Below are 576,716 nucleotides of genomic sequence, written 5' to 3'. Positions count from 1 at the left end.
ACATCGAGCACTACAGAGGCCCACCTCTACTCCCAAACTGCTCAATACCCTGGGGTATTCCACAATGCAAAGGTAAACCTGGTTAAAACCTTCCAACCAATCAAACCATTAAATTAATCTTCTGTATCCTTCCTATCCTCATTTTCATGTGTGATGTGGATTTGTCACTGAAATTAAGACATGGAAATATAGGAGGAGGAATAGGACATTTAGGACCTCAAGCCTGTTCCACCATTTTATGAGATCATTGTTGATCTGTGGCTTAGTCCCAATTTGTCCCAACATTCCCAAATATGACAAAATTTGACTGGTTCAGATCAAAAATTAACAAGTGACCTGGACTCATCTGTGGAAGAGAGTTCCAAGCTCCACATGACAAATTAGTCACTAACTTCTCTCTTGGAAGGCCTGACTCCAATATTTGGATTTGCCCATTGTTGGAAAATGTTTAGGGGGTAAGGAAGAATAGAGTTCATCTTGTGCACCTCACTGCAGTCTTACTGGCCATGGCAGCTGTTTGTTGTTATAATTATGTTATGGTAGGCTTTTTCAGAATACCATGTAAATTTCCATTTTATGCATAATTCTGAGTATGCCCAGTTACCTTGGGTATCGTAATAAAGAAAATGGCCATTTGCTTCCCCAGCACCCTGGAATGTTTTCAGTGATTGCTGCATCATGTATCAGAAAACAAGTCGTTGCTGAACTCTTCTCTCCTGTGTAAACAGTGTCCACTTTTATTTCATCTCCTGGGCTTCTTCTAATCTTCTTCTTGCAAATTAAAGGACCTCAGACCACTGCTCAAGAAACCTGAAAGAAATTTCTCCCCAATCCACACACACACACCCCCTCAGCCCATAACAGGACAATTCCTTGGTCTTAGCCTCATTAGTGCTCCCAAAATACATCACTTCATACATGTCAGAATTAAACTCTACCTGCCATTTCACCAACACTTCTCTGCAGACTAAGACTACTTTCCATATGATGAACAACTCCTCCATTCTTCAATGTCATCTGTGAACTGACTGATCTTGCCTCCCACTTCCACATCCAAGTTATTCACATATATTACAAACAGCAAGGTTCCCAGCACCAGTCCTTGTGGGACACCAATAGTCACAGGCATCCAATCGTAAAAACAACTGTCTACCACCACCCTCTGTCTTGTATTGCCAAGCCAATTTTGGATCCAGATGAAAAAACGACTAGATGCTGGAGAAGGGTCCTGACCCGAAACGTTGACCGCCTGCTTTTCTCCACGGATGCTGCCTGACCTGATGAGTTCCTCCAGCATCTTCTTGTTTATTCATCTAGATTCCAGCATCTGCAGTCCTTTGTTTTTCCAATTTTGGATCCAGTTTGCCAATTTACCCTGGTTCTACATTCAAAATGTAAATCCCACAGTGCATGATGCTGGGGAATGCTGATGCAGGAAGTCCTCAGGTTATGATAGGGTTCTGCTCCTGAGTACTATTTGTTAATCAGAAATGGACAGAAGCAGCTGTAATGGGAGAGCAAGCAGGTATGGGAAGTGCAGCCATCAGCTAGCTTCACTGACTCAGTGAGTGAGTCAGTGAGTGAGCTCTGTGCTCCCAGCTCTGCTCAGCTTGACCCAGATCTTGATTGTTGCATCTCGGGGATTGGGAAGGAACACCGAAATGCTCCATTCCCACCCAGCAAAAGATGCCTATAGCCTTGCAGCAGCCAGCAAATCCATCCCCATCCATCCCCTCGGTCTCCCAAATGCTTGCTTGTATGTACAGTGCGTCCAAAAGTTGAGTGTTCGTAACCTGGGGAGAACCTGTATCTCAATTTACCTTAAGATGAGATGTGACATTGCATGCTTACTCTTTTTGAATGATTGACCCTGCTTCAGGTTGCTCTGTGAATCTGAAATGTCAATGTGTGTTAAATGAGTTGCTAAGGATGACGATGAGTACGTCAAAGAACTGCACCCTCTGTTGCAGCAAATAAATGTCTTAAAAGTTCTTGACTGAAGTAAATAAAAGATTGTATTAATATATCTGCATTGAAAATGAACAAGGAAATATGATTCACATGAGCGAGGTTACCCAAGACTCTCCTGCCTATGTTCTACCTCACAAGTCTCCATCATTCACCACCCCTCTGCTTGCTAATCTGCATTGGCTCACAGTCCAATACCTCAGTTGTGAAATTCTCCTCACTTTCAAAGTCTTCATGCCACCCTATCTCTGATATCTACTCCAACTCCACAAATTCATGGGATATCAGTGCTGCTCTGATTCTGCCTTTCTAATTATTCCATCACAGCCAGACATGCCTTCAGCTACAAGGCAACATTTCCTTTTAAGACGCTGCCCAGAAGCTACCTCTTTGATCATGATGTCTGCCACCTCCACTTATATAGCAGAATGCTAATATTTGTGTAAGGCACTCTGAGATGCTTTGCTACCTTAAAGTTGGTTTAAATACCTTGTTAGGTACCCAAGACCCTCTGATGTAAGAATACATATCTTTAGAGGCAGGCATGGTAGTGTAGTGGTTAGCATCACGCTATTACAGTGCCAGCGACCCAGGTTCAATTCCAGCCACTGTCTGTAAGAAATTTGTACGTTCTCCCCGTGTCTGCGTGGGTTTCCTCTGGATGCTTCGGTTTCCTCCCACATTCCAAAGATGTACGGGTTAGGAAGTTGTGGGCATGTTATGTTGGCGCTGGAAGTGTGGCGACACTTGCGGGCTGCCCCCAGAACACTCTATGCAAAAAGATGCATTTCACTGTGTTTCGACGTACATGTGACTGATAAAGATATCTTGTCGATTTCCAAATGCTATTTTGAGCACATATCCATGAAATGTAGTTAATTTTAATTTTATGCACTAATTAATATTGTTAATGATGAGTGCTAGCAATATTGATTCCTGCATTTGGATATTTCACATCCAATTTGATGGTCTAAATTGAGTGGACCTGACTTATTACCCAGTCCCACACACAGGGTCCGGATCGGGAGAGCTGATCCTGCTGACCTGGGAGTCTTCTGGGGAGGTGTAGCCTCAGCGAAGACCATAAGACATCGGAGCAGAATTAGGCTATTGGCCCATCGAGTCTGCTCTGCCATTCGATTGTGGCTGATTAATTTTTCCCTCTCAACCCCATTCTCCTGCCTTCTCCACGTAACCTTTGACGCCCTTACTAATCAAGAACCTATCAACCTCTGCTTTAAATGTACCCAATGACTTGGCCTTCATAGCCATCTGTGGCAATGAATTCCACAGATTCACCATCCTCTGACTAAAGAAATTTCTCCTCATCACTGTTCTAAAGGGACGTCCTTCTATTCTGAGGCTGTACCCACTGGTCCTAGACTCTCCCACTACTGGAAACACCCTCTTCACGTCCACTCTATCCAGGCCTTTCAAGTCTGAGTCGGACCCAAGTCTGACCGAAACACCATTACTGAACACCTGAACAACATTGAATAGGACTCAAAACTGGGAGAGTCTCACCTTCTATCGAAGGTATTCAGAAACAGTTAAAAATCGATTCAAATGATGTAGATAATGAAAAAGATGTTGCAAAAAATCGTGCAGGGAGTCCAATCATGGAGTGTAGATGCATCACCAGCTGTCACACAATAAGTCTCAGAACCACCAATTTCCGATAGCAAGGTTCACTTCAAGAATCTTCCTCCGCTAACTGTGTGATTTCTCTAATACTTCAGATGACTGAATCAAGAGTAACTACACCTTACCTGGGCAACAACAAGAGGTGGCTGTTCATCTCAGCGAGGGGAGAGAAATATGGTGAAGTTCACTTTACTTGTTGCTTTCCAACATCATCTGCTGTAGTTTCTGGACAAGACGTGTGTTGTGTGGGAGATTTGCAACATAAAATTGCAACATAAGCAAGGGGAAATTTGGGAAATTTGGGAAATTTGCAACTTGAAAAATTGCTACATAAGCAAGATACCAGAGGACTCTTGTCTCTTATGGATGTATAACATAGAACAGTATAGCGCAGAAACAGGCCCTTCGACCCATCATGTCTGTGCCAAACACAATTCAGCAAATATGTAGATGCCCTTTGGAAAGGATAATTAAAGAGAAACTGATGATGGAGAAAAATTAGGATTGGCCCTCATTATTAATCAACAAGCTGACAGTATAAAACACCCCCTAATAAAGTTAAAAGGCTATTCTTTTCTGGTCTAAATCCATCTGCCAGAGAAGACTCATTTATAATCCAGCAACTTAAACAGTTTGAGCTGAAAGACTGACACAAATGTGCAAAAGAAAATGGAGTCACCAGTCAACTTAAAGGAGCCTGCAGGGAATGCATTGGATTTCAGTTCATGGAACTTTATAAGCAGCCATCTCTTAATTGGTCTGTATTTATCATTCCATATGACAGGGGTAGTGAAAATGGATTTAAGGGCTTCAAATATGCAGTATTATCTGAGAGGGCCCAAGTTATAAAGTGGAGGTAATCTATTATTCTGACTGAAATAGATTTAATTGGATAAGCAAATATAATGACAATGCTCCCGGTTGAATTTTGCAGATAAACTTATTTTAGCTATTAAAAAATATACCAGCAAATGGACAATCATTGTCTCAATATGCAGGCTGCTTGAGGCAAAAGATTAACAAAAATGACTGAAAGCTGTTGATGAAATAACTGGTACAGATGAGAACATAAGATAAGCCACAAGCAGTACTTAGGACAGTGACCAAAACTGTGCAATAAATTGACAGTATTTATAATTGCTGATTACTTGTTATCAAGTCAAATTTCTGTTTTGCATTAAAAGGCCATTGGTGTCAGTGATTGCATGCAAACCGTAGTTGTCAGTTCATTTTATTGATACTCAAGCTTTTTAGACAAAATTACAACCCTCATGATTTAAAAAAATATGAATAATTGTGAAGTATACAATTGTGAATGAAATTTAGTGAACTTTAACTCTTGCATATTATCTACTGTTGCTTGAGACAGCAGTCAGTCCATCAGCTTATTGCAATAGACAGGAACTGGGCATTTCATTATTCGTGTTGAGAAATAGCGTGTGCACCATGAACTTGATTCTAATCATCAGTGAAGCGCTTGATATTTTTGGCATCTCATTAAACCGGGGGCAGTATAAATTAACTGCATTTAGTAAGTGATTCAAATCATTGTTTTAATGTGCACTTCTAGCAGCTACAAAATAAGATCTTGTTGTAGTTATAATCCAATTAGTGATCATGCTCACTGATTGGAAAGGAATGCAATCTTCTACAGAACCAGGGAGCAAAAAGAATCATGATTTTTAACCCATTACAACCTAAAAGCTAAAGAGCTCCTGATGATACAATTTGACACCTTGCCAACTATTGATTGGCATCAGTCCCTGGGGACTTGGTTGGAGAAGGATCTTTAAAAAAATCGCAAATGAGAAAGAGAGAAAGAAGTGAAATTTAAAGAAAGTGAAAGAAGAGAGATAAGGACAGGAAAAGTGAGAAAGAATTAGGTAATCAAATATCCAATTTGTTCATAACAAGGCCCCTCAAGCAGTTAATCAATATTAATAGCATGGACTGTTTGGGTTGGGGCACTTGTTTATATCTTAAGAGAAAGACAATGCGTTTGGTAATGGGCTTCTCATTCAGCACTAACTTATCAACTTAAATCATCTGCTGAAATCTCTGGAATTGATTGTGACCCAGTGAAACTGTGACTGAAGTTACAAATCGAAGGAGGAATTACTGGCGAGAAGAACCAACCTACATCTACCTATCTCTCAACACTCTGGAAACAGTGATCGACTCTCACAAAGCCTTTGACATGAAAGCACAAATAAATAGTTAATGAAGTACAAGCCTGATTAACGTCATTAGATTTGGATATTTTGTACCTTCTATTTATTTGCATAGATATACTGTGCTCCTGTTACACAGGAGAATCTCATGATGTTCCTGCTTTTTAACAACGTTACGATAATTGGAATACTCAGTTTGGAGCAGGAACCTGATGGCTATGTTAACTCAGTATGTTGTGTGTTCTGCTTTGGAAATAAAGCACAACCTCTTTTGATTAATCCGTAATGTCTTCAGAAGTTCATTGGAGGGTGCTGATTGGAGGCTGGCATGGTAAAATGAAAGTACAGAATGGATGGGCCGAATCTCAAAGAACAATGAGTCAGAGTACAGGAAGGAGATAGAGAGCCTAGTGGCAGGGTGTCATGACAACAACCTTTCCCTCAATGTCAGCAAAACAAAAGAGCTGGTCAATGACCACAGGAAGTGGGGCAGTACACACACTCCTGTTTACTTCAATGGTGCTGAGGTTGAGAGAATTAGAACCAGAATCAGAATCAGATTTATTATCACCGACTTATAATGTCATGAAATTTGTTGTTTGGCAGCAGCAGTACAGTGTAAAGACGTAACATTACTATAAATTACAAATTAAGTAAATAGTGCAAAAAAAATGGAATAACAAGTTAGTGTTCAAAGATTCATGGACCATTCAGAAATCTGATGGCAGAGGTGAAGAAGCTGTTCCTAAATCACTGTAGGTCTTCAGGCTCCTGGATCTCCTCCTTTATGGTAGTAATGAGAATAAGGCATATCCTAAATGGTGAGGGTCCTTACTGATGGATGTTACCTTCTTGAGGTACTGCCTCTTGAAGATATCCTTGATGGTGGGGAGGGCTGTGCCCATGATGGAGTTGGCTGAGTCTACAACCCTCTGTAGCCTCTTCTGATTCTGTGCATTGGAGTCTCCATACCAGGTGGTGATGCAACCAATCAGAATGTTCTCCATTGTACATTAATAGAGATTTGCAGGAGCTTTTGGTGACATACCAAATCTCCTCAAACTCTTAACGAAATAGAGTCGCTGGCATGCCTTCCTTGTGATTGCATCAAGGTGATGTGTTGGGCCCAGGATAGATCCACTGAGATGATGACACCCAGGAACTTGAAGCTGCTCACCCTTTCCATCGCTGACCCCTCAATGTGGACTGGTGTGTGTTCTCCTGACACCAGAGGGTAGAAAACTTCAAGAGTAAACATCACCAATAACCTGTCCTGGTCCAACCATGCAGATGCCATGGCCAAGAAAGCACACCAGCACCTCTACTTCCTCAGGAGACTAAAGAAATTTGGCATATCCCTGTTGACCCTCACCATTTTTTATAGATGCACCATGGAAAGCATCCTATCTGGATGCATCACGGCTTGGTATGACAACTGCTCTGTCCGAGACTGCAAGAAACTGCAGAGAGTTTTGGACACAGCTCAGCACACCAAAAAAACAGACCCACCTCCATGGACTCTGTCTACACTTCTCGCTGCCTCGGTAAAGCAGCCAACATAATTAAAGACCCGTCCCACCCCCGACATTCTCTCTTCTGCCCCCCTCCAATAAGGCAGAAGATACAAAAGCCTGAAAGCACGAACCACCAGGCTCAAGGGCAGCTTCTATCCCTCTGTTATAAGACTATTGAATGCTCCCCTGGTATGATAAGATGGACTCTTCACCTCACAACCTACCTCATTATGGCCTTTTACCTTATTATCTGCCTGCTCTGCATTTTCTCTGTAACTGTAACACTATATTCTGCATTCTGTTATTGCTTTTCCCTTGTACTACCTCAATGTCCTGATGTGATAAAATGATCTGTATGGATGGCATGCAAAACAAAGTTTTTCACCGTACCTCAGTACATGTGACAATAATAATAAACTAATTTACCAATTTAGGGGATGTTTGAAAGTTGAAAATATTGAGGGCACACCATCTGGAGACAAATAGGACTGCAAGGAAGATGTAAGAGTTCAGGTGAAATCAGAATGAAATGCAAATATGATGACATCGTTGTTGTACATGTTCAATCATGCTCCTGGTTTATGCATGATACAATACCTCACAAGAACTAGACAGTACACCAAACACTAAGAGTGAGTTGGGTTTAGGCCACAAATCAAAAGTCAGAAGCACATTTTACATTCGGGCTCTTTCTGATTCCATTGTCCTCACACAATAACATGTAATTTTACAGCTGGTTTGGCACTGGTGTCCAAGAATAACTCCTCCCTCTCTGGGTCAAAACAGCACCAGGTCAGAGTGCTGACACACACACATGAAAGATGGCCACATGCTCGCAGAAAATGTTACAAAAAGAAAGTATTTTGATTGGAAGGGGAGGAGCAGGGATAGAATCCTGAGTGTACCAGATGTTATGGGGGTGGAAGTAGGAGTGAAAACCATTGCAGAATATGTGTTTGCTACAGTCAGTCATGGTAATGAAGTGGAAATATAAATAGCATCATCTTCAGCAATGTGAAAACATCTTTCAACAGGTAGTGTTGGAATCATGGGACCTTTGACTGAGGTGATGTCATTAACATGAATTTCCATCTGCTTGGCTGTATCACTTGATCTATCAGTTGTATCCTTGTGCATGGTGAAATAAATAGAATTTCTATTATGGGTCTGAGACAGTCATTCTAAAATACCTCAAGTCTCAGTCTGCTTCTGTTTACAAGGTAATTTTCCTGATACTGGGATTCATTCTGTTAGATGAGCCTTAACAACCAAAGCAACAAGAGTCATGCTTGCTAAAGAAAACTGAAAAGGCTGCAGATTTGAAATAAGGAACTCTAGAATTCATTCAGAATCTGTTAAAAGAATACGGAGACCATAGCATAGGGTATAGTTCTTTGTTGGAATTAATGCTAAAAGACATTAAAGTAAAAGAGGGAGAAATGAATTCTGTAATCACAAAGAGAAAATGGATTAAATAATCTATTAGATTTTTCTCAGAAAGTTAGATCAATAAATATTTCTTCAGTAAAGTAGTTGCAAAATATTAGATAAATTAATACTCCAAAACCCAAAAAGCATGCCAGAGAACCGCACAAGGAACAGTTGAGAAAACAGGTGAAAAGTCTGTAATGAATTTAGAAAATGTTGAACATTCAAAAGCAGTTCCAGAAAGAGAGAAGGAAAATTGCAGATTTTGGAAATCTGAAATAAACACAGAAAATGCTAGAAATAATCAGTTCATCAGACGGGTTCTCTGGAAATATTCAAGAGGGGTTCTGATAAAATGTCATTGACCTGAAGTGTAAACTTTGTTTATCCCTTCGCAGATTCTTCCTGAAGGGCCGAATATTTTCAGCATTTTCTCCTTTAACTCCAAAGATACCCTGCCTCCAGATACACATGCTCTCCCCGCAACTGCGGTTAGATTAAGGAAATGCACATAAAATATTAATTCACCACCATCTCTCCACCCAAGTATCACACTTTCAGAGCAGAGAATGAACTGTATAGAATTACTAAGATCAATATTCAGGCAGTGAGATGGCGGAGTCTCAAGGTGAAACGTTGTTGAACCTTCACTGACCTTGGCGCAGATCTGCAGAAGTGGAGCAGAAATTAAACTGGTGGCCACAGTGACTGCAGCAGGTTTATCCATGGACAGATAAAAAACACGATGACACTGGAGGAACTCAGCAGGCCAGGCAGCATCTGTGGAGAAAAGCAGGCAGTCAACATTTTGGGTCAGGACCTTTCTTCAGGACTGAAGATAGGAAAAGGGGAACCCAATGTATAGGAGGGAAAAGCAGAGCAGTGATAGGTGGACGAAAGAGGGGAAACAGGGTGGGCACATGATGGGTAGATGCAGGTAAGAGATAGTGATAGGCAGATGTGGGAGAGCAGGGGAGAACAGATCCACCGGGGGATGGGTCAAAGGAAAGGAGAGAAAGGAAAAAGGGCAGAAAAAAGAGGGTAGGAAATAGAAGAAGAGAAGAAGCATGGTTGGGGCGGGTGGTGGGGGGGGGGGGCGGGTAAGGGGGGGTGGGAATTACCTGAAGTGGGAGAATTCAATGTTCATGCTGTTAGGCCGCAAGGTTCTGAGACAGAAAATGAGGTGCTGTTCCTCCAGTTCGTGCTTGGAATTCTCCTGGCCGTGGAGGAGGCCAAGGACTGACATATCTGTGATAGTGTGGGAGGGGGAGTTGAAGTGACTGGCAACAAGGAGATGCAGATTTCGGTTATGGACAGAGTGCAGGTGTTCTGCGAAACGGTCACCTAGTCTGTATTTGGTCTCACCAATGTAGAGGAGGCCACACTTGGAGCACTGAATGCAGTAGATGATACTAGGGGAGGTGCAATTGAATCTCTGTTTCACCTGAAAGGACTGTTTGTGTCCCTGGATGGAGGTGATGGAGGTGGTGTAGGGGCAGGTGTTGCACCTATGGCGGAGGCAGTGGAAAGTTCCTGGGATAGGAGTGGGATGGGTGGGGGGTGGGGGGAGGAGTGAACTAGGGAGTCATGGAGAGAGCGGTCCTGTGAAAGGCAGAAAGGGGTGGGGAGGGGAAGATGCTTGGTGGTGGGGTCCCGTTGGAGATGGCGGAAGTGGGGGAGAATGATGTGTTCGATACGTAGGCTGGTGGGATGAAATGTGAGGACAAGGGGGACCCTATCCCTGTTGGGTCTGGGAGGAGTGGGGGTCAGAGTGGAGGTGCGGGAAATGGCAGAGATATGGGTGCGAGCTCTCTCCCCCCGAGTTCAGAAAAATGTTAAAAAGCCAAAATTCAGGTCATATCATGAGAGAACACATTCTCCGCCACTTCTGCCATCTCCAATGGGACCCCACCACCAAGCATATCTTCCCCTCCCCACCCCTCTCTGCCTTTCGCAGGGATCACTCTCTCCATGACTCCCTAGTTCACACCTCCCCCACCCACCCATCCCACTCCCATCCCGGGAACTTTCCACTGCTCCCGCCATAGGTGCAACACCTGCCCCGACACCACCTCCATCACCTCCATCCAGGGACCCAAACAGTCCTTTCAGGTGAGACAGAGATTCACCTGCACCTCCCTTAATTTCATTTACTGCATTCAGTGCTCCAAGTGTGGCCTCCTCTACATTGGTGAGACCAAATGCAGACTAGGTGACCGTTTCGCAGAACACCTGCACTCTGTCCGTAACCGCAATCTGCATCTCCTCATTGCCAGTCATTTCAACTCCCCCTCCCACACTATCACTGATATGACAGTCCTTGGCCTCCTCCACTGCCAGGAGAATTTCAGGCGCAAACTGGAGGAACAGCACCTCATTTTCCGTCTTGGAACCTTGAAGCCTAATGGCATGAACATTGAATTCTCCCACTTTAGGTAATCCCCACCCCACTTCCCCACACACCACCTCACCCCACCCCACCACCACCATGCTTCTTCTTCCATTTTGTAGCCTCTTTTTTTCTACCCTTTTTTTTCCTCTCTGTCCTTACCTTTGACCCATCCCCCGGTAGATCTGCTCTCCCCTCCTCCCTGCACCTGCCAATCACTATTTCTTACCTGCATCTCCTTATCACCATCTTGTACCCACCCCACCTCCCCTGTTTTGTCCACCTATCAATGTTCTGCTTTTCCCTCCTATACATTGGGTTCCCCTTTTCCTATCTTCAGTCCTGAAGAAGGGTCCTGACCCGAAACATTGACGCCTGCTTTCCTCCACGGATGCTGCCTGACCTGCTGAGTTCCTCCAGCGTCGCCGTGTCTTTCATCTAGATTCCAGCATCTGCAGTCCTTTGTATCTTTCTTATCCATGGACAGAAAGAAATGTTTGACCAAACAGTCACCCATCCAGTCTATTATTTTTTAGCTTCCTAGTACAAAGTGCACACCACCAAATAGAATGAATATTGTAAAATACTTTGGAGGAATTCTATGTGTATTGGTGTCTCACATGGAAAGACTGCCTCAAGGCTTAGCTTATGATTTGGGAGAGGTTGAATAAATAGGTGTTAAATCTGTTATTGCTTGAAGCACAAAAGAACAATTAACAGCATTTCAGCAGGATAGATCCCCTCAAAATGAAAGTTATATTGTGCTTAGTTTGCCAACCCACTGATGAACTTGCTTACCCTTCAGGTTTTAGTTCTGATGGAGTGCTGGGCAGGATAATGCTGCTAGCCAGCCAGCAGTTCCATGGAGATTGGCCAGCCAGCTGCAGTGCACAAGTTCCTGTGCATTATAATGTGGAAGTCATGAGCAAACGAGAGAGAGGTTGCCAATGCATCAAACATCTTGCTCTACCACTGGACTTCTATAATCTTTTTTCTCCCTCTGATTTATTGCTTTAGTCATCATAAATCTAGGGTGGAGCACAAATATACTGAGAAGAAGGGTTGAATGCATTTCACATTCAACCCCTCAGCTTTATGCCAGCTGGTTAAACCACTTACTCACCCTTAAGCAGCATAAAACTGTCCTTTTTTTTGGAAAGCTTTTCTATGCCATTTTTGGAATCTGGGCATCACTGGCAAGGTCAGCATTTGTTGCCCATCCCCAACTGCCCTTCAGAAGCTGGTGGTGAGCCATTTTCTTTAATTGCTGCAGTGTTTCTGGTGAACTTATTGGAATTGGAATTGGTTTATTATTGTCACTTATACTGAGGTACAGTGAAAAACTTGTCTTGCATACCGTTCACACAGATCAATTCATGACACAGTGCACTGAGGCAGTACAAGGTAAAACAATAACAGAATGTAGAATATAGTGTAACAGCTGTGGAGAAAGGACAGTGCAGGTAGGGTCCTAGTTCAGTTACTCCCAGAATGTTAAAGGGTGGGGTGTTCCTGCAACATTGAAGGAATAGTGATACATTTCCAAGCCAGGATGGGGTGTGATTTGAAGGGGCATGGATAGTTGGTGGTGTTCCTGTGTCCGTCCTGCCCTTGTCCTCCTTGATAGCAAGGGTCATGGTTTTGAGAGAATCTATTGGAGTAGCCTCGGCAAGTAAACCCAGTGCTGATTGACTTGCTGCGCATTTCACTCATTTTCTGTTTCTCTTCCAGTCTTGACTCAACATTTTAATCTTTGGCAATGCCAAGTTTGTTTTGCAAGATAATCCCTTATTATTTCAAGCCTCATTTGAGCTCTCAGCTGTTTTATTCTTGGTAAGGCCTATCTAAACATCAGTGTTCTGAGAACCAGGATCTGAAGTAATACAATCTTTTGATTTATTTGATTATCTGTCAATGTGTTTCTCTGTTCATTTCTTGTAGATCTGTGACTGCACGTTATTGCTTTTGTTTTATTATACTTGGAGCTCCTCACAGTATACTCTATACTCTTGCAAAGCTACATGTTGTTCTCTCCCAAATAGTTTATGACTACTTTGTTCACATGACCCATGTTTTGAAACTTCCAGTTTTCATCCTTGAAAATGTTGGTAGGCTCAGAGATAAATGATGCATCTGTTCCTCATCAACAATTCGAGAACCGACATGGTAACAACACTATCGTAAATTTTTCCCAATGAAGTGGTTGGTACTATGACAATTAAAACTTATGAAGAAATGCATAAATATTTGAAGAATGAAGGAAGGATTATAAGAATAAACACAAATCAAAAAGTTTGAATTAAGGAACACACTATCAAGAGAATGAAAATGTCATTTTAAATATCTCTCCCTCTTAAATACGTCATGGTAAAATCTGTCAGCTATGTTCTTTATTGTTGAAATGGAACATCTGTTTTCATCCACAAGAAGATTTATGATCTGACTTTACGATCTGAATCTCTTCTTTAAATAATCTGAGATTTGAGTTTATGGAGACAAAAAAAATCACAATTTAAATTAGCATGAGACCAGACAAGGTTAAACTTAAGAACTCAGCAATGTGAGCTGACAATTGACTAAACATCTGACTGTGTATTTCCTTACAATAAGGTTTATTCCATGAAAATAATTAATTTATTTTGCATCCTCTGTTTCATCAAAAAATGATTCTTGACAATTTTATTTTTTTCTGTTGTTTCTCTCTAATCTGTCATCCAATTTATTCCTTTCTTTGCAGCATTACCGTGAATTATAGTCCTTATGTACCCTCTTCAACTCACAGTTTAGCGATGTACTTGTCTTCTTACATCTTTGCCATTTCAGAGAAAATGTTCAATCACTTTGTCATGAACTGCTGTATAAAGGCAACCTGACTCCTTTCTCCACTGCACCAGGAATCAAATTCCATTTTACAATTACTTGGGTACATTGTTTTCTAGCCAGCATTTATTTCCTTTACGTCTTCTCTCTTGTAACTGCTGTCCATTAATGTGAATGAAAAAAATCAGCATTTGCCTAATTCTACTATTTCTACATCAAAATAAGGCTTCCATTCCTTTAAAGTCCTGGACATGTTTCCTTAGAAATAAATTGAAAGAAAAAATATACCACATTGAAAAGATTTGTGGTAAACCAGAAGATTAGGAAACTTTTAGAAGCCAGCGAAGGATGACAAAGGATGAAAATGGGAACTGGTAGTGATAAATAATGAAATGGAAGAGACCAAACAAATATTTTGTATCTGTACTCCTGGTAGAAGACACCAAAAGCACCCCAAAAATTCAGGGACAGAACGTAGGATGGAACTACAACAATCATTTTCAGTAGAGTATGGATGTTAGGTAAACTGATGGGACTATAGTCAGCAAAGTTCGCTGGATCTAATGGCCTGCATCCCAGAGACTGTAAGGAAGTGGTCATAAAGATAGTGGATATATTGGTCCCAATCTTCTGCAATTGCCCAGCTTCTTAGAGGTCCCAATGGTTCAGAAATCTCAATTGTAATATCTCAATTCAAGGAAGAAGTGAGATAGAAAACAGGAAAGGATTGATATCTTCCATCTGATATTGGGAAAATGCTGGAAGCATTAAGCAGAAGTAATACCTTTAGAAAATCATAAAACAATCAACAAGAGCCAACATGGTTTTTATAAAAGGGAAATATTGTTTTACAAATTTACGAGAGCCCTTTAAGGAGTAATAAATGGGATGGATAAAAGAGAACCAGTAGATACAGTGTATTCAGATTTCCAGAAGGCATAAGAGATTATGGCCTTGCAGGTAATTTATCGGCATGGAAAGAAGATTGGCTAATTAAGAGAACATGGAGAACCAGGATAAATGGATTATTTTTAAATTGGCACGATGCCACAGGGTTCAACGCTGGGTCTGCAGCCATTTGCAATCACTATTAATGAATTAGATGAAGGAAATGAGTATATTGTAGCTAAACTTACAATGGGTACAAAGACCCATTGAAAAGCAAGTTATGAGGACACATAGAGTCTACAAATGAATATAAATAGATTAAGCAGGTGGGGAAAATTGTGGCAGATGGAGTATAATGTGGGGTCATATGAGGTTGACCATTTTGGTTGGAAGAATAGAAATACAGATTATTGTTTTATTGGAGAGAGACTGCAGAGTGCTGCAGTACAAAAGGATCAGCGCATCCTTGCACAAGTCAAGGTTAGAAAAGGGACAGCAAATAATTAGCTAGACAAATGGAATGTTTATCTTTCTTGCAATAGAGTTGGAATTTGAAAGTAGGTAAATCTTTCCACAGCTGTACAGTGTCTTGGCAAGAACACATCTGGTGTAGAACACACAGTTTTGGTCTTCTTACTGAGGGAGAGATCCTTCTTCATCAGTCCCTCGGAATCGAGGATGCTTTATTTCCTCTCTGGATTCTTGTGTTCTGAGATGGCTAAAGAAGCCAATATGGGAACCACAAACTCTTCCACAGATGGGGCCAGAGAGAATGGGTGGTTGGTTTAGACTTGCATTGGTGGCATTTCAGAAAAAGTTCACTCTGTTATTCTGGGGATGAAGGGGTTGTCCTGTTAAGGAAGATTAAGCAGGTTAGGTCTATACTCATTAGTGTTTAGCAGTTTGAGAGGTGATCCTACTGAAACATAAAAGATTCTGAGGCTGAGAGGATATTTTCCCTCATGGGGAAATCTAGAACTAGAGGCCGTATGAAGAATGATAAAGTAGGTTGGGTCCCGAAGTATCTGGACATTAGCAGAATAAGAATTGATCTTATTGAACCATAAGGGGGATTTGACAGGATTGATGCTATAAGAATTATCCTTCTTATAGTGGAATTCAGGATGGGAGAGCATGGTTTCAGAATGAGGGGCTTCCAATTTAAGATGGGGATGAGGAGAAATTTCTTCTCTCAAAGGGCTGTACATCTGGAAATTTTGAACACATTCAAGGTTCGGACAGACAACTAGTGAAGTCATGGGTTATAGGGCAAAGGCAGAAAATGGAGCTGAGTCCAAGATCTGGTCAGCTATGAATTTATTGGATCGTGGAGCAGGCTTTGCTGAGGACAGCAGTTCCTACTCCTGCTCTTATTTCTTATGATGTTATGTTGGTAACATTGTGGGTATGCACCTGTGCATATATGTACTTGTGCATATGACAATAAACTCGACTTTGACTTTAACTTTTTCCTCAGAGTTTGAAGCAGCACTCTCAAAATACTCACGTGACCATCTACTAAAAGTAGGTAATACTAGTAATAATACTAATATCTAATAATAAACCAATTTACCAATTTACTAATCAGCACCATTTTCCCCTACACTTTACAACCGTACAATTTCTACCTTTTCATAATAATGCATTCCTCTTGCAGTGATCTTTGCTGTATAAGTGAATACAGTTGTCCATAAGCCTTAGTGAGAAATCTTCTGAGAAATCTTCCCCTTCTGAGAAATCTTCCCCTTCTGTAGGTTTAACTGACTTTGACCAGTTGGCACTTTTAATGTGGGCAGCATAACCCATTATGCAGCCTGGTGTCAGAATCTGGGTTCTTTCATCTGCATACTTGGGATCTTTTGAACGTACAGTAGCTGTTTCTAAGATTTGAGTGTGCAGTGACTCTTACAGACCCATGTACTACAACTGCTGGCAGGCAATGGCCCTCCAGCTGTCGGAGGATGTGGGTTTCCTACCAATGGGCGGTAGGTGAGGTTGATACATGCATACTGCACTGTGCCAGCTGAGTGACGAGCTGGGAACTGAAGCCTTTGAACTGAGCCACCTTCTGAATTACAACAACAATAGGTATGAAAGGAGAAGGACGAGAAAACCGAGCATCACTTTTGATTTGGATAGCGTACATGCATACACACAGATTCACATCCCTGTCCCATCATGGTTCTATCCTGTTAGTTCACAATTACCCCATCACTTCAGCAAGCCAGCCAGAAGCAGTGGTGAAACTGCATCCCCTGCAATTCCTACATATACTGTGCAGTGTGTAAGGTACAATGTGGTGTCCAAGTCACCAGTGGGCATGTGGAAAAACCCCATCCATCGATGATGTTGAAGAGGACTGGCATATTGAGAAACAAGGTAAGGGGCCAAGCATTTCAGACCATGTCCTTTATTACGTCAGAATATCTCAAAGCACTTTACAGCCAGTGAAGTCCTTTTGAAGCACCATCTTTTGTTGTAATGTGGGAAACTTGCAAATTCCCACAAACAAATGTAATAGCAGCAGGAAGTCATGCTGTAGCTATATAAAACTTTAGTTAGACTGCACTTGGATTGTTGGGGGCAGCTCTGATCATCCCATTATAGGAAGGATGTGGGGATTATGGAAAAGGTGCAGAAGAGATTTACCAGGATGCCGCCTGGATTGGAGGGTATAAGCTGTAAGGAAAGGTTGGACGAACTTGGGTTGTTCTCCCTCGAGCATTGGAGGCTGAAGGGAAACTTGATAGAGGATTTTTTAAAATGATGAGAGGCATAGATAGGGTGGACAGTCAGAATCTTTTCCCCAGGGTAGGAATATCAAACACCAGAGGATGTGCTTTGAAGGTTAGAGGGGGTCAGTTTACAGTCAACATGAGGGGCAAGTATTTTACGCAGAGTGGTAGGTGCCTGGAATAGGTTACCAGGGTAGTAGTGGAAGCAGGCAGTTTGATGGAGTTTAAGAGGCTTTTAGAGAGATGCATGAATATGAAGGGAATAGAGGTATATGGATGATACACAGGTGGAGGAGATTTCATATAAATTTGCATCAAGATTGGCACAACATCATGGGCTGAATGGCCTGTCCAGTGCTGTACTGTTCTATGTTCTATGTGGAATCATACAGTACAGAAACAGGCCCTTTGGTGCACCAAGTCCATGCCAACCATCACGCACGCATTTATATTAATACTACATTAATCGCACTTTATTCTCCCACATTCCCATCAACTCTCCTCGGATTCTTTCACTCAGGGGCAATTTACAGTGCCTAATTAGCCAATCAACTAGTACGAATTTGGGATGTGGGAGGAAACTGGAGCATCTGCAGGAAACCCATGCGATTACAAACTCCACACAGACAGCACCAGAAAGCAAGATTGAAGCTGGGTCTCTGGAGCTGCAAGGCAGTGGCACTTCAAGTTGCGCCTCTGTGCCCAGATAATCTGTCTCAGTGATAAATAATGGCCAAGGCACTGTTGGCCAGAAAAACTACAGATTTATGAGAAGAGCATATCTGTGAATGGAAATAACCTGAGCTCAGCAACTGACATGGGTTGGCTGAAACTGGCCTGAATCAATCTGACTGAGGGAAAAACAATGGAAGAGACAGGAGGCACAAGTCCTTATTTGGGAGAAGAGCAATGAGGTAATGCTGCCTGTAACCTTGGACTAGATCCAACAGAGAGATACAGGCTACTCCCGATAAGACAACCAACAAAATCAAAACACAATGGTGCAGAACTGATAAGGAAGAGAATAGAATGGAGTATTTTAGAAGAAGAAGCAGCAAAAACTCTGGAGACTAACCATCTCGGAAGTGGATGACCCCAAGTTGGAAAGGTGAAGATTATGTTGGATCAAGAGGGATGCCTGGCCAGTGTGAGCTCCTGTTCCCAGGTATTGACCTTTCTCTTCTGATGGACTGTTTAGGGACCGTCAGGGAAACCTTGTGGGTGTGTCTGTGGACAGTTAGTCTTGTGTGAATTGCACGTTTGCTTTTAACCAAACTGTATGAATTTTGCATGTTAGTCTTTGAACCAATAAGATAAAACCAATAGTTAATACAGATTCTCTCTATGCCTGACCAATCATTGTTGTCGAGGGTGAATACCTGCAACAGCACATTCTCTATTCTTCTCTGCAATGGTACCTTTTACATTCATGAGAGCAGTCTGGGCCTTGCTTTAATGCCTCAGCCATAAGAGGACACCCCTGACAATGCAGGTCTCCCTTAACACTGCACCAGAGGATCAACCTCGATTTTACTGCTCAAGGGGGACTTGAACCTGTGTCCTTCTGACTCTAAAACAAGGATGCTATCAACTGGGCCACAGCTTACAACATTACTGAGCTGTCCAAAAAATGCATCTATATTTGCTAAGATTTCAACACTGACATTCGGATTCCATCACTGACCAAGGAATAAACCTGTGCTCGGCAGATATTTTCGTATCTCTCTAAGAGGATGGAGAAATGTCGCATTACTATATCAATTGCTTCTTTTCTACCACTGGCAGCATTGGGTTCTAGGTTTAAATGATTACAGGTTAGCTGCAGGTATCTAGAAGCAGTGCATTTCACTGGTCTAAAGGCGCTCAAAGCAAAAGCACAGACGCCATTAAAACTGATACCGTTAATGAAGGCTTCCAATTCATAGCATTCAGAAGGATTTTCAAATATGCTGTAAAGCACTAATCAACCACAATAGTTGGGAAGAGAAGTCAATTAAGTCAAGACTCTTTGCGATTTCAGATCAATAAGATGATCTGCATACTTAGGTTACGCACAAAGCACCAATGATTGAACACTCTGCCAAATCCAAAAAGGGTTCCAACACAATGAACATCAATGACCCAAACAGTCCGTCCAATCTAGTACATTCAGAGTTCACATTATGGTCTCTGCTACATTGAAGGAATCAAATAGAGACTCAGTGACTGCTTTGCGGAGCATCTTTTGAAGGAGGTGAGATGGGAAGTTTGACACAAAAGAGACTACACTGCAGGGACAAGTCTTATGCAGCTCCTTACTGGTAGCCTCCAGAACGGGAACAGTACCACAGCAGCAATCATTACTTCCTGGAGCAATCAAGGTCTGATTTTCCTGGGCCTGCTCAGTTTAGTGATTCAGCAGTGCAGGGGCAGGAACTAACTCTGAACAGTTGAGAGATATACAGAAGTAAACACGAAATGCTGGTGAAATCTGCCCCCACTATAATCCTGTTAAATTTGACTGTACACTGCAAGAAAAAAAACAACTTTGGCCAGTTCACTCACCAGCCTATAGGTAAATACAGGAGAGAAGGGTGAGTTCGGACATGAGTGAGGCAAGATTAGCCACAGTTTTAACGTGAAGCCTTGCATACAAAACTGAAAAGGATATATTCGATTCAAGTGCAGTCTTCCTATACCCTTCCAATGATGGGCAAGCACACATTAACCAGCTGCACAGTATAAATTCACCCACGACATCCACAAACATGATAGGTATGCACAACACACAAAAAGCTGGAGGAACTCTGTGGGTCAGGCAGCATTTATGGAAGGAAACAGACAGTGGATGTTTTGGGTCGAGGCATGTACAAGCAGACTCAGCACGTGATCTAAGGACTCTTGGAGCCAAAAATGAAAGTTGGGCATCTCCCCTTACAAGATTTAGATTTTCATTTAGTAATTTTCTAGAATAAACTAAGCAATAGCATTGCATCAAGAAGTGCTTTCCAATGGGATAATGTATCAAGCTCTAACACCACTGAAGATTAAAGTAGATTTCCGTAACCACACATGCCACTCATGGAAAATATATATTTGGCCATAACACCTTAGTTTAACAACTACAATTATAGCAGCAACATTCCACGGGCATCAAGCTTTTCCAAAGGGCTTGTGCAACCTACAATGACCTTGCTAAACTGCACACATGGGAGTGATCTAACTAATATGATTAAATCCTAGCAGACAGTTGTACATGATATTGCAACTTAAAATCAATATTGTGCTTCTCTTACTTTTTTTTCCACAATATAGGAGCAATTTTGTTCAAATAAAATTGATGATATGTTGATAAATGTGCAGAGCGTCATCTACATCCTTGCCCAAACGGAAATAACCAGTTTATTCGTGTGTTGTTTTACCCTTTCAATTACTACCTTTATACAAGCTTCTGAAATCGGCTTCAAGTAACTGAATGGAACAGGAAAGTGAATCTATGAGAGACATTCCAGTTAGTTTAACCTATTAGACACATCACCTGCAATCAGATTTACACACCATCCCTCTTGCTTGTGAGTTGCAATTTAAAGGCATGTTTAATTTAATAGTTGATGGTGAAGCTCATCAACAAATATAAATTTCCTGCCTGTAATACTTTGCAATGTATTGTTCTGTTAATTGGCCTGATCTTTACTGTCACATTTATTATAATGATAGTTTTTAAAAAGATTTTAAACTTCTTTGTGTCAATTATCAGTTCAGAGAATGGTGGATTTTGCCGAAAGCCCCACTTGTTCCCTCTGGTTAGAAAGCTGCAGTGAATGGGACTTCTGGCTCGTAGGTTAGGATCATGCTTTTTGATTTATAGCCATACCCACTTACCGAAAATCTGACCTACCTAAAATATCTTTATGAACTAGTAGTATTGCCTACAAATGAGTGAATGTGCACGGTAAGTCCCAGCTGCATGTTCTTTCACAGCAGAAATAACTTGCTGAGAAAGCACATTTTGTTTTATTCTTAATGAAAGCATCGGTAATAAACAGATCAGTGTCTTCCCCAGAAGTAATTGATCATTGAACTTTGAAACTTCCATTAAAATATGTTGAATAAAGGTCACATAAACCATAACATAACTCATACAACTTGTTAATAAATGTTTTCATTCCGCGCTTTATCCTTGGTGACAAAAGGAATTATCCGACGCCAACTAACCGTGAAGAATTAAAGAACATTGAAGAACACGAAGAAAATGGCTTCTATTTTATTGGACACAGACCCACAAAAAACAGACCAGAAATTCTATCATGCAGCACAATGTATTGCCAAACCAAACAATTATATAAAAAAAAACACACCTTGGATACACACGGAAGCCCCTGGGGACGTTGAGTGACGTTAACTGGCATGCAATGTTGTAGTGTCACTTACAATAAGTTGGAAGTGCCAAGAAGACCTGCACAATGAAACAGGTCTGAAAAAAAAATCTTACCTCCAACAGCACTGGAGAGTTGGAAGCATCCATCTTCTTCCAGCTGATCACCCATCTCTCCCCCTCTATCAACACTGCTTGCCCCCTTCTTTCATCATCTACATGATAAGCCTGACAACCCCATTTTGATTCCTTCTAGAGTGCCCCTCTCCACTGCCAGAATTCAGATCCAAGTCTAGAGGTCCTCCTCCATCTGTGGTCTTGTGCTCCCCAAAATATCATCCAAATTAATCAATCCAGGACCACTCATCCAAATCAATTTCCATCTCAATTCCTCAACCATCTCCTCTCTCTGCAATGGTGAGAGACTAAAAACAAGAGACCTTTTCCAAAATTCCTCAAGCAGGGTCTTTTCTATTACATGTGCTGCTAAGGGAGTTTCATTACCTTGGGGTCTCACACCAAACTGCTGTGTTTTCAGATGTCTTTCAAACTTTGGACATTACTCCCAGAGATACATTTATCTATTCCACAGTCCCACATGATCCTGTTGATTTCTGTTTTGCTGAAGACCAGATCTTAACTTTCTCAGCAGCCAATCGACAGAGACAGGAAAAGCAAAAAGCACCACATGTGAGATTTTAACTGTAGGGCTGCCACCATTATATTTGACTAATGCATGGTCCTCCCACATTATAGCTGTCAAATACAATGAAGCAGATCACCTATCTGTGAGTTCAACAGTCTAATGTCGCCCCCAGAGCTTAGTTGAAGCAGGGATTCACCTCTTAAAGAGAGATTCCAAACACTGCATTCATTTTCATTTGAAGAACATTGGTAGATAGCTTGAGACCTGACAAGTTTCAAAGGTTTATCCTATCCTAGCACTGATTTTCTATGCTTTCCAGGGCAAGAATATATTCCAGCATCTGTTGGAACATCTAAGCTACCATCACACAGGGCCAGTAAAAGGTGGTTAACAGGGTCAATGCCACCTATTGATTCCATGGTCTGGGTTCTATGTATAGCAAGTTTCCTCACCAGAGTAGAAAGGAGGAGTACAAATACTTCACCACAATAACAGATCACGCTCCTTTCACTCTTCACCAAACATCAAAGCACAATGCAAAACTTCATTCTTACACCAGTAAGCTCTTCCTTTCCTATCCATACCATCCACTAATGCCATCCTCTTCTCACACGATGCCAACCTTCATGTTACATATGCTGGATTTTGCATCCCTCTTCATTCTCATACCATCTTGCATCTTCTCCACCTTTCATCTCATGCAAGGGATTCAATGGCCTTACATATTCCCACTTTCTGAGATGTCACTCAGTAAGTCTCAACATCTTTTTGTAGGACCAAAAAATGTGTCATGCAAGGAAGTGGAGAATGGCAATGAAAAGTTGGCAGTATCAGTGTCCTCACCAAAGGAGAGCCCTGGAGATTATTTGTCCAAACAGAACCTTCGGTACTGAGGAAGAGGCTGGGAGCTGATCTTGGTGAGAAATCTGATGTCACTTATGACCTTCATCTGCCCTATAAGTCTCGTTCACAAATAGGGCACCGGATAAAGTTTGACAACCGTCTGTCAACATAACACTGAACAATTTTCTCTTTCTTCATTTTCTCGCTGCAAAAAGCTACTGTAGATGGTACTTCAGAAGAGGATACTCACTTGCAGGTGCACCATCAAGCTTTCTATCAACAATCAGACACTAGTGCAGTCAAAGAGATCATACCCTTCATTCAGTAGTGAATTAGAGGAGTGAAAATAGATCACCAGTGTGCAACAGCAGGTCCTGATTTCCACTTCTGGCCACTTACACTTCTCCAATTTTAATCATTCCACCACTGGCAACTATACCTTCACCAGTCTAGAAAATTAAAGCTGAAAAATTTATGTTTTGACCAAATTCATGTTCACCTGATAAATTTAGTGCCAAATATTGTTGATAATATTCCTGAGCTTCATGATCAGATGCAAAGGACGTTATATAAATGGAAATTGTTGTTGCTGAATGACTTATGTCACTGTGAGCACATTGAACTACTCTTTACTTGTATCAATTGTAGGATGTTCAAACAATAAAATTGAACAATTTGGTAGTGGAGTCCTATTGGGTCAAGTGAGGGAACAGAAGTGGATCATTTTTCCCAAGGAGAACACGGAGATGTCTGCTCAAATCCAGCAGCAAAGTTGGAATGAAATTCTTAAAACCATAAGAACATAGAGCTTTATCAGACACACTAGGTCCAGGATTCAATGCCAAGAAAGAGTGACACACCTATCTTATTTGCTTCATCTTTTTTGGTCTTGTACCTGTCACTGGCAGTTTCTTGGAACCCCACCCTCAAAGTTTGCCTGCTTCCTTTCCTAATGCTGTAAGTTAAGTTGGAAACTCTCCTTCGTGTAATCACAGGCACTCACCTGCTACTAACGTCCTCACAGCAGTTGAAGTCAGGAACCTTGGTTCAACTGCTCACAGGTGGAAGGCTTTGCATGAGTCTCTTCAGTTCCTTCACATTGGCTGTTCCCTTGCAAAGTAATGCCTCCTCATTCATCTCCAAACATGCTGTCTCTCCCTCTCAGCACGCTTCCAGACACAGAAGCCTCTGTTTGCAAAGAAGCCAAACCAAATCTTAGAGCATCTTTGCAACTTGTGTCTGTTTCTATTCGGTAACTATTGGCAATGCTATAAAATTATAATTAATGTAATATATTTGAATTTGTGAGGAACTGTTTTGAACAAAATATTTCAATTAGGTTCTTAGTTCTTTGTGTGCAGTTCTTTATCACATTCATCATCAACAACACATTTGTCTTGTACTCATCACAATGTTCCCAGAATGTGAATAATTAGCACTAGTGGAACAAATTATCATGATATCTAACATTTTAACAGTTGTTTTCATTAACTTTTAATATGTTTTGTCATGATTTTTTATAGCAGAATACAAAGCACAGATTAGTCCCAGCATTCAGCTACTTGGATCAATACTCCAACTTTGATTTTTTCCACTGTGACCTCTTGTGTAATGTTTGGCAAGAATATTTACAAAATAGCTTCAATTTTCTCCTGGTATTGCAAGATTCCCAAAATGAATATATAATTGGCTTTCTCCTCGGATGCTGAGGAAGTGTGCCTTGGCAGTGAGATTTGCACTTACACATATACGTTGTAGCATTTCTTGCCCACAAAGTTGCCGGAAGTACAAGCTGCAGACAGCAAGGACAACTTGGTATCTCGGATCTCAGTAAGCAATCCAGCAATGTATCTCTTTAACCAATAAAAACAGAAAACTGATAAATTAACGAGGGGAAACACTGGGGAGAGAATATGAAAACATGAATACCATGTCAATAAAAGCAATAAGGAAAAGGAAATATTGAATTGAGAGAGAAAAAAATACTGTAAACAAAGCCTATAAACTTTACAACTGACATATTAAAAATCTCCTGAAAATTATAAGATTGCAAACTGAAGGAATATGTTCTTCACTTTGAGATTACTTGGAAGTCATTAATACCACGTTGTTAATGATTTCTTTATTGAGATTAATGGAGCTCATGAAAACTCATTAAGAAGGAGGAGACGTTAGATGTATTGGAGTGCTTAAGGATGGATGAAACCCCAGAGCCAAATGAGATCTATCCCAGAATGATATGGGAAACAAGGAAGGAGATTGCTGGGGCCCTGGCAGATATTTTCGTACCTTGCTTAGCCACAGGTGAGGAGCCAGAAGACTGGAGGTTAGCTAATGTTCCTTTTAGAAGGGCAGCAAGGGATGAGCCAGTAACTATAGCCAATGAACCTCACATCATTTGCAGGGAAATTTTTGGAAACAATTCTAAGGGACAGGATTTATGTACATTTGGAAAAGCAGGGACTACTTAGGGGAAGGCTTGAGTTGGGGAAATCCTGCTTAACAATTTTGATTGAGTGTTTTGAGGAGGAAACTAAGAAGTTTGATGAAGGCAGGTTGCCCAAATTAGAGGACTTTCGTTGAGGAGAAAGATTGTATCGGTTGGGATTGTTTTCTTTGGAGTGAGGGAGGCTGAAGTGTGACCTGATAGAAATGACCTAAAAGATTATGAGAGGTAGAGATAGGGGAGACAGACAAAATCTTTTTCCCACGATAGGGGTATCAAAAACAAGTGGGAATAGACATAAGTCGAGAGGGAAGAGTTTTAAAGGGGATCTGAGGGGTACATTTTTTGCACAGAACATGTAAAAAAGGTTTATATCTGGAAAGCACTGCCAGAGGAGGTAGTGGAACCAGATACAATCATTACATTCAGGAGGACATTAGATAGGCACTTGAATAGTATGGCATGGAAGTTTGTAGTCCTGGTGTGGGCAAATGGGATTAGTGTGGATCAGCAAAAAAGTCAGAATGGTTGTGGTGGGCCGAAGGGCCTGATTCTGTGCTGTACAATTCCATGAATCAAATAACACCATGAAAGTCACAGAGAGGCAGAGATTAGGCACAAAATGGCAATTTGGCAAAGCTATCCGCAGAGCACAGCAACATAATAAAATTAGAAAATGTCGGGAACATTCAGCAGGTCAGACAGCATCTGCAGAAACGGAAACAGAATTCATGTTCTGGATCAACAGGCCTTTGTCAAAACAAATCTTTTGTCTTTGCACAGCTACATGGCTGTCACAAGCATCACACCACCTCCTCTTCACAAGCTGCTGACTGCTTTACACATACTCTGCTTTTGAGTGCTTGGCACCTTTTCACCTTGAGCACATTACATACTGTTTTCACATGCATTATTTGTTTAGAATCCTCTGGGCTGCTTTGATCTGAACAGAGCAGACAGAGACAGCAGGGATGCCATGCTTCATCATGGTATATTGTTTCCATGTTAGCAACAAAAATGAACCCAAAAACCATAACTGTCTGTACTTTTGCCCAGAGGGCACTCAAATCTATAGCCCAGGCTGTCTTGATTGCATTGTATCTCTGGAGAGGCAGAAGGCTCGTATCTTCCATCCATAAAGAAATGCCCAGTAACACAAGATATCCTTTAGAATGCTTGGTGCCTTTCCCCTTAAGCATCTTATAAACAGAGTGCATACTGCAAGAATACATAAAAGCTCTGAGCACAGCACAGATACAGACAGAACAGAATAACAACAGGTAAAGAGCTTGAAAGATTAAAAGAAAATTGCTGTAAATGACACAACATCTCAAAAGATAAAAGATTAGTTCTGACAAAAGGACATGGAATAAGCAGTTTTTTTCTGTATGTCAAAGAGCTTCAGCTTCTATTCATAAGGACTGCAATGCCTGAAAGGGTGGTGGAAGCAGATTTAGGAATAACATTCGAAAGAGAATTGGATAAATGCTTTAGGGGAAGAGATTCACAGGGCTACGAAGAAAGAGGAAAGGAGGTGACTAATTGGATGGATCTATGAAAGTGATGGCTCTCCTGGCTTAGCTATGCACTTACTGAATGTAGGACGGTGAAAAATCTCTGAATGGATCACAGGCTTTGGAAAATCTTGTCCAGTGAGCCTGTAGATCATCTGCCTGGGAAGCACTGAAACCTGAAGCAAAATTGTTGTGGCTGATCAACTCATGGGCTCATTGTTCCTATTGTCATCGAAGAGTTGGTGGTCCCACACCAAAGAAAAGTAGCCCAATACAGTGTCGAAAACTTTGTAAAAGCATAGATTTCAATTGAATGGAGGGAGATGTATGATTGAATGATTTTATTGATCCAGCTTCCTTTATTTGGGTGCATATGAGGAAAAATTCTGTTAAGATTGGGATCATTATTAAGATAAGTGCATTAAATGTGATGCCCATAATGCCAACATAAGCTGAGAACACCAGCACCAGTGTACTTCAACCACTGAAGCTAATAGCATTGCTAAGTTCAGGTACTGTCTCTGTTACACAGTCTGGGACCTTCCTATGTTTGATTCAGTACACAACAAAATGCTGGAAGAACTCAGCAGGTCAGGCAGCATCTATGGAGGGAAATAAACAGTTGACGTTTCAGGTTGAGACCCTTCATCAGGGCTTATGAAGGGTCTCGACCTAAAACGTCAACAGTTTATTTCCCTCCGTAGATGCTGCCTAACGTGTATTGCTCCAGATTCCAGCATCTGCAGAATCTCTTATGTCTATGTTTGATTCAATATGCATTTACATAATATCATAGCACAGGAGTGTACATCATAGAATGACAGAGATTTCCTGCACAAGAGGAGGCTGCTTGGGCCATAATACCCACATTGTCCAGAAGTTGAGCTGTACAGATTACTCCTATTTCTCAGTTCTCAGTCAATTGCCTTACTGGTTACAGCTTTACAAGCACAGGTCCTGGTATGTTTAAAATGTAATTTTGCTTTCTGCCTCCACTAGCTTTTTAAGTAGTGAGTCCCAGGCTCCCATCATGCTTCGACTGAAAATTTTTCCTAATCTCCTCCCAATTCTTCCACCAATTAACTTGAAACCTATGTCTCCCAGTTGTTGTCCTCTCTGCAAATGGAATTGAATAATTCCTATTGTACCTGTCTGCCTCAGAATATCATGGAGTCATACAGCATGTTGCCCAGCGAGCTAGTCCCACCTGCCTGCATTTGGCCCATAGCCCTGTAAACCCCTCTTACTCATATACTTATCTGGATGGCTTTTAAATGTTGCTGATGTGCCCGTCTCAACCACTATTTCTGGCAGCTCATTCCAAACACACACCACCCTTTGCATGAAGAAGAAGCCACTGATGTCCCTTTTAAATCTCTCGCCTCTTATCTTGAAGCTATGCCCTCTTGTTTTTAGCATCTGCTCCCTGGGAAAAAGACCTTGTGCTTTCACCCTGTCTATGCCCCTCATGATCTTATACACCTCGATCAGGTCATCCCTCAATCTCCGACATTCCAGGGAACAAAGTCCTAGTCTACACAACCTCTTCTTGTAACTCAGGCCCGGAGTCCAGGCAACATCCTGGTAAATCATTTCTGCACTGTTCCTCATTTAATAACATCATTCCTCCAATAGGGTGACCAAAACTGTTCACAATTCTCCAAGTCTGGACTCACGAATCGCAATTGTATACAATCAAATCTTCCCTCTCCTTTGGTCTAAAAACTTCCCCCAGCTTAGCCAGTCTCTCCTCATAACTATACATCTCCAGCCCACACAACATCATTGTAAATCTCCTCTGGATCCCCTCTAGCACTACCGCACCCTTTCTGCAGTGTAGTGACCAGAACTATTCACAGTGCTCTGGATTTATCCTAACCAGTGTTCTCTACAGCTCCAGTCTGACCTCCTTGCTGCTGTCTTCCATTGCCTTTAGGAAAGAAGGCAAACATTCCATATGTCTTCTTATATCTGTCTGCTCCCCTACCCTCAGGGATTTATGAAGAATGCATTCCAAGACGTTCTGTTTGTCTCAACTAAATATCCCATCGATTGTTGTGTAGTCACTTGCCTCATTGCTGTCCACCAAATGCATTACCTGACTTTCCCGGATTGAATTCTATTTGACACTTCTGTGCATTGATATTGTTCTGCAGCCAAGAACTTCCTTTCTTTTCAAAATGCATGTTTAATTCCTAAACACCTCATTGAATGGGACATCCACTCCAGGTGGCCAATAGCTTTGTACCCTCGCTTGAGTGTCTGAACCAAATTCTACCCATAATATGGCCTCCTCTCATTTTGTGATCTCTGCATTTTGTTCTTCAGTGTTTTCACCTGTAACTTCTACAATGTGATTTACTTTGAAGAACACATTGAATCATTCCAGGGAAATGATAAACAACTTAATAAGGAAATTAGAAGGGCAAAAGGAGGTCATGAGATATCCCAGGCAGACAAAGTAAAGGAGAGTCCGAGAAGATTCTATAAATATATTAGTAGCAAAAGGGTAACTAGGGAGACAGTAGGCCCCCTCCTCAATCAGTGTGGTAATCTGTGTGTGGAGCCACAGGAGATGGGCGAGGTCTTAAAGGAATATTTCTTGTCTGTATTTATTGTGGAGAAGGACATGGAAGTTCATGAGTTGAATAGTGATGAACAGTTCGTCGCTGTTCAGAACAAGTTCAGAACAGTGATGTCCTGAAGTATATTGCCATTATGAAGGAGGAGGTGTTGGCAGTCTTGAAGTGCAGAAAGGTTGAAAAATCCCGAGGGCATGAACCGGATATTGTAGGAAGCAAGGAAGGAGATTGCTGGGGTCCTGGCAAAGATTTTTGTCTCTTTGTTAGCCATGGGTGAGGAACCAGAAGACTGATGGGTGGCTAATGTTGTGCCTTTATTTAAGAAGGGCTGCAAGGACAAGCCAGGGAACTACAGGCTGGGGAGCCTTTCATCACTGGTGGGTACATTACTGGAGGGGATTCTAAGGGACAGGATTTATATGCATTTGGAAAGGCAAGGACTGATAAAGGATAGTTAGCGTGGCTTTGTTTGTGGGAGATTACATCTCACAAATTTGATTGAGTTTTTTTGAGGAGGTGACCAAGAAGATTGACGAGAGCAGGGCAGTGGAAGTTGTCTATGTGGAATTTAGCAAGGCCTTTCACAAGGTCCTGCATGGTAGACAGGTCCACAAGGAGAGAATACATGAGATCCAGGGTGAAATAAAAAAATGGATACAAAATTGGCTTGGTGGTGAGAGGCAGAGGTGCTAGTGGTCAGTTGCTTTTCAGATTGGAAACAAGGATCAGTGCTGAGTCCTTTACTGTTCATCATATATATTAATGAATTGGAAGAGAATGTTGGTGGCATGATTAGTAAGCTTGCAGATGACACCAAAATTGGTGGTGTTGTGGACAGTGAAGAAGGTTGTCTGAGGTTACAACAGCATCTAAATCAACTGGGAAAGTGGGCAAGAGAATGGCTGAGGTAATTTAACTCAGACTAGTGTGAAGTGATGCATTTTGGAAAGTTAAACCAGGACAGGACATACACAATGAATAGCAGACCATGAAGAGTATTATTGAACAAAGAGACCTTGGGGTACAAGTATATAGTTCCCTGAAAGTGGTGACACAGGTAGACAGAGTGATGAAGGCGGCAGATGGTATGCTTGCCTTCATTGGCTGAGGTATTGAGATTGGGAGTAGGGACGTCATGTTACAGTTGTACAAGGCTGCATTTGGAGTATTGTGTGCAGATCTGATCAGTATGGTATAGGAAGGATGTGATTAAGCTGGAGAGGGTGCAGAAAAGATTCACAGGAATATTGCCGTGACTGGAGGGTTTGACGAATAAGGAGAGATTGGATAGGCTGGGACTGTTCTCCGTGGAGCAAAGGAGGCTGAGGGGCAACCCTTTATGAGGGGCATAGATAGGGTAAATAGTCACCATCTTTATCCCAGGGTAGGGGAGTTTAAGACTGGAGCACATAGGCTTAAGGCAAGAGGGGAAAGATTTAAAGGGGATCTGAAGGGCAAGTCTTTCACATAGAGGGTGGTGGGTACATGTAATGAGCTGCCAGAGGAGGTAATAAAGGTGAGTATATTAGATTAAAAGACATTTGAACAAGTACTTATATAGGAAAGTAGAGGGATATAGGTCAAATGCAGGCAAATGTGATTAGCATAGATGGGCTTCTTAGCTGGCAAGGATGAGTTAGGCTGGAGAGCCTTTTTCCATGCTGTGTAACTCTATGAATCTGAAATAAACTCTTGAATTCTGACATGTCTGCCCAATTTCCTGAAACACCCCAAGTGCCATCTCTGCTATCTCATTTTGAGCCTCACCTCCATTTATTTCAATATTGAGAGATTCACTCTTTCTTTGTCTAAGCCACAGGCTCACCAGAATCATTCCAGCAATACAGACTCTCACAGTGGATTTCCATCATTGTTGCTCGAGTAAAGTCTTCGGGTTCTTCCTGCACTACACTATGGAAAAACTCTTTCAGACAAAGGATACCAAAAGAAACATATCTGTTTCATGTGGCAGCTGAGACTCAACAGAACCTGCAGCTTGTTTCATGCAATTGTAACAGTTAACCACATGACATAATTTCCACCAGCCTTAAAGCAATACTCACCCTTCACAGTAATATACCACAAAAGCCATTTCCTCAAGTCATTGCAAGTTAAGTCTGTCTTAACTGCAAACCAGGTGATAGAACATCAACAAATCATTTTACACTGAAAGTAGAGCTGATGTAAAATGTGCTGCCAAAATCACCATTGGCCATTTTCATTACCTTTCAAGACCAATTTCAATTCATTATTTGCATTGCATTATTCAAAATATCTTATTTATAGAAATCCAGAATAAAAATATATCTTTTAGAGATTGATATCATTTGTTCATACAAAGACATTAGGGAATTTACTTCTCTAATTCAAACTTTACAATGAACATGGCATTTCCTCTAATTAAACTGCCATTTACAATCAAGCGTTAATCAGTTTGCCTTTAGGTAGCAAAGAATCAATTTCTGCAGTCTAAAATCTCACGTAAAGAGAAGGGTGCTCAATACATCTGTAACAAACTTTCCATCAATTAGATAATGTAACCTTTGCTGTGGATGATGGTTACAAATGCCTGTTCCATAACATGATTTAATCATATTGATGCAAATTTCAATTTTTGTTTATTCTATTTTAAAACAGACAGCTTGCATGTAGTATTTCATATTCAAAGGATTATAGAGGATTCAATACATTCAAGTCTAACTTCTCAGACAAGCAGTGCTTTTCAGCAGTGTTGATTGCTCTTTAAGGATGTTGATGCAGGTGATGTGGATATTGTGGACATGGCAGCTGCCTATTACTGCAGTGAACTTTCTTCCTGGTCATAGAGAGTTATAGAATCAGACAACATGAAAAGGGCCCTTCAGCCCACCAAGTCTGCGCTGACTATCAAGCACTCATTTACACTAATTCTACACCAATTCTGTTTTATTCCCATCAGCTCCCCACCACCTCAGATTCTAACACTCGCCTACACACTCGGGGGAATATACTTTGGCCAATTAAACTACCAGCCCACAGGTCTTTGGGACGTGATAGGAAACCAGAGCACCTGGAAGAAACCCATGCAGTCACAGAGATTACGTGCAAACTGTATATGCACAGCGCGGGAGGTCAGGATTGAACTTCACTCATTGGAGCTGTGAGGCAGCAGCCCTACTAGCAGTGCCATAGTGCTGTCCATATGAACCACTTGAGAACTTTTGCTGCTAGATGGTCCATTCAGTTTTATTCTTGATGATCTGAATCATGTTGGCTGATAGTTGGTGATTGCAAAAGTCAATGGTGAATATCCGATTTCTGACTCTCCACTTTGTTGCTGCACTCATCATTGAGCAGAGACTGGCTGAAAAGGAGGTCCACATGTGCCTTGTGGCTGGGCCTCAGCTTTACACCTGGGAGACCTGGCAGGTGAATTGCAATGCCATCAGTGGCTGACTCCGTAAAAAAGATAAATGCAGGCAAGGGCTTCACTTATTTAGTTATATTTTTCCTCATGTTTTTAACTTGTTAATTTTAATACATTATAAATAAATACATTACTTTTATTTCTTTGACATTTGAATTTTTTTAATTATATAAATCTGTTTGAATAGGCTGTAAAGAGAAAATTTAAAACTGTTAAGATGCCTTTGACCGGTAGTCCTTTATATCTGGACAGAGTGCATGTGAGCATGTGTCTACTCTGGGATAGAATACTTTGTGGCAGCAGCATCAGGTTAAGATTCAACCACATTGCTGTCGATCTGGAGTCACAGACTGAGTAAGGATGACAGATTGCCTTCCCTCAAGGCCATTGACGGAAACAGCAGGCTTTCATGACAATCTGGTAGTTTCATGGAAATGGTAGCTAGTGTTAGATTTGTTTTTAAACAGAAATCCAGCTTATTTAATTGACCGAATTTAACTTTTCCAGATGGTGGGTGGGAATTTGAACACTTTAAAAGCATTTTTTTTTAAACTTTATTTATACAGAACAGTAACAGGCCCTTCTGGCCTAACGAGCCCACACCGCCCAATTACATCCATGACTGCATCTCTGACATTGACATTGCACCACTGCATCAGTAGTCCAGAAACATACCCATATAGTTAGGTTTAATATGGCTTAGGACACAGACTTCAGCGAGAATTGAATATTCCAGCCTCAGAACACCATACTCATTGTAACAGGGTGTCATTTCCATTTCCCACTTTAGCTCCCCTTGTGACTTCTCTGAGTCAAGTGTGCAATTGGGCACACTTCATGAATGTAACAATAAAGACTTGGGTCAAATCTGTGCCAAGTTACTTCATATATAAATTTTAACTACCAAGTGAAATAAGTGTTTGATTCCATTGGTCTGGGCTAGTTTAAAAATCTGGCATGGTGGTGTAGCGGTTAGCATGACGCTAATACAGCACCAGTGACCTGGGTTCAATTCTGGCCACCGTATGTGAGGAGTTTGTACGTTCTCCCCGTGTCTGTGTGTGTTTCCTCCAGGTGCTTCGGCTTCTTCCCACATTCCCAAGACGTATGGGTTAGGAAGTTGTGGGCATGCTATGTTGGCACTGGAAGCGCGGTGACACTTGTGGGCTGCCCCCAGAACACTCTATGCAAAAGATGCATTTCACTGTGAGTTTCGATGTACATGTGACTAATAAAGGTATCTTATCCTTAACAAACTCTGATTCTTTTTTCACTATGGGAGGTGCAAAGAAAAGGAAGATGGATATCACTTGTAGAATACATCTCAATGGAGGTCATTTGCTTGACTGGAAAGTCACAAAATGAATTTTTTTTATCTGGTCCTGATAATTGTTCACTCATTGCAAACATACGGAGATGAATATCCATGACGAACTCAACTAAAATATATCTCAACCGTAAGAATGGAAAAATTGCCTTTCACAGGAAACATCATTCAAATTGAAGAGATTGTGAATGAATTGATTTCTCTATGTTCCCTTGGGAGTGGAGCAGTTGTAAATGCTCGGTGATGAAGGAGGAGGAGGAGGAGGAGGAGGAGGAGGAGAAGGAGCAACTGTAGCTCCGAGGCAAACATTCTGGAGTAGCAGCAGGAGGTGCCACGGAATCACATCGGAGGTGTTTGCATGTGCACTGATGTCCCGATCCTCCACGCTGGCATGGGAGATCCAGAATCAATGACCAAGAGCACACAGAGAAGCAATATGGTAAGAAGCTTACATTCTCCCAACAGAAAGTGAAACATCCATCAGGACAGCCTGTCCTTCTTTCTGTCATTGGGTTACCTTTGGACAACACAAGTATTTTCTTAAATATTTTTGCAGCAGATTCTGTCAAGGGTGCAGTACGAGGGTGTAGCTGGAAAATAATGGTGGCATTTGGGGAGCAGGGGTTGTAGGCGTGGCACAGATTACCTACGAGTTCTGCTCACTCAACATGCAACTGGCATGAGATCAGCATGCACACGATGTGCAGGCATGTCCAGAACGCAGACAGCAACCATTGTACGTCACGCCAACATCTTTGAGAGCATGTGCGATAAAGAGAGGCTGGACAAACTTGGGTTGTTTTCTCTGGAGCAGCGGAAGCTGAGAGGAGACCTGATAGAAGTTAGTAAGATTATCACAAGATCACAAGACAAGGGAGCAGAAGTAGGCCATTTGGCCCATCGAGTCTGCTCCAAAGAAAAGGGTAAAAAAAAGAAAAAGAATGAGAAATGGGGAGGGGGAATGAAAAAAAAACTATTCTAACCCCAATTTCTGGCCTTATCCCCATATCCCTTGACACCTTGACACCTTGACTAATTAGATATCTATCTATCTCCTCCTTAAACACCTCCAGTGATCTAGCCTCCACTGCTGTACGTGGCAAGGAATTCCATAAATTCACTACCCTCTGGCTAAAGAAATTTCTCCTCATCTCAGTTTTAAACCTGTACCCTCTAATTCTAAGATTGTGCCCTCTGGTCCTGGACTCACCCACCAAGGGAAACAGCCTGGCCACATCTACTCTGTCCAGTCCTTTCAACATTTTAAATGTCTCTATGAGGTCCCCTCTCATTCTTCTGTACTCCAGTGAGTACAGTCCAAGAGCCGACAAACGCTCATCATACTTAAGCCCTTTCATTCCTGGAATCATCCTCGTAAATCTCCTCTGAACCTTCTCCAACATCAGTACATCCTACCTAAGATATGGGGCCCAAAACTGCACACAGTATTCCAAATGATGCCTCACTAATGCCCCGTAGAGCCTCATCAACACTTCCTTACTTTTATACACTATACCTCTCGAAATGAATGCCAAAATAGCATTCGTTTTCTTTACCACTGATCCGACCTGGTGGTTAACCTTCAGGGTATCCTGCACAAGTACCCCCAGGTCCCTTTGTACTTCTGTACTTTGAATTTTCTCTCCTTCTAGATAATAATCTGCCCTTTTATTTCTATTTCCAAAGTGTACAACTGCACATTTCTCAACCTTAAATCTCATCTGCCATTTCCTTGCCCATTCTCCTAAACTATCTAGGCCTCTCTGCAACCTACCTGTCTCCTCAATACTGTCTACTCCTCCACCTATCTTGTGTCATCCGCAAACTTAGCCACAAAACCACTTACTCCATCATCCAAATCGTTAATGTACAGGGTAAAAAGAAGCAGCCCCAACACCGACCCCTGCGGAACTAGTAACCGGTAGCCAATCAGAACAGGATCCTTTTACTCCCACCCTTTGCTTTCTGCCAACCAGCCAATGCTCCATCCATTCTGTTATCCTACCTGTAATTCCATGACCTTTCATCTTATTAATCAGTCTCTTGTGTGGCATCCTGTCGAAGGCCTTTTGAAAGTCTAAATACAGAACATCTACCGCCTCTCCTTTATCCACCCTACCTGAGATTTCTTCAAAAAACTCCAATAGGTTGGTCAGGTAGGATCTTCCCTTCACGAAACCATGTTGGCTTGGACCTATCTTGCCTTGCACGTCTAGGTATTCCATAACCTCATCCTTGAGGATCGATTCTAATAACTTTCCCACCACCGACGTCAGACTAATAGGTCTGTAATTTCCTTTATGCTGCCTCCCACCTTTCTTATACAGTAGAACTACATTTGTGACCCTCCAATCCTCTGGAACCATGCTGGAGTCTATCGATTCCTGGAAAATTAACACAATGCCTCTGCTATCTCAAAAGCCACCTCCTCCAGAACCCGGGCATGCACCTCATCCGGTCCAGGAGATTTATCAGTCTTTAGTCCATTTAGTTTTCCTAGCACCTTCTCTCTAGAAATCTTAACTGAACTCAGTTCCATTCCTTGAGACCCCTGGAGACCCTCCTCCACAGTGAAGACCGATGCAAAATACTCATTTAGTTCCTCTGTCATCTCTTTATTATCCATTATAATCTCTCCCGCACCATTATCAACTGGTCCTATGTCAACCCGTGTCTCTCTTTTGCTCCTTATATATTTAAAAAAACTCTTAGTATCCTTCCTAATGTTATCTGCCAACTTCCTTTCATAATTCATCTTTTCTTTCCTAATGACCTTCTTAGTTTCTTTATGAAGGTTTTTAAAAGTTTCCCAGTCTTCTGTTTTCCCACTAATTTTTGCTTCCTTGTATGCGCTCCCTTTTGCTTTTATCTTAGCCTTCACCTCTCTCGTTATCCACATTTGTGCCTTTTTTCCATTCAAAACCTTTTTTCTATTTAAAACCTTTTTTCTTCTTGGAATATATCTATCCTGCATTTTCCTTATTTCTTGTAGAAATTGAGAGGGATAGATAGAGTAGATAGGCATTATCTTTTTCCCAGGGTCGAAATGTCTAATACTAGAGGGCATGCATTTAAGGTGAGAGAAAGTAAGTTCAAAGGACATGTTCAAAGGCTATGTCCCACAGCTGCAGCAACTGGGAATTGTCAAGGGCTCCCTTTTAGTTGGTTGTACCTCTGAGATCGGAACCTACATCTGTACTGGCAGAAATAGGACTCAGGAATGTCCTCTGGCAAACCATGGCTTGCCTTTCAACTGTCCCCTGCTCCTGATTACTTCTGTTGTACCACTTGACTAATGCATCCTCTACACTGAGTGTGGCCAACAAATTACATTGCTGCAACTATCAAGGAATCTTTGGCAGCCCCTCCCAAACTCAACCTCCCAATTGGAATGCGTCCTCCTTTGTACTGCACATGGCAGAACACCCTCTCAATTTGCCTCCCCTGCACAATTGTCAAATTGGGCAAAAGCAGCATTAAAAGCAGCACCTTTTTTTTAACCAAAATAAACTTTATTCATAATAAAAGACAAACTATACACAATTATAAAACAGTGCAAGCCTTTACGTTCTTGTATAGATCATTCATTAGTGTTACCTTTTTATATAAGAAAAACAGCACCGATACCACACGTGTGGCTCCGTGGGGGCTACCCGGTCCCGTATTTACAATATTTAGAGGCTTTCTCGCCTGTCCCCGCCCCTCCCTCTCCAGTGGCAGAAGAACCCTAAACTGTAGTCCTTCCCCACCGAGCCTTTGCGTTAGCTGTACCCAGCTTCAGTGCATCCCTCCGTACATACTCCTTCAGCCTGGAATGTGCCAGTCAGCAGCATTCCCCTACGGACATCTCGCAGTGCTGGAAGACCAACAAGTTTCGGGCAGACCAAAGGGCATCTTTCACCGAGTTGATGACCTTCCAGCAGCAATTGACGTCCGTCTCTGTGTGTGTCCCCGGGAACAGCCCGCAGATCAGAGAATCCTCCGTTACGCAGCTGCTGGGGATGAAACATGACAAGAACCCTTGCCTCTTTCGCCACACCCTCCTAGCAAACCCACAGCCCACAAAGAGGTGGGCGACCGTCTCATCCCCAGCGCAGTCCTCCCAGGGGCAGTGCGCGCTGGGAGTGAGGTTCCAACCATACAGGAAGGATCTGACTGGGAGGTTGCCTCTCACCGCCGGCCAAGCGAAGTCTTGGTGCTTGTTGGTGAGTTCTGGCGATGAGGCATTCAGCCAGATGGTCTGGACAGTCTGCTCAGGGAACCACCCCATGGTATCCATTGAGTCCTTCTCCTGCAGTGCCTGCAGGATGTTCCATGCTGACCACTGCCTGATGGACTTGTGGTCAAAGGTGTTGGTCTGGAAGAACGTTTCTACGAAGGACAGGTAGCGCGGCAGTGTCCAGCTGACTGGGATGTTGTGTGGCCACGGGGCCAGGCCTATCCTTTGCAACAGCAGGGACAGGTAGAACCTCTGTGCGTAGTGACACTTGGTGCCCATGTACTTGGGTTTCACGCACAGCCTGATGCAGCCACAGACGAAGGTGGTCATCAGGATGAGGGTGACATTTGGGACACCTTTACCCCCATTGTCCAGGGTGACCCGTCGGACCCGCTCCATCTTGGATTCCCCAGATGAACTGGAAGACGGTATGGGTGATTTCCAAGCCGGAGGAGCAAAGAGCAGGCCACACCTGGGCCAAGTACAGCAGCCCTGAGAGCACCTCACACCTCATGACCAAGTTCTTCCCAGTTATCGATAGGGAGCGTTGTTCCCACAGTCCCAGTTTCTGCTTCACCTTCTCAATCCGCTCCCGCCAATTTTTGTTGCACGCCCCAGCTCCTCCGAACCAGATCTCCAGCACCTTCAGATAGTCTGGCCTGATGGTGAAGGGGACGTTGGATCGGTCGGGCCATGGCATTTCGCACGTGGAACCATGAATTAAACTGAGAATGTGGCTTCCAACAGGAGCTGCATGCAGAGTTTATAGCTGCCACATCATGGCTGTGCTGATAGCTGGGAACTGATGCAGGACAAAGTGCAGCAAGGAGTTGAGGGAAACTGTGGTGGGGGTGGGGGGTGTGGTGGGGATGTGGCACTTCTGTCTGTCAGGACACCCCACTGCTGTGATGAACTTGGCCCTGAACCACTGCAAGACACGGGCAGATCAAAGGACCGTGATTACAGCACGCAGCTCACACTGACAGGCAATAAGGCTGTGATCAGTGAAGGAAGCTCGGGTGAATAATTTAACATAATCCTGGGCTGTGAAAAGTGAGACTTGGAGATCCTGTGTGCCAGGCATTGATATCACAGGTCTGATCAGTTAATTGCCATCTCCTTCCCAAACCCTGTTGCAAAATGCTCATTGTGGTTTTGTGAGTGAACAGTAAAGGTCATAGATGTATCACAAAAGCCCTGATTTCTGCTGGCAGTGGGGGAAATGAACAGTGGGCAGCTGCTGGTGAGTGAAATTCAGCTACGCTGAGGGGGATTACACATTGAACGAACAGGCCAATTATTTGATATCACTAGTCGACAAGGAAATGATTGCTCACCCAAACTGACATGTGGGAAACTATTTTAATTAGTAATTTATGCATAAAAATGTGTGCAAGATGATCAATTTTCCAGGAACTTATGCCTTGGTGTTCTTGTGCCATCCATTGGGGTGAAGACGACTCCTCTCTTGCACCTGCTCCTCTTGTGTGGCATTGCCAAATCTCGGAGCACCTGCACTTGACACATTTCAGATGTTGCCATTCAAGACTAGATAAAGCAGAATCTATAATCTAACCAAGGAATGGAAGAAACAGCAAATACTGAAAAATTGTACCTTGTAACAGCAGCACCCACAGTTCTGAGGGACACTGGAACTGTAACCATTCTTTGTAAGTCCCACCAGTCAGAAGGCAGAATAACCACAGCTCTCTTTAAGAAATGTATTTAACTTTAAATATGACCCCTTAAGAGGTGGGGGAGGGACAGATGGGGCAAGGGTAGATTCTGCCAGTTTGTGACCCACAAAAGACACAAGAAAATTGGAGCAGAAGTGGGCCACCTGGCCCCTCAAGCCTGCCCACCTTACAGAACAATCATGGCTGATCTGTCCCAGGCCTCAGCTCCTCTCTGTGCCGGTTCCCCACAGCCCTGAATTTCCTTAGCTTTCAAAAATTTACCTTACCTCTCATTTAAATACCTCTGGCCATACAGCTGCCACAACCCTCTGGGTAAGCAAATTCCGGAGACTCACCACCGACTTCCTTCAGCGATACATTATTAAGAGAAGAAATAAAAATTGACCTGTTTTTCTTTGTTGACCACACAGCCAGGCTGAAAGTGCTGGCAACAGCCGCAGCAACACTGCTCTGAAGGAAATTAATCACAATGGTGTTCAGTACATCTCTTTCTCTCTTCCTTTCCTGTCACCTACCAATGTACAGTCTCAAGACAAGACACCAATTTCTTTCCTTGCCTCGCTCCTTGGTTGCGGCGTAAGGACTTTCCTTAATATGCATAAAAATTTACATTTTTTGATACATAATTCTGAGGCAGAATAAGAGAATAATGTTGGCGCATTGGGAGAGAACAAAAGAACTTGACTTTGTCTCACACCATTCAATCCACTGGATGCCCCAAAGAGTTTTGTCACAAATGAGGAGTTTTCTTTGATGCAGCTGCTGTTGAAGTTTCGGAAAACACAGCTTCTGATTTATCCAGAGCATTCTTCCACCAACTCTGTTGGGAGAAGTGGCCAGCTTATCTCTGATGTTGCTTGAGGGGTTTATTTTATTGACACATCAGAGAAGCAGCTGTCATCGTGCTGCTCCCTCAGGACTGTCCTGGAATGTTAGACTTAATTATGCACTCATGCCTTTGGAAAGAGAATTGAAGCCATTGCTGTCCAGCTCAGAGGCAAGAGTGTTACACCGAGTCTGAACTGACATTGTGGCTTGTTGCATCGTAATGGTTCAGTGGCTAGTTCCAGGTGTGAAAGGCAATCACAAAGTGCCTGCATGGAACTTGACTGACACATCAGAATAACCATAAGTAATAACAGAATACTCAGGAATTATAATGCTGGTAAGTTGTTAGTTTAAACACAAGGGTAACTCGATAGGCTGGACGAGGCTCACTGCTGGAAATGCCATCCACAGTCCCTGCACTCCCACGCTTACCAAGGCTAGTGTAGAGGACCAATCTCTCTGGCACTCCACACCATGCACAAGGTCCAATTAGCAAATAGGCCACAGACTTTGTGGTGCAGAGGCCAAGCTCTGGAAATATCCCCAAAGGTTTTTACACCTTTTACAACTGGGGTTGAGGTTTTACCTGCTGTGAAAGCTCTAAATGAATTTAATAGTGTTAAATCAGAACCATTGTCAAATCCCAGCAAGATCTGGCCCCATGTTTCAAATATGACCCTTCAACAGAATTGCATTGATGACAAATGCCATCTGAAATGTCTTGTTCTCATAGCTACCATTGGGTAGGAGGTTCCTCCAGGTTCACCAGGAACACCAGGTTCAAGAACTGCAATTTCCCTTCAACCATTTGGTTCTTGAACAACCCGGCACAACCCTAATCACTACAATTTAGCAACACTATGACCACTTTGATCACTTTGCACTAAAATGAACTTTGATATTTTTTGTTCTAATTTTGTTCTTTCTTATGAAAACTGTGTATAATTTATGCTTAATTTATGTTTCTTTTGTGAGTGCTGCTTATATGATGCTATGTGCCTGTGATGCTGCTGCAAGTACATTTTTCATTGCACTGTGCTTACACTTACTTGTGATTATGGCTATAGACTTTGAAATCCTAGCCCTTTTGTTCTGGGAGAGACCAACTGCAAAGTATTTCAAACTTTTTATTTTAGATTTCCAGAGTTGGTATTTTAAAATCTCACTGTGTATATTATTATTGAAGGCGCAAATAATATAAAGGGTCTACATAATGAGGTACTTGGGAACAATTTTTAATGAAAAGGCACTTTTAAGTAGTGTCAGCACAACACAGGCACATATCCTGCAGACAGAAGACTTTTTTCCATGGTTCTTTATTCTCTTGCATTAGATTTAATCATTGTATACATCTCTTAAGCAAAAGATTACTTAACCAATCTGAAATTCAGTCAAAATGTAAGACTTCATTTTGAAAACTTCATTAATGTATGGATGCCTTGAGAAGACATACCTGAAAAATTGTTTCTTTTTTGCAATTATTTTCTGAATAATAATATATTCATTGTCATTGTATATTTATGTTTCCCTCTAATGTGCTACATGATCTCTCCCTGTATTAAATTCATTATTGTGATCTGAGAGTCATGGCAAGGCCAACATTCATCAGCCATCCGACTTGTTTGCATTCAGCTTTGAAAATGTGTTGATTCTCAACTGTATTCACTGACATTGCTTTGCAATCTTCTGTTTTGGTTTATTACAAACATTGTAACTGTAGAGCACTCTGTAGCTTAAATGCACACGATGGGTGCCATTCAATTAAAATTCAATCTCTGTTCTGAAGTTATTAACAGCAATTAACAGTCAAGGAATTCAAAGAGAGTATTGCAATAACTGGAATACCACAATAAAAAAGAATGGATGTTAAAAACATTAATTCTTGCATAAAATAGATCAGGTTAATTTTGAAATTAGGTTATTGTCTCGTTATGTCATGTTTACATACTCATGACAAAGATACCATAGTTGGTTCAAGTTAAGGCATTACATGACTGTCTGCAGAGCAATTCACCTTTTGCAAAATCTTTTGTTTTCTTCTTAACCATTCAATCTCATATTTGTGAATTTTGTATACCCATCAAAAAAGTATTGGCTTATTATAATCTTAAGAATGGTAAATATATTTTTGTGTAGCTGTTGTTATTATTGCTATATACTTCCTATCAAAAGCAATATTTGAAAGGCACATTGATGCAATAAAATAACTATGGTGAAAACTACTGTGTGCTTAACATATTCACTTTGACTTTTCTGAATAAATTCCATATTTTAGAACATAGAACAGTGCAACACAGGAACAGGCTCTTCGGTCCATAATGTCTGCACCAGACATGATGCCGAATTAAACTAATTCTCTTCTGCTTGTACATGATCCATATCCCTCCATTCCCTGCATATTCGTGCATCTATCTAACAGCCTCTTACATGCCACTATCGTAATTTTTATTTGCATTTAAATAAATACCTTTCTGGTGTTAATAGCATAATTGTAAGTGAGCTACAGTATATCATTTAATAAACAATATTTACCTTGTCACTCTTTTCAATTAAAAGTTATGACTGAAATCTTAGATTTATAGATGACAACATTAAATGTACATGTGCAGTGGGGGCACTTGTATGGGAAGGCATTTCAAGAGTATGATACAGAGGTCACTGAACAGAAAAAGTAAATAGCCTTATAAATAGGTCATGGAAGACTTTGATGCATCCACATTTAGTAAAGAATTTTGATCTTCTGATATACCAAGTTCTTATTATGAAGGGAAACTAACGTGTAATGGCAAGGTACTTTGGGAAAATGCAAACTTAGAAGGGGGCATGATTAAAGGTTTTTAAAAGGATGAGAGGATTGGATTCAATCCAGCTGGATTGTGACTTGAGATCAATAGGGATGGTAAGACTGATGAACATGCATATAAAATCGTCAGGCAGAGTTAGATTAGATGCCAGCAAATATTTCATTTCACAGAGAGACATTTCCCTCTGGAGCAAATTATAGATGCATGCATTCAATATACTTAATAAGGGAACTCGATAAATTCCTGAAGGAAAACACCATTTTTAAGTGTACAAGATACACTTATAAGTCAAAGGGCAGAATGGCAAAATGGAAAAAAGGCCAGAATACTTTTTATGGAGCTTTCAAGGGCTGGAGAGGATGCTCCTGGAGTTTAAGCTTATTTCAGTTAGGTTTTGATAAAGGAGCTGGTAGATGGCTCAATAGGCCTGACAGTCCTTCCACATTCTCCTTTTCATGTGCCTGTGAGTTATGTATTATGTCAAAAAATATAGGACTTTTACTCTGAAGCTATAACTTGTTACACACAAATATCAGACCCAATAGTTGTCCAAATACCGATTGCAATAAAACGTGAGACAGATTTACTGCCAGGGGAATGACCAGTAATGATATTATGATATCACTGCAGACAAGAAAACATCTGCAGTTATTACATCTTGGAACACATTTATTGGTCAGTTTTGTTTGTTGGAGGCTGTGCACCTGCCACGGGAATTCTTATAGCATCATTTCAGTAATTCTGTGGTTGTCGGAAAGATTTGAAAATAACATTCAGCTTATTCTGTGGATGTCCAGGCAAGTGCAGGAATGGTTCTTACCTGATGCATTTGGAAACACCGTGCTGTAAAATTCTACAGGATGTTGACCACATAGAAAATAATAAAATGAATAATTTAAGTACACAGGCCTCTTATTCTAAATAGCTCTATGGACTCATTGTACCTTTATCCTGTACAGCTAAAACAAAGCCTCCTTTTCCTTCCCAAATTAATGTCTTTTTTAGTAATTAAATGTATTCACGGATTACTGTACGATACAAGTAAGGAAAGCTACAGAGAAAGAAGGAGATAACAAATTGCTGGAAATATGGAATTTATCTTAGATATAAGTCAAAATAACTTTTTAGGCACAGTATAAGGAATAGTATACATCATACAGGAAATAGTGTGCAGAGGTCTATATAAAAATACAGTAGTTGCTCAAATAAATTAGAATGTTTACAATAGCATATAAGGTTCTTTCTAGATTCTTGACTCATCAAAATGCTCATCTGCGACACTATATCTAGTAGTATTTAAGTACACTGATATTTGCTATGCTTTTTGTTTTAAAAAGATATCTCATAAAATTCCTCTGTAGGCATAGGAAAATGATAAACAAAATGCTGCAATTTTAATTGAATGGTACAAATGGAACTTTAGTACAGCTTTACAACAGTGTTGTGTTCCCATTTCTCTGTAATAATTAGAAACATGAGTAATGTATTTCTATCTTGCATCAGGACAGTAACATTTTACAGAGGATGTTGCTGAGCTTTTGAAAATGGATGCAAGCATGCACTTTTACTTGAGTTACCACAGAATAATCAGCAGTTTACACACTTTATCCAACCCAAATTTGAGGCATAAATTTTCAACCTCACTATGGGAAACACATGTCCTTCATACCCAGGGCAAGTTCTTTCGGGCAGGCAGATTGAATTGAACATTCTTGCAAAAGTAGACTTTGATTCATGTTCTTCACTGCACACCAAAATCTTTTGTGATTCCTCCCAGCTGATGTGAAACTATCAGAAGTTTGCATTCCAGTGCACTGTACGTGAAACTGCCAATATACAAAATTTCAGCCATGAAATTTCCAGAGTTCCATGTTTGTGGTGTAGGAGTTAAAGCAATTATCTTCATTACAGCCAAAGTGAATAGTGCATTGAAAGAACAGGTTAAATACCACATATTAACTTAGAGAGCAGCAAGTTAGCAAAGGAGGTGAGCTTAAATTCAGTAGAATTAGTTCTGCCCTAGTAGTAGTCATCGTAGTTCTTCGGGTTTAAGCAGTAAAGTACAGCTCCCCCAAATGAGAAGATGGTGGCTCCCCAGGCAATGCCATATCCCCAGTTGAACTCATGATATGTTCGCATCGTGGCTGTTTCCACAAATTTGATTGGGTACAAAACGAGTCCACATACTTGGAGAACAACTGCAAAGAAACACACGTGATTAAAACAATGGCCATGTGTTTCTTTGACCACAAAGATGAACCGTGAAAAGTTTTAATATCGCAATTTCTTTTTCCTCTAGTCATGTCCAATCTGCAGCATTTCTTTCATTTACAGTTGTAGTTAAATGAAGAAATATTCCAGTATTCTGTACATGTTAAGAAGTGCAAATTGAAAATTCAAGTGCAAAAGTGAAATACTGCAAATGTTGGAAATCATAAACATAAAATGTTGGAGTTACTCAGCAGATCAATCTGTCGAGAAATAAAAAGAGTTAATGTTTTTGGAGATGCTACTTGACCAGTTAAATATTTCTAACATTTACTGTGAAAACTATAGACCCTTCTTTCAATGAAAACCATTGAAAGTTAGAAGTTCATCACACAAAACCATAAAAAATGTTGCAACCTCTGTATTCCTTTCTAATATTTATAGTCATTTATCAAAAACACATTGAGGACTTTACATCGTGCTATCTAGTGTGTACAGGTCATTTCTGAAGAGTCTTCTCAGAACCATCACCCTACCTCCATCTGTCTGAGGAGAATGCCTCTGAAGCAAATTGTTTTCTATTTTGGTGGTGGCAGAGATATTTCATCTTAAAGCTCCAGCCACATACCCTGCCTGGACGCCACTGCCTGCTGAAGCAAGGGTCACAGTCACCAAACTACTTAGCCTCATGGTTATTCCAGGCAGCAGCTCATAAATGTCACATACCGCAGCTTGAAGGTCACTGCTGCAAATGGAATCTCCTAGATGTTCGCTATTTAAGGAGAGTGGAATTCATTTTCTCTTGAGAAAACAGCAGCCAATGTTGTGGCTTTGCAGATTTGTCCAGATGGGAATCTTCCCGAAGATTCAGTGGAATACAATGCTACCATCTGCCTCTCCATGTGCAAACTTGGATCGTTTCTTGAACAGAAAGGCTATCATTCACTGTTCATACTGGTTGTCCATGATAACTGGCAAAAATTACAATGAGATGACTCTGACCTCACAATCTACCCTGTTGTGACCTTGCACCTTATTGTCTACCTGCACTGCACTTCCTCTGTAGCTGTGACACTTTACTCGGTACTCTTATTGCTTTTACCTGTACTACCTCAATGCATTCTGTACTAACTCAATGTAACTGCACTGTGTAATGAATTGACCTGTACGATCAGCACGCAAGACAAGTTTTTCACTATACTTCGGTACAAGTGACAATAATAAACCAATAGCAATACCAATCCTCATGTTTATTTCCAATTATTCAGGAAGTTTGTATGGTGTGTTTATCCTGAGGCAGTCTGCTATGTCCCCCATATTCCAGTAAAACTAATCTGCAACCTGACTGTCTTGGCACACATGGTACCTTTCCGCCGCAAACAGCCCCCCAACCAACCCAGAGTACTAATGGATGGTGACTCCTTGTGTGCAGATCCCAACCCTAGTGTCTAAAGAGTGCCAGAATCTAGCTGATGGATGCCAATCTCAGATGTGGTGATGCTTATCCATCCTCCTCTGACTAGTACAGCTCCACTGCCAATATGAGGAAGGATGTGAACATGGTGAGGAGAGAGAGAGTTGGCAAGAGCAACACATTTGCACTGTCTACATGTCATAAAGGATAAGGGATTGTGTGATGAGGAGTAAATGGGATGTGAGATGGTGACATGGATGAGAGCACATCGCCATTCTCACTAATCAGCATTGGTCCTGTGATCACTGAGACCATGAACACCAGCATCCTCTCCTCAACACATTCAGACATATTAGGATTCCTTTTTCCCCTGACATTGTGCACTTAACTTTATCTTGCAAGAGGAGCGAGCACATTGAAATTTATGTTAATGATATTGCTTGACATGACTGAATGGCTGTTTGTAAGGTGCAAGATTCATCAATAAATGCTAGAGTAGTGCAATTGCGCATACGTATTGTGGTGCATGTGTTGGTAGGGTAGAGTGTGCATACGTTATTATGGTGCACGTGTTGGTAGGTGGGATTTTTTGCTGTTTCCACTGACCGAGACTTCGTGTGAGCTCACTTAGTGTCATGCAAGAACCAAGTCTTCAGGGCACCACTCTGGGTACCGATCTCTTTCATCAAATCCTCCCACTGCTAGCTTCATTTTGGCTCTTGGTGGTTTCCCAGGCCCCTTAGCACATGGGAGCACTTGGATTTAAAAAAAAACACAGACATGTCAACATTCAGCAGTAGTTAATTTCAGCTGGTGTGTACACCTCTTGAAATTAAGCATCCTTAATCAGGTCCAGGGGATAAACATCTTGTTAGGCACCTCCAAACAGGACATATTTTTAACCGAGTGCATGCATTTATAATGTGGACTAATAGCATGGTAACATCATCGCAGGTAGCTCCTGGGCAGCTTGTTTTCATGCCCATATTAATCTCTAATCTAAGGAATTAACATTTCAATAAATTCAGTTCCTTGCAACAAGCTTGTTTTTGACCAATGCTGGTCAAGGATGCCAAAGTTCCTTTCAGACATCATCACTTGTAAAGGGCAATCTTTCGAATGCTCTTCTTCCTTGTAACCAACACTCACCATGGTCTCTTTTTGTGGATAATCCAGATCTTTCCCCAGTTAAGGTATCACTGACGAAAACCACCTTATTTACCTCTGTCAAACATTCTGCACCTTAGCCCTTGGTTTCATTCCATTCCATTCCATTCCATTCCAAAATCTTTGTCCAAATCGATTCAGACTGTGCAGAATCATGATATTCCATTTGGACAAAGATACACCTCAACTTCATAAATTCACAAATGTCAGACCACCAGTTTTCAGTTTTGCAAAATTGCTCCCCTCCACCAAAGCTTCATTCCTACCTTATTTCCAGGGTCAACTTTACTCAGTTTCTATAAATGTCACCAAATGCACTTCCACAACCCACTAGCTGCCTTCAACCTAGACTCATGAGTTATCTGGTTAGTAAATTCAAAGTTTGCTTCCTCCCCTATATGGTTTTATCCTTCCCTCTATCCTCAATCTCATCTATTCCCAGGGTAGGTGAGTCTAAAACTAGAGGGCATTGGTTTAAGGTAAGAGGGTAAAGATTTAAAAGGGACCTGAGGGGCAACTTCTTCTGCACAGAGGAAGTGGTAGAGGAGGGTACAATTACAACATTTAAAAGACATTTAGCCAGGTTCATGGACGGGAAATGTTCAGAACAATGTGGGTCAAACACAGGCAAATGGGACTAACTCAGTTAGGCAAATTGGTCGGCATGGATGAGATGGGCCAAAGAACCTGTTTCTATGCTGTACAGCTCCATGACCCTACCTATCCCAACGTTACAGCACAGTGTTTCACCCTGCCAACTCTCTGCTTTCTCTTTCCCTCTACATATCTTGTGACACCTGAGCCTTCAGTGGTCTTGGTGCTAACTGGTGAAAGCTTTCTCCAAATGACTCATCTTTGCTAACTCTCTCCACATCTCCAAAAGCCTCTTCAAAACCATACCTTCAGTCACGTCCACTAAATCTCATCACATTACTTGGATGTCTGGTTTTGTTCATGTGAACCACTCGATAACTTAGTATTTCAGAGGAGTTACATAAATACTGATTGAGTGTCAGAGACTTGTAGACCACTGCATTGAAAACGCACTATGGCCTACATTTACAAAGCACATGAACATCTCTGTCTAGATGTATTCAGAGACTGAAGTGGTTCTTTTCTGAAACCATTAAAGCTTTTTTTCCCCTCTGTTGGTCCTCTTTGCCAGAACATGCAGTAACAACAGCAATCTCATGCTCACTATTATAATATTTGAAACTGGCAGCAACTTATGGACCCTGCACATGTGTGCTTAAGGGCAGAAATCTAGAAGGTGCTGTCAGTGAGATCCTACTCTATGTGTTGTTATAGTCTTCTGTAATATAACCTGCAGGCATCAGTGAACTTGAACAAAATGCAAACTTTACTGAAAGTTAAAAACACTGAAAATGTTGCTGTAGCAGGAGGTTTGGTTTTAATAGAACACTGGGCCACAATTATTGCTTAACAATCACTTTATGCCTTAAACTAGACTTTATATTTCAAGTCAAATTCATTAGCATTAACAGTTGAACATCACAAGATTTTTACAATGATTAAAGTTATATTTCCTGTTTTAACATTTAAACTGCTTCTCCTTCAAACATAAACCCATTTATTTGTCCCAACTGTTACTTTTACTGCCTGGTTTGATGTCTGACAATTCTTCAATGTGACTGGCTGCGCAGCTTGTTTATCACATCATTTTTGTTGAACACCAGAGGTCCCCAGCGAAGGAGAAGTCCATGTCACAGTGATCAGGAGGTCTTTGAGTGTGGGCTTCTTTGAACCCACATAATGTCGCTTTGCTGCTGGCCATAAAATCCTGGCCTTTGTGTCAAGAATGAATTGATTTAGTCTCAAGTCTGGAAAGCAAGTTAAACCTCACCACCACAGCTTAGTTGTTCCCGGAGCACCCAAATTTGGCAAGTTTCAGACCACCGATGACCTTTCAAGAACTTGCCATCTCATGGCAGCAGCCCTCATAATTGCCACAATCATTTGAGGTCGAGGCCCTGACCCATTGATTTCTCACCTAACCTTTGAATTTCACTTCCAATCCACCCCCCCCCCCCTCAAACTCTTCCTTATATTCTAAGCCCCAAGCCCTGACCTCTCCCTGACCCTCCGAGGCGCAGGCCCAGGATGGAGTTTGTGATCCCCATAACCATTGACCTGATCAATACTTTTTAAGGCCCAGGCATTTGATTAAAGGAGGAACTTATGTGATAGTCTACTCCAGGTGTATACCAGGACCATGCACCAGTTCAGAATGGTTAGGATCACTGGATAGAGAACGGTGTGGCTGGAGACTCACACACATGCCAGTGAGTTTGGACACAAGCCCTGGAGCAATCAATTCACAAAGTACAGAGGAGAAAGCAAGAAAGCAACTGATGAGCAGAAGGAAAGACAGCCAAAATCTTTTCAGAAATAGATGGCCAGGTTGCAAAATGAACATGCATCTCAACTGTGTAGGAACATTATCACCTGGAAATAACCATTGAGCCCAAGGTGCCTACACTACCACTGAATTATACTTCTGGTGGGCCGTCTCTCAATAACCTTTTCTCCATATCCCTTGACTTACATCCCTAATACAAGGATACAGAGGACCACATGAAAATAATTATAATCCATTGATATCCACGTGATTTTTTAGTTGTATGTGTTTCATGGTGTCTTAGAACACAGTGCAACAGTAAGTATGCTGTTTCCTGGGGTACTATGTTATATTATCCACGCAAGGAGGGATGGGGAGGCCGGAGGGGGGGATACAGTGGCGCGCAAAAACAACACAATCTTTGCTGTACCACTTTAGAGCAGAAACCAAATACAATCCTGACTGGCTCACAGCTGCAACGAGAGTGTGTTCTGTTCATAATCATGCTCATAGTTATTTGAGTGTGTGCAATTAGGATGCTGATTTTTCAATGAGGCAACTCATCCATCATGCCTAAACTCATTCGGGTGCTCCTCAACCTCTCAATGATCTCAGCAATTGCATTTTTACTGTGAAACAGTGATAGAAAAGGGAAAACTAGAATTGCAAGATCCATGTATTAAACTGAATAGGTCCAAACTGAATGTATATTCGGCTATTACAATCAGGCTCAAAGGTCCTCATTCATTCATGAATAAAAATTCAGTGTCCAAAATTAAAATATTTAATCTCAAAAGCATTGTGAAGCACGATTCAACTTTCATCTGCCACCTTGAAGATATCAGAGATCGAAAGTTTCAGAGATAACACCTGACTGAGAGACACAGGCCTAGGATTTTCTGCCATTCCTGCCTTGGTGTTTCACAGCCATTCCTCACCATTCAAGTAAACGGAAACGAAAGGTCTAACCCAATTCTACAGATGAATTCCCCAGCGTAAATGCTGGGAAAATGCCACACCCTCATCCTACAAAGATTCCAGCATTCGATTGTAGTCAAGAAAAACTTGGGTGTTAGTGAGTTTGGGATTTCCGTATTCACGTCTCAAGACATGGGAAGCCCAAATTTGGTGGCACTTGAACAGAGACATGTTGACAATTTCATGTCAACATCTTGGCCAGGTTATTGCAGCAGGTAAAGATAATTGTTTTAAATCTACTTTAAGAGTGAAGTTTATTTTATTCACCTTGCACTGCAATGCCTCTGTTTCCCTGCAAAATTCCTTAAATAACCACTTGCTGACACATTACAAATTACGACTGCTTTTTGCAGATCAGCACAATGCTTTACACAATTTAGTCACATTGGTATAATCTGATGGGATCATTGAACTACAATGGCTGTTAGCTGGATCTTTATTTTCTAGCCTTCCACATTTGCTACAATAAGTAGATTGTTCCCCTTTTCAGCAATGTCACTTTATCTTTAGAATACATGATTAAAAAAAACTTTACTTATACAATAGAATATAATCTTAAAGCTAATTTATTGATTGATAGTTATCATCCTCAATGTTACAAACGTTTTATACTAGACTGTGAACCAATTACTTTGAGCAAAGGGTGCCAATATTTTGGAATTAACATACAGTATGATCATTCAGTTTCTGTCCAACAACCTTCAGATATCTGTATTTGTCAAGTAACTGTCATTTTAGCACTGTGACTTTATTTCTGTATATGCTTAAAATGTTGCATCTAGACCATATCCATCACATCATAACTTACAGGAGTAATGCCTCAAGGGCATCACACCTCAAATGTGTCACACCTCCATTGCTTCATTAACTGCGGGGGAACTAAATCTGAAATGGTTTGAATAGCCATTTATCTTTAAGTTTAAATAATCAATTGACTTAATGCAAATTAATCAGAAGCAGATTTAATCATCAATAATTCAATGTGGATAAGCATGAGCAGAAATATGGAGCAATCAAAATCCGCAAATATGTTCTCAAACTATCAATCTCAAAGAAAAAAGTACCAACAAACTAACTAAACAAATTTCTTTTTTTAAAATTAATATTTGCTTTTGGGTTCAATTTTCTTTTCTCAGTGAGGTCAACCTATGAATGGGTACAGTGTAATATTGCAATCGCTCAGAGGAGATCCTCCATGGGTGATCATTTGCAACATAATAATGATTAAAAAGTATTTAACTCTGTAAAATAACTCACAAATTTACCCATTTAGTTGGTTATTGCAGCTCCACTGATATACTGACCTTCACTCTGCGTCTCAACTGAGAAATGTCACCTGATCCTTGAGTACTGGGCAATTTACAGGTACAGTCTGTGTGAAATGGATGCTCAATGGAGGTTGTATTCCCGTCATGTTCTCGTGAAATCTGAATACACGTTGAGGAGATCCTGACAGGACTGATGCAAATAAACTTGGCAGATAAGGCAAAAATTTACCACATCCATTTACTTTGCAACGTGCTAACTGTCTGTCTTTTGGCAACTGCAGATCAGAGTGTAAGTATCAATGGAAGGCCAATTGACAGCCCATTGTGTTTAGGTAAATCATTCAGCATAGTGCAGGGGCATTAGGTAAGAATACTCAAATGTAAGAATGTGAAAAGAACAGCAGACTTGGAGAGAAAAACCTCTTTTGTTGGCAAATAAATGCCCTTTAATGCTGTGCCAAATAAGCATGGTACACCAGGAGCCCTGAGATGTCAAATGAACCTAAGGGGCGCAGGCTCCCATCTTCCTTCATGCTCATCACCTGCACTGTTGTCAGTCAAATGCCTCACATACATGGCAGCACCAAGGCCCAGGCATCCGAGATGCTCAAGAATATATGGTGTTCCATGTCACTATCAAGCACCCATGAATGCACCATAAAGATAAATGTTACATGATAAATCAGAGGGCACAGCCTCAGAATAGAAGGACATCCCTTTACAAGAGAGATGAGGAAGAATTTCTTAAGCCAGAGGGTGGTGGATCTGTGGAATTCATTGCCACAGACGGTTGTGGAGGCCAAGTCATTGGGTATATTTAAAGTGTTTGATAGGTTTTTGATTAGTCAGGGTGTCAAAGGTTACGGGGAGAAGGCAGGAGAATGGGGTTGAGAGGGAAAAATAAATGAGCCACAATCAAATGGCAGAGCAGAGTCTATGGGCTGAATGGCCTAATTCTGCTTCTCTGTCTAATGGTCTAAATTTCAATAGAACTGGAAATCCCACTGTGGAAGAACTATGTCAATTATCATTTTCAATTTCTTCCACAGTTGAATACATATTTTGAACAGATGGTATCATTTTGTAGGTTTATCTTAATGCTGAAGGGATTGATGTTTGCCTTGCAGACACATTTCTGAAATATCTCTGGCCTCTGATATTACAGCCCCTGTTTTTCAATCAACCAAGCCTGGATTGTAGTGTTTAATTCAATGATCAGGTGCTATGTGAATGAAATATTCTCTTTAATCTTACACTGACAATCAAAGGGAGGAGGAGAAAATAGCGTTTCCAATCATAGATACAACTGAGATAAAAGAAAGAGATTAAGGAAGGCTGGCCAATAAATAATTTAATGAAGCATTTGGGATCTGAAGCTTCAGCAGATCACAGTGAAGCTTGTTTCTTTTAATGTTAGTCAGACCTCTGGAACTTGAACCACAAAACAATTACTTATTTTGGTTCAGCCAGTTTTCACTGGAACAGCAATGGATGAGGCAGCAGCAAGTTATAGTGCACATCATAAATTGTACCTACTACCAGACTACCAGTGCAGGATGCATGGGCCATAGAACTTCAGGAAAATATGGAAAATTGGCTGTCCATTTTATGCTATAACCCAATGACAAAACTGCTCCCTACTAGTGCTAAGTATAATAATATTTTCTTCAGCAATATCATTGTATTCCTTTGGATGGATTCCGATTCATTCTTGACAGTTTAGAATGTCCATGAAAGTGTGTCAGTATTTTTAGAGATCCCTCCATTCATATCAGAGAATTTGAAAATCCTACTTTTCAATGGTTCTCTCAAACTATAACATGTTTAAACTTAGAAAAAATTAGGAGTGGTACTGTTGATCCTTCGCTTAAATTTGAAGATATTTGGAGTCCATTTATTCAATATTTTCATATGATATAGATCCCTTTTCAATAACTTTCCAATTTAGAGGAACGGAGTTGACGACATAATATTGCTCTGTTTTTATTGAGAAATTTCAGTCCAGTCTTTTTTTTCTTCTTTTTTTTCAAATTTTTCTTTTTAGTTTGGTTTGATATATTGTTTATAATTTTTTTTATTGATTTGGGAATTTTTTTCCTTTTCTTTTATATACACAATAAATCTTTTTTCCTTTCTTTTATATTATATTCATTTACTAAGAGATCACGAGATCTACAGATTTTTTTATATTTTATTATTCGTTATGATTATCTATGTCATGATTGTTCTCTTGATCTCTTTGTATTACATGTACAAACATTGATGTTATATATTAATCTGTATTAGTTTGGAAGGGGAGGGAGGGAGGGAAGGAGGGAAGGAGGGAGGGAGGGAGGGAGGGAGGGAGGGAGGAAGGAAGGAAATCACCAGAGCTGAAAAGACAGATTCCTGAAATGTTTAATTTCCAAAATAATTCAGTGCTTCATGCACGATAAAATTTTGCTTCACAGAAAACCCTATCTTACCAGAGCCAAAAGCAATCTTTATCATTGATAATATTACATATCACTACATTTTGCACGATACTCTACTTTTTCCCATGATAGTACATTAATATTCTGAAAGGTTTGTAAATCTTTTTTAAGCAAATGTATCTATTTCAACTGTAATGAACACTGGCACTTAAACAAAATGAGCTAAATTACCCTGGATGACATGGAATGAAAAACTATGGGGCTGAACTAATAAAATATTAAACATTTAATTGTCAGCTACTGTATCTTTTCACGCACAGACAACTTGTATGAATAATGTCCAGGAAAGGGAGGAGCAGCAAATTTGAAAGAACGAAGTTGCAGAAAGATCTACTTTGCATGTTCCTCTGACCGTGCATTGAAGGTGCCAGAGAAATCTTCTGATCAATGGTCACATAAATTTGCAGTCATTACTTTGCAACTGCCAATTTTCAAAACAGTTTTTTATCTATGATGTAAGTAATTTTTTGTAAATGATTTTAGTCACTTGTGAAGTGTTATTTGCTGTGTTGAAGTAAATTGCAATCATTTAAAAGGTTAAAAAATGACTTATGTTTTCTGATCAGAATAACCCAAGTGAGAATTAGTCGTGATCTAAATTGTACTCGAGTGCATACTAGTGCCAAGGTAGTCCTACAGCACATATTCCTTTTGCAGTCAGATAGCTCCCAGTGTTCTCACAACCTTGCTACCACATCCATCCTATGAGGCAGACTGGTTCATTAAAGATTCGAGGCCTTAGAGGGCAGAACCTGACGACCCACCCTTTGACCACCTTAATGGCTTTCTGATAGATTGCGCTGTCAAATGCCTTTTCAACTGTCTCTAATTTATTCTGATTATCAGAAACATTACCAATACATTTAACTATGCAAAAGATATGATTTTTTGAAAAAATTACACATAAAAAATAAACATTTAAACTACATTAAACTGCTGAAAATTAATTGAAAATATTAATATGAAGTGAAATAACAAAAATGAAAAGAACACTTATCTTTTTCATGAAGATCTGCAACCCTTGAATGGGGCCATACGAGCCTTATGTAGCATAAAGCTAAGGATATACAAAGCATATCGGACTTCTCAGCTTGGAAAATCAGCAAATGCTCCTGGACTCAAGGACGAGTCCTGCAGGTGAGTAGGAGGCCAGATGTCCCCAGCCTCTGACCTCCAACCTCCAACACCTTCAGTACTTCTGTGCAATGTGCAGCCATGGAAGTCATAAACACACTGACTTACAGAAAGGATGCAGCCAGCATTTCCCTTACAAATCTGCAGTTCTAGCTAAGTCTGATCCGGCCCAGTGACTGGTCTGTAAATTGGTCATGATACTTTTCAGAACTATGTTATCATTGCCAATTTATCCATTTTGTAACATAACCAGCAATCAGATCCAAAATCTACATATTTCCTTTCACAAGTGGGAACCGCTTTAACATAAAAAAAACTTAAGTCCATTTCCATTGCAAGTAAATTGTGACATTGCTGATGGGCAATTTGAAAACTGCATTAGCAGCAAAAGGCAATCTTTCATCCAGAAAAGAAATTAGTCATTAAACAGCTGAGTAATGAATTATTCACCTCCCTGTATATCTTAGTCACTGAAACGGATCCAGTCACTTAAAACAGCTGCTTGCTCAGGTGTTCCTGCAGCATAGCTGAGTACTTTTTAATGCAAACTATATGACACAGTCCTGTTAGAATTTATGGGCAGCACCAAGTCTGTGAAAAGGAAAACATAGTCCAAATTAAGAAAGAAGTGAGCAATCTAGGAATTAAGGGGATTGCAAAGATATGACAGTTTTTCACATTATTATTCAGAAATATAAAAAAGAAATAAGTAACAGTCAATCAAACAATCTGGAACAATTATATTTAAAACAAACAGGTAGCAGCATCAAAATATAAGCAGAAGAATAAAAGAAACAAAATGCATATTTCAGCAGGGCCCATTTCAGGAATTATTAACAAAAGTAAAGAAAATATGTTCAATCAAGTGCAAAAGGAAACAATGTGAAGCACAAAACAAAATGTGATAGCAGATGTCAATAAATAATGCAAAGCTGGAATAAAGTAGGAGGCCCAACATTGTAAGGGACAGAATTAAAATCATTTTTGCAACATAGGTTTAGAAAATATAAAATAAAGCAAACACAGGTGAAAAATACAGTAAACTGTGAATGACTGGGAATTTTATCCGCTTAGAGCACAAGTGAAAGTTAAAAATTAAAACAAATGGAAAACCTTCTGGGCACCAAGTAACCAATCTCTGAAGGAGGAGCAGTTATCAAAATATTTTAAGGATGCTGCATGCTTCCATTTTAATTTCACTGTTATCTTTAGTATCAGCAGTTATCCTCAGGAAATCCATAAGACAGGTTAAACCTATCAGCTCAGTACTTTACTTGACTGCTCGTGGGCTAGGGGGAGCAGGAAACTTTATGGCCAATCAAGAAATATGTTTAACCTGTGCATACAGACCCCACAATGAGCTGCACATGACCCATGGATCCAAACCTCAATGATCCTAACCCATCCCTGAAAATCTATCCTCTGCTAACTCACTCCCAGACCTAAACTCCATCTAAATGGCAAGGATCCCATTCGGTCTCAAACCCAGAGTATAATGATGACATGTCTTCCTGATCCAAAGACTGAAAATCTATTAATTCCCTGACCTTGTCCTGATCATTCCAATTACTCCCTACATCAAACCCCAAGCTCCCAACCTCTCCTTGAAATATCAATCCAATTCCTAAAGATCCAAGCTCAAGAGATTCTGTTCACTCCCAACCCAACCCTAATGTTTGCAATCCCTCCCTGACCTAAATACTATCCCAATCCCAATTTCCCCAATTCAAACCTTAAAAATGCCATTTTTCTTTCTCCACAAGCTCCTGGTCACTCCCAACTCAAGCTCCAAAGATCACATTCGCTCATCGACAGAAACCACAATTATGCCATTTATTACTTGGCACAAACCCTGGTTTACTCTCAACTAAACGCAGATGATCTGAATCTCACCCCACCACAATCCTGAAAGATCCCAATCTGTTCTCAATCCAAATTCCAAAGACCCTGCTGGCTCCCAGCTGAGGTTCCACCCAACAGTTATATAGCCAGTCAATTTGGCTGGCTGCTTGGCATGGACCCATTGGAAAAGTTTGAAAACAATAGACAAAGACAATACCATCTGCATACACTTCCACCCTTAATGATCTCACATTTTCCTAATTTTTTTCTGTATCAGTATTATTATTGAGGCATCCAGCAATATAAAGCAATAAAATGGAAATACACAAATGAACTAAAATAAATCACAGACTCCCTTCCTTTCAAAATTATAAAGTGACACCTATTACACCAAGATTAAGGAAGGGATTGGATGGTGAAGAATTCTTCTGTTACCTTCATGGGCCTGTCATTGAGCTCAGCCTGGATTGACAACATAATCACTCCGCTCCTTGCTGGTTTTAAAGAGTCCTATGGAGAATAAGTTTTGACACAAAATTGCCTGCGATTTTATGCAAAACAATAATTTCACTCAGACAGGTTATAACTATGCCTGATGTTTAAAAGGGACAAGTTATTCTTGTGCTGTGTGTTTCTGAGGTTAGATTTAAAGGCTGGGTTTTGAAGTCACTTAAATTTAGGAGATTTAAAGCAGGTGGGAAAATAAACTTGCACATTTTATATTTCAAAGTCAAAGTTACCTTGTTGTGGGATAAAGACTTCTCGTGAGTTCATGGTGTTTAAGTGATCCAAGGTTTGTTCAAGCATATTTAGACATTTTTAGACAGTTAGACGTTTTTCATTGACATAATCATGGCATTTTTTATACATCTGTGTGAGGGTGAAACTCACTGGATGATACAGATAACATAATATTAGTTTCATCATGTAAGCTTGAGCAGGTCATCAACCATTATATGTGGTCTTTGTCCTTGTTCCAGGAATTCACCTGTTTACGACTTAGCACTACTAATGCCTAACATCTCCGGAACTGTGATTGACTCATGGCTTAGGGCTTGTTTCAGTACTTGAGATACTTTGGTGCACCAAGAGTTCTCCCTTGTACATGTTTGAAAAATCTTTTGGTTGCTTGAACTCCACGGATGTGAGTGGCCTTTATCTCATAACTTACGCCATTGTCTCTTCTCTTTTCAATGTGATTTTCCATTCCTTCCACCATTTGCCTTTTACTCTTTTTTGCTCACTTTATTTTTTTCTTATTGATATTATAAAATGTCTCTTTTCCTCTCTGAAAAACAAGAGATTCTGCAGATACTAGAATCTGGAGCAGTACACACAAAATGCTGGAGGAACTCAGCAGGTCAGGCAGCATCAATGGAGAGAAATAAACTGTCGACATTTTGGGTTAAGACCCTTCATCAGGACTGGAAAGGAAGAGAGCAGAAGCCATAATAAGGTCAGTAGAGGGGGAGGAGCATGAGCTGGCAGGTGACAGGTGAATCCAGGTGAGAGGGGGAAGATAGGTGGCTGGGGGATGAAAGGGAGTGACCTAAGAAGCTGAGAAGTGATAGGTAGAAGAAGCAAAGAACTGAAAGAGGAGGAATCCAGTCAGAGACGACAGTAGACCATGGAATAAAGGGAAGGAGGTGGGGGATAGATAGGCAGGTCATGAGGGCGAGGAAGGGGAAAGAGAAGGGGCGAGGGGGCCATAGGAATGAGGATAAACAGAGGGGGGGAGGGGAAAAAAGTGGGGGGAAGGATTACTGAAAGTTAGAGAAATCGATGTTAAGGCCTTCAGGTTGGAGAGTACTAAGTTGGAAAAAGAGGTGTTGTTCCTCCAATCTGCATCTGGCCTCAACGTGGAAGTAGAGGAGGCTGTGGATAGACATGTCAGTATGGGAGCGAGATGAGAAATTGAAGTGGCTGGACACCGGGAGATCCTTGCTTTTGTGCCAAACGGAGAGAAGGTGCTCGACAAAGTGGTCACCCAATCTGTGTTGGGTCTCACCCACGGAGAGAGTGATCCCTGTGGAAAGTGGAGGGGAGGAGTGGAAGATAGTGGAAGAGAGGCACTGTAGTGTAGCGGTTCACATAACGCTATTACAGCGCCAGCAACCTGGGTTCAATTCCGGCCGCTGTCTGTAAGGAGATTGTACATTCTCCCCGTGTCTGTGTGGGTTTCCTCCGGGTGCTCTGGTTTCCTCCCACATTCCAAAGATGTAAGGGTTAGGAAGTTGTGAGCATGCTATGTTGGCACCAGAAGCATGGTGACATTTGTGGGCTGCTCCCAGAACACTCTACGCAAAAGATGCATTTCAGTGTGTGTTTCGATACACATGTGACTAAGAAAGATATCTTATCTGGTGGTGGGATCCCATTGGAGCTTGTGGAAGTTGTATAGAATGGATGTGGAGGCTTGTGGGGTGGTAGGTGAGGACAAGGGGAACCCTGTCCCTGTTATGTTGGTGGGGGACGATGGAGTGAGTGCAGACATATGGGAAATGGAGGAGATGCGGGTGAGGGCTGCATTGATGGTGGTGGAAGGGAAACCCTGTTTACTGAAAAAAGGAGGACATCTCAGATGTCCTGGAATGGAAAGCTTCATCGTGGGAACAGATGGCAGAAGCGAAGGAACTGGGAGAAGGGGATAGCATCCTTGCAAGTGACTGGGTGGGAAGAGGCGTAGTTAAGGTAACTGTGGGAATCAGTGGGTTTGTAAAAGATGTCTGTGGTTAATCTGTCTCTGGAGATGGAGACAAAGAGATCCAGAAAGGGGAGAGAGGAGTCGGAGATGGACCATGTAAACTTGAGGGCAGGGTGGAAGTTGGAGGCAAAGTTGATAAAATTGATGAGCTCAGCACGGATGCAAGAAGCAGCCCCAATGCAGACGTCAATGTAGAGGAGAAAGAGTTGGGGAGCGTTACCAGTGTAGGTTTGGAACGTGCACTGTTCCACATAGCCGACTAAAATGCAGGCATAGCTGGAGCCCATGTGAGTGCCCATGGCTACACCTTTAGTTTACAGAAAGAGGGAGGAGCCGAAAGAGAAGCTGTTGAGGGTGAGTACCAGTTTAGCCAGAGGGAGGAGGGTGGCAGTGGAGGGAATCTGGTTGGGTCTGTTGTCGAGAAAGAAGCAGAGAACCTTAAGGCCTTCCTGATGAGGGATGGAAGTGTACAGGAACTCGACATCCATAGTGAAATTGAGGCAGTCAGTGTCAGGGAACTGAAAGTTGTTGAAATGGGCAGTGCGGGGTAGGGGAACTATGAGGTTGGAGGCAGTAGAGGGGATGAGGTCAGAGGTGATCTCCAGAGGTGATGAGGTCAGTGATAGTGCAGGAGACAATGGCCTGATACTCCTTGGTAGGGTCTTGATTCCATGACACTTCACATGGTCTCTATCACTTCAACAACTTTCAGTTCCCCAACCCTGACCGTTTCATTTTCACTATGGATGTCGAGTCCCTGTACTCTTCCATCCCTCATCAGGAAGGCCTTAAGGTTCTCTGTTTCTTTCTCAACAACAGACCCAACCAGATCCCCTCCACTGCCACCTTCCTCCCTCTGGCTGAACTGGTACTCACACTCAACAGCTTCTCTTTCAGCTCCTCCCTCTTTCTGCAAACTAAAGGTGTAGCCATGGGCACTCGCATGGGCCCCAGCTATGCCTGCATTTTAGTCGGCTACGTGGAACAGTCCACGTTCCAAGCCTACACTGATAATGCTCCCAAACTCCTTCTCCGCTACATTGACGACTGCATTGGGGCTGCTTCCTGCACCCATGCTGAGCTCGCCAATTTCATCAACTTTGCCACCAACTTCCACCCTGCCCTCCACCATGGTCCATCTCCGACACCTCTCTCCCCTTTCTGGACCTCTGTCTCCATCTCCGGAGACAGATTAACCACCGACATCTTCTACAAACCCACGGACTTCCACAGTTACCTTGACTACACTTCTTCCCACCTTGTCACTTGCAAGGATGCTATTCCCTTCTCCCATTTCCTCCGGCTCTGTCACATCTGTTCCCATGATGAGGCTTTCCATTCCCGAACATCAGAGATTTCCTCTTTTATCAGTAACCGGGGTTTCCCTTCCATCACCATCACTGCTGCCCTCACCCATATCTCTGTTGCAAGCTGCTCTCTACAGATCTACTCATTACTTTTACAATAATCATTCTACTCTTTTAAATCTAAATCTATGTCTCTAAGAATTACGAATAATGTTTTCTTAAATCTTCTTACAGGACTGGCAATCTTCCACCCTCCAGGAACAACTGATTTACTGACCCGACTCCTGGACCCAGATGGAAATGACCAGCGAGGCCTACGACGGGCCCATCCACGTGGAAGCCTGCGCAGGGTGAAGAGCCAATCCCACGAGCCCCCACCACTGAGACCCGACTCCTGGACCCCACTGGAGCAACCAACGCAGAGACCTGAGGACTACCAGAGTGAAGACCCAACCAGCAAGAGTGCCCGATGCCTTCCCCCGTGACCTGACTTGCCCAGAGGCTCAACAACTGGAGGCAGCAGAGGTCAAGTCCTGAGGCCCGACCTGATGAGAGGCCCGATCATCGGAGACCATGTCCCAAGGCCTGACCTGACGCAAGGCCCGACCTGCAGGGACGCCCAATGCTGGGGCACAACACCAGGGCCCCTCTGGATCGGAAGCCTGACCCTACGAAGCACCCAAGGCCAAGTCCCGATGCCGAGTCTCCCACTTACCTGCTGGGGCAGCCCACTCCTCTTCAGGACCTTCAGACCTTTATGGGAACAACAACTTACCTCACAGACCAGCTGAATCCACTCCAGGTCTTCCAGGTCTGTCTTTATTCAGTCACTTACCTTCCAGTTCAGGTAAATCCACTCCAGGTTTTCTTTGGTCTGCCCAGAAGAAAAACACTATGAAGATGAAGATAAACACGTTGACCACCTGCTTTTCTCCACTGATGCTGCCTGGTCTGCTGAGTTCCTCTAGCATCATCGTGTTTTTCATCTAGATTCCAGCATCTGCAGTCCTTTGTCTCTCTGTCCAGAAGAAAGCACTTGCCATCCAATCCAGATGTATCCACTCCAGGTCATCCAGGTCTGTTCTGAAGCAATCACTTACCTTCCAGTTCAGGTGGCTCCACTCCAGGACTTCCAGACCAACCAGACGCAGCCACTTACCTCGGAAACGTGCTAAGAGGGCAGGGCTGCAGGTGAGACTGAAACAGTGTGGGTTCAAGACCCCCCTCCCAAGCATACTACAAGCTAACATCCAAGCCATTGAGAACAAAGTTGATGAATTAAGTGCAAGATTGACCTACCAAAGACAACTGAGGGACTGCTGTGTGCTATGTCTCACTGAAACGTGGCTTACACCTGCCTCACCTGACTGCACCATACAACTTGAGGGCTTCTCAATTGACTGAATGGATCATAAGGCGTCCCCGGGCAAAGTTAGAGGTGGAGGGGTCTGCTTCTTAATCAATGACTCGTGGTGCTCGGACATGATGGTCCTGGCGAGTTCCTGTTCACCCAGCCTGGAATATCTAATGGTGAAGTGCTGCCCATACTAACTACCACGGGAGTTCACTTAAACTATCCTGACAGCAGTCTACATCCCACCCCAGACAGACATGAAGCCTGCACTCAATGAACTATAGTCTGTGGTCAACAGCCATGAAACAGGATACCCCGAGGCCCTCTTCATCATTGCAGGTGACTTCAACCAGGCCAACTTCAAGAGTGTGCTACCAAAATACTACCAGCACATCTCCTGTCCCACCAGTGGCCCAAACACCCTTGACCATTGCTATACAACCATCAAAGATGCCTACTGAGCCACCACCTGCCCTCACTTTGGTAAGTCAGACCACCAGGCTGTGCTCCTCCTCCCTGCATACAAACAGAAGCTGAAACAGGAGGATCCAGTACAGAAAGTTGTGCAATGCTGGTCTGAGGAAATAGATGAGGTTCAGCGTGCCTGCTTTGAGTCAGTGGACTGGTCCATGTTCAAAGACTTAGCTGCCAGCCTACATGAATACGTCACCACCATCACGGACTTTATCAGCAAATGTGTTGAGGACTGTGTACCAAAGAGGACAATCAGGGTGTTCCCAAACCAGAAACCATGGATGAACCAGGACATCCACTCCCTACTTAAGTCTAGGACAGCGGCATTCAAATCAGGTGACCCTAACCTTTGCAAGAAATTGAGAATCGACCTCTGTAAAGCTAGCACAGATGCCAAGAGACAAGATTCAAAATGGAGCAAAAGCATCTGGCTCGGATGGTGTCCTTGGCCGTGTCCTCAGATCCTGCACAGATCAGCTGGCAGGGGTATTTGCAGACACGTTTAACCTCTCCCTGCTTCAATCTGAGGTTCCCACCTGCTTTAAGGAGACCACTGTCTTCTCGGTGCCTAAGAAAAACCAGGTAAAGTGCCTACATGGCTACTGCCCAGTGGCTCAGACATCCACCAGCACGAAGTGCTTTGAGAGGCTGGTCTTGGCATGCATTAACTCCAACCTCCCAGACAACCTCGACCCACTGCAATTTGCCTACTGTCGAAATAGGTCTACAGTGGATGCCATCTCCCTGGCCCTATACTCATCTCTGGAGCATCTAGACAGGAAAGACACCTACGTTAGACTATTATTTATTGACTACAGCTCTGCCTTAATACTATAATTCAAAGCAAACTCATCACCAAACTCCAAGACCTGGGACTCAATACCTCCCTCTGCAACTGGATTCTTGACTTCCTGACCAACAGACCGCAATCAGAGAGGATAGGCAGCAACACCTCCAGCAGGATTATTCTCAACACTGGTGCCCCATAAGGCTGTGTCCTCAGCCCCCTATTCTACTCCCTGTACACTCATGACTGTATGGCCATATTCTGCTCCAACTCCATCTACAAGTTTGCAGATGACACCACTGTAGTAAGCCATATCTCAAATAATGATGAGTCAGAGTACAGGAAGGAGATAGAGAGCTGAGTGACATGGCATCATGACAATGACCTTTCCCTCAATATCTGTAAAACAAAAGAGCTGGTCATTGACTTCAGGAAGGGGGGTGGTGCACATACACCTGTCTACATCAACGGTGTTGAGGTCGAGAGGGTTGAGACCTTCAGGTTCCTAGGAGTGAACATCACCAGTAGCCTGTCCTGGTCTAACTATGCAGACGCCATGGACAAGAAAGCTCAGCAGCATCTCTACTTCCTCAGGAGGCTAAAGAAGTTTGGCCTGTCCCCCTCCTCATTCACCAGCTATTATCGATGCACCATAGAAAGCATCCTATCTGGATGCACCACAGCTTGGTATTGCAACTGCTCTGCCCGGGACTGCATGAAACTGCGGAGTTGTGGACACAGCTCAGCACATCACAGAAACCAGCCTCCCCTCCATGAACATCCCCCTCCCCGACCTTCTTATTCTGGCTTCTGCCCTCTTCCTTTCCAGTCCTGAAGAAGGGTCTCAACCTGAAACGTAGACTGTTTATTTCCCTCCATTGATACTGCCTGACCTGCTGTGTTCCTCCGGCATTTTGCGCATGTTTCTCTTTTCCTCTCCTTTTCCTTTTGCCTGATTTCTCTATCTTTCATCATCTGTTATTCTGTACTTGCCACGTAATGGCCAGGTTTTCGACATTTTGTTTCCTATTGTTCTCTCCTCATCTTCTCTTTTACTTCCAAGCCCACCTTGCAGTGGGTGGCTGTGCCATGTTCATTGTTTTCTTTTGCCAATTATTGCTGAAGATCAAGTGAAAATGCAAAGGCCCCAATATGTTCTTATGGCTTTCAATGGGATTTTCAATGCTGCCCTGAATGTAGTGTTCAGTGACAGCAGTGTAACTGAGAAAGTGTGAACCTTAAGGGAAACATGTGAAATCTCAAGAAAATATTGGTTGACCTCCAGCTGGGGTCAAAGGCCAACAGTAGAAACATGCAATGCTGGCCCATTTTAACAGTCATTCTGATGTGTGCCAAAATAGTGATTCAAATTGTTTCTTACACACTATGTGCCTCGCATATAAATCATGAATTCCACACATGTAATAGCTCAACAATCACCCAACCATGCCACACAAATTTATTCAGCAGTTTTGCCACAGGCGTAAAATAATAGTCATTGGAATAAGCAAATATGTTTGCTTTGGTTTCTCTTGGGTTCCTGTTCTTGTGATAGATTTTGCATAATCTGCAGGCTTTGAATACTGGATTCAAGGACATGTCCCAGGAGTCTTCTCAGGGTGACTGGAAGGGCCCAGAAAATCCTGTACTAACTAATGAGGAACTGCCACCATTTTTCAGGATTCCTTGTTTTGTCAGGCAGCACAGTTTTGATTGTTAGCTCTCAGCTGAGAAAGCAGCAAGGGCAGCATTACGGGACTGGGACTTAACAAAGGTTTGGATCACTATTCAGCGACTCCTGTGTGCTATAAGAGAACAGGCTTGGAATGAGCTATAATTCCACTGCAGCTGAATAGGTTGATCATGTTCAAAGTCTCTGATCTTGGGCATCAGCAACCATGAAACTTTGTTCCATGAAGAATATTGGAAAGGAAGACAAACATTCAAAGAAGTTTCACCTTCCTACATAGTTTCTCTTCCTCATTTTGGAAACTCCATTAAACCTGCCATAAAAATCATGTACAGATCCCTTCCAGGTTACAAATGCACAACTTAAAGTACATAAGTACATAACGCCCAACTGTGCACATGGACGAGTATTTGGGAGACCACTGGGATAAATTTTCCGGCTACTGTAGGACTGTAGGCATCTTCAGCAGTGTGGGAACTCGGTTCTCAGCAATATCTGAACGGTTGAGTTAAATGTCCTGGTTTAATGACACGTTGCCCTTAGTTGGCATGTTTTTATTTAAATATATTGCCAGGTGGTCACATTTCTGACTTGTGAACTGTTTGGGTTACAAACGGTTCCCAGGAACAGAACCCTGTCGTAACCCGGGGAGGACCTGTAACTAAAAATATTTGTTGATTAAATAGGCACTACCCTAAAAAAGAACATTGCAAGCATCTTGTAATTTCCTCTTTCTCTCTATTACACATTTATTATTGCTAAATCATTTGGACTTTTCAACAAATTACCTGCAGAAAATAACAGGATGGCCACAGGTTTGTAGAATTTTCGACGGGTCCCCTGACAGATTGAGATCAAAGCCACCAGAAAGGCAATAAGAATAATGGCTGCTCCAGTCAGAAGCAAGGCAACCGTGGCAATCTCCCAGTCTGTAACATAGAAGATAAAGAGTATAACCTGACAGTCCTTAAGGCACAGTTGATTGTCTAATGTAAACCTGCACCACGCACTAAAATAAATGCACAAATTTGGATAAATGGAAAAACAAACATGTGCTCCCCCTGTTAATCTGCAACATTTGAACAGCAGGTTTAAGACTGTCATGTGCAAAAAATAGTACAGTAGCAATCTGTCAATCTGTTGCATGCAAGAAAGGCAGGCTCCCCATCCACCTAAATAACTGGTTCTTCTCTTTCCCATGGATTTTCAATTCACCTCCTGCAGGTAACCCCAAGGGCTCTCTGACGCAGGCAGAGGGAAAACTTAAGAAAGATACACATGAATTCCACAATTTCAAAGTTTCAGGTTGTAGTCCACTAATGTCGATATACCCTGCTGTCAATAATAAGGGTTTTCCACTGAATATAAACAGTCCAAAATGGGACTGGCTGCCTTCCATGTCTGATTGAAAGCTGAACTGCTTTGAGACAAGAAATACTACATGCACAGGCATTTGGGGGATAGCTACAGCAGGGGAATGTCCCCAGTCTAATAAACATTAAGCATGTTACGGATTATGCAAATTCAAGTGTGTGTTTAGTGTAAAATTATTTAAAGTTCTCCAAAAAAGGTAAAATTTAAATGCCTGTGAATGCCTCTGGATGTGGTTGCAGTCATCAGGTGATTGCCACTGATTAACAAAATCACAAAGTACATGACAAGTTTGAGGTAAAGTGTTTCCCATGAGTGGATCAAATCTGCTATTATTTATTCAGTGAGTATCCAATTTACGCGAACATGAAAATGCATAAAATTATTTTTTGCACTGTTTCCTGTGAACTGCTTGAAGCATAGAGAATGTTTTAAAGCTTCCCATTTATGAGACGCTTTCATTACTCCTCAGATGTGCTTTAATGGACAACTAGAAAATGGTTTATTTCCATAATTAACAACTCACCAAAGAAATCACAAGAACACAGCTCAGAAATACACAATTTTCAAGTTGATTTTTCAACAAGTGAACAGCTGAAGCAAAAATCAGTCTCCCATTTTTAACAGGCAAATTTCTTGATTTGATAAAAATGTGGTGTAATCAGCATATGAAATACAAAAAAACGTGAACAGTAAGTGTGAACATGTATAAAATTTTACTGCACTTAGTTAAAAATAAGGAGAGGAGAGTGAATGGAGATACAACAATGAAAATTGATCTTCATCGTGTCACCTGGGATGGGGACCAATAGCTGGAGATGAGAAACCAGAAACCCCTCAAGCTAATCTTTTACACTAACAAACAATTATGTCAAATGCAGGATTGGTTTTACCAGGAATCCTTGCAAACAGTCTTGTGCTATGGTCACGGAACAATGGAAGGCTTAAGAGAGAATCTGCTGGAGAACACTGCATAAACTAAATGAACAAAAGGTACCTCAGGTGGTTTGACTGTCAGCATATCAGTTTCTTGCAGCTCAAGATACAGGATAATGCCAATTATTTTGCACATAGAGTTCATATTCTGCACTGAATCAGGGCAAAACATGACAGTCATGAAATTTTTTTAAATATAAAATAAGATATTGTGGTGTCTTTAACCTTGGAAAACCCCAAAGCATTTTACTGCCAATGAAATTCAATTTAAATGTCATTACTTTTTGTAATGTGGGAAACACACCAGCTAATTGGTGTACAGCGACATTCTGACCAGATAACCTTGTTTTAATGAAGTAAAAATGATCAGTATCGTCTGGGTCACCAGGAAGAATTTCACTGTTCTTCTTCAAAAAAGTGCTGTGGGACAGTTTAAGTTAACTTGACTGCACAGACAAGGTCTCAAAATAGCACTACATCCAAATGATAGTTTCATTACTGAAAAAAAAAGTCAGCCTGGATAATATGCTCAAGTCAAGGTACTGCAATTTCAACCCACAACTTGCCTCCATAAATGTGAGCAATTGCTGCCACTGAACTATGGTTCACACAACATTACATACTAAATAACTAAACTATTCTCGTCTGATTGTATGTGTGTTCTTGCTGAATGGTTTTGGCAAACCTTTAAGAGCAAATTGTTTACATTCTCAGCCCGAGGATAATGCTTTAATTGGCATGGAAATTAAAACATGGGAAAATGTTAAAATGGAACAGTAAAGAAGTTATTAATAGTTACTCTTACTCATAGCAGCAGAAATTTAGAGACTGGTAGGGGCCTTTCTGCTTATTATATCCATGCCAGCCAATTAAAGAGACATTTACACAAATCCCTAGCTCCTGGTCCATCATCCTCTGCACATCAAGTGAAAAACTTGGAACTTTTCGAAATTATACGTCTATGGAGCAAGTAACCTGCTAAAAATGAAAATATACATCTACAGTTCCTGATGAGGTACCCAATTTGGTGGATCCGATATTTGCAAAAGGTATTTAAATACTCTTCTGCGAAGTAATTTTGTTGATTGTGAAAAAGTCTTTGCCCAACAAATGGCCGGTTTAGCTCCACTAATGATGATGTTTCAACCACAAAACATTGGCCTGGAATTTCTAGGCAGTTGTAAGCCACCCTTATTTGCCACTCATGAACCATTGGGTCCTTGCCTTCCTTGAGTTAATTTCAAGTGCACTTGGCAGATTCAAAATTGTGTGGCACCAAGGTGGTGTTCTGCTAACACACGCCAAGGAACTTTCTATATTCCTGTGCTATTCCAGAAAAGCTGTACAACACAGTTTTTAATTGACATACTTGCAGTAGGGCACATAAGTGTTGGGAGATATTCTGAGCTCATACTGGCCTCAGAAACCTATAAGCACACTGCTTCAGATTACACTCCACAGGAAGGGGCTTACAGTGGACCCTGGCTGACAGACTTACGTCGACTGGATGCTGTGTTTTCCTTTCCCCAAAAGAGGTTGAACTGTAAAGAAAGCAAAGTCATATAAACCCTAAGATTATAACACTTAAAGCAGCTAACCAATTTGAGAAATCAGTCCACAGCATATCTGGTTTACCAAAATTAGGTTACAGGAGCCCATGCAGACAGAGGTCCAGACACAAATTTGAGTCATGTCGTGCAGTTCTAAAGCACCATTTTAATCACTTAGATGGCGAGCACAAGAAGGAAGCATCAAGTGAAGTGCAGATTACAAATAAGGAGAGCGAGAAGAAGTAGTGTTAACAAGTATCTGCCAAGAATTCCAGCCAGACACCTTTCTTAAATGCTTGAACAGTGGATCAATACCTTAGTTGGCTTGACTTCAGAAGACAATTGACAGATGAACAAAGGCTCCCATGACATCCACTGGGGCAGCCTGAACATGCTGCAACTCTTGTTGATGAATGTGCATCATGTACATTCGGTCTCTGCCCCAAGGAGTTGCAGGCTGATGACACAACTACCTAGGCTGACAATTCAGGGCAGCACTGAGGGACTGCTTTGCCACAGGAGTGCTGCCTTCAGATCAAATGCTAAACCAATACCCTGCATGCTTACTTAAATGGTCATAAAACAGCCCATAGGTTTAATTTCGAGAAAAGCAGGTGAAATATACCAGGTGTCCTGGCCACTATTTATCAGTCAATCAATATTGATAATTTAGTCATTTGTGCAATGGTCTTTGTGGGAACCTGCTGTATTCAAAATTACTGCCACGTTTCCCCACAAAACTACAATAGTGGCTATATTTCAAAAAGACATAATTAGCACAATTATGAAAAGCACATTTTAATGAGAGAATTTCTTATGTTGTGAAGTAATCCAAAACAGAGCACGTATCAGCCTTGCAGACAATTTCAGAGGGGTCACTGAAAGCAGAGTAGCCCTATCCTGATCTCTTGGTCTCTGTCTGTTAACGGGACAGGCTCAGGATTTTGACTCAGGAGACGTTGGGATAAGATTGGCAGTGAAATGTCATCACACAAATTATAAACCATTTTGAATAAGTGCCTAGCAGCTGCGATATGGTAAGAGGGAAAGAAAGATCTAGCTGACTTAATTCATTCAAATAAGCTCATTTGAGGACATAAGTACCAGTTAGCAGAACATTCTGAACCCCGAGCTACAGCATGTTACCTCTTTAGTTTTGCCCCTCAAGATCTGCATCACCCAAAAGCAGACACTCAGAGACTTGTTCCTCCCATTTACTGAGCTTATTCTAAGCATGGACTGGTTCTGTTATGGATGGTCATATTAAGGATGTAAGCTGTTAAGAAGGAAATACAGAGCATACTGTCTCTGGCACACTGGACCACATTTCATTAATTGCCAAAGACGGAAATGGAAATGATAGGAAATGGTAATCAACTTGCACTAAACATCCTGACTGCAGCGTAGCTTCCTTGAGTGTTTTCCACATCCCTCATCTCAGCTCATGCTTCACTGGATGCTTTTCTCACCTTGCTGCATGAGGTCCTCTACACACAAAGTGAAGGTAGATGCAGTAGACTGTAATTATTTTGGCACCTTTGAAGGTCTTTGTGGAAGCACTCTGCCTCTACAGTCCCAAATGCAGACTCTACTTTACCACATCGGAAGAATGCGCCAGATTAATCCTGAATGAACAATGTTAGGGAGGTTAATTGGCCTTTGTACAAATGTCCTTGGTGTAGATGGGTAAATAGAACTGATGGGAATGTGAGCAGCATGAGTTACAAGGAAAAAAAATCACTGGGGGAATTGGATTGATTTATGAGCTGCCATTGAACTTGATGGGCTGAATGTTCCCCTCTATGTCAGAAGGAAATATGCCTTAGAAAATGTGCGTCTCAGAAAGTTGAGGCATATGGAGTCAGTTTCCTCAGTCTCAGTGCATATGAGAGAAGCCTCAGCAGGATTTGATGGGGCTTCAACAACTGTTGCACAGTTTGAAAGCTCAAGATCTACTTGAGCTTTCAAACTGTGCAACCAAATGTGACTTCTGTATAATGAAGGCATCTAGAATAACAGGTTCTGACTTGTATGATGACATGATAACAATCTGGAAGACACTGCTGTTCATATAGGTCACAAGGTTGATGTGAAGAGCCCAGTGCCCATATGGGTACCATCCACTGTACTTAGGAAAAGTTTGCCCTTATTTCTCCTTCAACATATGCCACCCTTCCACAGGAAAACTGATGAGTATGTTGCTGGTTCAAGACAAAGCATCTGTCACTGGCTTGACACTCCTGTACACGGCACACTGTTGTGCACAGCAGGTGATCTGTCACAAGTCCCCTGCTGTGACAGGGATGAATTCAGTGGCATAAAAGCTCACTGCTTTGATAATTTTTATTCATGGGAGGACACTTCCTTGTTCAAGCAGCTATCTTCTGGGTCAATCCGGAACATATGGCAGAGTTCAGTCACTTCTCTGACAAAGTGAAGACAGCTCTTCACTGCCATGTCAGTTTAAGTTTACCAGAGTCTGTAAGTGCAGCTCCCAAGCCAGTGACTTCTGAAGGCTTAATTCTTCAGTGTCATTTCACTTGCATTTATTAACCCTTGTGAACTTGCCTTGCTGATTTAAATCTTCAAGCACAACAGTATCATCCAAAGGAGTTCCAAGCTGCACCCATCCAAAATGTGTGCAGCAACAACTGTGTGAAAAAGCAATGAACAGCCAACATCCAAAATAGAAACGTTCTACAATGATAGAAATGAATGCTGGGAGCTAAATAGAATTAAATGGTAAAACTCCTTCAAAGAAAACAAGTTCAGATTAAAATTTATTGAAACAAATTTAGTTTTGGGGACTAATTATCCAGTATGCCAGGCTAGTCTTACTTTCAAATGAGTCAGGCCCCACCAGACAGTGCAAATTTCAGTAGGGGACCTCACTAACATCATTCCTTCTCTGTAAGGAGGCCTGTGCCAGCAAGAAGCACAACTACATTTGTCCCTTTTTTCCCTGAAATCACATCCTCAGTGCAGCCTCACACTCTTAACAATTGTTGCAAATTTCAAAGTTTGCATCTCCTTGACATTATTTCTGCTGTGTCCCTGTTAACCACTGGATGACACCCACTGCAACAAGCAACACAGCTGCCTCCAAGTAATATTTCCGCTTGATACCATTACATGCCACTGTCACGTTCTGCCTCAGCTATGCAGAAAGAAACATCCGACAACAATCAAAGAATTTAATAATTCAAGTGTTTCATATCACCAGCAACTTATGTTCAGGTGGAAATACCAAAATGTGGAAAATATTACCTGCTAAAATAGCCTTTAAATAACCATTTCATTACCAATTTTGGATGACTGTACCATGTAATTGTTCTGTCCTGCTGTATGCTCCATTAACTCAATAATCTGAATCTTCTCCACAGACACAGCGATAAACTGATCCATCATATTTCTTATTTCACTGCTATAATCTCAGTAATAAAGGGTAATTTATAATGAAGTTTATTAAAATGTAATTTTTGGTTATTCTAATCAGCATCCGTCCATATTGCTGAAATGGCTTGAGCATTACAAACCAAAACTCTTTGTGGGACATCCAAATAAGAGCTCTGAAATTATACCTTCCAATAGTAAGGTACACACTCTTGTTTGTCCAGAGTGCCTCTTTCTATTTTAGCTTGCATTCTGCAGTGTAATTTCAGGGCCAATGTATCCAAAAGCCTGACTACAGAAAAGTACTCTTTATTGCACTATTAAGAATGTTTTATTATCCCACTCTATCACAGTGTCCCTCTGAGGCTAGTAATCAGTGCCAAATTATTTGAATGATTTATGTTGCATAACAACCCTCACTGGAAACTGAGTTCAACTCACTGAACGGCCAGAGACAGGAAACATCCCCAAACTATGGAACGGATTTAATTCCTATTCTCCATAGGTCAAAATGCTATGATCGAGTATAGCACAGAGTCCACATTTAATTTTTAATATCATCACTATTCCAATACAGCTTGGCAAGAAGAAAAATGAGAATATAGTGTGTTTTTAATGAATTCTTCTAATAAAGATAACATTTCTGGTCATCATTTTTGAGCATTTTGGCCTTGGATGAGCTGAACTCAGCAACAGGAAACTAGGAATTTTCCACAAAGCATATGTGCAAAATGTCAGGACGAAGTACCATGTCCAGAAGCATACTGATAGCCAGAGTTGAATAACCTTGGCTCACTTCAGTCTGGAGGCTCTTCAAGCACCAATGCATTATTTTTATTTATAAGCCTCACTGTTGTGTGAGGAATATGAACAACACAAGAATAGCTTTTAAAAGCAGCTCAAGTATAGCTTTAAAAGGAGCCGCCTGTAAGAAGGAGAGTAAGGGATTGCCAACTGCTTTCTTCTTCCTTACAGCTAGTTAATAATTGCTGCAAACCAACTTGCTGCTGCTTTCCTTTCATTCCCACAGTAATTGAATGTTTTTAATCCAGTAGGAGTGGATTATTCATATTTTACAAATAGACACTATTAACTTGTCAACTGTTGAGCGTTGTGGGACTTGTATTATCAGACAAGAGACTTCATAAAAATAACCAGAGCCACTTAGATGGTAAATCTCCCAGGAAGCAACACGCTGTACTGCTCTAACTAAACCCCACATTGTCTAATGCATAGACTGGGAAAGGTCCAGAGGACTCGCAATTGTTTTCCCCAACAAACCAGGAAAGTGAGGTTGGGGATACAAGTGGAAGGTGAATGGTCAATGCATATGCAAAATGAGTTGACATTTTTCTGAGGGACCTTCATTGCTTACCTGTCACCTCTGATTAATGAATAGCCACAAATAAAACTGTTGATGAAAGCATTTCTTTTAAGTATTTGTGCAAAAGCAAAATGAAAAAAGGAAGCGCAGAGTTATTGGATTTCTCTGAAGGAGAATGTATTTTCGGAGACTTGCTGACAATTCACTACAATGAGGACACAACATATGAAATAAACAGCAAAATGCAAGTAAAATAGAAGGTGCAGCAATGGGGTTGTTATGACCAATAGTTGGCACTAATTATCAGCAATTGCTTTTGGCATTCTTGATTTCTCTTTTCCTGATTTTTTTTATCAATTACTCTATATTTCTCTTTAGCTATTTTGTACTGCCGCTCACAAATACAACCATCAGATAGAGCCTTTGTCTTTACAATTTAAAATGCATTTACAGTTTCACTTTTGTCTTAATTGTTAAGGTTGCAATTCAAGAAAAACTGGCAGAATAACAGAAAATTATTTTGCATTCTGAAGTCTTGCACTGCCAGACCTATTCTCGCAGGCCATCTCACATCAGATACAAGAGCAATAAATATAAGCCTTTTCTTACTGTCTTGTTTTGCTTGCTCATTTTTAGTTTGTCAGTCCCTTTGCCCTTATCTGTATTTTTCAGTCTCAATTCCACTCAAGTTTTCTTTTTATTTTATTGTTTTACCCTCATTTCTTTTACTGTATGATACTCATTTCTCTCAATCTCTATTTTGAATTTATCCCACATTTTGCAGGCATTTTAGATGTCTCTATTGCTCACATGTTCACACACTTTGTAATTCACACCTTGTGCACTCCTTGCTCTTTCCAAGCATTTCTTCCAAACTCTGTATTCCTGTTCTGGATTATTCTCTATCTCATTGTTGCATTCACCATCTTTATTTTCTGCCTCATTTTTATTTTCCTCGGTCTTTTCTCTCTGTCAGACTATACCCAAAGGTCAATGATAATTTTCACATTTGCTCCATGTGCAGATATGGAGTTAGTGCAAGATTTATTTCAGCATGATTATATCTTTGCACTTCTGTTTGTTTTCTCCAACTGATTTTTGTTTCTGTCAGTACAGTACTCAGTAATTGTCACATTTTATTGGACACTTATTGGTTGCTATCGATATATTTAGATGAAAATCAAGAATCCTGAAGGTTTCCAGACCTGAAACGTTAACCATTTTTCTTTCCATAGGTGCTGCCTGAGTGTTGAGGCTGAGTGTTTTCAGCATTTTCCATTTTTATTACCTATACTTATGCTGCCTGGACCATAACCACCATCACTCTGTCACCACAGTTCTTGCAGTTCAAGTGCACATTTGTATTAGTCTAATTTCTTCACATACAATCACCTGTCCGATTATATCACCCCTTCAATGTGCTTCTTTCTCATTATTTGTCATTTGCGCTTCAGTGTGCAACATATCTGACCATCTAATTTCTGTTTTGATTCAATCTGCTTCTTTCAGGATATAATTTGCCATTTTACTTGTTTGCAATATTTCCTGTCAATAACTTGTACGTCTGTCCCTATTAGACTTCTCGCTGCCGGTATCGAACAGGTTCAAATATATACATCAATATTTCTCAACAGAATATCTAAGGATGATTCTGCCAGTGTCCCTGCATTTCTATGATTTTCTTAGTTCGGAGCATTCACAATGTGCGTCCTGTGTTTGTCAACATGTAGCATGTCCCAATGGATATTTGTTTCTGTCTTAACAGTTTCTCCGCTGTTAAGTACTGACACTTGCTCGATGCAAATGTCAGGATTTCTGTTAACACAGAACCCGACCCTATCATTGCACTGCCTGTACACGATTTCTCCTTAGAGCGTCCTGTGGGTAATAATTCTAACGGTTAAAATTTCTGTCGAGTAGTTCTCCCCAACTGCTCCAAGCGCCTGTGCGCCATTCCTTTCTGGTTGTGAAATCTGCCTCTGTTTAACTCTCCCTGGCACAGCTTCAAATGTTTATGTTCTGTCCTCACAAAGCTATTTATTTATCTCCCGGCAGCCCAGCATTCTGTGAGATGCAGTTCTTTATTTCCCGAATATCCAACCCGCCTCTCCGTCCCTGCAACCTTGTCACTCTCCAGTCCGTTGGAAATTCGCTATTGATCTTTCAGGCTGGTCTGACACCAGCTCTCCTGCACATTCCACCTCCTCCCTGTCCCAGGTCCCATGCACTATCCCCCGGGAGGGAGTGGTGCTGCTTACCGCTGTCCAGCGCCCACTTGCAGTCCCACTCGCTGTCGGGGAGCGAGCCGGCTCGGAAACACCTCTGCCAGAGGGAGAGGGAGAAGTGGCTGTCGGCGGTGACCCAGGCGGGACTCAGTAAGGCCACCACGTCCAGACACAGCGAGATGACCACGCACACCAAGCCGGTCAGTTTGAGCGGAGTCACCGCCGTCACTTGGCTCTCCTCGGTTGTGGACATCCTGCAGCCGCAGCTGGTCAAAGTGCGAGCTCCCACTCACTGCACCTCGCACCGAGCCCTGTGGCCGGCGCCTCGCTCAGTCCCGCTCGCAGGCTCCCCCTCTCTCTCCCCACCTCCTCTCTCTCTCTCCCCGCTCCTTCCCTCACAAGATCTCTCGGACTTTCTGCCGTCACTGTGTGAGTCAGCTCCTTGCTGGGAAGGCACTGAACGTCAACACCTCCCCCTTCCCTCCCTCTGGCCCTGACGCCTCTTCCCAAACATCGCTCTGTGCTCCCAAATATCTCCCCACCCCCGCCTGTGATCGCACCCTGCCCGGCTGCCTCTCCCCAAACATGCCTCTCTTTTTTTCCTGTCACCTTCTCCCTTTTATCCCTAAAACCATCCTCTGTTCCCAGCAACTCCTCCATGTGATCACATTCCCTAACATCGCCCTATCACGCTTTCCCAAAAATCACCTACTGGCCCGATTGCCTTCTCCCATTCCTGTCCCAAATGTCCCTCCTCCAGTCTCAATGCCTCTCAGTGTTCGTGCGGTAGTGATGTTGAATTCTGCCTGATCACCCACTGATCGGAATGCCTTTACCAGAAATCGACCTCCTGTGTCAAGGAAGGCAGAAGAAAAAGATCAGCTGAACTTTGCAACTATTTGGAGATATGAAATCTTCTTCGGGACTTTCTGTCATGATCTGATCTTGGGATGTAGACTTTGGAAACCGCCAATTTTGAAGAGAGAAATTTATGGGAGACACAAATCGAGGAAATCACAAAAAATAATCTCAAACTCAAAATCTGATTTCATGCTAAGTAAAATTGTTCGCTCAGCAAGTTGGTTCTTGATTGGCTCAGAGCCCAAGGTTGCAATTCTCCAAGGGACAATAAATCCTTTTTTCCTTTCTTGTTAATCCCCCAGTAGGTACAATTGAAAGAAGAATGTTAACCAAAGCACCTTGTTAAAAATGTTTATCTTTTTGATGCAAATGGCTCTTGTGCAGTTTAGCCACTTTTTGTGAAATAACGTCTGAAGGCTCATCTGTTAATAGACAGGTGATTTTGCACTTTTAGATGGACTAAGTATTACAATATTGTAAATACACTTACAATTACAAGACAGAAGGTTTTGAGGGGTTTTCTTGTGGTGAGATGTCGTGCATGCTAATGATGCAAATGTGAAGGAAAGGTGCAATGTCTTATGGCAAATGCGGAAGTTGTTTCTGAGATGCATCGCTCCTGCAAAGGGGGGATGGCCATTGCAAACCCACTGTCTGGAACTCTTTTCCATGAAATCACTGAAGCAAGATTCTTGTATCGACATTGTAACACAGAATAAATTTAACAGTAATAGTTAATCTACCCTAATACCCTTCCAATGGTATTGCACACCTTAATTACCACCTCTTGAGCACTGAAAATTAACTTTAACTGTGAGATAATATCATTCCTTCAGTTACTTTTAATTGCTGCAGACCAGAAAAGGTTTACTTTTTTCTTACTTTAATAATTTAACTGTTTCCCTTACATCAGTCATTTTCTCCCTCTATATTTCATCTTCTTTACCTAATTCGTCATTCTTGGTCCAGGTTCTGAGCCGGCTATTAGTGATTCTTCAATCTGATTGGTTAAGGAAGCATACATTACTTGTCCTATTGACACAGATACTAGATGCCCTTGTGATGGAAGACTTTTAGGTCATATTTGAATACCTTCCTTGCTGTGTAAAACCTACAGAAAGACCATACAAGGGAAATGAGTCGTTCATATTGTCCATTTATCACAACCTCAGATAATCTCACCCATTTTTTCTGGCTTTACATTGCTTTCATATCAATTGTTTTTAATCCAACCAAACATTGTGGCTATTTCCTTAATTCCTGAAACAATTTGCCTCTCTAATGTTCACTTAAGAAGAAATAAATTTGACCTCTGAAGCCCACTATAAGTTACGTAAAATATTTTCCACTTTGTAAATATTTTCTAAGTGACACTCTGCTTAGACTATGAATACAAAGAACACCTTTTGAAGAAGCACCATTTCTGAAGTTACATGATGATTGCTGAAGACAAGATCAAGCCATGAAGTCCTCAATGCATTGTTCTTTACAGTGGATACCTGAACCCTGGGTATATGGTGTGTTTTAGACATCAACCCATTCGTTCATGAGCAGTAATAATGTTCTCAAGAAGTCGTAAAGTTGGTGATGGCAATTACATTTTTCATCTCCACTTCTTTCCAAGCTGATGCTGTGGACATCTGCAACATATCACAGTTTGCAGCAACAATTGAAATAGGGTGGTATGGACAGAAGGCCTTAGCACTCAATATGTACAAATTCAATTTCTTGCCCCTGGTTGAAGAACAGTAGGCAGCATGAGTGCATCAACTCTCAGAGACCACAGGCTTCTCAGTGGTGCCAGGAGCTACTGACAACACCCATACCACCTCGAGGGCACCACACAAGAATCTGCAGAAGAGCTGCAAGGCAGTGCACTCCCTGTAGGATCAGATGGTCTGCAACCAAGAGCAAAAATCATGTGCCCCATACCTACTATAATGTGCCCTTTACTCCTGAGGCATCATGCCAGACCAACAGGTGGCTACTTGGAAACAAGGGCTACCTTCTATACACCTGGCAAAGTTCACACTCAAGAAGAAACATGCAGGCCATTCTTGTATCGCTAGTGTCATTGAACAGAAAGCAACGTTTCCACTGCTGCCTGCACTGCTCTGGAAGCATAATACTTATTTCTTGTTGGAATACCTGTAACAAAACTTTAATAACTGTATGAATGAGTGTTAAATTATTTTCTTTCTGGACTGGTTTGGCATCAAAATCCTATTCCTTATATAATCTGATTTAGTGATGTTGTTTGAGAGATTCCAGACACAGGTGGACAACTCCATAGGTTGCCCTTTGGGTGACCCCTTTGCAAAGTATTAGTGCTTAGTCTGTAGAGGTAACCCTGAGCTTTTGACTGCAACTTCTTTAAATCTCCATCTCACTCTGACCCATCTGTCTCTGGCCTCCTGCGTTGACACACCGATGCAGAAAGCAAGCCTGAAAAACAACACTAGAGAGACTTCAGGATGAAGGGTCTTGGCCCAAAATGTCGACTGTTCATTTCCCTCCGTAGATGCTGCCTGACCTGCTGAGTTCCTCCAGCATTGTGTGTGCGTGTTCCACCTCATTTTCCATCCGGTCATACTGCAACCCTCCAAACCCAATATAGAATTTTACAACATCGAGTAACTCACTTTCTGTATCCTTATCCGAACTAGTATTTCTGCTATAAGTCACTCATCTGTGATTTTGGCTCAGTTTTTCCTCTCACCATTAGCATAACCCAATCTGTCGGGCACTGCCCTGTTTTTTGCAACTTTTCACACTTCTTTGTCTGTCTTATCACACTCAATTGCCGCCATAACCCCATTGACTACTACTTATCTCTCAGGCTTCACCCCATCACAGGCATTCCCATTGCACTATTCCTCCCCAGTCTTCTCTTTAACTTAAAACGTGTTTATATTCCTATCTTTTCCAGTCTGACAAAAGGCCTTTGACCTGAAAAGTTAACCTTGTTCCTCCTTCCACAGATGCCTGACCTGCTGAATGTTTCCAGTATTTTTTGCTTGCTCAACAAGCACCGGTAAATACTAATTAGTATTTATGAACAGAACTGTACGTAGATAAATACGTCAAAGAACCTGCAGAATTGCTTTTGCAGTGAAGTTAATCTGTGTGCTGATCTTTGCATATGCATTCTTTTGATGCAGTTTTAAAGAGTTTTAAAATTTGAATTTTGTGAAGATGACAGTTGGTATTGGATATCTTCAAAATGCTTATTACAATCTGATCAATGCTAATGCAACTTACATTTTCTGAATAAACAGATATTGACATCTAGCTACCATCTGATTTGTTCAAAGTGGGAAATCATGAATGAGGTCATATTGGAAATGATGATTATTATAAGTCTGATGATTGTACCTCATTTAGTACTGACTAGACAATCAAAAAGCCTTAAAAATGCAGACAAATGTGAGGAGAAATTAGCTGGAAAGTTGTAGAACACATTGAAGTGAACAAAATGCAAAGTAGTAAGAAAAATACCTTACAATTGTTCTTTTAATAAAAGATTTGGAACTATTGAAACCAATCTACTAATCCAACTCTTCATTATAAGAATGTTTAAAACAAAGTGCAACACCAAAATGACTTTGCAAATTCTTAAATAAAGGTACTAATTAAACTCTTAAAGCACACTTGTCAGTTTAATAGGCAAAATCGAGTCGATCAATAATACCACAATGTTATCTGAGAAGGTGGGACCAGAATTGGTTTTAGGACCCTTCTGCACCTTCCAAAACCAGTTTCTGAATGGAGTTTAATCAGGGATTAGGTTGCCCTTGTTGTGAAGGCAGAACCTTGGGAATTGTATGCTTTACATATCTGTGAAAGAACTTCATTTGCTCCACTGATGTTACAGGAAAGAAACATAAATAAACACAGGTGGCAAGTTGAGTTTAATTGTGAATTCTCAATTTTTTAGCCTAACAGGAGCAGAAATTTATATACCTGACATCAGTAGACAGGGAGAGCAAGGCCTGTCTGACCAATCAGCACTTAATATAACTTCCTGATATTATACCACACCATGAATATATTGTGTGGCTGGTTCCTAATTGTTTTCCTTTGTCTGTTTGTCATTGACTCTCCCTCTCTTGTTTTGTGTCTGGCATGCATTGCTTATTGGTGGTTTATGCCTTATCATTGTCAACAAAACACAGGCATCAATCAAGGGATAAGAAAAGGATCTGCTGGACTTCAAGAGTTAATAAAGAAAAAAACATCAGTTAGGATCAAGAAAATATAAAGAAAGATGTTTTTGTATTGCACCTTTCATATTCCTTTCAAAATGTAAAACCTTTTTGAAGTACTTTTGAAATGTTGCTGTTTGCATGTATCAGGCTCCACAAACAACAGGATGGTTATAATCGTCCAGTATGTTTCTTATTGATTCATTTTTCAGGATTTAGACATGACTGGCAGACCAGTATTTATTGCCCATTCCTAACTGCCCAAGAAGCCTTCTTGAACCATTGCAGTCTTTTTAGTAAAAGTAATCCCACACTTCTGTTGTGGATGGACTTCCAGAAGTTAGACCTATTGATGATAGAATGACAATACATTTCCAAATTTGGCATAGTATTGGTCTTGAACAAGTAAATGTGGCATTCCTGTACGCCAACTGCCCTTGTACTTTCTGGTGACAGAGTTCATGGTTTTGGGAGGTGCTGGCAGAGTAGCCTGAGTGAGTGACTGCAGTGCACTTTGTAAATGGTGCACACTCCAGTCTCAGTATGCTGGCGGTGGAGGGAATGAATGGGTACCATTGTCCTGAATGGTGTTGAGCTTAAAAGGTTTTTGGAGCTGCACTTATTCAGGCAAGTGGGGAATATTCCATTATGGTCCTGACTCTTGTAAGTGGTGGAAAGACTTTTGGGTGTCAGGACATGGATCACCACAAGAAACCCAGCCTCTGGCCTGCTGTGTCAGGCACTGTATTTACTGGGCTGATCTGATTGAATTCCTGGTTAAGGTTGAGCATGTTGAAGGTGGGGTACTTGGCAATGGTGATGCCTTTGAATGCTAAGGATAGTTATTTGACTCCTTCTTACTGGACGGGGTCACAGCCTGACATTTTTGTGACGTGCAAGTAACTTGCCAATTATCAGCCCCTGCCTAATGTTGTCTAGGTCAGACATGGACTGGCTCAATTTGCTGAGGGGTCATGAGTGAATATTTCCACTTCTAGCCTTATGATAGAAGGAAAGTCATTGATGAAGCAGCAGAAGATTGCTGGGCCTAAGACACCGACCTGTGGAACTCATGCAGTGATGTCCTTGGGCTGGGAGGATTGACCTTCGACAACCATATCCATCTTCCCATGTGCAAGATATCACAGCAACCACTGGAATGTCTTCACTTTGATGCCCATTGACTTCAGTTTTACCAGGATTCCTTGATGTCCCACTCGGTCAAATGCTGCTTTGATGTCAAAGGTAATCACTCTCAATTCACCTCCTGGAATGAGCTTTATGGCCTGAGTTTGAATGATGGCTGCAATAGGGTCTGGAGTTGAGTGGTCCTGGTGAAACCTAAACTGAGCATTGGTGAACAGGTTGTTGGTAAGTAATTGTTGCTTTATAGCACCGTCGATGACACCTTCCATCACTCTGCTGATTGAGAGTAGACTAATTGGACAGTAATTAACTGGATCAGACTTGTCTCTTTTGTCAACAGGACCTAACTGCACAATTTTCTGCATTGATGGGTGGATGCCAATGCTGCAATTGTACTGGAGCAGCTTAGCTAGAGCTGTGGGTAGTTCTGGAGTGCAGGTCCTCAGTTCTACAGCTGGCAGTCCTCTCATCAGCCAAAGACTAGTGACCATGATGGCGGAGATTTCTGGAGGAAACTGGGATGAATTGTGCATTTGGCACTTCTGGTTGAACATGATTGTGAATGCTTCAGCCTTGTCTTTAGCACTCACTCTTTGGGGCCTGCCATGACTGAGGTTGGAGATATTTTACTTGGTGCTTAATTGTCCACCTGCTCTCAAAACTAGATGTGGCAGACTGCAAAGCTTTGATCTGATTCCTTGGTTGTGGAATTGTTTTGCTCTGTCTGTCACAGGCTGTTAATCACACATCGAGTCCTCTGTTGAAGCTTCACCAGATTGGCACCTCATTTTTAATTATGCCTGGTACTGCTCCCAAACATGCCCTTCTGCTGTTGATCTTGTGGCTTGATTGTTGTGGTTAATAATGTTGACAACAGCATAAACATTGGCCAGATACGGGGGATAACTTCATTTCTCTTTGAAATGATACTATGGGATCTTTTATTTCTGTTTTATAGAGCTGGCAGGGCTTCATTCCAAAGATGGCTTGACAAACAATCTTCCATTGCAAACGTTGATACTGGATGTAGAGTTTTGCCATTATGTAATATGAATATACTATTTCCTATTACACATTAAATCATGTGAATAGGTTTTACCATTCTACTGTCTTCCTTTGTAAATGCTGTCCATTGAAATAGAGCTTTGCAATTGTGAGACATTGTTTACATTATAAATATTGACCAACTGAAAGGTTGAAATGTTGACACGTGTTTCCATTGTAAATGCTGAAACATTGAAATAGGCCTTTGCAGTTTCAAAATGTTGACAAAGCATTTTCTCTATTCTGAACTGACTACTGAATTAGAGTTCTGCATTCTGAAACTTTGGCAATGATGCCTGTTATTGTGAATTCTGACATGGTGAGATAAAGGGGGTAAAATTAAACAACAAAGAGGGCAAATCAGAGAAAAGGAAATGACCTCCAGTTGCATATCCCACTTAAAAGAAATTTGGCCTAAATGAATTACAGGGTATTTTATGTGTGCTGAATCTAAACTTTATAGAATCTAGACATTACAAAATATTGGTCTTTTTTTCCATTGTAGATATTGAATTTTTGAAGAATTATTTTGCCATTATAAGATGCTGGTATGCAAGGGGGAGTTTTAATACTGAAAGCTGGGAGGGCTATAAAAATTACAAGAAGTTCAAAATTCCATCCAACTTGCCTCAGTCCCACCTATTTTAATGCAGGTAGGCTTGGAGGAGGGTGTGTGGATGGCTGGGAAATGAACAGGCCACCAGTCTGCTCCTAATAGGCAAGGCACTCCTTATATATTTTAACACTCACCTGGTTGGCACCCAGATGGTCTCACAATCAGCCTGCTTTCAGCTATGAAAGAGAGACAGAAAGCATTAATGAGATTCTGGCATTAAATTTGGCAAAGCAGAAGAGAAATCCATCCTTACTTCATCACTAAACTAATCTCCCACTCCCCCACACATGCTCGCTTCCATGTTTTTCTAAAATAAGTGCTGACCCAGGATGTTAGCATTATATGCATTGACATCATGAAACTGTTAGCAATATTTGTGTCACAAAGTACTTGCCAGCAGCAAAAACCTTAATAGTGCACTCATTAATCACTGTTGCACTGCACAAATAGGGGCTACACCACCAGGTAACAAGGTTTGGAGGGAGGCTCATTATACTTCATTCAATCCCCATTTTTAATTGCTTTTATTTTAAATTATGTTTTGATGATTTTTTAATATCCATATGTTCATGTATTACGCATAACAGTCAGCTTGTGTTGTTCCAAAACCGAATTGCATGGTGCCATGCTTATTTTGCACTACACGATTCAATAAAGATTAACCATCAAGGAAAATTGGGCATTTGCTGCAAGTCGCATGACCTCTAAGGTTCTCCAAATGTGAATACTAGGATTCAGGACATGCATAGCAATGTCCAACAGCATGCATTGTGTTACTCTGCATCACTTCTGGGACTTTTGACAAGTATGAATAGCACATAACAAACACGGTCCATTTGTGCAGAAGAAGGCCTCCATGGTAATTTTGAGGTCTGCTTCAGCATTACTTGTAGGAAGTTGCCTGATCAGGTTTCCAGCTCTCAGATAGTGACTCTTTAATTAAAGTACTTTCATAACTCTGCATTGGGAACACAAACCATCTGCCAACTTCTCTTCTCCATCCCTATCTTTCCGATCCCCATCGAATCATTCCCCAACCATACGGGTCTAACCTGTACCCTTCTGATCCTGGTTTGTTTCCAATCGAGGCATGAAGCATCCCCCTACCCACCAAACCTTCCCTACCCCTCATCAAATCATGGCCTGGCTACTTCCATTCTAATCCACAAGCCCATGCTGACATCACCTCCATGAATCCTTACTCTCCCTGCTCCATGGACCAGAACTTTATTTGATTATTTTTCTGCTCCTATGTTTGGGCACACAAAGGAAAGACCTTTCCCCAAGCTAGACCCATTCAGTAGCACATGGCTTCTGGGACTTCATGTACAGAGCAATGTTTGGCCCACTGATGAATGCACCTAATCAGGCACCATTCAATTTCTGACCATGTATCTCTGACAAGCCGAAACTAAATTCAGTTATTTTTTTCTTAGTTCACTTAAAGATTTCTTTATTAGTCACATGTACATCAAAACACACAGTGAAATGCATCTTTTGCATAGAGTGTTTTGGGGGCAGCCCGCAAGTGTCGCCACGCTTCTGGCGCCAACATAACATGCCCACAACTTCCTAACCTGTACATCTTTGGAATGTGGGAGGAAACCAGAACACCCAGAGGAAACCCACGTAGACAGATGGGGAGAACGTACAAAGTCCTTACAGACAGCAGCCGGAATTGAACCTGGGTCGCTGGCGCTGTAAAGCGTTACACTAACCGCTACACTACAGTGCCTGCAAAGGATCTGACTTCAAACTAGTTTTAGCTGGTGTATTTGATCTTGTATTTCAAGCCACTCTGCACTCCAACCAACACTTGATTATTTGTTGGAAAAAATGTTTATAGATTTCAACTAAAAGAAATGGCCTTCCTCTGAACTGCATTCTTTATCCTGCAGGGTCCCCAATAGCATTGACTCTAATGATTATCTCAGTGACTGGGTTGACTGAAGGGAGTCCAGAGATCAAAATTTCATTGCCTTTTATTTTGTTCTTTATGGTCTGTTGAAGTATGATCAGATAGTAAATACCAAAATTGTTTGCACAGAATAAGATGAACTTCACATTTGTCTGTCCATACCAATAAAACACATAAACTGGAGAATCCAACCCAAATTAGGGTCAGCTGCAGTTCAGGAAAGCATGTCAAAATTACAAGCATTCATACGAATTTGGACATCAGTGGGGCTTGCAGTGCTTTTTCTGAACACACCTCCTGTTTCTTCCATTTTGCCCAACTGTTGGTAATGCTCAATTTGCAAATTCCTCATGTCGTGAAGCATGTAATAATGATATGTTAGGAAACAACTGGGTTTTAATTACAAAGATGTTTCACTGCATTGCCCTTTCAATGAAAATTATTTCTTCGAAGAGCAAATAACTGTACAGTAAGCCCCATCAGGGTAAGCACTTACTTCAAAGTATCTCCATACTTTTCACTGTTTTAAAATTTGTTTATTTTCAATATAAAGTGTCTATTTGCTGAATCAGTGCACTGATTGGAAATAATAAGGCACAAAATACTAAAGGTAACCACTACAGAATTTCAATTTAGGAATATTGATGTAAATCTTTATGCAGTATTTAAAAAACTGTTGTGGCTTAAAAAAAATAACTTTTCTGCTCTTCTATTGACCTTCTTTGTTGTGACTTTTGAATCACCCCTAGAAATCTATTATTCACCAGATGATTTAACACATCTTTTAATCTTAATTTCAACTAGGGTAGTTCGCTGGCAGCACACAGCATGCACATTAAAGATAAATCAGACCTTGAAAACTGCAGCAAAGATTATTCTGCTATATGTTATAAATCGGTATGTATAAATACTAGCGAAATATCCCAAAGATCCTTTTACAACCTTCAGAGCAGAAAAGCTTGCAAAATATTGCTGGAAATCCTCAGCATCTCCAGAGAATGAAAAACGGAGTTAATGTTACAGGGGAATGACCTTAGATTGGAACTGACCTGCTCTGAAACAACCTGGATTTGATGAATATATGAAGCTGTTGAATTCAGTATCGAGTCCTGAAGACTGCAATGTGCCGAGATGGAAGAGGAGGTGCTGTTCCTCGATTTTATTTTGGACTTTGTTGGAACCATGTAAGAGGTCAAAAACAGAGATGTCAGAATGAGAGTGGGATGGAGAATTAAAACAGCAGACAACTGGAAACTTAGGGTCACCCTTGTTGACAGAACAGAGATTCTGTAATGTGAATGGTTTCTTGGGTCTAGAGGAGACCACATTGTGAGCACAGTATGCAGTGCATTAAATTGGAAGAAGCACAAGTGAGCCGTTGCTTCATCTGAAAGGAGTGTTTGGGTCGCTGGATTGTGAGAAGGGAAGAGGTAAAAGGGCAGGGGTTGCATCTCCTGCGGATGTTTGCTGGATGAGAAGTGGAATATGAATTGGTGGAGATGGAAGAATGAAACCAGGAAGTCCTGGAGGGAAGATTCCCTTCTGAAATCTGGAAGGGGAGGGGAAGATGCATCTGACGGCAGCAAAGATTACAGAGGATGATTGTTGAACGTGGAAGATGATGGGTGGAAGGTGAGGACAAAGGGAACCCTATTCCTGGTCCTGGTGGGAAGAGGAGAACTGAGAGCAGAAGTGTGGCAAATAGGGCAGGACTGACTGTGAGCACTGTTAACTCTGGTCGAGGAGAAAGCAACGTTAAGGAAAGAGAAAGACAGCTCAGAAGTACTGGTGATAAAGATGTTGACGTAAGAACGGGTACAAATGAGATTGAAAGTCGTGATTAAAACATTTGCAATGGAGTTAGAGAAACTGGGAGAATTCACTCTACATTGGAGAAACCTGCACAGATTATTTTGTAGAACATCTTTATTCAATCCATGAGGGTCACCCTGACCTTCTAATTGCCTGTGAATTTTAGCCCTTTATCCTCCTCTCACTCTGATCTCTCTGTACTTGACCTCTTATACTGTTGCAACAAAACTAAAATAGGCTTGAGGAGCAGCATGTCCTCCTCCATTTAGGCATGTGGAAGCCCCGGTAACTCAATACTGAATTGAAAAAATTCAGATAACCAGCCTTTCCAGGTTTCCCAGTTTCCCAGAACTTCCCAGTTTTCATCCGACTTCATCGACCTGCAACATGAACTCAGTTTTTTTCTCCAGATGCCTTCTAACTTGCTTAGTTTTTTAGTATTCTTCTGTTTCAGATTTCTCACATCTGCTGTATTCTGCATCGCTACTCTGTCCTCATTATTTGTACCTCCTCCAGACAGGTCAGCTCTGATTAGCAAACCTTCACCACCCTCTCTGAGATGGCAGTAATGGCATCTGTGTTATCTGGACTCTTCTGGTCTCCAGCCTGTCACAGGCATTCTCTTTATTCTCTCTCTCTCTTTCTTCCTTCTCTGCAACTTAAAATGCACATGTTTTCTCACTTCTCCCAGTTTTGATGAACGATCATTATCTGAAATATTCACTTTGTTTCTCTCCACAGATGCTGCCTGACCGGCAGACTATTTCAAGCATTTTCTGTTTTTATTTCAGATTTCTAACAGTGAATGTCTTTATTTTGCTTTTCGGAAAACTTGCATTCTGGCTTGACACATGATTCATGCAAAAGGCAAGTATGAGTCAAAGAATTAACAATCATGCCTCAAGGATACCGTTCTCCAACCCCACGTTCTCAGCTGGAAGGTGTACTCATGAGATTGGAGAATCTTGGTTGCAAAAAATGATCAAATACAAGCCAGCATCCCGATGAATGTACGATTTCCCTCTGCAAACCAGGGATAGGAAAATTAATCTCATTTTGTTATATCCCCACCATCAGGAATTGGTTTAAACATTCCAGGTAATCTTCTGGGAAATCTCCACTCATAAAGAAACATGATCACCATCAAAGAATGTTTTGGGAACTGCACAATTTACCCTCAATAAACCTTATCATAAAACTTTTAAAAAAAGCACCTTATCATTAAACTTGCAACCAGCTGTAAAAATCTTTTCAATGCAAGTGCACTTGAAAAAAATCAGAAACTCTATTTTTAACCTTGGAAGCTTACATTTTAATATGATCTTTTAACTCAGCACAGAGAGCTCAAATGCACAGGGGATGAAACCACAGGAGCCTAATAGCATCGTCCTGTTCTCATCTTTAATGTACCTGCACTTCATATTTAATGCAAGGGGCAGGAATGCTGCAGACTTGACACTTTCCTTCAAGGTACTTTTTTTTATAATATGTTTGAAGTTACATTCACTCAACCAGATGGAGGTATTCCATGAGAAACAAAGGACTGCAGATGCTGGAATCTAGATGAAAAACACAATGATGCTGGAGGAACTCAGCAGGCCAGGCAGCATCTGTGGAGAAAAGCAGGCAGTCAACATTTTGGGTCAGGAGAAAAGCAGGTGGTCAATGTTTTGGGTCAGGTCCCTTCTTCAGGACCTGACCCAAAATGTTGACCGCCTGCTTTTCTTGACGGATGCTGCCTGGCCTGCTGGGTTCCTCCAGCATCATGAAGAGTATTCCATTATGCTCGTGGCTTATGCCTCATAGATAGTAAAAAAGCATTGGGGTATCAGGAGATGTGTTACTCACTGAGGAATATCCAACAAATAACCCTAGGGGGAGGGGTAAAGTGAATCATATGACTCCTCCCCTCTGCCCTGGAATTGGTCAGACTGTGAGCTCCCATTTCCTCGGCAGGACTGATAGAGAACAGGACAGTGACCTCATTCACTGAGCTGGATGTCAGAAAGCTCTGATCTAGACAAAGGTGCAGGAGGAGGCTTCCCCTTTCATTCTCCGATTTTAATCCCTATTTTAAGTAATTTGGCAAAAAATGCAGACTTCTGTCTCTCTCCTACTCGTCTTTTTTTATAGTACAACAGGCCCACTTTACTACAGCTCTATTGTGATTAGCTGGGCAAGGTATTTGACATGTTTTTCTTTTGCAGAGTTATTTTTCTGCCTATTTTAAAATAATCTGTCACTGACAGTCTACATAACTTGGGCACCCCTCTAAAAAAATGACTTGCATTATTAAGGTTACACTAACTATTTCCTCCCTCTAGTTATGTTGTATGTGCTTGACAATAACCATTTTAATGCTTTAACATACTAGATGACAGTGCCTTGAACTAATGCAATAGAATCTTACAGCACAGAAAGATGGTTATCACCTCAAAGTGCAGGTCCTGGCTTATTTCACTTCCCTGTTTCTCCCCCACAGCCTTGCAAGCATATCTTCCAAATCATATGCACAGTTTAGTCAGTGCACTTTTAGTCAATAATTTAGTCAGTAACACACTGCAGCCAAGTTACACCAGTGCTGGAGGGAACGAATGACCAGGGTTGTGAATGGAATGCCAATCAAACAAGCTGAATTGTCTAGGTTTTGTTGAATATTTTTGAAGTTGCATTCACCTAAGCTAATGGAGAGTATTCTATTATGCTCCTGATTTGTGTCTTGTAGACGGTAAAAAGGATTTGGGTAGACAGGAAGTCTGTCTCTTGCTGTTGAATACCCAGCAACTGACCTACACTTGTAATGGCAGAATATATACAACTAGGCTAAATGAGTTTCTGGCCTTTGGTTACTTCCAAGATGATGATAGTGGAATACTTTGCAATGGAATGCCAGTGAATGCTGAGGGTAAGTGTTGGGGATGGTCTTGGTCTTGTTACTGGTAGCCATGGACTGGTTCATTTTCCAAGCCCTTACAACCAATTGCTGTTATCTTGTGTTAAGCCGGGTTGATTGTAACCTTGGTTGAGTTTGATCTTCCCCATCACAAAGACCTTTACAATGTTACTAGTCTCCAGAGTTGCTTCAGCCCCTTTGCTCATGAATCACATGACTTATATTGTCACTCTTAAAATGACTATGGAATTGAACATTGAGCAATTGGCAATGAACATCCTGACCTCTGATCCTATGAAAGAAGGAAGTTAATTCATGAAGCATCTAAACGTCGTTGAGTATTGGACACTGCTGTGAGGTATCTTCTGGAGCAGCAATTTGAGGTGTATTTTCCTGGAAATATTCACACGGTAAATTGCACTGCAGAAATTAGTGAGACTAAATGCCATTAAATCACCTTGACCTAATGATCTACAAGTAAGTGAATTATGGAGAACAAAGAGCCAGAAGCCTGCAAACATTCTCATAAATCTTGAGTTACTTTTAACTTTAACTGAATTCAAACCTACCCTCTTTTTAGGATTTTTGGGATGTGGAGGATGTAGGGTTCATTTCCTAGCAACAAGTACGCACTACATTAAATGTGTTCTCACAAAAGAGTCAGTAGTTAGACTGAATGCTTGAAAAGGAAAATACTGATGCTAGCGAAATACTTGGTGAGTTCAGAAGTGACAAAAGCAGTCCTGTGATTCATGAGCAAAGGGGCTGAAGCACTTCCGGAGACCAGTGATATTGCAAAGGTCTTTGTGATGGGGAAGACCTAGATCAACCAAGATTACAAACACACTGGTTTAGCACAAGACAACGAGAGAAGAGGGGTTGCAATCAGTTCTAAGGCCTTAGAGTTTGCGTTCAGACCTAAGACAATGGCTTCAGTCTTCCCAATGTTTAAGAAGAGGAAAGTGCACTTTATCCAGTGGATGACTGAAGCAGTAAAGATGGGCATCTTTGGGAGGCAAGTGGAAGCTGGCCCCAAGACATCACCAAGAGGCAGAGTACAGGCAATGAACAAGAGCAGAGATAGAGGCAGATCTTTGGATTCCGGAAGGAACAGTGACAGATGAGAAAAGAAGCTGATGCTGGAACTGCTGGAAGCTGATGCTGCCCTCCTACAATGGGATAAGAAACAGTTAAACTGTGTGAGGGCAGTTGCACCGAACCAGACAATAGTATGACGACAGATGAGAATTTGTCGAAGTATCAGAGGGATTAAGGAAGATAAAAAGTGATGTTCAGAGACTGACATTTGTGACTTTGGCTCAGAAAGAAAAAAACAAGAAAGTATTCAAAATCTGAATTGCAGGCAAGAGAGATTTTTTGGAATACAACAGTAAGAAATTTGAAAAGGAATAGGAAGCTAGACGCTCTAAGGAGACTCCTACCCTTGCCACTTTCCTTCGACTTCCTGAAATCTATTTTTTAGGCACCATGGCTACTGAAGCCGCCTTCAGTGTGATTCTTACCTCTTGCCAGGTACAGTGCACCACAGAATTTGAGAGAGAGTGTTAGCCTCTCTCTCATGTGGACATACCCACAAGTCCCGCAGCAGAACAGCCAATTTGCCACACTGTTTGTGAATGGGAGACACTATTTCTTCATCATTTACTCATTGACTATGTTTTATCTGTTATATATCTGTCCTTTTGATGTGAACAGTTATTTCCCCTTTGAAAAATATGAAAACTCTTGTGAGCATTTGAGGCTCTTTTTAATGTTGTTATGTCCTATGTGTAGTTACTTACCTAAAAATAGCCTCAAATTAATTTTATGCAGCCTTTTAAGTGTCACATGCTTCAAATTCTCTTTCTGTTCAAATATGATTCTCTTTCAGGTCTCCCTTTATGGTGCAATCTCCACATGATTGAAGCAGAGAAGGGAGCATAGTTTACTTTTGTTAAGAAGCTGACACCATTATATCCAGTGATATCAGGTACTTCAATCAACGTAATTAAGCATTTGAGAATTCTAAGTGCTCGTTCATAGGCCCTGCATTCAGAGAATCAGTAGTTTAATTTCAATCTGGTGAGAATATCCAATCATAATTATAACAGCATAATTGACCCTCTGCATCACTACAGTTAAAAGAGAAAAAAGGATAAGATTTCAAGGCACCACAAGGAAATCATAAGTCTGACATGGCAGAGGATATCTCTGGATGAAAGAGTTTTCCATGGTTCCGACCTGTTCCTGCCATAAGTTGATTCCAGCAACATGTTATCAAGGTCAGAAGTTAAAACAGCCTGGAGCAAAAATTAAACAACTGGAAGAACTAAATGGGTCAAGCAGCATCTGTGGAGACAGAAGGATGGTCAACATTTGAACTCAGAACTCAGCTGCTTGACTTGCTGAGTTCTTCCAGGAAGTAATTTTTTGGTACAGATTTCAGCATCTGCAGTCTCTAATCTCTCCATTAATACAGCCTGGGCCTTTATCCCCAGATACTTGCATGTAAAATAGAGGCCACACTGTCCATACATTAGGGTTGCCCATTTGAGTGAGCTCTTGTATGTCTGCTGGTGTCTGTGCAACATATCCAAACAAAAATTTGTGCCTTCAGAAATGATTAAAATAAATGGTTAAAATAACAAAGGGAATTTTTGAGAAAAATACATCAAATCAAAAATAACATGAAACTCTCATAAAAAAAAGTTGATTATAATTACCAACATTGGTAGCTGGAGATATTTTAATGAGCTGTAAAATAACACAAATACTTTCTGTTTAGACCCAGGTAGATACAGTGGGAGCTAGTTGATTTTTATTTATTTATGCATTTAATTAAATTATCAAAACAAATTCTTCAATCTCTTTATTATTCAGCACAACAACAACCTGAAATTTTATTTAACTTCACTGCACATTTCCAATTCAGCAATCACTGACACTTCCATTATCATGTATTTTCTTGTCTGGCTACTTTAAACCACGACTTGAATTCAAACAATTATATTGCAGTTCCTGCAATTCTGTGCCATCTGTCTTTGGAAGTGGTGGCTCTTGCTTTATGTGCACCCTCTGTGGTTGTTTACAGATCTCATTTGTTTCCCTTTTTAAAACTCAATCAAGGAAATGCATGTATCTTATTAATGTTGATTCATTTGGATCAATTCTGGGATTGGACAAAAGACATTGGATTGACCTTGCAACTTGCACATATGCCAGTAAAGTAGCAGCATGATGCTGCCAAACACAGCCAGGTCAGTAATTTGCAGAATTTCAATAGATGTCATGCATAATTTTCTTGTGTACAAGGAGTATTGTGTTACCGAGGAATGCATGGGATTAGGTATCCAGCAACATTTGAAGGGTTGCTATGTTCCAAAAGGAGGGAGCAATTTTTTTTAATTGATGAACTGTATGGAGAGGCTCCCAGATTTGCCACCTTCCATGAAGAGAGGACTGAAATCGTGTTGCAGGAGGTGTTCCTGAGGAAAGCAGCAACTTTAAGGGAGAAAAATATTCTCCAAATGGAGCTCATGGACAGCATGCATGATGTGAGGTGACAAATGGTTTGAGTGCTGTCTCATCAGTTCATTATTTATATGATTAAATTGGGAATTAGTTCTCTGGACTCAGTGTAATAACGGGGAAATCAATAAGTGTCCACTAAAAGAAAAGAGATGCTTGAATTATGTAAGAATCAAGCACTTGGCATTGAAAATGTAGTTGCATTTGCAGCACAGTCTGCAAACCAACTCCCTTCTTATATCTCACTTCTTCAGTCTGTGAGATATCTCTTGCTGTACCTCCAATCTGCCAAAACGATTGGCCTCTTTTCACTCACACAGCTTGGTTTTCACAATTATTTACTGATTTTATCTTGTTGTTTCACTGAGATAAAATTTTTCCTGCAAGGGTTTTGGAAACCAGCATAACATTGGAATGGGGACAACTCCAATACATTCCGTACAGGAGATCCAGAGGGCAGCAGGCAACAGCAATGTGTTTGCCATTTCAGAAAATGTAACCTCTGGTTCATAGAAAGCTGTTATCTCTTTGATGTAGCATTAATGATTGACATGAGATCTTGATAACCAGCTTCATTAACAGTGTTAATTAGGACTCTGACTTCACACACAAATATGCAAGAGCTAGAATTTGACAGGAGAGATTTAAGAGGACTCCACCATCCTTAGTGCTTTAGATCAGGTAGGAATGCATTGGTAATGCCCATGATACGCAGCCAATGTTTGTTTGTTTCCCCCCCGTATTTCCCAACAATGTAGAAGGAGGCCATTCAGTCCAGAGTTCATGCTGGGTCTCAGAACACTAGCATCAGACCCTTACTCAACATATTTCCTGTAACCTATTCTCTCTCACATGCCCTTCAACAAAAAGGTGCTCAAGTAAAACTTCTCTTCCATTATTCGTGCTTTTCCTGAGTACAATCAGTAGCCCAAGAAGGGATAGAGTCACCTGTTTTACAAATAGTTGTGCTTTCCTCTGCTTTCATGCAAAGCTGCACACTTCATACAGCATGGGTGGTTTCTAGACAGTTGTGACTGATTTGAATTATTTTGGCTCTGTGGTTAGATGGCGCCTGAATATTATTTTAGTGGAATTGCCTTCAGTTTTTGAAGGCCGTGAGATTGGAATGCAGAGTTTGATGGTCACTTGGGTGTTATGCATGACAATTTATATGCAAGTAAAATAGGTTTTTTCCCCCCTAAGAAAAATATATTACAGATTGATGTGATTTGAAAGTATGAAAGGATTTAAATGGGAAAAATATGAGGGAACTGTCTCCAACAGTCGAGGGCTTGAGCTGCAAGATTAAAAGATTTGAAATGTGAGCAAGGGAAACTTCTTAACAAAGAGATGCAAGACTGTAGAATTCATTTCTAGGATTAATGGATAAGGCATACACTGAGGCAGTATTCCAGGTTAGATTGGATAGATGGTTGAAGGAAAAACTGTTGAAGGTTTATGGGAGAAGTATAGCAAAATGTGACTGGGACTCTGTTGAAATGGTGTGGAGACGGGGGAGGGGAGAGGGAGGATGTGAGGGGTTAATGTCTGCATAGACTAGAGGGGACAAATGCACAATTACAGTAATCTGTAATTTTTTATGGTTCTACATAAAGGAACAGCTCCTGATTAAAGCTGAAAATCCTGTCCAGCTTATGCTTTCCTTTCTGCACAGAAAATTGATAAGTATATTATACCCTCCCAAACATAACATTTGTCACTTGCTCAATTTATCTGTGCACTGCAAACTGCCTGATAAAGGCTGATGTCTCTTGGGTGGCTTAGAAGGATATGACAGTGTGAAGGCTTAATGTTGTACTGACATGAAAAGCTATTCACAATTTCAGGTGCTCTCTGAAAGGTACTGTGCAGTAAATGGCACAACACAGTCAAACCCTGTTTTGAGTAACAGAAACAGGGAAGACAATCCTCCCCTGACAATTTTTGGAGAGGTCTTTAAATATAGCAGGTTAGTAGCAAACATCCCCAAAATGCCTCATATGTTATTTTACTGGCTCCTAAAAAAATTTCCCTCCTTCAACTCAATTATATGCTCAGATCTGATAAAGTAATCACCATCTTCAAACCTTTGCTGTCCACGATGTCAGTGCCAGCAGAAACAAAAGGTACAGGTGGGGCAAGGAAACACAAAAATATGAGACTTGGCCATAACAGACCAATAAATGCATGGAGTCAAATGCAGCAAGGGTCATAAACGTCTCCAACTGAAGCATCAGCAGCAGTCTCCGTACCCATTCAAACAGCTCGCTGGAATATCATGCTGTACAATTCCCCAGTGTCTAGTTTTCAAGATAAACAATTCAGGACAAGTGTTTCAAAGAAATAGGAAATTTAGTGAGGGGCCTAACTTGTTAGATATTAAATTACAAGGTGGTCACATTTGCTAACACAATCTAACTTTTACCTTCGAATAACCTATTAGAAGGTTGGAGTGAGCCACAAGTCAGGCTGGTTATCCAATTTCCTAATCTATGTCTTTCTTTTAAAATGTTGAGTCTTGCAAACTTAGTGTTGTGTAGCAGAGTTCCATGATGAAAATTTATAGGTAATAATATAGAAAGCCCCATTCTGGAAAACTAGGTATTTTAACTCAGATTGTTTATATTGGTTCCCTGGTTAATTATATTTAATAATTAATGAGGACTTTCGCTTCTTGTTTTCTCAGAAACACAAATTAATTGGAACATCTGATAGTTTATTTTCCTCCAAGCTGTTACTATGTGTTCTTTGAAATTTCTGTACAAACTGATTATTTCAAAACCAATGTCTGCCTTAGTAATTCAACAAGAGCCTAAAGTCTTTCATTACACATTGGATCATCTGTTCAATTTCTAGAACTGATTACTGCCTTTAATTGTAATGCAAATAGAAATGCATATTTATTATCTTTCAGTATGTAGGTATTAAAGCCAACACAAGCATTTATTACCCAGTAATTAGCTTTGAAGTGGCATTGGTGAGCCATCCTTTTGTATTGCTACCGTACTTCTAGTGAAGTTATTGTCACAACGTTATTGGGTAGGATGTTTCAGGATTCAGACTCAGCAACAATGAAGGTACAACAATACATTTCTAACTCAAGGTGGTGTGCAACTTGGAGGGGAACCCACAGGTGATGGTACTCCATTGTGTCCATTCCCTTGTCCTTCATAATGGTCGAGGTTGTCACTTTGGGAGGTGCTGTTGGAGTAGGCCCAATGAGTTTTTACAATACTCTTTTAAGATGGTAAACAGTGCAGCCACCATGTGCTGATGATGGCAGGATTGACTACATATAGTGGTTGGGGTTTTAGCCAAGGAGACCATTTTGTCCTAAATTATGTCCAGTTTCTTAAGCATTCTTAGAGTTACACTGATCCAGACAAATGGAGGTATTCCATCGCACTCCTGACTTGCGTATAACAGACAGTAGATTTGGGGTCCCAGGACATGGATATAGGACACTCGGTCTCTGACCTGGCCATGACTGAAATATAACTGGACCAGCTACATAAAAACTATGCATAAAGTAACATGGCAGGGACTATGTTCTGCGTTGAATGTCTCACCAGGTGTGTCTGTAAAGCCTTTCAACAAACTACAGTTCATAAGTCAAGAATGTGACAGTATACTTTAAACTTGCCTGGATGAGTTTAATTCAGCCAACACTCAAGAAAATTAATACCATTGAGAACAAAGTAGCCCACTTGTTTGATAACAAATCCTCTACCCTCAACAGTCACTCCCTCCATTAGCTGTGCAACTTTGTTATAGTTTGCACTGTTTAGAAAATGCTCTCCTGCAATTTAACAAGACTTCTTCACTGTACCTTCTGAACCTGTGATCTCAACTATTTTAAAGAACAAATACTGCAGGTGTAAGGAAAAGAAAGTGGCTGTAAGTTCCCATCCAAGACACACACAAATCTTACTTGGGAAAATATCGTCATCCTTCCATTGTCTCTCAATCAAAATACTGGAACTCCTTGCCCACCAGCACTGTCAGGCAATACCTTCTAATAGACTGCAGCAGTTCAAGAGGGCTGTTCACCCACTCCTTCTCACGTTCACATCTTGAAACAGATCTGGTGGAACAGACTGCATTTCCCCACAACATCTAGGCCATCATTGCTTTTGTTCGAAGTTTGATACAACGGAGTATCTGCTGAGTCAAACACATCACTGTGGTTCTGGTGTCCATCTAGGACAGGCCAGGTATGGAAAGTTGAACCATGGAATTTTATGACAACCCAATAGCTTCATGGGCACTAATCTTGGTAACAGTAATTTATTCTGGATTTAATATTCAATTAACTTACTTGATTCCTGCAATAGGTTGTTTTGATATCATGACTGGAGGGCTCTTGCATAACAGTTCAGTACCTAGTCACCATGTTACAATAACCTGCACAAATAAAGTTGCATATTGCTGGCTCAGTAGCAATGGGTACAGGTTAATTGCACATAGTAATCCCTAGCAATTTTTTTTGGCATTGTTGAATTTATCTCCTTTACTTCTCATTAATCCTATGAAACTCTTCCATAATCTAAAAGATGCCTATCAGTCTTTCCTTCTGGGGAACCCCAAGCTATTTAATCTTTCATGATGTATAACTGATTAGTTCTGGTATAATTCCTGGAAATCACTTTTTGCATCTATTCAAGTGCCTCCTTTTGATAGTTTGGAAACCAAGACTGTTCACAGTACACCAATTGTCATCTGACAATTAGATTTCATAAGATTAACACAACTTCTCTGTTCTTATTTCCGACACTTCAGGAAGGAACTCCAATCCTGTTTTTGCATTTGCATGGCCTTTTAATCATATGTTTAGTGATGTGTAAATTGCACCACTAGATCTGAGAGTTCCTCTGACCATTTAGAGAGGCATTTTCAATGAAGCATCTGGCCTCAATTCTTCCTACCAAACAATATAGCTTCACAATTACTGGTTCATTTGTCAATTAAAATCTATTCCAAATTTATTAATATCCTCCAGTCATCCTCTGATAATTACTTGTCCCAATTTTGATGATAAGCTTTCAAAACTGAGATTCCCAAATCCAAACTATTGACAGATCAACAACGATGAGAAATGAATCATTAAAGATGTAATCTGGAGAGGGAATTAACATTTTGGAACTGAAACAAATGCATTTCCATACTCGGTTGAATTGCAACTACATCAAAAAGATTGTATATTTTTATCACTCAGTCAAGTAGATTGAATGAGAAAGACTATCCATTTTGTCACTATATTATGTATATGTTGAACGTAATAAAACAATGTTACATTCAATACAACTAAATCTACCTTGCTGAAATGCAAAACTGAACTATCCAAAATTAAAGTAGGCCCAATTATTGTGGCATGTTAAACTTGAAATCAAGCCATTGTAATGCTAGCAATAAGTACATTCATTATAGTTATATACTTATATAGATTAAGTCAAATGAAATGTATTTAAGAACGAGAGATCACAAGATACAATCTTTGCTGGCTCTCAGGTTAGGAGTCAAATAGTAACCATTGCTGCAATGCATTGGTGTTGATGCTGACAATTGGTTAATCGGTGTTAATTGATGCACTTTGTGCAGGATAACTCAGAGTCACATTAAGCCCACTTGACAAACATAAATCCTGATTCATTTTCCATACAGAGTTGCTGTCTACACCATTAGTGCAATGCAGACCACATCCTTTGATTCTCTATCAAGTATTCTGTTTATACCATACATTAGTCAAATGAAATGGTAACAATCAGGCATAAATTTTAAATAAATGAATGTGTGCTTTTTTGCAGGAAGACTTCAGTAATATAACTGTGATTTTCTTTCCAATAGACTGCCATCTGTTATTGGTTATGGTATAATGTCCATGAGATATAAAATATTTAATGACAATTGTATTATTAATAATAAGAAACCAGTTCATTTCAATGGGTAATTTACCAGGGTGCTCAAAAACAGCTGCAGTTAGCAAGAGAGTATATCTGGGAATCGATTTGCTATTCTAATCATGAAATAAGATGCAAATTAAATAAACATCAGTTACTATCAGTGAATAAAGAGACATTGTTAATGTATGTAATTAAAGGTATAACCTTTTTCCAAACAATCTGCTCATCAATTACAGTAAATTACAAATGAAGTTAACAGGTAATCTCTGAATGCACAATTTTATTTTCTTTTATTTCTCAGGATGTGGGCTTCTCTCCCTAAGTTAGCATTTTGACCAATCCAATTGCTCTCATGAAGATTGTTGTGAGCTGCCTTTCTAAGATGTTGGAGTCCACAAGGCGGAGGTACTGCCAAAGTACACCACAAGGGAACATGGATCAATATCCAAGATGGGATGTGAGACAGAGAAGATTTTGAGGATAGTCTTCCCATCCACCTCCTGTTCTTGTCCTGAAACTGGGGAGTGTGGGAAGTAGGTGCAAGTTTGGTAGACGCTGCCAATGAAACTTTACTACTGTGTACACTGTATATGTTCATAGTGCAACTACAGGACAGTGGAGAGACTCATTTAAGATGGCGAAAAGTGATTTACCCCCATAGGTGAACAGAGAGCATTCCTTGCGCTCCACATCCTTACCTTCTCAGAATCAGATTCATTACCAGACATATATCATGAAATTTGTTGTTTTGTGGCAACAGTAGATAAAGTTATAAAAATTACTCTAAGTCACAAAAATAATTAAATAATGCAAAAGAGGAATAACAAAGTAGTGTTCATGTGTCGTTAAGAAATCTGATGGTGGAGGGGAAGAAGCTGTTCCTGAAATGTTGAGTTTGGGTCTTCAGGCTCCCGTACCTCCTCCTCAATGTAGTAACGTGAAGAGGGCACGTCCCGGGTGGTGAGGGTCCTTAATGATGGATGCCGACTTCTTGAAGTGCCGCCTCTTTAAGATGTCCTCGATGGTGGCAAGAGTAGTGCAACGTGATGGAGCTGGCTGAGTCTATAACCCTCTGCAGCCTCTTGTGTTCCTGTGTATTGGAGCCTCCATACCAGGCTGTGATGCAACCAGTCAGAATGCTCTCCACCATACATCTGTAGAAATTTACGAGAGTCTTTGGTGACATACTAAATCTCCTCAAACTCCTAATGAAGTAGAGCCGCTGGTGTGCCTTCTGATGGGGAAGTTCAGTTAAACAAGAGGGTGAACTATCTGCCACAGAATTGCCTACCTCTGATCCGCTCCAGTAATCATGGCATTTATGTGACGAGTCTGAGACTATGGAAATGTTATTTGCTACAGTCGAAACTCATTTACTCTTTCAGTCCTGCTGCTGCAATTCTAAAAGGTAATATGAATTACGAATACATATCATCAGCCCTACTTCTCACTTTACCAAAGAGACAGATGATAGTCAGTCCTGAAGCACTGCTCTATGGACCTTCTGCAGTACTTGCAGGGATGAGTTGTTTGGTCTGCAAATATTGGAACCCTTTTCTTTGGTGCTGGGTATGACAAAAGTCATTGAAGAGTTATCCTTTTGATCTCCATTTTCTTTAATTGTCTCAGTCAGCCAAATGCCACCATGATATCAAAGCAGTTACTCAGTCCTCCCAACTAAAATTGAGCTCATTTCCATCTTCAGAGATGGGCTGCAATGCAACCTGATCCCAATGGAACCCAAGCTGATTACTGCTGCGTAGTCAGGGATGCATTGAAAGCATTGTTGTGGATTTTGTCCATCATTTCTATCTCTTTAAAGTAGGAAGTTTCATTCCTGAAGATATCCTGAAGTAGATTAGAGCAAATGGTGTACTTTTGTTCACTGCTGTTCATTGACAAATAAGATAATTAACTTGGCCACAGCAAAGAGTCTCTCATAGCAATGAAAAATAACCAGTTTATCTGTTTTAGTGATATTGGCTGATAACTTAAATGTTGGCCCAAACACATACATTGCTTTTTTTTATATAAAACATGTTGTCCATGGCGTAAGCAGATGATGCTTCAGTCTGATCTCATTGAAAATGCAGCAATCGCAGTGAAGCACTCCCTTGGCAGCCGACTGAAACATGTGTCTTGATTATATATCCAAGTGTTGGCATCATGGGGTTTGAAGCCACAACATTCTGAATCAAACGTGAGAACATGTTCAGTGCGCCAACCAAATATTGGATGCAAGTAAAAAAACCTCTTGAATCCATCATTTTGTTTCCAGAAATATGATGAGTTTATTTAGTATTGTGGGACACGTAAAGAGATCTAACTTTTCTCAGACTGCCTGATCTACAATTTACTGTCATTTTTATGAACTCATTTGAGAAGTGTTGTTTTTGTTTTGAATTGGATGTCAAAAGCTGGAAAAATGAGAAGTTATCCAATAAAAGTGTTGGATTTTAGTTTTTATGCACTTGTAACAATATCAACCTTGTTATTTGTAATGTAACAAGTAGACAAGCAGGTGTAGGTTTGCATATTTTATTTAATAACAGTATAAATTTATTAGCAGTATTAAATGTCAGCACAACACTGTGGGCCAAAGGGCCTGTACTGTGCTGTAATGTTCTATGTTCTAACAGCTACAATAATTTGAACCCTCTGCACTTCTGTTTAAAGAACAACTATCAAACATTTCACAATTCAAATTTTAAGCAAGAATCTTTGTTAGGATAGTACAGGGATGCTACTTCAATATTTGCATTTACTATTAAGTGGAAAATATAGTGTGATGAAATTGTTGACTTTGGAGTATTCACATTAATAGACCCATCAAAATGTTCTTTCCTTTTCTTATCGATCCATTTGAAGTCTTACATCTGTCAAGTCTGGATAATTCAAAAGGTACTATACTTGAAAAACCCTACAGCTTCTCCACCTGGCTATTTCAAGGATCACACTTACAAAAGACGCAACATGCCCTAAAAGTATTTGGAAAAAATTTCCATTTTCTGTGCCTTTTAACTTTGAAACTGATCCATTTCAGCAGGAACTGACCTAGAATTATGAGCAAATGTCATGCTACAAAATTCCCTGGTGGGTAATCCTAATTGACCTCAGGATGTGTATTTATACAGGAATTCGATTTTCTTGGATTTAGTGGATTGACCACATGAAATATAGCCAAGCCTTACAGAATATTGATATCATATTAAAGAACATACATGGATCCATATTCTGCCTTTCACAGCCTCGGGTATTACAAATTATTACTACAAGCCAGTTAAGTAGTTTTGAAGTGGAGTCACTGCTACAAACAGAGGAAGTTCAACACAATTTGCATAGAAAGATCCCACAAACAATGATTTGGTAATGATCAGATTTTTCATGTACTGTACATACACACACATTGCTGCCTTGATTCTTGTGATCATTCTGCAGAATAGCCTGACTTTCAGTTAAGAATCAAAAGACATCCCTCAAAAATCTTAATCTTCATTTCATGTTTCTATTGTACTGCATTTTATTACTTCCCATTTATCACTTGTTTTTTCTGTGTAATTCACAAACAGTTTTATTGTTAAACAGCTACTGGCTAAATAAATTGTTCTGCAGTGAACATTTACTAAACAAAATCTGTCAAACAGTAATGATATTTATGAAAATCACTTATCCTATCCTTCCCTCCCCAACTCCCAAAATAAGGTTTGGAAAATACCAAAACATTAAGCATTTTCTTGCAGTTCCAATTATATGGCAAACGATGACAGACATATTTGACTTGTTCATCAATGAAACCACACTACCTTCTATGCTCACAGATAGAGGGGATTCATTTATTGTTATGCATTACACACAATTTTCAATGAGAGGAAACTCAACCTATTAAAATAGATAATTAAAGGACAAGATTAATCTCGCATTTGTGCTCTTTTTCCTGAAGCTATCTGACCAGGGCAAAAGAAGAATCTATGCATCTGATTTTTCTCCCACCCCTCCCAGGGAAAGGTGATTACATCGCCAGTTACTTGTGCTGAATTGAGCAATACCTCTCATGTCTGATTCAATCTCAGTGTTACTAATAATCCTTTGCACTACTTCATGCAGTAAACACTGAATATTTCTGTGATTACAGATATGTTCCTGGGGAGTGAATACGAGGATGAGTTGGAAACTGTGCGGCCTAGGAAGTGAAGCTTGGGCTATTGTAAGCCTGGAAAATTAATTGCTAACTAACAGGTTTGAAAATTCTATGTCTCAGCCTGGAAAATTAATTGCTAACTAACAGGTTTGAAAATTCTATGTCTCAGCAACTAGAAGTTGAAATAGTACTGAAGTTCCAGTCGGACTGGACGAATTTCCTCAGAACTTGGGCTTTTGCATATATTGCACTGAGGTTGCAAGGGAGGAGTGAGAAAAGATCAAAGCAAATTCATACTTTTGTTTTCTTTTAAACTCAGTTGAATTAATTTTGATCTTTGTGCTATTCATTTTTCTACCAGTGCAATTACATGTCAATATTAAATTTTATCTCCCGGTTAAATGAGAATGTGGGTGCAATATCACAGAATGACAAAGTCTGACTACATAAACACATTTGAAATAATGTCCTTCACTGAGGTACTTGCAATATTTCCATTATTTGGTGAAACATGTCACCACAATTGTTGATTTTGATCAAATGACTTACTTGCTTAAAACTGAAAAGGCAATCTTTTGTAAATTGACTCTGCTAACAGTGCATCAAGTAAATTGAGAAAATTGTTGATCATTGCAAACAGTAACTGCATTTTACCAAATATATTTTAATGGATTAATCAACATTTTCTCCCACTCATCTCTCCTTTCATTATGCAAAAAAAAACTTGGAAACAGAACTGTAATGAAGTGTTCTAAAGCTGAACATTGTAATTTTATAGTGTAGGTTTCACAATCTTTGAGTTTTATTTGGTAACCTATTTGCTGAAATCTTGTCTTTACAGTATAATCAATGATAACATTTTTAATTAACAACTCCACTTAAAGGTAACTAAATTGCAGCAACTTGAAATGTTTAAAAAAGATACTGGTAGGTCTAACTGTGGTAATGATTCATCACAGATAATGTTTACACATGAAATGACATTATCCTGTATGAAATTGCATTCCTTCATGGATCTTCCAATGTCAGCCCAAGGGGAATGGCACATCAGTCAAAGCTGAAATCAAACCATTCTCCCAATCCAAACAGGCCAGACAGCAAAATGTTTCCAATAAAGTATGAAGGTGAATCTTAACTCAAGAGGAAGAGGTTTCATAGATCAGCTCCATAAATAACTTGAAAATAGATTAATAGCTAACATTCTTAGCTCATTTATTTGTGCAACATAATCAATGCATACAGTAAAAATTGGGTTAAATGAACTGTTATCTTTGATAATTACAGGATGTTCCAAGTCACATCACAACCAAAGAAACTTACCATTGCTTGGGGAAAAAAAAACAGATTCAGTGGCAGGTCATTCCACTCTAATCAAAATAAATTGCTGTTCAGTTTGATATTAAGACATTTGTGTATTTAAGTCCAAGAACAAACTACTACAGATGCTGGGAATATGAAAGAAAACAGAAGATACTGGAAATACTTTGTAGGTCAAGCAGCATTTGTGGAATGAGACGCAGATGACATTTCTGATTGATGACTTTTGATTAGAACTATGAAAGACAAACATTTGAGATTACAAAGGAAGGGAAGAGGGGTGGAAACAAGTTAACTGGTGGAGATGACAAGAGATTGAATAATACAAATGGCGATGCCACTACCAAATGGAAGAGGTTGGCGAAAATTGGTGAATTACAAAACGTAAATAGGAAATCATTTGAAATTAGCGAAAGAGGATTGAGGGAAACAGAATGCTGGAAATGAGATGCAAGGAATGGCTGATTATCTGAAATTGTTGAACTTAAGTGCATAAAAGGTGTCACGTAGCATGTTGCAAGATGAGGTGCAATTGCGCTTTGTTGGAGCAGTGCAAAAGGCCAAGGAAAAAGATGCAGAGAGTGAGTGGGGTCAAGAATTAAAGTGATGGGCATCTCAAGTCTCAGGGTCACCCCAGCAGACTGAATGGAGGTACTCTGCAAAGTGGTCACTTAATCTGTGTTTGGTTTCCCTAACATAGAAACCACACCATGGCACTGAATGCAATCTACCATATTGGAACAAGTACAACTAAATCACTGCATCATCTGAGAAGAGTGCCTAGGGCCCCTTTGTGGCAGTAAAGGAGGTAAAAGGGTAGGGGCTGCACCTTTTGCAGTCACCTAAATGGAGTCTACATTGGAGGAGATGGAAAGGAACCATTCCTCTTGGGGTGGGGTGGAGAGGGGAAGGGAAGAAATGCCTGGTGGTGGCATTGCATTGGAGGAGCAGGAATTTCTGGAGATGATCTGTTGAAGATTGAAGGCGAGGACTAGGGGAACCCCATCCCAATCATTGGTGGGAGGAAAGGAGATGACAGCAAAAGTGCAGGAAAAGGAACTGACAACTGAAAGTCCTGTCAATATGGTGGAGGGGTATTCTTGGGCAAGTATGAAGGAAGAGATAAAACAGGTGCTCATGTGGATGATGAAGTCATCAATCCAAAGGCAACAGACAGCGACTCAGAGAATGGAGTCCTCTCATGAAACTGGATGTGAGGAAGTGCGTCAAGGAGGCTGTGGAAGTCTGTGGTCTTGTCATGGACCTTAATCAATAATCCATCCTTGAACTGGAGATAGAGAAGGGAAGATTCATGGGTATGCCATGTGAAAATGAGTGCAGGGTGGAAATTGACAGCAAAGTGATGAAACTTCCGAGTTCTGTACAATAACAAAGCAGCACCGAAAGTGGTGAGGGCAAAGGTCCAAGTGGAAGTGAAAGTAATGTTCCACACTTCCCATAGAGATGGGATAGCTTCAAACCATAATGGTTCCCCAAGCCACACCTTTTGTTTTGAAGTAGTGAGCGGAGTTCATTGAAAAGTTGTTCAAGGCAAGAACCAGATCAGCCAGGTGAAGGAGGGAGTTGGTGGAAGTAAACTGATTGGAGCTGTCTTCATGAAAGAAGTGAAGAACCCTCAGTCTGCCCTGATGTGGAATGGAGATGGATATAAGTGGTGAAAATGAACCAGCTGGCGAAACTGTTACAGTGGAAGAAGGCATAACTGTCAGAGATACGGGGTGGGAGAAAAAAAAACAGGAGTTAAATAAGAAAATTCAGTGTTTTTCCCCACAGCTTTCAGCAGAAGCCCAGATTGATAATCCAAAATACTTCAGATAACTATTCATTCAAACTCAGAAATCCAAGATTTTCCAGGAGGTCCTCATCACCATCAATCCACCCATGCTCCAACATTAGACTCTTTATCAAATAAGCCGACTGAACCCGTGCTAAGTTGGACCTGGTGTGGGTTCTGCAATGTTATTCGTTTCCATGGAGAGTGCAAGCACTGGGGGAAGAAGTTAATTTAAATGTTTTTAAATAGTTAACTGAGCAAAATGTGTTTAAGTGTTTTTTTTAATATTCACATCTTTTTAAAAGAAAGGTGAACCTCTTTAGTTTAAAATATTCTTGGACTGTTTATGAGAGAGTCTTTGACAGTTTTGTCAGCTGACGGGCACAAGGCAATGGCTTGGCTGACTGTCTCAGTTATTCTTGGGGGAAATCTAAGCTTGCTGCTTGTAGCAGGAAATCCTTCACTGCTCAGAAGCTAGCTTTGAGGATCGTTGCTGCTCAGGATTAGTGTAGGTGGTGGACTCTTGATTGCAGGTGACTTGCCACTCACTCAGGTAGGCCAGGGAAAAACATTGATCGATGGGCTGTATGTTTTGCACTGTGGATGCAAGGGCACATGCTATAATAATTCAACCAAAATATAGTGACAGGGCAATCCTATTTGATTATCATCTCACCCGAGAGAGTAACCTGAAAATAATTACAAGATAAAAATAATAATTTTTCCAATTGAACCATGTTATTCAAGTTAATTTCCACTATTTTGAAAATTTACTTAATTAGTCAATGCTTACTTAGATCTTAAACCGATAAGCTCCTTCGAGAGCACCACAGAGCACTCCAACAAATGAAATATTTCAGCTTCTATTTTTAGAATTATTGATCATTGCCATTTACTAAGTTTCTTTAATTTGGATTTTACATTTAGCTTTCCCTTGCATTAATCATTGCTGGAAAATATAACAAAAATAAAACTTGCTGGCAGTTAACTAATAACTGTATGCAGCCACCATAGATTAAAACCTTAAATCCCTTTAACCAGGAGTTTCAATAGCATAAGATAGTACATTTGCACAGATGATGGATTATTTTCATTTGCATCATTATGCACTAAGGTGAGAAGATACACACAAATACTCTGAACTCAAGTTTTGTTTATGCACTTTGCATAAACAGTTGTAGAACCTCAGATCCCACTTGCATCCCTTTTCTTGCAAAATCCACAATTTTGTGCATTTTATTCCATTAACGTGTTAATGTAGTCAAAAAAAAAGAAAACTCGTACTCAAGAAGTTTGAGTCAAGAATTAAGGGGGAAAACATTGCTACAAACTCCTTTAAGTTTGTCCATTGCTGGAAATCCACTGGTCATACTAGTACAAATATAAAATATTGCAGCTGCTGAAAATCCAAAATGTTAATAGAAGCTACAAAACGGCAGCAGCTCACATAGTGTCTGTGAAGAAAAAGAATTGCTAACATTTCAGGTTAACTATCTTCAATCAGAATGTCATTTTGTGCTATTCACCATGATATTTTCCTGTAAGATAGTGATTAAAATTTTCAATCCTTTGATGCAAATAAATCATGAATTCCGGATAGAAAAGTCTCCCAGCTGGTTAATGGTTTGGAGTAGGCTCCTGACAACTTCAGAGATTTAATTTCCTTTAGGTTAATGAAGCATAGCACAAATGGAACCAAACAATTAATTTTCAAAACAACATATTTAATTTTGGTCAATGTTGAGGAAATGAAGAAAAAGGAAGAGAAAGTAAGGACATAACATATTGTATTGAAGTTAAATTTGCCTAATTTTAGTAAGTCCAAATAGATTTTGCAATTCAAGCTTCTCCAGAAAATATTTCTTCAACATGAGACAAAATAGTAATCCACCAAAACAGAGATCTCCAGACCGTCATTTGGTACGAGTTAGCAAGGTACAAAGAATCTGGCTCCCTTCATTCATTATAGATGGTGAATAAAGTTGGCATTTGAAATTGGATCCCAAAGGTATTCATACACATTTTTATTTTCAACAAAGCAAGTTCTGAGAGTTTTCTACTCAACTTACCAACCTGTGCCTGCAGCTAACCTGTTGTCTATGACCTATTGGAAGATAAAACAGATTGTGAATCTTATTAAATGCTTCCTTTAGGCAGAGTATACAGACCATCAGGTTTGTAAAGATAATCCTACACCATCCCAGCATTTCCCCAAAGTGATGAAATGCACAATGGGCATTTTTTTTAAGCTTTGTCTCTTTGCTGGAAGAAGTTGTAAGTACTTGTTTCCTTGATTTTAATAAGGTGAAAATCCATCTATTTTCACAGTTCATGATTTTTCTTTGTTAATTCATTTTTGGGGATGCTGGTGACAAGGCCAGCATTAATTGCTTTGCCCCAAGAACCTTTGTGAAGGATGTGGCAAGCCAACTTGAAATGCTGTAGTCCTTCTTTGAAAATCCTCTCACAATACAGAAGGAAAAAGGGTTCTCGATTTTAAACCCAGTAATGATGAATAGTCACCGAGGTATTTCCAAGTCAGGCTAGCGTAGTGCTTGAACCTGCAGGTGGTGGCATTCCTATACATTTTTTCTCATTAGTAAAATCCTCCCTTCTTACATTATGCTGGAAGGAAGGGTATTGATGTAGCTGCTTCCTGAGATCCCCACCACCACAAGGCCAATGGACGCAGGATCGTGTTCTAAAGAGCTATTGCAGAAATACCCCAGACCTGAAATAATTTACCTCCAACAACCACACCCACTTGTGCAAGTAGGACTCAAAAGATTTTTGCATATGCTTTAGCCTTTTCTCCTTGGAAATCATTATCTTCAATTTTATCAGGGCTCCTTCATGTCATACTCTAACAAATACAGACACTCTGGCCACCCTCTGGAATTCAGCTCTTTGGGCTAGTACTGTTGTCAGATCCAGAGCCAAGTGATCCTGGCAAAACCTCTAATTAGGCATTGATGAGGAAATTGTTGGCAAGCTAATGTCACTTGATAGCACTGTCATTGCTAATTTACATCACTCTGCCTCTGAAAGACATTCGACTGATTGGATGGTAATCGGTTAGATTAGATTTACCTTACTATTTATAGACTGGATGTAGCTGGCCAATGAGATCCCATAAATGTGTTGTACAAAACAACAACAGCAGCTTCTTGACAGCACATGGTGTGAATCTAAATAGTTGACCTTTGGACCTTGTGATGGTGGGGATCTCTGGCAGCAGTTGAGAGAGATCATCCACTCAGCATACCTGGGTGAAGATTTTTGCTTACTTGAAGTCTTGCTTTTGGCAACCAGATGTCAGATGCACCATCAAAGATGATGACAATAAGATACAGGAGCAGAATTAGGCCATTCAGGCTATTAAGTCTACTCCTCTATTCAATCATAGTTGATTTTTATTTTCAACCCTATTCTCCTGCCTTCTCCCTGCAACCCTTTACCAGTCAAGAACCTATCAATCTCTGCTATAAGTACACCCAATGACTTGGGATGTGCAGCCCTCTGTGGTAATGAATTCTACAGATTCACCACCCTCTGGCATGGATTTGTCATTGGAGCCGCCTCTTCCAATTAGTAGTTTAATTGTCTATGACCATTCATGATGAGATGTGATGTAACTGTAGAGCTTTGATCTGATTTATTGGATGTGGGATTGATAAGTTTTATCTTTTGAATGTTGTTTCTGTTGTTGTAGTTTCACCAAACTAACACCTCATTTTTGGGTGGCGCTGCAATTAAAGTGGAAATTACCCCAAAGTTTTTCTCAATTTTATTTTCAACAATATTCTTCTCTATTCCATGCCCTGTATCCATTGTAAATGTGCATCTGGATTTAATTTAACAGCATATGCCAAAATGCCTTTTGCAGGTAGCCCTTAAATTTTGAAAATGTTACCACACAAGGTCTGCAAAATTCAGCTCAGTAGTATCCAGCAGCAGTATCTGCTTAATATATGCAGAGGTAACAGCAGGAAAATTCCCCCCACTTGTTCTATTTAATGAGATCATCAATTATTTTCGGGTTAGATTTCAATTGACATCTGTGAGCTGTTGCTTTGACTCCACAAAGGATTCATACTTTTTGGACTGTAAATGTTGCTGAAGTATATGTGGACTGGTATGAAGGTTGCTGAAGCACTTTGTCTTGACTTTTTAAATTTCTGTGCAAACCATTCCATTACTCTCCTATTACAATGAGCCGTGAGTCCACAGCTTCTCTTCCATCGTCTTTAACTTCAGTTCTTTCTTTGTTCAGGAGTCTTCAATGGACATAGTTGACCTTTTCTCCTCACTTGGGGGTTGCATCCTCCAACACCACTTCCTTTGGCCTCTAACCCTCCCTGGAAGTTTTCATCACTGAAGACTTAAATCACATTGATTTCTTTTCCAGTCCACTTACTCCAGCCTGTACACCTCTGATCTTGCAGCACGCCTCCCAATAAAGACCAAACATAACATTACACTTGCTGATAACTGTAATCCTGACCTCCTCCTTGCAGATGGCTTTCTGATACTTGCTCGTAGTTCCCTTTGGATTATGACCTGTATGCAATTCACTGACTTTGCCCTGCATCTGTCTGGGTGGGGTTCAATTAGTCAAGGCTCATTGAGCAGTACACCCCAGAACTCAAAGGTTTATTCAAACTGACAGGGTGCTATATATACAATATAAAGCACAACTAATATTTTAACTTAAGATATTACAAGAAACTACTTAAGATAGTGATGTAAAGTACCACAAAATACCATGCACTAATACAGCTCCTGTACAGCATTAAGCCTTTTACTGTAACTTCACCTCACCTCTCTACCTCTAAATGTGAACTCACTCCAGAAGTCAGTCTGTTCCCATCTGTTCAGATGTTCACTCATGTCCACAGTTCCCTTGCAATCTGTCTTTAACTTCAAATATTCTTCATATGCACAATTCTCTTTAACTCTCAGAGGAGTGTTGCCACGTGTACATGAGATCAATCCTGTCTGCTGCTCCTTGCAAATTGGCAAAGTTTGCCCTAAACTCCCTCCATACTTTAAAACAAAAAAAATCACACACATGACAACCCCTTCCCCAAGGAATTCTGGGTAATTTTGAGCAGCTGTTGAATGGGTTTCCCTCCAGCAAAAAAAAATCAAGCATTAGCATTTCTGGGAATGCTTTGGGAATGGATCCAGGCTTGGTGGAATCCAAGTTGCTACTTCTCTCTGAATTCTTATACCTTGTGGACAGCCACGAAGAAACAAGCATTCCATTTCCTTCAACTCATAATCTGCTTTAACTATTCATATAAAACCCTTTGTTTCCTCATAAAATGCTTAGATAAAAATTTTGGTCAGTTTTTAGCCAGTGTTGGTTTATCATGAATTAAATTGATTCTTACTGCAGGGTTATGTGCAGAACAGAAGATCACCAGAGATTTGTGAGGAATATGGAGTAGCAAGGAAGGAACTTAAAAAAGGGCTGAGGAGAGCAAGAAGGGGACATGAAAAGGCTTTGGCGAGTGGGGTTAAGGAGAATCCCAAGGCTTTTTTCTCGTACATAAAGAGCAGAAGGATGGCTAGGGTAAAGGTAGATCCAATTGAAGACAAAGGTGGGAGGATGTGCCTGGCAGCTGTGGAAGTGGGTGAGGTTCTCAATGAATACTTCTCTTCAGTAGTCACCAAGGAGAGGGGTCTTGATGATGCTGAGGACAGTGTTGGTGAGGGTAATATTCTAGCGTATGTAGATATTAAGAGAGAGGATGTGTTGAAGTTGTTAGAAAATATTAGGACAGATAAGTCCCCGGGGCATGACGGAATATTCCCCAGGCTGCTTCGTGAGGCAAGGGAGGAGATTGCTGAACCATTGGTTAGGATCTTTGAGTCCTTGTTGTCAACGGGGATGGTACCAGATGATTGAAGGGTGGCGAATGTTGTCCCCTTATTCAAAAAAGGTAGTAGGGATAGTCCAGGGAATTACAGGCTGGTGAGTCTTACATCTGTGGTGGGTAAGCTGTTGGAAAGGATTCTAAGAGATAGGATCTATGAGCATTTGGAGAAACATGGACTGATTAGGGACAGCCAGCATGGCTTTGTGAAGGGAAGATCTTGCCTCACAAGCCTGATAGGGTTCTCTGAGGAGGTGACCAGGAAGATTGATGAGGGTAGTGCAGTGGATGTGGTCTACATGGATTTTAGTAAGGCGTTTGACAAGGTTCTGCATAGTAGGCTTCTTCAGAAGGTCAGAGGCCAAGGGATCTAGGGAGGCTTGGCCGTGTGGATTCAGAATTGGCTTGCCTGTAGAAAGCAGAGGGTCGTGGTGGAGGGAGTGCATTCGGATTGGAGGGCTGTAACTAGTGGTGTCCCACAGGGATCGGTTCTGGGACCTCTACTTTTTGTGATATTTATTAACGACTTAGATGAGGGGGTGGAAGGCTGGATTAGCAAGTTTGCAGATGACACAAAGATCGGTGGTGTTGTGGATAGTGTGGATGGCTGTCGAAGCTTGCAGAGGGATATTGATAAGATGCAGAGCTGGGCTGACAAGTGGCAGATGGAGTTCAATCCAGAGAAGTGTGAGGTAGTACACTTCAGAAGGACAAACTCCAAGGCGGAGTACAAGGTAAATGGCAGGATTCTGGGTAGTGTGGAGGAGCAGAGGGATCTGGGTGTTCATATCCACAGATCACTGAAAGTCGCCTCGCAGGTAGATAGAGTAGTTAAGAAAGCTTATGGGATGTTAGCTTTCATAAGTGGGGGGATCGAGTTTAAGAGCTGCGAAGTGATGATGCAGGTTTACAGAACTCTGGTTAGGCCACACTTAGAGTACTGTGTCCAGTTCTGGTTGCCTCATTATAGGAAGGATGTGGAGGCGTTGGAAAGAGTGCAGAGGAGATTTACCAGGATGCTGCCTGGATTAGAGAGTATGGATTAAGAGGAGAGACTAAAGGAGCTCGGGCTGTTCTCATTGGAGAGAAGGAGGATGAGGGGAGACATGACAGAGGTATACAAGATATTGAGAGGAATAGATAGAGTGGACAGCCAGTGCCTCTTTCCCAGGGCACCAATGCTCAAAACAAGAGGACATAGCTTTAAGGTAATGGGTGGGAAGTTCAAGGGAGATGTCAGAAGGGGGGTTTTCACCCAGAGAGTGGTTGGTGCATGGAATGCGCTGCCTGGGGTGGTGGTGGAGGCTGATACATTGGACAAGTTCAAGAGATTGTTGGATAAGCATATGGAGGAATTTAAGATAGAGGGATATGTGGGAGGAAGGGGTTAGATAGTCTTAGGTGTGGTTTGAAGGGCGGCACAACATGGTTGGCCAAAGGGCCTGTATTGTGCTGTATTGTTCTATGGTTCCATGGTTCTATGGTTATTCTCATCTGGGTTCAATTTATACCTGTCTCCTTGCAGGATACTTGGAATACTTTCCTGTCTCAGTCCTCCAGAGGATGATTCCATCACCTCTTTCTCGGATATATTGATGATGACCTACCTAGCACCTCCAGAATTAATTTCAGAATGCATATTGCTTCGATTGTATTTAAAACTATTTACACAGCTATGGTTTCTTTATCCAATAAAAACGTATAAAGAGGCACTGAAGAAGATGCCAAAACAAAGGAATTTGGAACCATCTGCAAGGTGAAGTTCAGGATGCTATGGAACACTTATCAGCATGTTTAATGACAATACTAGGTTCGGTCTTTATTGGGAGGAGTGCTATAAGATTAGAGGTGTGTAGGCTAGAGTATGTGACTGATTATACCTATCATGAAGGTTTGGAGAAGGCGGGGGGCACCTTTTGACTTTAAAGAGAGAAAACCGAAGGGTGGCCATGAATTAAAGGGAAAGACAGTAATCAAAATCTCCAGTGGGAAATTCAGGAGCTGCATTTTTTATTCAGTGTGTGACTGGAATACAGAGCTCACCACTGCAAGTAGTTAAAATGAATAGCACAGATGCAGAGAAAGGAATGGAAGATTATGCTTTCAGGGATAAGTGAAGAGGAGTGGAGAGAGGCTCCTGTGGAGCATATGCACTGCCATGGATCTGCTGGGCAGAATGGTTTGTTTGTGTTCTACAGTTTATGAAATTATGCACACAATTTTCCAAAAAAGTTATAACTTAATCCCTCATAAGCAATCCACATGCATATACAATGACAAACTATATTGAGAAGGTCCAAAAAATAACGTGCCAATTATCCTAAGAATGGATTCAGATCTCATTTCATGAACATTTATTTTTGATATTTTTTCAAAGAATTCCTACTTTTTGCCGAGCAAATTCAAATAGTTCCATACTTTTTACTTTTTCAGATTTTCTATGTAATTGCCTCAAGCAATTCTCGGTACTGGTGTCCTTGTTCTGGCCAAATGTAAGCTTTCAAAGGAAGCTCAGTAATGTTTCAAGCTCTCTTTTAACCCCTTAGGTGATTAAAACCAATGCTTGATGTCGAGGAGCCCTGACAGATTCAATAATACATTTTGCAATATATACAATTAATAAGAGAGGGTAGATACCTTAAGGGCTATAAATAGTCCTCACATCTTCACACAAATTTTTACAATGCATTCAACCATTTTTGCTCAGAGCAGTGATGCTGATTTTTTTTATATATAGGAGGATGACTTGCATTTTATTATCTTGTTATTTCTATGAGAACAAGAAGTTAGAATGGAAGGCCATAAAACTCCTCAAGCCTGCTTAGTAAGATCATGGCTGATCCTTTGCCTTAAGACAGCTTTCCCACACAATCCCCATATCGTCTGATTGACTTAGTGCCCAAACGTTTATTTGTCTGAGCATCCTCAGCACTCCAAGGTAGAAAGTGTGTAAAGAAATTTCTTCCGTTACAGGTGGCCAACCCCTAATCCCAAAATGATTCCTTTTGGCTCAAGATTGTCCAGCCAGAGGAAACAGCCTCTTGGTATCGGTTCCATCAATCCCTCCAAGAATCCTGCAGTAACAGAAATCACTTCTTTTTCGAACTGACAGTGAGTAAAGGCCAATCTTATTCATTCTTTTCATAAGGCAAATCCCTCGTCTGAGAAATCCAAGGCAAGTAAATCCTTCTTTTAGTCGAGACACCAAAACTGCAAACAGAATGTAAATGATCACTGTAATCATTGCTGTAATATTTACTTTCTTTTGTATTCCAAGCCCCTTAGACTGAAGGCAAGCACACCATTTGCCTTCCCAGTTGCTTGTTTACTTTCTGCATTTTATGAAACACAGAATAGGATTCCTCTGTGCACCAAAATCTGCTGGCTTCTCAGTATTAAAACTGATTCTGATTTTGTATTTTTCCTACTAAAGCGTACATTTTCCCATTTTTTGTATTCCAGCTTTGCCGCTCACTTAAAATTGTGTTCCTTTGCATAAGTGAAAACATTGCACCCTCCGTTTCATCTAAATTATTAATATATATTGTGAATAACTGTGAGGGCAGTACATGTCCCCTTGGCATCCCACAAGTGACAGTCTATCAACCTGAAAATTGTTCACATATTCCTATTTTGTGTCCTTTAACCAATCCTCAGCCCACACTGTTGTGTTGTTCCCCAACCCTGTCAGGCCACATTTTCTGTAACAACTGTGTGTTGTAACTTGGCAATTGTTTTATTAAAATCTCGATATATGACATCAAATAGTACCCCTCATCCATTCTGCTGGTTCTATTCTTGAAAGAACAGTTACATTGATCAACATTAACCTTCTCTCACTGAACGTGGTCGGCTCTGTCTAATCATTTCATGATTTTCCAATTCTACCAAGTTGTTTGTTGATTCCAATATTTTACCAACAACAGATGTTACGTTAACAGGTCTGTATTTCCTCTTTTTCTCTTCCCATTTTCTTAAACAGTAGAATTACATTTGCTACCTTCCTTGCACTGAAAATATTCCAGAATCTGAGAACCTTTGGGAAACCTGCCATATGGGCATTGAGTTCAGGAGTGTAGTATGAAAGGCCATGGCTGTCAGATGACAGTGACAACACTACTGACCCCCATGGTCGGATGATAGCATTGTCCATCGGGTCGGAAGCGACACCACTGTCAATCAAGGGTGCGGCTCTGCCCCACCCATCAAGAGCACACCTAAGGATTGGCTTTGTAACACACCTTTGTTCTTGACCCTGAATCATTGGCTTGTTTGAATTACCTGAGCGGGCTCCACCCAGCTCTCCAGCCCTATAAAAGATGGTACACGTGGGCAGCTCTTTCTCTTTTCCGATTGCTGCCGGGGTCGAGACCACAGGTGAGAGGGTGCACTTCCACAGGGGTCTAGGAGCATCCTAAGTAGATTCCCAGTAGCATAGAGCCATTGTTTGTCCAGATTCAGGGGGTTCAGACAACATATTTGTTCATTCCCTGATCATTTGTACTAGTTTGTTGCGTGTGTGTGTGTGTGTGTGTGTGTGTGTGTGTGTGTGTGTGTGTGTGTGTGTGTGCACTTCACCCCTGTTGCGACTCCCCTCACGTTTCACGATCACCCGAGTGCGAGTGTGCATTTGTTCCTTCCCATTCTGTTCCTGCGTCTGTCTTTGTAAATAAAACTCTCCTTTTTAAAGTACAAAGACTGTGTGTCCAGACACCTCTATCTTTGAAATCCAAAAGAACCTTTCCCATAACAAGGAGTTGGGATGTTATGTTGAAGTTGTATAAGACATTGATGAGGCCAAACTTCGAGTATTGTGTGTAGTTCTGGTCACTTACCTGCAGGAAAGATATCAATAAGCTTGAAAGAGTGCAGAGAAAATGTACACAGATGTTGCCGGGACTTGAGGACCTGAGTTACAGGGGTAGGTTGAATAGGTTGGGACTTTATTCCCTGGAGCGCAGGAGAATGAGGGGAGATCTTATAGAGGTATACAAAATTATGAGGGGGTATAGATAGGGTGAACGCATGCAGGCTTTTTCCGCTCAGGTTGGGTGAGACTAGGACTAGAGGTCATAGGTTTAGGGTGAAAGGTGAAATATTTAAGGGGAATCTGAGGGGGAACTACTTCACTCAGAGGGTGGTGCGAGTGTGGAACAAGCTGCCAGTGGAAGTGATTGATGCAGATTCAGTTGTAACATTTTAGAGAAGTTTGGATAGGTGCATGGATGAGAGATGTATGGAGAGCTATGGTTCGGGTACAGGTAGATCAGACGAGGCAGAAAACCAGGCTGGCATGGACTAGGTGGGCCGAAGGGCCTGTTTCTGTGCTGTAGTGCTCTATGACTCTATGTTCTGTTTTCAGCCACTTGTTTTAGAACCAGGGATGCAAACTCCTTTGTGCGAGGGATTGGACCAATCTTAGTCTCCTTTACTTCTCTGGAGGTTACTCTTACATTTTTCAAAATATGTGACTCAAAACTAATGAATGTGGTTAACTATCAACTGCCCACTGAATCTGTATCCCTCAGCAAATGAACCAGTCCATTGCCTGCATGCAACAAGAGCTGGACAACATTCAGGCATGGGATGATAAGTGGTAAGTGACATTTGCTCCACAGAAGTGCCACGCAATGAGCAACCCCAACAAGGGAGAGTAATTATCTGCTCTCAACGCTGCCCTCATAACCGCGTCCCTTACCATCAAAATCTGGGGAGTCACCTTTCTCCAGAAACTCAACCGGACCAACCACATAAATACTACAGCTTCCAGAACAGCTCGGACAGTGGATATCGTGTTAGTGACTCAAGTCCTGACGTCCCAAAGGCTTTCCAGAAAGTACAAGGCACAAATCAGGAATGTAATGGAAGACTCTTCACTAGCTTGAATGAGTGAATCTAAAATAAAACTGTTGAGAAGTTTGACACTATCAAGGGCAAAATAGCCCCCTTGATCCACCAGAGGCACATAGTAGCCCAGGCTACTCCTAAGGCACCTTGCTAATAATGACCTCTAACACCAAGAAGGTCAATGGCAACAGGCACTCTATCAGGAAGTATTCCTTTTGTCCAAAGCATCCACCTTCCTCCCCCGAGCTTTCCCCCTCTTCTCTCCTGCCCTTCCCCCCTCCCCCCTTCAAACCCCACTTCCTTTCCCTTTCCTTCATTTGTCATCCCTTCCCACCATCTTCCTGCCCTCTTGAAAAGAAAATCAAAAAAACTGGAAATCTGAAATAAAAACAGAAAATGGCAACATTCAGCAAGTCAGGCAGCAGCTAAGGAAAGAGAAACAGAGTTAACGGTTCAAGCCAAAGACCCTACATCAGAACAATGGGATAACTGGAAGGAATCCTGGTTTAACATCTCATTCAAAGAATAATACCTCTCACAGTGCAGCATGTCACAGTACTGAACAGTATTTATCTTAGATGATACAACAAATCTTGGAATTGGGGTGAATCCAGAGCATTCTTGATGGAGGAAAGGGCTCTAACAACTAAACTAACTCATTAAAATCTCTTTGACAACCCTGATCATAATGCAATTTAAAAAAACATCTACTTTTCTGATGGAGAAATCAGACAACATGGGATGTCTTGGAGTAAGCTTGTTGGTGGCATTAAAACCCTGGTCAATACGTGGCAAATTACAGAGATATAAGAGTATTACAATATGCTTAGGTTCATTGGGATCTATGCCAGATAATTGGATAAATCTGTGGTTTTGGTTTCCTGACAATAATGAATTATACACATGTCTATTTTAGAATGCTGGTTGTGGCCTTTTCCCTTGAGTGAATTTGAGGTGACAGCAGGGCAATGTAGAAGCTCCAGATGACCAATCAAGTTCAGCAAATTGCTTTATGATGAATTCTTACTAACTTATTTTAAGTCAATCATCTCCACAACATCAACAAGAAATAGAACATAGAACACTACAGCACAGTACAGGCCCTTCAGCCCACGATGTTGTGCTGACATTTTATCCTGCTCTAAAATCTACCTAACCATTCCCTCCCACATAGCCCTCCAGTTTTCTATCATTCATGTGGCGATCTAAGAGTCTCTTAAATATCCCTAATGTATTTGCCTCCACCACCTCTGCCAACAGTGTGTTCCACGCACCCACCACGCTCTGTGTAAAAAAAACTTACCTCTGACATCCCCCCTATACCTTCCTCCAATCACCTTAAAATTATGCTCTCTTGTGTTAGCCATTTTTGCCCTGGGAAAAAGTCTCTGAATGTCCACTCGATCTATGCCTCCTATCATCTTGTACACCTCTATCAAGTCATCTGTCATCCTCATTCTCTCCAAAGAGAAAAGCCCTAACTCACTCAACCTATCCTCATAAGACATGCTCTCCAATTCAAGCAGCATCCTGGTAAATCTGCTCTGCACCCTCGCTAAAGCTTCCACATCCTTCCTAAAATGAGGCAACCGGAACTGAGCACAATACTCCAAGTGTGGTCCAACCAAAGTTCTATAGAGCTGCAACATTACCTCGCGGCTCTTGAACTCAATACCCCGACTAATGAAGGCCAACACACCATACGCCTTCTCAACAACCCTATCGACCTACGCGGTTAAACTGAAGGGATCTATGGATGTGGTGCCCAAGATCCCTCTGTTCCTCCACACTGCTAAGAGTCCTGCCATTAACCTTGTATTCTGCCTTCAAATTCAATCTCTGGAAGTGTATCACTTCACACTTTTCCAGGTTGAACTCCGTCTGCCACTTCTCAGCCCGGCTCTACATTCTATCAATATCCTGTTGTAACCTACAGCAACCTTTTACACTATCCACACCACTAACCTTTATATCATCAGCAAACTTACTAACCCACCCTTCCACATCTTCATCCAAGTCATTTATAAAAATCACAAAGAGCAGGGCTTCCAGAACAGATCCCTGTGGAACACCACTGGTCACTGACCTCCAAGCACAATACACTCCATATACAATCATCCTCTGTCTTCTATGAGCGAGCCAATTCTGAATCCACACAGCCATGTTTCCCTGGATCCCATGCCTCCTGACTTTCTGAATGAGCCTTCCATGAGGAACATTATCAAATGCCTTACTAAAATCCATGTACACCACATCCACTGCTCTATCTTCAACAATGTGCTTTGTCACATCCTCAAAGAATTCAATCAGGCTCATGAGGCACAACCTGCCCCTCACAAAGCCATGCTGACTGTCCCTAATCAGCCTATGCTTCTCCAAATGCCCGTAAATCCTGCCTCTAAGAATCTTCTCCAGTGATTTGCCTACCACTGTGAGACTCACTGGCCTGTAATTCCCAGGGTTGACCCTACTCCCTTTCTTGAACAAAGGAACAACATTTGCCACCCACCAACCATCTGGCACAACTCCTGTTCCCAGTGAGGACATAAAGATCATCACCAAAGGCACAGCAATCTCTTCCTTCACTTCCTGTATTAACCTTGGATATATCCCGTCCGGACCTGGTGACTTACCTATCCTAATGTTTTTCAAAAGTTCCAGCACATACTCTTTCCTCACGTTGACATGTCCTAGCGTATCAGCCTGTCGTACGCCATCTTCACAAACATCAAGTTCTCTCTCGCTGGTGAATACTGAAGCAAAGTATTCATTAAGGACCTCCCCTACCTCTTTTGAGGTAGAAATGAGAGGGAAGGGTGAGACAGAGGCTGGTAGGTGATAGATGGAGAATGTTATTGAACAACAGAAGAGCAATCAAGACAGAGGGAGAACATTGAGAGGTTCACAGAACGTCCATCAAAGAGAGGAGAGAAACTTCTTCAAAGTTGGTCTGCCTTGAAGAAAATTTGCAGTGGAGTAGTAGAATGGAGACATAAGAGATGGCAGATGTTGGAATTTGGAGAAAAACCTGCTGGAATGGGTCAGGTAGCATCTGAAGAGGCAAAGTTATGGTCAATGTTCAAGTCAAGATGCCAGCAATGCAGTTTACAATTCATTTTCCTCACCTTGTCAAGTAACTTTGGGAAGTTAATTCCATTCATTTGTTGAAAAGGAAATCAAAGTATTTCTGTGCAGATTTTATTATCTTTCCATTTTATGGGAAGCCAGGATTTATTGTTGTTCCTAATTGAATGATTTGGTTAGCTGGACTACTTCAGAAGGCAATTAAGATTTGTAGGTCTGGAATCGCATTTAGGTCAGTGTTATGAGAAAGGTTCTTTTGGATCTCAAAGATAGAGGTATTTGGAAACAGTCTTTGTACTTTAAAAAGGAGAATTTTATTTACAAAGACAGACACAGGAACAGAATAGAAAGGAACAAATGCACACATGCACTCGGGTGATGAAGAAACGTGAGGGGAGTCGCAACAGGGGTGAAGCGCGCGCGCACACACACACACGCGCAACAAACTAGTACAAATGATCAGGGAACGAACAAATACGTTGTCTGAACCCCCTGAATTTGGATAAACAACGGCTCTACACTACTGGGAATCTACTTAGGATGCTCCTAGACCCCTGTGGATGTGTACCCTCTCACCTGTGGTCTCGACCCTGGCAACAATCAGCAAAGAGAAGGGGTTACACACATGCAGCATCTTTTATAGGGCTGGAGAGCTGGGTGGATCTAACTTAGGTAATTCAAACAGGCCAATGGTTTGGAGGTCAAAGACAAAGGTGTTTACCAAGGCCAATGGTCAGGCAGACCCAGGAACAAAGGTGCTCTCCAAGGTCAATCCCTATGCTTGCACCTGATGGGTGGGGTGGAGCCAAACCTTTGATTGACAGTGGTGTCACTTCGGACCCGATGAGCAACGCTATCATCCAACCAGAGGGTTCAGTGTTGTTACTGTCACCTGACAGTCATGGCCTTTCATACTACAGTCAGTCAGGGTTAAATATGGCAGATTTTCTTCCCAAATGGATTTTAATGAACCAAGTGGGTAGTTACAACAATCCCATAATTCAGTGATTACTATTACTTATTCTGGCTTTTTACACTAGAATCATTTAATTAATTGAATTGAATTCCCGAGCTGCTGTGGTGGGAATTGAATTCATATCTCTGGAACAACGGTCCAGGTTTCAGGGTTACTTGTCCAGTAAGCTAACCGTTGTGCTATTGCACCCTACCAAGGAAATGACAGCCCTCAAGTGAATAAATGATCACCTGCCTGAGTGTTCTCTACTTTAATACAAATATTTTTATTTTCACGTGTAAATAAAATAAGCTCTCCATTTCAATCCTCAGGGGTAGTAATTATTAAATATCCATGTACATCTCCAGCCTTTCTTGAATATAAATGGAGTTTTGTTCTGGATCATGGCTTCAATTTCTTTTAGGCACAGGAACTGACAAAAGACAATAAACATAAATCCTGCCAAAAAAATATGGGTAGCTATGGTACTGGATGTTTTATCCAAAGAATTTGAATCAGCTGTGATAACTTCTCACTATTCTATAAATTGAGAACAGCAGGATATCAGGGTGGAGACACAAGAGACTGCAGCTGCTGTAGACTGGAGGAACAATCTTCCAGAGGAAATCAGCGGGTCGAGCAGCATCTGTGGTGGGGGTGGGGTGGGGAAGGAATTGTCGATGTTTTAGATTAAAACCCTGCATCAGATATCAGGGTGGCACAGTAATTCATAACTCCACGGACCTGGGCTCAATCCTGAACTTGGGTGCCGCCTGTGCAGAGTTTGCACATTCTCTCCATGGCTGTGTGGGTTTCCCCAAGGTCCTCCAGTTTCCTCCCATATCCTAAAGATGTGCAGGTAGAGAAATTGGCTTCTGTAAATGATCCCAAAGCAGAGGTTAGTGTAAAATGAATCAAGGAGAATGGATGGGATGTGTGATAGAGAATAAGTTGCAGACAGACGGGGAAATAAGGAGGGAGGAATGGGATGAATGGGATTGCTCCCTGGGAGTGAGGATGAACCTGGTGGGCCAAATGGCCACCTCCTGCATTGTTATGAGTACGAGATAGAATTAACTTGAACAACCTCTGACTCTGGATTACCTTGCTATCTTCAGCGCTTGTTTTGACGTTGATCACGATTTCAGATGACAAAGGAAATTTTCTTCAAGATGCAGGCAGGGTTATAGGCAAAAAATTGATCCTCCGAGGCTGTTGAAGTGTTCATAAAAGGTTTCATTCATTCCACCATCAAGTTCTGACCGCCTTCAGTTGATTTTCTTGGAATGGCAGATCGCAGATGCATAAACACAGGATTTATCTTTTCCTATTTTTATCATTTTCATACTTGTACTCTTAAATGAGTGAGTGCTGCATCTTCCTGTCAACATGCCTACTCTTAAAACAACTCCATCTGATTTCCACCCACTGCCAAACCCTCACACCCTTGTTAAAAAAATGACATGAATTATGACTTTCCAGAACTCAAGAATTTAAGGACTGGTTTTGAAAGGATTATTTCTTTGCAGCAAGACTTTTATGAGCAAATTGTACTGCCAATTGTACTATTTTAAAATTTAACATGCTTCAGTAAGTCATTAAATGCAACAAGGTGGAAGAATTTTTTAAAAAAGAATTAGTCAGTATTCAAGACATGATTAAATAGCATGTAAATGTTTCACTTTATTACAGTCTTGCAAATCTCACGTAAGACTCTAATGGAGCAAAAAAAAGACACGTCACATTTTGTCCAGTTTAATTTTTCATTTAATCCATATGGATATGAAGACAGAAAGCAGGAATTTAGCAACATAATCAGGAACCCATGGGCCAATCTTGAAGTTACATAGGGTTCCAAAGTTACTTTGTGTTGTGGTCATTCACTAAGATTGTGGCTGTTCCTATCATGGTCACTGTTCATCTTTCCTGCCTGTTCCCAATAACCCTCGACTCCCCTATAGACCTAAAACCTGTCTATCGTGGCCTTGAATATATTGGATTATTCGGCTTCATGGTTCTCTGTGGCAGACAATTTCAAAGATTCATGACCCTCCGAGAGAAGAAATTCTCCCTCAACTCTGTCTTAAATGGGCTGTCACTATTCTGAAACTATGGCTTGAAGTTCTAGTTTCCCCCAGAAGGCGATACAAATGAATTGCTGCATGCAAAAGCAATATATCCAATGTTGTTATGATATTGAATTGGGAGGGGGGGGGGCTGGGGGGAGGGGTTGTGGTGCTAACCAGAGAGGTACCCAAACTGTGGGATATACAAGGTAGCTCAAGATCCTCCAAGATACTTCTCAAAGTAATATTAAAATAGACATTGCTGTGGATCAAGAACGCACATTTCCTTTATCAAATATTACCTGCCACTATGACAGAACCAGACTTCCAACCCATGAATGCCTGGCCATTTCCTGACAATGTGCAGATTTGGAAGTTCATCTTTTCACTGTCCTGTCTATGCTGTTTTCCATATTAGCTAAATCACATAGGACCATTTTTCAAGCTTCATAAAAACTACATGAAAATATCACAAATATGTCAGTGAATGCAATGAGATATAAAATGCCTCACTACAAATGAAATTGGTTTTAAATATACCTTACATTATACAGTGATAAAAGTTTTGCATTTCATAATACCCTAATCCTGAGCTAATTTAAAGTTCCTCACTTTCAATGCTTATGTCATTTATTTTGTTCATGTTAATGAAGTAACATTAATAATTAAAGTGTACTGAACAATTGTTTTATTGAACATAAAAACAAATGTCTCCTGCTGAAAGACTGACAAATAATTATTTTTCAACCTTTTAATCAATGATGAACATGAATTCTAACACATGTACCAAAGATTATAGTTCTGTTGACAAGCTTGCATGTATTTTTCAGAAAATATTCAAGCTGTTTGGTTGATCAGGTAGAATTTATATTTTTTTAATAATTGTGAATGCAGACAAAATCTTCTTGTTAAAACAAAATGACATGAATTGATGTTGGTTACGCTGAAAAGATTTATTGGAAAAATACAATGCATTAGATATAATCATGCAACAAACACATGTTAGTTCATAGAAGTTAATGAAAATATGGCAATTTCTCCATCTAAATCATTTAAAAATTATCAGTCTTTATTTGCACATACGGACAAAGCAATCAGTATTCTTATCAAATTTAAACATTTACCAAATAAAAGTCCAATGAAATGTAAATAAAATTTACTTTGCTCTACTTGTTTTGCTTAATGTGACGAGAGGAGCACTTTTCAGAGGAGAGGACACTGCAGTTGCTGTCACCTTGAGGTTTTCACGAATAAAGTTGCGTTGCCGTACTGGAACACAGTGCCTGAACCCTGTTGTGGTGGTTTTGCCATGTTGAATGTTGGGAGGAGTATACTGCGGATCCAAACCATTGATCTCGTACATCCATTGCATATCTGCTGTCTATAAGTACAAGTGTTATAAGCATTTCTTTTTCATAGTTTCAATATAGTTCACATACAAAATGCTGTGTCAAAAATTCTAATATTCCCATTCCAGTACAATTGGGAAAGGACTCTTGTTTCCACAGTGCCCAATACACTAGTCCCATCAGAAATCTTGTGTCAGCTAATTAAAATAATGTATCGGTGAAAGGGCAAGAATGCAAGTCCTCCCATCAGTTGTGAAAGGCATGAAATGGATTAAGAAGGAGAAAGCAGAATAAGAGAGTAATCCATTGAGAAGCTCAATAAAACAGACTATAAAAGCCTCTAAAGAAATGTAAAAAGGAAAAGATTGGTTTAAGATAATGTGAGTCATTGAAGACTGAGATGGGGGAAATTATATTGGGGAATAGGGGGATTGGAAAGAAATGAAACAAATATTTTGTGTCTGTCTTCAAAGAAGACACAGAAAACCTTCCAGAAATTGTGGACAACAACAGGTCAAAAGTGATTACAGAGTTGAAATAAGCATTTAAAAAAATACTATTGATGAAATTATTGGGAATGAAAGCCAGTTAGTTCTGAACACCTAATGATTTGCATTCCAGGTTTTGAAAAAAGGTAACTGTGGAGAAAGTGGATGAACTGGTTCGTGTGTGCATTTGTAACCTTTCTGTTTTAGAAAGGAAGGAAAAAGAAACTGAGGAACTGCAGATCAGTTAGTCTGACGTCAGCAGTAAGGAAAATGGTGACAGGGTATTTTGAAGATAATAATCAGTTTGTGCAGAGTCAATATGGATTTATGAAAGAGTAATTCTGTCTGACAAATCTCTCAGGTTTTTAAGGTTGGAATTAGCAGAACAGGAAAGTGGAAATCAGTGGATATGGTGTATTTGAGCTCTCAGAAGGCCTTCAGTAAGGTTTGCACGAAAGGTATCAAGCATAATTAATCAAAGAGGTAATATGCTGGCATGCTTCAGGATCTGTTAACACATGGAAGATGGAGAAAAGTGAAAAAAATCGGTCATTTTTAGGTAGGGAGGCCACGGCCAGTTGGATGCTGCAGAAGTTGTTGGTGGGGCCCTCGGTGCTGGCCAAAATAATGGGCAAGGATATGGCATATGGAATATCATGTGGAAAAATGGGAGGCAATTGACTTTCACAGGAATATATATAAATACGTGTTTTAAAGGTGCTGGTTGTCCTAATCATTGAAAGTTAGCATGCAAGTACAGCAAAGAGTTAGGAAGGCCAAAAGCAACGATGTCAGGAATATTGCATACAGGTCTGATCTCCCAACCCAGGGAAAGATATCCTTGTGAGGGATAGAGTACAATGAATGTTTATAGATTGATTTTTGAGATGGGCTTGGATTGTCTCATGAGAAGAGACTCAACAGAGTTGACCTGTAACCTCTCAGATTTAGAATAATGAGAGGTGATCTCATTAAAACACACACAATATTTTCAGGACCTGACAAAGTAGATGCAGGGATGGTGTTTCCACTGACTGAGGTGACAAGAACTAGGAGTCACAGTTTCAATAAAAGGGACTGGCTCTTCAGAACTAAAATGCAAAGAAATTTCTTTACCCAGTGAGTAGCTAATCTTTGGAATTCTCTCCCCAAGAGGACTGTGGCAACTCAGTCTGAGTATGTCCAAGAAAAAGATTGATAGATTTTTGGATATTAAGGGAATCAAGAGATATGGGGGTACTACAGGAATGTGGCAAAGCAGGGACAAGGGAAGGAATGGCCTACTCCTTTTTCCATATCCTTATTGTGCAGAAGAAATATTGGGCAGAAAGGGAAGAATCGAAGAAAGCAGATAGTGCACAAGTCCCCTGGGCCTTCTCCTTGTAAGTAAATGCACCATTTTGGATAACGCTGGGGGACATGGCTTTTCATGGAAATTCAACAAGAACTAAGTCTGTGGTGCCATGGGTGGCTCAGCTGTACAGCAGGAGAGGAAAAAGAGTGGAAGGCCCATGGTGACAGGAGACTCAGTTGTAAGGAGAACTGTTTCTTCAGCTGCAAATGCGACTCCTGGATGGCATGTTGCCTCCTGCAGCTAGGATCAAGAATATTACTGAGTGGCTGCGGAACATTCTGGAAGGAGGCGGGTGAACAGCCAGTGGTTGTAGTACAGATTAGAACAGATTGGTGCAAATGACGTACAAGTATGACGTCCTGCAAACTGAATACAGGGAGTTAGGAAATAAATTAGGAAGCAGGACCTTACTTATAATAATCTCAGATTCCACCCAGTTGCATGTGCAAGTGACAGCAGAAATAAGAAGCTAGATGAGACAAAAGTGTGGCTGAAGGATGATGTAAGAAGGTGGGATTTAGATTCTGAGGCATCGGGACCTGATCTGGGGAAAATGGGACCTCAATAAACTGGATGGATACACCCACAGAGGACCGGGACTGATATCCTCTCCTGTATTTGATAGTACTGTTGGGGTACTTTAAACTGCAATGGTATGGGGTGGGTACCTGAGCAGGGAACTAGAAGACTGGGAAACAAGAGAAAAATAGAAAGCAAAAGAGAAGACAGGGGAAAGAAGGGTGAGAAACACATAGAGCTACAATAGACCAGAGAGATGGGTTTGGTGTCAGGAATGATGGTAAAAAGATAATATTAAGAACCCTACTTCTGAATGCATATAATATCTGAAAAAAAAATTAATAAAAAAAGCAGCACAGCAAGAGATAAATAAATATGATCTGATAGCTGTGATTACAAGGAGTTCAAAGCTGGAAACTCAATATTCAGGAACATTTGACTTTTAAGCAGGAAGTGAAAGGTGATGGGGTAGCTCTGCTAATCAGGGATGAAATCAGTTTGGTAATGAGAACTGTTGTAAGCTCAGAAGCCAAAGAGTCCATTTGGGTGGTGGTAAAATGTAGCAAGGGAAAGAAGAAACTGGTTGGAATAATGTAGAGGCCCCTCATGGGAGAGTCTAGGATAAAGGGAATAGTCGCAGAAAAAGAGGCTGTCCTTTCAGACAGAGATGAGGATTCTGTTTCTCTCAAAGGGTTGTGATTTTTAGAACTTCTTGTCCCAGAAATCTGTGGAGGGAGAATCATCAAATATATTCAAAGCTGAGATAAATAGTTTTGTAATCAGTAAGGGAATCACAGATGCTGGGGATCGGGCAAGAATGTGAACTTGAGGAAAGTTGGATGAATCATGATCTTATTGAATGGTGGAGCACGAAGGGCTGAATGGCTTCCTCCTTTTCCCATTTCTTATTATATTAAATTTCCCAGTTGTCATCTATTTATAACTTTCACCTTTTGGCCAAGATTAAATCACGTGGTTAAGGTAGTCCAGATAAAGTGTCAACACAAGGTGATGCACAATGTGCAAGAGAGCCAAAGAATAAGGTATTAAGCGTGGAGAATAATGTTGTTGAATGGAAGTTCTAAAGCTATCAACCTCTGATTTTTAAGCATTTAGAATGCTTTGTCAGAAAACCTGCAGCAGCAAGAAGAGCTTTTCAACAGTGCCTAGATTAATTATGATGATGGGCATGTACCAAGTATTTATTTTATAAATTTTAAATGGCTAACAAAGTTAAAGCACAATGAAACGTAATGTGCTGTGGGCAGTGGTTAACACAGCAATATCCATGTAGTGCATTAAGATACAATATCTTCCCTAGTTATAATCTTTCTAATTATATTTTGAACGTGATAGTTAGCTGTTACTTCAGTGGTCTGTGCTAATGGTATTTGTTGTCATGGTAGTTACTGAGTGGTCGTCATTATCGAGAAACCAACAAGTACCTTTGATTTTGAAATAAGGAAAGCTATTAGATAGCAAAAGGATAGATGAAATATGGCTTTTTCCCTGCATTTTGGCCATTGACATATTATTTGAACATTAAGGAGCATTAATGCCTTTTATTTTTCATATAAATGGGTTGTGGAAAGATCTCGTTCAACTACATGTGATGTATTGCAGCACTTAATGAAACCCAGTGATACATTTAACAATTAATGGGCCACTTGTTCATTTGTCTTGCTCCTGCATTAAAAACAATAAATAAACTGTCTTGGAAAACATGTAATTAATTATTTGTTCCATGAAAGAACATTGACTAATTTTGCAGAGATCACGTGTTACCCTGTTAAATGATCTAGGGACTGGGAAATGAAGTACCGTGATTACTTTCTGGACCACTGCAAGCATTTATTCATTCCTTGTGCAGATTGAAGCAAAGATTCCCCATGACTTCTGTACTGAACCTATTTTTTTAATGAAAAAGATCTTGTGTCTCTGTGTACCATTGGGTTTTTTGCCTAAAAATTCAATTCAATGGAAGTCAGCAGAAAGATGCTGAATAATTTCTAGGGTAGGGACATGTTTGGCACAGCTTTGTGGGCCGAAGGGCCTGAATTGTGCTGTAATTGTTCCAGGTTCTATGTTCTAACTATGTTCTGATGCACTTTGTTCTAAAATGATTCAGAACACTAACTGGGTTTCTCTTTCCACAGATACTGCCTGGCTTGCTGAGTATTTCCATCAATTTCTGGTTTTATTTTAGTGTTGATACCAATATGGAGCACATGTAGTGTAAGTGAAGAAGGATGAATTTCTAGGCACTCTTGCAATGTTGTCCTTTGAATTTGACTTATTTATTTGTCTTCCTTCTGATCATTATTCTCTTCCTCTCCAATAAATGATGTTAAGAGGGCATTCCCCTTCAGAAAATATGGTTTTGCTGCTATAGAGAATAATAACAAATCTTCAAAGTTTAAAAAAATCTCAAGAGCTCCAAGGGAAACTTGGCAAATCATTTAAAGTAAATAGCCTAAAGATTTAACCATAAACATAACAGCTTAATAAAGCAGTGGCAATTCACTTCAGGATCTTGTCAAAACTTCCATTAAATAATGCATTGTGAAATGTTTTATGGAGACCTACATTAGTGGGTGTGTGTAAGGTAAAAACAACTGAACTTAGGGACAGATAATGCAGACTCATTGTTTGGTGGATGAACTTCTTTCTCCTTCCTGGTACAATCTAAGGTTCGGGTGGAAATCTAGTTTATCCGTATTTGGCCCTAAATTTCAAACATCCAATCTCCCACATTTTAGGTAGCAAATTGAGATTCTGGTTTTGAAACTGCATAATGTTTCTGACCTGAAGATTTACTTCACCCATTTTGTGTAAAATTCATTCACAGGTTGTGTGGATAGAAGCAGGAAATTGTAAATGAGTCTCTGAATGGGCAACATTTTAACAGATGGAGGTTGAAGTGGAAAATTGCCAAGTAATTTATTTTTGGTTTGGAGAAAGACAACAAATACTTTCTCAGAATTTACAAATCAAGTGGTAATTCTACATGTCTGATCAAAGTCAGTGGATATAACAAAAGATCACATATACTTGCAAACTCACTGCAATGCACATATCAATGTCACCATTCAAAACTCACATGTGCATCTTCTATCTCTCACATATAAGTGCATGCGCACATATCACTTCCAACTAATAGTGGCACATCACACTTACACATATGTACACCTTTCCTTCCTTCTTGCAGGAAAAGGTGGCAAATGAAGATGATTAATAAGTGGCCCAGAGGCTGAGAAATTCAAGCTGCAAGTCTCAGTCCAGGCATGAATGCATGACTGATGCACTGTCTGCACCATGTCTGAAAACCACAGCTTACAAATACATTGCACCTCAGACAGGTGGAGGTCAGAGCATTCCTTCCAGATTCGCCCTCCTGACCATAGTGCTCTATTTTTAGTCCCTGCTTCCTTAGTGTCCCCTGGTTAGAGGTGCATCGTCAGCTCCTCAATACCTACTCCTGGTCATGCTGAAGACCCAGCAGATCTCTGCTTAGAGCACCCTTTCTTCTGTAACAAATGGGTTTACCTAAAAACGCAAAATGGGTTTACCTTCAGAACGCAACAAAACTGCTGTCGCTCCAAACCTGCAAGACTGAATTCAATAAATTCTGCCCAATTAATTTCCCCAAAAACTTGCAAACACTTGAAGATACCTTTACATAGCAAAGAATATTCCTTCCTGTTTAAATATGATTTCCTGCGTGGTCCACGTCATGTAAAAATTGTGTATGTGTGTAAATGCTTTACAGTGGGGGTATGAACAAAGCATTGCTGTCACCTCACATATTCTGTGTGCTTCAGGTGTATGTGGTTGAGTTCCACAGAACCAAGCAACCAAGTATTTCATTAGAAGCAAGATGTATTGTAAGGTATGAATCATGTTTTGCAATTGATTTTATGCTACGTTTCAGTCCTGTAGTACTTCAAAAAACATTAAATTTCTGACTGAACTCCAATGCCGAGGCATCATTAAAATTTTCAAGATTTTGATAATATATTGAGATAAACAACAAAGGCGGTGATCTAAATTGCCAACTGATCAGGCATTATCTGACTGAACCATGGTGAAAACTTGTGAGTCTCAAAATTTCACTTGTCCCTGTGTTTCTTTATACAGAATAGGAACTAACTAAACAATAGCATATGAATAAATCTCAAGTAATGTTTTTACTTTACACCTGTTTATTTAAATTCACCTTTGGTGTACTTAGCTATAAGGACATTTTGTGCCACTGAAATATTCTAATTGATACAAGTAATGGCTGCAATATGGTTCCACTATGACAGGGTGAAATGTGATTATTGTATTTAGGAAGTGGGTTGACAAGTGTTAGATCGGGAGAATTTGTTGACAATAATTCTGTGTCTACATTAATAACGCTGAGTGAAATGATACAGAGAAGCTAAAAACCTGCTTGAAGCAAAATTGGGGTGAAAGACATTAAACTTAATTGTACATTGTGGGAGGATTTTCATCACAATAAAAACAACAAAATTTGCATCCAAGCAGGTCTGTCCAAAATCAAAATATGTGATGTATTCAACCTAGTTCCATTATTTGCAAAGGATCTAATATATCCTTAAAGTGTCCTAGAGTACTTTAACAACTGATAAAGTACCTTTAAGGTGCAAATACTATCCAATTATCCATGCATTGGTCCTTAATGAAGAGTTTGCTTCTTACGATGGAATACTTTATAGGTGACTATTATTATGCAATTAGTGAAGAGTTTGTCTTTATCCCCTCCAGTTGTAAATACAGCAGTTGGTTTGATTACATAAGAACTCACAAACCACTAATGAGATGAATGACCAACTGATACATTTTATGTGAAGTTGTTTAAAGGAGGAATATTGAAAAATCTTTCAACAGCGATTATGCACTCAGAACCTGAAGTGAAGTTGAAATCTACCATTTCCAAACTGAAAGTCAAAAATATCCCATTTAACCAAATCAGCTCAAACTCATTTATTATCAAAGGGTTCAACCTTTATCAATTTGTTGCTGACTCAGTGAAAGCAGATTCAGTTAATTGCTCAGGAACACAGCCAGAGAAATATGGTCAGCTTGATAAATTGCATAGTTCTGTTTGTCCTGGATTCTTCCTACTGGAATTGGACACGTAATGTGTGGTAATAACTGAACCTCTGATGACACCAAAATGGTGAGACAAAAAAATATAAGTTTTCAGAAACGACACCTGAAGCTTATTCTTGAAGCAGTGTGGATGGTTCATTAATTTCCATCTAATCACACTGTTTCTTGTCTAGGAGCTTTTCATAGAGTCAGTGGGGGGCTAAGAGAAATGTATTTGATTTCCCAGTGCTCATAACACTTCAATTAACAAAAAAAATTCACAAAAAATCCAAAACTATCAGATTCTCTTATCTCTGGTTTCTATGGGATCTGATTAATGTTCCCATGACATATCTACCAGAATATGCTTAACAATTGGAATGATTTCCCTCACTATTTCTTTTGTGCTTCAGATGTAGACCCTGGATCTTTACAGCATTGATAGAATTTAAAATAAATAATCGGATATCCTTGAATCTTCTGGTGTTCCAAAACGATTTGCTACTTCCAGGCCCTTGAAATGTGCATATTCTATTTACGTTTTCGCTTAACATACAATGCAAAACTACATTTCCATCACATATATTCCACTACAAACAGTCAGCAATCAGACATTCCTTTCCTCACTTTGACGTCTCACATTGACATGCCAGCCAGAAACAGAATTTTAGCATGAATGTATATCACTACTCAATACCATGCGGCCTGGGTCACCTAGTTTCAGTGCCTGTATATTCTCCTAAAGACTGATTTAGATAATGAATGTAGTAACTTTACAGTTCTGGGGAAATGTTATGTGCTTGCTGAAGCTTGGCCATTTGAGGATAGAACACTTTTCCCAAACAGTCAACATAGTCGTCAGTCAATTTGCTACTTTTTTTTATCAGAAAAGGTTATTTCCAATTCTGATCTCTAGTCCAACATGAAACAACTGAATTTTAATAAGTTCTGAAGGAGTAATTCATCATTAAAAGTCACCTGAATGTGGCATTTCCTACCAATCACCAATATGGGTGCACAATTACCACAGGAATTGCTGCAGTTTAAAGTGGCTTGCCATTGTCATCAAGTCAAATAGAGGTGGATGCCATTACAACAAATGATTTTCAATTTAGCTCAATTAAAATACATGTCCCAGTCTAATATTATCATAGCTGAGCCACCAGTCACTGCTGATTAAATTTCCATGTGAAGATTAATGAACACAATGAGAAAACAAAACTAAATATTTATGATATTATTTATTTAGCTTTAAGGCACTAACCTTGAGTTTACATAACCACATTTGCCTTTTAAATTACATCAACCTATGTTGGCTGAACAAATCCATAATCCATTGTTTGAATCTGTCTTCATACCACTAATGTAAGTAACTTCTCAACAACAGTTCACAGCTTTGTTCCAAGTAGAATCAAGTTTTGCAATTTCAATACATATTAGTAGGTAACTAACAGATTAGTTAAGCTAATCACAAAGAGACAGGTTGGATATATTATTGTAACAATCAACTAAGAATGTAGTTCTATGTTGATTTCTGGAAAAGTGTTTTTGTTTTAAAACTACTTTGGGGATTTTTAAAGAGATAAATTAAAATTCACCAGTTAGTCTGGTGTTCTGCTTTGAGTCAACTAAAGAGTTAACTTCAGAGGTAATGCCAAGCAGTCTGGATATTCACTCATGCTTTGTGCACCAGAGTTGACTCTTGCCTGGATTCCCCAGAACTATGCCAAAGAAATCATCTGCATCAGATCAATCCACAGTGCAAGATCTGAAGCCTCCTATTGATTGTAGGGCCAAGATTTTGGAGGGGAAGGGGAAGATAAGTTAGATTTTAAAGATTATTTCCCATTAGTTTAATGTTTTTAACTATTTATCTGTTTTAAATAACAATTTTGTTTTTTTAAAATACATTTATTTTTTCATCACTTCCATTTTCGTAGGTTATTATTTGTACCTGAATATCAGAGACATTTAAATATTAATGTCAATAGCAGCTTTTTACAGCCAACAAAGCCCCAAACCTAATTTTACCGGCTATCGAAAGCTGTGAAAGTTATTTTTCAACCAGGCCCTCCTCACTGTGCTACCAGAGTGCCTATTGCTGTCCCAGTCACACAACTGGACTTCGGGGTGCAGATGGCCAGTGAGAGATGTACTGGTGTGGGCGGACCACAAACATAATTCTGGTTGAGGGAAGTGGGGGAGGCAGGCCAGCACAATCTCAGTGTCAAAAATTGAACAAGGATCCCATGTATAAAAATACAATACCTACTTGCCACACCACAAGTAGTGACATTACTTCAAAGAATCATGGGATTTTCATACCTGTTTCCAGATCACAAACAGTAATTGCATCACAGCACCACATCGCTATTTTTCAGCAGAACCTTGCTATTCCAAAGTTTTGTTTCATTTTCAATGATTTTATTACCAGGCTAAAAGCTCATTTCTGGCACAATGCCCAAACTGTAAGTTTTAAGCCTGTTTAATTCTGTGGTGAGACTGCTAAATGTCCTGACTGTTCATTCATACCTTAATTGGAGATCAATCTACTATGGATTAAGCTGTTACCAATTTACATCTGTTGGAGAAGTTAATTAAAACTCTATTAACTATAATTTATTCAATGCTTCAAAAATGTAGAAGTTTATTGAAGCCATGTGTTCTGATTCAACTTTGGAGATCTTAATTGATTTGGAATCCATTTTTTATTACCTATTACATTTGTGAAAATCCAGAAGACTTTCCAATATTATGGGCATTTTTGTTGTCTTTTAGAATGAAATAATGTTCAATAACATTTGGTACAAGTTATCAAGTGTATTATACATTGTGTCATCTTCTCAAATAAAGTGCGCTCTATTGGAAATTGTACCTGCAAATTTATTTCATTTCGGAAAGAGCAAAATGATGCAAGATTTTTATTCTTTGATTGCCGGATCTTTCCAAAATTCATGAATGGGCCAGATGGTGTTGGCCCAGACCCCCCACCTGGAACACTCTCACACATAGACCTACGTGGGCCTGATGTATTTGTCCCATCTTAGTGGCCCTCCTGCAGATAAGTGCTATATATAGGTGGACCACAGGGAGCAATTCAGGGCTGGGGTGCAGTGATAGGGGAAGCAAATGGGCTGAATGTCAAAACTGAACTGGGATCCCACGTAGGTTACCCACCAGACCACTGGAGATGACGTCACTTCAAAGAATTATGGGATAAGCAAACCAGTTTCCAGATCACTTACAGTAACTATATTGCAAAAACACATCTGGCTCTTTCAGCATAAACTTGCTGAAGCAACAAGGTCTGAATACCAACTAGGCTTTGGGAGGACAGTCATTTGCTGGGTATCAGGGTGAAATGGAATCTCAATGTTAATGCTCTCTGCAGCTATTGAAACCTGCAGCTTCACGATGGAGGAGTAAATCCTGTGTTTGCTAAATGCACCATCATGTAATCTCTCTAGCCAGAGGGACATCCCATTCAATTTCCTGTACCCAAAATCCAAAGTCTGAAGATCAACTCTTAAGGCTGCCTCTCCATCACTGTCTCATCTACCAACTCATTAATCTGATTCTGAATCTAACACACAGCAATGTCTCCATATTAGCAACACCACGCATTGAGATAACTTATGCTGTGATGGAAATCGGGTGAGTTATTTCTTACCCTTGGATGTGGAGCTCAATGGCTCTGTAACAAGCTCAGAAATAATGAGAATAGCAAAGTGCAGACAACATTTGTCTCCCAAACCACCTGATTTGTTTAAAAATAATATTTTTAGTACTTAGCAGAGAGATTGGATATTTTACCAGGACCAACCATTGTTCACTATGTTTATAGCTGATATTAACTTAAACAATCAGTTTCAAGGGATCTCATGATCCATTTTATTCATAATAAACTGAATAATTCTTTGCTAATTCATTCATCTTTCAAGGAAATTGCCTGCAGAGCTGATAAATTAACACAATTGATTGGAATGGTAAATTATCCTTGATGGCAACAACTGAATACAATGAGGCAATTCTCCTTTCATGCTGAATGATGCAATAAGCATGGGTGCTGTAGGTCAACAATAAAGTGGTTTTGTGATCATTTTTACAGTTGTAAAGGGCATTGGTTAAATCATATCTAAGATACTGTGCACATTATTGGTCTCCTTCTTTAAGGAAGGCTATTAATGCATTTGAAACAATGCAGAGAAGGTTACTGGACTATTTCTTGTTATGAGCAAGTTTCTCGTGAGGAAAGATTGGATAGGCTGGGCATGTATCTGCTCATGTTTTGAGAGGGAATTTGATTCAAATGTTTCAGATCCAGAGGAGTCTTGGCAGGGTGAATGTAAAGACAGTGTTTCCTCTTGTGGGATCATCTGGAACTAAGTGCCAATGTTTAAAAGTAGGGGATCACACTTTTAAGACAGAGGTGAGGGGTTTTTTTTCCCTCAGAGGCTAGAGTGTTTTTGGAACTCTATTCCTCAAAGAGTGGTGGGAAGTGGATAGATTCTTGATAAGGGGGTAAAAGGTTATCGCATATAGATAACAAAGAAAAGTTAAGGTTACAATCAGTTCAGGCATGATCTTATACAATGGTAGAGCAAACACAGGAGGCCGCATTCATATATTCATATTCAACACTCTCAGCCAAGGCACTTGCAGTATAGAGCACTTCTGAGTGTAAGACTGGTCTGCTTGCTTCCATAAGCAGAAATAAGCGGGTAGATTATTATCTAGAAGGAGAGAAGATTGATAGTGCGGTAGTACAAAGGGACTTGGGGGTACTTATACAAGATACCTTAAAAGTTAACCACCAGGTTGGATCGGTGGTTAAGAAAGCGAATGCTATGTTGGCATTCATCTCGAGAGGTATAGTGTATAAAAGTAAGGAAGTGTTGATGAGGCTCTACGGGGCGCTAGTGAGGCCTCATTTGGAATACTGTGCGCAGTTTTGGGCCCCGCATCTTAGGAAGGATGTGCTGACGTTGGAGAGGGTTCAGAGGAGATTTACGAGAATGATTCCAGGAATGAAAGGGCTTAAGTATGATGAGCGTTTGTCGGCTCTTGGACTGTACTCGCTGGAGTACAGAAGGATGAGAGGGGACCTCGTAGCGACATTTAAAATGTTGACAGGTAAGGATAGAGTAGATGTGGCTAGGCTGTTTCCCTTGGTGGGCGTGTCCAGGACCAGAGGGCACAATCTTAGAATTAGAGGGTACAGTTTCAAGACAGAGATGAGGAGAAGTTTCTTTACCCAGAGGGTGGTGAAATTGTGGAACTCCTTGCCACGCACAGCAGTGGAGGCCAGATCAGTGGGGGTGTTCAAGGAGGAGATAGACAGATATCTAAATAGTCAGGGTATCAAGGGATATGGGGATAAGGCTGGCAAATGGGATTAGAATAGTTTTTTTTTCTCTCTCTTTTTTTCCCACCCCATTTCTTTTTCCCTTTTCCTTGGAGCAGACTCGATGGGCCGAATGGCCTGCTTCTGCTCCCTTATCTTGTGATCTTGTGATCTTGTGATCTTTCATGAATCTTTCAGGCATCTGGGCATAGTAATGCTGTCTATGACTGACAACTCTGCAGTGGTTATTCTTGGAGAATAGTGGCCATGGCACAATCACATTTTGACAAGGTCCATTGTCTACTAAGGATAAATGGCAATAGTGTTGTGAAAGATCAATTAGCTCGACACTGTTGTACGTATCATGATCATGGTGGAAAGATGGAGTGGAGTGTTAAATGGTACAAGGTATTATATTGCTTCCAATTACACTTCCAGAGAGAGCCTCCCTCCAATAGTGCATCATATGATCCTCTTTCACTGGCACACTCCCAATGTTAACTCTCCTTCTCTTCCTCTTTAGGCTTGCCCTCCTCCTCCTGCTCATCCACTCGGACATGGGCTGAGCTCTCCAAGTGACTTTATTGTGCAGCAGAAGTCAACTGAGTACAAAGGCCTGTTTGGGGTATCCTGCGGCGTAATGCTGGATGGCACAGGGAAAGGAATCTGATTTTGATAGACACATGACAATCCCTACTAGGGTCCTGATGGTACCATGGCTTTCATTGTACTGACACACAGCTGGAATTGATGGATCACAAGAAGATCAAAGCCAGGGATCTGACCAGATCCAACCATCTGGGTCCTGCTGACCCTGATTGGTAAAGAGGACTCCCAAAGAAGGAAAAAAATCGTGTGAGCTTTCTAAATACTGAGGATTGACCATTAGAATCTGTCTTCATAAACATCATTACTCAGGAGTTCTGTGATTCATGAAGAGTTCTGGGTTCTGAAAAGTTGCCAGAAGTGCCACATGAGTACAAACTATTGCTGGCTGCACTTTGGGGATGCATGCAATGAAGGCAAATCCATATTCTTGCTTAGCCTTAGCAATAGCAGAGGCCTGTTTCTTCTGGAGTAGAGAACATCAATAATCTCCTTAATAGTGTGGCTAGAAGAAAGTTTAAGTATGGTTCAGATCATTAGGAATGATCCCATGGTCCCAATGGGCAGAATAGCCCAGATACAGGAACATAGCTAGAGGTCAGGCCACAGAATGTGACCTGTCTCTTTAGCAATTACTTTGAAAAACATCACAGATATTGCTGCTTGGAGTGGTTGGGATCGGAGCAGATTTCTCTTTAGATGCAGAAAGAATACAGTCTTTGGACATGGGTACTTCAGCACTATCTCCCTCAGGCCCCAAAGCTTGCCTACTGTATCTGTATTGCTGGGCCTGAAGCTTCCATTCAGTGAGTGCAGCCAATGGGATTACGAGCCTACCTGTTACCTCTTACCTCTTACATCTTACCTGTTGTAAGGTGTTTCCAAGTAATGAAAGGGCAGTGGGCTCTGTGGAAATCTCTGTGGTCAATTGGAGCAGTTATTAGAATCACCAGTTGGCTTCCATTCAACGCTGCAGCAAATTGGGTAAGTTTAAACTTTCAGTATAACTGGGGAGTGTTGTAGAACAGAGGGACCTTCAAGTACAAGTACATTGTTCCCTGAAAGTGTGTCACAGGTGGACAGGGTGTTGGAGAAGGCATTTAGCACATTGGCTGTTATCAGTCAGGGCAATGAGCATAGGAGTTGAGATATTATGTTCCAGATGCACAAGATGTTGATAAGGCCGCACCTGGAGTACTGTGTACAGTTTTGGTCACCTTGTTGTAAGAAAGCATCACCAAGCTGGAAAAAGTGCAAAGAAGATGTACGAGAATGTTGCCAGGACTCAAGGGCCTGAGTTATAGGGAGAATTTGGGTAGGCTGGGACTCTATTCCTTGGAGCATAGGGTACTGAGGGTTGACCTTACAGAGGTGTATGAAATCATGAGGGGCATAGCAGGGTGAATGTACACAGTCTTTTTCCCAGGGAAAGTGAATAAAAAATGAGAGGACATACGTTTAAGGTGAGGAGAAAGCTTTAAAAGGACCTGAGGGGCAACTTCTTCACACAGAGGGTGGTGCATAAATGGAACAAGCTGCCTGAGGAAGTGGATGAGGCAGGTACAATAACAGCATTTAAAGGACAATTGGACAGGTACTTGGATAAGAAATGTTTAGATTGAAATGGGCCAAACATGGGCAAATGGGACTAGCTTAGGGTGGTTCAGCATGGATGAGTTGGGCCAAAGGGCCTGTCTCCATACCGTATTATTCTATGACTCTATGGCCCTTTAAATGACACTGCTGCAAAGGGAGCCATATGAGGAAACCTGCTTGGGTTGTGACTGCCCAGTAACATCTATGCTTTGAACCAAAGTCAATCAATTTCTGCTCTAAAATGGTGTTGCACGAGGACTGACCTTACTGTATGTACAGGGAGTATACATTACTGGTGAAAGTACATGGAAGTGCTCTATTGAAATTTTGGAGTGATACAATTTGACCAGAATTGTTGCAATCACACTTCACTTCAGAGATCATTGACTTCTATTTGTACAGCACTGAGGACAAAAGAGCAGTGCCACGAGCTTGAATTCCAGACAAGTACTACTTAAATTTTCATTTTGGAGGTTCATAGTTGAAAATGAATGGAATTTTATAATACTTTCTTTCCTTCCTTCAGACTACAGCAGACTGAATTATAGAACTGGAGGTCAAAATACCTCTGAATTTGCCATTATACATTTCCAAGGAGAGTAGCACCAGCCAACTTTCCTCTCTCTGTTTGGTGTGAATGCTGAATCTTTAGTGGCATTTGTGAAAATTCTTCAAATCGGGTACAGTTAGGTTCAGATGAGGTCACACTGAGCACTTGGACAGCATTCAACTTGAAGGTGGGAAGAACAGGGAGTTGGGTGAATGTAGGTTGGAAGAAAAATCCAGATATATTACCAATCGTTTATCTATTAATACTAGAGTTTACTTCATTTTAAAAGTTTTCTCTTGAACATGGAGAATTTATTCAAACATTTCAAGTGTTTTATTACACAAACTGTCACAAACATCATATAATCTACACTGGTATGATTACTTAACCACCCTAATATTTAGATTTAACCACACAGTTTTAAAGAAATATTGATTTTCATGATGCAAGATTCGTTGAACTGAAGAACATATAATACTGCATAAATTTTAACATTCTTTTAATTAAACTCGAGGGTTAAGAGTTTCTTTATATATTGCTGTTTTACTCTGAATTGTTAATGTTTCCATTAAATACTGAAAGAGAAAATGCTAGATCACCGAAACATTTTACATTACATGACTGTAAATTTGATTAACTAGTATTACTGAATTAGGAGATGTCAAAATCAATCTCATTAAGGTGACTTCATGAACATTTCCACCAGCAAAGCTCAGCAATAAGTGTAAACTGACTTTGAACGAAGCAGTGCTTTTTTTTGTGTTTGCAAGCAAGTTGGGAAACTGAACCTTGCCTGGACAGGCCAGCTACCTTATTTATAACCAGCTGCTTTGCACATGTCATCTCTGGGTATTGATAACACGAGGTGACCAGAAATGGTGGCACAAACTGAAAATTGCACTGATACAATGGACTTTAAATCCTTTTAAAAGCACAGATAATCTGGAATCTGTCCTGCAGTGTGAAAGGAAACAAAACCAGCAATTATATAATGCTGTCACAATTGCAGCAGCCTGGGGATAACAGTATAAATAATGAGCACAGGATCATCAACCTAAGCTGGACTGTAGCAATGTTTTTAGAAACAGTACATCATCTGAGAAGAGATAAAGGTGAATAATGTTTACAAGTTTTGAAGGAAAAGGCAGAATTGTAAGACCATAACTTTTCGAATACAAAAGATTTCAGTCTTTTTAAACATTTTTATCCGGATATTCATGTGTACCCATTTAGATGTGTGGGAATGACACAGCAGCAGGGCAGCAATAACCATTTTACTTGTCAGCGCACAGCTGAAAACCAGTTGCACCTAAGGCTAGGCACTGTACACTCTCACGGCCAAAAACTGTACAGCCTGATACTACTTTGCCAGGCCTGAGAAGGATTGGGATAAAACCAGCACTTGATGTAGGGAGGCACTGAAGGAAGGCTGGCTTTTGGTGGTGGGGATATTGGGTTTGGGTGCAGGACCAGCATCACACAGAGGTGGGGAGTAAAGGGGAGGGAAATCAGGATCAATATTGTTCAATGTGGGGTGACTGTGGAGTCAGAGGAAAGAGTGCTGATTGTGGGATGGAGATCAAAGGAGTTCATGGAAAGGTCAGGGGTGCAAGGTGTCCAGTTCTGACTGTGCAAGTAACACCATCTTATCTGCAGAGCACCCAATGATGCGTGCCTCCAGGCCAGGTTCCTATGTAACACTTCAAAAGGAGCATTGCACAGGGAATAGCACTTTCCTGTGTGCAATGACATGGAAATTGAATCAAGGTTGTGAGCACCACCGAAGCCAAAATGTACCCAGCTGAATTGTAGGAGTGACATGGAATGCCACAAAGTTTTCATTTTCAAATTGCAATTGAACTTCCAGGCATTTGCCTTTTCTTGAAGCATTCTTTCAAGATCATGAGGAATATTAAATGAGAATTGTTAGTAATTATTCTGTTTATGATGTTTTTGACAACAAAACTATTATTTTCAGAATAATCCCAGAAAAAATGCTCTTAATCAGATAGTTATTGTTAAGGGCCAGTACCTCTTTGCTGTTTTCTTTTCAAAAATAAAGTGTCCAATGGCTTTATCCAAGCAGCCAATTTTCAAGTTTAAGACTGCCCCACAATAAAGGTTACTTTGTTATCCTTCAAACGACCTCTTTTGTAAATAGAACATGACTACAGCATTCAAGCATCACCAATGCATGAGTCTTTTCAGATTAGTTTTACTTGTGCAATGTTGCAACAAAAAACTCGACAACAATCTTCTTTTTAAACATTTCTTTGAGCTGCCTTAGCAACCCTCAGAAACAAACAAAAAGAAGAAACTGGGCTCCTCACTCTCTGAGAAAAAAGACTTTGTCAAAATACCGTGCAAAGCCTCGTTGCTTTTCAAACTTACCCTGCAAAACCCAATTAGGTCTCTGCTAAAAGTGAGCTTGTAACCTGTTCAACAAACCAAGTCTTTACTTGCACTTACACATACGTCAACAAATAAAGTTAGATGTGACAGATTCCATAAGGAGTTCCATAGTTCAATCTCATATGCGTAGAATTATTTTCATTATAATCGAAGTATCTTCGTATTACAACAGCGTTATCTATATGTATGTTGCTTCCCTGGCAATATTAGAACCGTTCTTAACTTAAAATAACATTACAGCGAACTGCAACCCACCAGCTCAGTTCAGCCTAACATTCCACTGTACAGTCAATCGCTTGACTGGTTTGTTAATACCACTTGAGGCAAAATAATACAATAATACAAGGGCAGTTACTTCTGCAATACTCTTTTTTTTGTCATCATAGGTACAACAACTTGGAATGTTCCCTGGATTCTTGCACAATTTTTTTTTCGGTTTTTACATTCTCTATTTCTTTTAAGATCATCATAACAAGTTATTGGAGATTGCAAGGCTGATTCTCATCTTTGAAAGCTACTTAAACATAATGGAGTCAAGTTTCTCCAATAATGTTAGAACCTGCAGGGAGTATGGATTCATTGTGTTGAAGCCAGCCCATGTCTGGGATCAGCATTCTTTGCAATTTTGTGACTGAACTTCAGGTGCAAGTTTGATAGTTTGCCAACTGGACTGGAGAAATTGCATGTTACATCAAGTGTTAAAGGAATACTGCAACTTAAAGAGATGTTGGCCCTCATATTAATAGGGTTTCAGCCACACAATTTCAGTTTCTGCTCAGTTCCCAGCAGAAGCTGAAATTGCATTGCTGAAGTTTGAAAAACCCACCAACTCAGAATTTAAGATACCTAATTTTAAGTTTTTACTGTTTAATGTGCTGGTGATGCAACACAATGTGATGGAAAGCATCCTCAATGTGAAGGACTTTGTCTCCACAGAGAAAGTGTGATGACCATTCTATGAGTACTAAAATGGATGGATGCATCTGCATGGGTAGGTTGGTGGGGATGAGTTTGTTGGTTCCTTCACCAGTTGCCAGAGGTCTGATCTAGCAGTAATGTTTTCAGGACTTGGCCAAATTGTTGGGCTGCTGACAGCATTTAAGAAGTGTCTAGACCAGCACTTCAATCACCTGGGCATGGAAGAATATGGGCCAAGTGCTAGAGTGTGGGATTATTATGGATCAGTGCCCAGTGGTCGCCATGGACCTGGTGAGTCAAATGGCCTGTTTCCATGCTGTATGGGTCTATGAATGTTCAGCAGTGGTATCTGTGAGAAGGTCTCAATGATAGACATTGAAGACCCCAGTGCTTTGCACTCTTACTTCTCTCATTGCATCTTCTGGGCAGCTTTCTCCATTGATATGTACTGATTAGTAGCAGAGATGGAGGGCAGTAAGTGATAATCAGGACAAGATTTTTTTGCCCCAGTATTGAGGTTTCCCATACCTTCATGACTATATATCACTGTACTACCTTAAATGAATCTGTTCTGCTGATAAGGCGGAATATATTCAATGATCCTGCTGGAGGAATGTGGAATGCTATTGAAAGGAATGATTCTATGAGAACAGCCGTATCATGTTGTTCATTGACTATGCTGTTGGTCAGCTCTCCTAATTTAGCCTCAAGTTCTAAGATGTTCAAAAGGCTCCCTGCTATATGGTCTATCCCATTTTATTATTATGTTTTATCAAGCAGTTTTGATAGAACCAAATGGCTTCCTGTAGATCTGGTTTCTCAGGCAGGCAACAGATTTCTTTTCCTTAAAGGATATTGGAGAACCAGATGGCATTTTACAGCAAATCTTCAGTGTGTGGTAATTGTTCTAAATACTATTTTGGATTATTTGCCTCACAGCTTTTAAATTCCTGAGCTACCTTGATGGGATTTGAATATCTGACTCTGAATCTTTTGTCCAGGCTTCTGGATTGCTAAACCTGCAACAAAACATTGCACTGTTTTTCCCAATGGTGCTATCTTTAAGATTATAGCAGGGATTAAGAACAATTGGGCAAAATTTTGTGATAAGGAAATCATCAACCAATCTATTGGAGTTCTTTGAAGGAGTAACATGCACTGTGGATGAAGGGAACTGCGCAATACTTAGATTTCCAGTAGACATTTGAGAAACTGCTGCATCAAAGCTTATTGTAGAAAACAGAGGTATTGGACCACATCTGGAGTAGTGTGCACAGTCTTGGTCTCCTTATTTAAGAAGGTTGTTAATCCATTGGAAGTCATTCAGAGAAGATTTGCTCGACTCAAATTTTGAATTGCTCATTATCTTTTGAGAAAAATTGGCTGGGCTAGATTTGAGTTCACTGAAGTTTAGAAGACAGTGGGGACTTCATTTAAACATATTAAGATACAGAGCGATAATGACAGGATAGATGTGGAGCGGGTATTTCCACTTATGGGAGAAACTAGAACAAAGGATCTTGAGTCTTTGGAACCCTGTTCCTCAGAATTAGAGTCCCTGAATACTTTAAGGTACAGGTAGCTACCTGATAAACAAGGGAGAAAGGTTACCTTTGGAAGACAGGAATGTAGAGTTAGAATCAGATCAGCCATGATCTTATCAATTGGCCGATACGTTTGAGAGGTCCTTTGACTTACTCCTGCAAATAAATTGTATGTTCCTCAGTAAGGTTATATCCTTTCCCTTGACTCATTACTTTCTCACATTAAATTCCTTTCCAAAGCCTAAAAATCTTAAGCAAATCACTCCTTAATTTTCTATACTCTAAGAAAGCCACAGAGGATCCATTGACCAGCAGCATTAGGAAAGGTAAATTAAAGAAACTAATGCACTGATGGAATGAACACAGACATCCATACTGTTCAGATGCAGTTGTTTCTGTCACAGCTGAGGTTAGCAAAAGTAAGGAAATTTGGAGCCAGAAGATTTCTGCAATGTTGTGCGGTGATTACTGCAGCAGAGAACAACTTTCTGAAGTGTTGTTTGGAATCTAGCCCAGAGAACCTTGGGCTTGCTTCTGCGAGTCTTGAAGGTCATCAGAAAATTATGAACATTTCTTCCAACCTTCAGTGAGGCTTCTCAAGCACTGGAATGATGCATTCCAAAGATACAACTTTGAATGATGTTTCAGCAGTTGAAGTAAAATAATAAAGGAAGAGAAACAGAGACAAATTCCCACTTCCCTGCCATTCTCCATCCTGCTATTGTGAAATTCAGGTAGACCTGGCTTTGGAAAGACTACTTAGAAATTATTGTATTGGGATTTAGATCACCGAACCTTTCAATGAATGTCTAAGTGCACTGACCTACTGGATTTTGGTAGGCCTGACTGCAGAGCACTTACAAGTAGAATTCTAGACAAGTGGTTATGCAAGTTTACCACTACTTACTGCATGAAAATTCAGTAGCAATAGGTTTGTGAAGTTCCCACCTATTCAAATGGGAACTTCTCCCTACAGCTTTGCACTCATGCAGAATGTCTGATTTTATGCTGCATTACAACAGTTATATATTGGAAGAAGGGAACTTAAATCAAACTTAGTTATTCTTATTAAACTAGCTTGGGCAATTTTAGTTAGGGTTTCTTTTTAATTCACAAGATGTGAGCATTTACTGATAACACTGTTTATCTTTGGGAAGATGTTTGTGACCAAGTGTTTTGAACCATCACAGTTTGTGTGATGAAGGTCTGCTAAGGTACTCTTGGATAACAAGTTCCAGTATTTAGACTATTGGTGCTAAAGTTGTGCAATACGGTCTGAAACAACAAACAATCTGCTGGAAGAACTCAACGGATCAAGCAGCATATGTGGGAGGAAAGGAACAGTTGATGTCTCGGGTCAAAACCCTGCATCAGGACCTGCGTCATGGGCTGAAACATACTTCCATTTTGCCGGTGATCCCTTCGAGAACTGCTGGTGATGACCTCCTCGTGGGTGAGCATGTCTCTGATCTCCTGCTGTGCTACCAATGATCCACCAGTGGTGCATTTATGTACTCGGTTGAGGGATTGGGTGCACTTTGCATTTGGTTCCTCAGCTTTACACTAACCATGGCATGATCCCATTCTTTTGAACAGGGTTGTTGAAATTGATTAGAAGTTCAGCAAAGTTGATGGTTTGTTCATCTTTCTTTGTTTTACATTATATTTTTAATTAATTTTCAGTAGTTTAAGGTAATTTTAAGCACATTAAGACGTTTTTATTTTGATTATTTAAATCTGTTGGAACTGTTGAATATCAGGGATGTTTAAAAATAGTTCAAAGGCCATTGCCAGGACCAAGCTGTCAAAAGGCCATCAGAATATTCTGGGGGTATAGCCTCAAGATCAGCCATATGAGGCCTAGTCACCTATTGCATTCTGATCTTGCTCATCCTATGGTTGTAACAGCCAGGCCTCAACATCGACTGCTAATGCTGAGCTGTTAAGGGTACATGCAGCCATAGGAATCTTGGATCTTGGATCACTGGAACTTTTTCTGGGGAAGACATGACCTGTACAAGAGGGATGGGTTGCACCTGAACTGGAGGGGAACCAAAATCGTGGCAGGGAGGTTTCCTAATGCTACTGGGGAAGGTTTAAACTAGCTTCTCAGGGGGATGGGAACCGGAACAACAGGTCAGTAAGTGAGGGAGCGGGCAGGAGGGCTGATGTCAGGGAATGTAGTATTAGGCAGATTCCTAATAACAGATGTGATAGGACGAATGGTTTGAAGTGTTTGTACCTTAATGTTAGGAGTATTATGGGCAAGAGTGATGAACTTAGAGCATGGATCAGTACATGGAACTATGATGTTGTGGCCATGACAGAAACTTGGCTGAGGGAGGGACAAGAATGGGTGATTGATGTACCAGGGTTTCGAAGTTTTAGGAAGAATAGAGAGGGGGGTAAAAGAGGGGGTGGGTTGCAACATTAATTAGAGATAATATATCAGCTGCACTCTGGGGAGACATAATGCACGGCTCGGATACAGAGTCTATATGGGTAGAACTCAGGAATAGGAAGGGTGCAATCACTTTCTTGGGGGTGTACCTCCCAATAGCCACCGGGACATGAGGAATGGATACGCAAACAGATTAGGGCAATGTGTAAAAATTACAGGATTGTGGTCATGGAAGACTTCAACTTCCCCAATATAAATTGGGACCTTTTTAGTGGGGGCTACATGGGGCAGAATTTGTTAGGTGTATCCAGGAGGGGTTCTTAATTCAATATGTTGACAGTCCAACAAGGGGAGAGGCTATTCTGGACCTGGTGTTGGGTAATGATCCTGGCCAGGTGACTCACCTATCAATGGGTGAGCAATTGGGGAACAGTGACCACAGCTCATTAACTTTCAGGATAGTTATAGATAAGGATAGGTATGGGGCTAGCAGGAGGGTTTTAAATTGGGGCAGGGCTAATTATGAAGGCATAAGACAGGAACCAGATAGAGTAAACTGGGAACACCTTTTTGCTGGCAAGTCCATGTGGAGCATGTGGGAAGTGTTTAAGGATCAAATACATAGGGTACAGGATATGTATGTCCTGATTAGAAGGAAGGACATGAATGGCAAAATAAGGGAACCTTGGATGTCCAGAGAAGTGATGAACTTAGTCAAGAAGAAAAAGGACAAGTATGTAGAGCTTTGGAAGTTACAATCAGATAGAGCATGTGAGGACCATAAAGAAGCTAGACATGAACTCAAAAAAGGAATTAGAAAAGCCAGGAGGGGCTATGAAAAGTCGTTAGCAAGTAGGGTTAAGGAGAATCCAAAGGTGTTCTATACCTACGTAAGGAATAAGAGGATAACGAGGGAAAAGGTAGGGCCACTTAAGGATAAAGAAGGGAATCTATGTTTGGATGCAGAGGGTGTGGGTGAAGTTCTGAATGAGTATTTCTCTTCAGTATTTACCCAGGAAAGGGATATGCAGGACACAGAAATTGGAACTGAGGGCAGAAACATGTTAGGACATTTAGAGGTCAAGGAGGAGATAATGTTAGGTCTCCTAAACAGTATTAAGGTGGATAAGTCCCCAGGGCCTAATGAGATATACTCCAGGTTACTGAGGGAGGTGAGAGAGGAAATTGCTGGGGCCTTGACCAGTATCTTTGTGTCCTCATTGACCACAGGTGAGGTCCAGGAGTACTGGCGAGTGGCTAATGTTGTTCCTCTATTTAAGAAAGGAACAAGGGAAAATCCGGGGAACTATAGACTGGTGAGTCTCACATCAGTTGTAGGGAAATTGCTGGAGAAAATTGTTAGAGATAGGATATACAAGCATCTGGAATCCAATGGCTTGATTAGGGAAAGCCAACACGGCTTTGTGTGGGGCAAGTCGTGTCTTACTAACCTGGTTGAGTTTTTTGACAAGGTGATGAGAGAGAGTGATGAAGGTAGAGGATGTCATCTATATGGACTTCAGTAAGGCTTTTGACAAGGTCCCACATAATAGGTTTATCAAAAAAGTTCGGATGCATGGGATCAGTGGAGAATTGGCTGTGTGGATCCAGAACTGGCTTGCCCGCAGAAGACAAAGGTGGTGGTTGAAGGGACTTATTCGGGCTGGGGGCCTGTGAGTGGTGGTGTTCTGCAGGGATCTGTACTGGAATCTCTGCTGTTTGTGATGTACATAAATGACCTGGATGAGTATGTTGATGGATGGGTTAGTAAGTTTGCAGACGATACCAAGATTGGTGGAGTTGTGAATAGTGTAGAAGACTGGCAATGGATACAGTGTGACATAGATCAGTTGCAGCTACTGGCAGAGAAATGGAAGATGGAGTTTAACCCAGAAAAATGTGAGGTGTTGCACCTTGGTGGGACTAATGTTATGACACAGTGCACTCTAAAGGGCAAGACCCTTAACAGTGTTGAAGAGCAGAGAGATCTTGGGGTGAAAATCCATGGCTCACTGAAAGTGGCTGCACAGGTAGATCAGGTGGTAAAGAAGGCTTATGGAATCCTTGCTTTCATTAATCGAGGTATTGAGTACAGGAGTCAAGAAGTTATGATGCATCTCTATAGAACTCTGGTTAGGCCACATTTAGAGTATTGCATACAATTCTGGTCACTTCACTTTTGGAACAATGTTGAGGCTTTAGAGAGAGTGCAGAGGAGGTTTATTGAGGATAAGAGGGCATGTGCTATCAGGAGAGGCTGGACAAACTTGGGCTCTTTTCTCTGGAGCAGTGGAGGCTGAGGGGTGATCTGTTAGAAGTGTATAATATTATCAGGGGCATGTATAGGGTGGACAAGCAATATCTTTTTCCCATTATCAAGCAATCCAATACCAGGGGGCATGCATTTAAGGTGAGAGGGGGTAGGTTCAGAACAGATGTGCAGGGTAAGTTTTTTACTCAGAGAGTGGTGGATGCCTGGAATGCATCGCCTGATAGGGTGGCGGAGGCAAATTCATTGGGGGCTTTTAAGAGGGTCTTGGATGGGCACATGAATGAGAGGAAAATGGAGGGATATGGGCATTCTGTAGGTAGAAGGGGATAGCTATGTCGGCACAACATTGTGGGCCAAAGGGCCTGTTCTGTGCTGTACTGTTCTATGTTCTATGAAACACATGGAGGTTAAGCGTGGGCAGCAGTTCAGATCAACCATGATCCATCCCTATATTTTTCAGTTAGAATTATGTGAGACTTGGATGGGAACTTGAAGTTTGTGTATTCCCAGTGTGCCTCCTTCCCTTGTCCTGCTGGATGAGAGCAGCACAGAGTAATAGAGCCATATCTCATGGAAAAGGGCCCTTTGACCCACCGTCAAACTAACAACAGCCCATTTATACTAATCCTATGTTAATCACGTTTTTATTCACCCCACATTCTCAAACACTCCTCCCAGATTCTACCACTCACCCACACATGGGTGCCAATTAATAGTGGCCAATTAACCAACCAACCTGTACATCCTTGGGAAATGTGGGTTGGTAGATTAATTGCTCTAGATCACACAACTTCTGATACCATGGAATGAATTGCAAAACTCATTCTTTAAAACATTTTGCTGATTCTTTTTCTTCTAGTGTGCTTGGTGTTGGCTATTAAAGAGAGACTGTGACTATAACCTTGCTGAGACCATAAGACCATAAGAGATAGGAGCAGAATTTGGCCATTTGGCCCATCAAGTCTACTCCATCATTCAATCATGGCTGATTTTTTTTCAATCCCATTCTCCCACCTTCTCCCTGTAACCCTTAACCCCTTACCAATAAAGAACCTATCAATCTCTGCCTTAAATACACCCAAGGACTTGGCCTCCACAGCCCTCTATGGCAACAAATTCCACATATTCATCACCATCTGGCTGAAGAAATTCTTCCTCATCTCAGTTTTAAAGGGACGTCCCTTTATTCTGAGGCTGTGCCCTTGTGTCCTTGACTCTCCTTCTAATGGAAACATCTTCTCCACATCCACTCTATCCAGGCCCTTCAATATCCAGTAGGTTTCAAAATGATCTCTTCTCATCCTTTTGAACTCCATCGAGTACGGGCCCAGAGACATCAAATGCTCCTCATAGGTTAAACCTTTCATTTCTGGGATCATTCTCGAGAACCTTCTCTGGACCCGCTCCAGGGCCAGCACATCTTTTCTCAGATATGGGGCCCAATATTTGAAATGCGGTCTGACCAACGAGTTATAAAGCCTCGGCAGTACATCCTTGCTTTTATATTTTTGTCCTCTTGAAATGAATGCTCACATTTCCTTTGCCTTCTTTAATACTGACTCAACCTGCAAGTTAACCTTAAAGGAATCCTGAACTAGGAATCCCAAGTCCCTTTGCACCTCCGGTTTCTGAATTCTCTCCCTATTTAGAAAATAGTTGACATCTTTATTCTTCCTACCAAAGTCCATAACCCCACTCTTACCAATACTGTATTCCACCTGTCACTTCTTTGCCCAGTTTCCCAATCTGTCCAAGTCCTTCTGCAGACTCCCTATCTCTGCTACACTATCTGTTCCTCTACCTATCTTGGTATTGTCTGCAAACTTGGCCACAACTTTATCAGTTCCTTTGTCCAGATCATTAATATATAAAGTGAAAAGTTGTGGTCCCAACACTGATCCCTGCAGAACTCCACTAGCCACCATGTACAGAGTCATGCTCTCTGGGTTGCAGTAACCATGTGTAGACGTGCGCCAAAGCTATCTGGAGGGTCCTTGAAATAAAGGAATTCCAGAGTCTATTTAATGCATAGAGATCGAACCAACAAGTTATACAATGGAGAAGCAAACCCTTCAGCCAACCATGTCCATGCTAATCATTGCACTTATCTGTGGCTTGGCGATTCAATTGCTGGTCTCGATGCTTCCTAAATATTGTGAGAGTACCTGAGTTCCACCACCTCCTCAGGCAGCACATTCCAGACTGAAACCACACTGACTGTGAAAAAAAAATCCCTCTCTGATCCCCTCTAAATGTACTAACTCCTACCTTATACCTATGCCCTCTTGTTTTAGACACACCAAAATGGGAAAAATGATTCTTACTATCCACCCGATCTATCCTCCTCATAAGTTTGTACATCTCTATCAAGTCACCCCTCATCCTCTTCTGCTCCAGGGAAAGCAAACACAGCCCATCCCATCTCTCTTATAACTATAATGGTCCAATCCACACAACATCCCAGTGAATCTCCTCTGCACTCTCTCCAGCACTATCACATCTTTTTCTCTGGTGGGGTGACCAGAACTGCACACAATACTCCAGGTTTGGTGCAACTGTTATATTTACAGATGAAGGCAAACACCTTACATGCCTTCTTCACCACCCTCTTCGGCTGTGGTGCCACTTTCAGAGACTGATGGATTTGCAATGGGAGGGAACCTTGCAGAATGCTTCCCTCCCATCACAGCAATATATTTTGCTGTGACGTGAGGAAAATTACATTTCTGTACATTCTTGTAGATTTCTTAACATCCTAGAATTCCCTACTCAACAGCTCTGTGAGAGTATCTTCAACACATGGACTACTATCTTTAAAGAAAGTAACTCACCACCACCTTCTCAGGGATAATTGGGGATGATCAATAAATGGTAGCCCTATCAGTGATGTTACATCTTATAAATGTTTAGTTTTAAAAGATTGTTGACATTAATGGTGGTCCAAGAGAAATCCTGACTCCAAATGTGTATGTCCACAATTGAAGAAGAGACAGTTCTTACCAATGTTAGAGAAAACAAAATCACTTCACTCAAAATAGGAATAAAACTTCTAATACAAGAAACAAAAAATTTACCAGCCAGTGTGGATAACAGCTTAATACATTCTGACACTCCACTATAAAATCCATTGCTTGAGGCATACTGTTTAAGACAGAAGTTACATAAAACACACTTCCATTGATATTCCCTTCATCCTAATGCCTTTAAATGTTCCTCAAAACACCCTTGCAGACAAAGTACAACTTTATCATATACTGGTGCATATATTAATAAAGCTATATTTCTTCTAAGAAAAAAGATGGAAGCTTGAAACTATTGTAAGAGCCTATAACTTTCAGGTTTTTTTTTAAATCCCTGAAGCCTCTGGAGGTGTAGAATACTAGGCAAAGTAATTTTTTTTTAGCCAATGGTTGTAAATCTACTAACTCAGATAAGTTCATTCAAATATAAAGCACTTTTTTTTACAATTGACAGGCTGCATTATTAAACTCACTCCTTTGCTGCACTAATGGCATTAGATTATTAATTTCACTTCAGGAATTTGTAAAGAGGCTTGGATGGTATAAAAGAAGCATTAAAGAGATGCTTTCAGAATGAAATTAGAGACTTTCATTTGCATATGGTAAAGAGAACATTCATTCTACATATAAATTATGAGATTCTTCTTATAATACTCAATGAAATTCGATTGAGAATAAAACCCATTTCTTAAGGCTGATATTAATGTCCAATAAATATATTAATAATAAGAAAAAGGGTCAAATATGTCATCTGCTTTGCCAAATAAAGTAATTCTAGTTTGAGATTTTTGAGGGCATTGGACTATTTATTGCACTGGCAAAGTTAAAATATCATGCTATGTATTTTCTGTCTATTACACTCACCTGGATGAGCAGTCTTGCTTTGTATTTCTTGCTGTACATTCGTGGAGTGAATCCAACAGTAATTAGAGTCCCAGCTGAGCCAAGTGGAAGCAATTCTCCAGTCTGAGGTGATACCTCAAATTCTGGATCACTACACGGTAGGAAATGTGCTGTGAATGGTACGGGATCCCTAAAAGTTAAAGGAAATGAGTCAAAAACCATATGAAGCAATAAATTCTTAAAAAGATAATCACCATTACGCAGAATGTGGTCTCCTCTCCACTGTTAAAACCAAATGCAGATTGGATGACCACTTTGTACAGCAGTTGTATTTAGTCTGCAAGGACTACCCTAACCTCCCAGTTGCTTGTCACTTCAGTTCTTCATCCCACTCCCATCCTGCCTGTGGCCTCTTGCACTGTTCTAAAGAGATCCAACATAAACTTGAAATACAGGTTCTCATCTTCCATCTGGACATGTGTTTAACATTGAATTTAACCATTTAAAGTAACTCACTTTCTCTGTGTCACAACTGGTCAGCTCTGCCATATGTTATCCATCTGTAACATTAACTCAGTGTTTTTCTCTCTGCACAGACACTGTCTGATCTGCTGGGCATTTCCCACAGCTCTGACTTGTATCATACAGCTTTTACATATTCCTTAGTTTGTTTTCTCTCTATTTCTTAAAAACCCTTTATCAACTTATCAACCAGATGGCTTCATCATCACTTAACACCACGATAACACTGGCCTCGTCCTGTCAGGGTGACTCCTTTTGTCCTATTCCTCCCGTCCTTACCTTCTCTCTAACTTAAAACTAACTTGTTTACTTACTTTCCCAGTTCTGACAAATTCTTTGACCTGAAATGTTAATTCTATTTCTGGTTCCACAGATGCTGCCTGACCTGGTGAATGTTCCCAGCCTTTTCTGTTTTTATTTCAGATTTCCAGCATCTGCAGGTTTTATTTTCACTGGCAATTGTCATTAATAGCTGTCTCTGAAAGATTGTCTTTGAAATTTCATCTGATCTCATCAGATGAAAATCAGAATCCAGGTTTTTAAAACCATACATGGGATCCATAGTTTATAAATGGAGGTGCAGAATACAAAAGTAAAGGAATTGTATTTTGTTAAACACTGGTTAGCCTGGCCCTAGAATGAGTGCAGACAATAATTACTTGAATGGTACCAGGGATGAAAGACTTATGTTGTTTACCCTTACAGCTGAGCAGGTTGAGGGGAAATTTGAAAGATTATTCTGAAATCTTCAGGAGCTGATTCCCATCCAGAAGTACCAGAGGATATGGATTTAAAGTGATTGACAAAAGAACCTGAGGCAACCAGAGGAAATATTTTTTTGTGCAATGAATTGAAAGGATGATGGAAATGAATTCTTTAAAATTGAATTGGATGTCTTCTTGAAAAAGGAAGCTTTAATAGGTGCAGTGATTACAGCAGAGGAAAAGCACTAATTATCTCTTTCAATAATCTGGCTCAGATGTAGTGGGTCAAATGACCTCTTGATGTTGTATTACCCCATGATTCCATCAAGCAAAGAGATTTGGAGCCTGAAGAATGCTAAACGTTGGAGAAACCAATAAATGCAGGTGGGAACAAGTTCTTTAAATGATCAATTTTTTTCCATTTTTTTCTTGGACTTGCTTCATTGACCCATGGAGTATAACATCAGAAAAATTATGACCTCCACACCCCTTTACCCTTTAGTTTGAGAGATTCTCAAGAATAAGCATGGCATCCCCTATTGGAATATATTTTTAATATCATTATTGTGGAGGATCAGAAAAGAATGAAAGAAAGACAACTTTTAAGAAGGATGCAGGCTACAATAAGTAAGCTCCACTCTGAAATCAACAGAGGTCTTATGACCAACGAACAATCTGCTGGAGGAACTCATTGGGTCAAGCAGCATTTATGGGAGGGAAGGAATTGTGCCTCCAGAGGTCTTATGTGCCCTGATTAGGGAGATGCAGAGGTGCTGTGGTTCACCAAAACAAATAACAGAACTAGGTCAACTGCTGCATGGAGACCAAGAGATAGGTCATCCCTCTGCAAGGCACATATCAAATTTTAATGATACCACTCTGCAAGGTAATTTAAGATTCATGGCCACTCATTTGGTGCAACTTGTTTGCGGAACTTGAGGCTCATTTTGTTAGCAACTATATTTCTTATATCTCCTTTTTGCTGAGGTGAATGCACCCTAAGTGGATGTTGCAGAATCATAATAATTTTCTAACAGTCATAATAAACTGGGAAGAGACACATTGCTGGTAAGTGGAAATTCAACAAACTTCCTTGTAGAACCAGACTATTTTCATGTCCTTTCATAAAGGAGTGGCCAGGAAGCAAGTTTCTTAAAACTTTCAGGGAAACACTGGTTACATTGCACAGATGAAAATAACTAAGTCTATGAAACAAAATGTAAAACAATATCCTGTGGATAAAACAAAATTAAAGTCAGATTAGAAATTTTTTAAAAATCTCCACCTTATATGTGATAACAGCAAGTAAATTGAAGTCCAGTCCTGGTAGTCCTATGGTTCAGGAACATCTCTTTACCCACTTGAAGAGATTTTTCAAATTATTAAGATTGGTTTGAAATTGGTTATATGAAAATTTAGAGTTGGAGACACAAGAGACTGCAGATTGCTGGAGTCTAGAGCAACAAACAAATTGCTGGAGGAATTCAATGAGTCAGGCAGCATCTGTGGAAGGAAATGGACAGTCGACATTTCGGATCGAGAATCTTCATCTGGACTGCAAGAGAATTTAGAGCTGATGATTTAGCCATCCTATCTCAGAACTGAAGATAGTAAAAATGTGCCTTCAGTGGATTAGGGCCAAAAATCTAGTGTATTATTTACAGTAAAAGTATAAAAAGATTTAGATGAGTAATTGTGAATCCACAAAAAAAAACATTAGTAACTTAATTCTTCTCTCCTATAGATTCTATCTGGCCAGATGAATATTTCCAGCATTTTCTATTTTTTTACTTCTAACACTTATTTCCACATTCTTCAATAATGATTTTCAATTCAACTGGTTGTCAGGAAATACTGTAGCTTTCCCTGTTCATACAAGTTTCTACACAGAAATGGATCTCTAATCATATTCAATTCCAGTATAAAATCCATGGAAGTCTGCAGGCAAATGCTTATGCAATGAAAACTATTGCTGTTCATTCACTATTGAAAGCAAAATCTAACCCATTGCATACTCAGAAATTAATTTGCTTCATACATATTTTATAACAAAAAGTTTGCTATTTGTGGAACATTAAGGACATTAACCTTCTAAAGTACTGCAAGTAATCAGAATGTATTATAATACCTTGTCTGGCTTGTAAGCCTAAAGCAAACAACAGACTCTTTATTCAGCCCTGTTGTTTCAATATTGATGACGTCGTCTACCTGTGGCTCAGTGGCAGTCAGCAGTAATGGGAATTTCCAGACTCCACCTGTTGCAGATTGCACCTTCAACATTGCTGGATGGCTGAATTAAAATTATAAAATGGTTAAAAATGCAATTATATGAAATGCATTCATGTTCAAAATATTGTGAAACTTTGGCATTTTCAGTGTTCTTTAACGAAGGGAAAATATTTACCCTGGCATAAAAAGACGCTCAACTGCATCAATAATAAGCAATGACTTATGCTATATAATGGCAATTTGGCACTGATCCACTTCCTCAATCCAATGCTATCATCACTGTGATGATTATGTTGGTTAATTTTTCAGGCACACCAAAACAATACCAAAAATGGTCAATTAATAAAAATACGGACAGAGTTTGCCTGCAGGCACATTCCATGAAGTTGAAATGCTTCCTGAAATCTTGTCCAGTTTAATTCCAGAAAAGGATATGATGCAGAGAGAGGTCACAATGCATTCATATCACAAAACAGAAATTAATGACCTTGAAGTTAAGAGTAATTGATTGCTAATTTGATTTTTTCCTAAGTGTAATCAACTATAAAAGATTGCCATGACTGATTATCTTTAAGAATAAGAAAGGCTCTTCATTTGTTAGCATGGGCAACAGACATTTATACTTGGCTTGCTTTTGTACAAATACATCTTTTTTAACTGTAATTGATACAGATGGTTTCAATCAGCACAGAATTGCATGAGAGCTCTGTTGTTATGAAGTAGCATCTTTAGTTACCACTTTCTCGAAGTGATGAAACACGATGTACACTTTAAGCAATTCTTTGAGCAACATAAACTATACTATGTGATTAGGCCAAAAATTCCACATCAACTTGTCACACTATTGTAAATACTTTGGTAAACATGCAAAGATCACTCATGATTGCTGAGAGGGAGGTCTCAGGATGGCTGAGGCCCAGATTTTACTGACGGAATTCTTCTCCACAAATAATTGATTTTCAATGTTTTCCTGCAGGATTTTAATGAGTTCCAGTTATTTTTGTGAATGGACACAAATTATTTTTCATTACAGTGAGTTCTGAAGTATTTACATATTTTGAAATCACACTTTTTCAGGCTTTAACTTGAACCCAGCTCTCCAGCCACATGCAAGAAGAAATGAATGCTTTAACTTCAAGAGCAAGCTGGAGATACACTTTCATCCACAAAATACTCCCACATCTAAATAAAAGTATATTGATATTAAAGATAGTTAAGTGTCATCTATTGACTTTCAGATAGTTCATCAGAAATTGGATGTTCAATTTCAAATATAGAATGTCCATTGCCTACAGCTGGACTCAAGATAAATATGGGAAGGTAACTCCTGACTGTTAAACAGGTCTCAGAGTGGCTGAGGCCCAGATTATTTTTGTGGTAATACTCCTGCAAGCCTTACAAAATTGATATAGAACTTAAACTTTGATGGGCCTGTTCAGATCTATAGATCCAGAATTTTATTGGAATGTACATGGAGCAAGTCCTAATTAAATGTCAAACCAGGTCCTACAATATTAAAAGAGCCTTCTGACTGAAAAAAAGCAGGCTCTGAGGAAGTCAACAGATAGAATTATGTTAAAATATACTTGACCAGACGTAGAGGTTCATGCAGCAGTGAGGCCACCACATCCTATTTGAGGCCATCAACATGACAGCAACACAAAGTGCAACCTGTTTAAAATCTCTCCCATCTACATTTTGACACAATTCTTGCTTGCATTCGATATCTTGCTCCTCTTGATTACAGACATTACCGCATTAAAGGGCAATTTGATGGCACCTCAGCCAGGAATTTCTGAATAGCCTTGTAGATTTACCAGTTGCCAACAAGTGAATACCAAAAATAAGGCAAATTGCTTGTGCATTTTTTAAATCTAGCTTCTGCTACTTTCTCACAATGTTTGCATTGGTAATAATTCCTTTAAGGTGCCAATTTTATAATTCACTTACCTTATTGGTTTGGGAGGTGCAAAAACAATATTGAAGGTCAACATGACAATGCCAGTCTGTGTGTCCCATTCCTTTTTCACAAAGCTTATTGCAACTGTAGACTCCATTTGAACTCTTGCCTTCTCTGTCTCATACAGAATTTCATAAAAGAATTCATCTGCTACGTTTTGTCCTGTTGAATAAGCAAACAGAAAAAAATCATGACATTCCCATATAATTTATAATGAAAAATACCCAGACCTAACACTGGGTATCTTCAATAAAGATACATATACATATGAATGTCTCAGCAAACATGCACAGTAATGATCATTTACTTGATGTACCCTGGTTAGATATGCGCTATGTATCAAAGACTAAAGGGCGAGATGAACGGGAATGACAGGCATATGAGAAAAGAAAGGAAATTCCGAGTACAGGTACAAGACTGTAGTTCTGTTGCAGCAATAATCCGCTTATTTATTGTGGAAAGCGGAAGTATGAGGTGATTGCAAAGGCAATAGTCATCTGGGTCACCCATGCACTACCCTTGGAGATGAACATAATTTTAAGAAGGTGGAAACAAAGATCAAGCTACAGATGACTGTTGCTGCGGCTGAGGTGCCAGATTTACATTGCATGATAGCTGCAGGGGATTTCACAGAACGTGGCCATGGCACTCCCTTGACCTAGTCCCTATTAAGACAGTTTGTTTTAGTATTAGTGCATAATTGCTCCAAGACATGCAGGAAACTTTGGTGCCTTGATATTTGTGGCCTGAAGGACAATGTTTCTGATATTTCCATTGCCAGCTGTCCAATTAAAGCTGCTGCAGTTGCTGACAAGCCCATGATTAATCCTTGAAATCTGGTAGCATGAAAAGTTGGGTACAAACATTGAACTCATTAGAACAAAATTCCTATGTCACCTATTTTAAGAATTGTTAACATAATTAACATTGAAATAACAGCTAAAATAATGCACAAAGGATTTGGCCAGAATTTGTTAATTGTTCAAGAGTTAATATAATGCAGTTTCAAGATCATTAAGTTTAGAATGGAAATTTTAGTTAAATTCCCAAGTTGCTGCATTTTATAACCGAGCCCATTTAATTCTTCTTCATCAATTCAATCTAAAAGAGCAGGCACCATTAATACAAATATTTCTTTTCCTTTTATAAGGAAATGCCTGGCCTCAACTTGGCAATTTCCCATGGCAACGTACTTGAAATCCAGAATTCACAGTGTGGGAAGTCAGAGATATAGACCTACATCTCAACAATCTGTGGAACAAAATGTTGGGAGTGTTCAGGAAATTAATGCTTCAAGAAGACACTACACAGATTGAAGTCCTTGATAAAAGGTCTGAGAGAAATGTTGATGAGGATTTAAGAGAATAGCACAAAAAGAAAAGTGCTGGTACATAAGATGCTTTAACACTGCCTTTCATGGGTTCAGATCTCAGAAGATTGGCACACTTAAGAATTCTCTCTGTATTTAAACCATTAATTCCATCTTGGTTTTCTGTGATTCTGCTGTGAATTAAGAGAGTTGAATTTAGATGAGTAATTGCAGGGAGCCAGGAATTAAACACACCTCTCTTGGAATCTAAACTGTCAGGGCCAGTGTAAAAACAAAAGCACAGAAATACACACAACCAGCAGTCTGTTACAGGGCCAGAAATTCCCCTGGATTTGTTAGATTCCAGGAGAGTTGTGCTTAATTCCTGGCTCCCTGCAATTACTCATCTAAATTCAACTCTCTTAATTCACAGCAGAATCACAGAAAACCAAGATGGAATTAATGGTTTCAATACAGAGAGAATTGTTTATGCAGTTTTTGGGATAGAACTGGAAGCTGGAAATAAATTTAGTTCAGTCTGCAGCACAAGTTAATCAACAGGAAATTTGAATTAAACAATTGGTCTGCAGTCGCTAATAAGGATTGGTTTATCATTATTGTCACATATACTGAGATATGGTGAAAAGCTTTTGTTTTGCATGCCATCCAGACAGATTATCCATACATAATTACATCAAGGTAGAAAAAGAAAACAGAATCCAGTATATAGTGTTGTGGTTACGGAGAAAGTACTGTGCAGGTAGACAAATAAATTGCAAGAGGCTCTGCGAGGTAGGTTGGGAGTTTGATAACAGTGGGACAGAAGCTGTCCTTGAGTCTGGTGGTTCGTGCTCTCAGGCTTTTGTATCTTCTGCCCGATGGGAGAGGGGACAAGATAGAATGTCCAGGGTGGGAGGGGTCTTTGATAATGTTAGCCTCTTTTCCAAAGCAGCGGGAAGTGTTGATGGACTCAATGGAGGGGAGGTCGGTTTGTGTGATGGACTGAGCTGCGTTCACATCTCTGTGCAGTTTCTTGCGGTCTTGGATAGAGCAGTTGCCATACCAAGTTGTGATGCATCTGGATAGGATGCTTTCTATGGTGCTCCTCTAAAAATTGATAAGAGTCATTGGGGACATGCTGAATTTCCTCAGTCTTTTGAGGAAGTAGAGGCATTGGTGTGCTTTTTTGGCCATAGTGTCTGTGTGGCTGGACCAGGACAAATTGTTGGTGATATTGACATTTAGGATCTTCCTTGCTTTAAAAGGCAAAAGGCAAATTAAACCAGTCATCTCTCGGAAATTTTGTGTAGAAATGCAAATGCAATAATAAGAAAGCAATCAGGGCAATTTTGACAAGGCAACTCCTGCAACATCTATGAAAATTAAAATATATTAATCCCAAACAATGAATCAATTAGATACTCTTATGTAGGCAGCAGGTAAACAACAAATAAGACTTGTTTTATTAGCCGGCTTTAGTTTTCTATCATATAAACATCTTCCATGGGTGACATCATCTCTTGGCAATTTATCAGCAGTTTAGAATGTTGTGATGCTGAACTTTCAATGAAAAGCTTCCCAATGACAACTTATTTCAAATAACCTGTTTTTTAACTACACTGAGGCATAATTTGTAACCAAACGCAGATGGATGTTTCAACATGAAATCCCAAAATTGCTGCTGAAGATGCAGAGCTCCACTCTCAACTTCATGAAATGAAAATGTAGTTGCCTGCCTCGGGATTGAAAAGCACTGAAGGCCATGAAGTAAGCGTACCACAAGAAGTTAATTGTGGTTCAATTTAAGTATCCTTACAATTAAATGATATGGCATGGAAAATTTAGTTTCACAATTGTAGAATCTCGTGCTTTCATAAGTTAATTTTACTGGAGGTTGTAATTATTTTATGCTTTTAACTTCTATTTTCTTCCCCTCTTTACTTTTTGTTTCATATTTGATGTGTTATTAAAATCACATGATCAAGAAGAATTTGACATTGGACCTCGCACTTCCCTTTCAGAATTTCCTCGGACTCTTTATAGCCATGGAAAAACTTTAACAATATAGGAAACAGAAGTTTTTTTGCCTTCTCAATCCTTGAGCCATGAGTTCACAACCTTTCAATGTGATTCATTATTGAGGTAACTGGTTGCTTTCCCCATTGACTCAGGTTTCAGATGCCCAATTTCCCAAGTCATTATTAATAGCTTACACTTCCATTAACCTGTGGCACAAAATATAATCACCTTTCCCTTGCTTGTTTAATACTGATGGGTTTCATTTAGTACCAGACTACAACATGTTATGGCCCAGTCCATGAGCAGAATGATTCTCTTTCATTCCTCCTGCACTGCTCCTTTTCATTTGTTCAAATACCAATTGCCTGCTTCTGGTTGATGACCTGCTTGTGTTCAAATTTCTCACCCAACATTTCACAGTCAATTATACACATTAAAACTCTGCTCATAGAAGAAAATCTAACTCCACCTGGTGAATGATCCATTCAAAGAAGTCTAATAAAATTATTTAAATCACATTACCAAAAGTGGATCCACCTGCTTTGTGTCCGTGAAAATTGAAGGAACATTCAGTGGAAAATACACAACTGGAATAACAATTAAAGCAGCCACACCTTGTATACTTCCAGATTTACCCATATCATTTGAGAACTTAACAAAAAAAGCAAACTTTATTCATGCAATTTTTCTGCTATGGTCATGGATGGTGACATTGGTTACATACTCCTGATCTATGTGCGTTATCATTTATTATATATCTTGCATAGCTTCTGAAATATATACATGAAACTGAATATTATTTTAAATCTCAGTAAAAAAAATTTGCGCATTGCAGTGTCTCCTTCCCTTGGTAGTTGACTTCACCAGGTCAAATGAACCGATCTTTCTTTTCAGTCATTCTATTGTGCACAAAGTGTTTATATGTAATATTTGAAGAGATAAAGCTTTGTTCCTGGTTTTGGTATTTAATTTAACCCTGTTATGCAAGTATTATGCAAGTCTTAGACACGTGCCACTGGAAAATCTGGTACTTGTTTGTGTGGCAGATCCGTTGAAGGCTAACATCAAGGAACACTGATGCAGGAACCCCACACCACAGACACTGCTGTGTGAATGGCCTTTGGCCGGGCAAACAAATGTTTAAATGCTAGATTATAATCGATATAACTGGCACCTAACTCATTGTACAGTCTTTCTCATATCTTTTCTGCCATAGTTACAGTGAAAGTTTGGGAAGGGGCACAAGTCTTTGGATCATTATAATTCCATACTCATTTTAGCACTTTCCAATGTTGTTTTACCTTTTTTTCTTCTATTCATTTTTATTGCACACTAAACGACTGCTAATGTTATTGGGAAAATGTTATTTTTTTAAGTGTTGTTTGTCTCTAATGTTTTGGCAAAAGAACTTATCTGCCGATCTTGGCTTCTTTTTGAGAAAATCTTGTTTTTAAATAATCAAGGAAGCACCTCCCAAGTGCAACCTAAGATCTTATACTCAACCACAACATAATTTGTGGCAGATTTTCCATTCTCCTGAAGTTGCTTATTGCCTGCCTCTGGGCCACACTGGTTACTCCACTGCGGCCTCCAACACAATCTTCGCTAGGATCTTAGTTCCAAGCATTTCAGAATGGCCTGTGCAACACTGAGACTTTATCAGCGCAGACTGTACTCACAAAATATTTTCGACAGCTGGAGAGGCTCCACCCGACAGACCCACTGTCAGCATGGTTGTGGCCTTTTTATTATAGTGAAAGAAATTGTCTTTCACAAGCAATCAGTGATATTTGGAACACATAAAACATTGTTCACAAAAAAAATTAAAAATAATCTTTACATTCAAGCAAAAAAAGATTGCTCACCCACAAAAAATGAAATCATTATAACTAATTTGGATAAATCATAAAAACAGAGCTGATGTCTCCCATTCATTTCAATGCAGCCTAGAGCTGGGAAAGGGACTAAAGATTATTGTGTCTTGAATTCATTGGAGCAGGACAGGGGCAGCTGGAAGCACAGAGTCAGGGAAGAAAGATGCGACTATCAAAGTAGACTGATACGAGTGCTGGAAACTGGGGCTTACAAAGGAATACATGGGTAAGCCATGGAACTAGCAATGGCCCAATAGTATTAACCCATTCATTTTTGTGGTGTGAGTAAATCAAATTACTGCAAAACGACTAGCCCTAATCATCAGTAAGAGGGAAAATCTATTAGAAATAATGACCTAATAAAATAACTTAGTGTAAACTTCATTGCTATCAATGTCAAGTTGTATATTTACTCTTTGATGAAAAATTCTGCTTATCAAGATGAGAAATAACTTTCATTACCAAACAACTACAGGCGAAGTGCAGCAAGGGTGACCATATAGTTTGTGTGAATATTAGGACTACTTTTGAGGTGGTTATTGGCGGGTTGATAACTGCATACACAATATAAAAATAATTGGATGTGCACATAAGCCTTGGTAGGTGCATTAGTAGGTGACTTTATCAAAGTGATAATATTGTTATATGTACTCTTTTTGCACACTTAAGTCTATTAGTATTGCATTTGACTATGCAAATATAATAGAATGTATGAATTAAGATATTGCTATGCTAGATTACTTTTGGGAGTGTTGATTAGTTTGAAAATGTTTCAGCAATCTGAAAATCAAATTGTTTTCTGATGCAATTGGATTGAGAAAGGATACGGAATCTTTGGAACTTCTCAGTTTTGGCTTGGCGAGGAATCTTCATATTTTACAGTTGACGTTGTACGGATATGAGAAGTAAGTGTCACTCATAATCCAAGTGTTTTGGTCATAAAGAGAGTCAGCTGGATTGTGGTGGGGGCAATGGGGAAATCTTGTGAAATAAAAAGGCTCAGTTTTATTGATGCAGGAGGTAGTTATCAATCACGATACTTAATAGCACAAATTCCACAAGCCTATTATTTCTTTGCAATTGAAATTGATATGAGTGTACGGGGCTCTGTAATTGACTCCTAAGTGGGTATTATAGATGTTACCATGTATTCCCTGGGGTATTGCAGCTGTCAGTAGAAATTAAAGCTCCACAAATATTCCTGTGATTTTTATAAACTTCATTGTGTTTCAATCCAATTTGTTATGAGAATGACCATCATTGGTGTACTTGCAAATCACTTTTTTTAAAGAAGAGGAATATATGCCCTGGTAGACTACAAAGCATTATAAGCAATCAGAATTACAAAGAATTTTGTCAAGGTTTTTCATATCGATACAGCCAGTAAAGCCTTGAGGTTAATTATTTGGAAAACATTAACATTTTCATGAGATGCCATGCAATGACTGGCTATTTCTTGCAATGAGGGGAAGAAAACAGACAGAAAATCACTAAATTGAACTCTGTAACTTACTATTGTTTTCCTGAATCTCCTCATGATCACAAGTACAAGAAGTCATAGCTTCAGTCTCCATCGCTACTGTCTGTGAAGAACCAGGGACGGCACCAGTCAGTATAATTTCTATTGCTTTTTCTGTTCTTTGTCTAGCTTGGCACTGGATCACAGCTGTGGAAAACAACATTTATATTTTTAGATTTTAGGGGCTTGATCAGCAATTTTAACAGTACATTTCAAAAATCTTTGCAATTCTTGGATATGAGTATTTTATGGCACTGTTTAGATGTGCTTAAGTCAACCACCACAACCTGAATTCATATTAAAGTTGTAGCATCATAAAACGTTCCAAAGCACTTCACATAAATGCGATCACCAAACAAAATTTATCACCAAACCACATAAGAAGATATTAGGTCAAGCTGACAAAGGATTGAACAAAATCTTTGAGTATCTGGGAGGTGCAGAAAGACTTAGAAAGGCAAAGAAATAGAGGGAGATAATTCTGGAGCTTAGGGCCTGGCCTGTTGACCAGTGGTAGAGTGATGAAAATCTGGGAAGGGTAAGTCCTAGGTTCGTGAAACAGCAGAGATCTCAGATTGCGGGGTTGGAGGAGAAATGAGGCCATGAAATGATTTGAAAAATCAGGGAAACAGATAAGAGGTTCTGTGGCAGTGATCATGAATCCCGGATGGTTTGTTGCCTCCCAGGTGCCAGGGTCCAGGATGTCACTGATCGGGTCCACGGGATTCTAGAGCGGGAGGGAGAACAGCCAGAAGTCGTGGTTCATGTTGGTACCAACGACATAGGTAGGAAGAGGGATGAGGTCCTGAAAAGTGAGTTTAGCGAGCAGGACCTCGAGGGTAGCAATCTCGGGATTGCTGCCAGTGCCAAGTGATAGTGAAGGTAGGAATAGGAGGAGATGGCAAATAAATGTGTGGCTGAGAAGTTGGTGCAGGAGGGAGGGTTTTAGATATTTGGATCATTGGGATCTCTTCTGGGGAAGGTGGGACCTGTACAGAGAGGACGGGTTACACCCGAACTTGAGGGGGGCCAATATCCTTGCGGCCAGGTTTGCTAGGGTGGTTCAGGAGGGTTTAAACTAGATTGCAAGGGGGAAGGGAACTGGAGAAGTAGGTCAGAGGAAGAAGGGGATGGGGAGAAGTCAGATCTGACAGGTAGAGAGACTTTGAGGAAGGAGAAGCAGAGTATAGGCTATAAAAGTAGTAAGGTGGATGGGCTAAAGTGCATTTACTTAAATACGAGAAGCATCAAGAATAAGGGAGATGAACTGAGAGCTTGGATAAGTACATGGGACTATGATATTGTGGCTATTACAGAGACATGGCTGACATCAGGGCAGGAATGGGTATTGAATATTCCTGGTTTTCAGTGTTTTAAAAGGGATAGGGAGTGGGGGAGAAGAGGAGGAGGGGTGACGGTACTGGTCAGGGACACTGTTACAGCTGCAGAAAGGGTAGATAATGTAGAAGGATCCTCTCAAGAGTCAATATGGGTGGAAGTTAGGAACAAGAAAGGGGCAGTTACCCTCCTGGGAGTATTCTGTAGGCCTCCCAGTAGCAGTAGGGATACTGAAGAGCAGATTGGGAGGCAGTTTTTGGAAAGATGCGAAAATAACAGGGTTATTATAATGGGAGACTTCAACTTCCCAAATATTGATTGGCACCTACTTAGTGCCAAGGGTTTAGATGGGGCACAGTTTGTTAAGTGTGTCCAGGACGGATTCCTGACACAGTATGTTGACAGGCCAACTAGAGGGAATGCCATATTAGATCTAGTTTTAGGTAATGAACCAGGACAGGTGACAGATCTATCGGTGGATGAGCGTGTGGGGGACAGTGACCATTGCTCCATAACCTTTAGAATTGTCATGGACAGGGATAGGAGCAAAGAGGACGGGAAGATATTTAATTGGGGAAAGATGAATTATGAGGCTATAAGGCGAGAACTTGGGAGTGTAAATTGGGATGACATTTTTGAAGGGAAATGTATTATGGAGATGCGGTCGATGTTCAGGGATCTTTTGCAGGATGTTAGGGATAAATTTGTCCCAGTGAGGCAGAGAAGGAATGGTAGGGTGAAGGAATCGTGGGTGACGAGAGAGGTGGAACAACTAGTTAGGAAGAAGAAGGCAGCATACGTAAGGTGTAAGCAGCAAGGATCGGACAGGGCTCGTGAGGAATATAGAGTAGCAAGGAAGGAACTTAAGAAAGGGCTGAGGAAAGTGAGAAGGGGACATGAAAAGGCTTTGGCGAATAGGGTTAAGGAGAATCCCAAGGCTTTTTTCTCGTATGTAAAGAGCAGAAGGATGGCTAGAGTAAAGGTAGGTCCGATTAAAGACAAAGGTGGGAGGATATGCCTGGAAGCTGTGGAAGTGGTTAAGGTTCTCAATGAATACTTCTCTTCAGTATTCACCAAAGAGAGGGGTCTTGATGATGCTGAGAATAGTGTAGGTGAGGGTAATGTTCTAGAGTATGTAGATATTAAGAGAGAGGATGTGTTGGAGTTGTTAGAAAATATTAGGACAGATAAGTCCCCGGGGCCTGAAGGAATATTCCCCAGGCTGCTTTGCGAGTGAGGGAGGAGATTGCTGAACCATTGGTTAGGATCTTTGAGTCCTCGTTGTCAACGGAGATGGTACCGGAGGATTGGAGGGTGGCGAATGTTGTCCCCTTATTCAAAAAAGGTAGTAGGGATAGTCCAGGGAATTACAGACTAGTGAGCCTTATGTCTGTGGTGGGTAAGCTGTTGGAAAGGATTCTAAGAGATAGGATCTATGAGCATTTGGAGAAACATGGACTGATTAGGGACAGACAGCATGGCTTTGTGAAGGGAAGATCTTGCCTCACAAGCCTGATAGGGTTCTTTGAGGAGGTGACCAGGAAGATTGATGAGGGTAGTGCAGTGGATGTGGTCTACATGGATTTTAGTAAGGCACTTGACAAGGTTCCGCGTGGTAGGCTTCTTCAGAAGGTCAGAGGCCAAGGGATCCAGGGAGGCTTGGCCGTGTGGATTCAGAATTGGCTTGCCTGTAGAAAGCAGAGGGTTGTGGTGGAGGGAGTGCATTCAGGTTGGAGGGCTGTGACTAGTGGTGTCCCACAGGGATCAGTTCTGGGACCTCTACTTTTTGTGATATTGATTAACAACTTGGATGAGGGGGTGGAAGGCTGGTTTAGCAAGTCTGCAGATAACACAAAGATCGGTGGTGTTGTGGATAGTGTAGAGGGCAGTCAAAGCTTGCAGAGGGATATTGATAGAATACAGAGCTGGGCTGACAAGTGGCAGATGGAATTCAATCCAGAGAAGTGTGAGGTAGTACACTTTGGAAGGACAGACTCCAAGGCAGAGTACAAGGTAAATGGCAGGATTCTGGGCAGCGTAGAGGAACAGAGGGATCTGGGGGTTCATATCCACAGATCACTGAACGTTGCCTCACAGATGGATAGCTTTCATAAGTTGGGGGATCGAGTTTAAGAGCCGCGAAGTGATGATGCAGCTTTACAAAACTCTGGTTAGGCCACACTTAGAGTACTGTGTCCGGTTCTGGTCACCTCATTATAGGAAGGATGTGGATGCATTGGAAAGGGTGCAGAGGAGATTTACCAGGATGCTGCCTGGATTAGAGTATGGATTATGAGGAGAGACCAAAGGAGCTCGGGCTGTACTCATTGGAGAGAAGGAGGATGAGGGGAGATATGATAGAGGTATACAAGATATTGAGAGAAATAGATAGAGTGGACAGCCAGTGCCTCTTTCCCAGGGTGCCAATGCTCAAGACAAGAGGACATGGCTTTAAGGGTTGTCAGGTTCAAGGGTGATGTCAGAGGGAGGTTTTTCACCCAGAGAGTGGTTGGTGCATGGAATGCGCTGCCTGGGGTGGTGGTGGAGGCTGATACATTGGACAAGTTCAAGAGATTGTTAGATAAGCATATGGAGGAATTTAAGTTAGATGGATATGTGGGAGGAAGGGGTTAGATAGTCTTAGGTGTGGTTTGAAGGGCAGCACAACATGATGGACTGAAGGGCCTGTATTGTGCTGTATTGTTCTATGGTTCTAAAACAAAAGGGAGAACTTCAAAATCAATGTATTGCTGGAAACATTATAGTTGGTATTAGTATTGGTATTGGTTTATTATTGTCACTTGTACTGAGGTACAGTGAAAAGCTTGTCTTACAAATCGATCGTACAGGTCAATTCATTACACAGTGCAGTTACATTGAGTTAGTACAGAGTGCATTGATGTAGTACAGGTAAAAACAGTAACAGTACAGAGTAAAGCTTCACAGCTCCAGAGAAAGTGCAATTGTATTGGTATTGGTATTGGTTTATTATTGTCACTTGTACCGAGGTAAGGTGAAAAGCTTGTCTTACAAACCGATTGTACAGTGCAATAAGGTGCAAGGTCACAACAAGGTAGATCGTGAGGTCATAATCCATCTCATTGTATAAGGGAACCGTTCAATAGTCTTCACAGTGGGGTAGAAGCTGTCCTTAAGTCTGGTGGTACATGCCTTCAGGCTCCTGTATCTTCTACCCGATGGAAGAGGAGAGAAGAGAGAATGTCCTGGGTGGGTGGGGTCTTTGATTATGCTGGCTGAGTCACCAAGACAACGAGAGGTAAAGACAGAGTCCAAGGAGGGGAAGCTGGTGTCCGTGATGCACTAGGCTGTGTCCACAACTCTCTGCAGTTTCTTGCGGTCCTGGGCAGAGCAGTTGCCATACCAAGCCGTGATACATCCAGATAGGATGCTTTCTATGGTGCATCGGTAAAAGTTGGTGAGAGTCAAAGGGGACAAACCAAATTTCTTTAGCCTCCTGAGGAAGCAGAGGTGCTGGTGAGCTTTCTTGGCCGTGGCTTCTACGTGACTTGACCAGGACAGGCTGTTGTTGACGTTCACTCCCAGAAACTTGAAGCTCTCAACCCTCTTGACCTCAGCACCATTGATGTAGACAGGTGCATATGCACCGCCCCCTTTCCTGAAGTCAACGACCAGCTCTTTGGTTTTGTAGACATTGAGGGAGAGGTTGTTGTCATGACACCATTCCACTAAGCTCTCTATCTCCTTCCTGTACTCCGACTCATCGTTGTTTGAGATATGGCCTACAACGGTGGTATCATCTGCATATATATAGTTCAGCAACACAGGAGTGATAGGTGCTCCGGACTTGATTCAGACCATACAACTCATTAAAATATTTCAGTGACTGATCAATCTTCCTGAGAGACAATTAATTGTTTGTTCCTCCACTATCCTCTGTTCATATTGAAGTGGTGAATAGTAGATTGTGATCAATTTTGATAAATGGAATATTTTCTACCAATCTTCTTACACAACTTGGCTGAGGAATGACATAAAAGTCTTTGGAACCTCTTTGTTTTGGTTGAGCTGGGGAACCCTTGTATTTTGCAGCTGACTCTGCAGATACGCAATAAGAAAGTGCAACTTAAAGCCAAACTACTCATAAGAGACAATTAAAATACAGCGTAATTATTCTAAAGGTACGTTCTGAATTTGCTCCCCTTCAGCTGAAAGTAATATTCTTTAGTTTTACTGCTCTGGACAAGAGAAATGTCTTGTAATATGAAGACTTCAATTCATGGCAATCAGTTATTAGACTTCTTCATTTACTGCAAAATGGAATTATCACAGATTGCCATCTAACTGGTTCAGCCATCCAACAACTATTCCAGTTGATTCTTCTTGAAAACACTTAAAATGTGGATGGGAATTGGCTCTGATGGAATTTCAGTGATCAGCAATGAAATCAGGCTGTGAGGCAGCATGCCTTTACGTTCAAAGAATACTTAGTGTATGTCTACTTCTTGTGGGGGCTGAAGAAGATCTCATGTGAGTCACCTTTCATTTTATGATTTCTATCAGTGAATGAATTTGGTCAGATGTTTTGAACTGAAAATAGCATATGCATTTATAGTTTATTACATCTTAAAGACTGAAAACATGGTAGATGTAGTCCAGGTATGTAATTATTAAGTAAAGTTGTTACTTTAAGGATGATGGAGCTGCTGCTCCTTTAAGAACACAAGTCACGTGTTTAACCATGGCTGCAGTTCAGTTGCAGTTGTAACTATCACAAACCAAGTTTATGATTTCTTAAAGTTCCATTAATGAAAGAGTGGCTATTTCACAGGCACCATAGTGCATTTGAGGTTCAGTTGTTGTACCTTTGAGATAGAACAATATGTTTTGGTTCGCAGAAAAACTAAGAGCAATATTTCCTCTTTCTTTGATCTCCCACTACAAGTTTGCAGGAGATTGGGAGAAACCAAGTAAAAGCAGTTTTCAGTAGCCATTTGCATTAGATAAAAGTATGACCTGTATACATATATGAATATATTGTACATAGTATTACAGATAATGAAAACTTGGTAACCATAGAGTCATACAGCATGGAAACAGGCCCTTCAGCCCAACTGGTCTGTGCTGACCAAGATACCCATCGAAACTAATCCCATTTGCTGGAGTTTGACCTATATCCCTCCAAAGCTTTCCTATCCATGTACCTGTCCAAATGCCTTTTAAGTCTTGTTAATATACCTGCCACAACCACTTCCTCTGGCAGCTCATATACTGACCACTCTCTGGGTGAAAAAATTGCCCCTCAGGTTCCTATTAAATCTCTCCCCTCTTATCTTAAACCTATGCACCCTAGTTCTTGATTCTCCAACCCTGGGAACAAAACTGTGTGCATTCACCCTATCTATGCCCCTCATGATTTCATACACCTCTACAAGATCACCCCTCATTCTCCTATGTTCCAATGAAAAAAGTCCCAACCTGCTCAACTTGTCTCCATAACCCAGTCCCTCAAGTCTCAGCAACATGCTCGTAAATCTCCTCTGCACTCTTTCCAGCTTAATGGCATCTGTAGTTATTTTGTGTCTGGGTAAAACCCATTCAAAACCTTGTTAATGTTTGCTAGGGCACAAGAATACATGGCAATGTATCACCTGCCCATTATATTCTCCTTCTGATTAGACTGATACCAATGGAATTGTTTATAAAGAGGGGAGTACAATTAATTATAATTAGTTACATATCAACATACCAACACACATTATAGATTATACTATTTACTTTGTGCTTGTATGTTTTTAGGTCTGCAATTATCTAAGAAATGTACATACCCAGTAAGAAACAATTTTCATAAAAGACAATGTCAACTGTCATTTCAGTATTTGTAAATGGTTTGAACTGCTGCAGTGTGATTTAATAGTTTTGAGTTGTGTGCTGCAGTTTAACCAATTTATAAATGATTGATGATGTGTCACTGGAAACAAATATCCTTTACTGACTTACCAGGGGGCAATTTTGCTGGCAATGCTTCAGGGATACCATAAATCGGATACAGCCATCGAATTGCAGAAATTTCACCCCTTTCCGATCTACAAAAGCTAAGGCAGAATAGAATTACTGCTATTTTTACAAAACTTATGGATCTGCATTTGGGATTTAAAGGCTCACTCCTTACCCTCTTAAACCTTACAGTTTGCAGTGCCAGCACAATTATGCTACTACAGTGCAGGGTGGGAGAAATTTTTCTCATTCATCAGCCAGGCACTAATCTTGTGGAACGTAGCACTTCCCTGTTGTATAACCTGCTTTATTATCATCCTATTGAAATTCAACTGCCCATGCCTTCCCTAAGCATCAGCTGTCATCTTTGTCAGATATCAACAGCTCAGTTTTTTATGCACTTTCAGAACCAGACTACTGATTTACTGGCAAAGACAAATGAGTTTGATGACACCACTATTATATGAAATGTTATCTGGAAGATGGAGACAGATTAATTGGCAGTGGGAAACAAGTCATGGCCTAGGCTGGATCACCATGGTATGAGCAGGCAGTTGAGCACAAAGGGGAAGAGAAACTGGGACTAATTAAACAGGGAATTACATCACTAGTGAAAATTAAAGACAAAAAACAATTAGGGGTTCCAGAAGGGTGAGTGATCTGGGGAAGTGGAAAGTGTGGGTTAAAATGCTGAGGAAGAATATAAGTGGTGGTGAAAGCATGAAGGATTTTGGAAATACAGTATGGAAAGGAGATTTTGAGGGCAAAGGTGGATCAGGAGATTTGCAGATAATTGAGGGGTATTATGAATTGGATGGGTCATAAAAAAGACATCAGAGAACAAGGATACAAATTGAAAAGGTTGTATATGGGAGTGAAAATGAGAAACTATGATAGTAAAGTGCAGCATAAAGTGTTGGAGTGGAGAAGGGGCAACAGAATAGATATGGGAAGCATGGAATTCTGTGCAGAGGAAAGAGTAGCAAAATGAGTGAGGGTACTCTGGAAATATTTGGGCACTGAAGTTGCAGCAGAAAGTTTCTTGCTTTTCACTGCATGTGCCTTTCTTTTTCCTCTGAGTTGCAATGCTTCATCCCAACATGATCTGTATAAACCTCCTGGTTGGATTGTTGCTAATCACAACCTGAATCACTTCCCATCTGCAATCTACATTCCTCAATGACAAAAGATGAGAAAGAAAAATATAAAAAACAGGTCACTGAAGGAGTTGCACTGCAAGACAACAACTCGGAGAATAAAAAAGGAAATAGACAAAAGAAGATAAGAAAACATAAAAAACAACACAAAACACTGTAATTTGATTGATGAAAAGATAATGGACAATACCAGAATGCAGAAATATATTTTAAAAAAACTATTGTTTGTCAAGGCCAGCTAGAATGTAATTTAATTTTTGTAGACTTTTCTGGTCACTAATGAGATCTGTATCTGCTCAGAATAGGAAACTGCAGTTTGAACAGGAGGATACAAAAGGTTTGGAATCTTGATTTTTCAAGTGACGTTTCCTCAGCTGGTGTTTACATTCAATGAGACCCATATAATGAGTCTCAGAGTAGGAAGTGCTTGAAAGGATGGTTTTTTTTTGCCACGCTTCATTATTTTGAAGAAACTGGCCCCACTTGTGGATGTCTGTCTGGTAACATATCAGAGTAGCTTTAAGCAGTCTTACAATCTGACCATCAAAACATTGCTTCCCAATTGTCAATTTGCCATAAGATTTGAGTTGACATGTAGCACTCAGATGGTACTATCTTCTGTGATATGGACATTATCACTGAATACCTGTTTCTTTTAAAATTTTGATTTTCTTTATCTATTGATGCTGGAAAAAATGGTGATCTGCAATTTAGTTCCTTTCTCTGCCAAAATTTTGATGGTTAACTCATCCCCTGTTGACTGTCTTCCCCACCCATTTCTATAACTTTCAGTAAATAACAACCAGGGCATGCATTAGATACTACTGTGATTCTAATCACATCCAGAGGAAAACTATAAAAAGGGTAAATAAATACCACGAGGTTGCTCTGTTAATGGGAGACAGAATACCCACAGTAAGGCCATGACAGCAGGCTGTTCATCGTCTCCTGCAAGCTGACTTTATATGTTCCTTCTGGGGACACACTAGCTCTCTCTAAAAAAAAACAGCATTCATCACTTTCACACCATGAAAATAACATCATGCCTTTCTATTCCTCCTAAGAAAGAGATAACCCCCCTATTTCCAACTTGTACTCCATATACTGTATGTTTTTGCCTACTTATATAACGCATAGCCCTTTGCAGATTTTTTGTGTCCTCCCCACAACTTATTTACTTGTCAAACTTTGTCTTGGTCCCATCATCTCAATGATTAATATAAATCGCTTAAGATCTGTATATGACACCCTACTAGTTACAGTTTGCAAACCTGAAAATGACCTATCCTCTCTCTGTTTTCTATCACTCAACTACTTTATCCATGAGCAATCAATACCATGAGCACTCAACTTGTGAAGTAACCCTTTAAGGTGAACCTGATCCAATGTAATTTAAAAATCCAAACACACTCTATCCACTCTTATTCCACCCAGTGAGTTGCAGTCTCAAAGAATCCAAATAAATTTGTCAATGATTTTTCATAAACCAACCTGGACTCTAACTAAATGTATAATAATTTTCTGAGTGTCCCTTTACTGCTGTCTCAGTCATGAATTTCAAGATTTCCCAGTACCTGATGTGAGGATAACTGGCCTACAGTACTCTGCATTCTCTCTCTCTCTTCTTGAAAAGTGATGTTCCCTTTTGAATCTGGAAAGGTCCCTGGAGTTTTCTGCTCTGCTGGGACCTTCGCAGAATCAAAAGGGAATTTTGAAAGGTCACACACAATGCAGCTCTGCAGCCAGTTCTTTGAAAACCCAAAGATGATACAGGTAGGGGATTGTCAGCCTTTAATCCCTTTGCTGCCTGACCTGTTGTGTACTGCCAGCTTCTTCTCTTTTTATTTTAGTTCCATTAGTTTGCCAATAACATTCTGCCTGGTAATAATGTTGCTTTTAAATTTTCCCCTCACTTTTGCCTCTCTATTTCCTAATATTTTTGCTATGCTTTTACTGTCTTCCACTGTGAAAGCAAATACAAAATATTGTTTTAATGTCTCTGGAATTTTCTTTTATCCCATTATTAATTCCCATTTCCACTTCTAAGGGACAAAACTTTAATTTTGTTATTCTCTTCTTTCTGGCATGTACAAGCAATGGTACAAGTATTTCCAATCTATTTTTATATCCTTTGCTGGTTTACAATCATGTGCTACTTTAACCTTCTTTACCAATTTTTTTGTCATCTTTTGCTGATTTTTTAAATGTTCTCAGTCCTTAAGGTATACCACAGTTCTTCACAACATGATAAGCCTTTCCTTTCCATCTAATTCATTCTTCAACTTCTCCAGTTAGCCACGGATGGATCTTATTTCCTGAAGAGTCTTTATTGCTCAATCTTGTTATCTTATTTCCCAAATCACTTTAGCTTACTCAATATTGATATCGATATAACTGCCTTTATTTATTTATGCTTAAGACCTTAGTTTCAGACTTAAGTTTGCTACTAAGTGTGAATCTAATTAACAACTCATTATTCTTGCCCTTGGATATGCTTATGAATTGAGTACCCATGGCTTTCCATGACAGAAAATTTCAGAGATTCACAAGGAAATACTTTTTCTCGTGTCAGGCTTAAGCAGCCACCCCTTATCATGAGACAATTTCCAGACACTTCAGCCAGGGGAGTTGGCCTCTTACCATCCACCTTATCAATTCCCCTCAGTGATTTCTTCCTAACTCTGGGCCAAACCTACTCAATCTCTCCTCATGGGAAAATACCCCTCATCACAGGGATCAGACCAATAAATCTGCCCTGCAAAGCATGTTATGCCCTGAAAATCAAAAAAAAGACTGCAGATGCTGGAAACCTAAAACAAAAATGCAAAAATGCTGGAACTACTCAGCAGGTCAGGTAGCATCTGTGGGAAGAGAAACAGAAGTAGACATTTCAGGTTGGAGCCCCTTCACCAGAATTGAAAAGGAGACAAAATAAACGTTAAGATGCAGGGAAGGTTGCGGAGAGGGATCTCTCTGATCACGTGAAACCAAGGTGACCATGAAGATAAACTGTAATCAAGGTTATCTGGTCAATGAGTGAATTGGAGCAGTTAGAGAGTGAGAACATGGACAAAAGAACCTGGAACATAGAATAGTACAGCGCAGGAACAGGTGATTCGGCCCAGGATGTTGTGCTGACCAATTAAACTGGTAATTAAATGCCTGACTAAACTAATCCCTTCTGCCTACACAATGTCCATATCCCTCCATTCTCTGCACATTCATGTGCCTATTTAAGAGCCTCCTAAACGCCTCAATCACATTTGCCTCCATTACCACCCAGAGCAGTGCATTCCAGGCACCCACCACTCTCTGTGTTAAAAATCTTGCTCCGCACACCTCCTTTGAATTTACTCCCTCTCACCTTAAATGCATGCCCTCTGGTATTAGACATTTCGACCCTGGGGAAAAGATATTGGCTGCCTACTCTATCTATGCTTCTCATAGTCTTATAAACTTGTATCAGGTCTCCCCTCAGTCTCCGCTGCTCCAGAGAAAACAACCCAAGTTTCTTTAACCTCTCCTTATAGCACCTGCCCTCTAATCCAGACAGCATCGTGGTAAACCTCTTCTGCACCCTCTCCAAAGCCTCCACATCTTTCCTATAACGGGGCAACCAGAACTGAATGCAATGCTCCAGATGCGGCCTATCCAGAGATTTATAAAGCTGCATTATAACTTCCTGACTCTTGAACTCAATGCCTCGACTAATGAAGGGAAGCATGCCATATGCCTTTTTTTTAACCACCCTATCAACCTGTGCAGCCAGTTTCAGAGAGCTATGGACTTGGACCCCAAGATTCCTCCATACACCAACACTGCTAAGGGTCTTGCCAAAGCACAACACCTCACATTGGGCTGGATTAAACTCCATCTGCCATTTCTCTGCCCATATCTGCAACTGATCTTTGTCCCGCTGTATCCTTTGGCAATCTTCTGCACTATCCACAACACCAACAATCTTAGTATCATCTGTGAATTTACTAACCCCCTTTTCCACATTTTCATCCAGGTCATTTATATACATCACAAACAGCAGAGGTCTTTGACCTTCAGCCTGAATAAGTCCCATCGACCACTACCCTCTGTCTTCTATGAGCAACCCATTCTGAATCCAAATGGCCAAGTCACCATCAATCCCATGCATTTTAATCTTCTGGATGAGCCTGCCATGAGGGACCTTGTCAAACACTCACTACAATCCATGTAGACAGTATCCACAACTCTACCTTCATCAATCACCTTTGTAACCTCCTCGAAAAACTCAATCAGGTTAGAAAGACACAACTTGCCCCGCACAAAGCCTTGCTCACCGTCCCTAATTTGGCCATGGTTCTCTTAACTCTCACAGACAAAAAAATGTGAGAGTTCCAAAATGCAGAGGAGGAAGACATGCCCGGCAGATCAGGCTGGGCATGTCCTCCACTCCTAGAGAGACGAGAAAAAAAACAATCTGAGCTAATATCATAGATAGATGACTAATACAGACGGGGAAATGAAATTACCTGAAGTTGTAGAATTCAGTATTGAGTCCAGAAGGCTGGAATGTGCTTAGACAGAAGATGAGAGGCTGTTCCTCAAGCTTGCGTTGGACCTCACTTTGACAGTACAGGACGTCACAAACTGATGGGTCAGAATGGGGTGGGACGGGGAATTGAAGTAGCAAGCAACGGAAAGCTTGGGATTGCCCCTGTGTTTGGTTTCTCCAATGTAAAGGAGACCACATACAATGCACTAGACTGCAAGAAGTGCAAGTCCAACTATTTCACTTGGAAACTGTTTGGGTCCCTAGACAGTGGGAAGTGTTCTGTCACCTGTGATTGCAAAGAAAAGTGCCATAAGAAGTGGGGTTGGTGGTGGGATTGGAAGCGTGAACCAGGGAGTCACCAAGGGGACAATTCCTGAGAAATGCTGAAAGGGGAGGAGGGGTTAAGATATGTCTTGTATCTGGAAACTCTTTGATGGCGCCTCTTATCCCCTCTTAGCTACAGAGACCAAAACTACACACAGTGCTTTAGTTGTGATTTCATCTAAGCTCTGGACAGCAAGGCACATGTTCCTCTTGTACCCCAAACCCTTTGCATAAAGGTCAAATCTACACCTGTCTTCAAAACTGCTCACCTGCAAGTTAACTTTCTGTCTTTCATGAACCAGCAAAACAACATCCCTGAGCACAAATATTTGATAGTTTCCCTTAAATTAAAACATCTGCATTATTATTCTTCCTAAAAAAAAGTGCACAATTTCACATTTCCTCCATTACACTTGTGAAGCCAGTTTATTTCCCACTTATTTAAAGTCTATCATTTTGCAGACACTTTGCCATGTTCTCACAGATCATTTTTCACCTTGAATGTTGAATGAGTCTTGAATGTTACACTCTGGTCTTTTGTCTTAATAATTCAGGTGAATCTGTTTACTTTTTCATTATTTCTTTGCATTTAATTGCCATTGAATGGTAATCTACAGACAGCACTCATATCATCTCATACTTACATCAATATAATAGTATCGAATATTTAATTGATTCTTTAAACAGTTAGTAAAACAAATATTTTTGCTTGCATATCTTTTGTACCTACATCTTACCTTTTCATTTCTTGAGCTGCTACATTTGGCACAGTACAAGGCCAAGTACTTCCATCCTGCTTCTTAATTTGGACAACCATCAGGCCCTCATACAATCTCATGTCGTCTGGTGCAAATATCAAAGGAATGTCCAATTTCCCTTTTGGCGGAAGTAATATATCTATTCAAATGAATAATGTATGGTATTAGAATGTATTGTCAGAAAATCTTAAGCCCCAGAGACATGAGATGTGTAATTCACCTCGAGTAATTTCACATTTGACAAATCTAATTTAATAGATTAGATTTTGTAAATGGCTTGATGGAACAAACTGCCAACTAAAAGAAATATGATGCATCATGCAGACAACTCAGTTGATATGCAATTTATTGCTAATGATAAATGTAAGATTTAAGGCACATGATTAAATTTAGGGTGTTATGCAAGTATTAAATTATAAATTGCCCTGATAGCACATGGGTAGAGGAATTGCATTTGGATGAAAATGCAAATCTTTGCTGCATCTTTACAAAGATATGACATGGTTCAATATTCTTTTTAATGTGTAAATGTGCTCTGAGGAGGACAAAGAGATGATGTATTGAAATATTAGCTGGAGTATATTAAAACTTTTCCAGTGAATTGCCCTTCACATGCAAGACCATTCATGTAAACATATTCTATGCAAAACATTCGATGAAAAGTTCTCATTGGATGAGTCAAAGGTCATTAATTCTTCAACAAAGTTGGCCTCAAGCTTCTTGTGTCTGCTGTTCTATCATTTTAGTTGTCAATGAGCAGGAGGTCAAGTCTGGGAGAAGGTAAGTGGTATGTTGGACAGTGTAGAGATTGTGGTTGAGAAAGATCTGAGGTTATGGATTCTAGGCTTGAGAGCTGGGCATCTCAGAGGCAGCTGGGGATCTCAGGAGGGAAATTGGTCAGGTCCAGAGACAATGTGGGCTGGGTGACATGGGACCATTAATGACCAGGGGTGTGGTTCATGGGTATGTTATCATTATTCTATGAGCGTTTTTTGTCCTCTGAGTATACCTGCAATGGCAATGGCTACATTAGAACAAAGTAAAATTGCAAAAGGTTTGCTATAAGATATTAAGGCCCTTGGTATGACGAAAAATTTAATTTAAAAAGAACGCTTAATGTAGTAGCACCACATTCTTTACTTCACAAGAGCATAAGAAAGCAAAAACTTACATCAGAGTTGAACTATTAGGGGAGCTAACCAAAAGAAGTACGCTTTCATGGGCATCTCAAAGCACAAACAAGAGATTTAGAGGCAGAGGGTTTAAAGAGAAAATTCCATAGCTTATGGTCCTGGTAAAGATCTGGCAAATGAAGCATTATGTGGGAAAATGTAAAATTGTCCATTTTGGGAGGAAAAATGAAAAAAATCTTATTATCTAAATGGTGAGAGATTGCAAGAAGGAGGGATTTGGTTGTCTGAGTCACATTTGGCTCCTGTGCAGATGTACCAAATAATTAGAAAAGCTAACAGAATGTCATCAATTATTGCTTGGGGAATTCAGTATAAAAGTGGGGAGAAAATAAATATTAAAAACTGTAGGCACTGGAAATAAAAACAGAAAATGCGAGAATTGCTCAGCAGGTCAGCTCACATCTATGGAAAGAAAAGCAGAGTTCACACTTCAGGTCGCTGGGAAAGAGAGAAAACAGGTTAGTTTTGAGTGGCAGAAAGGATGGGGTAGGGATGGGTAGGGTAAAGGGAATAGCTCTGATAGGATGAGGCCAGGGCTGCTTTCAGAATTGCGTGCGATGGAGTCATCCAGTTGATAGGTTAATGAGGACTGCTAGAGAGAGATAAGCAGCACAAAGAAAGGAGCATAGAAGCTGTGAAATGAGGGTCATTAGAGACGGAGATTACAAACACAGGATTGGAAAAATTGTGAAATGCAGAGTTGTAGGAAACGTTCAGCAGGTCAGTTGGAACCAATGGTCAGAGAAAAACCAAGGCAGTATTACAAATGGAGTAGAACTGGTCAGTTCTAAAATAAGTGAGTCAGCAAGTTACCATAAGTTGTCAAATTCAATATTGACTCTGGAAGGTTGCAATGTGCTCAGATGGAAGACAAGGTGCTGTTCCTCAAGGTTACAATGGGCCTCATTATAACTGTGCAGGAGGCAACAGGTTGGTCAGATTGGCTGGTAAGTGGAAGATTAGGGTTGTCCTGTGGACTGAAAGCTGATGCTTTGCAAAGCGGTCACCCTATCTGCATTTGGTTTCTCCAACATAAAGGAGGTTACGTCATGAGCACAAAATGCATTACACTAAATTGGAAAAAGTACTTCATCTGGAAGGCCTGTTTGGTCCCAGGATGTTTGGAGGGAAAGAGGTAAAAGGACAGGTGTTACATCTCCTGCAGTTGTCATGAGAAGTGGAGTGATTGGTGAAGATGGAAAAGTAGACCATGGAGTCACAAAGGGAACATTCTTTCCAGAATGCTGGAAGTGGAGGAGAGGACAAGATGTGTCTGGTGGCAGAATCTTGTTCAAGCTGGTGAAAACTGCAGAGGAGAACGACAAAAGTAAGGAGGTTGTGCTTGAGTTATATAGGGTGCTGGTGAGACCATCACTGGAGTACTGTATACAGTATTGGTCTCCTTATTTCAGGAATTATATCAATGTGTTAGAAGCCATTCAGAGAAGGTTGAACTAGACTTATACCTGGAATGGGTAGGTTGTCTTACAAGGAAGAGATGGGCAGGCTCGACTTATATCCACTGGAGTTTAACCACAAGGGTCCTGAGGGGTCTCAACAGGATGGATGTAGAGAGGACATTTCTTCTTGTGGGATAATCTAGAACTAGGGATCACTGTTTAAAAATGAGGAGTTGCCCATTCATGTCAAAGGGGAGCTTATTCTCTCTGAAGGCTTGACTCTTGGCAACTCTCATCCCAAAAGGGCAGTGGGCACAGAGTCTAAATAATTTTTAATGCAAAAGTAAAGCAAGAAGGGGAAAGATAACCGTGGGTAGATGAAAATGCAGAACTTAGGTTAGAAATCTCATGTTGTTGATTAATCACATTGTAATTAAAGGCAGAAAAGGCATGAGGGGTTGAGTGGGCCTCTAATTTATTCCTCCAAATATACACATTCATACGTTATCCATAAATGTCTCATGAATTTGATTGAGTTTTTCAAAGAGGTGGCCAAAAGGACTGATGAGGGCAGGGAGTAGACATTGTCTACATAGACTTCAGCAAGATCTTTGACAAGGTTCTACATGGTAGGCTGGTCTGGAAAGTTAGTTCACATGCAATCCAGGGTGTGCAAGCCAATTAGGTATAAAATTGCCTTGGTGGAAGACGTCAGGGGGTGGAAGTGGAGGGTTGTTTTTCAGATTGGAGGCCTGTGATCAGCAGTGTGCACAGGGATTGGAGCTGTGTCCACTGTTGTTCATCATCTCTATTAATGTTTTGGATGAGAATGTCGTTGGCCTGGTTAGTAAGTTTGCAGATGACACCAAAATTGCTGGTAGAGTAGACAGTGAAAAGGCTATCTAAGATTACAACAGGATTGGCTGATGGAATTTAACTTAGACAAGTACAAACTGTTGCATTTTGGGAAGTTAAACCAAGGCAGGACTTGCGCAGTAAATGGCAGGACCATGGAGTGTGTTGCAGGATAAAACGTCAGCATAACATTGTGGGCCAAAGGGCCTGTACTATGCTGTAGTGTTCTATGTTCTATAACACAGAGACCTGTATATAGTTCCCTGAAGGTGGCAACACAGGTAGACAGGGTGGTGAAAAAGACATTTGGCATGCTGGCCTTCATTGGTTGTGGCATTGAGTACAAGAGTTGGGACGTTGTGTTACAACTATACATGACGTTGGTGAGGCCACACTTGGAGTACTCCGTGCAGTTCTGCTCACCTATTTACAGGAAGGATGTCATGAAGCAGGAAAGAATGCAGGGAAGATTCACCAGGATCTTACTGGGACTGGACGACTTGAGTTTCAAGGAGAGACTGGATAGACTAGGCCAACTTTCCTTGGAGCATAGGAGGCTGAGGGGTGACCTTAGAGGTATATAAAATCATGAGGGGCATGGATAAGGTGAATGATCACAATATTTTTCCCAGGGAAGGGGAGTCTAAAACCAGAGGACATAGATTTAAGGTGAGAAGGGAAAGATTTAAATGGGATCTAAGGGACAACTTTTTCATGCTAAGGGTAGTGGTTATGTGGAATGAGATGCCAGAAGAAGTGGTAGCTGCAGGTACAATTACAACATTTAAAAGACATTTGGATGGGTCCATGGATGGAAAAAGTTGAGAGGGATATGGGCCAAATGCAGGCAAATGGGACTAGCTCAGGTAGGCACTTCTGTCAGCATGGACAAATTGGGCGAAGGTCTTGTTTCTGTGCAGTATAGCTCTATGACCTCTGCGAATGGAATTTAGTGCTGGTCAGCATGTGTGGATGTCAAATTTCTGAATGACCTCAAGTTTGCAGAAGGGAGATTGAGAAAGGCTGGTCAGGAATAGATCACTCAAATCTAAAAGTAACAAAGATATGGATGAAGGTTTGAATCACAAATGAATCGAGGAAGGTCAGCTTCCAGCAATGCTTTGGACTTGATATCAGTGGTTTTAATGATTGTGCAAATATGTGGTCTGAAGCTTAATCTGGTATTTGTTTCAGTTGAAGCCTGTGGCCAGAGAGAAGGCTGTAACAGTCACCAGGGAATGGAGGTTGTGATGGAAACAGAGAAAAGGTTTGATATTTCCAATATTTAGTTGGAGTAATATTCAGTTCATTCAGTTTTGGATGTCAGACAAGCAGCCGGATCATTCAAAACCAACTGCAGATTCAAGAGCAGTGGGAGTGAAGCAGAACTGGTTGTTGTCATGTTGAAACCAACAGTTTGTTTTCAGATGTTACCAACAGGCTGCATGTCGAATGAGAAAAGGAAGAAAGTGAAGGTTATATTCCAAAGGGGCACCAGTGAAAGCATTGTGAGCAGAAACAAACTCATCACAGATGATTCCCCTTCTATAATACATAGATCAAAATGGAACTAGTCCTCCTGAGCTGAAAGATAGTGGAAAGACATTGGGAGAGGATGATGTGATGTGGTCAACCATGTCAAAGACTGAAGGACAATCAAAATGGATTAGCAGAGATAGATTAGCTCCATCACAATCACATGTTGTCGGAAGCAGCTTTGATAAAAATTGTGGCAGTGGTGCAAACCTGATTGAAGGATTTCAAACAATGAGTTTCATGTGGGGTATGAATTCAAACAGGAAAGGGAGATTGGAAATGGATCAGTAGTTTGCAAGAATGAAAACGTTATTGATTGTTTTTTTGAAGGGAGGGTAATAATGGCAGAACTGAAGACAGAAAAAAATTACAAAGAAATGAGAGAAAGAAGTTCAGAGCTGGGGAAGGATGCATGCTTGCGGTTTAGCCCCATGAATTGGGGAAGTGGGTAAAGTCAGTTGGCTAATGCAGCTGACAGAATGGTCTCCATTTTGGAAACAAATAATATCAAATTGTGATTTTAACAAAAATATAACAAATGCTAAAAAATGAATTTAATTCATCTTTCTGCTTGCTGACTCATCTTTGGGATAAGCTATAGCCATGTGGAAATAATACGGAAGAGAGAAAGCAAGCTAAATTGATAATCTCCAACAAGGGGCCAAGGGATTGTCATTAATCCCAGCCCACTGATTGCAATACAAGCAGCATACCAATTTCATGCTGCCTACTTATTATAAACATTTCAAGTTTCATCCAATGCAAACAATGCTGTTGGTTGAGACTAATATCACGAACAGTTAGCAACCTTTAATGTTTTGATGAAAAGTTGTTTTCCTTGAGTATTAAGTCTCTTTCTCACTACACAGATCTGTAGAGCATTTCTGATGAAGGATCCTAGACCTGAAATGTTAACTGTTTCTCTTTCCACAGATGTTGCCTGACTTGCTGAGCATTTTCTGCTTTTATTTCATATTTCCAATACTGTTCCTTCTTTGATTTTCATCAAGCATTTTTAGCATTTGATGAGCTTATAGCATTTAAAGTTATTTTCCACCAGCTGAATAGGAAGTATGTTTTCAGTTGTAGCTGCTGGCAGTTGCTGTCAGTGAATCTTACCTGGGAAATAATGAAAAGTAGCTCAACATGGGAGAGAGAGGGTGGCAGGATTTTGGGGGCCATGATGAAGAAGAGAGAAAGTGAGAGGGGTGCCCAATAACTGCAGACAATTAATAGTCTCTCCAGATACGTGGCCAAAAGATTGTGCAAACAGATGCCTTTGGTGGTCAATGCATTATCTTTCTCTCCTCAACTGATTGCAGTGCACATGACAGTCCTAAATGTGTGCAGATCCCAATTCCATACACGAGGGATAGTGAGGAACCAGGCGTGAGCATTCCACAGACAGGGCAGCAGGTAAGAACAATACAGGCAAGAGCTCACACATGAATTCTGTTGCAGTAGAGAAATGAAGACTTTGATTGGGAAGACTGCAGAAAAAAGACTGATGCCTTGGGAAACCTGCCAGGATGCCCGTGTTTAATGTCAATATGTATTGACAATTTGGGAGAGGGTTTTGTGCACAATTTGGAGCTCATTCTTTCTTATGCAATTTGCAGCTGTCGCCATTTGCAGACATGATGAAGTATCTGATCATTGATACTGAAGCACAAGCAAAAGTCACCCAAAGTCTGAGTGATGCAGTGCATTTTTGTCATCATGATTGCGGCTTGAACTAAGTGAATGGGTTTGCAGGACATCAAAGCAGTTCAGTAATTTGTCCTTCAACAAGGCAGAGCATGGGAGGACTGATAAAGTGTCTGAGGAAGGAGCTTCAATCTGAAAGATTAACTCTGTTACTTAGGTGACGAAGGTGATTGACGAAGGTAGAGCCGTGGATGTGTCTACATGAATTTTAGTAAAGCATTTGACAAGGTTCCTCATGGGAGGTTCATCCAGAAGATTAAGATGCATGGATCCATGGTAAATTGGCCGTTTGGATTCAGAATTGGCTTGCCCACAGAAGACAGGGAGTAGTGGCCAAAAGGACTTATTCTGGATGGAGGTCTGTGACTAATGGTGTTCCACAGGGATCTATATTGGGATCTCTGCTGTTTGTGATATTTATAAATGACCTGGATGAAAACGTAGATGGGTGGGTTAGTAAGTTTGCAGATGATACAAAAATTGGTAGTGTTGTGGATAGTGTAGAACACTGGCAAACGATGCAGTGGGATATAGATCAGTTGCAGGTATGGGCAGAGAAGTGACAGATGGAGTTTAACTTGGCCTAATGTGAAATGTTGCACCTTGAGGGCTCAAATGTAAAGAGACACTATACTGTTAACGGCAAGACCCTTAAGACCCAAATGCTGATTAGTTAGTTTGCAGGCAACACAAAAATTGGCTGAGTTGGGGCCAGTGAGGAAGTTTGTCAAAGATACAGCAGGGATATAGATCAGTTGAAATATGGGCAGAGAAAAGGCAGATAGAGCTTAATTCAGACAAGTGTGAGGTGCTGCATTTTGAGAGGTCAAATATAAGAGGAAAATATACAGAAGTGGCAAGACCTGTTGGAGCAGTGATGTACAGAGGGATCTTGGGGTGTAAGTCCATAGCTCCCTGAAAGTGGCGACACAAGTGGAAAGGATGGTAAAGAAGACATAAGGCATACTTGGAGGGGGCCAGTGAGTATAAAAGTCAGGAAATAATGTTGCCCCTGTATAAAACTTAAATTAGACCACATTTGGAGTACTGTGTTCAGTTCTGGTCACTACTTAATAGGAAGGATATGGAGGTTTTGGAGAAGGTGCAGAAGAGGTTCACCAGGTGTTGCCTGGATTTAAAAATATTAGCAATAATAAGAGGTTGGACAAACTTGGATTGTTTTCTCTGGAGTGTCAGAGGCTGAGGAGAGACCTGATAGAACATATAAAATTACAAGAGGCATAGATCGGGTAGATAATCATAGTCTTTTTCCCAGGGTGGAAAGAATGAAAACTGGAACACATAGGTTTAAGGCAAGTTTTCTTTCCACACAGAGGGTGGTAGTTGCCTGGAATACGCTGCCAGGGGTGGTGGTGGAAGCAGATATGATAACAAGTTTTAAGAGACAATAAGACTGACACACGAACAGGCAAAGCCTGGCGATATAGACCACATGCAGTCAGATGGGATTAGTTTAAATTGGCATCATTGGTCAGCCAGACATTGTGGGCCGAAGGGCCTGTACTGTTGTTCTTTGTTCTATATACTGCAGGGTTCTTCCAGACTGATCCAACAGTGGAAGTGTTGTTTTAGGAGAATGATCTGCTTTGTCATATTGTATGTGGTGACATGACTTCACATATATATAAAATACACATGTATGGTGAGATTGCCTCACTTCCCACAACATCAGCAGCCTTCGTTACTCATTGGCCACCCTTGGATTTGCTGTTGTGGTTTAAAGTGCAGCTGGCACTAAGGACTGGTACAGAATGAAGGTGTAGTGGGTGTTAATGGCCTAACAGGCATTGAACTGCATGATTTGCAGCCTATAGTCACACTACAGGGGTGTAATTATTTGGTATCAGTACAGGGCATAAGTGACATGTGGTGCCCATAAAGTGTTTTCTGAGATGTCACTGGTTCCCGCACAATACACGTGCAGCTGTGTGCTGTCTCCAACTTCTGGTCTCTGACATGGGAGACAAAATGGATTTAGCTTCGTTTGAAAAGGGAGGCTCAGAAACCTCTCTCCCCTGGAGGACAGCTGTCAGCAAAATGTTACAAATATCTCTAATTCAAGCCTGGAAGGAGCCAATGGATAAAAGTCCTTTGCCATGGTCACTCCTTCCCCAGCACTCAGCTTGCTTTTGTGGTTGCAGAAGGTATCAGATGTCCTCACAAATTGTACTTGTTGAGAATTTGGAATGCCAATTGCTCGCTGAGCATCCTGGCCAGGTACGTCTTCAGCTGAGTGCTCCTCTTTTACTCATCCTCCCTTCTCTTCCAGCTACTTGTCCTGTTTTGCTTAGTCTCTATAAGTTCTTCCATTCGCGTGGCATTACATGGGGAATATCTATTAATCTAATCCATTGGTCTGGTTCATGCAAAATCCTTGTCAGTAGTTACTATTTCTCGACTCCCACTGGAACTTTGGCAATTGAAACAACTATTAAAAGGAACAAGCACTAAGAATTGTAGCAACAGCCCATAGAAATAAGACACCATGATTCCTTATGTCTTGCCTGCAAGATAGAGAGATATTATATATCAGGATTGGTTTCATGCATTTTCCCGAGGAAGGTTTGCAGTGTGTGCTGCTGTATAAAGGTAAATGCAGGCAAATTACATCAGACAACTAAAATCCATCACCCAGTGAACTTAACACAATGTTACATAAGCAAGCAGAGATTTTATCATTGATCTTATCATTGATCAATTTTTTAATGAAATGGCGAAGAGAAAATGTAATGCAAAATAAAACGAAAATAGGAAGTATTGCAAATGATAACAGCAAAAGAAGATTGCAATGAAAATTTTGATTTTCTGTCTTATGTAAGTGCTGTAGATTCTATAAAAAGTAAGAAATAGAAGGACAAACTGAGCCCGATGCTTCCCTTAGCAAATGCTTCAGTGTGAGCATTGAGGGAAGATAGCCACAAAAGTGATCATTTGTGAATGTAAATACATATCTTAAAAAACAGTTTGAAGCCACATGTTCAACTGCTGTCATAGCATAGCAGCCAGATTGTGGCAAGTTACCATGGTTTCATTGAAAAGTTAATATCTGTCTATTTTTCTGAAAATGAAAATACCGTTTAGCTGAAAAATTCAGAAACAACTAAAGGTCTGTGAAAGAGAATAGAAAATTGAGAGTCAAAAATAAACAGAGAAGGAAATAGCAGAAAAATGTTGACTTCTACTTTTATTTAGAAAAATACTGCCAAATAGCCACAGATCAATCACTGAAATCATGCTTCCTGAAAAGGAAAGTGCAATGACATAAATGTGTTACAGCAATTACGAAGATAATTAATTGAATTATTACAATAATGTGATATTCTAGATTCTATTTTCTTCCCCTGTTTTTTGGCAGGTATATGTTGCACATTATAGCTGTCAGAAAGGAAATGAGAACATCTTGGAGTGCTTTATTTTCTGTTCAACTCTATTTTTAAACTTTAGCATGCACAAATGTGATATGAACACCAAACATGCTATCTGATCATTGGCCTTATAATAATTAATACAGTCATTTTGTTTCTTACACTTCCTTGTATGCATTAATCCCAAATTACTGAATGCATTTGTCCTCTACGTGTAGCACACAAATGAACAATATGTTCAAAAATTAGCTGACTTCCTCAAAAACACAATGAATTTTTGTCATTCAAGGCAACCCAAATTCCTTTATTTCTCTCTAGACCCAGTCACTCTATAATGTTATATGGTACCAAATCAGCTATCTCAAAACTATAACATTCCTACTCTCATTCTGGAAATACATTTAATGAAAAATAAAATATGCTTCATTTTATGAAAAAGGCTCCACCTGTTATAGATATATTTGCACAGTATTCCTACTGCAGGATTCTAATTGATCTATATTACTTTCATTCATGTACCATTCACACATAAAATTTCTGATGTAGTCTTAAGTATGTGAAAAAACAGAAGTATCTCTAATGTTCTCATCAATGGACAATCTTCTGTATTTAATACACTGTACAATGATTGGAAAAATTAATCACATGCTGTGAAAATTAGGCCTGATTAATCACAGTTTTGATCAAATTATTAATCAATAATAGGATACCAATATATGTGAAGATGTTCTGAAACATGAGACCATTGAGTATTAGTTCTAGTCGGAGGTGGATAAATTAAGGTGGATAAATCCCCAGGGCCTGACTGAGTGCATCCTCGGACTTTGTGGGAGGCAAGAGAAGAAATTGAGGAGGCCATTGTGGAGATATTTGCTTCATCGTTAGCCACTGGTGAAATTCCTGAAGACTGGAAGCTGGCTAATGATGTTTTGTTGTTTAAGACAGGCAGCAAGTTCAAACCAAGGAACTACAGGCTGGTCAGCCTGACATCAGTAGTGGAGAAGTTACTGGAGGGAATTCTTAGGAACAGGATCTACCAGCACTTAGGCAGGCAAAGCCTGATTAGGAAAAGTCAGCATGGCTTTGTGTGTGTAAAGTCCGTGCTTGACGAACTTCTTAGAGTTTTTTTAAGAGGTAACCAAGAAGGTAGATGAGGGTTGGGCAGTGGGTGTTGTCTATTGGACTTCAATAAGGTCCCACATAGAGTCATAGAGCAAAACAACACAGATACAGGCCCAGCGAGTCCATGCTAGCATGGTGCCCACACAGCTAATCTCAATTTCCTGCATTCGGCCCATATCCCTCTAAGCCCTGCCCCTCCATGTACCTATCCCAGTGCTTCTTAAATGGTACCATTGTACCTTCCTCAACCACTTCCTCTGGCAGCTTGTTCTATATACTCACCACCCTCTGGGTGAAAAGTTGCACCTCGTCCCTTTAAATCTTTCCTCTCTCACTCTAAAATCTATGCCCCCTAGTTTTGGACTCCCCTACCCCTGAGGGAAAGACTGTTACCGTCTACCTTATCTATGCCCCTCATGACTTTATAAACCTCTCTAAGATCACCCCTCATTTTCCTACACTACAAGGAATAAAGACCTAGCCTGCCCAACCTCTCCCTAGAAATCAGGCCCTCTAGTTCTCATAAATCCTCATAAATCTTTTCTGCACTCTTTCCACTTTAACCATGTCTTTCCTATAACAGGGTGACCAAAACCATACACAGTACTTCAAGTGTGGCCTCACCGATGACTTATACAACTGCAACATAAAATCCCAACTCCTCAGGGCGCTGACTGATGAAGGCCAGTGTGCTAAATGCCTTTTCCACCACCCTGTCTACCTGTGACACCGCTTTCAACGAAACTTGCACGTACTCCTAGGTCCCTCCGTTCCATTACACTCCCCAGTGCCCTACCATTCATAATATAAGTCCTACGCTGGTTTGACTTTCCAAAATGCATCACCTCACACTTATCGGCATTGAAATCCATTTGCCACTCCTCAGTCCACTTCCCTACCTGATCAATATCTCCTTGTGATCTACGATAACCTTCTTCACTATCAACAATACCTCCTAATTTTGTGTCATCTTAGAATTTACTGATCAAGCCTTCTGCATTCGCATCCAAATCATTTACATAAATAATGAATAACAAGGGCCCCAACACTGACCCTGCAGCACACCACTAGTCACGTCCTCCATTCCGAGAAACAACCTTCAACCACCACCCTCTGCTTCTTAACTCCGAGCTAATTTTTAATCCATCTAACTAGATCTCCCTGGATTCCATGGGACCTAACCTTCCAGACCAGCCTAACGTGCATGACCTTGTCAAAGGCCTTGCTAAAGTTCAAGTAGACAACATCCACTGCCCTACCCTCATCTACCTTTTTGGTTACCTCTTCAAAAAAACTCTAGAAGGTTCATCAAGCTCAACTTTCCACGCACAAAGCATTGCTGACTCGTCCTAATCAGACTCTGTCTATCCAAATGCTGTCCCTCAGAATTCCCTCCAGGAACTTCCCCACTGCTGATGCCAGGCTGACTGGCCTGCAGTTCCCTGGCTTGTTCTTGCTACTTTTCTTAAACAATGGAACAACATTAGCCAACTTCCAGTCTTCAGGAACTTCACTCATGGCTAATGATGAAGCAAAAATCTCTGCAAGGGCCATTGCAATCTCTCCTCTAGCTGCCCATTAAGTCCTAGGATGCATTCAGTTAAGCTTTGGGAATTTATCCACGTTAATGTGCTGTAAGGCTGCAAATAACTCCCCCCCGGTAATACGAATGTCCTCCAAAACATCTCCACTAGTTTCCTTTATCTCTTGAGCAACCATGATTTTCTCCTCAGTAAACAATGACGAGAAATATTCATTGAAAATCCCACCCACATCCTGGGGTTCAAGACATAGGCGGCCCTGCTGATCTCTAAGGGAACCTACTCTCTCACTGGCCACCCTTTTACTCTTAACATAGCTATAGAACCTCTTGGGACTTTCCTTAACCTTACCTGCCAGATCCATCTCATACCCTCTCTTTGCCCTCCTAATTTCCGTCTTCAGAGTATTCTTAATCTTTTATAGTCATCAAGGGATTCACTTGTCCCCAACCTTCTAAACACAAAGTATGCTTCCTTATTTTTCTTGACCAGAGCCTCAATATCTCTCATAAGCCAAGGTTCCCTAAACTTGTCAGGTTTACCCTTCACCCTAATAGGAACTTGCTGTTCCTGGACTCTTGATACCCCACTCTTAAAAGCATCCCACTTGCCATTCATTCCTTTCCCTTCAAACAGGCATCAGGCATGGTAGGCTGATCTGGAAAGTTAGATCCCATGGAATCCAGGGAGAACAAGTTAGGTGGATTCAAAATTGGCTTGGAGATCAGAAGCAGAAGGTGGTAGTTAAAGGTTGTTTCTGGGAATGGAGGCTGTCGACTAGTGATGTGCCGCAGGGGTCGGTGTTGGGACTCTTATGATTCATTATTTACAGTATATAAATGATTTGGATGTGAATGCAGAAGGCTTGATCAGTAAGTTCTCAGATGACACAAAATTAGGAGGTATTGTTGATAGTGAAAAAGGTTATCGTAGATTACAGAGGGATCTTGATCAGTTAGGGAAGTGGGCTGAGGAGTGGCAAATGGATTTCAATGCCGATAAGTGTGAGGTGATACATTTTGGAAAGTCAAACCAGCGTAGGACTTATATTATGAATGATAGGCACTAGGGAGTGTAATGGAACAGAGGGACCCAGGAGTACAAGTGCATAGTTCGTTGCAAGCGGTGTCACAGGTAGACAGGGTGGTTAGAAAGTCATTTAGCACGTTGGCCTTCATCAGTCAGGGCACTGAGTAAAGGAGTTGGGAGGTTGCAGATGCAGAAGTCATTGGTGAGGCCGCACTTGGAGTATTGTGTACAATGTCGGTCACCCTGTTGCAGGAAAGATGTGGTTGAACTGGAAAGAGTGCAGAAAAGATTTACAAGGATGTTGCCAGGATTTGAGGGCCTGTGTTATAGGGAGAGGCTGGCCAGGCCAGGTCTTTATTCCTTGGAATGTAGGAGAATGAGGGGTGACCTTACAGAAATATTTAAAATTATGACAGGCATAGATAAAGTGGATGGTAGCAGTCTTTTCCCCAGGGTAGGGGAATCTAAACTGGGGGGCATAGATTTAGAGTGAGAGGGGAAAGATTTAAAAGGGCCACCTTTTTCACACAGAGGGTGGTGAGCACATGGAACGAGCTGCCAGAGGAAGTGGTTGAGGCAGGTACAATGGTATCATTTAAGAAGCACTTGGATAGGTACATGAAGGGGTGGGGCTTGGAGCAATATGAGCTGAATATAGGAAATTGGGACTAGCTGGGTAGGCACCATGGTTGGCATGGATTCATTGGGCTGAAGGACCTGTATCCCTGCTGTATTGCTCTGTGACTGTAGTACATATTAATTCATCTTTTGTAAACACAGGGTTTTTTTTCAAATTCTATTGCTCTATGTGGACAAGCAAATTCACATTAGATTGGTACTGCCACCTTCAGCTGTTGTTCTAATGAATTATTATAACCACATACAGACCAAAGTTTTTAGTCTAGAAAAGCTTTAGGTGGGTGAATTGGATTAGATAAATTGGAATTTCGACTGTAGAAGCTTGAGTGAAGCATAAGTTATTTTAACTGTCCATTAATATGTGTTCAAGGTGTTAACCAAAGGCTAAGCTAACTGGAGGGAAGGCCGTAGAACGTTGTTTGGTAATTACACATTTTCATGCTGTCTTTTTTTGGCCTTGTTGCTGTTCTCTCTCTCGCACCTTCCGTAGCTTCCCATTAACATTGGGCCAAATATCATTCACATGAGTTTTAGTTGCACCACAATGTCTGGATATTAAACCTTACTTAGGCTATTTAAAGCCTACATACTTATCAGATTCCTCTTTCAATGAGCAATTGGCTTGAACACACAATTCGATTAATAATTAGAATCATATTTTTCTTTGGACGATAAAGAAAAAAATCAAATCAGTTTCCTGCCAAAATACAGGTTGATACAGAAATGATTTTCATTTACAAATTTTCTGCAATTGAATTAAATGATATTTAATTCTGCTACTGAAGGAGTTTCACAAAACAATTTCAAGAGATTGAATACTGCATCCATGCTTGTCAAGCTTGAGTCGGTTCAACATCAAAGTAAACCAAGTGTCTGAAGCAGACTGGTTTTCTCATTTTATTCAGAGGAATAGAAATGTTCCATTCCATGTCTTTCAAATATTTATACTGTTTCAAAACATCCAATTAGTTCCTTACTTCAAAAAACGAGTCTCAAGTTTGCTGTTCATTTTTGACGTTGCCTCAATTCCAAATGCATGTGTTTTTAACTGATTTCAAAATGTGTGATGATCATTTATTTGGAAAAAAAAATCCTCACAGCCTTGAAATGATCTAACATGACATTAGCCTTCTAACATTCAATGTACTTGTTTCAACTCACTTTGCCCACTATTTTAACTGTGGAATTAACTAGTCAAGTTGGTGATCAACATAAATTTATTTGTATTTCATGGTTCTTTGCTAATTTCACACTGTATAATTTCTATATTAAACTATCAAGTAATTTACTCTTCTTCCCTCAAGGAAAGGAAGTGAAAGTATCTAAATGTCTTCTTATAATGACTTGAATAATGGTTGGAACTTGTCAGGCACAAATTAAAGTCTTGCCATTTGAAACACATGCTCAATCACTAACCCCATGGGATAAAAAAAAACTGAGCTGTAAACTATAATTTCTCCCAAGACTTTTATAATCCCATGGGATTAAATCCCCAATCACCAATTGTATTCTACCTTAACAATTTCCATTTGTTTTCTATTTTCAAGGCATGATATTGATGTATTTAAAATCTCTTCTAGCTGTTTTAGTGCAGAGATTAAGCTGCCCTGACTCTTAAGTCTGCAATGCCATCATGACTTCAAATTAAACCACAAAATCTTTCTCTTTAATAATTCTTTTGCTCATCCTATTAATTCAACAACTCTTGCAATGCCTTTTTTTTTTTTAACTTTTGTTAAATTTTTTGGTATATCTACTGATTAAAAAGAGTTAAACTGACTCCTTCAGATGTCAGATGGTTCCATTGCATCTGCTGACAAGTTTATATAACTGTGACTGCGATCAATGTTATTGCTGTTCATGTTCCCCAAGATATAATGTTGAGAAGAATTATTCAGAAAGCTTCACAAGAAGAAAGCACCTAGCATTTATCACCACCGCATATTACAGGGATTTATTGTTCTAAACTTCTTCAATTCTAATTATTCCACCTTGCCAATGGTTAGGTGCTGCCCTGTTTAATAATAAGGGTCGACTAAGGTCTGCCGGCATTTACTTCTTCAACTGCCGACACGGGCAGAGATTTTCTCCTGTCCTTTAACAAATTCACTCTGTCCAATCTCTTGCACATCTGCAGTGGTGTTGGCAGTCGGGAACTTAATAGTTTAGGTTTAATTTATCCAAAAACTTCAGATTCTGTAGTACAAGGGTAAATAAACTTTTGACAAGTTAAAAATAGGATATATTAAACTGCCAATTTTTAAACACCATTTATTCAACCTTCCTTTGTCAGACATGCATTCTGAATGATAATCTGAAGCCCAATCGTTTTTTGATGAAGTGTATGAGGTATTAATATAATAATCAGATTTTATCAAATATATAGTATTAAATATAGATTCCTAAAATATTTTAATTCTTTTATCATGATGGAATGGCAGTAGTTCTGAATGTCAGAAATTTTTAATCCAGTTTATTGTATTCATTTGATCTGTTATATTTTGATTTTAAAAAACTGGGTTCTTGTGCTTTCATGCTAAACATCATGAACAGGAAAAGACTGCAGCCTGAAAATTGGTTGGAACCTCCAAATGCCTGTTAGTCATTCCCTGCATGGCAAGCCAGCAAATGTTTTGCTCATGAGCTCATTGGCAGGAAATTCAGGAGTACAGAAGGCACAAGGCCTCCTGTGCTGTGAATTTGCCCTTCAGATCTTCGGACTGTCCAATGCATACTCACCAGTGCAGTGTCTACAGAGAAAATCTGTGTCTTGAGAGAGAGAGAGGGAAGATGGGATGCTGCGGCAGTGGGTTGCAAAGGAGAGAGGCACAGTGGTAACGGCGCAATTCAGTAAGTATAAGGGTCAGAGCAAATGTTGGTGAGAAGAGTTGATGCTAAGGTTAGTTACCTGAACTGAAGATAAGGGTATAAGAGTTCGCAAGGAATCAGTTGTCAGCTTTACAACCAGCTGCCAGAGAGGGAGGAGATGAATTGGGTATGTTCAGCTGTCAGAAAGTGGGAGAGGTCAAGTAAGAAGATGCAAATGGTAGTTGGGGTGCTTTATTGATTTTTGAGTGGGTGGGAGAGACAGTAGGCAATCACCAGCTGGGGGTGTAGGTCTGCATTCAGGGAGGTGTCTGGTATTGCCAGGCCTAATGAGCAGGAGGGGCTAGTTAGTTGGGTGAGACTTACAAGCTTAGGGAGTGTTGATGGTATCTAGAATGTTGGAGAGCTGGGGTATATAACTGGAGCAGGAAGTGATAACGTATTTAAAGGGTGCTTACCTAAGGTGGGTTCCTACTGAACGTATGAAACCTGATCAGACAGGCAGGCTAAAATACAACACTGTTCATGTTGGTAGAGTCCACTGTGCAGGTCTGGGTTCCTCCATACATTTGCCATCTCACGCTGACACTGCAGTCAGAACATTCTGGTTGATACAGAAGCCAAGGAACACCATCTGGCAGTGCTTGAATAAGTCTTCTGGAGGCTTCACAAACATCATATCAATTTAAAGCAATGGATGCAAGGCACAGACGACTGATGGCATATGAATTTCACAGACCAGTAAGAAGAATGCCTCAACCTTTGGACCAAGATCAACTATTCCCACAAAGGCAAAATAAGTATTATAATGACTGGGTATGCTATTCTCCCAATGTGATTTATGGTATTGAATGATGTACTAGAAAACAGAACACCATGGCTGATGCTCTCTTGAGGATTCCATTTGAAAAGGCAAAAATGAACACAGAGCACAAGATTTTTACAACACAACCAGATGTTGATGATTTCACAGACACGGCAGAAGAAATTGCAAGAGCCAAGCTATAAAAAAGTCATCTTCTGCCATGTATTTGAATATCCCTTTTGTGGAGTGGAATGACCCTGGCACAGGTATGAGCAATGGCATTTGGCCTTTTTATTGAAGGAGCCATGCACTGTCCTTGAATCAGTGGGGCCACCAGGTTATCGTCTCAGAGTGCTCCTAGCACACATATCTGGTGAACTGTATACCAAGCAACTAGGCATGGTGCACGTGAAGACAATTATTGCAGGTTGGTTTACTGGCCTGGAATATTCTAGGGTTTTAAAAATGAGGTCACCTCATTTTATGGTTCCAAGATTGCAGTACCCAGCCCCAGTTCACAAAAATTACCCAAAGACCCACCAAACTATTTTAGAAGGTCCTTACTAATTACTGTCAGATGGGACCAAAACAATCCCTTCATTCTTGTAGATAACCATTATAAATGGTTGGAGGTTCCACCAGTCAGATCCTGCACTATGTTATTAATAACTTGAGATCACTTTTTGTCACATATGACCTACGCCAAGAAAATTCATTTTTCCACGGGCACTATTGTTTTTTTTCTGGTGAAAGGTACAATTACTATCACAAATGTTAAACATTAAAAATACTGTCCATATTTCCCTATATACTCTGTATTTTTTGAAGTGTTTATAAATTATTGGTTACTTGTCTCCATGCATACCCATTGGTGAGAAGAATAAACCTGGAAACTATTAAACTGCTTAGATATTTTTGTTGGCAGTATTTCATTCATATGAATGCAGAAAATATTTTGTCAAGTTTACAATGTACTTATGAAATGCTGCTTTTCTCTCCTGTTTATTTTCTCAGTTGTTTCTGTTTCACTCATTCTTTGTACAAAACTCTCGCTCCTAAAACACCAATATCTAATTTCTAGCTTTGCAATAAAATCTCTTCATAATTCTTTGATGTTCTTGAGAAGAAATTTCAAGATCACAAGATTGAGACACAGGAGGAAACCATACAACATATACTATATTAAACCGGTAGGCAATCTAGAAATAATCTGTATTAACCACCACAGCAGAAAACTGTAACTAAAATTACCATTTATATTCTTTCCAAGTGCTGATCACTCATGTATGATAGACATTTCTAACATTAAATCTCAGTCTGCCAACCTTATGACATTTGACAATACAGAATTGATTAGTAGGAAAAGATCAGCAGGTCCATCAAGCTTGTTTCACATCATAATGCTGGACAATCATGATTAAGCTTCTATCCCTCAACCTTCCTCATCACTGTCACCTCATAGGCACTTCTACCATAATTTATGACAAAAAAACCCAGAAAAATTTGGATCATTAAGAGAAAGAAACAACGCTGCAAAATCTTTTTCAATCCCCTCAGCCAATTATACCAATCCAAGATGTGCTCTCTTGTTGTTTTGACTTTGTTTCTAATTATTCAAATGCACTTGATCACTTTCCATTCTTCATGAATTTAGGATCCTCAAAAAAATCTACTGCTCCTTTTTCACACTTGGTTAAGTTCACCAACCATCCTTGTACATTGGCTGCTGGTCAATGATTTTAAAATTCTCATTCTTGTTATGAAACCTTTTCCCTCACCCTCACTGTTACCTCCTCCAAGCATGCAATCTGCCAAGATATTGGATTCTTCTAAGTCTTGCTTCTTGTGCACCCTACACTTGCAAGGTGTGTCTTCATTGACCAGCCCCTTCACCTCTGAAATCTCTACCTTCTACTCCTCTGCCTCTCCAGCTCAATTATACTTGAAGGTAAATTCTGAATGGTCTGTAATTTACTCTATTGGATTTGTTGTGCTTTTTCTACAAGTAATATAGCTGAGCAATTTTCCCATTTTGTCAGGTGGATGCCAATTTTTTAACTGTACTGGTACATCTTGGCTGGAGTCACAGCTAGTTCCAGAGTGCAAGTCTTCTGTACCATAGCCAGGGTGTTATCTGGTCCCACAATCTTTGCTGTATCCAGTATTCTCAGCCATTTCTTGATATGCTTCAGACTTGTTTTCAGATGTTGTTGAGGATAGGTACATTCTTGGAGCCATCTCCTCTTGTTCGTTGGGTCAACCACTATTTACAATCAGATGTGGGAGGAGTACAAAATTTTGATCTTATCTGTTGGTGAGGGATAAATTAGCTTTATTATTGCTGCACAGGGTAGATTTAATCCCGAGTTACAATTTTGCTTGGTTGGCATCTCACTGAGGTTACAGATGGTAGTGGAATACGTTTCTGTTGCTGCTGCTGGTCGACAGTGCATAATCGATACTCACTTTTGAGCTGTCCAAACCTATTGCGATCTATCCCATTTAACATGAAGATTGTGCTGCACATAATGAAGGATGTCCTTGGTGTGAAGATGGGACTTTTCTTGACAAGAGCTGTGTGGTGGACATCCTTACCAATGCAACAGATAGATTATGACTATGATGTCAAATAGGTTAATGCTTCAAGAGGTGGCACAGTGGAACTGCAGCTCTAGTAACCCAGATTTGATCCTGACCTCCTGTGTTCTCTGTGCAGAGTTTTTTCCTGTGACTGTGTGTGCTTGCTTCAGGCTCTTCAGTCCAAATGAAGGGTCTCAATCCGAAACGTCAACTGTCCATTTCCATCCATAGATGCTGCCTGACCTGCTGAGTTCCTCCAGCTTTTTGTGTGTTTCTCCCAAAGATGTGCCAGTCATTAGGTTAATTGGCTACTGTAGTGCACAATCAGAGGATTAAAGGTTGGTTAAGGGGCATGGGTATAGGGAACTGAGTGGGGCAAAGGAACTGATGGAAATGCTGAGAGTTGGCATAGACTCAATGGCTGAATGGCCTTCTTTTATATTGTGAGGAAATACAGAACATTAAGTGAAACAGGCAGTCGGATAACTAGCTGACGAAAACACATTTTAGAATGCAAGTCCTTCAGGACTCACATAGCTCCATCAGTGGTAGTACCACAACATCACTCTTGGTCATGTACATTCAAGTTCCCCACCCATGCTGCCTCCAGACTATTTTCAGTGGCTCTTCCAAATTGTGTTCAAAATGGAGGAGCACTCATTCATCAGTAAAAGGGGGATAGTAGGTAGAAATCAGGAGGCTTCATTATCCAGGTTTGACCTGATGCCATGAGACAGGGCGTGGAGTCAAAGTTGATGACTCTTACGGCTACACGGAGGCACAAGAAATTCTGCAGATGCTGGAATCTGGAGCAATACACAAAAAGTGCTTGGAGGAACTCAGCAGCTCAGGCAGCATCCTTGGAGGGAAATAAACAGTCGACGGTTCAGGCCGAGACCCTTCATCAGGACTGGAAAGGGAGAGGGCAGAAGCCAGAATAAGAAGGTGTGGGGAGGGTTAGGAGCACATGCAGGCAGGGGATAGGTGAGTTCAGGTGATAGGCAAGTCCAGGTGAGAGGGAGAAGGTAGGGGGGTGGGGAAGGGGGTAAGATATAATAAGCAGAGAAGTGATAGGTAGAAGAGGCAAAGGGCTGAAGAAGGAGGAATCCGGTAGGAGAGGGCAGTGGACTATGGAATAACAGATGGAAGAGGGGAGGAGAGGAGATGGGCAGATCATCAAAGTGGGGGAAGGGACCCACAGGAATAAGGGAAGACAAAGGAGTGGGGGGAGGAAGAAAAAGAAGGGGTGGGGTTACCAGAAGTTTGAGAAATTGTGTTGAAACCATCAGGTTGGAGACCTCCAAGGGGGAACATGAGATGTTGTTCCTCCAACCTGTGTCCTGCGCTTGTTTGCACCTCTATACCATTCTATCACCACATCTGATGAGTCTGTCCTGTCAGTGAAATAGATCTTCCAAGAGGATATGATGGAAGAGTTTGGCACACTGTAAGCTATGAGTCTGTTTGTACAACTATGTCAGGCTGTTGCTGAATTATTCTGTGGGACAGCTTTCCCACTTCAGTTACCAGTCCCCCGATGTTTGTAAGAAGAACCATATGAGGTCACATCGGCTGGAATTGACTTTGTCTTGTTCAAATTCCAAGGAAAATTCAAGTGCTTGGTGAGTTTATCAATTATATAAGATTATACCATCAAATATCAGAGTAGAATTAGGCCATTTGGCCCATTGAGTCAGCTCTGCCATTCAGTCATGGCTGATTTTTGTTTCAACCCCATTCTCCCACCTTCTCCCCATAACCTTTAACCCCCTTACCAATCAAGAACCTATCAATCTCTGCCTTAAGAACACCCAACTTAATAATTCAGAGTGGGCAAAGAAATGGCAGAGAAATACAGCCCTCTGTGGCAACAAATTCCATACATTCACCACCATCTGGCTGAAGAAATTCCTTCTCATCTCAGTTTTAGAGGGATGTCCCTTTATTCTTAGGCCATGCCCTTAGATCCTTGACTCTCCTAATGGAAACATCTTCTGTACATCCACACTATCCAGGCCTTTCAGTATTCGGTTGGTTTCAATGAGATCCCCCCCTCACCCTTCTGAACTCCATCAAGTACAGGCCCAGAGACAACAAATGCTCCTCATATGTCAAGCCTTTCATTCCTAGGATCATTCTTGTGAACCTCTTCTGGACCATCTCTAGGTCGAGCACATCATTCCTTGGATATGGGGCCCAAAATTGCTCACAATATTCCAAATGCAGTCTGACCAATGCCTTATAAAGCCTCAGCATTACATCCTTGCTTTCATGTTCTAGTCTTCTCGATGAATGTTAACATTGCATTTGCCTTCTTTACTACCGACTCAACCTGTAAGTTAACCTTAAGGGAATCCTGAACTAGGACTCCCAAATCCCTTTGTACCTCCGATTTCTGAATTCTCTCCCCATTTAGAAAATAGTCTGCACGTTTATTCTTTTACCAAGGTGCATCATCCCACACTTCCCTATGCTGCATTCCATCTGCCATTTCTTTGCCCACTCTCTGAATTATTAAGTTAGTATTTTACTTTCATGTTTCTAACTACTTTGTAACTTTGTATTGTGTGTTTAATTAATTACAATTTCAAACACATAATGATTTTAAAAAATGATTATACAATCTTAATAGCTTTATCACTAAATATCAGAGACATTTAACATCTGTAAAGAAAAGCCTTGCAGCTTTGACAGGATGCATTCCTTTGTTCGCAGCTTTGCCATCTGTCAAAAGCTGTCAGTAGTGTTCCGGAGGGGGTTCTCAGCAGAACACTGCCTGAAGCCTAGTCACTTCTGATGCCCCACTATGGCTGAATTCTGCAAATGGATAGGCAGCTTGATTGGGTCTCCAGTCCAGCTCAGGTGGGTGCAGGTGGCCAGGGATTGTGTGTGGTGATTCATAGGCAACTTGCCAGGCTGAGTATAATTTGGCTCATTCTTTTGCAAAGAATCTTTGAAACCATTTGTAAAGTTTGATCAGCAATAAAATTTCTTCACAAGAGCAAAATTAAGCTGTCTTTTGTTTGAGTTTCCATAAAAATGGGTAATCAGTCAAAACCAATATTTGTTTTAGTCTTATGCACATTCAAAATGTAATGATGAATATATGGCCCACTCAGTACAATTCATTTGAAGCTTTCAGAAATGCAGCAACTAAGAATCGAATAAGATGTATTAGATTAGAACTTGTAACAATAATACAAATAAATAAGTGACAGTGACACAGGTATATGAAAAAGATAGAGGCACAAGAAAATTTACAGAATTAATTAACAGCTGAATGGTCTGTGACTTTTGAGTCATATTGTACGTTGGCTGGAATTCTTCAAACATTTAATAAAAATTGCGAAAGTGATAATATGCATTTAAGAGGTATGTAATTAAATAATATTCTCAGATGCTATGTATTAAACAGAGTGCAGAAATGCACTCTTTTGTCAAAAGATTTTGAAAATCATTACCTCTACTTTGTTTCAGTGGGATGCAGAAAACAGCCTGTTTGTTAATGGATTGCAGCAGATCTGAAGGACTTTGATGTTGTGTGATTTGTTCATCATCTGAAATGGAGATTAAACATCCTCTTACAATTTACTACCACATCGAAGGAAAACATCTATGACTCAGGTATTCTTCCATCATGTCAAATCAAAGTGATGTGTAAATCAGCATACAGTGGAATATTTCACAAAAGAAATAGTAATTTCCGCTTCATTTGGTATTGAAACAAGATTGGAAATAATATACTTAAACAAATTAACTTTGAATGTATTATTTCAATTGTGTGATCTTTGCCAGATTTAGGAGAAACAAAGCCTTGCGTATCTGGCATTGTTATAAAACAAAATAGATAATTTCTAATCTGCAAGTTTCTTTAATTTCTTAAAAACCTCTTGCAGCTCCTCACTAAGTTTACTGCAGGAAATACTAACAAAAATCCAAATATCTTGTTTTTTTTGTAGAAATGGTTAAGGTTATTCACAGTAAAAACATAATTTAAAACTTTACTTGGTTGGGAGTACAATAGCTCTTTAAGTGTTTTTCATTGCTGCTATCTCAAAGAATTTACATATTTAAATATTTTTATCATATTGTGTGTTTGTTGGAAGTTTTACTTCTCTTTTCAACCACTGACTACTTATTACAAACAGATTTCATGGACACAACTACATATGAGTTGTTCATATAATTAGCTTTTACTCAATAAAAATGGTGAGTTTCAGCACAACAGTCAACCCAATACTATTCTCCTTAAATGTTTTCAAAGTTTTTGGAAAGCATTGAGAACCTTAGATAAAATTCCCCCATAAATTCCAAATGCTTTGGTAATCTGTATTGCTATTACCACTGCCCCAGCTAAGATCAATTAGACAAGCAGGTTGTAACATAATCATCCTAGTATGAATTGCTCAGCTACTTATTGGAGAAGACCACTAATCTATCAGGATAAGCCAATAAAAGCATTTAAGTAATCTATAATTGATAGCAGCACATTTTGTTAACTAGGAGGATTTTGTTAATAAATGTGCTTCACAACTGAGTTTTGAACTATAACTATTATAAAAACTTCATTATTAATGAACATTCAAGGAGATATATCTAAAATGATCTAATTTAATGAGCTTTTGTTCATCACCTGTCAGCACCACATGTATCAAAAGAAGATCATCAGTTGGGTTCTTGAAAGGCACGATAAGTGATGCATGAGAGTTGACACAAGCACTGATACTAACGGGGTCCATCTGAAGGGGAAGCAAGCCTATTCCTGACAGATGAAAGGTCCACTCTTGTAACTATTGAGAAAAATGGAAGGTGGTTAGCTACATTAAAAAAATCCATAAATATTTCTCTCAGCAGTTACAGTTAATTTGCTTACAGAAAATATGAATTGTATACACATCATCTTCCACCCATGCCCCAACCACACCTAAACAAGCCACTTTGAATTGAAACCACTTTGGGGGGAGGTGCCAAGTGTGATCAGTATAAGGTGTGAGTCACTGGAGATCTGATTTCAGTGCAAAAAGATTAATCACCTCACCTGTCCAGTTATGGGAGGTGGAATCAGCCGCAAATACCATCTGATAACACAACTGGATTCACATACTTTTCTGGATTCACACACATCTTCAACTGCTCAATCATGGCAACTATATCATTAGCACCCATGGAAACAACAAAACACACACTCACTAACACCCTTGCTTCTCTTTTACAAGAGAAGGTTGTCCATAACTAATGCCCACAGCAGAAAACTGAAGAACTCCTCCAATCTCAACACCTCACTTTGTTGGAAGGGTGTGTGCTGGCCATAATGAGCTGTTTTACCACACAGTCAGCACTGAGGATAAGAAATACCTGAGTGTGATGCTAAGTATGCATCCACTCAGCTATCTCATATCCTATCAACCCCCATTGCACAACAACTTCTTGTGAACATCCACATTTCATATATATCTCTCTTACCTGGCCCCTTTCTATGAACATCCTCTTGTGCCTTTGTCATGACAGGTTCACAGACATTGCTTCTGTGAAAATTATCCCAACCCCTTCCACAGCCCCTATCCATGCCACCCACCCCAATGAGCCATTGGACTCCAATGAGGAAGATGAACAAATACACAGTTACTGCAAGCATTATTCTCATCCACCAACTCAGATTTTGCCATTGAACAAGAGGAATAACTTCAGAACATGAGAAAGAAGAACAGCAGAAGGTCACAGGGCCCAGGGTATCTGCTCTGCCATTTGATAAGATCACAGGTGATCTGATCTTGACCTTAGTTCCACTTTCCTGATTACTTTGTATGTACATGGCCCACACAAATAGATACACCTAATGGGATTTGTTTAGCCTACCAAAGAGCCTGTAAAAAACACTAATGAGCATGGGGGATACCCTGCTTCATACACATACTTAACCATTCTTTGAGTGGAGCCCAGAACCCATACTTTCTGATATAGAAATTTATGTCAGCAGATGGACATCATGGAGTTGAAGGCCGTGGCAGAGGCTTTAGCCTTGACAGCAGTGGTCAAGGCTAAGACCTCAGAGGTGAAAGACACCCAAAATCAAATCACTTCTTTTCTGGCTCTGCTTGCTGCCAACTGGATAGAGCTTGCTACCAGCCAAGAAGAGTTAGTATAAAACATCAGAAAGTATTGAAACTCTTGACTTTGTCTGAAAGGCAAGCTTTGCAATAAGTAATTAGGTGCACCTGAGATGCTAAGGAGCTAGTGAGGACCAATAAGATGCAGCAGGAAGGCTGAAGATAATGGGTATGTTGTGATTGTTATATGTTTTCTAAACTGTTGCAGTCCTTTTGTAATCAGCTAATCAATACCAGGACAGATTTTCACTTATTTATTGAGCATATAACAGGATAATTATTGATTAATCACCCATTATTGAAGTTAGCTGATTTCCATTTCCATGTAGGTTGGGGAGTAATGCCCACACAGGTAGGGTTAGGGAATTGAATCATCAAAAGAACAATTAAAATGGTGCAGAGATCTCTGTGCTGATAGCAGAGATGGTCACCATGGTTAAGACAATGAGGAAGTTGAAGCCTGCTTGGCAGATCAGTGATACATTGCAGGAAGTCCCTCCCTACAGTTCAGGAGGAGTTATTGTAGTCAGAAGATTCCACATCAACTCCCTGTTTGGAGACTTCGGCCCAAGATCTTGACTGACACTCCAGTGCAGTTCCACACTACCTTAAGTGCTTACTGCAAAACTTGGTTCCATACTGCCTATTTTTCTGCCACCAAGAGCGCCAATTTGCCATCTGATATACTCTGTGATTCACAATCATCCCTCTAATGGGAAACTATAAGATCATTTTCAGATTGTGAGACCAATGTTGCTACAATAGTAATGTGGATTTAATGATAGTACTACCAAATTGGACCTTAAAGATCAACGAGGATTTTTGAAGCATTATTCATGGTACTTCTGCAAACTCTTTAGATGAAGTTGGTAAGTCATTCAAGTTTCATTTCCATAAAGAAATCAGAAATGATAACTAACTGAATACCAGGATCTAGATGTCATTCTGAAGATCTGAAGAAGCACCAAAGCAGTTTCCTATGAGAGGCATGATTGTGAATCTTATTATGGAAATTAACAATTTATTTATAAGAATCTGAGAGACCTGTTGAAAAAATGTGTAAAATTCTCTGACACCCAATAATAAAGTGGAGCAAAATTAACTACAGTATTCTTGGTGTGGTCTAAAAAAGGTTTTGTGAAATATTACAATAATTCCTTCTGTGTTTTTTTAAATATCTTTCTGATAAAGCAGCCTCATGTTGTATTAAAGGAGAAAATGCTTAACTGGAGAAGTTAGATAGATTCTGTGGTTGAGGAAAGTTGGATTAATGCTGTGGGGGGGGGGTTACTTTTTGTTTTTGCCTTTTTCTGTTTTTACTCTGATTAATACATGTATTATTACAAGGTTTGTTTTTCATCCTAATATTGTATCTACCATAGCTTTTCACCAAATGATGCTGGTTCTGAAACTTTAGAGTTTCATGTCTTCTAAGATATGGGTGCCTTTCTGCTCAATAGTGTTTTGTTCAGAAAAATATGCAGTACAAACATACTAGCTCCACATTTGTGCATAATCTAAATTAAGTGCCATTTCTTTTTGCATCTGGATTCAATTTTGGTCTTTTTCCCTCATCCAAGGCATAACATTACCATATATACTTGCATTGTCTGTGAACCTAAAGGCAGTTATTCAAACCCCTACATCCAGATCATTAATATAGATAATGAAGAGAAATGAGAAAACACACTTGAGGACACTTGAAGATAATCGTTGTGCAATGATTGCCTTTTCCCAGTGATGAAGGAAAGAATTGAACAGGTACTTCAGTTGTAGATTGAGGATTCACAATTATCTGTGAACAGGAAGAAATAAAATCATAATATTGATACACATGTTTCAAGCTTTTCAGGTATAATATTGACAATATGTTATTTTATGCGATCAGTGCACCTTTCTACAGCCAACAATCGACTACAAGGATCAAAAGGTCTTATTCTTTTATATAGAATTTCATAATCTGATGGCCATCTTTGAAAACCAAAGACCACAATTTCCTCTTGATGCAGTTGTATGTTTGGCTCTAAAAACAGCTAGGCCACAGCAAAATCAGCTAGGATATCTATATGGTGATTCTCAGATCCAGTTTGAATTTCCTCTTGAATTTATGCTGAAAATTCTTTGAAACCGTTTATTTTTTCTGTGTAAAATTGTCTGATAACTTTCATCAAAGCATGTTCGGTACATTCACGGTGTAAATTAAATTGGACCACATACGGTGGTATCTTCTTTATAGTTTATGGAAATAAATTGATAATTCAGAATAGATGGCATTTGGGAAAAAACATCTTACAATTATGTCATAATATTATACTTCCTCTACTATAGATAAACATATGTTAAATTTGAGATACACTGCATTCCAATTCCAATTTGATTGTGCCCAAAAATTAGCATGTGAGGAAAAAAGTGCAGAACTACGTAAAGCTGTGCTCTTGATCTCACACACCAAATGACATTTGTGCTCGGACATAATAACCAAAAGCAGGCCTGACACAATGCCATTTATTGCCTGGAGCCTATTTGGAAGTGTGAAAATGTTCATGTCACGTGCACTCTTTATGGGCAATTGGGTCCTCATGAAGAAGTGTGTGTTCTGATTACAGATAGCAGGAACACTGTTCCAACAGCAGAGTGGATGCCATAGCTGTAGGTAAGGTCATGTGCAGGAAGAAATGGAACATATTCCTGTGGAGACAAAAGGCCAGATAGTCACCCCCTTTGGAAAGAAATAAATGAAAGGGAGATACCTAGCTCCAGGATCTGACAAAATACTGATGGGATTTTAATGGCCTCACTAAACTCAGAATCACAGTTCAAAGTTCAATTATTGATTGATTGTTTGATCACACAAGTGCTTTCAATGGTCAAATATTTCCATTCCCCCATTTGGTCATGCTGAAGGCATCATGGCACTGGTTGTACTTTGCACCATCTGTTGTCACAAATGAAATGAAGAAAAAAAGAATTCTTACTCTTTTCTGTTGAGAAAAAAATTGAGAAATGAAGAGCTTACAGTAAAATGAAGGCAGCTGATAACCCTTTGGGTGCTGAAGGAGCCTTAAATTCCTCGCAAAGTCTAATCCTCTCACATACTGTTTGTCCTGATCTAAGAGAAAAGAGTTGCAGATCCTCCTCCTGAATGAGAGAGTTTTAACATATATCTGAAATCACACAGCAAACCAGTCCTCTATAATTCTGTTTCTCATGACTTTTGGAGGAAGAGAAATAGATATTCCTTTAGAGACATAGTCACTTTCCTGATGCGCCAACAGCAAGCTGATAATGTAGCTACTGCAGCTTGGAATTTCACTTGTACAAATGTTGACATGCAGACAGCTCACACACTACAAAATGGTCATATTGAGATAACAAACGCATTTCTTGATAGCTTGTGGTGGGTAGAGCTACCTTTGCAGTTCCCCCTTCTTTCCTCTTCCCCCAGCACCCATTACACATTACTGTTTCCTTTGCTATCACAATGGTAGATGTGATAGACAATTATGAGTGATAAGATATCCTGCACCAGCAAAGAGTTGTTCCCAGCATACAACACTAAAGGTCTGGTGTTCTTGTTATTTAACTGGAGGAAATCTATGCTGGTTTAATACTGGATATCAGATGAGTAGTTTCAACACAGAGGCACTCTTTAACAGTGAATTATATGGCTCTAAGCAGTAAAATATGCTTTGGTCATACCATCACTTTATACAGATACTTACAGGCTTTCTCGGATCAATTTCAACTGAAAAATTTGCTGGGTTACTGTTAACAATTTCCAATTTCAGAGTTTCGATAGTAGAATTAATGAGAGGGATGAACTGACGAGCCCATCTGCAGAAAGAACCATCACATAGCTGCAATGATTGCACACACTACTTCTTCATTGTAAGTAAAAAAGTCCTAAGCACATCAGCAAGTCACCATTTTTCAGTTTTCAGCATGATTTTTACCACACATACTATAAGTATTAATACAAAGCATTGAAATAATGTTCAAAAAATCATTAATAAATTGTACTATCATACAACAATGTCAGTTAGCATGTCTATAACTAACTTTCAAAGTAATGCTGGTGGGATTGTATTATTGCTAAATATTTTGACATGTTACAGGTGCATAGCATTTGTTTGAAATTACATTGGAATAAATGGAAAATTCTTGCCATGTTTGTTTTCCTAAGTTGATCTCCTCTTTAAATGTAAACAAATGCAAAGCTGTATACAGAAAAAAAGTACTCTAAACTCCCTGCTATGAAATGATGATGGAAGGCAGGATGTTTTAAACATCTGTTATTACAAAGGGTCATTGACTTGAAACATTCACTGTTTCTCTCTTCATAGATGCTACCTGACCTGCCGAGTCTTTAATTCATGACTTACTGCCTTATTATATCACAGAAGGAAACTATTTGGCCCACTGGGTCCATGCCGGCTCCCAGCAGAACAATTCCATCAGCCCAGTTTCCCTTCTTTCACCATAACACTGCAACATATTCTCTCTCAAATGCCCATCAACTCCCCCTTAATTTTTTTGGCCACTTATCTACACAAAAGGGCAATTTACTGCAGCTAATTAAGCTACCAACACTTTCTGTTTTTATTTTATATTTCTAACCTCGTCAGTTTTTTTTTGATTTTCAAAGGCAGCTTTTAAACTGGCTGCAATTTAAGACATCTTAGTCCATTCTATTTTGGGTTTATTTATTGCTTTCTCCTCCACGTAAGATATGCTCGTTTCCAATTCCATAGGAGCCAATTTCACTTTGCTATCACACCCAAAATGGCCATTAATCATGTGTAATTCTTTACAGGTAGTCTCATTTATTTACAGAAACATCATGGGAGACTGTGATACTGGACTTTAAAGCTATAGTTCACTTTTAGCTCTCTAACCATACCCATGAATGGCTGACGAGTCATGAAATGAGGAATGAAATTGAACCTTTGTGGACTGTATACCTCAGTAAACTACTGGAGAGATTCTTCTGGGGAACCCTCCAAAGAGGTTATTTATTCAATTAAATTATGTCAAAGTTTATTTGCAATTGTCATTTTTCCATGTCCAATTTCAAGTTTTCCTCATAAATTTACAAAGCAGATTTGGAGAACATAAATTCAGAAAATACTGAAAATGTTCAGTCGGTCAAGCAGCATCAGACAAAAACAAATTTCAGTTCAATGATCTTTCATGAGGATAGAACAGGGAAAAGTTGAAATGAAACAAGTTATAAATTGCAGTGAAAGAGGAAAAAACACAAAGAAAGATCTGTGATAGAATGGTGACCAGGAGAGTTTGAATGACAAAGTGGTGCTGGTTGAAGAGAGTGGTTAAGGTAGCCCAAAGGAGGTGTAAATAGGGTGAGACAAATGGAAGCTGAAATATCAGGATAGTAGAAAGAACAAAAAGCTCAGTGCTATAAATATGGAACAGAAGGTTAAAATAGCTGATAATCTAAAATTTATGTTGCGTCTTGAAGAAAGTAGTATGCAAAGTCAGAAGTTGAGGTACAGTTCCTCGAGCTCATATTGAGTTTTGTTGTAACAGTGCAGGAGGCCAAAGATAAAGTAACCAAAGTGGGAGTGGGATGGGAACTGGAACTCTGAGTTCCCCTTGTGAATTGAATGGAGGTGATCTGCAAAACAGTTGCTGAAATCTACGTTTGGTTTCCCCAGAGCATAGAAGATCATGTCATGAGCACCAAATGCAATATACTAAATTGGAAGAAGTGCAAACGAGTTGCTGCTTCAGCTGGAAGGACTGATGGGGTCCTTAGTGGAAAGGTGAAAGATAGAAGGCCAGGAATTGCATCTTTCACAGTTACAGGTCTAAGTGTCATGAGAAGGGGAGTGGTTTATGGAGATGGAAGCGTGAACGAGGGCATCGTGGAGGTAATGGTCCCTTAAGAAAGGGGAGAGCAGGAGGATGCCTGCCAGGTGGTGGAATCCCATTGAAGGTGGTGGAACTTACAGATTATGATCCATGGAATGTGAGCACTGAATACTGTATGTGAAATTAGAAGAAGTACAAGTAAATCATAGCTCTTATCCCAGGCTACTCCATTTGTCTGGAAGAAGCAAAGTGGAGTTAAAAGAGAAGATCTTCAGTATGAGAACAAGTTCAGCTAGGTGAAGGAAGCAAGTGGTGGAGCGGACTGGTTGGTTCACTCCTCCAGAAAAAAATAAAGTGCCCTTGGGTTATCCTGGAATGAAGTGGAGATGTGGTGAGATTGGACATCCATGGTAAAAGTGAACCAGGTGGAACCAGGGAAGTGTGAACGGTTAAAGTAATTAAAGAAGTTTTGCAGATGAAGATGGAAAGAGATTGGATAAAGGGAGAAAGAATAGAGGTAAAGTTTGAAGCAATGATTTCTGGGGATAAAAGCAGGCTGAAACAATGGTTCCAACAGCTTGTGGACTTGAGGAAGGACGTGGAAGCAGACTGCACGTGTGTGGGGCAAATGAATTTCGAGGCTGTGGAGGGAAGATCTCCAAAAGAAAAAAGATCAGTGATGAACTCAATGAATATCTGGGGAACAATGGCATGTTGTATTGTGAGGCCATGATCCGGATGGGGAAATGTCAAAGAGCTGATGTCTAACCTCTGCAAAATAGAGGTTAGTTCACTAACCAACATCCCTTGAAGAAAATCAGATTGAATCAGAGTATCCTCAGTCCTGGCCCCCTGCATTTTTCCCTTGGTCGCACTTTCTGAAGCCCTGTGAAATGGATTGAGCTTGAGGTCTGGCTTTTGCAGACATCTCACAAAGGCAAAGCTGTCCACCACTGGTGACTAGCCTCAAATGATAAATCATGGGTCCCCATTCCCAACCCTTTATAGCTTTTCATCAGAGATAAGCTGATTTGCAAGGAAAACATTGGTGGCGATTCTCCATGGAACTTTTGGCAAAATTAAGTACACTTTGGTCCGTTTGTACTTTCAGTTCCTGGCAAGTTAGTTCAGATGCAGGTGTCGGGTATACTCAGGGGTTATCCCAATCAGCTGGGGTTAATGAAGTAAAATGCCCATTTATGGCATTTATCCAGTCTTTTCAATGAATAATGAAATTCAATGAGGTTGTAGCAAATGAACCCTCAAGGTAATTGCCAAATCCTGGCTAGATTATCATAGCTACTAGCTCTGCAAAGTTTCCCTGGTTTAGTGGAGTTGGAAATGGAAAATAAGATGTAGAAGTAGAAAATATCTCTCCAAGCTCCACTCATTTTTTAAAAAAAGAATTGTGGTCTTATCTGCTATTCAAATCCCTCCTGACTAAATTTACATTTTCTGAATAACACTCCATTCCTTTGAAACTAATGGATTTCTGGTTATGGTACAAGAATGGTATTCCAAATCTATGGACATCCACTCTGATTTTCTGTTGAGCTCTTTCCTTTCATTAAAACAGTCTCCATAAATAATCCCTTCTTCATCCCAATGAATCTCTTAGATCCTTCTTTGTTATTAAAAGGAGAACAATCACAAATGTCAAACATCAGACCTGAAACTCAGCATGTATAATTTTCTTCTTAAATATAAAGCTGTTTCCAACAATAATTCATGTGAGTACATAAAAATTATAACACAGTAACAGGGCCTCCTTGAAAACAATAGTCCCAAAAACATACTTCTTCTCTGTTCTCAATAACCCTTTATCATTTTTCTTTCACCCAGCTATCCATTTTAATTTTGAATATCAACATAAATTCTATCTCAACCAGTAATACTGGAAATCAACTTGTTGGGGCCACATCTCTTGTACGTCTGACCCCTCATTTTAGGCATTTCAGCCATGGGAAGCTCTCTTTCTATCGAGCCTACGTCAAAGTCAAAGTTATCTGTATCACACTGCCCTAACTGCCCTGTTGAAAATGAACTAAACTTTCTCATTCTATTTGTTTCTATATTTCTAAAAATAGGAAGCATCTTCATAAATCTCAATACTGGACACAATGATCAGGAGACTTTAATAAGATTCCACACTAAAGTCATTATTCTCGATTTTTAGATTCTACAGCTTGTTGCTGAAATCTTTAACTCCATTTACTATTTTTAATGATATTATTGGGCTGATGTGCTGCTATTAACATGTGAACCAGAATGCGCAGATTCTTATACTTAGTCTACCAAATTCTAATATTTATTTCCTCAAAATAGCACTTCACATTCATGATAACTGAATACTATCTTCCAATTTTTAGCCCATTCCTTGTCTTATAAAAATCTCTTTGTAGCTTCCTTTGATCTTCTCAATGATTTACTATTCCCACGCTTTTGGTATCATCCATAAATATCCACACCATTCCAAATAGGCTTTTAAACAAATCAAAGAATAAAAACAATAAGCAAATTCTCTTTCACTGTGTTCAATTGCTTGTCTCTTTGGTCCTTATCTTCAATTTGAAGCAGAACCTGGATATACATACCTGAGTATACCCTACAGGTCTACTTATGCATAATTTATATGTAAAATAAAGCACTTATTTTTCACAAGTATACTTCAGACATTTTCAATCTATCATCTCAAATGAAGCACATTAAACCACTTGTTATTGTCATTATTATTATTGCTATCAGTGATTAAGTTCATAATCCCTCGATAAATATTCTTCAGAAATCTGAGCCCATCTATTCTCATTCAAGAATTCTATTTCCCTGTGCCGCACTGTTTTAGAAATCTAATTAACTTGTCTTTCTATCTCCAAAGATCTGTGCACATACATCTGAGTTCTATTTTTGGATTATATGCAACATCATGACAGAACCTCTATTGTTCTCTTCAGGCATATCCTCTGTTTTCACATTTGTATATTTATATTCTGAATCAGAAACAAGAACATTTGCAATTGCTGCAGAGCAATGCTTAATTTAGTCCTGCTTTATCACTGAATCCAGTCAGCAAAAATACACCATTACAACATTTTTGGATAGAGCCTATCAGTATTTCTCTGATTATAGACAATCAGAATTTTCAAATCTTTTGATGGACCAGCTTTTGAATTTTTCCACAGTGCCCCTTTAGGACGTCAAAAGAGAGTGGTTGAGTTAAAATGTGTATGTTAAGACCCCTTTGAAAGAAATGCAAGTGCATCTTCTAATTGCTAATGCTCATAAGCACTAGAAAACTTTACTTTTCACAAGTTCACCAGAAACAAGATTCAAGAGAAATTGTACACTCTGTCCATATGAGGAAATTATGAGCAGCAGGCCATTTAAAGAACTCTATTTGCATTGATTCTTCCTTCGACTGTTATTTTCTGAAAACTATGCTTTGTTTTTAATTGAAGAGAGTTAAGTTTCACTCGTGAAATCTCAAAGATTTATAATGCCATTCTGATTTCATATTGGACTTGCTGATCTTTAAACAATGGGTGCTCAGCATCAGAGGTTAAAGTAAGCCAGTATTTAATAGCAAGGAAGTGGCCAGCATTATGTTTGCAATGCAACTATATCAGTAAAAAGTGTATACAATACACCAGTTAGAAATTTAAGTTAGTTTCAGCTCTGCTCAACATGTCATTGGATGAAAACTTGCAAACAAATGCATAATGATACACACCAGGGCCAATCAACACATGCAAAATTTCTGCTATCATCAAACTGGACAAATGAATTTCAGGTGAATTACAATTATCTCTTGAGATACTGGGTGAGAAAACAAATTGATATCACTCCTACTTAGCTGATTTTTTTTGTAATAAATAAAAGATCTGCTGTAGCATTACTTACTGTCAATCAATGCATAAGCATTGGGTCAAATCTCATAATAACATGCATAAATATGTGGAAAGCATAAATGCATGTAAGGTGTAACTTGGTGACCTTGATCACTCATATCTTTTTAAACGTGCAGTTAATTTTATCTTATATTAAAAAAAAGGGAAAGAAAGTTGAGGTACCAGAATATAGGGTGGTAAGGGTTTGATTGCATGTAGGATGCAGTGACAGTGTCCTTTGTGGGAATTATCACTTTTGTGGGAAGGTGGCTCTGGGAAGGTGGTTGATAGTGAGAGAGTGGTCAAGGGGCATGGGATACATGAGACTCTGGGTAATTTTTCCACTCTTTCCTGCAGATTTATGGTCCCCTTAAAATAAATGACTTCAGACAGTTTGTGTGTGCCCTTCTACTGGCTACTTCAGATGTACATGTGTTGGAAAGCAGTCAAGCCTGTCCTGTTCTTACAGCAGCAGAGATGGAGCAGCCTGCAAAAGAGGCTTAAGCTGCCTTGAAGCAAAGTTCATTTGGTTCCAAGCCTCTTTCAGGAATAGAGACATCTCATAGAAACACTGAAGAGAAACAAAAGATTAGAATAGAACGGGGAAGGGTGCAGGCAAGTACAGAGAGAGAAAGTAGGAGAATATTTCACTATTAAAGATCTGATTGTGGTAGTTTTTGCTTTTAGTAGAATACCACGTATCTTGTGGTCATCTGGTGACATTTAAAATATCTGTATTCTTACCATGGCCTTGCCACACCTATTTCTTTAAACCCTCCATCTCCATGAACTCTCTATTCTTCTGGCACAACATTATGAATCTTCACCTTACCAATGGTGCTTATGCTTCAGTTGGTTTGGTGCTCCTTTTTGAAATCCCTTCTTAAACTCTTCCTCCTCCTCTCTTTAACCCCTTTTCTGCTCAAAACATACTCCTCAGAGCATGATTGTATTGGTTTCCTTCCCTAATCTCCCTTTAAACACACTGAGAACTCATTGAAAGTAATTCAAATTAAAAATTTGAATCTGATAGAAAAAAACAACAGACACGATGTGGCATGATGACATTAGTGATGACCACAACGACTTGCAGGAAGCATGCCATACAGAAAGCACACTGCATATACAATGTCTTCTGCAACTACAAGCTACATTCCAGTGTTGGTGCTCAGTTGTGGAATTTATAGTAAATCTGCCAAACAAAAGCTACATGAAGAAGGCAAAGAAATTGTAATGCAGAATACTTGCTTGTCTCAACTCAGAAATATAGAGTGGAGTACTTACTTCCCCAGCTCACACTGCAGCTCTGGAAGCGTTTGTGGTGTTGGCTTCTCTGCAACAAGGTCCAGTTCATACCAAAACTCTCCTATGAGGTCCGAGTAGAAAGCAACACTGCAAATAAGATCAGATTGGAAATGTAAATTTTCTACTAATCTAACAACAAATAACAACTTTTTAATGGCTGTTGTGTTGTTATATCTTTTGGTAATAGTATCTAATGTATGAAATAATCACGGTGATCAATGAGATATCTAACATAAGTTGCCTGGTTATTTTAACACTAATATAGAAGGATCCTCTGTATGAATCTCATTGCATGCCATTATGGTTTTAGTCAATGAAGCTAGTAGGATGATTATTGTACAAAGCAAACTGTTTTGCAAGTAATTTGGCAAAAACCAACTGATTGAAAAGTTTGAAGGATAAAGACAGGGTAGCAGCTGCAACATAAATAAAACAAAATTTTGCAAACTTCAATAATGTACTTAAGTGCCATATCTGAGGTAACAAAAGAAAAAACAGTATATTTACAGATTAGAAAAAAATAAATCTCATGGATACAAGCTGTTCTGGGGAATTGGACATGAAAATCCCATTGAAGCAGGAAGAGAACTGAATAACCATTGATGAATTGCTTAACATAGGTTGTTGGAAACTTCTAAGTACACAATAAAATCACACAGAATTTAGAAATATATGATTTAATCAAGAAAAGGAAATTAGACTATTAAAGGCAGAATGCATGAATAAATGAATGCTTTTGAGAAAGTGACCAAGTATATGGATAAGGGGAATGCATTGGACATGGTTTGTAGAGATTTTCATAAGTCTCACAGCAAGCTTGTTACAATAAATTAGGCAGATTCTCTAAGAAATGTGGCAGTGTGAATCAAAGATTGGTCGATGAACTGAAATCAAATTGATAGGGATAACAAATTTTTTTAAAGCATTGGAAGTAAATTAGTGCTGATCTCTGATTTCACTTAATATAGATGAGTCTGACCTGGATGCAGACAACACAATATTAACAATTTTTAATACCTCTACATACCATGTCTACTGCATTCCCTTTATCCATATACTTGTTCACTTTCTGAAAAAAAGCATTTATTAAATGTATTCTGCCTCTAATACAGTCCAATTGGCTCCTTGATTAATTCATGTATTTCTAAATAGTTTGGCAAAATGAAGAACTGTTAAAACCTGTGGGATAATTGCAATGGTTTGGGATAATTGCAATATATCTTGGCCATTTTATCCACCAATGTAAAATCTAATATCCCTTTTGTGCAGAAAATCATCCTCAGAAACTTCAAAGGAAATACAAGAGTTTTATTAACTTTCTGCATGCATGCCTACATCAAGATTAGAATTGTGTTCATGTCAGTGACACCCTATGCCAAGAATAACTAATAGTAAGTTTCTCATTCCTTCTAAATATCACGTTAAATCAGGAATAAGTGTGGTGCGTAATAAGTTATCTCAAATCAGTCTCTGCGATCCATTTGTGATGAACACTTATTTTAGATGGGATTCAAGAGTATCCTGCACTTAAGTTGTTGGTATTCTGGTCTGTTGATCTCACTTCCTGCCAGTTACCATCTGTAGTCTATCCTCTTGGAAAATCAGACTGCCTTGCAGTACTTAACTTTGTTAGACACTGCTTTGAATCTGAACACAATAAAGTGGCAATGAAGATTTGTAAGTGTGTATTGTGTTTGTTGTGGCTTGTTGGATTACACTCTGTTAGAAGATGATGAATTGAAATTTCATTCATTGTGTAAATGGCATGGTAACATATCTTTCAGCACAGCCAGTCCATGCTGGCATCTTTGCTCCACTGGACTGCCTCCTCTTTCCTCATGTAAATCTATCAGCACAGCTATTCATTGCAACCACTCCCTGTTGTAGTGACTTTCAAATTCTCATCAATCTTTGGGTAACAAAGTTTCTTCAGTATTCCTTACTGAATTCCTTGGTGAAGACTTCTTATTGATGGCCTGCAGTTATGCTTTGCCCAAGGTGGAAACATTTTCTCTGTATCCACTCTGTTAAAACCTTTCATCTTTTTAAAGACCAGAGATAGATAGATTTGTTTTGATGTTAAGGGAATTGAGAGAAATAGGGTTAGTACAGAAAAATGGCTTTGAGGTAAAAAATCTACCAAGATCTTATTTAATGGCAGAGCAGGTGTGAAAGGCCTATTCTTGCTTCAATTTCTTCTTTGGTTGCCCTTGAACCTTCTGTTCTCAAGGGAAAAAAGGATTGATTTCATTCATCCTTTCCTGACATGAAGGCCCTCATATTTCTGGTATCATCCTTTCAAGTCTTCTCCACGCCCTCTTTTTAAGGCTCTTATGTGCCGTCTAATGAAGATTCAATTCATGTCGAGCAATAACGATGTTACTTGTCAATTCTATCCCTCTAAAAGTAAACTCCAGAGCATGGTTGTTTTTTTGGCATCACTAAGCTTACACAGCAACTTTTAGTGAATGGAATTATTTGTGCTTCAAGACCCCTTCATTTCTCCTCTTCACCTACACCTGCATGTTTCAAATTAAGCAACATCTTTATTCTTCTAACACAAATGTATTACTTTGAATGTATCTGTGTTGAACTTAATTTGCTCATTATTTGCCCATTTTGAAGACGTTTTATGTCCTTCAGGAATTAATTGCAATTCTTCTCAGCATTGTCTTTTCACCCCTGTTAAGCCCTCCAACCCCAAACACCAGCACACCACAATTTGATGTCATAAGCAACTTTAGAAGTGTTTTTGATTTCAAAGATAAAATCATTCAAAAAACCATGAACACTGCCAACCACTTTTTTCCACTGAGAATAGCCACTCATTACTCTCATTCTTCACTTTATACCTAGAAGCTGACAATTCATTCTGTTACTTATACCCTGGTATGACATTCTCTGACATTCAGTTGTCTATTATGGGTTAACCATAACAAAAAACTTTGTGAAAATCTTGATAAATTATATTCAGCATGTGTTACTATTGTTTCTCTATTACTTCCTCAGAAAATTCAGTTAGGTTGGTCAGGCAATCTTCTTCCTGTTGCAATCCATGCTAACTCTATATTTTTCACTTCTGTGTGATCTTTTATTCTTCCTTTCAGGAGGAACTCCATTAATTTTCCTCATAACAATAACAAATTGAGAGATTTAAAATTCCCTAACATGGTTCTATCCACTTTCTTAAATACAAATATAATATCATTCCAAAGAATTAAGCCCATGTAGTATGAAAGGCCAGGGGTCAGGTGACAGTGACAACACTACTGACCCCCATGGTCGGATGATAGCATTGCCTATTAGGCCGGAAGCTGCACCACTGTCAATCAAGGTTTGGCTCCACCCCATTAGGTAAATACTTTTGTCTTGCTGGACCACTCGGATTGGTCTGTGCGAGCACCTTTTTTCCTGGGCACATCTACTACTGGCCCGTTTAAAACACCTTTGTCCTTGCTGGGCTACCCAGCCCCCCAGCAGCATAAAAGTGCTGCACGTTTGGTTTTCTCTCTTTTTTCTCTGTCTCCGAGGATGTTGAGGTAAGCTGTGCACTACTTCAGGGCAGTTAGTTAAGGACTCCCGAGACCAAAGATCCAATGTTTGTCCAGAATCAGGGTGTCCAAACATTGTACAGTTTATTCCTTGATCATTTGTACCCAGTTATTGTGTGTGTGTGTGTGTGTGTGTGTGTGTGTGTGTGTGTGTGTGTGTGTGTGTGTGTGTGTACCTCACCTTCTGTCGCGATTTCCCCCCACATTCGTGATCTCCTGCTTGAGAGTGTGTGAGTGTGCATCTGTTCCCATTCATTCTGTCCCTGCATTTGTCTTTGTTAATAAACCATTTTTAAATTACAAAGGCTGTGTGCCCAGACCTTTATCTTTAAGATACCAAAAGAACCTTTCTCACAACAGCGCATAATTTAGGCTGATGTTCAAGTATAGTGGACTATTTTGGAAATGCTGCATCATCAGAGGTGCTCTCTTCTAAATAAGATTTTAAACATCTCCTTTTTCAGGTGGATAGAAAAGATCCCTATTAGTATTTTGAAGAAGCCCAGTGAAATGATCACTCATGCTCTTGCCAATATTTATACCTAAGTACCTGAGAAGAAGGTTATTTTTCTTCATCAATACTACTTGTGGGACTTTGGTATTGCAATTTCTGTAAAACTGTAGCTGTGACTACATTTGATAAGTACTTAATTGGATGTAAAGTGCCTTTATTGCAATATATGAGATATGCAAATATGTTTTTCTTTTATTTCACTGGAAGTTGTGACAGTCCACCTCTGCAATGGCTTCTTACATGTAGAGAGTGACTCTGCAACCATTGAACCATTACCATTGAGAACTGTGTGGGGACAGAGATGAAACGTCCAATATGATTCCAGCAGTACAATGGCATGTCAGTTGCAAGTTCTTTCCCATTTATGTCACACACAATTGTTTTCTTAAGGATTGGTATTGGTTTATTATTGTCACTTGTACTGAGGTACAGTGAAAAACTTGTCTTGCATACCGATCGTACAGGTCAATTCATTACACAGGGCAGTTACATTGGGTTAGTACAGAGTCCATTGATGTAGTACAGGTAAAAACAATAACAGTACAGAGTAAAGTGTCACAGCTACAGAGAAAGTGCAGTGCAATATGGTGCAAGGTCATAACAAGGTAGACCATGAGATCATAGTCCATCTCATCGTATAAGGGAACTGTTCAATAGTCTTATCACAGTGGGGTAGAAGCTGTCCTTAAGTCTGGTGGTATGTGCCCTCAGGCTCTTGTATCTTCTACCTGATGGAAGAGGAGAGAAAAGGGAATGACCCGGGTGGGTGGCGTCTTTGATTATGCTGGCTGCTTCACCAAGACAACGAGAGGTAAAGACAGAGTCCAAGGAGGGGAGGCTGGTGTCTGTGATGCGCTGGGCTGTGTCCACAACTCTCTGCAGTTTCTTGTGGTCCTGGGCAGAGCAGTTGCCGTACCAACCCGCAATGCATCCAAATGGGATGCTTTCTATGGTGCATCGATAAAAGTTGGTGAGAGTCAAAGGGGACAAACCGAATTTCTTTAGCCTCCTAAGGAAGTAGAGGTGCTGGTGAGCCGCCTTGGCCATGGCATCTATGTGATTTGACCAGGACAGGCTGTTGGTGGTGATCATTCCCAGGAACTTGAAGCTCTCGACCTCAGCACTGTTGATGTAGACAGGTGAATGTACACCGCCCCCTTTCCTGAAGTCAATGACCAGCTTTTTTGTTTTGTTGACATTGAGGGAAAGGTTGTTGTCGTGACACCATTCCACTAAGCTCTCTATCTCTTTCCTGTACTCCGACTCTTCGCTGCTTGAGATACGGCCTACAACAGTGCTATCATCTGCAAACTTGTAGTTGGAGTTAGAGCAAAATCTGGCCACACAGTCATGAGTGTATAAGGAGTAGAGTAGAGGGCTGAGGACACAGCCCTGTGGGGCACCAGTGTTGAGAATAATCGTGCCGGAGGTGTTGCTGCCTCTCCTCACTGATTGCAGTCTGTTGGTTAGAAAGTCAAGGATCCAGTTACAGAGGGAGGTGTTGAATCCTAGGTCTTGGATTTTGGTGACAAATTTGCTTGGGATTATTGTATTGAAGGCAGAGCTGTAGTCAATAAACAATAGTCTAACGTAAATGTCTTTACTGTCCAGATGCTCCAGAGCTGAGTGTAGGGCCAGGGAGATGGCATCCACTGTAGACCTGTTTCAGCCATAGGCGAATTGCAGTGGGTCAAGATTGTCTGGGAGGCTGGAGTTCATGCGTGCCATGACCAGCCTCTCAAAGCACTTCATGATGGTGGATGTCAGAGCCACTGGTCAGTAGTCATTGAGGCATGTTATCTTGCTTTTCTTTGGTTCTGGGATGATACCTTCTTCTTAAGACAGGTGGGAACCTGTGTTTGAAGCAGGGAGAGGTTAAATATGTCCGCAAATACTTTTGCCAGTTGATCAGCACAAGATCTGAGCACACGGCCAGGGACACCATCTGGGCCAGATGCTTTCCTCGTGTTCACTCTCCGGAAGACTGATCTTACATCCTCAACGGTGACCACAGGTTCAGTTGCATTGAAGTCTGTCAGGGTGGGTGGTGACAATTCACTTCCCTTCTGTTCAAAACGTGCATAGAATGTGTTAAGTTCATCAGGAGGGAATGCGTTGTTGTTAACTATGCAGCCCGTCTTCGTCTTGTAGTCACACAAACTGCAGAATTGCAGCAAATAATGGAATAAGCTGCTCTGAAAAAAAGGGCCATTTTACTCCCATACGATGGGACAGAGATTTGTGTGCCAAACAAACAATCATCTCATGATACTCGTTCTAAACTTGCAAGTGAGTAGAATAATATTTGGTCAATGCGTGTGAGGAGATGTGGTCACAGATACCTTGTATTAAAGGAAAATGTGCATTTAAATTGTTATTTCTGAATCCTTGTGTTGATTAATTCATTGAAGTGATTTAAACTTTTATATATATACTGTGGGTGTATATATATTGATCTGTCTTCTTGAACCACTGTGGTCCTTCTCATGAAGGCACTCTCTAGTGTTGTTGAGCATGAAGGTCCAGGATTTAGACCCAGCAACAATGAAGAACCAGTGATATAGTTCCACATCAGGATGGTGGACGGAAATATGCAGGTGAAAGTGTTCTAATGCATCTGTTACCCTTGTCTTTGTTCATGGTAGAGTTTGCGAATTTGGGAGGTGCTGTTGTATTAGCCTGGGTTAGCATTTTGCAGCTGACATACACTGCAGGGAGGGAACATCAGTGGTAGAGGAGGGTTGATGGGCTGTCAGGCAAGTGGGCTGCTTTGTCCCAGATGGTGTCAAAGTTCTTGAGAGTTGATGTCACTGCATTGATGCAGATAAGTGGAGTGTATTCTATTGAGTTCCTTCCATGCTTTGTATATGGTGGAAAGGTTTTGGGGTGTCAGGGAGTGAGTCTCCTGCCACAGAACACTCAGCCTCTGACCTGCTCTTGAAGCTACTTTATTTGTGTGGCTACTTCAGTTGAGTTTCTGGTCAACGATAACCGTCAGGATGTTGACAGTGGGGATTTCACAACAGTAGTATTGAGGAAGTCAGATATGATGCCCATCCAATTATGCACACAGCACTGAAGATTTGTTACTTATTTGACACTGATGAAATAAGATAGATAAGATAAGATACTGTATCTTTATGAGTCACATGTACATCGAAAAACACAGTGAAATGCATCTTTTGTGTGGAATGTTCTGGGGGCAGCCTGCAAGTGTCGCCATGCTTCCTGCACCAACATAGTATACCCACAACTTCCTAACCCGTACGTCTTTGGAATGTGCGAGGAAACCAGAGCCACCAGAGGAAACCCATGCAGTCACGGGGAGAACGTACAGACTCCTTACAGACAGCAGCCGGAATTGAACCCGGGTCGCTGGCGCTGTAATAGTGTTACGCTAACCGCTACACTACCGTGCCTGCCCCTTTTATTTTTGTTTTAACATGCAGTTTGAACTACTCAGTAGGAGTTGAGTTCTGATGCCCCTTACACTGTAATGAGAATCTCCTTGGCAGATTCTCATTTTCAGTGGATATTTAAAGTGTAAACAAAAGGCAAAAAGACTGCCATTGCTGAAAACAGAAAATACTGGAAATAGTCAACAGGTTCCATGAGCAGCTGTGGAGAATTCTGATTAAGGATAATTGACCTGAAGTATTAAATCTAATTTTCTCTCTGCAGATACTGCCAGATCTGCTGAGTATTTCTATTTAAAAAAAAATTATTTGGCATTGAATGGGTGCTGGAAATAGGAAAAGATTTAGCAATTTGATCAGGACACTGAAGAAGAGAATGCTACTTCACTTGTTAATTTTTCTCAGCAAAGCTTTGTAACACCACACATTCTTCCCAACAGTTCAAATCTTTTGCTCCCATTCTTCATCTCATTCAGTCACTGTGATATTACACCACAGCTCCTTATGCTGACAATAACACAATCAACACCTGCTTCTGCCCTTAGAACAGACACAACATTCTGCTGCCATCTGTCTACACATGGATTGCATTCAACTGTTCTGTAAATTGATTTTACACTGGAAGCACTTTATCCTACATCACCTCCTCGCTGACAACTTGCAGCTTCTTCTCAACATCAACATTGCAAGAAGCTGGATGACAAATTTTCGTAAATATTTCAAACACCACATATTAATTTACCCCCATTCTTCCTGCAGGGTGGTGAGGAAGAGAAGCTGCAATAGTTAAAACCTCATTCTGATTACAGATGCAGCCCAAGAAATTACTAACATATGCATGATACTATCAGAAATGGGGAATGCCGTGTCTGACGGTCAAGTATTGCAGGATGTTCAGCTACTTCTATGACCTTTCTCTTTTTCTCAATCATATGAAGATAATTTTATGTGTTGTAACTACCTTCTCTCTACAGGTTCAGCCTTGGATTTTCTTGCATCTCACAGCCATGAAATGGAAGAGCACAGCCCTGGATAAGGTGCACTGCATTGCTCTTATCTTTTCAAGAGTCAGCCCATTAAGCAAACACCCTGAACAGGATAATTTTTTTTTAAATGTACTCAGTCATAGGATGTGAAAGCCACAGGCAAGGGCAATATTTATTTCCCAACCCTAATCATCTTTTAAAGATTGTTGGTAAACCATCCTCTGCATCTGCTGCCATCCGTGTGGTGAAGTTGCATCCAGAAACAATAAAAGAATGGCATCAGACTTCCAATTGAGTATGGTATATGTCTCGTATGGGAACTAATATGTGGTGAAGGTACTATGTGCCTGCTCCCTTCATCTTCTTGGTGATGAAATCTTCTGGTTTAGTCAGGTTCTTGAGAAAGCCTTGAAGATTTGTTGCAAATCCTTCTCAGCAATGGTGGAGGAAGGAAATGTTTTAAAGTGGTGTGTTTCAAGTTTCTTCAATAATCATTAGAAATTTATGGCACAGAAGGAAGCCATTCAACCCAAATAAGATCTCTTCTGTTCGGCTCTTGGTCCTTAGTCTTGCAAGTTTTGGACCATCTCATGCTAATCCAGATATTTTTTGAAAATGTTGAGGTTTCAGTCTTGAATGAGTTCCATCCCCACACCATTCTTCGCATGAAAATGTTTTTCCTCAATTCCTGTCTAATCCTTTGAACCATTCACTGGAATCTTTGCCCACAACTTAATGAACTCTCTGCTAAAGGAAATGAATCCTTCCTATTCACCTTAATTTTACAACTCTCCTCAACCTCCTTTCTTCCAGAGAAAATAGATCCAGCCTCACCAATGTTTCCTCCTAACTACCTGCACTTTGTCTACTGATTGCACTTTTTCTGTCACTGTAACACTATTCTGTTATTGTTTTCATTTTGTACTACCAAGATGTACTTATATATGGAATAATCTGTCTGGATGGCATGCAAACAAGGCTTTTCATTGTATCTCAGTACATGTGACAATAATAAACCAATTGCCAATTAACTAAAATTTTCCAGCTTTGGCTACATCCTCACAAGTCTCTTCTGTACCCAGCCTCCCCACCCCCCCCCACCCCAAAGCTTTCGCATACTTCCTGCATTGTGATGACCAGATCTGTGTGCAGTACTATAGCAGTGGACTCAGTGGTATTTTATCCAGTTCAGCCTGATGTTTCTGATTTAGGACATTGATGTGACCACACCTGGAATATTGTGTGCAGTTCTGGTCACCGTACTTTCGGAAGGATATGATTAAGCTAGAGACAATGAAGAAAAGATTCACAAGGATGGGACTGGGACTGGGACTGGAGGATTTCAGTTATGAAGAGATCAGATAGGCTGTGACTGCTGCCCCTGGAGCAAAAGAGGCTTGACAGGTGACCTTACTGAGGTTTATAAAATCATGAGGGGCATAGATAAGGTGGATGGTCACAGTCTTTTTCCCAGGGTCGGGTAGTCTAAAACTAGAGGGCACGGATTTACGGTGAGAGGGGAAGCATGCAATGGGGGGTAGTTTTCACAGAGGGCGGTGGGTGTATGGAATGAGCTGCTAGAAGAAGTGGTAGAGATGGATACAATTACAACATCTAAAAGACATTTGGACAGGTTCATGGATTGGAAAATTTAGAGGGATATGTGCCAAATGCAGGCAAATGGGACAAGCTCAGGAAGGCACATGTTAGGCCAAAGGGACTGTTTCCATGCTGTATAACACTATGACTTGATGACTTGATTATCTGCTGTTAATTTTATTGAATGTTATTCGAACCTCATTCATTCATGAGAGTGGAGAGTATTTCACCACTTGCACTGTGTTGTTGGTGGAAAGTCGGTCAGAAGGTGAGTCACTGCCCATAGAATAGTCTCTGGTCTACTCCTTAAGCAACAATATTTACATGGCTTGTCATGGACTGGATTCTAATTTCCCAATAAGGTGGGAAATAATTTGGGCAATGGTGTTCATGTAAAACATTGTAAAGCTGTTAATAAATGAAGCACTTCTGTCATTATTTTTAACCCTTTCAATGCATTATTCTTTGAGTTCTGTGTTTTGCAACAAGTGGTTGCAGGAGCAGGTGTGATAAAGGTCCCAATGAATCAACATATACACTCAAAGTATGCTCTTGGAATTGACATGAAGGGATAAAGGAATGGAGTCAAGATCAGCAAGGGCTGAAGCACAACTAATGATGCTTTTCTGGTGATGATGATGATGGGTCTGTAAGTAAATAATGTTCCCTTCTGATGGGAAGAAGCCACCTGCCAGTGTAACCAAGCAGATATAGCTGGTGATGAGGTCAGCAGCAGGCAGGTGGTAATGTCAGAATTAAATTACTTATATCCTGATGGTCTTATTATTACAACCCCCTCAGTGTACTCTCACCAGTCTAGCACATCACTCCTCAAACTAATTTACTTTGTGGATTAATCAATCCATCTTTGTCTATGGTTATTCTTCACAATCCCATCTATCCACCCTTTACCAAGCATATATTGATATATCTTGCATCTCCCTCATGTTCACTCTCAAACAATGTTCTCCATCCATCCGCTCATCACATGATACTACTTTCACTCATCGGACCCTTTACCCAAAGAACCACTGCTGTAGGACTTGGGGAGCCATGCACCAATTTAGATTTCATAGTTAATTGTGTCCAGTAGAAAGATCATTGGGTTTTCATCAAATGACTCATCCATCAAAAAGTGAGAAAGAACAACTGGGTGGAAACAGGAACAAGCCCAGCAAAGGAGAGTCCACATTGAGAAGGGCAGAACTGTTGAAGCCCTGCTCAGCCAGACTTAGATGGAGCAATGACTAAACACTTCTGGTGCAAAGAATATGATTGTAGTGGGAAGCATTCCAGCTGCACAGAACTGACACAGAAAGACTGGTATGGTCCATTTCAAAATGAGCATTATTATATTGCATGTTTCTGCAGTGTTGCCATGTTCCGTTGAATAACCTGCATGAAGTATAAGACAAGGGTATGTGGACCTTCACCATTGGCTTGCATATTATGTAAGTCATGTCAAATCGGATACATTGTGCCTCATGTTTGACTGTCCACTATGCATCTGCACCAGTGTTCACCAGCTCAGTGCTCGCATGGAAACTTAGATGTACCTTGAAGATGATGATGAAGGAGAAATGGAAAATAGGGAATCTGCTCAAAGTGATTCCCCTTCTTAACTTCATTCCTCTCCTCCCAGTCAGATCTCCAAATGTTATTTTGTATAATGATGACTGAACCTGTCCTGAACATTTGCAAAAAAGCAATCTATAAAGAACCTTTCAAGCAACTTGGACAAAAATATCATGGCAACTGATTTAAATCTTCTATAGTTATTATTTAAAATTACGTGCAAGCTGTACATTTGAGAATGAAAGCATTCATGATCAATGAATGTTCCTGAATGGATCTGGGGATGTCTCAGTTGTTTAATCTGCAATCCCATGCAGCAAGCCTAAATCTCAACTCCCATTCATTCTGACTAATATCATAGCAGGAAAGGTTGACATAATTGGATGATTTAGCAACCAAGTTAGCAGTCACCTATCCTATATATGTGGAAATGGCCAGCTGTGGAATCCTGAAAATGTTTCTGACAGAGCCCTGGAAGAATCCATGGCAAAGCCTTTGAGGTCAGTGATGACTTTAACATCCTCTGGTAAAGTGTGGCAACCTGGTCCATATAGCATCATGTCTTGTTCCCACAAGGTTCAAGTATTCAGCAGGACTTGACACAAGACTCTCAGCCTCCCTAGAAACCAGTGTGTCAACATGTTGTATCGGCTGCCTGTACAACCTCTATACCAGGAACAGCCTCCTGGAAGTTGCAACTCTGTGTTAATCCATTCTCTAATTGATCTATAAGTCTGTCAGAAGCAAGGTGGCACTGTCCCTCCAGCTCCTGATGCTGCTGATGTTGGTGACAGCTCTGTGGTACTTGACACTGTTAGAGCTGCTCCTGATTCTATTTGTTTTCGTTTTTGTCCTCAGCTTAATGCAGCACAAGTAGTACTCATGCTAATCTGATAGATCAGAGCTCCAAAGTGGAGATCAAACATACGTAAATAATCTTATTGTCAAAGTGACAACTCAGCACAAGTAGTAGGATCAAACAAGCAGGTAGTAAAGTAGCTGTGAGGTGTCAGAATTTGACATATTTTCCTGTCAAGTGATCAGCTCCTACAATTTTTGAGACCTTCATCACATTACACTCAGAGCTCTTGATTTAACTGGCAAGTTCCTCAAAGCCAAGGAAACCATAGCTTTAATTGAGTCAACTGTCTTGACAGAACTTTCCAAACACAGCCTATAATGCTGGATTTAAGTGAGTTACAGTCAAATTCCCATTGATTTCCCCAGATTTTGTCAGCCCACACCTGCTTGGATCCCAACCTATTGGCTCCGAAATATTATAATTTCTTCTAGCATGTGCAAACAAAATCTCATTCAATAGATCTATCTTGCATTCCTTGTTTTTAAATAATTCCCAAACTTGTAAATAACACAGCAAGAGGGAAATTTTATTGCATTTTGGGTTTTAAATATTATAATTGTTGCAATTAAGAGGCATTCATTGACTTGACAAATTTGACAGCTAGCTGCTATAGTTTTTTTCAAGTTTCTTGGGCTCAGCTTGCTCGAGTTCCTTACCTTACTGAGTGGCAGTATTTCCGCAAACAAGATGCTTGACGAGTCTGCTGCTGCTAAGGGCCCCACCATTGAGGATTTGGCCAGAATGGGAGCACATTAGTACTGGGAGATTTATAAAAAAAAATGTATGTAAAGACTTACAAACATAAAGGCCAAGTACCTGGAGGTTTGCTACTGATCACAAAATCTGGATGAACAATTTTTAGGTGCATTGATGAAGAGAGTTTCATTATTTTAAAGAAGTATCCCAATATGTTTTGTAATTTTTCTTCTCTTACCTTCCAATACTTTCACCAACAATGCTTGGAGCGAATCTAGCCACATAGGAAGCAACTTCTTTTGGCTTAATTACCAAACAGGTGTCTCCTGTAATTCCACCTCCATTCAGCATAACATCGAGTGTCAAGGGTTCATTAACAGGATTTCTTATCAGAATCTTCACATCAATGGAATCCTAGATATAGGAATAACAAATTGTATAATAAAATGCTGATACCATGATGCCATGGAAGGTATTTCATTTTTGAGCATTTCACAAACCTGGACAAATCTTATATATTAACATCCTGTATAATCAAGCAACTAGTTTCTACAAATTGAAAGGGTAAATAATTCAGACCAAATTTAAAGTTTGCAGACTGACTTGGATGAAATCTAACAGCTCTGGTGTATCAAATATTATTTAAATATAGAGATCTGGAAATAATGGTCGATCACACAGTAAAACTAAATAGTATTGTGACACAGCTGATAGGATTTAGTTGGCAATGGGTGATATAGCTAACTTAGAAAAGTCCTCAAAGAACAGGATACAATAACTTGAGAGAAAAATGGGTTTTGAGCTCACATTATTAATAGACTGAACTGAGAAACGGACTGGATGCAGTGCAGACAATTAGGATATTTAAACTGGATAGTATTGTAAAAATTGTAAGTTAACAGTCAGTTAGATGTTAGGCAGTTCTTCTCCTAATGGCTGTTGCTTGCTAAAGCAATTTGGCAAATTGCGTGGATTAGGGCAAATTAATGCATGAGCCGCCACTATATTTGAATTCCCATATAAAGCTTAACAAAACACAGTCAAACTGCATACAACTTCCAGGTTGCAATATTCAAGCATTTAAAAACAGTGAAAGCTATGATCAGTAACAAGTATTGTTTCAATATTTATATTGAGAGCAGTGTTTTTATGTATTTACCAGCCTATTTTCTCATGCATTTTACTAGATGCTGGTACGTTATGCATCAGGTGGGGATGAATATGGAGGGGGATGGATAAGGGAAGTAATTTCGTTCAATGCATTCATGAGAACTCCAAAATGTTCTTGGAAGCCAAACAATCACAATTTACTTAAAATGCCAAATAATGTGTTAAAATGGGACAACGAAAGTTCCTAGGGTAGAATAATGTTTCCAATTATCAGTTGTAATGGATAGTTAATTTTACGATGTTACAAACTGTGGTTTTCTGGAACTTGTTTCATTGCCTTTACGAGTGGGGGAGGAAATGTGATATTTCTACAAAATTTGATTACAGCTTTTATCTGTAATATCTGCCTTTCCCAGAAGATAGCATGAGTAGAGGTGTGTTGGTAGTGTAAGTGATGGCTTCACTGATGAGTTAGAACTTCAGAACATAAGAAATAGGAGCAATAGACCACTAGGCCCCTAGAGCCTCCTCTGCCATTTAATAAGATCGTGGCTCATCCAATTGAGTATTCAACATCACTTCCCCATTCTTTCCCCATATCCCTTAACTCCCTTGTTGTTCCAATGTCTATCAATCTTCAACCTGAATATATTTAATGACTCCACCTCCACAGGTCTCTGGGTAGAGAAATCCAAAGAGTCACAACCCCTGAGAAAACAAATTTCTACTCACCTCCATCTTAAATGGAAATCACATTATCTGAAACTCTGCTCCCTCATTCTAGATGCTCAGCATGTTAAGTGGACTGTTTTATACGTTCACAAGCCAAAACATAAGGTTTGTGGGGGGAATGCAGAATTGTTGACCCTGTTAATATTTAGAATCTCAGCATTCAAGGTATGTCTCTCAATCTAAGCCGTCACGTACTCTGGAATATTCAGGTTCTAATTTTTGTCACCCTACAACCACATTTCTGCATTGGCTATCAGATCAAACTCACTTTTCTCTGTGCAGCTAATTCATTCAATTGGAGGAATAAAGTAACAATACTTGTGTGTAAAAGACTGTAAGTGATAATGCCATTAAATTTACCAGCATCTGCTGCTTTTGTACTTGCTTTAGAACTGTGACATCACCAGCTTTCTCTAATTCTGGCAAATATACATTTATCTGAAATGTTATCTCTCTCTCTCTCTCCATCCTTCTCTCACACAACAGGTACTGCTTGACCTTCTCAGGATCTCTAGCATTCTCTATTTTAATTTCAGACTTCCAGCATTTGCATTATTTTGCTCTGGTGAAACTTGTGACTGTGACTCACAATGCTCTCAAGTATTATCACAGCACTAAATAGGCATATGCTGGTATTCACTGTGTTCTATTATAAGGGAATGAAAATATGAGATCTTTGCTTCAAAAATGTTAATGAGGTACTACTTGTGGGAATACATGACCATCAAAATGTGTTGTTATTAAAAAAAAAATTCCAGATTTTGGAAGAAAAGTAGAAAGAATAGAGGTGTTGAAACCCTCTTCTATTTCTTCGACACTTTTAGAATCAACTGTTTCAGTCCTCTTCTGACAAGCCACCCATCCAGTTTTCACCATTTTTCTCATCCCAGTCTTTAGTCCTTATCATATCCTGCACTGAATTCAGCATAACTATTATACCTTGTTGAATTGAATGGGTACCTTTCTTCCCGTGCTTCAAATATTTTATTTCTTATCCCTAAACCCCATTTTTGCCCCATCTCTAACCATGACTTCCTCTTCTCATAAATGAAATGAAATGCATGACATTTTCCTCTGTTGTATCTAACCTTTCTTTGCTCATTTGCATCATTAGTAGCCACGACCTTTGCTCTCCAAAACTCAGGTTCCACAGTTCCTTCATCAAAACTTTCTATTTTTCTCTGTCTTCAGCTTCACGACCACCTTTTAATATCCTCTTCAAAATCTCTTTAATTTATCTTCTATTCACCATTCCATTTCTTGCTTAGGTTTTCCTTAGTTCCTACATATGTTTCTCAATGTCAAAAGGTGATTTGAAAACATGTTATTGCTGAAGCTTATTTCTACTCTTTCCAGATGTTGACTGACATGCTCTGCATTGCCAGAATTTTCTGGTTTTATTTCATGTGTTAATAATTACATGAATAGCTCATCCATCAGAAACTTCCTGCAATAATTTCAGCTATTACAAAGGAGATATATAACTAAAACGAAAATATTTGACTAGATCTACTGCTGCGAGCAAAGAAATCCCCTGCAGTGAAAACCCATTGATTTAAAAGCATTACATTACACAGAGTTTAACTGAAGGAAATGGATTTAATGCTGCCACAAGGAAACTGAAATAATGATTTCAGAGTTGTTAATATTATTCTAAAGCTATTTTTTTCACCATGAAGTACATGGATCTGGAAAAGGATGTGGAATATTGAAATTATAAAAATGATATTAACATATTTGTGACAAAGTGGTACAAAATTACATGCTGCAAACAACATTTTTTCCTAGAAACATATTGAAATGTATTATATTTATGCACAGAATTACTTTATCATTTCAGATAAAATAGCCATTGCTTACATAAATAAAACCCTGTTAAGAATGTAATTGATCACAAAAACATTCAAAAATTCCAATGTCAGCATCCTTCTTTCTGATTCAATTGTAACAAATTTTTATGTTGCTACACTTAATAGCTTTCTTTTTTTTCACATCGCTAAATCACTTCCAGATAACTATCAATCAAAAGTTAAACATTGTTGGTACAATATTGTGGGCCGAAGGGCCTGTACTGTGCTGTAGTGTTCTATGTCCTAAATAGAGTCCGGAAAGGTGCATATTTATAAGACTGTTAGCCTTACATTTTACCATCAGTTATCTTCTGGGAAACTTCATTCAGGAAGGGGGTTTGAGGAGAATAAACAAGATAAGGCTTCTTGTGAACAAAGGCTAATTTTACAAACAAATGCATTGCTGACAGTATAATACTATTGTAAAATCATTGCAATGACTACACAGTTTACAACGATGAACAATTCATCATAGAATGATAACAACACAGGACAATACCATTCAGCTTTTTGTGTCTGCTCCAGCACTCCATCAGAGCAACACGAATTCGATTCTCTGATCCTTTCTCTGCAGGCTTGATCTTTTTTTCTTTGCCCTATACTTATCCAGTTCCTTCTTTAAGTCCACAATGGAATCTGCCTCTATCACATCCATAAACAGTGCACTCCAGATTCTAACCACATGTTGCATAAAAAAAGTTTTTCCTCCTATTTCTCTCGATTCTCTTCCCCTAAACTTTGAGACTTCTTGTCCACAATCGTTCCATCAAAGGAAGCAACTTCCCACAATCTATTCTTTCATACTCCTCATTATTTTAAATACGTCTACCAAGTCTTCCTTCAGCCTTTTCTTCTCCAAAGAAAACAGCTCAGTTCCCTTTTCCTTGTAAATGTAGTCCTTCATCCAAGGAACTGTTTGTTTATGGTTCCTCTCCAAACCTTCATATTCTGCCTATAATGTTGTGGCCAGAGTTGAACACAATATTCCAGTTAAGGCCAGATCAAAGTTTTATAAAGGTTCAGCATGACTTCACTGCTTTGATAATCCATGCCTCTATTGATGAAACACAAAATTATGTATGCCATGCATGCCTTATTAACCCTGTCACTTTCAATGCTTTGTGCATATATACCCCCATATCCTTCCTTTTAGAACAGTATCATTTATTCTAGATGGTGTCTCTACACATTCTTCCCAATAAAGTACATTATTAGCTCACATTCCTCAACCATTCACGACAATGTTCTGTGATTTCTGAAAATTGGTAAATTGGTTTATTATTTATTGTCACATGTTCCGAGGTACAGTGAAAAACTTGTTTTGCATACAGTTCATACAGTTCAGATTCCTGGGGCATTGAAACCAGTTCTGGGGAAGGTGGGACCAGTACCCACCAGATGGTCTACACCTGGGCAGGATGGGGATCAATGTCCTAGGGGGATTGTTTGCGAGTGCTGGTGGGGAGGGTTTAAACTAATATGGCAGAGGGATGGGAATCCATGCAGAAAGACAGAGGGAAGCAAAGCAGACACCAGAGCAAAAGTTAGAAAAGAGAAAAGAGTGGAGTACAGAAAAGTCAAACGCAAAGGACGCAAAGGTTACCAGATTCTAAAAGGACAATGAGTGTAAGGGCACTTTATCTGAATGCCTGTAGTATTCGAAACAAGGTCAGTGAACTTGTGGCACAAATCAGTACAAAGGGGTATGATTTAGTGGCCATGACAAAAATGTGGTTGCAGGGTGGAGATGATTGGGAATTAAATATCCAAGGGTATCAGGTATTATGGAAGGATAGGCAGGAAGGTAAGGGAGGTGGGGTAGCTCTCTTAATTAAAAATGAGATCAGGGCGATAGTGAGAGACGATACAAGATCTAAGGAGCAGAATGTTGAGTCGATCTGGGTGGATATTAGGAATGGAAAAGGAGGGAAAAAAATCACTGTTGGGAGTTATCTGTCAGCCACCAAATAATAAGACTACAGTGGCACAGGCAATAAACCAAGAAATATTTGGTGCATGTAAGAATGGAATGGCAGTTGTCATGGGGAAGTTTAACTTCCACATAGATTGGGTGAATCAAGTTAGTCGAGGCAGTCTTGAGGAGGACTTCATAGAATCATGATAGCTTTCTTGAACAGCATGTTAGTGAACCTACAAGAGAAAATGCTATCTTAGATCTGGTCCTGTGCAAGGAGACAGGCAAAATTAATGATCTTGTAGTTAGGGATCCTCTTATAAAGAGTGATCATAATATGATGGAATTTATCATAAAAATAGAGGGTGCAATAGTTCAATCTAAAACCAGTGTATTATGCCTAAACAAGGGAGACTACAATGAGATTAGCGAAGAGTCGACTAGTGTAGACTGGAAACATAGGCTATATGGTGGGACAGTTGAAGAACAGTGGAAGACTTTCAAAGAGATTTTTCATGGTGCTCAACAGAAGTATATTCCATTTAAAAGCAAGAACAGTAAGGGTGGGGAGAGCCAGCCTCGGATAACTAAGGAAATAAAAGGCGGCATCAAGCTAAAAGCTCATGCATAAAAAATCACCAAGAGTAGTGGGAAACTGGAAGATTGGGAAAACTTTAAAAAGCGTCAAAGAACCACTAAGCAAGCAATAAGGAAAGGGAAGATAGATTATGAAAGCAAACTAGCACAAAATATAAAAACAGATCATAAGAGGTCTTATATTAAGCAGAAAAGGGTGGCTAAAGTGAATGTAAGTCCCTTGGAAGATGAGAAGGGGGAATTAATACTGGGTAATGTGGAAATAGCCAAGGCTTTGAACGACTATTTTGTGTCAGTTTTCATGGTGGAGGACACATCTAACATGCTAAAGAGAGATGTTATGCATGCAATGGGAGGTAAGGACCTCAACACAATCGCTGTCACTAAAGAGGTAGTGATGAGCAAACTAGTGGGCCTAAAGATAGAGAGGTTCCCTGGTCCTGATGGGATGCATCCCAGGGTATTGAAAGAAATGGCGTAAGTTATAGTAGAGGCATTTGTGATAATTTACCAAAATTCTCTGGACTCTGGGCAGGTCCTGGCAGATTGGAAGACAGCGAATGTCATGCCATTGTTTAAAATAGGATATAGGCAAAAGGCAAGTAACTATAGGCCAGTTAGCTTAAGGTCTGTAGTCAGGAAAATGCTTGAAGTTATCATTAAGGAAGAAATAGCAAGACATCTGGATAGAAGTGGTTCCATCAGGCAGACACAGCATGGATTCAGGAAGGGCAGGTCCTGTTTGACAAACTTACTGGAGTTCTTTGAGGATATAACGAGTGCAGTGGACAGAGGGGAATAGGTGGATGTTGTATACTTGGATTTCCAGAAGGCATTTGATAAGGTGCTACATAAAAGACTTATCCATAAGATAAGGATGCATGGAGTTGGGGGTAATGTATTAGCATGGATAGAGGATTGGTTAACCAATAGAAGGCAGAGAGCTGGGATAAATGGGTGTATGGTTGGCAATCAGTGATGAGCGGGATGCTGCAGGGGTCGGTGCTGGGTCCACAACTGTTCACAATACACATTAACGATTTGGAAGAGGGGTCCAAGTATAGCGTATCTAAGTTTGCTGATGACCTAAACTGAGGAAAAGCAAATTGTGCAGATGATGCGGAGAGCTTGCAGAGAGATATAGATGTGTTAAGTGAATGGGCAAGGATCTGACAGATTGTACAATGTAGGTAAATGCGAAGTCATCCACTTTGGAAGGAAAAATATAAGATCAGATTATTATTTAAGTGGTGAAAGATTGCACTCTGATGTTGTGCATGAATTGCAAAAGGTTGGTTCGCAGGTGCAACAGGCTATCAAGAAGGCAAATGCAAAGTTGGTCTTCATTGTTAGAGGGATTGAATTTAAGAGCAGGGAGGTTATGCTGCAACTGTGCAGGGTACTGGTGAGGCTGCACCTGGAGTATTGCGTGAAGTTCTGGTTCCTTACTTGAGGAATGATATACTGGCTTTGGAGGCAGTGCAGAGGAGGTTCACCAGGTTAATTCCAGAGAAGAGGGGTTAGCCTATGAGGAGAGATTGTGTCACCTGGGACTATACTCGCTGGAATTCAGAAGAATGAGAGGGGATCTTATAGAAGCATTTAAAATTATGAAAGGGATAGATGAGATAGAGGCAAGAAGGTTCTTTCCACTGGTAGGTCAGACTAGAACTAGGAAACATAGCCTCAAGATTCGGGTGAATAGATTTAGGATGGAGATGAGGGAAAACTGCTTTTCCCAGTTTTTGAATCTGTGGAATTCTCTGCCCAGGGAAGCAGTAGAGGCTACCTTATTAAATATACTTAAGACACAGTTAGATAGATTTTTGCATAGTAAGGGAATTAAGGGTTATGGGGAAAAGGCAGGCAGGTGGATCTGAGTCCACAGCCAGTCAGCCATGATCTTATTGAATGGTGGAGCAGGGTTGACGGGCCAGATGGCCTACTCCTGCTCCTATTTCTTTTGCTCTCACGTTCTTATTTCATTATAACGGTGCATTGAGGTAGTACAAGGTAAAACAATAACAGAATGCAAAATAAAGTGTTACAGTTACATAGAAAGTGCAGTGCAGGTAGTTAATAAGGCGCAATGTCATAACAAGGTAGATTGTAAGGTGAAGAGTCCATCTTAACATACTGGGGAACCATCCAATAGTCTTATAACAGCAAGCTGTTCTTGAACCTGGTGATCATGCTTTCGGGCTTTTGTATCTTCTGCCCGATGGGAATGGGGAGAAGAGAAAATGTCCAGGGTCAATTGGGTCTTTGATCATGTTGGCTGCTTTACCAAGGCAGCGAAAAGTGTGGACAGAGTCCATGGAGAAGAGGCAGGTTTCCATGATGTGCTGTGTTCACAACTCTCTCCAGTTTATTGCAGTCACGGGCAGAGCAGTTGCCATACCAAGCCGTGATGCATCCAGATAGGATGTTTTCTGTGGTGCATCGGTAACCACTGGTGAGGTTCAAAAAGGACATACCAAATTTCTTTAGTCTCCTGAGGAAGCAGAGGTGCTGGTGAGCTTTCTTGGTCGTGGCGTCTTCGAGGTTGGATCAGGACAGGCTATTAGTGATTTTCACTCCAAGGAACTTGAAGCTCTCAACCCTCTCAACCTCAGCACCATTGGTGTAAACTGGAGCATGTGCACCACCCTCCTTCCTGAAGTCAATGACCAGCTCTTTTGTTTTGCTGACATTGAGGGAAAGGTTGTTGTCATGACACCATGTCACTAAGCTCTCTATCTCCTTCCTGTACTCCAACTCATTGTTATTTGAGATACGGCCCACTACGGTGGTATCATCTGCAAACTTGTAGATGGAGTTAGAGCAGAATCTGGCCACACAGTTGTGGTAAATTGGGAATATATTAGGGGTCTGAGGACGCAGCATTGTGGACACCATGTTGAGAATAATCGCGGTGGGGGTGTTGCTGCCTATACTCACTGATTGCAATCAGTTGGTCAGGAAGTCAAGGATCTAGTAGCAATGGGAGGTGTTGAGCCCCAGGTCTAGGAGTTGGAGATGAGTTTGCTTGGAATTATAGTATTGAAGGCAGAGCTGTGGTCAATGAACAATCGTCTAATGCAGGTGCCTTTACTGTCCAGACGCTCCAGAGGTGAGTGTAGGGCCAGGGAGATGGCGGCTGCTGTAGACTTGTTTCAATGGTAGGCAAATTGCAGTGGGTCAAGGTTGTCTGATAGACTGGAGTTAATGCGTGCCATGACCAGCCTCTCGAAGGACTTCATGATGGTGGATGTCAAAGCCATTGGGCGGTAGTCATTATGGCACGTTACTTTGTTTTTCTTAGGTACTAGGATGATAGTAGTCTTCTTAAAGCAGGTGGGAACCTCAGATTGAAGCAGGGAGAGGTTAAAAAATGTCTGCAAGTACCCCTGCCAGCTTTTTGCCTGTTGCATTATACAGTAAAATAATAAGCAAAAAATAAGGGTGGATCACTTTATCACCTAACGTGTCTTAACCTATCTCCATATGTTTTTTTGTCTCATACTTCACTCTTGTCCCCAGCGCTGCTTTGAAAACTGTAAACCCTCCACTCTTCCCCCACTTCTGAGGAAGGGTTGCTGACACATAATTTTGGCTGGTTTCTCATTCCACAGATGCTGCTTGACTGGCTGAGTTCTTCCAACACTTCTGTTTTTGTTTCAGTTTCCAGCATCTGCAGTTTTACTTGTTTTCCACCACATTATACACACTCCCTATTCAAATGAAGCCATGTGAGTAATCTCCCGAGAGGGCATTCCAAGTCAATAAGGAAAACAAAACCTAGAACTTTTTGACTCCTTTAGCTAATTTGAACCTCCAAATTGATATAATTGGCAAAGTTTGATAGAGTATTTTCATCCTTGTATCCAAATAAATATAAATGAAAAGCACACAACTTAAAAGTATGTGTGGAATGGCAGAGTATGTCAAAGATTTGAGTGTCATGAATGAGAATGATTCTTTCAAGGCTGTATTTCCTTTAGACGTTTGCTGATTCTTTAGTACAAAGATAATTGAATGATAAACAGAAAGCCTCATGCCAGAATTTGATTATGAGAAGGGAAAGTGTAAAAATATCAGAAACATTTAAAGTACTGCTGTTCCTTCAAATTAACTGGAACCAAAACACCTAAAAAAAATGTAACAGAAGAAATGGAAAGTGTCTTCTTCCAATTTGTTGCAATTACAGTTTTAAGCTCGGTATACCTGCTGAGAAATATATTGCTATCTTCAAAATTTACTGAATGTTATTTTTAATACAAGCTTGACGAGTTGGGTTTGACGCAAATATTCCACTCATTTGAACTGGCAGGTCAATATACAAGCAAAAATAAACATATTGAAAAAGTACTTCCAAATATACAACAATTAAACAAATTAAAACAAGTTATCCTCACATTATTGATGACTTAATGATTCTTCATAAGCTACATTTGCATTTATGGTACCAAATTGGCTTTATGACTGCAGACATTTAACAAAAAAGGCAGTTTTACTGACACTAAATTCAGTACCACACAACTGTGTGTTGTCACAAAATGAATCAGCAATTTTCTTTAACCAATTCACATCATAATATTTTAATTCCAAACTAAATAGTAGGGAATAAAGTTACACACTTTCCAACATCGGAATTTGCTTAGAGTTAAATTAAATCATTCAAAGATATAAAAAATGTCATGCATTTGCGTTATTTAGAAAGTTGACCAAAGTATTCTGTGGCTGACAGAACCTGAAACCAAATGAATTAATGACTGAAGTAAGTTACCAAAGCTGCAAAATATCCCAGGCAGAGATTCACCACTAATGCCCAGAATTGTGAGTTAGAAGCTAATACTGCCATTTAAAGCTGTCTGCAGACCATCTTACCAACATGGAGAAATAAAAACCAGAAGATCTCCAAGCTCAAGAATCAAAGGTCTCTGTTGAGAAACAAAAGATAATTTACCATAACTCCCTGGTCCACTCATCCCTCCCCACCCACTCCTCCCTGGTCCCTGGCACTTTCCCCTGCAATTACAGGAAGTGTAACACTTGTTCCTACACCTCCTCTCTCACCACCATCCAGGGACCTAAACAGCCCTTCCAGGTGAGGAAAAGATACACGTGCGTTTCCTCCAAACTTGTCCACTGCATTTGGTGCTCCTGATGTGGCCTCCTCTACATCAGTGAGACCAAGCACAGACTGGGTGACCATTTAGCAGAGAAGCACTGACACTCTGTCTGCAATAGCCATCCTGAACTCCCAGTTGCATGCCATTTCAATTCCCCTTCTCATTCCCACACTGACTCGTCCATCCTCGGCCTTCTCTTCTGCCAGGGTGAGAAACAAGAAGAACAACACCTCATATTCTGCCTGGGTGATCTACAACCCAGTGGCATGAACATGTTTTCCAATTTCAGGTAACCCTCTCGGCTGGTGGATTATCCCCCCCTCCCTCCCCACTTCCTGCCCCTCCAGCTGATTGTCCTCCGGTCCTCCCATTTTTGTCCCCTTTCCTACACACTCCACCTCCAGCCCCCAATCACCTATCTTTGTCCCCCTCCTGGTTCCAACTACTCACTACACACACAGTTCACCCACGGGCTTCCCTTCAACCCTTTCCCCTATCTGGTTCTGGTTCCACCTGCCATTCACCTCTCCCCTAATGGTTCCCATTATAACCTCCTTTAATTATCAGATTCCAGCACTGGTAGCCCGTTGTGTTCCTGCTTATCTCTCTCCAGCGGCAGTCGCTAACCTTCATACCCCCCTCCCACCACCTCGCTCCACCTGCATCTCATTTTTTTTATATATTCTCTTTGTCTGCCTCCATCTATCATCCACCTGCCACTGTCTTCCAACTCCACCCGCACCCGCTTTCCTCTCCTACCTGGCACACCCTGCCTGTTATCTTTCACCCTTCCTCAGTCCACCAATCACCTCAGACTCCTGTCTCACACTCCCCTTCTCCTCTTTATACCGGCCATCTCGCCTCTCCACTCTCAGTCCTGATGCTGGGTTTCAACCTGAAATGTCAACAATTCCTTTCCTCCCACAGATGCTGCTCAACCCACTGAGTTCCTCCAGCAGATTGCTTGTTGCTCCAGATTCCAGAATCTGCAGTCTCTTGTGTCTCCAACATTTTAGGAACCCAGTTGGTGTTCATTTGACTTAAACACACATAAGAATACAGTAAAATATTCAATTGATGTTCCTGGATAAAATAAGGAGGGAGGGGTGATTGAACTCCAACTCAAACCCATGTGACTTTAACGGCTGTTGTTCAAGATGATCTAGGAAAATGAGGATACTGTACGTTCTTTCTTTTTCAATATTTTTATTAATTCCAAATAAAAAATACAAAGTACATGAAACAAAGGAAAAAACAAAATGTTACAAAATAGATTGTATTGAATCACACTTGAAATCACAGTACTTCATATTAATAAACAAAAATGATAACTAATTAATATTAATAAATTGAATAATTTTATTACTTAAAAAAATCTAACCCCACTACCAAAACTGAAGCTGTTTGGTAAAGAAAAGAGAAAAAAAAACACCCTAAAGACAAAATACTATTGGCCAATATCTGTACTTTAAGCACCAAATCAGTGGTTTTGAAAGTAGTTCAAAAAAGGTCCCCATAATATTTGAAAGTTCAGAATAGATGTAGAAATAGAGCAATAGATTTTCTCTAAATTTAGATATGACATAACATCCCGTAACCATTGAACATGAGTGGGGGGAGTAATTTCCTTCTATTTAAGCAATACAGCCCTCCTGGCTATAAGAGAAATAAAGGCCAATATGTATAAGTCGGAAGTCTCCAAAATTATATATCTTTTTCTCCAACAATCACAAATAATGCAGTTAAAGGATTTGGCTTAAAATTTATTTTAAAAAGTACAGAAAAGGTTTTAAATACCTCTATCCAGTATTTTTCCAGACTCGGACATGACCAAAGCATATGAATTAAAGAAGCCTCTCCATTATTGCATTTGTCACAATAAGGAGATATATCCAAATAGAAACGTGATAACTTGACTTTGGACGGGTGAGCTCTATGGACTACTTTAAACTGAAGGAGGGAGTGACGTACATGTAATGATGAAGTATTAACCAGTTTAAAAATTTGATTCCAAGCTTCCTCAGAAATTGAAATCTGCAGGAACCTTATTCATTCCTGATAACCTACCATAAATCTTGGATATTGCACCATCATAAAAAGGCTTCAAATTGAAAATTACATCTAGTAAGTTCTTATCAGGACTTATAAGGAAAGTATGTTCTTGAGATCGGAGAAAATCTAATTTGCAAATATCAAAAAAAGTGAGTTTTTGGCAAATTATATTTAGTGGACAATTGTTCAAATGTTGCAAAATTTCCTCCAACAAACAGATCTTGAAAACAAGTAGTACCCAATCTATCCCATTCTTTAAAAACTATGTCAGTCATGGAAGGTTTAAAAAAAAACCATTAGCAAAAATGGGACTAGACAAAGAAAATCTCAATAAACCATAATATTTTCTAAATTGTAAGCAAATTATCAGTTAATTTATTTATTGATAAAGGAAGTGAAGAGCCAAGCAAAAAAAAATAGAAAATTTTTTAACAGAATTAGCTTCCAAAGAAAGCCATACTGGACAGGCCTCATGATTAATATAATGTACCAAAAAGTAAGATTTTGTGTATTGACTGCCCAGTAATTAAACCTAAAGTTGGGTAAGGCAAAGCCTCCATTATTTTTAGCTTTCTGAAAATGAACTTTATTTAATCTAGGATGTTTATTTTTCCATATGTAAGAAGACATAATTGAGTCAAGGGAATCAAAAAAAGACAGGAATAAAAACAGGTAAAGCCTGAAATAGATACATAAATTTAGGTAAAATATTCATTTTAATAGAATTAATGCGGCCAATCAGCGATATAGAGAGGGGTGACCAGTTTGGTAAGACTCTTTTCACATAATTCAGTAAAGCAAGAGGATATGTTAAATGGGAAGGCAACCTGATATCTTAGTCCCCTTTCAACAACATTTGAGCATTCTTCTCACACAGTCACAATGAATATCAGATCCAATAAGTCAGCAGATTTCCAACTGGATATGGTTCTAATCACAATGGGAAAAATTAAAGAGATACCTGACAGTATATGGGAATAACTTCACTTAATTATTTGTGGCAAGCTTGTGGCATCAGGAATGTCTTTGGTTGGGAGCCTGCTTGCCAGGAATGTCCTGCAGCCAGCAGCAGATTAAAATGAAGTGCATCACCATCTTTGATAATGAAAACAGAAAACACTAGAAACACTAGCCATTCATGCAGCATCTGTGAAAAGAGAAACTGTGAACATTTTAGGCCTGGACCCCTTCTTCAGTTCTGATGAATATTCCCAGTCATGAAACATTTCTCTATCCACAGATGCTGCCTGACCTGCTGAGTGCTTCTTGAGTTTCCTGTTCTTATTTCAGATTTTCCACCATGAATATTTTTTTATTTTCTGTCTTTGATTTTGTCATATTTGATAAGTTACGTATCAAAATGTTTCTGAGAGGTCAACTCCACATGCCCGCTACACACTGCACATCTGCCTTAGATATTGGTAGAAAATTGCTGTTTGCACATTGGAAGGCTTTATTCAGATGCTCTGGAAACATAATTGTGTTAAGTCTTCTGAACCAGGTAAACAACTGGTGTGTTTGCACTGCCATAGAGTACATTGGTCAGTGTGATATGCAACATTTGCACACCTGGTATTACAAGTGCTGAATATATGATTTCTAACTATAATATTTATTTAGTACTTCACCATTTACAAAAATTTGTCCCTTCACTACTGAATTTGTGTTTCAGGTAAATTGCAAGGTAAAGCTGTTTCTCGTCACAGTGTTGCATGAGACCAATTTTCCATTGCTTTTCAAATTTTTATTTTTGATGCTAACGAAACATGACATGATTGAGTAACTGTAAAACTAATAACTAGATTTTGCATTCCATTGCTTTCACCAAGGTGAATTTCAAAGGCAGCTATTTTCTGCCATATGCAAATTATTTCAAATTCTTACAAGACCTAGTAAGGAAAAAAACAAACATACAGAAACAATTTGGTATTTTCAAATGCACTACTCCTATGATATAGCTCATTTAGCTTCACTGACCAAGCACACATTTCCAGGCAAACATGTTTTTGGTGAAATAGCAAACTAAAAGTATCAGTGTATATAGTTTTAAAAAGTGTGTCCAACATGCCTTTTAAGTCCATGATCTCTGAAAGTATGACCTTGGAAGATCACACATGAAACACCTCAGGGCATCACACTTAAAAAACATAATAAGCCAATGATGGCAAAATATTATGATTGGTAAAAGTAGCTCAAGGTCTTTATGTAAAGTCACTATTACATTTACAAAATAATGACTCTTCGGTTAATTGTTTGACAATCACGTTCTGGGGAAAAAACATCTTAAATCCATTATTAGTTACATGGTATCTTTAAGCTTATATATCCCTGAAAACATGGAATATTGACCCATTGTATGTTGTATTACATGTAACAAAGTAGCCTTCCAAGTTGCACCTCCAATAACTCTGCAGACATCTGATGGGAACCTTGTGGCCATTCTTGGGGAGCATATAGAAGCCCTGCACAAGAAGTTGAAGGACTACACCACCGTAAAAACTACCCGCACAACCATCCCTTCACCCACTCCTGATCCATCTGTGGAAGATACTGCAGTTCCCATATTGGCACCGTCAGGATCTTTGAACTAACAAAAAAGAAATGGAAGCAAATCATCCTCAATCCTGAGGGACTGCCTGTGTGAGAGTGAGAAATATCTCTTTTTGTTCACTCTGGCATTGACATATTGATTCTAATCATTTACAAAGTGATTTGCAACAACTGATGAAGCACAAGTCTGAAAGAAAATAGGATTGAATTTTAACCCATATCAATACAGGAAATGGCATGGTATGATTATTCAGTATTGATGCGACAGTCACTAGCCTGTTTGCCATTGATCTTGCCATCCATTATTTTACCCAAGACCTCAATAAGGCATTCAACTAAATCAAACCCAACAAAAGGTAGCAATTCATCAAAAAAGTAAAGTCCTTTGGCAGCTACTTACAATCTCTCTGTTGGGAATTGAAGTTGTACTCATGTACATTGATGAATAAGCAGAAGGAATTTATTATTTATTTATCATATTTTAATGTAGTTAACCTCTTCACATTTACACAGGGTTTCCCAGCAATAAGTGTGAAATCACTGAGCAGATATTTATGGGAAATGAGGACTTCCAAGGGATGCAGAGATACAACCAAAGAGATGAGTCAAGAGTAACTGGAAAAAATGTTATTTATGGAGAGGAAAGTAAACTTCAAATATAGAGCAAGGTAACCCATTTCAAAGCTAAACCCTAACCCAAAATTTGTAACAATCATATCAGATTAATGAAATAGAAACCTAACATGATTAATTCTGAGGGCAGAATGTGGACGTTAGTTGTAGTTCTGCATAAGCAACAATTACACTTGCAGAAATCAAGCAGGCACAGATAATTAGAACACCACACAGTTCCGATGCCATCGGAAATAAAAGATGGAAATGTTGTGTACTGAATGATAAATACTCATCTCCTACCTCACAGTCAGCAGACACTTCATTATTTACCCTGTCATTGAGCAATAGTTGGCATGTGCAAAGTTTCACATTCACATATAACACAGGCTCAAAACACCTGCGATTGATTCTTTTGACCTAAAGTTCAAAACACATTGACTTATTATTTTAAGTACACTCGGCATAATTTATGGAAAGATAAATACACAACAACAAACCATCAAAGAAAAGCCAAAAATATGACAAATGTGAAATCTATATGAGGCCTACAACTTGCCAAATAAATACAATGGCAAGTTGACTTAGATATAGAATTATCTGTTGAATAATCAATCATGAGGGCTTTTTTAAGGGCTTCATAATTCAATAAACTTTGGTTGGCTGTCAGACAAGAGTCTGTCATACAGCCTACCTTTGTGCACTTGTTATTCTGTGTCTATTGGCTTCTAATCAGCACCAGTTTCCAGTTCTAATATGGCTGGCATCTCAACGTCTGCAACTTCCATGGCCTATTTGATGTTTGCATACTATTCTGTCAACAATGCCATGATTTTAATTGCTGCTTTATGATTAGCCTCACAAGTTATCTATCTTGGTGCTGTGAAAAAGTATGGAACAAAATATCATCAGCCAAAATTGAATTTCTATTGTCACCAATCAACTTTTATACAATTTGTCTCTTGATCAGTGATCACGTACAAGTATTTTATGTACAGGGTTGCATATTGCAGATATAGTCAACAACATTTTACACCTTTAAGGATGCAGCACCCCAAGGAAAACATAATTTTCTTTCTTCATAAAACAACTGCTTCATGCCAAACTACACACTGTTCTGAGACTGGTGGAATTAACCACTGTAATACATCAATGAGCTGCAAAGTGGCTACAACATTTATACCTTTTGTAAATGATCAAAATGAACTTGGAACATAAAAACTCAAAGCAATTATGATAATTCCTATCATTTGTATCATGCCTTCAACCTTCCAGGTGCCAAGACATAGGTTAAGTGCTGGAAAATGGGATTAGTGTACAAGGTATTTGATGGTCAGCATGGGCATGGTGGGTTAAAGGGCCTTTTTCTGTGCTCAATGAATCTTTTATTTAATTTCCTAGTTAAACTTCTTTGCCCCTTTTTACAGGGGTATATGGAAGAATTTAGAGGGATATTTTATACAAATGCACAATTGTTATACACATACACACTTGTATGTGTATCCTTAACATAGTCAATGATTACGAGTGAGCACGAGCTGAAAAGCCCTGCTGATGTCATCTGTGCATGCTACTACTTCCTTAATACATTTGTTTAAACATACACATTCCCTGTGCTACAAACCTTCATGTGATACAGTGTCAACTCTTGTTTAAAGCAATCTTGTTAAGAAACTTGAGTGAGCTCATGATGTTAAAAATGCATATAAATGTACATTGATTTTGTTAACCAGTTGCTTGAATAATGTCATTTTGAAATATGTGCCTGTGTCACAGATGCATTATTGCTTAAAATAGTAAAATACTTTACCAATAAAAATGTTTGGGATGAGAATCGGTCCATTAAGGGATAAACAGGACAATACCACTGGTATTGACAGGGAGATGACAGAAATATTAATCCATTATTTCAGTTTGGTATTTCTGAGAGAGATAGAACAAATGGACATCAGATGATGAGATGAGTAATATGCACACTTTAGGGAGGAAAGAGAACTTATTAAATTAACTAATCAAATTCAGTCTGATCAACTAATCAACTAATCAAATACATGCAGCCTGGATAGATTGCATCCATGCATTTTAAAAAGTCTTGTGAAAAGATGGCAGAGCCATTATTGTGCACATTTAATAATTCTTCACAAAAAGGTGTTGTGCCAGGCAGATAGCTAACATAATATCTATACTGAAGAAGGGGGACAGAACATACCCAGGGAACTGTGGACCAGTTAACTTGACATCAGTGGTCGGAATGATAATAGAAGCTCTATTTATCAAGGGAAAAGAACATCTAGAGTTGGAAATAATAATAAATAGGTAGCACAGATTTCAAAAAGCAAAACCTTGTTTGACCTTTCCAATTGAATTTTCTGAAAAGATAACAACAGAAAATAGATTATGGTAATGCAGTTGATGTAATTTATCCAGATTTTCAAACGGCCTTCACTAAAATATTCCAATATAGATTATGAATGCAGAATGCAGAGTAGTTAGGAATAAGTCCCAAAACAGGTTGCTTGCTGGCTTCAAAACAGAAAGCAGAGAGTTGGTGTAGAGAGCAGCTATTCACGGGTGGAAGATGGTTAGTCCTGGTGTTCCACAACAATAAATGTTGGGACCACTGCTGTTTTCCAATTTATATTACAGATTTAGACTTTGGAATCTGGAATAATTACAAAATTTGTGGATATTGCAAACTGCGGGTGGCATAATCAAGTCAAGGGGGGTTGCAACAAATTGGTATTGGTATTGGTTTATTATTGTCACTTGTACCAAGGTACAGTGAAAAGCTTGAGTTACAAACCAATCGTACAGGTCAATTCATTACACAGTGCAGTTACATTGAGTCAGTACAGAGTGCATTGATGTAGTACAGGTAAAAACAATAACAGTACAGAGTAAAGTGTCACAGCTACAGAGAAAGTGCAGTGCAATAAGGTGCGAGGTCACAACAAGGTAGATCGTGAGGTCATAGTCCATCCCATTGTATAGGGAACTGTTCAATAGTCTTATCACGGTGGGGTAGAAGCTGTCCTTAAGTCTGGTGGTCAAAATAAACTTGGCAAATAATTGGCAGACGAAGTACTACATGAACAAAGACAAGGTAGTATATTTCAGTAGGAAGAATAAGCAGGTCACTTGGAAAGTACAAATCTGCATGGGGTCGGAGAACAAAGGCATCTCAGCATGCCAATACTCCAATCACTAAAATTGCACCACAAGTTAGCAAGGTCATAAAGGATGTAAATCAGGCAGTCAGGTACATATTTCAGAGGAATAAAATTAATGAATAGGGAAGATATGCTAGAATTCTGCATACTATTCTGGTTGACATATTGTTAAAAGGAAATAGAGGTTACGGAGACAGTGTACAAAGATGATACCACGACTGAGAGGACATATCGAGGAAAGGCAAGCTGGAGAGACTGCAAAGAAGATTTACAAGAACGGTGCTAGGACTCAAGGGCCTGAGTTATAGGGAGAGGTTGGGCAGGCCAGGACTTGATTTCCTGGAGTGTAGGAAACTGCGGGGTAACCTTATCAAGGTGTTTAACATCATGAGGGGCATAGATAGGGTGAATACACAATCTTTCTCTCAAGAAAAGGGAATCAAAAATTAGAGGGCATAGGCTTAAGGTGAGAGGGGAAAGACTTAAAAGGGAACCTGAAGGGTAACTTCCTCACACAATGGGTGGTGCAGATATGGAATGAACTGGCAGAGGAAGTGGTTGAGGAGGGTACAATAACAACATTTAAAAGACGGACACGTCCATGGATTAGAAATGTTTAGAAGGATATGGGTCAAACCCAGGCAAATGGGACTCACTTAGGTGGGCATCTTGGTCAGGATGGATCAGTTGGGCCAAAGAGCCTGTTTCTGTGCTGTATGACTCCATGTGTATCAGGAAAGGATGAACATATTAGTCTCTTGTCTCTTGAAAAATCAAGGTTGAGGGGTGACCAAATCAAAACCTTTAAAATGATGAAGGGTTTTGATAGAGTCAATACAGAGACATCATTTCAACAAGTGGGGAAGAGCATAACCAGAGACCATCAATGTAACAGTCAACAAGAAATATAACAGGTAATTTAGAAAAAACACCTTTGTCCAAAGAGTGTTAAGGATGTGGATTTTTCTTCCACAAAGAGTAGTTGAAGCAAATAATATGAATAGATTTTAGAGAATGTTGGGAAAGCATATGAGGGAGAAGGGAATTGAGGATTATGCCTATAGACTTAGATGAGGAAAGGCAAGAGGGGGTTCAAGTGAACCATATGTGTCTGCACGGACTGATTGGGTTGATAAGCCAGTTCCTGTGTCAAAGATACTATGTAATCCTCCACAGTTCCTGCTTCACTCTGCACCATATTGCTCACAAAAAAAATATGGTTCCATGGTTTGTTCACTTGGACTTTCCAGGCCACTCCAATACGAGTCTCTATTCTTTTGTTCTAATTTTCCTTTACTTTATAGTATTTTAGATTCCTATTCTTACGACCAACAATCTTGCAGCCACAGTTATTTCCTGCAGCCCTACAATATTTACCTGAAATAAATTTACATGAAAAACTTCTGCAAATGTACAGATGAAGGATCAGAAAAGTCTTTAAATAATGACTGTCAGCCCTTTAACGTGATGAAATTCAATTGCACAGATACAGTAATGTCACTGGTTTCACCAACATCATGCTGAGAAGAATTCTGAATATGGCAAAAAATGAGAGAATAATCAGCATACACATTACATCGCCTTCAAAATTTTGTTCTACCCAGCTGTGAAGCTGACATAATATGCAGCATAACACTGAGAAACTATCAAGTAAGATTTCTGCTCGCACGAGGGAAAGAAACCTGAACTGACTTTTGCATTTTGCAATTAATCTACATCAATTATAGCAATTTGCTCAATACCCAATCAAAGGACATTGTGATAAGATTAAATGTCCACTACCAATCTCTTTCATTACAGTATAGATATAGAAATGGTTTTATTTTTGGGAGCTATTTACGGGAATTTATTTTGTTCCTGATTTGTATGTCACATTGAGGTCACCTGAAATTTTATATTATTTTCACATAGAAATCAATTAAAATGTATTATTGTCTGAGAATCCAATGCCCCTTATTGCAAAGGAAATACAAAGGCCTTTATTACAAATATAAGACTGATGTGTCTTAAATGTTAATTATGATCCTTAAAAATGAGGAAATAAGGAGAATTTCATGAGAATGGTGTAGTTAAATGACTGAGAAAAGAATATGGAAGTTTTACCTCAAGAGAGACATCCTCTTTCTTGAGTGTTAGTGCAATGACGATAGTAAAGGAGGAAATTGAGGTTATGTGGGAAAAAAGATTGTTACATTCTAAACTTGCTGAAAATTTATTTGTTATTTAGATCTCTAACATATTGGTTCTGAGTGAATGAAGGCTCTGGTCCTTCAAAAAGGAGATAGCAGATTTACTAAGTTCCCCTCTACCATCCATATCCCTGCTCTTCAGTACCACCTTCAACCCCCCTTTCTCTTCAGGGGGGAAACAAGTTTCAACAGGAAGATGAGAAGAACACAATGGTGGAAATATTAAGAACTGGTGGGGATTATACATGGTTTGGAAGAAGCCATGGCAAAACAACCCAAATTAATGAGTCCTCGGAAGAAATTACCAGACTTGTAGCTGGTAAAAACGAAAGGAACTGTAGATGCTGAAAATCTGAAATAAAAATAGAAAATGCTGAAACATATAGCTGCTCAGGCAGCATCTCTGAAAAGAGAAACATGGTTAATGTTTCAGGTCCAAGACTCTAAAGAAAGGGAAAAAACAAGTAAGTTTTCAGTTGCAGAGAAGGTGGGGGACAGATGGATAGAACAAAGGAAATATCTCTAATAGTGTTAGACCAAATAAGTTAAAGTGACAGTGAGCATGTCATTATGCTGGGTAGAGATTGTGGCCACAGTAGAGGTGGATTCCAAATGAACAGTAGATGAACATGCACCACATAGATATTTAAGATTGGAAACTGGCATATTGAAGAGATAGGCAATAGCCTCTGTCGCTCTCAACCAAATGGAACAGAATCATCTTCAAATTCAAGGCGTCAGAGAAGCTAGCAAGAACCACAGTAAGAGTTCCCCTTTTCTTGTTAAAGGCAAGGTATCCTGGAATAGGTTTGGAGGTACTGATTTGGGATCAGCTATAGCTCTACTGTGTCCAATGATTTCTTGCTGTCCCTTGAAAATATGCATGATGGAGGAGATCCAGACAGTAAACAATAAGGAGGATTTCTGCATCATGTTTGGTAAAAGCTGGGGAGATTGAAGATGAAGGAATAAACATGCACTCTACTTGGTGAAAAATGCAATTCATGAAGAATAAGAGTCAATTACCTGAACTTTAGAGTTGACTTGCTGAAGAGGATTGCCCACATAGTAGAGAGTAAAAGTGATACTCTACAAAAGAGAATGATGGAAGAACTGAGGAGACTTTCAGAAGGCACATGGCCAGACAATGATAAAATACAAGTGAATAACTTAAGTCTTGATTGATGTAGTTAGAAGGGAATGAATATGATTTGTTGAAGACTGAGTGGGAGTGAGTATGTAGCATCAACTTGAGCAGAGGTTAAAGGCCAAGCAGAACAAGGATAACCTTCTATAGCAGGTAGAGCTGTTCTGTTCACTGTGCTCTTTCAACTCACGGAGCAAGAGTGCTAACCAACCTGATCAACTAGATTCAAACCCACAGATAATTCAATTACATGTTCATTTGTTTTAGCTGGAGAAAAAGGTAACACATAAATAATCAGTCAGTTTTGTTAATTTTTCCAATGGTTTCAAAGGTGATTGGGAACGAAAAAAATCAGGCAGAATTCACACTTCCCTTTTTCATAAGGAAATTATTTTGCTTACCTAATGTGTAATTAGCAACAATTTTTGTATGTAAATGAAATGGAAATTATTGAAGGTGCAATTACCCAGTAGCATAATTAATAGTGAAACTTGTTTCATTTTTGTAAACATCCTGAAGGTGGTAACCTTTTATTCTCATTTACATTCTTATTCTTCAGTCAGTATATATTGCACTTACAGCCAGTTAAGCAGACAACTGGAATGTTGTCCATGGCAACACTCACAGTTTAGCTACATATCTTGTCAACATACCTTCAGGGTTACATCTGAAAATGAAGCTCTCCTACATCCAGTCATCAGGTCAGCAATGAAGCAACTCATTTCAACAGTACTACCAACTTAAAGATCTGAATCTATATGTTATTTACTCAACATTAATTAAAAATGAGCTCCTTCTAGCAAACCCAATCCAAGTTAAGAGCACTTGAGTATGAGAGAAAAATCCAGGAAATTCTGGGATATGAACCTGGCAAAACACAGTAAATATTAAATTTCATGCACTCCAGTGACAGACAATGCTGGATATTAACTCAGTCCAAACCATTATTGAGTATTGAGTTGTTATTAATGTTTTTAATTAATTGTTATTAGTTTAATGTTTTTCAAGAATTATTTTTTAGTTCTTTAATAATTTAAATTTTTTTATTCATTTCAACTGTTTTTACATGTCCCTTATCATCAGGGGCATTTAGAAGCAATTGAGAAGACTTCAGGCAGCGCAAGATTCCAAAAGTCTATCAGGACAGTCTAGAGACAAAACTTCACAATCTTGCTCACTTCTTCAATAGGTTGTTTCAGCTGGCTCCAGTATAAGGTAGACTAGAGTGCCAAATCAGCAGGATTACATGCTCAATTTTACGAATATTGTTGCCACTTTTTATTGAAAACGTAATACACTCTTTATAATAAGTAGAATTTCTCACAATTTACAGGAAATTTAAGATACCAAGTGAATTGTAAATCATCAAAGGTTTGCATAGCTTTTGGTCACTTTGCAGATCTATGCTATTATCTTTGCAAAATGACATCTGAAACCTAACTTCCCATGAACTTTATGAAGTTGTTGCAATTGCACATCAAATTTACTATAATAATGTCATGCAATTAATAGATGAAATAACCTTTAAATAACTTGCTATTTGTTTATAATTGCCATCAACTTTATTTACCCGGAAAGTGCACATATTCATATTAAAAATACAAAGAAAGTAAAACCTTAGAATTTTAATATTTTTCTTACTTTTCTGCTCCTTTGCCTTTTTTCTCAATCCTTATTTCTCTAACTTTAGTTATCAATTCTCCTGTAATCTAATTTATTTTGAAACCTTATGCTACCAAAATAGTCCTCCATCTATTCCTTTATCAATCCTTAAATTTTATTACTTACAACAGAATGTTCATCTGATTGTTCTCACAATCTGACTCATTTCTAAAATAGGCCATTTCAGCTGGTTCCAGTATGAGGTAAGACCAGAGTGCCAAATTGATTAAAAGTCCAAAATGCTTCAATATCCTCACTGCACCATTTTCAGCTATCAACTTCATGGGTAGTTAATGCACAAACAAGTCCAGTGAAGAGGACATGCTGCTGAACTCCCTACTTCAGGAAAATCTGGCCTAGATCTCCCAAAGTATTAGAACACTGTGCCTCCGTATTATTTGTTGATCAAAGTTTCTTAAAGATTAAGAGAATCTGCAATATTTTGAAGCAAATTTCCATAGAACCTAGAAGTTATTAATTCTTGTCTGATAAGTAAATGAAAAAATATTTCAAATGTCTGAATTTGCATGTTATTTTTTGATCATTAGTCAATTAACAGGGAGAGGAAAATATCAAAGAATGGAATATCCTGCAGCTGGGGATAACCAGGAGAGTGGTCCCAGAAGTAAAAGAAGGCTTTCCCCACCCTATCCAGAGACCACATCATCCAATTACCACTTTCTTATCTTGTTATTTATTTATACACTCACACTCTTAGACCCCAGGACTCCATTTTGCCAATGGTTTGCTTATTTAACTCTGTGACCACTGGACACAGAACAGGAAATTAACCCATGGGAAAAATCAGAGCCAACCAGTATAGCAGTCTTTTAAATATTATAATCAGAAAAAAAAATAAATTATATTTCAAATTTTAGAAACAGCAATATGAGGTCCAATGTCAGAACACCGCCTTCCTCGCAGCATCAAGTCACTGACAATGACTTCTGGATTTCTATATTTGTATACATTTGCTGGAAATCTCTGCGTTACACTCAGCGGCAAAGGATAATGATGGCAACTCTGCACAGTACTGCAGAAAATACGCAAATCCCAAAATTGATCATCTCAATGAGCATAACATTCACAAACATTATAAAAGTTAATGTTATTTGTTTTTTATTGCCTCCCACAAGTTGCCCAGTTGATATTTTAGATCACTCAGGATGTGCAGAGTCAACCATTTTGTATCTGACTATTGTCTTAAATAGACTAGGTTAAATAGAGATAATGAGTTGCTTGCCCACATAGAAATAAGTAAGAGAGTTTGTTCCTTTTATAAATAGCATTTTTCATATTTTTTGTAACGGACAAATTAATTGCCAGAGTCACTTAGTAATATTTTGCAAAAGTAGAATTTGAATTTCTAATGCCAGTGCTACGTCCAGCATAATTTTCCACTTCATTTTCAGAGACTGACATGAGTAGGAAGCATAATATCTACCACCAACCATATACTGTAAATATATGATAATCAACTGCAAAATATGCACAATAAATTTGCAGTGAACACAAGACTTCCTTAAGTTTTTTGTGGGCATATCATGTGTAGAGACCTTGTTCATCAGTATTCACCAAAGCACAGACCAATAATAGCAGTGCAGAAATATGTAAAATTGTAATACCAATATATGGTAATATTTATGCTCTAAAGACACATGAGAATAATTTTGAGGATATAATTATATTTCAGTGTAATAAATTTTAGTGTAATAAATACTTGGGTAATAAATATTTGAACTTTGCTCTATGAAATGATTATCCCCTTGCCCAGCACACACATTAGGTCTGACCCCATTAATTTCAGTGGATATTGTTTGGCTGCTGAGAAGGAAACAAAGAGGAAACTGTTCATTTTTAAAATTATTTTGGTTCAGTTTAATGTTTTTAATTAGTTAACATGATCATTATGTATTTATTTTATTTTAGTTTAATGTTATTGTTAACTTAATGTGATCACTTGATTCAAAGTGCTAAACCATATCAATGAATCTGATTGTAACTGAGTGAACATTACTTTGATTTGGACTAGGAACTATCAGAATTCTAACAACATTCACAATATTCATATCACATGTATGTACCTTTTTACACAAGACTGAAAGTGATTTTATATTATAAGCTTTATATTGCACTTACCTGTACAGCACAGGTTACACAAAGCCGCTGCTCAGGTGGAGCTGGGATAGTATTAATCTCCAAGTAAAACCAGACTCTGTATAATTTGCTCTTTTTTGCTGTTGCTGAAAGATGAAAATAAGTATTTTCTTAAATAGTATTTTAATCCCATCAACACTATTTCTCTTCAACAAATTTGAAGCAAACTCCAAAAGATTCCATGCATAATTTTGGATATTCAAAACCAACAAGATATTACCATAAAAGTGTTTAAGTGTTTATGTATGATATAGACATTAATCATAACTCAAAATAATTGGTGCAGTGGAAACTTTCCATTCCATATTTTGGTGGTTGTAATAAGCTGGGTAATTGGAACAGAAATGAGAGTAGGGTACAATGTGACTGAATGACCCAGAGCTGCCAGTAAAGGGAAGCAAGACCATGACTTCTGAACCTATGCTCTCAAATGCATTGGTTGCAAACTTAATGACAGATATTCAGACCCCAAATATTTTAAGTTCCTTCTGCCACTGGCCTCCACATGGATGCCTTGCTGAGATTCCTCGACGATTATGTGGGGGATGGCCTTTCAAATCCTGACCTAGTCTGACCCCATTAATTTAAGTGGGATTTGCAAGGCTATGAAGAAGGAAGCAAAAGAGTGAGTTCCTGTTTTATTTTAATTATTCAGGTTTAACATTAATAAAGATTTATGAGCATGTTTTAAGGTTTTAGAAGAATATATTTTCTTAAAATTACTCTCACAGTTTTTACAACTGAGAAAATTTGGAGTGAAGTTTTGTCAGCCCATTTCAAGGACAGTATTTTTAGGCCGGTTGCTCCCTAGATGTACTTGAGAAGACGTGGTTGGTCTTGTTCTTTTACTGTTGCACTGTATGTAGTGATGGTCAGGTTAGATTTGTCGTTCTCTTACAGATTGGATATACCTGGAAACTTTGTCAAGTGGATGCCTGGGATAAAGATAAAGATATAACTACTTCTGGATTAGGTCTTCAGCACCAAAATTGGGATAATGTTGGGACCCCTTGTTTTTGAAATGTTGCGTGCTTTCAGCTATTTCTTGATGAGAAATTGGGTCAATCAAACTGAAAATAGGCATCTGCCAAAATGGGGACCTCAGGGTGAGGTGAAGAAAGATCACCCGCTCAAGCCTTCTACTGAAGGAAGTAGTGAATGTTTTAGTCTTTTGTTCTCACACACAGACTTTGACATAGTTTATATTGGTAACATCCATGAAGCCACCCCCTGGTTCACTACTAGATATGGCAATATTGCAGATTTTGATAGATCTTTTCAATGTGGGTCGACAGTGAGAGAGAAAAAAACAAGGGATTATGGGCCAGTTAATTTAATATAAGTTTTGGGGAACTTACTGGGATCTAAAATTAAGGACAGAGCAACTGAACGTCTTGAAATTTTACAGTTCATCAGAGAGAGCCAACATGGGATTGTAAAGGTCTGATGAACTTAATTCATTTTTTTTGAGTAAATGACTGAAGTAATCGATAGGGAATACCCATACAGGCTTTCATAAGACCATTGATAAATTTTCTCATAAGAGACTATTAGCTAAAGTTGGTACATGGAATTCAAGGCAAATTTTTGATCTTGTTATCACTTGAGTGGCAGGAGATGAATCTACAGTTCATGAGCAGGTGCTCAAATTGACATGATGTGACTTGTAATTTACAACAAGGTTCCACGTCGGGGTCTCAACTGCTCACTGTATTAATAAATGATAGAAAATAGGATTACAAAAGCCACTTACCCAAATTTAAAGAAGATAGAAAAAAGACAGCATTGTAAAGAGACCATAAAGAAGCATTAAATTACAATTTTGCAAATAGGTTAATTGAATGAATAAAACTGCAGCAAATGAATTTCAAAGTAAGAAAAATGAGTTCAATGCTTTTAAGCCAAAAGAGATAGAACACACAGATTTCTGACCGGTGAAAAACTCAAAAATTGTATTGAAAATGGAAGAGTGGTGGGATGGGGAGACAGGGCGGGTGGGGTGGGGTGGGGGAAGTGGGAGAACAGGGGAGAGATACATCAAATAGATCATTAAATTCATGAACGGGTGCAGAAAATATGGAATGTCATACATAAATATGGAATGTTATATATAAAGGGTTGGAATACAAGAATGTAGAAACAATGCTTACACTATTTATAGCCCTGATCAGATCACACTTGGAATACTGTGAGCAGTCCCGGGCAAGTCCTATGGATTTAATGTCATTTGTTTCTTCATTTCTGTTATTTTGTTTCTGTTACTGTTCGCAAGTCCCCAACACCAGTGAAATAAAGGGTTCCTTGGAACATCCCACACAACATTCTCTTCCTCTGCTGCAAGTGCTAATACAAAGTAATTTTTGAACACATTCCCCAATAACCTTATTTTCATTTACAAATCTCTGTTCTTAGTTTCCAGGGAGACCTATTGCTACTCACAACCCTTGAATTCCAAATAGATTTGTAAATATATTTCATGTTGATAATGATATCTCTTGAAAGTTTTCTATCCATACTCATAGCTTTTACAATCTGGTGCACTGTCATCATTTGTATCTTTTCCAGTAGTCAGGATATGTGCATTTTTGGCAATTTCTATTCTCTTTTTTCAAGTTTGTGTCATCCCTCACCTCTTTCGTCTTTCATGGCTGTTTTTTCTGGCAAATTGAATTTTTCTCCTTCAGGCTGTAATCTGCTTCCATTCTCTTCATTATATCCCCTTCTTCACTGAAATCAGTTCATCCTTAGTCACGAGGCTATTCCTCCTTCTCCACCATTTTCCCTATCTTTCTGTGGATATTATAACCTATGGTTCCCACTTCTGATCTCCTTGCTGTCATATTTCAGTGGTGGTTACCATGCTCTTGTCTTTGAGTTAAACTTGCCCTGCAAATCATTCAATTTGTTCCTTAGACTGTATGTTTTATTGTGAAGGTACTTTTATAGTGCTGTTTCAGGAATGGTGATTCATTTTAGAAAGGTATATAACATGGAGAGGTATTTTCAGATGATGGTGTTCCCATGTGCCTCTGCCCCTTGTCCTTCTTAGTGGTGGAGGTGACTGGTTAGAGTGGTGCTGTCATTGTAAGTACACCAAGTAAATGCAGTATATTTTGTTAACCAACAAAAGTACAGGATATGAAACAAAGGTGGATTTTATTAAGTCAGAACAAGTTGAAGGAGCTACACAGCTTAATGCTGTTCCAATATTCTTATGCTTAGCTCTGTTCAAGGAAGCTAAACCTATTTAAGGCAAGATAGAGAAAAGCCTTGGAGAATGAATTGGGAAACGTTCTCAAAATGGGAGCAGTGGATGTTGTGATGGAGAAGCAGATGTTTGTAAATGAAAGATTTCATGTTTCTGCAAAGAATGTACATGATCTCATTATAACTTTGTGGTGGCCATAAAAAGTAGCTGTGAAGAGCATAGTTGGAAGATTCTTATATTCAGAGTGACAATCACTCCAGTTTAAAAACGTCACCTATTTTGATCTGTAATATAATTAAAAATCTCTTTTTTATTTCCACTTGTGGAGTTGCCAATTCCTACTATTAGCCCTTCAGGAAATCATTCAAGTGACCATATAATTAAATGCATGCATCTTTATTGCTGATTGTATTTATAGTAAAATAGACAGGAACAGACCAGCTGTGTAAAATCATGAGGGGCATAGATAAGGAAAATGCACACAGTCTTTTTCCCAGGGTTGGGGAATCAAGACCTAGAGGATATAGAATTAGGGGGAGAGGCAAAAGATTTAATGGGAACCTGAGGGGCAACTTTTTCACCCAGATCATGGTGCATATATGGAATGAGCTGCCAGAGGAAGCTGCCAAAGGTTTAGAAGAATATGGGCCAAAGGCAGGCAAATAGGACTAGCTTAGATGGCAATTTTGGTTGTCATGGAACAGTTAGGCCAAAGAAGGGCCTGTTTCCATGCTGTATGACTCTGTGACTCCGTGTTGAAAAGTGTGGTATGAAAAATTACAATTACTGCAAGTAAGGCAAGTTCAAAAGATAAGAATGAAATATCATGCTCTGAAGAAATACTTGTTCATTCTTGTGCCAGCAGACACAGAAGATTATAAAAATACATCTATTTTCATTTGCAGAAAAGATTACGGGGAAAATTGGTAAGGGAATGGGATTGCAGACATTATGGATCTTCTACTGTCAGGAACAATGGTAATATGGAAATGTGGAACAGGATTTCAAAGTTTTTGGTGGCTTGTAGAGCTGTCTAATATTCCAACACATTTATCAAAAGATGGGTTATTAATTTAGATGGACTAATTTGGTTAGACTTGAGATATTAATTAACAATAATGGCTATCCTATTGCTCTTCATATTTCAGGGACATCCAGTGTAAACAAGGGAACAAATTTCTCAGTATTGCCCACTAGCTGAATTTGGGAGCTTCTTTTCTAACTAGCTTAGTTTTATATTACATTGTGTTGCTTCACATTTAATTTTTTTTTAATTGTGCTACAAGCCTCTTTCAATAAGTTTTTGTTCTACTCCAGCCAACATGACTAATGGAATGAGGAGGAGAAAATGCCCCCTACAGCAAACGCTTCCATTTTATAGAGTCATCTGTACACACTGAAATAGAAATTGAAGCCAACAGAGCTCAGTTTTGGAAATGAATTTAACACATATGCACCACTAAATTATGCATTTAATTACTATTTTCTAATACTAAATCAAAAGTTAGACAGCCTCATTTAGTTAGCTGTCAGCTGGGGGTGTACTTAATTTCAACTCAAGCTTGTTATACTGACTTGATTATTAACCTGATGGTATTTGAAACATAGCTGGTCAGGGGTTCAGCAATCAAAACAAAATTTGAAGTGTCTGTGACAACACAACTCTTCTAACAGTTCCTCATTTTACTCATTTTCAAAACTATATGAAACAATCTTTGAGCACTTGGTTTTCACACTCAATGGGCTTAACATGCCTCCAATCAGGAGGAGTTAAAAGTTCCTCTGCATTTCTAGACAGTGTCACACCCACACGTTTTCCCAACAATTTCTTTGAAACCACAGCACTTGCAAAAGGAAATCTGTTATGTAGCATGCATAATTTTGTCAAAATAGAAGTCAAGTAGAATGTAGCAGCTTTAAGTTACTAATTGATGAAAGCAGACCAGAGTTTGTATCCCCAGTTGTTTCACATGCCATCGATGTCACATTCGTTACTGGCTGTTCACCATCTGGCTTTTCCACTGAGCTACTGCAGTCAGGCAGCTGGTCCTGTCGCAGAGTTTCATCTTCAGCCACAAATGAAATTATACCTGAAACCAAGAGGTGATAGATTCTCTATCAACTGGAGCATTATTTTTAATTGGGTAATTATTTCCATTATGTATTCATTGAATCATAGAAACGTACAGTACAGAAACAGGCCATTGCAGCCCACTCTGTCCATATCGACTGTGATGCCTATCTACGCTAATCCCATTTGCCTGCATTCGGCCTGTTTCCCTCAATGCCTTTCCTGTCTAATTACCTGTCGAAATGCCTTTTAAACAGTGTAATTGCATCTGCTTCCATCACCTCCTCTGGCAGCATGTTCCAGATATTCACCACCGTCTGTGTGGAAAAACTCACCCCTCAGATCTCTTTTATATTTCTCCCCTTTCACCTGAACCTGTGCCATCTAGTTCTGGGGAGAAGATTCTGACTATCTATCCTATCCATGCCCCTCATAATTTTATAAATGTCCAAAAGGTCACTCTTTAGCCTCCTATGTCTCAGTAAGAATAAACCTAGCCTATCCAACCTCTCCGTATATCTACAGCCCTTCATTCCTGGCAACATCCCAGTGAATCTCTTCTGCACTTTGTCCATTGCTACCACATCTTCCTGAAGTGGGGTGACCAGAACTGTACACAATACTAGAAGCACAGTCTAACCAATGTTTTGTACAACTGCAACATGATGTCCCAGATGTATTGTTTCACAATTTAACTCAGTCTCAAATTTTTGGTGCCACTGATCTAGCACTCACATTGTGCTCTCTTCAACATTGGAAAAAGCAAAAACAGATTGGGTGACCACTTCCAATCAGTCCACAAGGGTGATCTTGAGTTTCCAGTTGCCTATCACTTCAAACCTCCATCTGATTCCCACTTTGATCTCTCTCTCTTGGATTCTCACACTGTTTCAACAAAGCCCGACTTAAATTCAAGAAACATCATTTCATCTTCCAACTCAGCACTTAATGGTGAAATCAAAAATTTCAGATAAATTGCCTTTCCCATTTGTAACTGGCTAGCTCTGATGAAAGGATGCCAACAGAACTATCACCTCACTTTTTCTCTCTCCACAGATGTGACTTGACTTGTTGAGTATTTCCAGCATTCTCTGTTTTTATTTTAAATTTCAAGCACCTGCAGATGTGCTTCTCACATACACTGTTATTCAAAGTTCCAGTATTTCTTTCCTTTTTTTCTTTTTCTATTCTCTGTTTTTATTAATCTCCTACTTGCATCTTTTTCAGGAAGATCATCTACAATTAACAACCCTCTGTCACCCTCTTTCAGTCAATAACACACCACAACAGCTTATTTCATTCAGTCTCTCTTGGCCACCTCATGACATCTATGATCATTCCACCCCTCCCCTTTCTGCAGCTTAAACATGTTTAATTTCTTTTTCAATCTTTTTATTAGTTTTCAAATTAATACAGATTAATATATAACATCAATGTTTGTACATGTAATACAAAGAGATTGGGAGAACAATCATGGCATGGATAATCATAAAAAACAATAAGGTATATAAAAAAATCTGTAGATCCAACGATCTCTTAGTGAATGAATACAATATAAAAGAAAGGAAAGAAAAAGATTTATTATAGAATATAAAAGAAAGAAAAAATATCCCCAAAACAATAAGAACATTTATAAACAGTATATCAAACCAAACTAAGCTAAGGAAAAAAAATTCAAAAAAACAAACAGAAAAAAAAAACTGGACTAAAATTTCTCAGTAGAAACAGAGCAATATTATGTCATCAACTCCATTCCTCTAAGTTGAAAGGTTATTACAAGGGGATCTATATCATGTGAAAATATTGAATAAATGGACTCCAAACTTCCTCAAATTTAAGCGAAGGATCAGCAGTACCCCTCCTAATTTTTTCCAAGTTTAAACATTATATAGTTTGAGAGAACCATTGAAAAGTGGTAGGAGGTATTGGATCCTTCCATTTAAGCAAAATGGATTGTTTGGCCATTAATGTAACAAAGGCAATCATACGGTTAGCGGAGGCAGATAGATGGCCAGACTCTATCCTTGGTAATCCAAAAATTGCAGTGATAGGATGAGGTTGTAAATCAATCTTCAATACATTTGAAATAATGTTAAAAATATCTTTCCAATGTTTTTCCAAAAGAGGACAGGACCAAAACATATGTGTCAAAGAAGCCACATTCGATTTACATCTGTCACATATAGAACTTATATGTTGATAAAAACGAGCTAGCTTATCTTTTCACATATGGGTCCTGTGAACTACCTTAAACTGTATCAAAGAATGTCTGGCACACATTGAAGATGTATTAACTAAATGAAGAATTTTCTTCCAAGTCTCTGTAGGTATAGATGTCTGGAGTTCACTTTCCCATTCATTTTTAATTTTGTCCAGTGGTTCAGAACTAATTTTCATAATTAAATCATAGGTTATTGCTATCAAGCCCTTCTGACAAGGATTAAAACCGAAAATTTTTTCTGTAATTTCAGTTTTGTAAGGTGTCAGAAAGGAGGGTATAGTAGCTTTTAAAAAATGTCTAATCTGCAAATATCGAAAAAAGTGTGATCTAGGCAAATTGTATTTGTTAGACAATTGTTCAAAGGATGATAAACAGTTATCAATGAATAAATCAGGAAAACATGCTATTCCCTTCCTTTTCCATATGGAAAACGCTTAATCAACTCTGGATGGATGAAAGAAATAATTAGATTGAATGGGACTGGCGGTTAGCGCAACGCTATTACAGCGCCAGCGATAGGGGTTCCATTCCCGTCGCTGTCAGTAAGGAGTTTGTACGTTCTCCCGTGTCTGCGTGGGTTTCCTCTGGGGGCTCCGGTTTCCTCCCACTTTGCAAAGACGTACGGGTAGGTTAATTTGGGTTTAAAATGGGCGGCGCGGACTCATTGGGCCGGAAGGGCCTGTTACCACGCGGTAAACAAAATTTAAATTTTAAAAAATTTAAAAATTTAAATTTAAAATTTAAAAATTTGATAGATTACATTTATTCAATCTAAAAATTTACGAAATTGAAACCATATTCGTTTTGTATGTTTAACAACTGGGTTAATCATATGTTTACTTAATTTAGTAATTGCAAAAGGGAGTGGAGCTCCTAAAATAGAAACTAATGAAAATTCAAGTACTGATTGGGACTCAAGGTGTATCCAACTGGGGTGTTGAATTGCATCTGAATCTTGTATCCAAAAAATTAAATATCTAATATTGATTGCCCAATAATATGGTCTAAAGTTAGGCAAGGCCATACCACCATCTTTTTTTAGTTTTTGTAAATACTTATTACTTAACTTTGGGTTTTTATTCTGCCAAATATATGAAAGAATTTTAGAATCAATAGTGTCAAAAAACGATTTCGGAACAAAAGTTGGAATCGCTTGAAATAAATATAAAAATTTTGGTAAAATATTCATCTTAACCGCATTAATTCGGCCTACCAATGATAGAGGCAGTGGGGACCATTTAGTAAATAATTGTTTAACATGGTCAATTAAAGGTAGTAGATTAGCTTTAAATAAGTCCTTATGTCTCTTGGTAATTTTAACACCTAAATACATAAAATAGTCAGTTACCAATCTAAAAGGTAATTGGCTATAAATTGGGGTTTGCATATTTAATGGAAAAAGTTTGCTCTTATTAAGATTTAATCTATAGCCAGAAAAAACACTAAACTGATCTAATAGTGATAGTACTGCAGGGATAGATTCCTCCGGATTAAAAATATAAAGTAACAGGTCGTCTGCGTAAAGAGATATCATATGAATCTTCTGTCCACGAGTAATACCACATATATTTGAAGAATCCCAAAGTGCAATAGCCAAAGGTTCTAAAGCAATATCAAATAATAAATAGCTTAATGGGCAGCCTTGTCTAGTACCTTGAAAAAGCCTAAACAAAGGAGATCTTTGATTATTAGTAAGTATTGAAGCCATAGGTACATAATAAATCATTTTAATCACAGATATAAATTTAGGACTAAAATTAAATTTTTGAAGTGTACTGAATAGATATTCCCACTCGACTCTGTCAAACGCCTTTTCAGCATCTAGTGAAACAACACATTCTGGAATTTGGGATGAAGGGGTATGTATAATATTCATTAATCTCCTAATATTAAAATGTAGATAACGGTTCTGAATAAATCCTGTCTGGTCTTCAGAGATAATTTGTGGGAGAACCTTTTCCAATCTAAAGGCCAATATTTTGGAAAATATTCTGGAATCTACATTTAATAAAGAAATAGGTCTACAAGATGCACAATCAGTGGGATCTTTATCCTTTTTAAGAATTAAAGAAATAGTTGCTTCATAAAAAGATTGTGGTAGTTTACCCACTGATAGGGCATCTTTAAAAATTTTGGCTAGCCCAGGAACAAGAATATCAGAAAAGGATTTTAAAAATTCAGCTGTATATCCGTCAGGGCCGGGTGCTTTACCCGAATTCATTGAAAATGTTACTTTCTTTATTTCTTCCTCCAAAATGGGAGCATCTAATGTAGAGCGTTCATTTAAAGATAATTGGGGAGTCTTCAAATCTCTTAAAAATTCATGTATTAAAGTAGGATCCTCAGGGGATTCTGATTGGTATAAAGAAGAATAAAATTCTTGAAAGGATTTGTTAATTTGAACTTGATCTATCGTGTAGGTACCATCTGGTTTACGAATTTTATTAATCTGACGTTTAGATATAGTAGCTTTCAATTGGTTGGCCAATAATTTACCAGATTTGTCACCATGTAGATAAAATTGACTTCTGATTTTAAGTAGTAGATTTTCAATTGAAGATGTTAATAATAAACTATGTTGTAGTTGGAGTTCTGTTCTCTTTTTAAAAAGCTCCAGATTAGGAGTAACAGAATATGTTTTATCAATTTCTTTAATCTTGTCAGCCAATATACATATTTCGTTATTAGTTCATTTTTTCAATCCAGCGGAATATGAAATAACTTGACCACGGATGTATGCTTTAAACGTATCCCATATTATCCCACTGGAGATTTCTTCACTAAAGTTAGTTAAAAAGAAAAATGAAATCTGTTCTTTAATAAATTGGACGAGATCTAAGTCTCGTAATAGCAAAGGGTTAAATCGCCATTGTCTGACATCAAAGGATAGATCTGGTAATTTAATTGATAATCTCAATGGTGCATGATCAGAAATGGCAATTGCATCTTATTTGCAGTCCATAGTAAGTGGAGCTAGTCTAGCATCAATAAAAAAGTAATCAATCCTCGAGTAATTATGGTAGACATGAGAAAAGAATGAAAATTCTTTATCAAATGGGTGTAGAAATCTCCAAACATCTAAAATTCCAGATTCAACTAAAAAGGAATTAATAAAGACAGCGGATTTGTTTGGAAGTGTAGGATTTGACACAGATCTATCCATTGAAGGGTTTGGACAGCAGTTAAAATCTCCACCCACAATCACAGTGTATTCATTTAAATGAGGAAATGATGCAAACAAATGTTCAAAAAATTCAGGGTTATCTACATTGGGTGCATAAACATTAACCATAACAACTTTTTTATTATGAAGTGGACCAGTAATTAATAAAAATCTACCATTTGGGTCTGATATTGTCTCATGATGGACAAATGAAATTGAGGAGTCTATAAAAATAGAAACTCCTTTCACCTTTGCTTGTGAATTTGAATGGAACTGTTGACTCCTCCAAAATCTAAAAAAACGTTGATTATCTTTCTTCCTGATGTGAGTCTCCTGAGCAAAAATGATCTGAGCATTTAATCTATGAAAAACTTTAAAGATCTTCTTGCGCTTAAGCAAATTGTTTAAGCCGTTAACATTCCATGAAATAAAATTAATAGTCTTATCCATTTTAACAGATTAAAAAACATATGGTATGTAAAGGGTTAATCTTGGTATATACGGATCTTACCAACAGGAAGAAGTAACAAAGTTCAAAGAGGAAGCGGATATGATGACAATTTAGAAAAATTTGTAGTTTAGCCCATAAGAATAAAAACCTAAAAACAGCCCCACCCACCTCCCCCAACAGCCCGAAAACTGGCCAATAGACAGCCAGAAAGCTACCCTCTAATTGAATTAACCCCAATTCTATTGGTGGCGGTAGTCCAAATTAACAAATATATAAACCACTCATGTTTAGACTAAGAATGAACAAGATAACCCAAACAGAAATATCGAAATAACAACAAAGTTGTGGAATTCAAACAGAGCCAAAGGGCATTAACAGTCAACATTTAAAGAATACAGTTTAATAATTATTTCAGAAAGAAAGCAAACCATCAGTCATTGGTTAAATTCTTAATTATAATAAAAACAAAACATTAAACATATTAAAAGAAGAAAAAAGAGAGGTTTAAATCTAAAAATTAATAAGATAATAAAGCGAGTAAGTCGTAAATCAAAGGAAAAACACTGTATCTCTTCTGCATTTCTTAGCTTTTAAAATTAAAAGCTAGTTCAAAAGAAATTGTTCGGCTTCTTGAATAGATTTAAACCATTTACGAGATTTATCAGGCAGTGTAATTCGCAACCTTGCTGGGAATAATAATGCAGGATGATAATTGCTTTGATAGAGACGAGCCATAATTGGTTTGTAGGTCAGCCTTTCTTTCATAACTTCTGGGGCATAATCTTCAACTATTCGAAACTTCCATTGTTTAAATTGAATCATTCCACGTCGACGAGCAGTACAAATCAAGAGTTCCTTGACGCTGACAAGATGAAACCTCAAAATTACTGGCCGAGGTTTTTGATCTGGAGCAGGTTTGAATCTTAATGCTCTATGAGCTCTGTCCAGAATGGGGTCAGCAGGGAACATATCGGAACCAAACACATCGACCAAAAGTTTAGAAAAGAATTCTATAGGGTTATCAGTCTCGGTGTCTTCTGGAAAATTGATGATTCTTAAATTTTTCCTCCTGCTGCGTCCTTCTAGGTCAATGATCCTCTGTTGTTGCTTTTCCAGGTTTTGCTTGGTCGTTATTAAAGCTTTTTCAAGTGAATGAAGTTTGGCATCTCTCTCTTTACCAGCTTGGTCGAGTTCAGCAATTAGTTGCATTTGTTTGGCATTCTCCTGGATAAGAGTATTTTGTTTTTCTTCAAAGTCCTGTAAAATGGACTTCAATTCGGCAAAGCTCCGGTCAAACTTTCTATCCAGATTAGAAATAGCTTCCAAAGTAGGTTGGTCTCCATTACCTTTACCATTAGCTGACGCTTTAGATCTGGTATTCATTTTAGCAGTTAAAAATCAAAATTAAACTTGTGCCAGTATTGTAAAAGACTTATTAAAGAGTGGTAAATTGAAAAGTGCTTGGACCAAAGCCAAGTTATGACTTAGTCCATCGAGCACCACCAACAGACTGCCCACATGTTTAATTTCCAACTTTTCTCAGCCCTGGCAAAAATTTGCCAGCTTGAAATGTAAACTCAGTTTCTCACTTCACAAATACTGCCTAACATATTGAAGATTTCCCACAGTCCGTTGTTATCTCCAGTAGTTAAGCTGAGTTTTGATCTGTATTTAAAAGAGAACACTTCTCCAAGGAAAGGTTATCAAAGTAAAATTCAAACTTCTGATGTGTGTTTCATTAATGAGATCAACATCCAGCAGCAGGAAGTACGTTAAAATCCTTTTCACTTAAAGAGCTGGCTGGAACAAGAATGTTAAAAGCACCTTGGAGGAACAAGCTGATATTCCGCCTTGGGAGTCTTCAATTTGATGGCCTCAACATCGATTTCTCTAACTCCCGGTAACCCCTCCCCATTTTCTTCTCCACCCCCCTCCCCCGACTTCTTTATCTTCCCTTATTCCTGTGGCTCCATTCCTCTGCCTTGATGACCTGCCCATCTCCTCTCCTCCCCTCCTTCATCCTTTATTCCATGGTCCACTGCCCCCTCCTACTGGATTCCTTCTTCTTCAGCCCTTTGCCTCTTCTACCTATCACCTCTCAGCTTATTACATATTCTCCCCCTCCCCCACCACCTACCTTCCCCTCTCACCTGGACTCACCCATCACCTGCCTGCATGTGCTCCTCCCCCTCCCCCCAACTTCTTATTCCGGCTTCTACCCTCTTCCTTTCCAGTCCTGATGAAGGGCCTTGGCCCGAAATGTTGACTGTTTGTTTCCCTCTATAGATGCTGCCTGACCTGCTGAGTTCCTCCAGCACTTGTTGTGTATTGATCCAGATTCCAGCATCTGCAGAATTTCTCGTGTCTCTGTTAAAAACACCTGTTGATGATATCTCCTCCATTGGGGGCAGGTAGAACAATTCAGTGATCAATGAACTATCTGCCAGTATCATGGTTAATGGACACCCAAAGTACTAACTTTAAGACACAGATTTCATGGGGGTTAAATTTTAAACTGAAAGAACTTACTCTCTTCAAAGTAGCATTGCTTGTTAACAAAGATTTGCTGCGCCATCCAAATTAGAATAAAATTCAGGAATGGTAAGCAATAATGTCCTAAGAAACCTTAGCCACCAGGAGAAGCTACTGGAAATTGTATTGTATGTTGTATGTGATTTTCAAACTTTTTTTTTCAAATAAGCTGAAGCCCTTTGCTCAGAATATCATCTTCAATAACTTCACATTGAATGATCTTGTATGTTTAGTATCCTTCTCTGTCACCTACCACCCAATTCAATTGAAGCTTTATTTTGTAATTTCTTGGACAAGTAATTTTTACTTCTACTTAACATTTAATTCACTTGGATTGTCTCACAGAACTAAACTTTGTACGTTATACATGAAGGTAAAAGACTCAGATTTTGTTTTAGTTATTTTCTTGCTTTTGCATAACCAGGTGACAAGTATTTTGACAATGACTTTTTTTTTAATACACTGGATTACATAGGCCTAGTTAAATAAAAACTACATAAAAATCAATGCTCATCCACACTGGACAAAATAAATTTCTGAAAAGCCACAAGAGAATTCCTGCTTACTTCAGTGTGTAACAGCAGATTACAGAATTCAAATTTCATTTTATAATACATTGGTAGATTGGTTTACTATTGTCACATGTACCAAGGTACGGTGAAAAACTTGTCTTGCATACTGTTCATACAGATCAATTCATTACCACAGTGTTTTGAGGTAGTACAAGGTAAAACAATAATAGAGAGTTACAGAGAAAGTGCAGTGTAGGTAGACAATAAAATGCAAGGTTATAACGAGGGAGATTGTGAGGTCAAGAGTCCATCTTATACTACTAGGGAACCATTCAATAGTCTTATAACAGCGGGATAGAAACTGTCCTTGAGCCCACTGGTACGTGCTTTCAGGCTTTTGTTTCTCCTGCCCAATGGAAGGGGGGGAGAAAAGAGAATATCCAGGATGGGTGAGGTCTTCGATTATGCTGGCCACTTTACTGAGGCAGTGAGATGTATAGAGAAAGTCCATGCAGTAGGGGCGGGTTTCTGTGATGTGCTGAGCTGTGTCCACAATTCACTGCAATTTCTTGCGGTCACAGGCAGAAAAGTTACCATACCAAGCTGTGAAGCATCGGGATAGGATACTTTCTATGATGCATTGATAAAAATTGGTGAGGGCTGATGGGGACATGCCAAATTTCTTTAGCCTCCTGAGGAAGAAGAGGTGCTGGTGGGCTTTCTTGGCTATGGTGTCAATGTGGTTGGACCAGGACAAGCTACTGGTGATGTTCACTCCGAGGAACTTAAAACTCTCAACCCTCTTGACCATAGCACCATTGACATAAATAGGAGCACGTGCACCGCCGCCCTTCCTGAAGTCAATGACTAACTCCTTTGTTTTGCTGACATTGAGGGAAAGGTTGTTGTCATGACACCATGACACTAGGCTCTCTATCTCCTTCCTGTACTCTGACTCATCGTTATGTGAGATATGGCCTACTACGGTGGCATCATCTGCAAACTTACAGATGGAGTTAGAATAGAATCTGGTCACACAGTCATGAGTGTATAGGGAGTAGAGTAGGGGGCTGAGGACATAGCCTTGTGGGGCACCAGTGTTGAAGATAATCGTGGCAGAGGTGTTGCTGTCTATCCTTAGTGATTGTGGTCAGTTGGTCAGGAAGTCAAGGATCCAGTAGCATGGGGAGGTGTGGAGACCCAGGTCTAGGAGTTTGAAGATGAGTTTGCTTGGAATTATAGTATTGAAGGTGGAGCTGTAGTCAATAAACAATCCTCTAATGTAGGTGTCTTTACTGTCCAGATGCTCCAGAGATGAGTGTAGGGCCAGGAAGATGGCATCTACCATGGACCTGTTTCGGCGGTAGGCTAATTACAGTGAGTCGAGGTTGTCTGGGAGGTTGGAGTTAATGCGTGCCATGACCTGCCTCTCGAAGCACTTCATGACGGTCGATGTCAGAGCCACCGGGCGGTAGTCATTAAGGCACGTTACCTTGTTTTTTTCTTAGGTACTGGGACGATAGTGGTCTTCTTAAAACAGGTGGGAACCTCAGATTGAAGCAGGGAGAAGTTAAAAATATCTGAAAATATGCCTGCCAACTGATCTGCGCAGCATCTAAGGACATGGCCAGGGACACCATCCGGGCCAGTTGCTTTCCACTGGTTCACTCTCCAGAAGACTGATCTTACGTCCACAACAGTGACTGTGGGTTCAGGAGCACTGGAGGCTGTCAGGGTGGATGATGACATTCCAATCCCCTTCTGTTCAAGGCAGAGAATGCACTGTGCACAGTCCCGCACTGGTATAAGGTTTTGAGTTGCCCTATTGAGACTCTTGGAGCCACGGCAACACCAAAATAATTTCAGTGCATTTCTGTAGCTGCAGGATGAGTAGGCATGAAGACAGTGTCGGAATAAAGGCTTTCAAGTGGAAATATTAAAAACTGAATGCAGTGACACAAAAGAACCTTCATAGTTAAATTCAATTAACTTAAATCAAGGGACAAGTAGAAAGATAGAAAGTAAGTATAAGTGAATGCATGCATAATCTAACTCTGGAGGCAAGATCCATCATATAGATGGAGAATAAAAGTGGTCTTAAAAAGATGTGTATCGCATGTCACCTACATGTATCAGATCAGCGCCACTTCTGCTTTCTGCCATTCAACCATCTCCACATCAAAATCTCCATTTTTCTTTTGAAACTTTGGCTTTAATTTTCACAAGCTTCTTACACAATATATTATCAAAATCATCTGAAAACTTAAAATAAGCTGCATTCACATGTGATACATTCACTTGATAACTTCCTTGAAAAATTAAATTAAATTATTCAAAGCTTTTCCATTTATTGGATTGGTAGCCATACCTGTAAACTTTCCTTGCTTCCAGGGTAAAACATTAATCTCATAGGGAACAGTTTGTCTGGCTTTTAAGGTAACAGATGGTTCTCCACTCACGATTAACAAGTCTGATACAACCTGCAAACATATTTTTATCCCTTTTAATAAAACAAGGCATATTCAGTCATGTAGGTAATTTTACTTTGCCAATTATTGACATTTTTTTAGAAAATCGTTTTATATGAGTGCAATTAATTGTCAAGTATTGCCACAGCTCCAATAGATTATTAAAAAGCTGCAACAAACTGGGTATTTATGTGTGAAATGGACTATTTATGTGTACACTAATAGTATAAAGTCAAGTTCGTAAACACTGGCATACATTTCATCTTTATCGCCAAAGCAATAACAAGATAGCCTGGGGATAAATTTTAATTTTAATGTTCCTGCAACCTGCATGTTTCTGTAACATAAACTCAGGTACCAATTTAGAGACCAGTCTTCAATTAAATAAAAGCAAAATTGTGAGTCCCAAATGTACAATTATGATCCCTAAACCAATAAAATAATTTAAAATCTATTATATCAGAACATTGTTGGCTCAATTGCCAGTAAAGCTATTTGGAATATGTGGCAGTATCGGGGCAATTGTGGTTCTATGGATGTAATAAAACATTTATTTGCATTTTACATGTGGTGTTTCACCAAAAAAAAGGATCAAAGCGAAAAAAAAACTGTAGATGTGGGAAATCTGAAAGCAAAGCAAAAAATGCAGGAAACACTGAACAGATTGGGCAGTATCTGTGGAGAGACTCAACATTTTTAGTCAATGATCCTTCATCAAAGCCTTCCAAATGAATTGTTGAGTCTGCATCTCTTTCTATAGATGATGCATGACCTGCTGAATACTTCTAGCATTGTTTTTGTGCCAAGAAAAGGCAGATGCTTTGCTTACCCACCAATGATATTTTTTGAAGTGCAGAACATCAAATTCATTGCTGATTAAAGCAACCAACCCCTACTAAGGTCTTTAATACTAATTGCAATAAATTTAAGTCAACCCAATTTACTAACATATTAATATTTAGATTACTTCATATGCTGACAGCATAAAGTATATCAGTGTAATATACCTGTTGGTTCTTATTCAAAGTGCATTAGTGCCATGATTATAATGAATCACCAAGAGACATGAAGAACTACTGATATGGATGCATCTTGTTTATTCCACTTTCTTCAACTACCTACACATAACTTTTGTGTCATTCACGTGAAACACATTCACACACACTGCTGTTTCCCCTTTTTATTCAGAGTGATTCACATATTCACACCATTTAAAGATGTAACTTTTCATTTCAGAGGAACTCAACCTTAATGTGGTAAAGTCTGACCATTCTCACCTTACATGTTAACTTGGTTTGAGTGTAATTGGGAACCATTATGACCTTCTTTGTAATCTGTCTTACTTGGCAGTCTACCACAATATGATCCATTGCTGCTGGCGTTTTGCCTATCCCTTTGAGGTTGAAGATACGCTCAGTACCATCTGTTAAGTTTGCCAGGACAAGTTTACCCTGTGAGAAAGGAAAAAGTGCAGGAGAAATTTTAGTGTAAAAAATATAGAATCCTCTTTCATTGTCGAGCTTTTACTCCTATCTTTACAACTAAATATTTCAGGTGCAGTTGGAAATTATTTCCTTAAAAAATGTAAAATGTTTGGCAAAATTAATAAAGCTGATGAAGGCAACTCAGACAGATTAATCTACTATTTCATAATCCAAATAACTTGAAGGGTGCACATATTTCTGTAATAAACAATAAGTATGTTAAGAATAATAAAATATAAGGGCAATTACGGGTTAGAAATTAGCTTTCTAACCAGATTACATAACAGCCTGCCAAGTAAAACAAAATAATACATTTAATTACATTTACATTGCATTAAATGGAGATAAAATGTTATAATCAGCGTTACATCAAGTGAAACAAGTTGCAAAACCAAATATACGTTCCTTAGTTTTTTGTTTACACAGGTTTTTTTAATCTCACACAACATTGCCATGTGGATACCAGTGAGGGAGATTAAAAAGGCCACGGTAGCTCTTTCATCCAGAAATAAACTTGATTTTCCTCTTGACTACGTCCAAATGTTTCTTAAATAACCCATGAAATTTTGTCTCCTCTCACCAATCTGGAAGTCTATTCCATATGTTCATCAATTTGTGTGGAAAAAGCATTTTCTGGATGCAGCCCTTAAAATTACCTTAAATTTATTTGAAACATTATATGACGTTGGTTTAGTTTGGTCCAAAATTATGTTTTCTCTATCATTTACTATCTTTCTATACCCTATATAGAATAACCTCTTAGTCACCACCTCTTAAGAGAGAACACCATATGTTTTCAACTTGGGATACCAGGGATTGATCTTGTGGTTCTGCTGCACTGCCTCCAGATGTATTTCAGTGACCATTCTTGCCAAAGTGCTCCTATTCTTCTCTTTCTGAAAGACACTGATCTACTTTGGGATTTGATTTTCAATGAGGGCATTACGTATGCTTGAGCCTCAAAGAAATATTGTGTTCATGAAGTCATAAAGTTGTACAACACAGAAGCAGGCCCTTCAGCCCCCACATCCATGCTGACCTTATTGCCCATCCACACTAATCCCATTTTCCCACATTAGTTCCCTATCCTTCTGTGCTTTGCCTATTCAAGTGTTTATCGAAATGCCTCTGAAACACAGTGACTGTATCTGACTCCACCATTTCCTCTGGCAACAAGTTCTAGATATCAACCGCTCTCTGTATGAAAGAACTTGCCTGTCAAGTCCCTTTTAAAACTCCTTCCTCTCCTTTGTCTTCCCTTATTCCTATGGCTCCCTTCCCCCACCTTGATGACCTGCCCATCTCCTCTCCTCCCCTCCCCCATCCTTTATTCCATGGGCTACTGCCCCCTCCTACCAAATTCCTTCTTCTTCAGCCCTTTGCCTCTTCTACCTATCACCTCTCAGCTTATTACATCTTCTCCCCCTTCCTCACCCACCTTCCTTCTCCCTCTCACCTGGACTCGCCTATCACCTAAACTCACCTGTCCCCTGCCTGCGTGTGCTACTCCCCCTACCTTCTTATACTGGCTTCTGCCCTCTTCTTTTCCAGTCCTGATGAAGATGAAGGGTCTTGGCCCGAAACGTCGACTGTTTATTTCCCTCCATGGAAGTTACCTGACCTGCTGAGTTCCTCCAGAACTTTTTGTGTATTGCTCCAGATTCCAGCATCTGCAGAATTATTTGTGAGCTTTTGTTTTCGTCAGCTGTTGTGTCACCCACCAGCATTTGCTCCCAGTCAACTTTTGCCAGGTATTCTCTTACACTATTTAAATCAGCCTTCCCGCAATTAAAGAGCTTAACTTTAGGACCAACCTCATTTCTTTCCATAACTACCTTGGGACGTACAGAATTTTGGTCACTGTTCCCAAAGTGTTTCCCTGCGGACACATTTGCCATCAGCCCAGTTTCATTTCTTATAATAAAGTCAAGTACGGCCCGTCTCTATTTGGAATCTCCACATACTGTCTCAAAAAAGTTTATTGAACGCACATAACAAATTCCACCCCATTTAAGCCCCTTGCACTAAGGCAATCCCAGTCAACAATGTGAAAGTTAAAATCCTGACTTTTATACCTCTATTGCTCTTATCCCTTTCTGTGATTTGCTTATATATCTGTTCCTCTAATTCCCACTGGCTATTGGGAAGCCTGTAGTTTAACTCAAGCAAAGTGATTACCCCTTCCTTATTCCGAACTATATCCTCTCTAAGTACTGCTGTTATGTTCTCCCTATCAACACTGTGACTCCTCCTCCTCCTCTTTTCCATTCCCCTCTCTTACATCTGGAACTTCTATACCCCGGAACATTAAGCTGTCAGTCCTGCCTTCTCTCAAACATGTTTCTGTGATTGCAATGATATCATAATTTCAAGTGCTGATCCAACCTCTAAGCTGAGAGGTTCCTCGCATTCAGGTAATTGCAGTTGACCCTGCAGTTCTCCCATGATCCCTAACCTGCCCCCGTCTGCTTTGCCCCCTGTACTTGCTTGATTTATCCTCTACATTTTTCTCCCCACCTGCTGCACTGCTACTATGCTTCCCAACTCTCTGCCAAATTAGCTCATGAGCAAAACCCCCTGTAAGGATATTGATCCCCTTCCAGTTTATAGAACCATAGAACCATAGAAAAATACAGCACAATACAGGCCCTTTGGCCCACCATGTTGTGCTGCCCTTCAAGCCACAGCTAAGACTATCTAACCCCTTCCTCCCACATATCCCTCTATCTTAAATTCCTCCATATGCTCATCTAACAATCTCTTGAACTTGACCAATGTATCAGCCTCCACCACCACCCCAGGCAGAGCATTCCATGCACCAACCACTCTCTGGGTAAAAAAACCTCCCTCTGACATCTCCCTTGAACTTCCCACCCATTACCTTAAAGCCATGTCCTCTTGTTTTGAGCATTGGTGCCCTGGGAAAGAGGCGCTGGCTGTCCACTCTATTCCTCTCAATATCTTGTATACCTCTATCATGTCTCCCCTCATCCTCCTTCTCTCCAGTGAGAACAGCCCGAGCTCCTTTGGTCTCTCCTCATAATCCATACTCTCTAATCCACGCAGCATCCTGGTAAATCTCCTCTGCACTCTTTCCAACGCCTCCACATCCTTCCTATAATGAGGCGGCCAGAACTGGACACAGTACTCTAAGTGTAGCCTAACCAGAGTTTTGTAAAGCTGCATCATCACTTCGCGGCTCTTAAACTCGATCTCCCAATTTATAAAAGCTAACATCCCATAAGCTTTCTTAACTACCCTATCTACCTGTGAGCCGACTTTCAGTGACCTGTGGATATGAACCCCCAGATCCTTCCGCTCCTCCACACTGCCCAGAATCTTGCCATTTACCTTGTACTCCGCCTTGGAGTTTGTCCTTCCAAAGTGTACCACTTCACACTTCTCTGGATTGAATTCCATCTGCCACTTGTCAGCCCAGCTCTGCATCCTATCAATATCCTTCTGCAAGCTTCGACAGCCCTCCACACTATCCACAACACCACCGATCTTTGTGTCATCTGCAAACTTGCTAACCCAGCCTTCCAACCCCTCATCTAAGTCATTAATAAATATCACAAAAAGTAGAGGTCCCAGAACTGATCCTTGTGGGACACCACTAGTCATAGCCCTCCAATCCGAATGCACTCCCTCCACCACAACCCTCTGCTTTCTACAGGCAAGCCAATTCTGAATCCACAAGGCCAAGCCTCCCTGGATCCCTTGGCCTCTGACCTTCTGAAGAAGCCTACCATGCAGGACCTTGTCAAATGCCTTACTAAAATCCATGTAGACCACATCCACTGCACTACCCTCATCAATCTTCCTGGTCACCTCCTCAAAGAACCCTATCAGGCTTGTGAGGCAAGATCTTCCCCTCACAAAGCCACGCTGGCTGTCCCTAATCAGTCCATGATTCTCTAAATGCTCATAGATCCTATCTCTTAGAATCCTTTCCAACAGCTTACCCACCACAGATGTAAGGCTCACCAGCCTGTAATTCCCTGGACTATCCCTACTACCTTTTTTGAATAAGGGGACAACATTCGCCATCCTCCAATCCTCCGGTACCATCTGCGTGGACAATGAGGACTCAAAGATCCTAACCAACGGTTCAGCAATCTCCTCCCTCGCCTCACAAAGCAGCCTGGGGAATATCCCGTCAGGCTCCGGAGACTTATCTGTCCTAATATTTTCTAACAACTCCAACACATCCTCTCTCTTAATATCTACATACTCTAGAACATTACCCTCACCAACACTGTCCTCAGCATCATCAAGACCCCTCTCCTTGATGAATACTGAAGAGAAGTATTCATTGAGAACCTCACCCACTTCCACAGCTTCCAGGCACATCCTCCCACCTTTGTCTTTAATTGGACCTACCTTTACTCGAGCCATCCTTCTGCTCTTCATGTACGAGAAAAAAGCCTTGGGATTCTCCTTAACCCTACTTGCCAAAGCCTTTTCATGTCCCCTTCTCACTTTCCTCAGCCCTTTCTTAAGTTCCTTCCTTGCTACTCTATATTCCTCACGAGCCCTGTCCGATCTTTGCTGCTTACACCTTACGTATGCTGCCTTCTTCTTCCTAACTAGTTGTTCCACCTCTCTTGTCACCCATGGTTCCTTCACCCTACCATTCCTTCTCTGCCTCACTGGGACAAACTTATCCCTAACATCCTGCAAAAGATCCCTGAACATCGACCACATCTCCATAGTACATTTCCTTTCAAAAATGTCATCCCAATTTACACTCCCAAGTTCTTGCCTTATAGCCTCATAATTCACCTTTCCCCAATTAATTATCTTCCTGTCCTCTTTGCCCCTATCCCTATCCATGACAATTCCAATGGTCACTGTCCCCCAAGTGCTCACCCACTGATAGATCTGTCACCTGTCCCGGTTCATTACCTAAAACTAGATCTAATATGGCTTTCCCTCTAGTTGGCCTGTCAACATACTGTGTCAGGAATCCGTCCTGGACACACTTAACAAACTGTGCCCCGTCTAAACCCTTGGCACTAAGTAGGTGCCAATCAATATTTGGAAAGTTGAAGTCTCCCATTATAATAACCCTGTTATTTTCGCATCTTTCCAAAAACTGCCTCCCAATCTGCTCCTCAGTATCCCTACTGCTATCGGGGGGCCTATAGAATACTCCCAGGAGGGTAACTGCCCCTTTCTTGTTCCTAACTTCCACCCATATTGACTCTTGAGAGGATCCTTCTACATTATCTACCCTTTCTGTAGCTGTAACAGTGTCCCGGACCAGTATCGCCACCCCTCCTCCTCTTCTCCCCCCCTCCCTATCCCTTTTAAAACACTGAAAACCAGGAATATTCAATACCCATTCCTGCCCTGATGTCAGCCATGTCTCTGTAATAGCCACAATATCGTAGTCCCATGTACTTATCCAAGCTCTCAATTCATCTGCCTTATTCTTGATGCTTCTCGCATTTAAGTAAATGCACTTTAGTCCATCCATCTTACTACTTGTATAGCCTGTACTCTGCTTCTCCTTCCTCAAAGCCTCTCTACCTGTCAGATCTGACTTTTCCCCATCCCCTTCTTCCTCTGACCTACTCCTCCAGTTCCCTTCCGCCTCGCAATCTAGTTTAAACCCTCCTGAACCACCCTAGCAAACCTGGCCACAAGGAGATTGGCCCCCCTCAGGTTCAGGTGTAACCTGTCCTCTCTGTACAGGTCCCACCTTCCCCAGAAGAGATCTCAATGATCCAAAAACCTTAAACTCTCCTTCCTGCACCAATTTCTCAGCTACGCATTTATTTGCCATCTCTTCCTATTCCTACCTTCACTATCGCATGGCACTGGCAGCAATCCCAAGATTGCTACCCTCGAGGTCCTGTTCTTCAGCTTTCTGCCTAGCTCGCTAAACTCACTTTTCAGGACCTCATCCCTCTTCCCACCTATGTCGTTGGTACCAACATGAACCACGACTTCTGGCTGTTCTCCCTCCCGCTCAAGAATCCTGTGGACCTGATCAGTGACATCCCGGACCCTGGCACCTGGGAGGCAACATACCATCCGGGATTCATGCTCACTGCCACAGAAACTCCTATCTGTTTTCCTGACTAAACTGTTCCCTGACTTAAGTGCAAGCTATCCTTTTTGTGCAGGTCCCACCTGCTTCACAAGTGGTTCTGATGACTCAAGTACCTAAAGCCCTCCTGCACCACGGTTTTAGCCACACGTTCATTGTCCTATCCTCCCAGTTCTACCCTCAGTACCAAGTGACACAGGAAATTATCCTGAGATTAGTCCTGGAGGTCCTGCTTTTTAACCTTCTGCCTAACTCCCTTAATTCACTTTGCAGGACCTCATCCCTAACTCTGCTGTTAGTACCAATGTTTACCACAACATCTGGCTTTTCTTCCTTCAGAACCACCCTCCTGCAGAATGTTTCGCACCCAATGAGAAACCCCCTGACCCCGATACCAGGAAGCAATGTACCATTCTAGAGTCTCATTCTGTTCCCCTCACTAATGAATCCCCAACCACTACTGCTTGCCTAGACATTTCCCTTCCTTGCTGTGAATCAGAGCCAACAGGAGTGCCTCAAATTTGGCTGCTGCTGCCAATTTCCTCAAGGAGGCCACCTCCCTCTCCCAGACAGTACCCAAACCAGTATAACTGTTTGAGAGGGGAGTGACCACAGGGGAATTTTGCATTACCAACCTGCACATGCTGCCTTTCCTGGTGGTCATCCATCTTCTTTCTTTCTGTACCTGTGGCATGACTAGCTCACAAAACATACCATTCATGACATTTTCAGCATCCCTGTTGCTCCATAGCGAGTCTAACCGCAGCTCCAACTGTTCTACGTGGTCTAACAGAAGCTTGCAGATGGACACACTTCCCATAGGTGCTGGACTATTCTACCATTGGGAATTATCAGAGCGAAACATAACACTGACAACACTGAAACTTCATCTCTTCCGGCAGGGATGCATTAATTATTTTTGAATTAAAATCAACAAACATTTTGTCAAGAATCCCAAAACTGTTTTTAGAATGTCATTACATGAAAGAGGAGGTTCCATAAATGAGCTTTGTATACTCTGATGAAAGTACAAATTCATTCCTACTTTGGTTTTTTTGTCAGGTACTCATTTTCTCCTACTGCTACTTTGTTTTCATTGCAAGAGAGGCTATTTGCCTGCATAACACAGCCTAACAGTGATTTAACTATGCAAAATTTAAAAGCAGTCAAAAGCCTTACCCTAGTCACACACTCAAAATCTGGTTTGAACATTAATGGGTACATTGACATTTCACAAGCTCGTATATTAAGCATTGATGGGCCAAAGAAGTCCTTCCCTTCCAGAACAGCTTGAATTGTCCAGTCTTCTTGGGTCTCATTTTGCTGAAAAACAAGTTATGTGATATGTTAGTATCAGAATTCTTTTCAATTAATTGTCACTTAGAATACTATCCAAATGATTGATGAGGTGCAATGGTTTCACTGTATCCAAATATTATGCTCACGTTATTTGTTTAGTTATGGACTAATTACTGCACTGGTATTATTCCTGATAATGAATAGCTTTGAATTGGTAGTAAGTATTAAGTTTAACTTTGGTCTTTTAAATAAAATATGGCATAACAGCAAATAATATGGTAGTCAACATAAAATATAGTTCAGTATCAGGATTTAAAGACTGTTATGTTCATATTTCAGAATTTCAAATACCTAAACTAACTGAAGGAAACAATTTTATTTTTGGAATTAAGCTGGCAATGACGGCTGGGCATATGGGCTCCCCAGTGCCCCAACTTCATCTTGCCCTTTCCATTGCTGATTCTCTACTGACCCTGATGAGCATAAACCTGATGCAGCAGTTAGTGCTGCTGCCTCAGAGCTCCAGCATCCTGAGTTTGATCCTGACTCTGGTGCTTTCTGGTGCTTGCATGTTCTCTTTGTAAACACATGGATTTCCCCTGGGAGGTCCAGTTTCCTTCCAGATCCCAAAGACGTGCTGGTTGATCGGTCTCTTTCAGTTATCCGTAATGTAGGGGAATCTGGTGGCAGTTTATGGATATGTGAGACAGAATAGATTACAGTGAAATGAGTGGGGGAATAGGACTGATGGGATTGCTCTGAGAGCCAGTATAACTCCATGGATCAAACGATCTTCTTTTATGTCTTCTTTTTCTTATCTTATAAGAAAATATGAGAACATGTTGGAGCTCGATAGCAACTCGAGGACATAGTTGATAAAACCTTGCCTTCTTAATGGTTTCCACTGGCTAGAAATATTGATACCATGACACCACATTTCCTACCATGTGCACTGCAGGAATGTTGGATGCATGAGCTGCGCATTAAGTCCAGGTGTCCAGAGCTCACAGGTTTCCTCAGGGAGCACTGGAGCAGAGGAATTCATGCAGAGATACTGACCGTGCACCATCTTTCATGGACCCCTCTGGTAAAAGAAGGCTTTTGTTTAGTGGGCAGCATGCCAGCCTCATATTTTTTAAGGCGCTGGGTCTGCTGCATAAAGGTTCTGAGGAAGCTGAGGAGTTGCCTTATGTTAAAAACCCCCCCCCCCCCCCCGACCAGAAATATGGTTGGAGTCAGAGAAGTAGTAGAAAAGCAGCTGGTAATCAGTGAGATCATATCCATTAAAGATGTTTCACAATCATCGGAAAGGGAAGGGGACAGAAAGTCTTGACCAAATACTGAAGAAATTATGTAATTTAGCTGAGAAAACAATTTCCTTTACAAACTAAAGCACGTAAAGTAGTTGGATTAATTAACTTCCCTAAAATCAATTCTGCTTAATCCAGTTATTGACTGAAGTAATTCATTTTGGTATATTAGCTTTAATTTTATGTTTTATGACATCAGCAAAATTATTTTAACAGGAACATTGATGTATAAAACAGAATTATGCAAATGTAATGGGATCATTAAAATTACCATACTTAATTCTAAAAACCTGACAAAAGTAGCATTCTGCAGATAATCATTTTCATAGAACATGACTACACCTTCTGCACAAGCTAAATTTGGAAATATTAGGCTAGCTATCAGATGTTAAATTTGAGAAATCACGTTTTCACTAATAAACAATTTTAATCATTACAAACTTGAACAAGAAATATTGGAAGAAAGCCACCATCCAATGAAAATTTCTTGCATCAGTAATAGCTCTTCAGGTACTTTACAATGGATTATCCTGGAAATGCATTTTTGAAGGAGCAAAATGTGCTTTAGTATGGCCTGTCAACTATTGCAATGAATTTTGTGCAAAACTTTGCTCAGGAGTTTGACAAGATCTTCACTCCTTCCTCCCACAAGATCAAGCAGAAACAGGCAGCCTATGGCCATTAGTTCAAAAGATAATGTTTAAAAACAGAATTGATGCAAACTGGAAATAACTCGATTTGACACCTCCAGAACTCTGAGCTCTCAAAACCATGAACAATACTTAAACCACATCCAGGCTTTCTCTGAAGTATGATTAGCTCCAACTTCCCATAATGTATTCATCCTTCTAAATGCTGCCTTTGCAAAGCTCCTCGAGGAAGAATATCATCTCAGCATGGTTTCTGGATCACAAGGCCCCCTTGAGGGATTACTACCCTTTTTCAAGTTCTGCAAACAGCAGCAGTACAATGACTACTAAATGAGTGCCTCAAAGTCATATTTGAGTATTATAGAGTATTATCAACTGCCTTGATTTGTCTAGAGGGATTCTACAGTGTGCTCCTGCTCACATGACATGTACAGTTGTTGCCTGCTGAGCCCTGCACAGCTTTACCATCCAAAAAGGTCTTTGAGATGCCTCTGCCTACTCATATCAGATTTGAAAAGCATCAGGATAATCAGTGATGACTGAAAGGACTCTTGCAAAAGGCATCAGACCACAAATGAAGCAGTCTCTTCCATTTAACACCTCCCAGCTTCATTATCTTTGCCTTCTTCACCTCAAACAAAAGATTAATCCTTCAGTTGAGTACCTATAATAGAACACGAAATAGAATATTTGACCCAACAAAACTAATAATGTCAATTATTAACTATCCCAACCTGATCGAAATAAAATAAGTGCACCTAAATCTTTATTACACCAATTTCCAATGAAAAGCAGAGCACTACAAGGTGCATCCAGCTTCAATACCAGAAAATCTAAATTGTGAGGAAGATTCTTTCCTATCGTTGTACTTCCCGCAGATGGATTTATCATTCTTTCTCCTATTCTGTGAAATTTTGAGAAAAAGCTTTATGCAAGGTGATTTGTTTTTCTACAGTGTGAAATTGATCAGGATATGCTGGCTTGTAGTTATCTTGAACAATTGAAATTAATGTCAACTCTACTGGGCAACTTTAATGACAATCAACCAAGTGGACAACTTCAGTGACCATCAATATACCTTCTCAATCTGTGGTGGGATCAGGGTCTAAATAGGCACCGACTGCAATTTAAACTCAGAGACAGAAAGAAGGGATATGGACTCATCAAAACCAGTAGAAAGCAGCTGGTCACCACTATCAAATGGCACTACTTACAGCTGCAATGCTCAGTAGGGTTCAGAGAAAGTCATGAGTTGGGTGTCTCCTGGAGACCATAGACACTGCAAAGTAATGTTGAAACACCCATTGCTTATCAATCCTGTTTGGATGAGATCCACACTATGCAAATAAACTGACATGCAGGATTATAACAAAAATCAACTTTATAAAGAAATGCTGATTGCAAATCCAGCTGTCAACATCAATTTGCCACCAACCTTCTCCATAGAATTTCAGAGTTCCTATCAGTTTCTCCAACATACTTATTGATTCTCACCTAGTCATGATAATGGGAGAAATAAACCTGCAGATCCACATCAAAAGCCAGCTTCAAGAACTGACCTTTGATTGTCAGTTTGAGAAATCAAATATAAAGAATAATACATCTTCAGTATTTTGTCGAAGACTATATATACGAATGTTTAAAGTTTCTTCAATAGTAAGTTTTATCTAGAAGATTCAGTTCATACCACTAATTGTAATTGACCAGCCTTAACACTTGTCTCTCAGTTGGCATGGAACAGAAGGCATAATTACCAAATTAACCAATTTTGGTTACAGATCTTCCTCAATGAAGAATAATATTTTAATCATTCTGTCCAGTGCAATATTGTCCAATACATCAATCACTATCCAAATGAAATTCAGATGTGGCTTAATGCATTTTGATTAGAAAGTAAAATATAAATAATTAATTCCATGAGTGGGCATCTGATTCCAGTATTCATATTTGTATGGACAAGTGTTTTGTAGGTTTCTTACAGTAAAATGATAAGATAAAAATGCAAGTATGGCTGCATTTTCAATTGCTATGTGTGTTTAGTTCTTTGTTTACCACTTATTAACCACCAACTAAAATGATGTACAAGTTGGGTGAAAATTCTGGACTTCTGCAACAGGGGAATACCAGCAATATTATGTAGAGGAAGGTTCTATCACTGCAGCCAATCAAAATAATTATACAAGGTTTGAGTTTGATCACACCTGGAATATTGTGATCAATTTTGGGAACCACAATTCAGGAAGAATACCTTGAAGGGAGAGCTGATTAAGATGATTTCACATATTTTCACAAGATTAATGGAGACTGTCAGGGTATATACACAGAGAGATCTTCAGCTCGATTGGACTTTGGAACTATAGGACATGGCTTTAAAATTCAAGTAAAACTCAAAAACACTTCAACATGAAGTCAGTGGTGAAATTGGAATTCTTTTACAAATGAATTTAAGAAAAAAATCTGTTATTAGCGCAGGAAACATTAAATGCAAATTCTTTTTTCCCAGATGATTTCCATGCTGAAAGGAATCTAGAACTGGGGCCATGGTTTCAGTCAGGGGTCACCCATTTAACAAGGGAATGAGGCAGAATTTCTTCTCCCAAAAGATTGTGAATCTTTGGAATTCCCTTCCCCAGAAGCCTGTAGAGGCCGAATCATTAAATTTATTTAAGGTCCAGATAGATTTTCTGTTCAAGAGAGAGTTAAGGATTAGAGGAAGCAAGCAGAAAAATAGAGCTGAGGCCAAGATCAGATCAGTCATGAACTTATTGAAAGTCAGCCCTGACAAAGACTCTCTGACTTAAAACATCTGCAGACTTGGCTGAAACAATCACTGAATAAGTACCAGCAACATGCCATAAATTCAAGAGAGTCAGGGGGCAGAAGTGAGTGTAGTCGCTATAACTAAGGAGAAGGTGCTTCGGAAGCTGAAAGGTCTGAAGGTAGATAAGTCACCTGGACCAGATGGACTACACCCCAGGATTCTGAAAGAGGTAGCTGAAGAGATTGTGGAGGCATTAGTAGTGATCTTTCAAGAATCACCAGATTCAGGAATGGTTCCAGAGGAATGGAAAATCACAAATGTCATTCCATTCTTTAAGAAGGGAGGGAGGCAAAAGACAGGAAATTATAGGCCAGTTAGCCTCACTTCAGTGGTTGGTAAGATGTTAGAGTCATTATTGAGGATAAGGTTTCAGGGTACTTTGAAGCACATGATAAAAAAGGCCAAAGTCAGCATGGTTTCCTTGAGGGGAGATCTTGCCTGACAAATCTGTTGGAATTCTTTGAGGAAGTAACAGGCAGGACAGACAAAGGAGAGTCAATGGATGTTGTTTACTTGGATTTTCAGAAGGCCTTTGACAAGGTGCCGCACATGAGGCTGCTGAACAAGATAGGAGCCCGTGGTATTATAGGAAAGGTACTAGCATGGATAGAAGATTGGCTGACTAGCAGAAGGCAAAGAGTGGGAATAAAGGGGGCCTTTTCTGGTTGGCTGCGGTGACTAGTGGTATTCCACAGGGATTGGTGTTGAGTCTGCTACTTTTAACATTATATGTTAATAATCTGAATGATGGAATTGATGGCTTTGTGGCCAAGTTTGCGGATGATACAAAGATAAGTGGGGGGGCAGGTAGTGTTGAGGAAGCAGGGAGTCTGCAGAAGGACTTGGACAGGTTGGGAGAATGGACAAAGAAGTGACAGATGGAATACAGCGTAGGGAAGTGTACGGTCATGCACTTTGGTAGAAGGAATAAAGGCAGAGACTATTTTCTAAATGGGGAGTGCATTCAGAAATCGGAAGTGCAAAGGGACTTGGGAGTCCTGGTGCAGGATTCCCTGAAGATTAACTTGCAGGTTGAGTCGGTAGTAAAGAAGGCAAATGCAATGTTAGCATTCATTTTGAGAGGACAAGAATATAAAAGCAAGGATGTACTGCTGAAGCTTTATAAGGCATTGGTCAGACCACATTTGGAGTATTGTGAGCAGTTTTGGGCCCCATATCTGAGGAAGGATGTACTGGCGTTAGAGAGGATCCAGAGGAGGTTTACAAGAAGGGTTAACGTATGGGGAGCGTTTGATGGCTCTGGGCCTGTACTCACTGGAGTTTAGAAGGATGAAGGGGGATCTCATTGAAACCTACCAAATATTGAAAGGCCTGGATAGAGTGGGTGTGGAGAGGATGTTTCCAGTAGTTGGGAGAGTCGAGGACCAGAGGGCACAGCCTCAGAATAAAAGGACGTTCCTTTAGGACAGAGATGAGGAGGAATTTCTTTAGCCAGAGGGTGGTGATTTTGTGGAATTCATTGCCACAGACAGCTGTGGAGGCCCAGTCATTGGGTATACTCAAAGTGGAGGTTGATAGGTTCATGATTAGTAAAGGTGTCAAAGGTTATCAGGAGAAGAGGTTGAGAGAGGAAAAGAAATTAGCCAAGACGGAATGGCAGAGCAGACTTGATAGGCCGAATGGCCTAATTCTGCTCCTATGTCTTATGGTCTTATCAATTTTCAACCTTAGTCAAGAGAAAAATGTTCTTATCATTTTCTAGTGATTTCCTGGACTTCATCTTAACTTTAATAACAATGGGTAAGTATGCTTTAAATAAATTAAGATACTCATAAAATGTTGTTATTCCCATGAATAAGCCAAATTTCAATAAAGTTGACCAGAATCATTCAGAAACGAGTAAAATATTATTGTTATAAAACGCTGGATCAGAAAATTCACACTTAAAATTAACATTTTTCAATGAATTAAAAAACAATAGAGTGATTAGAGTATAATGTAATATCTGCATGAAATATTTAATGCAACATTTTTCATGAGATGGTTTGTACTTTTCCATTTTATACAGAAATATCTTTGAAGATTCCCACACTTTGCTTTTATATCAATTCGAAGGTAATGAACTAAAATGACCAACTACTGTTAAAGGAATTTTAAGTTTGAATATGCATTGCTCTTGACAATAAACATTTAACTTCATGCAATGATTAATTAATTTTCTCAAACTGAGTTTGAACTTTCAACACTTACCAAAGGAATGTTTTTAATGACAGATTGGTGGGTAGAAGCAGCAATTTCCAACTCAGTCTCAAAGTACTCTTCAGGATTTACCACACACATGATGTTGTACAAACGGACATCATATTGGGACTTTAATAAGATCTGACAAGTGTAATGACCTGGCCCTTTCGATACAAATTTCAATGGCATAGTAGTTGAATCTTCCTCATCTAGATTTAATGAAAAAATAAAAATATCAATTTCCAAATTCCATAGCGACTTGACATCAGAATTTTAGAATTAAGTCAACTCTCATAAATGATAATTTAGCATAAATTTCATCTTGTCCTTTTCTTTGCATTTTAAAACTTTTCTCCTGTATTTTATTTCTGGAGATTATGCAAGTAAAAATGCAGAAATTAAACTAATATCAAAAGGAATTCTAGGGTCCACAAACTGAACTCCATCAAACAGGTTTCAAATTTGACTCAAATGTTACTTGATATTGGTGCCTCTCAAGAATACTGCAAAACAAAAGACTACAGCAAAGTACATGGAAGTTTAGTGTACTATAATGTATTTCAGCATATCATTTTAGTATATCGTACTACTGCTAAGCAATGACCATCTCAAACAGGAGGATCTAACTGCTTACCTTGACATTCAGTGGCATTACCATCACCATGCCCCAACCACAAATATTCTGGACAGAATTGGACAGAAAGCAACCTAGACCAGCCACATAAGTACTGTGGTTATAACAACAGGTTAAGAGGCTGGGTATCCTGGGGTATCCTTTAATACCTTTCCACCATCTACAAGGTGAAATCAGGAAAGTGATGGAATACTCTCAACTTGCCTGGATCAATACAGTATGAACATCCAGGAGAAACTTGATTGGCATCCCATCAACCACACTAAACGTTCTTTCCCTTCACACCTTTTGGCTGCAGTGTATACCATCTGCAATAAGGAACTGAAATTATCTGTCTGACAGCACCTCCCAAACCTCCAACACCTACCACTAAGAAGTCCACCTGCAGGTTCCCTTCCAAGTTGCACACAATTCTCACATGGGAATATATGTTGGTCCTTCATTGTCACTGGATCAAAATCTGAGAGATCCTGCCCCAACAGCACTGAGTACCTTCACCAGAAGGACTGCAGCAGTTCAAGATGATGGGCTTACTGCACCTTCAGGGGCAATTAGGGCTGGGCAAAAATTGTTGGCTTTGTTAGTGATATCCACATCTCAAAAGTGAATGAAAAAATTATTGTTCATTGAAGAGACCAAACTCAATGATCACTTTGCAGAACACAGGATCAAGGAGTCATATATCACAGAAACAAGCCCTTTGACCCACTGTGTCTTTGTCAGCCATCAGGTATCTATCTACACTAATCCCATTTTTCAGCACTTGGCCTGTAATTTTCGATGCCATTGTGTTTCAGATGTTCTACTAAGTACTCCTTAAATTCACTGAGAGTACCTGTTGCTACTACCCCTCAGGCAGTGTGTTCCAGATTTCAACCACCTGATGAATGAAAACTTCTTCTTCAAATCCCTTATTACTAACTTATCTTTAACTTAAACCTTTATCCTCTGGTTATGAATACCTCTGCTAAGGGGGAAAGTTTCTTCATGTCTATCCGATATGTGCCCGTCATAATTTTCTATATTGCACAACTCTGTTCAATTGCAAATGTGACCATATATTCTGGTCAGTTGTTGTTTACTTTCTCCATTCCATTCCCAGTCTGACCGCTTTGTCTTTCCCTTTTTACAGAGTTCCAAATAAACTCACCATCAAGAGGAGGAACAGGACTTCATCTTTTGCATTGTAGACTTCTGGGCTCAGCACTGTGTTCAACAATTTCAGATAATAACCATTCCTCCGATTTTTTTGGACAGCAGCCATTGGCAATGATTCAGCTATTCCAATTCACTCCTTACATAAACCCGCCTTCTATTTCTTTCTTTGGCCTTGCACAACCATCTCCTTTGACTTTAAATCTCTCCTGCCTTCTTCCCACTTAGCTTCACTTGGCTTCTTTCCTTTCCCATCCTGTTTTTCCTGCCTTTGTTCTTGCTTAAAACTTAGCAGATTTCTAACTTGTCCCATTTCCGATGAAAAATCAATGACCTGAAACATAAACATTTGTCTTTGCAAAAGTATTTTCTATTTCTGCAGCATAGCACTTTGGCCCAGAAGTTTGCATGTATAAGAAAATGGATTATTTCTAGAAAGGAATGCAGTCGTGACAATTTCTGGATCTAATTGTACAATTTGGGAAATTAAACCAGACATTTCTGGTTATGAGCTATGTAAAATGATGTCATTCCCTGTGCAACACTCCTATATAATATAACCTGGAAAATGAAGTTGTGTTCTTCTGATATGTGCCTGTTTTCAGGCATATTTCAAAGCAACCATATTTTAATGGCAGAAGTCCCTGAACAGGGAACTCGGAACATCACTCAAAGACCTTCCCTTACTTATCCCTCTGTCCTCTGGAATTCTTCCACCAGGTTACAGGCATTGCTCATTCTGCTGTCTCATACCTACACTTGCTTGGTCTACCCCCACCCCTCTCACACCACCACCCCCCCCCCCAACTCCCAAATGGCAAGACTGTGTCCTTGACTGCTCTTGATCACCCCACTAACTATTTTCACCAATTTTATCCCTTAATCTCGAATCTTGGTGTCAACAACATTCCACTCTCCCACTAACCCCTTTACAGAACTTGGCCACAATCCTCAGGTCCCCCAAATGATTGCTTGGGGTACCTTTCACAAAGGTCTTGGCTTCTTAGTTCCCTCAATTCTGGCTCCATTCAACAAGATTTAAAAATACACAAAAGTTGTAAAAGGCTTTCCAGAGAGGAATATTGCAAAATGGGTTCAAGAGTTCAGCCACCAGTGGTGCACAACTCTGTCCAAGGGGTTTATTGACTTCATTGTTTTCCACTGCCTTATAAATGTCTCTGAAGTCATGCATTTTATAATTATCTTTATAAATAAATTATATTGGTAATTGAATGACTCATATCTTACTAAGTGTTAAAATTTCATAACAGAAATTATAGTACTATTATGTAACTGGATTACTATTAATGTGTCTTTTCAAGACACTTCCATGAATGCATATCAATGACATTTATGAACTATCTAAAATAACACAGTTCAACCAACATATTGCACATTATTTTACTCAAGACTGGTCTTGCAGTGTCAAAGGACATCATATGGGATAGATGATAGAAGCCTACAGCACTTACCTTGTTCTCAAAGAAAGTCGAACGGGAAAATGTTAAATCAATGGAAAAAGGACAGTGTTAAAATGAGCTCAAGCCAACAGTGGGCAGGGTTGCACTGGTCCCATCCCACATCTCATGTTTACTTCCATGTGATGCTCACGTTAAACTTACAGTTTGTAGAGGCACAGCCTCTTTACTGCAGCCATTCCACTTAAGTGGAACACAACCAGCAAGCAGGCCACAGGTGATGGAAACTAGAGCCCTGCCCACAAACTACTCAAATGGCTTTTAACAGTTTATGCTGTCAAAGATCTTTTCCATTCTTTTAACTGCCCCCAAATATCAGAAATGTTCAGAAATAATTGAAGACCATTTAAAATTCCTAAAAATTAAAAATATTAATACATTAAAAGTACTAAATTCATTGGAAGCCACAATCAATTTTGCATTAGTTAAAACAATTATAGTGATTAAAAAGTAAAAGAAATCAAACTATTTACCTTTTTTATGCACGTCAATAACCTCATTGAAATGAATGGGACTACATCAGTTATGGTTGACATAAAGCTGAAGGGGCAAATACAAAGTGCATCTGGCTCCTTAGTTCAATAGATGATGAGCAACAATTAAACTGTACTTCTGTGCTGCAGTGGATGCACACATTAAGTCCAGACTTGCACACTGCAGATAGCACCATTTTCTATGGAATCCTTAACCAGGTCTAAGTGTGACCCAGCCTGAAGTGTAATGATGTAATGATCCAGCCTTACATGGTGCCTATCTGCATGATGTTCTTCTCCATAACAGCTGGGCTTGGATTCTAAGAAACTCCATGCCTAAGCTTTGTCAGCATCAAAGAATTCCAAACGGAACTTTTGAGGACATGGCACTGGCTTTCAGATCTATCAAGGCAATGATCATGCTCCTTCAAGACCTTTATGATGTTCTGGTTTCTAAGCTCTGGAAGAAGCATCTGCCTTTTTATTCTTGCTTTTAAACTGTTGTTCTTGCTAATTACAGAACCATGATCATTGGCTACAGACGTTATGCATTGTCATCAACAAACCAACCAGATTGTTCTTTGAGGAAATTGGAGAGACTGTTTTCTGAGGACAAAATCCCATGGCATTTTTATCAGTTCTATCAGAACCGTGGAACCCAAAATAATGAAATATCAGAGACACAAGAGACTGCAGATGCTGGAATCTCAAGCAAAAAAAAACTACTGGAGGAATTTAGTGAGTCAGGCAGCATCTGTGGAGGCAAAGGGATGAACGACATTTCAAGTTGAGAACCTGCACCAGGGTCTCAACTCGAAATGTCGACCAGGTCCAGAAACCCTTCATCAGAACTGGGAAAGAGAGAAAACTTATTAACTTTGAACAGCAACTAAGGTGGGGAAAAGGGATGAGTTGAAAAAAGGGAATATATTTGATGAGATGGAACCAGATGACAATGTAGCAGTTTAAGTAGCATTAACAGCAAATTAAGCTTCTTTATCTATGGAATCTGTTGGAGAATTTGAGTCCTACAGCCTGCAACCTGTGCAACATGAACATCTGGTTGATAGTTTAATGAGGCTGTAAATGAAAGAGAAAATAAACAAGTGATTTGTGTCGGATGTGAAATGCAGGTCAAGAGAGAAAAGCTGAATTAATAGTATAGATAACATATACAGCAGAACTAATGAGTTCAGGTATAAACAGAGAAACCAAGTTACCAGAAATTTTTGAATTCAATATTGAGACTTGAAGACCGCAATGTGTTCAAGTAGAAGATAAGATGTTGTTCCTCAAGTTTATTTTGAACATCATCTGTACAGGAGACTACAGGCAGATAGGTCAAAGTGGGCGTTGGACAGAAAATACAAGTGACAGGCAACCAAAAGCTTAGGCACACCCATATAGATGGAGTGCAGATGCTCCACAGAGCAGTCACCCAATCTGCATTTGGTTTCTCCACTATAATGGAGATCACATCCCACTGCAACCATCTGCTGCCTGACCTCCTGAATGTTCCCATCATTCTCTGTTTCCAGTTTCAAATTTCCAGCATCTGCTGTTTGTTTTTATTGTTAGCTTTAATATTTGTCAGATACTTAAGTAGTTGCTGGGAAGCCTGAATGTGGTGGCTTAACTCTACTGGCAATTTTCAGGCTGCACTCCACTGCTGGCCTCCGTGTGGAGTCCAACAGTCAAGCATGAAATTTCTGGATTCTTCACCACTTACTCTGGGCAATCAGCTCTCAAATTCTTTCCCAGGTTACACCTAGTAGGAGGATCAAGATGAGAAATTCTTTTAATTTAACTCTAAGGAATTCTCCAAAACAAAGTGTGTGACTGCTCAGTCATTGAGTAAATTCAGAGGAATGAAAATGTCATAACATGCGGAATATCCAGGCTTCTTGTTTTTCATTCCAAAACTCCATAAATACTGTGCATGGAAACTGCCCTGTAAATATCCAGGTCAATGTTCTCAGAATGACTCCATTCTGAGCAATACTCGAATTCATCAAAACAAAGAAAAAAATTCTTAGGAACGACTACCTCACTATACTTACTTGATTTGACACCGATTTTCCAACAGCATGTGGCAGAGTGAAAGCTCAACATTTGCAACTACACCTCATTTGCAGAGTAATAAACTGTGAGGAGTTAATCCACTGTTGTTCCGTAGCAGAAAAGCCAAAGCATTTGCATTATATTGCATTTGTGTTGGTGACTGCGCTAATTCCATTTTAACTGAATGAGTTGCCCTCAGCTTCAGCGAAGTCTCAGATGAGTTTGTAAAATAATGTGCAAGTAAATATAAAATGATAGAGTAGTGCTGTTCAGACTCATTATGAAGTAACAAGCCATAAAGTCATTGTTCTGAAATGCATCATATTATATTTGAAGCACTGTAGAGTTTAAAACAAACCGTGTTATACTCTAAAGCTTCACTGCAAATACATGTGCTAATAGAAGCAACAGAGTTGAGCTCTTCTGCTAACCACAGCATGTGCATAATTATTAGGCTTCCCAAAGCAATTATTAATTTTTCATCATTCCTGTCCAGTACATACTGTGCTTCACATTAAAATGAGCCAAGCTGATTTAGACTCCACTGAATGTTGTGCAGTCTGCATTGATCATTTGAATTTGGAATTCAGTCTATACAGGAAAATAATGTATTTATGACATATTTTTTAAATAAATCTGTAAATTTGAAAACAAAACAAATCTTAAATGGCTAATCCATGAGTTTTTATGCATATATATGGGTCTGATTACTCTGGGCAATTTACTGCCTGAAGTCAATGCCCACCATCCCTGTTGGATGTGGAGGGACAATCTTGCTGGCCCTCTGCATCCAGTAGTCAGATAGGGAATGAGTCCTAGGCAGCCTATTGTTAGGCCCTACCCACAGACAAAAATGCTGGATTGAAGCTTTGTCTTGTGTAAAGCTGTGATACTGTTTAAGCTTTAATTGTTTCTGTCATTCGGAAACGTTTAGAAAATATTACAATTGATGTAAATGATGTAAAAAGTAATTGTTTAAATTTAAAGCAAGTTATCACCCAGAAAAAGATACAGGAATAATTAAAAACATTAAAGTGAAATTAAACATTTTTTAAATGAAACTTTTCTGCAAACTGACTAACCCCCATTCAAATGATTGAAATCACTGATCTTACGGCAGGTCTGACCTGATGTAGCAATGCTGATGTGATTCCCCTGATGCCAATCTTCATATGGAGTCCAACAACAGAGCACAGTGACAGATACAGTGGCCATTCACTTCAGAACCATCAATCAAAGCCAGGAAGATTTGCAACAGTCATCTTCTTAATCCGTGATTTATGGTGAAATTTTATTGATCATATGCTTGTTTAAATAACTGCAATTAGCTCTTTTACTTCCTGCCTTGAACATAGCTAAACAGCCAAAGCACAGAATTTGTACAATTTAAATGAGGCCTTCCATTACAATGAAATTTACTTCTGAATTGCACATACCACCACATTATTTTTACTTTTTATGGTAAAAATCAGTGATCTTTTCCATCTAAAATATCCCCAGACATTATCTTACTATTGCTAATTTATTCCAAATGTGCAGCAGCACTGTGCTAGGTTACAGACAACTATAAAAATGACTTTTCCTGAATAAAAAAAGAACCTTCATGAACCCTTCATGATATTTCTGTTAATAAGTGTTGGTGTGGTAAGTAGTCAAACATAGGAGCCAATTTTAACAAAGTAAAATGCTACGACCAGCAATGAAATAATGATCAACCAACACGCTTTTATTCTGTTTGATGATAAATGTCATCCAGCACACCAGGAGAACATCCCATACCAACTTTATATCTCTAAATGAGCAGATAGGGCTGTAGTTTAACAGATCATCCAACTGATGATACCTCAGATGGCACAGCATTTCTATATTCACATCTTTAATTCCTGCAGTGTAGCTTGAATACATGAATTTCTGACTCGAGGTCAATCACGATGCAAACTAGCACAGTGCACGTTTTACTGGCTTTCTGCACACAGACAACATCAGTTGCTCAGTGTAATCTTTCTTTTAATAAAAATGAATGATTATAGCTAAACTAATTAATAAATCACGGGGATAAAATCACCTCCAGCATCTGGTTGCTAATCCAGTTTTTACAGATTTTAAAATGAAATTTGGATGGCTTCTACAAATGACAGACAACTCATTCCATGAGATTATCATCAATAAATAAAGATGTGAATGTACCCTGTCATTGTTCAGTGTGCACTTATGCTTGTTCCATCAGTTACAGGAAGATAATATCAAGCTGCAATTTTAACCAACCTATCAGTATGAAATCAACAGGGCTGACCGCTTATGTTGTGGATTAACCATTTATTTTACAAACAACGTGACCTTGAATGTCAAGATGTAAAACAGCAGCTCACAGACTAGATCATAATTTGTCCTTATGCTCAAATAAAGGTTCGTAAACAATTTTTTCTGTGCCCCAATTTAAAAGGATTTGATTTTTTTCCTGTCATCATCCCCACTCTGTAAATGATGAATTAAAAAAAACATATGTAACAATTATGTTCCCATTCCAACCTTACTACACCCACTTAGCAGGGTTTTCTACATCCATCTGAAAACCTAGATGCAAAATGATGAATCACAAGGAATACTGAATTCAACTTTATAACTTTCCATGGTAGGATTTCAACTTGTGACTGCTTAGTACCAGAAGCACTGCACTATGTCTCCAATATTTTGAAAAGAAATGAGTTGGAGGCCTGGAACAGGCCAAATTCAGAAGTTTATATTCAAGCTTTAGAAAGCATTTATCAATATGTGAGGAAAATAAATCACTAGATGGTGCTCATACCAAAACTCCAAAATTGACTGTAGTGTCATCTAGTGGCAGGTAATGAAATATTCATACTTGGCTGGGGTTTTTCCATTACAAATGCATGGATGAGTTTCAATTTTAAATTCTGCCATAGGCACAGAATGCAAGGCCTTGTAAATAGAAGTGCCTCCCACTTACAAGATTTCAAAGATAATACAACTTGATTTGCTTTGTTTACATGCATTCACCAAAGGGTAATGCTGCAATGTCAGAATCACACCATTATTTATTTATTAACTGTATTAAACAAGCCCTGAACTTCTTGCATGTAATTACACAACATTTAGACCTTCAAAATGGGTTACATCATTCACTAGCCACTAGAGGGAGATATTCCCAGTGATTTCCTAGTGTACATATTTGCATATCATTGGTGCATTGTGATTGGAGCAAAAAACTGCAGATGCTAGAAATCAAGAAATAAAACCAGAAAATGCTGAAGCACTCAGCATTTTCAAAATTGTTCAGTCATCACAAATGTCACCAATAGTAGTTCTAAATGAATATAAATGTTTAATACACTGGTGAATAATTACCAGAGATTGTCCTGTATCGGAAATGGTTTGCCACTTAGGCTTCAAGATACTCCAGAACACCTTCACTGAATTGTGAATGGCAAAAGCAAGGCATTCTTATTATAACCACGTGGTGGTACTGGGTCACTTAATAAAATAATGGAGCTCCAACAGGTGCATACATTCCATCAGACGTTTTTTTCAAATCCAACACCACTTTGGCATGGTCAGTGAAATGACCAAGGCCTACAAAGCCCAACGATATTTAGGAGAAATGTGCAATGGGAGATATAGCACAGGAATGCCGAACTATGACCTGACTTAAAGGTAAATGTGTTCATTTCAGAAACTGAAATCGCAGATGCAATTGGAAAAAGGGAAGAAGAGTTTGTGACACTGAGAGTGAAGAGAAAATCTGATTGCAATTGAATCACGATGCATGGGTAATGTGCACCAATTTAACCTGATGCATGTTTCATATCTCATTATAATGATTGCAGCATCCAGCTAATATCAGCTCTTATTTTTGCAGATACTTATAGGTTCAATTTTAGGGATTCCTACCCACCTGATGCTAACCAATACTGACTGAAGCTGGAACTATATCTCTTAAAGGAAGGTGGCCATTACCGTCAACCGCTGCTGGAAGTCATTGCAGCTTTGGAAAGTTGCAGGACAAGAGTGGCTACCCCAACTTTCAGATACCATTCTCAATGTCATTGTAAGATCCTCTATTCCCAAAAGCCCAAGAAGCTCCAAATGCATAATGCAATACAACCTGCAGGAAAGACTTATCAGGTTAAGATCAAAAGTCAAGCACCAAGGATGTGGATATACTGCTGACAAATAATTAGTGCCCCTAAGGTCAAGGAACACATCATAACCCAGTACAACTTGCACTACAGAATCAAGGCAGTCTCATATTATATATCTCTATCAATCACCTAATGGAAATCTCTTTTAATTACTGTTCCAACCTAACATTCACATGCCCCAGCGCACCCTCAGACATTTGCTCTTTTTCCAACAATCATAATTTACAGCTACCGTGACAGACACATCTCACAGATATTGTGCAACACACATTAAATGATACATTTTATTCTCCTTAGCAGGACAGGATAGTATTTGCCACCAACAGTCACCAGCAGGCACCAGCCTTTCAATCGATTCATCAGCCCGGAGGAAAGTATGTTGACCAATAATGGAATAACTGCCACAGTGGCTATGCAGAGATCATTGCACATGACTGGATTCTCACATCCTCACATTGCCTTTATCCCACAATTACAAGATCCAGATGGTTTCCAAATACTTTCTTATCCACTCCACTCATGACAGACCCCTTATTCCTTTCAGCATTCAGATAGCCAAGACCTTTCACCTGCCCGGATTTCAGCTGCAGAGTTGCAAGGCACTGAAGAAGACGACATTCTTAAAACAGGGTTCTTGTCATTTCTGCTCAAGTTCTGTGTTTGTCCTACCATTTACAGCCTGACATTCGCAGGAGATGGGAAGAGTTCATTCAGAGCTATAATTAGCCAAAGGACCTGGCAAGATCCAAAATGCTACAGCCCTGCTATTGACACAAGTCCTGTCACTCAATCTGACATCCGATTTGATAAGCAGCAGTAAGCGCTGTAATTGTAGAATCTCTAAATTATAGCAAAATTCTGACCAAATTTGCACCCTTAGCACTGAAATAAAAATGTCCGCTGTGATTTGTTTTCTACAACACAGAGTTGCAGTTGGTTTTAAAAAATGTAGAAATACACATATTCCTGTGTCAAAACTAAGTGGCCAAATAAACATTCCATCCTTTCCAGAAGAAACTGACAGGAGCTGGTAGTGGAATTTCCTCACTGTCAGAGTACCCGAGTAAAGCATAAAAACATAATTCTTTCTTCTTTTACTAAGGCAGTCCTGTCGGGTTGTGGATGACCTGCTTCCAATCCAGCTCCACGAGTTCTAAGATGGTTCATGAGGCCAAAGTGAGATGGCGGATTCTGTCTTAGATGGCACAAGGTGCTTTAAGGAGAAGATGGATGGGAAGTATCAGATTGGAGACCAGGCTTTGCTGCATGGATACAAACACATATATGGACCTGAGGCACAGGAAATTCATCAGTGGAGGCAACTGAGATTGAGGAGGTCTAGGTGTGTAAGGGAAGCTGATTTGAAGGCAGTGGGTGATGTGCTTGTACGTTGTCTGTGAGTGTACAAGTTAACCTTGGCAACCAAGGTACGCATTCTGCCCTAAACATCAATTGTTCTTTTCATTATTTATTCTTGCAAAAGGCCCGAAAATGAAAAGCTACTAAAAGGGTAAACAATAGCCCAATGTAGTGAGAGAACACATGGCTGTCACGTAACAGTAATGACACTGACCCCCGCTGGTCGGAGGACAGCATTGCTCCTCGGATCGGAAGTTATACCACTGTCAATCAAGGTGCGGCTCCATCCATCCCTCAGGTGTGAGAGTACCTTTTGTCTCTGAACTTGCCTGACCATTGGCTGTGGCAGGCACCTTTGTCCTTGACCCCCAAACCATTGGTCCGTTTAAATCACTCAGTGAGGCTCCACCCAGCCTCCTAGCACCATAAAAAGGGTTGCAATCCCCTAGCCCTTCCTCTTTGACGACCCCAGGAGTATGAGACAATGCTGCAGAGATCACTGGTAAGAGTGCATCACCATGGTTTGGGAGTGTTTCACTCAGACTCAGGGAGCATTAAGGACCAATGCTAGTGTGGGTCAAGCATTGAAGTATTATATCCTGAAGTTGTACATTGTTATTGTGTGCTTGTGTGTATCAGTGTGTGTGTGTGTGTGTGTGTGTGTGTGTGTGTGTGTGTGTGTGTGTGTGTGTGTGTGTGTGTGTGTATCTTATCCTAGTTGCGATCCCTCCTCACATTCACAGTCTCCTACGTGTGCGAGTGTGTATCTGTTCCCATCCATTCTGTCCCCACGTTTGCCTTTGTGATTAAACTAGTTTTGATATCCAAAGTTCCTGTCCAGAGTCCTTCATACTTAAGGCTGAAAGGAAGCATTTCACACAACACCATACTCCAGCAATCTAGGAATAAAACACAACAGTGTTTACAAACTAATTCAACTCTGAAAATCAGTGAACATTGAATCTGCAGCATCTATACCTGCCATCTCTCTGCTGAGTAGAAGCATGTATCACATTGATTATGGCTTGTGGGTCTCTTCTTGCCATGAATGAAAAGACAAAAGGACATTTCAATAAAGATATTTCAAACCTTGAAAGGCAATGGGATAGAAACAGACTATTTCTAAGAAGGAAAGGTCTTCGTGAAGAATCATAGATTATATTATTAAGTATTCTAGATTTAGGACAAAGAAAAAGAGGAATGGTTTTACCCAAAACTCTCTTATATTACAGAATAGTTTACTTGTGATAGTGATTGAAACATTAGTAATAAATACGCGATTGCTGGAAATTTGAAAAATGAGACAAGGATGGACATGTGGGAATAAAACTAATGATTGTGTGGAGGATAGATATCCACATAAATTGGTTGACCATACTCTGTCATTCGATGCATCCGATTGTATGAAACCCAGAACGAAGGGTGAAGGGAATACTCTCTACATCTGTGTAGGAGGAACAAGTTCAAACAATGCAAGAAAATTTGGCATTACAACTGCCTAACACACCAACAATTGCAAATAGATCAAGAAAACATGCCCCACATTGGTACTGAGTGAATTACAGAATGGGTGCCAAAGGATATGAGAGTAGAAATGCAACCTGGTGTGTTCATGAATGGGAGAGCCAGAAATATTCTGCCCTGGCTTCTCTCATATACAAACAGTGACTGAAAAGAACTTATGCTGAATGGGAGGCTGTTTGCAGGGCATTGTCCACACATTCTCACCATGATATCAGCCACTATTATCCTCAAGACCAATTCAAATTTCTACCACGATCAACCAGGAATTTCCTTCAATGCAACACATGCTGGTGACAGTAGTAGTTACTGTAACCTCATTGCAGATATATCCCAACACTCTTAAGTTCTGATAAAGGATCTTCAACCTGAAATGTTAGCTGCTTCTCCTCCTCATTGAGGGGTCAGCAGTGTAAAGGGTGAACAGCTTTAAGTTCCTGGGTGTCGACATCTCAGAGGAACTATCCTGGGCCCAATCTATTGATACAATCACAAAGAAGGCACGCCAGCAGCTCTACTTCGTTAGGAGTTTGAGGAGATTCGGCATATCACCAAAGAATCTTACAAATTTCTCCAGATGTACGGTGGAGATCATTCTAATTGGCTGTATCATAGCCTGGTATGGAGGTTCCAATGCACAGGAATGCAAGAGGTTGCAGAGGGTTGTAGATTCAGCCAGCTCTATCACGGGCACAACCCTCCCCAACATCATGGACATCTTGAAGAGGCAGTGCATCAAGAAGGTGGCATCTATCACTAAGGACCCCCACCATCCGGGACATGCTCTCTTCTTGTTACTACTATTGGAGAGAAGGTACAGGATCCTGAAGACCCACACTCAGTGATTCAGAAACAGCTTCTTCCCCTCCACCAACATGCACTATTGATTTATTTTTGTAATTTACTGTAATTTTATGTCTTTGCACTGTACTACTACTGCAAAACAACAAATTTCACATCATACAAGTTAGTGATAATAATCTGATTCCTCCGATTCTGAACTACAGCCTGACCTGTTGAGTATATTGAGCATCTTATGTTTTTATTTTAGATTTCCAGCGTCTGCAGTTTTTTTGATTTATATCCCAATGTTTCTCGTTTGGAAACTTCTAATGATAACTTGCAAACGACTAAATATCTGCAAGTTTCTAATTTCTTGAGATCTTAGACAGCAAAGAAGACATCAAATATCAGGAATTTTCTCTCATGGGGTTCACAAGGTCAATAAAGTCATTGGGGCTCTTATTCTGCAGAACTGTGAGATTGTGGGCTATCTTTCACAAGTGGGAGCAATAGTAGGCACAGGCTGCTGAGGATTTATGCCTTGAGATATCACTTGATGAAGACTTAAGCTCTGAAATATGCATGCCATTGGTCAGTTCTGAGAAGAAATCTAGAAGAGTTCACTTAAAACCACTTAAAAGTTATCCTGCCCTCATTAAAGTCAAATTGCACCTTTTAAAGGCAAGATATATTTCTTGAATTTAAAAATAAATAATATATTGACAATCTTTCAATAGGTTCTGAATTTCCAGCACAATCCTATCCCACTCTGACTACTGATTATACTGATAGAAGAGAATTACAAAATTTTTATTTGCACAAAGCATCCTAAAGGAACAGTGAATTACTTTGTGCTGTTGTCAACTTAGAAGTTTATTAGTATGTGGGGAATAATAAATCAAATTTGAATTATACAATTATTATACAGTGTCGACTTACATCATTGAAAATGACTGTGATTGAATGCAGATCACGTGCAGACTCTCATCTCAACCGTCAATTGTAATTTACAAAACTTCATTTCAAAACAGATTTAATTGGAAATTACACAATCATATTTTAAATGGAGTCTAAAGGTTATAAACTTGTTGTATGCATATATCAAGCAATATTTTATTATTAAATGCTATGCGAGCCACTTGGAAAAAAATTTCTGTTGATATTCAAGTGATATGTTAAAACTTTGGAATAAACAAGATTGTCATTATAATCCTAGTCAAAGAGAGATACAGCTTGGATACAGGACCTTTGGCCCACCCAGTCCGCACCAGCCATGAACCATCCATTTACACTAATCCTGCATTAATCCCACCTTTTTTTGTCATAGATTCATAGAGTTCTACAGCACAGAGACAGACCCTACAGCCCATCCTGTCTATGTCACCTGATCTTCTGCCTAGTCCCATCTACCTGCACCCAGACCATATCCCTCCAAACCCCTCCCATCCATGTACCTATCCAAACTTCTCTTAAGTGTTACAATTGAACCCACATCTACCACTTCCACTGGCAGCTCATCCACACTCGCACCACCCACTAAGTGAGAAGTTTCCCTTTAAGTTATTGCACCTTTCACCCTAAACCTATGTCCTCTAGTTCTAGCCTCACCCAACCTTGAAGGGAAAAGTCTACATGCATTCATCCTATCTATACCCCTCATCATTTTGTATACTTCTATATAAGATCTCCCTTCATTCTCCTGCGCTCCAGGAAATAAAGTCCTAACCTATTCAACCTTTCCCTGTAACTCAGGTCCTCATATCCTGGCAACATCCTTGTAAATTTTCTCTGCACTCTTTCAAGCTTACTGACATCTTTCCTGCAGGTAGGTGACCAGAACTGCACACAATACTCTAAATTCGGCCTCACCAACATCTTGCACAACTTTAACATAACATCCCAACCCTGTACTCAGTGCCCCGATTTATGAAGGCCAAAGTGCCAAAAGCTCTCTTTTCGCCCCTGTCTACCTGTGACGCCATTTTCAAGGAACTATAGATCTGTATTACCAGATCCCTTTGTTCTACCACACACCTCAGAGCCTACGATTCACTGTGTAAGTCTTACCCTGGTTTGTCCTCAAAAAGTGCAACACCTCACACTGTCTGTGTTAAATTCCATCTGCCATTTTTCAGCCCATTTAGCTGGTCAAGATCACGCTGCAAGCTTTGATAGCCTTCCCGCTGTCCACTACACCACCAATCTTCATGTCATCTGCGAATTGCTGATCCAGTTTACCGCGTTATCTTCTAAATCATTAATATTGATGATAAATAACAAAGAACCCAGCACCAATCCCATAGCACACCACTAGACACAGGCCTCCAGTCAGAGAGACAACCATCTACTACCACTCTGTGGCTTCTCCCGCTAAGCCAATGTTGAATCCAATTGACTACTTCATCCTGAACGCCAAGCCACTTAACCTTCTGGAGCAGCCTCCTATGTGGGACCTTGTCAAAGGCCTTGCTAAAGTCCATGTAAACAATATCCACTGCCTTTCCCTCATCGACCTTCTTTTTAACCTCCTCGAAAAACTCTATGAGATTGGTTAGACATGACCCACCACACACAAAACCATGTTAACTGTCCCTAATCAGGCCCTGTCTATTTAAATACTTATATATCCTGTCTCTTAGAATACCTTCTAATAATTTACCCACGACTGACATCAGGCTCACCAGCCTATAACTTCCCAGCTTATTCTTAGAGCCTTTCTTGAACAATGGAACAACATTAACTATCCTCCAGTCCTCCATCACCTCACGTGTGGCTAAGGGCATTTTAATTTTCTCTGCCAGGGCCCCGGTAATTTCTGCACTAGCCTTCCACAAGGTCCAAGGGGACATCTTGTCAGGCCCTGGTGATTTATCCACCTTAATTCACCTCAAGACAGCCTGCACCTCCTCTTCCGTAATCCGGATATGGTCCATGACTCACTACTCTTTTGCCTCAGTTCTATAGTCTCTGTGTCTGTCTCCAGAGTAAATATGGATGCAAAAAATTCATTTAAGGTCTCCCCCATCTCTTTCAGCTCCATGCATAGATGACCACGCTGATCTTCAGGAGGACCAATTTTGTCTCTTGCTTCCCTTTTGCTCTTCAGGATCAGAATCAGAATCAGGCTTATTATCACTGACATAGGTCGTGAAATTTGTTGCTTTGCAGCAGCAGTAGAGTGCAAGACATAAAAATTACTGTAAGTTACAAAAAAATAAATAAATAAAATCATACAAAAGAGGAATAATGAGGTAGAGTTCATAGGTTCATGGACCATTCAGAAATCTGATGGCGGAGGGGAAGAAACTGTTTCTGAAACATTAACTGTGGGTCTTCAGGCTCATGAACCTCCTCCCCGATAGTAGTAATGAGAAGAGGACGTGTCCCGGATGGTGAGAGTCGTTAATGATGGATGCCGCCTTCTTGAGGCACCGCCTCTTGAAGATGTCCTCGAAGGTGGGGAGGGTTGTACCCGTGATGGAGCTGGCTGAGTCCGCAACCCTCTGCAGCCTCTTTCGATCCTGCACATTGGAGGCTCCAGGCACTGATGCAACCAGTCATAATATACTGTAGCTTTAATATAGTCTGAATATAGCTATAGAAACCCTTGGGATTCTCTTTCACTCTGTCTGCCAGAGCAATCTCATGTCCTCTTTTTGCCCTCCTGATTTCTCTCTTAAGTGTTCCCTTGCATTTCTTATACTCCTCAAGCGCCTCATTTGATTCTAACTGGCTATACCCGATATACACCACCTTCTTTTTCTTTACCAGGGCCTCAATAACCTTCAATAACCAAGGTTCCCTAAACCTTCTAGCCTTGCCTTTTATTCCAACAGGAACATACAGATTCTATACTCTCAGTATTTCACTTTTGAAAGCCTCCCACTTACCAAGCATCTCTTTGCCTGAAAACAGCCGATCCCAATCCATGCCTGTCAGATCCCTTCTGATGCCATCAAAATTGGCTTTACTCTAACCTCAACCCAAGGACCAGTCCTATCTTTCTCCATAATTACCTTGAAACTAATGGATGATACACATTTCTGTCACCTGCCCTGTCTCATTCCCCAGGAAGAAATCCAATATCGTGCTCTCTCCAGTTCGGACCTCTACATATTGATTAAGGAAACTTTCCTGAACACATTTAACAAACTCTATCCCATCCAATCCTTTTACAGTATGGGAGTCACAGTCAATTTGTGGAAAGTTAAAATCACCTACTATCACAACCTTATTTTTCTTGCAACTCTCTGCAATCTCTCTGCAAATTTGTTGCTTTAAATCCTGCTGACTTTTGGGAGGTCTATAATACAGTCATGGTCATCCCTTTCTTATTCCTCAGTTCCACCCATATTGCCTCAGTAGACAAGCCCTCCAGTATGTCCTCTCTGAGCACTGCCATGATATTTTCCCTGATGAATCATGCCACCCCTCCCCTTTTAATACCTCTCTCTCTATCATGTCTAAAACATCGGAACCCCAGAATGTTGACCTGCCAGTGCTACCCCTCCTGCAACCAAGTCTCACAAATGGCTAAGACATCGTAATTCCACATACCGATCCATGCTCTAAGTTCATCTGCCTTGCCTACTTCATCTGCCTAAGTTACTTCTTGCATTGAAATAGATGTATCTCAGAATATTAGTCCCATCACGCTCATCAACCAGTTGATTTCTGTTTTTACTTGAAGGCTTAATATCTACTTTCCCCATAGCCACTCCACTTGCTGCCCTGCCACTCTGGTTCCCACCCCTCTGCAACTCTAGTTTAAACCCCCCCTGAGCAGCACTAACAACCCTTCCTGCAAGGATATTGGTCCCCCTCCAGTTCAGGTGCAAAGCATCCCGTTTGTACAGGTCCCACCTACCCTGGAAGAGAGCCCAGTGATCCAAAAATCTGAAGCCCTCCCTCCTGCACCATCTCCTTAGCCATGTGTTAACCTGCACTCTCTTCCTATTTCTTGCCTCACTAGCACATGGAATGAGTAGCAATCCTGAGATCACCACCCTGGAGGTCCTGTCTTTTAACTTAGCACCTAACTCTCTGAATTCACTTTGCAGGACCTCGTCACCCTTCCTGCTTATGTCATTGGTGCCGATGTGGACCATGGCTTCTAGCTGCTCATCCTCCCCCATAAGATTGCTGTGGACTCAGTCCGGGACGTCTCTGACCCTAGCACCTGGGAGGCAACATACCACCTAGAAGTCTCATTCTTGTCCACAGAATCTCCTATCTGTTCCCCTCACCAATGAATCCCCTATCACTACTGCAATCCTCTTCCCACCCTTTCCCTCCTGAGCCACAGAGCCAGACTCATTCCCCCCCCACCCCTCCCCCCCAATAGCATCCAAACCGATATATGTTATTGAGGGGAATGGCGACAGGGTTACCCTGCACTGACTACCTATTCCCTTTCTCTCTCCTGGTGGTCACCCAGCTACCTGCATCCTGCACCTAGGTGTGATTGCCTCCCTGTAACTCCTGTCTATCATCTCCTCACTTTTCTCCCCACATTCTCATCAACTCCTCCCAGATTCCAACACTCGCCTACATACTAGGAGCAATTTACAATGACCAATGAGCCTACCAACCCGCACGACTTTGGGATATGGAAAGGAACCAGAAAACCCAGAGGAAACCACACAGTCACAGGGAGAACAGACAACACCCAAAATCAGGATTGAACCCAGGTCTCTGGTCCTGTGAGGCAGTAGCTCCAGTAGCTGCTCCACTGTGCTGCCCACTTATAAAATATAATTACCTCAAAATGTAATTCAAACCAGTTCATGCAACTGAAAATCAATTTTCCTCTGGAGTAAGACACTCTAAAGACCACTTCTAAATTGTTTTTTATTACCTCAGAAATTTGGTTGGGCACTTCTGCACACAGGATGGCATTGTTCCAGATGAAATGCTGTGTTTGGAACATGGCCAGGAAATATGGATCACATTGCCAATGGAGCAAACATTCTTGGCTGCTCCTGGGATAATCAATTGTTCCAGCAAAATGCTGGCTAGCAGCCATTTTCAGGCAAGTCCCAGGGCTACCTTTCAATTGAGCCAACATGTCTTGCACAGCACCTTCACCACCACCTGCACTTCCCCGTGACACCCAACCCCCGCTCCCACCCTCATCCACCACCACCATCTCCTGTTCTCCATTGTAAGCCATGCAACCAATGTTCTCCCCGATCACAGGCCCTGAATTCCTAATCCTACCCCATGACCTCCCATGAACTGAACCACAATTTCCCAACCTATCTGGTTCATTGATTCCCCCAAGATCCAGGCTCTGATTCTCCATACTCACCAATCCTGTAACTCCATGAAGTCCGGGCCCCTATCTCCAAAACCTCCGTAGCTCCAAACTCACGAACCCCAGAGCTCAAGTACTGAACATGCCCCTACCTGACTCTGTAATAACTGAGGTTGAGGCCCAATTTCCTGTACCATTGACCCTGTGAACCCCTGGCTGTTGATCTCCCAAGCTCCTAATGTCCTGACTCTGCAATTGTTATGGCTTGGGCTCAGCCTCCTGCCACCATGATCCCAACAGAAGCCTCAATCTCCTAACCACTCACCATTAAACTCATCGTCAACTCAGCTCTGGTCACATGTGGTCTCCCACTGCCTCCCACCCCCCTCCCCCAGCAATAAGCAGCAAGGATCCTCAACATCTCTTGCCCCTACCAACAACAATATCAAAAGTCAGAGATATTTCTCCCTCCTTGTCACATCCCAACCAAAACTGCACAGGGCTCCAATCTCGCCCATCCAGCTAACCATCAAAGGCTAGGGCTGCAATGCCCCAATAATGCCATGCTGATCAGGACCTTGCCCCCCAGGCATCTTGACAACTAGAAGCAAGCTTCGGAACAGCCAACTGGGCAGCACATTTTCATTCCCTAAAACTTGCAATGCTCGGTAGTGGGAGGGAAGTGGAACAATCCTTGTTGAAATGCTAATTGTTGCAATGAAATTTATTAACAAAATATTAACGTATACAGGTGAATTGCATGTACCCCTGTATTTTTTGACATCTGTTATCATGATCAATGAATAATAAGCTGAAACTAAAATCAACTATTCTTAAAACAGGGTTCTTGAATTTTGTACTGAAGTTCTGTGGTTGTTCAACAGTTTATGGTCTGACATTCAGAGTGAGGTGGTGAGAATGGTGCTATAACTCAGCCAAAGGACTTGGCAAGGTCCAGTGTGCATCATCCCTGCTGTTGATACAGGTTCCCACCCATGTGTCAGCTAAATGGATGTACTGTCTGGCCCCTGAAAGCAAAACCAAGTAGGAAGAAATTAGAGTCAGCAACTATGTGGATACCCCTTACAATTAACAGGACTCTGAATCTTAAACCCTAAACTGGGAGAGTGGCAGGCTGGCAGAGTGCTAGTTATGGCTAAGAGAAAAACCTGAAAAAATCATTTTAAGCTTAAAATCTGGATCCCTTCAGGCCTAGTATCCTGCTCTTCCACTCAAATGAATAAGTTGAAAACACTTTTCAGATATGTAAGACCCCATAAGAATAAATGAAAATGGGATTAAATCTAAATGCATTCTAACTTTTCATTTGGCGCGGCAAATTAAGATAGTCAAGCTAAAAGGTTAAGGGAAGAGGTATGGTTATTATATTACTTTGTTAAGTATATGACGAGAAATTGTGCAACGTTGACAAAGACGACAAAACAAAAGTGGCTTCACCTACACAATATGGTTTGGAATAACTTGGTGTTGGTTACTCGAATCCCAATTTCTCTCTTAAAAGCTTTAAACCCTTCCTGTTCAGTTGAAATCCCAAATAATGAACCTGAATTAAAAGTCATCAACTCTCATATGCTCTCTTTGTTACAGAAAAATATAAACGCAATAATAACATAACTCATCAGTACTACCTCAAATGTGAGATTGAAACCCTTAATAATGGCACGGTCACCATCTCTTGATTATTATGCTTTCTAATCAACATATTTTTTGTTTTTTTGCTTCATTCTTTATCTCAAAATAAGAGCTTATTTAATTTGACTGACCTAAGCATTTATCAGGCAAAGACTTCAATTAAACATGATTATGAGTACATTTTCATAAAGGTTTCTCTCTGCTAAGAGCATATTATTTCAGGCCACAATTCCTTCAAGATGGATAAAGTATGCGACCTTGCTGATTCACTTGCCCTTTTAATCAGTTGGACTGTTGCAACAAATTTTAATCAGGTAATGAGCTTAAAGAAGCGAATATATTTTATGATTGAACTTAGCTATGGTACTGAAGAAGTGTCTGTCACTGAAGAGCATATTAATTTACATATTTAATGCAATCTTAGGTTGTTTAAATTGCTTAAATTTAGCTTGTATTCCCTTGAGTTTGGAAAGTTAAGGGGTGATCTAATCAAGATTTTTAAAATAACACAGGTGATTTGATGGTGACTCCTTTCTCCACTGGCAGAATCTGAAATGATTCTAAAAATTATACTGCAGCTATTCTGTCAAAATAAAATCCTTTTTTGAACAGTGCACACATAAGAACAGAAGAAATAAGAGCAGAGGTGGACCATCCAGCCCTTTAAACTAATTTGCAGTTCAAGATTATAGTTGATCACCACCCCCCCCCCCAATCTACATGATCCCTTTGATTGCCTTCATATCTGAAAAATTTCAGTGTTGAACATATCTGATAAGTTAGAATCCACAGGTCCCTGGGACAGAGAATAACATAGGTTCGCAATACTTTGATCTGACTCAGAAATGTATGAAAAGATAAATGCATTGAAATATGCTGCATGCTCCAGTTACAGCTCCAGGCACACAGTAGGATAAGGACTGCTTTGCCAGTGATAATGAGATCAGCATGGCAGAATGTGGGGCTACATTCAGGTTGGAGCGCTTCAGCCTTGCTATTAACAATATAACAAGCAGCTGCAAAGCAGGAGATGGAAAAATAGTAGTAAGAAGATTATGAGCACAGGAAACGTTGAAACTTACTTCAAGTCATAGAGCAGCACAGAAATAGGCCCTTCGGCTGAACTGGTCCATGCCGACCAAGATTCCCACTTAAGCTAGTCCCATCTGCCCACATTTGGCCAATATCCCTCTAAACCTTTCCTATCCATGTGCCTGTCTAAGTACCTTTTTAATGTTGTTCATGTTTCTGCCTCAACCATTTCCTCTGGCAGCTCATTTATGGTGGTCAGTATATGAAATGAGCTGCCAGAGGAAATGGTTGAGGCAGATACATCTCTCCCCTCTCACCTTAGATAAGATAAGATATTTATTTATTAGTCACATGTACATCGAAACACACAGTGAAATGCTTCTTTTTGCGTTACTGAGGATGTGCTGGGGGCAGCCCACAAGTGTCGCCACTCTTCCAGTAACAATATAGCATGTCTACCGCTCCTAACCTGTACACCTTTTGTTTTGGAACATGGGAAGAAACCGGAGCACCCGGAGGAAACCCATGCAGACACAGGGAGAACGCACAAACTCCATACAGACAGTGGCGGGAATTGAACCCAGGTCACTGGTGCTGCAATAGCGTTATGCTAACTGCTACACTACCATGCCGCCCTATAACCTATGCCCTCTGGTTCTTGATTCCCCATCCCTGGGAAACAGACTGTGCGCATTCACCCTATCTATGCCCCTCATGATTTTATACACCTCTATAAGATCACCGCTCATTCTACTACACTCCTATGAAAAAAGTCCCAACCTGCTCAACGTCTCTCCATAGCTCAGTCCCTCGAGTCCCGGCAACATCCTTATAAATCTCCTGTGCACTCTTTCCAGCTTAATGGCATCTTTCCTATAGCAGGGTGACCAAAACTTAACACAATATTCCAAATGCGGCCTCACCAACATCTTGTACAAATGCAACACAACATCCCAACTTCTATACTCAATGCCCTGACTGATGAAGGCCAGCATGCCAAAAGCCTTCTTCACAACCCTGTCTAGCTGCTACACCACTTTCAGGGAACTATGTATTTGTACTCCTTGGTCCCTCTGTTCTACAACTCACCAGGGCCCTGCCGTTCATTGTGAATGTCCCACCGTCATTTGTCTTCCCAAAATGCAACACCACACACTTCTCCAAATTAAACTCCCATTTGCCACTCCTCAGCCCACTTACCCAGCTGATTAAGATCCCTCTGTAAATCCTGATAACCATCTTCACTGTCAATGACACCACCTATTTTAGTGTAATTCGCAAACTTACTAATCATGCCTTGTACATTCTCACCCTAATCATTTATATAGATGACAAATAGCAATGGGCCAAGCACCAACCCCTGGGGAACACTACTAGTCACGGGCCTCCAGTCTGAAAAGCATCATCACCCTTTGCTTCCTACCATCAAGCCAATTCTGTATCCAATTAGCTAGCTCTCCCTGGATTCCATACAATCTAACTTTCCATGGCAGCCTACCATGCAGAACCTTATCAAAGGCCTTACTAAAATCCATACCAACCACGTCTACCACCCTGCCCTCATCGACCTTCTTGGTTACTTCTTCAAAAAACTCAATCAAATTCATGACACATGATCTCCCATGCACATGATCTCCCACACACCCATGTACTTCCTGACCAAGATGTCCTTGAACTACACACTATCAATAAACAAAACTTCACTTCAGTAGTGGATAAAGCAGATAGCCTTGGAGAGTGACCTCAAGTTGCTGTGAGTATTAAAGGCTTAACTTCAAAATGCACTTTCTGGGGATGATTAGAAATAGTCTTGACTGACTGGTTAAAATGCAGTGGATGGATATTGATGGAGTGGTGTTTTTAAGAATGCTGTAATCTTGAGAAAGGACAATAGATTCATGCTCCACAAAGCTTCAGCAATGATGACACCAGTTATGGCAGGACCCTCCTGGAAGTACTTCCCTGCCAGTTTACTGCTGCTGCCTCCATGTGTGCTACCTTGTTTAGCAGGTAAGAGGATCCTGTTTGGGTAATGTGTTTGACATGGTTGAATAGAAGCAGGAGTATGGTGTAAAGTGTGCGACCAAGGCTTGCAGCAGTGGTTGAGGGTTTGGTGGAGCATGTATTTGTTAGGATTGAGTCCTGATTGATAGAGATTCTCCCTACTAAAGTGTACAACCACACTGTTACCAATTTTGAAATTAATTCGTGATTTGCACACATTCGACCAATTTAGTTGTGTCATTCTCAATGTTATCGCCGTCTTCCTCTGTTTTACAATTCTCATTTAGGTGTCATCAACAAATTCTAACATTGATCTCCTGATTACAGGGTCACAATTGTTTCGGGGACTGCAGTAGTTCCAACGTTGATCTTTGAATTTGCTAAGCTAGGTAAATACTTCTGCTCCTCTCTTGGGAGTTTTTTTTCCTTTCTACAAATTGTTCCCTAACCTTCATGGTGAGTACTGCTAGTAATTAACAATCCTTTAAATAACATAGGTTCCCTCTGGATTCTCTTTGTTAACTGAATATATGTGGACCAAACTGAGAAAACATGCACCAAATATGTTCTGCACAATCTCTGATTTCACCCCTTTCTGCTCTGTATGCTTCTCAATTGAATTTTTCAATATGCACAAAATTTGCTCTGAGCCACTGATCAACTTTAAATACAAATTAGAACTCATAACTTAAAAAAAATGTGGCAATTAAATTTTAGGCCAACTGTGCAGAAAAATATTATTCAAGCTATGAACTTTGGAATTTATGTCAAAAAAATGATAAATGCACAAATTAAGTTTTGAGTAAGTCTCAAATAATTGACTATAGCATTACTCATGGAACATTGAGACCAGTTGAAATCTTCAGATTTATTGAGTTAGAAGACAAAGGATAATTGGGTCATGACTAAAGAAATAATGAAGACAAGAGAGGGAAGTTAGAATGAAGAGAAAGGAAAACTAGTTCAGTGTAAGGAACAGATGTTGAGAAGTTGAACAAGGCAGGCACGGTAGTGTAGGGCAGGCACGGTAATGTAGCGATTAGTGTAACGCTTTACAATTCCAGTGATCCGGGTTCAAATCTGGCCACTCTTTGTCAGGAGTTTGTATGTTGTCCCCATGTCTGCGTGAGTTTCCTCCAGGTGCTCCGGTCTTGTCCCACATTCCAAAGACGTATGGGTTAGGAAGTTGTGGGCACGCTATGTTGGTGCTGGAAGCGTGGTGACACTTGTGGGCTGCCACCAGAACACTACACAAAAAGATGTATTTCACTGTGTGTTTCGATGTACATGTGACTAATAAAGAAATCTTATCTAATCTTATCCAGAAGATAGAGTGCGGTTAGAACAGGAACACAGCAGACGATGAAAGAGAGGTTAAGGGAGGTGAGAAGATAAGAATTCTAACATATATGGTATTTAATTCAGGACTTTTCAGATATAAAAGGCATTGATAAAAGGATTCCCCATTCATCTCAGATTGAAAGTGGGGAGAACTTGGGAGGAGGTAGAATGTGAAAGGGGGAGCTATCTGTCTTCACAGAAGAGGGGAATAATTTAGACATTGATATTGACAAGAAATAATCGTAATTATTTAAACTAATGAACATAGAAATGTAGAGAATAGGCCAATGAGCCCTTCAAGCCTGTTCCATCACTCAATATGATCAGGGATGATCATTTATTTCAATATCATACTCATGCTTACTCTCCATACCCCTGAATGCTATTTGTGACTAAAAAAATGATCAATCTCCTTCTTAAAAATACTTCAGTGACTTGATCGTTACAGCCTTGATCGCTAGAGCCCCCAAATTCCACAGATTCACCACCTGCTGAGGAAATTTTTCCCTCATGTCTGTCCTGTAACATTAGATTGCGACTGTTTATTCGAGAATGTAGAAAGGATTTTTGCAACAGTGCAGTATTGAGGAACAAGCTCGGATGAAAGTGTCCAGGTTCCTAAAAAGCTCAAGTCAAAATTGCATAGGCTTTGACTATCCATTTCCACCCTCTTTAACAAGTGTGGAGCCAGAACACTGTAAAACTGCTGTGGTATCATTCTTTAAAAAGGGAGAAACAGAAAGACAAAGTAAAAAAAAGGGTATTTAGATTAATATGTTTGTGTGCAAATTGTTGGAAAACTTGCTGAGGGATAGCACTTAGAGAGGTACAGGCTAATCAGAGAATTTCTATTGCAGAGGAAGAAGTAATTCGGTTCACCAACCTAACTCAGGCTCCAGTTGAGGAATCCCATTAGTCCCATTCCACAGTTATTTCTTGAAGACAATTATTGACTGTTTCTGCCACACTTAGAGGTACTGACTACTCTCTAAGTAGATTATAATCAACTCTAAGTGAATAAAGATTTCCTTCGCATTTCCTTCGTATCTTCTGTCCATTCTGTAGCACATGGCCCTTTTACCATTCAATACTGGGAACAACTCCCATCCCCCTGCCCCCAAACTTACTTAAACCTCCTCTCAACCAGTTTGGCCAATCAGTACTGTCAGTGACAACTTTTAAAGGAAAGGTCAATTTCAACTACAGACCAAATTTTTTTTGAGGAATTAATAGAGAGTCAATGAGGATAGGGCATTTAGTCACATCCACATGGATTTCAGCAAGAATGCTCACAAAACGAGAAGCCACAGCAAGTCACAGAAATCAGACTTCAGTCACTGATTCACTCCACAGGACATCAAGAAACTGGATACAGCAAAGGTCAGGGGACCAGACAACATCCCAGCGATAGTACCTTTGAGGGTTTGTGGATAGTGAAAAGCAAAGTGGTAAAAAAAGGTGTTGCAATGCCAGCCGCTTCAAGGGAAAGTGCAGTCCATGGAGTTGGAAGAACAAACCGGGAAGTCACAAAGTGAATGATTCCTTAGGAATGCTGAAAGGGGAGAGGAGGTGAGGATGTGTCTGATGGTAGAATTATGTTGGAGGTGCCGAAAAAGTCAATGTTCAATGTGAAGTCTGGTGGGGTAATAGGTGAGTGCAGGAGAAAGCCCTATCCTTGGACTGGGGAGGAGAGGAGGTGAGAGCAAGAAAGCAGCAAATAAAGGAGACATAATTGAAAGCCCTGTTATCTAAGATAGGGAGGGAATTAATGATAAGAAAAAAAGAAATCTCATTCCACATTAGTGCCTTTGTCATATCTTCCTCTTTCAGTCATTTGTCATTTTAATTCTCCATTCCACTCCGACTCTTATCATTGTAACTGTTTAGAGACAGTTTAGAAGAGCTGCCTCTAAACAGTTACAATGAGTTAAATATATTCTTAGAGTTGTACAGCTCAGAAATGAACCCTTCAGTCCATCTCATCTATGCCGATCTTTTTACCCATCTACATTTATCCCATTTGCCTGCATTAGGTCTGTATCCTTCTATACCTTGCCTATTTAGGTGCCTGTCTAATTGTCTCTCAACCATAGTGATTGTACCTGATTCTCCCACCTTCTCAGCAAGTTCTAGATATCAACCACTCTCAAATTCCCTTTTAAACTCCTTCTTCTTTCCTCTGCCCTCTTGCTTTTTATTATATCTGTACCACAGGAAAAAGATTCTGACAGTCTACTCTATCTTTGCCTCGAATAATTTTATATCCCTTGATCAAGTCATCCCTCAGCCTCCTTTCCTCCAGGGAAAACAAACCTAGTTTATCCAATCTCTCCCCGTAACTTAAGTCTTATAGTTCAAGCAACATCCTGGTGAATCTCCTCTTCACTCTCTCTTGTGCAGCCACATCTTTCCCACAGTATGGCGACCAGAAATGCACACAATACTCCAAGTGTGATCTAAACAGTGTTTTAGAAAGTTGCAACATAATATTTCAATTTTATATCCTGTGCCCCAATCATGAAGGCAAGCACACCATATGTCTTCTTCACCACCCTATCGACATTTTTTGCCACTGTCAGGGAACTATGGACTTCAAGGTTCCTCTGTTCATCAACATATACTACTGTTAACTGTACACCCTACCCCTCCTTGACTTCCCAAGGTACATCAACTCACACTTGTCAGAATTAGATTCCATTTGACAAAGCTCCACCCAACTTTCCATCTGATCTATATCCTGTTGTACCTGTAGACAACCTTCCTTGCTATCCACAACACCACTAACTTTCCTACCATCTGCAAACTTTATACTCATGCCTCCTACGTTCACATCCAAGTTGTTAATAAATATCACAAAACAACAAGGGTCCCAGCACTGATTCCAGCCGCCACTAGTCACAGACTTGCAATCAGAAAAGCATCCTTCTACCACGAATCCTTGCTTCCATCACCAAGCCAATTTTGAATCCAATTAGCCAGCTCACCTTGGATCCAATGTGCCTTAACCTTCTGGGCCAGCATACCATGCGGGAACTTGTCAAAGACCTTCCTGAAGTCCAAATAGACAATGACTACTGCTCTACCTTCATCAATCTTGGAATTGGAATTGCTTTATTAATGTCACTTGTACTGAGGTACAGTGAAAAACTTGTCTTGCATACCGTTATTACAGATCAATTCACTACACAGTGCATTGACGTAGTACAAGATAAAACAATACAGAATGCAGAGTAGTGTCACAGCTACAGAGAAAGTGCAGTGCAGGTAGACAAGAAGGTGCAAGGTCATTACGAGGTAGATTGTGAGGTTAACTGGTCTATCTTATTGTACTAGGAAGACGTTCAATAGTCATAACAGTGGGATAGAAGCTGTCCTTGAGCTTGGTGGTATGTGCTTTCAGACTTTTGTTTCTTCTGCCTGATGGCAAAGGGGAGAAAAGAGAATGCCCCAGATGGGAGGGGTCTTTGATTATGCTGGCTGCTTTATCGAGGCAGAGAGATGTATAGGGAGAGTCAGTCCATGGAGGGGAGGCTGGTTTCCATGATGTGCTGAGCTGTGTCCACAACCTTAGGCAGTTTCTTGCGGTCCCAGGCAGAGTAGTTGCCATACCAAGCCTTGATGCATCCGGATAGGATGCTTTCTATGGTGCATTGATAAAAGTTGGTGAGTGTCAAAGTGGACATGCCAAATTTCTTTAGCCTCCTGAGGAAGCAGAGATGCTGGTGAGCTAGCCGTGGTGTCTACATGGTTGGACCTGGACAGGCTATTGGTGATATTCACTTCTAGAAACTTGAAGCTCTTAACCCTCTCAACCTCAGGACTGTTGATGTAGAGAGGTGCATGTGCACCACCCCCTTCCTGAAGTCAATGACCAGCTTTTTGTTTTGCTGATATTGAGGGAGAGGTTGTTGTCATGACACCATGTCGCTAAACTCTCTGTCTCCTTCCTGTACTCTGACTCATCGTCTTAGTTACTTCCTCACAAACTCTATCAAATTAGTGAGGCAGGATTTCTTCTACATTGACAATCCCTGATCAGCCCACCTCTTTCAAATGTACATAAATCCTATCTCTTAGGATTTTCTCCAATAATTTCCTTGTCATTGACATAAGGCTCAGTGGCCTGTAGTTACCTGATTTATCCCTGCTGCACTTCTTCAATAAATGAACAATATTAGCTATCCTCCAGTGTTCCAGTCCCTCACCTGTTGCTAAAAAAGTAGCGAAACTCTCTGTCAGGGCCCGAGCTCTCTCCTCCCTTGCTTCCCATAGCATTCTGGGATAGATCTCATCCAGCCCTGGGGATTTATCAACCCTTTTGCATCTCATGAGATCTAACATCTCCCTCTTTTTCATACTGGCCTGCTCCAGATTATCCACATACCCCTCCCTGAACTCACTATCTTTCATGCCCTTTTCCTTGGTAAATACAGATGAGGAGTATTCATTGTGGACCTTGCCCACATTGCCTGCTCCATACATAGATCATCCCTTTGGTCCCTAAGGGGGGCCATTCTTTCCCTGGCTATCCTCTTGCTCCTGATACAGAATGTCTTGGGATTCTTGAGAAACAGCACCACATCTACCCTTGAGGCATGTTGTTTCCCTGGGATTCAATATTGAATTCAACAATTACAGCTAATCAAGCTTTCCTGTTTGTGTGTGAACTTGTCAGTTCTGATGTAAAATAATCCACCTGTATCATTAACTCAGTTTTTCTCTCTCCACACTTGCTGCTGGGTATTTACAGCATTCCCTTTAGTTTCAGATTTCTGGCAAGTACTGTGCTCTGCAGTTGACAGTTCCAACATGTTCTTCTGGTTTATTTTCTCTCTCCAGAGATGCTGCCTGGCCTGTTGAGTACTTATTGCATTTTCTGCTTTTGTAAAAGACAGAGTGGGCTAGAGAAGAATGCTCAGGGAGAGAGGTAAAGCTGTAAGCAAAATTAAGGAGCATTGAATGGAAGGAAAGATAATTGGAGGGAAAAAAAGATGATACTGAACCTTGCATGAAATATGCAACACAACAATCTTAAAAATGGTAACATTTGAGGGAAAATAAAACATTTTATTGCTCTATTGCAAAATGAAATTTTACTGTAGCGGCATTAATTCATCAAACCCCTAAGAGCTTACAAATGAATGTAGATAAATATAATTCTCAAAGATATCAGATCAGATGAATAGATTCTCTGTCATCCTAAAGTACGTAATCTGATGATGAACAATGCATATAGCTAAGCAATCGGTTATTTAGATGCCTTTCAAATACCAAATAAATTTAATGTAACCAGTTGAGAGCAACTGCAGAATTCTGATTTCAGAATATTTATAATTGATTAGTTTTTAGCGATATTAGCAGGCTCATCTCGTGGGTTTTACAAGGTTAATCAGTTTTTTTATTTTTCTGCTTCCCTTCTGGCAATATGATTTTTTGTTCTTCAAGAAGACATCCTCTGGCTAGTTTTGAAAAATATAATGAACAACTTTTGATTTCAGAGAACATAAACCAGATTTTTGACCTGAATGAATGATGGAACTGCTTTTACTCATCGTTGGGGCATCACCCTTAGGTCATCCGGCTGTCCTTGGTCCACCTGTGTACAGACCTTATTTCTACTCTTTTGTGCACTTGCCCTTAGGAAATAAAAAAAGACTTTTTTTCAGTAAGTGGTTGCAGGAGCACAAAAGATCTGAGCTGGCATGTCTTTGGTGTGAAAAATCAGAGTTTTCTGAAGAAAGAAAGAATGTGTGAGAGAGCAGCATAAGGCCTTCAAATTTATTGAATCCAGGGAGAAATAAGACAGAGGTGACAGCTGATCAATGTGATATTAATGATTCTGGTACGGTGCAAAGTATTACTGCAAGTTCAGCCTCCAGAAAAAGAAATCTTTAATTCAAGAAAGATTCCAAGATCACTTCAAAATAATATCTTGGTATCTTTTTAGATCTGCCTTAAGTGGGCAGATAAAGCTTCAGTTTAACATTTCATTCAAAGGGCAGTGTCTCTAACGATGCAACACTCTCTCAGGCTGAATTAAAGTGACAGCCTAGATTTAGTCACTGCCATAGAATTTGACCCAACAACCTTCTAGATCGGAGGTAATAGTGTTGTCACTAAGCCAAAATAAATGAGACCAAATAAAATTGGAGAAAGAGGAAAGCAAAAGAATGATAGACATACAGAGGAGAGAAAGAAGAGATATGGGAAAGATGAAGAGGAGGACAAAGCAGGAAGTGAAGGAGAGGAAAGCCAAGGAAGGATTGAAGGTATATGGGGTACTGCAGAGGGAATGAGAAAACTATACCACTGAGGACAGGGAATTTGTCTCTGTGGCAAAAAACACACCATGATTCCAAGATCATATCACTGTTGCAGGGAGCAACTTCACTGCAGATCATCTTTACCAAGAGGTGATTGTTATCAGATTCAGAAATTAAAGCTGGTGGAAGAAGAAGCTTGTTGGAGGAGTAGATTGAGTTTTGGCAGACAGGGGACAATTGGCAGGGGTGGCAGGGGAAGGGGTTGTCAGTAATTATATCAGGAAACCAAAAATCTCCATAACTGGAGAGGAGTGAGTTTTTAGTCGGAGAATATAATCTTGGAGAAGTTTCTGATTCAAGCACTCGCAATATGGAAGGTTTCCAAATTTAACGAGTTGGTTCTTAATATTTCTACGATGGAGGCGATAGTAACATCATTGACAATCACACTTCATAACAGACAGGAGTTTTACAGTCTGATGATTGAAGCCATGGATTAATGTCTGAATAAAAATAGAAACAGAGAAACTACTTTGCTTAGTGGGAGAATAAAGAAAAAGAAGAAATAATCTTAAAATAGGAGTCATGGCACAAAGAGGATAGAGCACTTCCTAAGCACAAAAGTAGTGGAAATTTGTCCTGAAAACCTGTGAATGCTGGCACAATTGAAATTTTCAACACAGAATATAAAGATTTTTGTTATGTTATGGAATCACAAAACATAGGTTGAAGGTGAGTAAATCTACAAATCAACCTTGATCCAAGTGAGTGATTGAGCAGGTTCCAGGGGATGAATAGCTTACTCCTGTTCCTATGTTTCAGTAGAAATCTCTAACAATATTTCCATTCATAACAAAGAAGATATTCTCTAAGAATGGAAAGTATATTCAGCTAACTTTCAGGTCTTTGAGGACTGAATTAACAACAGGTGCCAACCTGGCACTGCTGCAAGAAATGACTACATCTATGTTAAATAGCAAAAAAAACCTTGCAATGAGCAGAACTAAGCAGTTCACAACCAATAATCAAAGCTCTGTAGTCTTATGGTATCTCATCATGAATAGTCATGAATCAGTGGAGGAGGCAACTCCAAGAGCATCTCATCCTCAATTGTCAAAGGGCCCAACCTGAGTGACAATGATGAGGTTAAAGCATTTGCAACCAGTTTCAGCCAGAAGCGCTAAGTGGATGATCAACCTCAGCTTCCTCCTGAATTTCCATCATCACAGAAGTCAGGCTTCAGCCAAATGAACTCAGTCCTGATGATATCAAAACATGATTGAGTGTACATTATCCTGGCTGTAGTACTGAACCTTAAGCTTCAGGACCTGCTGTACCTATAACCAAACTGTTCAATGCAGGCATAAACCTAACAATGTGGAAAAATGACTTATTGTCTCCAGTCAGGACAAAGCAGGATAAATCCAATCTGGCTAATTACTGCCCAGTTATCAGCAAAGTGATGCAAGGTTTTGTCGATCGTCCTGTCAAATGGCACTGACTCACCAATAAACTGCACTGCGATGCCTTGTTTGGATTTTGCTCAGCTCATCATAACTTTATTCCAAACGTGGACTGAAGAGCTGAATTCCAGAGGTGAGGTAAGAGTAGCTGATCTTGGCATCATGACAGCATTTGAACAAGTCAATGAACCCTGAAGTCAATGGGCATCATGGGGAAAACACTCCAATTACTGGAGTTATACCTTGCACAAAAGAAGGTGGTGTGTATGTTGGAGGTCAATCATCACAACCCAAGGACATTGCTACATGAATACCAGAGCAGTAACCTAGGCATAATCATCTTCAGCTGCTTCATCAATGACCTTCCTTCCATCCTAAGATCAGAAGTGGGGATGTTCACTGATGATTGCACTATGTTCAGTTCCATTTGCATCTCCTCATCAAATGAAGCAGTCCATGCCTGCATGTTACAAGACCTAGACAATATTGAGGCAAAACAAGTGTCAGGCAATGATTATGTCCAATACAGAGAGTCTAACCACCTACACTAAACATCTAATGACATGATCATCACTGACTAAAAAATTCAACCAGACCAGCCATATGTAGCCTTTGGCTACAAGAGCTGGTTTTCCTGAAGTGAATGACTCATTTCTTAACACTCCAATGTCTTTCCACCATTTAAGATAGCAGACACAAGTCAAAAGTATGATGGAATACTGTCCAATCACCTGGATAAGTGTGGCTCCAACAGTACTCAAAAAGCTCAACACAATCCAGCAAAAGCTATCCATTTAATTGGCACTCCTACCGTCACCCTAAACAATCATCCCCTTTACACCAGAATATTGTTTACCATCTACAGATTGCACAGCATACATAAGCCCAGCCCATTCTGACAGCAGCTCCCAAACCGACAACCTCTACCACAAAGAAGAACAAAGACAGCAGGTGCTGGGGATCTTCATCACTTGAAAGCTCCTACTTTAGCCACATAGCATCCTGAATAGAAAATATATCACTATTCCTTTGGAGTGGGTTTAATTTCTGTAACTCACTAACCAACAGCATTGTGGGAGTACCTTCACCAGAAAAACTGCAGCACAACCAGGATATGGTTCCCCACACTATCTTGAGAGGAGTTGGGTATGGGCAATGAGTGCGAGCTTTGCTGAAGATGACAATCCCAAAAAATAAACAAAATATGCAATACATTTTGAATGGACCATGTGATGTACATTGCTGATGACACGCCGCATTGTGATAGGTAGAACAGTCAGCACTCCCTGCAGTCCTGGAAATGAACTGTATATGCAAGATGCCCTCTTGTACCAAAGCCATAAACTGGTTCAAAGGGTCAAGCTGCACATGCTGCATGCACTGCAAAGGAGAGCATAGTTTTCTCAGTGTATTCATCCTTGCTTTTATTCTTCATTTCATCTTTTATGAGTTTATCTTTGTCTCATTTCAATCCACATACTTTAGAAGCTGAAAATAGTTTCACTACTTTTTTCTCACAAGTGAATAAAAAACCAAGAGGCAGCTTTTGAGACAGGAGTCCAGAGTTTTAATGGATGATTCTTATTCCCACCACAAATTCTTGAAATCCCTGTCTCAATGACAACATTCATATATGGCAGAAACAGCAATCCTCAAGTGGATTTCAATCTACAAATATTGGGAATTTTTGATGCTAGTGAAATGTCTCATGGTGAGAAATAGTACTGTATGCTTTAGAAATACCGGCATTACCCCAGTCAGATACATTTGTAAGATCTGATTTGCATTAAATTGTGTTTTTTTTTTATTTACTGAGGCAATGAGCATTTAATGTAATTTGCTGATCTCATAATTCCATACTCCTTAATATTCTTCAATAATTTGATGTGTGGTGCCTTGTCAAAGGCTATCTCAAAATCACCCTCATATTTCATGCGGTGTTCATCACTTTCCCCAGCAATGTTGCAGTGATATACATATAACTAAACGATTTGATCTTCATTGTGAATTATTCTGCATGTCATAAAAGTATTAATTGATTTTAATTATAGATTAAAATTTAAGAAGTAATTTGTTCAAACAATCAGCACCTATGTGCATTAAAATCTATCAAGGAATTTGTTTTATAATCCCTACAATAAGCCTGAATGCTAAAAGATAAAATTATTCATACTTTACCCATTTTACTCAAGTTCAGACTTCCAGACATCAAATGCGACTTGGAGTTTACCCTGTGTACTCTGGCTATAGGAAGTGATAATTTATTTGGACTTTCAAAATGCTTTGGCATGGACACTTCCACACTGTAATCAATAAATTTTGACCTTTTGCTGTCTTTTCCTGCGCAGTGCGGTGCTTTTATCTGTTCAAATAAAATGTAAAAAATATGCTTATGTTTACTTCTGTATGAACCATTCAAAAACTCACTTTTGAGAATTGAAATATTAAGTATTTATTTATTACAATATTTGTTTTTACTATTTGTTCTTCTAGTGAAGACAAAAAAATCTCGATCTGCTCAGTGTTGCAACACCTTTTCTCTTCTTACCAGGAGCCCAAACAGTGCTACCAAGTAATGCAACAATCACTTGCACTTCTACCAATCTTGTGTTCTGCATTTGATGTTCACAATCTGGTTTCCTCCACACTGGAGAAACCAAATACATATTGGGTGATCGCTTGGCAGAGCACCTGCATTTAGTCGTCAGGTGCAACTCAGAGCTCCCTGTTGCCTGCCACTTTAGTTCTCCTTCCCATCCCCACTGACCAATCTGCTGTGGCCTCTTGCACTGTTTTAATGAGGCCCTTTGTAAGCTTGAGGAACAGCAGCTCATCTTCCACCTGGGCACAATACAGCCTTCCTAACTCAGTATCAAATTCAAAAACTTCAGATAACTCCCTGTCTCTGTCTGTATGCTCCCTGAAAGTGGCAACAAAAGTAGATAGGGCCATAAAGAAGGCAATACGGTATACTTGCCTTCATTGGTTGGGGCAATGAATATAAAAGTTGGGAAGTCATGTTGCAACAGTACAAAACCTGGGTTCAGCCCTATTTGGAGTACCGTGTGAAGTTCTGGTTGCCCCACTATAGAAAGGATGTAAAGGCTTTGGAGAAGGTGCAGACAAGGTTCATCAGATGTTGCCTGGATTGGAGTGCATTAGCTATAAAGAGAGCTTGCACAAATTTAGATTGTTTTCTGTGGAGCATTGGAAGCTGAGGGGGGGACCTGATAGAAAATTTTGAGAGGCCAAGATAGGGTACGTAGATAGAGCCTTTTTCCCAGGGTGGGAATGTCAAATATAAGAGGGCAGAGGCTTAAGGTGAGAGGGGAAAGTTTAAAGGAGATTTGCAAGGCAAGCATTTTTTTTACACAGTGGTAAATTGGTTTATATGGTCACATGTACTGAGGTACAGTGGAAAACTTGTCTTGCATACCGTTCATTCAGATCAATTAATTACAACAATGCATTGAGGCAGTACAAGATAAAACAATAACAGAGTGCAGAATAAAGCGCTACAGTTACAGAGAAAGTGCAGTGCAAGTCGACAATAAGGTGCAAGGTCATAACAAGGTAGATTTTGAGATCAAGGGTCCATCTTATCGTACTAGGGAACCATTCAATATTCTTATAACAACGGGTTTGAAGCTGCCCTTGAGCCTGGTGGTGTGTGCTTTCAGGCTTTTGTATCTACTGCCTGATGGGAGGGGGGAGAAGAGAGAATGTCCTGGGTGGGTGGGGTCTTTGATTATGCTGGCTGTTTTACCGAGGCAGCGAGAAGTGTAGACAGAGTCCATGGAAGGGAATCTGGTTTCCATGATGTGCTGAGCTGTATCCACAACAATGCAGTTTCTTGCAGTCACAAGCAGAGCAGTTGCTATACCGTGGTGCATCCAGGTGCTTTCTATGGTGTATCAATAAAAATTTGTGAGGGCCAAAGCGGACATGCCAAATTTCTTTAGCCTCCTGAGGAAGTAGAGGCACTGGTGAGCTTTCTTGGTTGTGGCATCAATGTGGTTGGACCAGGACAGGCTATTGGCGATGTTCACTCCTAGGATCTTGAAGCCCTCAACCCTCTCAACCTCAGTGCCATTGTTGTAGACAGGAGCATGTGTACCACCCCCATTCCTGAAGTCAATGACCCGCTCTTTCATTTTGCTGACATTGAGCGAAAGGTTGCTGTCATGATACCATGTCATTAGGCTCTCTATCTCCTCCCTGTACTCCGACTCATCATTATTTGAGACACAGCCCACTATGGCGGTATCATTCTACAAACTTGTTGATGGAGTTAGAGCAGAATCTGGCCACGCAGTCATGAGTATATCGGGAGTAGAATAGGGGGCTGAGGACATAGCCTTCTGGGGCAGCACCGTTGAGAATAATCATGATGGAGGTGTTGCTGCCTATCCTTACTGATTGTGGTCTGGAAGTCGAGGATCCAGTAGCACAGGGAGGTGTTGAGTCCCAGGTCTAGGAGTTTGGAGATGAGTTTGCTTGGAATTATACTATTGAAGGTGGAGCTGTAGTCAATAAACAATAGTCTAATGTAAGTCTCTTGACTGTCCAGATGCTCCAGAGATGAGTATAGAGCCAGGGCCAGTGTGTGGTAGGTGCCTGGAATGTGCTGCTAGGGTAGTGGTGGAAGCAGATACAATGACAATGTTTACGAGGCATTTAGACAGACATTTGGACAGGCTGAGTATGGAGGGATACGGAAAGTATGCAGGCAAATGGGATTAGGTTTTCATGGTCGGTGCAGACATGGTAGACTAATGGGCTTATTGCTGTACTGTACTGTTCCATGTTCTATGTATCATAACAGCCCATTTCTACTGTAAGTCATCTCTTTGTTACATTGCCACTTTTTCTCTGTTCATCAGTGCAACCCGATCTGCTGGGCATGTCCTAGACCCCTGCATTTTACAACTTTTACATTCTTTTGTTTGCATTCTCATTCTCTACGTGCCTTAATTTCATAGCTTTTATTCAGTTTCTCTCCCTCTCTCACTGTCCCGGTTAACCTATTGGCCTGACGAACTCTGCAACTTAATCCTGGGCTCTCCTGATCAGAGATATTCCTTTTGACTAATCCATCCCTCCCCAACCCTCTCTGCAACTTAAAACTAATGTGGTTTCTCTTTTACTCAGTTATGGCCTGGAACATTAACTCTGTTTCTCTTTACACAGATTTTTTTCCTCTCCCTCTTCACTGTCTTGTATAATTTATGTTTAATTTATATTCCGTGTGCTGTCTGTACCTACGTGCCTGTGATGCTGCTACAAGCAAGTTTTTCATTGTACCTGTGCCTCATTGTGCTTGCTCACATGACAATAAACTCGACTTGACTTGACTTGATGCTATCTGACTTGTTAAGCGTTTCCAGCATTTTCTGTTTTTATTTCAGATTTCCAGCATCTGCAGTTTTTGATTTCAAAAATCTACTTTTGACCAAGTTCTCCATCTCTCCCAGAATGATTCACTATTCCAGGATCATCCAGAAACATTAAAATAATGCCCAATTCCACCAAATTTCAGTCTTGCCTCCATCCCCTGGTCACTGACTGAGATTGAACCCGGCTCTTCAGCAACACGAGAATGAGCCTTTTACATTATATCCCTTCTATCACAAAGACTGCCTTGTTCCACTTTAGCTATCAAATCTGTCTCTATCATCAATTTAGCTTCTCAGATGTTCTTTCTTAACATATCACTTTGGCCAAAACAATTCCCCTCGAGTGGAGCCTTTCCTACAGACATCAAAGTGGACTGCTTTGTCCCGGATTGTCTTGAGTTTCTTGAAAGCTGAAGTTGCATTCATCCAGTGAAGATCAAAAGACTGACACAGCAGTCAGTGCTGCCTCTGCACAGTTCCAGCCACCTATGTTTGATCCTTACTTAGGCTGCTGTTTGTGTGGAGATTGCATGTCACGCCCTGCCCATGCCCTGCCCCCGTGACCAGATGGGTTTCCTCTGTAGGGCATATGGAATACAATCAGGTGCCAAAAGTTCTTATGTTTCTTCCCACATCCCTGAGATGTGTTGGTTGTTCGGTTAACTGGGTGCAATATTTTACCTCTAGAGTAGGTGGATGGCAGGATAATCAGGGGAATTGACGGGCATGTGAGAGAGAATGGATTACAGTGAAATAAGTTAGATGGTTATCAAGAATTATAGAGGGATCTTGATCAGCTGGGTAAGTGGGTTAAGGAATGGCAAATGGAATTTAATTCAGATTAGTGCGAGCTATTGCATTTTGGGAAGACAAATCAGGATAGGATTTTCACAGAGAATAGTAGAGTCCTGGGGAGTGCTATAGAAAAGGGAAACCTAGGAGTTCAAGTACACGGTTCCCTGAAAGTGGTATCACAGGTAGACAGAGTGGTGAAGAAGGCTTTTGGCACACTGGCCTTCATCAGTCAGGGCACTGAGTATAGAAGTTGGGATGTTGTGTTGCAGTGGTACAAGACATTGGTGGCACTGCATTTGGAATATCGTGTTCAGTTTTGGTCACCCTGCTATAGGAAAGATGCCATTAAGCTGGGAAGAGTGCAGAAAAGGTTTACGAGGATGTTGCCAGAACTTGAGGGACTGAGTTATAGAGAGAGGCTGAGCAGGCTGGGACTTTATTCATTGGAGTGTAGGAGAATGTGAGGTGATCTTATAGAGGTGTATAAAATCATGAGGGGCATAGATAGGGTGAATGCGCAGTCTTTTTCCCAGGGTTGGGAAATCAAGAACAAGAGAGCACAAGTTTAAGGTGAGACCAGAAAGATGTAAAAGCGACCTGAGGGGAAAATTCTTCACGTTGAAGGTGGTGCAGATATGGAACAAGCTCCCAGAGGAAGTGGTTGAGATGTTAGCATGAAAGGTACTTGGACAGGTACATGGATAGGAAAGATTTAGAGGGATATAGGCCAAATGTGAGCAAATGGAACTAACTTAGATGGGCATCTTGGTTGGCATGGACCAGTTAGGTCAAAAGACCTGCTTCTGTGTTGTATGATTCTCTGACTCTATGTGCAGAAATCGCATTGATGGGAATGTTCTGACAGCAGCACACACTCAGCAGGCCAAATGGCTTTCTTCAATGTTGTCAGAAAATACGAGAACAATGGAATATATAATAAATATAATCCTGATATGTCTTGTAGATCATACATGTCAGGTCAAATATTAACCTTCATCACAAGAAGAATGGAGTGTAAAAGAAAGAAAGTTTTATTGAAATCGTACAGGGTTTTGGCGAAACTGCAGCTGGAGAACAGTTTCAGTCTTCTTACTCTGGTTTGCTTTGGAGGCCATGCAGAAAAGGTTCATTTGATTGCTTACTGGAATAAGGGTTCACCTCATGAGAAATGATTAAAAAAGACTGAATAGACAGCCTATACTCTCTGAGAAATGTAGTGAATTTACTGTGGTTTAGGAAAAAAAAGAGCAGGTTTGCTCGCACCAGGAATCTCAAAACTTAAAATTAAGTGAACGATGAATATATTTTTTTGATTATTTTGTTTGAGAAATTTCCTCCTGTTTTGCTTTAAAGAATTCCTTGGGTCTTTTCCATTCATCTAAACAGACAGATGTGGTCTTAGTTTGTTACCTAAAAGACTGCACCTCCAATTATGTCATACTGCCACAGTACTACATTACTCCAGGGTGGTACTCAAATAAATACCTGAACTTACCTCTTCTCCTTTTGGTCACCCTGCCCAACAACCAGGCTGTCACATCATGAACATCTCCAAATCAATCTAAACTCCCCAAATTAGCTTGGAGCCCAAAATGTTAGATCAATTCAGACTCCCTGATCACTCAATTCCCCAATTCTCCAGCCTTCAGTAGTCCTGAAGCCCTGAACCCCCAATCGCTCATTGTATAGGCCTCTAAATTTCTCAATCTGCTCTGATTGGTTCAAGCTTCCTAATTGGCATTTTACACCCTCCCAACCTATTCTGCCCTCCAAAAAATGTATACATTCCTTTGATTCTACCTGTTTACCAGTGTGCTGATGAAATTACACATTGGTTTAAGATGACACGACCAACGTTCCTACCTTAGTGTCGCTGAGGCCAACAGCTGCAACTGAAGCTCGGACACTACTGCTTTCCAATGTCCCAGCAATCTTTCTGCGCTTGTATTCTATTTGTGACATCTGCTGTTGTCCTACAATTACCAGGGCTTTTTCTCTGGCTTCATTTATCAATGGGATTTTTAGTAATTGATCAAAGGTACAGGCGTTATTACATTTGTAGTATAGAACGACTCGTGCTGCATTCTTGTCACCTGCAACAAAAAAAATAAGTAAATAAGAATAATGAATATCACAGCAATAGGAAGTTAGAAAACATTGAAAAAGAGATAACTTGCAATGATAGATCAACTGGAAAGTGGGCAAAGGAATGGCAGATGAAATTTAACACAGACAAATGCAAAGTACTGTATTTTGGGAAGTTAAACCAGGGTAGGACTTACACAGTAAATGACAGGGCCCTGGGGAGTATCAAAAAACAGAGAGACCAAGGGATACAAATACATAGTTTCCTGAAAGTGGTTACACAGGTAAACAAAGTGGCAAAGAAGGTGTATGACATGCTTGCCTTCATTGAACAGGGCATTGAGTACAACATTTGGGACATCACGTTACAGCTGTATAGGACGTAGGTGAGAATATTGTGTGCAGTTCTGTTCACTGTACTATAGGAAGGATGTGATTAAGCTAGAGAGGGTGCAGAAAAGATTCAAAAGGATGTTGCTGGGATTGGAGGCTTGATTATGAGGAAAGACTGGATAGATGGGGACTGTTTTCCCTGGAGCAAAGGAGGCTGAGGGGTTGACCTTATTGAAGTTTATAAAATCATGAGGTGGATGGTCACAGTCTTTTTCCCAAGGTAGGGGAATCTAAAAATAGAGGGACAGTTTAAGGTGAGAGGGGAAAGATTTAAAGCAGATGTGAGAAGCAAATTTTTCACAGAGAGGATAGTGGGTACATGGAACAAACTGCAAGAGGAAGTAGTAAAAACAGGTACAATTACAACATTTAAAAGACATTTGGACAGGTTCATGGATAGGAAAGGTTTCGAGTGATACAGGCCAAATGCAGGCAAATGGGACTTGCTGAGGAAGCACCTTGGTCAGCATGGACAAGTTGGGCTGAAAGGCCTGTTTCCATGCTGTATAACTCCATGACTCATAACAAATCTCCCCCTCTTGGTGATCTTAACAGTTACCAACCTTCTCATCAGTTGCATATATCCCATTATATTCAGAAACATATTTTCTAAATAGCAGTGGAATTTTGCAGTAAAAATTATATTAACGATCTTTCCCAGGAACCTGATCTAGCCACGTTTCTCAGAAGAGCTGCCAGCATTCAAGGTTTGCTGTGGTAATAACTTAGATTTACACAGCAAAAACAGTTCCATCATTTTTCACACAAAAACAGTTTCAGAGCCTCACATCATAGAATACAATGTGGAATGTGGAGAGTGGAATACAATGTGGAAAAAGGCACGATGGATTGAATGGCCTTTTATCACTTATCAATGTTCGGTGATCAGTTAGTGATTATGTAATATATATTCCTGAATTAGAGTAATTATTTTTCATTTAATTGAACTTTCCCATTCAAATAAAGGAATGAGCGGAAAGTAGACAATAGAGTACTATGTTCTTTTTATTCTGCAGGTAAGATTAATAAAGATAGGCACTGCTTTGGAAATTAAATAGAATCGTGCCTATTAACATAATTACATCTTAGTTCTCTGAATAGAATAAAGGCAAAATAACATTATCAGAGTTTGCTAACATTTGATAATAATGTTAATTGTTAATCATTCAGTTTGTTATAGAGCTTAAGATGTAGATAATTTAGAAAAAAATTGAAAATTAATATACATTTGTGGAGAAAATTAATAAAGCTGCAGTAAGAAAGAAATTCCTTAATATGCAGCAAAGTCATTTGTTTTTATTAGCATATTTATGACAAGATTTCTGGAGTTTAACTGGAAGAAAGCTAGAAAGTTTTTATTCATTGACCTGTACTGCAGTATAAAGACATAAATTCAACTCATTGCCAAGGATGAAGTAAATACAGATAACCACTCATCTCAATGGCTGCGAGCAAGGCAGGATAATTGAATATTTCATGCAGATAGATCTTTTCTGGTCAGGAAGCTCAACAGTAATTGTCTCGATGAGCTGCTTTAGGACATAACTACATTTTCTTTCCCAAACAAATTAAGCAAAGCAATTTTTTTTCTGGGTAACGATATTAAAAATATTTGACAAGTGATTTTTAATTTTAATATGTAACTTGTTCCTGCACAAGTATAAATGTACAAATCATAACTACAAGTATTCTATCTTACAAAATAAAATTTGATGTTTAGCCACTAAAAGTACAATAGAAATCCCTGAAGTTAAATTTATCATATTTTATGTGATAAAGAAGACACTATGGGGTCAAAAATTAATTTTGGATGGCAGAACAAAACAGACAGTAATAAATCAGCAGCCTGTTTTACAGTTTGCCAATTCTCTTTTCCATTGCATTGCTAGTTTGGTTTCACAACCCACATGAATTTTTGTCCTTGTTTTCACATCATAATTAGACAGAAATTATTTTCTCTGTTTCAACTGAATAGATGCAACAAGACATTAAGATCCACAGTACCTGAAGCAATACAATGATTCTGTATTGCACTAGAACTGAACACTTGCAGTCCTGTGGAGGGTAATGGTATACCGCCGGTTCCTTCGAGACAGTACACAAATTCACCGACCTGTTGAAAAAAAATCAGAATACATCACTGACAAAAACTGTTGGGTGAAAAAAAAATCAAATAACAAATAATATTTCTGGAAGTGCAGAGAAAATATAAAAGGGAAGGTCTGCATTTTGAGTGCAACTTTTTATTAGAATTGACACTGACAATATGGTCACGCTAAAACATAAGGGCTACTTTCTTTATATGGCATTAAATAATGCAACATACGCAGCAGCCTTCACAAAATGAAACACTTCCATTGGGGTCAGACAGTCATGGAGTCAAGACCCACACCAGAGACCTAGTTCAAAATTATACTGAATCTTCAATGCACCACTGTATTGTCAGAAGTCCAACTTTCAGATGAAATATTAAACAAGAAATCAGCTATACATTAAAGACCTCAAGACATTAGATGAAGATGCCAGCGAAATTTGAAAATGCCAGAGATATTCTGGTGCCAAGCTACCATTTTGCCCTCAACCAATACCACAAAGCTGGAGCAAGCCAGGTCAGAAAAAAACAGGGCTGATATTCCATTCAAATAGCCTTGTAAGCAGAAACCAGAGCCTCAGCTTTGCATTCCAAATTGAAATGCTGCTGAATATTTGCATTTGAAGAGTGCAGATTGATGGTTAATGGAGGGGATGTGAAACCTATTGAAACCTTGCTGTCCATAAAGGACTACATAATCATATTAACTGGAGTAATGATGACCAAAGCCTTGGTAGGAGGGTTTATTGTGTGGCCTATGATGATGCTAACCTGTCTGTGAACTCTTCCATTATTTCATAATCTTTGCCAGTGAAACTGTAATCGGATACCAAACCAACTGCTAGAACAGATCATTTTTTCCCTTGCTAGCTGTAGAATCCCAATACGCAAGTTTTCTCACACAGGGATAGCACTTCAAAAGTATTTGTGACAACTGGGAAATTGCTATTAAAATGCTATTTCTTATTAGAGTCATAGAGCAATCTAGCACGGTAACAGGCCCTTTGGCCCAATTAGTCCATGCTGACCATGGTGCCCACCCACCTAGTCCCAATTTCCTACATTTGGCCCATATCCCTCGAAGACCCACCCCTCCATGTACCTATCCCATGATACAATTGTACCTCAACCACTTCCTCTGGCAGCTTGTTCCATATACTCACCACCCTCTGCTTGAGGAAGTTGCCCCTCAAGTCCCTCTTAAACCTTTCCCCTCTCACCCTAAACCTATGCTCCCTAGTTTTGGACTCCCCTAACCTGGGGAAAAGACTGTTACCATCCACCTTATCTCTGCCTTCTTGATTTTATAAACCTCTAAGATCACCCCTCGTTCTCCTATATTCCAAGGAATAAAGACCTAGCCTGGCCAACCTCTACCCCTCAGGCCCTCTAGTTCTGGCAACATCCTTGTAAATCTTTTCTGCACTCTTTCCAGTTTAATCACAGCTTTCCTATAACAGGGTGACCAAAACTGTACACAGTACTCCAAGTGCAGCCTCACCAACAACTTATACAACTGCAACATAATGTCCCAACTCCTATACTCATTGCTCTGACTGATGAAGGCCAGCGTGCTCTATTAGTGTACAGAAGTGGGATACTGGTCAGAGAACATGTGAGGGAATTGGTGACATGGAGGAAAGAGATTCTGTCCTGGTTCTTTATTTCTGCTCTGTGAGTTAATCTAATAAAAAGAACAACTTGACATGCCACTTCATTCCTGTTAAGTGTACATTCTGCATCATTGGAAACTCCAGAATGCTTCCTGTCTCAAGGACATTCGTGGGACCAGGAAATGTTTTTTAGTTGTAGGACTGGAGCTCTGGGTTTTAGGAGTCCAGGCAACACTGCAGTCCATCCACAAGACAGTGTGTTGTATAGACATTCCAGAAGTGGTGGCCCTAGGGTAAGAGAGTGCAGGCACAGGGGCAATGGATAACTGCTGGACAAACAACAATAGAGCAGGCTATTTCTTATTCTTGCTTTAAGCTAAAGCAATCCAACAATAGGAAATACATCTGACAATTTTAATTCATCTTTTTATTTTCATTTTTTTAAAATTAAATATCACTACTATTTTACTTGTTGATCTTTACAATGATTTGACATTTAATTTGGAAAGATTAATTCGCAATGGTCTCATCTGTGTCACAACTTAATTTCAGCATTGAGGCAGGGGAGTTGCACACTGTTAGATTCTTGGTGCTCTGTCAGTGTAGGAGTGTCTGCAGTCCAAGAAACGTGCTGAAGATCAGCATCATTCCACCAACACCACCACCATGTTCTCCTCCACCTCCAACCACCCCTACCGCAGCCCCACTACCACCGCCCATCAGGCCTCGTGAATTTGATTCTCCATGGTTGTAATTGAATAAAATATTGTACTTTCACTTGAAGGAAAATAATTTGTGGGACTCTGAGAAAAGAGCAAGAAAATGGGACAAATTAGATTGCTCTACTTGGAGCCAGCAATTATTCAATCTACTCTGTTATGTCAAAACAATTCTATAATTCTATGTTTTTTCTCCCCTCCTCATATCCGAACCTCAACCATGAGCTGATGCTAACTACTTTTAATGATTACATGGGACCATCTCTATCGTTCCCCTGCTACAGCCTCCTGCCACTTGCTATATTCCCTTCCACTAGTCTGGCTGGCAGCAGGGGCAATTGACAGCAATAGTGTCCATTGGGTTACTCAAATTAGTCCCTCCCATTTAGATCAGCACATCTCTACATTCCCACCTTCTTGTGTTTCCCCACATATCCCTGTCAACATCAGGCCAGTGTGTTATTATTGTTTGAATTTATTAGAGTTGGAAGGAAAATTTGACAAATGAAACAATGCACAAGGAATGGGAAATGTTCCACAGGTAATAACTCCAATGGTCTTGATATATTCCCACAAGAATAATAGTTGGTGCAGAACAAGCTGGAGTTCCCAATATTAGCCAAGAAATTAAAATAAAATTTAAAGAAGCAAGTTAGCAAATCTAAGGCAAATAATAGAAGTGAAAATCAAACTGAATGTAAAAATGACAGAATACAAAGAATGGCTGGAAAGCACCATAAAGAAGAATATAAGCAGTTCTGTAAAACATCTAAAAAAATAAAAATTGTTTCAAAATAAGTGGGATGGTGAAGGGATGTTAGAGATTCCAAATGAATACTTTATAACAATTTGCTGTGAGCTTGTTAGTGAAATTAACAAAAAACTTATAAAAACACCAAAACAATCAAAAAGTTGTTAAATAAGACTTAGTCCTTTGCAGCTGTGTTCTCCCACTGTAATTATTGGAGATTATCCCCAAGCCTGAGCCAATACCTGGATTCCTTGAGGTAAGAAACAATGGATTGCCTCAACACTTCCATGTCAGAACACAATTGGTAGAATTACAGTGAATAGCTAACCAGATCTTTAGAGCATCTAGTAATCTGGAAGTTCCAATTAGTTACATGGGAAATAAGTGGGGAACGACCTCCAAATACTGGACCACGTATTCTACTACTCATTGAACCAACAGCGATTATGTCTGTGTTTAAGATCACCACTAAAAGAACAAAGAGAGAACCAGAAGAAGTATCTTACATCCTATGATTAAAAAATGCTCTCGTGCTCTATATCCATTTTTATAGCTGCATGATGAGCGGGGAACATCATTTGTCAAAGTTCCTTGAAAAAATTTTGGTAATTTGATTTGTTATTCTTATGATGGTTGCTGGCTGTTTCATACAACGATGTACCTCAACTCTCCTGATGTACCTCAACTCTCTCTTTGGATATTTGCCAGATGCAAAATTATTACTTCAAATTTCTTTAACAGAAAGAATAAATATTAATGGTCATCTTCTAATTCTCAGATTAAATAAATCAAAAGAAACTGCTTTTAATTTAAACCTCAGTTGTTGAGAAGTTCATTGACGTTATAGCAAAATCTGATTTTATTAATTAGGCTGTGCAATGTAATATTGAACCTAACTTAGTTTCTGAAGTTTCAGTAACAATTATAAAACAAAGCATTTAAATGTACCTGCTCGCTGACAAAGAAAATGGTACAATGGCATTTCCCTGTGTGAAAGGGAAGATAAAGAACTTCCATAAATGAGGAACCTTGTGCTTCCAAGTGCAATGACTTCACTTTAGTGAAGAACTCTGGCACCCAATTATCTCGTAAAGCTGTAAGCAAAATGATAATTAGAAGCAATCATTGCAATTTATCAAGGCAGAATTTAAGAAGAATGAGACTTTTAGAATTCTGTTGTTTTAATTTTATGTTTATACAACATTGCAATAATTTAATGTACTACCTTTCACAGTTTAAAATTAAATTACATGCCCAACTTAATAATGCAAGAAAACACAAGTTTGGCATTTTGATGCCTGAATAAGATCAGGGAGGTAATCATAATTTGACCAGATACTTAAGCTAATACGAATATACGTCAAGCATTCTTCAGAAACAGCTCAGCCTGTCAGCTCTCCATTCCATACCAGCCTCCTGCCTCAACATCAGTCCAGAAAGCAAGGTGCAGGCTCACGATTATCCTCCAACCTATGCTCTTTGTGAAAGGATGAAATATTTTTTGATCATTGTATCTCATGTTGATAGACTTTTTCTGTAAAAAGAAACTGTCCAAATCTGAAGTGATATTATGTGATTCTGGCTATGGACTGGCTTCCATCACATTCAATCTGAGATTTCAGATGCCTACACTGTTAATGAACAGAATTCTAGTCAATTGTGCTTTTCAGAGCTAGCTGCCAATCAAAATTTTGACCGATGCTATGGCTTATCCTATTTGTTTGGCCATTTTGAAACAAGACAAAAGAAATACTTCTTCAAAATTTCACAAAAGTACTTGGCAAAAAACAGCCATTCATCTATATTTTACATAGAGACCTTTTGAGAAATGTGAACCTTGTTTGTAATTGTACATGATGATTCAAGTTGACTGATCTAGCCACAATGGGAACACATTGTAAAGGATATTTTAAACATTCAGCAAGTACTTACGGTCTTTCAGGTTCACACTTTGATTATCCATTCCATTTTCAAAATCGCTGTCTTTTCCATTTTCAAATTCACCAGGCATGTCACTACAGAAAAGACAACTATTTATATGGAAAGACCTACTTGCATCAAAGTAAATAAATTAATTCTAAATGCTTCCTTTTTTAAACTAAGCACACCACTGAGACCTGTAACAAAGGTATATTAAGAAGTGCAATGATATCTGTAAATTCTGGACACTTTGGGACCTCATATCAATTGCCTTTTTCCCCATTACTTTCAAAACCTGAGAGGCATTGCAGCAGAAAAAAAAACTTAACCCAGGAATCAATTTTCAGCTACAGTGAATGCAAGGAGAAGAGTTCACTACTTCCCAGCAGCTGATTTTTTTCATGAAACCCCCTCCCAAATCATGTTGACCATGCACATCCTATGTTTTAAATTCTGAAAAGGCTTTGTGCATTGAAGGCTGACCAAAGTTCTTCATTTCTGTGCATCTTTTGTACATTTTACTATGCAAGTTACTTAGCCATTCAATAAATGTCCATTTTTTGCAGGTGTCTATTTTCTGTTAGTGTCAATTCACTGTTTCCCAGGAGACCTTTACAAACACTATCTGTGGCAAAACAACGAAGACTTTACATTGAACAGACAGTTCACCACACTAAGTGGAAAAATTTACATCTCCTTTGGAAGGGCCAAACACTGCAAGTCAGACAGTGATGCCTTTGGTTCCCGGGCCCTCATTCTGCCTTTAATAACATGCAGGGGCACAGGATGAATACAGGCCTTTCTGCACTTACAGCCTATTCTACCAGTAAATGGAGAATGCATCCCTCTGTACACAAGCACACAGCATTCGTATGCTGAGGTATGGCATTTACACATGCTCTATTTATTTTCCTACTAAAGGTAGTAAAACATTTGAATGCAGGTTATTATAAAATTATGCGGCATCAAGTTACTGCTTGTTATATAATTTCTCTGCCTTTCACCAGTGATTCTATAAATCTTAGGGAAAACAAGAAGACAATTATTTATAGTTTCTGAGATGATGTTCGACAGCCCACTTTAAAATTTCATCATTGGCACTTCTCCCCTTCCCTAGGTCCTTCCCACTCACTGGAAAACTGCCAGGCAGTTGCATAAGGCAAAAATTGAATGCTAATCTCAAACTCTTAAATTTCTCCTTTCCTCAAACACTGGTTATAAACTTCTCTATGAGAAGCAGAGTTTTTCATCGTGATTCATGATACCTCATTTGGGAAAACTTGTCAAAGAGACAACAGGGTAAAGTAGCTGGCTAATCCAATATGCATGAACATTGCAGAATTATTCTATTGCAGAGGACATCACCACGAGCCAGATCTTGTTTCCGATTGACATCTGCTTACTTGCTTTATCCATGAGGAATATAGCAAAACATTTTGAATGCAAGCAATTATAAAATTATGTTCTGTGAAGCACTTGCTCAATTTTTTTTCTGTATTGCAATGTAACATTAAGTTATTGTTTGTGTATAAAACAAATGGCTGAGGTCTTACTTATTTTCTTCCAAAGAAATACAGAAGTATTAAAAGGCTCAAAGGCAGGAAAGAAGGAAATGGAAAAATGTGCAACTGAAGATTTTTTATCACTCATACCAACAGTTGCCTGCACCAAATAATATTTGGAATCTCTGGGCTTTATGTTTAGCACGAGTTGATTGTACTGACCAAAGTGTGCAAAAGCAAGAGGAGAGGATGATGAAGGTGACAGCTCACCGGAAAGCTAATCCCAACCCCAACCTACATTCTGGACTTGATGTAAAGGGAAGAGGTGCTGACTTCGAGGGCACATCTTTCAAAAAGCAATAAATATCTGAGGTTGATTGTAAAAATGTATAAACAGTGAGTTTATTCAAGAATCTCCAAATTCATATGTAGAAATACAAAGCCAAGAAAAGTAGCATCTTATATATACTGGAAGGACAAAGGGGTAAAACAAGAAATTGATTCTGCTTATGACATCTGAGTACCTTTCTGCAATTTTCAATGTATTCTGCCCTTTAATTAATTTATTGCAATCTCACATTAAAACTCACCACATGCAAGAAAAATAATAATCTTGGAAATATTCTCTATGCTTCTTATTCTGTCCCTCTCAAATATTATTAATAGTGCCCATATTTGGAGAAGGAGGAGGAGGCCAAAACCAAATGTGTCAATGAAAATCAGTTCAGTTACATAGAACATAGAACAGAAGAGTACAGGAATAACTCCTATGGCCCACAATGTCTGTGTCGACCATGATGCCAATTTAAACTAATCCCATCTGCCTGCACATGGTCCATATCCCTCTATTCCCTTCCTGTTCAGATGCCTGTCTGAATGCCTCTTTAATGTTGCTATTATATCTGGTCCTACCAAGTAGATAAATCATAGTTAAGGGGCTTTCAATCCCAAAAGCTTCTTTTCAATTTCTATTGTCTGTATGATCGAAGTACTCCAGTGAGCTATCTTTTGGGCTCATTTTTCCTATTTTCTGTAGTTTCATGTGAAATTGACACCACAATTTATTGCGGCAGGCTTTGCTTGGAATTAACTTGATATGCACAGAATTGTTTTTCTTCTTTGTAACTTCATATGCTTTTAAAATACTGAAAAGTGACTTAATAACATTCCTTCATTATCATTGAATCATGACCCTTGAAAACTATCTAATGGCACCTTTATTACACATAATACGGTGCTTCAAAGAGATTGGTCACCACCACCTCTTCAAGCAACTAAGCATGAGTAATTAAAATGAATGTAAGAATACTCTGGTAAACAACATTCAATATTGACCCAGATTTTGCAGTGGTGGAAACTGTCCATGTGCAGCATTGCTCTCAGGAGAAAGTTCAAACCAGCTGGATGCAAACAGCTGGACCTTGATGACAAGGCTCTGATTGTGGAAGTACCTTCATGTATAAATCCCATCTTGTGGGGCTTGGAGTGGAAGAGGGCAGAACAAGCCTGACCCATGAAACTGCTGGCTAATAGCTAAACCATGCTTCCTGATATAGCTGGCTGCCAGAGCAGTGTCAGTGACAATAAACCTAATTCTGATTCTGCTTCATATTCACTTAGAACTATTCATATGAATTCAATTTTAAAAGAAAGAATCAGATTTATTATCACTTACTTATATGATGTGAAATTTGTTGTTTTGCAGCAGCAGTACAGTGCAAAGGGATAAAATTACTCTAAATTCCAAAAATAAATAAATAGTGAGAAAAAAAGGAATAACGAGGTAGTGTTCACGGGTTCAGAGACTGTTCAGAAATCTGATGGTGGAAGGGAAGATTTTTCAATCTATCCAAGTATGTTGGACTATTAACCATTGGATCGACTGTTGTTCGTCATTTATAAAAACAACTTGGATGAGAATGGAGCTGGCATGGTTAGCAAGTTTGCAGATCACACTAAGGTTTTGGTATAGAGCTCTATGTTGCAATTCCAGTTAGACTGAGTTTCTTCCCCCGCACCGCACCCCCCCCCCCCCCCACTACTGTACCTCACTACCTTCTGTTTTAGCATTAATTTTGAGCAGAATCAACTTACAATGCATGCCCAACAATCTGCCACAACTTCAAAGCATCCCAAAACATTTCACAATAATAAATCACCCTGATGTTCTCAAATTCTCATTCAGAAAAGCAGTCAAGTCAACATACATACAGCAAAATCCAATAAAGCATCAAATGAGTTACCAGACTTCTGGTTGTACAGGTTGAGGAATAAATGGCAAGAGAGCTCCCTGTGCTTTTGTTAAAATCTGGCTGTCCTCTCTTCTTTTTCCACTTGAACAAATAGATGTCTCATCCATAAAATGGCATCACACAGGATAGCTTTCTCTTTGTTTTGTACTTTTGCCACTCGGTCACCCAATACTTTACAGGTTCCAGCAAATGTTCAATAAAGCACCAAGTATTAGAATTATAACAAGAAAATTGTTATCAAATTCCTTACCCTGGAGTGTAACCATTGCAAGAAATGAGTGGCCTTCTTACCCCTGGGTACAGGAGACTAAAATACATTCCATTTTCACTTCACTCAGGTTTTCCCTTCAAAGATGTTGGGAAGTTCTTCAGTTATATTATTTCCTTTTCCTGCCTCCATTCCAATCCCTTTCAACATCCACCAGACTTTTTTTTAACCAACCACAATATATTCTTCACTTAAAATTTTTTTTTAATCTTATTTACAGCGTGGTAACAGGCCCGTCCGGCCCAACGAGTCTGCGTCGCCCATTCTAAACCCATATTAACCGACCCATATGTCTTTGGAATATGGGAGGAAACCGGAGCACCCGGAGGAAACCCACGCAGACACGGGAGAATGTACAAACTCCTTACAGATAGCGACGGGAATCGAACCCCGATCGCTGGTGCTGTAATAGCGTCGTGCTAACCGCTACGCTACAGTGTTGCCCTACAGTGGCATGCAAAAGTTTGGGCACCCCTGGTCAAAATTTCTGTTACTATGAATAGTTAAGTGAGTAGAAGATGTACTGATCTCCAAAAGTCATAAAGTTAAAGATGAAACATTCTTTTCAACATTTTAAGCAAGATTAGTGTATTAATTTTGTTTTGCACAATTTTAGAGTGAAAAAAGGAAAGGAGCACCATGCAGAAGTTTGAGTACCCCAAGAGATTTGAGCTCTCAGATAACTTTTACCAAGGTCTCAGACCTTCATTAGCTTGTTAGGGCTATGGCTTATTCACAGTCATCGTTAGGAAAGGCCAGGTGATGCAAATTTCAAAGCTTTATAGATACCCTGACTCCTCAAACCTTGTCCCAACAATCAGCAGCCATGGGCTCCTCTAAGCAGCTGCCTAGCACTCTGAAAATTAAAATAAATGATGCCCACAAAGCAGGAGAAGATAACAAAGCATTTTCAGGTAGCCGTTTCCTCAGTTTGTAATGTAATTAAGAAATGGCAGTTAACAGGAACGGTGGAGGTCAAGTTCAGGTCTGGAAGACCAAGAAAACTGCTTGTAGGATTGCTAGAAAGGCAAATAAAAACCCCCGTTTGACTGCAAAAGACCTTCAGGAAGATTTAGCAGACTCTGGAGTGGTGGTGCACTGTTCTACTGTGCAGCGACATCTGCACAAATATGACCTTCATGGAAGAGTCATCAGAATAAAACCTTTCCTGCGTCCTCACCACAAAATTCCGCATCAGAAGTTTGCAAAGGAACATCTAAACAAGCCTGATGCATTTTGGAAACAAGTCCTGTGGACTGATGATGTTAAAATAGAACTTCTTGGTCGCAATGGGCAAAGGTATGTTTGGAGAAAAAAGGGTGCAGAATTTCATGAAAAGAACACCTCTCCAACTGTTAAGCACGGGGGTGGATCGATCATGCTTTGGGCTTGTGTTGCAGCCAGTGGCACGGGGAACATTTCACTGGTAGAGGGAAGAATGAATTCAATTAAATACGAGCAAATTCTGGAAGCAAACATCACACCGTCTGTAAAAAAGCTGAAGATGAAAAGAGGATGGCTTCTACAACAGGATAACAAACCTAAACACACCTCAAAATCCACAATGGACTACCTCAAGAGGCAGTCCATTGTGGATATTACCATGGTCCTCACAGTCCCCCAACCTAAACATCATTGAAAATCTGTGGATAGACCTCAAAAGAGCAATGCATTCAAGCCGGCCCAAGAACCTCACAGAACTAGAAGCCCTTTTGCAAAGAAAGAATGGGCGAAAATCCCCCTAACAAGAATAGAAAGACTCTTAGCTGGCTACAGAAAGCGTTTACAAAGCTTGTTTACTTGCCAAAGGGAGTGTTACTAAGTACTGACCATGCAGGGTGCCCAAGCTTTTGCTTTGGGGCCCTTTTCCTTTTTTGTTATTTCGAAACTGTAGAAGATGGAAATAAAAAGTAATCTTGCTTAAAATATTAAAGAAATGTGTCATCTTTAACTTTATGCCTTTTGGAAATCAGGTCATTCTTTTACTCGTTTAGTTATTCACAGAAATTTTGACCAGGGTGCCCAAATTTTTGCATGCCACTGTATGTGATAATCAATAAATGCAACTTCTTTGCACAATTTGGTGTTTTCTCCTGTTTAATTATGTTGAATACAAATAAGAACCAACATGTAAACTTTGGTTTATGATCTGGATAAGAAGTTCTGCTGTGCAGAATGCAACTTAAACCTACTTCACACTTAACGTTCCTTCAGTACATAAAGAAATAATGTTTCCTCTGAGCCTGCCACCATTCTACATAAAAATCTGGCATGAGTAGAGTACACTATTGATTTTATGACTAATTGGATTTACTTGATTTATTCAGAAGGGTTGAGCTGCTTTAGGAAAAGAATTTCAGAGCTTTTATTAGTTAGATATTTATTTGTATAATTAAAAGTACTGGAAGTAAATGGTAATAAAATAAAGATTAAATTGCTGTTCAACTTTGAATAATATCCCTGAAAGGTTATTACATAAGGATATTTTCCTCCACAGGCCAAATCTCAACCTTTGGAATGTGCCTCGAAATTTCTAATTGCAGTTGTCTTATCTAGTTATTGAGGTAATCCAGCCAGAATTATCCAGGACTGTGACCTTTAGAAGTCATTTCACAGGATGCGTTAAAATTCATTTCATGACAAAAAGAATGCTAAAAATGATTTTTATAGCATGGTTCACAGCAGGAGAAATACTCATTTACTCAAACCTCTTTGTATCCTCAATGAGACAAGCATTTCCTTGTTATGTCAGCATTGAATGTTTGTATACTGCATCTCAGAAGGATACCGCTCAGCCCATCAGGTCCATGCTGTCTCCTAGTGAAGCAATTCTATCAGTCTTCCTCTCCATCCTATTTCCCAGGAACATATACTTTCTAATGCCCATTCAGTCCCCTTGACTTCGCACAGACTACACCAAAGGTTGGGATGAAACCTGGATTATTGGAGCTATGAGACTGCGGCATTAACTGCTGCAGCGCCACACTCCCATTGTATGTTATATTTGTTTTTATAAATGCAAAACAAGGAGATTAATGAGCCAATAAAGCTTCATAATTTTTTGAACTAAATTCAAGTATAGCTTTATGAAAAATATTGAGTCATTTGTCATCCATTATATGCATTAAGTATATATGTACATGGAACACCCCTTCTAAAAGTGTTATATTGATGTGCTATTGAAATTTTATTCCATTAAAATGTCATGGTTCAATGAAATTGAGTTTCAGAATCAGTGTTCAACATATGTACATTTCTGCACTGTGCAACTAATGAACATAACAGAGCGCAAAAAAATGCCTGATTTCTTAATGTAAGTATTCTCATCTTTATGGCAATACCCAAGTTGCTCTCTCCATCATACACCCGCATACCACTTCCTGAGGAAAGAGAATATCCTTTTAAAATTAATTAATATAACTTTGCTGCAGTTGACTTAGATTTACTGCACTATTTGGGAAGACAAATGAAAAAGTTTCCTTTGGGCAAGCCAACTGAAATATATATTAAAAAATCAATTTTTATGAAGTAACACCTGGATATTTTCTTCATCACAAATGATGGGAAGTTAATTTATTTAATCTGACAAATCCAATCAATAAATGTTCCTACCAGTCAGCCACAGCAGATACACATTCTCAAAACATGCAAACTATTGTTGGAGCCTGAGCAGCGATAGTTTAGTATGAGGAGACCTCAAGAACAAGAACTGATGCTGCGTAGCAGTTAATTACAGGGGCTAAACTGTGAAGTACTGGAATAGTGATATATGAATCCTGGGACCATCAGACTGAATGAGGAGAGACTGAGTAGGCTTGGCCCCTCAAAAGTTCAGAAGAATAAGAGGTGAGGTACAAAATCCTAAGCAAACTTGACACGAAAACCTGTGAAGGATTGGTTTGACGGTAGGAAACAGAAGGTGGGAGTAGAGGATTGTTTTTGAGACTGGGGGTCTGTGACCAACAGTGTGCCACAGGATTTGATGCTGGGTCTACTGTTGTTTGTCATTTATATTAATGATTTGGATGAGAATGGAGGTGGCATGGTTTGTAAGTTTGCAGATGACATTAAAATCGGTGGTATAGAGAACAGTGAAGAAGGTTATCTGAGATTACAATGGGATTTTGGTCATCTGGGCCAGTGGGTTGAGGAATGGTAGATGGAGTTTAATTTAAATGAATGTGAGGTATTAAATTTTGGTAAGACAAACCAGGGCAGGACTAACACCATAAATGATAGGGCCCTGGGCAGTGTTGTGGAATAGAGACCTAGGGGTGCATAGTTCCTTGAAAATGGAAACAAAAGTAGACAGGGTAGACATTTTGCACACATGCCTTCATCAGTCAGGATACTGAGTTCAAGAGTTGGGATGTCATGTTACAGCTATACAAGATGTTGCTAAGTCCACATTTGGAAGACTGTGCACAGTTTTGGTTGCCCTGCTAAAGGACGTTATTAAACTGGAGAGGGTGCAAAAAAGATTTACGAGGATGTTACTGAGACTGCGGGGTTTGAATTATAAGGAGAGGGTGGATAGGCTAGGACTTTTTCTCTGGAGCATAGAGTGTGAAGGAGCATAGACCTTATAGAGGTTTATAAAATCATGAGGGGCATAGATAAGGTGAATAGCCACAGTCTTTTCCCCGGGGTAGGAGAGTCCAAAACTCGAGGTTATAGTTTTAAAGTGAGAGGGGAAAGATTCTAAAACGGACCCAATGGTGGGTATATGGAACAAGCTGCCAAAGGAAGTTGCAGACCTGGGCACAATAAGGACACTTAAAAGACATTTGGACAGGTACATGGAGAGGAAAATGTTTAGAGGGTTATGTAACAAACGCAAGCAAATGGGACTCATTCAGCTCAGCAATGTGGTCAGCATGGACAAGTTGTGTTGAAGGCCTTGTTTTCCATGCTGTATAGCTCTATGTTAAATTGGTAAATTAAATTAAATTGGTAAATTGGTTTAGTAATGTCACATGTACTGAGGTAGTGAAAAACTTGTCTTGCATACCATTCAAACAGATCAATTCATTACACAGTGCACTGGGGGAGTAAAAGGTAAAACAATAACAGAATTACAGTTACAGGGTAAGTGCAGTGCAGGTAAACAATAAGGTGCAAGGTCATAACGAGGTAGATAGTTAGGTCAAGAATCGTGAGGGAACCGTTCAATAGTCTTATAACAGCTGGATAGAAGCTATCCTTGAGCCTGGTGGTACATGCTTTCGGGCTTTTGTATCTTCTGCCCGATGGTAGAGGGGAGAAGAGAGAATGTCCAAGGTGGGTGGGGTCTTTGATTATGCTGGCTGCTTTACTGAGGCAGCAAGAAGTGCAGACAGAACCCATGGATGGTTTCCCTGATGTGCTGAGCTGTGTCCACAACTCTGCAGTTTCTTGTGGTCACGGGCAGAGTGGTTGCCACACCAAGCCATGATGCATCGGGATCGATGCTTTCTATGGTGCATTGATAAAAATTAGTGAGGGTCAAAGGGGACATGCCAAATTTCTTTAGCCTCCTGTGGAGGCGATGACTATGTTTCCACTGGCTAAGGATTCTAAAATTAGAAGTCACAATATCAAAATATGGGGTATTGCCATAAAAACCAACTCAGCCACAGCAGTCACATTAATTAATTTTAAAAGGATATCACTTGTTTTGGAGAAGTGGGTTGTCGACATAAGATAGAGAGAGCAACTTGAGTATTGCCACCGAAGATGAGAATATTTAAGTTAAGGCATTAGGAAGTGAAGAGAAATTTCTTCACTCAGAGGGTCATGAATCTCTGGAATTCTCCATCTCAGAGGGCTGTAGACACTCAGTTATTGGTTGCATTCAAAACTGAGATCAATAGGTTGATGGATATTAGAGGAATCAATGGATAAGGGGATAGATAAAATAGATAAGGCGATGGACAAAAAAAAATCAGCCACGATCTGGTTGAATGGCAGAGAAAGCTCAAGTGGTTATGGCTAAATACCTTCATCTTGCTTCCATTCCTTATGTTCACCTGTTTATGATGCAGTGTAAGCTGAACAAATCTTGTGCTGCTTGTTCATTATCATGATTTCAGTCACCAGCCAACATTAACTACAAGTTCATTGTCTATTTTCATGAGTGGCTGACACCAATATTTCTCATATTTTGTTGAAACAGTCAAGGAGAGCATTCAGCCCACTGAGTCTATGCCAGCTCTCACACCAATCCCACTCTCTACTTATTTCCTGGTGAGTTTCACAGGAGTTAGGACTTGGAGCGAGATTTGAAGCAGGAGATTTGAAAAGAAGCGAGTCTCTGTGCTTGTGCTTGGGAGTTTCACCTTGCAGGAGACTAAAAGAGGCACATTAGTAAGTTGTTAATAGTTGATTGGCTCATTGGCTAGTTAACAACAGCCAGTAAAAAGAAGTAAAGATCAAGCAGAGCAGCCATTTGGAGAGTGAATACCAACCTGTGAATAGCAGGTTTCAGTGAGGGGCTGAGTAAGGGTAAGGTAATTATTCATTTTTTCTGTCTCTTTATTTTTCCCTCAAAGCTTGTTAGTCATGTCAAGTGAGCTCAGACCTGTGTCATGCTCCTCCTATGCAATGTGGGAACTCAAAGGTTGTCCCTGATGATGATGTGTTCAGCTGCAGCTCCTGACAGACTGCATGATGGCACTGGAGCTGTACATGGATTCACTTTGGAGCACCTGTGATGCTGAGAATGTTGTGGATAGCATGGTTAATGAGTTGGTTACACTGCAGTTTAATGGCCTAAGGAAAGATAGGAAATGAGTGACCAACAGGCAGAGTGGTAGCAGAAAGGCAGTGCAGGAGTCCCCTGTAGTCATCTCCCTCTAAAACAGATATGCTGCATTGGATACTGTTGGGGGAGATGGCTCATCAGGGGAAGGCAGCAGTAGCCAAGCCTGGATCATGGCACCATGAGTGGCTCTGCTGTACAGGAGCGCAGAGCTATAGTGGTTGGGGAATAGACTGGAGCTTCTGTGGTTGCAAATGGGACTCTTGGTTGGTATGTTGCCTCCTGGGTATAAGGGTCAGTGACGTCTCAGAGTGGCTGCAGGGCATTCTGGAAGGGGAGGGTGAACAGCCAGTTGTTGTGGTGCATGTAGGTTCCAACGATATAGGACAAAAGTGGGATGAAGTCCTATAAGCTGAATTTAGGGAGCTAGGAGAGATTTTAAAAAGTAGGATCTCAAAGGTAATAATCTCAGGATTACTACCTGTGCCATGTGCTAATCAGAGTAGGAATAGCAGCATAGTTAGGGTGAATATGTGGCTTGAGCAGTGGCGCAGGAGGGAGGGTTTCAGATTCCTGGGACATTGAAACCAGGTATGGAGGAGGTGGGACCAGTACAAACTGGATGAACCACACCTGGGCAGGAGTGGGATCAATGTCCTTGGTGGGGGGGGGGGGGGGGTTGTTTGTGAGTGCTGTTGGGGAGGGTTTAAACTAATATGGCGGGGGAATGGGAATCCATGCAGAAAAACAAAGGGAAGTAAAGCAGAGACCAGAGCAAAAGTGAGAAAAGAGTGGAGTACAGAAAAGTCAAACACAAAGGTTTCTAGATTATAGAAGGACAATGAGTGTAAGGGCACTTCATCTGAATGCCTGTAGTACCTGAAACAAGGTCAGTGAACATGTGGCACAAATCAGTACAAAGGTATGATTTAGTGGCCATTACAGAAAAATGGTTGCAGGGTGGAGATGAGTGGGAATTAAATATCCAAGGGTATCGGGAAATACAGAAGGATAGGAAGGGAGGTGCAGTCGTGCTCTTAAGAGTGAGATCAGGGTAATAGTGAGAGATGACATAAGATCCAAGGAGCAGAATGTTGAGTTGATCTGGGAAGATATTAGGAATAGTAAAGGGGAAAAAAATAACTGGTGGGAGTTGTCTATAGGCCACCAAATAACAACAACACAGTGGCACAGGCAATAAACCAAGAAATATTTTATGCATGTATGGATGGAACAATACTTGTCATGGCAGACTTTAACTTTCACATAGACTGGGTGAATCAAGTTGGTCTAGGTGGTCTTGAGGAGGACTTCATAGAATGCATCTATGATAGCTTTCGTGAACAGCATGTAAGTGAACCTACAAGGGAAAATGCTATCTTAGATCTGGTCCTGTGCAATGAGACAGGTAAAATTAATGATCTTGTAGTTAGGGATCCTCTTGGAAAGAGTGATCACAGTATGATTGAATTTCTCATACAAATGGAGGGTGCAATAGTTTGATCTAAAATTAGTGTAGTTTGCTCTAAACAAGAGACCACAGTGGGATGAGAGAGGAATTGGCTAGCATAGACTGTTCCTATAGCACAGGCTATATGGTGGGACAGTTGAGGAACAGTGGAACACTTTGAAAGAGATTTTTCACAGTGCTGAACAAAAGTATATTCCAGTTAAAAGCCAAGGACAGTAAGGGTGGGGAGAACCAGCCTTGGATAACTAAGGAAATAAAAAGGCATTAAGCTAAAAGCTCATGCATACAAAGTCGCCAAGAGTAGTGGGAAACTGGAAGATTGGGAAAACTTTAAAAAGCAACAAAGAGCCATAAAGCAAGCAGTAAGAAAAGGGAAGATAGATTATGAAAGTAAACTAGCACAAAATATAAAAACAGATAGTAAAAGTTTATTATATGAGACATAAAAGGGTGGCTAAGGTTACCATATGTCCCTTGGAAGATGAGAAGGGGGAATTAATGTTGGATAATGTGGAAATGGCTGAGGCCTTGAACGATTATTTTGTGTCAGTCATGGTGGAGGACACATCTAACATGCCAAAGAGAGATGTTATGGATGCGATGGGAGGTGAGGACCTCAATACAATCGCTATCACTAAAGAGGTAGTGATGAGCAAACTAGTGGGCCTAAAGGTAGACAAGTCCCCTGGTCCTGATGAAATGCATCCCAGGGTGCTGAATGAAATGGCGGAAGTTATAGTGGAGGAATTTGTGATAATTTACCAAAATTCTCTGGGCAGGTCCCAGCGGATTGAAAGACAGTGAATGTCATGCCACTCCTTTAAAAAGGATGTAGGCAAGAAGGCAGGTAACTATAGGTCAGTTAGCTTAGTCTGCAGTTGAGAAAATGCTTGAAGCTGTCATTAAGGAAGAAATAATGAGACATCTGGATAGCAGTGGTTCCATCAGACACAGCATGGATTCAGGAAGGGCAGGTCCTGTTTGACAAACTTACTGGTTCTTTAAGGATATGAGTGCAGTGGACAGAGGAATAGGTGGATGTTGTATCCTTGGATTATTGAAGGTGTTCAATAAGGTGCCACATAAAAGACTTATCCATAAATAAGGATGCATGGAGTTGGGGTTAATGTATTAGCATAGTTGGAGGATTGGTTAACCAATGGAAGGCGGAGAGTTGGGATAAATGGGTGTTTCTCTGGTTGGCAATCAGGGGTGAGTGGGGTGCCACAGGGGTCAGTGCTGGGCCCACAACTGTTCTGGATATACATTAACGATTTGGAAGAGGGGACTGACTGTGTCATATCTAAGTTTGCTGATGACACTAATTGACTGGAAAAGTAAATTGTGCAGAGGATGTGGAGTGTCTGCAGAGAGATGTAGATAGGTTAAGTGAGTGGGCAAGGGCCTGGCAGATGGAGTACAATGTTGGTAACTGTGAGGTCATCCACTTTGGAAGGAAAAATAAAAGATCAGATTATGTAAATGGTGAAAGATTGCAGCATGCTGTTGTGCAGAGGGACTTGGGAGTACTTGTGCATGAATCGCAAAAGGTTGGTTTGCAGGTGCAACAGGTTATCAAGAAGGCAAATGGAATGTTGGTCTTCATTGCTGGATGGATTGAGTTTAACAGCAGGGAGGTTATGCTGCAACTGTACAGGGTACTGGTGAGGCCACACCTGGAGAACTGCATGCAGTTCTGTTCTCCTTACTTGATTAAGGATGTACTACATTTGGAGGTGGTGCATAGGAGGTTCGACAGGTTGATTCCAGAGATGAGGGGTTTAGACTGAGGAGAGATTGAATTGCTTGGAACTATACTCACTGGAATTCAGAAGAATGAGAGGGGATCTTATGGAAACGTATAAAATTATGAAAGGAATAGATAAGATAGAGGTAGGAAGGTTGTTTCCACTGGTAGGTGAGACTAGAACTAGGGGATGTAGCCTCATTTTGGGGGAATAGATTTGGGACAGATGAGGAGAAACTGCTTTTCCCAGACACGGTGAGTCTGTGGAATTCTCTGCCCAGGGAAGCAGTAGAGGCTACCTCATTAAACATATTTAAGACAGTTAGATTTTTGCATAGTAGGAGGATTAAGGGTTATAGGGGGGAAAAGGCAGGTAGGTGGATCTGAGTCCACAGCCAGATCACCCATTATCTTATTGAATGGTGGAGCAGGCTCGATGGGCCAGATGGCCTACTCCTGCTCCTATTTCTCATGTTCTGATGTACAGTATTCTCTCTCAATTGCTTGTCATTGCCATGTACATTAGGTGTTAATTTTATTCACCAATTAGACTACCAATCTTTCCAAGAAAACACAAGATTAAAACCAGGAAGTATTTTTGAAAGAGGGCACATTTTGGTGGTACGAGTAGTGGATGTCACTGCATAGGTCCTTGGAGTTTCCCAAAAGCCAGACATGAGCATGCATGAGAACAGGCACTCAGATTTACAGATACAGCACTGGATATCCTGGTGAACTATGGTCCAGGAAATTCAAGGCAAATTTTAAGTTATTTATGGAAGAAGCAAACTGTTGAAGTCATCAAGAGGAGTTAAGTCCCAAGACATCAATGCATTGCAGGAAAAAGTTCCATTGCATCATATGCATGTTCAAGATTAGTAAACAAGTCTTTGAATTCAATTTCTCACCAACCACATCAATAGCTGCAAGCACTGTTCATTGCAGCACACCACATTACTCATCTACCAGTAGGTTCTATCAGTCAGAATTCAGGTCCTGAAATGCATAGGACTCATTGCAACCATGATGCACTTAACACCATTCCAAGCTTCACATCCACACCTTTCACACTCTCAGTTATTCATCCCTGATAGTTCCTTCAACAATATGGGTACAGTTGCTGGAATCCTACATTATCAGGAAATAAATCCATGTTCACTTGCTGCCTGCTACACTCTAGTAAAGAAAAAAGGGAAATTTAGCTCTCCTACAGCACACTAGAGCTGTTTAGTAAAATGTAAATACTGCAGATGTGCTCCACAGTATCCTGGAAGGATCTGGAACCCCAGAGACTGATGGCTACTATAATCTTTATCATGACTGTGAGTACAGCTCTGGCCTTGCTCTTCAGTGCAATGCTGCTGCCACATGACATATACTGTATCTACATCAGAGAAGCAGAACTCACTAAGGTACTTGCCAGAGAAGTGCTTCCTGAACATTACTTCAAAGTAATGCCTAGCAAATGATGGATACTGCAATGCCAAATATCCTGGCCCACACCTTTGCAACTTTGATCAAGAAACTGTGTGAACTGGAATGTTGCTTGTGGCATGTTGATGATTCAAGCTTGCTGAGAAAAATAAGGGGGCAAATGGAAATAATATTATTACACTGTTGGTGTCTGTCAGCTCGAAGGAACTAAAAGCTGCAGTATGACCAAAATAGTATGCAAGACAAAAAAGTGCAAGCAGAAAGAGAAACTCATTAATGCAGCAACAGAAACTTAGAAGGAAAGAATTCATGGTATTAACCAATGAAAAAGATCATCTAATGCAGTGAAAGACTAAATAAAGAAAACAAAAAAGAAGAAATGGAATCATTCTCTACAATTTCAGAGTAAAGAGAATAAGAATGGGAAAGACTTTTGAATAAATAACAGTGGCTAAATAATTTTGTGCTGGCTAAATGACTTTCTCAAGTGCCTGCTCTGTAAAACAAATGCTGAACAGTTTTTGATTCAATGCAATGGCTTTTAATACAGTATATGAACACATGTTTTCCCTGGTCACTCTTATTTGCAAGATTAGGGATAAAACTGAATGCTTTGAGAGCAGGAATAAGTAGGTCAGTTTTGGGTTGGCAGATTATATTAAGTGGGGTACCACAAGAATCACTGTTTAAGCCTTAGTTCTATATAATTTGTATTTAATTGAGGGAACAAAGTGTCATCCAATACTGCTGGCAAAGCTTAATGAGAAACGGGGGAAACAAGGTGGCTACAAAGAGATATAGACACATTAAGCAACTGGGCAAGATGAAGTATAATATGTGAAATTGTCTACCTAGAAAGAATGGAAAACCAGAATATTTTTCTGGAAAGATAAGTGACTGATAAATGATAACATATGGAGGGTTTACCTGTACATGATTCACCAACAGTTAACATGATATAGCATGTTGGCACAGCAAAGAAAACAAACAGTAAGTCATCACTAAAAGTGTATGATGCTATCACACCTGGACTAATGAGTCAAGTTGTATCTTTTTTTCCTGAGGAAGGATATATTTGTCCACAGGGAGTGCAACATGGATTCACCTTTTTTATCCTTGTGGAGAGAGGAGTATTGTCCTTCTGAGTGAAGTTCAAAAGATTGACGCACAATCTTATGAAGAAATATATAATTCTTAGAGGGCTTGACAGTGTGTATTCCGTGAGTATGTTTCTGTTGGCTATAGAACCTGAAATTGGAGAACATAATCTCTCAAATTATTGTATTGAATGGCAGAGCATATTTAAGGGAACATGTCTATTTCAGAGTTTTTAACAAATTATACTGTTACCCTTTCAAGTACATGAAATAAAGTATTTAAATTACTTGCTAATTCCTCATCACTGATAATAATCAGAGCAGAATACAGGTTATAATGTCCAGAAATAGTAGTACTCTGGTGTCATATTTCTGTCATGACAGTGGAAGAAGGAAATTGGACAATGAAGGGAAAACTTAATCTAAAATAACAACTTACCATCTAGGGAAGCAATTTTTCAGGCTGAGAAAATCTTAAACTGTGAGTTGATTCCAATGCTGACCAGTGACTAAGAAGCTAACTCAATCAAATTATGCAAAGACAAGGTCATCCAGGATAGATGGCATTGTGTCTCAATATCCATCCACTACACCATCAGGGTAAGGTAACTGCAGTACTTAATATCCACAGGATACACAATAACAAGGCCCCAACAACCAATCAGCAACAGCCAGTCACAACTTCTGACCAAGGACAAGAACAGGAATATCAAAGGAACAAAATAACTGCAAGCTCCTCTTCTAGTGACATTGCATTCCAGGTTAGATGTATGTTACTTTCTTAATGATTACTTTATCAATATCCTGTGATTCTAACCCAGAAACATTATTGGAACACTATCAGCACAAGTACAGTGACTATTCAAAATGGCAAATTCTTACACAACACAAAAGCAAAATGCTATGTATGGAAGAAATATAAAGTAGAAACAAAGGTAGAAATATTCAGCAGGTTAAACAGCACCTGTGGAGAAAGTTAATATGTCACAATGACACTTAACTGCAAAATCAAAACCATATATGCTTGAAATACTTGACAGGTGATGTCAAGAGAAACTGATTTAACATTTTCATGATAATAAGAAGGAAGCACATGTGGAGAAAGGAACGGTGTCTATGACTCATATTATCTCCTCAGAATTAATAAGCTTTTGGAACATGGAGCATTCATAGATTTACTAAGTGCAAAGAACATTTCTTCCATATTGGTCACTCCCCACAATATAGCTTCCTCAAATCTGAGGTGCGGACTTATTTCCTCACTTTTTTTCAATTCTGATGAGAGGTCATGGACTGAAAGATTAAGTCTTTTTTTTCTTTCCACAGATCTGCCTGACCTGCTGAGAATCTCCAGTGGACACAATGAGAATTCTAGCATGTGCATGGAATAACCCAAGTTCAAAGTGAGTATATGAAGAATAGAGGAGGAAAAACTTGATAAGAATTCCTGACTCATCAAGCAATGACTGAGAAGCAGCAGAGGCAGCTGAACAGATCTTCTCAAACACTGCAATGTCTGTGAGCTCCTGATAAGTCTTGGAGGGAAATTCAAGGAAATGGTTGGTAGTAGAGAAAAGAAGCCAAGGTTGTTTTTGTTAACTGAGATGATAATCAAGTACTTGTTAGTTTTGGCTTGGAGGAATGAGGGCTACAGGTGGTGATATTCAATCATGGATACTTAAAATGATGCTGAACCAGAAATTCACATGTCTGAACTTCAAATCTGTGGAAGTGAAGTTGGAACTATGTCAATGGGAAGCGACCAGGATAAAATTGTCATATTTGCTTACTGAATCTATGAAGGCTTACTTTCAATATTCCAAGACCTTATTAATTCTGAATAACTAACATCATAAAAAAAAATGGTATTATACTGAATCATTCACGATCCATGGTAATCACTCATTTAAAGATTACAAATTCTAAGGACTTTGTTTGCAAATGAATGACCACTGTGGAGAGAATTATACAAGGCAAAGAACTGATGGGCTGAAAAGATAATTGAACAAAGAGGTTGACTATAGCTCTACCTTCAGTCCTATCATTCCAAACAATTTCATCTCCAAACTCGACCTAGGACCCTGTAGCCCCTATGCAACTGTATCCTTGAGTTTCTGACCAACATACCACAATCAGTAGGATCGGCACCTCCTCACCGCCCCTTACTTTACTCCATATACACTCATGACTGTGTGGCCAAATTCTGCTCTAACTCTGTTTGCAGTTGACACCACCATAGTGGGTGGGATCTCAAACAACAAAACAGAGTACAGGAAGGAGATAGTGAGCCTAGGGACATGGTGTCAAGACAATGTCAGCAAAACAAAAGAGCTGGTCATTGGCTTTAGGAAGCAGGGCAGAGTACACACCTATCTCTATCAATAGTGTGGAGGTGGAGATGATTGAGAGCTTCAAGTACCTAAGTAAAAATATCACCAACAATTTGTCCTGGTCCAGCCACGTGGACACTATGGCCACGAAAGCACACCAACATCTCTACTTCCTAAGAAGGCTATGAAATTTGCCATGTCCCCAATGACTCCCACCAATTTTTACAGATGCACCACAGAAAGCATCCTATCTGGATACATCACAGCTTAGTATGGCAACTGCTCTGCCCAAGATTGCAAGAAGTTGTGAATGCAGCCCGATTGTGAATGAATCCAGATCCATCACACAAACCAGCCTCCCCTCCATCTACACTTCCTGCTACCTCAGAAGTGCAGCCAGTGTAATCAAGGAATCCTCCTACCCCAGACATTCTCTCTTCTTCCCCCCTCTCATCAGGCAGAAGACACAAAAGCGTGAGAGCACGTACCACCAGACTCAAGGACAGCTTCTATCCTGCTGTTATCAGACTCTTGAACAGACCTCCAAAACACCAAAGATGAACTCTTGATCTCTCAATCTACTTCATCATGGTCCTTGCACTTTATTTGTCTACCTGCACTACACTTTGTAACTGTTACAGTAAATTCTACATTTTTTCCTTTTGTACTATCTTGATGTACTAATGTATGGAATGGTCTGTTGGGATGGCATGCAAACAAAAGCTTTTCACTGTATCTCAGTACATGTTGCAATGATAAACCAATAACCAGTTCAGTTTGGATTGGCACATATCTTCTTCAGCAACCAGCATGTTGTAAATTCCCTACTCATCTAAGGGGGAATGATATGGCTCAGAACTTGGAGCCATGGAAATTGAGTAGGTCAGAGAGTTCCTGTTGGCCCCATTAACAGATATATAATATCTAAAATTAATGATTTCATCAACTTTCTTTACAATTTCCATGTATCCTCATGTGCACACTTAATTTTTCTCTTCCTCAGTGCTTTGGCATTTCTTGACCAAGGTAAGAATGTTAAAAAAAAAAAAAAAAAAAATTGGAGTAAAAAGAGCCATTAGGTCTGTCAAATCTGCTCTGCCACTCAATATGCTTTCCCACATTTCTGACTTAATCCCCACATTTGTTCAATCCTTTAGTACAAAATTCTGGATTGCTGACTAGAATATTCTCAATGACCACAGTTAACACATGAGAATCCACAATCTTCTGAGATAACAAATTCCAGAGATTTACAATCCTGAGTGAAGAATTAATCTTTTGTTCAATTAATCAATCCTTAATTTGTTCAGAACTCTTCAGTTTAAGAAATCAGCCTCATAGTGTCTAACTATATATCACCTCTCCTCCTAAAGAAATCAATATGTCACTCGTCCAAAAGAAAACTTCATTTTCACACATTACACTCAATCTGGTAGTTTCTTGCCCATTTGCTTACCCTTCCAAATCCCTCTGAATTTCTTTCAGATCATATATTCTCACCTCATTTGCATCTCCTGAAAACTCAAAGACAGTTCACAAGGTCCTTTTACTCAAATTGGTGCTATACAGGAACTGATCCTTGTGGCAACCTTAGTGTTAATCCATAAACTCCCACAGCTACCTTGATTGCATTTAATTCCACCATGTTTCTTGTAAAAAAAAAGCTGTTCTACCATTTTCTCCATCTCGTGTGTTCTGGCAACAACATCCTTCATGCCAGTACTTCCAAAAAGTCTTCCTTTTTCCTTCACTTGGATTTCCCTTCCTCTACAGTTGGCAGATCCTCAGATTATACACATGACATTTCCTGCACTTATGTTCTTAGCCCTTCCATTGCCTCCTGGGAACACAATAACATTTCCTTAATCCACACTTTTCTGTATGTAAAATATTTCAATGCTCTGATAATGAAAATCAAAAAACTGCAGATGCTGGAAATCTAAAATAAGAACAGAAAATAGTAAAAACACTCATCTGCTGAGTGTTTCCAGCATCTTCTCTTCTTAAACCATGCTCTGATAATCCTGTGCATAATTGTTTCTTGGATATAGGAAATCTTTCTGCCTTTTCATCCTTCTCCAGGCACTTCTTAAAACCTACTTCTTTGATCAATCTTTCACTTGTCCATCCTCATATGTGGTTGGGTGTAATATTTTGTTGAGCAATGCCCCTGATTTTTTTAATGTTTGGGACAGTGCATAACTGCATGTTACACAAAGTGAGCATCAATCTCTGTCAACAAACATGAAATAGAATCAAAAATGACTCAGACCTCAGTGGTGGTGAATTTTGGGTACCATGGACCCAAATCACTTGTTTCTCACAAGTAAATTGCAGAACGATGACAATAAATACATTGCTTATACCCATTTGGACCCATTAACTGTTTGAAATTAAAAAGTTAAGTATATTGTGCAGTTCCTCATGCTATTTCACTTTATATCAACGTTAACAGTAAATAAGAAATGGTTCAGAATGAAAACTGGAGTTCTCTTGATAGCTTTTCAGGCTGATTAACAATGTAATTGACAGTTGGTTAACTGCACTATCAGTCCTGTTTCCAATAGTAGTCTGCTACTGCTAGATAATGAGAGTAACCAAATGAAGCATTTCATGTTACATTATTTAAAGCTTAATAGTAAAATCTTATGCTGCTTTGAAGCAGATTAACCTTTCAAGTGAAAAAAATAAAGAATTAATTTTAAAATAGCTTCAGCTTTTTGCACAATTGATACCGTCCCGTGGTTGCAAGTTTTTTTTTTTAGCCAGCACTTGTCAGCAAGATTGAGGATAATGGGGTCCCTCTTTCAATTACCCACTCAGATTCTGATGTTACTGTAATAACACAGTTGAAATTTTATTCCAAGGCCAATCAACATAATCAAATCCCTCCCACCCCAGACATACTCTCTTCTATTTCCCCCCCCCCCCCTCCCATCAGGCAGAAGATACAAAAGCCTGAAAGCAAGCACCACCAGCCTCAAGGACAGATTCTATCCCACTTTTGTAAGACTATTGAACAGACCTCTTGTACAATAAGATGGACTCTTGATGTCACAATCTACCTCGTTATGGCCTTGCACCTTATTGTCTACCTCACTCTCTGTAACTGTAACACTATATTCTGCATTCTGTTATTACTTTTCCCAATGTACTGGTGTTGTGAAATGATCTGTATGGATGGCATGCAAAACAAAGCTTTTCACTGTACCTCAGTACCTGTGATAATAAACCAATAACAAATTACAGCAAAGCTGATGTGGCTTCACAGGCAGATCAGCCAGCAAGGTCAGGAGAAGCCAGAAAGATGTATTAGTTTTATTTTCTGGTCCTTTCCTTTTAGGATGAGAGGAATACTTAGGGCTCCCCCAAACTCAGATTCTCTCCTCCTCCATTAACAATGAAATTGTCCCAAATACTCATGCAATTCCAACCATTGTTGAGAAGGCAAGCAATACAACATGAGTAAAATATTCTTTTCAAGTCACAGCCTGAAAATAAGCCAAAACCTTACAGAAGTTGAGCAGCAGCATCCAATGACAAACAGGAAAATAGCTTCCAAATAGCCCATCAGCCCTTTAAATAATGGTGCTGAAGGATCCTGCCTGTCAGTGTCACCATTTGGTGGGTAAATTAAACTAGATAATGTCTGCAACTGGGACAAATCAATGTCAGAATAAAGGCCTCCCAAAAAAATTTTAATTTGAATATTTATTCATCATTTAGTTTGGATATGTGCCCCCAGACTCCTACAGAGCAACCTGATCTAATATTGCAAGTGGTACACTTCCAGTATGTAGTGAGTGCCCACTGTGAAGTGTGCTTTGGGGTTTGCCTTGCAGCTGAAGAAGATGACTGTGCTCTTGGATTTATGCCCCATATTCAAAGATAAACTATGATTCTTCCTTGTCTCATGACTCTCTCAAACTAAATTTGCAAAATAACTGACTATTTACTTCAGTCTTGTTTGTGAGATGCTGCTGTGTGCAAAATGGTTGCTGCATTTGTAAACATGTTCAAACATAAACTTAATTGTAATTCATCCCATGTAGAACACATTTTGGATTTGTGAGAAAAAGGCATTTAAAATCATGCTTGAGTAAAATTACAAGTGCCTGTTTTCAATGGCAGAAGAGCCTGTAACCTAAAGTACAGATTTCAGGTGTTTGACAGAAGAACCAGCTCACTGCTGACTTTAATTATTTACATACAACCTTATTTCTGGTGAACTTCCAAGTGGAGGCTTGCTGGGAGCATTCTCTAGCATGATACCCACCATGCAGAAGAGGCTTCCCATAACACAAAACAAATATCATATTAAGAATAGTGGGGGAAGTAATCCATACCCATAAAGAGAAAACTACTTTGACAGCAGTCTAAGTAACATCACAAACATAGCTAGAACTGTCAATTTCTTAAATCTTTTGAAAACACTCAGTGCTTCTGAATGTTAAAAAATTCTGGAAACACACAATCACATTTTCAAAACAAAGTAGTCCAAAAATCTTAAATTAGCTGAACTTACAGGCTAAGCATAAAATATTTAAATGACAATAACTGTCTACCAGCTGCCGTTCTAGTCTGAAATCAGATCTTTCTGGTTTCCAAAGGAAAGTAGGTGTCAAGACCTTCAAGCTGAAGTATTCTTTGAAACTGCCTCTATCCATGCAGCTTCATCAAATTACAGAAAATGTACAACACTGGAGACCATTCAGCCCATCATGTTTGTGCTGGACTATGAAGAGTTATCCACCCTATTGCCATGTTGCCCTGCAGTTCATGGCTCTTCAAGTGCACACTCATGTTTCAATGTTGAGGATTTCTGCCGCTACCAACCTTTCAGGAAGTGAGCTTCACACCCCAATCAACCACAAGGTGAAAAAAATTCTAACAATTAACTCTAAATCCATACCTCCTGGTTTTTCACCCCTTTGTAATAGGTTCTTAATTTTTATTCATTCAAGGCCCCTCATAATTTTGAACACCTTAATTAGATTTCCCCTCAGCCTCCTCTGTCACAAATAACCTTGTTTTAGCTGCTTTTTCCTCATAACTAAATTTTCCTCTCCTGGCAACATCCCTCTGAAATCTCTGCACCTCTCAGTACATTCATATCTTTTCTGCATTGTGGTACCAAAACAATACACCATACACAAGCTCTGTTTAACACATGTTGAGTATCGCTCAAACTTAACCTCCCTGCTGTAATATTCTACGCCTTGACTTAGAGACAAAAGGCTACTGTAAGCTCTTTTAACTACCTTACTTAGTTCGGGAAATCAGGAGGGCAAAAAGAGGGCATGAGATGGATCTGGTAGGCAAGGTTAAGGAAAATCCCAAGAGATTCTACAGGTATATTGAAAGTAAAAGGGTGGCTAGGGAGAGAATAGGTACCCTCAAAGATCAATATGGCTGTCTATTTGTGGAGCCACAGGATATGGGTGAGATTTTTAATGAATATTTCTTATCAGTTTTTACCATGGAGAAGATCATGGAAGCTATGGAATTAAGGCAAATGAGTTGTGATGTCTTGGACCATATACAAGTTTCCAACTAAGGCAGCCTTAAAACATATTAAGGTGGATAAATCCCCAGGGCCTGACCAAGTGCATCCTTCAACCTTATCGGAAGCTCAGGAAAAATTTCAGAGGCCCTTGCAGAGATAATTGCATCGTCTTTTGTGAAGTTCCAGAGGATTGGAGGGTAGCTAATGTTGTACCCTTACTTAAGAAGGGCAGAAAAGACAAACCAGGGAACTACGGGCTGGTAAGCCTGACATCAGTGGTGGGTAAGTTATGAGAGATGGTTCTGGTGGACAGGATTTACCAGCATTTGGATTGACAAGGACTGATTAGGGATAGTCAGCACAGCTTTGTTCAGGGGAGATCATGTTTCTCAAATCAGTTAGAGTTTTTTTGAAAAGGTAACTGAGGACTGATGAGGGTAGGGTGGTGGACGTCATCTATGTGGGCTTTAGCAAGGCCTCTGACAAGGTCCCACGTGGAAGGCTCATCTGGAAGCTTCGATCGCATGGGATCCAGGAAGAGCTAGCAAATTGGAAACATAATTAGCTTGATGGTATAAAGCTGAGGATGATGGTGGAAGTTTGATTTTTGGACTGGAGGCCTGTGACTAATGGTGTGCCACATGGGTTGGTGTTGGGCCCATTGCTCGTCACTTATCTGAACGACTTGGATGAGAATGTACAAGGCATGGTTGGTAAGTTTGCTGATGACACTAAAATAGATGACATCATAGATGGTGAAGAAGGTTATAAAAAATACAGGGGGATCTTGATCAGTTAGGTAAGTGGGCTGAGGAATGGCAAATGGCATTCTATTCAGATAAGTGCATGGTGTTGCATTTTGGGAAGTCAAACCAGGGTAGGACTTTCACAGTGAATGGTAAGGGCCTGGGGAGCGCTGGAGAACAGAGGGACCGAGGAATGCAAGTACAAGGCTCCCTGAAAGCAGCGTCACAGGTAGACAGGGTGGTCAAGAAGGCATCTGGCATGCTGGCCTTCATCAGTCAGGGTATTGAGATTATGAGTTGGGACATTAAGTTGTAGTTGTACAAGACATTGGTGAGGCCACCCTTGTGTACAGTTTTGGTTACCCTGTTATAGGAAAGCCATCATTAAGCTGAAAAGAGTCTAAAGAAGATTTACAATTATGTTGCCAGGACTTGAGGACCTGACATAGGGAGAGGTTGGGCAGGTTTATTCCTCGGAGCATAGGAGACCGAGGGGTGAAATATTGAGGGGCATAAATAGGGTGAATGCACACAGTCTTTTTCCCAGGGAAAGGAAATCAAGAACTTGAGGGCACAGCTTTAAGGTGAGAGGGGAAAGATTTAAAAGGGACCTGAGGGGCAATTTCTTCACACAAAGGATGGTGAGTATATGGAATGAACTGCCAAAGGAAGTGGTTGAGGCAGGTACAATAACAACATCGAAAAGACATTTGGACAGGTACATGGATTAGAAAAGTTTAGAGGCATATGGGTCAAATGCAGGCAAATGGGATTCGTTTCGACAGGCATCTTGGCCGTCATCAATGAGTTGCACTGGAGGGCCTGTTCCATTCTGTATTACTCTATGACTCTCTACCTTATTGACCTTGACCTGTCCTGTTACCTTGAAGGAACTGTGGACATACACTCCAAGGTTCCTTTTTCCCTCCAAACCATTCAATATCTTCCAGTTTATTCTGCATTCCTTTGCTTTATTGCAGCTCCCCAAATGCATTCACTGAGACTTATCTGGATTAATATCCTTTTGCCACTTTTCTGCCCAATTGATCAGACCATTTATTTCTTCCTACAGTCTAAAGCTTCACTGCCAACCACATGACTAATTTTTGTATCATCTCCAAACATCTTTACCGAGCTTCCTACCTTTAATTCTTAGATATAATACAAAAAGCAAAGAATCAAGTATTGAGCCCTGTGGAATTATTGTGGCAAGAGCCTTTCAGTGACAAAACATTTGTCAACAATTACCATATTGTTTATACCAAGCAATTTTGGGTCCAATTTGCTACTCTCCCTTGGATCCCAAGGACATTTTTTTTGCCACGTGGGACCTCATCCAAAGCCTTGCCAGAGTTCATGACCAAGTCATCAAATGCACTGCTCTCATCAACCCTCTTTGCTGCCTCCTCAACAAATTTAAGCAAGTTAATCACACATGATCTTCCCTTCATAAATCCAGGCTTAATGTTCTTGATTAATCGGTGTCTTTCGAAACAACAGTTTTTGATGTCCCTCTGAATTGATTCCAATAACTTGCTTGCCACTGAAGGTAAATTAACTAGATTGAAAATACTCTGTTTATTCTTTCCACTGATTTTAAACAACAGTATCCCAGCAGTCATCTAATGGTCCAGCACTGTTCCTGTAGCCAGGAAGTTTTAAAAAATTTCACTCAGATTCTGTACAATTTCTTTCGTTATTTCTTTTAACAGCCTGATATATTTCGACCAGGGTGTGCAGTCCATCCAATTTCAAAGTTGCTAAACCCCTTAGTACTTTGTCTTTTACGATATTTATCCAATCCAACATAGAACAGTACAGCACAGTACGGGCCCTTTGGCCCACAATGTTGTGCCGACCTATATAAATATCTACTCAATGATCAATCTAACCCTTCCCTCCTGCACGGCCCATAATCCTCCATTTTTCTTACATCCATGTGCCTATCTAAGAGTCTTTTAAATTTCCCTCTTGTGTCAGCCTCTACCACCACCTCCAGCAGTGCGTTCCAGACAACCACCACTCTCTGTGTAAAAAAAAAACCTACACCTGACATCTCCCCTAAACTTTCCTCCTCTGACCTCAAACTGATGTTCTCTGGTATTGGCCATTGCCTCCCTGGGGAAAAGGTGTTGGCTGTCCACTTTATCTCTGCCCCTCATAATCTTATACACCTCTATCAAGTCACCTCTCATCCTGTGTTGCTCCAAAGGGAAAAGCCCTAGCTCGCTCAACATTTTACACTCATCCTCCCGAATCACAATATCAACATTATCCTGCTCATTCATACAAGCAGCTGGCAAGTATTTGTAAAACATCTTAAGAATTTTCTCTGCTTCCCCACATGGGTCACCTTCTTGGTTGCAAATGGGCCCAACTCTTTCCCCAGTTTCCATTTTGTTCATCATTTATCTCTAAAACATCTTTGGATTTTCTTTGATTTTACTTGCCTCTGCTTTTTCACACCATCTTTTGCTTACTTAATTTCCCATTTAATTTCACTCTGACACTTTCTTTACTCTTCCAGGCTTTCTGTTGCATTAAATTTTCAGTGTCCCATCTGGAAGCTCAAGATTTGTCTGACCCACATTTATCTTTGCAGGAACATGTTTACCACAAAACTCTTGAATCTCCTTCTTAAATGCCTCCCATTGCTTTGAACCAGATTTTCATTGTGGCTTTTAATAGACCACTTTTGCTAAATCACTTCTTTAATAAAATTTCTTGCTCCAACTTGGAACCTTGACTCCAATTTGTTCTTTGTCCTTTTCCACAACTATTCTAGTTCTAATCAAAAATATCACTGATACTTTTTCCACCTGCTCAGCTTCAATTCCAAAAACTAAAGCCAGAATTGGGACACCCTGTATCACCCACCTCACCAGCCCTACCTTTACCATCTCTTGTCTGAATCCCATCCTCTGCCAAGCTAGTTTAAATCCTTGGTGTTATTCCTGTTAAAGTGTTACCCATCTGGTTTGTACAGGCCCACCTTTCCCAGCACATTGAATGCCCAGGGAATAGAAAACCTTCCTTCTTTCACCATCTCTCAAGCCATGCATTCATCTGCATTATTCTATTTCTATACAGCGTTCATTGGCAGGGGTGGCACAGCAGCTCAGAGAGCTACTGCTTCACAGGTCCATTGACCCAGGTTCAATCCTGGCCGTGGGTACTGTCAACATGGATTTCCTCCACGTGATCCAGTTTTCTTCCACACCCCAAACACATGCAGGTATGGTAAGTTAGTTGGCCATTGTAAATTGCCTCTCGTGTGTAAGTGAGTGGAAGAATATGGGGGTAGTTGATGAGAATGTGGGGAGTATAAAAATTGTAATTAAGATAGGATTAATGGAAAAGGGTGGTTGATGTTTGGCGCAGACTCAGTGGGCCAAAGGGCCTGTTTCTGTGTTGTACCTCTCTATGATCTATGCAGCACTGAGGGTAATCCTGAGATTTCTATTCTTGTCATGCTTCTGGATCATTTCCTTAAAATCTGCCGACAAACCTCATCCTTTTTTCTCCCCTGTAGTCGGTTAACAACATGGACCTTGACGTCTGACTGTTCAGCTTCCCTAGTGTTCTGCAATTCCTCTGCAACCACAGAAATATCTCTCTCTGTCCCCAACTATAGAAACCATGACAGTCATTTCTCTCTTGATCCTTCTACTCCCTCCTGGTATTGTTGAGACATTCATGGTAGTCTTTAACTGCTCATCAGTACTCGAAAGTTAATACAATGAAATAATAAAATCCTTCAGGGGTATACTCAACAATTCACTTGTTCTTCTTTGTCCAACTGGTCATTCCCCTCTAGCTGCACTCTCTTGAATATCAGAGTGGCCATAAAACACTCAGCTTCATGGATGGACTGCAGTGACATTAGCTGCTGATCAGTATCCAAAACCCACACCCAAATTCCTACAGCTGACAATACTTCCTGTGCTTTGGTTGCCTCAGAAATGCCAAGTATCCTGGAATAACCACATGGCACAGCATTTACATTGCTACAGGTCTGAGGTGCCCCGCCATATCTTGAATTAATTATCAAATCAGTTCAATAAATAGAAACCAAGTACCAGAACTTAACTGCATAAAATTTCCCTCATCACCAAATTCCTGTGTTTTGTAATCCATAGAAACAGAACTCTGTGGAACTGCAGGCTACTTACTACGTGCTTCAGCAGAATCCTCCTGTATTTACAGTATCTAAAATTCCATAGACCCAGGTAAGTTGCTTCTTACATTATCTACCCTGAAAAGGGGTTCTTCCTGGCCACCTATTAACTATGTAACATCACTAGCAAGTAGTTTAGTTACAATGACTGACAATATGAAAGAACTGCATTTAAAGGATCAGCCCCTGCACCATCTTCTTTGTGTGCCACTGACCAGACTTGGATGCAAAACACACAAAATGACCTGCACGTTTCAGACCAAGAGCACTGACTTCCTGATTGTCTTGAATTTGTGGCTACATATTTGTGGCAAAATGTCATGTTATGCAGAAGATGATTGGCAAAGTGGCCACCACAACTTAGATTCTTTCCACTTTATCCTTAGCTATTTCAAAATCATTGATGGAATATATATTACTTATTTTGCTATCCTAAGTGCAGTAATTTGCAATTATCTGCACTAAATCACAGCCACTTTGTCAGCCCATATATTTGTTTTTTCCAGTTTTAGATGATTAGAATGCATTATCTTACAACTTTTCATTTGAATTTTATTGACAATTTTCAGATGTACAGTTTACCTTGCATATCTAATAATTTGGGTTTATTCATAACAGAAAATGAGTTTAGTAGATTGGTTATTCCTGAACCAATTTGCCTGGAGCAGAAATATTCTTAAATTAGTTATAAAGGTTAATGTTATAAAATTAATGTAATGCCACTGTTATTTTAATTTCAGCCTGTGGCATTTACACAAAGTAGAACAACCATTTGTGATCTTTCATACTCTAATGATTCTCACTGCAACTGAAAAGCTGTTATCTATTCTCACACATTAAACTTGATGGATTTTAAATATTTTTATGTCAAATTAATATTAGCACAGATAAACAATGCTTCTGGAGTTAAGTCCTGGTGGAGAATATTAGGGTTAATGAGAAGTGGACAGTGGCCACTTGCTGCTTTTAAAGACACAAACCATGACGTTGCAGATCCTACAAATATAAGTGTCTCTGAATTTTCCCTAATTTCAAAACCTTTATGCTCCGAGTAGTCGGACAAGATGTCATGATACGTATGTCTGAATATTTATCAAATGGTTTCCATGGAGCTACAGTGGCTCAAAAACAACAGCATCAAGGAAGCAAGATACAAAACATCCAAATAAGAAGATTTAATAGAATAGCCCAATGAGTAACAGACTGGACTAAATGCCAACTGTAGAATCTCTAATCTTACATATAGCAACATATACTAAGAGTTAAAAAAGCTCTGAAAGGCCAAACAGCAAAATATATTTTATCCTCTATCTGCATTGATTAAAGAGGATAAAGTTGTCTGGCGTCACATTGGGTTGACTTGGAAGGTATTGATAAATTTAATATTTGCTTACAATATACCAGTTTTCTTTATTAAAACAAATCTTCAAGAATGAACCTAGCAGAACCAGATTTTGCCATAATTCCAGGTTTCCCTATTAGGTAATTCATCAAACTTGCATCTTAAGCCAAATTAAAATTTCATGCCCTGGATTTGCTTCCCACTGTCCAATTATTTAATGTCAACCTAACATTTCTGCTTGTGATACCACTAGTTCCACTGTAAATCTTACTTGGAATGTCTGATGATAAATCATTCTGTTAAAAAAAAATCCACTTTAAATGTAAAACTGTGACTGGAGAAAAGGTCAAATTTAAGTAAATCAAAATTTGTATTATCCCTAGATTTTTCTTGTGTTGCTAATCAGTAAAAGTTCTACAGCTAAATGTATCACATCCTTTATTAAAACAAATCAACACCCAAACAACAACAGTGGCCAATAAGGCAATGAATAAAAAGTCATTTAATTTGGCATGCATAGATCTAACATATCGCCTACCATATATACTTCACTGCATGCTTTTAAAAAAGTAACAAACCCATACCAATTATGCCTGCCAATATATACATCAACTATGTACATATATTACGTCAGACTGTCAGATATTAGCACATAAATATAGCTGACAACAATAGATTTAACAAATCTGCTGGTTTCCAAACCTTTTGTGATATTTTCAATTGCAAAGGTATCTTTATCACTCCTGAAGTACCCACTTCAGGTGCCTTTAATTCTGACAGATTATTTCCTCCCATAGCATGCAGGGCATCTACATGATTTCAGGTCTTCCATGTCTCCTGACCCATGTCCTGCCAAGCCATGGCTGCATCATAAATCCTTCCAGGCACATTCTGCACATCACATTCTCAATCACCATCTTCTTAGGTGTTATATGAATGCACCAATGGATTAACATTTGACAACTGTCCCCTTTTCACCATTTCACGCCAGTACTTCTACAGTTTCCTCATGGCTCCACCTTGACAATCTTGGGTGATGGGAGTATTTTCACAGTATTCCCCACCTGAAACCATTTCTCCAAATCTTGTGATTTGTGCCACCCCTCTCACCTCTTATCCTCCACCCCTCTTTCCAAGTAAGATTGAATCAAACTCAGCCATTTCTACACATAGTAACTCTTGAGATTTCATCTGGGAATATCCTTTGGAGGAATATGATGGGGTGGTCCTTTAGATAAACAGATTACTTCAATCTATTGTCAAATAGCTACCATTTCATTGTTTCCTTCTAATGAGACAAATTGTTCTGCTTCCCCTTTAGACATCCTTTATTAAAGCTAGTGAACACTCAAAAAGAAAAGCTGTGGCCAATAGTCTTAACTGTTTTGATATCAAGAAATTAAACTATGTCAGGTTCCACTAGGACAGAGAATGAGACAGACCACGCTGATCTGAACTTTTTTCTTTTTTCTTCTTTCTTCTATTTCAACAGTCCCTCAGGATGGGGATAACTTACTTCCATTTCAATCTTCTGGTTCTAAGGTGACTAATGAAGCAAATGTAAAAAACACACACTCAATAAGGGGATAGTCAGTCTGATGGGATTGTATTATAGGCCCCCCAATAGTCAGTGGGGAATTAGAGGAACAGATATATGGAGAGATTGCAGCTAGTTGTAAACATAATAGGATAGTATTAGTGGGAGATTTTAACTCCCCCAGTATTGACTGGGCCAACCATAGTGTAAAGGCTTGGACAGAGTGGAATTTGTGAAATGTGTCCAAGAAAGTTTCCTTTACCAATACATAGAGGGAACTGCAAGAGAGGGTGCAACACTGGACCTCCTCCTGGGAAATGAGGTAAGGCAAGTGGCAGAAGTGTCTGTCAGCGAGCACTTTGGGTCCAGTGACCATAATGCTATTGGTTTTAAAATAGCTATGGAGAAGCATACCACCAGTTCACAGGTTAAGATCCTGAATTGGGGCGGAGGAAATTTTGGAGCCATTAGGCAAGATCTTGCAATGGTCGATTCGGTGAAATTGTTTGCAGGGAAAGGAGCATCTGCCAAGTGGGAGGCCTTTATAAGTGGGAGGTCCAGAGTTCAGGGCCTGCATGTTCCTGTTAGGGTGAAGGGCAAGGCTGGCAGGTTTAGGGAACCCTGGTTGATGAGAAATATTGAGGCTCTGGTTGAGAAAAAGAGGGAGGCATACACTGAACATAAGCAATTGGAAACTAGTTAATTTCTTGATGACTACAAGAAGTGTAGGATTGCACTAAGATAGAAGTTAGGAGGGCAAAAAGAGGATATGAGAGGGATCTGGCAGGCAAGGTGAGACAAAATTCCAAGAGATACAATAGGTACTGTATATTAAGAGTGAAAGGGTGGCTAGGGAGAGAATAGGTCCACCGAAAAATCAGCATGGCCATCTGTGTGTGGAACCAAAGGAAGTGGGTGAGATTTTTAATGAATATTTCTCTTCAGTTTTTAGTGTGGAGAAAAGCTAAGGAAATGGGGGAAATGAGTGGTGTTGTCTTGGACTACATACAAATTAGCAGGGAGGAGGTATTGGAGGCTTTAAAGTGCATTAAGGTGGATAAATCCACAGGGCCTAATCTCATGCATTCTCGGACCTTGTGGGAAGCTAATGAAGAAATTGTGGAGGCCCTAGCAGAGATTTTTGCTTCATCTCTGGCCACATGGGAGGTTCTGGAGGGCTGGAGAGTGGCTAATATGGCACTATTATTTAAAAAGGGTAGGAAAACAAGCCAGGAAACTACAGGACGGTGAGTCTGACATTGGTGGTGGGTATATTGCTGGAGGGGATTCTGAGGGACAGGATCTACCAACATTTGGACAGGCGGGGTCTGATTCAGGACAGTCAGCATGGCTTTGTGCATGGCTAGAGCAGTGGATGTTGTCTATAATGACTTTAGCAAGGCCTTTTTGACAAGATCCTGTATGGTAGGCTGGTCTAGAAGGTTGGATCACATGGGATCAAGGGGAGAAAGCAGATTTAATTCATAATTGGCTCAGTGGTAGGAAGTAGACAGTGATGGTCGAGGGTTGTTTCTCAGACTGGACGCCTGGGTCTAGTGGTGTGCCACAGGGGTCGGAGGTGGAGCCTTTATTATTTGGATGTGAATGTACAAGGCATGGTTAGTAAGTCTGTGGATGATACTAAAATAGGTGGGGTTGCAGATAGTGTAGAAAGTTATGAAAGATTGCAGGGGGATCTTGATCAGCTAGCTATAAGGGCTGAGGATTGGCAAATGGCTTTCAATTCAGATAAGTGTGAGGTATTGTATTTTGGGAGATCGAACCAGGGTAGGACTTAAACAGTGAATGGTCAGGCCCTGGGGAGTGTTATGGAACAGAGGGACCAAGGAGTGCAAGTGCAAAGTTCACTGAAAGCAGCGTCACAGGTAGATAAGGTGGTGAAGAAGGTGTTTGGCACGCTGGCCTCCATCAGTCAGAGCACTGAATCGAGGAGTTGGGAAGTTATGTTGGAGTTACATAAGACGTTGGTGAGGCCGCATTTGGAGTATTGTGTACAGTTTTGGTCACTGTTATAGAAAAGACGTTGTTAAATTAGAAAGAGTTCAGAAAAGATTTTCCAGGATGTTGCCTGATGGGGTCTGAGTTACAAGAGGAGGTTGCATAGACTAGGTTTTTATTTCCTGGAATTTAAGAGATTGAGGGGTGACCTGTTAGAGGTATATAAGATCATGAGGGGCATAGACAGGGTGAAAGCACATTATCTTTTTCCACGGGAGGGGGTGCTAAAAACAAGAGGGCATAGATTTAAAAACAGAGACGAGAGATTTAAAAGGGACATCAGGGGCAGCTTCTTCACGCAGAAGGTGGTGCATGTTTGGAATGAGCTGCCAGAAATAGTGGTTGAGGCGGGCACATCAGCAACATTTAAAAGCCATGTGGATAAGTACATTGATAGGAGAGGTTTAGAGGGCTATGGGCCGAATGCAGGCAGATGGGACTAGCTTGCTGGGCAATACAATCAGCATGGACGAGTTGGGCTGAAGGACCTGTTTCCATGCTGTATGACTCTATAACTCTTCCACAGATGGAGTAAGTGGTGACCAAATGGGCAGATGGGTGAGTGGTTTTCTGGTTCATTGCTTACACTTCATTGCTTACATTGGCCATCTGTGTGTTCCCAATACATGGCCTTGAGGCTCTCAATATCATCCTGAGTGTTCCTTCTCCACTTTGAATGGGCTTGGGCCAGAGATTCCCCTGAGTCAGTGTGGATCTGCAGTTCTTCATGGAGGCATCCTTGAATCTTTTCCTCAGTTGAACTAGTAGTTCCTTCCCATGACCTAGCGTGAAACAGAGGGTCTATTTCAGGAGTCTAGTTTTGGCACAGACTAAAAGGGCCAAATGGCCTGTTTTTCTGTGCTGTAGCGTTCTATGGTTCTCATGTTGGGTACATGAGCAACATGGTTTGACCAGTGTAGCTAACTAAATGTAACGAGGGCATCAATACAAGAGAGGCCTGGAGACGGTATTGACATTGGTTTGCTTGTCCTACTGGTGAATTTGGAGGATTTTCCAGAGACAGCATTGGTGGAAAATTTCCACTGCTTTGAGATGTCTGCTGTTGGTAATTCAGTTCTCATAAGTATATAGAAAGGCAGGGATCATTGCTGCCCCATAGCCCAGGTTTTATCAAATGCTGTGATGGTGCATTGAAGGCAGTGGTTTATTTCATTATCAGCGTCTGCCTTTGCTGAAAGTTGGGAATATGAATCCTGATAAAAGGGAAGTGATTCATGTTTTCCAGGGTCTTGCCATGAACCTTTATTGTCAGAGAGCAGTGTGTTACAGCAGGGACAGGTTGGTTGAGGATATTTGACTTGCTGTGCTGAGTGTAAGGCCCATCCTCTCAGACATGAGAAACCATTTCCTCAAGGAGGCCATTTTGATCATCTGACCTCACAGCCACAATGATCTGTCTGTAAAAGTGCATGATCCAAACAACAATACTTCTAACATGCATAAATGCCTGAAAAATAGCCTGGTCACAGCTGGTAGCAGTCACTATGTATCCATTAGAAAGAACAAGCTGGTCATTTCTTCCTTTACACCAGAAAAGGAGGCACCTATGGCCTGCAAATTTTGAGAATCTGGTGAAGTCCTGTTCAGTATGTCAGGACAAAACCTTGATCATTCCCTGGCAAATACACATAACCTCCAGCAACTGCCTTTATAATTTCCACTTGTTGAACATGAACATTCTTCAGCATGTGTACCTTTCATACCAATCTTACCTCACCAAACCTATTTCTTCCTATCTTGACTCCATTCTTTCACCCCTGCTACTTACAGGTCTGTGACCAGAGTTAAGATGTCTAAAACCTTTTGCTTCAATTTGGTACCGTTTTTCTCCAGAGGTGACAGTGCAGGAAGTATGCATAATTGGTAGCCCATGCCCCAATTCCAAAGGCATCACATGTCAGTGATAATGACTTCCACAGGTTGTACTGGATATTAAAGGATTCATTATTAAGCTTTGTTCTGAATAGCTTATGTATCTGTCATTACTCATCACCCAGAGCCAGGATTCTCCTTTGTGTAAGATGGCCAACCTTGTTAAAAATATTGAGTTCTGCTGAACCATCCCCTGGAAAGAGTGAAGCTCAACTAGATTGGTCAGATTGTTAGCATTCAATATAGCCGCCACCTTTTCCAATGCAGATCTCTGCTCATTCTTCTCAGTTCTAACCCATTGTCTTTTCCTTCACACTTGATTCCTGCCTTGCTACTTCCTCAACCAACAACATCCCAAATCCATCTCCAGTACAGTGCCCAGAAGCTCTATAGTTTTGTAATTCATGAGACAAATTGCAAGGATAGCGCTGAATGCATCACACCCTTTATTAAAGGTAGTTAACAGTCACCTAACAGCAATGGTTAATTCAAAAATATATCAAAAGTCTTATCACATATGATTCTAAAAGATACATATACAACCATGTGTACTACGGAATGGAACTCCAATAACTCCATTACTCGACATTCCTACTATTTCATTGGAATTCTTGTGGAATAGAACCCCTGTTAGTGCTGGGTCAGGTGATCTCTTTCCAAGTGCTGGAAATAAGCATCATGCATCAACAATGCCCAACCCAGTCAGCTATATGTTGTGGAGCAGATCACAACTACCATCTGAGATTCTTCAAGTGTCAATGAGAACAAAGATAAATATTTACTTCTTGAAGGTTTTCAGCTCCAAAAGGAGCCAGTCTCCCTCCAGAATAAATATATATTCTCTTCTAGAATTTTTATCATTGCCCAGATTTAAAAAGGTCAAACATGCCAGCTGTTAAGTGGCAAGAATTCTGCCAAGAACTTTGAAAACTAAACCAAAGCAAAATTCTCAATATATCCTGAGACTCTCACTAAAACACTCACATAGAATCTCATCAGAAAGTGGCTGCACCAACTGATGTTGGGTGGTTCTTGTTCACTTCAAATTCTGGTCTCAGGTGAGTGATCCACCTATGGCACCTCCATTAGTCCTAGCCACAATTCAGTGTCAGATTTAGCTAATCCATGCTTTGGTTTTATCACTTCATCATTTTGATTGAAAATGCGACTCCCCTTTTCAAGAGAAACAAAGGAATCTAGATGAAAAACACAATAATATTGGAGGAACTCAGCTGGCCAGGCAGCATCTGTGGAGAAAAGCAGGTGGTCAACATTTCTGGTCAGGACCCTTCCTCAGGACTGAAGATAGGAAAAGGGGAAGCCCAATATATAGGAGGGAAAAGCAGAGCAGTGATAGGTGGACAAAAGAGGGAAGGTGGTGATGGGTAGATGCAGGTAAGAGATTGTGATAGGTAGGTGCAGGGAGGAGGAGAGAGAAGATCCACCAGGGGATGGGTCAAAGGTAAGGAAAGAGAGGAAAGACAAGGGTAGAAAAAAAGACTAGGAATGAGAAGAAGAGAAGAAGCATGGTGGGGGGTTACCTGTCCATCCTTAAAATGCTGCAATATTTCAAAGTACAAGAAAGAAATACTTCCATTTTTGTCATGGTTTCCACAACTTGAGGATGTCCTGAAATATCTTTTAAATTAGCCACACTTTTAAAGTAAGCAGTGTAACATACAAATTACCTGCAACAAGATATCACCCCTAGCATTAAAACATGGTCAGGGAATTGGGAATTAGGGGTGGTGGAAGAGAAATTCAGGCTTGATAGCACTCATAGTTTTGAATCCTTTACAGAATGGATCATGTGCACACTTCAAACACAAAGTACATGAGGTGCATTAGTGAAGTGGTTTAACTCCAAAAGATTCAGGTTTTCTGCTGAATGCCAGGTTTCTGCACAAGTCAGAAGCTTCCACATGTGGGAGAATATATAATCCAGTCTCTTGCCATTGGTGTGACTGAGGCCAAACAGAAGCCATTACAGAACAGGAAAGTCTGCCAGAAGAGAGACAGGAGGAGGAGGTTAACATCAGCTCTCTGCAGAGGGCATTCTCAAGAATGCAGTAAAGTATATGAGGGTATGATGGAGCATATCAATGTTATGCAGAGTCCTGATAGATGGAGATTGTTAATAAATGATTGATAAGGGTCTAGTCAATTGAGCAGTGACTGAGGCTCATGGTATAATTCGCAGTGTGTGGCATTTTGAAATGTGTGATTATTAAACTTCTTCCAACTCTGTATCCAGGTTCTTACACAACACTCCTGGCATTGACCTCTGCAGTCTTATGTGTTTTGATGGCATCTCGCCCTGGAAGATTCAATCCATCTGTTGCCAGTCTTCTTTCAAGACTTCCTGTGGAGTTTTCCCTATCTGAGAGTCTTATTTCTCCAACAATAAGCTAAACCCATCTTTCTCAGGTCAGATTTACTTCTGCAGCAATATCTCCAGAGTTTAAGAGGTGCATGCTTGCAAGAGTGGGCCTTTGTCTTTTACCATTCAACAGACAGAGATAAACTGGGCATTGTGAGTCCTGAAGTGACATTCAAGGCTAATCAATTTAACCTCCGGTCTGTTTTTGCCATAAAGGAAAAATATTGGGCCTCACACCAAGAGACATCCTCTCCTCTTCTATTGAAAGTTGCGGTGAAGCTTTTGCATTTACCAGAGTGACAGATGGGGTCTTGATTTCATGTCTCAACTGAAAGATGGCACTTATTACAATGCAGCTATGAAATATAAGTAGAGTTTTTTAGTAAATGTTCAGTTCTCCAAAAGGGAACAAGTATGGAATGAGCTGCCAAAGGAATAAGAAACAAGTTGCTAGAGGAATATGGAACAAGCTACCAGAAGAAGTGGTTGAGGCAGGTACAATAACAACATTTAAAAGACATACAGATAAGTACACAGAAAGGAGGGGTTTGGAGGGGTATGGGTCAAACGCAGAAATGGGACTTGCTTAGGACATCTAGGCATCCTGGGCATCTTGGTCAGCATGGACAAGTTGAGCCGAAGGGCCTGTTTCCATGCTGTATAACTCTATGACTCTACTACAACACTCTTAATCAGCAGGTGAGAGTGCTACCAATATGCCATACCTCAAGTATGGAATAAGGGCAGCACAGTAGCGTAGCGGTTAGCGCGACGCTATTACAGCGCCAGCGATCGGGGTTTGATTCCCATCACTGTCTGTAAGGAGTTTGTACATTCTCCCATGTCTGCGTGGGTTTCCTCCGGGTGCTCCAGTTTCCTCCCACATTGCGAAAAGACGTACGGGTAGGTTAATTTGGGTTTAAAATGGGCAGCACGGATTTGTTGGGCCGGAAGGGCCTGTTACCACGCTGTAAATAAAACTTAAAATTTAAAAAATTTAAGGTCAACTTACTGACCCGTATCCTCCACACGTCATGAATAACATGACCCACTATGGCGCTCCCCCATCTCAAAATGAAGGAGGAAACCAATGACTGCTGAACTGACAGAGAAAGCTCAGTGAAATCTCCCTGTGATCCCAAATGTCAATCAAGTGAAAGTCCAGAATGTTTCACCAGCTTTACAACCTGTATCTACAACTATTCATTCTGCACATTTCATAATCCCATGGTTCTACCATTATTTTAAAATATAAAATCCAGTGATCCTTTTGTAAATGCATTACTTCATGGTACTGATCCAGAACAGGGAGTTATCTTTTGCTCAGTCCTCAAACTCCTGTGATACTTGAGTTCAACCAAAGTATCACTGGGAATACCAGAAATGACCAAAGTCCCCCGTGATAAGGAAGTCTGGAAAAAAAACAGTAAAACTGCAGCTCATGATTGTTATTTCGTAGTCCACAATGCAACATGACTTTTTTTGCTATATGAGGAAGTATGGGATCAATTGTAACTGATATTCCCCCTCGATACTTTTCATGATGATGTAGTGATTTTAAAACATTACAAGTTTAGAATTAAATTAAATCAAACTAATTCATTTGTTAAATAATATAATGTGGCTTTGGAGCTTACCCAAGTTTTACATGTGTTTTTTGACTTTGCATCTTCAGTTTGGCAAACAAGGCTGCAATGCATTTGAAGTCCTCAGTCTTAAAAAGAGATTCACGGTGTTCCATTAAAATCACCCTAGGGAAAATAAAGTAATGTAAAATACTCAAAACTATCTACTTGCTACCTCAAAGCCTTAAAAAGATCAAACTCAAAAACAATGAATTTCCAAGGGAGTTCTTCTTGGCAGAAATGCTCCAGAAACTTCCCAAAATATTGTAACTAACGCATAACAACTTGGAGAATTTGGAATCTAAAAATGGATTCGGCAGATAGATGCTGTTTCAGTTGATGGCCTTCAATGCAAACTTCAGTTACACCCAAGGTTCAGGCCATGGCACTAATGATTGTTTGTTGTTGATTTTTTGAAATAAAGTTGTTCCAGCATGTATTCAGTTCTGAACACGGAGAGATCAGAATAGTTGATGGCTAGAAGTCTATTGGACCTATTCCATGGCCGATATGGCAGTATGGGCATTCACTCCTGCAGTGATGGATGATTTGGGATTTGTGGTGGGTGCAATATACAGAACAACTGGAGCATGGGTTCATTGGATAATTAGGCTGAATATCAGTAGCCTGTTTGAGAGTGGGGTAATGGTATTCAAGGCCTGCAGTGATATTTGGCATGGTGCATGGCACAGAGACAGAAACATTGGGGATCTGTGGTAATGGATGGTCAACAGGGCACCAGATTTGGAGGGACGAGAGGTACAACAGATCAGGACAATTGGTGCAGAGCCTTCAGGGGATAAAAGGCAAGTAATCGTCATTTCACAGGTGTCTCATTCTGGCAATATACTGGGAAAGCTGGGTTGTCCCATGATGGTCACTCCTTTGACAACATGGTCCAAAGGCAGCAATGCATGGTTAATCATATTATCTCATATGCCCTGGTGCAAAAATTTCATCAGAGCTGACTCATTCTTGGAAGTGCTGGGATGAACTTCCAGAACAACATAAAACAACCCAGAAAAAGCTGTTATTCTGTTTAATTCCCCCCAAAAATCTCAAATAACTCTGAAAGAAATTATACAATTGAATCTCAAAGCACCAATCTTCCAGACTTCTCAGGATTTTTCCATTGAAGTTACTGTGAGTAAAAGTGAAAACCCTCACAAAAAATCACAATCTGAAAAGTATCAGCTACAGATGTGCATTGACCAGCAAGATACTTAGAGATGATGTTTTAAAGGAAAACAATGCATGATTTTCCAGAACTTACATATAACTAAGGAAATAAATTATTTCTGGTACGATGTTACAATGTCAATTCAGAAAGTGAATCATTTTTATTCACTATACATTTCAGAGGTTTGATCTATATTGATAGTCTATTTCTAATATTGGCTGAAGATTGTGACACTCATACACAAATAGATACACATGAAATAGGGCTGCACGGTAGCGTAGTGGTTAGCGCAACGCTATTACAGCGCCAGCGATCGGGGTTCGATTCCCATCGCTGTCTGTAAGGAGTTTGTGTGTTCTCCTGTGCCTGCGTGGGTTTCCTCCGGGTGGTCCGGTTTACTCCCACATTCTAAAGACGTACGGGTAGCTTAATTTGGGGGTTTAAAATGGGCGGCACAGACTTGTTGGGCCGGAAGGGCCTGTTACCATGCTGTAAATAAAAAAAAGAAATACAACCTTCTTGATGGTTTTCTGTTGTTGAAAAGAAATAATTCAGGATTATCCAATTTTGATACAAGTATTATTGAATAATGCATGGAAGAAAAATACACTGTGATCAAAGATTTACAGAAAGCTTAAGCCTTTATACTATTGCATGTCATCTATCAAAAGGGTTTGGGTTAATTCACATGCATCTCAGAATAACAATGTGTCAATAGCTTCCACTTCAGCTATTTGTATATCCAACAATTCATACCTGAAGTCTCCCTTTACATTCAATGGGTTGGTAATATTCAATTGTATGCTTTTCTGCTCATAGCATGGAGATTCACATTTAATAGTGGCCTAGAAAATTGTGAAAAACATTGTACAGAAGAAAATAAATTACTCAAAAGCACTTAAACAATCAAACATTCAACAGCAATATGACAGTGATGGCTGTTGCTCAACTGAATACACCAGAAAAGCTGTTGATAAAATGAAAAGGAGTTCTCAATAGCAAAAGGCAAAACAGAAGTTATGAGAGAATTTTCATTCAACATGAGCAGATAATGTGAGATTAACAATGCAGCTGAGTTTTCATTTCAAGGTAAACAACAGTAAAAGAAACAATTTTGAACTGGTGAACATGAGAACACAAGAACTTAAGAAATAGGAGCAAGAGTAGGCCATCGGTCGGCTCTGCCATTCAATAAGATCATGGCTGATCTGGCTGTGGACTCAGTTCCACCTACCTGCCTTTTCCCCATAATGCTTAATTCCCCTACTATGCAAAAATCTATCGAATTGTGTCTTAAATATATTTAATTAGGCAGCCTCTTCTGCTTCCCTCAGCAGAGAATTGCCTAGATTCACTCTTTTCTGGAAAAAGCAGTTCCTCCTCATCTCCGTCCTAAATCTACTCCACCGAATCTTGAGGCTATGTCCCCTAGTTCTCATCTCACCTACCAGTGGAAACAACTTTCCTGCCTCTATCTTATTTACCTATTTTATATGTTTCAAAAAGATCCCCTCTCATTCTTCTGAGTTCCAGTGAGTGTAGTCCCAGGTGACTAAATCCTTCCTCACATGATCAAAGATGGTGCCGGAGAGAGGCGACTTTTTGCGTGCAGCTCCCAAGGAAATTATAAAATACTCCCTTTTACCACTACTTCAGCTGAAATCTGCAGCCGCAGAGACTGCAGTAAGCAACATTGTTTCAAGTCATTTTAAAAAACTGGCAATCTTAAGAACGGGCAGACTCAGGACTTCAGACCACCCAGGGAGTGAGTGCAGCATCTGGAAGCTCAGGGAATGCCTTCATTGTCTCATAAGATGTGGCTGCAGGGCAGGACTGCAGGAAAAACTGAAATGCAGGGCCCGGAGGCCGTCCCTCCCTACCATCCTCCTGGCTAATGTACAGCCTCTGGAAAATAAAATTGAAGACCTCGGAGCAAGACCGCAGTACCAGAGAGACATCAGGGACTGTTGTGTATTCTGCTTCACAGAGACATGGCTCACCCCCAACACTCTGGACACAGCACTCCAGCCCAAGGGCTTCACCATCCACCCTGTGGACCGCACGGCGGCATCAGGTAAAGGCAGAGTCAGCAGCATTTCCTTCATAGTTAATTCATCGTGGTGCACAGACACGACGGTTCTGTCACAGTCCTGCTTCCCCGGCCTGGAACATCTGGCGGTCAAGTGTTGTCCGTTTTATCTTCTGAGGGCGTTCTCTGCCATCATCCTGATGGTGGTGTACGTTCCACCCCTGGCAAATGTCAAGCTGGCACTGGAGGAGCTGAGCACCGCGATCAACAGTCATGAGACAGTGCACCCTGATGCCTTCCCAATCATTGCAGGGGACTTCAACCAGGCCAGCTTGAAGAAATCTCTAACAAACTACCACCAACATGTCACCTGCAGAACCAGAGGAGCCAACACAATCTATCACTGCTACACCACCATTAAAAACGCTTCCTGTGCCATCCCACGCCCGCAGTTTGGCAAGTCCAATCACCTGGCTGTACTTCTACTCCCAACATATGGGCAGAGACTGAAGACCGCAGCACCAGTGGTGAGGACTGCAAAGATATGGTCAAGAGAGGCAGAGGAGCATTTACCGGACTGTTTTGAATCGGTATACTGGACCATATTCAGGGATTCATCTTCGGATCTCAATGAATATGCCACAGCCATCACCAACTTCATCAATACCTACGTGGATGAGTGTGTGCCGTCAATAACATACCAAGTTTTCCCAAACCAGAAGCCCTGGATGAACCAGAAGATTCACAGTCTGCTGAGGGCTAGATCTGTGGCGTTGATGTCCCTCTCTGATTTCCTGGACAAACTGATGGGAAGGACATCAGGATACGACGCCCGAATCAGACAGAATTTTAAAGGGAAAAGGAAGCCCAATATAGATGCAGCACGAAGTACCCTGCCCATGTCTAGATCCATCCCGGGACTTTGCGTTTTAAATTTCCTAAAGAATTAGATGTGTAAGAGGGGAATTAGCATAGCAATTTTTTTTTGGCTGACTTTGGAAGACCCCTGTCGCCAACTTTGGACAAAGTGCAGCAACTTCAGGCTGCAGCGCCAGTCCAATTCGATTCAGAATATCCCCAGTATGCAAATGTGATTTTGTCATTTGAAAGGGTTTGTCCGTTCTGCAGGCACGTTGATGTTATTTTTCACATGCTGATCCCTCCTTCAAATCAAATGCCGGGAATAAGTTATTGAAACGAACGCTTTGAGGGAAAAAGTACATGAAGAATGTGCTGGTTCTGTGGCCTGTTTATGATGTTGACATCATGATTGTTTTATTTAAAAAAAAGACTGGTATGCCATTTTCCGAATTATGTGACCCATGATAAAGCTAAAGTAAATGCTTATTTACTCTTTGTCTTTATATTCCCAGAACCAAAACCAAATATTTGGATTGAGGGAAACAAATTGCAGTTGAAATATGTTGATTATTTGAGTTACAGACGACCCGTTTGTAAAGGAGACATCACGATATACCTATGAATGCTGACAGTTAGTACTCCACCTGATGAATAACACCAGCGATCCAGAACCCTACAAGAAGTCCTGGTATGACCTATGGAAGGCCATCGTGAGAGCGAAAAGGCAATTCCGTGTAAAGTTAGAGATACATTCCAATGCATGACAGCTGTGGCAAGGTTTGCATGCCATTACTTCCTATAAGGCGAAACCCAACAGCATAAATGGCAGTGATGCCTCACTCCTTCATAAGCTCAACGCCTTTCATGCACGCTTTGCAGGGGAGAATAACACTACACCTGTGCAAATCCCCACAGCATCTGGTGACCCTGTGATCTCTGTCTCAGAGGCCAACATCAGAATATCCTTCAAGGGGGTGAACCCTCGCAAGGCGTCAAGCCCCAACGGTGTACCTGGCAGGGTACTGAAAATCTGTGCTGACCAACGGGCTGGAGTGTTCAAGGATATATTCAACCTCTCACTGCTGCAGTCAGAGGTTCCCACCTGCTTCAAAAGGGCATCAATTATACCGGTGCCCAAGAAGAGCAAGGTGAGCTGCCTCAATGACTATCGCCCGGTAACATTCACATCTACTGTGATGAAGTGCTTTGAGAGGTTGGTCATGGCTAGGATTAACTCCTGCCTGAGCAAGGACCTGGATCCGCTGCAATTTGCCTACCGCCACAACAGGTCTACAGCGGATGCAATCCCACTGACTCTCCACTCAGGTTTGGGGCACCTAGACAACAGCAAAACGTATGTCAAGCTGCTGTTTATCAATTACAGCTCAGCGCTCAAAACCATCATCCCTTCAGTACTAATCAACAAGCTTCAAAACCTGGGTCTCTGTACTTCCCTCTGCAGCTGTATCCTCAACTTCCTTATCAGGAGACTACAGTCAGTACAGATTGGTAGTAACATCTCCTCCTCACTAACAATCAACACAGGTGCACCTCAAGGATGCATGCTTAGCCCACTGCTCTACTCTCTCTATACTCATGACTGTGTGGCTAGACACAGCTCAAACGCCATCTATAAATTCACCAATGACACCCCTGTTGTTAGCAGAATCTGAGATGGCGATGAAGAGGCGTACAGGAGTGACATAGATTGGCTGGTTGAGTGGTGTCTTAACAACAACCTCACACTCAACGTCAGCAACACCAAGGAATTGATTGTGAACCAGGAAGGGGAAGTTGGGAGAACACTCACCAGTCTTCATTGAGGAGCCAGCGGTGGAAAGGGTGAGCAGCTTCATGTTCCTGGGCGTCAACATCTTAGAGGATCCATTCTGGGCCCAACACATTCATGCAATCACAAGGAAGGCATGCCAGTAGCTCCACTTTGTTAGGAGTTTAAGGAGATTTGGTATGTCACCAAAGACTCTTGCAAATTTCCACAGATGTACAGTGGAGAGCATTCTGACTTTGCATCACCGCCTGGTGTGGATGCTCCAATGCACAGGATCGAAAGAGGCTGCAGAGGATTGTAGACTCAGCCAGCTCCATCACGGGTACAATCCTCCCCGCCATCAAGGACATCTTCAAGAGGTGGTGCCTCAAGAAGGCGGCATCCATCATTAAGGACTCTCACCACCCAGGACATGCCCTCTTCAAGTTACTACCATTGGGGAGGAGGTATAGGAGCCTGAAGACTCACACTCAACATTTCAGGAACAACTTCTTCCCCTCTGCCATCAGATTTCTGAACAGTCCATGGACACTACCTCATTATTCCTCTTTTGCACTATTTAGTTATTTTTGTAATTTAGAGTAATTTTTATGTCTTTATGTCTTGCACTGTACTGCTGCCACAAAACAACAAATTTCACAACATATGTCAGTGATAATAAACCTGATTCTGATTCATAGGCTAACCCTGTCATCTCCAGAATCAACCTGGTGAACCTCCTCTGCACTGCCTCCAAAGCCAGTATATCTTTACTCAAGTAAGGAGACCAGAAATGTATGCAGTCCTCCAGGTGCAGCCTCACCAGTACCCTGTACAGTTGTAGCATAACCTCCCAACTCTTAAATTTAATCCCTCTAGCAATGAAGGCCAATATTCCATTTGTTTTTTCGATAACCTGTTGCACCAGCAAACCAACCTTTAGTGTTTCATGCACAAGCACTCCCAAGTCCCTCTGTACAACGGCATGAGGCAATCTCTCGCCATTTAAGTAATAATCTGACCTTCTATTTTTTCCTTCCAAAGTAGATGACCTTGCATTTACCAACATTGTACTCCATCTGCCAGACCTTTGCCCACTCACTTAACACATCTATATCTCTTTGCAGGCTGTCCACATCCTCTGCACAATTTGCTTTTCCACTCAATTGAGTGTCATCAGTAAACTTAAATATGCTGCACTTGGTCCCCTCTTCCAAATCGTTAATGTGTATCGTGAATAGTTGTGGGCCAGCACCGACCCCTGTGGCACCCTGCTCACCACTGATTGCCAACCAGAGAAATACCTATTTATCCCAACTCTCTACCTTCTATCAGCTAACCAATCCTCTATCCATGCTAATACATTACCCCCAACTCCATGCATCCTTACTTATGGATAAGTCTTTTATGTGGCTTCTTGTCGAACGCCTTCTGGAAATCCAAGTATACAACATCCACTTGATCCCCTCTATCCACTGTGCTTATTATATCCTCAACGAACTCTAGTAAGTTTGTTAAACAGGACCTGCCCTTCCTGAATTCATGCTGTGTCTGCCTGATGGAACCACTTCTATCCAGATATCTCACTATTTCTTCCTTAATGATAACTTCAAGCATTTTCCCAACTACAGATCTTCAGCTACCTAGCCTGTAGTTACCTGCCTTTTGCCTATCTCATTTTTTAAACAGTGGCATGATATTTGCTGTCTTCCAATCTGCTGGGACCTGCCCAGAGTCCAGAGAACTTTGGCAAATTATCACAAACACCTCTGCTATAACTCTGCCACTTCTTTCAGCACTCTGGGATGCATTCCATCAGGACCAGAGGACTTGTCTGCCTATAGACCCACTAGTTTGCTCAGCACTACCTCTCTAGTGATAGCAATTGTATCAAGGTCCTCACCTCCCATTGCATCAATAACATCTCTCTTTGGCATTTAGACGTGTCCTCCATCGAGAAGACCACACAAAATAGTCATTTAAAGCCTCAGCCATTTCTGCATCATTCAATATTAATTCCCCCTTCCCATCTTCCAAGGGACCTACGTTCACTTTAGCCACCTTTTTCCACTTTATATAATTATAAAATCTTTTACTATCTGTTTTTATGCTTTGTGCTAGTTTACTTTCATAATCTATCTTCCCTTTCCTTATTGCTTGCTCAGTGGTTCCTTGTTCCTTTTTGAAGTTTTCCCAAACTTCCAGTTTCCCACTACTCTTGGCAAACTTTGTATGCATGAGCTTTTAGTTTAATGCCTTCCTTTAGTTCCTTAGTTATCCAAGGCTGGCTCTCCCCACCCTTACTTGTCCTTGCTTTTAACTGGAATATACCTTTGTTGAGCACTGTGAAAAATCTCCTTGAAAGTCTTCCACTGCTCCTCAACTGTTCCACCATATAGCCTGTGTTCTCAGTCTATGCTAGCCAACTCCTCCCTCATCCCATTGTAGTCCCGCTTGTTTAGGCATAATACACTGGTTTTAGATTGAACTATTGCACCCTCCATTTGTATGAGAAATTCAATCATACTGTGATCACTCTTTCCAAGAGGATCCATAATTAGAAGATCATTAATTTTACCTGCCTCATTGCGCAGGACCAGATCCAAGATAGCATTTTTCTTTGCAGGTTCAGTAACATGCTGTTCAAGAAAGATATCACAGATACATTCTATGAAGAAATCCTCAAGACTGTCTTGACCAACTTGATTCGCCTAATCTATGTGCAAGTTAAAGTCCCCTATACAAATGCTGTTCCATTCTTACATGTTTCAGATATTTCTTGGTTTATTGCCTGTGCCATTGTAATGTTATTATTTGGTGGTCGATAGACAACTCCCATCAGTGATTTTTCCCTTCACCATTCCTAATCTCTACCCAGATGGCGTCAACATTCTGCTCCTTAGATCTTACATCGTCTCTCACTATTGCCCTGATCTCATCCTTAATTAACATTGCTACTCCACCTCCCTTACCTTCCTGCCTGCCTATATAAAATTGAAATCATGCTGACATGATTTAAATGTTGCAAGTAAATGTGAATGCCAACATATGAATGTAACATATTATCTATCTGCAAATTTTATGAATAAAGTATATTTTTGAAAGAAAAACAGTTTTTAAAAGATGCACAGACATCAGATTGCAAATTATTATTCACTTACAGTTGGATTCATATCATTTATTTGTGATGTTAGTGAAAATGTTGTTGTTGTGCACACTATTCCTTTTTTTAACCTCGATACAAAAATTAGTAGAGCTCGTTCTGGGTTCAGGAACTGGCTTGTGAATTCCACATTTATATCAACATAACTCCTGTTTAAAACAGATGTTTATAGTTCAATAAACAGAAATCAGTTAAATAACATACTTTCAATCAACAAGAGCAAATTGCAGCTCTTGCACTCAGAATTATCTGATATGCCACTAATATGGATTTACACTCTCTGGTAATAGCATGTACAAAGATATTATGTCCACTTTGTGTTGTCCTCATAAAGTTTAAATTCCAATCTCAACACTAACTTGTGTTCTACTCCACATTCCAAGTCTACCATTGAAAGAACATGCAGAGAATTTCAATATTGTTATCAAGATCCATACACACAAAGCCGGAGGAACTCAGTGAGTCAGGCAGCATCTATGGAGGGAAGTGGAAACACAACATTTTGGGTCAAGATCTTTCATCTGGACTGGCGTGGCCAAACTGGGAGGCCTCGAAATGGACCTCGAAGCCACACGGGATATGATGGCAGTGGAGACAAGAACAAGATGATAATTTTATCAAGATGATAATTTTGGAAACTAATTCTTTTGTATGCTTGACTCACAGATGTTCAATTACTGATCAATCCTCAAAACAAAATATACTCATTGATGTTTCCCCCTCAGGAAAACTAGTTTATGCCATCTTGTAAAATTAAAAATCTATCACAGAAGTCCTGCGTGAACCCGTAAGATTTGCAGTGCTTCATAGAATTACAAAACCACATCATCCTCTGGACTAAACATGGCAGTTCATTCATATTTACAGGGATTTGGATTCAAAGCAAATTCATATTGAATTATTATCTCAGAACATAATACAGTATGAACAATTAATCGATCAAAGAATTGGGCCTCAAAATTGATCAGCACCAGCAAAAGAATGTTTGTCAGTTGCCCACAGTCTCATATGTTATTGAGTCAGTCTTAATGAAGAAAAAAAACTTATTTAAACAAAGGTGGAGGTGAGGAAGATGAAGGGTGGTGGTGAAGTGGAGGCAGGGGAGGTGCAGGGGTATAGGGAATAGATGTCCTTGGGTTTGGAATCATGTAGAAAATGACTGATAAGCAGAGGACACAGTCCAGTGTCTACAGAGGGGTCAGGGTGAGGGTCAACTGGTGGAAATCAGTTTGTGGGGGGGCAGATAATGACAAGTCAGGGATGCAATTGGCATTTAGGGATAGTCAAATCAAAGGTTACGATTGGCAGTTGAGAGGGAGATAGTCATGCCTGGATGTAATCAGCAAGAGAATAGGTAAGAGTCTGAGGTGGCTGTTAATAGTCACAACACACAAGATGCCAATTGTCCCATTAAATACATGTCTGCTTTTTGTCAGTTCCATTCCTCTCATCTTTCCAAAAGGGCCTGCAAATTATTTTACTTCAAATGCCTATATAATTTCCTTTTGAAGGTCCTGATATACTCTATTTACACCACCTCTACAAGTAATGAGTTCCAGATTATAACTACTTTCTGCATAAGAAATGCTTTTTCTCACATTCTCCCTGAATCTTTTTTCCCATCACATTTTAACTGTGTTCCCTAGTCCAGAAACAATTCAATTATGGGAACAGATTCTATTTACCCTATCTAAACTCATCATGATGATATATATTTCCATCAAATATCCTCTCAACCTTTTTTTGCTCCAAGGAGAATACTCACAGTTTATGCATGTTAATTATTAAAAAGAATCACAGTGACCTTAGTGGGAAGGTGATGGACAAGGGGAGAAAACTTGGAGCTGGGATTGCACAATTGGGATTCTCTGAAGGAGAACTAAATATTAATTATAAAGGAGATTTACATGAATGGAGTTCTCGGCACCTTACGTTCACCCCCTCACCCCGGCCCACCCTGTGCAATCCACATGGTCACTCAAACTGCTTGTGGGTCCACAGTGTCAATTGTCCTCGATGCTTCCACTTTACCATCCTTCTCCAAAATGAAGCAGACCATGAGTCTCCAGGCCTCAGGAGTTAGAACTTCAGACTGTCCTTCTGTCTGTGACAACCTGTCAACACTGTTGGCTAATTTTACTCTTTTTAAATGTCACTGGTTTAGAGACATTTAAAAAGTTTAAACATACTTAATTTAATTAAAAATTAGTTATTAAGAACAAAAAGTCAATACTAAAAACACGTCAAAATACTGTAGCTGTGACACTTTACTCTGTACTGTTACTGTTTTTCCCTGTACTACCTCAATGCACTGTGTACTAACTCAATGTAACTGCACTGCGTAATGAATTGACCTGTATGATTGGTATGCAAGACAAGTTTTTCACTGTACCTCGGTACAAGTGACAATAATAAACCAATACCAATACCAAATTAACTAAATTAATTGAATATTAAGTGAAATAAAGAAAAACAAACAAAAATCATAGTCAAAACTTACAATCCATTTCAAATGAATTGGGTTGCCACTTGTACATCAGCCATAACAGTTGTAAAACTGAGAAGCCATATCCTAAATGAATCTGGCCTTTAGCTCAGTACAATCCAAAGTCATCACTGGACTCAATGGTGACTCCAGTGGCAGAGAGTGAAGTCAGGTGCACTCGCTTCTGACTTCCAGCACGTCTTTTGATTTCTGCATTGCAGTGCATGGAAGCGCAGAAGGCATGGTTTCCAATGACACTGGAGAATGGGTGGCTCAAAAATTATGACTTTGTATGTCATTTGAAATTATCATAAAATCCAGTCACAAAATGTACCACTTTCACAGTATTTTGTGAAGAGACTAGTTCGCAAACATCTCAAAATCTGATCAGTTTACGAACTGTCCATAATTGTAATGGAAAAGGATGCACAGCTGGTTCTCACTAACAATATCTTCAAATTAATCAGCACATGCATAGATATCCCAAACTTGTTGTCAGTTTCACACAATGTTAAAAACTCTCATTACTGCGGACATTACAGAATGTGTTTCCTGCTTCCCAGTCCCAGTTCCCAAAACAAAGAAACAAGATACCTGAAAATTTGGTCACATTATACTGTTTCTCTCTGCATAATGCAAATGAAAATCAATTGAGTAGGAATATGCTGGATGTCACCCTCCCTGAATCACTGAAAGCAACCCCCCGGTCAACTTTTATTTGGACTAGTTGCAGAGTGTCAACATCCTTTGATCCAATAACATGGGCTGTAAATGTACCGTGGGCATCCTCCTGCAGAGGCAACACCCTGAAATACCTGAGACAGCCTCTGACATCCAGCAAAGCTCCATCCTGGCTCACAAAAGAATAAAATGGTTAGCTGAAATTTTGTAACACAGTTTGTTGGGGAAAGAAAATACAACCACAAAAAGTATTGGAAGAGAGAAAAGATAATATACAAAAAAAATGGCTTCATAAGCACAAAATAAATCAAAGAGGACACATTTCACAACCATAATTTACCTTGGTGGGATTGACACTTTGTTTCCATTGGGCAACGAGAAATTTCCTGCATCTTTTCCAACTATCGTTGCAAAATAAACTATGCGTTTGTCAATTGGATTTTGCAATCGAATCTGCATTATAAAAATAATAATTAGCTTCATCTTTGACAGACTATTGTACAGTGTTCAGGGAACCATCAAACTATATGTCTGATGCTAAGTATTTCTATAAATCTTTCAATAAAATATCTCTTATCAAACCTTCCTTGCTTTTCAATGTTCCCTTTGCTAAAGACTCATGCTGTTTACAAAGAATGGCATTGTTTTATGTTCTAAATTTCTATTCTTTACAAGAACAATCTATTATTTATTAAAACTTAGAAAACCTCAAAAGACTGCCAGAAGGTCTGTAAAAATAATATCCCATAACTTACTCTGAGCATCACTCCTTGAATCAGTCACCAACAAACTATAAGTATTTGATGATGACTTTGAATTGAGGTAGTCTTCCCCCAATAAATCAAAGATCATTCCATTAAGCTAAATAGCATTTGCTGCATCTTTAAGGTGCAAGTTCTCAGCGTAGCATCAAATTAGCATCACACCAAGAATGACATTATGATTTGTCTGCGCGGTATATTTCCATGGATGAGTGCTACACACACCAGTGCCCTTCCCAATAAGGTGAACATTGGAAATTGAATTCTGAATTTCCAGCTGCACCACATTAGAACTGATTCAGCAGCCATGACAACCAAACACCATGTGTCATTGAAAGAATTGCAAGGTAAACATGTTTGTTTATAACTGCCGAAAGGAAACAATTAAATTGACCTAGATTTTGTTTTAAATTGCCCATATTTACCCCATCCTAATGCCTTCAAAAAGGTGGTGGCGAGTAGGCTGATTGAACTACAGCAATCTGTGTGGTGAAGAAACTCCCACAGTGTTATTTTTCCAGGATATTGACTCCTGTGACAACAAAGGACTGACAGTATATTTCCGAGTTCAGGATGATATGCAACTGATAAGGAACTTACATATGGTGGTGTACTCATGCCCCTGCTGCTGCAGTCCTTCTAGGTAAGAGGTCTTGTCAAAAAGGCCTTGGCAAAAAAACCTTGGCAAGTTGTTGCACTAAATGTTATAGATGTGCATATAGCAGCTACAAATACTGGTGGAGAGAGTTGAGGTAATGTACAGGGTTCCGATCAAGTAGTTTGATTTATCCTGCATTGAGCTTCTTGACACTTTTTGGTGACGCTTCAGGCAAGTGGAGACTTTTCCTTCACATTTCTAATGTGTTTCAGTTACGCATTTATCAATGCCGAGCCTTAGCTTCACGATGGTGAAGTAGTAATAGTAATGCCGTTGAATATCAAGGGGACATGGTAAGATCCTTTTTGGCAGTGGTCATTATTGAAATTTGCTGAATTTTGTCTGGGTCTTACACCAGTAGATATGGACAGCTTCATTATCTTATGACTTGCAAATTGAACTAACCACCTCTTTTTGGACTGCCACCTTTGGCTTGGCACATTCCTGGAGATTTAATTGTGACATTTGATCACATGACATCTGATCATGCTAAAACCTTCACATATATTTAATCAATTGACTGTTAATCAAACATGAATGCAACAGATTTACCATGGTTGACTGTCCATCACCAACTCCCACATCCGATGCCTGACAATTTTGTCTTTTTTTGAACCACTCTAAAATAGGAGTGCTAAATTTTCACTGCAAAGTTAACTCATATCTCTTCATATCATTGCAGATAGGCCATGATATTCAGTCACCATGCTCATGCAAGTGCCTATGTTTTAAGTACACAACATTGCTTTTAAGCTGGTTCTAATCATCACTCCTATGCACATCCTGTCTATTTCTATACTATTTATTATCAAATAAACTCCAGTCCTTCTCGGCAAGAGGTGTTATCAAAAAGGCCTTGGCAAAAAAACCTTGGCAAGTTGTTGCACTGAATTTTCTTGATGTGCATATAGCAGCTACGGTGTAACACTGGTGGAGAGAGTTGAGGTAATGCACAGGGTTCCAATCAAGTAATTTATCCTGCATTGAGCTTCTTGGTAATTTCTGGAAATGCTGAAAGAACATTTTTGAAGAACTGAAAGAACAAACTCCCTTAAACCACAGTACTAGTGGAAATATTGTGTGTTGCTGTGTTTATTGAAATGGACAGCACAGAGGGCAGCACAGTGGAGCTGTAGGTGAAGCTGTTGCCACACAGCTCCAGCAACCCGCGTTCAATTTTGACCCCAGCGCTGCCTGTGTGGAGTTTGCATGTTCTCCCCATGGCCATATGAAATTCCCCCAGGCACTCTAGTTTCCTCCCACGTCCTGCAGATGTGCTGCTTATTAGGTTAATTGGCAGCTCTAGACTGCCCCTAATGTGGATGGCTGATGGGAGAATCGAGGGGTTATAAATGGGCGTGTGAGAGCAAAAAGGCTACAAAGAAAATAAGTTGGAGAATGGGATGATGAGATGGCTCTGAGCGTTGGCTGATAACCTCCTACACCAACAGGAAGTAAAAAATATGGAAGATGCTATGCAGGGAAGTGACAGTACCCTCTGCTTGTACCTTAATATCCTTGCTGATGAGGCAAAGGAAAGATGTCCCCAGCAGCAGCTGTGTTGAACTTTCAGGAGGCCTGCAGTCATCGCAATTTCATGAACTTTCAGGAGGCCTGCAGTCATCGCAATTTCATGAACTTTCAGGAGGCCTGCAGTCATTGCAATTTCATGTGCCTGTTCAGCATAATTCTCTCTTCTTGAAAAAAAATTTCCTTTATCTTGAACAGTGAGTATCCAAAACCTCTCGTGTCTCCTCAATGTTGTGGTTTGCAACAAACTGGGAAATTTAGTATAAATCAGACACCATATCCTGGAATGATTCAGAGACTCAGAAATTCAGCACGAGTGTCCTACACTTCTACTGGCAAAACTTTACAAATGCAGTGCTTCGGTGGAGCTTTGTTTGCAGAAGGTCATAGATTTCCATCACCACTGCCTTCCGAGACAATTTTGGGCACAGAGCTCTTCAGAGAGTTGGAGAGAAAAAGCATGTCCCCTTGAACATGCCTAGGGCATGGGATTTGGATATATGAACCCTCCTTCCTCTTCTCATTTGGATTCCCAGTTATGACTGCTCTGCCTCCCAATGCCAATTCTGCAGTTCCAGCTAACGCAACACATCCAGTGGCACCACAGAGGAGCCACAGCAACATCTATTGGTACAGAGTTGGCAGGTCACTCAAAACTGCTATGTAACTTGTAGCATCCTTGAGAGTCAGCAGCCAGCCTGTGTTCTGCAGCAGACTGGAGATTCAAGTGATTAAACAGCCCATAAATCAGTTTCCATGAAGCACTGTGAGAACATTTGGTTGATGTGACCCAAATAGAGCTGGCAATGCTTACAATGTGTATTGCACAGCAGATGACTATGCTTTGTGTGCCTAATTTCTGATGCGTGCTGACATGTATACTGATCAGAAATGTGGATCTAATTTTCTAAACAAAACAACTCTAATGTAATGGCCTCGTGTTCATGCTTTATGTTGATTTTCAATCACTCAGCTCTTAAAATCACATCATTACACAATCATTCTAGGCAATTATTTTATAGTGGCATGAATACCAGGTTTTAAAACCAAAGCACACAAAATTGGAAAGTTAATAGGATAAGTAATGCTTCAGTAAAATAAAACCGAAAGATGCAGGAAATACAAGGCAAGTCAGGCAATATCTTTTAGTCAGAAACTAGGTTAACATTTCAGGTTGATCTTTCACCAAAAGCTGGAAAATAAGCATGTTTAAATTGCAGATAAGATTTCAGATAACCAACCTCTTTAGTTTGTATCAGAATTAGCCAGTTCTGATTAAAGGCCATGCATCAGAAATGTGAAGTTCTTCTTTCTCTCCATAGATGCTGGGTACTTCCAACATCCACTTTTATTTCATTTTGCCAGCAACTGCAATGTATTGTATCTAGTCACTTTGTATTTGTTTCTCTCTCTCCTTTCCACCAGCTTGTTTAATTTTCCCTCTGTGTTGCTCCTTCTGACTTATTTTTGTTGCTCTTTTTCTCTCATCTTTTCAATTTCTCTCTCTCTCTCTCTCTCTCTCTCTCAATGTTTGATACCAACATTTCTATGATTCTGTGGAGTTTTATGCTTCATGCTCATTCCTTAGCCCAAAGCAGTGAATTATAACACACATTCTGAAACATCATTCATTCTTTTCATGATAGTATCAATAGACTAAGGCTTGGATAGAGATTACTGTACAATAACCTGGAAGTTATCTCAGGTTAATGGATTTATATCTACTAATTATCTGAACTCGCAGAAGATAATTGTTACCACACTAAATAGTCCCAAAAACGTAAGCTGGCAATAATACTGTCTAAAGTAACATTAACACCTAAACTGCCATTTTTATATAATGTTCACTAACAACAATATGACAAACTGTGCAAATTTCCGAACCCCTACTCATACACACTTCTATTGGTCCTGGTGTTTGGAAAATGTGCAATCCAATTAATAATAATACAGGGAAAGAGACTGCAAACCATTTTCTGGAAATGGAAAATTGATACTGTAAATGGACAGGAAAGGTTCAGAGGGATATGTACCAAATGCAGGCAAATGGGACCAACTTAGATGGCATCTTGGTCGGTATGGATAAGTTAGACCTTCCTCACTCTGTGTCTACACTGCCATCTTGTTCCACGTGGATTCCAGGTCCATTTCCAGGCCTCCCAGTTCGGCTCTAGCCTGGATCTCCGGTACATTCACTCTATCCATCGTTGCTCCCTCTGTGCTCTCTGCTCCCATCCCCCAGTAGATCTGCTCTCCCCTCCTCCCCCGCACCTGCCTATCACTACCTCTCACCTGCATCTACCTATCACCACCCTGTGCCCACCCCGCCTCCTTTCTTTTGTTCACCTATCACTGCTCTGCTTTTCCCTCCTGTATATTGGGCTTCCCCTTTTCCTATCTTCAGTCCTGAAAAAGGGTCCTGACCTGAAATGTTGACTGCCTGATTTTCTCCACAAATGCTGCCTGGCCTGCTGAGTTCCTCCAGTGTCATGTTTTTCAGTTAGACCGAAGGGCCTGTTTCCATCCTGTATTACTCTATCACTCTATACTGTAAATTACTCTATTGTTAGTTTTGATTTTGCAATGTTATTCAGAACTTCTGAATTTCAATCCCGACAATGAACAGTAAGGAAAAGGATCATTGTCTTAAAATGCATAGTTAAAAATATCCATAAAGTGCAATGATTTTGAAAGGACATTTAATTTTGCTTACTTTTTTAACAATGGTAGCATGTAGTTCACCAACAAACTCAACAGTCATCTTGGGAAGGTAGCTGGGAAGGCGCTCATATAAGTAAACACACAGCATAAGCATCATGATAGGATTTGGATCCGAAATGTCTGTGGCCTTTTTAATTAAAATAAAAATAAGATTAAATTTTAAAGGAAAAATTAAAATTAGTATTTTAAGATCTAGTGTTAGTAAGGTGTTCAATTGAATACAAATTTATAAACAACAATTGCACTAAAACATCTTCAAAAATATAGCAATTGATAAATTTGGCCTATTTTCATCAGTATAGAAAGATTTAAAAAGATATTTGATAAATGAATCTAAGTTGAGAAGCGTACAATACTAAAAAAGTGGAAAAAAAACAAATTCATTTGGTTGGTAAGTTACTGACCAGAAATCATCAATGTATGCATTTACAAAGAGCTTATCAGGACAGAGAATATAGAACCAATGACAGAAAGACAATCTCTAATGAATATTACACAAGAAATAGAAAATAATTAGGAAAGTAAAAATGTTAAGGAGGGACAGGGCAATGTGCCGAAACCGATAGAACAGGTATGGTGAGCCAAATGAGGAGGCAATCTGCTGGAAAAAATCTTCATGAAAATAATGTTCTTGTTAATTTAAAAGGCATAGCTATGAAGGCTCTACATGTTATATCAAAGAAAATGCTGGTTGCCAAAGAAAATTTAATGCTGATGCATTTAGAATTTTATTAATATCTCAACAATGATTAATTATAATTTTTATCATTGCTTTCAGCAAGAAGCTACCGATTAGTCAATTCTGCATTCTGGTTATATTGTATTTTTGTGCAAATAATCACTCAGTTTACCTGTATGTCAAAATCAAGGCCAATAGCATTAAATGCATTGAGGACTATCAGGCTGTTATGCAGGCATTGCTCAGGAGTAGCTGGAGAGGTGTACATATTCACCAGATGAGTCAGAATCTGTAAAGAAAGATATTTGTTGCATCCCTATATAAATGAATACATCTGTGAAATAATTCTAGTTAATTAATGTTTAATATTATTTAGTGTAAAATAGAAATTGTTAAACAGGTGAATAAAAAGTTGATCAACAGTACACTGACAATTTGCTGCCCTGGCTCTCACATTCATGGTTGACTTTTGGAGTAATACAGTAATATTTTTTGAGCTTCTTTCACAAGTTTATTTTGATCTGAGTATCTTGTTATTCCAATGATTCCTAATTACCTAAACTTTTAAATGTGTGTCCATTACCTTAGATCTCTCCAAGTTTTTGAAAGAATATCTGCAAATCGTATCTGATATACGCTGTTGGAAACTGGACTTAAAGCATCGTGCCACTTCAAAGTTATTACAGTATCAAATAGATCTCACTTGAAGCTAAAAATTTGAAACAACTTTGAAAACATACTGTATTGCAATCATTACATTTGAAGGATTCTGTACTTTAGTCCACTGCAAAAGACAACAAAATGAATACAGAGTGTATTAATGCAATCCCTTGATTCATTTATTGAATGTCAGGATGGTTGCTGCTCCAGGCGCATCATGTGCTCCTGTTCCTTAAGTTTTCATGACAGTCTATCCCATTTCTCTGGGTCTTAATGTATTGCTGCAAGAGCAGTGTTAGGGATTATTGTGGTGTTGTGAAATTATGAATAGTGGATATTAACGAAATGAGCACCAGTCTTCAGGAAATAAAACCTGTTCACAATTTAACTCTAACTAATGCTTTGGGGTCATTGAAACCGATCATTTGGCGTGGAACATTCTGATTCTGTACGATTGAAACTATGCAGAGGAAGATAATAGATGAATGTTCATGTTAGGGTTCAGAAGGAGCCCGGGAGCCATTGGAGCAGCAGGTCCCCTTCAGGTCCGGTGAGAGTCTTTTAAAGGCTTGTGTGTTTCGTGGGCTTTTCTTTTACAGAAGGAGCCCAGGAGCCGTTGGAGCAGCGGGTCCCTTTCAGGTCCAGTGAGTGTCTTTTAAAAGCTTAATAAGTGGAGGGCAACTGAAGGGTTACACTGAGTGTTGCATGGTTGATTAGAGAGAGCGGTACTTGAGGTAATTGGCAGGGACAAATATAAGGAGGGCTATCTGAAGAGGAGCGGCTAGTGAGGAGCGGCTCAGGGTTAGGAGTGGAGCTCTGAGGCTTTGGCTCAAGAGGCTTCAGCGAGCAGAGGGTGAGGACGAGCTTGCCCCCAGAGAGGTAAGGCCGGTAAGTTCCTTTAATTTAAATAACTTAGGAATAGGTAGTGATGGCAGCAGTTAGGGCAGTCGTGTGCTCCGCATGCAGTATATAGGAAGTCAAGGTCAGCACACTTGTCCCTGATGACCACACCTGTAAAAGGTGCATCCAGCTGCAGCTCCTGACTAATCGAGTTAGGGAACTGGAGCTGGAGCTGGATAAACTCCGGATCATTCATGAGGCAGAGGTAGAAATAGACAGGAGTTTCAGGGAGATAGTCACCCCTAAAAGTCAGTAAACAGGTAACTGGGTGACTGTCAGGAAAGAGAAGGGGTATAGACAGACAGGTCAGAGCACCCCTGTGGCCATTCCCATCAACAATAACTATACTGTTTTGGATACTGCTGGTGGGGACGACCTAACAGGGATGAGTGGCAGTGGTCCCGTCTCTGGCACTGAGACGGGACCCTCAGCTCAGAAAGGAAGGAGGCAAAAGAAGAGAGCAGTAGTGATAGGGGATTCGATGGTTAGGGGGACAGATAGGAGGTTCTGTGGGAGAGATCGAGAATCCCGGATGGCCTGTTGCCTCCCTGGTGCCAGGGTCCACGATATCTCAGATCGAGTTCTCGATATTCTCAGGAGAGAGGGTGAGCAGCCAGATGTCGTGGTCCACGTTGGGACCAATGACGTGGATAGGAAAAGGGAGGAGGTCCTGCAAAAAGAGTTTAGAGAATTAGGTGCAAAGGTGAAGGACAGGACCTCCAAGGTTGCAATCTCAGGATTGCTACCCATGCCATGACCTAGTGAGGCTAGAAATAGGAGGATTATGCAGCTAAACACGTGGCTAAGGAGATGGTGCAGGAGGGAGGGCTTCATGTTTCTTGACAATTGGGCTTTGTTCCAGGGAAGGTGGGACTTGTTCCGACGGGACAGTTTGCACCTGAACTGGAGGGGGACAAACATTCTTGCGGGTAGGTTTGCTAGTGCTGCTCCGGGGGGGGTTTAAACTAGATTTGCAGGGGGAGGGGAACCAGAGTGTTAGAACAGATAGTGAGGTGGAGAAGGAAAAAGGTCATGAGAGGACTGCAAGTATAAACAGAAATCAAAGGTTTGTACTTGATAGAAATGTTCTCAGGTGCATCTATTTCAATGCAAAGAGTATTGTAGGTAAGGCAGATGAGTTTAGGGCATGGATTGACACGTGGGATTATGACATTATTGCTATTAGTGAGATTTGGATGCAGGAGGGGCAGGACTGGCCAGCTTAATGTCTTGGGGTTCTGTTGTTTCAGATGCGATAGAGGGGGAGGGATGAAAGGGGGAGGAGTGGCATTACTAGTCAGGAAAAGTATCACAGCTGTGCGGAGACAGGACAGCCCGGAGGGCTCGTCTACAGAGGCCATATGGGTGGAGCTGAGGGACAGGAAAGGTGTGGCCACACTAATAGGGTTGTATTATAGACCGCCCAATAGTCAGAGAGAATTGGAGGAACAAATCTGTAGTGAGATAGCAGACAGATGTAAGAAACAGAAAGTTGTGATAGTAGGGGATTTTAACTTTCCACATATTGGCTGGGACTCCCACACTGTGAAAAGGCTGGATGGCTTGGAATTTGTCAAATGTGTTCAGGAAAGTTTTCTAAATCAATATATAGAGGTACCAATGAGAGAGAATGCAATACTTGATCTCCTATTAGGGAACCAGACAGGTCAGGTGACAGAAGTATGTGTAGGGGAGCATTTTGGGTCCAGTGACCATAATGTCATTAGTTTCAAGTTACTTATGGATAAGGACAGGTCTGGTCCTCGAGTTGAGGTTCTAAATTGGAGAAAGGCCAATTTTGTGGAAATGAGAAAGGATCTAGGAAGAGTGGATTGGGATGAGTTGTTTTCTGGCAAGGATGTGCTCCATAAGTGGAAGGCCTTCAAAGGCGAAATTTTGAGAGTACAGAGTTATGGACTGGGTGCAGGTAAATGGGACTAGCGGGATAACGTTTCAGCACAGACTGGAAGGGCCGAATGGCCTGTTTTTCTATGCTGTAGTGTCCTATGGTTCTGTGGTTAATTGATGCTTATTGAAAACTTCAGGACGAGATCAGGGAAGGCATTAAGTGGCCATCTCCTGTATTAACACATTGTTAAAGCCATATCTTGCCACTTAATGCACACTTCAAGACAGACCTGTTTTGTCACTTAATATTCTGGGTAGTTGTATATTCATGGCGGCATCCCTCAACACTGTAACAAAAGAGGTATATTTTGGGTGACTGGAGTTTGTGCTTAGTAGCTCTTGGACCAGCCACCAGTATTTGAATATTCAAAGCGGTTTTGCTAGTTAGGATGTGCTGCCATTTTAAATATGTAATTCCTCATAGTTACCTGTCTACATTCAAAACGTTAAAGTTAAGTAGGTGATTATAGCCATTGAAACTGTAGTTAATCATTTATTGTTACCTTTGTGTTCAAAAAAGCATAAAACATTGTGTGAGGAGAGCTAGATTCTCTCTCCAGCAGATCTGCTGTGTGAATAAAGACTTTTATATTTCCCATTTACAGCTTCCGTGTGATTCAGTTTTATCAGTCACAACAAGCAGAACCTATCATGAAGTTTTTGTGAACTCCTCCCAACTGCAGTGAGCAACTGGGCAATTTGAAAAATTTTGAAACTTCACAATAAAGTTAACAAGATTAATAGGGTTAGTGGCCCAATATTTCTTTAAGGAAAGAATCAACACAATCCTTGTGAAGAAAACATTTCACCGACACACTCAAGACAGAGGTTGTGAACTTGCAGTATTTATCACCAGATTGGACAGGAAATTCAAAACAAAACCCAAAGTTATCAGCCAGCGATTAATAAAACCCCTCAGGTCTTGGTAATCCATCTGGCTGTCTGATAATTCCACGTTATATCCAAAAAAATCAGAGTATTTTCATCGTTTGCAACCTCCAATTTGATTGATAGTTTCCCTCCCACCTGTTGCTAGCCACACCAACTTTTAAGAGTTATAATTATACCATTCCATAAATACTTGATTGTTTAAATTCAAAATGCACTTGTCTCTCAAGAACCATGAACCAACAACACATCATGGAAAGGAAGAAAAAGCATTTTAAAAATGAGTAATAAGCTCTCGAGCCAGGACATTGCCTGAAATGGAGGGCTGTAGTTATAAGGAGAGATTAGATAGGCTGGGTGTTTTCTCACTGGGACTTAGGAGGATGAGGGGTGACCTTCGAGGGGTTTACAAAATTATGAGGGGCATAAATAGGACAGATAGCCAGAGTCTTTTTCCCAACAATGGGGAGTCTAAAACTAGAGGACACAGGTTTCAGTGGAGAGGGGAGAAATTTAAAGGAGATCTGAGGGATAAGTTTTTCATACACAGGATGCTGGTTATCTGGAACAAGCTGCCAGAGCAGGTGCTAGATGCACATACAATTGCAATGTTTAAAAGGCATTTGGACAGGTTCTTGGTTAGCAAAGGAATAAAGTGATACAGGCTTAATGCAGGCAAATGTGATTAGTGTAGATAGGCATCACGGTTGGCATGGATAAAATGGGCTAAAAGGGCTTGTTCCTATGCTGTACGATTTTATGAGCCTGCTCAAATATTCAATGAAATCATTGCTGATTTTTGACCTCAACAATTTCCTGGCCAAACCACATATCCCTCAGTTCCCATGGATTTCATATAATCACTGATGTCAATTTTGAATGCACTCGACAAATTAAAATTCTCTGCAATATGAGTTTGAAACATTCCTCTCTCAGGCAAGTTACCAACAAAATTATATCAGGGCATGGAGCCCAAATGAACTTAGACAAAACCACTGATTAAAAGTTGATAAAAGGGCCTTGTTTTGTTGAAATAGCCTCAATTATATTTTTTGCATTAATTCATAACTGACTTCTGATTAGAGAAATACCAGCATGTTTGCTGAAATATCTGTAAATGATCCATCTGCAAGAATTACCACCTGTGCATGTACAATATCTTCAAGGTAGCTGCAATTGTGACTGCCACAGAAAAATCTCACAGAGACAGCTCCCAGATATGCAGCAAGTGAGTCACAGGCCATTCCAAAGTGAGGCAAATGCCAGGGGGGACTCAAGGCCCGGTGGTCTCATCTTTGTGAAAAATAATATATGAAGCAGCAAAACATCACCAATACCAAACACTCCATCCATTGCAAATAATTACAGCTGTCCATTAGATCTGGATGATATGTGTTTTTTATGACATTGCTCTGTTGCTAAATCACACAAAGCCTCATCTTTCAACAAGACTCTGTAATTTCTCTTGAATAATCTAATTGATTGCCTGGGTACAGGATAAACCTACATTTTTGCTTGTGTAACTCTGACTGTGGAGATATGTATTTGTGTAAGGTCTTTCTGCCAAGGACTAATGATGTACTAATTTGCATTCTTCTCTTGAGCAAGAATTCAGATTTATCAGAAATTTAAAAATAAAATCTTCCGCTACAGAAAGAGGTTGGAGCAAGGATTATTTGTTTAGCTTTTAAAATCAATTTGTTTGCTTTAAAATCTGAAGTAAGTATGAAAGATTTGGTACAAAGTCAACTTAATTGGCTGGGTTGTTGAGGGGCAATAACTCACTAATCAGAGATGTGGTGAAGAACAGTTTAATGTTGCAGTGGTGGTGCAAGGATAAGTGCAACCATATAATTTGGTTCTCAATTGACATTGACAGGAAACTGATTTAGACTTTATGAAGAATTACTCTGAATCACAATACATGGTATACATTGAAGGTTTGGTGTCAGTGTGATGTGGTTTTCATTTTATGTTGGCTATAAATAAAAATATGAATCCATTCTTTGTGGAAACAGTTCAGTTTAACATGTGATTGATCATAAACTCCTGTAAATTAGTACAGCATCAAAATTAACAACTAAAACTCACACTGTGTATTTAAATAATCCATCCGCTGATAACTAAATCTGACTGTGTTTTAAAAAGGCTGTCAAAAAATTAAATGCAGTCACTTGTATAAAGCCACCTACCATATCAGGGCAATAAGCAGCCAGGACAGCGGCCAGCACCAAACCATCCAATAAATCTAAATCAAAATTAATTATCCAGCGTGTTGGTGGGACAGCACCTATTTAAAGGAAGAGGAATAAAGATAAAACAATCATATAAAAATGAATAAAACAAATATGTAGAAATTAGTAGTAATTTTGAGCATATAATCAAATTTTGAATATTCTTGTGGTTTGACAAAACAAGTTTTCAGCAAAATTAATATTACCAGCTCATTAAAATGATAGTCGATTCCAGCCATTGCTTATTGTGATTTGCACCTCAGCAGAAGGCACCCAATACTGTAAATGACGAACACCATTTAAAGTTCGCTTACACCACTTGAAGCTACCTGCACCTCTTAAGAGGAAAGGAGCTTAGTGACTTTAAGAACTGGGGAATAGTGAGCACAGCAGCAACTGCAACTTGGTCAAACTGACAACGTCATAAGTGGTAGAAAGTGGGCTCTGCAGTTTTCCGTTACTCCAAATGAAACTTCTGTGGGGCAGATGAAGAGGAGCAGTAGTGAGATCAACCTGCTGGAGTGTGTTTGCCGAGGATAGGAGGTTTAAAGACCCTTCTAGAAAACATTGAAAGGTGGATGGGAGAGGAACTTCAAGAGGTGAATGACAAGAGTCAAGCAACAAAGATTGAAAAGAATTCAATGACATTGCATGTGTTTCTCAGTTTCCAAGAGCAAAGTGCTGGAGGAACTCAACAGGTTAGGCAGCATCTGTGGAGGCAAAGGGATGGTCGATATTTCAGGTTGAGATCCTGGATCGGGACTGCAAGTGTAGAGGGAAGATTGCCAGTATAAACAGGTGAAGGGGCAGGGTGAGGCAAGAGCTCACAGGCGATAGGTGGAACCAGATCAGGAGGGGGATGATGGGCAGATGGAGCAAAGTAGGAGGAGGGAAGGGTGGAGTTAGAAACTGATGTTGGAAGGTGACATGGAGACAGCAAAGCACGACAGATACTGGAATCTGATAAATAAGTGGAACCACAAGAACATCCCCACAAGATTCTTCCCCATCAAAATAATCACTGCTGCACATTAGCTCAGTGACAGTTCCTCCTAATATTTTGTGGAGTCCAGATGCTAAGTATGAGGGACTCCTGCACAGGAAGAGGCTTAGCATTCATTCAGCTCTCCTCCACACCCATGAGCAAGGCATGGAAATCATGAGGATGGATAACAACAGATGCTGGACACCTGAAATAAAACAAAAAATATTGGAAATACTTTGCAGGTCCATCAGCATTGATGGGGATAGAAACAGTTAGCATTTCAGGCCAATGCATTGCTGAGTATTTCAGACATTTTCTATTTTATTCCTGGAAAAACTGTTTTGCCAAATTGTAAATAACCAGTTATTCTAACGTAACAAATAAATATTGACAAGATTCAGCATAATCAGTAATGGGGTAATCTGTTCTTTATGATATCCACAATGAATTTCTTCTATTAAGACATAATCCAAATGTAGCTGCTTCTTTCAGAGTAAATCTTTAATTGAAAAGTCATATGATCATTTGTCAACAATTCAACAATGAAAAAACAAATAACAACAGCACAAAATAAACATTAAAAAAAAATTTATTAATCAAAGAATGCCATATTGCAGGAGTGGGGAAAATCATCACTACTATCAAACCAAAGGCCCCTAAGTCCTGATCTTAACAGTGTTGCCTGATTCAAAAAACTGAAATCTCAGGGACTAAGTTTAATTTATTTGTGCAGATAAAGGAAACTAAATTTAATTTAGTATTGCACATTAATTGCACTATTGATACCATTTACATTGTTATGGTGGGGAGGGAGGTTGCGTTCCTAGAAAACGGGCTGCATCATGATTTTCTGTAATGCGAGGCCCTGTCATCTGCATGTGTCAAGAAACAAGAGTTCAAATAAATGTTGTATTGATTTATTTACTTTTTTCCCCACATAAATTCCAAGAGAGAAAATTTTGTTCTGTATCTCATATTTTTATGTAGTGATTTATGAATTCTGTTAAGGCAAATTTCCGTAACCTTAAGGCCATAATGTGGGGGGGGGGTATGTGCACATTTGTGGCACTAGGTGCAATGTCAATGAACATTTCAGCACGTCCACCCACAAACACACTAAATTTACTGTGGAGGAAGACCTTGAAGTTAATCAACATACATTGCTGATTAACACAGTCCAGCTATTTTTGGGGGTTAACATTTATCTATCTTACATGTTTTCAGAAGAACCTCAACTAGTGCCTTTTTTGAGCAACTATCAAGTTGGTTACTGATAGATTTCTACTGACTGTGGCTACAATGTACAAGCTTTGGTGCTTTCGTGGTTTCTTTAAAGTTGCTGAACGCTACAGGAAACTTCAGAGCCAATGCTCATATACTTTCTCCTGACTTCACGGCTTATGCACAAATCAGCTGTTCCCAGTCATCAGAGTAGGCATTCTCCTAGGAATGCCTGGCATAATTGGGAGAATAACCAGAGGTCATGCTTACAGAAGACAATGAGTCAGAAGACAAAGATGAAGTGAGAGGAGGATTCTTGGTATGAAATATATCTATCCAGGGTGTTCAAGGAGCAATTCACCAACAATTCCACAATACAAAAAAAACAAAACAAATATAAATCAAAGAATGCCAGAGAAACATGAACTAATCACACATGTGCATTTCCTTAGTACCTACCTTTTCCAAATACACCCATGCAGTGGTACAGTCATGGTTGCATTATGAATGGGGGAATGCTGTTGACTCTTAGTGAACAAGACTGTAGATGCCCTTGGACATGACCATTACCAGTCTGGGTCTGGAAGGCCCAGCTTTGCACTGCATCATTTCGGCATGGCCGCTCCAGACTGGGATAGTCAGTTGGCCAACAGCAAGGGCACTAACAGAGTAGCAGGGCTAGAAAGAGGGCAGCAGCTCTGAGCTTTAATTTATGACCAGCCTCCTCAGGCAGAACCTCAATGATTCTACCAATCTGTGGAGAGAGATTACCTGACTGCTCTAACACTCCGCAAGCCAATTTGAACACTGGTGCTGCCAGTCATACAGCCATTGAATCATAGGGTCATAGATGCATTCAGCTTAGAAATTGGCTCTTCAGCCCACTGATTCTGCACCAATCATCAACCACATTTACACTCATCCTATACTGATCTCTTTTTTAAAATTCTCCCCATATTCCCATCAATTCTCCCAAATTCCACCACTGGTTTCCTGGAAAACCTCCACCCATTGCAATCCGCCTACCACTGAAACAGGTCTACAGTGGATGCCATCTCCCTGGCCCTGCACTCAGCTCTGGAGCATCTGGACAGTAAAGACACCTACGTTAGACTATTGTTTATTGACTACAGCTCCGCCTTCAATTGTATAATTCCAAGGAAACTCACCACAAAACTCCAAGACCTGGGACTCAACACCTCCCTCTGCAACTGGATCTTTGACTTTCTGACCAACAGACCACAGTGAGGATAGGCAGCATCACCTTCAGCAGGATTATCCTCAACACTGGTGCCCCCAAAGGCTGCGTCCTCAGCCCTCTACTCCCTATATACTCATGACTGCGTGGCCAGTTTCTGCTCTAACTCCATCTACAAGTTTGCAGATGATGCTACCATAGTGGCCCGTATCTCAAATAACGATGAGTTGGGAGTACAGGAAGGAGCTAGAGAGCTTAGTGACATGGTGTCATGACAACAACCTTTCCCTCAATGTCTGCAAAACAAAAGAGTTGGTCATTGACTTCAGGAAAGTGGGCAGTGTACATGCACCTGTCTACATCAATGGTGCTGAGGTCAAGAGGGTGAGAGCTTCAAGTGTCTAGGAGTGAACATCACCAATAGCCTGTACTGGTCCATCCATGTGGATGCCATGGCCAAGAAAGCTCACCAGCACCTCTATTTCCTCATGAGGCTAAAGAAATTTGTCATATCCCCTTTGACACTCACCAACTTTTATCAGTGCACCATAGAAAGCATCCTATCTGGATGTATCACGGCTTGGTATGGCAACTGCTATGCCCAGGACCTCAAGAAACTGCAGAGAGTTGTGGACACAGCCCAGCACATCACGGAAACCAGTCTCCCCTCCATGGACTCTACGTCTATACCTCTCCCTGCCTCGGTAAAGCAGCCAGCATAATCAAAGACCCCACCCACCCGGGTCATTCTCTCTTCTCCCCTTTCCCATCAGGCAGAAGATACAAGAGCCTGAGGGCACATACCACCAGGCTCAAGGTCAGCTTCTATCCCACTGTGATAAGACTATTGAATGGTTCCCTTATACGATGAGATGGACTCCTGACCTCATAATCTACCTTGTTATGACCTTGCACCTTATTGTCTACCTGCAATGCACTTCCCTGTAGCTGTGACACTTTACTCTGTATTCTGTTATTGATTTTACCCTGTACTACCTCAATGCACTTTGTAATGATTTGATCTGTACGAACGGTATGCAAGACAAGTTTTTCACTGTATCTCGATACAAGTGACAATAATAAACCAATACCAATACTGAACTACATATTAGAGACAACTTACAGTGGCCAATTAACCTGCACATCTTTTGGATATGGAAGGAAACTGGATTACCTAGCGGAAACCCATGTGGTTACAAGCAGAAGATGCAAACTCCACACAGGTCAGAATTGAACCCGGGTCATTGATGCTACCAACAACCAGTCTGAACTAAGCAGCAAATTATGCAAAGGTCTGACCATCATCCAAGCATTATGTGGCTTCTATGTGTGCTCCAATGAAAGCTAAGATATCAGCCTTCATATCATGAATCAGGATTAAGTCTGCAAAAAAATTCTAATAGTGTAGAGCTCAACTTCTATGTTGGAAACAACAGGGTTCAAAGCACCATACCAAGTTCATGCTGAACTCCTTAATGCTCTTTGAAATTTCATTCAGACTTTCTGGCAAGCATACCAATGCACCAATCATTGCATTGTGCACACCCAATAGTCTTTTCCTGCAGCCAACCCTATCAAGTTTTTGTCACTGTCCCCAAAGCAAAACCTGTGTAATGACCTTACATGACTACAACCTTCTTGCCTCTCTATCTGTTACTCTCTCATCAATTCCTGGCTAGGTAACAGTTCTTTGCTAACAAAAGAAGAAAGACATGACAGTAGGGTTGCGGTGAGAGTTAGCTGGGGAGTGAGAAAATAAGAGATGTATCTTTACATAGTCTGCATCTTCAAAATGAGAAGAAATTGTGGGATTAGGTTAAACTGCAATTTGTAAAGGAGAATTAGCTATAAAGATAATGTCACTTTCTACTTAGTCAATCCACTTGGGGGGCTCAGCAATGAGTGCCCTACGATAGCCAGCATTCTTTCCTCTGTAGAGGTTAGGGCACTTTGCCCATTGGTTCAATGCAACCAGCTCTAATTGTGTACCATTCTCTCCTGCTAGAGAGAGTTGAGCGCAACATGGGAGTCATACAATGTGTTTCAATGATATGACTGTCATGGTTGAATACAACTTGTGTAAGGTAGGCATGAGCTGTAATATTAAATAAGTAAGTAAAGGTGAGTCTATGAATGTACAGTATGAGTCCTAATTGTTTGGTGGGTGTGTGGTGAATTGAGAAATTATTAAGGCTAATGGTCCAGTTAGTGGGATATGACATTTGAAGATGTATTCACTCACTTTGACCAAAGGTCTGAGATCATTGATCTTCTCTTTTGGATCCTTAGAGCTTCAACCTGGCATTGACTACCACAATTATCAACTGCCTTCTAAAAGGTCAAATGGATATTAATCCCTTTAATATGCTTGCCCCCTGTGGATTGAGCACACCTCTTTGCCTTTCCTCTTCACCAATGAAGATCTTTGGTGAAGGGTCAAAAATTTCATTAAACCACTCTCATTTTGTATATTTTTATCCATGTCAGAATATGTTCTGTAATGACTTCCACCAGTTGCTGCTGCCATAGTGCCCCATTAAGAGGTACAAGGTGACTGTAAATCTTGCAGGTGAGCTATTATTGGTGCTCAGCACTTACAAAATTTAAGGGGTGCTTTTCAATGTTATTGGCCCCCTGACATGATGTGCAGCCATTCAGCAGTGCAGTCAGAATTGAGTGCGTGCTTCAATCATGGTAATTAACAGGCAGCATAAAGGTGATGTGCTGCTTGCTTCAGAAACAATGGCATAGGTTATTGCCACATTGCCCACTTTCAGAGATGATCCAATTTTGCCTCCAATGATTTTAATTTACATTCCAAAGGCAAAAGCAATCATTTTACAATTACCTTTCTTGCAATCTGCCCACACTGCATTTCTCATGGATTCATAGTGAAAGTTGAGCCATGTCAGCAGGACACGCTCACCAGTGGAATATATATTGCTGGAAAGGGGATCAGCATTTATTCTTGGTAAGTTTTCCATGCAGCTTTGACTTCCAACTATATTGATATCCTTCAGCGTCAATCGAGAAAGAACAAAAACCTGAAGAGACAACAAATCATCTTTGTTATTACTATATCATCAATTTTACAGCAAATATGTGCACCATTGCAAATAAAGAATCAAACATCCGGCATTAAATTTACAAATGACTCTTTTATATCTGACAAGCGAGATTTTACCAAAGCCCAAAATAGAAGTTTGAAACACCCACCCTCTTCTCTGCAACTGTAATTGGATGTATGTCAATTAACATCAGATAATGATGCCTCTTCTGCTGCTAACCACTTTAACTTATTTCCTTTCACACACTTCAGGACACCACCCAGAAGAAACAGCCTCCCCCCTGTAAAGGTCAATGTTATAAATGGAGTCCAACTGAATTTTTACTTGGGGGCTGAACTCACCAAGCCAACTTGGCAAGTAGTGAATCTGAAATCAATTAAAAATTACAAACCTGATTGTATTTTGGGGGTTTATTTATGGTCTGGGCAGAATAAGAGCTCTTCATCAGATCACACAAAGTGGGAATAATTCCTTTTGGTTCCTAGTGACTGCCTGCTGCCAGCCAATCTTTCATTCCCAACCACCAAAGAGCTATCATCCTGTCTTCAATGCAAAATTGGAGAGAATAGGTATAAAAAAATTCTGACCCTGAATTGCAGACCTTGATGTGAGAAATGAAAAGGTAAAGGGATGTGCTCTATCCACAGGGGGCAAGGACACCCTCCAGATGGAGTCTCAAAAGAAAGTTGAACTAAATACCTGTGGTGATCAATGTAAGATTCCCAAAGCCATACTTTGAGATCAATGATCTCCTACTGTCGGACAAGGTGAAGAAATGCACCTTCAAAAGTCACATTTGTCCAACCAGCTTTAAATTAATTTCTTATTTCACCACACACCATCATACTATTGTCCATCATTATCCTACCTTCCCTGAGACTTAAAAATAGGAGCAGGAGTCAGCTATTCAGCCCTATGTACCTGCTTACCATTCAATAACATCATGGCTGGATTATTACATCTGTACCATTTTCCTACACTAACCCACGATTCATTGATTCACTTGATATCTAAAAATCTATTGATTTCTGTCTTGAATGTCTTTTTCTCGAATAGCCCCTCATGATCAAGGCTGAATTGCTTTTATGCCAGTTCAGTTGGTTCTGAGGTACCTGATGAAGCTAATGTAGCACCCACAGATAGGACCGGAAGAACACATATCCTTGCAATAGTTAAAGGTGCCACAGGGATCGGTGCTTGGGTCCCAGCTGTTCACTTTTGGATGTGGGAACTAAATATATTACTAAAACACAAACCTGGGTGGGATTGATTGTGAGGAGGATGCAAGGAAGCTTCAAGGCAATTTTGACAAGTTTAAAGAGTGGACAAATGCATAGCAGTTTTTAGTGTAATGTGGATAAATGGGAAGCTATGCACTATGATAAGATAAACAGAAAGACAGTATTATTTAAAAGGGACCATATTGGGAAATGCTGATGCTCAAAGGGACATAGGTATCCTTGCTCAGTCTCTGAAAGCAAATGTACAGGTGTAGTGAGCATTTAATTTAACATATTTAATATACCCTTCGTGGTATGGGGTTTTGATTTCAAGACTAAGCACATCCAACTACAATCCTGGTGAGACCACACCTGCAATATTTTGTGAAATTTTAGAGAAATTTACCAGGATGTTGGCTGGACTTGGGGGCCTGAGTTACAAGGAGAGGTTGCGTAGAGTAGGACTTTATTCCCTGGAAAGTAGGAGACCGAGGGGTGACATGATAGAGGTATATAAGAACATGAGGGGCACAGACAGGGCAAAAGCACGTAGTCTTTTTCCGAGGGAGAGGGTGCTAAAAACAAGACAGCACAGATTTAAGATCAGAGGCGAGAGATTTAAAAGGGACATCAGAGGCAGCTCCTTCATGCAAAGAGTGGTGCGTATTTGGAATGAGCTGCCAGAAATAGAGGTTGAGGCGGGCACATTCGCAGCATTTAAAAGCCATCTTGATAAGTACATGGATAGGAGAAGTTTAGAGGACAATGGGCCAAATGCAGGTAGATGGGACTAGTTCACTGGGCAATACAGTCAGCATGGACGAGTTGAGCCAAAGGGCCTGTTTCCATGCTGTGTGACTCTATAAATTGAAGACAGAATATACTTGTCACAGAAGCAATACAACAAAGCTTCACCAGTTTGATTCCTGGGTTGATGAAAGAGATTGGATGGATTGGGTGTACATCCACTGGAGTTTGAACAAAATGAGGGGAGATTTCATTAAATAACACAAAGTTCTGACAGTCTCAATGGGCTTAATCTAGGGAGGATGCTTCCTCTGGTTCTGGGGTGTAGAACCGGGGTCATAGACTCAAAGTTAAGGGTTAAATATTTAAGACTAAGATGAAGAGAAGTTCTTCACTCAGAGAGTGGAGAACCTGTGGAATTCTCTACTGCAGAAGTTTATGGAAGCCATTGCTGAATAAACTTAAAAAAGAGATAGATGGATTTCTGGAAACAATAGAACAAGGAGAATGGGGAAACAGTGAGAATATTGTACTGAGAGGGATGATCAGCAATGAATGTTAGAGTAGGTTTGAAGGGGGTATGTCAATATAAACTTCATTTCCTTTAACCAATACCAGACTAGGCTTTTCCCCTTCGTCTGATGTACACTTATATGTGAACTGCTCAAATTGCTGCATGGCCTTTGAGATAACTGCACCACTCAATAACCTCTGTGTGTGTGAACAACGTAACCATGGAGGACCCAGAATGCACTACCCGAAAGGGTCTTTGTGCACACCATGTGGTAGAATTCCAAGACACTGAGGTTTCAACCTCTATTAGTCATAAGGTCTTAGAGAGATACAGGATGGAAGCAGGCTCTACGGCCCACAAATCTGCACGAACCATCAACCACCCTGTACACAGGGGCCAATTTACAGTGGTCAATTGACCTATCAACCTGCATATCCTTGGGATGTGGGAAGAAAGTGGAGCACCTGGCCACAGGGAGAACATGCAAACTCCACACAGACAGCACCTGAGGTTAGGATTGAACCCAGGTCTCTGGTGTGAGAGGCAATGGCTCCACTAGCTGCTTCACACTGTCACCTTGTGCTGCACTGAAGCAATTTCCATAGTCATCCACATTTTCCTTCTTACTTCTTCTCTTCAACCACTGTATGAAAAATTTCCCCATCTCTCTTATCATTTTAGTCTCCAACTAAAGACCTCCCCCCCCTACCCCCATCCATGCCTGAACCCATAATGACATCAGTTCCATGAAACATCTTCAATCCTGCAGGGCTTTCAACAGTTGAATTGTGCATTTTTGTCTGAATTACAGTCACCACTTTACACTTACAAATATTTTGTATTTATTGATCAAACTTTCAAGTGACACATCACAAATATATTTTGGTGTTATATTGTCTTAAATAAACTATTCCAGCATACAGGTACTTTGTAAGAGAGAATGATAAGCAGATCTGTAACTATTATTTCAGGTGTCACTACAAATGGTTCTGCACCTTAGAGGTTCCTTCTAGAATCCTATATCAATTCCTTGATCAGCAATTATTTATCTTTGTTCTAGAATGGTTAGCAAATTGATTAGCCACACATTTAAGTTCAACATTAAAGCACCTCAAATGTTTCTTTCTTGTTTTACCACAAATATCAGTGACTCCATAAACACAAAAAATACATTGATAATATGTTTAGCTAATACTAATATCACCTTCTCTCATACCCACATTTGTTAAAGAATATACATTTTCTAATTACAAGCAACAAAGGATAGGTAATAATTTGAGCTTTCAGAATTCAAAAAATGTGTTTTTATTTGCAAAAGGACAATCTTGCTTTGTCTTCCCTGCTCAACATCTCACAGATCTCAAAATATAATTGCAGTAATTGAAGGAAATTTGCTTCAAATGCTTTATTTTGAAAAATAAACAAGGAAAGAAGCTACAATTTAAGTGTTTTCTGGATGTTTATTAAATTCCACCAAATCCACAGTGAGTATGTAATCAGCAATTTTAATTGTCTGCATTATTGTTAAAAAATAGTCTCTCTTATTAAAACAATGTAGCGGTTAGCATAACGCTTTACAGCACCAGCGACCCAGGTTCAATTCTGGCCACTGTCTGTTAGGAGTTTGTACATTGTCCCCACGTCCGCATGGATTTCCTCCAGGTTCTCCTGTTTCCTCCCACATTCCAAAGACATACAGGTTAGGAAGCTGTAGGCATGTTATGTTGGCGCCAGAAGCGTGGCGACACTTGCAGGCTGCCCCCAGAACACTCTAACGCAAAAGATGCATTTCACTGTGTGTTTCGATAAACATGTGACTAATAAAGATATTTTATCTTATCTTAAAATTTTGTTTTCCAGCTTTCCTTAAATAATTTTAAAAATGCTTTTGACCAAAGCAGCTGGAAGCTGAAGAAAAATACTCCAGCACTTCAAATAATGGTATTGATGTATCCAGAAAATTTTATGTTGTCACTTAGTCTGCCTGTTGAATTCACTTAATGATTTTTTATTTTATTCAAAAATATAAAATGCAAACAATATTTTATAGAAAGGCTATAGAAAGGCTAATGCCTTTAAATAAAGTCATAATCTCTGTTTGAAAGGTACAAAAGATCATTCAATAGAAGCATTCAAAAATGCCAATGTGCTGATGTGCTTTTTATTGTTAAATATCTTCATTTGGGGCATTAGAAAATTCAAAACATATATTAAATTTTACATGTATAAACAATTATGATGTGCTTGAATCATTTTACCTTGTAAATTTGCAGCAACATATCAGACCATGAACGTTTGCTTATTGATTCAAAGACGCTATCATCCAGGTCAAAAATGTCAGCACTTGCAGGGGTCTGTAAACAATGCTGAAAAAGTGATAGATAAATATAATACCATGCTATTTTTGAGGTGCATTTTAAGTACAAATCTTTACATTATTGCAACTTTGAATGATGGATTTTTTCAAGCTGTAAGCGGTTTAAGAAATATGGACTGCACAGGTAATCATACCTCTTATATAATGCAACATAGACAACCAACATTACTCTGTTATGAATTAGTTATTCTAAAAATAACTTTCGAGTGGCATTACAAATACAATTAATACCGTTCGTAACTTGTCAAGAAGTATCTGCAGAATTAGACCAAAAAGGAGAAATCAGCCAAAGGCTATACTTTGCAGTTATAATCTTAGTAATATCTCTACAATATGAGTAAAAAAAGACAATCTGATCAAAAGAGTCTTCAATGCAGTTTTCTCCTTAATTGATACCAGTCTCTTTTGCAACAGAAACAAATGGCATTGTTATTGATATTCAAAAATATTTCTGATGTTGCTTCATTTTTCCAAAACATTAGCTAGTTTTAATGTAGTATGGGAGAAGGACATTGCACAAATGCTTCAACGTCCATCCCATTATTACTCCAAATATATGACAAATAGGGTGTTAAATCTTTCCTTCTCTCTCTGTACTCAAGGATAAAATTAAAGAGTTCCATGAAAGTTGCTGATCAAATGAGTTTGTTTTCATTATATACACCTGAAATATATTCTTCCCCTGTATCCCTGTGGATCAGTCGGTATTTTGTACTTTTAAGAACAAAAGATTATCTAGATTTTCTTGTCCAGATTACAGCTTTATCAACTCTTCTTCAAATCTAAAATAGTTTTCCATACCTATTGTCTTCATCGAACAATAAATTCTAAAAGTCCTTTAAATGTAACTAAATCATAACTGATAATTTTAACTGACTAATTTGTAATACATGGCCATTTAGTGCCTATTGATTACATATTACAGGTGCCCATTTGTGTCCCATTTGACACGTAATGTATATGCACAGCGAAGGTGTGAGTTGCACAAATCACCCTATTGAAAATCGAACTAGCACATAATGAGCTGTTGCCTACCAGAACTATGCAGTGCAGGCAGATTATGACATCAATTACAACAATGCTGATTTAATATCAATTCTGCCAAATTGGATCCCATGATGTAATCAACTATCATGTGTTCAACAAACATGGAGAATCAAACAAATAGGAAAAGGATGGACCACTCACCAAAGTATTTGGAAAGATTATTCACTACATGGAGGTTAAGAGTGCTGCTGATTTCTAGAGAATGGTAAAATTTATATGGAGTATTGGCCCAGGAGATGAAGGAGTTTGTGTTGAGTTCAAGGTTTCACAAAACTCATTAGTTAAAGATGGATGCTTCAACAACCATTCCTCTCAGCATGTATAATGACAAGGAGGAAATATGCTGAACTAATTTACACCGTTTTCTGGAAGAGGGAGGAGCAGAGGGGTGAATGGCTTCACAGCAGAAGACCTTATCCATTAGGGATCTTTCAGCAGCAAATCATTCATGACTACCTCAGCAAATAATATTATGTAAGGTACCTGCCATTGAATAAGGAGGTCCTGACTGAAATATGAAACATGTTCCCATTTCAACAAGCACCTGATTTTCTACAGGTCAGGCTTCCTCCAGGAAGATCTGCAACATATCCCAGATTGCCATGCACTGCTACATTAGGAACAGTGTGTTGTGCTCTCTATTCCAAGAGAGCTGAATATATCACTTTCTCCTTGGCAAGAAGTAAGCATACAGCTTTGACAGGATCAGAGGCTTCCCATTGGTGCAGAATACTTTAGCTTGCAGGCATATTACTTTAACAGTCCTTGGTATCAACTCAAACATGTGCCTGCATTGGAAGACATACATTCCAGAATGCCTAGCTGGTGTTTCCACATGCACAGTGCATAATTCTGAACAATGCCCAATATCTAGGCTTCAATTATGAGGTATTAATTTTGTAACGATGCTATGCAATCTGAAGATCCTGAGCATCCACGCCTATCCATTGTTCACAGAATTCATAATTCCACTGTGCAACTCGCACACACAACGGTACTATGCTTGCACTGAAAGCCATGTTGCAACACACAATAAAACCGATCAAACTGTTCAGATTCATCATAGTCCACAATACTCTGCAGGGCAGCACAATTAGGGTTTGGTTCATCCCATGATCATATTGCTGTGGGGCAGCACAAAATTTATATGCTGCCTGCACCAGGTTGAATGGCTATGGCCTAATCACAAACACTGGGGCTATTTTTCAGCACCATCTGGTTTATCTCCCTTTGGTCAAAACAAATAAATGTAATTTTTGAATTCTGATTTAGAGTGGGTGTTCAAAATACTAGGCAGGTCAATGTGCAGAATTGGGCTTAATGTGTACTAAAATCCACCAATGTTTAGGATTGTGTTAGTCTAAGATTCAGGATTATTGAATCTGGTAATAGAAATGAGAGTGTTAAATGCAACACCACTAAAAATATATAAGGGCTGATAATAATTAATAATAAGTGAGAGTATACTCCATGACATTAAGATATGCAATATTTGGTGTACCAATTAATATTAAAACACACAAAATATAAATGTGTATCCCTGTCCAATATTTAAGAAAGCTATAAAATTATGGGGAAATCATTCCCTTTCTTAATACCGGACTACCAAGAATCAGGAAGTCAAATATTCACACGAGGAGTCATCAAAATGCTTGTTTTATTGCATGAATAAAACATGTTCTGATATGGAACAAAATGTTACTTATAAAGTTAACATATGTTTGGCTGAGCAGTTAGATTCATACCTGTAATTGATTCCATTGCTTAAACTGCTCAGGTTCCAATAAGAACTCTGGTTTCACGTGAGCAAGGCAAGCTCCTTGAGCTCTGTAATAGGACATAATTAAAACAGAAAGAAACATGTTGTTAATTGTACCCAGAGACTGAATATTATTCATGTATTCTGCTTTACAGTACCTTCTGGGCAAACATAATAATATTTCTGGACACCATTATTGTAACTCTGAAACTGGAATATAGCATCATAAAAGATTTTCATATTCAATGGTTAGAAAATGTAGCCTTAATGGAACTTTAAGGTTGAATAACTAAATCTTTCTTCCCTTGAAGCTGGAATTCATAATGAGCCAAATAGACTACACATGAATGGATAATGGATAATAAAAGACAATATTTCATATCCAAAGATGCAAAGGGAAATTCTCTGAAAAAGTAAATAATCAATTTCTTGGAATCATGGATAAAATAAATGTAATTATTGCAACTGTCATAAATCAAAAGTGCAGACCTAATAATTTGAAGCCAAGTTTAAACTACTGAGCCTGCAGGATTTGTTTTTAATTTGGTCATGAGATATGGACAATGCTAGTGAAGTTATACTTCTAACTGCCCTGAAGAGGTGCTGATGGTTTGTCTTCTGAAGCCACAGTCTTTGTGGTTCTAGTAATGGCATCAGGTTAGGGAAATGATGGATTTGACTCAAAGACAATAAAGGGAAACCAGAACAGATCAAAGTCAGAAATGTTTGTGATTGACAGAGAAACTTGGAAGTCATGGTTTTGAAAGGACCATGCTTAGCCAATCAATTTTCACCTCTAGCAATCAGTTTAGCATCCCCATTCAATGCATTATATGCCATCTACAAGATGTAAAGCAAGAACTCGCCAAGTTTACTTTGACAGCATGACTAAGTAACCACCACTATTTCCAAGTCTTCCTCTAAGATACAAACACTTCTAACTCTTGAATGTGGGAACTGTACTTGTTCAAGCAAAGGTGCATATTCCATTTGAGAGTTGTTGATTGCGGTATTTGCAGAATACTAAACTTTTGCCCTATCATTGTAGACACAATATTGATATGATTCATTTAAGTTTCTGGAGAAAGATTACCTTTAAGGAGTGAAATATGGGACACTGGCACTGGTGGTGCCCGTGACAAATAATAGTTGGGAGGGGGTGAGGGAATTAGATTCATTCTTGTTAGATTTAGCCATTACTTAATGAATTTTGCCTGTTATATCTCATCCTACTTGTACTGAGTCCCCAAAGAAGCTACAGTATATCTGCATCTGCACACTACGGAAATTATCAGCCAGAGTGTTGACATTATCAGAAATAGCACATCATTGATGAGAAATCAAAGATTATGAACAATGGATTTGGATCAGGGGAAAAAACTGATGCAGCAGATCATTGAACTTAGAGCATTAGCAATGTTGCAAGAAAGCTGAAAATTCATCTGACCAAACAGAATTCCACAAAACCAAATTTCAGAAACAGGATAAAATCTGTATATCCTACTGTATTGAAATTTTTATGCCTGCAATCCAGGAGAATTCTCTCCACCAGCAGAACAATCTCACTTTAAAGAGTATGGAAGGTATTAAGGTGGTAATATGTAAATAGTATGCATGCATTCAGCCCATTGGAGGCTGCACATGAAATTATTATGAATTCAGCATCCAGCCAACACTAACTGGGTTACTGATTGCCTCATTGAATCATCACAGTGTCCAATTTAGTGAGTGGTAAGCATCAGTTCAAGCTACTTGCTCTGCTTTCAGCACTTCTTTATGAGAAGGTACATTGTGGTGTAGAAGATGGTAAAAGTTATTCCAGAGATAACTGTAGCTTGCTACTAGAGATGGCACAAGAAACAGCATAAGTCTCCACAATTCTCACACTGGCCCGAGAGCAGGATTTGTGACATTCAATAAGAGCCTCTTTACTGAATCGCAGGTGCCTCAAGAATTGCTCTTTGCTGATGCAGCTATTGGAGATATGGTCCCTGAGCATTCTTTGGGAATAGCATTTCCAGCTGAGATTCCTCTCCCAACTCTTCAAACATGTTCTCTTTCTCTACCTGCCCTCTCATTCTCCCTAAACAACTGCTCTCCAAGGTGAATAGTAACTAAAGCACTTTTGCCTGGGAACAACAGGATTTGTCCAAAAACTTGAAGGGAAGACGACATCCTTGTTTCCCCTTGAAATCTTTAAAACTGTCAGGTGCTGTGGAAACACTTAAGACTAGCTTACTCGAAGTAACATTATATGCAAATCAGTCAGGAACTAATTTGTAAGTACTTTGTTATTTCAATAGCACAAATAGTTAACCCTCCCTGCAGCTAAGTATTTAATTCTATTTATGAATAAAACATGATATGAGGTGCATCACTGAGATCCAGTTAGGCATTGTTGACATCAAATCACTGGTGCACACTAGATGTCATCATAATCTGCCTACTCTCTATATTCATTTAAGAATGTTGCACACTTTAAGTATTCCTCTTCAGTTGGCAGACTGTGAAACTATAAGTGCACATATAAGCATAAGACAGAAGATTAAAAAGCATATTGGCCCTAGACTACCAAAGTATCAGATATGGAACTGGGAAAATTTTCAGCCCAAGATTTAGCCTTTGCTCTTTGAGAGCACATAAAGCATAGTGGGGATGTGTAGTCCAAAGCAAATAAATGAATGAAAAGTTAATTCATCAGACAATAATAGATAAGAGTTCAACAATGGATGAATATATTGATCAATGAACAGAGATGATCAATGATGTGTAGAGGGGACCAAAACAGACCAAAAAAAGGAAACAGCATCAAGGAATAGGTCAAGTTAATGGAAAAGGAGTCATAAGGATGACTAGTGATATAGATAAAAGATAATACCACACAGGAGAAGTTTTACATAATTTCAGTTGCTGGATGTTTTTGTGGCACTGGTGGAAAGTTGGTTGATGTACAGGAAACAAATGTTTGGAATAAGTGGATATTTCTTTGATTAGGTGATAATAGCAGAACTGAGAGATGAATGCATTTTTGGTTCTGTTATACATGGATGTTTTCAACAGAAAAAGGTGAATACACTTAGTGAGAAGATGTTGCAGGGTATAGTTTAACAGAAGGACCCAGGAGAAGAAATACATACCTCCTTGTAAATCCAAAGAAATAGTCAACAGCAGTTTGAACTTCACAAACAAGAATAAGTAAATGACTATAAATTTGTAAATGATTTGCTTATGGTCAAAGGTAGAGTACGATTTTAAGTTTTGGAAACCTCATTACAGAGTCTTGAATTGAGTGCTTCTTAACAAATTGGCATTAGATTGTAGCCATTCACTTTTCTTACAATCATCATATGAGTGCAGCTTCATGTAAATATGAAAATATATTCACTTACCTCAGGAAAACAAGAAGTGTTGAATATTGCCAATGCAACTGTAATATACATTCCACAGGATGACTGGGCAATGACCGGCTTGCTGTCAGTCCAAGCAATTGCTGGCCACTCAAATGGTTTAACAGATCATAAATTGTTTTTGTTCCTTTACCACAGGGTTTTGGGCTGCATTCAGAAGAAATGTTACCTTTAGATACACAGTCGCTTTGTAATTTGCTTAGTTCCCTGTTACCAGAACATTCCTTTGTTCATTTCCAGTTATGAACTTAAACTTTGTCCTAGCAACACAAAGGCACTGAAGGAACTTATTCTGCATCTTATTCTGCAGAGATTAGCTCACTAAACAGAAACCAGGATGATTTAATTTTTTTAACTCTTTAAATATAAAGCTACACCATTGCCCTTACCTCACAAATGTCCATTATTCACCAAAATCCACAAGAGTGGATGCTATACTCAGTGCGCACAACACACTGTGTTTTAGCAGAACCCACAGAGCTACATTCACAGGTCCACAGCTTTAAATCAGCAGCCTTCAGTTACCAGTTCCAGCTGGTTGCTTAATTAAGTACAGACACCTACATGATTCTTTACAACAAAAACTTTTATTGATATAATGTGTGCTTTCCTCTGACAACTTGAAGAAACTTTGAGCAGTATCACTTTCACCTCTAAGTCAGAAGATTATAGATATGATTTAATACCTAAGATTGATACCTCAGTGGAGTACCTGACATGTTACCTTTTAAATGAATTGGATGAAATAATATTTTGGTCTGCCTTCTCACTTGGATGTCAAAATTCCCTGGGCACTATTCAAGTAAAAGCAGAATGTTGTCTGATCAAAATTTAACCTCCAACAGACAGCAAGGCAGATTTTGCAGTCAATTAATTGGTGTTTACAGAACCTCACTTTGTGTAAATAAGTTGTTTCATTTTTGTACAGTGGAATGTGACTGCCACTCAAATTCTTTATTGACTGCAAAACTCGTTGGAACATCTTGACTTGTGACTTGTGCTCTAGACAAACAAATTTTTTCTCTCCCCAATGTTCAAATAAAGTACAGAGATATTCAAACATCAATCAAGCGGTTGAAAAATGGTAATCATGGTTGTTTATAACTGATTGATTTTCTGCACCTACCTTCTCAGTGACTCTGGAACAGAAATAGGATGCATTCCATTTGACCAGCCAAAGAGACTAAACCAGACCTGTACAGCAGTTAGAACCTTTTGGCAGAATACATCTTCATCAGAAAACATCAGGTCTTTCAAATTGTTCTTTCTGTCTGAAACATCAGAATCATCCTCTGTACTCCTCTTTTCTACTTTGGAATCTCCACTTCCAGTGGTTTCTACGAAAAAGAGATCATATTTCAAGTTTATAAAACTGTTTACTTCAAACAACAGAAAATATTGCTTTACTGACTGTGTTAACCATGAATTACTAAATATAATGCCATTTCCACAGTAGAATTCTTCCACAAGCCAGGGAGAAACATGTCATGCACCAGAAAGCTGATACCAATAAAAGGAAATGACAAAGGGCAGCATTTTGCTGCAAGGTAATCAATGCTCAGCATTATTTTTGTGAAAATTGCTCATGAGCAATCATGCATGCAAGTGTACAGTTTAATGTGAAAATCCAAAAGCTGTTGCCCGAAATGCCACTTTTCCAAATATTTGTCAAAATAGCATCATGCCAAATGACTAATTATATAAATTTCTTGCATGTTATGATGATCCTCGACTGACTTTGTGGATGGTATTGACATTAAAGGTTGATTTCAATCACTCAACTCTGTACCCTTCGAAAGATATGGGAAACTTTAAATAAATGCCATTCTCCCAGTGTCTCTTTCTTCCTTCCCTTGATTTATACCTAATTTTCTGCAATGAACTGATACCACGGACTGGTTCCTTTGATATTTTGGTGCTTGCCATTCCAGTTGCCAGCTTTTAGCTCCTTCTCAGCTCTTATTTCCTTTCACTTACACAGGTCCAGCATTTTCATGGTGTATCCTTTGTAACTGTACACTCTACCCACTATAGTAGCACTTAAATCATCATAAAGACCCTTAATTAAAATTCTTAACAGCTACAAATAGTAGTCATAGTCTAGCAAGTGAACATAGATCAATGTGTAACATTCATAAGAATGGTTTGTCAGAATACCATGTCCACCAGTATGTGATACCCCAGCATTTCAGTACAGACTTAATGTCAAATCGAAAATCTCATTAGGTCCCACACTCAGAAACCAACCATTGAGTAAACTTCAGTATATGCATAATATTGAGAAGGTTGATAAATCAAAGGCTTTCAGTTGAAAACAATGTCCTTTTTTAATGAAGAATGCCTGTGATAGTTTGAAAGCTTTCTATAATTCTGCCATTTCTGTCATAGCAATCAGGAGAATGAGGGTGACAAATCACTAATCATATATAAATTGCACATATTTAATAAATTGGATAGATATGTCAGCAGCTTTCTTAACTCGCCATTTTACATAATCAAAAATAGCACTGACAACATTCGTCAACATTCAATACAAACAATTTCATAATTTCCAAAATATGGGAAGGTAGTGGCCATTTATTCTTGATAATCCAAGGAAAAGGAGTGGAAGAACAACTTAATCAACTTTTCTCAAGCACTGGCATTGCTACAATGTGGAAATTTAGTTGCTCATTTCCAATAACATCTCTCCAACTCCTACAGATTACCTGCTCTGACACAAGTTATAGTGGCATGAAAAATCATCACAATCCCTGTGATTATTTTCAACTACCAGTAACCTCCAATACTAACCTTACTAAAACTTACAATATCACTGGGGTGACAACCGATCTGCATTGCAATAGCCTGACTACAATTTGTGTACCCCATGCAACCAAAAACAACTACATTGATCCTCCATTGATGGAACGAGGCAGATGCTTTGCATCTCAATCCTGGCTCTAGCCAAGTTTTCTTTTGATAACTTTGTAAGAATTTATTGAAATAGTCTTTATTTGATAAACCAAGCCAAATGGACAAAGTTAGCTTCAGATTTCAACATATGTATATAAGACAATAGTTCACCTGAAGAAGATTCCTCAGAATAAGAACTCGCAGCAGAAAATGCCGTGATTGTAGATGAACTGTGTGAGGAGGTTCCAGGGGTATAATGGGGTTGAAGAACAACTTTTCCAATGCTCTGATGCTTGTTTGAATTATTTGCTAAGAAGAACACAAAGGATTATTGGTTAATGCTCATTCATTCTATATTTATTCCTGTAATAGCAAAATCTCACATTTTATTTGAAAGACTGCATGGCCAGATGGTTTAATCATTCTGCAGGCCAGGACAGGGAAATTATTTCCAGGCAACTGTTTGCTTCAATATTGATTAGCAAAAAATATGAGCACATTTTAAACAAAAACAGACACGTTTGAGAAATCAGGCTGAAAGTGCTGAGACCTGTGGCACAAATCTCACCAAAACCGAGAAATTAGTTGAAGGTAATATTGGTATTGGTATTGGTTTATTATTGTCACTTGTACCAAGGTACAGTGAAAAGCTTGTCTTACAAACCGATCGTACAGGTCAATTCATTACACAGTGCAGTTACATTGAGTGAAATTCACAGACCAGGGCCACAAGAAGCCTTGGATGAACTGCAACTAACATTGGGAAGGCTAAAATAATAACCTCCTGCCCCAAGTATAGCTCCACACTTTGTTATCAACTTTATCCCCCAGGCCTTGTTCATGTTTCAGAATAAATCAGAAATTGAACCTGCAGCATCCTCTGCAGCCCACCATAAGATTGACCCTTAACTCACCTCTCCATGAACATTATTTTCCTTCATTCCTATCTCACCCGATTTGCTGCAAAATCCTCCTTCCTAAATTAATCACCTCCTGACTAACTTTTTTCAAATAGTCTCTCGACTGGCTTTCCATTATTTATTGGTTGTAAAACAATGCTTTACAGTTCTGTTTTCTACTTGGTTCATTCATAATCTGTTTTCAATTAATGTGCCCATTGAGCTGCATGCACAAAATAAAAAAGTAGGATATAATTAAATTCCAGCCCTTCTGAGCTATTTAAAATTATTCATGGAATCAGACATGAAGAAAAATGTACATTCCTTCGATATCTTAGTGGCCTTTCATTTGCAAACTCACTGCTCTAAAAATTTGGAATTCTTAAAAAGAAAATATAACAATAAGCAGTTTCTATCTTCACTTAACTCCAAGAATTTTTGGTAACTGACAATTTATATTTCAGAATTCTCCAGATAAAAACTTCAAACCAAAGTTTAAAATATAGATTCCTGCAGTGAAACTTTATCACCTTTAATATGATTAAAAGGAGTGTGTTACCTTTAGGGTGCCCGTGTTTCATTTTATTCATTTTGAAACAAGTGCCCATACCTGAAATCTTGCCTCCTATATTCTATCCATTAATGTTGCCTGACTTGATATTGCATGTTTCCCATTATTGTATTTTTGTTTTTTGCTTTAGTCTATTTTAAGTGTAGTTGATAGAGTACTTGCAAACATTTGGAAATGTTAACATATATATGATGTTGAAATAAACTTCATATCCAATTGCTACATATTGTGAAGGGATGGCATTGTGGTGAAAAAAAAGTTGAAAAATTAGCTAAGCACTGAACAGAGAGAAAAGGAAATAATTAAAGGTCAGGCAGCAGAGAGGGAGCTGTTAATAGTAGCCAAAGCACATCAGTAACAAGGAGCAAGATGTGTGTGAGTGAACATTTAGAAAACCACACAAGAGAAAACATACATGGAGACAATGAATTATCCTGACTTCTGGCAGTGGATCAGGAAAGTCAAGTCTCCTTCTGAAAACAATGAAGCAGGCCCTTCAGTTAAGCACTGCTTCAGTGTGTGAGGTCCACAATTCACAAATCTCATAGGAGCAAAAGAATTTTGTCATTTGATATCAATGCATGTGACTTCATGCAGAAACACACACCTGAAGAATTGAGAACAAATTTTTAGAAATACGCTTCCAGCATTGTAAGTCTGCAATAGGGTTTTATGAAAATTCACTTGTCATGTGATAAGAAGAGAGTGTAGTGACTCACCATCCGAGCAAGCGAACTGGCTCGGCGGTCGGGGCGCGCGTCATCGCAAAGGCGAGGCCCAAGATGGCGCTGGGCCTTCCTCTTCCCCGAGCGATGGGGGAGAACCCGCGTGCATGAAAAGTTGATGATGTAGCACGTACATCATTTCCAAGTTCAGAGGGTGGGAACCGCGCTCCTTAAAAGGCCTGCGAAGGCGCGAAAATAAATCAGTCTTGTTCAACAGTTCACAGGCTAACGTCTTTGTTTTCACATAGCGGTAGCAACCGCTACATTGGTGACCCCGACGGTCCAAACGGATTTTGGACCCACACAATGAACGACAACGCAGCAGCCAACGCAGTGGCACTCAAGCTGCCCACCTTTTGGACGCTTCGGCCCCGCATGTGTTCAACCAGGCCGAAGCCCAGTTTCATCTGCGGCAGATCACCTCCGACTCCACACGGTACTACCACGTGGTCAGCTCTTTGGACCAGGAGACAGCTGCCCAGGTCGGAGACTTCATCCAATCTCCTCCAGGGGAAGTTAAGTACCCTGCCTTCAAAGCCCTTCTCCTTTGGACCTTCCGCCTCTCCCGTTGTGAGCGCACCGCCCGCCTGCTTCACCTTGACGGCCTGGGGGACAGATCTCCATCGGCCCTGATGAACGAGATGCTGGCTTTGGCTGAGGTACACAAGTCCTGCCTGATGTTCGAGCAGGCCTTCCTCGAGCAGCTGCCCGATGACATTCACCTGTTGCTGGCCGACGCCGACTTCAGCAACCCACGTGAGGTAGCCGCCTGGGCAGATATCCTGTGGAAGGCCAAACACGAGAGCGGTTCGTCCGTTGGCCAAATCGCCAGACCGCGTGCCCAACGCCTACCTAAACCAGTCCCAGAAGCCGAGCGACGACACCCCAGAAACACAGACGACACTGACGAGCAGCTGTGTTTCTACCATCAGAGGTGGGGCGCAGAGGCCCGTTGATGCTGCCCACCCTGCAAGTTTCAGGAAAACGCCAGGGCCAGCCGCTGCTGATGGCTACGGCGGCTGACCACCAACACAGCCTCCTATTTGTCTGGGACAAGCAGTCCGGCTGTCGCTTCCTCGTCGATATGGGAGCAGAGGTCAGTGTTTTGCCCCCGATCGGCTGCGACACTCGCAGCAGGCAACAGGGACCAGCCCTCAAAGCCGCAAACAGCACGACGATTCGAATATTTGGTACCCATACGATTCAATTACAATTCCATGACAGCCATTTTACCTGGAATTTTACCCTTGCCGCCGTCGCCCAGCCACTCCTGGGAGCCAATTTTCTCCGGGCCCACAACCTGTTAGTTGACCTACGAGGGAAATGGTTAGTGCACTCCAGAACTTTCCAGACTTATTCTCTGGGAAAAGCCAGCCTACCAGCCCCGCGCCTGGACTCCATTTCCCTGTCTGGCAATGAGTTCACCAGGCTCCTAGCCCAGTTCCCATTGGTCCTGGCACCTTAGTTCACGAATTCGATGCCCAAACACGGGGTGTGGCACAACATCACCACAACAGGGCCACCCCTTCATGCTCGAGCACAACGACTCCCTCCCGACAAGCTCCGCCTAGCAAAGGAGGAGTTCCGCCACATGGAGGAGCTAGGGATCGTTCGCAGGTCAGACAGCCTCTGGGCCTCCCCCCTACACATGGTCCCCAAAGCCACCGGCAGGTGGAGGCCCTGTGGCGACTACCGCAGGCTAAACGATGCCACCCACCCCAGACCGCTACCCTGTCCCTCATATCCAGAACCGCGGCAAATCTACACGGGGCCCACATCTTCTCCAAGGTGGGCCTTGTCCAGGGATACCACCAAATCCCGTTCCACCCTGACGACGTCCCCAAAACTGTGATTATCACTCTGTTCTGCCTCTTCGAATTCCTTCAGATGCCGTTCGGCCTTAAGAACTCCAGGCAGACCTTCCAGCGGTTGATGGATGCGGTAGGCCGCGACCTCGACTTCGTGTTAATTTATTTAGATGACATTCTGATCGCCAGCCATAACCGCCAAGAACACCTTTCCCACCTCTGCCAACTGTACTCCCGCCTCAGTGATTTCGGCTTCATTATCAACCCAGCCAAGTGCCAATTCAGCCTCGACTCTATCAGTTTTCTCGGCCACAGAATCACCAGCAAGGGAGCAGTACCTCTACCCACCAAGGTAGACGCTATCCACCATTTTGCCCGTCCCAACATGGTCAAAGGCCTGCAGGAGTTTATTGGCATGGTCAACTTTTACCATCGTTTCATCCCTGCAGCAGCCTGTATCATGCGCCCTTTGTTCTCGCTGATGGCTGGCAAGGGCAAAGACATTGCCTGGAACGACGAAGCCGCAGCTGCCTTCGTTAAGGCCAAACAAGCCCTAGCAGACGCCGCGATGCTGGTACGCCCCAGGACAGACGTCCCAACCGCCCTCACGGTGGAGGCATCCAGCACTGCGGTCGGAGGGGTACTAGAACAACTAATCGAAGGCCGTTGGCAACCCTTGGCATTTTTCAGCAGGCACCTTAGACCACCCGAACTTAAATACAGCGCCTTTGATCGAGAACTACTAGCGTTGTACCTGGCGATCAGACATTTTCGGTACTTATTAGAAGGCAGACCTTTCACCGCTTTCACTGATCACAAGCCACTGTCTTTCGCCTTCCCTAAGGTCTCCGATCCCTGGTTGGCCTGCCAGCAGCGACATTTGTCCTACATTTCCAAGTTCACAACAGATATCCAACATGTCTCCAAAAAGGACAATGTCATTGCTGACGCGCTCTCCAGACCGACCACCCACAGCCTGTCCCTGGGTGTAGACTACGCAGCCCTGGCTGACGCACAACAAGCCGACGATGAGCTGCCCAGCTACAGAACTGCAGTTTCCGGCCTGCAGCTCCAAGATTTCGTAGTCAGCCCAGATCAACGAACCCTCCTGTGCGACGTCGCAACAGGTCAGCCCCGCCCAATAGTCCCTGCAGCCTGGCAGAAACGCATTTTCTACTCGGTACATGGGTTGGCGCACCTGTCCATCAGATCGACTGTCCGACTAGTCGCCAGCAGGTTCGTTTGCGCAAACAGGTCAGTGAGTGGGCCAAGACTTGTCCGCACTGCCAGACATCAAAAATCCAACGACACACCAAGGTCCCACCATAGCAGTTTGAGCCTACCCGTAGAAGGTTCGACCACATTCATGTTGACCTCGTCGGTCCCCTGCCTGTTTCAAGAGGGGCACGGTACCTCCTTACCATCGTGGACCGCTTCACGAGGTGGCCGGAGGCAACCCCCCTCTCAGACATCACGACCGATTCGTGCGCCCGGGCGCTGCTCACAACTTGGGTCTCACATTTTGGTGTTCTGGCCCACATCACTTCGGACAGAGGCGCTCAATTTACTTCCAGCCTATGGTCTGCGTTAGTGAACATGCTAGGAACGCAGCTGCACACCACCACGGCCTACCACCCTCAGTCAAACGGGTTGGTAGAACGTTTCCACCGCCAGCTGAAATCAGCCCTGAAGGCCCGCCTCATAGGTCCTAACTGGGTCGATGAACTGCCTTGGGTCCTGCTCGGCATACGCACTGCCCCCAAGGAGGATCTCCATGCTTCGTCAGCTGAACTTGTGTACGGTGCGCCCCAGTCGTCCCAGGGGAGTTCATACCCACCCTTAGGGAGCCAGAGGAACAACCTGCGGCGGTCCTGGGAAGGCTGCGCGAGAGGCTCGGCAGCCTGGCACCGATTCCCACTTCACGACATGGTCAGTCCCCATCATGTGTGCCCAAGGAACTACGAGACTGTAAGTTCATTTTCGTTCGCAGGGGCACACCACGGGCACTGTTGCAACGACCATACGAGGGGCCGTTCTGGGTCGTAAGAAATAATGGGTCCACCTTTATTTTGGACATTGGGGGCAAGGAAGAAATCTTCACGACGGACTGCCTCAAACCGGCCCACTTGGACCTGCAACAACCGGTTGAGGTCCCGACACCGCGACGCAGAGGCCAACCACCCAAGCGACGGCTAGCGCAGCCCGTGAACTTTGGGAACCATATCGCCGGTCCTGGGGGGGGGTTGGGTAGCAACTCACCGTCCGAGCAAGCGAACTGGCTTGGCGGTCGGGGCGCGCATCGTCGCAAAGGCGAGGCCCAAGATGGCGCCGGGCCTTCGTCTTCCCCGAGCAATGGGGGAGAACCTGCGCGCGCAGAAAGTTGATGATGTAGCGCATACGTCATTTCCGAGTTCAGAGGGCAGGAACCGCACTCCTTAAAAGGCCCGCAAAAGCACGAAAATAAATCAGTCTTGTTCAACTGTTCACAGGCTAACGTCTTTATTTTCGCATTGTGGTAGCAACCGCTACAAGAGATATTTTATATGCCTTTGTATTTGATTCAGTGAGTCAGCCAGGTGAGTATAAAATGCAAGAAAATACAATGTACATGGTAGAAATTTTAGCAACAGAACATGAAGATCAATTTAATATCACTGTTGGAAGGAAGAGTTATTTTTATGCGTCAGGATTATGTGAATTCAAAGAAAAAAATCAAAGTCCAATAATGTTATGTTTACTTGGCTCTTAAAATATGTAGTTTAAATATACTTACCAGTTTTGAGGACAATTTGGTGGTCTGCTTGGTGAAGAGCTAGGAATCTATACAAAGTCAACAGACAATTATCTGCAGATGCAGAGATTGGAAGCTTGAACCTATATGGAAATAAAGGTAAAGTTTATTGCACAATTGCACAATAAATAGAATTTGAAGTAGCAAACTTCTATTAGGCCCACCCTTCCCGAATATAGGTTAAAGTACTTTTCCACACAAGGCTTACAGAATCTGGAAGTTTTTCTCCCAAAAGGCTGTGTGTGTTTCATCATGGAAATATTCAACAACGAAACCAACTTGACATTCACAGGCATCACCTTAATTAAGAAAATTTATATTTTGTAGCTGTTAGTTTTGATCTACGCTTAGTAAGTCGAGACACCAGTTTCTTGGCCTTCGATACGATTTAAACAGATGGCATTAATTGTAGCATTGAGGTTCATTTTAACAGCACTGCTGTCAAATTAGTTTTGCATACTAATTGCAATTTGCCTCTTCTGCAGGTTTCTAGCACTTGAAAGTGTCATATGTACAAGACCCCTTCCCAAAATGACCATTGTTGTGACCTTTTGTTGTTGAACCAACAATGGATTTTATGATTACCCAAAAACTGACTTGAATCCTGCTCTTCATTTATAACTGCTCTCAGACACCATGGAAGCAGGTCCTTTGGCTCACCGAGTCCATGCTGACCATTGAGTACTCACTTTACACTACACTGTTATTGATACCATTTTATTCTACCCATATTGCCCAGAACTCCCTCAGATTACACCACTCACCAAACACTGGGGGTAATTTACAGTAGCCAATTAACCTACCAAAACATGTCTTTGGGACGTAGGAGGAAACTGTAACATCTGGAGGAAACCCATGTGCTCACAGGAAGAATATGCAAACTCAACACACTGAGCACCAGAAGTCAGAATTCAACCCAGATCACTGGAGCTGTGAGCAGCTCTTCCAGTTGCACCATGATGCCACCTCTTCTTCAGCTTTTACATTTAACGCCAAATGCAGTTGAGTAAGGGCGTACTGTTCCCCTGACTCCACATAAATAGCAAGTATGCAATAAACTGACAAAGACACCCAAACTGATTTTTTTTTAAATAATTCAGCCATTTAGTTGAGGAAAGTAAGTGTTACTCATATTTCATTACTTGGCACTATATTTTGTCAAGTTGTCATCTCATTTGCGTAAAATCCAACAACTCTCACAGAAACCTTACACCATCCACAATGACATTTTTTACCTTTTCTTTTCCTGATCAATGAATATTACATCCACGGATATCGAAATTGGGATGAATGAACAGAAGGTGATGCAGCATGTTATGCTTTTCTTTGTTCCACTCTCATACAGCAAAGTTGAGCCTTCAGGGAACTGACAAGAGATGGGCTTTAACCAGTTCCTATCTTCAGTTTCCACTTCTGGAATTTCAACTTGGAGCTTGCAGTCACTGAAAGCAAATTAAGAGTTTAATTTTCCACACATGAAGATGTTACAGTCTCGAAATTTTCTTTTCCATTTTCCACGTAACTCATAATGTCTCAAATATTTCTAAGTAAATTATTTCATTGGATTTGTTAAAAGTAAATTGAAATTTATAGCTTCTCAATTATCATGGACTGGATTGATCAATAGTGACAATGCTACATGTTTTATCTGAACAGGTAGAAATTTGATTGTGCTGGAAACCAAGCATTAAACTGTTGATGTATGAGGAAGGTTTGTCCCCATGTTCTTTGCACAAGAAATTCCGCTATGCACCTCGTGCATTTAAACAGTGAGAAATAAAGTAAATGAAGCATAATTTCAGAGATGCATGAATTATTTGCAAGTAACCAGAGGCCAAGGAAGCACTTCAGCCCAAGATGAATCTGCACTGACCGGAAATTTTTGGAGGAAATTAGACAACTCGCTCACTCAATAATTTCCTCAATGACACCACCAGACTCACATATCAACAATCTCTTCCTAAAATTCACATAGTCCAACACACTTACGCATAGAATTTCTCCAGCACCTCCTACACCATCAGTTATCCAACCATTAGGCCAGGGGGAAAAATATCAGCTTGGCTGACCAGAAACCAACATTGTCTATCAGTGGTACTCCAGAGAACCCAGATGAGGACTGCAATGGAACAGCCTATGAATGCACACTGATGCGCATATACGTTGAGATGTTTGGGGCATTTTTAGATTTTCCCAAAGGCCTGAAAGAGATGGGAGGATGAGGGGATGTGGGAATCTAGCTCCAATCTTGCACATAGCTTTGCAGAGTGCATTGACCCCACTTTTTTTTAGCATGGATGTAGTGCCCAGCTCCATGTCAATGCAGATGGATTCAATTATAGTTCAATTGCTGATTACAAACAACTTAACTTCCATTGCAGCACAGATGAACCCATGATATACACTGAACGGATTGACTTCTCCTGTACAGGCTACCATCATCACAATCTGAAGGGGAGGGTTGAGAAGAGGAGTGCGATAGCGATAGGGGATTCATTGGTTAGTGGAACAGAAAGGAGATTCTGTGGATGAGAACGAGACTCTCAGATGATATGTTGTCTCCCTGGTGCCAGGGTCAGGGATGTCTCAGATCAAGTCCACAGCATTCTTAAGTGGGAGGGTGAGCAGCTAGAAGTCATGGTACACATTGGTACCAATGACATAGATAGGAGAAGGGATGAGGTCCTGAAGAGTCAATAAAGGGAGTTAGGAAGGAAGCTAAAAAGCAGAACTTCAAGGATAGTAATCTCTGCACTGCTGCCTGTGCCACACGCCGGTGAGAGTAAGAATAGGAAGAGATGGCACATGAATGTGAGGCTGAAGAGCTGGTGCAGGGGGCTGGGCTTCACATTTACAGATTATTGGGATCTATTCTGGGGAAGGTATAACCTATACAACAGGGGTAAGTTACGCCTGAACTCCAGAGGGACAAATGTCCTTGCGGGCAGGTTTGCTAGAGCTGTTGGGGAGTGTTTAAACTAGGTTGGCGGGGGATGGGAACCAGAGTGTTAGGTCAGGTGATGAGCAGTTGTTGTCAAGGTAGACGTGATGTGCAGAGAGACTGTGGATAGTGCATAAATGCAGTCAGTCGGATGAGTTGAAATGTGTTCATTTTAATGTAAGAAGTATTAAGAGTAAGGGCGATGAACTTAGAGCTTGAATCAACACGTGGAATTACAATGTTGTGGCCATTACAGAGGCTTGGCTGTTGTAAGGGCAGGATTGGTTGCTTGATGTTCTGGGGTTTAGATGTTTCAAAAGGACAAGGAAAGAGGTAAAAGGTAGGGGGAGCGGCATTGCTAATCAGGGATAGTGTCACAGCTGCAGAAAAGGAGGACGTTATGGAGGGATCATCCACTGAGTCAGTGTGGGTGGAAGTCAGAAACAGAAGGGAGCAATCACTCCATTGGGAGTATTCTATAGACACCCCAATAGCCACCGGGACACTGAGGAGCAGATATATAGGCAGATTTTGGAAAGGTGCAAAAATAACAGGGTTGTTGTCACGGGTGACTTCAACCCTAATATTAATTGGCAGCTCCTTCGTGCAAAAGGTTTAGATGGGGCAGAATTTGTCAAGTGTGTCCATAGTATGTGGACAGGCTGACTTGAGGTAATACTGGACCTAGTACTAGACGATGAACCTGGTCAGGTAACAGACCTCTCGATGGGCGAGCATTTCAGAGACAGTCACTACAACTCCCTGACCTTCAGCATTGCCATGAATAAGGATAGGAGCAGATGATATGGGAAAGTTTGTAACTAGGGGAGGGCTAATTATGATGACATTAGGTAGGAAATTGGGAGTGTAAATTGGAAACAGATGTTCTCAGGGAAATGCACAGCAGAGATGTGGAGGTTGTTTAGGGACCACTTACATGGGGTTCTGGATATGTTTGTCCCACTGAGACAGGGAAAGGGTGGTAGGGTGAAGGAACCATGGTTGACAAGAGAGGTGAAACATTCAGTCAGGAGGAAGAAGGAAGCAAAGATCAGACCAGGCTCTTGAGAATCATAAGGTAGACCAGGAAGGAGCTTAAGAAGGGACTTAGAAGAGCTAGAAGGGGACATGAGAAGGCTTTGACGAGTAGGATTAAGGAAAACCCCAAGACATTCTATGTGTACGTGAAGAACAGGAGAATGATTGGAGTAAGGGTAGGACCGCTCAGGGATAAAGAGGGAAATATGTGCCTGAAGGTGGAGGAGGTAGGGGAGGTCCTTTATGAATACTTTGCTTCAGTGTTCACCAGGGAGAGGGACTTTGATGATTCTGAAGTCAGCATAGAACAGGCTAATGTGCTGGAGCATGTTGAGGTTAAGGAAGAGAGAGTGTTGGAGCTGCTGAAAAACATTAGGAGAGACAAGTCCCCAGGATCAGATGGGATATACCCCAGGTTTCTATGGGAATTGGGGGAAGAGATTGCTGGGGCATTGACGATAATCTTTGTGTCCTCCCTGGCCACAGGAGTGGTACCAGAGGATTGGAGGATGGCTAATGTTGTTCCGTTGTTCAAGAAAGGTAATATGGATAATCCTGGGAATTATAGACCAGTGAGTCTTAAGTCACTGGTGAGCAAATTATTGAAGAGGATTCTGAGGAACAGGATTTACAAGCGTTTGGAAAAGTATTGTCTTATTAGGGACAGTCAGCATGGTTTAGTGAGGGACAGGTCATGCCTCACAAGACTAATTCAGTTTTTCAAGGAGGTGACAAAACAAATTGATGAAGGTAGAGCAGTGGATGTGGTGTATATGGATTTTAGTAAGGCATTTGACAAGGTTCCCCATGGTAGGCTCATCCAGAAAGTCATGAAGCATGGGATCCATGGAAACTTGGCTGTGTGGATTCAGAATTGGCTTGCCCACAGAAGGCAGAGGGTGGTAGTAGATGGACCATATTCTGCCTGGTGGACAGTGACTAGTGGTGTTCTGCAGGGATCTGTTCTGGGACCCCTGTTGTTTGTGATTTATAAATTACTTGGATGAGGAAGTGGAGGGGTGGGTTAGTTAGTGTGCAGATGACACGATAGTTGGAGGTGTGGATAGTGTAGAAGATTGTTGTAGGTTACAACGGGATATAGACAGATTGCAGAGTTGGGCAGACAAATGGCGGATGGATTTCAATCTGGAAAAGTGTGAAGTGATACACTTTGGAAAATCGAACTTGAAGGCAGAGTACAAGATTAATGGCAGGGCTCTTAACTGTGTGGGGGAAACAGAGGGATCTTGGGGTTCAAATCCATAGATCCCTCAAAGTTGCCGTGCAAGTTGATACGGTCTTTAAGAAGGGGTATGGTGTGCTGGCCTTCATTAGTCAAGGGATTGAGTTCAAGAACTGCAAGGTAATGTTGCAGCTCTATAAAACTCTGGTTAGACCACACTCAGAGTATTTTGTTCAGTTCTGGTCACCTCATCATGGGAAGGATGTGGAAGCTTTAGAGAGGATGCAGAGGAGATTTACCAGGATGCAGCCTGCATTAGAGAACATGTCTTATGAGGAAAGGTTGAGTGAACAAGTCTTTTCTCTTTAGAGCGACAGAGGATGAGAGGCGACTTGATAGAGGCATATAAGATTATGAGGGGCATAGACAGAGTGGACAGCCAGCACCTCTTCCTCAGGGCAGCAATGGCCAATACCAGAGGACATCCATTTAAGGCGAGAGGAGGAAAGTTTAGGGGAAATGTCAGAGTAGGTTTTTCCACACAGAGAGTGGTGGGTGTCTGGAACGCACTGCCAGGGATGGTGGTAGAGGCTGATACGATAGGGATATTTCAAAGGCTCTTAGAGAGGCACATGGATGTAAGAAAAATGGAGGGCTATGGGCTGTGTACGAGGGAAGGCTTAAATTGATCATGGAGTAGGTTTATATAGGTTGGCACAACATTGTGGGCTGAAGGGCCCGTACTGTGCCGTACTGTTCTATTTTCTTTGTTCTATGTTCTACTTCTCAGATGAGCTTTAAGGGTGTCAATACACCCCAGTGATTTCTAGCAGAATACTAGGAATGGCGATATCCTGCCTGGCAGAGTGACAATGACTTTCTGGCATACAAATATGCTGTCCTTTATTACAACAACAACATGCATCCCCCTGCAGCTGCCACACTGATGGTGACATTGCTTTTGTCTATCAGCCAATTAGTTTGGATTGTTGCTCTTGGCGAGCACCTGCAGTCAGATTCAGGCCACTTAGGACCAGAACTGCTTACAGTAGCCCTTCATGGGTGTTTTGCAACCTCCTCCACTATAAGTCCATAACCATCCTGCAGGACAAGACAAAGCATTTGAGCATAGCAACTGCTGCAGTTAATGGCAGGAATCTACGCTTGAAGGCCTTATGATTAATTGGCAAGTTCCAGCTAAATTTTACTTTAAACTTTGCCAAATATTCTCAAAAGCTATTCAGCTTAAATTAAGCCTGAGCTTAAATTCAGTACATCATCTAACCAAAAATAAAATACAACAAGATAACTGTTGGTAGGTAGAATGGAAAGTGTGCTAAAGAAGTGAAGGAAAATCTCCAAATTGAGGTGAGAGATTGCAAGGCAGGCAGCATATTACTTTCAGCCTTAAAAATGTTTTAATTAACTAACTCTCTCCCATTTGAAGGACTCGGTGGCTAATGAGAGATCAAAGGCAGCAATGTACAGCCGTCCGTGGAGATGTCAAGCAGATCAGGTCCACTGTGCCTCTAGTTGGACCAAATCCACACCTTGATTGGGGGAGCAGCTCTTAGGCCAGTGGGAGAAGACAGCTGAGAGGATTCTGGGAATGACTTTCCTTGTGGTATAGAGCAGGGATACCATTGTTGGAGTTGTCTCTTTTCTTGAAGATGATCAGTGCATTACTCATTGATTAACAGTGTTGCAGTATAAAACAGTATTACACCTTTGCTCTAACAGTGTACTTTCCACCCCAACCAAAACAACCCCTGAAATTACACAAACACACATGCTGTTGGGGCATCAACACACATTACAACCATCCTTCCTTGTGGAATGAAGCCTCATCCCCATCCTTATCTTATGACCAAGTCAACCAATGTTTCTCAACACGTTAACAACAATAATGGGTCAGATCTCATGTACTAATGGTAGCATTTCTAAAGGAAACCATCAACATTTAGCCACTTAAACAATGAGATCATTATCTATCAGAACTGGATACAAATACGAATTACCTTCCAAACTAAATCATAATCCTCTACTCATACTCAAGCATTGATGTACTTACCATGGAAAACAAAAATATACAACAAATTCATAACTTTAAAGAGTCAACAGAGGTGAACATTTTGATTTACACTTCAAAGAAACATCAGCATCTGAAATAGAGTCATAGAGTTATACAGCACAGAAATAGGCCCTTCAGTCCAACTTGTCCATGCTGACCAAGTTGCCTACCTGAGCAAGTCCCATTTGCCTGGGTTTGGCCCACATCCCCTGAAACCTTCCAATCCATGTACCTATCCAAATGTCTTTTAAATGTTGTAATTGTACCCACATCTACCACTTCCTCTGGAATCTCATTCCACCTATTTTCCTGTGTGTGAAAAAATTGCTCCTTAGGTCCCCCTTAAGTTTTTCCCCTCTCACCTTAAATCTATGCCCTCTAAGTGTTAGACTCCCCTACCCTGGGAAAAAGACCATGATCATTCACATTATCTACGCCCCTTAAAATTTTATATACCTCTACAAGGTCACCCCTCAGCCTCCTACGTTCCAGGGTAAAACGCTTCAGCCTATCTCGTCTCTCCTTACAACTCAAACTCTCCAATCCCAGTAACATCCTTGAGAATCTTTTCTGCACCCCTACCAGCTCAGTGACATCATTCCTAAAATAGTACACAATACTCCAAGTGTGATCTCACCAACATCTTGTACAGTTGTAACATGACATCCCAATTCTTGTACTGTGTCCTGACTCATGAAGGCAAGCAGGCTAAATATGTTCTTCACCACCCTGTCTACTTGTGTCGCTGCTTTTAAGGAACTATATAGTTGTACCCCTTGGTCTCTCTGTTCTACAACGCTCTCCTGGGTCCTGCCATTTATTGTGTAAGTCCTGTCCTGGTTTAACTTACCAAAATGCATCACGTCACCTGACTTAAATTCCATCTGTCATTCCTTAGCCCACTTTCCTATTTGATATAGATCTTACTGTAATCTCAGATGGCCTTCAGCACTGCCCACTATACCACCAATTTTGATGTCATCTGCAAACTTAATACCCATGCCAACTACATTCTCATCCAAATCATTGATAAATATGACAAACAATGGGGGATCCAGCACCAAAATCTGCAGCACAGGCCACAGGCTAGTCATAGGCCTTCGATCTGAGGAACAACCCTTCAGTACCACCCTCTGACTCCTTTTACCAAGCCAATTTTGTATCCAATTGGCTAGCTCACCCTGTATCTCATGTGATCTAACCTTCTGGACCAGCCTACCATGTGGGACCTTGTCAAAGGCCATGCTAAATTCCATGGACACAATGTAAACTGCCCTGTCCTCATCAATATTCTTGGTTACCTCTTCAAAAAACTCAATCAAATTCATGAGACATGATTTCCCACACTCAAAGCCAAGCTGACTATCCCTAATTAGTCCTTGCCTTTCCAAATGCAGATAGATCCTATCTCTAGGAATCCCCTCCAGTAACTTTCCCACTACTGATGTTAGGCTTACTGGCCCTGGTTTGTCCTTACAGCCCTTCTTAAATAAAAGCACAACACTAGCCACCCATGGCTAACGATGATACAAATATCTCTGCCAGGGCCCCACCAATTTCTTCCCTACCTTCCCACAATGTCCAAGGAAACACTTGGTCAGGCCCCGGGGATTTATCCACCTTTATGCACTTCAAGACCACCAGAATCTCCTCTTTTGTAATGTGAATATGTTCCAAGACATCATTGTTCCCTGAATTCCCAAGCTTCCATAACCTTCTCCATGGTAAACACAGACAAGAAATACTCATTTCAAACCTCGCCCATCTCCTGTTGTTCCACACAGAGACAACCACTTTGATCCTTCAGGGACCCTATTCACTCCGTAGTTACTTTAATATAATCTCTTAGGATCCTCCTTAAGCTATCTCATGTCCTCTTTTTGTCCTCATAATTTCCCACCGAAGTGTATTCCTGTATCCCTTATACTCCTCAAGGGATTTGCTTGATCCCAGCTGCCTATACCTGACATATGCCTCCATCTTTTTCCTGACCAGAGCCTCAGTATTCCTCATGAATAAGGGTTTCCTAATCCTTCCAGCCTTGCCCTTCACTCCAAAAGGAACATGCTGGCCCTGAACTCTCTCTATCTTACTTTTAAAAGTCTGCCACTTGCCAGACATCGCTTTACCTGCTAACAGCCTCCCCCAATCAACCTTCGGAAGTTCCTGTCTAATGCTGTAAAAATTAGCCTTGGCCCAGTTTAGAACTTTAACTTGTGGACCAGTACTATCCTTTTCCATGATTATTTTAAAACTAATTGAATTATGGCTACTGGTCCTAAAGACCAGAATGGCTTTTGCATCTCTTTCAGCTTGTTGATAATGTTCTTTATTTCCAACAACATCTGTTTTACTTTCAAATTCCAATGATTCTCACATTTCCTTTTTTAAAACTGCAGCATGTTTTTATACAAAATGTTCTCTGTTATTTTATAAACCCAATAAAAAGACACCAACAATCATTAACTTCAGTGTTAAAATAGGAGTAAACAAAAGGAGTAAAATGTTCAAACCTTAGATAGTTCAAACATGTAATTTGGACTGTTGTTGAAGTCTCCATATTTAGAGGAACCGGGTTCAGGTTTACAAAAGGGGGATCAATAATCATTTTGGGGGTATGTATGATACCATTCACAGAAATTACTCGGTAAGGGATGGTTCTGTCCTCGTTAATAAACATGGGTATTTCAATCGCATAATTGCCCAGGTAACCTGAAAATTATGCAAGCAGAGAAATAACATGATCAATTTTGCTGGTAATATAAGTATATTAACGCAAATTATTGACACTCACCAGAAACTCCCTCCACTCCATCCTCACAGAAAGACATGCAATCATTAAAATGATTTTCAAACCAGCAAGGAATCACAGATCAAATGTTGCATACCATTTAACTCAACAAGGCTAACACAGAAAAAACTAGGTCAGAATACAAATCCAACATTTTTGAGGTGGTAATGAGGTGGGGTAAGTAAACTGCTAATTTAAAATAATCTACCCGTTTTAATCTTCAGTACTTGAATTTTCAAAATGCATTTTTGTCATGATCCATACAAGAGACTTCTGAAGCAGAAATTAATGGAAAAGAAATTAGCTGAATTTTAAATATTTGGCAATATAAAGATGATACTAAATGTAAACACCTAGCTAATATGCAGTAAATTTTGCCAGAATCCAATCTGTATCTCTTACATTTACTAATAATACAAAGCAGGATGCTTTTTATAATATTGGAAAATGATGAAACTAGATTATGCAGCTAACATAAAGGGAAATTAAAAGGTGATGAAAGTGATTTCTTTTCCATCGACAAAGATAAAAAGGGATCCTCACCAGACAAAATGTCTTGAGGACAATAGGTCTAAAGTGGAAATCACAATGTTTAGTACTGAGTGCTTAGTTTTGGACACCTTTTTTCTGAAGGACATTAATGCACAAAGAACATTCAGAGGCAGAAAGTTGACTCTGAAATTTATGGCTCGATGTTATGACAGCTGACTTGGAAATACAGTTTGCTTTCATGGAGAAAGGGGTTGGGAGGTGGAAGTTATAGGAAAAAATATGTGCTTAATGCTCAGGGATAATCTTAATAGATGTTGCATATCAAACGTAGATGATAGTTAAAGGCTCTCAAATACCTGATGTCATTTATAACATTTTGCAACCGTGTATCATGCTGAATTTAGCAGAATTTAATACAATGTTGAAAGCCATTCAATTAATTTCCAGCCATCAAATAGCTTTCTAACACCTACATTGAATACAATAGAGTTTCTGATGTAATTATGCTTTACAAACCTCTCTCCTTGATGGAACTTTGCAGTGACTTTATCTGATTGTTCTTTTGTGAGATTTTACAGTAGGTGCCAAAGAAGAAAACTTCAATTCACATGGCAATGACAAAGCCAAGCATTTTAAGAACAACAAAATAACAAGATGATGAATTCATTTGCAATTAAATCTGTTTACAGCTAGTTACTTTTGATTCTGAGAAGTTGGTCACTTAATACAGGTCAGAATCTAAAGTACTGTTGTGCCTTTTTAAATAGCTACAATAGAAAATTATTTTAAAAGCATATTTTCACAATAAATACCTACGTGGGCAAAAGCCAACTGTAATGCAGTGTCTTTGGCCGGGTTGAAGACTCCCATTATGGTTACAGATTCTGAAAATACCCTCATCGAGAGCTTTGTTTTCTTGACTATTTAAATTGAACATCCACTTTACCTCTCTATTGGAAGTATTCAGTATTTCAATTTTCTATTAGATTACACAAAAAATGAAAAGAATTAAACAAAGTCAATACTACTTTTCCTCAATAAGACCATGCTACTTTAAGATGGTTAAATTGTGAAAATTAAGAAGGAAAAGTACTAATTATAGACATGGTATATGGTACCTTTACAAACGATTCTGCTGCAATAACACCTAACTCGTTGTATCCTGGCATTAGGGAGAATTCCACCTTGGTAGTTGAAAGTTCAATTGGTGGATAAAGTGCTGAAAGAGAAATTTAACCATTATGTTGACCCTTCATTTTGTTGTAAGCAAAGAAAAGTAGTTTAAAATTTTATGAATGACAAAATTAATAATATGAAAATACATCATCAAGATTAAACAATATCTAAATTAAAAGCAACAGATATTAAAACAACAATCTGCAGATCAGCAAAGATCCAAAATTTGATTCTTGATCTATGCTAGATTAGATAATTAAAGCACATGCAGAATATAGATAATTCAAATAAATCATAAGACACAGCAACATTTTCAAAATATATAACTTTTAAAGGTTTTATCATATGAAACTGATCAAAGTGAAGAATATCGTGCTCAGAATGGATTTTGCTTGTTTTCACTTAATCTTATTTTGTAAAATCCACAATTATTACACAACTTTTTTGATGACACTGTATTGTTTTTTTACATGGCATTTATAGAAATAAATGCTGCGAAATTACAGGAAATAACACAATAGACTATTCATTGAAGTTTTCGCTACTTTTTCTAAGGTGGCCCCTTGGGATTGCAGGTAACTTAATTCCTCTGCAGTTCTGTGGGTTCTGAGGAGGCTGATGGGATAAATAAGGGACCTGCAGTCACAGCTGCAAGTGAATCAGGAGGTTCTTGATGGGGATGACAGCTGGGTGGTATGGGAACTAGTGCTTCCTTCTGTCATTTACGCTGTGAATGTATGGAGCCCAATGAATGCACTCAAGGCCCTCAATGTCACCCTGAATGCTCCTTCTCTGCTCTGATCAGTCATTGGCCAGGAATTCCCACGAGGCAGTGGGGATGTTAAACTCTTTCAAGTTCATTTTGGGAGCATCCTTTATCTGTTTCCTCTGACCAGCTGACAATTTCTTGCTGTAGTGGAGCTCAGAATAAAGTGTCTGTTTCAGAAGCCTCATGTCAGGCATATAGTTGGTTCATCATAGCTGACCATGTGTACTTAGGCCCTTAATGCTATAGATGTTAGCCTGGGAGAGGACACTAACAAAGCTTCATTTATCCTTTAGGTAAATATGGAGGATCCTGAAAAGACAGGTTTATTGGTACCAATGCTTAAGGTACCTGTTATAAGTAATCCATGTCTCAGAAGTGTTGGGAAGGCTGCCTGTTTGTTTTATGTTGTATCTGAGCTCTTAATCTTCACACATTCTTCAGATGGCCAAAGGCTGTGCTGGCACACTGAAGGCAATGATGAATTTCACTGATGCCTGCCTTTGTTGAAAGGCAGCTCCTGAAACAGGGGAAGCAGTCCATGTTTTCCAGGGTCTTGGTTTGGATTTTTATTGCCAAGAGGTGATGAAATACAGCACGCACAAGTTAATAAAGGATCTTGTTCTGTGAATTTTGAATGCTTCAGTGAATGAATTGACAATGACAGAATGCAGCCTCCACACAGAAATGTAAATTGGTAAATTGATAAATTGGTTTATTATCATCACAGGTACCAAGGTACAGTGAAAAACTTGTCTTCCATACCATACATACAGATCAATTCATTACAACAGTGCATTGAGGTACTACAAGGTAAAAACAATAACAGAGTACAGAATAATGTTTTGCAGTACAGACAAAGTGCAGTGCTGGTAGATAGTAATGCACAAGGTCACAATGAGGTAGATTGTGAGGTCAAGAGTCCATCTTATTGAACTAGAGAACCATTCAATAGTCTTATAACAGCAGGAAAGAAGCTGTCGTTGAGCCTGGTGGTTGTTTATGTACTGCAGTTCAATGGTTGAAAGAATAGTGACCAATGTTGTGTAGTAAAGGTGAGGTAAGTTGATGTTTCCCATTTTTCCTACAGAATAGATTTGCTCCAACAGAAAGTTTGTTGGAGATGAAGTGCAGCAGAGTGACAATAATTTTTTACAACATTGTTAGGGTGATAATATAGCCTTGCTTAACACCAACTGCACTGAGATTAGCTGTGTTGTGGATCCATTGGTTAAGATCACAGCCTGCATGCCATCATGTAGTAGGTGGAAGATGAAGACAAGTTTCTGTCCGCAGACAAATTTAAGAAGGGTGCTTCCTACTCTCTCTCTCATTTCAGGCATTTCCAAGGTCAAAGTAGACCATGCACAATGGTTCATACTGCTCCTCAGAATTTCCCTGGTGTTGATCCGTAGATCATGTCCATTGTGTATCTGGATGGATAGAATCCATGCTGGGATTTAGGAAGCAGTTCTTTTCCCATTGAGAGAATGCAGTTGAAGATTACCCTAGTAATGACTTTCTCTGTGGCAGACAGCAGGACCATCCATCTACTGTCATTACCTCAAATAGATTTGTCTTTTTTTTATGACGGTCACGATACAGCATCCCTGAGGTCGTCTGGCATGTCCTCCACTTAACAAACATGAAAGATGTGATGATGAATTCATAGCTCCCTGAAAGCGGCAACACAAGTGGATAGGGTGGTAAAGGAGGCATGTGGAATGTTTGCCTTCATCAGTCAGGGTTGTGTACAAAAGTCAGGAAGTTATGTTGCAGCTGAAAAAACTTTGGTTAGGCCAGATTTACAGTATTGTGTGCAGTTCTGGTTGCTGCATTACAGGTAGGATGTGGAGGCTTTGGAGACGGTGCAGAAGCAGTTCACCAGGATGTTGCCTGGATTAGAGAGTACTAGCTACAAGGAGAGCTTGGACAAACTTGGATTGTTTTCAATATAAAATTATGAGAGGTACAGAGAGTCAGAGTCTTTTTCCCAGGGTGGAAATGTCAAATACTCAATAGCTTTAAGGTGATGCGGGAAAATTTAAAGGAGATATACATGGCACGATTTTTTGTTTTACACAGAGCGTGGTAGGTGCCTAGTACACACTGCCAGGGGAACTGGTGGAAGCAGATATGGTAGCAACATTTAAGAGGCATTTAGACAGACACATGAACAGGCAGGGAATTGAGGGATCTAGACCATGTGCAGGCAGATATGGAGTTTACAGTAGCCATTTTAATGTGTTGAATAAAGCTGGGTACCAAAAGAGTTTCCTGCTAAAATTACAGTGATTCCTTTCTCCATTAATGAATGCATAATGGTTATCTGCTGAAGAGAGGTACTGTAAGTTGTCACAATTTTAACTGAGATAGTAACTTTGGCACGGTTATGGTTTGCCTTCAAAAGTGTGAGTAAAATGACATAAATTTTAGCAGTCCAAATTTTTGTTATATTGAAGCAGCACTTTTCAACAGGTGATGAATTCACAACTCCCCGACAGAAGTTCCTCCTCGTCTTTGTACTAAATGGTAACCCCTTTTTCTGAAACTATGGTCCATAGTTCTATAGTCTCTCATGAAGGAAATATCCTTTCAGTATCTCTCCCGCCCATCCTCCTCAGAATCCCATTCTTTATTAAAATCATGTCTCCTTTTTCCAAATCCAATGAGTAGAGTTCAAATCAGCTCAATTGTTATTCATAAAGCAACCCTTTTCTCCCTGGAATAAATCAAGTGCCGCTTCTCTGAGCTACCTCAAATGCAAATGGGTCCATCCTTAAATAAGAGACAAAAGTTGTACATGGTATTCTAGGTATGGCCTCATTAATGCCTTGTCAAGTTGAAGCAAGACTTCCATCCTTTGAATTCTATCCCCCTTGTAAGAAAGGCTAACATTCCATCTGCCTGTATATACTTGGATGCAGACTTTCAGTGTTTCATGTCTGAGGATACCCAGTTCCCTCTGACCAGCAGCATTCTGTGGTCTCCTTCCATTTAAACAATATTCTGCCTTTTTGTTCTTCCTCAAGATAGATATCCCCACATTATACATGATAATTTATTTGCCCACTCACTTAATATATGCTTATCCCTTTGTAGACCCCTTTTCCCCCTTCAGTCCAGAAAGAAAGTCCATCGCCACCTTCTCAAGTGTAACCAAGTATAAGGAATAAATGGAGCAACAGAGAAATGAACATACAAGACAGATCAACATTGACAAAACAAGACTGGTTCTCTGAAATGCAGAGCAGGTGATCATCACAGTAAAATCTTCAATTAATTACAATTAATGGAATCAACGTTGTTTATTTTGGGTGGATGACATGAAATATGTAAATAAATCCTTGGTTTATGATTGGCATACAAAACCATTCTGAAACGCATCAACAAGGAAATGATCACATTAATAGTTTTATTCCACTGGTAATTCTACCATTTGGATAAAATTTGGCTCTGAAGTATATTTGGAAGGATACAAGAAATTTTAAATTATAGGTTAGATCACAAGAGAGGGTGATGGCAGCATTACTGGGAAGGGTGAATATGTCCACAATAGAGAGGAAGTTGGTTGAGTAGCTGGAGGAAGCTGAAGTGATTTGTGTGAAACAGTGTGACAGGGTTTTTCCAAAAGTGACTCCTGACATACATAACAAGTTTGCAGTACAAAAATAAGAGCAAGAAAGGGAACAAGTACCTAAATTAGAGCAGCAGGTGTCTTGATATTGTGCAAAGTTTTAACGGTTCATCCTTTGAGTTGCTTGATAGAGGTAGTGGGGGATGGTGGGGAGCCAGGGGCAGAAGAAACCAAGACCAAATTATTTGTTGATATGGTTCATAACTGCTACTATGACCAACATAGCAATGTTCACCTTAAAATAAAATACATTGTGAAAATTGATTCACATTCTCAATAATGGCAGAAAGTAAATGCTAATTCCCATGGATTGGAGGGAACCTGGTGCGGTTTAATAATTTAAAAGGGAAGGAATCTGGACTTTGGCAACAATAAACCCATGATTTTGACGATCAGTTCGAGCAAAGCTGGAGGAATATGTTATAGAGGAAAAGATTTATGGCAGAAATGACCAGTTCAGATGCAGACAAAGAAAGTAAGTTACTGCAGCCTCCAACTTCAAATAACTCTGTGATACTGGCTCAGTTTTTCTCTCTGCATTGGTGCAGCCTGACCTGCAGGGCATGTCCCACAGCCCTACTATATGAAACATATTGTGCTTCTTTGTGTATTATTGTCCACTAACTGCCCCCATTTGCCCATTTGACCAGAGGATCTTATAAAGCGTTGCCACAGCAACCTTGGCTCACTGTATCACAGATATTCCCTTATACTACCAATCCCTCCCACCACCTTCTCTGCAACTTAAAACTATCTATTTTATCCTTTTTTCCCCAGTTCTGTTAAAGGGTTTTCAACCTGAATGGTTAACTGTTTCTCTCTTCAAAACTGCTGTCTTATCTGCTGAGTGTTTCCAACACTTTCTGATTTAATTTCAGATTTCCAGCAACTGTAGTTATTTTTTGTCATATAGAGAAAATCACATTGGCATTTTCTCCTTCTTCTGAACCTACCTGTAGCTTTCACTCTGTGAGATGGTGTGGGAGGACTCTGAAATTGTACTGAAGAAGAATCTGTAGCCATATCATCGTAAGGATCAGGTGGTATAGAACTTGGAGGAGGAGATGGTGATGTATTCCCATTAACATTGACTGGTAGATTAAAATCATAGGATGCTACCTAAATACAAAAAAGTAATTACTGTGTTATATCTTTTCTCAGATGAGAATAACTGTAATATCTTACTCTCAAAAATGTTGACATGAAGTTAGTGTGAGGGATGCAATTGGCAAATTACACTGAAAATGCGCTGAACAATTCACCAGATTCTCAAGGGGGTTTCCGACCTAACGCACTGACATAAACAGGTTGTAAAAAATATAAAACTAGCACAATCAAGCAGGAAAATAAAACTTAGTCAAAATTTTCATTAGAACAGAGTCAGTGGGCCTCAAGGTCCTTGAAGGATTATAAAGTCATTATAAAGATTATCGAGAGATACCGCACAGAAACAGGCCATTCAGCCTATCAAGTTTGTGCCAACCATCAAGCACCCATTTTTATATTGATCTTACCCCTAAACCAGTTTATTCTTCCCATATTCCTGTCAACTAGAAATATATAAAATTATGAGAGTCATAGTTAGGGTAGGTTGTCAGAGTCTTTATCCCAGAGTGGAAATGTCAAATATGTGGGGGTCTAGCTCTAAGATGAGAGGGGGAAAGTTTGAGAGAGATTTATGAGCAAGTTTTTTTTAGACAGAGAATGGTAGGGGCCTGGAATGTGCTGCTAAGGGAGGTGGTGGAAGCAGATACGATAGCAACGTTTTAGAACCATTTAGACAGGCACATGAACAGGCAGGGAAAGGTGGGGGAGGGATATGGACCATGTGCAGGCAGATGTGCAGTTTAAATTGCCATCATGGTTGGCATAGATATTGTGAGCTGAAGAGCCTGTTCCTGTGTTCGACTGTTCTATATTGTATCTCTGCTCTCCCCAACCCCCTGCTGCCCCCAAATATGCCGCACAAGGGGCAATTTGCTGTGGCTAATTAATGTACCATGTATGAAATCCACAAGTATCAAAAAATCCCTTCCGGGTGAGACTGGCCAAGGCAAGACACTTTTCTCTCTGGCTACAATTGTGCTGTTCACTGCGCTCTGTATCATCCCATTACTGCATCAGAACAAGATCTGCAATTGCAATTGTAGTTGATTGCTGGTCACAAATCCAATGGAAGTTGAACTAACCGAACTGAAACAAAGTTAAACTGTCTTTCAGTAACTGAAGCAATGGCAGGAGAAAGATTCTTGGTCAGTGGTTTCACTTGACTGCAAGTCACTCTATATTAATTGATTAATATGGGTTGAATGTGAACCTGGTCACAAAGGTCAGCCATGGCTATTGGAATCCTTTGCACATTATCCAAAAATATTTTCATAATATTGAAATGGGTAAATAATTTTTCATTTCAATACATAAGCAATAAAATAAACATCAAAATAATTTGATTTAAATATCAAGATCAGGAATATCCAAGTTTTTTGTCAGTGGGTCACCTCGTTACATCATGGAATCTCCAAGACCACACAGTGGTCCAGAAATAGCAGGCCAAGTTAAAGTTTGAATGTGATGGGCGAAGTGTGGCACTAAGTATGAAATAGAAGTGTGCATCCACCATATTGAAAAAGACAAAGAAAGGTGTCTAGGCCCCCTGCATGGCATTAGACTCTTTGCAGATGTGCACAGGGATGTCAGAAGTTCCTGGTTCCGCTTATAGAAATACCATGGGAACTTTTACATACATATAAGAAGGTAAACAGGCAAAGATCAGTCCCATATTCAAAAGACACTATCTGTGATAAACCAGCACACCTAAATGCACTAATGTGCCAGCATTGATTCTGTGCTCATGTCTCTGGAGTGCACCTGGAAGAAACATACATCTGATCTCGAGTCAAGAATACAACCTCAAATGTTGGCTGATCAGTGTAAGAAATGAATGGAAGGTATTTATTATTTTGGTAGTAATTTTATTTGTCTTTACGGCTTTTGGTCAGCATTATGATTAAACAGCAGCTCTATTGAGGTTAGTGGGAAGACATTATGTCGGTTAGTCCTGGAAAATGGGGTTAGCCAGCACTGCAACTGTGAACAACAGATTGTGATTTTCCTTCATTGCAGATTGAAATAATGTAACAAGATAAAAATGTGTGTTTGTGGAGTCCTTGAGAGTCACCAGGATCCGTTCCCTGTTCCAGGAGATAGGAGGTCCTGTTGCAGGGGAAGACCCCAACTCAGCAAAAATAATCCCATCCACCACCAAAGTTAAACTGATTAACCTGATATTGCTGGACTTACCCTTACTCTCGTTTTTTTTGAATAAGTGATTCACATTTGCTACTCTTCATTTCTCTGGCATCACCCTGTATCCAAAGTGGCTTGAAAGAGCGTCAGTGTGCCCTAACATTTCCTCCCATACTTCCTCCAAAATCCTGTGATTCATTTCATTTGATCCTGATGACCTAACTACTTGAAAGTTCAGCCAACTTCTCAAATTCCTCCATGATATCAACTTCTAATTTATCTAGTGTCTCAACTTTCTTCACTATTAGTTCCAAAGCATCCTTTTCCCTGGTAAAGACAGATGTGAAGTCTTCATTTAGTACCTTACTCAGCATCCATGGGCATATTCCTACTTTTTCCTTAATAGATCCCATTCCTCCATGTACTACTATTTTACCATGGAAGACATTTGGATTCCCATTCAGGTTGGCAGCTAATCTTTCCTCATCTGCTTTCTTTGCTTCCCTTATTTTAATTAACATTTCTTCTTCATTTGTTAACCTGGTTCTTATTAGCATTTATAACCAAACACGTAAGCAGACTTTTCTTAATTTTTCTTCCTGTGTCTTTTTTATCATTCATGAGGTCCTGGAATTGTTTGTTCTTCCTCTATCCCTCAGGGAAGTGTGCCTCAACTGGAACTATCTCTTCCTTAAAGAAGTCCATTGTTCTGGTACAGTTTTGCCTGTCAACTTCCGGTTCTAATTTACCATAAGAGCCAGATTCACTCTTATTTCATTGAAATTTGATTTCCTCCAACTAATTACTTTTACTTTGGATTGCTCCTTCTCCTTTCTCTTGAGCTAATTACCATCTCCTGCATGTAGCCCCAGTGAAATTGATAAACATGCCCTATAAACTAACCAATTACATATTACTGTGCCCCTTTTCGGGTCTCGTGGCAGACACTCAGGAAAAGCACAAAGTTTCCTTAATAATGCAAGTGAAGATGCTAACAGCTATTATGTGCCCTCTCTCAAAACTCGGCATTCCTCCATCCCTATCCTTTCAGATTTATTCAAGTAAATTATTTATTTAAATTACTTTTAAAATTTCTAGGTAGGTGGGGAGGTTTAGAAGTCAGGAGAAATAGATCACTTCTCCCATCTCCACAACTCTCGTGAATTAACAATCTTGTGATTGGCCTCTCTCCAGATCTCCTTACAACTCTCTTTCTGGACCTGATGGAGGCAAGATTGAGATAAAACAGGTGGGTCTGAATTCACCCCTCAAATCTATCAATGTTTATGGAGGTACATTAGTCTCTTGCAAATCATTACAATTATCTGAGACTTGACTAATTTCTCTTAATTTAGTGGGCTTCCATCATTACGTACCATCGCTTGGTGTGATAAAATTAGCCTAAATTAGTTTCTGGACCTTTATCTCCTGTAGCACAACAAATTACAATTCCAACAATATCCCCAGTTCCAAATTCTTTAATTTTTGATAACTATTGGAAACCTTATAAAGTAGTTTCTGGGATTCTGACATCCATAAACACTTCTAGACCACATTAGTAATTTCTTCAAAAAATTAAACCAAATTAGATTTGAACTGAATATCTTTCATTATTTAATTATTCCTGTCAAGTTGATGAATCTGCATTACAATTATGATGGAAATGCATATGAAGAATTTAATATGTTTCTTATATCAGACTTGCAATTTTCAGTCATATTGTTTTTTTTAAAAATTAAAATTTATTTCATTCAAATTTAATTCCTCTGCAATTCATTGTAAAGTTGAATGAATAACTGCTGCCCTCAAGTGGCTTCAGCAGATACATACACATAAATTAGAAAATACAGGGGCTCCCTGGGTTACAAATGACCTGACAGATATCAGACTTTATGCAAATTCCCCCATACATTTTTAAAGCATTTTTCAAGCTAGTAATAATAATTTTAAAAAATATTTCATGTTATTCATTAATGGCTTGATACAGCATATACTCAATTAGTTTAATTATGGGTAGTGTACAGAATCAGAATCAGGTTTATTATCACTGACAAATGTCGTGAAATTTGTTGTTTTGTGGCAGCAGTACAGTGCAAGACATAAAAATTACCATAAGTTACAAAAATAAATAAGTAGTGCAAAAGACGAATAACAAGGTAGTGTTCATTGGTTCATGGACTCTTAAGAAATCTGATGGCAAAGGGGAAGAAGCTGTTCCTGAAATGTTGAGCGTGAGTCTTCAGGCTCCTGCATCTCCTCCCCAGTGGTAGTAATGAGAAGAGGGCATGTCCCGGATGGTGAGGGTCCTTAATGATGGATGTTGCCTTCTTGAGGCACTGCCTCTGGAAGATGTCCTCGATGGCGGAGAGGGTTGTGCCCGTGATGGAGCTGGCTGCACCTACAACCCTCTGAAGCCTCTTTCGATCCTGTGCATTGGAGCCTCCATACCAAGCAGTGATGCAACCAGTCAGAATGCTGTCCACCGTACATCTGTGGAAATTTGCAAGAGTCTTTCATGACATACCAAATCTCCTCAAACTCCTAATGAAGTAGAGCCACAGGCGTGCCTTCTTCTTGATTGCATCATTGTGTTGGGCCCAAGATAGATCCTCTAAGATATTGACACCCGGGAACTTGAAGCTGCTCACCCTTTCCACCACTGACCCCTCAATGAATACTGGTGTGTGTTCTCCTGACCTCCCCTTCCTAAAGTCCACAATCAATTCCTTGGTCTTGCTGATGTTGAGTGCAAGGTTGTTGTTGCAACACCACTCAACCAGCTGATCTATCTCACTCCTGTAAGCCTCCTCATCGCCATCTGAGATTCTGCCAACAACAGTGGTGTTGTCGGCAAATTTATAGATGGCTTTTGAGCTGTGCCTAGCCACACAGTCATGAGTGTAGAGAGAGTAGAGCAGTGGGCTAAGCATGCATCCTTGAGATGCGCCTCTGTTGATCGTCGGTGAGGAAGAGATGTTACTACCGATCCACACTGACTATGGTCTCCTGATAAGGAAGTTGAGATTCCAGTTGCAGAGGGAGGTACAGAGGCCCAGGTTTTAGAGCTTGTTGATTAGTACTGAGGGGTTGATGGTGTTAAACACTGGGCTGTAATCGATAAACAGCAACCCGACATGTTTTGCTGTTGTTTAGGTTCTCCAAAGCTGAGTGCAGAACCAGTGAGATTGCATCTGCTGTAGACCTGTTGTGGTGGCAGGCAAATTGCAGCGGGTCCAGGTCCTTGCTCAGGCAGGAGTTAATTCTAGCCATGACCAACCTCTCAAAGCACTTTATCACAGTAGATGTGAGTGCTACCAGGCAATCGTCATTGAGGCAGCTCACCCTGTTCTTCTTGGGCATTGGTATGATTGATGCCCTTTTGAAATATGTAGAAACCTCTGACTGCAGCAGTGAGAGGTTGAATGTATCCTTGCACACTCCAGCCAGTTGGTCAGCACAGATTTTCAGTACCCTGCCAGGTACACCGTTGGGGCCTGACGAGGATTCACCCTCTTGAAAGATGTTCTGATGTCGGCCTCCAAGACAGAGATCACAGGGTCACCAGATGCTGTGGGGATTGGCACAGGTGTAGTGTTATTTTCCCTTTCAAAGTGTGCATAAAAGGCATTGAGCTCATCAGAGAGTGAAGCGTCACTGCCATTTATGCTGTTAGGTTTCACCTTATAGGAAGTAATAGCGTGCAAACCCTGCCACAGCCGTCATGTGTTCAATTGTGTCTCTAACTTCACATGGAGTTGCTTTTTCACTCTCACGAAAGCCTTCTGTAGGCCATACCTGGACTTCTTGAGGGGTTCTGGATCACTGGTCTTGAACGCCACAGATCTAGCCCTCAGCAAACCGCAAATCTCCTGGTTCATCCAGGGCTTCTGGTTTGGGAAAACTCGGTATGTTCTCAACAGCACATATTCATCCATGCAGGTCTTGATAAAGTTGGTGATGGCTGTGGCATTTTCATTCAGATCCGAAGATGACTTCCTGAATATGGTCCAGTCCACCGATTCAAAGAGTCCTGTAAACACTCCTCTGCCTCCCTTGACCATATTTTCACGGTCCTCAACACTAGTGCTGTGCTCCTCAGTCTCTGCCTCTAGGCTGGGAGTAGAGCCAGGTGATCAGACTTGTGAAAGTCCAATGGCATGGCAAGCATTCTTGATGGTGGTGTAACAGTGTTTTGGTGATTATTCAATGAAATGAAAGAACTATAACAAGTGTACATAGAGCAATAAAATATAGGTTACTATAGATAACAGGTAACTCGAGAAAACAGATGTTTCTGACTTTTGGAGAAATTGGTTTACTGCCAGTTCTCAGGCACAGAAACTTTACATAAGCCAGGGACTGCTTGTACAAGCCTTGATTTTAAGACACAGTATGAGTATGGACTTAGTGTTGTTGGTAGTCAGTACTTACATCTGTAGGGCTGAAGAATAATTCACACTTTGTACTTTCCTTTCCTCTTAGATTCACAACAAACAACTGAGGATTCAATGGATCTTGAACTGCATCTGAAAATAAAGATAATGAGTAAAATCAGAGTACTATGCACATTTGCTTGCATATCAAAAGTGAAAGGAAAACTTGCATTTCTACTTTAATCTACTTTTATTGTTGTGAAAAACACAAGTCTGTGGGTTGAAGGAAGACAAAATGAATGCCTGAAATTTATGGTGAAGCACAGAGGTAGTGGGATTGCATGGTAATGCAGGGAAAAGCCAGAAATTTCTGGGTACACAGAAGTCCTTCCAAATTCAATCACAAGACCTCAATTGCATTTTTAATCCTTTGTAAGCCCAACAGCCAGCCACACTGATCTCCTGGGTAGCTGCTGGGCCAGCAAATTAGTGGTGAAAGGCTCCAACAAGAAAACATTGAGGACATTCCCCAGCAATTAGAACATATCTGAGATTTATTTGTGTTGACTTAGAAAATGTTAGCCAGAAAGACGTACAGAAAAAGTCAGACTGAAAATCAGCAGAGAAATAACCTGCGCCTTCAATGTTTACAAATTTTACTACCTTCTCATTGATTTCCAAACCTAACTGCTCAAAGGGGTTAAAATTCCCCCTCCTCTCTTTTGAGTCTGTAAGCTTCAAAGTAAAAAGATTGCTCTTGCTTTTTTGTCCTTCAAAGAGTTCAATAAAATAGATGTAATACAATCTTCCTTCTAGAAATTATTTTTTATTAAAATCTCTGCCCTTGATATTTTGTTAACTACTATGTTTATTACCACTGACATTAAGACAATTGGTCCATACTTTCCTCAGTTAATCATTTCTCCCTTTTTGAAGACAGGAATTACATTTCATGTTTGCTTGACTCATGGCACTATTTCTTATTTTGATTTCCTTTCTATTTCCCTGTATATCTGCTTTCTCCATCTTAGTGTCCTTGGTGCATTCCATCTGGACCTGTATGGTTATGGTTCCTCAATATTGGCTACATCGTCCAATATTTCCTTTCTCTCCATCCTAACTGTTGGAACGTCTCTCCCAACTTATGGTTATTCCTTCTGCTCGCCTAAATCAAAGGTACTTTTGTAATGTCCTCCTGTAAGTTAACTTGATGGGCCTACTTAAATTGGATAGTTACCCACAATCCCTCCTTCCTTCCTGATTACTTTGAAATATTGTCAAGTGCAACATTTAGCTGCCGATGCTCTTCCTGTCAGCAACTGTTGCTGTTAACCATTGTGCATCTTGTTTCCAGTTATTAATAATTTATATATTGTTATCTGGCAGAAATATGCTTTTATTTTTCATTATTCCTGTTTAAATTTTTATCTGGTATGTCGTTATTGCTTTCAATAATAACTTTTGTTCCTAGAGAACTTCATATTAGACAATGGTCTAAAATTTACTCCTGTTCCTTCTTTTTCTTACGTTTAGGTTAGCATTGCATACTAATGGTCCATCTCCAATGACTCCTTTTATCCGCGGACAACACATGAACTTGGAATAAGTTAAACTGGAGCCACAATACCCTCACTATGATACCTCTCCCCTTTTCCCCCATGATTCAGTGCGATGATGTGCATGTCTTTCCCTCCTTCTCACATACCCCTTCCTATCATTCCACAACCTATTTTCCTTCATAAGACGAAATGGTTTAGTTACTTAACCTCCTTAATACTTACTTGCTTACTCTAAGTTACCCTCTCATATCAGCACGATCACTCTCTTTGTCTTTCTCCTTTCATACACACAATTTTCACCTTCCCAGGTACGAGCCAATCAGCAGCGAGAAAGTAAACAAGCTAGCACTTTCTCAGTCTGTTTAACCCATGGTTGTTAATGGTGAAACAGTGCAGTTCAAATTCAGACCAACAAGGCCCAAGCTGCTCAAGGTCATCCATCCATCACAGCTATCTTCAGGGAGCAAACTTCCAACAGTTTGCCTGCAACCACACAGGTTGAATGGTAGCATGGAAGTAGTAGGTCAAGCAATGGCACGCAGTAAGTAGCCACTGAGTGCTTGCACAAGGTTTATTCAAAATTAAGCAGTTTTGATATAGATTGGAGTATCGCACAAAAAATTAAATAATTTGACAAGGACTGATTGATGCAGTGTATGTTGTGAGTTACACTACCGTTTATAACAAATACAAAATACTGTAAGAGGAAAGTTTCATTGAACAAAATGTTAAGGTAATGGGCAGGAGTTCTAGGTCCTGATTTAGCTCTTCACATAAAGTACAGCAGAAAACAATTAGGAAGCAGATGACTTCTTGGAAGGCATGGCTACCACCTGAAACAACTACTGGATGCTTTAACAAGCACTTGACCTTGACTGAAATGTCTCAGTGAATAGGCAAACTTTGCACTACACACACCACACAAGCTCAAGCTGGATGTTAGTGACCCATCAGCATTCCTCAAAAGGTTGCTGGAGAAAGTTCCAACAAGGTCAGGAAAATTGTTTTTTTATTCCTGCAGAGCCAGATATCAGATATATGTTGCTCCAGCAAGATCTCTGCAGTCTTTGACATTAGTGCAAATCAAAATGAGTCAGGGCCTGAAAAGCAAAAAGTACTGGGACTTCAAATAGGTAGCATACATTATTCAAAGACACAAGAGATTCTATAGATGCTGGAATCTGGAGCAATACACACAAAATACTGGAGGAACTCAGCAGGTCAGGCAGCATCTATAGAGGGAAATAAAAAGAAGACGTTTTGGGTTGAGACCCTTCATCAGGACCGGAAAGGAAGAAGACAGAAGCCGAAATCCCCATAAGCCAGAGTTCTGACTTCTACCCTCTTCCTTCCCAGTCCTGATGAAGGGTCTCGACCCAAAACATTGACTGTTTATTTCCATCCATAGATGCTGCCTGACCTGCTGAGTTCCTCCAGCATTTTGTGTATATTGTAGAATATGTTATTAACTGCATGTAACTATAGCCCGCAATCCAGTTTCAATCAAGCCCAGGCAAGTATCTTCTGGCAAACACTTGAACCAAACTGCCAATTCTGCATTGGAAATTGTTGCTTGAGTTCCAGTCAAACTGTGAGATGAATGGAAAGAATCAGAAGTAACAAGAGCACTCTAATTCTCTCATCTTTCTAAAAAAAAATTCCTTTAGACAGTGAGGATTGGGAAGGTATTTTAACTAATAATCTTAGATTTCCTTGCCTTTAAATTTCCAGGTGTCACTGTTTCTATAGCAATGAAGTGCAAAAGTTGAACATTATTTCAACAAGATGTGGTTCTGCATTACAGTACAGGACAGAAAATAATGTCATCCAGTGTGCATGCTATTCCAAAAGTCACTGCATTTTTTCCAAAAAAGTACTGCAATAATAAGTCCAAATCTACTGCCATTCAACAGAATGGAATACTGACAGGGCTTGTCATTTGGGAATTATTATTAGATGTGTATGCTGGTTAATTCTGGGTGATAATTGGCTCAAAAGCCTCCTATAAATTCGCCAATGACACTACTGTTGTTGACAGAGTCTCAGATGGCAATGAGGAGGGGTACAGGAGTGAGATAGATCAGCTGGTTGAGTGGTGTTGCAACAACAACCTCGCACTCAACGTCAGCAACACCAAGGAATTGATTGTGAACTTCAGGAAGGCGAAGTCGGGAGAACACACACCAGTCCTCATTGAGGGGTCGGCGGTGGAAAGAGTGAGCAGCTTCAAGTTCCTGGGCACCAACATCTCAGAGAATCTATCTTGGGTCCAACACATTGATGCGGTCATGAAGAAGGCACACCAGCAGCTCTACTTCACTAGGAGCTTGAGGGGATTTGGTATGTCACCAAAGACTCTTGCAAATTTCCACAGATGTACGGTGGAGAGCAGTTTGACTGGTTGCATCACTGCCTTGTATGGAGGCTTAAATGCGAAGGATTGAAAGAAGCTGCAGATGGTTGTAGGTTCAGCCAGCTCTGTTACAGGCACAACCCTTCCTGCCATCGAGGACATCTTTAAGAGGCAGTGCCTCAAGAAGGCAGCATCTATCATTAAAGACCCTCACCATCCAGGACATGTCCTCTTCACGTTACTACCATCGGGGAGGAGGTACAGGAGCCTGAAGATCCACACTCAGTATTTTAGGAACAGCTTCTTCCCTTTTGCCATCAGATTTCTGAATGGTCCATGAACCCATGAACACTACCTTGTTATTCTTCTTATGCACTATTTATTTATTTTTGTAACTTAGAGTATTTTTCATGTCTTGCATTGTACTGCTGCCGCAAAACAACAAATTTCACGACATATGTCAGTGATAATAAACCTGATTCTGATTTTGGCATTAAGCTTAATGTGACACTAATCCACTGAAAGCAGATCATGCAATCTGTAGACAAAGCAATTAAAATAATTGAAAGACTTCAATGAAAATAAACTTCAGATTGTATTATGAGAGAAAGTCATTGAGTCAGAGAGTTGTACAGCATAGAAAGGGGCCCTTCAACCCACCACATCCATGCTGATCTTTCTGCCCATTCTAATCCCATTTGCCTGCATTAGGAGTGCTAGAATCATTGAATCATAGAATTGTTATGGTACAGGAAGAGGCCATTGGCCCATTGACTTCACTCTGGAAAGCAGTAATAGATTTTCAGTGTGCTTGGCGATCCAAAAGAAAAGGTTAGACCATTCTTAAAGGATCTTCCAAAAATTCATTTTCTGTTTTACATGCAGAACAATATTACAACTCTTATAAAATGGGATTATGGGGAAAACAAAATGGGATGAGTGACGGTTAGTGTAAATAGGTGCTTGATGGTGTATGCAGATTCAGTGAGCCAAAAGACTTAACGACTTTAGAACTTCAGAAGTTGGCAAAATCCCTTGGAAAAATGGCAGAAGTGCCTTAGAACAATCACAACACTGAATGGACTCTTCCCTGAAAACCTACAGATTTTCCTCAGGAATCCAAGAAAATATCCTCAGTATCCAGGCTTTATAACTAGTTAAAGTCACTGTTTTTGAGATGAAAGTCGATAACTTCATGATCTGTTCATAAATATACCTGCAGATGTTTCAAACTTCAGTGAGAAATCTTTGTATTTTGAAAAATCAAATTCAAGCTTGATGGGTGATTCTGTTAAGTTCGATAAAGTGAATGGAATCATTGAAGTCGAACCACAGTAGATGCCAGGGAACACAAAATATTTCTACAGATAAAGAAAATAAAATTAATTATTTGACATAAATAAATACATAACACAAATCATTAAAGGTAAGTCAGTACTAGTTAAATGGAGTTATTTGTTAGAGTCACATTTTCATAAACTTCAGCAAATACAGCTTCATTAGGCATGGGAAAGATAACTGGAAGGTAATATAAAATGTCCTGGGCAAGAGTTCCATCAAATTGTTGTCCAACATAAAATAAAGCCTTTGGGACATTGGTCTTATGCCAGGATAAGATTTCCCCATGCTTTGTTCGCAATAGTTTCCAATTTAGTTACCTTTATATAACTGCACAATGTAAATAAAAACAACCACTGTTTCAAAACAGTATTGTGACATTTTGTCCAATTATGGTAGGGTACCTTTGCTTAAAATTGAAATTAAAATAAGTGTAAAATTACTTAAAATTAAAATGACAATAAAATGTAATTTCTAATGCCTGCACATTCACTTTTCCCCAATGTATGTTGCAGAGTCAGAAAGAGTTGAAAATAAAAGACCACAGATTTCGAATGTGAGGACATAGGAAATTTCCTATGAGGAAAGAGGGCTAAGATTTCAAGACCCTATCAAAATGATCATATTAAACTGTATGAATCAACAGTGAGAAACTGCAGTCATATACTGGCTTTAATATTGCAAAATACCAAAAGGTGTTTCACAGAAAGATGCCCAAACAAAACTTGATGTCAAGCCATAAGTGGAGATATTCAGACAGATGCCTGAAAGCTTAGTCAAAGATGTTGGTATTAAGGAATGTCTTTAAACAGGTCAAAGAAGTACAGAGGCAGAGTAGTTTAAGTAGAGAGTTCCAGAGCTTAGAACCAAGGCACGTGAAAGTATGACAATCAATGAGCAATGAGAATCAGAGATGCACAAAAGGTCAGAATTGGAGAAGTGCAGAGAAATCAACAAGTAACCAGCAGGCAGCTGAAAATTAGAGAGGATTATAACACCCCCATTGAATCCCAAGACTTGCAATTTTCAGACATAGCCATAAATGTCAATCTTCCCATCTGGAATAGGTGTACAGCTGCCTAAAAAAACAAATGTTAGTATTAAGTATTTGTAAAAACACAGACTTGAAGTCTGAAGAAGTGGAATGGAATCTGCAATATGGACACTCCACCTTTTTGTGCTAACTTTGATTATTTTTGTTATTCCTCTTTTGCACTATTTATTTATTTTTGTAACTTATAGTAATTTTTATGTCTTGGACTGTACTGCTGCCAAAAAACAACAAATTTCATGACATATGTCAGTGATAATAAGCCTGATTCTAATTCTAATTCTACTTTAATCATAGGTCTTCAAAGGATGATTGGCCAGTCAAAATAAAGGGTTCATTCATTTTTTTTCTGGAGTCATGGAGCAGGAATCTGACCCCAATAATACATGATTCAAAGTAAAGATAAACTAGTTAAATACTAACCAGATCGATTTCAGCCTTTGGTTGTACCACTGATCCTCCAACCCGTAGTTTCAACACATTTGAATTGCGAATGTCTACCTAAGGAAATACCATAAATAGTTAAATGGAGGATACCAAATCTCAGCATCTTGTATCGATTTTCAGCATTACGGAAATTGTTAACTAGGAAAGTAATATTGCTAAAATATATGTGCATGTATTTCAATTTACCCTCAGTCTGGTATCAAATTTGAATATTGTAGTTGGGTGGAAGAATATTTTTAAACACACATAACCTCCAACGGGTATTACGCCATGAGTAGGAACGACTCTCATTCCAGGCACAGGATTCACGTTGTCGACCTTTTTGGAGAAAGAAATGAATTTTAAAAATATTGCTTTCATTCTTAAAAATACAAACTGAGCACTGGATCACTTTCTAAATGAATAGAATTGAAAAGCTGAGAGGTTACATTAAATATGTACTGCATTGATTGGAGTGCATAATACATTATGCACAATTTGATCTCCATATTTTAAAGAAGGTAATAGAACCATTGGAAAAGATGCAAAAATGTTACAAGGATGAAAACACAACCTTTCAGAAACTTTGAACAAGCTGCAGCTCTTCTCAAGAAGGCTGCAGTGAGATCTCAGGAAGGTCTTTTAATATGTGGAGGGATTTTAGAGGGTTGTCCTTAAGAAGATGCAACTACTTGTGGGAATGCCAAACTTGAGATCATAATTATGAAAAAAGGCATTAATAAATCCATTTGGGAATTCTTTACTGAGGGAGCGTATAGAATTTGGAACAGAGTAATTGAGACGAAGAACATGAGACCAAAAGGAATCAAATACTGATAAGATTAGATAAAACAAAGTAGGAGGAGACACATTTGCAGTATAAACACTGACAGAGAGCATTTAGGTAGAATTCATTGTTCCTGTGCTAAGAAAGACTTGCATTTCTATAGTGGATTTCACAACCTCAGGACCCCCCCCCCTCCCAAAATGCTTCACAGACAATGAAGTACTTTATTATGTAGAAGACACAGCAGCCAATTTTCACACAAACAGTAATGACTAGATACTGTGCTTCTTGTGATCCTGACTGAGGGATATATTTACACCAGGACACCAGGAATAACTGTTCGCTCTTCGAATATCACGTGATTTTTTATATCCACCTGAAAGGGATGGGAATTTGCAGCACTCACTCAGTATGCATCAAAGCTTCAGTAAAGATTATTGTGCTCAAATCTTGAAATGCCATTTCAATCCACAACTTTCCAACTCAGAGTCAAGAATACTACCCACTGAGTTAATTAAGACGAGGAAACACGCTCCTGCACAACTTGTTTTTATGATCTTTGATTACACTATCTGAATGAGTGGTAAAAACAGATTTAACAATAACATCTGAAAAGAAATTGCATATTGGAGGGGGAAAAATTCATTGTTGTGGGGAAAGAAAAGGAGTGTGAAAGAGCCTGAATGGTTTTTTCAAAAGGGACTCTGTATTGGATTATGGATATTGTTTTCATTGTTTCTACCTCACAATTTATTATAAAACATAACAGATGCAAAGGGCATCTGTTTAATGATGACTTGTCATTTTGCTAGGTTAAACTGCACAGCAAATAATATCACTTTGTTTTTTTTAAACCAAAGGTTCATTAGAAAATGATATTCTGATGTGGTTAAAACACAGTGTTGTAACTAAAATGATATTGTTATGGACTAGGTTACTATTGGTGAATGTCCCTTTAAGATAGAGCACAGTAGTGTGTGTGTGTGTGGCGTGATGACGTCAACAGAATTAAAGATGTTTTTGGAGAAGACAGTCGGGGCGGGGGGGGAGAAAGAGAGAGAGAGAGAGAGAGAGAGAGAGAGACCAGCCTGCTAGTCTCTATTGATGGATGAGAAACAATAACTGTGTCTGTCACTACAATCCACATATGGATTTTTGGAATAATCCGGTGGAGTCCACTTTGTCGTTCACCTGGGAAACAAGTATTTGTGTGGACGGCCTCATCTCGAATGCCTTTCGGGGTGGCAGATACTTTGCAACAAAGCAGTGGAGTTCACTTTGTTGTTGACCTGTAGAAGGAAACAGGTATTTGTGTGGATGGCCACGATTCAAGTGCCTTTTGGGGAGGCAGATGCGGTGGAGTAGTCACTGCAGAGTAGACACCAAGGTGTCGTATGGGTTCCATCGTGGAACATTTGGATTTCGTAATTACTCTCTATTTTCTCTCTACATCTACATTTCCTCTTCAGTCAACAGTGGTTTTGAAGAAGGCTTTGCTCACGTTTCACCTTATGGCTTGCTGAACTGAACTTTGAAAACTATTCCTGGACTTGGAGTTTGGGAGTTTGCCACACACACACTTTGAGTTTAGTTTTTGGGGTTAATGTTTAAGATCTAACAATTTTACTTCTAACATCCTAACATTTTTACTTTTATTTTTCTTATTATCATAAGTAGTTATTAATAAAATAGTTTTTACCACTTGTACATGACTCAGTGTGTTTCTCTTGTTGCTGGTACGTGACAATATCAGCACCAGTTTCTAACTATACATAGGCAGATTTAAATTTCATTTTATAACTCCCATATTAGGAAATTACATAGCTCCTTTTTAACTGTTTTGTGAGGAATTCTTCAAGTAACCTTTGGCCTGCATTTTAAAGTTTAAATGGTAATTATCATTAAAGTGTTCATTCTACAAAGAATAGATTTCAAGACCAATGACATTGCCTCTGTTCCACATTCCTGTTTCCACTAAACCTCTTTATGCACCAACCCCAGGCAACACTATACAGTACTTTGTCCAATCCTTCTCATTGTTGGCAGTGATTCTAATGGTTTTAGAGCTTCTTTCCAAATTTCATTTCTATGCCTCTCCATCTCAGTACCTCTGTCGCCACTTGAAAAGCCTCATCAAAATCTGGTTTTTATTGGATTGCTTCCTCTAACATCTTTCATAATTCTTTTTGTGAAACACCTTGGGTAGTTGTATCATATTAAACTTTATATAATTAGTGGAAACTAGATTACTGTCTATAATTTGTGAAAAATATTACTTTTCAAGTAATGCAAATGAAGTTGTCCCTTCATCTATTCCCTCACCCCACAATCCCCCACCAAGATAATAAGAATGTGTGACCAATATAAGAAAAATGAAATGTTTCAATATTTTTTTCTCAAATATGTTCAAACAAACAAACATGTTTTCGAACAAACATTTATTGTGGAAGACAAAAAAAAATGTTCATGTTAAGTGGCACTCATTGAAATCCCCATGATGAGAGCAGGGATGGCACTAAGTGGCCATCTCCTCTATTAACACATCATTAAAAATATATCCTTGCCACTTAATACACAGTTAAGGACATGTTTGTTTTGTCAATTAGTATTCTGGCTGTTTTTACATCCAGAGAGCCATCCCTCAACATCATAACAAAAGAGGTATATTTTGGGTGACTGGGATTTTGTGCTCAGAACCCCTCGGACCAGCCACCAGCATTTGAACCCCCAAAGGAGTTCTATAAGCTGTCATGTGCTCGCATTGTAAATATGTAATTCTGCAAAGTTACCTGTCTACATTCAAAATGAGGCTAAAAAGATTTGTCATGTCCCCTTTGACACTCACCAACTTTTATCGATGCACCATAGAAAGCATCCTATCTGGATGCATCACAGCTTGGTATGGCAATGGCTCTGCCCAGGACCGCAAGAAACTGCACAGAGTTGTGGACACAGCCCAGCACATCATGGAAACCAGCCTCCCCTTCATGGACTCTGTCTATACTTCCTGCTGCCTCAGTAAAGCAGCCAACATTATCAAAGACCCCACCCACCCCGAACATTCTCTCTTCTCCCCTCTCCCATCAGGCAGAAGATACAAAAGCCTGAAAGCACATACCACCAGGCTCAAGGACAGCTTCTATCCCACTGTTATAAGACTATTGAATAGTTCCCTAGTATGACAAGATGGACTCTTGACCTCACAATCTACCACGTTATGACCTTGCATCTTACTGTCTACCTGCACTGCACTTTCTCTGTAGCTGTAGCTGTGACACTTTACTCTGCATTCTGTATTGTTTTACCTTGTACTACCTCAATGCACTGTGTAATAAATTGATCTGTACGAACAGTATGCAAGACAAGTTTTTGACTGTACCTCAGTACAAGAGACAATAATAAACCAATTCCACTTCCAATTAAAGATAATTAGGTAACTATAACCATTGAAAGTGTACTTAATCACTTCTTGTGTTTGAAAAGTATGAAACCTCACTGTACTGCAGAGTGTCAGGGAAGGGAAAGGGAAAGGAGAAGAGAGGAGGAATAGATTCTCCAGAAGCCCTGCTTGTTCTGAATAAAGATCTTTTACATTTACCAGCTTCATTCTCCAGTGGCTTATTCACTGAACAGATATGGAAATGAAATTTGGAAAGAAGGTATTCATTACAATACTATGGAGGCATGATTACCATTTTGTGTGATTTTTTTGTATTTTCTGACTTATGAACAAAATTGACTTATGGTATTCGGGAAATAGAATTTGTTCATAACCTGGGAGGGCCTGTATCATAATAAGCCCAGCTGAAAAGCAAGTTAATGACATACCTTAAAGTATGCATGGTTTTGTCCATAATTTTTGAGAATGGCTGTCTTCATAGCACTTAAGTTCAAAGCGGCAGAATTAAAAAGCACACGGTTCTCAACAAAGCGAACATTAATATGACCAAGCTTTAAATAAAAAAAAAGTGGTTTTGATTAACAGTGGTAAGACATAAAATATGCAATAATTCTAATATATGTAACAGGTGTTTGCAGAATTAATGAAAAGTTCACACTTGGCCTCAAATCAGAAGATATAATGGCCCAGAAGCTGGAAAACGTAGCCCCATAATTTTTGGGCATTATTCAAACTTGATTAAAAGTAGACTGAGTTACATAAAGCTGGATTTACATTCGGGGTGCACTGTGCATTCGATTCCATTTACACACGGGGGACACAGGGCATATGCAGTGGTGTCCAATTGCATGCAATGCACACCTGAAAATTACATAAATAATTTTCCATGCACAGAGTGGCCTCGGTCCTCCTTTGTGCCACAAGCCATGTCTCCAACATGTAGCCACTCTCTCTGATCATCTCTGCAGTGAAATGCCACCTCCTGAGGCAATGTCCCTCAATTAAATGGGTATGTGTGAGGTGCTCTCAGAATATTCTGTGTGAACTAGGCCTCCTGATCCAAGCCCTTCTCCTCCTCCTTTTTGTATCAGGTAGTCCTGTTCAATAGTCCCCTGCTCATTCTCCCTGCAATATGAAAAGACCATCAAACTCTGATCCTAAAACAGTGACTGAAGGCTCCAGAAATAAATTTTGCCACTGGCTAATATTTTAGCCTCTCAATATATACACAATTGCACCAGTCTCCAACAAAACTACACGTGATTGATGATTCTTTTAACAGGTCATGTGTCAGGTTGGACAGAGATATGCAGCCTGCTGGAACATAACAGTTACCAAGTAGAGCTTATGGCTATGCTTTATCATTGGCTATCTATCACCACGGCTTTGAGCTTATTTGCCTCTGGATCCTTCTGTGTTTAGTTCAGGAAAGATACCATGAATGGCATTTGGCATATGACAACTAAAGTGTGACTGAATAAGCAATCCACCTGCTCTAGATGTGTGTTAGCTGTTTAGTCAGAAATGGAAGTCTATGCTAAAATATCTTGTAAAAATGAGCAAAACTGATGACTGATAACTTGCTTGCAAGAATAGGCAATTATGTCAACATTTACTGTGGTGATGAGAGGCAGATTAGGCAGACATTCAGTGTCTCAGTGATACAAGTGACAATTATGACATCCCTGGATCATCCAGCAAGGTTATCAACAGATTCCACTTCATCAATGTGATGCTGGTGTTGAAGCACAAAAAGGATGCTTATGTAGATCTGTGCAGCTACTAAAATGTTTCCATCTTCTGGCAGTTCACTTTCCCTGATATCTCTCATCTGACTATTCAGAGACAAGTGATATTCCCTTGAAACACAACAAGTGGCACTTATTAGGAGCCCAAGCAGTGCAGTTCAGGAATGATACAATGAGTGCCATTTGGCATATGATAACTAAAGTATTATTCAGTAAGCAATCAGCCTGCTGTAGATGTATGTCAGCTGTTTAGTCAGAAATGGAGGCACACTTTAGAATCTTCCAGCCAGGGGTTCCAGTATGTTCATTGCGTGCTGTGCTCTACACAACAGCAGTGAAACTTAGACGAAAAGCAGAGTGCAGGTAACCAGAAACATTTAAAACAAGTCAAATACATTTAACTAAGAAAAAACTAAAATTAACAAATTTATAAAATAATATTTCAAATCACATCTAACTGATGTAAATTAATCTAAAACATGAATATTTATGGGAAAAATAGAAAAACCAAACAACATACACGAATACTTTCTATTTCCATCTGGTTTTGCAAATGAATGAGACAAGGCTGAGGGGTCACATATGAAGTGCATCTGGCATCTCAATTTAGTAAACATTCTTCAACCCTGAACTCAGCCTCAAGTCTCGCAGCCGAGCTAGAGGTTAGATGCATTCGTATCTGACTTCAAATGCATCCCATATTTCCCTATTAATTAAAGACATGCTAAACAACAGAGGATGAATAGGCAGAACCACCTCCCACATCAGAGTTTAATCCAGCTGAATGCCCAAAGTAGATAAGACATCATTTTTTTCTGACCGAGAAGGCAATTTACACTCAATAGTAAATTATATTAAGTATATATTTAATTTCATTTACCCAAAAGAACTTAAAAATAATCTACATAAATAGATGCAATCTTGTACCTTAGCAATACATTTCAATCTGACCTTGTTCCCTTCATGCACAATAAGATCAAATTCACCTTCCTCAGGGGAGAAGAACGATGCATGCCAGACTACTTCACATTCCAAATCACTAAATGCATCCACAGTGCCTGCATAAAAAATAGTACACATTTAGCTTCTTAATGCATATGTCAATTGCATAAGTGAGGAACAAGTTCTAAATCTGAAGTGAGATGATAAATATTGTTTCAACTACTGATCACAAGCTTAATAGAATGATATTGTTAATAAGGAGACCATTCAATCCATCCCACCTGTGCTGGCTCTCTTAAAAGACTTATAGCAATCAAAATACTCCCCCCTCCTTCCATTCTCACCCACAGCACTGTGGGCTTCTTTCCTTCAAGTATATAATAACTTACTTTATGAAAATTACTACTAAATCTGCTTTCACTATCATTTAAGCAACACATTTAAAACATCTTGCTGCTAAAAGCAAATATTTTCATGTCACCTCTAGCTCTTTTGCCTGTCTACTTAAATTTGTTTTCTCAATACCAACTCTTCTCCCATTGGAAGTGGTTTCTGCTTGTTTACACTGTCAAAACAATTCATAATTCTGTGTACCTCTACTATATCTCCTTTCAACCTCCCCTGCATTGATGATAATGACCACAGCTAAGAGTTATAGAGAGATACGGCACAGAAATAGACTTTTTGGCCCATCGAGTCCACATCAACCATTAACCACCTAATTACATTAATCCCATTTTTATTCTACTCATATTCTCATCAATTTCCTTGATTCTACCACTCACCTACCTATTAGGAGCAATTTATATTAGGTAATTAACCCATTGAATCATAAGCCTTTAAGGCCATAGGAGGGAACCAGAGCATCAAGAGGAAACCTATGCGGACACAGGGATAACATGCGAACCCTGCCCAAGGTCAGGATTGAACCTGGGTCTCTGGAGCTCTGAGGCAGCAGCTCTACTAGTTTGACCACTGTGCTGCCCTCAGTTAGTACAAGAAAAAACATAAAACCACTTGTTAAAGCCCAAGCCAGTTTAATGTGAGGGCATCCAGCTTCTCCACTTATTTGAAGTATCTCATCCTAAGTAAATCTCATCGATACTACCTATCAACTAAGAACTTAATAACATATGTACGTGAGAAACAGCAATAGGAATAAGCCATTTGGCACCTTGTACCGCTCTGTCATGCAATAAGCTCATCACTGATCTTTTACCTCAGTACTTATGCACTGACACCGTACTTCCTGATTCTCCTGTGATCAAAAAGTTAATCAATCCCTTTTTTGAATATACTAAGCGACTGAATCTCCACATCCAAAGATTCACTACATCCTCACTGATGAAATGTCTTCTCATCCCTCTCCTGTATAACTGACTCTTACTATGAGACTCTGACCCCTGCCTCTGGATACCACAACCACGGGAAACATTTTTCCTGCATCTACCCTCTCAAGCGTCAAAAGCATTTTATAAGTATCTGCAAGATCACCTCTCATTGGTGAGGAAAGGTTCAGAGGAATATGGGCTAAAGCAGGCAGATGGGACTACCTCATGTAGGCACCTAGGTCAGCATGGACGAGTTGGGCTGAAGGGCCTGTTTCTATGCTGTATAACTCTTGACTCATTCTTCTAAATTCTGGAGAGTATAGGCACAGTCTGCTTAGCAGTCACTCATCATTTGCTAAGTGACAACCCAGGAATCAACCTTGTGTAACTTCACTGCACCTTCTGCATCTTCCTTTGGTAGGGAAAACAGACTTATACACAAGGTTATACTTATATGGAAGATTAGGTCATATGGGATCCAAGGTAAGCTAGCCAATTGGATACAAAAGTAGCTTGTTAGTAGGAGTCAGAGGGTGTTATTGGAGGGTTGTTTTACCAGATTGAAGACCTGTGACCAGTGGTATGCTGCAGGGATCGGTACTGAGTTGTTTGTCATCTATATTAATAATTTGGATGCGACTGTAGGGGCAACATTTTCACATTGGGGGTGGTGGGTATATGGAACCAGCTGCCAGAGGAAGTGGTAGACGTGGGTACAATTACAATGCTGAAAAGATATTTGGACAGGTACATGGATGGGAAAGGTTTTGAGGGATATGGGCCAAATACAGGCAAATGGGATGAGTTCAGGTCGACAACTTGGTTGGCGTGGACGAATTGGGCCAAAGGCTCTGTTTTTGTGCTGTATGACTCAATGACAATAGTCCTGATACAATCTCACCACGACTCTATATAATTGAAGCATGTCATCTCTACTCTTGCAGTCAAATCCAGTTGCAGTAAAGTTTAACATATTATTTGCCTTCCTAATTGCTCACTATCCCTGCGCATTAGTTTTCAGTGATTGGAGTACAAGTATACACAAGTCCCTCTGAAAACTAACACTTTCACAGACTCTCACAATTTAAAAACTTTATAGTTTTTTTACCAAAATGGATGACCTCATATCCTTCCACCTTATATCCACCTCCATTCACTTAATCTGTCCCTTTTTTGTATCCTGTTCATAGCCCTCAATGCCACCCAGTTTTGTTTCATCAGCAAACCTGGATTGCCTCTTCAAATCATTGATTTATATTGTGAATAGCTAGGTCCTCAGAACTGATTTTAATAACTGCTTTTGGGGATAATTTCTGCACCATATTTCTTTTTTAATTTATTCATTTTTCATTTGGACTTCACTGGCAAGGCCAGCATTTATTGCCCACCCTTAAATGCCCAGCTAAGTTTTGTGGGAGACCCCCCCAGCCTGCGATATTATATGTTATAATACATACAGAAGGCCTAAAGCAACATGCACAATAGAATTGACCTTGCAAGTCCAAAACCACAAATGCTACCCCTCCATGGTGAAGAAAAGATCATGGACCTAAGGGTGGGCAGTGGAGGAGAGATGACCACAATATGGCCTTTTTGTGTCAGATGTCCCATCATAGCCCTTAGATGTCTTCTGCACCAAAACCAATGTACAATCTGCTGGCATCTGTCATTTTCTTCCTTCACACCACACACAGTGCTTCAAAACATGCCTCTGCACTAATCTTTAAATTATACACAGTGTCAGTGTTGGGCTGACAGTTGCGAATGTGAAATCATATGTTTTCTTCATCAAGGCCTTCTGCCTTTCACTACACCTAACTGTTACCATTGAAATTCTTGGGTAACTGAAATGAAAAATTCACAAAATTAATGCAGAAAATGCTGGAAATACTCAGCAGGTCGGGCAGCATCTGTGGAAAGAAAAAGAGAGTTAGTGTTTCAGGTTGAAGAGCCTTGCTCAGAACTGGAAAAGAGAAAAAAAGGTCAGTTTTAAGTTGCAATGAAGGCAGAGGAGGGATAACCAGGGCAAAGGAATGCAATTTGATCAGAAGAGATCAGAGTTGTCATTCTGATAAAAGTGTTGATAAAGCCACCTGGTTGATCGGTTAATGTGGACAATTAGAGGAAGAGAGAGAGAGAAAATAAACAAAGGAACATGTAAGAAGCTGTGAAATGCAGGTCAAACCTGAAGGAAATATCCAGCAGATCAGACAGTGTTAGTTTAAAGAAAATAACTGAGTTAATATTACAGATGGATAACCTACAGCAGAACTTAGCCAGTTCTGTTACAAAAGAGAAAATATGTTACTTGAAGTTGTTGAATTCAACATCAAGTCCATAAAGCTGCAACATGCCCAGACAAAAATTGAGACACTGTTCACTGAACTTACATTGGGATTGTTTGAACAGTGCAGGAGGCCATAGACACATCGGTCAGAATGGGAGTGGGACAGAGATTAAAGTACCATCTGCAAGTTAACGGTTATCCTTGAGGGCTGAAAACAGGTTTATCCGTCTGTAACTCAGTTTTTTCTCTCTCTCCAAAGAGTGCCTGATCTGCTGGGCATTTCCTCTGGCTCTCATCTTCACGTCACAGTTTCTTACATTTCTTTATTTGTTTTCTTTCTCTCTGATTACCCTCATTAAACTATTAACCAGATGGGTTTCATCAACAGCTTCTCACTCAGCAACCCTGGTTTACCCCCTATCAGATATAATCCTTTTGTTCCATTTAGTCCTCCCACAACCTGCTTGCAAATTTAACTAACTTGTTGTCTCTCTTTCCCAGTTCTAATGAAGGATTTTCAACCTGTAACTATAACCTTGTTTCCCATTCCACAGTGGCTGCACGACTTGCTCAGTGTTTCCACCATTTTCTGCTTTTATTTCTCAGAGAGATGAAGAGTCAGAGGGAAATTTATAAAGAAGGACTCCATTAAAAAAATCCACGTTTTTATAATACTTGCACCACTGTGAGAGTTTCCTGCTAACAGGACAGTAAATATTGGCTAAATTTGCAATTTCCTTACACTTCCCTCAAAGCATGTTCCAGGGACCTTTGTCAATGCTGCTCTCAAAGATAGTCACAGAAGTAATCTGATTGATTTACCGCCTGACGTTCCTCTTTCTCAACCAAGCTTAGTTCATTTTCACATTAACTACCTTCATCAGGTCGGATGAAGAATGCCATTCCTTTTTCTTCGACTACTGGACACCAGCTGAATTGAACAGGGTAGTTTCTCCTGTTATAGAGTCGCATTGTTGTCCTGAAACCTGATTCATGCAGGAGTCCATAGTTTGGGGTCAGAACCAACTTTCTGGTTGACAGCTCCAGAGCAACACAAACCACATTTGCCATTATTAATATAAAGCCAGAATGGGTATTATTTATTGTGTAGGTAATTGATCTGCAAAATAAAAGAAAATTGGCTGAAATTTCTATGGTACCGATTTAAAAAGAACAATGTTTTTGGTATCGCAGTTTTAATACTTATGAATTATTTTGTTTATAATCTTGGAAATTTATGACCTGCCCTCAGTCCATTGCATGGTTTTGTAAATACCCCCCAACTACAATGGCTTGTATTTTACTAATACATGGTGGAAATTAAAATTCAGCAAATATTTTATTGTGAAAGAGGAAATTGTAAAAGTAAGAAAAAAACATGATTATCCTGCAAACAAACCATCAATTACAACAATATTAATTTCTTTTCCAAATCTGCATCAGATTATGAATAACTTAAAGTGCATTTAAGTTGTCAAAAGAAACTTCCAAGATTCCACAAAACACTGGAGGTTGTCTCCATTGATGTTCCACAGGGCTCAGCAGGATCCCCTGCTTTTTGCAGTATATATCATTGATTTGGACATGCTTATAGAGGCCTTGTTTAAGAATTTGCAGATGATTACTAAAACTGAGAGTGTCGTTGATGGTGAGGATGGTGTTAATCAGCTGCAGGCTACAGGGAGATGTCAACGATCTGGTTAGCTGACCACAAAATCAATCCAGAAAAACATGCCGTAATAAATCTGAAGAGGGCAGATGAGGCAAGTGCATACACAAAAAAAACAGTAAGGTACTAAGATGTGTAGAGGAACAGAGAGATCTTATATTTGATGTCCACAAATCCCTGAGGTAACAGGATGGGTATGAAAGATGGTTAAGAAGGCAATTTGGATGTTTGCCTTTATCAGTCAAGGGACAGAACTTAAAGCAGAGAAATCATTGAGAACTATGTAAAACAATAGTTAAGCTACAGTGAGAGTATTGCATACAATTCTAGTCAATCCACCACAGGAAGGAAATGGATGAAGTACAGAGGAAATTTGCAAGTGGGTTGCCAGCGCTGGAAAACTTCAGTTATGGAAAGAGAATTGTTACATTGGGAAGAATGAACGGAGATTTAACTTTTGGCCATAATGGACATGGTAGGATGAATGACCTTAACTGTGTTGCATAGTTCCACTTTCTAAGGTTTCATGTTAACAATTAGTAATCAGTGAAATACTGCCATTCTACACATGGTACTCAATCACTGTCGATCAAACATCAGAAATTGGTAATTCAATTCAAATTAATTTTATGTACACTTGTTTTTCAATATTTCCTTCAATTCAACACTTCCATGTCATTCTTTTAGGTGACTATCCAATGACAATAGTTTAATATTGGAGGTTACAGTTGGCAAATCAGAAATCTCTTTTTAGAAACTCTGTCAGTATCTCAATTTGTAAGTACTTCTCTGGTATGGAAGTGAGACACACCTAGTGTTTTCATCTGGACAGCAATAGTGATATGATAGCTATTATCAACATGATGAATGATAAAAATAACCTAGTTGCATTCAGTTCTCACTCCTGATTCTTATTCAGTAAGCTCCAGGAACAGAAATATTACATTGTGCAGTTAGGTAAGGACATGATTAGAATAGCCTATCAAAATCCATTCAGCTCATTCATGAGGAATGATCATTAATGTGAGCTACAGGAGCCTGTTAAATTATACCATAAAATTTTAAATTTTCAAAAGGTTTGAAACGATGCCATTTAACCATCACCAAATGAGTTCACAAAATGTTCACATAAAATATCCCGGCTGCTGCTTTAAAATAACAAGGTTGTTAACTTTTGCATGATGTGACAGTCCAATAAATATAGGTTGAAAATTGTTAAAAATATTAACTTTTATTTGTATTTTCAAAAAAAGGATTGATTTAAGGTTTCTCCTTTCCAGGATATACAGAAGGTGTGGGAACAGAGAAATAAAGGGAGCAGACCTAGAGGGAAGGAAATTAGGACATAAAGGGAAAGCATGAAAGAAATGAAGGGTACAGAGCTATTAAAACTGTAAAAAAAAATGGAAGGAGAGAGGACAGATAAGAGTATTGTGGAAAAACAAGGGAGAGCACAGTGAGGGACTGAAATGAGAGAAACCAGAGTAAAAGAAAGCAGGAAAGGAAAAGACAGAGCTGGGGCATAGGGCAAAACAGAGAAAGGGTACTGCGAGAAGATCCAAGAAAAAAACTTTGATAAGGAAAAAGGAGTGAATAATGAAAGGAATGGACCTTATTTCAAAGCCTTTGCCTAGGGTTTTCGGGCCAGTCAAAATATGTTGATTAGGTCAAACGACAGCCAACCTAATCAGGCAATGGGCCCTTCTACCGTGGAAATCAGAGTATAACTATAATTTTCTCATAATTATGAGTTTTCTAAGACCAGAAAATCAAAGGCAGTAAATTCAGGATTTTTCAGTAAGTTGTCTGGTGCTTCTAAGACACATCAACAACACAAGATTGCAAAATATGTTTGATCGTTAAAACAAATCAAAGGATTGAGTCAGTTGCCATAATATGCATTGCTCTTTACATTCAACTCTGTTCACTTCAATAGAACTGAACTCTGTCACAGAATGAAGCTAAAGCAATATTGCTGGCTTTGTTTCATATTTTTCCCTCAAATTTCTTTCCATTGGAGAGAAAAGAAATTTCTCTTTCACACTTACTTCCGAAAAGCTCCAATTTTTGTACTTTCAAATACCAGTGGTAGATAACCTGTAGACATGGGCGGGATCACCTGAGATAATGGACTAGATTCTTGCAGCTCTGCACAATCTGTATCCACTTCGAATAAAATGTGTGTGGTTAGGTTGTTCACAATATTCAAATTCTGGGTTGATGTTGAATGTACACACACTTCTCCAAAGTCAATGTTTGTTGGGCCTAGTTAAAAAAGTATAATTATAGTAAAAACTATTGAAAATGGGTATAAAGAAGTACAATTACCTGTGGGCAAAATGTAATCACGCTCACACAGTGTAAGTTAGGTGGTCTTTATGTATGTAATAAATCTTTTGGTATGAAAATGCACTGCTAACCTATGAATGCAGGTGATGCCTTTTACTAAGGAAAAAAGATAAATATAATAGTGTAGACCTTTGCTCCAACACTGTGTAGCATCTATAAAAACAGAAATTGCTGGGAACATTCAGGAGGTCGGGAAGCATCTGTGGAAAGAGAAACAGAATTAATGTTTCAGGTCAGAGACCCTTTGTTAAAAATGCGGATGTGCTCTAATATATTTGGTTTGTTAATTTCTGTCGTTCAAGTTTACTGTTGTCATAGGGTACACCTACACAGGATATAAATGCCATTATAGTTAGCATTTTGCAGCAGCAGTACAGGACAAACATAAGTTAACATGAACTTAAGTTAACATAAATTATATATGACTTACACATGTGCAAAATAAACAACAAAATAAACATAACGACTCTTGTACATAATTGAGAGAGAAACGAAAACTGTGGTATTAAAACATACTCCTTTGTCTAAAATAGATTTAAAAATGAAGTTACATTTTTCAGTAAAAACAGCATAACATATGGAAGCAGAATATAAATTAATTTAGATGTTTATACCTCTGTATTAATTACAAAATAATGGTTTTTCCAATTTTGTCAATATTTTTATAAATTTCAAATAAAAAGTACAAAATGCATGAAACAAAGGAAAAAGAGAAAATGTTACAAAATAGATTGTATCGAATCACACTAGAAATCACAATGCTTCATATTGATAAACAAAAAAAAATCAATTGATATTGATAAGTTGGAATAATTTTATTATAAAAAAAAATCTAACCCCACTATCAAAACCAGAGCTGTTTAGTAACATCCTAAAGACATAGTAGTATTGGCCAATATCTGTACATTTAACACCAAATCAGTGGTTTTGAAAGTAGTTCAAAAAAGGTCCCCACAATATTTGAAAGTTCAGAATAGATCCAGAAATAGAGCAACGGATCTTCTCTAAATTTAGATATGACATAACATCCCGTAACCATTGAGCATGAGTAGGGGGAATAGTTTCCTTCCATTTACGCAATACAGCCCTCCTGGCTATAAGAGAAATGAAGGCCAATATCTGTAAGTCGGAAGTCTCCAGAATTATATCTTTTTCTCCAACAATCTCAAATAATGCAGTTAAAGGATTTGGCTTTACATTTATTTTAAAAAGTTTCTCAAAAAAGTTTTTAAAAATGTTCTCAAAAAATATTTCACTATTTATTAATTTACTGTCCAAGTTCACACACAAACAACAGCTATTTGAGTGAGATACTGGAAGATACACAGTTCACTCTCAAACTACATAGTTTCAATTGAGGAAGAGATTATAAAAATATAACCAAAAAAATGTCTATTCCAGTCTCACCAAGTGACTTATCCATGGGTAGGAAGAGACAATACTTTAGAAATAGATTTTATCACCCTTAAAATAAAGGAATAGGGTGGAATTTCCATAAGATCTGATGAATAGTTGGGTCAGTGCTTTAAGTATACCAATTTTTAAAAATAACCATTATCTTATTGTTATCTTTAATATTCTCAATTATTTCAAAATGTTTTTCATGTTTTTAGGTAATTTTGTATTTTTTTTAAATCTTACCACATTCAACTTTTTTTACAAATTGTTTTCTTCAATTTTCAAAGTCTTCACATGTTTCCAAGTGTTGACATTGGCGCAAAGGGGAGTAGGACTTGGAACAGGCTTTCCTATCACAAAAGCCTGTTGTATCTTTCCATTATCTCTTGGCTCAACAGTACTTCTGCTCAGCTTGTCTTGCTTTTAATCATATGCTTGACCCACAAGCCACAGCCCTTAGGTTGAGAAAATTATGGATTTTCACTTCTCCTTGTATGAAAGGTGCTTCCTAATTTCACTCTTGAATGGCCTTGCTCCAAATTTAACTATATGTCCTGGATTCCCCATCAAAGAAAATAACAGCTCCTTACAGCATTTCAGCATTTCAAACACTTCAATTATATAACCTTCTTAACCTTCTAAACTCAAACAACTACAAGACATGTTGGTGATATCTGACTTTTTAACTTAATCTCTCAGCCTTGGTTGAAACCAACAGAGAACTGGTGACTCAAGACACTGCAGATGCTGGAATCTGAAGCAAGAAACAAACTGCTGGAGGAACTCAGTGGATCAGGCAGCATCTGTGGAGGGAAACGGACAGCCAATGTTTCAGGTTGAGATGCTTCATCTGGACTGAAAGATAGAGAGGAGGTAGCCAGTAAAAAGAGGTGTGAAGAAGGGGTGGAGCAAAAGCTGGCAAGCAATGGGTGGATCCAGGTGAGGAAAGCTGATAGGCAGATGAAGGAGGTGAACAGGAGTGAGATAGATCAGCTGGTTGTGTGGTGTCACAACAACAACCTCGCACTCAACGTCAGCAAGACCAAGGAATTGATTGCGGACTTCAGGAAGGGGAAGTTGAGAGAACACACACCAGTCCTCATTGAGGGATCAGCAGTGGAAAGGGTGAACAGCTTCAAGTTCCTAGGTGTCAACGTCTCGGAGGATCTATGCTGAGCCCAACACATTTGTGCAATAACGAAGAAGGCACTTCAGCCGCTTTACTAAGTTACGAGTTTGAGGAGATTTGGTAGGTCACCAAAGACTTTTATACTCTTCCCCTCTGCCATCAAATTTCTGAACAGTCCATGAATACTACTTCATTATTCCTTTTTTTGCACTATTTATTTATTTTGTAATTTATAGTAATTCTATGTCTTTGCACTGTACTGCTGCCATAAAACAACAAATTTCAGGACATACAAGTCAGCGATAATAAACCTGATCCTGATTCTGATTCTGAGAGTAGAAATAGGGACAGAGAGGCTGGGAGATGATAGGATGAGTCAACAAAGTCCTGCAGATGGTGGAATCTGATAGGAAAGTGGCGTGTGAAACCTAATAAGGAGTTGGGGTGGGTAACCCACCCCCCCAAGTCTCCTATCACCCCGTTTCTTTCCCCTCCTCTACCCACTCCATCTGCCCATCATCCACACAGTCCTCCCACTGGGATCCTCTCCTAACTGTTCCCATCTGTCTACCCCACCTCCCTTATTTGGTTCCATGTTTCACCTTCCTTTCCTATCAGATTAGGATTGTTCACTTCCTCAGTGGTGGTGTCCAAAATTGAACACAATATTCTAGATGGGGTTTGATCAATGCTCTGTGCAACTGAAGCATCAATTCCATCCCCTTGTGTGTCATGTCAGAAGTCTAAGCTTCCACAGAAGCCAGCAGACTTTTGGTAGTTTCTGTTGGTGCTGCGTTAGAAGTGTGAGCTGCCTAGAGTGACCTGGAGAAGCAGCAGTGAATGACAGCATCAAGTGATTTGATGGTGGGAAAGGCCCAGAAATGTGCAAGAAGAATTCTAGTTACCAAATCAGCACAAGTGTATTTATGGTCATTTCGTTACAACAAAGATGCTGAACAGGATTACGGAAAGATATGTCTTCTCTCTGTAAATTCATATGGAAGTAGGTAATCACTGATATATTGATTTTTCAACTTGGCAATTTCAGCAGTGAATGCTGTTGAGTCAGAGCTCATTGCAGATTGTGAAGTGTTAGATCCCATGAATTCCCTCTGTTTAATTTAAGGCTGCATATGGTGATGGCACTACTATCAGACAGAAAGGGTATGACTGGATCAAGCATGTGTTGATCATGCCTGATGACCACATTGAAATCAGCGGCTGAGTTTGATTTAACGCACATAATTTGTAGGTAACCATCCTCCACTCACTGCATTTTTCCCACAGAGTTATTTTGCTATTATTGCCAAAAGTTGCTGAGGTTCTTTTCATCAGTTCAATTTCATCCATACTTCAAATAGACTCTGTTTTCAAATGACTTTGTTTTTCTATGTATGGTCATCTGCTGTGGGCCCAGATGTATGCTCTGCCTTGCCTCCAACTCATTGGATGATACAGTGTTGACAACAGATACTCTGTTAATGAACAGTCAAATTGATAACAAGCAGTCCTAGAGGTTTTCACAATTACCCCCCAACAACAATATTCACAACTGACTTATGAATATAAAGTATAAATGAATATTCAACCTACCAATGAATATTTGGTGAAGTTGTTGAGGAGTCAGTATCAAACTGCAATCCTTCTCTTCTTGAAGTGTAGATGGGACAGCATTAAGACCATCTTTTGCCTGCAGGAAGTCAATTAAAAAGAGATCAATTTCATTCAAAGTCAAAGGGGAATAAAAAACCACCGAATCTCCTCCCAAAACCAAAAATGCCATTAACGTCTATGAGTAACTAGAAAAATGTTTTGGAGCAAATAGACCAAGGTGAGATTATCAGCTTCCCAAACAATTCCCATTGGGAGTACAGCTGAAATGTGTACATTTTGCTTCCCAAATTCCCTGTTCTCCCTGTTGTCTTGCCCAACATCTCTTTATTATATATCACCTTAAAAAATTGACAACTCATTTATATATTTGTATTTGTGGAACTACGTCATATACAAATTGGCTGTTGTATTTCTTACATTGTAATATTGAAACTTCAAAGAGAACTTAACTGACTGTAAAGTTTGGGAATCTTTAAGTCATGGTAGGCACTTTATAAATGTAAGCTTTTTTTTATTTCTCTCTCCGATAGCTAAATTCTTATCCTACTATTGGTGTCTTTCTTCTGCGATTTTATGAAAGTATTTAATTAATTCTTTGACTATTAAGAATTTTTCCTTCATGGAAACCACTCTGTAAATACATTCATTATCTTCTTTCTCTCCTTTCTCATCTCTCCTGTCCAAAACAGAAATCTACATGATGCAGTATTAGCATTAAGAGAAGAGAAATTGGATAGTAATGGAAAATGCATCTTGAGATTAGGATACATGACTAACATGCATCCTCTGACTCATTGCAAGACAAACACAAAATTCACATTCCTGATTCTTAACCTCCTGATGATTTTCCTCTTTGGTTACTTTAGCTCTATCCCTGAGAAAGATTATCACAAGATTTTCACCATCCAATCCTAAACAATATGCAGCAAGCACTGGTGTTGGTTCAATGTGGGGATGAAGGATTGCAGCAAGACAAGACTCATCTCTGCTTCACCATACACCATGTCTTTTCCTACCCTTGCTCAGAATACTTTGTTACAACTCACCTTTGAACAATGAGCAACTTCGCCACTACATGTCAATCCCTTGAGAAAAAAAAGAGAATAAATAATTAATAATTAAATAGAGGGGTGAAAAAACAGAAGCTCATGTTATCTTGGTAGTAATTGAGGATACTTTTTATTTCATAATTCGACATTTCTAATTCTAAATCAAGCAAAATACTTTGGATGCTGAATACCTGAAAGAAAAACTCAGCCAAGCTCGGCGGCATAAAACAGAATGGAGAAGAAAAACAGTTTTTCCTTCAATCGCATTTCTGATAAGAGATGATTGACCTGAAATGTTGACCCGGTTTCCCTTTCCACAGCTGTTGTCTGACCACATGAGAAATTATTGCATACTCTGCATTTATTCCTAACTATAACAATACTGCCTCATAGTTTACCTTAATTTAGCGGAACTTAAAAGTAACTTACTGGTTTTGATGGTGTATCAACCCCTTTGTGCTTGTGTGTTTGGCTAGGTCGTACCATAGAACATGTACCCGACACCGGTTTCTCATAAATTATGTCTTTGACTGAAAGTTTTGGAGAACACAGTCCTTCTGCTGGTCTCATACCAATATCCACTGCATTATTAAACTCTTCAAATTCTCTAAAGATATAGAATGAATATACTTTATAATAATGACATGGCAAATATAACAATAACACATCACAATTTGGGTCAAATGCAGATCCCATCTTTTGCAGGACTCACTTCAAAATATACTTGAGTTATTAAAAAAAGGCAGTACTTGAACCTTACTTTTACAGAGAAATGTAAAAATATTATGGGCAAGAGTGATGAACATGGAACAGTACATGGAACTATGATGTTGTGGCCATTGCAGAGACTTGGTTGAGGGAGGGACAGGAATGGGTGATTGATGTACCAGGGTTTCGAAGTTTTAGGAAGAATAGAGAGGAGGGTAAAAGAGGAGGAGGAGTTGCAGTACTAATTAGAGATAATATATCAACTCAGGAATAGGAAGGGTGCAATCACTCTCTTGGGAGTGTACAGTAGACCTCCCAATAGCCACCAGGACATTGAGGAACAGATATGCAAACAGATTAGGGAAATGTGTAAAAATTACAGGGTTGTGGTCATGGGAGACTTCAACTTCCCTGATATAAATTGGGACCTTTTTAATGCAAGGGGGTTAGATGGAGCAGAATTTGTTATGTATATCCAGAAGGGGTTCCTAAATCAATATGTTGACAGTCCAACACAAGGGGAGAGGCTATTCTGGACCTGGTGTTGGGTAATGAGCCTGGCCAAGTGACTCACCTATCAGTTGGTGAGCAATTGGGGTACAGTGACCACAGCTCATTAACTTTCAGGCAAGCTATAGATAAGGATAGGTATGGACCTAGTGGGAGGGTTTTAAATTGGGGCAGGGCTAATTATGAAGGCATGAACTAGGTAGAGTAAACTGGAAAAACCTTTTTGCTGGCAAGTCCACATTGAGCATGTGGGAAGTGTTTAAGGATCAAATACACAGGGTACAGGATAGGTATGTCCTGATTAGAAGGAAGGACATGAATGGGAAAATAAGGGAACCTTGGATGTCCAGAGAAGTAATGAACTCAGTCAAGAAGAAAAAGGACAAGTATGTAGAGCTTCGGAAGTTACGATCAGACAGAGCATGTGAGGACTATAAAGGAGCTAGAAATGAACTCAAGAAAGGAATTAGGAAAGCCAGGAGAGGTCATGAAAAGCCCTCAGCAAGTAGGATTAAGGAGAATTCAGAGGCATTCTATACTTATGTCAGGAATAAGAGGATAACAAGGGAAAGGGTAGGACCACTTAAGGATAAAGAAGGAAATCTATGTTCGGATGCAGAGGATGTGGGTGAGGTTCTGAATGAGTATTTCTCTTCAGTATTTACCCAGGAAAGGGACATGCAGGACACAGAAAATGGAACTGAGGGCAGAAACATGTTAGGACATTTAGAGGTCAAGGAGGAGGTAATGTTAAGTCTCTTAAACAGTATTTAGGTGAATAAGTCCCCAGAGCCTAATGAGATATACCCCAGGTCATTGAGGGAGGTGAGAAAGGAAATTGCTGGAGCTTGACCAGTATCTTTACGTCCTCTTTGACCACGGGTGAGGCCCCAGATGACTGGCGAGTGGCTAATGTTCCTCTAGTTAAGAAAGGAACAAGGAAAAATCCGGGGAACTACAGACCAGTGAGTCTCATGTCAGTTGCAGGGAAATTGCTGGAGAAAATTCTTAGAGATAGAATATACAAGCATCTGGAATCCAATGGCTTATTAGGGAAACCCAGCATGGCTTTGGGCGGGGTAAGTCGCGTCTTACTAACCTGGTTGAGTTTTTTGACAGGGTGACGAGAGAGATTGACGAAGGTAGAGCTGTGGATGTCATCTATATGGACTTCAGTAAGGCATTTGACAAGGTCCCACGTAATAAGTTAATCAAGAAAATTTGGATGCATGGGGTCAGTGTAGAATTGGCTGTGTGGATCCAGAAGTGGCTTGCCCGTAGAAGACAAAGGGTGGTGGTTGAAGGGACTTATTCGGACTGGAGGCCTGTGAGTGGTGGTGTTCTGCAGGGATTTGTGCTGGGACCTCTGCTGTTTGTGATGTACATAAATGACCTCGATGAGTATGTTGATGGATGGGTTAGTAAGTCTGCAGACGATACCAAGATTGGTGGAGTTGTGAATAGCGTAGAAGACTAGTGATGGATACAGCAAGAGCAAGACCCTTAATAGTGTTGAAGAGCAGAGAGACCTCAAGGTGCAAGTTCACGACTCACTGAAAGTAGCTACACAGGTAGACAGGGTGGCTAAGAAGGCTTATGGAATGCCTGCATTTATTAATCGGGGTACTGAGTATAGGAGTCAAGAAGTTATGATGTATCTCCATGGAACCCTGGTTGGGCCGTATTTAGAGTATTGCAGGCAATTCTGGTCACCTCACTATAGGAAGGATGTCAAGGCTTTAGAGAGGGTGCAGAGGAGGTTTAACAGGATGCTGCCTGGGTTAGAGGGCATGTGCTATCAGGAGAGGCTGGACAAACTTGGGTTTTTTTCCTCTGGAATGGCGGAGGCTGAGGGGTGATCTGTTGGAAGTGTATAAAATTATGAGGGGCATAGATAGGGTGGACAAGCATGTAGCGGTTAGCGTAACGCTATTACAGCGCCAGCAACCCGGGTTCAATTCTAGCCACTGTCTGTAAGGAGTTTCTATGTTCTCCCTGTGTCTGTGTGGGTTTCCTCCAGGGACTCCGGTTTCCTCCCACTTTCCGAAGACGTACGGTTAGGAAGTTGTGGGCATGCTATGTTGGCGCCAGAAGCGTGGCAACACTTGCGGGCTGCCCCCAGAACACTACTAAAAAAAATGCATTTCACTGTGTGTTTCGATGTACATGTGACTAATAAAGATATCTTATCTTTTTCCCATTATTGAGCGATCCAGTACCAGAGGGCATGCATTTCAGCTGAGAGGGAGTAGGTTCAGATCAGATGTGAGGGGTACGTTTTTTACTGAGAGAGTGGTGGATGCTTGGAATGCCTGATAGGGTGGTGGCTTTTAGGAGGGGCTTGGATGGGGACATGAATGAGAGGAAAATAGAAGGATATGGGCATTCTGTAGGTAGGAGGGAATAGCTATGTTGGCACAACATTGTGGGCCGATGGGCCTGTTCTGTGCTGTACTCTTCTATGTTCTAAATCCCCTTGTCCTGCTACATTACAAAATTCATTCCTCTCAAACATTCCATTATGAGCTTTTCTGTGGAAGCAACCCAGAAAGATATGGTCACTCCTGCTTGTGTTCTCTGATCTGGAACAGACGGCTTATCTGGCTGGCCTGAACCGTTATGACTCCACTGATGTAGCTTTGCCATCAGTAGTAATGGCACAGCAAAGAAGCCCCAATTTCAAAACACCACTGAAAGTGTTGGCCACTGACCAGGCGTTGTCTCCAGTTTTGCCAGTTGTGAAAGTTGTGAGGATTCTTGAATACCAGTGACTATGGAAATTAAAAGTCTTTTAAAACTGAAGTAAATAACGTAAAAAGTTAAAAACAATGCTTTAAAAATAGCTAAAGACACATAAATAATTTAAAGCAGTAATCAAAACCGAATTATTTTTATGGTAATTACCTCCCCCTTTGCCTTCTAGTCCTACAATTACCAATGATATCAGTAGAAATTATAATTAATGGCCTGCACTACAATAGACCTGGCACAGGATCTGAGAAGCAATTCCCCAGTATAAATGGAAGGGGATCTCAGAAAAATGGAAGTTTGCCACATGAATCCAGGTGGAAATTACGTCAGAAGAACCAGCAGTGTACATAGTGGGAACTGCTCATTTTAATTTCTGGAGTTACATAAAACAACGCAGAAAAGCCATCATCTTGTTTCATTCCAGAAAATATTCATAATGCCCCAATGCTACAAGTGGCACACTTTTGAATAGTGTAAATTAGCAAAGAGACTGTCCAAATTCTTAAAGTTGCTGGGCATATTGACAAAACAAACCAGAGGGGTTACTTGGGTTTATAATTAGAAGCATTGAATATAAAAGCAAATAAATTATGTTGGTACTTCATAAATTATTTTAGGCTTCAGCTACTCCAATGTAGACAACTCTGGGCATCACACTTCAAAGAAAATATAAGGGCCCATAAACTGTTCAGCTGAGGTTTACCAACAGATAAGGTTTCAGCTATATAAAACTTTGGTGAGACCGCACTTGGAGTACTGTCTGCAATTCTGGTCGCCCCATTACAGGAAGGATGTGGAGGCTTTGAAAAGAGTGCAGAAGAGGTTTACCAGGATGCTGTCTGAATTAGAGGGTATGATCTATAAGGAGAGGTTGGATAAACTTGGGTTGATTTCTCTGGAGCATCAGAGGCTGAGGGGAGACCTGATAGAAGTTTTTAAAACTATGAGGGGCATCAATAGGGTAGACAGTCAGAATCTTTTTCCCCGGGTAGAATGTCAAGTACTAGAGGACATGCATTTAAGGTGAGAGGGGAAAGGTTTAAAGGAGATGTGCGGGGCAAGTTTTATTTTCACAGAGTGTGGTAGGTGCCTGGAACGGGCTGCCAGAGGTAGTGGTGGAAGCAGATACAATAGTGTCATTTAAGACACTGTTAGACACATCAATATGCAGGGTATGAGAGCGAGAGAGAGAGAGAGAGAGAGAGAGAGATCTTTATTAGTCACATGTACATCAGAACACACAGTAAAATACACCTTTTTGTGTAGTGTCCTGGGGGCAGCCAGCAAGTGTCACCACTTCGGGCGCCAACATTGCATGCCCTCAACTTCCTAACCTGTACGTCTTTGGAATGTGGGAGAACCATGTACAGGCAGAAGAGATTTAGCTTAATTCAATGCAGACATCGTGGGCCGTAGGACCTGTTCTTGTGCTGTACCCATTCTATGTTCTGTGTTCTATAAGAAGAACTTAAGTTTTGAGAACCAATTGGAGTTATGATTATTCTCCTTGGAAAGGGCTCAATTAGTTTGTCAATGGTACAGATAGAGAAAAATTATGACAACAGGTGAATGAATCCATATACAGAGATATACAGAGATCATAAATTCAAGCTCTTTTAACACAATATTGAGAATTTTTTTCAAGTCAGGGTCAATCAAGATATGGAACATTACCTAAAACAATAAGTGGTTCCATGAATAACAGAATAGAAAGTTGGACAACTTCAGGATAATGGATGGGATCTGGGAACGGATCTTTTAAGGGAAACACAGGCTGAGGAAATTCTTTTGTTCTCCCTTCCTGCCTTGATCTCTTATCTACATTATAACACTACATAAAAAAAATCCATTAGCTGTCAAGCACTTTCAGGCATTGAGATCTTGAAAGGCACTATAGTAATGCAAGAATTTCTTTGTTTTGTCTTCTATGCACCAACACCATACAAAAGCCATAACATTGTTAACTCAGATAAGCAATCATTTCTGGGTCAATTAATGGCCATCAACAAATTTGCTCTGCCTCTTCTGAGCACAATTCACCTCAGCACGACTCACATTTACCTGCTGTCAGTTACACAGCTAATGGCAACATAGGCTGTGAGGTACACGTTTCCTCCACTGCCAGCATAAATCGGAGCTTTTCAAGGATACCTATGACCTTCGTTATTAACTTACAGAAGGACTTGGAGCACATTGTGCATGGTTTGGGAGATATCAGTTAAAGAGCTTTCACTGTCATATCGAGGTCATGCACACAGCATTCCCAGCTTCACTTTTCAGTGACCAGTATTATGTTAAATCATTCACTGAGGCTCCATTTGCTATTTACAGCCTTCTTCTTAACAATCACTGGTAGCATGCATGCAGAAATTGCTGCCCTATTGATCAGCTTAGTGCCGACAGTCGCTTGGGTCCAATCACAGCACAGGAGTCAATCAGGCCAGTTCAGCACATGGGTAGTGTCCAGACATATTGCAGAGCTGTGTCCTCCATCCCTCATATTTTCCTTCACCTCCATGGCAGCTTCTTCTTGCTGTACTCTAGCATGCTATGGGGAAAATTTTTTAAATGCTGACTCACTTCCCAATGGTTAGCATTTCAACAATGCGTCAGTTGCAAATTCAGCGGAGGCCCTGACAAATAGCCCTTAGGTCCAGACTTGGAGCGTCATTGCGTGCTAAACACCATATCACTGCTTTTCACGTATTTTTGGCCAACTTTGTAAACTTTTTCAGGATATCAGAGTGAGCACGGTATCACGGTATCAGAGGGGTGGCACGGTAGCGTAGCAGTTAGCGCGACGCTAGTACAGCGCCAGCAATCAGGGTTCAATTCCCATCGCTGTCTGTAAGGAGTTTGTACGTTCTCCCGTGCCTGTATGGGTTTCCTCCGGATGCTCCGGTTTCCTCCCACATTCCAAAGACGTATGGGTAGGTTAATATGGGTTTAAAATGGGCGGCGCGGACTCGTTGGGCCAGAAGGGCCTGTTACCACGCTGTAAATAAAATTTAATTTAAAAAAAGCATTCACATTACAGGCAGCATATGCTTAGTGCACCCAAAGGGGCTAAACAATATTTATACAGCTGCAATAACATTCAAAAGAAAAAAATGAAAATTGCATTCACTGAAGCTCCATTTTGTATCAGATTAATTGGAGGAAAGAAAAAGGAAAAAGGCAGACAGGATGTGTAAATGTCAATCTTTGCTGTTTTGCAGTGAAAACAAAGGAGCAAATACTGTATACAATTTCTTTTACAATTCCATTCTTTACTGAAATGCTATCACTCACAGGAGGTAATTCTGACTGTGCAATTATGCAAAATAGACTTTGAACTCTCAAGAGGTAAATTTGTATATTATCACACAAGAAATATTACCTGCACAATGCTATATCAAGTCACAATTTTAACTCTGAACACCAGTGAAGCCAAATGTTATTTTTATTGCATCAAGGAAAGATAAAATATTGTTTTTTGAGCATAAGTGTCATTTAATTTTTACACAATTCCTTTGATTTTTAAATATAATTTCCTTTGTTTAGTTAAACACAAAAGCTGTTGAAATTATTCCAATTTAAACAAACACTGTTACAAGAGCAACCTGAGAATATATTAAACAATATGTCCCTTCCGAGGATTAAACAAAAGATTAGAAAGGTAACCATTGTGTGCGGATATCCTTCTATTTTTGTCAAAGCAAAATATTTTATGTTGACTGTTTACCTGCGATCCTGCTTTAGGAGCCGATGTAACCTTAGACCTTGGATGTACTGTTCATAATATTTCTTCCGTGCTCTCATCGCTGCTACCTCCTCTTCATTATGAGTGTATTCAGGATCCACCCAAATGCAGTGTTTCATTTTTGAGGAGCTGCCACAAAATAAGATTTCATAAAAATACGCTGTGTTACATATCAACCTGAAGTATTGCAAACTGTTGAGTAATTGCAATACTACATTGTGATCAAGGTGTTCAGGGTTCAGATTGTAACAAACAGTTCAAATAAAAGAACTTTATAATTAACATTTGAATGATCTGCCTTACATTCTCTCTCCTTTCATTTTCTTTCAGCATTTTTTTCTGTCCCCATCTCATTCATCTCCACTTTGTACTTCTTTTCTTCCTAACTGGTATCTGTTGTTCCTCTCTGTTACTTTTCTTATTTGTCCCTCCCTTCACCTCCTATCCACAGATTTCTTCCTCTTTCCCTTTCATTCTTTTCAAAACATTCCTTTCCCTTTCTTTTTGATCTACTTCTTCCACTGCTTTCCTCCTCTCAACTGTGCCTGTTCTCCTCCTCAGCTTCCTTTCAGTCGGTAGTACTCTAACGTTGTAGGTTCAACTCTCATTCCAAAAACTGAACATAAACATCTAGGCCATCACATGAGTATGGAATGAGATGGTTTTACATTTTCAGGGAGCAGAGTGAACGATGTGCAAGAGATAAAATAAGAGAGGAAGAAAGAACATAGAAAGCAGGAATGGAAGAGATAGGGACATAGGAAGGAGGGGAAAGGATGTAAGACAATAAGCAAAGACAAATTGAAACATTAACAGAAAAGGACAATGAAATGGGTTCATTCAAAGACCAGATATCTTACTTAATGGAGAGTAGAACCAATAAGGCTAAGTTGCATAGTGCTCCAAAAAGTGTGTTGGACCAACACCATTTCCACCATCAGACTCAGAGCAAGGAATAGAGGCACTCTCACACTTTAGTCACAAGGTTATGAGTTCAAGTTCCATTCTTGGGGTATGGATTTCTGTATAGTATTAAGGGCTACTACACCACCTTACTGATGAGATATTAATCAAGGCCTGTTTATCCTTTCAGGTGGCTGTAAAAATTCCTGTAGCATTATTTGAAAAAGAGCAATGATGTTCACCCTGTTTTTCTGTCCAATACTTGGCCCTCAGCCAACACAAAATAGATTGTCTCTTAACCAACATATTCAATTAGATTATCTGGTGATTTTTTTTATTGTTATTTGTGGAAATTTGTTGTGTACAAATTGGCCGCTAGATTTTCGATATTCCATTAAGGACTGTATCTCAAAATAATTAAATGATTGTAAAGTTCATTGGGGAATCCTGAATTTGATAGACATACTGTGTAAAATGGAAACTTTTAATATAAATACTCACATGTATTTTTCAGATCTGTGACAAAGTCCACTCCTTGTAGGGCTTCTATCAGAAATGGACACAACTGTTTTGTTTTCTAAATTTTTATTTTTATTCTTGCTACAGGAAATGGTTTCACACCCAGTAAGTAGCATAACAGGAGATAAATCCCTATTCTTGCTGATTTCATTGGTTATCTCCTGGGCCAATAGTCCAGTTTCTTTGGTAACAGCAGAAGTTATGCCTAAAGGTGAATCACAAGAATAAGCTTACTCAAACAAAAAAATTATTTGGATTCCACCAGTTCTTCCTGCAAGTCTCATTTGTAACTATGATGAAAGAAAGGCCAGTGCCTGAAGTTTCCATCTGATCCAGTGCTGATATGAAATAGATTCATAATAAGGGAGCAGAAAGTGTGAAAAATTTATGTTGTCTCATTGAACAAATGCCCACAAACATTTGGAAGGAAGAAACAGGGATTACCCCTGACTACACTACCCCTCCATATGAAGTGGGTATGTCTGGGGAAGTTTCAAAATCAACTTCTTGTGCTTAAATGCTGTTGAGGTCTGAGAAAATGCCCCAGATCTTTTAATGCAAAGCAACTCAAAACAAGAGAATCCATGTGCCTAATTGAATAAAATGAGTCCACCCTCACCAACTGCAAATCGCCTCTTGGTTTCCAAGCATGGTTGAAATGTGGTTCCTACCAAATTGTAATAGCTCCAACATTAGCGTTCAGGGCAAAAATGTTAAATACACATTAGCCACTTTGCATATCCAAATAGGAAGCTGAACATATTTTCAAAGCACCCTTTGAAATCTAGATTATGCTTAACCAAAGAAATTTCTTCAGGTGCTTGGCAGAGAAGCCAATGGTCCTCAAAGGAACCACTGAAAGCTGCCAACAGGATAACAAATTTAAACTTTATTTTCATAGGAGTGTTTCTCCTGGTTCCAGATTAAACTTCTGAGACACGGCCTCCCCCTCCCAAACTGCCTCCCCTCTGCTTCTATTTCCATCTCATTTTATGCTCTAGGTTGGCATCTGCAGTGACTGACCTTTTTGTCCACAGAGCAGGTGACTTGCATCTCAACCCATAAGTGATGCCTGGCTATTAATCAATGATAGGCATTTAAGACCCACAGATCAATTTGCCATGGTCCTGCCATCTGCCTGTTCAGATATAATGATGGATTTGTGCCTCAAATTTGTGTACAATCCAATTTTTGGCCTGTAAAGCATACAAAACATTCAACCTCCTTCTGAGGTCCACATCATCACAAAAAGAATCCTCAGTCTATTTGACTCATGCCAAATGCTGTCAAGAAACAGCATAACGTACTGGAATAAAGCAAAAGCTTTGGACCATGATAACATCCCAGCAGTAATGCTGAAGACTATTGTTTGAAAGCAATATATACCTCAAATCGATTCAGCAAAGTTATAACAATAGCATTTTGACTTTTGACATCAAGGCAACATTTGATCACGTGATTTCAAGCAGCCCTGATAAAACTGAATCAATGGGAGTCAAGGAGAAAACTCTCCACTGGCCGAAATCATACCTAGCACAAATAAAGATGGCTGTGGTTAGCACAGGCTATTCACCTCAGTTCCAAGACATTACATCGGGAGTTTCTCAGAACAGTATCCCATGCCTATTCATCTTCAGCTACTTAAATAAGCAATTACAAATTACGTCCCTTCCATCATAAGATCAGAAATTGGGATGGTCACTAATGGTTGCACAATGTTGAATTCCTGTCATAATTCATTGGAAATTTCAGCCTATGCCTGAATAGAACAAGACCTAGGTAACATCTAGATTTGGGCTCAGTGACAAATAACATTCACATCACACAAACGATTGGCCATGATCACCTGCCATTGGAGAGAGTCTGAACACCTGCATATGATGGCATTACCATTGTTGATTTTGCCACCATCAACATCAGGTGAGGGTCACCATTGATTAGAAGGTTAATAGGACAAACCAAATAAACCCAGAGAATGGGTATTCTTCATAGAGTCCCCAGAGCCTTTCAATACACAAAGCACATCAGGCTGTGATGGAACATACTGCATTAGACCAAGACCAATACCAAATGCAGCTCCAACAACACACACTTTCCTGCCACTGAAGTGAGCCATCTGCAGTTTTTTCCTTCATGGATTTGAAGGAGCCGGAATAAAGTCACAGCCTTCCCTCTGGATCTGTTTGCCCTTCCCTCCTGCAAGATACTCCCAAAATCCACAAAATATCACATGCCTCAAAGCCAGTAGATCAGCTTGGGAACCCCAGCATTACCTGCAAGGTGCTGCTCTTGCTTTTCTTTGCACCAATTCCATTTGGGAACTTGACTGGGAGTTAAAAATAAGGTCAAAAGCTTAGACTAGGGAGCACAATTTGCACTTTCCCAGTTGCACTTGCCTACCTTGAGTCAAAATTGATCTCAAAAATAGAAAATTCCCTGACATCAGATTTAATTATTTGAATATTTATTTGTTATTCACAACATCAATATTAGACTTCATATTAGATGCAAAATATTAAAAAAAATTGTTGGCCAACTTAATCAACAGTACACTTGTGTATCATTAATGATCAATTAGCAATACAAAAGTAAATCAAAATTAATTATTTATAAGAGAAAGACTTCAATCTCTCAGATTAAATCTCCCTTTTAATATTGAGGATGATGTCATGGTTCCCATACCCCAAACAGCTACAAATCTGCAACAACGATTTTCCAACAAGTAAAAAAAGTCAAGAAACACTTCTTCTATTGCATCCTAATTTAATTAAAAATTCTAAATCAAAGATGTGCTAGCCAAGGGTGTTGGAGCATTTGAAGCCACATAAGTACGTGAAGTCTGGCTGAAGACAAGTCATGATCTCACTGAATGGCAAAATAGGCTAAGAGATTGAATAACTTACAAGAGTAGTAGGGCAATGCAATATGTAAAATTTTCCTTGGGTATCAGCACAAAAGTACATTAGTCATGCTGTAAACCTACCAGAAATACACTTTTCTTCCAGTTTCTTTGTGGGAGATTTACAAACACCTGTGAAACTGATCCTTATCTGATGAAATGATTCCATCTTCAATTCTACTGGATTGTCTGGAAGTGCCACTAATCCAAAACAGTCTATCACTTGATTTACTTTAAAGTTACCAAGCTGGTGTGCAGCAAAACAGATTACAACTTCCTGTTCAAAAGAAAAGGAGAAATAATTTAACTTGCACAATAATTTTTTCTCATCATGAAATCAAAGAAACAATCACATGCATTCATAATGCTAGCAGCATTCTACAAGAAAATTGTGCTACACCTGACTGTATTTTCCCTTATCTCTAGCACACATGTCCCTGTATATTGTCCTGCTTGTGATCCCTCCATCTCTGTTGCCCACAAGGAGAATCATTCCTAAAAGCTGTTTCAGAGCCATTCATTCTGTCCTCTTCCTCCTTCAAGCAATGGTTGACTGGTGCGTTGGTTAAAAAGAAGCACTACAAATGTGAATAGACATTTTAGAAGTATTTTGTGTTTTGAATTGAGTTGATGTCATTTACAACAAGTGAAAATACTAGAAAACTGAAGTGCAGTTCTCTGACATGTAGCTAATATCATTCCAAGGAGAAAATAATGAAAGAGCTTGTACAGGCAAACAATGCTCCTACCACCAGGTTGATGCACTAGTGCACTACGAACTGACTTACCTTCATGTATTACCTATGGCGGCTAGGAATGATAGAAACATAGAAAAACTACAGCACGATTCAGGCCCTTCAGCCCACAAAGCTGTGCCGAACATGTCCCTACCTTAGAAATTACTAGGCTTACCCATAACCCTCTATTTTTCTCAGCTCCATGTACCTATCCAACAGTCTCTTAAAAGACCCTATCGTATCCGCCTCCACCACCGTTGCCAGCAGCCCATTCCACGCACTCACCACTCTCTGAGTAAAAAAACTTACCCCTGACATCTCCTTTATACCTACTCCCCAGCACCTTAAACCTATGTCCTCTTGTAGCCACCATTTCAGCCCTGGGGAAAAGCCTCTGACTATCTACCCGATCAATACCTCTCATCATCTTATATACCTCTATCAGGTCCCCCCTCATCCTCCATCATTCCAAGGAGAAAAGGGCAAGTTCCCTCAACTTGCTTTCATAAGGCATGCTCCGCATTCCAGGCAGCATCCTTGTAAATCTCCTCTGCACCCTTTCTATGGCTTCCACATCCTTCCTGTAGTGAGGTGACCAGAACTGAGCACAGTACTCCAAGTGGGGTCTGACCAGGGATCCAGTGGACTGATCCAGTGACATCTTCACAATGACTAACAGAGCTATCTCTATGGAAGATATTCACTGCTGGTCTGGCTTCCATGACTTTATTACAAAGCCCAAGATGCAAAAGAAATTTCCTCCAGTGTAATAACTGTAATTATGTCATGATCCACATACTCAGTTTCTGAAGCCTCTTATTACCTTCTTCAAAAGGAATCACCAGAGGAATACCTATCTTTTATTTTTTTTTAATTATTCAATGATATCTGCAGCCCCCATTATTTCTATAATGTGGGGAAGAGTTTGCAATTTAAAGAAAATTTCAAAAAATAAGAACAAAATGGAAACAAAATAAATTTGACACCAGAATTAAGTTCATATACAATGGGAAACACTGAAATTTTCTTTTAAGGGAAAAAACCTCCCATGAATGAAAATATACCCTCCCAGTGATCAAGCAGTGGGCTTGCAACACGCTCAGCACATTTCAAGCTGCAGAAACAGGAAATTTCACCTGGTGGCCATTATTATTATTTTCCATAATTGTTTTAGTCCAAAGATCCCGCTGACTAAAAAAATCACATTACTAAAAGTAAGCACAATCCCCAGTTTCCTGTGCATTTTGGCACAATTAGTGAAGCAGAGTGGAAAAATCTGTCCACGTACTTCAAAGTGAGTTTGCTAACTAAACAATAATTTTGATGCATATTGCTGTGATTCCAAATCCAACAGGAACTCACTTGATACTGTTAAAAACTCATTTCACACAGCAACTCAGCTCACCCTGAGAACAATTTTAATGTATACCCAATATTATCAAAAAAAACTTGTAACAAAACAGTCATAATTGTTTTGTTACAAAAGTCAGCAATCCATTGAAAAATATCCTCTGTCAGGTAAAAGGAGGGCCACATGAGGCAATCATTTATTAATTCCTACAGTAATAATGCATTAATTTCTTCTCTCAAATCTATGCAATTTAAACACAATGTTATGGAGAAAATTAGAGTCCATTTGGAAAATATTTACCATTGACTGTCCTGGCTTAAGGTCTCCCTTTGCAGGAGTGACCCGAAAATGGGCAATCTTACGAAACTGGAAGATGAGTGGAAGTAAAAGTGAGTCATTTCGAAGAGTACTCTTAACGTTCACTTTTTCACCAAGAAGGCATTCCTTGAAATCAAATTCTGTCACTGGACTGATGTTTAAGTTCACAGGAAGCCCTGTTCCAGTAAGTGCTAACTCAACTTGCTGTTGATCTACAAAGAAAAAAATAAAACAAGTAACACCATGTGCATACTTGCAAATTAAGATCTTGAGAAATTAAAAATATTTCCTGCAATAATGAGATTGGCAAAGTACACTATAAACTTTGCAATTTGTAATTCAATCTCATCATTGATAACCTGCCCCAGATTTTCCTGCCTACACAAGTTAGGAAACGCCACGGTAGGCACAGCAAATCTGAAACACTCACAGCACAATGCCAGTGTGAAGTAAATTGTGATTCAATTCAGCTGTGTGTTTGATTGAATGGGATGAGCACGCCTTATGTCAATCCTGATTTCAACAAAACCAGGACAATACTGAGCTTGATCAACTACAGGAAGACTGTAAAAAGCTGGAGTGCAAAGGATTTTTTGTATTCTGTTTGAAATGCTATCTTTTATTTATTTGTAAGAGTTCTGAACCATCTTCTCTGAAGTACTTTTACTTCTGACCCTGATACACCTCCCTGTCCATTCAGTCTAACTTTTATCACTTTGAACTAATTGTACAGAATGTCGGTGGGCCCATTACTCCAAACCATACTTAAAACTGGAGCAGGACAGGAGGTTCTCAGGCAGGCACCTGGGATAAATCGAGAATTACAAGGTTTTGTTCAGTTGGTTACACTGAGTTGCCTCTGTGTCAGAAAGTTGTGATTGAAGTGCCATTCAGAGGATCAAGCACAAAACTCACTGCCAAAATTCCTGTGCATAACCAAGGAGGGATGTGCTATCTTTTGGATGAGCAACTAAACAAAGGTTACATCCGCGCTCTCAGTGAAAGATTTCACAGCTTAATCATGAAAGTGGGAAATATTTATCCCTCAATGAACATCACTAAAAAAATTTACCTGGTCTTTAATCACATTGTTGTTTGTGGGATTTTATCATGCACAAATTGACTGCCGCATTTACTGTATCTGAACAATGTGCATTTCTTTAAGTGTTTTATTAGCTGTAATTGTTCTGAGGTCATGAAAGACACAACGTAAATGGAAGTTTATTTCATGAGGGAAGGATTAGAAAATGGTGTTTGTGGCTGTCGTCATCAGTGAGCATTGTTTTCTCACTATGCTTCCAGTTCAATAGCTGTTCGTGAAACTATTATGAAGTTTCTACTGCCATTGGAAATATATTTAAGATATATTTTGCAATGTTTAGTTACGCTGCTTCTGAGCTACCAGCTACAATGGAACAGTTGCCTGCTGACGAAACAACCGCCTGAGCTTGCCGCTCTTTGACATTATAGCATGCATATTTCTATAGCTGGCCCCCTGGCAGAGCTGTCCCTCTAAGCCCAGCAGCAGCAGTGTGAGAGTTACCCTCAATCAGGGCTGCCTGCTGACTGACAAACCACCTGAGCTTGCCACTCCTTGACCTTACAGCATCATATTCCTATTGCTGGCCCTCAGGCAGAACTGTCCCTCTGAGCCCAGTGGCAGTGGTGTGAGAGTTACCCTCAATCAAAGAAAATGATGGTCACCATTGAATTAAACAAATGGAGCTCTGATCAAAAATTCCTCACAAGTTTTAATGTGACTTAAAACAAGCTGAGCAAAAGCTATGGTGAAATATGGCATGGCAAAAGGCCATGTTGCATATTATTTAGGTCATGTTAGGTCATTCTTGAGTATCATTTAAGAGACCTCATTGAAAATGAGATAAGTCCTCAGAAAAATCTCTGCAATCATTTGGTCTCTCAAATGCCATTTGCACATGCTGAAAAGGGATTTATCATTTTATCGGTGCTCTGAGCACCCTATTCTTAAAACATAGGAAATACCATTATCTGTAAAGATACATAATTTATGGTTTATAATTGATGGAATAAATGGTAGATCTTTTAAAGTCTAAAAAATTGCTTGTTTTTCCATCAAATTAAGAAGTCATAATTCCAAAAACATCAAAATTGCTTTAGTCACCATTAAAATCAGGATACCTAATTGCCAAGTAAGATGGAGAAAGATTTATCATCAATTATATTTCTAACTAAATCACTATTCAATAATCTTTTGTTTTCATCAGCACCTTTTTTTCAAAGATTCCCCACAATAATCTCAAATAAATCATTTTTTTTCCAAAAACCTAATCTTAACAAGACGAGTTAACTTTAAACATTAACACTCTCAATCTGGATTCATAATTTAAATCACATAATCTTCTTAAAATTATATTATCTATGCCTCTGGAACTTTTCTGATTCCCCAAACACAAGATATCGACTGTTCATTTCCCTCCATAGATGCTGCCTGACAGCACCTTCGTGTGTTGCTCCAGATTTCCAGCATCTGTCTTGTGTCTCCAGTCTATGATATCCCCTTCATTCTTTTTCTCCAAGGAGAATAACTTTAGTTTTGCAAGTACCTCCCATATGATAATGTTTGAAGCAAGAGCATCATTCTTAAATTTCCAAACTGTCTTACAGTGCTGCCAAAAGTTAATAGCCTTTCAATTATAGTTACAGGTATGCTGTAACTTTATGTATTGGCAGTTAAATTGCATACCCAATGTACACAGAATTATATATAATGCTTGTGGTGTGATGCCAGCAAATCAGTGTTATCATGCATCACACCTTGTTGACTTAGTGACTATTTCATACATTTATGAATTATTTCATACATTTACACAAATCATGTTTTAATACATAAAAAGAAATTTAAAGTTGTTGAGTACCTTTTCTCTCATTGCTTCCGTTGAATGATTTCTGCATAAATACATCACAGCTGTGCACAGTCTCAAATCTCACATAAAGGGCATACTCTCTGAATTTTGGTATTTCATCCTCTTTTTTCTGAAATTTTGTAGGACTATGGGAAAGTCAAAAGCTTATCAGTTTTTCATCCATTAAAATTCAAAAATTTCTGGGAGATAAATATTCATCAAAACTGCCTGAACAATAATCTGGTGAACTAGGTTGCCTATCTGCTATTGAACCCAATACTTTTAAAATCAATACTTTTAAAATCATGAATGAAAATTGGTCGGTTTCACAATATCTTAATAATCCTCTCCTCAAGTTTACCTGTCAGATAACTAACATGAAAATTTCTCTTTGTAACTGTAATCATAGTGTATATATTCTGAATATTTTGAAAGACAGTGTGCCAAGTCATTTCCAACTCCAGGAGCAACTGGTCAAGGCTGACAAAGGCAGAACATCACAAGGCAATAGAGAAGAACTAATAAGTTGGGTCAACCAAGAGGAATGAGACATGCCAGCTGATGGATATGTGACAGGGTCTAGAAGGAAACTAATTTTAATTCCCACAGAAAGATCAAATGATTTTCAATTAGATCCATTGCAATATGGAGAGCCACCAGATCTTAAAACTGTTTGGCCAAGAATAATACAGGCTCATGCAAATGAATGGCCCTCATGTTGACCATGCAATCTCCTGTGGATTCAAGCTGGAGGACACTCAAGTGTACAATGCTAGCTTAACATTTGTGATTGCACCCTGTACTGTTCTCAGGTCAAATTTACTGCAATTAATTTGTAAATGACAGAATAAATGAAATAATTGGTATACGGATTTACAATAGTTTGAGTTATGAACATATTTAAAAAAATACCCTACGCCAACATTTTTAAACTTGCACACAAGACAAAATTTAAACAAATTCAATATACATTTCCCAACCTCCTGATCATTGCCATTTTCATACTGCCATTGAGCTGGGTCAATGAGATTTGGTTTTTCAACTTTACTTTACAATAGCGGCAGAACATATGAACATAAAAGAGGGGTGCAGGAGTAGGCCACTCATGCCTTTGATCCTGCTCCATAATTCAATTAGATCATGAATGATCCAATTGTAACTTCAACTCCACATTCCATTATTGCATAGTAACCCTTCACCCACTTGATGATGAAGAATCCACCTTAACAATATTCAAAGACACACCATCCTTTGAAGAACACACACAAAATGGCGGAGAAACTCAGCAGGTCAGGCAGCATCCATGGAGGGAAATAAACGTCGACTGTTTATTTCCCTCCATAGATGCTGCTTGTCCTGCTGAGTTCCTCCAGCATTTTATGTGCGTTGCTCCAGATTCCAGCATCTGCAGAATCTCTTGTGTCTCCATCCTTCGAGGAAAAGAGTTCCAAAAATTCATAATCCTCTGAGAGAAAAAGAATCACCCTACCTCTGTCTGAAATGGGCAACTTCATATTTTTAATCAGTGATTCCTAGTTCTGGATTCTCCCAAAAGAGGAAACATCCTCTCCACATCCATCTTGTCAAGACCTGTCAGAATCCTATACAGTATGTTTCAATAAAGTTCCCTCTCACTCTTCTGGTATTTTGTGGCTATAAGCCTGGCCAATCCAACCTTTCCTGATCAGACAACCCACCCATATTACATTAGTCTAGTGAATCTTCTTTGAACTGCTTTCAATGTATTTACATCCTTTCTTAAACAAAGGAACTAAAACTGTATGCACTACTTCAGATATGGTCTCACCAATGCCCCATGTAACAGAAGCTTAACTTCCCTACTTTTGTATTCAATTCACCCATCAATAAACAAAACGTTTCTGTTAGCTTTCCTCGTTTCTTGCTCTACTTGGGTACAAGTATTTTGCCGATCAAGCACACTCAGGCGATCAAGGACACTCAGATCCCACCACATCTCAGAGCTCTGCATTCTCATAATTTTTCCCTCCAAAATGGACAATGTCATGTTTTCCCACATTATACTCCATCTGATGGATCTTTGCCTACTCACGTAACCTATCCATGTTCCCTTGTAGCCTCCTTATGTCCTCTTATTTTCCAATCTATCATCAGCAAGTTTAGCCACCATAACTTCACCATACTGCTTCTACAAGTTCCTCACACAACCCTGTGTGTGGTAAGTTCTATCTTGCTCCTTGACATTCCATGCAAGTTTGCAGGCAAGCCTAGCAAAGGCCCAAATACATCATTATGTGTACCCAGCCTTCAACAGTAGGATGCCTACTCTCTTTCATGACAAAGCTTCCAGCCAGATTCCCAACTCCTTCGAAGGATTTCTACCTGTTGTTGCAAGATATGAGCACCTCTCCTTTGCAAGGCATAAGAATGGGTTCAATCAGCACTCAACTCTCAGAAAGATACACCTGTGGGTATACACTAATCCATTTAATGAAATGGTTGGCATTGCCTGGACCACACAATCTTGATAATGAGATCCTGCCAGATGTCTTACGTGTGTCCTGCAACAGGTCAAATGGATTTTAATCTATTTCATGTTATTCAGTACTATCCACCTTCTCTGATCCTACCCACAGTTTTAATCTATTCTACATACTTTAGACAATAAAATGCAACTTGATAAGACTGATGACATTATTCTGAGTATATCCTTTAACATCATAATTTGTGTTCTCTTTTCAAATTAATATAAAATCAATAATTTTCTGTTAAAGTATAAACAGCACTACTTTCAATATTCTTTGAACCATTCAACTTACGCAAATTCCTTGGGGCTGAAGCACAGAGTAACAATGATTTTGTTATAAGGGTTTAGAATCCCTTGGCAAGGTCGACATGTTATCAGAGCAGAAGCATAAGCCGTTGGTCTGGGATCTTCAGTCACTTTATCTGCTAAAACTGCCTCTGAACTCAGGGATAGATCTGTACCCTGTCAAATACATGTAGTTTAGAAAATGAATAAACATGTTTTCTAATAACATTTGACTCACTAAAAATAAAGTACCTCTAACAAGCATTTGCATGGACAAACAACTTTATAGATTTTAAAGATATGGGTTACAAAATTATGCTTTATAGTACTGTTTTATTTGATGCAATTGGTGCTGATATTTGTAACTGCAAGTAATGGCTTTCATGGCAAATTGGGAAATGCAGTGGCATGTGTACCAAAGTATGCAGAGTAGAGAAATTGTGATGTCAGTCCTGCAACAATACGAATTTGATGACTGTACTGCAAAATTGGGCTGCAATGATCCAGCTAACACCATATGTACATCAAGTATGGGGAATTAGTGTTTAAGCACAGGAAGAAACCTCCCCTCTACCTCCCCACCCATCTGTACCAATTAAAGGGATTCATAATGACTTATGGGGTTATTCATGATAGATTGGCAATTGAATTGATTGGAAAGAAGTGTTGTGATTCTTGTTGTCAGAACAGGCAAAATACTCTTGTCTTCAGCGTTTCATTGCTGTGGCTCATTATGTTCTCAAATGATATTTTTAGCCACTGATGTGAGGACAACCTTTGCAGTGCCTGCGAAGATAGCAGCCTTCAAATTCTTTGTCTCGGATTCTTGCCGGGCAGATACAGGGGAGATCAACAAGGTATTGATTTAATGTAACATACATACCACGAGCTGATCATCATCAAATAATATTTATGTTGCAGCTGTAGCTGGTAGGACTCAGCCAACTTAATCAGCTGGTGGGGAATAAAAAGCACTCTACTGAAATTAATCTTCTTTATGCATGCAAACCATTAAGCAACACTTGGATGGGACTTGATAGCATTGTGGACTACTCAAAGATACAGGGTGCCTTTAACTGCAAAATTGCTGCCTTATGACCTCACCCTAAAAATGAGAAATATAACACGGAAGCAAACAATTTCACTTCTTCAATGTACAACTGGTCTGTAACTCTATGCATAAGGTATTGATTGTCAATGCCACACACCCAGAGGCGCTCAGGATGCCTTCATCCTGCACCAGTCCATTGTACCTACATCCAGAGGCTCTCATGACACCTTCATCCTGCACCAGTCCATTGTGCTTTCAAGCTTTCAGCTTCCAAGCCAGACCAAAGGGTGTTTATCTGGGACAAAAGCTATCCACAGTTCACTTGCCCCTTTGTCCATTGCAGACTCAACTGACAAGAACTCTCTTACAATTGGAGACATGCTGCCACAGGTTATCTCATTATACTGATCACTGGTGAACTTGAAATAATATTTCCACTGCCTGCATTGCTCTCAAAACAAACTCACCAATTAAGTAGTTCTTAATTGCTCCTGATCCTCCACAACCTGGAAAATTTCCTCAAAGTGACTACAGAACACAACATCTTATCCTGCAGTACCACCATGATCCTGAGCTCTTTTCTCCACTGTCCCCAAGTTAAAGGACTGCTCCCAAATTATGTCAAGATCTCTGGTTATATAAATTAGCATAATGGCCCAACTCTTCTCCAACCTATGATTTGCCCTGAACAATATAACATGGGATTTGCTTAAAACACTTTCTGGAATTATTACACAAACCTCAATGTCCTCACTGAGGCAAAAGTTTAAGCAACCATCAGAAAGTAAATGTGAACTGGAAATACAATTTGGATTATATAAAGGAATTAGCAATGAATGGCCAAAATCTGAGGATCAAATCTGATCAAATTTCTGTCCTGCTTGGTGAAAAAAAATACATAAGAAATTGGGATGAAAATCTTCTAGGCCAGGTGGAGTGTGTCATAAAAAAGTGCTACAGAGACAGTCAGTGAATTGATTTTGATTTTGCAGAACTTCCTAGGTTCCAACACACTTCACATGGATTGGAAAATTGCTGATGTAACTCACTTTTTCGAGATAGGAAAGGGGAGTGACAGAAAATTAAAGGTTCATCATAATGACAATAGTACAGAAAATACAAAAATCTATTATTAAGGATTTGGAAACAGAACACTTGAAAAATCAGAATATGATTAGTCAGAATCAACATTTTTCTTCTTTAAAATAACATTGTGTTTGACAAACCTGTAACTTTTGAGGGTCTGATTAATAGGGTAAATAAGACGAAAGCAACTGATGAGGTATATAGTATTTGGATTTTTTTTTAAAAGGCACCCGATAAGACACCAGACATGAGACTATTACACCCAATTGGGCCGATATAATCGCATGGATTAAGAATCAGTTGAAGAGCAGAAAACATAGGAATAGAATATAGGGATCAATCTTGGGTTAGCATATGTAATTAATGGATTGCAGCAAAGATTTATGTTTGGAACTCAGTTCAATGGTTTAGATGAAGAACCCATGTGTGACATATGCTTTGTCGATGATATGGAGCTAGATAGAAAAATAACCTGGGAGGAGCTCCCAAAGGGGCTGCTAGGTATAAGAAATGATTATCATAAAGCCAGTGTCTAAATTACACCAATCTATAAGTTGCTTCCCCCTCTTTAGGGAACTTAAGCTTTTAGAAACCTTACTCAAAGGTTTAAAATTCATTTCCCCCGACAAGTTGTAGATCAATAATGAAAAAAAATTGAAGATTTGAAACCTTATTTATTTCACAGGTGATGTTCTATTACATTTCTCTATTTCTTTGCTTCAAAGTTTCATCATGTTTAATAAAATATAAACAAATGAAAATACAGACATCAACTGATCATTATGGTTAGAAAAATAAATGCTGAATTCTACCAAGCCTTACTTCATTGGATGAATTTGCAGGTGTTACATCAGTTTTTAGAGTATGGGATTGGGCAAGGAGGTGACAGATGAAGCAATACAAGTGTAAGAATATATACTTTAATGGAAAGAAGATTTCAAAAAGCTGAGAGACATTGATGCTGGCATGGAGAGAGACTGGCAGAGAAAGTACTCTCTTACAAAAATCACACAGAGTCAACCTGCAGTTAAAAAGGCAAATTGTATTTAAGCCCTTATTTTACTGAGTTAGTGTATAAGAAATTCCATTGCATAGTGCAACTTTTATGTGTGCAATGCAATGAAATGAAATTTTTGTGATCAATTGATCATTAAACTTGGATTACAAAGTTTATTGTTTCCTTTCAGGTCCTCCTGTTTGACATGCTAACACATGGAAATGCCCAGATGTTATGCAATGGTGAGCAACAACATACAACAACAGCAAAGACAATACATCTGTATTTTAAACCATACATGTAAGGCCCATTGGATAGCATGGGAAACCCATGCTCTGAAAGAGATCTGCTATAGCTGGTCCCAAGCAATAGAGTGCAGTGCTGTGAGCCCACTTCAAATGAGTTCACTTTAAGTAAAGTACTGACCTCTTCAAACAGCTCTTCCTCAGGCTTTCGAATCCCCATCCCCTATCACAAATTGATTGCAAGACAACTATTATCCCTCCGATCAACTGTGACCCCCAGAAAAGCCAATCACAATCCCTTGCCATTGCCTTGACCCAAACCTGAGTGAATTTCTTCACCCAGAAGATTCTGAATCTTTGGAAACATCTTAACCACAGGGATAGTCAATGAATATGCCCAAGATTGTTGTGGATGGACTTTTGGATGCAAATAGAATCAAAGAATATGTGATTGGGGTGGGAAATAGAAATTGATTGTTCAGCCAAAATCTTAATAAATAGTGAAGCAGGCTCAAAGTGATGCATGACCTTTGCCTGCTCCATTTTTGTTCTGGTTTTAGGTTGATCTTTCACCTACAGCTTTCCCATAGTATAATTTCATTCAACTATCATTTAATGAGAGTTATGAAAAACAAACACACAAAAATTATACTGCTAAGATCTGTCCAACTTGGAGTTAAAAAAAGGAAGACACGCATGAAACTGTCAAGTACTGTATACCAAGTGTTGAAAGACCAACGCTACACAATCCTTCCTCAGTCACCAGCAGCTCCACAGCAGAACCCATAACTTTTTACAATACTCTCAAGTGATTTAAAAATAACAGATGTGGAGCACTAAGTTACTCTAAGTAGAATGCATTCACATAGAATATAATGACAATTATGTACCATTTATCAAATGAATCATAAAATAAATAGATATGAGTATTTCTGAAAAATATCCCAGATTTGACTTTAATTTGACTAAAAGGCAAATACTTATTACACAATTTAATATTACTGCAATAATAATTTTTACTACCACTTCAGATCCAGCAGCATCATTTTCCATCACAGTCACCCAGTCAATAGTTTCAGGGCTGTTGTTGTACAAAATAACTTGCTCCTGCTTTGAGGTTCCATAGTAGGCACTGCCAAAATGAATACATTCAAGCTTCTGGCCAGAAAGATCAAGAAGTTCCAAAACTGGCTCAACAATGTTTCCCTTAATTTTCAGAATCGTTTCTTCACCGCGTTCAAACTTCACCCTAGTAAGAGAGTAAACAAATCAAAAGAAAGCAAAGGAACTTATAGTGAAAATACTGTTTTTAATCATCAATGCTCCCTTCTCACCCTTGCCCACAAAACTTGAATTGTCAAGTCAAATAACTGGATTAATTGAACCTGTTCAGCAATTCAAAAGTGCGCCAATAATTCAAAAGGACAGAAAACCATGCAAACAAATGCAACTCCCACCTGATACCTGACAAGTGTAGCTTTTAATTGGTGCCAAATACACTGTTTTCCATATTAGCAAACAACAAAGGTATTTCAGAAGTCCTTAAAATCAAATGAACTAAACTGGTGATGAATGAAGTAATGATTGCACCTCTTAACGGGGAGATGTTCACTGACGACAACCTCTGCTATAAGTCACTTCAAAGCATTGTTTACTATAGCAATGTCAAAACAATCACCACCATTTTTCGACTTAACATTGTTAAGCATTCATGGAAAAGATGGGGAGTGAGAGAAAAGAACTGCTTCTGGACCCAGGAAGCCTTGTGGAACCCTTCCTGAGCAGAAATAAAATTTCAGTAAGAGGAAGTTACCAGAAAGGTCAAACAAGAAGTGATCTTAAGGATCCATTCACAGTCCTGGAGACAGCATGCTTGCTCAGAAGTTGGGTGACCTCCCATTGTTTTTGTCAGTGCAGCAGGGTAAATTATATCAGTATAAACGATTGGGCCCAGGACATTCCCCTGTAGTACCCTTACATTAATGACCTTCCACAATTATGACAATTTTCCTTTATTGTTGGTTTGGGTCCTGTTGGTGGAGAATCTTGTTTTGATTCCCGAAGATCTCTTGCTCCCATACATGGTCAACTGCTGCCTTGAAGTCAAGGGTTATCATGCTTTTATGCATATTTGGACCAAGGCTTCTACAACATTCATGAAGCTCAACATCATCTGGGACAAAACAGACTACCCACCACCCAAAACATTAATTCCCACTTGCATGATGGCTCTAAAAACACACCACATTTTAGCAGTCCTCCAACTCTCCGAAGCTTCTTTGTCTGCAGTTCCCAAACCAATAATGCTGATTGATCGCCAAAGATAATGGACCAGATGTGCAGGAATGCAATCATCTGCAAGTTCCTCCACAAATAATATCTGTTCTAAGTTTGAACTATAATCAGCATTACTTCATTGCTGTGGATTAAAATCTGAAATTCATCACTCAAGAGCAAACTGGGAGTGCCACAAGTGCCACAAAATAAATGTTGGCTTTGCTGATTGCAAATTGGATAAAAAGTAGATTTTGAGAACAATAATGGGCAATTTTAGCCCTGCTCACTCAAAAGAAAAAGCATAAAAAAAGTAGTTCAAGTCAACTGTCAAACTCTTCCTTCAATATTCCACATCCATCCTGCAGGTTCTGATTTGCAGCTACTTCCTTGTGTAGACATGAGTGACACTGGTCAACCTTTTCATGAGATAAATAGATAGGGCTATGATGGCATCACTGGAGCACTGCCAATTTAATCAGAGAAGTGTTTGTGAAAGCCATTGTGATTTCAAGGCCAGTAGAGCCGAAACATACATCTCTTTCCCACTTTTGACATTAAATGTGCTGTTGGCAGAAGCAGAGTGTTCATCCAGATCCTAGATGGCAAGTTTATACGAACCAAATCCTTCCCAGTAATTTATTTGAATGCAAAGGCAAATTTTTCAATCTCGTGGAGCAATTTCCTAATGCTGATACAGGCTTCAGACTGCTGTACAACTGCTGGTCTCTACTAATTTCAAACAGAAGGCTGACTGAAATTATATAAAACCAAGGAGATAAAAAGCTGCTGAGGTTAGGATGGCTTGTTGATCCCTTCAACTGAAGCATCCTTGATTAATGCCGCAAGTTAAAAACACGGTACCAATAGTCACTGACAACATAAGCATCTAAATTTAAATACAAAAGGACATAAAATACAAGGGGATAAAGTACAAAACACAAACTTCTGTATTTTGGGAACAACCCTCAAAACTCTGAATAGGAATTCCATATCAAAAAGGAGGAAGTTGGAAGCACCAAACTGCACAGAATAACTTACATGGTTCTCACAGAGGACAAGAGGTAAGTGGTTTTGTCTTCCAAGAATCAAATTGTGGAGATCACAGAGATCAGGTGGCTCAGAAAGGCTGCAGTCAAGGATCAGGAAGGCATGAAAGGGGAAGTCGGCATTGGAGCCTGGGGAGGAAGGCATCAGGGAGTCAATAAGTGAGGTTGGTAAAAAAAGTAGGCAAGCATTTGGAACCAAAGAGGCAATGATCCAAAGTCAGGTAGAGGCACAGAGAATTGTAGAGGGACTGATCAGCAACTTGGAAGTCAAGAGAGATCAGGAGTTGGAACCAGGGTCCAGATTTCAGGACTGGGAACATTAGCCATTAAGGTAGTAATTACTTCATTTGCTGGTGACATTTTTGGTTGATTTTTTCTCAAAGCTGGTATTGGCTATGTTGGGACAAATCATGTTGTAGCAGAGTTGAAATCTTTTATCACATGCTCAAAATAAGAGTTGTATAAATTATAAATAGTTTGTTTTTAATTTTAATTCTTGAGAAATTTGGCCTATACTCACTGGAGCTTAGAAGAATGAGAAGTGATTTAAGAAAATAATCCAGCAAAGATGATTAGCAAGTTTACATCAGTAACTTATAAACCAACTTCAGTTATATGGACTTACGTGACCATTTCATCAAGAACCATTGGCTGTTGAGTTGACAATTCAACTTTGACCAAAAACACTGCTTTTGGTGGAACCATTCCATTCCTAGGCTTAATAGTTAAGGATAGATTTCTTGTACTTGTAATTGCAAAGAGACCTAAGGGAGAGAGAAAAATTAAGTTTCTGTCCATTTTCTGGATCATCAAATCTGGAGAACACCTGAAACAAAACAATACAAAATAAACCTGCACAAACTCTTCTGAATGTAATATAAATGTAATGTTTTAAAAGGTGTGAGTTTAATTATTTATTGACAATACCTCATTTTGTCACACTACTGTTGCATTAAGAACATTTAAGGTATGCGAATAAACATTAATCATTTCTGTAAAAGGACTTAAACCAAATATTAGATTCCATTGATGCAAGTCTCTTCAGCAGAAGATCCCAACAAAAGTTAAAACAATTATATCCTAGGCTCCTTGGGCTTTGTTTGATTTTGCAAAGTTAGTATCATGGCTGTAAGCAAGCTGCAAAACTGTTGCAATGTAACAATGATCAATTCAAGGCAAGAAAACATTTGTGCAAGTGGAATCTGAATTATTATGATTTGACACTAACATTGAGGGGCAGCTCTCAAATGCAAATAACCTTTCTTTGGAAAAAATATAAGCATTCAGTATTCAAAAAAATCAAAATGCTTTACATTTTTCAGTTTTAGACATTGATTTACTCAGCAGAACCAACACTTTAACCTCCTTAGCCTTATTAATATTATTTTGAGCTCCCCATCACTATTAAACAGTGAGCTGAAACAACATACTGGGTGCAACCACGACAGCAGAGTTTCATGCCTTTTCCTCGAAGATATCCATTATATCATTGTGGCTTAGAGGGCGAAGCTCTTGTGTTTAAGTCTGAAGATTGTAGATTCAAGTCTTAGTCCAGAGATAAGCACAATACTCTGGACAGACATTCTGGCGCAGTACCATTGGATATGCTATCATTCAATTGAAACATTAAATTGAGACATTGCCAAGTTCCTCAGATGGATATAATAGATACTATGTAACTATATTGAGTCTGAGCAGGATGTGTATGGAAAATTTATCCTTTAATCAACAATATTTAATAGAAACATGACTCTTTTTTCTTTTTCTACAGATTCTGCCTGACCAGCTGTGCTCCTTCTATTTTCTGTTTTTAATTCAGATTTCCAGCATTTAAAATTTATTAGCAGGATGAAAATGGAGAAATGAGTCGATGCAGTATGTCTGGAGTTTCAGAAACCATTTTGTAAGGTATTGCAGTAAAAGTTTTTTACTTAAAATAAGAAGGCATGGGTTTGGAGTAATATATTGAGATATATTAGTTAAAGTACAGAATTCAAACAGTAATTAACTGGACTCTTTGGTCAGGCAGATTGTTACCAGTGAAATGCCAAAGGGGTTAGTTTTGGCCCACAGCTATTCACAATTTCCATTAAGAAACACTGTGAAATGTATCCAAGTTTGCTGAAGATATGAAGCAAGGCAAAAAAGTCACTTATGAAGAGGACACATAGAGTCTGAAAAAGGACTTAGACAGATGAAGCAACAGGGAAGGAAGGTAGCAGATGGAGTAAAATGTGGAAAAATGTGAGGTTGTGCACTTTAATTGGAAGAATAGAACAGCTGAGAATAGTGAGAAATTGTTAAATGTTTATGTACAGATTGACCTGGGTGTGATAGTTCAGGAGATGCAGAAAGTAAACATGCACATACAGGAAGCAATTAAGAAAATTACTGTTATCTTGATCTTTTTGCAAATGGGTTGGAATACAAAAATTACTAAATCTTGCTGAGACTGCACAGGGTTGGTTAAGACTATATTTGGATTATTGTGTGTTGTTATGGCCGACCTACTTTTGGAAGGATGGGCTGGTGTTGAAGACTGTGCAGTATAGATTTAGAAGATTGATTCCTCAGATGAGGTTGTCCAAAGAATAATAATTGAGGAAACTTGGCTGACACTCAGAGAAGCTTAGAAGATTTTCAAGATGTTGTACTCCCTCTCCAGGGAGAATCCATAACCGGGGGTAGAGACACACAATTAAGGGTCAGCCATTTAGAACTGAGATAAGAAAAAGATTTTTTATGCTATAAACTTTTGGAATTGTTTTTCTCTTTCTCTCTCCTGGGGCTCAGTCATCTAGTATATTAAAAGTTGAGATTGAAAGGGAGATAAAAAAGGTATTTTAAGTTACAGAGGTGGTGGGATTTCCAGCCACCTTCTCTGCAACTTAAACCTTCCTTTTTTCATATTTCCTTCCCAGTTCTTTGACCTAACATGAAGGGTCTTTGACCTAACATGTTAACTCTGTTTCTCTCTCCACAGATTCTGCCTGACTTGCTGAATGTTCCCAGCATTTTCTGTTTTCATTTCAGATTTCCAGTTTTCATTTCAGATTTCCAGCAACTGCAATTTTGCAATATTTTAATTTTCGTATGCCATAAGTTAGATGGTAATGAGTACATTGGAAATAATTTTGTGTGATACAGTTCATTTCTATGGTCCATTACATTATCTGAATTCTTTGGGGGCTAAATCTTTTATTATCACTCCAACAAGTCATCACATATTTTTTGTGTGAACATGGTAAACCATTTATCATACTTCTTGAGGCAATATTATGAAGGCACAGTTTGTTCAATTAATAAATTTTCAGCTTTCAAGTTCAGAATGGTAAAGTAGAATGAATAAACGTAATACATTTGAGAGTTTTATCCTTTACGAGATGGTGTTAAAAACATACCTGGGAGAGATCCATGATTTGCAACACGTAGCTCCTTGAAAATAACTTTACCATTGGCTACCACAGTACCAAAATCAACTTCTGGATCAATGCTAAGATCACAGGCAGAACTAAACCTAAACACAAGAAGACAAAAAACCAGAGTGATCAAACCAAAATATTTTAATATCATTAATTCATTTAATTCTAAAAATGGCAGAAAGTAGCGTTACGCCAAGCTGTGCCAAGTGACATCGTTCTAGTGCAGTCTTAAAGCCTCATATGAAAAAATGGGAATCCAGATGTAAATCTGTGGAGCCCAACAGGACACAAATGTATGTGTGTTGGGTTCTAATAGAATCAGGGTGTACATTCTGAGAAAACGTTTAGGTCAGGTTTCAGGTCTAGATGTGTGCTATTGTGGTGAAGGCCTCCATCCTAAAGAAAGTGACTTGACTGTGGAAAATGTGAAAAGAATTCAGTCCTCAACAACAATGCTTCCATTTGGCTTGTTACGGAACATCGCAAACACAAAATGTAAAAATATCCCTTGCCAAGGTTGTTCCACATTTCTTTTGGAACAATATAATTTTATCAGGCATTTTATGAAACACCTCCACTTTCTTTCCTCTGTTAAGCTGCTGCATGAAACCTTTACTTTTGATTCAGATTTTGATCATCTCCCCTCATATCAAATTATGCTTGATCATTTTTTTAATCTATTGATTTTTGGGATCTTATTCTCAAATCATCTGAGAGAGAATCCACCACTGCGTTCCTTCTGGTGATGATACTCCCATAGTGTTGTTGGGGAGGAAATTCAAAGATTTAGACACAGCAATAATAAAAGAACAGTGAAATATTTCCAATCCAGAATCATGTGCAATTTGCAGGGAATCTGCAGATGGTAGGTGGGACCTCAGTTTGATGTCTCATCTGAAAGACAGCACTGGAGCCCTCCCTTTGTATTCCACTGGAGTGAATTTCTATGCTTAAAACTCTGGTATGAGACATTGGCCCATAACTACTGATACTGACAAGGTATGCCCAATTTATTACTTTATTAATAAGTGTAAAGCAAATTAAGCTATCCTACATGTTCAGAAGGAAGTTAAAAAAGATTCCAGTGCACGACAAATACAAGCTTTTAAACTTCACTGTTGTGTAAAAACATTCTCTTAATTTGCAATGAGATGGACTAATTGAATTCGTTAATATACATTGTAAATTTCACTCAGTGGCATATTACTGTATGAGTGAAATTAATTATTGCATAATACTTACGCACGTAGTGGAATTGTTATAACATCATTATCTACACTTATAGTGCATACATCTGTTGCATTCTCTTCTGTTTCTGTAGAATACTCTACAATTGCTGTAATTTGTACTCCGGGAGCAATTTTTTTATCTTTATTCTTCACATTTATTCGAAATAACTGTAAAGGGAAAGACAAATATTACTATATTGAATCCATGCAATTACATTCTTCAGCCCATCAAACCACGTTGGAGACATAGTACACCTGCCTTTACCTTTAGAGGCAAATCCACATTGGAGCCTGCCCGTACTAACTCAAGCCTAATGGGACACAAATGTGTGTGTTGGGTTCTAATAGAATCAAGGTGTACATTCTGATAAAATTTTCAGGTTCAGGTCTGGTAAGGCCACACCATGCCATCCCAACTCAGAACTTTATCCAGGTCATTATGATTTACAACATATTATTGCATGTGCCCTCTGTTCTTGATCAATAGCAATTTATGTGCAGCATAGGAAGTCTATTTTTCTGCTCTTTCACAAATGCCTCTGGGTTGGGTTATGTATGAGAAACAATTAAATACTCGGGCTCAGATTGTTTTTGGATTGGCTGTGGTCAGATTGGGTTTTAATTTTATTCCCAAGCAGACCTTGAGTCCATAGAGTCCACCTTAGTAACGTAACCATATCCAAGATTTGTCTTCACTGTTTATGAATTATCATGCCGAGAATTTAGAACATAGAACAGTACAGCACAGTACATGTCCTTTGACCCACGATGTTGTGCCAAACTATATGGACACCTCCTCCATGATCAATCTAACCCTTCCCTCCATATCCTTCCATTTTTCTTACTTCCATTTGCCTATCTAGGAGCCTTTTAAAGTTCCCTATTGTATCAGCCTCTACAACCACCCCCAGCAGTGCATTCCATGCACCCATCACTCTCTGTGTAAAGAACCTACCTCTGACATCTCCCCTAAACATTCCTCCCCTGACCTTAAACGGATATCCTCTGGTATTGGCTATTGCGGCCCTGGGGAAAAGGTACTGGCTGTCCACTCTATCTATGCCCCTCATTATCTTATGCACCTCTATCAAGTAGCTTCTCATCCTGTGTCGCTCCGAAGAGAAAAGCCCTAGTTCGTTCAACCTTTCCTCATAAGACAGGTTCTCTTTACTTACCAGGCAGCATCCTGATAAATCTCCTCTGCACCCTCTCTAAAGCTTCCACATCCTTCCTATAATGAGGTGACCAGAATTGAGCACAATACTCCAAGTGTGGTCTAACCAAAGTTTTATAGAGCTGTGACATTACCTCGCGGCTCTTGCACTCAATCCCCTGACTAAAGGCCAGCACACCATACACCTTCTTAACCACCCTATCAACCTGCATAGCAACTTTAAGGGATCTATGGACTTGGACCCCAAGATCCCTCTGTTCCTGCACACTGCTCAGAATCCTGCCATTAACCTTGTACCCTGTCTTCATGTTCATTCTTCCAAAGTGTATCACTTCACACTTTTCCGGATTGAACTCCATCTACCACTTCTCCACCCTGTCTATATCCTGTTGTAACCCAAGACAGCCTTCTGCACTATCCACAACCCCTCCAACCTTCATGTCATCCGCAAACATACTCACCCATCCCTCCACTTCCTTATCCAAGTCATTTATAAAAATCACAAAGAGTAGGGGTCCCAGAACAGATCCCTGTGGAACACCACTAGTTATCCACCTCCAGGCAGAATATTCTCCATCTACTACCACCCTCTGCCTTCTGTGGACAAACCAATTCCAAATCCATGCAGCCAACTCTCTATGGATCCCATGCCTCATGACTTTCTGGACGAGCCTACCATGGGGAACCTTGTCAGACGCTTTACTAAAGTCCATACACACCACATCCACTGCTCTACCTTCATCTATTTGTTTGGTCACCTCCTTGAAAAACTCAATTAGACTTGTGAGGCACGACCTGCCCCTCACAAAACCATGCTGACTATCCCTAATAAGACTATGCTTCTTCAAATGCTTGTAAATCCTGTCCCTCAGAATCCTCTCCAATAGCTTGCCCACCACTGTCGTAAGACTCACTGGTCTATAATTCCCAGGATTATCCCTATTACCTTTCTTGAACAACATTAGCCATCCTCCAATCCTCTGGTACCACTCCTGTGACCAGGGAGAATGCAAATGTCATCATCAACACCCCAGTAATCTATTCCCTTGCATCCTGTAGTAACCTGAGGTATATCCCATCCAGTCCCGGGGCTTATCTATGTTTTTCAGAAGCTCCAACACTACTTCTTTCTTAACCTCAACATGCTCCAGCACATTAGCCTATTCTACACTGACCTCACATTCGTCCAAGTCCCTCTCCCGAGTGAACACTGATGCAAAGTATTCATTAAGGACCTGCCCTACCTCCTCCGCCTCCGGGCACATGTCTCCCCCTTTATCTCTGAGCGGTCTTACCCTAATCTCTAGTCATCCCCCTGTTCCTCCCGTACATGTGGAACACCTTGGGGTTTTTCTTAATTCTACTTGCCAAGGTCTTCTCATGCCCCCTTCTAGCTCTCCTAAGTCCCTTCTTAAGCTCCTTCCTGGCTACCTTATAATTCTCAAGAGCCCTGCCTGATTTTTGCTTCCAAAAGCTTAAGTGTGCTTCCATCTTCCACTTTACTAAATATTTCACCTCTCTTGTCAACCATGGTTCCTTTACCCTACCATCCTTTCTCTGTCAGTGGGACAAACATATCCAGAACCACATGCAAGAGTTCCCTAAACAGCCTCCACATTTATTCTGTGCATTTTCCTGAGACCATCTGTTCCCAATTTACGCTCCCAAGATCCTGCCTAATACCATCATAATTAGCCCTCCCCCAATTAAAAATTTTCCCATATTGTCTGCTCCTATCCCTGTCCATGGCTATGAGAAAGGTCAGGGAGTTGTGGTCACTATCTCCGAAATGCTCACCCACCGCAAGGTTTGTCACCCGACCAGGTTCATTGCCTAGTACTAGATCCAGTATGGCCTCGTCGGCCTGTCCACAGACTGTGTCAGGAATCCTTCCTGGACACACCTCACAAATTCTGCCCCATGTAAAACTTTTGCACTCAGGAGGTGCCAATCAATACGAGGGAAGTTGAAGTCTCCCATGACAACAACACTGTTATTTTTGCACCTTTCCAAAATCTGCCTATTTATCTGCTCCTCAGTGTCCTGGTGGCTATTGAGGGGTCTATAGAATACTCCCAATAGAGTGATCGCTCCCTTCCTGTTTCTAACTTCCACTCACACTGACTCAGTAGACGATCCCTCCATGACATCCTCCCTTTCTACAGCTCTGACACTATCCTTGATTAGCAATGCCACTCCCCCCACCTTTTACCTCTTTCCTTGTCCTTTTGAAACATCTAAACCCCAGAACATCAAGCAACCAATCCTGCCCTTGCAACAGCCAAGCCTCTGTAATGGCCACAACACTGTAATTCCACGTGTTGATTCAAGCTCTAAGTTCATCACCCTTACTCTTAATACTTCTTGCATTAAAATGAACACATTTCAACTCATCTGACTGACTGCATTTATGCACTATCCACAGTCTCTCTGCACATCACATCTACCTTTACAACAACTGCTCCATCACCTGATCTAACACTCTGGTTCCCATTCCCCTGCCAACCTAGTTTAAAAATCTGCCCGCGAGGACATTGGTCCCTCTCGAGTTCAGGTTTAACTCATCCCTTTTGTACAAATTATACCTTCCCCAGAAGAGATCCCAGTGATCCACAAATCTGAAACCCTTCCCTCTGCACCAACTTTTCAGCCACATCTTCCTATTCTTACCCTCATTGGTGCATGGCACAGGCAGCAATCCAGTGACTACCACCCTTGAAGTCCTACTTTTCAGCTTCCTTCCTAACTCCCTATATTCCCTCTGCAGGACCTCATCCTTTTTCCTATCTATGTCGATGGTACCAATGTGTACCATGACTTCTGGCTGCTCTCCCTCCCCCTTAAGAATGCTGTGGACTTGATCTGAGGTGTCTCTGACCCTGGCATCTGGGAAGCAACATACCATCCAGGAGTCTTGTTCTCGTCCACAGAATCTCCTATCTATTCCCCTAACCAAGCAGTCCTCTTCTGCCCCCTTCCCTTCTGTGCCACAGAGTCAGTCTCAGTGCCAGAGACCTGGCCGCTGTGGCTTTCCCCTGTTAGGCCGTCCCCCCCAACAGGATCCAAAACTATATACTTGTTATTGAGGGGAATAGCCACAAGGGTACCCTGCACTGACTGCCTGTTCCCTTTCCCTCCCCTGACTATCACCCAGCTACCTGCATCCTGCAACCTAGGTGTAATTGCCTCCCAGTAACTCCTGTCGACCATCTCCTCAGTTTTCCGAATGATCCGGAGTTCATTCACGTCCTGCAGACCAACCTCCAAATTTTGCCTTGAGCTGTAATTTTTCTCCATGGCTGTAATATTAGTATAACCTGGAGCTTCAATTCAAATAGTTTTCTTAAAGCTACCTTGGGTGACGTTTATTAGATTAGAGATAGCTTGGCAAAACAAATAACTTTTACAAAGACATTCAACAACAGCAGGTCTGGGTAGCTGAAGATGTCAACCTTTAATCTATCACCAATACAAAAAGCACTGGAGGAACTCATCTCCTATCTATTCCCCTAACCAAGCAGTCCTCTTCTGCCCCCTTCCCTTCTGTGCCATAGAGTCAGTCTCAGTGCCAGAGACCTGTAGGGAAATACCTCAGTACCTGGAGGGAAATGGACAGTTGATGCTTCAGGTCAAGAGCCTTCATCTGGACTGGCTGGTTTGATAGAGTTTCGGAGTTTAGAAGCAAGTGCCTAAGAAAGCTTGAAAAATTGCTCCAGTGCATTGTATAAACGGTACATACTGCAAGTACAGTGTGGTGGAAACAGTGAATATTTATTTTAGCGCATAGGATGTTGTCAAGATGATGTCGAGTTTCCTGGATGCTGTTGGACCTACACTCATCCAAGCAGGTGGAGAACATTCATTCATGCTCCAAACGTGTCAACTGTAATGCCACTAAATGTCATGAGTAGGTGGCTAGATTCTATCTTGTTGGAAATTGTCATTTCCTGGAACTTGTACACAATGAATTTTACCTGCCACCTATTAACACTTGCCTGTCTCTTGTCTCAGTCTCACAGCCTGAAAGTATGGGCTGTTTTATTATGCAAGGAGTTGCAAATAAATTGAAGTATAAAGCCATCATCATCAGAGAACATCCCAAACTTGAACCTCATTATGGACTGAAGGTCATTAATAAAGTTAACGTTCACGTTAACATACTTGCTATTACTCATTGCCTCACACCCACACATCACAGTTCTGATATGGTTCCAACCATTTAACCATAGCAGCAAATACCACCCAAAAGCACCTGTAATACCCATGAACACACTTTCCTCTCTCTAACAGAACAGGGCACCAAACCTGCACCAACAGAAACAAAGCAGCAGGAAACAAATACAACTACAACATCTCAAAAATCCAGGAGGAGAGTTTGTTGATCACTGCTGGAGTGTAGGCACTGATAGGCTGAGATTATTGAAACAACAGAATATCATACCAAAGCTTCCTTCGAATATTCCACTTGCTTCTCCACCCACCTCTTCTTATTTCAAGCTGTGTATGGTGCAAGGTTGGACCAGCACTTCCTCCTTCCCACCATGAACCCACCCTCGTTGTTTCTTTCTTCTTTCAGAAAGCCAAGCACTCCAACCAACCCAAGCAACAAGTTAAGAGCTACAGTGTGAAGATGAAGGGCCTTGTTACTCAATATGAAATTCACAGCCACCAACTCAAAAATATAGGCATTTTGCGCACTGCAGATCTCAGGAAAGGATCTACATTGAGGTGATTCATGAAGCAGTCACACTCCTGAGAAAAACCACTGTAGAACTGATCAGCAAAGAGGGACATCCCAAGATGTGCTGGTTGGTAGATTAATTGTCCACTCTACATTACCTTCAGTAGGAGAGTTATAAAACATGCAAGAAAGAATCGGTTACAAAAAATAAGTGGGTGATTAGGATTCATGAAATTGCTCTGAGATCCAGCATGGACTTGATGGGTCCAATGGCTTCCTTCTATGTCGTAAGGTAATATGAAGATGAACATAACAGAGTATATAAGTGGAAACCAATGGAAGAAGTAAATTTGAGTTTCCAGAATGCTTTCGATGAGTTTGTATACTGAACAAAGAACATATGGAATTGGGGATGATATCCTAGCAGGAATTGAGAACTTGTTAACAGACAGAAAATGCGGAGTAGGAATAAATGGATGCTTCTTGGGTCAGCAGGTTGTGACTAGTGGGAAGCCATAGGGATCAGTGCTTATGTCCCTGTGCAATTTGGCACAGGGTCAATAAGATCAAAGAGTTAAATGCATGGTTCAAAGAGTGGTGTGGGAGAAGTGGCTTTGAATTCATGGGACATTGGTACCAGTATTGAGGAAGGAGGGAGCAGTTCCAATGGGACGGGGTCCACCTGAACCATGTGGGGACCAGGGTCCTGGCGAATCACATAGCTAGGGTTGTGGACAGGGCTTTAAATGAAATAGTAGGGGAGTGGGTTCAAGAGATTGGAAAAGCATGGATAAAGTAAGAGGGAAGGAGAGTGCAAAGGAGGTTCCTGAAGTCTCCAGAATAAAGAATAAGATAGAAAGTTTAGAACGGGATAAGAATTTAACTTCAGGCAACATGGAGACAAATTTGAGAAGAAGGGTGGTGAATACAGGACTAAAGGTGTTACATGTGAATGTATGCAGTATTCGAAATAAGGTAGACAAGCTTATAGCACAGTTAGAAATCGGCAAGTATGATGTGTGGGCGTCACAGTTGAGGTTGAAAGAAGATCACAGCTGGGAGCTAAACATCAAAAATCCTATCGAAAAGACAGGCAGGTGGGCAGAGGGGGTGGGGTGGCTCCGTTGGTAAAAAATGAAATCAAATCCTTAGAAAGAAGTGACATAAGATCAGAAAATGTAGAATCTTTGTGGGTAGAGTTAAGAAGGTTGTAAGGTAAAAAGACCCTGATGGGAGTTATATACAGGCCTCTGAATAGTAGCCAGGATGTGGGGTACAAATTACAACAGGAGATAGAAAAGGCATGTAAGAAGGGCAATGTTACGGTGGTCATGCGGGATTTCAATATACAGGTAGATTGGGAAAATCAGGTTGGTGCTGGATCCCAAGAGAAGGAATTTGTAGAATGCCTATGAGATGGCTTTTTAGAGCAGCTTGTAGTTGAACCCACTAGGGAAAAGGCAATTTGCATTTGGGGTTGTGCAATGAACCAGATTTGATTAGGGAGCTTAAGGAAAAGGAATCCTTAGGAAGCAGTGATCATAATATGATAGAATTCACCCTGCAGTTTGAGAAGTAGAAATTAAAATTGGACGTATTGGTATTACAGTTGAGTAAAGGTAACTACAGAGGCATGAGAGAGGAGCTGGCGAAAGTTGATTGGAAGGGGACCCTAGCAGGGATGACGGTAGAACAGCAATGGCAGGAGTTTCTGGGAGTAATTCAGAAGATGCAGGATCAGTTCATCCTAAAGAAGAAGCAGCATTCTGAAGGGAGGATGAGGCAACCGTGGCTGACAAGGGAAGTCAAAGCATAAAAGCAAAAGAGAGGGCATATAATATTGCAAAAATTAGTGGGAAGTTAGAGGATTGGGAAGCTTTTAAAAACCAACAGAAGGCGATTGAAAAAGCAATACTGAGAGAAAAAATGAAATATGAAGGTAAGCAAGCCAAAAACATAGAAGAGGATACCAAAAGTTTTTTCAGACATATAAAGACTAAAAGAGAGGCAAGAGTGGACATCGGACCACTGGAAAATGATGCTGGAGATGCAGTAATGGGGAATGAAGAAATGGCAGACAAATTGAAGAAGTATTTGGCATCAGTCTTCACTGTGGAAGACACTAGCAACATGCCAGAGATTTGAGAGAGTCAGGGGCAGAAGTGAGTGTAGTCGCTATTACTAAGGAGAAAGTGCTTGGGAAGCTGAAAGGTATGAAGGTAGATAAGTCACCTGGACCAGACGGACTACATCCCAAGGTTCTGAAAGAGGTAGCTGAAGAGATTGTGGAGGCATTAGTAGTAATCTTTCAAGAATCACTACATTCAGTAATGGTTCCGGAGGACTGGAAAATCACAAATGTCACTCCACTCTTTAAGAAGGAAGGGAGGCAAAGGACAGGAGATTATAGGCCAGTTAGCCAGACTTCAGTAGTTGGTAAGATGTCAGAGTCCATTATTAAGGATGAGGCTTCAAGGTACTTGGAAGCACATGATAAAATAGACCAAAGTCAGCATTTTTTCCTGAAGGGGAGATCTTGCTTGACAAATCTGTTGGAACTCTTTGAGGAAGTAACAGGCAGGATTGACATAGGAGAGTCAGTAGATGTTGTTCACTTGGATTTTCAGAAGGCCATTGACAAGGTGCCGCACATCAGGCTGCTTAACAAGATAGAAGCCAATGGTATTACAGTAAAGGTACTAGCATGGATAGAAGATTGGCTGACTGGCAGAAGGCAAAGAGTGGGAATAAAGGGGGCCTTTTCTGGTTGGCTGCCGGTGACTAGTGATGTTCCGCAGGGGTCGGTGTTGGGTCCGCTACTTTTCACGTTATATGTTGATGATCTGGATGACAGAATTGATGGCTTTGTGGCCAAGTTTGTGGATGATACAAAGATAAGTGGAGGGGCAGGTAGTGTTGAGGAAGCACGGAGTCTGCAAAAGGACTTGGACAGGTTGGGAGAATGGGCAAAGAAGTGGCAGATGGAATATAGCATAGAAGTGTCTGGTCATGCACTTTTCTAGAAGGAATAAAGTAGTAGACTATTTTCTAAACAGGGAGCGAATTCAGAAATGGGAGGTGCAAAGGGACTTGGGAGTCCTAGTGCAGCATTCCCTGAAGATTAACTTGCAGGTTGAGTCGGTAATAAGGAAGGCAAATGCAATGTTAGCATTCATTTCAAGAGGACGAGAATATAAAAGCAAGGATGTAATGCTGAGGCTTTATAAGGCATTGGTCAGACCACATTTAGAGTATTGTGAGCAGTTTTGGGCCCCATATCTGAGGAAGGATGTGCTGGCACTGGAGAGGGTCCAGAGGAGGTTTACAAGAATGATCCCGAAAATGAAGGGGTTAACATGTGAGGAGCATTTGATGACTCTGGGCCTGTACTCGCTGGAGTTTAGAAGGATGAGGGGGGATCTCATTGAAACCTACCGAATATTGAAAGGCCTGGATAGAGTAGACGTGGAGAGGATGTTTCCAGCAGTGGGAGAGTCGAGGACCAGAGGACACAGCCTCAGAATAGAAGGACGTCCCTTTAGAACAGAGATGAGGAGTAACTTCTTTGGCCAGAGGGTGGTGAATCTGTGGAATTCATTGGCACAGACGGCTGTGGATGCCAAGTCATTGGGTATATTTAAAGCAGAGGTTGATAGGTTCTTGATTAGTAAGGGCATCAAAGGTTACAGGGAGAAGGCAGGAGAATGGGGTTGAGAAGGAAAAATAAATTAGCCATGATTTAATGGTGGAGCAGACTTGATGGGCCGAATGGCCTAATTCTGCTCCTATGTCTAATAGTCTTATGGTCCCAACTATTCAGAATTTACATCAACAATTTGGCTGAGGGGACCAGATGGAATATTTCTAAGTTTGCTGATGACATGTAAGTGATGAGGATGAGCAAAATGAAATAGACAAGCTGAGTGAATGGGAAACAACATGGCAGATGGAATTAAAATGCAAGGTTCTCCACTTTGGTGGAAAAAGAAACAGAAATCCTGAGTATTATTTAGATGGTGAGACATTTGTAAATGTTTACATTTTAAGAGAACAAAGTATACTTGTACACTAAAAGCTAACATACAAATGCAATACAGAGTTAGGAAGGCAAATGTTACATTGACCTTTATTACAGGAGGATTTGGACACAAGTGTCAAAATATCTGACAACATTTACATAGGTCCTTGGTTAGATCACGCAATTTTTGTCTCCGTACCTCGATAAGATACTTGCTTTCATGAGTACAATGAAGATTCACCAAATTGGCTTCTGGGATGGCAGCTCTGCCATATAGAAAGACATTGACTAAGCTAGGCCTCTGTTATTTTGAGACTGTGACTATTTCTTCCAGTGAGAGGTGATCTCATTTTAACATGCAATGAGGATTGGACTTGGTAGATGTGGGGAGAAGGCTTCTTCTAGCTAAAGAGTTTAGAACTTAGGGGCACAGTCTCCAAATAAGGGGTAAGCCATTTAGGACTGAAATGAGGAGAAATTTCTCCACTCAAAGGTCTTGAATCTTTGGAACTTTCAACCCAAGAGGGCTGTGGAGCCTCAATCAATAACCTTATTCAAAATTGAGATGAATAAATTTATGCATATTAAAGGATTCAAGGGGTATAGGGATAGAAGATCTGCCATATCTTTCTTGAATGGTGCAGCAGGCTCAAGTGGCTAAATCACATTCTCTTGCTCTCATTTCTTATGTTCTTAATTGCAGAGATGCAAGTGCTGCTGACTGCAAATAATCCATGCATGTTAAACAAATGGCATCAGCTAAAGAGTTAAGATATAATTTGGCAGCACTGGTATCAAATCAGCTTTATATATAGAATAAGGTTACTATCTGTCCATTAAGTTTCCTCTGGCATGAGCTCTGTCATATGTGGTGTAGTACATCCCCATGTGGCTGACTGCATGAAATGTACAATAAATGTGTGAGTGTGCATTGCATATTTGCAGAAAAGTAACTTCGATAGCATCCATACAGTAGCATCCACTGAGGAGGCAAATTACATGGTCTCTAATTATTGACTCTGTTGCCCACTAATCACATCATCAAGCATACTGGTAGATACAAAATGAGAGAAAGATGAAAACATTCAGCAGGTCATGCAGTACTGTGAGGACAGAAATTGGAAAAGTAAGAAGAAAAGCATGTATTAATTTGCAGAGAGAAGGGCAGAGAGAAATAAGGAAACATCTGTGATAGGGTGCAGATCTAAGTTGTTCAGGTAAAGTTAATACGAATACACATAGAATAAGATTACTGCCTATCCACTAAATTTCCTTCTGGCATGAGCTGAAATGCTGACCGTTTCTCTCCCCAGTGATGCTGAACACTTCTAGCACTCTGTTTCTATTTCAGATTTCCAACATCTGCAGGATTTTTCTTGACTTCAAGTACCAGTAGGCATCATTTGCTTCCTGACTGCAGCCACTTCCAGATACAAGGCTGTGGTGAGGAAGCAAAGCCATCCCATCCTGGCTGCAACTACATCCATCCTGATCGTGCAAATGTAGTGTTCATTTATTGAGATCACTTAAAGAATTGAGCAGACTCACTTGGGGGCGATGAGAGCCGGGTGGTGGCTAGACAGCTGCTTTTGCAATTTGAAGTGATCTCCAATTACTTTAAGGTTTAAAGATGATTAATTTAAAGATTTTGAATTAATTACAGATTAGTCTTTTTCGGAAGATGGCAGTTTTGCCGGTTTACTTTTTACCATGCAAATATCTTAAAGGGAATGACAGCACATTGACATTTACTGCTGGAAGAACTCAGACCGCAAGCACGCTTTCAATCTGCAGTTCTTCTAACTCCTGACACCCACCGAGGATTTCTAAACAAGATGCTGAATTCCTCCAGCAGTTTGTGTTTTGCTCCAGATTCCAGCATCTGCAGTCTCTTGTGTCTGCAGTTTGAGACGTAGAAGTTAAAATTGGATGTATTGGTATTACAGTTGAGTAAAGGTAACTACAAAGGCATGAGAGAGTTGAAGGGGATGGTTTGAAGCCAACTAAGTGAATCAATCACATCTACCTCATGTATCCGCCGAATCTTTCGGATTCTCAGGCCACGGTCAGCAGAGGGTGAGGGTGGGTTTACCTTTTCCTTTGGCGGGAGGCCGGGCTTACCTTTTTCTTTAATGGGACAATGTACACGTATCTGGAGACGCTGCTGATGTTTTGCACGGTGAGGGTTGCACGGTAGGTTTCTCCAGGTTCCGTGGCAGTAAAAATTATTTCAGAATGCGAAATTCTCACGCCCGCAACGTCCATCTGGGCGGCCGAAGAGTCGGTCTGATTCCTCTCCTCTCCTCTCCCCCGTTGTGTTTCCCTCGCCTCGTCACCAACTCACCGTCTCCATGGAGTGGTGCCTCCAGGCATTCGCCGTTACCCCGGCAACGCTTGGGTAAAGCCAGCAGCTCCCTGTGTCACCGCAAATTCGTAAAAGCAAAGCGGAATTTTAAAAAAAATCAAATCTCTGAAACATCCCGAGCAGATCGCCGTCTAATATATTTCCAATATTTTTGGAAGAAATATAGTCCATGAATATACCGTATTTGTCTATAACTTAGAAACGTGGAATGTGCAGCCGCTGGATTTAATCCGTTTTCAGTGACAGCAGAGCCGGCATTGGTTTTGGGGAAAGTTGGTTTCAGGGTGAAAAAATTGCCCAGTTTCAAAATTCGCGGATTCTTTTAAAATGTTTCACCTACGGTCAATGTTATAAGGAATTTTGCTTGTAACTCGCCCCTTTGTGGTTGCCGCAAACTTTGAGAAATTGGTTTCCATTCATCTCAGGTCAGGATGCGTTGGCATCTGACGTTCCCCTTTGGTACTTGGATTCAATAACCTCATTAAAAATTGGTTAGAGTTAGAATTCACTCTGAAAAGAGATTAAGATCTCCTCGAGGAGTTGGAAATCTCGTGTGAATGAGACCAGAGGTAAACGAAGCTTCAAATGTGACAAGTGAAAAAAAGTTGGAGAGAGGAGTTCCACTGAAGGGTGAAGGTGGCATTCTCCAGCATGGCGACCATAGCTGGGAATCATGCCACTGTTCCTTACATTTCCAAACATGTGAGATGTTTTCCTCAAGTTGTTTGGGTGGATTGGTTGTGTTTGGATTGGATCTGGTGTTGGCTGGTTCACTCGTAGTTGCGTCATTTTGATCCCTCAGACTGTGCTGTTAATTGATTGTGCCCTCTTCTGATTTGATGATTGAAATTAGTGTTTGATGCAGTGATGAAGAGGCATACAGGAGTGAGATAGGTCAGCTGGTTGAGTAGTGTCACAACAACAACCTCACACTCATCGTCAGCAAGACCAAGGAATTGATTGTGGACTTCAGGAAGGGGAAGTCAGGAGAATACACATCAGTCCTCATTAAGGGGTCAGCGTTGGAAAGGGTGAGCAGCTTCAATTTCCTGGACACCAACATCTCAGAGGATCCATCTTGGGCCCAACATATTGATGCAATCACTAAGAAGGCATGCCAGTGGCTCTACTTTGTGAGGAGTTTGAGATCTGGTATGTCACCAAAGACTCTTGCAAATTTCTACAGATGCACAGTGGAGAGCATTCTGACTGGTTGCATCACACCTGGTATGGAGGCTCCAATGCACAGGATCAAAAGGGGCTGCAGAGGGTTGTAGATTCAGCCAGCTCCATCACAGGCACAACCCTCCCCGCCATCAAGGACGTCTTCAAGAGGCTGTGCCTCAAGAAGCAGCATCCATCATTAAGGACCCTAACCACCCAGAACGTGCCCTCTTCACGTTACTACCATTGGGGAGGAGGTACAGGAGCCTGAAGACTCACACTCAATGTTTCAGGCTCCTGTACCTCCTCCCTGAAACAGCTTGTTCCCCTCCACCATCAGATTTCTGAACGGTCCATGATCCCATGAACACTACCTTGTTATTCCTCTTTCGCACTATTTATTTATTTATTTTTGTGGTTTATTGTAATTTTTATGTCTTTATGTCTTGCACTGTACTGCTGCCGCAAAACAATACATTTCATGATATACGTCAGTGATAATAAACCTGATTCTGAGTCTGCGAATCTTTCTCTCTCAGAGGGTTGTCAATCTTTGGGATCATTTTTATCAAAGGAAGGAGAGTTTTTGAGTATTTCCAACGCAGCACTGGATAGATTCTTGGTAAGCTGGGGGTGGTGGGGAGGAAGGTTAACAGGTACAAATGGGAATGCAGAGTTGAGGTTGCAATCAGATCAGCCATGACTTTATTGAACAGCAGAGCAGGCTCGAGGGACAGAGTGCCCAATTCCCGGTTCATTTGTAAATTTCCATCACTATAACTTGCTATTTACATATGCCTGCCATCGCCATTCTCATCATCATTAAGTTCATTTGTTGCTGAAACCTAACTTCATGCCTTTATTACTTCTAAACCAGACTGTTCCAGTGCTCTGATGGATGGTCTCCTACCTTATGTAAATTGTTCCAGTTTCTTAACTTGTTCTCAAGACTCATTCTCTTTTTAAATTTTCACCATTCCATTCCCATCAATATTTCAGTTTTTAAATATTACGATTGTCTCTCTATGGCCTCAATAATTTCTCCCCACATTTCCTGCCTCAACGCACACACAGACATCCCAACCCTGCAACCTCCTAGATTTCTGCATTCCTCCAGTTCTGGTTTCTAATGCAACATTATAATGTAGTTACTGAAATAGAAAATGCTGGAAGTGCTCAGTGGATCAAGTAGCAGAATGGATAGTCAAAGTTTCAGGTCAAGGACCTTTCATCAGAACTGGTAAAGTGAGAAAACAAACATGTTTTAAGTTGCAAAGATGGAGAAGGTTGGAAGAAAAGCATTCCAAAGTGACCATTCCCTTCACAACTTTCTGGTCCACTCTTCCACCTCCACCAGCCATTCAAGTTCTCATGACACTTCCCCATGCAAGATGCAAAACTTGCCTTTTTACCCCTTCTCCTCCAGCCATTCAGGGAGCTCAACAGTCTTACAGCATTAAGTCTGCAGGGGTGATCCTGATCACCTTTCATCATAATTCTCTATTCTACTCTCATTCTGCCGCTCTGTGTTTGACCTCCTACTCTCCCTCTCTCCCCACAGATGTTTAATTGTGTTTTTTTTGCCTCCCCTTGCTGTTTACCTTGACAACTTTAGTCTGCACCCTATCGTATACATTCTGTTCTTTCCTATCCTCCCTCTCTGCAACTTAAAACATTCTTGTTATTCACTTTCCAGTTCTGATGAAGGGTCCTTTTTCAGAAACATCAATCCTGTTTCTCCCACCTCATACCATTGATTAGCATTTGTGCTTTTCTCATATCACTGAAAATGTAATTGTTCTGCCATTAGCACTATTCTTTTAGTTGCCTTAGCCAATACACTCGAATGTACCCACATAAACTTTTCCATGACCTTAGTTTTCTCTCTGTTTGAGATACTTCTTAAAATCTACCTCTGACCAAGTTTTTGCTCATCTGCCCTGACTGCCATCTTTCCCTCTGTTAAATATGGTTGAATTTTTGTTTGATAAGAAGATAAGTAAGAGAATCAGAACTCAGTATGCATTCCCTCAAAACTGATTTGCCATCCAATAAGTTCATATTTCAATTCCACTTTCCTGTGCTAACCCCATTATCCTTAATGTCTAGACATGTAAACATCTGTTAATCTCCTCAATCCAGGTCAGCGTACTACTCACAATACTACATATTTCCAATTTTGTTGAATAATCTCTTGTATGGCATCTTTTGGAGGGTCTTATGAAAGGCTAATACACCACATTAAATGATTCACCCTTACCAACTTTGCTTGTTAGAATCACAAAATCTCTAATGCTCCTGTGAAGAGTTTGGGGTGTTTTAACCTTTTATAACCACTATGTAAATAGAGTTGTTAAAATGCAGCATCAATAAACAAAGTCAATAAAATACTCAATGGTATCACTGGAATAATAAAGGTTATCAAAGAAAATTGCATTAGAACTGCTGTCCTCCAGTAAGATTGTACTTTTTGTATTTTATTTGATCACCAGTGTATAAAAGGGGCTCATCAGCCTTGTTACTGAATTTAATTTGTAAAATAAATACATTTTTTTGCAATTAAAGAGGAGCAATTGTAAGTATGCAGAAGCAAATCTGGAGCCCCACTTTAAGTTCAGATATTAGAACCTGGTGAACAGGTATGAGGCCTTGTTCTTGACAAAACTTTTTAGAAATACTATTACCATTACAGTAATGGGGGACATAGGCTCACATTTATTCAAGTAATTGATGTGGAATTCTTAAATATTTTCCTAGTGTCTTTCATCCATAGTTATCTGAGCGTGAAACCTTATTTTCACTTGAGTTTCAAAGGGGACATATTCTAGACATAGTATTAAACTGAATAATTGTATAGAAATTGTGGGTGCAGTTTCTTGGCAAGCCTCTTCCATTCTTATTCAGGTGATGTGACTGCATGATTTATTTAACCTTAAGTGTGCTGAGACAAATTCAGAATTACGGTAATTTTTATCTGAAATATGTACAGCTTTTACAACACGTTACAATTTTAGATTGAAATGAAATCTTCAATGTTGCAGGCAAAGTTAGTATCGATCTTTCCAGTGTGCTCAGATTTTCTGTGAGATCTTTTCCATTCTCATTCAGGTGATGTGATCTCACAGCATGATTTATTTAATCCTAAATGTGTAAAGGCAGGTTCAGGATTGCACTGACCTTTTTCTGAAATATATACAGCTTTTGCCACATATCATAGTTTTGCATTAAAAAATGTCCTGTTGCAGGCTAGGATAGTATTGATCTTTCCAATGCGTTGAAGTTTTAAAATGAAAAATGCACTGTTGATCTGTAATGTTTAAAGGCAAAGAAAATCTCAAAAACATGTCTGAATGGCAGATAACCTTACAACTGGGAAAACAACCATTTTCTCATTTTTAAGGCCTATGTTGATATACATGGGTGAAATCGTATCCCACGGGAAAGTTAGCAGCAAAACTGGACATCCATTAGCCTACATGACTTCATCACTTACCTGCTAAACTTTTTCTTGGTGCTTCATTATCCATAAAGATTGGTAACGTGCTGTTCAGTTGGTTGTCGCCACTGGAAGGGATGAAGCTAAAAGGTTGTTATATGTTTAAATGGCCGAGCTTGATTAAAGGGATATAAGTTTATGAAGAGCAGAAAACTAAGTTTCAGTCAATTTGAGGAACCAACTGCCGCAATGAATATGGTTGAGATGAATGAATCATGAAGCTCCACCAGAAGTATTAAGCATCAAGTATTATGGTCAAAAGCTACCACAGCTGTTTCTGCAACCTCTATTACTCATGCAACAAAGGGAGAGATCTAATCTGTGGCAAGGCACAGCACAGTGTCCACGTTGTACCGACGACTTGAGACCTCAGTCACCTCATCTCTCATGTTGTTTTTGTACCCACCTGGCAAGACAATTTGTGAAATTTATGTAAGCACCATTTCAACTCAATCACATAAAAACCCCAAAGAATGGCGATGACATCTTATCCATAACAATACGAAACAGTGTTAATGCTTGATGCTGGGAGTGAGACCCATGATCAAAAGAATGAAACATAACCACAAAGTCTCCAAGAGTTGTACTTATCAGCAAGAGCGGCTAATAATAGCGTACATTTCTAAAAGGCCAATATTATGACTGGAATTGACAGAATGTGTGGCTGCTCCTTTAAGGAGTTCGCCCTCCAAGTCTATGGGTATTGTCCATTTAAAGACCGTGCTGTTGCAAAGCGGGGCCTAGATGTGCGCATGCGCTTTTTAGGATCGTGGACGGAAACTTTGGAAGGCGTTGGGTGCTTTGGGAGAGGAGAAATAAAGTGCGGTAATTATTCTTTATTCTACTTTGGAACCTATGTTCTGTACTTTGTTCGAGGGACTGTTTTGCAACTATTATCGATAATGTAACAATTATTCGGAAAGAGGGAAAATTGAACCTCGAGTAAAGTGGGGTTGGTGGCGTGCGGTGTTGCATTCGCTCTGTTTCGGCTGTGCTGTTACTGATTGATGCTGTCCGTGTTTTCGTGTTGTGTTGATCATGTGAGTTGAGTCAATGAAAGAACATTCTTTTTAATAAGCTTCTCTGTGTAGAGCTGGGATTGGGCAGCTGGGCCGTTTAATTGCGTTCTAAAACATTGACCTTGTATTTAATGCTAGTTTCAGTTAATTGATATTTGGACATCCACCCGTATATTGTGCAGCGAGCAAAAAAAGTGTTTGAATCACTGTTTTATTTCTCAAGGTGAGTTTAACAATTCGTACTGTTGAAGTTTCGTTTAGAAGCTCTTTCCAAAAGAGGTGATAAAAGAGATGTTAAGATATAGTACAGACTAAGCGATTCAGTGCTGTGTCCGAGTGCCGATTCATTACTTGTTGACCATGGTGTATTAAGGGCTATTTTGCTCTGGGTATTGCTGCGGCTTAGCCGAATAACTCTTACTCCTCCCTCGCCCTATCGTACAAGGGCCTTGGGACCGTTTACTCCGTCAAAGTCTCCATTCAAGTTTTTTTTTGTGTGTCTCTTGCTTTAATTTTTAAACACATGGCAGACAATATGTATATACTTTCAAACCACTCCACCCCCAACCCCTCAAGTACCCTTCATAATTTTTTTCTCGGACCACTTGTCGGTTTTGTTTTTTTTCTGATAGCTGTAGACTTGGGATCCATCGACCCGTTTGGTTGTGGTGCAGTTCTTACATGCACCACCCAGACGAATTTGCCCCCCCCCCAAAAAAAAATGGGGAAGTATTCAGTCTGTGCTTGGTCCTTCTATCCAGAAAGAAACTTGAGATCGGAAACCACAGCAGTGGGGGCAACAACGATTGCTGCTATTTTGACAGAGATGATTACTTGCATGATTACAACGCTGGGCGGCACAGATTCTAATAGCTGATAAAGTAAGTCTTGTTGAGCAAGGATATCTGGTGTAATAAAGTTCAGAGACGTAGAAACAAAAGTATTCCTAAAAATGTTAGATTTTCTTTTAGTTCAAAATCGGGCGTTCGCTTCGTAAGTTCTAGCTGTTTAAACTGACTGTGAAACATTTATTGAAAACGAATCTTTACTTTTGGGTAGATATAATTGAACTCGAATATCAGTGGAACGCCGCCAAAACATAACGCAAGAAGTTGTAGAATGCTTTATATTGTTTGAGGTTGAGTGTATTCTACTCTGAAGGTGTATATCAATAAATAAACGCTACATATTTTATGCTTGATTTGCATGGTTAACAGTTCACATCAAACTTTATGACTATTTTAGCAGGGCTGAGTTACCACTAAAGAGGCACGAAATGTTTAATAAGATTCACTCAATTCATGAGAGTCGACATGATAATTGATAAGGTCAGCAATGATGTGGTATTTGAATTTGTTGGTCACCTTGCAATAAGAGGACCTTTTTTAATTCGGGTTGCAGTTTGGAACATGGTACAAGTAGTTCTTTATAGAGAAGTGGTTTAGATTGTTTAGTTTTGGGTCACCAACTATTAAAACAAAAGGAGTTTATTGAGTTTGTTTCCTTCAAAAATTAAACGGAGTTTAAACAAAAGATGGTGTAGTTCATGCAGAAAATGTGAATGCAAGTTTAGCAAAGTGGCTTTTTCTGTGAAGTCTGTGTAAGGAACTCCAAAAAAAATTATGTTCCTTGTGTCCTGTAACATTATTTTGAAGGTGTCACAAAGGATGTATTGACCTTTTATGCTGTTTTTTCAATTTGGATTTTGTTCCCCTTTTATTCAGTAAGGAATACAATAAAGTTATTGTAGATTAGCCTCTTTAATGCCATTTAATTTGTTTCATTCCTCTTTAGAGAAGAAATGGCTAAATTGGGTTTCTTGATTGTAAAAGTTTTGTTTTGCCCTTCCTGCATCCTATCAGCAGGATTGGAGGAGTGATGATTCTTTACACCCATTGGGTAAAAAGGATTTGGAGTTCATTACTTTATTAATTGGTGGAGGCAGAAACCTTCATTACACTTGTAAAAATGTTTGAAGAATCGTGAACTGCAGGTGGAATGAGGCTGTGCAGCAGTCTAATTCAGTCTATTCTTAACCAGAATAGACACAATGGCCTCAATTGTAAATTTCCTGAATCAAGCCCCAATGGAAGTTGATCACTTATCACAGACCATTTTATATATTGTAAAGCTTGTATAGCCAGTGAGGTATTTGTCCTGGTTTGATGGCTGGAGTATGGAATTGGCTATGCTAGCTGCCACATCTGTCAGTTTGCTGAAAATTCCTGGGAATCCACCAGACAGCCCCATCTGTATAAAAGGAATAGCCCTGACATCTTTCAGACCAAGTGTATGGGGACAAGGATGAGTGGAGGTTGGGCTCCCAGGTATCCTGTCTGGCCTGAGTCCAGATGTAGGTCCTGCTAGGCACTGGTATGCTGTACTGGTAGGCATAGTTTGGTTGCTGTTTAATAGTGGTTTACAGTGCACATAAACACACTAAAAGCTGGAGGAAGTCACTCAATACCTCAAACCTTAAATTGCAAATTTTTACCTTTCCCCTGTTACCTATTGGTCTTGTTTATCAACTTTCTATCTACCTCTGCCTTAAATTAATGAAAGGAAGAGTGTTAGGAAGAACTGGCATCCCTTAGTAAAATTAACTTGTTTGTCATTAGTGGGTGACCCCTAAATTTTAAACTCTAATTCTAGCAAGCGTACTGATGAGTACAGGTCTCTTGCAATCATTATTTGTGATTTTTTTTTAAAGAGCTGGTACAAGCATAATTAGTTATAAGATCCTTTGAATGACTATCTCTGCTATAGCCTCCAGCCAGTTTTTACTTTTGGAGATTGGCATTAATATCTGAACTTGAGGGATTCTGAGACACAGCTGGTGATATGAAGGATAGTAGTTAGGGAGTGCAGACATGGAGGTAAAGAGTCCAGCATCTTGACTGGAGGTAGAGGGAAACACTTATGTCCTGGGAGGGAAGTGTGAATGACTGATGTTTTTGGGAAAACATCAACTTTAATGTAATTTTCTGGATAACTTGGACAAAATAAAATGGGTTACTCATGGCCCTCAGAAGTGGTTTGGTATACAACTTGGGCCTGTCTCTCAAAAGTTATGTTCTGCTGTTCAACCAATCTCTGTTGATCCCAAATAATTCTTGCCTCTAATTTTGGTATCTCTTTTAAGTCCCCAAAAAAGCACACTTGTCCCTATTATTACTGCTACTCCATCATTTCAAAAATCTATTTTTCTCCAGAGAAAAATAAGACTGCTGCTCAAATCCAGAGCAATAACAAAAACAGTAGCAGAACTCAGCAGGTTGAATAGCATCTTTGGGGTTTTAACCTGAAATGTTGACAATTCCTCCTCTCTCTCTCCTCCTCTGCCCCCCCCCCCCCCCCCATATTGCTCTATTATTGTCCTTGGTGCATCCTTTGACTACTTATATACTGCCATCTTAAGTTCCAACTGTGCCTGCCTTTTTATGGGATATGTGGAACATTTTATTCCAGTCGTGTTGGGAACTGTTCTCCAATCTTTTTCCAGTACTCTGGTGCTGTTTCCTGTTCTCACACAGGAATGGAGTTTTTCATCTATTTCCACCCCCTCCCCCCCACCTTGCTTTTACAATGTGAAGATAAAAGTAGGTTACAAAATGCAGGTGTTACTTGATTTTCTCTTTCTAGTTTTACCATTATTTATTAGCTCAGTTTTGTTAAGTAACATTATATGTCAAATGTTAGAAAAATAAATTTGTTAAAAATAGCAAAGAATAGACTGAGTTTGAACAACTTTGTCTAATTTATCGATGGATCTTCACCTGACTTGGACGTTTAAATCTCATCGGCAACTACTTTGTAATTGCCAAATGGGGAACTCTAAGCTTTCACCTATTCATAAATACTGATGTGCTCTGCCTTAAGTTTTGATGAATTATATACCAAAGTTGTTTATTTGAATAGTCTCTGACACTGAGTTAGTAAGTGGCATAGCTCACCTATTTCTCTACAAAAAAAAGTAATTTACAAACTTGAAATCCCATTTTGAGGAACTGGGTGTTGCAGTGTTATTTTAAAAAAGATGCATTAGATTTCTGGTAATGTGAATCTATTGACTTGCAGAATATTTGGGTTCACAGTTTAAAACTCCACCTTCATGTGGAATCATAATCTTCCACATCAGATGAAGTGCATTAGGTTTTCTCCAGTTAGAATCTATGACTTTTCTTTGCATGCCTTAAATAAGTTTAGGAGTTAACACTGCATTATAAAAAATTAATTTCTTCCCCCACCCCTTCCAGCTGCCTTCAGTTTTAAATTTAAGCCACCTTGAAAATTTGAAAATGATATCTAAGTATTTTAGCTCTTGGTAATTCTTGCACCAAGTTTACAAAAAACCTATCTATTTATTATGAATTTAAAATATGCTTGCATCCAACACGTGTCACCTTGGAGTTTTCTAAAATGTCTCAGATTAAAAGAGCAGATTTGTAATAATTGAATCATTTATTTTTAAATTACAGAAACGGGCCTTTCAATTGGCCTAGGCTGATGTTTTGCTTCACATAAGCTGCTTTCTTTTTACATCTAGCCCCACCACACATTCCTTTGTTTCTCCCTTATTTCTCTAGCCTTCTCTTTAATATAACTTCTCACTCATCTCAATTGCTATTACCATTTCCAAATTATTACTGTTGTGGCTCTTCCTGTTGTAGATAGCTTGAAAGTAGTATGGCCTGTTGCTGTGAAACTCAGTTGAGCAGCAGTCTAAATTCCATTTGAGTTGTCAGTCTGGATTCCATTCATTCAGTGCATCTGGGGCAGGAGTTTAGTTGTGGTATGTAGGATGGTTGCCAAAGCCTGAATCAGAATGAGGAAAATTTGCCTTGGAAATGGTGAGGAAAGTCTCTCAGACTGTTGCAGTTGATATGGTGATAGTACTCCAACAATGTTTAGGTGACTTCTGATACAACTGGATAGATTTTCAGTGTACCTTCTTTGTAATCTAATCAAAATACCAGATGTTTTTGATTTTAAATTTAACTTTTATTTAACAGATTGAAAATTCCCAGCTAACTTTTTTATTGATGTGTATCTTTTCAATAAGTTTTTTGCAAATGTTAATGTGAAATTGTAAGTCGCATGGTTATATTTTTAAATTGCTGTAGGCAGAGAATAAATTTTGAAATAATTGCCAAGAAATATTGGTCAATATTCACAGTATAAAGTATTAAAGCTGTATGGAATTTCTCAATTATTTTCTCTAACTTGTGGATACACATTTCAAAAATTGTGCTAAATAAGAACAAATTTCATTTAATGTCACAAGCACTTAAGGTAAGTTGCTTCAGGGCATCATTAGATAGAAATGCTTTAAAGAATATTTTGTAACAGTAGTTTAGTGTCCATTATAAAGATGTATTTTTCTCCTTTCAGATATCTTGAATTTTTTTTTAAAAAGCCATGGAAAGTGGTGAGTATAGATTCTCTTACTGGGTGTTAAGTTTTGTCAAATGTGATTTTAAAATCTAAATTGTAGTTTTTTTAACTCAACTTTACGCTTTCACCTTGTCACAGTTCTATATAAGTATATATTGCTCAATGTGGCTCTGTTCATCATTAATTTGCCCCACCCTTGCATTACTTAAGTGTGTAAATATTGCCATTATGGTGGTTTTTCTTTTAACTTTTTGTAATAGAAAATCAGTAAACTACATTCATGTCTCAGGTTTTGATCCATATGATGTCATCTGTCTTCGATCACTTCTTTCAGCATTTAATTGCATTATTCTACTTAAGCTTTCTGACTTTTATTGAGAGGATGGGAAGAATGTTTTCTGAAATCCATGCATTAATGACATTTCCTGATATGTGAACAGCCCAGTGATCCTCAACGGTCCTCCCATAAGAACATTTGGAGATGGTTGTCTAAATTAGGAGAGCTGTCCCATCAATAAATTGAGCAACAGACTGACACAGGTGTAACATAAATCAAACATTGCATCCAAAATCCCAGTTTATTCCAGAACTGGCCCCAGGTGTGTCCTGTCCCATTGGCAAGACAGAATTGCTAAATGTGGTGGCACAGTGGTACATTAAGAGGGAGTGTCCTGGACATCTGTTAATGAGTCTGGACACTATTAAACTTTGTCATTTGGTCAAACACTTATTACTGCTGATTATCCTTAATACTGGTCTCATCTGTTACACTTTCAACAAATTTGATGAGGCATAGAATGTTCTCTGGGTGAGGAACTTCAATATTCACTAGTAAGACTTGATTGTGCTTGCTGAATCCTGAAGGACAACAGCCAGAGTGGGTCTTCAGCAGACAATAATTGAACCGACATGAGGGATGAACCTCCTGCAGGTACAGACAACAGAGAATATAAATACTAAACAGAAGAAAAAAGGGGGTACAAAAGACATGACCTGAGACCAGACCATGGTGGTGCAAGAGTTGGTCCACAGTGTTCCATTACTGAGGGAGGGGTAGGGTTATGCAGGTCAGTTCAAGACTGTTTCTGAATCTGGTGGTGTCACTTAGCCATACTGGTCAAAAATATTTCACCTCAGATGAAGCGTTGATTTTTAGGTGTACAGAGAACTTGTTAAATTTCCTTTGGAAGTTAATATTGTGATCAACAATCACTAGAATAGCAGTAACAAGCAGCAGTTTTAAATGTACTCCAGTTGTCTTAAAGCCACATTAGGCAGTCAAAGAAAATGGAACAATCAGGTTACATAAACTTGAAATCTACATCAATGCAATTAATTTGATTTAGTGATTTAACTGTGTTTATGACTTTGGAGAAAGTAAACATTTGGATATAAATATTTCACTTGAGCATTTCCTTGAGCCACACATTCTCCTCCCTGAATGTCATAATACCTTTTACTACCTTTTGGGGTTCTGCTTTTAAATTCAGCAGAACATTTTTCTGTTTCTTACCAATGTTAAGGCTATGTGGATCATAACAATCGCATCTTACCCCTTCCACTGCAAGTTTCTCTCTCCTGAAGGAGATGGCCCATGCCTAGGCATTGGGTAGGCAATGTAACCTTAAAACCTTGTGCTCCTGCTTGCAGTAGATGGCGTCTATCGCCCTAACTGTACTGTCCCCTTCAATGGTTGCTGCTTTTTCACTCCTATTTGAAAGGCTTCTTGTGCCACAGTTAAATCACATGCCTCTACAAAGTTCCCAGACTTCTTCCCAAGAGTCTGAAGAACCCCAAATCTATTGGACGTATGCAAGCACTTGGTCTGCTGTCATGGTACCTTCCTGGATTCCTGTACCTGGCTCATCTGCAGTCACCTCCTGTCCCTGACCTTGTATCAGTTCTGAAGTCATCTGAGGGTGTGACAGCCTGCTGGAGCGAAAAGTCCTGGTAACTTTCTACCTCTGTGATGACTTTGCAATTTGGATTCCAGTTCCTCATCAATGAGCCACTGTTCCTTGAGCCACAGCTCTAATTGCCTTGGACAGAAAAATGTCCACAAGCTCCTATGTATTGATACCACAAAGCATAACCTTTTTTTATTATTGGTTTTATGTTAATTATTTACCTGTGGCTTATTGAATTGATGGAATTTAGTTGTTAAAATTTAAGTGCTATTAGTTCACAACCCACATTCACTATCAATCACTTGCCTGCCTTTCTTGTGACATCGCACTACAGATTCCCTTTGTTGCATCTTTTAAACCGCTTGGGGATTTTCTCTCTATCCTCTGTCTTTTGGTTGCTGGTCTGCATAGTCTTTTTTGATGGAGCTAAAACTTGTATTTGATTTTAGTGCACAAAATGCATGATTTCTCTGGGGTAGTATATTTCATGAACAGTTTTGTATTTTTGTAGTGTTCTTGAAGCAAGGTGAGGCCAACTCTATTCTGAAAAGGTATCGAAGAAAAAATTCTTTCTTGGAAGAGGTACAACAGGGCAACATTGAACGAGAATGTCGGGAAGAAGTTTGTACTTATGAAGAAGCAAGAGAAGCTTTTGAAAATGATGAAAAGACAGTAAGTTGATGGGTACCAGGGATTATGCTGGTTGGTAGTTGAACTGATGCATTTGCTTTCATATCTGGGTTTGACTATGACCCATGCTAATGAGTGACAATTTGCTTACCTTCTCATTTGAAGGAGCTAAGAGTTTGTGCCTTACTACTGTATTGCTTCATTCCCACAAATATCCATAATTTGTACTAAAAATCAGAAAAAGGACTTCTGGAAGGATAGTGCGACCAGATTAAAGAGTATTAGATAAACAATTCAAAGGGGTGGGGACTTTGCAAGGTGAATGAGCAGAGGAGTAGGATGAAATGATAACTTTATTTTTCAAAGAACTACTATAGGTACAAAGAGTAACCAATGACTGTCTTTTCTGCATGCTTTATTGGTCTTGACAATTGAAATTATACTTAGAAATATAGGAAAAGATTTAAATGTTTATGTTGTGAAGGTAGTATTTCAAAATTAGAATGAAATTACAGACTTGGAAGAATGTTAGATTTGAATATAAAATGTGGTAAATACCCAGTTTCGGCCATTTCAATCCACCCACTTACTGAACACAATGAAAGCAGAAACAAATTTGAAAACTGACATTCTGTTTTTATAATCATGCTTATGTTGCCTTTACAAAAAATTGTCAAAGGAGTAAATTCCTTGTTCAAATATCATTATTTTTCATTAAGCAGAGGATTTTTTTAAAAAAAATCCATTAGTTTGGGAGATTTTTTTTTAAAATAAACTTCTGTTGCAGTTTTGTGTGTGGAGATGGGGTTCATTGGTTGGGGAAATAAATGTCCATCATAATCCCTACATTGTGTATTTCAGTACTGAATAATAAATTTACATGGAAAGTAAAATGACATGAAAAACCATAGTGTATATTATTTCACCACTATTTGGCAGTTGTTATGGTAGAATTCTGGAAGTAAAGACTACTTGGCTTTGAAGGAAGAGCCTATCTGCTTGGAGAGTAATGTAGGAGATTCTGAGATGATGCATGTTGGATTGGGAAGAGGGAGGCTGGTGAGAAGATTATGAAAAGCATGTTGAGGAAATTCTTGGTGAACTGAGTATCTGAGATGTTTGAAAGTTCATTCCTAACTTGGGAATCTCCAACCAAAATTGCAGAACAATCAGCACACATTGCCACTGTTTGCCTGACAAATATCATATCCTTCCCTAGTAGGACATAACTGAAGTTGATAATCAATGCATGCTTGCTTCTCTTTCCTTCTGACCAAGTGTGTGTTCTGAAGATTAATTGTCAAAAGCCACTCTTGCAACATAAGAAAATGGGAACTGGTGTAGGCTACTCTACCCCTTGAGCCTGCTGTTTGTTATGATCATGGCTGTGCCAATTCTCCATGGTCTTCAATTCCCTCATCTTTCAAAAATGTATCTACTACTTTAAATATGATCTAGTCTCCACAACCCTTGAATATACAATTCCAGAGATTCACTACCCTCTCTGAGAACTTCTTGCACACTTCTTTTGAATAAGAGCCCCCTTATCTTGTGACTGTCCCCTCATTCAAGATTCTCCAACTATGATCAAGTGGGCAAAAGATCCCATAATGTGACATGAAGAAATCACAGGATTTTGTCTTGAATATTTTTCATTCAGCTACCACCTAAACAAACTACTTGGCCTTTTATCTTATTGCCTACAGGTTCCTTGTTTTGCACAAATTGCCTGGAGTATTTTCCTGTCAGTACATGATTATACTTAACAAAAAAAAAATGTGAAGGGAGGAATTTGTAGGAATTTCTTAATGACTGAGAAATTAGATGTTGACATTTGAAAGAGGAAGGGCAACAGATTCAGGATACAGCTTCTGGCAGATGATAATGTTTCCTGCAGGAAATGAGTAACAAGATCTGGATTAACTTTATTGTGAACAAACATTGATTTAAGCTGTGTAATGCATTAGTGTTTGTTTGCAATGGACCAAGATTTGTGCTGGACACTTCCTTGCAGAATTATCTGTTGGAAGCACATAAGATATCTTTTCAGTCCAGTGTATGTGTGATAGTTTTACAGGAGAAATTCACTAACCTTTTATCATAACAAGAAACATTTCAGAAGCATTATAACATTTCCTCATGAGTTTAATTCTGCTAAGACCTTTTAATAATACTCTCTATTCTTGTGGTTAAGTGTGTTACCTGCTTTTAACCTGACTTGACTTGATTAAATAAGGTTTTTGTTGTGCTTGTAATTATCCTGAATGAAATCAGTGACGTGGATACTTTGGGTTTTAAGGGGACTAGCTGATCCCCTGAACCATGTGGCAGCTATCTTGGGTGGTGAAAAGCACAGAAGACAAATTGCAGGAACACTTAATGAAAAGCAATCAGCTGGCATTTAGTGCTGTAGGCAAATAAGCAAGCATGTGTAATAAATTTCTCCTGAGGAAAATACAAACCAATCTCAATGTCTTGTGCAATCTTGCAGCTGTCACGAACCAGCAACAAAAGAAACACACTAAGCATGATTCAGTGTTAAAAACTATTTTATTAATCACTACTTATGATAATACGTAAAATAAAAGTAAAAATGTTAGTATGTTAGAATTCAAAAAATGTTAAACCTCGAACGTTAACCCCAAAACTAAACTCTTCGTGTGTGTGTGTGTGTGTGTGTGACAAAGTCCCAAACTCCCAGTTCCTGAATGGTTCTTGAAGTTCAGTTCCGCAAGCCATAAGGTGAAACATGAGCAAGGGCTTCTTCAACAACCACCGTTGTCTGAAGATAAGATGTAGATGTAGAAAAACATAGAGAGAGTACATACAAAATCCAAATGTTCCACGATGGAACCCAAACGACACTTCAGTGTTTACTCGGTAGTGACTTCCTCACCCCGAAAAGCATCCGAACCGTGGTCGTCCACATACAAATACCTGTTTCCTTCTACAGGTCAGCAACAAAGTGAACTCCACCGGATTACTTCCAACTTCCATACATGGATTTCAGTGGCAAACACAGTTATTGTTTCTCATCCATCGACAGAGAAAACAAGCACGCTGGTGTCTCTCTCCCTTCTCTCTCTCTCTCCTTCCTCTTCTTCTTACTTCTTCAACAACGTCATTACGTCCTTTATCTTCTATTGACGTAAGCACGCCCCACACACATACACACACTCTATCTTAAAGGGACTTTCACTGAGTCCGTAACACCTCCCACCTAAAAAAAAATTTTCCCAAGAAAATTTTAACCCTGCATACAGTTAGTAATGTTAATAATTATCATGCTACACAACTACAGACTATCAGATTAGTACAGATACATGTTTCCCATTTAACATCGAGAAAGACAATCAGCAATCACATTATCTTTGCCTTTAATGTGAGTTATCATGAGATCAAACTCTTGCAAAATTAAACTCCAGTTTAACAGCCTTCTGTTCTTGTTTTTGACTCGGCTCAAACACCAATGGGTTATGATCTGTATACACAGTCAATGGTTTCTGAGCGGTGCAAACATATACACTGAAATGTTGCAAGGCTAAAACAAGTGACAGTAATTCTTTCTCTATGGTGGAATAATTCTTTTGATGCTCATTAAATTTCTTTGAAAAGTAAGCTACCGGATGGTCAATATCATCAAGGTCACCCTTCTGCAACAACACAGCTCCTGCAGCTTCATCACTGGCATCTACTGCTAATGAAAATGGCTTTTCAAAGTCAGGTGTTTTGAGCACAGGATGGTAGCATAAAATGGCTTTCAGCTTCTCAAATGCTTCTTGACAAGAATCTGTCCAAACAAACTTTACTCCCTTCTTCAGAAGATTAGTTAGGGGAAGAGCAATATCAGCAAAGTTTTTACAAAATTTTCGATAATATCCAACCATTCCCAAAAATCTTCTAACAGTCGTCGTACCTGTGGGAATAGGGAACTCAGATATTGCTTGAGCTTTTGCCTGAACAGGAGCTTGCTTGCCTTGACCTACAACATAACCAAGATACGTCACAGTGGCATGGCCAAATTCACTTTTAGCCAAGTTAACTGTAAGGTTAGCCTTGGAAAGTCTTTCAAACAACCTTTCTAACGCAGAGATGTGATCCTCCCATGTATCATTCCCAGTCACTAAGTCGTCAATGTAGGTATCTGTATGTTTTAACCCATGAATCACTGAATTAATCATTCTTTGAAATGTTGCCGGAGCATTTTTCATTCCAAATGGTAAAACATTGTATTCATACAATCCAGAAGGGGTTACAAAGGCTGAAATTTCCCTTCCTCTATCTGTTAATGGAACACACCAGTACCCTTTTAATAGGTCAATCTTTGTAAGAAATTTTGCCTTTCCCACTCTGTCTATGCAATCATCCACCCTAGGAATAGGGTAAGCATCTGACTTTGTTACAGCATTCACTTTCCTGTAATCTGTGCAAAATCTAACAGTTCCATCAGGTTGAGGTACAATAACACAGGGCGAACTCCAATTTGAAGTAGAATGTCTAATAATATCATTTTCCAACATGTATTTTATTTCCTGATCAACAAGTTTACTTTTTTCTACATTCATTCGATATGGGTGTTGTTTGATTGGTTTTGCATCCCCAACATCAACATCATGGGCAATTATCGATGTTCTGTTTGGAACATCTGGGAACAGATTTTTAAATTTTAAAATTAATTCTCTCATCTGTTGTTTTTGTGAAACTTGTAAATGGTCCAACTTCATTTCAAGGTTCTCCATGATATTTTGGTTTTTTAGTTTCGATGGAACAATATTTGGTCTAAATTGGCCTTCCTCAACATCGGGCATTCTAGAAACAACCTTTACATCATCCACCAAGGCCACAACTGAATCCCTCTCATAATAAGGTTTTGTCATGTTTACATGACAGTTGTGTTTTCTTGCGTCTATCTGGTGTTTTGATTATATATGTTAGATCAGTCACTCGAGATTCAATAACATAGGGTCCAGAAAAACGAGATTGCAAGGGATTATTTTGGCTAGGGAAAAATACCAACACCTTTTGCCCCACTGCGAATGTCCTAGGCCGAGCACGTCTATCAAAATATGTCTTCATTCTTATCTGGCTTGTTTGCAAATTCTCTCTCGCTAGCTGGCAGACTCTCTCCAACCGAGTTTTAAATTTTTGGACATAGTCCAACAGACTCAAGTGAACTTCCTCATTAACCCATTGCTCTCTTAACAACTCCAAAGGTCCTCTCACCCTATGTCCAAACACAAGCTCAAACGGACTAAATCCTATTGACTCCTGGATCGATTCTCTAACGGCAAACAAAAGTAAATGGATACCTTCGTCCCAATCCTTGGTGTTTTCAAAGCAATAAGTCTTCAGCATATTTTTGAGAGTAGAATGAAATCTCTCCAGAGCTCCCTGAGATTCTGGGTGATATGCAGATGATACAATCTGCTTTGCTCCCAGCTCATAGACTATTTGTTGAAAAATTTTTGACATAAAATTACTACCTTGATCAGATTGGATTTCTTTTGGCAAACCAAACAAGGTAAAAAAATTTTACAAGAGCCTTTGACACCGTCTTGGCCTTAATATTTCTAAGGGGTATTGCCTCTGGAAATCTAGAAGTGGCACACATGATGGTTAACAAATACTGATTTCCAGTCTTAGACTTTGGTAATGGACCAACACAGTCCACAATCACCTTCGAAAAGGGTTCACCAAAAGCAGGAATTTTCTTCAAAGGAGCCACAGGGGGTTTTTGATTTGGTTTACCTACCATCTGACATGTGTGGCAGGTTCGACAAAACATCACCACATCTTTTCTCAAACCAGGCCAATAGAATTGTTTCAAGATCTTCCCTACAGTTTTATTCACACCAAAATGACCACCCAAAGGCATACTATGGGCCAGGTTTAAAATCTCATCCCTATAAACTTTTGGAACAACAACCTGATGAATAACTTCCCATTCCTCAGTAACAGGAACATGAGGAGGTCTCCATTTCCTCATTAACACTCCATTTTTGACATAGTATCCAGTTGGCACTTTTTCAATCTCCTCACATGAGAGAGCTTTTTCTTTCAATTCTGTCAACTCAGGGTCCTTTGTCTGTTCCACCATAAAATCCTTCCTCGACAAAGACAAATCTTTAAATTCAGGCTCACTATAAGGATGTTGATCCTCCAGTGAAGACAGAAAAGTCTCATAAGGCATCATAATTTTCTTCCTGTTTAGGACTGTCACAAGGAACCACATCAGACTGCATCGGACTGTCTGTCTTGGCTAATTCTCTAGCTCTAGCTCTAGCTCGAGTCACCGCACATGATGGGTAAACATCTGGATCATTCTCAGACTCATCAATCCTTGGTTTGGTTGTTAACCGTACCACAGGATCACTTTCTCCATCTGCAAGGTCATTTCCCAATAACAAAGAAACTCCTTCCACTGGCAAACTAGGTCTTATCCCTATCTCGACTGGTCCTTTTACGAACTTTGACTTTAAAATCACCCTGTGAAAAGGGACAGACATGGTCTCACCTGTAATGCCTCGTACTAGATTTACTTCACCAGTGTCACTTTCTTCACCAAAATTTAAAACACTGTCCAGCAAGAGAGAGTGACTAGCCCCAGTATCTCTAAGAATTTTCACTGGCACCTGGGGTGACTCATCATTCAGTGAAACAAAACCCTCTGATACATACGAACGGAATTTTTTTCTCACCTCCTCCAACTTTTCCGCTTTTCCCTCTTGCAAGGACTGGTCATCTCCTAAACCTTTTTGATTTTTAATTGCCAGAAAGCAAGCATTGGGCACAGCTTCCTTTTTCTTCAAAAGGGCACAATTAGATATCACGTGGCCAGGTTTCCTACAGTAATAACAAGTACGCTCAACAGGTTTCTCCAGCCCTGGCTTCTTTTCATCTTTTCCTTTTTGATTACCTCCCAATTTAATCTCCGGTTTACCTGGATTGTCTTTGTAACTCTTTTGAAAGGTTTTAGGTTGTCCCCATTTGGATTTATGGGTTAAAGCATAATCATCTGCCAACCTAGCAGTTTCTTGTAAAGTTTCCACTGCCTTTTCATTTAAATATGTTGTTAATTCAGCTGGAACACATCTTTTAAAGTCTTCCACTAGTGTCAATTCTGTCAATTTATCATAATCCCCATCTACATTTTTAGCCAGGCACCATCGTTCAAAACATATTCTCTTTCCATTGGCAAATTCCATATAAGTCTGATCTGCAGATTTCCTCAAGTCTCTGAATTTTTGTCTATAAGCCTCAGGGACCAATTCATAGGCCTTCAAAATAGCTTGTTTTACCTTGGTATAATCAGCTGCATCCTCAGCAGACAAAGCAGAATAAGCTTTTTGAGCTTTACCTTTAATCACACTCTACCATAAGAGCCCATCCTTTCCTTGGCCAGTTTGAACTCACAGCAACCTTTTCAAAATGTTGGAAATACTGATCAACCTGATCTTCTTCAAACGGAGGGACTAATCGAACCTCTCTGCTGGCTGAAAAACCATCATCAGAATCAGATTCCAAACTCCTACGCTTCATTTGTAACTCATGCTGCCTCTGTTTCTCCTTCTCCTCACTATCCAGCTCCATCCTCTTCAATTCCATCTGCTTCATTGCTAGATCAGCCTCTATCTTCATCTGAGTTAGCTTTTGTTCGGCCTCTATCTTTAACTGGGTCTGTTCTCGTTCGGCCTCTATCTTTGCCAGCTGCACCTGTGCCTCAGAAATTGCTATTTCACTGCCAGGAAACTGTTTTAACACTTCCTTCTCAAACACCTTCTTTTCCACATAATGGCCAGCTATCAGTCTCTGAATATCTGCCTTTCTCATAGACTGCTTTACTTCTGTAAGGTTTAACCTTGTAGCAATCTTTATCAAATCATCCTTTTTCGCCACTTCCAATCCCTTTTGGGTTGGTGACTCCAAAAATGCCTTAATATCCATTGCTGCTGGTTTCCACACACACAAACCAATTAAAAAGAATTTATCAGACCTCCCTCAAAAATCTTTGGATTGAATCCCGAACAAATCTCGTCAATCTGGGGTACAATACCAGACGACACTCGTTAACCTTGGGAACTATCCCAGATGACACTCGTTAATCTTTGGATTGGATCCCGGACGAATCTCGTTAACCTTGGGAACGATCCCGGACGAGCCCCCAATTTTGTCACGAACCAGCAACAAAAGAAACACACTAAGCATGATTCAGTGTTTAAAAACTATTTTATTAATCACTACTTATGATAATACGTAAAATAAAAGTAAAAATGTTAGTATGTTAGAATTCAAAAAATGTTAAACCTCGAACGTTAACCCCAAAACTAAACTCTTCGTGTGTGTGTGTGACAAAGTCCCAAACTCCCAGTTCCTGAATGGTTCTTAAAGTTCAGTTCCGCAAGCCCTAAGGTGAAACATGAGCAAGGGCTTCTTCAACAACCACCGTTGTCTGAAGATAAGATGTAGATGTAGAAAAACATAGAGAGAGTACATACGAAATCCAAATGTTCCACGATGGAACCCAAACGACACTTCAGTGTTTACTCGGTAGTGACTTCCTCACCCCGAAAAGCATCCGAACCGTGGTCGTCCACATACAAATACCTGTTTCCTTCTACAGGTCAGCAACAAAGTGAACTCCACCGGATTACTTCCAACTTCCATACATGGATTTCAGTGACAAACACAGTTATTGTTTCTCATCCATCGATAGAGAAAACAAGCAGGCTGGTGTCTCTCTCCCTTCTCTCTCTCTCCTTCCTCTTCTTCTTACTTCTTCAACAACGTCATTACGTCCTTTATCTTCTATTGACGTAAGCACGCCCCACACACACACACACACACACTCTCTATCTTAAAGGGACTTTCACTGAGTCCGTAACACAGCAGAGATTCAAACTGTACAACAATTAACAATTGTTTAAAACTACAGCTTTTTTTTTTGCTGCTTTTATCTTAACATCTTCATCTCTTGTACCACCTTCAACATCACTGTTATTCTGCATTCTAATTCTGCTCATCATTCCCTTGTTCCAATAAAAATGAATCCTTTGCAGACTTGTTTATAATTGGAGGACATCAAGACTGCACCTCTCAATTACAGTTTACTTAAACTGCAATTCATGAAATTTTAGTTGCCTTTCCCAGACGGACCCTTTATAATGAAACTCCCTTAAATGTAAAATAGTGTTAGATCTTTGTAATAAAATGCATCAATTTTTTTCATTTGATTAAAATACCATTATTAATATGAATCTGCTGTTCTACCTTTACAAAGTACAGGTAGGTCTGCTGTAATGCATGTTTCCATTATGTGAATTAGTTATAATGTAATTGATGGATTAGGGAATACTTTCCGCATTATGTGGGCCACACTGGTTATAGTACAATCAGGGAAAACCTGTTTAAATGTTTGCTTTGAACACAAGTACTGCCTGTTCTGTAATAAAGTGACTTTATATAACGCAAAGTTTCTTGGGAATGCAACTGTTGAGTTACAGCAGAACTACCTGTGATTATTTGTTGATTTGGGCTAAACTTTGCTAGTTGGGCTGCTTAAAATCTTGCATCTTGATAAGAGACAGTTTGGGTTGCTGCTTACAGCTAATAGCCAGTGCACTTAAACAGCTTTGAGTTGATGACAGTGGTGACAGGAACTATTTAGCATTATTTGTTTTTATTGCTGTTTAAATTGTACAGTATTGTAAAAATTTGTATTTTTAATCTAATTAAAATCCAATGAGCCACATCTCCATTCCTAGCTGCTTATGCCAAATGTATTGGATGAAACACTAATATCCAGTATGACCTAAATATTAAAAACAAATTAGCTGATACTAAAATGAGTATTTTTAGAAGGACTTGGACAGATTGGGAGAGGGGACAAAGAAGTGGTAGATGGAATACGGTGTAGGGAAGTGTATGGTTATGCACTTTGGTTGAAAGAATAAGATGTCGACTATTTCCCTCGATGGGGAGGAAATTTGGTAATCAGAGGTGCAAAAGGACAGAGTCCTAGTTCAGGATTCCCTTAAGGTTGACTTGCAAGTTGTGTTGGTAGTAAGGAAGGCACATACAATGGTAGTAAGGAAGGCAATCATTTTGAGAGGACTAGAACATAAAAGCAAAGATATAAAGCCTCAGCAGCACAAGGCATTGGTCAGACTGCATTTTGATGTATTGTGAGCAATTTTGGTCCCTGTATCTAAGGAAAGATGCTGGTCTTGGAGGGGGTCCAGAGGAAGTTCACAAGAATTATCCTGGGAATGTAAGGTTTAAGGTATGAGGAGCATTTGATGACTCTGGGCATGTACTCGATGGAGGTCAGAAGGATTGGCATGGGTGGCTGTTGGAGAATCTCATTGAAACCTACAAGATATGGAAAGGCCTGGATAGAGTGAATGTTGAGAGAATGTATCTATTCATAGGATCTGAAGGCACAGCCTCACAATAAGATGCCTCTTTTAAAATTGAGATGAGAAGTTACTTGAGCCAAAAAGTGAATCTGTAGAATTCATTTCCAAAGGCTATGGAGGACAAATCATTGTTTAAGGCAAAGATAGGTTCATGATGGGTAAGGGGGTTATGGGGAGAAGGCAGGAGAATGGGGTTGGTGGGGGGGAAATGGCCATAATTGAATGGTGGAGCAGACTTGATGGACCAAATGGACTATTTCTGCTCCTGTATCTAATGGTCTATATTATTTGAAGTAGAGAATGTAAAAGTAGAGATTAACAAAGAGTTGCATGAGGTTTTTTAATTTGCAAGACAAGTATTTGCAATTATGATTTGAACAATGAATGTGGTTTTTTTGGGGGGAAGGATTCTCAAGTAACATTTGATTTCTTGCAAAATTGGGACAGTCCTGCAAAGTAATTGAAAATAATTAATGGAGCATACAGTCAGTGCTGTGGAAGTCATTGCAACAAGCTGCATTCCATTTTGGTAACAAAAGTGTGTGCACAAGGCTGTAAGTGAAAACGAGGAAGCAGATTTTTGGAAGTGAAACTGAAATTAGGGTTGGAGAAATGGAGGCTTCGTGGGTTACAAAGAAGGTTGATTGAGAAGTCGCAAAGTAAATGAGTTTAAGAAATTGTACACTATCCAGTAATCTGTTCTGTCCTGATTTTTTTTTTAAGGAGCAACTTTGAAGCAAACAAAAAATGGAGGTAAAAATAGGAATAAGGGACAAATGCATGGAATGAGATGATGCAATGGAAGAATCTGACAAAATTCCATAAATTTCATGGATTACATGTTTTAGATTGATAGAGATGCAACACAGAAATAGCTTTGGTTTTCTTATAAAAAAAATTTGGTCACATTCATGACTTGACAGCCCTAAAATATTTTGACAGTTTTAAAATCAATTACAATTAAAATTGAAAATGAGGGGAGATCTTGTAGAGGTATACAAAATTGAGGGGTATAGATAAGGTTAATGCATGCAGGCTTTCCCCCCCAGGATGGATGAGATTAGAACTAGAGGTCATAGGTTTAGAGTGAAAGGTGGAATATTTAAGGGGAATCTGAGGGGGAACGACAATCAGGGTGCTGAGAGTGTGGAATGAGCTGCCAGTGGTAGATGCAGGTTCAAATGTAACATTTAAGAGAAGTTTGGATAGGTGCATGGATGAGAGAGCTATGGAAAGTTATGGTCTGGGTGCAGGTAGATAGGACTAGGCAGAAAACCAGGCTGGCATGGACTAGATGGGCAGAAGGGCCTGTTTCTGTGCTGTAGTGCTCTGACTCCATGATAAATTTGCCTGTTCTATTTATCCAAATTATTTCAAGGTAAGCAAGAAAACGAGGACCAGGAGGATATTGAACTTAAATGACATTTATCTTATTCAAAAGTTGTTTTCACCTGGTTGCACATGAGTAATAATTGGCAAGACAAATGGTAGAAACACACTTAAAAATTCAAGTACAGTCAGAAGCTTAAAATATGGATATAAGCTAGAGAAGCAACTTTCAGTAGGCTATGTGGTCTCTATTCTAAACCTGTAAGTGCACTGTTTATGTTGGGAGAGCAGGGATGTGAAATGAAGGGTTGTATAAACAGCACAGAAACGGGCCTCTCAGCCCACATCCATGCTGACTTTTGCCCATCTATGCTCACCTCATTTGCCTACATGTCAACCAAATGGCAAGTAAGAAGAGCAATCATTTCTGGTGGAGGGAATAAAAGCTCTAACAGGAAAACACAGCTGTAAGAAATGGTCATCTTTCTCTAGTTGGAGGTTACATGAGAAATCTTGTAGTACTGATTTGTATGCTAGTTAATTTTGAGCAATTTTCTTTCACTGTTCTGTCTTAATGCAAAATGGAGAACTCAAGGGCATGTAAGATGACATTTCCCCCATTTAATTTCAAATTCTCTACTTAATTGAGAGAATAACCAGATCCAACTGCCCATCAGTTTTTTGAGAGATTCCCTCTTTTTAACCTTGATAACACTTTTTTTTAGTTTACTGTGACATAGTTCTCCTTCAGTTAAAGCTGGGATTTTCCTTCTAAATCGCAGGAGGGTGGAAAGAGATTTCTTGAAAAATTGTACAACATTAAATTCATTTGTAATTATGACTTTCTTCATCTTGCCAGCGATTTCAAATAAAATTGTCCATTGTCTGATATTTCCTGTCTATTTTAAATGTTATTTGACATGAACAATATGAGCCCCAGTTGGTGTTGCATATTTCCCATGAGAGCAAACTTTGCATTTCATACCCTTCACCAGGATTTTGTTCATTTCAGTATTTGCCTGAAGTTGATAATTCACTTGACCTTTACAATAAATTGTAATGTGCATTCCCTATGTAATCAAATGTCTTCAATCTTGTATCTAAGCTAACGAGCTTTCAGGTATTTTCATGCAATCCTTTATTTTCTTTTATTCTCTTCTGTCCACTTTTTTGCCTCTTGTCTTCCCTTGAGAAAATTTGTGCCATAAATATTTCACTTGTGTAGAATTGCCAGACAACTTTTTAAAGCATTAGAATACAAGGACTCCTGGCACAATATTTGCCAACCTAAGAATATTAGGAATTATTTGCCAATCAATTGGTCTGGATGGTGCTTGAATGTTGGAGCTGTATTCATCTGGTTAATTGATGAATATTCCATACTACTATTGACATGCCTTGTGGATGATAGAAAAACTTTGACATTTACCATCTTCCCAATGAAGATATTGAGGAAAATCTGCTTGGTCCTGAAGTTCTGTCTGAAGTACAAGTGCTTGTCTTTTAATTGCATTCTAGTCTCTTGCACAAAACTCCTGCAACTATTTGTTTTTCCCTTCCCATTGAGGGTATAACTTTAAATAACTTTGTTAAACTAATTTCACACAACTGACATGTTTATTAGTTTTTTTATATGGAATATAGTGCAGTAAGATTTTGTGCTAAGCAACATTTTGAAATTGGTGTAAAATCAGTTTAACATGATGTATTTTTATATTCAGAATGACTTCTGGACAGCTTACATAAAAGAACAAAATGAGAATCAAGGAAGTAGTGCCAATATCAACATGGAATCAGTTTATCTTGTGGCTCCTCTGATGGCTGGTCTCCTTGTGATTATTATTATATTGTTCGTTATCTGGAGATGCCAGGTGAGAAAGGCAAATCGCAGGCGAAATGCATATGCCCAGACTCAACGCCAGGCAAACCAGCCCACCAGAAACTTATCAGTGGTTGTATTTGGTTTTAATGAGCATCCTGTCAGTCCACTTGATAGATTACGTACCCTGCAACCAGAAAGCATGAGCAGTGAAAACTCCAATCAAAATGGACTCCCTGCAAGATTGTCTGGATTCTCAAATTCGGATCCACCCCCATCATATGATGAAGCCACTAGGCAGGTGGAGAACATAAGAATCAACAATGAAGTACGGCAAAGTGAAGATCCTCCAAAGTATGAAGAAATTGTGAACCCCATGTAGCTTTAAAAAAAAAAGTACCTTAAATTGCCAATAATTGAATATTTTTTTATTTAATTACAAATAGTTATTAATTTGTCACTCTTGTAAGTAGAAGGCTTTTTGGTACCATGTGTAATTTTTTTGCTGTCTGCTTTGCTAATGGAATTGAATCATTGTGAAATGCACAATTTGATAAGTTGAAGGAAAAATATTTTCTTGAGTTACTATTCAATTGAGTTGATATTTTTGGCAACAAGAATAACTGGGAAGAACAATAAAATGCTCATCTGTAGAAAAGTTAAGATTTTGCTTCTCTGGTGAATGAAAGTGCTATTTGAGAGAATGGACCACTTTTAATATATCATACTTGGGACAGACACAACTATGGGTATATAGTTTCCACTTGTGCTTTGGAAACAACACTTTGTTTCTACTGCAAAGACAGAATTTAATATTGTTCACATTTCATTGCCAATCATCAACTTAGAAAGGAACCAGAAATGCTGCACAAAGATATGGTAGAATTCCTTCAATTCATCAATTTTGTTCTCTTATGGCAAATTGTTAAGTAATGGTTTACCTCTGAATTGTCACATTGGCAATAGTTAACTAAGAACTTTCCCATTGCTGTTGTTGTTGAATAGATAGTGGGATTTGGATTATGCAGGGGAACTTCTTGTGTTTAAATTTAGGATATTAATTGTTAATAGTATTAACTGCTTTTGTAAATTACAGAATGAATCATTAACTATCATACCTGATCAAGAATTGTTTGTTCTTGTCCTGTACATTGTCACAGAAACTAAAGAATTGGCAACTCATTTGCATGTACAAAACATTGAAAATACAGATGGGTTTATAAGATGCATTGAAACTAATTTGGACAAGACACTATTTGACTTTCAAAATACTTGTGATTCTTTTTTAAAAATTCAACTTCCTATTTCATGTTCCTAATTCTAATAAAATAAATGCAGTCATTTCTTCACCCCCCCCCCCTCCCCCAAAAACGGTCAGCATTGATTAGTCACCACACACAAGCAATGAAAGTGCTGTGCACTTTGGCACAACTGAACAATGGGTTTGAGATGACTTGTTTTTGTTTCTCCAGCAATACAAATTTCAGGAAGCCCATGCAAGATTGGGGAAGATTTAAGTACTCTAGGTGTAGATTAAATTGACATGCATGACTTTTTAAGAAAAAGCTTTTGCTTAGGATTCCTGTTGAACACAGGATTTGTTTTTTTTCCAAATGGTGGAGGGAGTGTAAATATACTAATATTTTAACAATGTTTGCTTTTGTATCCAACTCCCATATGTGCCTCTATCTCCATATTATGTGAAAGAATATTGCAGAAAAAGTTTGAATTTGGATATTACTATGTTATTAATATGATGTGAATGCTGAAATGGGGGGGGGGGGGGGGGGGGAGGAAGCATTTTCAACCATGAACTTTACTTTTCTCCTTCAGCATTAATACATATGAAAACATTGGACATTGAGTTTACAAACAGTTAAGATTTTGCATATTTCATAAGTGGTGATTTAGACTATTTTCTTCACTCGTACATTTGGAAGAGATATTACACTCTTTAGCATAGCAGTTTTGAACAGATATGTATGTAAAGGCACTTGATTTTGTAATCCATGAAGGAAGAACAAATTCATAATATTTAATACCTTCATTTTGTCATTCACAACTATTCAGCTCCAAAGACCTCTTGTATTACAAAGTGCAACAAAAAATAGTTAGTTATTATAGTTGCAATAAAGCAAATTAAATCTTGGAGACGAGCAGCTTGTTTTAAAGTATTTTCTTTGTCAATGGATAAGTTGTATCACAGGTGCCCATATTTGTGATTAAGGAAAATGTTTATTTCAATATGCCAAACCAACAGAAGTCAACTTCACCACCATTATTTTGAATCATTGCTTTTATACAATGATCAACTTGTATTCAATAATATTTCTTGAACTTTCTGGTAAAGACTCGATCATTCAGCCTCCCATTTATCAGCCCAAGCACTGCCTGACAGATAAATATGCCCACTTGTTTTCATCTTGTGGTTAGATCTATATTTAGATCTGCATACCTTACTTATTCCATACCATCAATTTCTGTTGCACATACACCTCCTTGTGCAGCTTAAGAATACCCCACTTATGTGCAGTCTGTATATGCACCTTAGTGTTTGGGAGACTGATGGTATGGATTTGCCAGCTGCTGCAGACATTTTCTGCCACTATGGGAACTCTGGCCACCTTTCTGATTTGCCAGCTCTTAGGATTATGAGTAGTTCATGGGAACAGAACCCTGCCATATCCTGGGGAGGACCTGTGAAGTTATCAGTAATGTGGCAGGTCTCCTAATTTCCCATGGTGTTATAACAATGTGCATTTCCCTTAAATATTTTGTAATTAATAGAAACAAATTAAAAGTGTTGCAATAATTTTTGCTGATCATTTTGATCCCTTAAAGTATCAAGCATTTTACAAAGCATTTTCGATTTAAATTTATAGGTTTTGTGGCATTTGATATGGATTCAAAAATTCCTATCCTATGACATGTTTTCTTATCTAAATTTAGTTAATTTTGCATCCTTGGGTGAACACAAATATTTGTCTTTTGTATTTAAGAGGAATAATCGACTGTTTAACATGCCATTTGATTGTTGTAGAGATTTGCTCTAGGTTCAGAATAATGGGTGTGTGTGCATAACACTTGTTTTGAAGTACCAGGAATGTAACTCTCATTTCAAACATGTATATATCAATGAAAAAGAATCCTCCAATTAACCCAACCTCAAATGCTTTAAGAAAATAAGTAGCTGAAACCTGCAGCATCCTAGATTTAGTCCTCTATTCCACCTGCACTAAGTATGCATTGTTGAGAACAGCCTTGCATCGGAGGGAATCTAAGGCAAGTAATTCTTGATAGACCAGTCAGTGTTCCAAGGTGGCTGGCTTTGTTTCTGGTAAATGGGTCACCTGGTCCAGATGGAATGTATCCTGACCAGCTGAAGGAGGTGGGGATGGAGACTGCAGAAGGATGTCGTCATCCAATCTTCCCGACATACAAGGAGTGCCAGAGAATTGAAGTGTTCAAATGCCAATCAGTTCAAACCCATTTGTGGGGAAGTTTTCAAAAACAATAGAGCAAATAATTAATGGGCACTTAAATAAGAGGAGCCACCATATTTGACTGACAGCTCAGTACTTTTTTAGTGAGTGAAGAGGTTGATGAAGGTAATGCACTAAATGGTCACTAGCATAAAATGTGTTCTTGCTCTCCCTTTTCCACCCTGTCCCCTCTAGCATTTCCATCATCTGCAGATTTTCCTTTTTGCTGCTTAACCTGCAGTTGATGTTATCACTTCTCACTTTTGTATGGCAGCTGCTTCCTTAAATTTGGCCTTATGGAATTACAAGGTTGGTAGTAGCGTCAATAGAAAACTAGCTTAAAGGCAGAAAGCAGATTATGGTGAAGTTGTTTGTCAGATTGGAGTATTCCCAAGAATTGGTGTTAGACCACTTTTATATACTTCAACTCAGACATGGGTCTCCTTGGTGATTTTGATATTCATCTGATCAACGTGGTAAATGGAAGGGAGTTTGGAAGTAAAATGCAAGAAATAAGCTTGGTCAATGGGCAAGCATATGACAAACTTTGGTTTTGTCACAAACTTTTTCATATCTCATCCATCCTAAGAAATTATCCATCAGTCTGTGTGATTTGAATGTTATTTCCTTGAAGGATAAGGAAAATTGTAATCACTGGTGAAAATATTAAAGATGGGAGGGAGGTACAAATGTGATGACAGCTATTGAATTTCTACATGCAAGTAGTACTGTCAGGTGGGAGAAAAAATTGTGGATCCTCTCTTGCGTAGCCTTGGAATGCCCAGCCTCCCTTTGTAGCCACAGTAACTAAGCTAAGAAGCCCATTCAGGTTTCTTGCCAAAGGTAATTCTTAGGGTGGTGGTGGAACATTTTATTGTAATACTATTGATGAAGTGTAAGTAATTAGATTCTCTTTGCAAATCAATGACCAATTCAACAATGAGTTTTCTGCTAATTATTAACCCTGGCCTGAATTTAGATCTTCATGCTTGTGGCCTTGGATTTCATCAATCTTGTGAGAAGTCACCTTTTAGACTTGTAGTTGAACAGCATGGAAACTGGCCATTTGGCCCACCACGTCCAGGCTGACTACTACACACAATAATACTAATTCCATCTACTAGTACTTGGCCTGTAGCCTCCAATGCCAAGGCAATTCAAGTATACTGAACATTGTACGATCCTCAGTGAACACTGAACTAATAATGGACCGAAGGTTATTGATCAGGTGATTGGGCTAGGACATTGCTGCAGGAATTTCGTGGTACAATGTCTTGAGCCATCCCTTTCACCTGAACTCTGGAATTCAGCATTTGTTTTGTTCATACTTGCCCAAAGGTGCAACGGGGTTAGGAAATGTATGTGAATATTTGTGAGTAGGCTATTGAATAAGTACCCATGGCAACTACCTCTTGCATTCATAGTGATTGAGAGCAGGCTGAGGCAGCAACTAAACAAGTAAGCTGGATTTCACCTGCCTTTTGTGTTCCATTCATACGTTGGCAATGTTGGATGCCACTGTTTTTGCTATACGAAAACAGCTCGTTAATAGTTGTGATATTTGAGTGGCATTTTACTGTGATATTTGAGTTACAATGGACAAATTAAAACCTGCATGATGAGTCCCAGAACTAAGAATTTCTCGTGCTCTGCATTTTCTGCCTACTGCTGCCTTATTTTGTTAAGTTTCTTCATTCACCAAAAGTAAAAAGAATGGGTTAACTTTATTTTCTTACTGGCTAATCTCGTGTGTTGCCATCAAACAAAGGATCTAAACACTCCCCCATTAGTTTAACATGTAATTAAATGTGAAATAAAGCTCGAGTTGGAAATGAGGAAATTGATCCAGTGACTGTTTCTTTTCACAATATTCACTCCCTATCATCGTCTGAGAAGAAAAGCAATTCTTTGACCTCCCTTGATATTAGTTAATTCAATTGCATATTCTGAGGCAAAATAAAAAATGTATTTGGTTGGAGCGAGAATATCCAGCCTCTGATCAGCTGGGCCCTGGTGGCATTGCTTGCTTACTTGAGTTCTGTGTGTAACACCCAGTACTATTTCTTAGTTGCGTTCTAGAAATGGATCTAGCCTAGTTGGAGTTTTGCAGGATTCAAGTGAAGGTAAGAAGATTTATGTAAATGGGGAGGAAGGAAGCAGAGTGGTAAAGTGCTATATATTTATTTCATTGCTCCCCAACCTGTTGCTACTTCATACTTCTGCCAGGCCACCAACCCCCATCCCATCTACCACTCCTTCAACTGCAGTAGAGATTGTGAAATAATTAATTGTCCTAAATTGAAGTTCTTTGGTAGTCCAGCTAATTCAACTATAACTAACTCTTCCAAATACCCTAGAATCCTGTATCACCTAATCTTATTGAGTTGATTTAATGTTGATTGGTACTTCGTAAAATGGAGTCCAGAATCAGTTTTGCAGTTGTGGTACACAGACAATACTTTGGTGCACATACCCTGGGAGTCCAAGCTTTAAATCTTCATTGACTTGTTCACAAATATTGGTGAGAATGGAACTAAAGATCTGCAAAACAAAGATCTGCATAATACCACCCTATAATCTTATAAATCCAGATCAAGACATGGAAATGTGGTCCACTGCAGAATACAAAATCTTCAAGAAGTCAGGATTACTCCCACATCTAAACTGCTCTTACAGCTCCAGTTGGAACAGCTAATTTGTTGGTCTGTGGTAACCACCAGGACGTTGATGTGACCTGTCTTGGTGTTTGTTATGATGGTGAATGTTAATTACACATCATTAGATTCTCATGTTGGAGACTATCACTATCTGACACCTGTGTGATATTATTGTTTGTAATGAATCACTCCATGCTGAATGTTGTCCAGGTCTTGCTGCATGCATTGCACTTCATTATGTGAAGAATTATGAATTGAATTGAATGTTGTTGAATCAGCAAACATCCCCCTCCTTATGATAAAGGGAAAGTCATTGAAGAAGCCACTGAAGATGATTAGCTGTAGACTCTGCCCTGAGGAATTCCTGCAGTGATGTTGAACAGCAAAGGTGATTGATCTCCAACAATCATAGCCACTCTTGCTGGGTGCGGCTCAAACCAGTGGACAATTATTCCCTTAATTCCCATTGCCTTTAGTCTTAATGTGGAGATTCAGCAAACAGATTATTAATGAAAAGTGTAACATTACTGGCACTCTTGTTGGTGATTGAAAGTTTACTACCATGGAATTAATTAGCAGGACTGAATTTGCCTGGTTTTGATAGTACATTAGTCTCTCACGTCTTTTCTCCCGACCTATCTTTGATATCATCACTAGTCAATATTTTATTTCTTACCACTTCCCATGGTTCTCTGCTGACTCCTGCTGCTCTCAGTACTCAGCGCTTGATGCTGTACTAATCAGTTACAATCAAGTTTATTGTCATATGCACAAGTACATGTAAGCACAGGTGCAATGAAAAACATACTTGCAGCAGCATCGTAGGCACATAACATCATATAAGAAACATGCACAAGAAAAACAAAATTAAACATAAATTAAGCAGTCAATTATATATTTTTTAATGCACCATATTATATTTGTGTGGCTATTCTATTCAGTGTGGCTACTCTGTATCTCTGCTAACCACCAGTGCCTTCTCTGAACATCCAAATCCCAATCTTGTGTTTTGGCAAGTAATGGATCTTAGTTATATCTGAATCCTTAAGTGTTTCCCAAGCCCTCTGAAACCCATCTTCCATTAATTTTGCCTTTGTGCATCCCTCTTATAGAACCATACAGCACTGGAATGGGCCCTTTAGCCATGCCAACCTAACCAATCCTATCTGCCTGCACAGGAACCATATCCCTCTATTCCATCGTCTGATCATATGCCTGTCCAAATGCCACTTAAATATTACTGTCAGATCTGCCTCCACCACCTCCCATGGAAGTGCATTCCAGGCACATACCACTCTGCATTAAAGAAAAAAACTTGCCCCGTAAGTCTCCTTTTAAACTTTCCCCCCTCACCTTAAAGCTATGCTCTCTAGTATCTGACATTTCCACCCTGAGAAGAAGACTGACTATCTGCCCCATCTATGCCCTTCACAATTTTATACACCTCTGTCAGGTTACCCCTCAGGTTCCAACGCTCCAGAGAAAACAATCCAAGTTTGTCCAACCTCTCCTTATAGCTGATGCTCTCTAATCCAGGCAACGTCCTGGAGAACATCTTTTGCACCCTCCCCAAAGCCAATAAACCAAGTCTCCCTTGTGCCTTAATCTTCAAGATAAGTCTACCATGAGGGACCTTTTCAGAAGGTTTACAAAAGTCCATGTATACAGCATTTACTGCCCTACCCTCATCAATAATCTTCATCACCTCCTCAAAAAACTCAATCAAGTTTGTAATTCTGGGCTGCCCCCAGAACGCGCTACGCAAAAGATGTATTTCACTGTGTGTTTCGATGTACATGTGACTAATAAAGATCTGATCTGACATGACCTCCCCCACTCACCACAAGCCATGCTGACTATCCCAAGTAAATCTATGCTTTTCCAGATCCAAACAGATCTTATCCCAAAGAATCTTCTTCAATAATTTACATAGAACAGTACAGCACAAGAACAGGCCCTTCGGCCCATGATGTTGTGCAAAATTAATTAAATTAGTAATCATATGTCCAACTAAACTAATTCATTCTGCCTACTCAGTGTCTATGTCCCTCCATTTCCTGCGCCTATCCAAGAGCCTCTTCAATGCTTCTATCGTATTTGCCTCCACCACCACCCCTGGCAGGGCATTTCAGGCACCCACCACTCTCTGTGTAAAAAAAAAAACTTGCCCTACACATCTCCTCTGAACTTAACGCGTCTCACCTTAAATGCATGCCCTCCGGTATTAGACACATCAACCCTGGGGAAAAGATACTGGCTGTCTGCTCTATCTATGCCTTGCAATCTTCGAACCGGCTTTCAGATCTCTCCTCAGCCTCTACTGGTCCAGAGAAAACAACCCAAGTTTGTCCAACCTCTCCTTATAGCACATGCATTCTAATCTAGGCAGCATCCTGGTAAACCTCTTCTGCACCCTCTCCAAAGTCTCCACATCCTTCCTGTAATGGGATGACCAGAATTGAATGCAATATTCCAGATGCAGTCTAACTAGAGTTTTATAAAGCTGCAACATAACTTCCTGACTCTTGAATGCAATTCCATAGAACCATAGAACAATACAGGCCCTTCGGCCCACCATGTTGTGCCGACCTTTAAACCTCGCTTAAGACTATCTACCCCCTTCCTCCCACATATCCCCCTATTTTAAATTCCTCCATATGCTTATCTAACAATCTCTTGAACTTGACCAGTGTACCTGCCTCCACCACTACCCAGGCAGCGCATTCCATGCACCAACCACTCTCTGGGTGAAAAACCTCCCTCTGATATCTCCCTTGAACTTCCCACCCATTACTTTAAAGCCATGCCCTCTTGTATTGAGCATTAGTGCCCTGGGAAAGAGGTGCTGGCTGTCTATCTATTCCTCTTAATATTTTATACACCTCTATCGTGTCTCCCCTCATCCTCCTCCTCTCCAAAGAGTAAAGCCCTAGCTCCCTTAGTCTCTCCTCATAATCCATACTCTCCAAACCAGGCAGCATCCTGGTAAATCTCCTCTGCACCCTTTCCAACACTTCCACATCCTTCCTATAATGAGGCAACCAGAACTAGACACAGTACTCTAAGTGTGGTCTAACCAGAGTTTTGTAGAGCTGCATCATTACCTCGCGGCTCTTAAACTCGATCCCCCAACTTATGAATGCTAACATCCCATAAGCTTTCTTAACTACCCTATCCACCTGTGATGCAACTTTCAGTGATCTGTGGATATGAACCCCCAGATCCTTCTGCTCCTCCACACCACCCAGAATCCTGCCATTAACCTTGTACTCTGCCTTGGAGTTTGTCCTTCCAAAGTGTACCACCTCACAATTCTCCAGATTGAACTCCATCTGCCACTTGTCAGCCCTGCTCTGCATCCTATCAATATCCTTCTGTAAGCTTCGACAGCCCTCCACACTATCCACAACATCTCCAAGCTTTGTGTCATCTGCAAACTTGCTAACCCACCATTCTACCCCCTCATCCAAGTCATTAATAAATATCACGAAAAGTAGAGGTCCCAGACTGACCCTTGTGGGACACCACTAGTCACAGACCTCCAATCTGAATGCACTCCCTCCACCACAACGCTCTGCTTTCCATAGGCAAGCCAATTCTGAATCTACTCACCCAAGGGTCCCTGGATCCCATGCCCTCTGACCTTCTGAAGAAGCCTACCGTGCGGAACCTTGTCAAACTCCTTACTAAAATCCATGTAGACCACATCCACTGCACTACCATCATCAATCCTCCTGGTCACCTCCTCAAAGAATCCTATCAGGCTTGTGAGACATGATCTTCCCTTCACAAATCCATGCTGGCTGTCCGTAATCAGTCCATGATTCTCTAAATGCTCATAGATCCTATCTCTAAGAATCCTTTCCAACAGCTTGCCCACCACAGACGTAAGGATCACTGGTCTGTAATTCCCTGGACTATCCCTACTACCTTTTTTGAATAAGGGGACAACATTTGCCACCCTCCAATCCTCCAGTACCATTCCCGTGGACAACAAGGACTCAAAGATACTAGCCAATGGTTCAGCAATCTCCTCCCTCACCTCACGGAGCAGCCTGGGGAATATTCTGTCAGGCCCCGGGGACTTATGTGTCCTAATAGTTTCTAACAACTCCAACGCATCCTCTCTCTTGATATCTACATACTCTAGAACATCACCCTCACCAACACTGTCCTCAGCATCATCAAGACCCCTCTCCTTGGTGAATACTGAAGGGAAGTATTCATTGAGAACCTCACCCACTTCCACAGCTTCCAGGCACATCCTTCCACCTTTGTCTCCAATCGGTCCTACCTTTACTCTCGTCATCCTTCTGCTCTTCACGTACATGAAAAAAGCTTTGGGATTTTCCTTAACCCTACTCGCCAAGGCCTTTTCATGTCCCCTTCTTGCTCTCCTCAGCCCCTTCTTAAGTTCCTTCCTTGCTAACCTATATTCCTCCTGAGCCCTTTCTGATCCTTGCTGCCTACACCTTATGTATGCTGCCTTCTTCCTCCTAACTAGTTGTTCCACCTCTCTTGTCACCCATGGTTCCTTCACCCTGCCATTCTTTCTCTGCCTCACCAGGACAAATTTATCCCTAACATCCTGCAAGAGATCCCTGAACAACGACCACATCTCCGTAGTACATTTCCCTTCAAAAGTGTCATCCCAATTTACACTCCCAAGTTCAAGCCTTATAGCCTCATAATTTGCCCTTCCCCAATTAAATATCTTCCTGTCCTCTTTGCTCCTATCCTTGTCCATGACAATGCTAAAGGTTAGGGAGCGGTGGTCACTGTCCCCCAAATGCTCACCCACTGAGAGATCTGTCACCTGACCCGGTTCATTACCTAATATGAGATCTAATATGGCATTCCCTCTAGTTGGCCTGTCAACATACTGTGACAGGAATCCATCCTGTACACACTTAACAAACTCCTCCCCGTCTACACCTTTGGCACTAAGCAGGTGCCAATCAATATTTGGGAAGTTGAAGTCTCCCATGATAACAACCCCGTTATTCTCGCACCTTTCCAAAATCTGCCTCCCAATCTGCTCCTTAGTGTCCCTGCTGCTACCGGGGGGCCTACAGAATACTCCCGGTAGAGTAACTGCTCCTTTCTTGTTCCTAACTTCCACCCATACTGACTCTAGAGTGGATCCTTCTATATTATCCACCCTTTCTGCAGCTGTAATAGTATCCCTGACCAGTAGCGCCACCCCTCCTCCTCTTCTGCCCCCCTCTCTATCCCTTTTAAAACACTGAAATCCAGGAATATTCAATATCTGTTCCTGCTCTGGTGACAGCCAAGTCTCTGCAAGAGCCAACATATCATAGTCCCATGTGCTTATCCAAGCTCTCAGTTTATCACTCTTATTCCTGATACTTCTTGCATTTACGTAAATGCACTTTAGCCCATCCACCTTTCTACTTTTGTACCCTGTACTCTGCTTCTCCTTCCTCAAAGCCTCACTACATGTTAGATCTGACTTTTCCACATCCACTTCTTCCTCTGACCTACCCCTCTGGTTCCCAACTAAGGTCATACGCTTTCTTTACCACCTTATCAACCTGCGTAACCACTTTCAGGGAACTATAGTCTTGAACCCCAAGATGCCTCTGCACATCGACACTGTTAAGGGTCTTGTTATTAACAATGTACTGTCCCTTTACATATGATCTCCCAAACTGCAATACTTCACATTTAGCTGGTTAAACTCCATCAGCTATTTCTCCACCCATATACTCCATACACATACTCCAACTGATCTATATCCCACTGTATCCTTTGCCAGTCTTCCACACTATCCACAGCACCACCAATCTTCATATCGTCTGCAAACTTACTAACCAACCCACCCATCTTCATTTTCATCCAGGTCATTTCTATATATCACAAACAGCAGAGGTCCCAGTACGGATCCCTGTGGAACACCACTCATCACAGACCTCCCGCCAGAATAAGTCCCATTGACCACTAGCCAATTCTGAATCCAAACGGCCAATTCACCATGTCCCATGCACCTTAATCTTCTGGATTAGCCTCCCATGAGGAACCTTGTCAAACGCCTTAATAAAATCCATGTAGACAACATCCACAGCTCTACCTTCATCAATCACCTCCTCGAAAAAATTCAAAGATCTCAGTCAAGGCTCCCAGCAGTCTCCTCTCTCAATAACCTGGGAGAGATCCCATCAGACCTTGGGGACACCGAATGTTCTTCAAGAAACCCAATACCACCTCGTCCTTTATATCAACACGCTGTAGAATAACAGCATACCCCTTTCTGATCTCACTGTACTTCATGCCCTTCCTCTTGGTGAATGCTGTTGTGAAGTACTCATTTAGTATCCCGCCCACTTTCTCTGATTCCAGGCATAAACTCCCTCCCTTGTCTGAGTGGTCATACTCTTTAACCCTACTTGCCAAAGACATTTCATGGCCCTTTTTAGCCTTCCTAATTCCCTGTTTATGTTCTCTCCTGCTTCCTCAGTATTCCTCAAAGCTCCTGTCTGATTTCAGTTTCCTGAACCTTACATGCTTTTTTTTTCCTTTTTGACTGAATTTGCAACATCTCTCATCATCTAAAGTTCCTGAATCTTGCCATCCTTGTCTTTCTTTCTCACAGGAACATATTGGTCTTGAATTCTGAACAGCTGGCCTTTAAATGATTCCCACGTGTCCGAAGTCGACTTACTCAATAACCAGCTGCTCCCAATCCCTTACATCTCTCCCAGAGACAGTGTCCCTCCTCAATTCAGTTCAGCTTTACCTGCTCCCAACTTACTAATTTTTGCCCAAAGTTCTTTCTTTTCTCTCATCCACAAGTTCCAGTTCCTCTTCCAATCCAGCAAATATCAGCTGTCATCTTCCTAAATATCTTTAGCTTTTAACAAAGAGCTTGCTATTCAGATATCAGTCATAGAACATTATGTTAAAGCATACAAAGAAAACAGGTACTGAAAAAGCAGATATCAGTTTGAAAAGAATTACATGAAGAATGAAACTGTGGAAACAAACTTGAGACAAATAGTCACTGCAGTGAGTAACAGGGTGATCACACGTGGACAAGTAAGTATTAAATATATATAGATGCAATGTACATACCTGAAAAATAGGTTCAAAGAATGATTGAATCGATTGCAGCAACAAATATTTTTCTTTTCATTCTGTGAGCAACACTACAGAAATAAGCAATATATAGTTATGCTCAGTAAACAAGTTTTAGCTGCATACAAAATACAAGATATTCTCTGAAGATAAAGAAAGTTTACAGAACTTTTATCTTCTACGCAAGTACTGAAATGTAGCACCATCTGCTGGATCCTTATGTTGGTGTTTGTGTGATTGTCCTGGAGATTCCACGAGGCTGCACTCGTTTTTGAAAAGCAAAGATTGGAAAGTTTCAAATTCAAACCATGAGATTACAGACTTTATTGGAAAGCAATTTTTGGGTCAGACTGCACTCGACCTGCCCCATTCTTTGCATTCACATCCTGCTGGCTTCTCTTGCAGATCAGTTGCAGCAATCAGAGCAGGCCACAAACAACAGCTCAAATACAAGTGGCAGAAACTAATGATGGCATTCAGAGGGTTTGTGTTGTCAGAAAGCCTTTTCCACTGTTTGTCAATGGTCAGAGACATTGAAATCGCTTTCAACATATGTACTTAATTAATATGAAATAAAATTTTAAAAAAACAAAAGCCAACTAATTTCATTTACTTTTTAGTTAAGGTTGATAACCACATTCAAGTGAATGTGGCTGTGCCAGATGTGTATCTAGCCTCTCAGTTCAATATGCTACAGAATGTCCTTGCACTCAGCAGGTGTCCAGAATGTGCTGACATGTGAACTGCAGCTGACCAGCTGAACTCTCGGAACTGCTGGCTGAGGAGCAAATCCTGGTCCATAGGTGAATCTCCACAATACCTCATGGATGTCCAGGTTTGAGCTGCTGATCAAACTGTACATTTTTTTAGATAAGTGTCTGCGGAGGAACCTTTTGGGAACAATGACCATAGTTCGATAAGTTTCAAGGTGGTCATGAAAAAAGATGAAGTTGGTCCTTGAGTTCGGACCCTAAACTGGGGGAAGATGGATTTCGGCAGCGTAAGACAGGACCTGGGAGAAGTAGATTGGGGACAGCTGCTAGTAAACATCATCTGATCAGTGGGAGGCATTTAAAAGTGAGGTACTAAGAGTTTAGAGCCAGCATGTCCCTGTTAGGGTAAGAGGCAAAGATGGTAAGTTTAGGCAACCTTGGTTAACGAAAGATATTAAAGGTTTGATTTAGAAAAAGGAAGCATATGTCAGGTATAAGAAATTGTTATCAAATGAGTCAGTTGAGTTTTTGAGGGGATATCAGAGACAACTTAAGAAAGAAATTAAGAGGGTAAAAACGGGTCATGAGATGACCTTGGCAGGTCAGATTTAGGAGAATCCTAAAATCTGTATAAATATATTAGAAGAAGAGGGGAGCAAAGGAAGGACTTGGTACCCTCAGGGACCAGAGGGGTAATCTATGTGTAGAGTCAGGGGATATGAGTGAGACCCTAAATGAATATTTCTCATCAATATGCACCAGGGAGAAGGACATGGAAGCTGGAGAGTTAATATATTTCTGGACCACATTTGTGTCAGGAAGGAGGAAGTGCTAGAAACATTAGGGAAAATAAATCCCCAGGGCTAAATGGGATCCATCGCAGGATGTTGAGGGAAGCAAGGGAGGAGATTGCTGGAGGTCCAACAGAGATTTTTCCATATTCATTAGCCACAAGTGAGGTACCAGAAGACTGGAAGATAGCTAGTGTTGTCCCCTTGTTCAAAAAGGGCAGAGGCGTTAAGCCTGGAAACTACAGGCCGGTGAGCCTTATGTCAGTGGTAAGGAAGTTGTTGGAAAAGATTCTGAGGGACAGGAATTATGTTCACCAGGAAAGGCAGGGACTGATTAGGAAGAGTCAGCATGGTTTTGTGCAGGGGAGATCATATCTCACAAATCTGATTGAGTTTTTTGAGGAGGTAACCAAGGAGAGTGATGAAGGCAGGGCGGTAGATGTTTTCTGTATGGACATTAGTAAGGCTTTTGACAATGTCCTGCATGGTAGGTTAGTCAAGAAGGTTAAGGCACTAGGGATCCGATTTGTGTTGGTGAACTGGATCTAAAATTGGCTAGGTAATAGGAGGCAGAGGGTAGTGGTGGATGGGTATTTTTCTGACAGGAAATCTGAACTAAGTGGTGTACCACAGGGATCGGTGCTGGGTCCTTGTTGATTGTAATAGACATGAATGACTTGGATGAGAATGTAGGGGTATGATTAGTAAGTTTGCAGACAACACAAAAATTGATGGAGTCTTAGATAATGAAGAAGGTTGTTTAAAGAAATAGTGTAACATATCAGCTGGAAAATTGGATGGAGCAGTGGCAGAGGGAATTTAATCCTGACAAGTGCAAGATCATGCACTTGGGGAGGTCAAATTCTGGTGGGACATACAGAGTGGATGGCAGGTACCTTCAGAATGTTGATGTAAAGAGAGACCCTGCAGTGCAAGTCCATAGCTGCCTGAAAATGGTGACACAGGTGGATAGGGTAGTGAAAAAAGTATTTGTTATGCTTACCTTCATAGGCTGAGGCATTGAGTATAAGAGTTGGGATATCATGTTGTACAAAGCATTGGTTTGACTGCACTTAGAGTATTGTGAGTTCTGGTTGAAACACAACAAGAAGGATGTGGTAGCAATAGAGAAAGTATAGAAGAGAGTCACCAGGACGTTGCCTGGAATGAAGGGATGGAGTTTTAAAGAGAGATTAAATAGGTTAATTATCACTTGAACATGGGATGTTGAGGGGTGACCTTATGGAGGTTTACAAAGTAATGAGGGGAATACTTAGGATGGATAGATAGAATCTTTTCCCCAAGGCGTGGCAATCCAGAACTAGAGGGCATAGGTTTAAGGTAAAATTGGAGAAATTTCAAGGAGATCTGAGGGGTAAGTTTTTTACACAGAGGGTGGTGAATATTTGAAACGAGCTGCCAGAAGATGAGTGGAGGCAGGTATTATTATAACATTTAAATGGCATTTGGACAGGTTCTTGGATAGGAATGGAGGAGAGGGATATGGGCTTAATGTGGGCAAATGAGATTAGCATACATAGGCATCACAGTCGGCATGGACGAGGTGACCCTAAGGGCCTGTTTTGGAGCTGTACATTTCTATGATTCAATTAAATGTTCACACATCATTGGTCTATGAAGTAAATCTAATGTGGCCACCTCCTTTATTGTTTCTAGGACATATTGTTATTGTTAGAAAACTATCCTTTAGAGAGCTGAGAAATTTATTACATTTCGGGCGTGAGTATATTTGTCTATCTATTCCATTTTATCTATTGATAATGCAACACAGCATGTTTTCTCAGTGTGAAGATGGGACTTTTGTCTCTGAGGGTCTGTGGGGTGGTCTCTCCTACACTTCTGGTCTGGACAAAGTTATCTGCAGCATATTTGGATGAGGACAAATAGTTTATCCCTTGAATTGGTTTCCTGACAACATGCCATGGACCCAATATCCCAGCTGTGTCCTAAAGGACTGTGAACTCATTCAGTGGCAATTCTACCAAGCCTCTCTTGGTAGAATTGCCACTGAATCCGACTGGTTGCATCATGGCCTGGTATGGAAACTCCAATGCACAGGAACGCAAGAGGCTACAGACAGTGGTGGACTCAGCCAGTTCCATCATGGGTGGAGCTCTCTCCACTATCGAGAACACCTACAAGAGGTAATGTTTCAGGAAGGCAACATCCATCATTAAGTACCCCCACCATCTGGGCCATGCCTGTTTCTTGATGCTGCCATTAGGCAGGAGGTACTGGAGCCTGAAGGCTCATACCTCAAGGTTCATAAACAGCTTCTTCCGCACTGCCATCAAGTTCTTGAACCAACCTGAAAGACCTTAATACTACCTTGGACTATACTTCTTTTTTCTCTCCCTCAATGTGCACTATGTTTATTATGTTTATTTTTGTTTAGTTTGCACATGTGTATGTATAATTTGTGTTAATTTAAGTTTATGTTGATTTATGTTTGTCATGTTAGTAACGTACTGTGCTGCTGTTGCAGAAAGCTAATTTTCATGGCATTTTTACCTAGGGTATGTCTGCCCTTGACAATAAACTTGAACTTGAACTTTATAAGCTTTGAATATATTCTGCGCTGTTGCTACTCCCTTTGCTTCTCAAGTGGTAATCAGCAGAAGATTTCCTTGCCCATGCTTGAATTGGTGCCATGAGAATTTCAGGCTCAAATTCAATACTGAGGGCTCCTACAGCCATTCCCTTCTAATTGTATACCACCCTGCTGCCACCTCCAATGGGATGGTTTTGCTGATGGGGCAGGGCACATCCAGAAACCACGTTAGCTAACTCAGGAGCATTGGCCTAAAGATATGAAAGATATAATTCTGTGAGTATAGCTATGTCAGCTGTTGTCATAGTCATGGAGTCATAGAATCTTATAGCATGGAAACTGGTCCTTCAGCTTAACTTGTCCACACCAACCACTGGGCACCCTTCTGTATTAATCCCATCTCCCAGAACTTGTTCCATAGCCTTCCAAGCCTGGGCAATTCAAGTGCTCATCTTGATACTTCTTAAATGCTATTAGCAACCCAGCTTCAACCACTGTCTCAGGCAGTGCATTCCAGGTACTTACCACTCTCTGGGTGAAGGTCACCCTCATATCCTCTCTAAATCTCTGCCCAAGTCTATGTCCTCTGGTTTTATCTGCCTTTGATATGGGGAAAAGTTTCCTGCAATGTACCCTATCTCCAACCCCCATAGTCTTATATACCTCAATCATATCCCCTCGTAGCCTCCTCTGCTCCAGGGAGAACAGACCTAGCTTCTCCAATTTCACCTCATAACTAAACTGCTCCATCCCAGACAACATCCTGATGAATCTCCTTTGCATCGTTTGCTATAGTTTCCATGCTATAGAATCATCCCACTGGAAGTGGCAGCAGAGTGGTATACAATTAGAAGGGAATGGCCGTAGTAGTCCTCAGTATTGACTCTGAGCCTGAAATTCTCGTGGTACCAATTCAAGCATGGGCAAGGAAATCTTCTGCTGATCACCACATCCTTCCAATAGCTTGGTGATCAGAATTAGACACAATACTCCAGATGAAGTTTGACCACGGTTTTATAAAGTTGGAGAATAACCTCCCAATTTCTGTATTCATATTCTGTATTCAGGGGAAGAACGGAGAATAGTCAGGTAGTGCAGAGTATCCCTGTAGCCATTCCCCTCAATAACAGGCATAACGCTTTGGATACTGTTGGGGGAGATGACCTACCGGAGAAAGCTGCAGTGACCAGGTCTCTGGCACTGAGCCTGGTCGTGTGGTGCAGAAGGGAAGGGGGGAGAAGAGGAGAGCAGTAGTGGTAGGGGATTCCATAGTAAGGGGGGTAGGCAGGAGATTCTGTGGATGTGAAAGAGACTCCCGGATGGTATGTTGCCTCCCCAGTGCCAGGGTCAGGGACATCTCGGATTGGGTCCACAGCATTCTGAAGGGGGAGGGTGAACAGCCAGAGGTCGTGGTACATATTGGTACCAATGACATAGGTAGAAAAAGAGATGAGGTCCTGAAGGGGGAATATAGAGTTAGGTAGGAAGCTGAAAAGCAGGACCTCAAGGGTAGTAATCTCGGGATTGCTGCCTGTGCCACGTGCCAGCGAGAGTAGGAATAGGATGCTTTGGCAGATGAATGTGTGGCTGAGAAATTGGTGCAGGGGACAGGGTTTCAGATTTGTTGATCATTGGGATCTCTTCTGGGGAAGGTATGACCTGTACAAAAGATACCCGAACTGGAGGGGGACCAATATTCTTGCAGGCAGGTTTGCTAGAACTGTTGGGGAGTGTTTAAACTAGTTTGGCAGGGGGATGGGAACTTGAGTGATAGGTCAGAGGTTGGTTCATTTAGTGTACAAATAGATGCAGAGTGTCGAAAGACTGTGAGGAAGGATAGACAGTTGAAAGAGCAAAACTGCAGTCAGTTGGATGTGCTGAAGTGTGTCTCAGGAACAAGGCTGATTAACTTAGAGCGTGGGTAAGTACGTGGAACTATGATGTGATGGCCATTACAGAGACTTGGCTGTCGCAAGGGCAGGAATGGCTGCTGGATATTCCAGGGTTTAGATGTTTCAAAGGGGACAGGGACGGAGGTAAAAGAGGTGGGGGAGTGGCTTTGCTGATCAGTGACAGTGTCACAGCTGTAGAAAGGGAGGATATCCTGGAGGAATTGTCCGCTGAGTCAGTATGGGTGGAAGTCAGAAACAGGGCCCCCAATAGCAGCAGAAATGCTGAGGAGCAGATCGGGAGGCAGATTTTGGAGAAGTGCAAAAATAACAGCGTTGTCGTCATGGGTGATTTCAGCTTCCCTAATATTGGTTGGCACCTCCTTAGTGTAAAGGGGATAGATGGGACGGAGTTTGTTAGGTGTGTACAGGAAGGAGGAGAGGCCATACTGGACCTGGTACTAGGCAATGAGCCTGATCAGGGTTCAGATCTCTCGGTGGGAGAGCATTTTGGAGATAGTGACCATAACTCCTTGACCTTTACCATAACCTTGGAGAGGGATAGGAGCAGACGATATGCGTAAGTACTTTAACTGGGGGAGGAGGAATTATGATGCTATTAGGCAAGAACTTGGGAGCGTAAATAGGGAACAGGTGTTCTTGGGGAAGTGCACAGTGGAAATGTGGAGGTTGTTTAAGGAATACTTGCATGGAGCTCCG

At 40.0% G+C, this 576,716-nt stretch overlaps 3 protein-coding genes across 8 annotated transcripts; 1 reads left to right on the top strand and 2 right to left on the bottom strand.

The window, feature by feature from the left end:
• Window positions 1–42,644: 42,644 nt before the first annotated feature.
• tmem47 (transmembrane protein 47) lies at window positions 42,645–78,741 on the bottom strand. 2 transcript variants are annotated; one of them, XM_052014527.1, is made up of 4 exons: window positions 78,216–78,558; window positions 71,189–71,231; window positions 68,172–68,312; window positions 42,645–46,421 (listed from the first exon to the last, which is right to left on the bottom strand). In XM_052014527.1, exons 1-4 carry the CDS (start codon window positions 78,433–78,435, stop codon window positions 46,346–46,348), a joined length of 480 nt encoding a protein of 159 aa, XP_051870487.1. In that variant the 5' UTR covers window positions 78,436–78,558; the 3' UTR covers window positions 42,645–46,345. The 2 variants fall into 2 exon arrangements, with proteins under 2 accessions (XP_051870487.1, XP_051870486.1); XM_052014526.1 differs by lacking the exon at window positions 71,189–71,231 and having other exon boundaries at window positions 42,648–46,421; window positions 78,216–78,741.
• Window positions 78,742–128,215: 49,474 nt separating this feature from the next.
• Window positions 128,216–529,524, bottom strand: LOC127569658 (cilia- and flagella-associated protein 47-like). Its single transcript, XM_052014458.1, is given in 62 exon segments — window positions 128,216–128,570; window positions 157,524–157,692; window positions 160,857–161,018; window positions 162,908–163,079; window positions 169,633–169,785; window positions 176,956–177,050; window positions 183,699–183,858; window positions 207,800–207,895; window positions 208,972–209,128; window positions 212,136–212,240; window positions 214,168–214,279; window positions 221,446–221,553; window positions 234,904–235,079; window positions 261,505–261,608; window positions 266,674–266,820; window positions 278,049–278,160; window positions 279,426–279,599; window positions 286,870–287,013; window positions 293,982–294,181; window positions 329,787–329,938; window positions 335,628–335,892; window positions 338,282–338,390; window positions 342,401–342,546; window positions 343,385–343,518; window positions 383,450–383,563; window positions 385,374–385,462; window positions 392,437–392,587; window positions 395,945–396,057; window positions 401,267–401,401; window positions 402,126–402,242; window positions 408,502–408,599; window positions 414,796–414,991; window positions 419,755–419,862; window positions 422,666–422,747; window positions 426,069–426,233; window positions 427,213–427,465; window positions 428,064–428,166; window positions 432,463–432,488; window positions 435,758–435,858; window positions 437,011–437,217; window positions 445,522–445,720; window positions 452,824–452,989; window positions 459,548–459,642; window positions 464,618–464,762; window positions 466,214–466,291; window positions 466,424–466,555; window positions 470,832–470,954; window positions 473,079–473,209; window positions 477,587–477,831; window positions 480,429–480,645; window positions 484,850–484,946; window positions 485,917–485,955; window positions 486,349–486,526; window positions 493,613–493,759; window positions 495,155–495,257; window positions 498,036–498,228; window positions 500,340–500,569; window positions 510,303–510,661; window positions 513,361–513,499; window positions 516,137–516,252; window positions 517,400–517,554; window positions 529,381–529,524. Coding segments are annotated over 62 exon segments (9,066 nt in total). The 3' UTR covers window positions 128,216–128,345.
• A 5,495-nt stretch (window positions 529,525–535,019) lies between these two features.
• prrg1 (proline rich Gla (G-carboxyglutamic acid) 1) lies at window positions 535,020–559,176 on the top strand. 5 transcript variants are annotated; one of them, XM_052014188.1, is made up of 5 exons: window positions 535,065–535,109; window positions 535,442–535,526; window positions 540,695–540,731; window positions 543,116–543,276; window positions 556,700–559,176. In XM_052014188.1, the coding sequence occupies exons 3-5, from the start codon at window positions 540,722–540,724 to the stop codon at window positions 557,177–557,179; spliced, it is 651 nt and encodes a 216-aa protein (XP_051870148.1). In that variant the 5' UTR covers window positions 535,065–535,109; window positions 535,442–535,526; window positions 540,695–540,721; the 3' UTR covers window positions 557,180–559,176. The 5 variants fall into 5 exon arrangements, with proteins under 5 accessions (XP_051870149.1, XP_051870148.1, XP_051870151.1 ...); XM_052014191.1 differs by lacking the exon at window positions 535,442–535,526 and adding an exon at window positions 536,065–536,184 and having other exon boundaries at window positions 535,085–535,109; XM_052014190.1 differs by lacking the exon at window positions 535,065–535,109 and adding an exon at window positions 536,065–536,184 and having other exon boundaries at window positions 535,488–535,526.
• The last annotated feature ends 17,540 nt before the right edge of the window (window positions 559,177–576,716 follow it).

Source organism: Pristis pectinata, chromosome 4 (genome assembly GCF_009764475.1).
Source record: "Pristis pectinata isolate sPriPec2 chromosome 4, sPriPec2.1.pri, whole genome shotgun sequence".
NCBI lineage: Eukaryota > Metazoa > Chordata > Chondrichthyes > Rhinopristiformes > Pristidae > Pristis > Pristis pectinata.
Note: the sequence above shows the minus strand (reverse complement) of the source record. Positions and strands in the feature narration are given on the sequence as shown.

Coding starts and splice junctions, on each gene's coding strand:
- tmem47 (XM_052014526.1), bottom strand. CDS start 78,435: ATGTCCACAACCGAGGAGAGCCAAGTGACGGCGGTGACTCCGCTCAAA. Junction 68,313..78,215: donor CAAGTGGGCGCTGGACAGCG/GTAAGCAGCACC, acceptor TCTATGTTACAG/ACTGGGAGATTGCCACGGTT. Junction 46,422..68,171: donor CATCCTGTTATTTTCTGCAG/GTAATTTGTTGA, acceptor GTTTCTTTGCAG/TTGTTCTCCAAGTATGTGGA.
- prrg1 (XM_052014189.1), top strand. Junction 543,277..556,699: donor TTGAAAATGATGAAAAGACA/GTAAGTTGATGG, acceptor TTTTATATTCAG/AATGACTTCTGGACAGCTTA.